This window comes from Tamandua tetradactyla, chromosome 7 (assembly GCF_023851605.1).
Source record: "Tamandua tetradactyla isolate mTamTet1 chromosome 7, mTamTet1.pri, whole genome shotgun sequence".
Classification (NCBI taxonomy): domain Eukaryota; kingdom Metazoa; phylum Chordata; class Mammalia; order Pilosa; family Myrmecophagidae; genus Tamandua; species Tamandua tetradactyla.
Window position 1 is genome coordinate 66,626,944 of NC_135333.1, and position 576,716 is coordinate 67,203,659.

The following is a 576,716-nucleotide window of genomic DNA, read 5'->3' on the forward strand; positions in this document are numbered from 1 at the left end:
GGCTCACCTGGCTCACCCATTTTCCAGGATGCTTCTTCTGATTCACTCAGGCCCCTCTTGTCCCTTGTGGATTCCAGAACCTCTCAGTGCTTCAAGACGCATGCAAAAGTGATACAAGACCATAGACAAACCCAAATGCAGAAAACCAAATGCAGAATTATTTATAAAATACTTCACCCTAGGTTTCTTTTTAGAACACCAGAATTAGTCTATGAATCTCACTCGTGGGTATTTAGTATTCTGTTTCCCTCCTGCAGCTCCGAAAGATCATTTCTCAGAATGGACAAGAGGGAAGGGGCCAGGAGGGCATCCAGTCATTCTTTATTTTTCAGGGGAGGCTCCTGAGGCACAGGGAGGGGAGGCGACTTGCTGAGTTCCCACAAGTGGCCAGTGTCACAGTGATGAACAGAGCCCAGGCCAAGGCATATTCTTTCGGCTTTTGGCCTCAAATGTCAGGAACACTGTTACTGATTGAATCCTGTCTCCCACAGGGATCTTTTCAAGTCCTAACCCCTGGTCCTGCAGGTGAATTCCTTTGTGAATGGGATTTTTGACAATCCTGTTAAGATGAGGCCAAACTGAGTCAGCGTGGGCCTTAATCCACCATGACTGGGCCCCTTATGAGCACAGGACATTTGGACAAGGAGGAGTGAGGAAGAGCTAGAAGGAGACAGACGACCATGTGACAGAGGCAGAGCTTGAGTTACGGATCGCTGACAACCACAGGAGTTCGCTACAGGCATCAGAGGAAGCATGGCCTGCTATACCTTGCTTCTGGACTCCCAGCCTCCAAAACTGTGACACAACAAATTGCTGTTGTTTAAGCCATCCAGTGCATGGTATTTGGTGTGGCCACCCCGACAAACTAAGACAAAAAACCCAGTCTCAAACTTCCCCGTGATGGTCGCTCATCCGTTAACTTACCCACAGTTCTTTCCCCACCTGAATTTTATTTTCAACCTATATTAACATTTGGGAGTAATGAATTCTATAGATTTACTACCTGCTGTAAAAAGTGGTAACACTTGTTCTTTATTTCTAAATTTTCTAAAGCTTTTATAAGTTTTGAGAGGGTAGCTTATATTTCAATATTTAAAGATATGCTGTATAGGCTCTGCATTTATCTGATTTACCCTTAACTATTCTGCGGACTTTGTCATCTTTTCTTGCCTTTTTCTTAGTATTCTCTCTATCTCTCCCTCTTGAATCTTTTTAAATTTCAAGCAAAATTTAGACTGAGATCAAAAGTTCCTGGAACTTTAAAGGAAGATAAGATTCAAGACTTGCTCTAACTGATCTCTGGTATTGCTTGCATTCTTTCTCACAAGCTTTTTTTTTTTTTTTTTTTTGGCATGGGCAGGCTCCGGGAATCGAACCCGAGGTTTTCTGCATGGCAGGCAAGAATTCTACCATGGAGCTATCCTTGCACCACCCCTCTCATAAGCTTTTTGAAAGCTAGCTTGCTTAGTATACTTATAATAAAGTTTTTATGCACAGAAACTTTTTGGATGCCATTTTTCACAAAGGTAGCTAAAGTACAAAGTCACGCTGCTCTGCACTCAATTGTCTTCTGGAAATGGTGCTCTTCTTTCTCTCCATTCGTGTTGTCTTTGCAGTGAGGAAGAACACAGGTATAGGACGAGGCATGTCCTAACCATGCAGTAACCGTACCCCCATCCATAATGCAAACCCTGGCCTGAGCAGACAGGAGCTACGTGATGAATGTTTATTGAATAAATGGGCTGAATAAATGGATGAGGCTCATGCATGAGACCCGTCTTCTTTATGGTAAGGAGGGGGCAAGGCATAAATAGCATACCGATTCCAGAAACAGCAACAAGGCTACCATTCCCGTAAAGAGTAGAAAAGACTTGTTTCCGGCTAACATCTGCCAAAGTTGGTCCAGGAAGGAGGACAGCAATGATGATCATTTCTCAGAAAATGTTTTGTCCAGGCACAGATGCAATTGCCTGAGAAACGAAACCATGCAAAGGTGCAGGGGCCAGGGGTCCTGCTGACCACCCCCCCCCCCAATTCCTTACCCCAATTGTCAGCAGTGTACCCAGAGTGTGGTTCCGTTTCCAAGAATGCTTGGAAAGCTGGAAGGGTCTGAATCATGAGGACAGAAAGAATAAGGGCAATATCTGGAGGCTTTGCCTGCCAAATTGCGGACGTGATTTGTTATAAATTCTCTATTTCCTTGCTAAGGAAGAGCAGCAGAACTGTGGATCATATGGAAAATTAGAAAGTTCAGAAATCATGAGTATGAAACTTTGGGAGCACTTTTTCTTTTGGGGGGTGCATGGTCTGGGAGCTGAATCCGGGTCTCCCACATGGCAGGTAAGCATTCTACCACGGAACCACCCGTGTACCCTTGGGAGCACTTCTTAAAAATGTGTTTTTATTGACAAAACAACATACAATCACAAACATTCTTAACATATGAACATTCCAAACTTGGTGTGCAATCAGTGGCTCACAGTATCATCACATAGTTGTATATTCATCACAATGATCATTTCTTAGAACATTTGCATCACTCCAGAACAAGAAATAAAAAGAAAAAACTTATACATACCATATCTCTTACCCCTTCCTCTCATTGACCACTAGTACTTCCGTCTACCCAATATATTTTAACCTTTGTTCCCCCTATTTTTTCCCTCTATCACTTACCACTCCTTGAGAGCACTTTTAAAGGAAATTTTAGTAGCTACTTTGGAGCACCCATGTACTGATGTGAAGAAGTTTTCAACAGAAATAAATATGACTGAGGCTGTTTACAAGAGGCCAAAAAAGAGGGCCTGTTTACTCAACTCAATGAGGCCTGAGTAGAAGAATCATTTTGGTTAATGTGATCTGTTTGACTTAGTTTCAATTGTTCTACAAGTTGTCTTGCCCTGCTGTGGATAAGCCATTCATTTCACCATTTTCTAAGACTTTTGGTCTTCCTGGCCAGCTTAAGTGGGATAAGCAAGCATAAAAATCATGTAATCTGTATAGAAAGTATGTGTGTGAAGATTTTTCTCAAAAAAAAAAAAAAATCGTGTAATCATCTGGACTGACTACTAAAAAAGCCCCAAATGTTGAACTCATCTATTGTAGACCACGCTCAGCAATTGGGATGGGATTTGTTGTACCAATTAAGATGGGAAATGTTGAACTCATCCAATTTATTTATATTTATAAAATTATAGAGTGGTACTAATTCTTTCCTCCGTTCCACTTCCATTTAGCGCAAGGGCTGTATAGAGGAGAAAATAGTGAAAGGGTAAGACAGTTCTCTCACTCCCTTGAGTTCAAAGAGGAAGTTTAAGCTCATTATGACACAATTATAGGGAATGTTGGGGCAGCACCTACACATTGCCTCAGAGGCTCACACGTGGGAACCAGATGTCATTCTTGCCAGGTCTGAAAACAGTATCATCCCCACATAGCCGTGGGCCTTGAGTTATTTACACCCTCTGGGCCTCAGCTTTCTCATGGGTGAAATGAGAGGGCTGGCCAGGCTTATTCATTTTCTACCCAGGCTGGACATTATATCACCTAGGGAATCGCAACATATAACAATGCTCAGGCTATACCCGAAACAAATGATTCAGAAACTCTGGAGGTGGAATCCAGGCAGCTGAATGTTTGAAAAGCCCTTCAGGAAACCTGCAACCTCCAAATGGGTTCCTAGGCCAGATAAGTCCTGAAACTCAGAGGGGCCAGCCTCTCCAGGAGATCAACTAGTTCCATTCCCCATCCCATATTATTGACAGCCCTTTCCAATATGAAAATGTTAGAATGGGCATAGCTCAAATACCCCTAAAGATTGGGAGAAAGATTTAAGGAGAAGGTGGAGTTATAACAGAGAAGGTAGGATTTAGCTAATGAGTACGAATGCTGTATTATCATATCAACATTCCTTTTAGTCTCCAGTGTTTTGGAGCAGCTAGAAGGAAAAAAACTAAAATTGCGGAATTGTAACCCATACCAAACTATGAAACCTGTTTTATAACTACCAGTTACAATGTACTTTGAAATTTATCCTTTCTTGTATATATGTTATATTTCACAATTAAAAAAAAAAAAGTCTGCAGTTGATTCTAATATGTAGCCCAGGTTGGAAACACAGACCAGGTGGTCGCTGTGGACCAAAACAGCTCTAACTTTCAAGTTTTTGAGCTTTGACCAGTGGAATAGCTGAATAATTGAACATACATTGCAATTATTTTTTCCAGTTTGTATGGGATCTCTGAAGGAATACTTAAATGTGCTGTGTTATAACCAATGATGGGCAAGGATGCTCATTTTGAAAAATTCAGAGGGCCTAGATTTAGACTTGGAACATGTAGCTTTGTTTTTTGTTTTTTAACATGGGGGATATACATATGAATATATTTCTTTCACTCTGGAAAGTGGTATTAGCAGAAAGACATAATTGGTTTAAGGAAGAGCTGGTGATTCTCTGGTTAATCAGGCAAACAAGGAATCTTTGGGGATAATAATGTAGCCCTTCCGATCGTCCATACACCCATCCAACAATGCTTATTGAATGCTTGCATTTTATAGAGGGCACCGTGCTAGGTCAAGTTTCTCAGATTTCCGCCAGAGAGATTTTACTGACCAGAACAGACCATGCCTCAGCACAAGAGTGGCTTGACTCTGGGTGGGCCACAGTGGCTCAGCAGGTAAGAATGCTTGCCTGCCATGCCAGAGGACCCAGGTTCAATTCGGTGCTTGCCCATGTTTAAAAAAAAAAAAAAAAAAAAAGCCAGTATTAATCTTTAAAAAAAAAAAGGGCAGGCCATGGTGGCTCAGCAGGCAAGAATGCTTGGCTGCCATGCCGGAGGACCCGGGTTCAATTCGGTGCTTGCCCATGTTTAAAAAAAAAAAAAAAAAAAAAGCCAGTATTAATCTTTAAAAAAAAAAAGGGCAGGCCATGGTGGCTCAGCAGGCAAGAATGCTTGGCTGCCATGCCGGAGGACCTGGGTTCGATTCCCGGTGCCTGCCCATGTAAAAAAAAAAAAGAAAGAAAGAAAAAAAAGAGTGGTTTAACTCTCAACCAGATACCATCAGGGTTGTCCTGGGCCCACCCTCCGCACCCACGGGGGCATTTCCCTCCCTGTAAAGTCGAAACAGTGGGTGAGACGTATGAGTCACTTAACCGTGTATTGTGTATGCTCTCTTGAATCTTCCCAACAAATCTCTCATCTTCATAGGCAGGAAAACTAAGACTTAGGGAGGTCAGTTAACGTGTCCTTGGCCATCTAGCTGAGAAATGGGATTCAGATCACCAACCCCGTGCCTCACCTCCCCAAGCTGGGCTTGTTTTATTTCTCACCCCAGAGTGGCTTCTTGGATCCTCTACTCTGCTTCCTATTCAGCTTCTGCTTCTCCTTCAGGATCCAGTGCAAGCGTGTCAGATGCCACGGAGCGTCCACGAGCTCTCAGGCCCACCCCGATCTTCCCCTCCTGGGCACTCACTTCACTGACACTTGCACACACACGTTACTCCAGCCCCCCCCCCCCCCATGGCTGATTAACTTCTCCTGTCAATTGTCTTTGCATTTATCCTCCATCGTGCCCAGTTCAAAGCGACGCTTGTGTGAAGACCTGGCAGCTGCTTTATGATTGATTGAATAAATGAATGGATTGATAAATACGCTAGGTTCCCACTTGAAGAGAAAGTCAATGGAAACACAAACTACTTCCTCACATGTTGTTAATGTGACATGTTTGTGGAGCACTTACAAGGTGCCCAGAGGAGGGCTCTCCTAACCTTCTCCCTGGGGATTGTACCTTTCCCAGTTGTTTTTACGTAGGCCCCAAGTGGACTTTCCCACCTCATAAAATCAGAGACTAAATGCATTTGCTGTTTTAGGAGCCCTGTGGCTTTTCTTTATCATAAAAGAGATCTTAGGAAATTTGAATATACAAATATACAGACTGTGGCCCAGAGGAGCAAATGAGATACCCGAAGTCATCCACCAACAAAATGCAGCTTAGGGACTAGAACTGGGGACTTGTAAAAGAGCTTGAGTCCTTCTGTCTTCAGACAGTTAAGGTCAGCAGAAAATGTCTCCACCTTGTGAGAGATAATTGCTTGACTTGTGAGGTTGGCTGGTTTCTGACCTGACTCAGTTCTCCCAGGGCCTCACCCCATGCTTCTACACTTGCCAAGGAAAAAGCATCTTTTCTACTCTGTGTGGTGTAGAAACATGTACATTATGCTGGGAGATAAAAGACTAAGGATCTAATCTCAACTTTTGTTATTAGAAAAACATCATGCTCCCAGGGGTTTATATCTCCCTGGAAATGTAGTACCTGACTACTGGGGATGAGCCAGGACCCATCATCATAGGACTGAGAAAGCCTTCTTGATCAAAAGGGGGAAGAGAAAAATGAGTCAAAATAAAGTGTCAGTGGCTGAGAGATTTCAAACAGAGTTGAGAGCTTATCCTGGAGGTTATTCTTATGTGTTATATAGATATACCTTTTCAGTTTATGGCATATTGGAGTGGCTGGAGGGAAGTACCTGAAACTGTTGAGTTGTGTTCCAGTAGCCTTGATTCTTGAAGATGATTGTATAACTATATAACATTTACAATGTGAATGTGTGATTGTAAAAACCTTGAGTCTGATGCTTCTTTTATCTAGTGTATGCACAGGTGAGTAAAAAAAAAAAAGAATAAAAAATAATAGGGGGACAAGGGGAAAATTAAATTGGGTAGATGGAAATACTAGTGGTCAATGGGGGGGGTAAGGGGTATGGGATGCATGAGTTCTTTTTTCTTCTTTTTATTCCTTTTTCTGGAGTGATGCAAATGTTCTAAAAATGATCATGGTGAAGAACACACAACTATGTGATGATACAATGAGCCATTGATTGTATAATACGGTTGGACTGTATGTGTGTGGATATTTCTCAATAAAAACATTTTTTAAAAAAGAAAAGATGCCACAGACAAGTTCCTTAAATATCATTTTTCTTCTCTGCCAAGTGATGGCTCTGTACTGGATGGATTCAGAGGCTCCTCTCAGCTTTGTGTGGTTAGTTCTGGGATCAAATCATTGTCTTTACCATCTCTCATTCTTATGTTTTCTTGAATGAGATAAAGTGTGGAACAGATTATAACATATAGTATATATGAAAAGACATAATTAGGCTGCTTCTTTTAGCACTAACTTGTATGTACACGTCTGTGTCCCCAAAAGGGTTGCCATAATAGCTGACAGGCAGTGACTATTTACTAGGTGCCAGGCACTGCTCTAACCACTTTGGAAATATTTACTAATTTAATTCGTAGAACAACCCTATGAGGAAGGTGATACTAACAGTCACATTCATTTTACAGATGGGGAAACTGAGTCTCAGAGAGGTCAGGTGAGTTGTCCCAGATTGTGCGTTAGGAAATGGTGAAGACAGGCTTGGCCCCAGATGGTCCGTCTTCTAGAGGCTATGAATGGGGAGGAATGCTGGTTGCAAGTGAACTTCCAGAACAGCTGCCCCAAGGCAAGCTACCGGCAACGTCCTGAAGACGGCTAAGAACCGCGCAGGTGTTTGGGCTACGCTCCACGTTGAGGGGGGTGTAGGCTTGTCTGTCCCTCTAGGCTTCTCCCAGTCCGAGCGTTCCGTGTTCTGCCTGATTCCTAGAACTGTTGGCTGAGAGGGAAATGCTTACGATAAACCACAGCATGGGACTAAAGGTAACAGGAATCAGGAGTTTGGCCTGGTGTTTATCTTGTGGGCCAGCCAGTGACAGACGCCATTTACTAGCATTTCATCAGCTGTGTAGGGCTTTCTCCATCAGCTTCCTTTCCAATTACTCACAAGTTCTGGAAGGGGAGGGTGAGGAAACCAGGGCATGTGGGGGAAGGGATCGCTGTCCTCGAGTGCCATCATGGCAACAGGCCAGAGGGGTCTTGGAACGACTGCCGGGTCTGCTGGGCTGGACTAGAAAACCTGGCATCCCAAAGCAGAGCTCAGTAATGCATGCCATTCGGTCACTCATTCATTCAGCATTTTCCTCTCAGCAAGTGAAAAAAAGGGCTCGTTCTATGAATGCATTGATACTATTTATTTTCTAACTACTTTTCTAGCCCATTCCACACACTCCAAGTATATTCATCTATTCATTCGTTTCTTCAATGAGCATTTTTTTTAGTGAGTTTGTGGCTGGGGATATGAAGGGAACTAGCATTCAATCCTTGCTGTCAAGAAGCAACCACAAGTGGGGGAAGCTGACAAGGACACAGATACTGATGGTGCATGTGAGAAATGGGTACAGAGACACAAAGGAGCCCAAGCTAGAGACCTCATGAAAGCTTCCATTGGAGGGGAAATGGGGAGACATTTGAGTTGGGTGGGAAAGATTGAGTTGGGTGGAAAAGGGAATTCATGGAGCAGGAGAAGCTCATGCAGAAGGTAGAGAGTCAGAAGGGGCAGGACTTTTGAGGGCAGTGAATTCTGCATGATGGTGTGGATGGTGTAGGGGGTGGGTATTGGTATCTCCCAATGTTAGACTGGAAAAGGGGTTTAAATGCATCTGCAGGAGATGTGGGCCAAAGAAATGTCACTCCAGTGGCAGCCTGGAGGAGAACTGCCGGGAGACGATGGAGAAGGCTGAGGGATAAGTTAGACAATTATTGCAGTTGTCCTGAACAGCCCTGGAAGGCACTATGAGGCCCAGCAATGGCCACCCACCCCTGGGTTCAAGAAGGCAGCAATGCAGTAATCAAAGGCCCAAGCTTAGAGCCTGACTCCTGGGTGTGCGTTTTGGTTCTGCTTCTTCCTTGTGTGAGTATAAAGAAGTTCCTCAACATCTTGTCCCTCATTCTGTCCAGGGGAATGGATTCTAAGTGCCCACCTTAGAGAGATGCAGCTGCAAGAATTAAGTGAGATGTGTATACACAATGCCTGATGCATAGCTTATCCGTGGAAGCTCTTGTGATCATGGAAGGAGTGGGAGGAGTCATAGATCACTGAATTCAGCAACCAAGTAGGGATGGTGTTATTAGCAAGAAGAGAATAATAGAAGAGTAGGTTTAGGGGAAGGGTATGAAGGAGGGTAGAGATGTTGGGTTGGGTATAGGACTCAAGGGCAGACTCCCATGTTAATAAAAGGCCAAGATGAGGCACATACTACCCTATGGCATTCCCCATCTATTTGCTCTCCTGCCACAGGGCCTTTGCACTTTCTATTTCCATTTGTTCCAGTAATTATTGCTGCAAAACAAATTATTGCTAAATGTATGTAGATGAAAACAACACCATCATTTTATTATTGCATATCATAGCTCTGGGCATTGACTGGGCTCACCTGGGTGGCTTTTGCTCAGGATCCCTCATGTAGTTGCAGACAATGCTTGTGGCTGGAGATATCTCAAAGGCTTCTTCATTCATATGCCTGGTGGTTGACACAGGGTGTCAGCTGGGACCTCAACTGAAACTGTTGACCAGAGCCACCCCACATCATGGTGACTGGGTTCTAAGAACAGGTGTCCTGAGAAAGCCAAGTGGAAGTCATAATGCTGTTTATGACTCAAGTCTCAGAAGCCACACAGTGCCACTTCACACGGAGGGCTCCCCATCTTTCAGTGCAAGGAGTGTCCAAGTCACATTATAAAAAGTAAACATGTGGGGTGGGGGCTATTGTTGTGGCCATCTTTGGAAAATACAAACTGCTACCACTCTGCCTGGAAAGCTCTCCCCATCGTCCCTCACCCACAGCCAACATCCCTTCCCCAGGGACGACTTCTGTCACCTCTCTAACTGGGTCAGATCACCCTGATAGGGGTTTCTCACAGCGTCACTTGGCATTTGCCTTGATCTGTAATCATATCCTCATTTATATGATTTTGGGATAACTGTTGGTAGTCTCCTTACCAGCCAGTAGCTCCCTGAGGGCAGGGTCGCTGGTTGTTATTGGTCAGGATTGTATTCCCAGGATGTAACACAGCTCTTGCTGCAAAATAAGACTCAATGACTTTGAGAGAGGGGCAGGGATAAGGGAGAAGAGGGAAGAGAGAGGAGAGGGAGGGAGTAAGGGAGGAAGGAAGGAAGCTGGGCAGGTTAGGATCTGGATTCTCAGCTTCACTTCTCATGGGGGAAGGAGAGACCCTGGCGGTCGAGTGCTTGGCTGCGGTAAGTGCTTGGCTTGGGAGTTGCAGGCACTGGGGTGGGTTTTGCACGTCCCTGCCCAGTGTTGGCTGTGTGCCTGGCTCCTAGGTCACCTTACACAGAGACGACTGTGGACAGGCACAGGGCATGGTCTAGAAAAAGCATTAATACCAATCATCTTTATTTAAAGTTTTGATATTTTGTTCATCATGGATTTTTGCCTCTGATTTGTTTTTAAGCATATTACATTAAATGTTATTTTTCTTGATTGCTGAGGGTTTTAGCACCCCCCTAAATTTTGCCCCCAAGGCAAGTACCTCCCTGGGCCCTAGTAACTGAACCCTCTCACATTGTCTCATTCTTCCTGCCTGGATCCTGATGGCAGGGGCTGGACAGACTCCACCCTGCAACCTGGGCAAAGTGCCAAGATGCCAGGTCACCAGGCGGTGGCCAGACTTCAGGCCCCTCCTTACTGGAGCTCCCTAAGAAAATCCTCCAAGTCACGTGTGGCCAACATGGGTCCCTTCACGTGGGAAATATGCAAGCGCAGGTTCCACCAAAGGACCCATCACCGGAGCCAAGATGCCCCCACCTCTGGTGTGGAACAGCCCCCCCAGAGCCCCAGTCCTTTCGGTAGGTCTTCTACTTAGAACAAATTCCTTCCCAGGGGTCTGAGCACAGTGAGGTGCCAAAAGCCCCACCTTAAAGGTGCCTCTAGGAAGCAACTCAGCATCCCAATGGCAAGGCAGGGCTGCTACACACTGCCAGGGTTTGCTCTGGGTGGCAGACAGATACATTTGGGGGCTCCTGCATCCTGGCCAGCTTCCAAGCAGGATTCCTTGTTCATCAGAATCCTGGGCTACGAACAAAAAGGAAAAGGAAAAGGAAAAAAGGATCCTGGCAATGGTAGTGGAGGTGAAGACAGGGGACATTTCAATCATAGCTAGAATTCCCTCTGAGCCCCTTTAACTTCTCCTTGCCAACATTCCTGAGGCAGCTGTGGATGGCGCACACCGAAGGAGCTGGAGGCTGCCTGGAGCAATTGAGATTTCTGGGGCTCTCAAAAGGCCCCCCTGTTTGCTCCTTGTCCACTTGTCTCTCAAGAATCACTTAGGTAGATAACGCTTGTAAATGGGAGTGGGCAGAACCTGTCACTGTTACAGCAAAGACATAACTAATGTCTGTAAGAAATATACTCTGATGTTATACCATTTGATTCTTAAATCCACACTGTGCAGCTGGCTTTACCAGCATTATCTCTTCATTTCAAACGAGGTAAACGAAGCTCAGAGAGAAACGTGATTTTCTGAAGGTTACCAGCTGGGCATCGAGCTTGCTCCAAAACTAGGCCTTCTAACTAGAAATTTCATATTTTTTTCACTTGCATGCTACTCTGCTTCATTTTGTAAGTGTTAGCTCAACACATGACTTACCTTGACTCTTTGCTTTTCAGGGACAGTAGCCAGGACCCAGCATCTCCTCCTGTTGTCCTTGCCTCTGAACCGTAGCCACCATGCATGGGTACATCTCCATCCCCATGGGCCAGGCTGGTGTCAAGGGTGGCAATGCCTGCTGAGAGCTCCACTGCCTGGAACACAGCATCCAGCCTGATGGCCAGATGCCAAGTGACAAGACCATTGAGGGAAGAAATGATTCCTTCAACACCTTCTTCAGTGAGATGGGTGCCGGCAAGCACGTGCCCGGGGTAGTGTTGGTAGATCTGGAACGCACGGTCATTGATGAAGTCCGCACTGGCACCTACCTCCAGCTCTTCCACCCTGAGCAGCTCATCACAGGTAAGGAAGATGCCGCCAATAACTACGCCCGCGGGCACTACAGCCTTGGCAAAGAGATCACTGACCAAATTCTTGGACGGAATTTGCAAGCTGGCCGGCCAGTGCACAGGTGTTCAGGGCTTTTTGGTTGTCCACAGCTTTGGTGGGGGAATCAGCTCTGGGTTCACCTCCCTGCTGATGGAATGTCTCTGTTGATTATGGCAAGAAGTTCAAATTGGAGTTCTCCATTTACCCGGCTCCCCAGGTCTCCACGGTTGTAGTTGAGCCCTACAACTCCATCCCCACCACCCACATCACCCTAGAGCACTCATTCGGTGCCTTTGTGGTAGATGATGAGGCCATCTATGACGTCTGTCGTAGGAACCTTGATATTGAGCGCCCAACCTACACCATTCTTAATTGCCTTATTAGCCAGATCGTGTCCTCCATCCCTGCTTCCCTCAGGTTCCAGGGTGCCCTGAATGTGGATCTGACAGAATTCCAGACCAACCTGGTTCCCTATCCCTGCATCCACTTTCCTCTGGCCACATATGCCCCCATCATCTCCGCTGAGAAAGCCTACCGTGAACGGCTCTCTGCATCAGAGATTGCCAGTGCTTGCCTTGAGCCAACCGACCCGATGATGAAATGTGACCCTCGCCACAGGGTCACATTTGTATGTATGGCTTGCTGCCTGCTGTACTGTGGTGATGTGGTTCCCAAAAATGTCAGTGCTGCCATTGCCACCATCAAGACCGTGCGTGGCATCCAGTTTGTGGATTGGCATCCCACTGGCTTCAAGGTTGGCACTAATCACCAGCCTCCACTGTGGTACCTGGTGGAGACCTGGCCAAGGTCCAGCGAGCTGTGTGCATGCTGAGCAACGCCACAGCCACTGCTGAGGCCTGGACTTGCCCGGACCACGCACCTGGCCTGACGTATGCCACGTGTGCCTTTTGTTCACCGGTACGTGGGTGAGGGGGCGGAGAGAGGAGAGTTTTCTGAGGCCCGTGAGGACGTGGCTGCCCTTGAGGATTATGAGGAGGTTGGTGTGGATTCTGTTGAAGGAGAGGGTAAGGAAGAAGGAGAGGAATATTAATTCCCGTTTCTCCGAGGCCCACAGCATGTCACGCCCCCAGGACTTGTGCTAGTATGGCAGCTCACAGGCATTTAAGCTCTATTTAGATTGTCTTCATTTTAAATTGTGGTCATGTCTTACTTTTCCACGTGTAACTGTAAAGTTTTCCATCATGTCTCAAAGTAATGGTTTTAAGAAAAGTTTAAAAAAATTTGTAAATGTAAATGATCTGTACTGGAAAGGCGTTAGGAAAGGGTTGCCAGATGAAAGACAGAACGTCCAGCTAAATTTGAATTTCAGGAAAGGATGAATAAGTTTTTAGTATAAATATGTCCCCAGCATAGCATGGGGCGTGCTCGCACCAAGATATTATTTGTTGTTTATCTGAAATTCAGTTTTAACTGGGCATCTTATATTTTCATTTGCTAAATCTGACAGACCTACAGTAGGAGTGTGAAAAAAAAAATGCACAGAAAAGGAGGCTGAGGATCCTGAAAACAAGCTGTATGAAATTCAGTCTGGTGTAGAGCTGGGACTGCCTCCGGCGCCCACAGTGTGTGTGTGTGTGTGTCAGGATGTCACGTGGGTCGGGTGGGAGGGCTGAATGGGAGGGAAGCAGCAGCTTGGAGAAAAGGAAGGTGTGGGGTGGGGGTGGGGGGCATAAGAATCCGGTCTGAGGTCTTGATCTCGCCTTGCACTTAACAGAGCTCTGCAGGGAGGTGCAGCTGGCCCTCACCTGGGTTCCTCCAGACGTGACAGATTCTCATGAAGCTCAGACTTCTCCTCGCTGCTCCACAAATGGGCCGTGGTGGGGCAGTGGGGATAGGGGGAGGTTCAGGGGCCCCAGCCTCCCAGCCTCCAATGTGGGGTTCACTCCTCTGCCTTAAAGGGAGAGGAAAGCACAGGCCTGCAGCTCCTTCCCTCCCGCCTCCACCCCTAATATCCTAAAGGAACTGGGAACGCTTCTCAGCAAATACCGTGTCTCCCTGCTCATCAGGACTCCAGGGGTGATGGACAGACCACCAATGGGATCCAGATCGGGAGGAAGGGTCCCCGGGGGGGCTTAAATTTAGCCCAGGCAATTCAGCTCAGGTCGCCACCGGCTGCGGCGGCCCTCTGAGCTCTCCCCAGGAAGAACCGTCAGGAGGAGGCTGGTTCTTCTTTATAACTAGGGGGCTGACCCTGCCCCCAGTCACAGTGTAGGAGGATCACGGATTAATGCAGGACTTTGGCTGCAGGGTATGGTCTTGTGTGGGCGACTGTTAGGACCTCCTCCCTCATCCTTGCTGTGAGGTGCCCACACCCTGCTAAATTCAGACCCAGCCGGAGTTGCCGCTCCTGGGAGGCCAGGGGTAAAATCATTTCAACCAGAGTTCTCAGTCTGCCACGGTCACGACCGCTGGGGGGACTCGGGGAATGGGAAGGCCACGTACTCTCTTTTAATGAGCTACGCAGCAGTTGTTTTAATGACAAATATTTTATCACATTGTCTTTACTATCTTAAAGTGAAATCCATGTTTAGTATAACTTACCTCGACACATACAACTTTCAAAACTGATGTGATGCCTTAGCTGTAGGAGGAATAAAAGGGAAGTAAAAGGAAATAGCCTGCGTTTCAAAATCTGAAAGTTCAGGCCCAGCTACGTTAAAAGACGTAACGAGGGCCACGCTGGCTCAGCAGGCAGAGTTCGATGCCTGGTGCCTGCCCATATGGGAAAAGAAGAGAAGAAAAGACACAACGAGCAATCTTAGCGTCATGGTAGATCCAACACCTGAACCCTGTCTGCACCCAAGTCCGTGCTCTAACCTCTCCACCAGACCGAGCTCTTCTTGTACTTTCCTACCTCAACCACGGCCTGTGCGCAATCATTTCTCTCAGCTTAGAGTAGCCTTGCTTCTTCTCCATGTGTCCTTCAACCTTCCTGTCCCAGCTCCAATGGCCCTCTCTGCGTGAGTCGTTCCATCCCCTCCATTCCCATGAATCAGTTTTCCCTCTGCAACCCCAAATATGTTCCAACTTAGAGCAGAATTAAATTTTTTAAAATTTTAAATCTTTTTTCATAAAAGATGGTGAGCTCTTTCCAGGCAAGCACTTGATCTATTCATTTTTAATTCAGCATCCAGTCCCAACACACCATTTTCCTGTGGCTCGTTCTTGAACATTTGTCTAGTGATGGAATTGTTATTATTAAGGAAATGACCACAAGGGGGCAGTACCAACAGGTCTTGCAATGGGTTGTCCTACCTGGGCTGGGAGACAGGTTTTTGGTATGAGATCCTTAAGACTAAAATAATGGCCCTGAGGGGAAGAGCAACCAAATAATGGGAATGTGACTAGCCAATAAAGAAAACATCAGTGTAAAACATGGGAAGAAAAATGAAAGTTAGGAAAAGAGTAACTTTTTGGAAGTTTTTAAAGACTTTTGAAGACCATTTTTGGAAAACATGGGGAAATAGCTTTTTTTGCAGAGAGTTCTTTGTGCTTCCTTATACAACATTTATGTTTTTAACTTCTCAAACTTACTTTTATTAGCAAACCAAGAAGCATATAGCACGTTAAGAAAAGTATACTTTTATGTCTGTGAAGAAGGCTAAAAATAATTATTTTCTCTTATGCTCTCAAATTTTGCTACCACTCTCCTTCCACCATACTTCTAGTTATTGCCTATAGAATTATAGATTATTTTTCATTTATTTGTTGTTGTTGTTTGGTCGGCTTTTTCCCTATTAAAATAATAGAAGACTTAGAGTTTCTAGGTATGTTATTTGCCTAGCACTGTGGGAGGAGCTCAGAGGACCCTCAGTGCTAAATGGCCAAAGAATACTGCCAGGCCATAAAATACTGCCAGGCCGTAAAAGTCCCCTGCCAACTCTACACTCTAGCCCTTTCATGACACTGTCCTTATCACATTCCCACAGGGACTTCCTGGGGATTGGGGCTTTAGGTGTAAGGGTTAATAATAGCATCTGAAGCTTCTCTTCGAAGCCTATACTTTCTAATTTGGGTTTTCAATGAGGGATAATATAAGAATTTCATGCCAAATCCAAGAGATTTGCACAGGATTTCTCAACCTTGATACTACTGACATTTTGGGCCAGATAATTTCTTTTTTTTCTTTTTGTAGGAGGCTTCCCTGCATGTTTAGCATCCAGGAGACACCAGTAGCACCCCTTCCCCCAGTTATGATGACAAAAATATCTCTAGACATTGCCAAATGTCTCCTGGAGAGGGGAGGGGCAGCAAAAGCATCCATTTTGCAAACCACTGCCTTGGAGGTAATGGCCTATTTCCCCTACCCAAAGAATAGCATCCCCTCCCCCAAATTAGGATTACTTATGATTGTGGCAGACCCCTTGGGGCATCTTTGAAATGGGCTGATTGCTGATTTCCTCCCTGGGGTGCTATTAGAATGACATCATGTGTAAGGTCGGCCTCCCCCAGATGGCAGCTGGGCCTTCTCTGCCCATCTTTAAGAGGGAGGGAGTGAGCTTGTCCCATGGGATTATATGGCTGGCTTGTTGGATGGAAAGTGTCCCACCTCCTACATGGGAGGGCTTTTGCGTTCTTTGTAAAATAAATTAGTGGCTAACCATCAATGTTTATAATAAACAATTAAATTGGCCAGCCCTTGTGACTCTTTAACCTCCCAACAGCCTGAGCTTCCCAAAGGAAGTCTTTCTTTCAAGGAGATTTCACTAGGAATGCTCAAGGAATGGAACATCTTGGTTGATTGATTTTTTTTTTTTTAACTGAGCATCAAACTAGTTTGGGGAGCCATTCAAAGTTGTGTGTTTAAGTATACGTTTATTCCCTAATAAACACCTTAGTCAACTGAGGGTTTTGCAAGCCTCAGAGTTTTCCTTTTAGCATCATTTCCTATCATATGAGACTACAGGGAAGCCCAGTATAGAAGTTTTGGCTGAGTAAGGACAGATGCCACAAAATCTCTGGGGTATTGTTTTCAGCACAAAAGAAGAGCAATACTGCATGACCTGTTCTCAGCTTATTTTCTTGGCATTTGTGTTTCCCCTGAACACTGAGGAAAGGAGGGAAAGCAGACACTCTGGTCAAGTGTCCATTTGTAGACTAAGGTTACAGTGTCCCCTTGCCTGTGGTCAGAGCCATTGTGCTCAGCCTCGGGCCCCGATGAGACATTCCATCAGGAGATCCTGGCTTCTCGCTGGGCCATCTCAGGGGTGAGCGCATGGCCAAAGACCATGAAATCAGAAGAGACTCACCTCAGAAAACGGCGGAGGCTGGTTCTTTTGCATTTGGGAGAATCAGGTCCTGACTATGAAGAGCTCCCCAGGTTCAGCATTGAGGTGTCAGAGGCCTTCCTACTTCCTTCCATCCACTTAGCCGTGCTATATCCAAGTGCCGCCTCTGCTAGCCGGAAGGTTCCAGCGGCTTCCACACTGTTCCCCCTGGACATGGCCTTGCGCCCAAGTCATTTTACACAAGATACTTCGGGCAGTCTTTCCAGGGCCCCTTTCTGGTCATGTCACTCCTTGAAACTCAGCAAAGGCCTGACATTTTTTTTTTCCATTAAAATTAAAGCTCCTTCAGAGTAGGGAAATCCCATATATTGTGCAATTCTTTTATATGAAATATCCAGAAAAGGCAAATTGTAGAGACAGAAAGAATATATTAGTGGTTGCCCAGAGTGGCGTGGAAGAATGGGCATTAGCAGTAAATATTCACGCGGGATCTTTATAGAATGATAAAATTGTGCTAAAATTGATTTATGATGATGTTTGCACAGTGTGGTAAATTAACTTAAAATTCATTGAATTGTACACTTGGAAAGGGTGAATTACGTGATATTAAAATTTTTTTTAAGTATATTCAAGCACCTTAACGCAGCTGCCCAGGGGTTGCAGCTCCGTAAGACAGCTCCCAGCCACCTCCCTCCAGCCCCGCCTTGCTCCACCCTCCCTCTGTTTATCTGCAACACTGACCCTGTTTTTAATCCTCAAAGGTGGCATACTCTTCCCCTACCCCCATTCCACTTTCAAACACTTGCTACACGCCCCCCACTACCACCCCGACGCTCTTCCTCCTCAGCCCTCCCCACCACCCCTACACCCTAATTTGGCTGACACCCCAGTTTCTCTGGGATGGATACTCTAAGCCACCTAGATGACTTCAGGACCCTTTTCTGCGCACCCCTCGGACACCTGGGCTTTCTCCCTCGTGCCACTCATCCGTGTTGCTGGGATTGTTTGTCTAATGCCCGTCTATAAACCCACACACAACTAGAGACAGTGACACTCTAAGGGTCCGACATCGGTCCTGACACATAAGGGCTCTTAGAAATAGTAACTGAATGAATGGATATAGGAATGAGGTGCAGAGCCCAAAGGACCAGGCAGCCCTTCCAAGCGTCTGTAGATTTATTCAGAAACCAGCATTGTTCAACGGAAGGCACGTGTAACTCTCCCCCAGAGGCTGCAGGAGGAAGTAGGAGAGGAGGAAGGAGTGGGGCTGCAGAAGAGTTGAAGGTCTGATGCTCCAGGCTCAGAGAGGGAAAAGTGTGAAATCAGAGAGCCCCAGCTCTGGAGACCTGGGTCCTCACTGTGGCCGTGTGATCCTGGGTAAGTAACGTGAGCTCCCTGCTCCCTGCTCTTCTTCCTCTATTTTTAATCTGTGAAAAGATTTAATAATCTGTAGGATCTTTCCTCGCTGAAATTGCAGAACGTTCTGCAATTCCAGTCGCCCTGCTAGACCAATGGTTTTCAATGTGCGAATCGCCTGTGTGTCACAAAGGCAGCCTCGGGGGGGCCCCCCTGTCCGGGGGAGTGGGGCTTGGGAATCTACATTTTAGCCTGCTTCTGGGTGATTCTTTTAAACGTAAGTTTGCAAGAGGATGGAAACTGTGTCTGTGTTGTTCACACTCATGTATTGTCCCAAACATCTATTCCATCTCAGGACGTAGCTAAGGGCTCAATAAATATTTCTTGAAGGGTGAATAAATGAATCAAGGACTTCATTGTCTTAGAAATACATATACGTGGCTTCGATTTAGGCAGAAGAGGGAGAAGGCTGCCGCCTCATTGCGTCCTGGGTCGCTTCCCTCTCCTCCTGGGTTAAATTCCTATTTGTAAGATAGAGTGGTTGGGCCCAGAGACCCCATGACTTCTTCCTGCCTTGATAACCTAGAGCCCCGTGAATCTGGGCTTTTATTGCCCTTTGCCTGCCTGCCTGGGCGGAAGGAAAGAATCAAGATGAAAAGCAACACAACCCAAAGATTTGTTGTCAGTTTTAATAGGAGGGGTAGAGTCAAAACACTTCAGAGGTACGTATAAAAAGACCTTTTACTTTTTTGCTGGAACATGATATGGTTTGTGCATAGCACATACATATTTAAAAAAAAAATAGAAGCATCACATTTTACAAGCACGTGACGGAAAAGCTTCTGGGTTTTCTTACCCGTTGTACCTAAACTCGAGAGCTCTGCACTGGGACCCAGCCTGAGGTACTTAGTGATTTACACCCACAAAAAAGAAAACCACATAAGGACTCAGCTGTTCGAATGCTGGGATTTCAGCAGTTCGATGAGGTATACAAACATGGTTCTGTGTTAACTAGCTGCATAATGGACTAGATTTGGGGTCTGTTTGGGGCCCAATCACTCTTTCCTCCCATTCTCGGAAGGGGAAATGCTAACTCAGATATAAGTGCAGCCTGGAGTATTTCTATCTATTCTTCCAGTCACACCCCAATCATTCCTACCTTTGGGTATGTTCTGTAGAAAAACGTCTGGTTCCTGGGTCGGAGGTAAAGGATAAATGTCTGGTTCCTGGGTCGGAGGTAAAGGATAAATGTCTGGTTCCTGGGTCGGAGGTAAAGGATAAATGTCTGGTTCCTGGGTCGGAGGTAAAGGATAAATGTCTGGTTCCTGGGTTGGAGGTAAAGGATAAATGTCTGGTTCCTGGGTCGGAGGTAAAGGATAAATGTCTGGTTCCTGGGTCGGAGGTAAAGGATAAATGTCTGGTTCCTGGGTCGGAGGTATAGGATAAAAATGTCTGGTTCCTGGGTCGGAGGTAAAGGATAAATGTCTGGTTCCTGGGTCGGAGGTATAGGATAAATGTCTGGTTCCTGGGTCGGAGGTAAAGGATAAATGTCTGGTTCCTGGATTGGGGTTGGGGGGCAAATATTATAGACCCACTTGCTAGGTGCAGGAGGGGCAAAGGGCAGAAACAACTGACCCAGAATCTCAGGGAAGAGCACTGTGATAGAAAAATGCAGTGGTTTTCTAGCTTGTATCCACATTCTAGAAGGGGAAAGAGGACAGAGAGGATTTCCTGGCATCTTGGGGGCCAGCAACTGCATTTGATAAATATGTTTGCACCAGTGGTGGTAAAAATGGGCAAAGGCAATGGGCATCCAACACGATTCATGGACTTTTGTATTTCCCTCTTTCTTCAGGACTTGCACTGTGTAAGAATTCCAAGGAGCTGAGGTCTAGGACGAGAAAGGAATCCAGAGCCAACATGAAAAGAATCCCGGGCTGCTCAGAGCAGGATTGAATTCTGGCAAGAATTTCGGGCCTGGGTTCTTGGCCTGGGGAGAAGCCCATAGGACTAGAGAGGAGAGCAGTCTGTACCCCAGGCCAAGAGAAAATATTCTCTTTCTGAAATTATAGAATGGCCCTGGAACAGGGTCTTGGCGTGTGTGTGACGGTGCGTGTGTGCTGGAGGTGTTGTGGGAAGTGTGGCAGAGAGGGAAGGCTGCGAAGGATAACAGGGAATTGTTACAAAATTATTCCAAGCGAAGTTAAAAAATGTATGGGAAGTGGGAAGGAAAGGGTGTTAGAAGGCAGCGAGTGATGAAACAAACACAATCAACAGCTTGAACAAGGCATTTGGAGTTTTCTGGCTTCTTATGAGGTCAATCCGTTGCCCCAATGTGAGTGGAGACATCGTTTCTGAGCTAACCTCTTCCCAGGCAAGAAATTCCATTTTTCAGACATGTGTTTTATCATTTGCTTTTGAAGAAGGAATCAGGCAACCTCTTGGCTCCTGGAGCCCCAAGTTTGCATGGAACTGGCAGAGAAGTTCAGGATAGAAGAGAGGCCAATTAGCTACTCAACCCTGTAAACCAGGGTCACTGCTCAGGATTTGGGGGAGGGAGGGCATAAGTCATTCTTGGTACATTCTTAGTGGCAAGGTAGGGTATATTTTTGTCCCCCTGCCTATGGTAATGTCTTTTGCAGACATTTGAATCCAATGAGACTGATAGCTGGGTTCAGTACCCTGTGGGCATAGCAAACAGGTATGAAAATTGCCCCGCACCTGTGTTCAGACACAGTCACAGGTGAGGAGGGGCCAAAAAAGCCCCTTGCTGATTTTACTCTTTTCCTGTCTCTTAATCTACTTCAGTGGATGGAAACTGACTTTAAGCCCAAGTCTCCTAGAGATCAAAGAGGAAGCCCTTGGAGTAATTCCTTTTGTTGGGAAGGATTTTCAAGAGTCAGTCATACATCCCTATGGGGTGATATTAAAAGTATTTATCAAGTAATACAGCCTGGTCTAGCTAAAGCCCACACCTGGCCGTTCAGAATTGAGGCCAGCCATAAACAACCAAACCACAGGGCTGATACCACTTGCACGTGGCTGAATGTTGAGCCTGTGTGATCCTGGGTCTTTCAGAGCTTCTCCTCAGGCCCAGCATGACAAACGAGAGTGGACATGTGGGGAAACTCCTTGTCAGGATGTGAACGCTTTTAGGGGCCTCTAGGAAAATGCCAGAAGGGTGTCACGGTCAGAGGTTTCGTGACTCTTTGGAATAGAGCCTCTTTCCATGCCAGGTTGGCTCAAAGATTTGGGAAGAAAGGAACGAATGCTTTGGAACCTAAAATTTTTGCTCTCCCATTCAGATCACAGTCTATCCGTCCAATCTTCCCACATTTCCACCACATTCCACCTGGAACTGATACACACTTCAGATTCTGGGGCATCAGTTTCTGATGGCCCTTGTTAAAGAAACCAAGACCTCCTTAAGAAGTATTCGGTTTCCCCCCCTGCCTCCAAGCACTTCAAATATTCCAAGCAGGGATGATAGACCAATTTTCTCTCCTTCCTCTTGGTGCAAAGACCCCAGCTCTTTACAGTTTCCATGCAAAGCTTGACCATGTCTACCTTGTTTCTGTGCTCTTCCTGATTGTTCACTCTTAGCTCACCTTGCTATGGCCTTCTTCTCATCCAGCACATGTCTTCCCCCAGTTACTGGGCAGAAGAGGGGACCAGTGTCATGTCTCTCTCAGATGGTCAACATCCATCTTCAGTTCACATTCCCTCAGCCCAGACCTATCTATAGCTAGATGCGTCCTCAAATAGAGAGGTATGTAGAAGATGAAGGTATTTGCAGCAGATGAGGGACGGTCTTGTAGGCAGGGGCCTCTGAGTGCAGCAGAGGCTGTCAGGTCATTTTGTAGCACGATGGTTCACGTATGCCGAAAATATTTGCACTCTGATATGGCGCTCTCTGGTTTCAGATTTAGGAACGTTCCAATGGTTCAGGAATCTGAAGGCTCCAGGCATTTATAGTCACTTGGAGAGGGTTTGCTTTAAATATTCTTAAAGGACAGGAGGCAAGAAGGCATTATACAACAAGGAGCTGCTTCAGCTTGGACGCTTGGTTTCACGAGATTATCACTACTGTCCTACTGTATGGGGGCAAGAAGGGGCAAGCTCTAGAGGTCCTGGTGCCCATGCTGCTGCATCCAGGCCACAATGTGTGTGCGAGATGAGCACGACCAAGAAGGAAGTGAGAGTATCAGATGAAAACTTGGGTGAGTTTCCTGGACATAGTTGGAGAGGAATTACCATCTGTAGTCCAAAGCCTCTCTACTTCCTTCATGCCCTATTTTGCACCCCTCGTTACTTGCCAGAGAGGTTGCCATTATTAGGATCCTTGTCATCTGAGGTTAAAATAAGATCTGGTTCAAAGTGAGAAAATATGAGCAAGCAGCCTGGCCCCTGCTTGTTCCTGGAGCCACAAAGAGCACCGAATCCTCCAGGCAGGATGTTTCTCTGAAAAACATACAGTCCCTTCCGCTGCCACAGGCAGGCCTTCCTCAGTTACCCCCAGCACAATTCTATCCCTTGCCTCCACGAAAGGCACCTCTTCTCCACCAGCTCCCTTGACAATTCATCCCAGTGTCCCCAGAGCCTCCCAGTGAGGAAGTTTGGAGTGCTTGATCACTATCTTTCTGGTTTGCAAAGAAATCTTACTTCCTCTCAGTTAGGGGACAGCTGCTCCCCACCACCCATGCAGCCCTCATCTGTTGCAAATACCTCTGAATGGGAAGAGGTGAAGTGGGAGCACACATCCATCCTGCGGGTTTGACAAATGAAATTCTTGCAGGCAGATTCCTGCAGCGATGATACCAGGAGAAAGAAACCCGATGCTCTGAAATGCCTTTGCTCTGAGAATGCACATAAAGACGTACGGCTGTACATATGCTCCCTCCCTGGCCTCCTCCTGTGCATATGGTCATATTCCATGATGTCATCTATACCTTCTCTTCTCAGGTGAGGCCAGAGCACGTGATCCGTTGCCATTTGAGTATGCTGGCCACAGCTCCTCACTTCGGTGGGTTGCATGCCATGGGATCTGGTGGCAGGAGGATGGGAGGCAAATGTGGCCAAGGGAACTGACTCGGGTCTTCCCCAAACACAAGATAAGCCTAACACGGGGTGGGGGGTGGGGCAAGGGAAGATGTTCACATGTACAAAGTTCCAATAGAAAAGATGCTGCTTTCAGCTTGGGGAGGCGTCTTTCAGAGGTCCTTATATCCTAGGAAGGAAGTGAGTGACAGTCATGATTGGGGACACCTTGTTGCCCCTCTTTACCCGTCCATATTTGCTTAGTGCAATGTAGGTCCCTCGGTACAGGTCTGACTCATAGGCGTTGTAATTGTTGGCCAGGAGGGTTTCTCTGAACTTGCATTCCTCTTGGAAGCTGGGCTGCGGAAGAAGGAGACAAACAGCAGAGGCTCGATTATACATGGGGAGGGCCGCAAACGCCAGCCCAGCAGACTCTTGCATAGGCGGTCCCCTCTCTGGTGACCCTTCCTTTTGCAAAACAACCACCACAAGATCTAAGCCATCCTGGGATAACATCGCGTGACCCACCTGCACCTTTCCTCCTCTATGGTGGAGAAACCAAGGCCCTGGCAGGTGGATTGATGGTCCCTGGCACGCAGGGTGGAGCCGGAGCTGTAGTATTTGGGTCTCCTGACTCCCGTTTCAAGATGTTTTTCTCCTAAGCACTTAGACGATCATTTATTCCATTCAGCAGAAGGATCAGAAAAGGAAATAAGCTGCTGTCCAAGGAGACCATGACTGGCAGCCCAGGAGAAGAGGCTCAGAGCCTGGGGTTCTGTCTACTGGCTCTTCCAGGTCTTAGTTGTGTGCCCTTGGGCAGGTTCCCTCCTCCTCTGAGCCTCAGGTCCCTTTCTTGCAAACTGCATGTGTGTGTGGGGATGGGGTGGGGCGGTGAGACTGATAATTTCTTAGATCCTTCCCAGCACTTTCGTTCTTTCTTTCCACTTGCAGGTTCCCCAAACAGTTTAAGCCCCAGGTTTGCATCCTTTAAAGAGGCCCTTCTTTGGTTTTGTCTGTAGATGCAGAAGATGCCCAGTGCCTCCTAGGACCTGATCCATGGTTCTCCAGGAACATAAAGGAGCAGAGATGGTGAGTAGCAGTGAGTTTTATATGGCAAAAAGCCTGGTTCTCTGCATGACAGGTGGTGCCAGGGCGTCTGAGGAATAATAAATTGCCCCCTGCAGTGCTCATTTGGTGGAGAAGTGTGTGTGGGCCACCTGCTCAAAAAATGAAGGCTGGACTTCCTGTCACACATCGACAAGTTCATTTCCAATAAGTCAGCCAAGTCCCCCTTTTTTTCCTAGAAAAGAGTGTCCTTTCTTCCCTGAGCCTGCCTGGGTCGCTGGCTCTGAGGGAGGCTGCAGGGATTTCTGTGTCATTGAGGGGAGGCGGTTTGGTGGGCCCTAAAGGAAAAGAGAGTAAAGTGGGAGCCAGGAGACCTAGGATCCAGTCTTAAAAGGAAATAAAGAATGAAATAGAGAAATAGGTGGAGTACAATTGCTGCCCCCTTCCTGCTGACTGAGGCCATCAGCTATAAAAAAATAACCCCCTCAATGGCTGTCTGGCTGTGCCAGGGGTGTCGTCTGACCTTCCCCAGAGGAGTAGTACTATGAGCGTCCCAGCCTGGCTGGCAGTGTGGGATGGACGCGAGCCTCTTCCTGTTCTGAAAGGACCGTAATGAGCTTCAGGCTCCCAGATGCCCCAAATCCTTCCTGCCTGCCTCTGCGCCTGCACTGAACGTGGTGGGAGAACCCCGCTCACCTGCTCTCGTTTCCTGGCCCCTAAGACAAGATTCCTCAGACAAGGGTTGCCTCTCGTTCTGTACCTGATGTTGGATGAATGACGATGTGATCCTTTCCTGAGGACAGCGCTGACGGGTGGGGGCACCCCTGCATGGATGGTCCTTTAAGGCAGTGTGAATGTCAGGGGGGTGCAGTTTTGCCTGTGGGAGCAGGTTGACATCCCGCCCCTCACCCTTTCACCCAGTGCTGACTGCATTTCCCACTTCTCCTTCCTGTGCCTGTGATTTATTGTTTACAGAGCACTTTCCCATGTTAATGTTCTTGAGATGACTGTAAACGTTCTCCCAAGCCACAGCAATTAGCTCATTAGTACGTCCCTAGAGAGTTTCAGCTTTTCACAAGCTTTCCTTTGTTTCTCTTGACGTGGGTGCTCAGTAAATACCTGTGGAATGGATGAGCGAATGAATGTGCCAGAGATAGGGAGAATAAACTAATGCAAGTAGGCAGAGAGCATATTTTTGCAATAGCTTTGAGGTTAGATTTACATGATTAAATCTCAGCTCAGCTCTTATTTAGTTATGTGAATCTAGTGAAGTTATTTAATCCTGAACCTCAGTAAAGAGTGATTATCTTGTAGAATAGAAATGATGCATGGAGAGCCCTTGGCATAGTACCTAACAAAGAGTAAAATTAAAATTGTAAGAGTTACTATTTTTATTATTATTATTAATTTCCCCTACTTTACTTCTAATGTCCCTAAAGACTACTTGTCCTGGTCCATCATTGCTGTAACAACTTGCTGTGGGTTATTGGACAATTTAGCTTTTAAGCTCTACAGTTGCTGACTGGAAGAGAGGGAGGTAGTGAGTTTGCATGAAGAAAGCACAGAGCTAAGTAGGGAGAGAGGTCAATGCTTGCTCAGGTGCAGCGCTCAGGGCTTGGGAGCCTCTCAGGATAGTGTCTTTTGTTTGTTTGTTTTGTGTGATAGTGTTTTTTACCTGTGTGTGGGGTATAGAGCCAGGCAAAGCTCTGGAAGTAACAGCACCAGGGGAAATTAAACTGGGGATTGCTTGTAAAAGTTGTGAGAGCTAATGAATAGAAGAACATCCAGAACTAGACCCAAACACATATGTAAATATAAAATAAAAATTAATTTGGAAATGAATATAAATCAAAAGCGGTATTTCAAATCACTGAAGAAAACATGGCATTGGAACAACTGGATATTATTATTTTTTAATGATAGTAAAGTTTGATGTGTGGGTTGATTCCTTACATCAAAATAGATTCCCAAAGGAGCAAAGATTTAAATGCAAAAATGCAACCTTTGAAAGTCCAGAAGAAAATCGTTGTTATTGTTTTCAATAATCGCGGAGCAAGAAGTTCTTTCTAAGCAGGACATAAAAAAAACTAAAAGCCATAAGAGGAAAAAAAAAAAAAACTAAGAAATTTTATTTCTGCCAGGAAAAATACTTTAAAATCAGAATATAAATGGAAAACTTGGATGAAATATTTTTCAAAGAGCAAATTTTCTTACCAATTCAAAACCCTTTATTTACTGAAAAATGTACAAAATTTATGAACAAGTCATAGAAAAGAAAATACGAAAATTGCATTTAAACATAGGGAGATGTGCCTAATCTTACACAAAATAAAAGAAATGTAAATCATAACTCTGAGATTCCATTTTTACTTGTTAGATTGCAAAGAGAAAAATGTTTGAGAATATACCTTTACTGGTGAGGGTGTGGGGACCAGGAATTCTCATTTAATGCCCACTGGCATGTGTATTATAACCTCTATAAAAGACCAATTTGACTAACTCTCAAAATGAAAAAAAAAAAGGATATAGCTTTGATCAACAATTCCACTTTAAAAAATTCATCTTTGTGGTAGAATTGCACATGTGTAATTAAGTTACTCACTGCCATATCATGTATACTAGTAAAAGACTGGAAACGATCTAAGTCCATCAAGAGGAGAGTGGTTAACTCAATATGACGCATCCACCCAATGAAATACTATGCAGCCATGAAAAGAACAAGAAATCACTGTGCACTGATATGACGTGGTTTTGAAGATACATTGTTAACTGAATAAGTCAAGTTCAAAGCAGTACATATATCATACTGCTTACTATTTGTGTGACTTTTAAAAAGTGACACCAGTGCATAAGCATGGGCACGCTCATGAAATTGCTCCTAAAATGATACCAAAAAATTGCTGTGAGTCGATGGTGGGAGTGAGACTTAATTGCTATTTCATCCACCCACACCCCCTGCGCCTACTTGCATTCCTCTCTGTTCTAACTGTACATGTCACTGGAGAGTAACCCTCTTTATTGGTTTCTAGGAAAATATATTTCAGATGTGGATGATGGGGGAGAGGTTTCATGTGCTGTTTGCAGACTCTAGAGAGGAAATCTAGTCTTAAGGAAGGAGGTGGGGTGGGGAGGGTAAGGGGTACGAATTGGGTGATTCAGGCAGGAACCTTTAAGGGCATTTGCCCCTTTCCTCCTATCTAGAACGTGACCAATGAAGGACCCAGTCTTTCCTAAGTATGTGGGTCTCCTGAAACGCTATTTAAATGTGCATGTGGCAGTCTGTATGCAAGGCACCCTATTCTCTCTCATCAGATTCTGATTACTTAAATCTCCCCCATTTTTAAAGTGTCCTGCTTTTGTTTCTTTCAGTTCTGTCTTTTTTCCCTAGCTTATCTTCTTTTCCTAGCCTTTCCTAGAATTCTGTACAGACCTAAAGTGAAGAAAGAGAAATACATGCAGTTTGCTTTGGCAGCCCTCACACCCTCCTTCAGTTCCCAGTTCCCTGAGGTGTGTGTGGACACCTCCCTGCCTGTACCCCTCCCTCCACCCCGCACCCCCAGCTCTTGGACGCAGTCTGGTGCTTCAGGCTGGCAGGATTTTCCTGCCGACCACACTGATTCTCAAACATATCAAGACCCAGCCCCTTAATTCAGCCGGAGTGGATCCCTCAGCTCTGGCTTCTCAGGACTCAGGAATGTTGGCTCCTCAGTTCTAGTGAGAAAAGCGCTTGAGCCAAGTGACTGTCACGTTAATAAAAGCAGCTACCATATATTATTACTTGAACAAATGAACGTCATTCCACCGGCTCACATTTCCTGGGCCTGCCATGCCTCAGGCAGCAGCATGACAATTTTACATGGGCCTAATATGACTTAGCTGGAACCAAACTCTTTATAAAGCTTTCAGTGTCCACTGTGGAGAAGGTCACTTTGCAAAGGGGCAGGTTTATGGGTGTTCATGGGTGAGTTACCTCTGGCAGAAATGCCCCTAAAACTCTGGGGTAGACAAGATGCCCATATTCTTGTCCTTAGACAGAAACAAATCACCTGGACTGACTCAAGTCCATTTCTACTCTTAAAGACCTTTATCCTAGGGCTTCCTGTGTGTAACCAAGAAGTTAGGACGTAAGGGATGAATTTGATTACTGAATCATTACATACTCATTCCTTTTTGCTTTCTGGTATACTGGAGTAGACCAAGGGAAATACCAGAAATCCATAAATCACCTGCCTCGATCTCTGATTATGATCGTTTAGTCCGTATCTTCTGCCCCTGTGATTGTAAAAACCTTGTGACTAACCTTCAGTTGTACCCATTTATCTAGGTTTTCAACTCTAGAGTCTTGTAATCACTAAAGACAGCCCCTAAAGTTTATTAATGAAGGGTTTTGGGTCATCCCAGAACTAACAAGTTCAAAGCTTTTTGATAACCAAGAATGGATCTAATCAAAATGGGCCCTCCTGACATGCACAGTAGCTTAGACGTTAACCTACGTTAACCTCATTATAATACTAAAGGTCACACTGCCATCATACTGAGGCCGCCATTTTCTTACATATGTTCTCTAAGTAGCATAGAGTCAATCTGCACGTGCCCGAAAATTAGATCACCTCCAATGACATCACCTACAACCATTGTGCTTATTATCCAAAAACTGGCCCATCTTTTAGTTCTATAAAACTATCAGAATTACTGCAGTTCAGGCAGACAGATTTTGGGTCAATAGGTGATCTGCTCTTCTGCTGTGCGCCTAGTAATAAACGTCTTCTCCCGTGGTGTCTCAGGAACTGATCACCTGAGTGCACTGGGCCACAGAATCCACTGCCCTTGTCCGGTGACATTTGTCTCCTTGCCTCCATCACTCCTGGTTGTGCGGGTGGGTAGGGAGCAGGAGGAGGGGCGGTGAGAAAGAAAATTCTTTGACTTAAGACTCTCCTTCTGCAGCCCATGACTGTTTCTTTTTCTCTCCTTAGCTGAAATGGAGAACCATCATCCAGCTCTGAAGATGCTTTCGTTTTCTAACCACTTTTCCTAACGCGCGATTTGCACAGCTAACTTAGAAGTTTTTAGAAAATATTCCTATCTGTTCTGTCATTCTTCTCCTGCCTGTCACAGCTCTTACAGCAGGCGGGCCAGAGGCAGAGCCCTTTGTGAGGTCCGGCTGAGGCCCTCCAAGCCTCCCCACTGCGCCCCAGGCGTGGACACACATCTAACTCGCCGGAATTCTTACTCCACCCTCTGGGAGCGGGTCTCTCCTGGATGGGAGTGGAATCTGACAGGGAAGGAAAGGCTTCCCACCCCTCCACCCCCAACATAACACCCCGGAGAAGAGTCAAAGGCCTCTGGGGAGGAAATAAACCCCACGTTTTAGACAGTGTTACACTATTGTTGATTAAAAGTGATAAGCAGTAAAACTCAAACCCGCTAAAAGCACACCTGAATTCCTGGTAACTTTTTGCCATACGCATTTTTCTCAAACAACGGATTTTAATAGAACTGCTGTTCTATTGTGATGTGTGTTTTTGTTGTTGTTATTGTTTGTTTTTAATGGAGATCAAAGAGGTTGGAACACCTTAATTTTTGCCTCAGTTTACACCGAGAGAGCAGAGGTCCGTAGAAGCCCCAGGGAATTAGCCCAAAGTAAGACAAGTAGATCAACAGTGGATGGGGGCTGGAACTGAGACACGGGCCCCATCTGTGCTACCCACTGCGTCTCTGCTGCGCTTTAGGCCGCTAGCTGCAGGGCCCTGGGGAATGGCCCTTGCATCCTGAAGGCAGGTATGAGCAGCCATCACAGCCTGGGCTTCTCTGAGGTGAGGCCAGGGATCGCAGGTACCTCCTGGGGAGCCCCCGGCAGGAGCCTGGTGGACCCTAGGTGCTCAGTTGAATTGTGGGGCTTGGTCACAGCTATTTGCTCAGGAGGGTGGGCCACACGGCCAGGAGTCTCTGCTCTCTTTCCTGGAGACTTCTCCCCCTTGGGTTCTCCTAGCTCTGGATTCTTTGGCCACAGGGCGTCCCTATCCCCTCCTCCCTCACTTCCCCCACCCCCCACCCTGTCCAGCTCACCTCCTCCTCCCTTTAAGAAAGCCCATTTAGCGGCAGTAGCAGCTGAGCGGCCAGGAGATGAGGCAGCCCTGGGGGCTTAAAGTGAAATAGTGTGAATGAAATCATCACCCAGCGGGAGTCTTCCTGGCTCCCGGGATCAGTTGGCAATTGTTTTTTTAGATGGTGATTATGGCCTCAGAGGGGTGGAGGCGGGAGGGGTAGGGGTTGCTCAGGAGCACCTGGTCCCCAGCCACAGAGCGCATCAGGTGCCCCGGGCTTGGGGCCCAGCGCGGCCGGCCGGCCCTGCCCCCTCCACTCTCCCTGCACAGCCGCGGGGCCCCGCAGTTCGGGGGAGAGAATCCCCCACCTCTGAGAAGGTGCTCTTTGGTTAGGGCTACAGGGATGGAGGAGAGTGCAGGGTGAATGGTGGGTGGGTCTTCTCAGGGCAATCCCCCTTTTTCCTGGATTCTGCTCATTTAGGAAGCCTTATAGCCCATACATCCACTTGATTCCTCTTAAAGTCATTGGCCTGATGGTGCTGTGGAGTCAGGGGCCGCTGGGACACCTCATGCATTATGAGTAAGATATGATTGCTTTCTATTGGCTACTCCTGAACATCCCTGTATGATGCTTTTTCTGATCAGTAAATTTCCTATTTCCAGCCTCCCCCAGTTTCTCCTACCAAGGCCATAGACTTAAAGTGGAAAATGGATAAATCTACTCTCTATTTGCTTCCCTTGCCTTCCTGAAGGTTGGATTCCTTTCTGAGAAAGGAGAAAGAAATAATAAACTAGCTTGTCAATAAAGGGACAATGATAAAGTTTTATTTAATTTGTACTTCCTTCCAGAGCTTGGCCTTCAAAACAAGCCTCATGCGTGGAGTCCCTTGGCGTCAACCCAAACCCCAGGGCTCTCAGTTCTGTGGGATCCCAGGAGCTATGCAGGCTGGTGAGACGGGACTCCTTGGGATGACGTCGTCCTTCAAGCCACCCCACGGAGAGGGTACCTGCTGCACGGGTCCCCGGCTGCCCACTGCTCTCTATGGCTTTTCAAGAGAGTGGTAGAGAGTGTCTGCGAATTCCAGGTTGAATGTTTTGCTTCATCTCACCCAACCCTCAAACTCCCAGGGATGGTGTAACCCTTGGAGAGGAGTGCTCCTCTGCCTCCAGTGATTATGTAGCCTGGTGGTTCCCAAACCTCAACCTCCCTGTGCCTCAGAAACGCCTGTGAAACTTAAAAATGACAAACAAACCAACACACAGATTTCCAGGCCCCCATCCAGCCCTCCTGAATAACAATCTGAGGGAGAACCCGGGAAATCTGTGCTTTTAACAAGTTACCATGGGCAGGCCATGGTGGCTCAGCAGGCAGAGTTCTTGCCTGCCATGCTGGAGACCCGGGTTCAATTCCCGGTGCCTGCCCATGCAAAACAAAAAACAAACAAACAAAAAACCAAATTACCAAGATGATGTTAATGCAACCAATCTCCAGAACTGGAAATCCACTGATTTCAGTCCATCTCCATGAATCAACTCTTATCATGCCACCTTTATTAACAAACTAGTTTGTGATCATTTCTGATAAGTCTCAGCTAAAGATCTTGAGACAGAGGCCATGCGGGTTACCCATCCCAATATTTAACAGCTTTCCCCAAGACCAGCACCAATCTCAATCCATCCTCCAAGGAGAGGTAGAATGGTTCTCTAGAGCCTCCCCCCCAAAATAACACTGGGATTCCTTGACTGTTGTCCTGAAATATTCCCTTTTTAACCTTCTAATTTCTGTCAAAAGAATCTCGGGTTCCTTAATCTCAAGGGGACTTTTTCCCAAACCATATTTTAGAATAATCTTCAGCATGGGCTAGGCGACCCAGGACCAAGTGGGTGTGAGAGAGCAAAGGCTTTGGTAAATGTGCTTAGAAAATGGTTGCATTAACCACAGCCCCAGCACTGGCCCTCCCAGGGGTGGCCTATGGTGGGGTGGGGGTGGGACCTGGTGCTAGCTGAGGGTGTCAAAGACATAGGGAGGCGGCTTCTCCAGCCTATTCGATCCAGGACCAGCGGTCTGAATAAAATGTGAACAAATTGTTGAAGGTGAGAATAATAGTCTCCAGGCTCACCTTCCCACTGCACTCTCACCCCTGGGGTCTCTTCCATGAGTGCGACATGGATGGACACACACTCGGGCTGAAGGACAGGCTGGCCTTCTCTGGGCTTTCCAATTCAGGAAATCAAACCTGATTGCGAGGCTGGATGACAGCCTTATGCCCACCGCAGGTTTCCTTCTGACAAGAGCTTTCTGAAGCTTTAGTTCCCCTTTCATTGCAAAGGCTCTGGCAGGTAGAATCTGGAAAAATGCAGTCCAGAGACCAATTGACTGTAAGGCTAATGAAGCACAAGCCTCAAGGCATTTCACTTTCACAGGTTCCTTCCACAGTCCCTTTTTTTTCTCATTCTAGTTAAATAGTCACATCTCTACTCAAAAATCCTATATCATTTTCTTAACTTGCTTAAGCTGCAGGCTTCATAAAACCCAGACCCACCCCTGGCCCGAAGAACTCACCGTTGTATACAGTCTTCCCTTACTGTTCATGGCAACAAAGAGCCCACTTTTCACTCCAAAGAGACTCACCACACCTCGCTCCACTGTGGAAATCTCCAGCAGACCTGACAAAGAAATGAGGGCCCCGTTACCTAAGGCTTGTGCAAATCAGAGTGGGACTTGAGGCTCGCTGTGGTCTGATAATCACAGCCCATCCCCCTGTTTCTGGAAAGTCGGACCCAACATGGCCTCCATCCTCTTCCTTCTAACTTTGGAGATCCTGACTTCTAGACTCATCATGTCCCTCCACTACTCTGTTAAAAATCTAGTTCTGCAAGGGACAGGTCTGACTTCAGAGCTGGGATTGGAATGACCACATACTGATCTCTTTGAGGTTTGCTTTGAATCTGGGTGTCCCTGACATAATCACATCAGGAGCTTGTCTTGGAAGGAAAAAAAAACACCACCACAAAAAACAAGGATGCAGATGATTTTGTTTTTAAATGCATATGCCACATGTTTCAACAAATCCCAACCCATCAAATCGCCCCAGTGCTGCAGCCACGCAGAGGCTGACGGTTGGCCTGGCCCTTGCAGCCCCATCCTCTCTCCAGGAGGGGAGCCTAATGATGCAGCAGCCCACCGGATAGTAGGATAAGGGCCTGTGGACAGGGGGGAGCAGGTTTGAAATAAAACAAGAGGGATGTGCTTCAGCTAGGAAATGTGCAAACTGCTTGCCTTTCCTTTTCAAAGAGGGAATCTGAAAAAAAAATTAGCTGGTGTCTCATTTGGTCCAAGTACTTCTAACTCATTCTCCCCAGCCCTGGCTTATGGCTCCCAGGACTGAACGATCCCAGGGGTCTTACAAGGCCACAGGGCCAGCAGTGCTGCGGCCAGGGGCATCGTGGGGTGGCGGTGAAGGACATCAGGATGCTTGGACCTCAGCACATTAAGCCTGTGGCGGGGCAGGGTCAGACAGCTGGGTGTGCTCATCAGCATCTCACGGTGGTGATGAATAACATTTCTCCCCCTTTAAAGTAAGGTCCCACCCACCCAGAGCAAGCACCCTTCCTCTCTGAGCCCTGCTTGAGCCCGAGCCCTCGAGCTTCCCAACTGCCTGGCGCTGCACTCACTGTAGGGGTTCTCCTCGTGGGTCCCGCTGATCCGGCCGTCGGGGGGCACCTGGAGGTGGAAGCCGATGCCCACGTTGCAGTACAGCCTCCGTTGGCGCTTGATCCCCACCAGGTAGCCACTTTCCCAGTTCACCCCGGCAAAGTCTCCAGCCAGCCCAGTGCGAGACCTGGACAGCAGGGTGCCCCAGCCCCTCGAGTCCAGCAGGGTGCTGTTGGCGCGGGTGCCTGCCGGCGAGGGCACCACCGTGCCCGCTAGGACGCCCAGGAAGACGAGAGCCCACAGCGTGCCCTGAAGGCGTCCTGCTCCCCGGGACATAGTGATGAGCAGCCTCTGTCCCAGGGCCATCCACCTTGCCTCTCAGGCACGTGGTCAGAATTAATGGCCCTAAAAATACTGCCCTTCTTGTTTTCCTCCCCTCGGCATGGCGGCAGGGGCTTATTTTTGGAAGGCAGATGAAGGCTGCTGACATGAAACCAAAGCCTACTTTGGGCACTCGGGTCGGGAGCAGAGGGACCCAGGCTGAGCCCTGGCTGGTAGGGACCATGGCTTGGGGACTCTCTCTAGCTCGGCTGCTCGCTCTGTCCCGAGTTGATTACATTTGATTTGACCTATCTTTATAGTTCAGCAGCCCAGCCCTCCCCTCCACCCATCATCATCCTGACGTCAACTGGCCCAGCTCACTTATCCAAGGATGTAACATTAACCTGCTCCTGGGCCTGGCTCCCTCCCCAGACCCGCATCACCCTCCCCACTCCCCAGGGACTCTGGGAACCACTGTCATTCCAACTATGAGGCAGGAATGAAGGTAGCGGGAGCATCTCTGGGGGAGGGGCAGCTGGATGGGGGCCCAGGGGAAAAGGGAAGTGAGAGGCCACCCTGCACCCAAATTGGGCAGAAGTCCGTTCTTGGCCTGGCAGTGCCGGCTTCCTTATTTAGAGGGGAAAGGGCTTGGTGGTGGGTGATGACCATGGTTTGCAAGTTACCTTTGAAATCTTTTCATGGAAAGAGCCCACAGTCAAGGGCAGGGGGTCACCGAAAGGCCAAACCCTTTCAGTAGGGGAGGACAGAGATTCTGGTGGAGAGCTTGTCCAAGGAGTTTTTGGATTATGAGAGATGGTAGAGCTAGGGTGTAGCGCCTCTGCTCACCACCCCGCCCATGGCATTGACATGCCGAAGGCGTGGAAGTGGTGTCTGTCACTCGACATAGCCTATTGGCCATTTTCTGAGCTGCTGCCGTCCCTGGCATCTGACTGATAATATTCCACTGTGCAGATGAGGAAGCCAAGGCTTAGAGAGACGAAGTGATTTACCGGAGCCACCGCTGCTAATACATGATAAAGCCAGAACATATAAGGCCTGCCTGTGCTTTGAAATTCTGTGTGATATTGCCTATAGTAGAAGTTAGATTTCCAGGCTGATCCACAAAGTCTGCTTAACTCATTATGTGCCAAGAGCACATTACAGAATTTTTTTTTCTTTTTGGCATGGGCAGGCTCCAGGAATCCACAGAATTATTTCAATAGCAGAGAAGAATTAATTTGTTCAAAAAACTTGAGATCTTTGATGCACAGATGTATTTCTGCAATTGCATGTTAACATTTGCTAGGTTATCAGTGTTAGAACTTAGAAAAAATATTTCTGCTGAGTAGTTATTCCCACACCCAATTTTATTTTCCCGTATTATTTTTAAATCGAGTACATGTCCAACTGAGGTATAAATACTTAAAAAAAAAAAAGACCTACCAAGAAAAATCATCAAGAAGTTGCTATGTGAATATAAGATATAAGCAGCTGTCTCTGAAAGTGAGATAAGTTAAGGGTCACATGGTGAATTAATGTGCGTCTAAAATCTAGGTGTCTTGTCTTTCAATCCAGGTCTTAATGTGTTGGCGGACTTTGAGCACCGATTGCACGTGGATTGGAAGGCTGTGTGTGTTGGTGTGTGCGTGTGTTCTGGGGATGGCCTTGAACATCCTTTACACGTAGGAGGGCTGCTAGCTGGTAGGCTCCCTCAGCTACATTCTGCACCTCCCCTGGAGGCTGCAGGCAGCCTGGGAAAAGCTCCCAGGATGTGCTCCACTGCTCAGGCACTCTTCTGAGGCCGCACTAGCTCCCTTCTGATTCCAGCCCTCCTGCTCTGGTCTGGGGTCCCAGGCTCCAGTCTGTGGCTTCTACTTGCCTTCTGCTCCTCTGCTTAGCTCATTTGGATTGATGCTTTGGGGAGAATTTCTGTGAAGTTGAGCATTTCAGTTTTGCCCTGGATGTGTTCTCTCAGACCCCTTGAAATGCAGGCACCCTGCTGTCATTACCCTCAGCTGGCAAAATGATTAGGGAGGGAGGTAAGTACCTCCAATTGCTATCACCTGACTATCTTTCCCTTTCTTGTCACTTCCATTGTCTTATGCCCAAACTCAACATCACTAGTGCTGCCAATTCCACAATGAGAGACTGGCACCTTCTGGCCACAGGTAGAGTCTAATAAGCCTTGTGTTGAAAAGTTATTTTGTTTTGTCTGTTTTTAAAAAGAGGTTATAGGGTGGGCCACGGTGGCTCAGCAGGCAGAGTTCTCACCTGCCATGCCGGAGACCCGGGTTTGTCTCCTGGTGCCTGCCATGTAAAAACATTAAATTAAATTAAAAAAAAAGAAGGTATAGAAGCTTCCTCTGCAGAGTAGGAGATGTCATAAATAATCCCAAACTGGATTTTTTGCTTGATTTCATATAGTTAAGCTTTCATGTATGCGAGAGCAGTGGAGAAACTCTCTTAATGATGTTTAGTTTGGAATCATGTGTTAATCAGCTTTTGCTGGTACCAACTTAGAAACCAACTTCTTGCCCAGAAGCGAGTTGGATAGGAGGGGGAAGGTAGTTGGAATTAAAACTTGCCATGGATGATTGAGAAAGTGCTCATCAACCGAGGTCAGACTCTCCTGGTGGAAATCTTCCTGGAACTCATCCACTTTGGGACTGCCTTGGGGGAGAGATAAACAATAACAAGGTCCATGCCATAGGTCAATAAAAATGGTAACTCACTTTAGACTTACCTCATCCCAGAGTCCTCTCTTTACATACGTTTGTGTTTGGTGTCTCATAAATCAATGGACTTTGGAATGGGAAAGAGTTGGATTTGAGTTCCATCTCCACCATTTATCAGCTGTGTGATATAGGGAAAATTTTTAACTTCTCTGAGCCTCAATTTTTTTTTTTTTATCTGCAAATCCGAGCTTTTTGTTTCATAGGATTGTTCCAGAGATTAGCAATGGTATATGCAAAGGGCATAGGGTAGGAGGGACACGATATAACTCTAACCCTTTCCTTTCTCTGAAAAACACTGAAAATCTCTCACCCCATTAAAGGAGGACAAACCCAGAGTGGGAAGGACCAGCTTTCATCTGAAGGGGTGGAAGAGACACGTGGGCTCCGGTTCCTAACTGCCATTCACCAGAACATATGTTGTGATGGCTGTTAACATATGCAGATGCAGGCAGCGCAGGTGCCTGAAATATTCCAAAAACCAGTAATAGCCTTGGTGTCGTCCCCTGTTAAATATAAAACTTAAGTAATTCATTCTATTAAAAAGCCTGGGTCTTATTTTTATCTGGTGATGTGATGAGGCCCTGTTCTAAATGCGCCTTCTGGGCCTGTCCCTATAGCAACCCCATAGTGCTCATAGCTCCATATATTTTTCCCGAAGGCTAATTAGGTTGACAACTGCTGGGGCTTCTTGGTTTACCAGATTTGCACTTGACCCTTCTCTTGGGGCTTAGGGACCCCTATGGATGTGAAGTGATGAAGAAAAGAGGAACAGGTGGAGGGCCTCTCTGAGAACCCCTCTTTCAAATAGTTGCGTAGCAGCCTTTGGGGGTTGTCAATCACTCTTTCTGGATGAGCCAAGATTTAATGTAGGTGAGTGGGGAAAAAATGTTAATGTCTGTCTCCTTCCACGACAGTATCCGGTCTCTAAGTGAGGCACCACGAGATACAGATTGTTCATATTTGGCAGTGCTTAGCTACACTTGGCTTTCCTATCATCTGCAGGGTGGAACTGCCTCATCACAGCGGGGCAGGCTGCCTTCCATGGCTCCTGTTTCCCACATAATAAAATTCAAACCCTAAGGGAATGACCAGGGGTGACCCTAAGGGAATGCACATAAAGCGCAGAAGAGCCATAGAAGTGTGGATTATGAAAAACTGTTTATTTGCGCTTTTTACATTTGGCTTTGAAAAATTAACATTTGTCTTTTTTTCTAGAGATAATTTGGAAAATACAGAAAATTATAATGTAGAAAATAAAGTAGTGGCTTGTGTTTAATGTTTTTAGGTCTTTTGTTGCAAAGTCTGTTTTTGAGCTTCCTGGGGACAGGGACTGTGCCGGTTTGAATCTGTGGTGGATCCCAGAAAAGCCACGTCCTTTAATCCTCATTCAGTATTGCTTGGTGGGAGCATTTTGATTGTTCCCATGGAGATGTGACCCACCCAATTGTGGGTAGTAACTTTTGATTGGATGATTTCCATAGAGGTGTGTCTCCACCCATTGAAGGTGGAGGATTCCTTGCTGGATTCCTTTAGAAGAGGAAACCTTTTGGAGAGAGTCCTATTTTGTAGAGCCACGAGAAAGCCAGCAGATGCCACCATGTTCGCCATGTGCCCTTCCAGCTGAGAGAGAAACATGAACTCCATCGGCCTTCTTGAACCAAGGTATCTTTCCCTGGATGCCTTTGATTGGACATTTCTATAGACTTGTTTTAATTGGGACATTTTCTTGGCCTTAGAACTGTAAACTAGCAACTTATTAAATTCCCTTTTTAAAAAGCCATTCTGTTTCTGGTATATTATGTTCCAGCAGGCAGCAGACTAGAACAGGGGCCTTGATGCCTCTCTTTGTCTCTCCCTCTCTCTTGCTCACACAAGCACCTCGGCACTCATCCCTGGTGTTCAATGGTGGAGATACTCATGGGTATGAGACGAGCATGTGTAGAGGTGAAGGAATGGGAGGGATCCCTGCCCTAGAGGTGAGCAAAGAGGAACATCCAGGACTCATGAGACTTGCTAGAAGTGGGAGGATTCATGAGAAAATATTTCAAAGGACTTCAGATTGGACTTTTGCAGGGAAAGAGTTAGCTGTTATCTTGCTAGCAGATCCATGGAGGAAACCATTCTTTGTACTTTCCTCAGGGAATTGAACTCTCCTTAGGTCTCATTAATACAAGCCCATTAACTTCACCCCACTACAAATTGCCCGAAGAGATTTCTGGAGTTCCAGAGAATGTCTCCCATGTGCTTATGAACATGAGACTGCTCCTGCCTGGGACCATCGCTGGGCGTCTGCAATGATCCCTGTGTCCACCTCCCCTCCCACTGAGCCTCTAGCAGGTATTACCTTCCTCAATGCAGTGCAACCCTGAAGCCCTCAAGGAGCCAAAGCTGCTTTGTGTTCTGCTTCCAAACAAAGAAGAACACGCCTTTGCACTACACTCTTAAGAAGAACAGCTAACCAGCACTACTTGTGCCCTGGGTTTTTACTCTTTTTACTCTCTGATTCCCTGATCTATTGAGGACTCAACTTTTGTTACCAGTCAAGTTCATGAGGTTAGTTTCCCTTTACCTTTAGAATGGATTCTTTTCCAGGAGGTTCCTCAACTTCAGGCAAAGAGACTCCTGCTGGGGCCAAGCCCATCTGTTGTCTAGTTATGTCTGAATCTTGGCATAAGTTCGAACTGGAGTCTCCATTCCACAGCCCTGAATCCTTACATTAGGGAGAGAGGCCTTGGCCACTCAGCATTGTGGTCTGGTTACCTGAGGATTAGAAGAGTCTGCCGGGAGGAGTCAAACTTCCTCTTCATCTCAGAAACCATGTTGGATTAGAGTGTCTCATGACCTATCCCTTTGCTCGGAGCCCCTATCTTGCTGTGTCTCTCAGTGTGATTTCCTTTTATGAGTTCTCTTTCCCTCCTTTTTCTCCTTCTCCCTCCTTTCGCTTTCTCTCTTTTATTCTTCAGCCATGTACACAAGCCTAGAGGACCAGCCAACTGCCAAGGAGGCAGCACCTCTGGGCCGGCTGACCACCATGTCTGCACATCTCAGCTGACTTTGCAAAGGGGCAGAGGAGTCAGATAACTTTCTGGAGCCTCAGAACGTAAGGGATTTTGGCTCTGCTCAGGGTTTTGCGGTTTCTCAGATTCGCCTTTCACGATCATCATCTAATAATACCTACTGCGTGCTGAGGCGGGCATGCACCCTGCCAGCCGCCATGCAAAGTTATGTAAAAGAATCTGCCCTGAGTGGCAGGCTCCCCAGTGTGGAGCAAAAAGCCCTCCCTGTCCTGACCTGTGCCGGCCTTTCCAGCTCCATCCCCTGCCTCTCCCTCTCTGGGAAGTTTTGCTTCAGCAACCTCAAATGGCCTGCTGTTCCCCAGCATACAGCAGTTCTGCATGCCCATGTCTTTGCTCAAACTTAGCCAGTTGCCTGGCTAACTGCTTCCATCTTTAAAGACTCACTCAGCTTAAATGTCACCTCTGGAAGCAATCCGGACAAACTTCCACCTGTCTCAAAGCTGCATTTGGTGTCTTGTGTCTTCCCTCCTTCACTCCCTGCTTCATGAATGTTTTGCATATATGTCCAAGTTACTATCACTGCCCTTACCAGGTTGTAGTATAATAACTTGTTGAGGGACTCACTTTAACAGTGAAATCCTCGAGGCAGCCATGGGGTGTTTTTAATCTCTGTATGTTCAGAACCTAGAACAGTGGCTCCCACATAATAAAGCTCATGAAGTGTTCAATAATTTGTTGAATTAAAGGTGCTGAGTCCATGGGTTTCATAAATGAGTGGCTCTCAACCAAGGGTCAAGCCCTCTGCAGAGGGGCACTTTCAATATTATGATTTGCATTTGGTCATTAAAAAATTATTTATATTGGAGACTTCTGCTTCCCATATGATGGAGAAACTTGTACTGTTCTTGCACTTCTGTGGTAAACTGTGAGAACACTGGACAAATATATTACATGACTTTTTTAAAATTTTAATTAAGAATGTTTATTCTCTTTGGCCAAGTGAACACATCTCTAATAATCTCTCCCACAGAAATTAAGGCACCAGAATGTAAAGTTAAATGTATAAAGGTAAATGCATTATTGTTTGTAGTAGTATAAGTGTGAAATAGTGACATGACTGATTTTAGACACTGGACAACGCACTGTGATCCCTGAGAGAGGGGAAGCATCTGAGGTGGGCCATGTGATCACCTTTTCTTTCAACCTAGAGGCACTTCCCAGACCACAGAGCTGGGAAGAGGGACGGAAGCAGAGCCCTGAGGTCACAGTGAGTTGAGGGGGCAGAGATCAGAGTTTGGGGAGGCTAAGACAGCCAGAATTTGCAGGGCAGAGCACCAAGAAATAATTCCTTATTTCTTTTTATATAGAGAAAGAACTCCAGAAATGGATCCATTGCTGAATAAGTTGAACAATTTCCAGAGCTCACACAGGGCTGGGAGACGGTGGTGCTCAGACCACGGTGGAGAGAACTAGATGTTCCTAGTAGAGAAATTCAATAGGGAACCTAGGAAAGCCACACTTAGTAATAGGGACAGATGGGCCCTGGAGTAATTCTGGACCCCTTCCCCCAAATTATCTGGACTTCCACTTCCAGCCAAGATGTGGTAACAGGAACAGGTTTATCTTCTTGCTTGGAACAACTATAAAAACTGGATGAAATATATGAAACTATAGTTTACAAGACATTAGGCAATCACACCTGGTAGTTGTAAGTTGAATAACTTACAGCCTAAGCTGTGGTGCCTGAGAAATGGGAAATTAATGAGGTAAGTCCTACAACTGCCCAGCTTTCTGCCTGGGGAGTTTTCAGGCCATGGCACAGGTAAACACGTCTTGAGGAGATGGAGCCATTCAAGGGAGACGAAAGCAAAGAGAGTTTTTGGGGCAGAGTACTAGAGAGGAGCTAGCTGCAACGAGAGAGAACTCAGAGATGTAAAGAGGAACTGAAGTAGAATGGAATGATCAAAATAGGAATGCTTGTGTTTGTTACTCTAGGCCAAAATCCTTTGTGTGGCTTTTCAGCCTGGACTGTAGGAAATTACAAGGGCTTTACCTGACAGGCCCCACAGGGAAAGCTGCCCTCCCCATCTTAGATCCGTGCCAGTGCATTGCAATCTTTGAAGGGAGCTGCAGTCAAGGACCCAGGACCCCTGCCCCGTCATGCACTTACACTTATTTGCATTTCTAAGTCAAGGTCTTTCTCAGGTGCCTCTGCTGAGACCTTACCAGGGGGAGAAGGAGAAAACCTTGAGGCCACTTTTCTCCACTGTGACTTAGTATTCAGTACTTTTCCACTCTCGGCCCTCACCCTTTCTCTCAGACCCTGAGTCCATAAAACTGCAGGAACCTTTTGTTTGGGGTTCTCTCCGCAGTGAGACATCCCCTACATCTGTACTGAAGGATCTAACTAGCAGTGTTCCAAGAGGGAAAATGGAACAGGGGAGCCAGTGTTTTCTTCAGGTTAGCCTCTCGCTTATATCCTTGCAGTAAATAATTAAAGTCTTGCCTATTATTTTCATTTTGACTTGTGATCTTAATTGGATACTTTTTTTTCTGATTTTTAAAAAATTTTATCTTTTTAAATACCAAAAAACACAAACATTCCTATTTTGATCATTCCATTCTACATATATAACCATAATTCACAATATCATCACATAGTTGCATATTCATCATTATGATCATTTCTTGGAACATTTGTATCTATTCAGAAAAAGAAAATGAAAACAGAAAAAAAAATTATATATACCATACCCCTTACCCCTCCCTTTCATTGATCACTAGTATTTCAAACTAAATTTATTTTAACATTTGTTCCCCCTATTATTTATTTTTGTTCCATATGTTCTACTCATCTGTTGACAAGGTAGATAAAAGGAGCATCAGACACAAGGTTTTCACAATCACACAGTCACATTGTGAAAGCTGTGTCATTATACAATCATCTTCAAGAAACATGGCTACTGGAACACAGCTCTACATTTTAAGGCAGTTCCCTCCAGGCTCTCCATTACATCTTGACTAACAAGGTGATATCTACTTAATGCACAAGAATAACCTCCAGGATAACCTCTCAACCCTGTTTGGAATCTCTCAGCCACTGAGACTCTGTCTCATTTCACTCTTCCCCCTTTGGTCGAGAAGGTTTTCTCAATCCCTTGATGCTGAGTCTCAGCTCATTCTAGGGTTTTTCTCAATCCGTTGATGCTGAGTCTCAGCTCATTCTAGGATTTCTGTCCCACGTTGCCAGGAAGGTCCACACCCCTGGGAGTCATGTCCCACGTAGAGAGGGGTAGGGTGGTGAGACTGCTCGTTGTGTTGGCTGGAGAGAGGGGCCACATCTGAGCAACAAAAGAGGCTCTCTTGGGAGTGACTCTTAGGCCTAAATTTTAAGTAGACTTGACCTATCCTTTGCGGGGTTAAGTTTCATATGAACAAACCCCAAGACTGGGGGCTCTGTCTATAGCTTTGGTTGCCCACACTGTTTGTGAGAATATCAAGAATTCAACTTGGGGAAGTTGAATTTCTCCCCGTTCTCACCACTCCCCGAAGGGGGCTTTGAAGACTTTTCCACTCACTGATCGAATCAGTCTGGAATTCATTGGGGCATCACTCTGGACAAACCAACAATATCTCATGTCTTACCTGAGATTCCAAGTACTTGTGGCGTTCAATCAAACTATCTACATAAGTTATATTAGGAAATGCACTAGTTAAAATATAAATTTTGTACCACAGAGTTGAGAGGTTATCCTGGAGGTTATTCTTATGCATTAAGTTTCACATGAACAAATCCCAAGACTGGGGGCTCAGCCTATAGCTTTGGTTGTCCACACTGCTAGTGAGAATATCAAGAATTCAACTTGGGGAGGTTGAATTTTCCTCCATTCTCACCATTCCCCAAAGGGGACTTTGCAAATACTTTTCCAGTCACTGATCAAATCACTCTGGGATTCATCAGGGCATCACTCTGGACAAACCAACAAAATCTCATGTCCTACCCAAGGTTCCGTGTACTTATGTTGTTCAACCAACTATCTACATAAGTTATATTAGGAAATGCACTAATCAAAATATAAATTCTGTACCAAATAAACATTTTTTGCTTTAGTCTCACACATAAGCTGAAATTTGAAAATATTAATTACCATCTATTTTCAGCACCCTTCAGTAATGACATTCCTTTGTTCTTCCTCATGCAAAAACTTTTTTTAAATTTGTACATTTAGTCACTATCATTATACACTTTAGGCAATCCTAGATTACACCATCCCAATCTTTATTGTCTATCTTTCTTTCTGATTTCATTTGTGCCCCCAGCCCTCCTCCCTCTATCATTCTCACATTCAGCTTCATTCAGTGTTTTAACATAATTGTATTACAGTTAGGTAGTATTGTGCTGTCCATTTCTGAGTTTTTACATTCAGTCCTGTTGCACAATCTATATCCCTTCAGCTCCAATCACTCAATATCTTATCCTGTTTCTCTGTCCTGATGGTCTCTGTTACCAATGAAATTCTCCAAGTTTATTCACTAATGTCAGTTCATATCAGTTGAGACCATACAGCATTTGTCCTTTTGTTTCTGGCTAATCTCACTCAGCATAATGTCTTAAGGTCCATCCATGTTGTTACATACTCATAACTTTATTCTGTCTTACAGCAGCATAATATTCCATCAAATTTTGGCTGTTTCTATCTCTTTGCAATTGTAAATAATGCTGCTATAAACATTGGTGTGCAAGTGTCCATTTGGGTCCTTGCCCTCATGTCCTCTGAGTAGATACCTAGCAATGGTACTGCTGGGTCATATGGCAATTCTATATTTAGCTTTTTGAGGAACCGCCAAACTGCCTTCCACAGCGGTTGTACCGTTTGACATTCCTACCAACAGTGGATAAGTGTGCCTCTTTCTCCACATTCTCTCCAGCACTTGTCATTTTCTGTTTTATTGATAATGGCCATTCTGGTGGGTGTGAGATGATATCTCATTGTGATTTTGATTTGCATTTCTGTAATGACCAGGGAAGTTGAGCATTTCTTCATGTGTCTTTTGGCCATTTCTATTTCCTCTTCTGAGAAGTGTCTGTTCAAGTCTTTTGCCCATTTTGTAATTGGGTTGGCTGTCTTTTTGTTGTGGAGTTGAACTGTCTCTTTATAAATTCTGGATACTAAACCTTTATCTGATATGTTGTTTCCGAATATTGTCTCCCATTATGTAGGCTGTCTTTTTACTTTCTTGATGAGGTTCTTTGATGTGCAAAAGTGTTTAATTTTGAGGAGTTCCCATTTCTTTCTTTCTTTCTTCAATGCTCTTGCTTTGGGTATAAGGTCTAGAAAACCACCTCCAAGTATAAGATTTATAAGATATCCCCTACATTGTCTTCTAACAGATTAATGGTCTTATATCTAATGTTTAGGTCTTTGATCCATTTTGAGTTAACTTTTGTATGGGGTGTGGGATAGGGGTCCTCTTTCATTATTTTGTGTGTGGTTATCCAGTTCTCTAGGCACCATTTATTGAAGAGACTGTTCTGTCCCAGGTGAGTTGGCTTGACTGCCTTATTAAAGATCAATTGTCCATAGATGAAAGGGTCTATATCTGAACACTCTATTCAATTCCATTTGTCAATATATCTATCTTTATGCCAGTACCATGCTGTTTTGATCACTGTAGCTTCATAATACGCCTTAAAGTCAGGTAGCGTGAGACCTTTGACTTCTTTTTTTTTCTCAGGATACTTTTAGCTATTTGGGGCACCCTGCCCTTCCAGATAAATTTGGTTATTGGTTTTTCTATTTCTGAAAAGTAAGGTTTTGGGATTTTAATTGGTATTGCATTGAATCTGTAAATTAATTTAGGTAGAATTGACATCTTAACTATATTTATTCTTACAATCCATGAACACAGTGTGCTGTTCCATCTATTTAGGTTCTGTGATTTCTTTTAACAATTTCTTGTAGTTTTCTTTGTATAGGTCTTTTGTCTCTTTAGTTAAATTTATTCCTAAATATTTTATTCTTTTGGTTGTAATTGTAAATGGAATCCTTTTCTTGATTTCCCTCTAAGATTGTTCACTACTAGTGTATAGAAACACTACAGATTTTTGAGTGGTTGATCTTGTAACCTGCCACTTTGCTGTACTCATTTCTTAGCTCTAGTAGTTTTGCTGTGGATTTTTTGGGGTTTTCGACATATAGTATCACATCATCTGCAAACAGTGATAGTTTTACTTCTTCCTTTCCAATTTTGATGCCTTGTATTTCTTTTTCTTGTCCAATTGCTCTGGCTAGAACTTCCAACACAATGTTGAATAACAGTGGTGATAGTGGACATCCTTGTCTTGTTCCTGATCTTAGGGTGAAAGTTTTCAGTTTTTCCCCATTTAGGATGATGTTAGTTGCGGGTTTTTCATATATTCCCTTTATCATTTTGAGGAAGTTCCCTTCTATTCCTGTCCTTTGAAGTGTTTTCAACAGGAAAGGATGTTGAATTTTGTCAAATGCCTTTTCTGCATCAATTGAGATGATCATGTGGTTTTTCTGCTTTGATTTTTTTTTTTGCTTTGATTTTTTGATATGGTGTATTATATTAATTGATTTTCTTATGTTGAACCATCCTTGCATACCTAGGATGAATCCTGCTTGGTCATGATGTATAATTCTTTTAATGTGTTGCTGGATTTGATTTGCTAGAATTTTGTTGAGGATTTTTGCATCTATATTCATGAGAGAGATTGGTCTGCAGTTTTCTTTTTTCATAATATCTTTGTCTGGTTTTGGTGTGAGGGTGATGTTGGCTTTGTAGAATGAGTTAGGTAGTTTTCCCTCCTCTTCAATTTTTTTAAAACATTTGAGCAGTATTGACACTAATTCTTTCTGGAATATTTGGTAGAATTCACATGTGAAGCCATCTGGTCCTGGACTTTTCTTTTTGGGAAGCTTCTTAATGACTGACTTAATTTCTATACTTGTGATTGGTTTGGTGAGGTCGTCTCTATCTTCTCGAGTCAAAGTTGGTTGTTTATGCCTTTCTAGAAAGTTTTCCATTTCATCTACATTGTTGTATTTATTAGCATAAAGTTTTTCATAGTATCCTGTCATAACTTCCTTTATTTCTGTGGGGTCAGTGGTTATGTCTCCTCTTCCATTTCTGATCTTATTTATTTGCATCCTCTCTCTTCTTCTTTTTGTCAATCTTGCTAAGGGTTCATCAATCTTATTGATTTTCTCATAAAACCAGCTTCTGGTTTTGTTGATTTTCTTGATTGTTTTTATGTTCTCAATTTCACTTATTTCTGCTCTATTCTTCATTATTTTCCTTTCCTTTTGTTTACTTTGGGGTTAGTTTGCTGTTCTTTCTCTACTTCTTCCAAGTGGACAGTTAGTTCCTTGATTTTTGACCTTTCTTCTTTTTTGATATAGGCATTTAGGGCAATAAATTTCCCTCTTAGCACTACCTTTGCTGTGCCCCATAAGTTTTGATATGTTGTGTTTTTATTTTCATTTGCCTCGAGATATTTACTGATTTTTCTTGTAGTTTCTTCCTTGACCCACTGTTTGTTTAAGAGTGTGTTGTTGAGCCTCCACATATTTGTGACTTTTCTGGCACTCTGCCTATTATTGAATTCCAACTTCATTCCTTTATAATCTGAGAAAGTATTTTGTATGATTTCAATCTTTTTAAATTTATTGAGATTCACTTTGTGACCCAGCATATGGTCTATCCTTGAGAATGATCCATGAGCACTTGAGTAAAAGGTGTATCCTGCTGTTGTAGGATGTAATGTTCTATAAATGTCTGTTAAATCTAGCTCATTTATTGTATTATTCAAATTCTCTGTTTCTTTATTGATCCTCTGTCTAGATGTTCTGTCCATTGATGAGAGTGGTGAATTGAAGTCTCCGACTATTATGCTAGATGTGTCTATTTTTCTTTTCAGTGTTTGCCATATGTATTTTGGAGCATTCTGGCTTGGTGCATAAATATTTATGATTGTTATGTCTTCTTGCTGCATTGCTCCTTTTATTAATACATAGTATCCTTCTTTGTCTCTTTTAACTGTTTTACATTTGAAGTCTAATTTTTTGGATATTAGTATAGCTACTCCTGCTCTTTTCTGATTGTTATTTGCATGAAATATCTTTTCCAAACCTTTCACTTCCAACCTATGTTTATCTTTGGGTCTAAGATGTGTTTCCTATAGACAGCATATAGACGGGTCCTGTTTTTTAATCCATTTTACCAGTCTATGTCTTTTGATTGGGGAGTTTAATCCATTGACATTTAGTGTTATTATTGTATGGGTAGTACTTTCTTCTACCATTTTGCCTTTTGGATTTTATATGTCCTATCTAATTTTCCTTCTTTTTACCTTTACTCATAGTCTTCATTTCTACATTCTTCTCCACACCTCTCTCTTCTGTCTTTTCATATCTGTCTCTAGTGCTCCCTTTAGTATTTCTTGCAGAGCTGGTCTATTGGTCACAAATTCTCTCAGTGATTTTTTGTCTGAAAACGTTTTAATTTCTCCCTCATTTTTGAAGGACAAGTTTTCTGGATATAGAATTCTTGGTTGGCAGTTTTTCTCTTTTAGTAATTTAAATATATCATTCCACTGTCTTCTCGCCTCCATGGTTTCTGCTGAGAGATCTATACATAGTCTTATTGTGCTTCCCTTGTATGAAATGTTGCCGCCAAAATCCAAAGAGACCAACTAGGCATTGTGCCTCTTTTTGGTTGTAGGAAGGGCCAGATGCAGCAACTTATCCTTCACCTTAGAAGGGATATCTCGACATGCCCCACACCACTGGACACCTAGAAATTTCACTGAGGTGGAAGGCCCCTGTATTTCTGTTGAATTTATCTCCCATCCTCTGACACACAAATGCCTTACCACTAAGTCTAGAGTAGTTGCTACTTCTTGCTCACTAGGTCCAGTCAACATGATATCATCAATATAATGGACCAGTGTGATGTCTTGTGGGAGGGAGAGATGATCATGGTCCCTGCGGACAAGATTATGACATAGGGCTGGAGAGTTGATATACTCCTGAGGTAGAACAGTGAAAGTATATTGCTGACCTTGCCAGCTGAAAGCAAACTGTTTCTGGTGGTCCTTACTAACAGCTATTGAGAAAAAAGCATTTGCCATATCAATAGCTGCATACCAGGTACCAGGGGATGTACTGGCTTGCTCAAGGAATGATATCACATCTGGAGCAGCAGCTGCAATTGGAGTTACCACTTGGTTGAGCTTACGATAATCCACTGTCATCCTTCAAGACCCATCTGTTTTTTATACAGGTAAAATAGGAGAGTTGAATGGGGATATGGTGGGAATCACCACCCTTGCATCCTTCAAGTCCTTAAGAGTGGCAGTAATCTTTGCAATCCCTCCAGGAATCCCATATTGCTTCTGATTTACTATTTTGCTAGGTAGGGGAAGTTCTAGTGGTTTCCACTTGGCTTTTCCCACCATAATAGCCCTCACTGCATGAGTTACAGAGCCAATGTGTGGATTCTGCCAGTTGCTCAATATGTCTATTCCAATTATGCATTCTGGAGCTGGGGAAATAACTACAGAAATGTGCCTGGGGTCCCACTGGACCCACTGTGAGACAGATCTGAGCTAAAACTCCATTGATCACTTGACCTCTATAAGCCCCCAATCTGACTGGTGGACCACAGCGATGTTTTGGGTCCCCTAGAATGAATGTCACTTCTGAACCAATGTCTTATAATCCCCAAAGTATCTGATCATTTCCTTTTCCCCAGAACACAGTTACCCTGGTAAAAGGCTATCAGTCTCCCTGGGGAAGGCTTGGAGGAAGATTAACAGTATAGATTTGTGGCAGTGCAACAGGGTTCTCCCCAGAGGGACCTGGCCTCCCCTTCATTCAAGGGGCTCTGGGTCTGTAAACTGTCTCAAGTCTGGAAATTGATTAAGGGGACGTGACTCTGTGTTTTTGTGATTCAAGTTAGACTTCTGTTCACTTGACGTAGAACTCTTTTGTTTATACAGCTCAAACGACAATTTAGTAGACTGCCCATCTGTTGTATTTCTAGGTATCCCATGATTTACTAGCCACAGTAAGCGAATTGAGACCCACCTGGAATGGGTAGAGTCACATCTCCATCTAATCAAAAAGTTAATACCCACAATTGGGTATGCCACATCTCCAACGAATCAAAAGATTCCAACTTATAGTACTGAATAGGGCTTAAAAGAAACAGTTGCTTCCATGAGATGAATCAGGATTTAAACATGGCTTTTCTAGGGTACATAAACCCTTCTAACTGGCACAGATCCCACGTTACATGTAATTGTCTCTTTAGTTACTCCATTTAAAAAAAATTGTGGGAACATAAATTCAGCATAAACTGTCCTATCTTAATTACTCCCAAGGATATCAGAGGATCAATCACATTTACAATACCCTCACCAATGTCCATTCCCAAAACTTTCTCATCTCCCCAAACAAAAAGCCAGTTACACATGATGCATAAATTCTCTATTCACCCTGGCTGTGGAGGGCCAGAAGCAATCAGTCAGGCCCAAGCAGGAGCAATCAATCAGGCCCAAGCAGGGAAAGTCCCCACAACATTGGGGTGGAATGTCCCCAAGAGTTAAACAATAACCAGTGTTAGGAAACTGAGAGAACGGGATGTGTTTTGGCAACAGCTAACAGCATTTTCCTGCTTCTATGATACACTTGCTTGCTAGCAACTGCAAAACCACAACATGATTTTAGCCTTTGTAAGCACACCTTGAAAACCTCTGGGGGCTGCTCTCTGAATCTTCCTTCTTGGAACTTTCTGAGGCAGCCGCTGGCTGGCTAATAAAGACTCCAAATTGGCTTGCAGTTTTGAATTATGTGGTCTCTCTTTCAGTGCGCCCCACAGCACTGACCCCCACCATCCTATTTTTACCTCTGTCAGCTTGCCTATTCTTTGATATTTTCTTGTAGCTACATTGAGTTTACATTTTAATGTCCTAAATCTATAAAAATCTCATTTGCATTGGTACACACATTATATTACCATGTACATTCTGAAGAACAAGGATATTTACTTATATAACCACCTTAAGTGCAGTTATCAAGTTCAATAAATTTAACATTAATATGAAACTTGCAGTCTACATTCCAAGGTTTTCATATGTCCCGATAATGTCCTCTTGAGTTTTTTCTCCTCCCTTGTTAGATACTCTTCTCATTTGCTAGCTGCTGGAATGCGATATAACAGAAGCAGAATGGCTTTTATAAGGGGAAATTTATTAAGTTGCAAGTTTACAGTTCTAAGGTTGTGAAAATGGCCCAATTAAAGCAAGTCTATAAAAATGTCCAAATAAAGACACCAACAAAAGGTTACCTTCACTCGAGAAAGGCCAATGAAATTCATGGTTTCTCTCTCAACTGGAAAGGCACATGCTAGCTTTCTCTCCAGGCTCCGTGTTTCGTGAAGCTCCCCCAGGGACATTTTCCTTCTTCAACTCCAAAGGTCTCTGGCTGCATAGGTTTGTGTGGTTTCAGGCTACAGAACCCCTGTTAGCATCTCTTGTAGGGCTGATCTATTGGTGACAGATTCCCTCAGCTTTTGTTTCTCTGGGAATGTCTTAATTTCTCCCTGATTTTTGAGACAGCTTTTGCTGGATACAGAATTTTTTGTTGGCATTTTATTTTCTTTCAGTCATCCCCTTGATCTGTTTCCTCCATGGTTTCTATAAGAAATCAGCACTTAATTTTATTAAGGCTCCCTTGTATGTGATGCATTTCTTCCCTTTTTCAACTTTCAGAATTCTCTTTTAGCTTTAGCATTCAACAGTTTATTATAATACTTAAATTTATTGTAATAAATTCAACTGTTTATTGTAATCTAACGGCATGAGTTTATTTAGGCTTATACTATCTGAAGTCTGTTGAATATCTTGGATGTGTATATTCGTGTCTTTCATTAAATTTGGGAAGTTTTTGGCCATTATTTCTTTGAATATTCTCTCTGCCACTTTCTCTTCCTTTTCCATCTGGAATTCCCACATATTGGTATGCTTGATGGTGCCCCAAAGATTCCTTAGGTTCTTTTCATTTTTCTTCATTCTTTCTTTTTTCTGCTTCTCAGACTGGATTATTTTAATGATGTTTTATCTACGTGTTCACTTAAATTCTTTCTTCTGTCAGCTCCAATCTGCTGTTAGCCCCTCCAGGAAATTTTTAATTTTTAATACTGTGGTCTTCATCTTTGTTTGTTTCCTTTTCATAATTTCTATCACTCTATTGATATTCTCTTCGTGTTCATCTATTTTCCCAATTTCCTTTAGTTCTTTGTCCATGCTTTCCTTTAGTTCTTTTGAACATATTTAAGACATTTTTTTTCCAAATCTTTATCTGGTATGTCCCAGGTCTTTTCCTCCTCGTGGATGCTTTAATCTTCTTCTTCTTTGCCTGGGTCTTTGCTTTGTAATCTTTTATGGAAACATAAGCATTTTGATATTTTAAAATGTTAGCACTAGAATGTAATGATAACATTAGTCTGTTCCTTAAGCTTGTATCCAGCTAGTGTTATGATAGAGCTTTCCATGTATGAACTAACATTAAAAATAAAAAGGAAATTGAGAAAAACATCTTTCCTATTCTTTACAAATTGACCTGTGATTTAAGGCTTACTCATACAATGAGTTTAGAGAATAGTTTGAGAAAAAATTGTAGGTGCCTTCATGACCCCTTCTGTATGTGCATCCTGTCTTGGTCATGCATTTGTGGCCCTAGGAGTTTCCCATTTACATCAATATGAATGTTTCCTCTGACATAGAAAACCATTTCCTTACAGCCCCAGGCACTGCACTATATGTCCTAGAGCTAGCAATTCTTACCCCAGGCAGCCACAACTTGACTGCTGTCCTACAGAATGTGGACTGCCTTCTACGCACAGAGCAAGCTCTGGAATAGCCAACTCGCAACAAGTGTCTTGATTCAATCCCTCAGTCTGCCACCAGACCAGAGAAACTGGACCATACATAAAGGCTGCCCAAATGTGCATGGCCTGGCAATTTCTCTGCTCCCTCTGGAACCAGGACCAGGGCCCTGCACTGAAGTACAGGCCAGCATCATCCTGAGCTAGAATGAGAATGGGGAAGAGACCAGTTGGGGCAGCATAAGACCCTACCACTTTCAAATTACCTTTTTCTTGGTTTGGTGTTTTTCCTGCCCTATTACTGCAGTCCTTTGTTTTCTGGAGTTTGAAGAAGATGTTTCTACTAGTTCTTGCTAGTTGTTCAAAGTTACTGTAGAGTAACAAGTCCTGTCACTTCTCACTCCATCATCTTGATCCAGGCAAGGCCTGTATGCATCTATTTTCTTGATATTCACAAAATCTCAAGCTGACAGCAATTTGCAGGTTGAGTGATTCTGAATTTTATTATCTCTTCCATGAGCAGGTGGGTTGAAATAATGCCATCCTTAAACAGAAAGTTTTAGTTACAGCCTGGTCATCTCTGCAGTAATCACTTCTACTGTCCATCCAGTTGATTTCCATGTAGAGGTGTCTTTAATAATGTCCTCAAGTCTTCTTCTCAGCCAAAGGCCCAGGCACTTCTACTGGTGAACATGCTTTGCTGGGCCAATCTTCTCTCTATATTCGCACCTTCTTGCCAATGATCCTGGACAGCTCTGTACCATATGAAGGCACATGGCGGTGTCTGCTGGTCTCTCCCTTTTCTTCTGGGTTTCATTGCTTCCAGCTTCTGGCTTCAGTGCCTTCCTTTATATTAGACATCTAATCTACAGAACTGTAAGTTAATAAGTTTGTGTCATTTTAAGCCACTAGATTTGTGATAATTTGTTACAGCAACAATAGGAAACAATGAAGTAGGCAAAAAAGGAACTTCATTCCAAATGTCACATCATATATGCAAATGACCTCAAAACAGACTTAAATGTAAAACCTAACACTATAATACCACCAATAAAAAGAATGATCAAATATTTGTTTTCTTTGATTTAGGCAGTGGTTTCTTAGGTACCACACCAAAGCAAGATCCAGAAAAGAAACTAATGTTTAAGTTGGACTTCATTGAACTCTAAGACTTCTGTTCTTTAAAGTCAATGTTAAGAAAATGAAAAGCCATGTCATAGACTGGCAAAAATATTTGCAATCCAGATATCTGAGAAAGGACTAATATTCGGATTATATAAAGAAATCTCATGATCCAATAACAAGAAAATAACTCAATTAAAAACAAACAAAAGATTTGAACAGAAACTTCACAAAAGAAACACAAAATGGTTAAATAGCACGTGCAAAGATGCTTAACATCATTATTTGTCTGGGAAAGGCAAATTAAAACCACAATGAGATATCACATGACATGCACTAGAATGGCCAAAATTTCAAAAAGCATGATGATGCCAATGGTGGGGAGGATGTAGAGTATTGTGGAACTTTCAAATATGGTGGTGGGAATGCAAAATGGTACAACCACTTGGCAGTTTTATGAAATTAAGCATACTAGATGACTCAAATTTCATTCCTGAGTATTTTCCTAAGAGAATTGAAAACATTGTTCTAGTTTGCTAGCTGCCGGAATGCAATATACCAGAAACAGAATGGCTTTTTAAAAGGGGAATTTAATAAGTTGCTAGCTTACAGTTTTAAGGCCGAAAAAACAAGTTATAGAAATTTCCCAGTTAAAATAAGTCTATAGAAATGTCTAATCAAAGGCATCCATTCAAGGAAAGATACCTTGGTTCAAGAAAGCCGATGAAGTTCACAGTTTCTTTCTTAAGTAGAAGGGCACATGGCAAACACTGCATCATCAGCTAGCTTCTTCTCCTGGCTTCCTGTTTCATGAAGCTCCCCAGGAGGCATTTTCCTTCTTCATCTCCAAAGGTTGCTGGCTGGTGGACTCTGCTTCTCGTGGCAATGTTGTTCTGCTCTGCTCTCTCTGAATCACCTTCTTTTTCTAAAATGTTTCCTCTTTTATGGGACTCCAGAAACTTCTCAAGACCCACACAAATGGGTGGAGACATGTCGTCATCTAATCCAGTTTAACAACGACTCTTGATTAAATCACACCTCCAGGGAGATGATCTGATTACAGTTTCAAACATACAGTATTGAATAGGGATTATTCTGCCTTTATTAAATGGGATTTTGATTAAAACATGGCTTTTCTAGGGAACATACATCCTTTCAAACCAGCACAAACATACTCCATATAAAAACTGTAAGCTTGTGTGCAAAAATTCATAGCAGCTTTATTCAAAATTGCCCCATACTGGAACAATTCAAATGTCCATCTACAGGAGAAAGGATTAACAAACTGGTATATCCTACGACAGAATACTGCTCACCAAGAAATAAAGGAACAAACTGCAGTTATATACAGTAACCGGGATGAATATCAGAAACAATCTGCTGAACCCAAGCTGATTTACAAAAGAGCTCATACTTTTTTTTTTTACATTTTTTTAAATTGTGAAATATAACATATATTCAAAAAATCAATACATTTCCAAGAACATTTTAATAAGTACTTATAGACTAGACTTTTAAAGCTTGGTATGGGTTATAGTCCCGACATTTCGTTTTTTCTTCTAACTGTTCCAAGACACTGGAGACCAAAAGAAATATCAATATTCAGCAGTCATACACCTTCTCTGTATAACTCCACCATCACTTTTCATCTTTCTCCCACTCTTTAGTGATATTTGGGCTATGCCCATCCTAACTTTTTCATGTTAGAAGGGACTGTTGATAATATAGGATGGGGGGTGGAACTAGTTGATGTTCTGGAAAGGCTGGTCCCTCTGCATTTCAGGATGTATCTGGTCTAGGGACACATATAGACATTGTAGATTTCTGGAAAGATATCCTAATGCATGGATAACTTTGTAGAATTTTATGTAATGCCCTAAGCATTTTTTAGGGTTGGCTGGAATGGTTTTGGTTGGGGTTTGGCAAATTATGATAGGTAGCAATATCTAACTGAAGCTTGCATAAGAGTGACCTCCAGAATAGCCTCTTGACTCTATTTGAACTCTCTCAGCCACTGATACCTTATTTGTTACATTTCTTCTCCCTGTTTTGGTCAGGATGGAATTGTTGATCCCATGGTGCCTGGGCCAGCTCGTCCCTGGGAGTCATCTTCCACGTCACCAGGGAGACTTTCATCCCTGGATGTCATGTTCCACGTACAGGGGAGGGCAATGATTTCACTTGCAGAATTGGGCTTAGAGAGAGAAAGATCACATCTGAGCAACAAAAGAGGTCCTCCAAAGGTGACTCTTGGGCATACCTATAGGTAGGCTAAGCTTCTCCACTACATATATAAGCATCACAAGAGCAAGCCTCAAGATCAAGAGCTTGGCCTATTGTTTTGGGTGTCCCTAATGTTTGACATAGTTTCCAGGGTTTTCCTGGTGGTAAAGTTTAATAGTTCTATATATTTTCTCCCATCCCTCAAGGAACTTTGCTAATACTTTTTGATCATCTACTTAATGTACTTTGAGATGTATCCAGGTATTACATTAAACTATACAAGGCTAAAGGCCCTCATTCTTATTCTGGGCTCCCTGTGTTTGGATTGTTTAAATGATCTATCCAGACATGTTCAATTAGAATATGTGCTACAGAAAATTTAGGTTCTGGACAAAATAAACCTTTCTTCCTTTTGTCTCAAAGAGTAGATGAGGTTCGAAAATACAGACAATGTCTTCCTCGCCCCTGAATTCTGAATTATCTTAACCCTGACCTTGGTGGCTTTGTTCATATCCCACCAGGCTATACACACATAAAAATCCAGAAATAACAATTACCACTCCAGACGAAACATGACTGCTGTAACGGCTTACAATCTAGGCCCCAGTTTTCTTATAAGTGTTTTGTAAATGAGATCATACAATATTTGCTTTTTTGTTTCTGACCTCTTTTGCCTCACCAAATGTCCCACGGGTTCAGTCTCATTGTTGCATGCCTCACAATTTCATTCCTTTTTATAGTGGCACAGTGTTCAATCATGAATGCACCATGGTTCACCAGTCTGCTTCTAGTCACTGCATCTTTCAGCCACCTCCATCTACTGGGATTCATGTATGATGTCCAAAGTCAACAGTCCATGAACGATCTCAATTTTTGATAGTGTCATTGTTCTCAAGAGAAAGATAGCCAATAAACACACTCTCACCAAATAGAAAATCCAAACCTCCCCCTACCTCTTACCCGTCCCCCCACTACATACTCCTGGTATTCCTGCAGTACTGTTGATGATTTCCTTTAAACATATCCCATAGCATGCAATCACATTTCCCCCTATACACCCAATTATATATTCTGTGTACAAGATTCATACCTTAGCAGTAGTTCATGCAAGAATTTATTTATATTTGTAGTATTAATCAGTGGGACACCTGAGTGTGTCCTTTCAATCATGTTCACCTTCAATGTGGTAATATTACTTTTAGACCCACTATTGAACTGCCTTCACTTGTATATATTCCCTTACAATTAAATTCAACATCATTAGCTAACTGATCACCTTTCTCAAGTTTCTGTGTATTTCTAGATCCTCTATATTCTGTATTACAAACCTCTGATTTTACCCTAACCATGGTCATAAAAGTGGGATCATACAGTATCTCTCCTTTTGTGTCTGGATTGTTTCACTCAGCATATGTCCTCAAGGCTCATCCATCTTGTCCTGTGTTTCAGGATGTCATTTCATCTTATGGCTGCATAATATTCCATCATATATATGCACCACATTTTGTTAATCTCTGTTGATGGGCATTTGGATTATTCCATCTTTTGGTGATTGTGAAAAATGCTGCTATAAACAACGGTGTGCAAATTTCTGTTTGTGTAACTGCTTTCAGCTCTTCTGGGTATAGACTGAGTAGTGGTATTGCTGGGTGATAGGGCAACTCCATATTTAGTTTTCTGGGAACCGCCAGACTGCGTTCCACAGTGGCTGTATCACTATACATTCCCACCAGCAGTGCGTAAGTGTCCCAATTTCTCTACATCCTCTAAAAAAATAATCCATTTTGACAGAAGGCAGTTAGTGGTGTCCTGAGACAGGAGTGGAGGGGATTGAATGCAAAGGGGCATGAGGGAGCGGGGTGATGGAAATGTTCTATATCTTGGCTGGGGTGGCAGTTGCACATCTTTCAAAATTTATTGAAAAAAGATTAACAAAAAAATAAAAAATAAAAAAGAACAAAAAAATAAAAAAATAAGAACATTAAAAAACTGAGAAAAAGAAACAAAAAATCCCCCCCAAAAAACTTTTGAACAGTATACTTAAAGTGGCTTAATTTTATTTTATGTAAATTAAATTTCAAGAAAATTGCTTAAAATATGACTTTGAAATTCCAAATAACAAAAGACAGGTCACACACTGTTGCTTCTAGATGAATAGTGGTACTGAGGTTATTGAAAAATACAGGGGAATACAGTTTGTAACGTCATGTCCAGCCCTGATATTCTTTGCCTCCAGGAAACAGCAAAAGAAGTTTAAGCTTGACAGAAAGAAGAAATTCCTAGCAATAAACCTCAAATAGTTGTTGACTTTGAAGTTAAAAGGTAACTTGGTGATATCTTTATACATCTTTTCATCCTGTACTGGAATCCCCACTATAGAATGGTTTATAGGGCATCGCAGAACTTCTGCTTACAGATAGCACCTTGCAATGCAAATCCTTCCATTGTGCATTTTTTTCTACTTGATAAAAATAAAAACCTTGCTAGTACTGAACTGGAAATCTCTCTGCTGGTAATTTTTACCCATGAGTACTAGTGGTCTGAACAGTGAAGTTCAGAGCAAAAATCATTTGGGGTAGTGTGCCTCTGTTGAAACCCATTTTACCGACATTTTACATATCTGTGTGACATTCAGGGAGGCAGTCCCCAGGGAAAGACTGCACTAGTGCTTGCCTGCTTACTGCTACTAGTCAGGGCTCAGGTATTGTCCCCCTGATAGCTGGGCCTCAGCTTTTACATCTTTACAATTCTGCATTTGACTAATAGTTTCCATCACATATTTATGGTGCCCAAGCTAACTTTCTACAGTGAAAGGCATATAGCTATTTTTCCTGGAAGCAATAGGAGGGATGCAAACATTATTGGACTGAGTAATCTCTAAGATCCTTGCAAGCCCATGACCCTGTGATTCTAGGAATGTTACAAGTAGACTATCTCACGTTACTCAATTCAGAGTATCAAAAATGTATGAGTCGGGGGACTTCCGGAGAAGATGGCGGCTTAGTAAGACGCGCGGGTCTTAGTTCCTCCTCCAGAAAAGCAACTAAAGAAACAGAAACAATACGAAACAGCTCCCGGAGTCACGACAGAGACCAAAAAGACAGCGTACCCCATTCTGGAATGGCTGAACGGGCAGGGAGAATCCGCTGCGGTGAGATACCTGAGGGGCGCACGTTTTCCTGGCCGGGGCGGCTGGCAACTGGGGTCCCCTCCACGCACGTGGCTCCCTGGTCTGACTGGGAACATTGGATAGCGGGGCCCTCCCGTCACGCTTGGCGTCTCGGGCCAGCTGGGCAATTTGGACCGGCACTCCCCCAAGCCGCGACCAGTGACCCCTGCCTCCATGCACGGTTTCCCGGGTCGACTGCCCCGCAGACAAACGACCGCCATGAGCACCACCTACTGGGCAGGAAAAGAAAAACAGAGCCCAGAGATTCCACAGAAAAACCTTTCAACCAGCTGGGTCCCACACCCAGGGAAATCTGATCAAATGCCCAGACACCAGCAGAAAATAATGGATGACGCTCGGAAAATTGAAGATATGGCCCAGTCAAAGGAACAAACCAATAGTTCAAATGAGATACAGGAGCTGAGACAACTAATGCTGAATATACGAACAGAAATGGAAAAACTCTTCAAAAACCAAATCAATAAATTGAGGGAGGACATGAAGAAGACATGGGCTGAACAAAAAGAAGAAATAGAAAATCTGAAAAAACAAATCACAGAACTTGTGGGAGTGAAGGACAAAGAAGAAAAAATGGAAAAAACAATGGATACCTACAATGGTAGATCTAAAGAGACAGAAGCTACAATTAGTGAACTGGAGGATGGAACATCTGAATTCCAAAAAGAAACAGAAACTATCGGGAAAAGAATGGAAAAACTTGAGCAGGGAATCAGGGAACTGAATGACAATATGAAGTGCACAAATATACGTGTTGTGGGTGTCCCAGAAGGAGAAGAGAAGGGAAAAGGAGGAGAAAAACTAATGGAAGAAATTATCACTGAAAATTTCCCAACTCTTATGAAAGACCTAAAACTACAGATCCAAGAAGTGCAGCGCACCCCAAAGAGATTAGACCCAAATAGGCGTTCTCCAAGACACTTACTAGTTAGAATGTCAGAGGTCAAAGAGAAAGAGAGGATCTTGAAAGCAGCAAGAGAAAAACAATCTGTCACATACAAGGGAAACCCAATAAGACTATGTGTAGATTTCTCAGCAGAAACCATGGAAGCTAGAAGACAGTGGGATGATATATTTAAATTACTAAAAGAGAAAAACTGCCAACCAAGACTCCTATATCCAGCAAAATTGTCCTTCAAAAATGAAGGAGAAATTAAAACATTTATAGACAAAAAGTCACTGAGAGAATTTGTGACCAAGAGACCAGCTCTGCAAGAAATACTAAAGGGAGCACTAGAGTCAGGTACGAAAAGACAGAAGAGAGAGGTATGGAGTAAAGTGTAGAAAGAAGGAAAATCAGATATGATATATATAATACAAAAGCCAAAATGGTAGAGGAAAATATTATCCAAACAGTAATAACACTAAAAGTTAATGGACTGAATTTCCCAATCAAAAGACATAGAATGGCAGAATGGATTACGACCCAGCAATACCACTGCTAGGTATCTACTCAAAGGACTTAAGGGCAAAGACACAGACGGACATTTGCACACCAGTGTTTATAGCAGCATTATCTACAATTGCAAAGAGATGGAAACAGCCAAAATGTCCATCAACAGACGAGTGGCTAAACAAACTGTGGCGTATACCTACAATGGAATATTATGCAGCTTTAAGACAGACTAAACTTATGAAGCATGTAATAACATGGATGGACCTAGAGAACATTATGCTGAGTGAGTCTAGCCCAAAACTAAAGGACAAATACTGTATGGTCCCACTGATGTGAACCGACATTCGAGAATCAGCTTGGAATATATCATTGGTAACAGAGACCAGCAGGAGTTAGAAACAGGGTAAGATAATGGGTAATTGGAGCTGAAGGGATACAGACTGTGCAACAGGACTAGATACAAAAACTCAAAAATGGACAGCACAATAATACCTAAGTGTAATGTAACTAGGTTGGAACACTGAATGAAGCTGCACCTGAAATATGGTTTTTTGTTTGTTTGTTTGTGTGTTTGTATCTTTTGTTTTTGTTTTTCTCTTTTTCCTTTTTATATATATATATATTTTATTAGTATTATTATTTTAATTCTCTTCTCTATATTAACATTCTATATCTTTTTCTGCTGTTTTGCTAGTTCTTTTCCTAAATCGATGCAAATGTACTAAGAAATGATGATCATACATCTATGTGATGATACTAAGAATTACTGAGTGCATGTGTAGAATGGAATGATTTCTAAATGTTGTGTTAATTTCTTTTCTTTTTTTTGATTAATAAAAAAAATTAAAATAAATAAATAAATAAATAAATAAATAAATAAATAGGGGGGATAAGGGGTAAAAAAAAAAAAAATGACCACAAGTTGAAATATTAGTGATCAATGAAAGGGAGGGGTAAGGGGTATGGACTGTATGAGTTTTTTCTTTTTCCTTTTTACTTCTTTTTCTGAAGTGATGCAAATGTTCCAAAAATTATCATGGTGATGAATACACAAATATGCGATGATACTGTGAGCCACTGATTGCATACTGTGGATGGACTGCATTGTGCGAAAATTTCTCAGTAAAAATATTCTTTAAAAAAATAGTTGGGAACTAACCACATAATAAAGATTTTTTTAAAAATCTAAAAAAAAAAAAAAATGTATGAGTCTATTAGGTTTCTGTGACAAGCACTGGATAGCTGGCTACCCAATAGATGTTCCTTCCTTTCTTCCAGTTTCACATGCAACTGTGTAGGCATGTGATGTGGGCTGTGGCAGCCATATTGCGACCATGAAGGAGAAGCCAAGAAAACTGCAGAAAGGTTAATCAAGAGCCTGATAAAACTGCAGTGCTGAATTAACCAATTCTGAAACCTCCCCTTTCTAGACTTTTTCTTAAGTGAAATAAATCCTATCATTTAAACAACTTTAAGCTGAATGCTTTGCTTTGTTCTCTTGCTTTAGCCATACACATCTCAATGAATACAGATTTCTAGGCCACCAAAAGATAAAAACCATAGACTGCAACCTTTACATCTTTTAGCTCTCTTGATTATTCGAGTGGCAGCCAGCCTCTAAGATGGACTGCAATGATCCTTCCCTCTTAGTATTTGCACCTTGGTGAACCTCCTCTCCCCATGTTGAATCAGGGCTGGTCCACATGACCAGTAGAGTATAGTGGTAGTGATGATGTGTGACTTCTGAGGTTGGGTCATAAAGGGCATTGTGGCTTCTGCTTGGTGTCTCGGGGGAAGCCTTGCTGGTGTCTCGGGGGAACCCTAGGGCTCTCTCTACATCAGGACAGATGTAGAGAGAGCCCTAGGTAGAAGGACTGCCTCTCACCAATAGCCAGAATCAACTTTGCAGGCATACGAGTGAAACAGATCCTCCAGTCCCAGTAGAGGTTTCAGATGAGGACAGCTCTGACTGACCTATGACACGTACCTTTTGAAAAACCATGAGTCAGACTGCTTGGCCAAGCCATGCTTAAATTCCTGACCCTTAGAAATGATGAGAGACCATAAATGTTTATTTTTGTTTTAAATTCTAAGTTTTTGGGGTGATCTGTCACACAGAAATAAAGAATTCATATAAGGAACAAGTCCTTTTATATCAGGACCCAAATTTTCTTCCCCATGTTCTGGAGGCTGCTCTTATTCAAGCTTCAGTTAGAGAGTGCTAATTGTCATGGTTTGCTGAATTCCAACCAACATCACTCCTGTTGTCTCCTAAGAACACCTAGGCTCGAACTGAGACTCTATAAAGATTTCATGCACTGGGTTTGCCTTCTGGAACATAAAATTCTCAGAGGGTTCTTAGGTCAGATGAACCCTGAAACCCAGAGGGACTAGTCTCTCCAGGTCTATCCTTTAGTGTGGACATCCCTTCTCAACACGGAAAAGTCAGAACAGGCATTCCCCAAAGATCCCTATAGAATTGGGGAAGGATTAAAGGAGAAGGAGGAGGTATAACAGAGAAAGCAGAATTTAATAAATAAGTATAGCTGCTGAATCACTGTATTAACATTCCTTCTAGCCTCCAGTGTTTTGGAGCAGCTAGAAGGAAAAATCTGAGATGGTGGAATGGGAGCCCATGACAAACCCTGGGACTGTTCTGTAACTATTTGTTGAAGCGTAATTTGAACATTATTGCTTTTTTCTTTCTTTGATTTGTATATATGCTATATTATACAATAAAAAAGTTTTAAAAATTATCCTCCTCAGTCCTTAGTCACATCTGTTTTCTTTGCAAGTACTCAAAGCCCCACTTGATGATTTCCTAAATATCACCCACAAATTATTCAAACTGGGGTCTTTTTGCCCCATGTACCCATACCACAGGCCCAGATGCTCCATGCTGTCACTGTGCTAAAAACAATTATTACGGGCCGCGGTGGCTCAGCGGGCAAGAGTGCTTGCCTGCCATGCCGGAGGACCCCGGTTCGATTCCCGGCCCCAGCCCATGTAAAAAATAAACAAACAAAATATAATAAAAAACAAGAAAATGTTTAAAGATGTTTCCCTTTCTTCCTCCTTTCCTTCCTTCTATCCTTCCTTCCTTCTAAAAAAAAAAAAAAAAAACAATTATTACTCATTCTTTACCTCTTCCTCATCTTCCTTTCTTTCTCCATCCTTTCTGATTCTACATAACGTTTTAAAGATCTTTCAAAACTGGATCTTCACAGTATTAAATCATGTAGGGCAGGGGTTGGCCCACTTCCGAGTCCAACCTTCTGCCTGCTGTTCTAAAAAAAGTTTTATTGAAACAAAGCCATGATTGTTTACATATTATCTACGTTTGCTTTTGCACCACAATTGTAGAACTGAGTAGTTGCAACAGGTATGAAACCATACCTTGTGCAAAGCCTAAAGTATTTACTATTTGGCCCTTTACAAAAATAGATTGCAGACCCCAGATTTAGGGTTTCTAGTATTTCATACTGTGTACCCCTCTGTTCAGGACATCTGTGTTGCAAAACTGCAGGGAAGAACCAGTCACAGCATATTACCGTGTGGCGCATTCACTTTCATAACCCCGGGGGTCGGATACCCTCAGGGTCTTATCTCCTGGCCTCATGAGAAACATCAGTACATTGACTGGAACTGTCACACTTCAATTTCTCTGCTTTGTTTGTACCAGAGTTTTCAATCCATATGTGAAGTTGGGGTGGGGGACTCGTTCTTTCTTTTCGTCCTCCCCTCCTTCCTTTCTTCTCCCGAGTAGGGATGGAAGAAATGGCAAACCATTTAAATTCATTGCTTATGAATTGAAAAACAGTGCAAGGAGATGGGAAATTTGGGGTTCTGGAAGCACACACATACACACTCAAACAGACAGGCTCACACAGAAAACCAGAGCCGGACAAGTTTGGCGGGAGATGTCATGTCCTGGCCCATAATCACAGAGCAGTTCTCAGCTCTGGCTCTTCAAAGAGGAAGAGGAACAAGGGTAATTCCAGCTATTACAGGCTCCTGGGCACCAAATGAAACTCTCTGCTGTAAATTGTATATAATCAGTGAGGAAGACTTTTATCTCCCCGTGATTATGAATGGGACTTTTCCTTCCTCTAGGAGGAAAGGAACTGGTTTAGATCAGTCTGGGGGAGTTTCATTTGGCTAGGATGATCAGAACTCTCTCTGGATCCTTACAGGACTCTGTCCTATATTCAGGACCAGTGTAAACAGAGATTCTTAGGTCATTTTTCTTATACCAAAATCACCCTTCTCCTCCCCACATAATTTCTGTCCTTAGACCAAACATATCCTCTACAAGATGGTACAAATTTTCAGACTGTGGGAAGTTATGGGTGCAGAATATAGGTTCCTGCTCATCTTATAACATTTTTGCAACTCTACTACACACATAGTCTCTTCCTTCTGGGAGTGTGCAAATTTGTAGGGGAGAACAACTACAGGAAAATGTTGCATTACTAAGGTCTGGACCCTTGAGGAAGACAGAGTGGTTCCCTCTGCATACAGACTGAATTCCCTCTTGGTTAGTCTTCTAGAAATGAATATTCCAGGGGTGATTGGAGATGTCCTACTGGGTGGTGATTGTGGTTGTTGGAGACTGGAGTGCCTCTACCATGTTCACTACCATAATAGGACTTCCTTCAACACATTTCCTATCAAACCCATACTGGGTAGGATACCACGAAAGTGGGTGTGGTGGACCCAGTCTGGATGGGGACACAGTCTTCTGGGATGGAGACAAGAGTTGCATACACAAAACAATTAGAAAACCAGACAGAACAAAATAAATTCCTGAACTGTTCAGAGCAGAGAACAGGGAGTTCTTAAGAGGAGTGAGAGATAAACATGAGCTGGAAGTCAGAAAGATGGATGGAGCTGAGCTGCATGGGAGTGGGGTGGGCAGAGACGGGTTGGCAGCACTGGGCATGGTGACAGCAATCCCCCCCACCACAGACTGCTGCTCACTCTATCCCTCCTGACCTAGTTCTTGCCACCTCCCTCTCTGTTTTCTTCCCTTTGTGTGTATGTGTGTTTCCCATTTAGTATATAGCCTTACTTTTAATATTTATTTCTGCATATATCATCTATCTATGTTAGTTGATCTCTCACTTACATCATTTTATCAGTAACTTTTTGCTACCGTTTTCTTAACCCTATACTCTCACAACATTGGACTTATTTGCTTCTTAACTTCTATTTCATATCTATCTGTTTATCTACGTATCTATCTATATAGCATCATCTATCCTTCTTTCATCTATTTCTCTATCTTTATTTATTATGTTTTATTTTCCTGTTCTTTCATCCTAACATCTCTATTTTTCTATGCTTTCCTCTTCATTCCGCCTACTCCTTTTCCCACCCCTGTTTCTACCCAATAGTTGTCCTCTCTTCTGGGTCAACATCCTTTCCTCTCCTATCCATTAATAATAACAGCAAACACTTCCATAGCTCTTACTATGTTTCACATATCTGAATTCATTTAATCCTCACAACCGACATTATGAGAAAGTTGATTCTCATTATCCCCATTTTCAGGAAAATTATGCATAGAAAAGCTAAATAAAATGCCTCAAATCCTACAGGTAACAAATAGTAGAGCCAAGGCTCAAATCCAGGCAGTCAGGCCCCAGCATCTGTGTTATTAACTCCCATGTCATAGTGCCACTCAAGAAAGTAAACAATTGTTCAACTTCTGTGACTTTGTCTAGGCCCCGTCCTGCCAAGCTGGTGATTGGTGCAGTCCCATTGTAATCGGGATTCGCCATCCCCCAAGACAGGGCCAAAACCCAGGCGTCTTATGCAGAGCAGAATGCTCAGGAAAGACTCTTGGGATCTTAGCTCTCCTAGTCACAGCTGATATGCTCACTGTCCAAGCCCGGTAGTCTCTGGTGCCATGAGAAGACTTCTGTGCCTCCTGTGGGCACAGGATTATTTTTAGAACCTTGGAGCCCTGGAGCTTTAGGGCCTGGGTTGAGCTTCCTAGAAATATCATGCAGTCACTCTGAAGTCTCAACTACTCCAAGAACTAGAAACTGCGGGTTCTTCAACGTTTTGGGGAATCTCCCGTTCCCTCTCTGTTCTCTTTTTTCCCTCGGTTTCAGCTCTTTCTTACCCCAAAGGGTCTCTTTTATCCCTTCTTTGAACATAAGCCCAACACTGAATACGGAATTCCTAAAACAGAAGACAGGATGGGAGGTTGTCCACAGGTAACATGCTTTTAGCTCAGCTCCCGAAACTGCTTAGGTGAGGGAACACAAATGTCTGGCCACTTTCTTAGAGTGAAGGATGGAAAATACAAGGAGAAAAGGATATAGATTATCATCTCAGCAAATTAACCTGCCATAAATCCCACTCTCACAGTTGGAGTGAGATCACTGGAAGGAGGTAGAAATGTGCTTTATTCTGGTTCAAGTTGTAGCTTGTCTCTTGTGTCCAGTTTCTTTCCTGGTAATCATTTCTGTCCTGGTAAATAGGGTAATTTGCTTGAAATACAACTTCATTCCATCAATGTTCTGTTCACAAATGTTCAGAAGGATGTCATCTGCTCTGGACTTAGATGGTGGTGATGTCTGCACAGGCTGGTGAATAAACCAACCACTGAATTTTACACATTGACTGAGTAAATTTTATGGTATGTGAATTATAGCAAAATAAAAAGAGTATTATCACCTTCTCCCTTGGAGTTAAATGCTTGATCTTGGGTTTTCCACAACATGATCCTTTGTCATCCCTGTAACCTTATCTCCACTACTAAACTCTCCTCTCCACTCCCCACACTCAGGCTTCCCTTCGCACCTCTGGCCGCTTGTCATTTCCTCTGAAATCTTTTCTCCTTCCCTTTGTGAATCTCTCCTCCACACCTTCCTCAAGATCAGTTCAAGTCCTATCTCCATGGAATCTTCTTTGACAAATTCAGCCTTCATGTATATCTTCAGAATCTGAATCCTCTTTGCATTTATAAATTCCTATGTTGGCATAATTTTTAGTAGACTGGCAATTCCTTGAGTGAAGGGACCATTCTTTTTCATCTTTGTAATCTTTTAGATTGCATTTTCTTTCGGATTGTGAATATAAATATATGTAAAATCCCACAAACCAAAATACATATTTTAAATTTAGTTATGTATCTAACAAATACCATATCATAAAAATAATAAAATCGCAGCATTCCATTACAGAAAATCTAAAATAAATGGTCATCCCTTAATTTTATGCCTTCCAAATTAAACACAGATCATATCATTGGAAAAGCTCACTGAATTTAGCATAAACTACATCTTTATATCAAAAGACTAGTGAATTATATTCCCCCCAAGAGCTATTGCTCTGAGATAAACATTCTAGAACTGTGTAGAAATCTATATAACATTTCATAATTACGCCAAACATCTGGTGAGGAGTACTATGCTTTTAATTCATTTTGGTTCCTTAGCACTATGAGAATTCAGCATTTACATGTCTGTAATTTAAAATAAAAACAAAACTAAACAGAATATTACCAACTTAAAAAATGTGAATATTTTACATTTTTAACTATTCTCTAAATAGTTCATATATGGCTGTCTTATTTTTTCAACTAGATTGTACGATCCTGCAGGACATGCCTTTGTCTGAGACTTAGCACTAGTTCAGAATAGGACACATGGTTGCCTTTTCACCTGTTTGATTACCTGATGGCTAGCAGATAAAGTTGTCCCCTTTACACTCTACTGGTTATGGGTTGGAAAAGGAGGACACTGAATAAGCAGAGTCCCCAGGACGCCTGGCTGTATGGCGGTTGCTCCACCCTTAACCACAAATGGTTCACGGTCCACCGCCTTTGGCATCCACAATAGCCTTTTGAAAGAGATACAGTAATTTCACCCTCAGGGCTTATTTTTAAAATCAGTGGCTGAGAATTCTTGCTGGAAAGGCAGGGTGGGGGGTGGGGTGTCAGAGAGACCTGAGAACATTTAGTTGCCTGGTGAATGGGATCCATGCTACGGGAGAGGCGATACAGTGGTTGGTCCTTAATTTGGGCCTCTACGACCTTGGGAGAAGATGCCAGGCCAAAGGGAAGGAACAACTGCCCAAAACACAGAGATTACAGCCTCTGTGGAGATACAACCCTTTAGTCAGAGAGGTTTTACACTAAGCCCTAAAGTTTTAACACTAAGACTGGGTCAGCCAGAGAACCACTGGCCTTCCAATCATTCTATGGAAAAAAAAAAAAAGGTTTTTTAAAGAACTCAGGAGAATAATAATATATTTACCCAGTTATTTACCATTTTGTAGCTCTTTCTCATTATTGATTTTCCAAGTCCATCTGAAACTCATTTTCCTTCTGTCTTGGAACTTCCTTTAGCAACAGTTTTGGAGCAGGTCTGCTGGCAACAAATTCTCATAGTTTTCCTTCATTGGACAATGTCATTATCTCACCTTCACTCCTGAAGGATACTTTCTCTGGATATAGAATTCCAGTTTGACAGTTCTCTTCTTTCGGCACCTTAAAAATGTTCCTCCCAGTTTGAATGGATTCTGGTTAGATATCTGCTGTTCTTTGAATTTAGTTCCCCTATAGATAATGCTGATTTTCTCTAGCTGCTTTCAAGAGTTTTCCTTTCTTTTTATTATTCAGCAGTTTGATTATGATGTGTCTGGGTACAGATTTCATTGGGCTTGTTCTGCTTAGGCTTCACTAAACTTCTTGAGTCTATGAGTTTATATTATTCACTAAAAAAAATATTTTTCTTCATTCTTCTTTTCTTCTGCTACTCTGATGACATGAATGTTAGAGCTTTTGGTATTATCCCTCAGATTCCTGAGGATTAGTTCCTTTTATTTTTTTTTCAATTTGTTTTTCTCTGCTATTCAGCATGGATAATATCTATACATCTCTCTTCAAGCTCACTGACTCTTGTCTTTGTTGTCTCCATTGTACTCTTGAGCCCATCCAGCGAGGTTTTTAAATTTTAAATTTTGGAGGTTGTATTTTTTAGCTCTAAAACTTCCATTTGGTTCAAATTATGTTGCTAACTTCTTTTCTAAGACTCTCTACCTTTCCATTCATTTCAAAAGAGTTTGCATCGATTTCATGAAATATTTTTTACAATAGCTGCTTTAAAGTTTTTGTCATATAATTCCAACATCTGTGTCATCTCGGAACTGGCATCTCCTTAATTGTTTTTATCCACACAAGTTTAGATTTTCCTGGTTCTTCATATGATAGTTTATTTTTTTTTTGAATTGTATTGAGGATATTTTTAATTTTATGAGACTCTGGGTTTTGTTTAAATCCTTTGGAGAATATTAGCATTTTTACTTTAGCAGACAATCAGCCGAGTTGGTTTCAAGTTACAACCTTTTGTGGAGTTGTGGTTTCAGTGTCAGTTCTACTTTCGAAGCCCTCACAGTGCTATTCAAATTTATGTTGCATGTGCGCACCCAGTGGAAACCTGGGACCATCTAAGGGTGGTGATCTATCCCTTAGTTCAGTTCTCAAAGCCTCTGGTATGATGTTTATGATCAGATCCATGCTGGTACATCTTGGAGCTAAGTCCGGGAGTTTATAAATAACTTTGTGGATGACTTTCAAACTCTGATCCCCTTCCCGTGACTTCTTGTTGTTTTCCCTAGTTCTTCCTGTTTTTGGACCTTTGATCAAAAAGCTGGGACTGTAGTTAACACATTTTGTTGCACAGTTCTTGTAACTGCTATTTTTTCGGTTTGGGTTTTGTTGCTGTTGTTTCCTCAGCCTGGGAAAATATCTTATACTCTTTTCTTGGCTAATTGCTACTCACCTTCCAGATTTTAGCTTGTTTTAGTTAGGGTTCTCTAGAGAAATAGAATCAACAGGATGGATCTGTAAATATGAGATTTATAAAGGTGTCCCATGCAACTGTAGGAATGGAAGAGTCCAAAATCTGTAGGGCAGGCCAGGACACTGGCAGCTCCAATGAAAAGTCTTCATGGATTCCACAGGAGAGGCCTGTTGGCTGAAGAAGCAGTGGAAAAAATCTCTTCTTACCCCCCCCCCCACCAAAAAGCAATTTTGCTGATTGGATTATCTCATTGTGGGAGGCACGCCTTCATTGATCATAGATGTAATCAGCCACAGATGCAATCAACTGACTGATGATTTAACATACCAGTCTTCTGATTAACCAGCCACTTAAGTATCCTTGCAGCAACTGTCAGACCAGTGTATTAGTTAGGGTTCTCTAGAGAAACAGAATCAACAGGAAACACTCACAAATATAAAATTTATAAAAGTGCCTCAAGTAACTGTGGGAACAGAGTCCAAAATCCACAGGGCAGGCTGTGAAGCAGATGATTTCGATGGAGGGTCTGGACAAACTCCACAGGAGAGGCTCACCAGCCAAAGCAGGAAGAGAGCTTGTTTCTTCTGAATCCTCCTTAAAACGCTTCCAGTGATTAGATTAAGCATAACTCATTGCAAAAGCACATCCCTTGGCTGATTACAAATGGAATCAGCTGATGTGATCATGATTTAATTCCATGAACTGTCCTCATTGCGAAAGACAGGCCAGCACTTGCCCAACCAGACAAACAGGTACCACCACTTGGACAAGCTGACACATGAACCTGACCATGACAACCAGTGACTGCCTGACCAGACAACTGAGTATCATAACTTTACCAACTTGACACCAGAACCTAACAATTACATAGCTTAAATGTCATTTCCTCTGAAAAATCTTCCCTTATTCTTATATCAATTATTTCCCTTATTTTTCACTCATAGGGCCCCTCATAATTTAGAATTACATATGTATTTGTTTATTGGTTTAATAAATCTCTCTCTTACTAGACAAGGGTGCCTTGTACACCATCATACAGCATTTCTAATATCTCAAGCAGTGCCTGGCATACAGCAAATATTCAATCAATATTTATTTAATGAGTAATTCCATTTTTTCTTTCATCTGCTCACCACCCATCCATACTCTGCTTCATTCTCAAAAATTAATATTGATCTTCATATTTGAACGTGACATTGCTTGCAAGAATCAAATTAAACCTTATCTTTCTGTAACTTTATAATTTTAAAGCATTTTCACATTGGGCACAGTAAAAAATAACATAAAAGTTGAATTAACTTCAATATCCATCAACAGGAAAATGAATGAATAAATAAACTGGGCTACAGGCACATTGTAGTGGGTTGAATTGTGTCCCCCCAGAAATAATGTTCACTCACAACCTGGGAATATGACCTTATTTGGAAAAAGGATCTTTGCAGATATAATCAAGTTGTTGAATAATATGTAGAAGATAAAACTTGTAATACTTTATAGATTTTATGGCTACATTATAAAGATATGCGTTAAAACTATACATAAACCCTAAGAATAAGCAAAATCAAGACAGTGGTTACTGCTGAGGAGAGAGGGTATAGCACATTGACAGCAAAAACTTTCCTAAATCTTCTCCCCATCCTGTGTCCACGCCCTTTGCAATGTGACACTGTAATACTTCTCATAAAAAGGTCAAACGTATTACCCCACACCTTGAATCTGGGTTAGTTTTGTGACTTGTTTTAACCAATGGTATGTGGTGGAAGCATGATGTGCCAGTTCCGAGCTGAGGCCTCAAGATGCTTTATATACTTCCACTTTCTCTTCCAACCCTGCTACTACTACATGCACAAGTTCGGGCTAGCCTCCTGAAGGATGAGGCCTAGGGAAGGTAAGTCCAGTGTCCCAGCTGAACTCAGTGTACAACCTGTTAACTCCCAAACACGGGACAGAGCCCAACTAAGCCCAGCAGAGCTGACTGAAGAAGACTCGTAAGCCTGGCTGAGACCAGAACCACTGTGTCACCTAGTCATGAACAATGATAAATGGTAATGGTTATAGCCACTATGCTTTGGAATGGTTTGTTACTCTGCAATAGCAGATACCAGGAGGGAGGAAAGAAATGGAGAGGCACACAAGGAGAACTGGTTCAAGTGTATCTGTGATGTTTTATATTTTTGAAAAAGAGAGACGAGGCAAAGATGGCAAAACATTAAGGTCTAAAAGTTAACTAGAAGGTACATGGGTATTATAGGTATTATATAATTCTCCCAAGTTTTTGTATATTTATAGCATCTCACAATCAAAGAAAAATTATATGAAAGGGTTAATGTGCTGGACTAGCCAAGATAGCCAAGAAGATTTTTAAAAGGAACGAAGAGAAGTACTTGCCCTGTTGCACCCTCACACACATGAAGTAGACTAGGGATTTTTGTGTTAGGGATTTTAAAGTTCTAATCTTTTTGGCATCCCAGGACATCTTTCTTATACCTTCCAGCATTTCATTCTCTAGCCTCAGTTAGTCATCTGTAAGACAGGAAACATCAGTTCATTGACAAGAGAGTCTTAGGCAGAGATGAACTAGGGAAGCACTGAGTCTTTCACTCTGCCCAGAGATAGCCATTCAATGCCAGAAAAAAGCAGGACTAAGCTATCTGCTGTCAAATGGCTCAACATACCTCTGGGTCAAATGCATTGCTAATGTTTCTATTTTGACTTCCATAGCACCGTGTACCTTTTATTCTGCAGACTGTATACCCTTACTACACACTGGCTGGTACTGTGAGTTATGATGTATTATCTTTCCAGCTTACTAGGCTGTAAGTTCCTGGAGGACACAGCGTTTTAAGTGACTTAGTATCCCTACAATCTAGTGAAAGGAAGGAAGGAAAGGAGAAAGGTCAGACAGGAAGGAATGAAGGAAGGAAGGATAACAACAGCGAATATTTATAGAATGACTATATGCCAGGTAGTGTGAGTTTTCTTATTTAATCCTTCCAACTACTCAATGAAGTAGATACTATTATTAATTTTTCCTAGCTTACAGATGAGGAAATATGTTTAGAAGGATTAGGTAATATGCCCAAAGTAACAAGTCACAGCGAATAAGCGGGGGAGACGGCATTTGAACCAGGTTTGTTTAACTCTAGAGACTGTTCCTAATCCCTGATGCTAAATTATTGTTCTGAGTACAATGCTTTGAGAATAGATCAGTTTAAAACAAGAAACCAGGGATTCCTTATAAAGAAAGAAAAAAAAAAAGGACCAGAAAGCAAGGGAAGGAAGGGGAGACCCACCAATACATTTTCTTCCTGCAAATGTCACACCCATGCCAGACAGCACAGGTGCTGCTTTATTTCTAAACATTTCCAGAAAGGATCTGTGTGCTTATTTGGTAAGTCTTCCAGATCTCATCCTCCACATGCCAAAGATATGTGGACTCTTATGTTCTCTTTCCTGCGAAAGAATATACACATATATACGAAGTTGTGCCAATTCCTAGATTTGGATACATCAGGTTTCATAAATCTTAGATTTGGATATGTCAGGTAGACTCTCTTTCTTTGTGTGTGTGTGTGTGTGGGGGGGTAGGGGTGGGGGATTTGGAAAAAGAGAAGCCAGAGATATCTGAAATATATTTTAATGTTAGCTGTGTGTATTTGAAATGACCACCAGCACATTTTAGTTCTGCAGGGAACCTCAGGTTATTTATCCATTCCTGTGCTTTAGTTGGGATTTGTTTGTCATTCCAGAGATTGTTAGCTTCGCAAATCACAGAATAGCTTGCCAAGTCTTCTTACTTTAATCAAACCGCACCTCAAGTCCCATTGTCTTTGTATAACCTTTTAGAGGCTTTATTAGCATCATGTCTTTGTGTATAGGAGAAACTCAGTAAACACTTGCTGTTTTTTGAATGGGATTTTCAGGATCACCCTGCTACTTATATTGTCCTTACCTCTGCTCTCCCACTGAGATGCTCTTTCATTGTCAGTATTTCTGTCTAAAGTTGTCATTCCCAGCTTGAGGTTCTTAGACTTAGTGGTCTTTTAAGATAGCAGTGGGCTATTTAAAGAATATTTCTAAAAATATGTTTTGCTAGCTGGCGATTGAATAAAATGCCAAGGTTTTGTCTTTGTAAATTTGCCAGGAATTATACAATGATAATTCGGTGTGTTCTATGTGATAATATTACCTCTTGCTAGTAAGAAGCTCAGATCCACAGGCTCATCTTTGATTAAGAAAATAAACAAACAAAAAAACCAGATAGATTTCTGCTCAAATAATTTCAATTGTTTGCAAAGTAAAAGTTTTCAGAAAGTTTCAGGAAAACATGGGGAACATAAAAGAAAGGTTCTTGGATGGTTAAAGGATAGAAAACCATGGATTTAAATGGTTCTGAATACAGGGCACCTTCTGTAACAAGTGCTATAAAATATTCTGTTTATTATTTCAAAATTATGATCATGACTCTTACATTGCTCTTACTCCTTTTGACCAAAGCAGTGCAATTTCACTGCTGTGGGAAATCAAAGCAACCATTTTAATGCAGAAATTTAAAAAAGATCCCTGAGGTTCTATATTTCTAACTTTGTCCTTTTTTCCAACACTGTGTGGCCAATTCTCCCTTAGAGCCTCTAGAGAAGGAAAGCTCCTGGGAACCCATCTCTCCTTTGCAGAACATTAGTCATGATGCAAATGAACTTATAGATTCATGATGGTGTGTTCCACGCCAGTAAGACATCTGCCAACTCTCAGGCAAGCTAAGTTGTCTTCTCACTGACATTCTTTTTCATTCATTTCTTACATTCTGGTCACACTATCAGATCAGGAACAGCTGGTGCCACACTTCTTGATTAACGACAAGATTCCAGTTTTGTTTGATTCGGTGCTTTGAGAACAGAAATAGGGAAAGGAGAGAAAGGAGCAGTACAGAGTAGAGACCACCAGCTCCATGCTCCAGATTTCCTGGCTTCCAAAGTATATTTTAAGTCCTTGAGGACCACATCATTATCTGTCTTATGAATACTTCACTGTTTACACAAACAGAAAAACTTCATGTTCATTCCCCACCAATGTTTGCACTAAGGCCCAGGGACCACCCCACAAAAAGACTCATGTTCAGTTTCACTCAAAGTCTTTCTGACTCTAGTTTACAAGATGTTAGAAAGAGTAGACTAAAAACAGTTTTTTTGAAATAGAAGAATTTAAAAAAACAGCAGATTTCATTTGTCTCATTTATTTGTGGTACTGCAAAAAGATTTTCACAAGAAATCTATACTTGCAACGTACTTTTCAGTGCTTTCTCAATTTCATTTGGTAAGTATGGAAAAGGCAGATGTTATTTTTATGCTCAACTAAGCCTAGCATAGATCTGATACGATTCAAATCTTTTGAAAAAGTCCAATGCCTCCATGAAAATGTATATGAAGTGTCCATGTGTGATAGAAGGGAAGTTTTAACTTACTAATATTCATAGATAGAACATAACTGTACAAAAAAAGAGATATACTTTCATCAGGAGATATTAAGACTGTGTAAGTTAAGGGGCTGATCACTAGTTTGAACAATACATAAATTTTTGGAATGTTTAACAGACATACAATGATTTGATTTGACTGGGGTTAGTAGATTCTTTTCGTGGGCATCTTTTGCATGACAGAGTCCCAGCCGGGCTCAATTCCTGGAGTTTAACAATCCTCTCCCACCAGCGTGTTAATCTATCAGCGTTCAGTGCTTGGATGTCAGAGTGAGTGTTGATGACACGCGGAAGATTTGGGGAAGCATGTTACTAAGCTGATAAAACATTTCTTCAGAAATACTCTGCAATAGGTAAAACAAAAACAAAACCAAAAACTTTATATTTGTATATTCAGTTATATTATCACTGAATTTTTTAAATTTAAAAAGTATCTAAAATATGGAACTAGATCTAGATATGCAATATGTGAACATTATTTTTCATGACTGATTTAACTGCACCTCTATGGCAAGGGGTGTTTGTCTGGACTCATCCTCTGAGAACTTTTGCTGTTTCTTTCAAATAATCAGTTTGATTACTAGACAAACTAGACAAACCCCTATAGAAGACTAGTATAGCCAAATAGTAAAAGCACCACCAATTTTGCTAAGTTCTACAGAGATACAGAATCATTCTCTGCTAATGTTTTATATAAACTCTTCTTATTCTCTTTGTCACAAAAGTCACACTGAAAATACACAGGAAGGGCGGGCCATGGTGGCTCAGCAGGCAGAGTGCTTGCCTGTCAGCCAGAGGACCCGGGTTCGATTCTTGGTGCCTGCCCATGTCAAAAAAAAAAAAATACAGGAAAAAAGAATCAAGTTTAGTTGTTGTAAGATTAAATAAGAGATTTCTTGAGTGGTATATTCTAACACCTCTGACAATAAATTAAGTGCCTTTTAAGGCATCTAAACACTTCTCCCCTTAAAAAGTAGGGCTCTGCTAGCATTTTGGTATATTATATTTAAGACTCTAAGGCGGGGTGTTTAGCTTTACCTGTGTAGAATGTTAAAACAAAGATTAAATTTGGGTGAGTAATCTTGTTATTCAGATAACAAACCTGTGGTACCAGAAACTGCACTGTCCTAGAAATTCCTCCATCCCATGAAGCCATTTCCATCATGAAACCTAAAATAGAACAACAGAAAGTCTTCAATGAATTATGAGTTCTGATCTTCAAACCTACCAGTCAGTTACTTACTTGAGATAAACTCAAGTTTTCATTGTGGGGCTTAAAGTCTTGACATTTTAGGTAGCCACTTGCCTGCAGGAGAGGTTACCCTTAAAGGATAAACGGCAATCTCTATTTCCCATGCGACAGGGGTTTAACATAGTTCTGCCAACACACTCTTACTTATGATTTTCAAGTCCTCTTTCACCTTACAAGGAAGCTAAAACAGCTTATTAAAGATTAATGAAATAAGTGGCTTTATTTTTCTTTTTTGAGAAAATAAGAGGCAATAGAGTACAATCTAGAATCAGAGGAAAGTATAAATAACATTCAAATATTCTTGTATCTCAGGGGGGCTGGAAATATGTTTATTTTGTAACTGGAAAAAGATAAGTTAAAAAGCCTCTCATTAAATATTTGCACTTTAAACCATCTGACTGAGGTATCCCCAGATGTTCTTTCTTCTGTGTTGCCCTCCTTTCAATGCATGGAAGGAAGAAATATAGGTAGTTTGTTATTCAGTATAAGGTTATACGCACCTTTGACACATTTAAACACAAGTTCTGCTCTCCTTAAGCACCAGGGTATAGTCATTTCCTAAAAGAGGAAACAAAATGAATCACATGTTTTTAACAGAATTTTGTAAAAACAACCACAAAAAATATAGCCAGCTCTGAATTTATCTATAATGCTGACCATACATTTTGTGAACAGATTCAGGCAGCTCTGTGTTAATCCCAGTTGTAATTCCTTTGGTTTTTAGGAATACAACTTCTTCCAGCAGTTAGACGATACTTGTGGAATGCAAACTAATTTAATCAACTTAATGTAATTTAGAAAATAAACATATCCTTAAAACTTTCTAGATAATTAATTCTAAACACAAATATAAGTGACTTAAGAACTCCCCCTATGAGAAATTAAAACATTTTCACACAAAAAAATCACTGAGAGAATTTGTGGCCAAGAGACCAGCTCTGCAAGAAATACTAAAGGGAACACTAGAGACAGATACAAAGACAGAAGAGAGAGGTGTGAAGAAGAGTGTAGAAAGGAAGACTATGAGTAAAGGTAAAAAGAAGGAAAATTAGATATGACATATAAAATCCAGAAGGCACAATAGTAGAAGAAAGTACTACCCATGCAGTAATAACACTGAATGTTAATGGATTAAACTCTCCAATCAAAAGACATAGTTTGGCAGAATGGATTAAAGAACAGGACCCATCTATATGCTGTCTCTATTCAAAGGACATGAGGCAAGGACACAAATGGACATTTACACACCAATGTTTATAGCAGCATTATTAACAATTACCAAGGGATAGAAGCAGCCAAAATGTCCATCAACAGACAGTTGGCTAAATAAACTGTGACATTTACATAAGATGGAATATTATGCAGCTGTAAGACAGAATAAAGTTATGAAGTACATAACAACATGAATGGACCTTAAGGACATTATGCGGAGTGTGATTAGCCAGAAACAAAAGGACAAATACTGTATGGTCTCACTGATATGAACTGACATTAGTGAATAAACTTGGAATATTTCCTTGGTAACAGAGACCATCAGGAGATAGAAATAGGGTAAGATATTGGGTAATTGGAGCTGAAGGGATACAGATTGTGCAATAGGACTGAATATAAAAACTCAGAAATGGACAGCACAATATTACCTAACTGTAATACAATTATGTTAAAACACTGAATGAAGCTGCGTATGAGAATGATAGAGGGAGGAGGGCTGGGGCATAAATGAAATCACAAAGAAAGATGATAAAGATTGAGATGGTGTACTCTAGGAATGCCTGGAGTGTATAGTGATAGTGACTAAATGTACAAATTTAAAAAATGTTTTTGCATGAGGAAGAACAAAAGAATGTCATTACTGCAGTGTGCTGAAAATAGATGGTACTTAATATTTTAAAATTTCAACTCATGTGTGAGACTAAAGCAAAAAATGTTTATTTGGTACAAATCTATACTTTGACTAGTGCATCTCCTAATATAACTTATGTAGATAGTTGATTGAACACCTTAAGTACATGGAACTTTGTATAGGACATGAGATTTTGTTGGTTTGTCCAGGTGATGCCCTGATGAATCCCAGAGTGATCTGATCAGTGAGTGGAAAAGTACTTGCAAAGTCCCCTTCGGGGAATGGTGAGAACGGGGGAAAACTCATCTTCCCCAAGTTGAATTCTTGATGTTCTCACAAGCAGTGTGGACAACCAAAGCTAGGCTGAGCCCCCAGTCTTGGGGTTTGTTCATATGAAACTTAACCCCACAAAGGATATGTCAAGTCTACTTAAAATTTAGGCCTAAGAGTCACCCCCAAGAGAACCTCTTTTGTTGCTCAGATGTGGCCTCTCTCTCCAGCCAACACAGCAAGCAGACTCACCACCCTCCCCCTGTCTACGTGGGACATGACTACCAGGGGGTGTGGATCTTCCTGGCAACGTGGGACAGAAATCCCAGAATGAGCTGAGATTCAGCATCAAGGGATTGAGAAAAACTCTAGAATGAGCTGAGACCCAGTATCAAGGGATTGAGAAAACCTTCTCGACCAAAAGGGGGAAGCGTGAAATGAGACAAAGTGTCAATGGCTGAGAGATTCCAAATATCCTGGAGGTTACTCTTATGCATTAAGTAGATATCACCTTGTTATCCAAGATGTAATGGAGAGGCTGGAGGGAACTGCCTGAAAATGTAGAGCTGTGTTCCAGTAGCCATGTTTCTTGAGGATGATTGAATAATGATATAGCTGTCACAATGTGACTGTGTGATTGTGAAAACCTTGTGTCTGATGCTCCTTTTATCTACCTTGTCAACAGATGAGAGGAACATATGGAATAAAAATAAATAACAGGGGGAACAAATGTTAACATAGATTTAGTTTGAAATGCTAGTGATCGATGAAAGGGATCAGTAAGGGGTATGGCATGTAAATTTTTTTTTTCTGTTTGTTATATTTTTCTGTTGTCTATTTCTTTTTCTGAATTGATGCTAATGTTCTGGGAAATGATCATGATGATGAATATGCAACTATGTGATGATATTGTGAATTGCTGAGTGAATGTGTTGGGAATGTTTGTGTTTCTTGTAATTTTTTTTAATTAATAAAAAATTAAAAAAAAAAAACTATGTAGAATTCCTTGGGGAGGCCATTTGGCCCTGGGCTATTTTTTGAGGATAGTTACTAGATTATTAAATCAACCTTTTCATTTGTGATAAATTTATTCAGACCATTTCTCTTTAATCAGATTCAGTAGCTTCTATCTATATGGGAATTTGTCCATTTCCACTTTTATTCAATTTTCTGCAATAATGATGTTCTTAGAATTCCATATAATCCTTTTTATTTCCATTAAACATAATGTCAACTTTTTCATTTCTACTTGTACTAATATAAATGTTCCCTCTTTTATTTATGGTCAGGCTAATTGAAGATTTATCAATTCTCTTGATACTTTCAAATAAACAGCTTTTTGTTTCAAAAAAAAAAAAAAGAACTCCCCCTACTACTCTTAATATTTTAACATAATTGTTAAACTGCATAACATTTGCATAAGCAGTGCATTAAAATGTTTTATTGTGTAACATGTTACTACAAAATAATGAACATAAACACTTCATCACAATCTCCCTAACAAACCAACTATATTCATTTTACTATGCACCCTTCCAATCTTTGACCAGATACCTGAGTGCCAGTGTCAGACTAGACTCAATAAGTTTATAATTTTCCATATAATCAGTGATTTTATCGTTTTAAATTCTGCTTATTTTTCCATGTCGTGAGTCTTTGTAACTATAAAACATGTTTACTAATTCATTATGACAATTCTCAAATTATTTGGGTCTCAGGATCTTTTTACACAGTTACAAGTAGAGGACTCCAAATAGCTTTTTTTTATTGGCTTTTACAATGGAGATTTATTAGTTTACAAATTCACAGTTCTAAGGCCATGAAAATGTCAAAATTAAGGGATCAAAAGGAAGATACTTTCCCTGAGGAAAAGCTGCTGGCATCCAGTGTTCCTCAGACACATGGACAGCATCTGCTGGTCCTGGTGCTTTTTTAAAAATATTTTTATAGAGATATCTTCAGGTAATATACATTCCATCCAAAGTACACAATCAATGGCTCACAATATTGTCACATAGTTGTGTATTCATCATCATGATAATTTTTAGAACATTTGCCTCACTCCAGAAAAAATATAAAAAGAAAAAAGAAAAAACCCATACATCTCATAGCCTTACCCCTCCTTCTCTTTGACCATTTGTATTGCAATCACCCCCAATTTTTTTTACCCCTTATCCCCCCCATCCTATTATTTATTTATTTATTTTTTACTCATCTGTCCATATTCTGGAAAAAGGGAATGTCAGCCACAAGGTTTTCATAATCACAAGATCACACTGTAAAAACTATATAGTTAAACAATCATTTTTAAGAATTGAGGCCCCTGGGACACAGTTCAACAGTTTCAGGTACTTCCCTCCAGCCACACCAATACATCATAAACTAAAAAGGGATACCTATATAATGCAAAAGAATAACCTCCAGAATAACCTCTCGACTCTGTTTGAAATTTCTCAGCCATTGGAACTTCGTCTTATTTCTCTCTTCCTCATTTTGGTTAGGAAGGCTCTCTGAATCCCATGAAGCCAAGTCCTGGCTCAAACCTAGGAGAAATGTTCCATGTTGCCAGGGAAGAGGGCAGTGAGTTCACTTGCTGAGATGGCTTAGAGAGAGAGGCCGTATCTGAGCAACAAAAGAGGTTCTCTGGGGGTGACTCAGGTATAATTATAAGTAGGCGTAGGTTCTCCTTTGCAGGACTAAGTTTCATAGAGGTGAACCCCAAGATTGAGGGTTCAGCCTATTGAATTGGTTGCACCCAGTGCTTGCAAAAATATCAGGAATTCCCCATCTAGAAAAGTTTAATATTTCTTCTTTTTTCCCCAGTTCCCCAAGGGAATTTTGCAAATACTTTATTCTCTGCCCAAATTACTCTGGGATGTATTGGGGCATTACACTAACCTGTACAAACCAACAAGATCTCAGTCCCTATTCAAGATTCCTTATAATTACAGTGTTCAAATAAACTGACAATACAAGTTAAATTAGATAATGTGCTACCAAAAATATAAATTTCACAGCAAATAAACATCCCTTCCTTTGGTCTCACATAGGAGTTGAAGTCTTAACATATAGACCATATCATCCTTTACCCTGCATTCTGATCTACCTAGTCCTATCCCGATCAGCTTCATTCATCTCTCTAGGTGAAGTCTGATCACTTTTCCAACTTTTTAAACAGTTGCTAAATGGGGTAATGCTGATTTTTAGCTTTTGAGTCTCAGGTGTCATACAAATACACAGAGTTCCAGAGAACAACCAGGTTATACACAAATATATTAGATACACAAATATATTTAGAATTTTGAAATAACAGTTACAACTTGGAATAGATGTGACTGCTGTAAGAGCTTACAATCGAGGACCCTTCACAATAGGCCCTGACCTTATAACCCATGCTCTCAGCTTTAATTCTCCAAGTTTATATATTGTGGTTAGTCCAAATGAGTGAGACATGATAATATTTGTATTTTTGTTTCTGATAGTTCATTCAACATACTGTCCTCAAGATTCATTCACATAGTTGTATGCCTTCCTTCCTTCCTTCTTGCAGTTGCTCAGTAGTCCATTGTATGTATACACCACAGTTCCCCTTTCCATTCCTCAGTCAAAGTACCCTTAGACCACCACCATCTATTCAAATCAAACACTGCTGCCATAAATAGTATGCACCAAATAGCTTTTGTTTATGTGGACTGCATCTCTTTATATTTATTGCATTACAGATTAAAACTGAGAAAAACAGGCAATTGAGAGGCAGAGAGATAAAGTGATTTGCCAAAAGTTAAAGATGGTAAGAGCTTCCGACTTATTTACAGAGTTCTTTTCATCATTCTTATAGATTGTTGTAAACAAATATTTTTTCCCCCTTGAAAAGCTGGAATTTAACTGTCATTAGGGACTGAAGTAAATAATGTAGGTTGGTTTACTCACTCGATAACCTTTGCAATACTTTACTATAAAAGCAAGAGAGCAAATAAATCCAATTTTCTAGTCTCCTTTGCAGAGAAAGGTGACCACATGACTGGCAAATGAGACAATGAAAGAAATCCCTGGGAGGGTCTCCCTTCCTAAATAAAAGGGCAAAGTTTTATGAAGTTTTTGCCCTTCATTTTTCACACTTCCTCTTTTCTGCCTTGAATGAGAGATGTTGTCTAGAGGTACAAACAATTTGCAACCAGGAACGTGAAAGCAAAGGGTAGCAGAGCTAGAAGACAGAAGCCTTGTTACTTAATGAACTGTACCAGTCCTGGAACATTTACCTATCTTTCGATTTGTTTTCTATTACATGAAATAATCTAATTTTTAATTCATATAGGGGCTTTTGAGCCCAAACTATGAAGTGTCTGGAACAATAATTTTGACAGAAATTGTGAATTGTTCAACATCCGATTCCTTCTCTCCTTTTATTTATTTATTTATTTTTAAAATGTAATACGCACACTGAAAAGTATTTAAAATGTAAATGTACAGTACAATGAATATATATAAAGCAAGCACCTGTATAACAACCCAGGTTAAGCAAGGAAACACTTATCTATACCTCAGAAGACTCCTAAGGGCCTTTCCACACACACCCCTGCCTACCCCCAGAGTAAAAACTCTCCGGACTCTAGGGAAATCACTTCTTTTTTTGTGGTTTTCTCAATATATTTAAGAGGTTACAACTCTTCTGACTTCCGTGGAAATCACTTCCTTGTTTTTCTTTAGTTTTATCACCTGCATATTTACTCCTAATGATATGGTTGCAGTTTGTCTGTGTTTGTCTTGTATATAAATGGAATCACACTATATATATTCTTTTGTGGCCTGCTTCTTTTGATCAGCAATATGTTTATATGATTCATCTATATTTCTGCGTGTGGTTCATTCACTTTTATAGTAATAAGATTTCATTTTACAAATATATTGGCTTTATCCATTTTACTGTTGAAGGGCACATAGGGGCCGTTACCATTTTTGAGGCCTAGTGAACGATGTTCTATGAACATCACGGCACATGTATCATGATGCATGTACACTCAACTGCAAATGTGCTGGGTCATCTTATCTTCAACTTTACTAGGAAATGCCAAATTGTTTTCAAAGTGGCTTTAATAATTTACATTTCTACAAAGAATGAATAATAGTCTTTGTCATTCTACATCCTTGCCAACCATTGCTTTGTCAGGTTTTATAATTTTTGCCAACTTGGTGGCATATAGTATCTCCCTTTGGTTTTAATTTGCATTTCCTTGAGTACAAATGAGGTTGTATGCTGACTGTAAGTTTGAATGTTCCTGTGTGAAATGTTTGCTAAATCTTTAGCCCATTTTTCTATCGGGTTGTTTATTTTTTTCTTGTTGAATAGTAGGAATACTTTGTACATTCTGGAAACAAAGTCTTTTGTCACCTATGTCTGTTGCAAATATTGTCTCTTATTTTGTAGCTTGTGCTTTTATTTTCTTTTTAGTGTCTTTATATCAATAAAAGTTTTATGTTTTTAGTAAAATTTAATGGTCTTTATATTTTCGTTGAAGAAATCTTTTTCCTAAGGTCTTTTAGGTATTCTCCTGTATTGTGTTCTAAAAGCGTTTTAATCTTAACCTTCACATTTAGGTCTATAATCCACATGCAGCCGACATTTGTGTAGGGTATAAATTAGGGCTCTAACTTTTATTTTTTTTCACCATATGGATACCCACTGAACGAATACACTGATTCAAAAGATAATCCTTCATAAATACGTAATAAATTACAAAGAGTAATTAGTTTCACAGTGTAAAATTTTATAGTGGAGAAACCTGGCAGATCAAAGTCAACATTATCAGTAATGGTCAAATTGATATCATGTGCCTTTTGGATATGATGCGCTGGAAACTTAATAACAAGGAAATATTAAACAAGCCCAAACTGATGAATCGCCGATAAAACAACTGGCCTGTACATTTCATAAATGCCAAGGTCACAAAAAATAAAGACTTGACAAGTCTACTTAAAATTTAGGCCTAAGAGTCAACCCCAAGAGAGCCTCTTTTGTTGCTCAGATGTGGCCTCTCTCTCCAGCCAACACGACGAGCAGTCTCACCACCCTCCCCCTCTCTGCGTGGGACATGACTCCCAGGGGTGTGGACCTTCCTGGCAACGTGGGACAGAGATCCTGGAATGAGCTGAGACTCAGCATCAAGGGACTGAGAAAAACCCTAGAATGAGCTGAGAATTAACATCAAGGGATTGAGAGAACCTTCTCGACCAAAGGGGGAAGAGTGAAATGAGACTAAGTGTCAATGGCTGAGAGATTCCAAACAGAGTCGAGAGGTTATCCTGGAGGTTATTCTTATGCATTAAGTAGATATCACCTTGTTGTTCAAGATGTAGTGGAGAGGCTGGAGGGAACTGCCTTAAAATGTAGAGCTGGGTTCCAGTAGCCATGTTTCTTGAACAATGATATAGCTTTCACAATGAGACTCTGTGAATGTGAAAACCTTGTGTCTGATGCTCCTTTTAGCTACTATATCAACAGAAGAGTAGAACACATGGAATAAAAATAAATAATAGGGGGGAACAAATATTAAAATAAATTTAGTTTGAAATGCTAGTGGTAAATGAAAGCGACGGGTAAGGGGTATGGTATGTATAATCTTTTTTTTTCTCTATTATCATTTTATTTCTTCTTTTGTTGTCTTTTTATTTCTTTTTCTAAACCGATGCAAATATTCTAAGAAATGATGAATATGCAACTATGTGATGATGTTAAGAATTACTGATTGTATATGTAGAATGGAATGATATCTTAATGTTTTGTTTGTTAATTTTTTTAATTAATAAAAAAAGTTAAAAAAAAAACAAAAAAAAAGAAAGAAAAATAAAGACTTGAGGAACTGTTTCAGATTAAAGGAGACTAAAGAGATATGATGACTAAATATAACATGTAGTCTTGGATTGGATCACAGACCAGAAAAAAGAATGTCTTCCTTTTACTGTAAAGGATATTATGAGATTAACAGGTACAACTTGGATAAAGTTTATATATTAGATCATAGTATTGAACCAATATAAATGTGGTTGTACAATCCTTGTGTTTTAGGAGACATACTCGGAAGTACTTTGGGGGTAAAGACGAATTGTGTCTGCAATTTATATTTAAGTGGTTCAAAAAAAAAACATGGACATATATTAACTTATACACAGTTTACATATAAATGTGGTAAAATAAAAATATTTAACGAATCTACATAAACGGCATATACGAATTCTTTGTATTATTTTTGAAACTTTTTTATAAGTCTGAAATTATTTAAAGACAATTTAAAAAATGAAGTATTTATATACGCATGATCTTGTTTCTGAGCTATCTGTTCTGTTCCATTAACCTATTTTATCTATAGCTGTGCCAATAACACAGAGCCTTAAATTACATAGCTTTAGAATAAAACTTGATCTTCCCTTTTAAGAGTGTGAATTATTACTAGCCCTTGGTATTCCCATATACCTTTTAGAATCAGCTTGTCAAATTACACACACATACAAATTTGAGAGTTTGATAAAGACTACATTAAGTTTTAGAGTAATTTGGGTGGCAATGACCTTCTGTAATATTAAGTCCTTTGAATCACGGACCTGTGCATCTCTACTTATTTAGGTGATCTTTAATTTCTTTCAGTTTGGCTATTTTCTCTGTAAAGGTTATACATACTGTTAGATATTTTCCTATGTACCTAATCTTTATATACTATTATAAATGGCAACTCTATAAGTATTTCATTTTCAAACTGTGTTCCTGGCATATTGAATACAACCGATTTTTAATTTTCAGTTCAGCAAACTTGCTGAGCTCTCTTATTAAGATTATTATATTATCTGTAGATGGTCTAGTAATTTTTATGTATACAATTACATCATCTATAAAAAGTAACAGTATCATTTCTTCCTTTATGGTTCTTATACATTTAATTCCTTTTTTCTTGTTTTAATGCAAGAAACAATGTTGACTAGATGGGGTGATAGAGGCATTTTAGTCTTGTTATAGGTCACAAAGAGAAAATTTTCAGTATCATTAAATACGTTGTGAGCCCCAGGCTTCCTGTGCATACTCTTTATCAGTTTAGGAAGTTCCCTTCTCTTTTTGGCTTAAGATTTTATAAAAATTATGAATGGGTTTAACATTTTATTTAAATTTTCTCCTTTTTAACTGTTAACACACAGATTGATTTTCTAATGCTCAAACAACTTTGTCTTCTTAGAATATGCCTAACTTGGTCTTGATGCATATATATTGCTATATTTGTGTTCAGGATTTTTGCCTCTATGTTCCTAAGTAGGTTGGAATATAATTTTACTTTCTTGTACTGTCCTTAACAGATTTTGGTATAAAGATCCTGCTAGCCTCGTAAAATATACTGTGATCTGTACTTGTTTTTTTTTTTAATACTCTGTAACTGCTTGTTTCCCCACCTCAAATATTTGCTAGAACTCTCAACAAATGCTATCAAATTTGTTGATATACAATTGTCAATAATATCAAGTTAATATTTAATGTCAGCTCAATCTGTAGTCCTTTTTCATTACTAATATTGCTTAAATGTGCCATCTTTTTCCTTAATAAGTTTTACCAGAGGTTTATCAATTTCATTCACCAATCAGTTGAATTTGTTCATTCTATCTTCTATGTTTGTTTTCTTACTCATTGACTTTTTTTTTTTAACATGGGCAGGCAGTGGGAATCGAACCCGGGTCCCTGGCATGGAAGGCGAGAACTCTACTTGCTGAGCCACTGTGACCCGCCCAATTCATTGATTTCTAACTCTTATTTTTATTATGTTTTTCTAATATATTCTTTGGGATTATTTTATTCCTATTTTCCTAACTTTTTTGGATGGATGCTTGACTTAACATTCAGCCCTCCTTCCTTCCTATGTATTCAAAGTTACAAATGCACCTCTAAGAACTGCTTTCATTGAATCCCAGAAGTTTGAACATATTATTAATATTTATTAAAAAACATTTTTGAGTTTCCATTTTATTATTTTGTCTTTGGTACTTGCTATTTAGAAGGGTGTTTCTGAATCTATGTACATATGTTTTTGTCTATATCACTTTTGGTTATTGATTTCTTGCACAATTACACTGCAGTCACAGACTATTATTGAAATCCAATGAAATTTGTTCAGATTTTTTCTGCCCTTGTATATTTCAGCTTTCGTAAATGTTCAATGTATGCTTGTAAAGAATGTATATGTCACAGACATTGGGTGCAACATTAATCATGCTGTTTAAATCTTTTTTAACTTGATTAATTTGTGTCAACTGATCTAGCAATTACTCACAGTAGTATGTTAAAATCTCTCATTAGGACTGTGGCTTTGTCTATTTCTGCCCACACATCTGCCAATTTTTGCTTTAAATGCTGTTAAGGCTATGTTGTTAGGTACACATACATTTAGAACCATTTAATCTTTCAGGTGAAATAAACCTTTATCATAATGAAGTAACTCCTTTTATTAAAGTTTTTTGCCTCAAAGTCTATTTTTTTAATATTAAAATAGCTATCTTAATTCTATATTTTTTGCTATTTTGCATGATGTATCTTTCTCCATTCCTTTATTTTTAACCTTTTTAAAATATCCTTGTGTTTTTAAATGTATCACTTGTAAGTAGGATATTAATAGAACTGAAAAAACAAAAAACTTAGCCTGATACTCCTGATCTTTTAACTGGAGCATTTATTTTATTTATATTTAATGTGCTTGCTGGTGTTTACCCCATATGTTTAAATTTACCATCTTATTTTATGCATTTAATTTATGCTATCATTTCTATGCTTTGTTTTCTTTATTTTTTTTTTCTTCCTCTGGGATTGAGTGCTTTTTCCTTACATTTCAGCCTGTACTGATTCTGTTGTTTTATACAGTCAATATTCCTTAGATTTGCTCGTATATTTATCACTATTTTTGCTTTTCATGTCTTCTTACATATCTACCTTTTAATCTAAGATCTTGCTTGCATCTTTTGCCCGAGGTACATCCTTTTGGGTTTCCTTTCTTGTAATTCTGCTGGTGGTGAACTCTCATAATTTACTTACTTGAAAATATCTTTATTTTGGCTTCATTGCAAAGTACAGTTTTTGCTGGTTATAGAATTCTAGATTGGTAATTATTTCCCTCAGCACTGTCAACCATGACTGTCAAAACAGTTCACTGACTTCTTAATTTTGGTCATTGTATTTTAAATGTGGAAATTCTAGTTGGTTCTTTTCTAATTTTCTAGTTTACTTAAAATCAATGAAACTGAGGTATAATTGAAATTAAATTCACCAATTTAAAGTGTACACTGAGATGAGTTTTGACAAATGTATTTAGTCATATAATTACCACCACAATCAAGATACAGAATATTTCTATCACTTCAAAAGGTTCCCTAGTGTCCTTTTGGAATTAAGCACCTTCCCCACTTTCTGCCCCTGGCAACTACAGATCTACAGTCTCTAAAGTTTTGCATTTTGAATAAATTTAAATGGAATCATACAGTATGCAGTCTGTTATGCATGCCTTCTTTCACTTAGTATAAGGCTTTAAAGGTTCTCCCACATTGTTGCATCAGTTCTTTTTTTATATTGCAGAGTAATATTCCACTGCATAGATACACTACAATTTATTTACCCATTCATCAATTTTTGGACAATTGGATGGGTTCCAGTGTTTTACGTCAATGAAAGAAATGTTCATAGCTGCTATGAACATTTGAGTATATGTCTTGATGTGGTATAATTTGTATTTCTTTTGAGTAAATACCTAGGAGGGGAATTGCTGGGTTGTACATATTTTTAAATTTCTAAGAAACTGCCAAACTGTTTTCCATAGTGGTTTGTGCTATTTTGAATTCCCCTAGCAACATATCAGGGTTCTGGTTGTTCCATATTTTCACCCTCACTTGGTACTGGCAGTCTTTTAAATTGAAGCCATTACAGTTGGTATGTAATGGCATCTAACTGTTCTTTTAATTTGCACTTCCCTAATGACTAATTATGCTGATCTTTTCATGTGCTTATCTGCCCTTCACATATCTTCTTTTGTGAAGCATCTGTGTGGCTCTTTCACCCATTAAAAAAACATACCGTTCATCTACTTGTTTCTGAGCTGCACAAGCTCTTTATTTATTCTAGATAGAAGTCTTTTATTAGACATATGTTATTGCAAATATTTTATCCTATCTTGAAGCTTGCGTTTTCATGTTCTTAACATTATTGTTTGAGCAAAAAATTTGGGTTCTGTTGAAATATAATTTATAAAGTTTTTATTTTAATGCTTTGTGTGTCCTAACAAAATCCTTGCTTAACCTGAAGTTACCAAGATTTTCTTCTATTTTTCTTTAGAAATTTTATAGTATTAGCTCTTATGCTTAGGTCTATGATCCATTTTAAGTTAATTTTTATATACGATGCGAGGTAAAGGTCAAGATTATTTTGTTCAATATGACTATCAATTCTTCCAACACACAGGCTGAAAAGATTATCCTTTCTCCCACTGAATTGCCTTTGGCAGCATCATTGAAAATCAACCTGAACAAACATATATAAATAAATATAATTGAATATACGTCTATTTCTAGATTCTGCGTTCTATTCCTTAAATTCATAGTTAAATCTTCTGCAAATACCAGTCACACTATCTTAATACTGTAGTTTCGTAGTAAATTTTGCTATCAGGTGGTGCGGTCTCCCCAACTTTGTTCTTCTTTTTCAAAATTGACTGTTTTTAGGTCCTGTGCATTTCCATAAAAATTTTAGAATTAGCTTGCCAATATCTACAAAATTGCCCTATAAAGATTTTGATTGGGATTTAAATCTATAAATAAATTTGAGAACTGACATCTTCACAACACTGAATCTTCTATTCCATAAACAAGTATAACTTTTCATTTATTTAGGTCTTTTAAATTTTCTCTCACAGTGTTTTAGCAATGCTGTTTGGTTGCTAGGTCACTTCTCATAGTATCTTTTAATGTGAACACATTTTAAGCTTGTCTTCAGATTCTTTAAACATAGTAATCAACTATTTTGTGGTTTGTGTCTCATAATTCCTGTATCTCAAGTTCTTTATGTATCTATTTCTATGTTCAGTTGTTTCTGTTGTTTCTCTCTCATGGTATCTCATTTTCTTAAGGGTACAGGTATCTTTGACTTATGTTGGATGTTTCACTGAAGAGTATATGTAGGAATCATTACTAAAGCATAACTGGGTATTTCCATCAATCTTAAAATATTACTCCAAAATATATTTTTTGAAATGCCATGCAAGTAATCAGAATTAAGGAATTCTTATTATTTATACTATTTTAATAAAGCACTTATTTTTATATTTAAAAGGTATTATTTGAAAGATCCAAGATGATGATGGAGTATACAGAGAAGGTAGAGTTTAACAAACGAATATGACTGCTGAATCATTAAGTTAATATTTCTTTTAGTCTCCAGCATCTTAGAGTAGCTAGAAGTAAAAACCTAAAATTGTGGAATTGTAACCCATACAAAACTCTGAAACCTGTTCTATAACTAACTGTAGTGCTGTGCTTTGAAATTTATTGCTTTTTGTATATATGTTATTTTTCACAAAATAGAAAAAAAAAAGTCAGTTGTTATGATAACAAAATATTTATTTCTTCTAGCCTCCTATATCCTGGAGCAGCTAGCGGGAAAAACTGAGATGATGGTATGGTAGCCCATGACAAACTCTGGGATCTGTCCTGTAACTACTTGTTGAAGAATGCTTTGAAAATTATTGCTTCTTTCTTTTTTGCTTTGTATACATGTTACGTTATACAATAAAAAAAAGTTTTTTTAAAAGATATTATTTGACAGTAATGGTTTGACCAAAATAGTGGGAAAACAATAGTCCTTTCATTGTCCAACTTCTCCAAAGAAGTTCTCCTTGTTTTATCCATTAATACCATGCTTTTTTGCTTTTTTGCTTATGTGTGGTTAATAGGGTGGCCCAGAGTAAATATCTAGGAGACACATTAAGAACTTCACACTTTTCAGAATGATGTGAATAATGCAAAGTTTCATCAATGTTATACTGTATAGAGAACACACAAAATACCAATTCATGGCAGGATCCCAGGATATCTTTGAAATGATGGATGTTCTAAAAATCAATTTACTTTTCAGATGATGTAAAACTTCTGGTTCTGTTTACTCTTAACTTAAACTGCTTAGCAGCAATGAATCTGCATGGAAATGATACAGTTACATGCATATGCATATGCACATGCACATATACATCTCAATTGTTTTCAAACCTTCCCTATGTCTTTGTAGAGAGTCCATCAAGCATAAATTGATGTTTGCCAGTAGTTTTTTAAACCAGCCATTTTGTCTTGGATTAAAACCAGCACTTAAGAAATGGTTTTGAGTTCTCAGAAAAAGTATACATAAGCTTTAGAAGTCAATAAAGTCATGAGAAGATGTGATACTGCCTGTCATCATTGGATGTGGCCTGCAGTTTCAAAAGGAGCAAATTCCTGGAAAGAAAACTTAGTATATATTGTACAGCAGGTGGGAGATACAATATAGTAGGTCAGGTAATAGGAGAGAAAGTTTTGATCATGAGTTCTAAGTAATAACGAAGTGACTAAACATTAATGATTCACCTGTGAAAGAAATCCTTTGAAGAAGCCCAATAGATGATGTGAAACAGATTTTGGAACTGAGGTAGAAAATTGGGCCCTTCTGTGGCATTGCAGATTAGTAGGTACTGCACACAGAATAAATTATCAATCTGTGAAACTGAAATTAAGATGTCAATTATGATTACAATTGAAGACAGTATCGTCCTCCTAAAGTTAATGGCCATACATAGACTATTTAATATGAATCTTCTGATTATGGTAAGGGTGAACTACAGAGGTGACTAAGACTTAATTAGTATGTAATTTTGGGTTTTCAAGGTATGACTTGGAAATTAAACATAAGAATTTTTTTCTGAGTTTATATATCCATGGGGGAGATTCTAAGAGTATTCTTTATTTCTCAAGTTTGTGTCTCTGAGATACCTGAGATATTTGTATTGATTAGTTTCACAACTACTATGAGAAGGTGATAGTCTGGCTTTGTTTCTTATTTTTCATATTCAGAAACAATGGGGACACTGTGTCAAACTTTAGGGACACCCAAATCAACAGGCCATGCCCTCGATCATGAGACTTACTCTTATGAAGCTTATGTAGGTAGCACAGAAGCTTAGACTACGTATAGGCATACCTAATAGTTACTTCTGGAGGACCTCTGTTGTTGCTCAGATGTGGCCTCAGTCTCTCTAAGCCCAAATCCGCAAGTGAAATCATTGCCTGTCCCTCCCCTCCCCCACCCCCGCCACGTGGGACATGACATCCAGAGGTGACTCTCCCTGGCGACATAGGAGAGGACTCTCAGGGATGAATCCAGACCTGGCACCATGGGATCAACAATTCCATCCTGACCAAATGGGGGAAAAGAAGTGTAATTAATAAAATACCTGTGGCAGAGAGAATTTAAATAGAGTCGAGAGGCTACTCTGGAGGTTGCTCTTACACAAGCTTCAGACAGATCTTGCTATCTATCATAGCCTGCCAACCCCCAACCAGGGATACTCCAGCCAATCTTAAAGAACTAGGGTTCCAGGCACTAGAGTAACTCGCCAGAAACTGACAACCTCCAGATGGGTCTCTGGACCAGATAAGTCCTGAAACCTAGCCCAGCCTCTGCAGAACGTCAGATAGTTCCATCTCCCTACCCCATGTTAGTGACAGACCCTCCCAATATAAAAAATTTAGAATTGCTATAGCCCAAACAACCCAAAGAGAGGTACGGAAAGATCATAAGTGACGGCGGAATTATACATAGAAGATAGGACTTAACAAATGAATATGAATGCTGAATCATTACACTGATATCTCTTTTAGTCTCCAGTATTTTAGAGCAGCTAGAAGTAAAAATCTAAAATTGTGAAATTGTAACCCATGCCAAAGTCTGAAATATGTTCTACAACTAATTGTGGTGATGTGCTCTGAAATTTATAGGTTTTTTGTATATATGTTATTGTACACAAAAAAAGGAGGGGGAAAAAAGTTGATTGTGATTATAAAAAAGTATTTGAGCCCTCTAGCCTCCTATATTCTGGAGTAGCTAGAAGGAAAAATATGAGAGGATAGTATGGTAGCCCATGACAAACTCTGGGATCTGTCCTGTAACCACTTTTTGAAGAGTGCTTTGAAAACTATTGCTTTTTTATTTCTTTGCTTTGTATATATGCTATACTATACAATGAAAAAAGTTAAAAAAAAAAAAAGTATTTGAGCCCTCTTGTAGGAGATAGGATTAACATAAGACCTGCGGAACTACTTGGGAGTAGATGGCATTAGGGTGGTGGCGGCAGTAAGCTGCTTTATGTTATCTGATTTATGTAAGACAGTCTAGGAGGAAGAGAATGTTTGTTTACCCCAAATGGTTATTTTAAGTACGAAGGAAGAACACTGAAAGATAAGAACTTTGTTCCCTCAGGAAATGCATGCATGCCTATTGTCATCCTGTGGTATATAACCAGGATCTGGTTAAGAATAAAATTGTCTGAAGTCTGTCTGAAGTAAACTCAAGCTTCAGACCCCCTGAGCCCGTCTATGTCTTTCTTTCTTTCTTTCTTCCTTTCTTTTTTTCTCATCATTCCTTAATATCCTTCGAGCTCCGTTTCAACAGGAAGTAACACCCTCTAGCCTCCTACATCCTAGAGTAGCTGGAAGGAAAAATATGAGAGGATTGTACGGTAGCCCATGACAAACTCCGGGATCTGCCCTGTAACCACTTTTCGAAGAGTACTTTGAAAACCATTGCTTTTTTATTTCTTTGCTTTGTATACATGTTATACTATACAATAAAAAAAGTTAAAAGAACAAAACAAAAAAAGGCATAGGCAGATAAAAATCTGGAAACTATGATTATCTTTCTAGGGAGTTTAGTTAGACTTCATTCCATAAGTAATGGGGAGCACCAAATATTTTAAGTAAGGCAGTGTGCTTTAAGAAGGTAACTCTGAAACACTATGGAGATAGAAATGAATGGTTCAGAGAGAGAAGGATAAGGAAGTCAGGAAGACAAAAATATGAATCTAGTATGTACTTTAACCAACATAGTCCAACTAGAGAAATTAGCAGTCATGGAGAAAACATAGTTCAGGAACTTTATTTCTGTGTGAACCATAGATTACCTATTACCAAGTCTCAAAAACTTCCTTATTTCTAAAAAGGATAAGAAAATACTTCATATACCATACATATATACACGCACTTTGAGGACTTTAAAACCTAGATCTATTGTCATGGCATGTTTAGATTTAAAAAAACAAAAACAAGCAAACAACAAAATGTGATTAAGCTAGCAGTCTGACAAGCCATGGTTGATAAGAATTCTACCTGATTCAGCTGCAATGATTTCCACATAAAATAGTTTATGACTCTTCACAGAGTTCAGCCTTTGGCAAACCTAACATATGCCCTGTTGTATTTTATTTCTTCTGCTTCCGGGAACCCTGAACACCTCAAATATGAATGGCTTTAAAAGCACTTTAAGACCTTCTTGAGCAAAATGGGGAAGAGAGAAAAGAGACAAAATAAAGTTTCAGTGGCTGAGAGATTTCAAACAGAGTCAAGAACTTATCCTGGAGGTTATTTCTTATGCATTATATAGATATCCCTTTTCAGTTTATGGTGCATTGGAGTGGCTGGAGGGAAGTACCTGAAACTGTTGAGCTGTGTCCCAGTAGCCTTGATTCTTGGTGATGATTGTATAGGGATATAACTTTTACAATGTGACTGTGTGACTGTAAAAACCTTGTGTCTGACACTCCTTTTATGTATAAGTAAAAAAAATATGGATAAAATAAATAAATAATAGGGGGGATAAAGGGTAAAATAAATTGGGTGGATGGAAATACTAGTGGTCAGTGAGAGGGAGGGGTAAAAGGTATGGGATATATGAGTTTTTTTCTTTTTATTTCTTTTTCTGGAGTGACGCAAATGTTCTAAAAAATGATCATGGTGACGAAAACACAACTATGATGATGTTCAGGCACAACTGTACACCATATATGGAATGAATGTGTGTGAAGGTTTTTCAATAAAAATATTAAAAAAAGCAAAAAAACAAACAAAAAAAAACAGTGGGGTAGGTTTAACCACTTTAGAAAACTATCTGACTGTATCTACCAAAGATAAACATATACATAATCTAAGACCCAACAATTCCATCCTTATGTTTGTGTATGTATGTGTGTATATGTATATATACATAAAATCTATAAATACAAATACACCTATCACAGAATGCCAAATGACATGTATTAGAATGTTCAAAGCAATACTAGTCATAATAATCTAAACCTAGAAACTACCCAAGTGTCCATCAATAGTGGAGTGGCTAAACATTTGTGGTATAGTCACATAATGATTGAATATATAACAATGAAAATGAATGATCTATAACCAACACAATAGTATGGATAAATTTCAAAAACAAAATAAGTGAGAGTAGCCAGATGCAAGAGTATATGCTATATGATCCCACTTACATAAACTACAAAAACAAACCTAAACTAATCTGTGCTTTTAGAAGTGAAAATAGTGGTTACTCCTGTGGGGGAAGAAGGGGATGGTTCAAGTACGTGAAGGGAACTTAGGGAGGCTTCTGAGGATGTGTAATGTTCTGTTTCGCGATCTGCGTTCAGTCTGGGAAAATTAGAGCTGTATACATATGATATGTACACTTTTCTACAGGTATATCATACTTCAATAAAAAGTTAAAAACAACCAACACCTTCATCAACAATGACAACAATCACAACAACTAAAACTCTCAACCCCCCAAATATTAAGGAAGTCAATACAAGAGGAAGTTAGGTATTCAGGATTTTTTACTTGCAGGCTATTTATCCTGCATCTGTTGGGCTAGATTGATTCCCACATAATAGCATCTTCAGATCATTAAGACCTATAGAGATACAACTGATAATACCAGTATGTTCTGCTTGCTGATAGATTCATTTTTCCTTTCCAACTGCCAATTAATTTCTATTGTTCTTTTTTTTCCTACCACAGGACACAGACTGTTTCAAACATAGTCATTAATTTGCATATTAAAATATGGTAACTGAGCAACTAGCAATTCTGTTGGTTACAGAAGGAAAATAACACCTGGAAATGGTTGGCCATCCTTGCATGAAAGCTAAAACAAACATTACCTGTATATCCTGTGTGATGTCATTTAAATTTGTAGAATAAACTTCTTGACCTGAATGGATGTTTACATATAACAAATGGGAGGATCCTGGCCCAATATGCTTTTGTGAATTAAACTGGGCACTTTGGAAACAAACTTAATGTTCTGCAGCTGGCTGTCCCAATTTAAAACATATAACTTTTGTACCATTGTGGGAGAGGGAATGCTAGTAGTATCAGATGTCTGGAAGTAAATCTGAACTTAATGACTTTTGAAAACACTGTTTTTGAGGTTGTATTCCACCTACATATGACCATTTTTATAAACTGGTTAACCAGGAGTCCAGCTGCAGAAATGTTCGGATGTTTCTTTGTGGCAGGAATTCATCATAAACTTTCTTTGCTACTCTTGTCACTAGTTAGTTACGATAACTTAACAGTGGCTAAAAATTCCTGACGGAACTAAAACTTTATAAAGCCAGAGTGGGAAAAAAAACACCTATATTTGTCACTCTCATATGATACTACATTAGGTATGACTGAGGCTAAAGAAGTCAATGGAATGAGAAATCAGGAAGTCCAATGTAGTTTTCATAGGATGGTGCCAGAATTCTCTTAATTAAAATGGTAATTTGTCTGGTGAAAATATCAAGGGATTTTAAGTGGGAAATAATTTAAAAATCATCTTGCCTTGAATTAAATTTTTTTTTGTGCTTATATAAGATATTTAACATGCGGCTCTCGTAATATAATAAGACTATCAGTGGGGACATAAATCACTCTGAAAAGTAAAACATAAAACATTTTACATTGCACTTTACAACATAACATTTACATCAATCTTTTATTTTGGTGAATAACTTTTAATAATCAATGATCAAACTCCCTTTCCAGTATTTGTAAATCTGTACCTACCAGTCAGCAATTTCACTTTTTAAAAAAATGCCACCTCAAAACAAGCTTGCACTGAGTTGCTGATACGGCTCCTTCCTCAGCAGTCTGACTGCTGGCTTTCTTAGGAGGGTCTGCCCACACCCATCTGTTCTGGGGCTCCTTTGCCCGTCCAGACAATTTGAAGTTGAAATTTAGTCTATTTCTACAACTTATCCCCTTCTAGCCAATTTTTATGTGGGTGGAGAGAGAAGCAGGAAAAAACCAAACAGTCAAGGAAAGAGATCTTTTTAAAATTAAAAATGTCAGAGTACAGCACAAAGCGAAATGAATAATTATGCCACACTTTAATTGTAGAAGTCAATACTTATATTATCTCAAGAGCATCCTTGAGAAATTTTTAAACTTCTTTCTGTCACATAGCACCTCTTTCCAGTATCTATTCATGCATGCTAAGAGAATGTAAACTTATTTTAATGTTAGCCTATGCAAATATAAATATGCAGGTAAATCTAAAGCTATTTAAAATTAAAATGGAAGAGATGGAGAAGTAGAGGAGGAGAGGTACATGCTTTATCAAAGCTAAGAATTATTTTGGTTTTCTAATTTCTTTTTGTATGATAGAACAATGCTAGAATTTTCTGAACATAAATGACCAAGGATTATTCACTGTTTTGTATTATGTTACTCAATTCTATTAAGCAGATAGGAGATGCAAAGATCTTTTGTAAAAAGTAAAGTGTTGTTAATATGAAAGGGGATTATTATTGTTATAAAATATTGTGAGTTAACATTCATAAATCATGGTGTTTTTCACTGTGCTTACCTCTGACATATCATGCACCAACAAGAGAGGAATGCTTATTGTTGTGATGTCATGGGTACAGCAAACCTTGAGTATATTTCGGAGCCCCATTATGGCAGGATCACGAGCAGTGATATTTCCTGATTTCACATTGTCATCCACACACAGATGGAAAGCAACATGGATTTCTGAGAGATTAGAATGTCGTGTAATGTAAAATTCTCCTATAAACAACAGATACAATCATGAATTTTAAATGCACAAATCACATTTATCAGAGGACCTGATAACTGCAAAGCTAAAAAGAGATGAGCTGGTATAGCTGAACTAGTAGAGGTGTATCAGGAAATCCTCTGGGCCCAGGAAGCTACTATATATACTGCTCCCTAATCCTTGGAAGGAAAGAGACAAAACAAATAATAGACAATTTTGCATTAGGTTCATAAATGGGTAAAAAGTGACCACCAAGAACTAAGTAACTCAATTGAGTACTCATCATCTCTATTTTAATGTAGAAACTTGAAATGTCCTGATTAACTTGAACTTCACATATAAAAACATGTTGTTACCTGATTACCTACCTTCCTTATTCCTTAAGTAAGAGGGAATTTAGGGAATAGGGAATTCTCTAAATTTCCTCTTCTCCCAATTCAATTTATGAGACCAACCTCCATCCAGTCAGTTGCTTAGAAAGGAATATAGAAGTTGGCTTAATTGCTTTCTTTCCCTAAATGCCTAATCTTACTTCATAATCCAATCTACTACCAAGTGTTTACAGTTGCATCTCCAACATACAGCCCAAATCTGGGCATTCCATTTTTACGGCTATCACCCTCCTTATTGCTACCATTACCTCTCACCTAGATTTTGATAACAGCCCACTGACTGATTGCTCTGCTCCCATATACTCTCTCTCCTTATGCTCTAGCCATACAGGCTTTGGTTCAGTTCTTCAACCATGCAAAGTTTGTTCCCAATCCAGGACTGTTGCTGGGAGGCTTTTCTTAAAGATTCCTGCATAGGTGACTTCTTTTCATCAATCACATTGTCCCTTAAATGTCACCTTCTCAAAGAAATTTTCCTTGCCGATCCTATCTGATAGAGGACACCGTTCATTCTCTTTCACATCACTCTGTTTCATTCCTTTTAAGCAGTGGAATTCCTTTGCTTATTTGTTTATGTAGATTATTTTAAAGAGATCACTGTTTAAGCTCTATGGGTATAGATATTTTTCTATCTTGTTTCATGTTCTATTGCTAGCACACAGAACAGTATCTGGCACATAGACGATACTCAATAAAAATCTGTTGAATGAATAGATATCTTAGACTGAATGCTGAAATACTGCTTCTCAAGCCTTTACAATCCATGCTCAGTACAGTCACTCCATTTTCTATGTAACCCCACTAGGCAAGAAAAATCTCAGCAGCTTTTATTTATATACTCTCTACTAACACAAATAAATAAAATATAAAATACATGAATAATATATCTTTATAAATATACAGATCTTGGAAAGCTTTGTTCTTCTCTAATCTTTTGCACCACTAACCCCTGTTCCCCACCATGTCTATTCTTGATGCAAGGTCATTATTTAGGATTTAGTTAGTACACTTAAACGTACTAATATACTTTAGCACAATTTTTAACGTTTTTAGTTTCCAGTAGAAATAAAGTGAACACCTGGATTCCACTGACAGGCCTTAGGCAAATGTCCTCATCTTTTAAAATGTGAACAAGATAAAAGAATGAGATAAGCAGAACAAGAAATTATAGAAACGACAGTGACACAAATAGCAAACTAAATTAGACAAAGTACAGGGAGAATTATCTGGTAAGGAACAATACAGTTATAATTTTCCAGGAAGTTATTGAAAGACACAAACTGCTTATCAGAACCCTGGTGGATTATATGAGACAATATCCTTCTGGTCTCAAGGAGATGCATCGTCTCCTGAAGTCCTACTAATAATTCAGATGATTGGAGCAGAGTGAATGTGAGCAGTGGTCCAGTAGCGAGGCAGGATGACTTAGTGTACAACAACCAGGAGTTGCTAATCTCAAAACTAGCACTGATTTGTTTGACTTTACATGATCTTAGGCAAGTCAGTTTAACTTATAGATCCTCTGTTACATCATGTATGAAGTTGAAAAAATAATATTGGACTGCCTTCCTACCAGGTTATTTTGACAATTAAATGACATAAATTGTAAATACTTAGATAATGATAAAATGAAATATTACTGGCTTAAAAATATATAAATAAGACTTTTTCTTTGTTATTTAAAAAGTTTTAAACAAAATTTTTAAAAAATTGGTGGTTTAAGTCTTTTTTTTTTTTTTTTCGAGCAAAACAAAATCAAATTTAATGGTCTTAAATGCAAAAGTAAAAACAAACAAAAAACACAAAAAAGCAAAAGAAAATTAACAGAACAGAACAACCCAAAATGTCAAGGCAGTTATGAAGAGAATTCTGAGGGTTAATCTTTAAAACTACAAATCAAAGGTTTTTGTTAATAGACAACTGGTAAGAAGTAAGTACTTTTCTGCTGAGTGTTCATCTGAAAGCAAAATTTCAAAACAAAATCCAACTAAAACAGAAAAAAAACTAGCGCTCACAAGAAGGGATGCGAGAAATACAATGCTCAAATGTTTATATGTTATTAAAAAATAGAGCTATCTTACGCATTCAAGCTATGTTAAATGATCTTGGAAATGGGAAAAATTATCATGAACAACCGTATCCGATGTGTGGGGTACCGTGCATGCAATGTTTGGACATAAATTCGGGGTGTCAGAGTAGCAACACATCTTTCAGGCGTGTCTGGAGCTTAGATCTGACTCTGGAATACACTGACTGGAGTTTCCCTGAAACTCTTTGGTCCATTCCCACTGGCGCCTGGGCTTAAATAACATGCTTGAGTCCTTCTCTGGAAGGCCTGGCCCGGCGTGTGGCCCCTCCCCCGTGGTGACGCTCGTTGGACGGGCACGCTGCTACTCCCAAGGCCATTTGGCAGAGCCTAGGACTGAGTGAGCAGGAGGTGGCAATGGGACCTGCTTGGGAAAGCAATCTCCTGTCAACCAAAGCATAAATCGTTTAAAATGTTGAAGCGGTTGAGAAAATGCACACTCAGCCTCTGTCTGACATCTTTAGTTTAAAAACTAAAACTAAAAGATAACTTTTTTTTATCCAGTTTGTGGAGACATCAAATCAAACAAATGTTAGACGGTCATATAAGTTAAAGCATGCTTCAGTTTTACCACCATCCAGAGGGACTGGTTAGTTAATGCAGTCTACTTAGATTTCTGTTTAATATATATTTTAAAGGAAATAACTTAAGAAACTTAAAATTGGTCTAACATTGTGGGATTTCAAACATTTGAACATGTCGGTTGCATCCCAGAGTATAAAAAACCTTGTCACTTCTCATTTAGACTAAGACAAACACTTGTGAAAATTGGCGCAAAATGAGTTGTACAATAACAAAAAAGTTTCAACTTCTGTCACTCTTAATGATCTATTCCGTACAAAAAAGCATGAGCGGGTTATTTGTGGGACTTGTTGGTCTTGAAGGAAACCTGTAAGATTTTGTCCCCCAGGCGGTAGCCGTTCAGACTTGCTATGGCCATCGCAGCTTCTTCATAGTTTGTCATCGTCACAAAACCAAACCCTTTGCACTTGTTGGTGTTGAAATCGCGAATCACTTTCTCATTGGTCACTGCACCAAAGGGGCCAAACATCTGCCAGAGGATTCCCTCATCAGCATCCTGACCAAGGTTGTAGATGAAGATGCACCAGCCCGAAGAAGCATTTCCTGGGACATTTACACCAGAAAGCCCACTCATGTGATCTACACCCATAGGGGAGAACCTGAATCTCTGTGCCTGGTGATGAACTGGCCCTCCGAACCGTCTAGCTGGCGAGTGGTACAGCTGGGAGAGCAACGCCACATTTTTGTTCTGGTTGGGATTGGCCGCAAACTTCACTGTAATGGGTTCGGAGGAACCTGTGGTCTGATCCACGAGGACACGGGAGTTGATGATTCGTCCAAATCGAGAGAACATGTCCTCCACATCCTTTTGAGTCATGGTCCTCGGGAGTCCACTAATGTACAAGTTGGCATCTTTGATGACCTCGGAGCTTGGGCGTGCATACCACACCTTAATGGTTTTTGACTGGAGTCTCAGGCCATTCAGCGTGTTTATTGCTCTTTCCGCATCTTTTGCAGTCACGTAGTTCACAAAGCCGTAACCCAAGCTGTGTCCTGCTACTTTATCCCGAATAAGTTTTGCAGATTCAACTTCACCAATACTGCTGAACAGACTTCGAAGCTCATCCTGGGTCATGTTCTGAGGGAGGTAGTTGACAATTAAATTCGTTCTCCCAATATCATCCCTGCAATCTTCAGCCATGTGGTCTTCATAACCATTAGACATTGTATTTTTCTTTTAATCTGGACGCGGGCGGACGGGCCCGGGGCTGCTCCGGGGCGGGCGGAGGGCGGCGGCTCGGCGCTAACGGCTCCGCTCGGCCTCGGTAGCGGCGGCAGCGGCGACGGCGGCGGCGGTTTAAGTCTTTTTAAATCTCCTATAAACTTCTCAGTTGTGAAGGAATCTTTTAACTAACCGAAGATTTAGATGTTATTTGGCTATCTAACTGAATAGTTAAATAGTCCTTTTCTAACTCAGATTTATGACATAGTAATCTGGCAGTAATAGCAAGATACTATCCTAGATTCTACCCCCTCCCATCCCCTGCCTCAAATAGCCAAGGAAGGAAATAAAATAGAGCAATTAAGAGTTAAAAAAAAAAAAAAAAAAAAAAAAAAGCAGACATCAGGACCTCTGGAATAGAAATAGGATTGGCACATTTTAAGAAAGCCATAAAATATGGATGATTTAAATTATGGATCTTTGGAGAAAAATACAATAAATCTTAGGTCAATGAAAAGTATTTTTAGATGGAGAGAACAGTTTCTTTTCCACAAAGTGGAGAAAACAGCATATGATACAATCTTGGTTCTAACATTACCCACTAAGGTGGGATATCTGAAGGTGGAAGGAAAGTTGGAGGCTGATGACCACAAGTGAACTGACTGGGACAGCCAAGATAAGTCCTTGAAATGGGTGTGATATTTGCTTAGATTAAATGTAAAGTGACCTATATGTAGAAGAGCTGGGGAAGGAAATGTGAACAAACTACATTAAAGCAGGATGGAAAAATATTAAGCGTATGGTTATTCCTAAAATTTTCAAACTGACTATTTAGTTTAAAAGACTTTATACTTAGGGCGGGCCACGGTGGCTCAGCAGGCAGGAATGCTTGCCTGTGATGCCAAAGGACCCGGGTTCGATTTCCGGTGCCTGCCCATGTGAAAAAAGACAAAAACAAAAAGACTTTATACTTAAAAGTACACAAACATCCCTTACTTGTTATGCCCTGTAATACAAATGCCACTAAGGATCATGAGAGTAAATTTAACCAGGAAGAGGATTAAGACACTGAATTTCCACTTGATAAACAGTATACCTAAGAATAATAAAGGAAATGAAAGAAAAGGAAATCTGCAAAATTTAAGGGGAAATGAAAACGAGAAAGATTATAAATCAGGTGACCCATGTTCTTTCTACAAGCTCAACTGTTTATCCTCTATGTACTATTATTTGTATTTCAGAGTAAAAATTATGCCGTGGCTCCTTTCTTAAGAGAAGATGAAGCAAAGTATAAGAGGAAAGTTGAAATAGCAAAAACAGCAAAACTTATCTAACTTCTTGAGTAATTTTTCTTGTATGGATCTGTAAAAAAGTCAGTACTAGTGTAAGAGTAAACATTTAAATACAAAACATACAAAGTTTTTCAAAGTGATATACTGAAAAATAAAAGTATTCCAAAAGATGCAGGGGACCCGGGTTCGATTCCTGGTCCATGCACTTCCCAAAAAACAAGCAAGCAAAACAAAGAAACAAACAAAAATTCAACAAATGGTGCTGCGATAACGGGATACCCACATGAAAAAATAATGAAATGTAACTCCATCATACAGTATACAAAAAAAAGGATACCAAAAGAATTTGTTTCAAATTTATGATGTCAATGTATGTGATTATAAAAAAAGCAGTGATTCAAAATACAGTAATACTTACCAGGTAAAATATTTAAGTAGTTTCTGTCAGAATTCTTAGTCTTATCATCACTTTCTCCATTTTGGTTTCCAGAATCTATTCATAAGATAATGCAACATGAAAGAACATAGCAACATACAAAAATACATTACTATTACTACTCACAAAACTATCACAACAACAGCAAAAATTTGCTAAGCATTCTGCTACATGCTTTACATGTATGGCCTCGTTTAATTCTTAAGAAACCTTTCTAACTACAATCCTATGAGGTAAGCATTATGGTACTTACTAAGAGGAAACAGGGGCTCAGAGACCTTAAGTAACTTAACTAACAATGCACAGAGATGTAGTGGGATGGGCCTTGAACCCAGGAATTCATCTCAGTCTTCTGGAGCTAACCATATCACACTTTCAATAGCCACTAGTTTTCACGTGGAAGGCTCAGAGCACTAATCTAACTATACATAAAACAACTACATTAAATAGTTGTAGTGTGGCCATCTTTATTTTTAGAATGAGTCACTGTTGTTGATATCGCTTGTTCAGGACACCACATAAATGCTTAGCAGCAATGAGGATCATTTGATATTCAGCCCATTTCTGAAATTTGTTATTTTTCTCTTGATACTATACACAATTTATTTTAAACAGATAGTTGAAATTTCTGTTTCAAATTGAATATTTTCTTTTCAGTTATTCAATGATTTTTCTACTATTTTCCTCTTTTTTAAAAGGCATAATATGACTCAGAAGAAATGTTGGAAAATTAGGAAACACCATAATTGACCATACATTATTATGATTGAACACAAATTATTTTACATATACATGTGTGATATATAAATATATTTTTAAATGTTTTATTTTGAAAGACATTCAAACTTATGGGACAGTTACAAAACAATACAAACCTCCTAGAGAGAACTCCAATATATCCTTAACTGCCCCTGTCCCAGTCCTGGCACGCAGATCCACCAATTACAACATTTTACTACATTTGCCCTTCCTTCCTTTCTACCGACCTTCTTACCTTCACTCCCTCTCTCTCCCTCCCTCCCATCCATCCAACTATCCATCCATCCATCTTTTAAACATTTGAGTATAAGTTGTACACTATGCTCTTTGAACATTTAATACTGACACATGTTTCCTAAGAAAAAGAATATTCACTTATATAACAATCTTAAGTGCAGTTATCAAATTCAAGAACTTTAACACTGGCATAAAACTTACAGTCCACATTCCAATTTTTCATATGCCCTGTAATACCCCTTTGAGCCTTTTCTCCTCCCTTGCTAGATCCTATCCAGGATCATACACTGCCTTTAATTGTCATTGTCTCTTTAGTTGCTCTTTCTTTTCTTTTTTAATCATGGGAACACATTTATAACATAAATTTTTCCATCTCAACCACTCCTAAGTGTTCAGTTCAATCCATTACTAAAACCTTCCCATCTCTCCAAACAAAAACTCTACACCTAATAATGCATTAACTTACCATTTCTCCAACTCCCCTGCTCCTGGAAATCTGTACTCTAATTTCTGTCTCTATGAGTTTGCAAATTCTCTGATATTTTCGTTGTAGTTCCCATGGGGTTTAAATTTAACTAAATCTATAACAATTTCATCTGTTTTGATACTAACCCAACTTCAATGGTATATATAAATTATTTTCCTATAGTCTTCTATCCCCCTTCCTTTCTGGAGTTTTTGTCACAAATTACATATATATATACCTTATGACTCCCAAATCACTGATTTATCTACATTTTATACATTTGCTTTTAAATCCTGTAAGAAATAAAAAGTAGAGTTATAGACCAAAAATATACTACTACTATTACTTATTTATTTATCTATGTCTGCTATCCTTACAAGAGATCTTTATTTCTTCATGCATCTTCAATCTATTTTCCTTTCCTTTCAAATGCAGAATTCGCTTTAGCATCTCCTGTAGGGCCAGTCTAGTGGTTATGAACTCCCTCAGCTTTTGTTTACTGGGAATGCCTTAATCTTTCCCTCATTTTCGAAAGAGAGCTTTGTCAGATATAGAATCCTTGGTTAGTAAATTTTTGCTTTTAGTACTTTAAATATGTCATCCCTCTGAATTCTTACAGAAATTCTCTGAATTTCTGATGAGAAACTGGCACTCAGCCTTACTGAGCCTCCATTTACATGATACACTGCTTCTTTCTTGTGTGGCTTTCAGAATTCTGTCTTTGGCATTTGACAGCTTGATTATGATATGCTGTGGTATGGGTCTGCTTGGGTTCATCCTGCTTGGTGTTTGTTGAGCATCTTGAATGTGTTTATTTATGTCTTCTGTTACATTTAGGAAATTGTCAACTATTATTTCTTTGAAAATACTATCTGCTCCTTTCTCTCTTTTTATTCCTTCTGGGATTGGTATATTGGTATGCTTGAAGGTGTCCCACAGTTCTTCAGGCTCTGTTCACTTTTCTTCATTATTCCTTCTTTCTGCTTCACAGACAGAATGATTTACATTTCCTTTTATTCAAGTTCTCTGATTCTTTCTTCTGCCAGCTCTAATCTGCTGCTGAACCCCTCTAGCAAAGTTTTAATTTCTGTTACTATGGCCTTCAGCTCTGTTTGGTTCCTCCTCATAATTTTAATCTTTCTATTGATATTCTTTTTGTGTTCATCTATCATTTTCCTGATTTCTTTTAATTCATTGTCCATGTTTTTCTATAGGTCTTTGAGCATATTTAGGATTACTTTGTAAATCTGTGTCTGGTATGTCCCAGGTCCTCCTCTTTGATGGTTTCTAGTGCTTAAATCTTCTCCTTTCCCTGGGCCACCACTTACTGTGTATGTTTTATAACCTTTTGGTGAAACCTGAACATTTTTATTTTTTATTGTACTATCACTGGTACTTAGATTCGGAGGTGTCTGCTCCTTAAGCATGTATCCAACTAGTGTATGACAGACTTCCCTGATTACCAGGAGCTAACAAAAAGAAGAAGAAAATAAAGAAAAAAAAGAAAAGAAAAAGAAAAAACATTTTGCCAGTCTTAACATTTGACCTGTGCAACTGCTCTCCTTCAGGGCTCATCCATACAATAGGTTTAGAGAATATATCCAGGGCAAAGAATACCATCCTCCCTGATTCTTTCTGTGCATACATCTCATCTTTAGCATATGTGTGTGTGGTTTTAGGAACTGCTCTGTTTATATGGTTCCAAATGACCCCTAGGTAACAGTTTCCACATAGATAGATCTATGTCTGCTATCCTTACAAGAGATCTTTATTTTTTCATGCCTCTTCAATCTATTTTCCTAGGCACTGCATTATTTTTATGCTCTACAGCTAATGCCTTGCCCCAGGCAGCATTTGATTGCTCTTCCACAGTGTTGCACAGGAGAGTTCTATGAGCTGCCTTCCACATGCAGGACAAGTTCTGGGACAGAAAGTCCCTCCCTCAGGCCACCACCAGATCTGCCCATACATACATGCTTCTAATATACGCATGAGAGTTACTTTGCTCCCTCCAGAACTGGGGCCAGGGATCTGCACTGGGAGTATGACCTGGCTCCCTGCCAAGCCAATGAGTGGTAGAGGAGGGGTCAGTCAGGCACCATGGGATCCTACCACTTTTAAGTAGCTTTTTCTTGATTTGGTTTTCAATCCTTTAACTGTTCTCTAGAGCTTTAAGAAAAATGCTTTTTTTTGCCAGTTCTTGCTGGTTGTTCAAAGCTTCTGTGGGATGACGGAGAGCTAAGCATCTCATTCTGCCATCTTTTCATATGTATTCTTTATAGAAAGATACATGCTCATTTTATAAGAATTCTATTAGAACTCAAAAATTAAAAATAATTATTAGCCTTCAAAGTTGCTCTCTTTGAGAGGCTATTTTTTTTGGGGGGGGGAGGGGTGCATGGTCTGGGGATTGAACCTGGGTCTCCTGCATGAAAGGTGACCATTCTACCACTGAACCACCCATGTATCCAAGAGGCTATATTTTTATTCCAATCAAATTTAAAACTATTTTGGAATCCATTTCGGAATGACTTTCAGCATCAGAAAATCACTTGAAAACAAAACTTCAAATGAGTAAACTGTAAATTCAAAGGGAATATTATAATTTCAAAAATATTCTAAATAAAAGCAGCTTAAAATGTTTACCCATGACCAGTCTGGTAAACTAATTTATAACATGTTACCTTGTAAACACATACATTTTATTAAAAAGAGGCAGAGAGATCATAGGCTCTGTGCTGTCAGATTTCATATTTAATGTAATACTCTGTTTCTAATATCAAGCCATGCAATTAATAGGCTCTGAATAAATGTCTGATGATAGCACAGATAACAATGACCAATGAATAAGGATTCTATCAATATTGCTCACAGGGGTTATGAATAAACAGAGTCCAACCTGAAGAAACAGTCCTTTTCCTGTTTACTGAACACTTCATTCAGTAATACAAAGAGGATGGGCTAGTTTTACTTTTTAAATGTTGTATATAAAACTGGTTAAAAACAAATTTTAAGCTTTTTATTTTGATCTGTAGAAATATAAAGATGCCTAATATAATACAGTAAGAAAAATAATGGAATGTCTTAGAATAAACAGATACTTTCAAATCAGGATGGAAACATATAGAACAAATAGTGGGCATGAACAGAAATGGAAAAGATGGAGAAAGTATTTCCACAAAATTCTTCTATGACAGCACGTGAATTCCTTTAAGAGAGTTCTCTTATAAACCTACTTGTTTCACTGACTCACTTAAACCACAAAGTAGTTGCTTCAACAAGAACAAAATAATACTATGATGTTGCCATATTGCCTTCACCATATGTGGTTTAAGAACTTCCTGTCATTTAGTACACACTTTCTTTTTCTCATAAATATACTTGGAATCCTCCTCCCTCTCCCACATCTGTCATGCTCTCAATTTTCATTCTTTTAGTCACTACTAAGAATAATTTAAAAATCCTTCTGATCATATCATCGCTAGACTGAATGAGAAAGAGGAAGAAATTCATAAAATAAGAGTACATACTAAAATTTTCTGATAAGTCTATTGTCAGGATACTTCTATACTGATTTCTTAATACCCAACCTGACTCTGTCATATACAACACATACTGCCACAGCAAAACCAGAGTTACCTTTACTGGTGGAGCCTCTATGGAGAGCAATTGCTAATACCATCAAAATGATAAATGCACATGCCCTTTAACCCAGACTTTCTCTTTAGGAATAAATTCTATAGTTATGCTCACACGCATGCACAATGATTCATGTGCAAGATTATTCACGTATCATTACTTATAACAGCAAAAATCAGAAACAGAGGACAGGTTAATAGTGGATTATTACACAATGGACTATCTTGCAACAGTAAAAAGATAGGAGGATGTCCTTTATGTACAGATATGAAATGACCTCTAAGAGAAATTATTCAATGAAAAAAGCAGACTGCAGAACAGTATGTACAGAAAGCTATTATTTATGTAAAAAGAGGAAAGAAACATACACACGTACTCATATACACATAAATATGCCTGCACAATTCATATGTGATAGCATTGATTGCCTCTGGAGAAGGAAACTGGGTAGCTGAAGGCAGGGATAGGAAACAGATTTTGCACAGTTTGAATTGTGAATCTTGAGAATGTTGTTCTTATTTAAGAATGGTTTAAAAATTAAACAAAGCATTTTTTTAAAGGTCTACTAAGTAAACAAGGAATCTATGATGAATGCTAATCATCAATATGAGACTCCTCTATAAAGAGGAGACCAGAAGAAAGCCACCAAGCAAAGATGTAACTATATCTCGTTGATTACTACAAAACTCAAAACATATGCAACTAAAGTGCTATAATATTTTCTTTCAAACACTGCCATTGCAAAACTGGAAAACAAAGTATCCATAGTACTCAGAGGAAGATTTAAAGGTTTGACCAGCCCCAGTTAAAAAATTCCCCATATTTTATTATCTGGGAAATAACAAGACCATTTTATAAGAAATAATAAGCTAAAATGCATTCAAGTCAGATAAGAGCATGTCTTGGGATTTTATGCAAGTGATATAATATAAAATGACAGAAAAATAAGAAAAATATACCTTACAGATATTTTTAAATGAACACTATCCTTAATTTAGCTCCTAGCTAAATAAAGTTATGGTTACATTTTAATTTAAAAAGAAACTACTTTTTACACTTTCCTTTTTCAATTAAAGACAAAATTACTCCATAATTTGGGTTAGATTTTTTTTCCCTTTACCCATGTCTTCCTTTAACTCTCTCTTTCTATGTGTAGATAGAAAACTTCTGAAGAAATACACTATGAACATTTTCCATAGCTGTAAAAACATTTTACGGTAAATTTCCCAAATACTTACAGAGGACATTTATATTGTGGATAAATATAGAAAAAGCAGTTGTTCAAGGACACAGTGACTTTTTTAAATAACCACCTAAATCATCTCATATAATTGACTTCATACTTCTTAAGAGTATCAAAGATGGAACAAATAAAAAGTATATATTTTGTGCTACCATTACTCTATGATTTCAATGTCCTTTGTAGTAATAATTATGTTCATTTTAGAGATAGAGAAATTGGATCAAAAGATCACCAATTTTCCACTGCATGCCTACTTCACATAAAACTATAAAATTGACATTTAAAAATAGCTTTGGTAAAGGGTCTTGAACAAAATCATGTAATAATGGAAATTAAGAACAGATTTAAAGCTTCTGAAGATTTTGAATTCTGTTTTTAATTTCCTTCTTCCAACTTCCACCAAGGCAATTTTATAGATGATTTTAATGATGATTGATATGTTGTTAGAATGGTTAGAGACAGGACATACTGAAAGTGAAATAAACAATATTTGAGTTTTACTAACCATGTGATTCTTTCAACTTATTCCTGCGCTGGGTTCTAGCATAAAGTACCACCTGCTGGACAACTTCTAGTTGCTCTTCAATTCGGGGAAAATGAAAGTCAGTGCATTCTTGGCAAACTGTAGCAAAATCTAAGGGATCCAAAGCATTTACAAACTTCTAAATGTCAACTATCAAATGTTTAGTATTTACTTATAGACAATAACATCTAGTAGAAATACAAAATAAAACTTACAAGTATGATTTCTTATACTTGTCCTTCTAATAATTCATGCTTTATCAACTCAAGAGAACAGCAATTTTGTTTTGATCTGAATTTTAACCTCTCAACCACTCAAAAAAGCAAAGACATGAAAATTCCAAGATAATTCCAAATCTTCTTTTTTAAATAAAAATGATAGATAAAAAAAATCAGTCATAATCTAGTCCCAAAAAGTGGGACTAGATTACAAAATACAAGAAACTTCTTATATTTATAAGAACTAAACTCTAAGCTTCTTTAGAAAATAGGTATACATTAAAATACATTTTACATATTCAAAAATTTTAAAATAGTCATAAAAAGTGAGTTGTACTCAGAGAGAAGGTAGAATCTTACCTAGCACATTAGAGAGCTAGGTTATTAAAAAAAAGATCCTGAGTCAGGATCTGCTTCTAAATTGAAAAATACATTTATATCCTGATTTTCTTTTGTTATATCTTAAAACAAGGGTCCTGCCATGATAACAGAATTCCAAGAAAAATTAAATACCATGAAGTACTGTATCAATGCTAAGGTATGAACTACCTCTAACATAGCTATACTGAGTGTGTACGTGTTGGCTGGTCTACTTGAATACCGGTATGATTAAAAAAATTTCAGTTTTTCCATAAGTCCTTTCTTTGTAAGACTATTACAAGAAGAAATGTAATCAAATAAATACAGATGATGTTAACTTACCTCTTTTAATACCACTATATGAATTGATTCGATTATCTACTAGTAAAACGAGGCCACACAGAGATGTAGAATAAAGTGACAGTGCTGTTTGGAGCCGATGGAGTTTTACACCACTTCGATGATTTCGTTTATGTTTACAGAAGTCTAACATATCTGCTCTCAGCAATCTCAAATTATGCATGGTCTTCAACTGAGCTCCTGGGGATAGGTAACAATCCCAGAAAGAAAATTAGACAGTGGCAAAAATTCAGTATAACATGAGAGTTATCTCTATGCAAGAATCTGGAGAAAATTTTGTGCTATAAACAAACATTAAAAATGGGTCTTGAAATTTCTCATTTCAATATCTATTAAAATTTAATCATTTTATTTGTAAAAATTATACATAAGCTAAAACAGAAAACTTATAGCCAACAGATGACAGGCTTTCTTGGAGCAGAACACAATTTGGAATTAAAAATAACATGGGTATATTCTACTTATATGCTGGGAACTTTTTTCTTATGACAAAAGTAAGTTTCACAAATTACCATAAATTGTAACTGTAAAAAATTAATACACTTACCTAAATGAATGGTAAAACTTTCTTCTAACTTTCTTTGTTCCTCATAAATCCTTCCATTTGCTTCTGTAGATTCTCTGAATTGACTTGGCTGAACTTTAATTTCTTCACTGAAATACAATAAGTTATGGATATGTTTTGTTTGTATGTTTGTCAAGAAACTTTTATTAAAGGAAAGCAAGTTTGATAATAAAATGACAGAAAACTGACCAGCTGAAAGTAGCACTTAATTTATTCCTAATTTTTTCATTCCCTCACAGTAGTAATACACATTATACTTTTCTGTCACTATAATACCCATTCATATATTACTAATTAATATTTCCTAATAGCCTAAGGGAAGGATCAAATGAAATGACTAACTTTGCACGTTAAAATCACAGTATATTAAAAAATATAATTTAGCCTATACCACAGCTGGGGCTAGGCAAAACTAGAAAACAGGTGAAGTGACAACAACGAGAATTAAAAATATGAAAGTCATATAAAATAAAAAAATAGATAGGTAAAGCTCATTTTTACGCATTCACAACCTCTATTTTTACCACTTCCTTTTTTTGTTCTTATCCGCCAGCATTCTCCTCCTGGTTCTGCTCTGATCATGCATTCCCTGAAAAGGTTTCCATGGAGGCGCTATAACTGTACAACCATATAATTCAAATTGCATGATTTGATGAAGATGATATAAGTTAATTTTAGTTATTCATCTCATGACTTTAAATTAATAAAATGCCTTCATTTTAGAATATGGAAATCCATACAAGAATACCATTCCCATTCTAACAAGAAAAAGCCAGACAATCTAAAAAATCATAATTTTTTTTAAAGCCTATTAAAGATTCAAGTTAAGACAACCAACTAAACTGAACTCTAAAGGGTGAAAAGCCCCTCCAAGGAGAGACAGAACACATGAATAGCTTCAACTTTGGCAGAGCATGGAAAAAATAGGTGGCTGTCATACAAGGAATAAGAAGAAATTAGCTAAAAATTTTAATGTATTTTTTAAAGAACAAGTATAGGCCAGCATGCCAGATGCAAACAGTTAAAACCCCAGGTACAAGAACAGCTGGCACACACAAAATATTCGATAGGCTTCCACCAGGTGCTTTCGAGAAAGACTGCAGACAGGGCAAGAGATGAGAGTGTCACCCCTCTCTCGGTTATACAGTTTCTATTGGGGGACAGGCATGAAGCCTTCCCACTTCTCTAAGTCTTTGTTTACTAAGAAGCAAAAGCCTTAAGTCACTGGAGGAAGGGAAGCAAACCTTTTCACTGGGGTCCAAGCACTTTAAAGAGTCATCAGTTTTGAGGAAGAATTAGAAGCATAAATCCATCTGCTTCTGGAAGAGAGGTAGGAAATACTCTAACCTCAAAGATACAGGCTGAAACCCACTGCTGCTAAGAGAAGGGTAGAAATAAAAACACTCTGCCTCTGTGGGAAGGGCAGAAAAACATCTAGGGCCAAGGTCCCACACCAATACCAAGCAGAGGAGTGCTACTGGTGCAGCAGGGGCAGGAAAGAAATCTTGGACTCAACACCAACGACAGGTAGAAGCAACAGTGTGGCTGATACAGAAGGAAGGGCAGAAATGCTGAGAAGGCCTCACACCTACAGTCCCCAAATACCGAGCCTGCCCAAGAACGAAGCTGGCCTAGGATAACAGAGATTCCCCTGCCCCTAAGCATAAACCTAGCACCAAGCACCAAGCAACAAGTGTCTAATGCTGGAAATGGAGTAACAGCATGGAGAGAGAGCCCACTCTGTGGCACAGGCATGCAAAGACTGTTGAAAGCTGAGGATGGAACAGAAAGATAGAGGAAAAACCCTCTAAAACTCCAAGTTCCACTCTAAGTACAAAGTAACAACAGTCTACTGCTGCAGGAAATGGAGCCTGTGGAACACTGAAGATAACTGGTAGAAATTACAAAACCCAAAGTCAGCTCAACTGTTGACTGGATTTGCACAGCTGTGCCCATTTCTGGCCATAAATACTATTTACATTCTCTCTTTTTCTTCTACATACAATACTTAGCATTCATCAAAAAAAAATAAGAGACAGCTCCTCGAAGAAAGAAAATATAACACATTGTCAAGAGATAAAGGAATCAATAGAAACGAAACAGACTTAGAGGTGATCTAGATATTGGAATAAATAGAAAGGAACTTTAACTACATGTTAAAAGATCTGATGGGCAAGGTAGACAACAAGGTTGGACAGATGTCGAATTTCAGAAAAGAGAGAAAAATAGAAATTCTAGAAATAAAAAGCATGATATCACATTGATGATGACATGTATCAATTTCTTGAACAGGCTCATCAGCAGACCACCAACTCATTCATGATGCCCATATTATCCTAATGCCAAAACCAAATGAAGATAATATGAGGAAAAAAAACCCTATAGAATAATATTCCTCATGAACACAGGTACAAAAATCCTTAATAAATTATTAGGAGACCAAATTCGCCAACATACACAACACACACACACACATACACACACACATACAAAATAATGCATCACGATCAAGGGAGATTTATGCCAGGAATACAAGCATTTTTTTCAGCATTTGAAAAAAAATCAGTTTAGTTTTCCATATTAATAGCCTAAAAATAAAAAACCTAAATAGAGTCAGAAATAGCATTTGACAAAATTCAACATCCATTCATGATAAGGAGATATATACCACATTCAACGGATGAGAAGACTCTATTGTTGAGATGACAATTCTCCCCAAATCGATTTACAGATTCAATACAATCTCAATCAAAATTACAGCAGACTTTTTTGTAGATATTGACAAATTGATTCTAAATTTATATTGAAAATCAAAGGGCACAGAATGGTCAAAACAATTTTGAAAACAAGGAGCAAAGTTAGAGGACCCCATATTGCTTGATTTCAAGACTGACTATAAAGCTACAATAGTGAAGACAGTGAGGTACTGATGTAAGGATACATTTAAGATCAATGGAAAAGAATACTCCAGAAATTTCCATGTATTTCCCCACGTATGTATGTATGTGTTCAAGAGATTTTTTTTATATAACATAACAATATGCAAACACAAGCATTCTTACCATATGATCATTCCATTCTTGATGTATAATCAATAACTCACAATATCATAACATAGTTGTATATTCATCATCATGATCATTTCTTAGAACATTTGCATCAAAAAAGCAAGCAATTTTTTTTTCCTTTTTGCATGGGCACGCACCAGGAAACGAACCTGGGTCTCCAGCATGGCAGGCAAGAACTTTGCTTGCTGAGCCACCGTGGCCCCATTCAATAGATTTCTGACAAAGGTGCCGAAGTAATTCAATGGAAAAAGAATGTGTTAACAAGAAAGGATGCTAGAAAATCTTGGCATCCATATGCCACACCATGAACTTTAAGCCTTACCTCACACTGTATGTAAAAATTAACTCAAAACGCATTATACATCTACAGGTAAAATATAAAGTATTAAAACTTCTGGAACAAAAAAAGTAGGAGAAAGTCTTTGTAAACTTAATAGGCAAAAATATCTTTGCCTAAAGATACAAACCATTTTTAAAAATTGATAAATTTTACTTAATTAAAATGAAAAACTGTTCTTCAGGTACTTTGGTAATGTATCTAACAGATTTTTAAGGTCAAGTTCTAGGGGGAGGATCACTATTTTCACCCAAACCAATTAATACCCCTGCAACCCAAATAATCCACATAAAGCCTATAATCCAAATGCATTAAAAGAAGCACAGAATCGTATTGAATTTTCATCGGCAACTTATCTACAACTAAAGAGGCTTAATTCTGCAATAAGTACAAACTATTACTAAATATGAACTTTTGTCTAATATGAATAATACACTATTAATACCTGAGGGAGCTGTTATTGGGGTTTTTTAGATCTTGATGAAGTTTTATCACCCATTCCTGATACTCTTGCTTTTGGATGGCAGTTGACTGTTTTAATTCATTCATCCACTTATTCTCTAAGTCCTAAAAATAGATAGTATACCAACTGGTTAATTTTTTTTTTTTAACAAAAATAAGTAAAAGAAAATATAATTTCATACCTAAAAGTCACTGTATTTCACTTACTTGCTGGGATTCAAAATGCTGAGCAGCCAATGAATTTACATCTTGATCTGTCAGTGATTTTCCCAATTCTTGCATCACTTTTTCCATTTCAATACCTTGTCTAAAACATAAATCAGTAAATCAGATATATTCATTCAACTTTCAAGGTATATGGCCACTTTAGAGCCACTGAACACTCCCTACAAAGTGAAAATTAGAGAAAATTTTTATTTTATAGGAATATGTCTAGGAATTGGGACTAAAATTCCCAGAAACCACTTTAAGTCCTTGGAAATGAAGATGTGGAACTAATGACAATGATGTTATATCAAGAACATCATCTGTGCAGCAAAGTTTTAATCTCAATTTAATACAAAAGAAAGCAATCCAATACAAGTGACTTTTCAATTACTATGCTGATGTTTAAAAGCCCATATGCCTTTCCATATGGAGATTTCCTCAAAGACACTCTGTAATTCCATCTTAAATACATTTTCTTTATTCATACAGAAGCTAAAATGACTTCAGCCTCTGAAAGTTTAAAAATTAGAAGCTGCCAATTAGACTCTAAGAATCAAATTATTAAAGTCACAAAGTCCCCTTTACAGAAGGATGCATACCTTCATTTTTCCAAAGAAAGAATGTGTATTAATTTAAAAGTTTTTCCTAAAGGAAAAACTAATCTATGGTGCTATAAAAGTTATTTAGGGGGAAGATGGGTCATGACCAGAGGGGCCTGTTAGAAATATTCTATTTCTTGATTTGGATAATGGTTACAGGGGTGGGCTCATGTGAGAATTTATTAAGCTGTATATTTACAATTTGTTTCCTTTTTTGTATCATACATGTTTTTTTAAAGTTCACTTTTAAAAATTTCAAATTAAAAAATTATATCCTAATACAAACGTAAATAAAGTTTCCCTTATGCATATTTCAAATTGGGAAAGAACAAAATATTATTCTAATTAATTTAAGTAAATTGCTTTGAAAATGAATTTATACTTATTTACAACAATTGATTAAAATACTTACAGGCATATGAGAAATTAAATTCATTCACACAAGTTATGAATTTATTTATTTCTATAATATCTTCTAGTATTAAATCTTTAGTGTAATTCAACTACTTATTAGTTCTAATGTAGTGATCCCATTAACTTTCTAATAACTACCACAGGTCAGGTGAAGGTTTTGCTGGCAAGTGAGATTTTTAAAATTTAGGAGTAGAGATAAGTGCTAAACATTTATAAATATAAACTTAGATATAAATACAGATTAGTATTTTACATTACACATGTTCCCCCTAGTGGGAAAAAAGTATCACTGCCATTGTTAAAGTTTAAAGAAATATTTTGAATCTCGTTTGCTAAAACACAAATTTCTAATGAGAGGAGAAAAAACTTGAATAAATAGTAACTCAATACATAAAACTTCACACAAATTTTTTTCACCCTAAATATATCATAAATGTAAGGAGTTAATGATACTATATTTATTTTTTATATGATTAAGATCAAAGGAATTCTTATTATATTCCCTATGAAATACTAAATATATATAGTGCAATAGGTCAGAAGTGACAGATCCGACAATTCGTATTTTACCTTGAAGACACAAAGAACAAAGATCATTGTATTGATGCTATGTTGAGAAACTGTCTTTTAAAGATCTAAAATGGTACTAAAATGAATGGAGAAATAAAAATATGTGCTATTTCTGCTCATGAATTGGAGAAATGAATTAAACATTAAAATTTGAGGGGAGGCTCCACAGATGGTGAATTCCAACTTAAGTCATACAGCTTGGCAATAAATATTCCTACTATAGGAACACAGTTTTAATTTTATTTTTCAAGCTAATGAAAAATAAACTACAAAACTTTTTAAAATAAATATATTCAAATACAGTTTAACTGAACACCATAACTACATGGAACCTTGAGTAGGGCAAGAGATTTTGTAGGTCTGTCCAGAGTGATGCCCCTATAAATCCCAAAGTGATTTAAACAGTGAAAAAAAGTATTTGCAAAGTCCCTTTGGGGGAATGGTGAGAAAGGGGGAAAATTCAACTTCCCCATTTGGAGAAGGCCTGATATTCTCAAAAGCAGTGAGAACCACAAAATCAGTAGGCCAAGCCCTCAATCTTGGGGTTTGTTCATATGATATCCCCGCAAAGGATAGGCTAAGCCTACTAAAAATTAGGCCTAAGAGTCACTCCCAGAGAACCTCTTTTATTGCTCAGATGTGGCCTATCTCTCTCTCAGCCAATACGGCAAGCAAACTCACTGCCCTCCCCCTCTTTACGTGGGATGACTCCCAGGGGTATAAATGTCTCTGGCAATGCGGGACAGAAATCCTAGAATGAGCCGGGACTCAGCATCAAGGGATTGAGAAAATCTTCTTGACTGAAAGGGGGAAAGAGAGAAATGAGACAAAATAAAGTGTCAGTGGTTGAGAGATTTCAAATAGATTCGAGAGGTTATCCTGGAGGTTATTCTTACACATTATATAGATATCCCCTTTTTTGTTTAAGATGTATTACAGAGGCTAGAGGGAAGTGCCTGAAACTGTAAAGCTGTGTTCCAGTAGCCATGTTTCTTTAAGATGATTGTACAATGATACAGCGTTCACAAAGTGACTGTGTGATTGTGAAAACCTTGTTCTGATGCTCCTTTTATCTACAGTATGGACAGATGTGCAAAAAATATGGATTATAAATAAATAAATAATAGAGAGAACAAATGTTAAAATAAACTGGGTACAGGGAAATATTAGTGGTCAATGAGAGGGAGGGGTAAGGGGTATGGTATGTACGAGTTTTTTCTTTTTATTTCTTTTTCTGGAGTGATGTAAATGTTCTGAGAAATGATCATGGTGATGAATATACAACTATGTGATAATGCTGTGAGCTAATGATTGCACAAGTATAGAATGTTCATATGCTAAGAATGTGTTTGTATGTCGATTGGTTTTATTAATTAAAAAAATTAAAATATATATATATATTCAAATATGATTTATATGCTTAGAAAGAAAAGAAAAAGGCAAAACCACATCAAGAAGTTTGGCCAAAGGACAAAAAACAAAATAAACCAAAGCAGACACCTACTGAAAAAACTACCCCGATAGAAAAAACAACCAACCAACTACAGGAATAAAGTACAGGAAATTTCACATAATTAGTCATTTAATTCAGCTTCTCAAAAGATGAAGAGTCATGTAAAATGGGAAACGTCTTCTGATGTAGAAAAAAGAACAATTACAGAAATACTGACGTTTAGGAAGAGAGTTTTCTGGGAGGTATGGTGGTGTAAGCAGCAAAGTAGGCTGCAATTCAGAGTAGCTCTCCAGCTGAATGAAAGCACTAGTAATAGCTGCTGATATGAAGTGTGGATAGCCAAGTTGGAAATTTATTAATATACCTAAATAGGCAGAACGAGTGTAGGCCCTCTGAGGTTTAAGAACAGATTCAGAATGAGTTGAAGTTTTATTATTTGAAGCTTTGGTAGGAAAAACTCAAGCAAATGAAATTCAGCAGAAGGTGATTAATTATATCAGGTATTATGTTTTAAAAAATCTGGTTCTGTATTTTGTTCTTTCCAAAATACATTCACAATTTTATTGGTTTTATAATAAAGAAACAGAGAAAATTCAAATTTTCGTCTTCCCTGGGGACATGGTTTTGACTTTACCTGGTGGCAACTACTCATGCTGCAGGCATCATATTTAGAAAGTAATAACTGTTTCATTACAGCCAGTCCCCAAACCCAAACCTATAGTAACAAATGTCTCCAAACATCACATTCTCTTTAACAGGAGACAGTTCTATTATGATTAAATAAATTTTGCATCAGCAACACCAAAAAAAATTATCTTAAAGACATGGACAGCCAAAGTCCTAAATGTTTTAGGAAATAAACCCTATTAGATTCTGCTGAATTAAAATGGATTATCTAGAAGAGTATATTCTGAAGTCATACTACTTCATAGCATTACTAGAAAATAGTCTGTAGAGCCATGCTTGAAAATAAATTTTGCTGGCAATTTCTTACTTATTCTGAAGAAAAAAAGAATAAAAAAAGCATTGCTAATTTACTATATTAAGTAATCCATACAGAATAAATTCAAATCTAATTAAAATTTCTTGTATTAATACCAGAGTTATTTTTTTTTTCTTAATGTAAACAAATTGAAAGAGACCATGGTAAAGAGAGCAGGATAATAAATAGGTACTGAATAGGGAGACAGTAAGGCCTAGTGACAAACAGTTTTGGTGTCAGGCTTTCTGGTTTCCCCAGACAAGTTACTTACTTCTTTAAGCCTCAGTTTTCTTATCTTTAAAATGAGGATAACAACAATAGTAGAGTCATGTGAATCATATGAGAAAGGGCATCCAAAGCACGTTTGTTACACAGTGCCTAGAACAAAGCAAGTCTTCAACAGACATAAGCTATTTCTCTTACTAGAAATAAGAACACATACAGCCAGCATAATTTATTTAAGCAAATCACTTGAATTCTAGCAAAACTCTTGTAGTTGACATTGTAGATTTGAATACACAAGAAAATTAACTTTTAATATTGAAGAATTTTTTCCTATTTGTTCCTTTAATTTTACAAGTAAGTATGCTTTAATTTTATAAAAAATTAAAAGTTCTGCAGGCCACTGTATCTGAGAGTGTAACATTTAATTATGATAATGCAAGAAACTGGAAATACCTCTCACGCAATTTTTTCAGCTCCACATCTCTTTCACCAATCAGTTCTGAGATACTAACAAAGTAATTATGTTCCAGATTTAGGAGTGTTTCAGAGGCAGGAGAATGGATTAGGTCATGGTACACATCTGCAAAATCTTCATCCCAGCTGGGTTCTTCAGGCCGTGCGTATTCTAATGTGGTCTACAAGATGATACACAGACATTCTTAAATCATGAGGCAGTATTTTTATTTAAAACACTGCTAGAAAAAGCACATATATTAGGATTCCATTTTTGTAAACAGACATTGACAGAGAAACCCTGTTTATCAATGAAACCCTGTGTTTGTCAATGGATATATAGGTTATATACGATTATATCAGGACAGAAAAAAATATGGAAAGACAAAGTCGTTAATTTGAGTACCTGGGGGCATAGATGAGGGTGAGGAATTAATGTGGAGGAAGGGAAAGGAAGGTTGACAATGTGAGATGTGCTAAATCCCATTTCTGTAAAATAGCATACACACAGGAAGGGATGGTAAAAAAAAAACACATCCAATACTAGCAACGGCTATTTTGGGGCAGTGGGATTTCTGATGACCTTCATTTTCTTTATATTCTAATGTACTGTACAAAATTATTGTACGGTATTGTAAAATACAAAATTTGAACGCATTAATGATACAATTAGAAAAAAACTTTTCACTGCCAAAAAAAGACTGCTAAAAGACATACTATTTAGAATATGAGGTCCCCTATGTGACAGTCACTTGTGTGGTGATTCATGGACCTTTTAAAAACCCAATTTCTGTATAGGATTTCTATACCAAGATAAATCTGTGCAATTTTCTTATTTTGACCTTTTCTAGTTATTCTGCACCTTTTTACAAAAGTAAGCATGCTTTTTAGTATGTGAAAACAGCTACCAAAATAATAAAGGGACTGAGTAAGAACTAAGAAGTAATAAAAACAAAAACATGGAGACAGATGAAAAAATATTTGCTCAACTAAATTTAGACAAAGTATTTTTACAGATCAGGAAACGGACATGCTGAGAAGTCCCTTGCCAAGGATCATACAATTCAATGGCAAAAGTGGAAATAAAAGACAGTATATTTTCCATTATTGATCTTTGAAAACAGATGCCTGTAAAAAAAGAATTTTCTAAATTCTTTCCTTCTTTTAGCAATGAAAATGTTAAAAACTGGAACCTATGACGTGACTCAGATTAATAAGTTATTCTAAAATAAAACAGAATTACAGAAGCAGGTATCTTGAACTTCATAGATCAACAGGTAAAATTTTCTCTTTATTCCTGCTTATTTATCCTTCAATCAATCGCTAGATTAGGAGGGAGGAATTTAAGAAGATTAGCTGAGAGAGTTCTGGGAAGATGGTAGAATAGGAAAGGTTGAGTTCACCCCTGCTCCAAGGAACAGAGAAGTGACAGAAAAATGACCAGGACAGCAATTCTAGGGAGTAAGTGACCTGGGAAGATATTCTATACCACATATGGAGACCCTGGTTGAGAAAGAGGAAGAATTGAGATGTAGAGAACTGGAGACTGTCCAACTAGTGCAAACAGCCTAATGTGCCCCTTTTCAAATGGAGGTCTGGAGCCATCAGGAGTGCACAGACAGGGAGATTGGGACAAGGAAGTAAGTTAAGCTGTGTTCCTTGAAAGTGTTACCCTCAAAAGTGCTGTCAACCCTGTGACAGGTGACTCTCCCCACACCTGAGCCCTGTCATCCACCTCTCCCACCATGTTCCAACGACCCCTGCCCCAGCACTCTCCCCACACATCCTGCCCCCCACCCCCATCCCCTGCAAGTGAGCAAGCCTGTCCTCTCCTGACACACCTCTTCTGCTCGAGAGCACAGTTTCACCCTGCCCCTCCCAAAACCCATGTACCTTGTCCAGTCCCTTGACCCCCACCTCCCACTTCCTGCTCCTGCAGGCAGTCACCTGCACATTTCAGTTGCAGGCTCATACTCTGGCCATACCCGCCCCAGCCCATACAGTTGCTCAGCCCCACCAGGCACACCCTGTGCTCTGTACAGCACATATTACCATCCAGCTCCTCCAGATGCATGCATACTCCCTGACCTGCAAACTCCCCGACCTGTGTCCAGTCCCTACATACTCGCGCATCTCTGTCCTGGCTCCCCTGAATTCCTCCCCCTTTCCAAATTGGAAAGGAAGTAACTTTTCATTATTTGCCAATAAAATGATACTATACTTTGAAAATCCTGAAAGATCTACAACAAAGTTACTTGAGCTAATAAACAAATTCAGCAAAGTGGCAGGTTATAAAATAAAAGTGCAAAAATCAGCAATGTTTCTATATACAAGCAATGACTTAATGGAGAAATCAATTAAGAAAAAAAATCCATTCAAAATAGCAACTAGAAGAATCAAGTATCTAGGGTATATGGGTGGTTCAGTGGTAGAATGCTCACCATGCATGCAGGAGACCCGGGTTCGAGTCCCCAACCATGCACCCCCCAAAAAAAAGAATGTGTATTCTTTTCCCTACAGAAGCAAGTATATAGGAATGAACTTCCTATATACTTTCCCTACAGAAGTATAACAGTTTTCCCCACAGAAAACTGTTTTTCCTACAGAAGCAAGTATATAGGAATGAACTTAACTAGGGATGTAAAGAACTTGTATACAGTTTTCCCTACAGAAGCAAGTATATAGGAATGAACTTAACTAGGGATTTCCCTACAGTTTTCCCTACAGAAAAAAAAAAAACAGTTTTCCCTACAGAAGCAAGTATATAGGAATGAACTTAACTAGGGATGTAAAGAACTTGTATACAGAGAACTATATAACATTGCTAATAGAAATCAAAGAAAATCTAAATAGATGGAAAGACATTCCATGCTCATGGACAGGAAGGTTAAATGTAGTTGAAATGTCAAGTCTGCCCAACTGATCTACAGATTCAACACAGTACCAATCAAAATTCCAACAACCTACTCTGAAGACTTGGAAAAGCCAGTTACTAAACTCATCTAGAAGGGAAAGAGATCCCAAATAGCAAAAAACATCTTAAAAAAGAACAAAATGGGAAGTTCAACACTCCCTGATCCAATTAAAAACTTATAAAACCACAGTGGTCAAAACAGCATGGTGCTGTAACAAAGAAGTATTGACCAATGGAATCAAATCAAGGGCACAGAAACAGACCACCAAATCTATGGTAAACCCACCTTTGACAAGCCCCCAAATCCATTGAACTGTCTTTTCAATAAATGGGCATGGGAGAACTGGATATCAATAGCTAGAAGAATGGAAGAGGACCCTTATATTTTACCTTTATACAAAACAACTCAAACTGGATCAAACACCTAAATATAAGAACCCAAACTACAAAGGTCCTATAAGAAAATGTAGGAAAACATCTTCAAGATCTAGTAATAGGAGGTAGCTTCCTAAACTTTACACCCAAAGCACAAGCAACAAAAGAAAAAAAAATAGATAACTGGGAACTCCTCAAAATCAGATGCTTTTGCATCTCAAAAGACTTTGCCAAAAAAATGAAGAGGCAGCCCACTCAACGGGAGAAAATATTTGGAAATCACATATCAGATAAAGGTTTGATATTCTGTACACATAAAGAAATCATATAACTCAACAACAAAAGAACATACAACCCAATTATAAAGTGGGTTGAAGACATGAATAGGAATTTTTCTGAAGAGCAAATACAGATGGCCAAAAAGCACACAAAGATATACTCATTCTCATTAGATATAAGGGAAATGCCGATCGAGACTACAATGAGATAGCGTCTCACACCCATTAAGAATGACTACTATTAAACAAACAGGAGACTACAAATGTTGGAGAGGATGTGGAGAAATCGGGACACTTATGCACAGCTGGTGAGAATGTATAATGGTACAGCTGCTATGGAAAACAGTCTGGCGGTTCCTCAGAAAACTAAATACTGGGTTGTCCTATGACCCAGCAATACCACTATTACCCAGAAGAGCTAAAAGGAGTGACACAAACAGAGATTTGCACTCTACCTAATGTTCATAGTAGCATTATTCATAATCATCAAAAGATGGAAACAATGCAAGTGCCCATCAGCAGATGAGTGGATTAACAGAATGTGGTACATACATACAATGGGATATTAAGCAGCAGTAAGACTAAGTGATGTTCTGAACCACATGATAAGATGGATGACCGGGGAGGACATAATGCTGAGTAAAATAAGCCAGAAACAAAAGGATAGATACTGCACAATTCCACTTTTATGACCATGGTAAAGGTAAAATCAGAGTCTGACTATACAGAAAACAGGGGACCTAGGGATACACAAAGCTTGAGATGGGTGAACAGTTAGCCAATGAGGATGAAACTCAATTGTAAGGGAATAGATAGAAGTGAAGGCAGTTCACTAGTGAGTCTATAAGTAATATTACCATACTGACGGTGAATGTGATTGAAAGGGGTAGTATAGACTCAGGTGTTCCACTGATTAACATTACAAATATAAATAAGTTCTTGCATGACTACTGCAAAGGTATGAATCTTGTACAAAGAGCGCATAATTTCAGGGTATAGGGGAAAATGCCACAGGCTATTTTTAATAGGAAAACATCAACAGTACCGCAGCAATACCAAGGTTTAATAATGGGGGAAGGGACAAGAGTTAGGAGGAGGTTTGGGTTTTCTATTTGGGGAGGGTATGTTTACTGGCTATCTTTCTCTTGGGAACAATGAAATTATCTAAAATTGAGAGTGTTGATGGAATGTTGACTTTGGACATTAAACACGAGTCCCAGTAGATAGAGGCAGCTGAAAGATGTGCTGAATGAGAAGTACACTGGCGAACGATGGTGTATACATATGATTGAACATTGTGCTTACAAAAAGGATCAAAGTTGTGAGGCATGCAACAAGGTGAATGAACCTGTAGGACATTTGGTGAGGCAAATAAGCCAGAAACAAAAGAGCAAATATTGTATGATCTCATTTATAAAATACTTATAAGAAAACTAGGGCCTAGATTATAAGCTCTTACAGCAGTCACATTTAGTCTGGAGCGGTACTTGGTATTTCTGGATTTTTAGTGGCTATTATATATATGGATAACCTTGTATTTAGAGATAAGAACAAAGCCAGTCAGGTCAGATCAAGGTAATTCAGAAAACAGGGGTAAGGCAGACACCGTCTGTATTTCAGAACTTCATCTACTCTTTGATACAAAAGGAGGGTTTATTTTGTCCAGAATCTAAATTTTCTGTAGCATATAATCTAACTCAGCCTGTCTGGATAGATGATTTTAGACAATCTAAACACAGGGAGTCCAAAATAAGAATGAGAGCCTTTAATCCTGTATAGCTTAATGTAATGTCTGGATATACCTTAGAGTATATTAAGCAAATAATCAGAAAGTATTAGTAAAGTCTCTTGAGGATGGGAGAAAAAATATGCAACTATTAAACTTTACCACTGGGGAAACCCCTGATTGTGTCAAACATTAGGGACATCTAAATCAACAGGCCAAGCCCTTGATCTTGAGGCTTGCTCTTGTGACGCTTATATATGTAGCAGAGAAGCTTAGCATACCTATAGGTATGCTTAACAGTTACTTTGGGAGGATACTTATGTTGTTCAAATGTGGCCTCTGTCTCTCTAAGCTCAACTCTGCTAGTGAAACCATTGTCCTCCTCCCATGTGGGATATGATATCCAGGGATGAAAGTCTCCCTGGTGGCATGGGAGATGACTCTCAGGGATGAGCCTGGCCCTGGTACCTTGGGATCAACAATGCCATCCTGACAAAAAGGGGGAAAAGAAATGTAACAAATAAGGTATCAGTAGCTGAGAGAGTTCATAAGAGTCGAGAGGCTACTTTGGAGGTCACTCCAACACAAGCTTCAGTTGACATCGCTACCTATCATAACTTGCCAAACCTTAACCAAAACTATTCCAGCCAATCCTAAAGAATACTTAGGGCATTATACAAGAGTCTACAAAGGTTCCATTGTACTAGGATAACTTTTCAGAAACCTACAACCTCCAGATGGGTCCCTGGACCAGATAAGTCCTGAAATGCAGAGGGGCCAGCCTTTCCAGAACATCAACTAGTCCCATCCCCCTATCCCATATTTCTGTTAGCCCCTTCCAACATGAAAAAGTTAGAATGGGGATAGCCCTAATACCCCTAAAGAGTGGGAGAAAGATCAAAGGTGATAGCGGAGTTACACAGAGAATGTTGGGTTTAATAAATGAGTATGAGTGTTGAATCATCATATTGATATTTCTTTCAGTTTTCAGTAGCTTAGAACAGTTAGAAGTAAAAACCTAAAATGGTGAAATTGTAAGCCATACCAAACTCTGAAATCTGTTCGACAACTAATTGTTGCGATGTACTTTGAAATTTATTCCTTTAATGTATATACGTTATTTAAAGAAAAGGAGGAATATAACAGAGAAGGTAGGATTTAACAAATGAGTATGACTGCTGAATCGTTATATTGATATTTTGTTTGGTCTCGAGTGTTTTGGAACAGCTAGAAGAAAAAACAAAAAAACCTGGAACTTTAGCCCATACCAAACTTGAAAATCTGTTCTATAACTACTTGTTAAAATGTACCTGGAAATTTATTGCTTTTTCTGTATATATGTTACATTTAACAATAAAAAAGTAATAAATAAATAAATACATAAAATAGAAGTAGGTGAGACCACCAGGGACAATAATATCAGAAGAGAAGATCTTAGATTGGAACTTCCAAAAACACTAATGTTTGATATAGTAAGTAAATTTCAAGGAGGGAGTATGAAAAGGAGTGACTTAAAGAACAAGAAGAGAACCTGCAGACAATGGTGTGGAAGTAATAGAATGAAAGAGTTTTGAGAAGGTAGAGGTGGCTAATACTGTAAAAAATGCCAAAGCAAAAAGGGAGCTGTGTGCATGTACATGTATATATGCATACATATACGTATTACCTCAAAGCTGGGCATTAATTTAATAGAACTTCTTATAATTATTTGAAGGAAAAATATGTTTACTTTCTTTTCATTAATTTTTGAATGATCTTATGTGCCAGGTAACAAATGAGGCAAATTATACTGAATTAGTCTCTCTATATATGCCTTTAGTTTTGTTACTATTAAATTTATCATGTTACTGCTCATGTTTGTGGCAAATAAAAATGAAGGAATACAATGAAGTAAGATTTAAAAAAAAAAAAAAAAAGAAGACTAGCTGAGCCTAGAACTAGGATTTCATCTACTCAATGTCTCTGAAAACCTGAAGCCTCATTCTCATAACTGCTCTACATCTTTGGACCTGGCACTGATCTAGGAGTGATAACCAGCACACACGACTTAACCTGTTCTGAATGTGCTTGTCTCAGGCTGAAACTCTGTAGGAAGGTGACAGCACAAGAGCACAGAGATCTGCTTGACCATACATTTGCCAGACATTCTGTACCCACTAACCCAGATCAGCTAAATATATCAATTTGCAGCATTGGTTTCAAACTCATCTTAGGGTGAGCCTTATGAGTAAGTTGAAGCTACCTACATAAGAAGTACTAGTTAGAGTTTTTCCTTGAAATATCCAACTCACACCATTTCTCTGGAAAGATGATATTAAAAACGGGACTGTAACAGTTGAGAGGAATTGGGCATTGAGTAAGGGCTTGCAAAGAGAAAACTATTTAATGTCTCCTTACCTTCACTTTCAAGCAATAAGCCCTGCCTCTTTGAGGCTCAAACCATTCAGAGTCCCTTATGTCTTTTGGCCACTGTTATCTAACAGCCTTCCTATTATTCACTCTCACTCATTTGAAGCTTTGGCACAGAATTCCTCTCTGTCCCAAATCCTGCCACCATCCTTGGTAATCTCAATGTCTGAAGGATAACCCTTCCTATGTGATGCTTTCTTAGTTCTCCAAACCCCATACTTTTAACAAGTTCTCCACTAGACCTCAGTCATACAGGAACTGATAATCACCAGGAACTGCTCAAACTTCAAAATTCAAACATCCAAACCTCTGACTACAACTTCCAATCAAGATTCTCACCCAATTACTCCCAATCCATTGGTCCTTTAACTTTATTAGGACCCTCCACCCCACAAACCCTTTCACTTTCTCAATGAGGACTTTCAATGATGCCTGGCAATCCTATTTTTCTCTGGTCAGTTCTCTTCTCACACATTCACTATCTTACCTGCCCCTCACCCTCATCTAAACAGATAAAGTAGAAGAAATCAGAGAAGAGAATTCTCTCAACTTCCTGCTGCCAAATTAAATTTTTCTGAATGTATACTCCCTCTTTCCTTCTCCCCTTCTGTTACAATGGAAGAAGCTTTCCTCCTCCCATTTAAGATTAATCCTGCAGAGTCTTCATTTCTGCCATCTCAAAAAAAACAAAATCTATGGGATATATGAGTTTTCTCTTTTTTTATTTCTTTTTCTGGAGTGATGCAAATGTTTTAAAAATGATCATAATGATGAATACACAACTATGTGATGATATTGTGAGCCACTGATTATACACCATGTATGGACTATATGCGCCTGATCTTTTCTGCAGCATCTGACACTACTGACCATTTCCTCCTTCCTGGTATCCCCTTTTTCTCTGCATTCATGAAACCATAATATCTTGTATTTTTCCTACTTCTCTGGCAAGTTCCTCTTTTCCTTTGCAGGTTCTTCTTCCTTTGTTCATCCTTCAAATGTTAGTGTTTATTGGCCCATCCATTTGGTTGCCATTCCCCATCCCATCTATCCATCCACCTAACACATACCAAAACACTTGCTGGCACTGTGTTAGATATTGAAGCTATAATGGTGAATAAATAGATATTTCCAGGTGGACTTTCACACAAGTAGGAGATACAGATAATTCAAGAGATAATTACAATGCAGGGTTTCTTTAAAATTCTATCCAGATATCTTGTCTTCTTATTTTATAGTCTTTCTGGGTAAACTCATTCATGCCATTATAGTTCATCCATATATGAATGAGTCCCATATCTATGTCTCCAGTCTAAACATCTTCCCTGAATGCCAGATCCATATAGCTAAATACTTACAAGACATCTTCATTGGATGTCTTACAGGCACTTCACATTCAATAAGCGTAAACTTGAAGCTATCACTTTTCTGCTAAAACCTGATTCTCACTGAGTGGAAACACTGTCCTATTATGCACCAGCTTCTCTTTGTGTCAGAAATTTGGGTCAAGGATCTTTCATCCTCACAAATGATACTGAGTTCTTGTAAATTCTCTTAAACTCAGTTTGCTTAGAGTGAGAGGTAATTCACTCATTACAGACTACAATTATTGAATTTGTCTTATTATACACTTCTGTATCTATCTGGTTCTCTAACTAGACCATAAATTCTATTCTGTGTATATCTTGTTCACTATTTTACCCCCAACATCCTATAAGTACGTGGCATTCAGAAGATGCTCAACTTACTATATCTACTCAATTCTACAGTGTCTATTTTTTCACATTATACAGCTCAGATATCGGGATGGATCTTATATTTGATGGCATCTTAGCATGTGATCATCATTTAATTGGAAGCATTTTTTTTTTTTAGTAGTAAATAAAATAATGTTGTATATTATAATAATGGCATCTTGGACTTCATGAACTAAAGTACACTATTTAAATGGAAGTAGCCATCTAAAAACAATAAAGGTAAGTGGAAGAACAAAAGTAGACCAAACCTTAAAATGAAGTATTACTTTTGGTTTAGAGTTGTTAGATAAAACATAGGACACAGTTAAATTAGAATTTCAGATAAAAAACGTAATTTTTTAATATAAGTATGTCCACATACTACATGGCTATACCAAAAACTTGTTAGCTGTTCACTGAAATTCAGATTTAACTTCTGATCTGTATTTTTCTTCACTCCATCTGGCAAAGATGTTGGTTATAAATACAAAAGTAGCCTCTCATTTTACAAAGGTATTAAAATATCTTATTCTATGAACTGGTTCTGATATAGGAAGGAAGGACAAAAGCAACAAATATTGTATATTATGGGATACATTTTGAATGTAGAGAAAAAAGAATTACACAATTCTAATGTTTCAGTATTAGCTTAACAATTTAAAAATCCTCATCATGTCCAGAAAATCCTTGACATTTACAGATCTGACCTATTTTCTTACCTCAGCATAAGCTTTGGCCCATGTATTTGCCAACTGATGTAAATCTACTTCACCTGATTTCAGAGCTGCCAGTGACACTTCAGCATCTCTATCATAATCTCCGAGGGACTCTTCTTCTATAAACTGGCTCAGAGCTTCTTTTAAGTCTGTAACAGGGACAATAAATGCCATCATCAGCAAAATTCAGAAATAAATAGGGAATATTTTACTAGGCTAAGCATTTTAATGTGAAATTTTACTTCATCAAGCACATACCCTTAACAGAATGTCCAATTATAAAAAAATATGCTTAAGGAGTCTTTTAACTAATTTCACAACTATACTTCTTTAATTATTACAGGTTATTGTATGGAAAAAGGTCAAAATTCTTAACTAATGAAGGTTAATATAACCTTAATACTAATCAAGTAATATTGATTTCTTAAGCCTAATTATTCATCTTGAATTTGAGTAGGTATAAGCACACAGACAAAAACTTCCTACAGATTTTGAGGCTATAAAGGTAACCATATCTAAATGAATAAGAGTTCCCTAAATAATTCTAAAGTGTGTATTGTTATATCTTTTGAGTTTGGAAGATAAATTGAATGATTAGTATATAATACCTGACTTAATTCAGATTACCTACAATTACAGTTTTAAAGACACTAATTGTAGCCTGATAGTAAAAATACATTGGGATAGAAGTCAGGATGGGTTCTGGTCTTGGTTCTTCACTGTGTTTGTTACTTTAGGCCAGTGGTTTTGTCTTCAGTATGCACTGAAATTCCCTGGAGGCCTTGTTAAAACAGATTGCTGTGTGCCAGAGCTTCTAATTCAACAGGAATGGTGTAGGGGCCCAATAACTTGCATGTCTAATAAATTTCATTTTGAGAACAAGTGCCTTAGGTAAATAACTTAATTTCTTTATATTCCAGTTTTCCTGCCTGTGAAATGAGATTGTGCTAGAAAATTTCTAGGTTCCCTTGTAACTCTAACCTTTTATATCCAACATATTCAGTTAAAATTTTTTTCTTCACCTGTCAGAGAAAACATGAACCTACTTTAAGAATAGTTTAATAAGATGAATTATGGAATTAACTTAGGTTAGCAAAGCATATTTAAAGATTAGCACCACTCTTCCATGATGCCTTGGGAACTGACCATACCATTAAAAGGGGCAACCAATTTAGCAATATAATTCTATAATGCCAAAACAAGTGACAGCTGAAATGCTTCATGAATCCACCTAACTAAATACAGAGGTTACGAGTTCTAATCCAGACCTTTAAACTAATTTTTCACCATTTAACTTAATATTTATACTAAACTGCCTTGTAAACAAACAAAGGTTGTAGGAAATAACACTCAATAAAACAAAGATCTGGTGAAACTTTATTCTTCTTGGAAGGAAAGCAGTTAAACCAACACTTGAAATTTAAGGTTGTTTCTAATGCTTCTTAGGTTTATACCTTCTAATCTAAAAATTCTAATGGCAGGGACTATAGGAAAATAACAAATATTACTTAAAAAAAAATCAGTTCTCACCATTTTCTATAAAGCAGGGTAAATTGTGCAGCAACATCAGACGTCCATGCAAATGACTGGCATTCTCTTGAACAGGAAATTGGAGGGGCACCCTCAGCTCGAAGCACTGACTTCCTACTTTGAATTCATACATGAATTCTCTCTCTCTGTTACAGAATCTTTCTCTGTTTTTCTTCATCTTTGGCAAGATTTCTATAAAACTAACGAAAAGTAGCAAGTTAGAAATCCATGAAAAAATATGTTGTTTCATTATTATTATTATCCAACTTCTAAGAAAAAGTCCTGCCACTCAGAGATTTCATTTGTGTGAATGTGTCAATTACTCTAGTTGTTCTCATGTGTTTATGGCTCTGTTTTCATCTTTTTGAGTGGAGGAAAAAATTATTTTACTTTATGAAAGCACCAAAAGTTTCTTTTAAACTTCATTCAAGAAAAAAAAAATGCCTGAAAAGTACTTTGCATTCCTAGGAATCTTCTCAAGAATAGAAAAGGAACATGGAAATGTCAAGAAAGGATTCTTAGGAAGAGATTCAAGAACATAGCTTATGGAACAAGTGGCTGAATACAGTCAAACAAAACATATCAGAGACATTAAGTGACCTGGAGATCTTAGAGGGTATGGGTAGGAGATCTAATTTGGGAAGTACTGTGCAGGTGGCGGAAAGACTTCCATGTGGGAAGAAGATAGACAGGAAATACAAAGTACAAGATACCCCACAAGGCAAACTGGACACTATTCAAAAAGAAGAACATCTAGTTAAAGGGCACACACACCAATTAAAGATTTATTCATCAGCCTCCTAACAGGTCTGCCTGGCTTTCAGGCTTTCCCCATCAACTCAGTTCTCACACTGTCCTCTTCACGGAAGTCACACTAATCTTTGTAAAGGGCATATCTGATCATATCACTCATCTGTTTAAAATCCTTCTAAGGCATTCTATTGCCCTCAAGATAAAATCCAAACTCCTTTACCCAGTTTATAATGCCCCTGCTTATAACCCCAGACTCTTCTTTCAATATCTGTACTCTGAACACACTTAAATTCACAAATTTATCTTCCAGTCACACTGAACTTCCTCAAATACCAACCCATTTTCCACTCCCTTTTCTAATGCCTTTTCCATGGTTCAGAATGCTTACTCCTCCTCTTTCCTCAGCTAGCAACTATTCCTTCTTTAGGTCTAGCTTAGATATCCCCCAGGAAGCCTTCTCCAACTCCCTAAAATTGATCTGGGTTTCCACTATATGCTCTCATATCAGCCTGTACTTATCTGAATCATAGTCCTTATAACTCTAGATCTCCTACTCCCAATAGAAGAACAGTATTCTTGAAGTGGGAGGACTTTTGCCTTGTTGTATTCTATGTTCCAGGCAGAACATTGGGAATGCTATTAATAAATATTTGTTAAATTGTATGGTATTTTGTTTTATAACACTCACCGGGAATATGAAGAGAAAAAACAATTATTCATATTATTCTTAAAAAGAGGTCATCTATATGTGCTCGATCATGAGGCTTACTCTTGGGAAGCTTATATAGGTAGCATAGAAGCTGAGACTACCTATAGGCATGCCTAAGAGTTACTTCTGGAGGACCTCTGTCATTGTTCAGATGTGGCCTCAGTCTCTCTAACCCCAACTCTGCAAGAGAAATCATTGCCCTCCCTCCTATGTGGGACATGACATCCAGAGGTGAAAGTCTCCCTGGCATGTGGGAGAGGACTCCCAGGGATAAATCCAGACCTGGCACCGTGGGATCAACAATTTCATCCTGACCAAATGGGGGAAAAGAAGTGTAATTAATAAAGCATCAGTGGCAGAGAGAGTTCAAATAGAGTCGAGAAGCTACTCTGGAGGTTGTTCTTTCGCAAGCTTCAGGTAGACCTTGCTACCTAATATAAATCTGCCAACCTCTGCATTAATTAGGGTTCTCTAGAGAAACAGAATCAACAGGAAATATTTACAAATATAAAATCCATAAAAGTGTCTCACGTAACTGTGGGAATATAGAGTCAAAAATCTGTAGGGTAAGCTGTGAAGCTGACAATTCTGATGGAGGGTCTGGATGAACTCCACAAGAGAGGCTCACCGGCTGAAGCAGGAAGAGTACCTGTCTTTTCTAAATCCTCCTTCAAAGGCTTTCAGTGATTAGATTAGGTATCACCCATTAAAGAGTACACTCTCCTTGGCTGATTACAAATGGAATCAGCTGTGGATGTAGCCAAAATGATCATGATTTAAATCTATGCAACGTCCTCATAGCAAAAGACAGGCCAGCACTTGCCCAAACAGACAAACAGGTACCACCACTTGGCCAAGTTGACACATGAACTTGACCATGACAGTCCACCCATTGTCAACTTGGCAGCTATACTCATCACCTTAAACCATACCTAATTTCTAAATAGAAAACAATTTTTCCTGACCTAACAATATTCAACTGTCTTGCATATAACTGGAAACACATTAAATCTCTCCAGAATAAGGTGCAAGTCCTTAGGTAATATTCACTTTTAAACTGGGTATCTTACAACTTAAATAGCATAACATGAATAAAACAGCATTACAGTCCTCGTTTCTGTAACTGATCACATGGTCGTAGTTCATATTTATCACTACCTTCTTCCACTACCCATTCCATTTTCCTTTTACTCTCAGGAAGCACTTCAGCTGGCCATGGTTCTTTGCCAGATGGGGTGACCCAAACCTTCATTCCTAAAGTTTCAGAGCCATTGGTAGCCCTGCCTGGATTGGGTTGTTGCAGTTTTCCATTGATTTTAATCACATGGCATGGGAGTACTAAAAGGAGCCCTAGGGGATCTCCTATATTCCAAGAAAACTCTTCTTTACCTCCATTGTGTAGTTGCAGTCCTATTTCCCCCTGATAGTCGGGGTCAATCACCTCAGCCAGTAATGGAATCTCCTTCTTGGCTTGTTGATCCAGGGGCATGAATAGGCCAAAGTGACAGGTTGCAGTCTTAGATTCCAGTTCAATGGAATCATCATTGTTTCTCCCGGTGGAAGCATTCCCCCTTTTGAAACGAAAACCTGTAGATCAGCAGAGCTCAGGGTTGCAGGGACAGGAAGCAAAAATTTTCCTAGTGGACCACTAGGGGTAATAGTGAGTGGTGCCACTCCCATTTCTACCCCTTGGTTCCTGGACCCATGGATCCTGGCTATGGGAGAAACAGCACCATATAGCAGATGCTGATTGAGAGAATATACAGCTTCCTGGAGACATTTCCCCAGCCCTTCAAGGTATTGCTACCTAGTTGACACCGTAATTGAGTTTTCAAAAGGCCATTTCACCGTTCCATCAATCCAGCTGCTTCTGGATGATGGGGAACATGGTAAGACCAGAGAATTCCATGAGCATGTGCCCATTCCTGTACTTATCTGCTATGAAGTGTGTTCAATGATCAGAAGCAATGCTGTGTGGAATACCATGACGTGGATAAGGCATTCTGTAAGCCCACATATGGTAGTTTTAGCAGCAGCATTGCATGCACAGAAAGCAATCCCATATCCAGAGTATGTCTATTCCAGTTAGAACAAATCACAGCCCCTTCCATGAAGGGAGTGATCCAATGTAATTAATCTGCCACCATGTAGCCAGCTGGTTACCTTGGGGAATGGTACCATATCAGGGGCTGAGTGTGGGTCTTTGCTGCTGGCAGATTGGGCACTCAGCAGTGGCTGCAGCCAAGTCAGCCTTGGTGAGTGGAAGTCCATGTTGCTGAGCCCATGCATAACCTCCATGACCATTTTCTTCATGAGCCCATTGGGCAATGACAGGAGTTGCCGGGGAAAGAGGTTGGCTGGTACCCACAGAATGGGTCATCTTATCCACTTGATTATTAAAACCTTCCTCTGCTGAAGTCACCCTCTGGTGTGCATTCACATGGGACACAAATATCTTCATGTTTTAGCCCACTCAGAAAGGTCTGTCAACATACCTCTTCCCCAGACATCTCTGTCACCAATTTTTCAATTATGGTCTTTCCAAGTCCCCGACCATCCAGCCAAACCATTAGCAATAGCCCATGAGTCAGTACACAAACGCACCTCTGGTCAGTTCTCCTTCCAAGCAAAATGAACAACCAGGTACACTGCTCGAAGTTCTGCCCACTGGGAGGATTTCCCCTCACCACTGTCCTTCAAGGACACCCCAGAAAGGGGTTGTAGTGCTGCAGCTGTCCACTTTTGGGTGGTACCTGCATATCGTGATGAACCATCTGTAAACCAGGCTCGAGTTTTCTCTTCCTCAGTTAATTCTCTGTAAGGAACTCCCCAAGAGGCCACAGCTCTGGTCTGGGAAAGAGAAGGTAATGTGGCAGGAGTGGAGACCATGTGCATTTGGGCCACTTCCTCATGTAACTTACTTGCGCCTTCAGGACCCTATCACGTATATACCATTTCCATTTTACGATAGAGTGCTGCTGCTGCGCATGCCCAACTTTATGGCTTGGTGGGTCAGACAACACCCAGCTGATGATAGGTAATTCAGGTCTCATGGTAACTTGGTGGCCCAAGGTTAAGTATTTGGTCTCTACTAAGGCCCAGTAGCAGGCCAAAAGCTGTTTCTCAAAAGAAGCGTAGTTATCTTCAGCAGATGGTAAGACTTTGTTCCAAAATCCTAAGGGTCTGTGTTGTGATTCTCCAATAGGGGCTCCTAAAGGCTCCAGACAGCATCTCTATTTGGCACTGACACTTCCAGCACCATTGGATCTGCTGGAATATATGGCCCAAGTGGCAGAGCAGCGTGTACAGCAGCCTGGACCTCTTGCAGAGTCTCCTCTTGTTCAGGTCCCCACTCAAAATTAGCAGCTTTTGTGGTCACTTGATAAATGGGCCAGAGTAGCACACACAAATGAGGAATATGTTGTCACCAAAATCCAAAGAGACCAACTAGCTGTAGTGCCTATTTTTTGTTTTTTTTTTAGGAGGGCCCAGATGCAACAACTTATCCTTCACCTTAGAAGGGATATCTCGACATGCCCCACACCACTGGAAACCTAGAAATTTCACTAAGTTGGAAGGCCCCTGTATTTTTGTTGAATTTATCTCCCATCCTCTGACATGCAAATGCCTTACAACTAAGTCTATAGTAGTTGCTACTTCTTGCTCACTAGGTTCAATCAACATGATATCATCAATATAATGGACTAGTGTGATGTCTTGTGGGAGGCAGAAACAATCAAGGTCTCTGCGAACAAGATTATGACATAGGGCTGGAGAGTTGATATACCCCTGAAGTAGGACAGTGAAAGTATATCACTCACCTTGTAAGCTGAAAGCAAACTATTTCTGGTGGTCCTTATTAACAGCAATTGAGAAAAAAGCATTTGCCAGATCAATACTTGCATACCAGGTACCAGGGGATGTACTGATTTGCTCAAGCAATGATACCACATTTGGAACAGCAGCTGCAATTGGAGTTACCACCTGGTTGAGCTTACAACAATCCACTGTCATCAAGACCCATCTGTTTTCTGCACAGGCCAAATAGGGGAGTTGAATGGGGATGTGGTGGGAATCACCACCCCTGCATCCTTTAAGTCCGTAAGAGTGGCAGTAATCTCTGCAATCCCTCCAGGAATACGGTATTGCTTCTGATTTACTATTTTGCTAGGTAGGGGCAGTTCTAGTGGCTTCCACTTGGCTTTACCCACCATAATAGCTCTCACTGCATGAGTCAGAGGGCCCATGTGGGGATTCTGCCAGTATATCTATTCCAATTACGCATTCTGGAACTGGGGAAATAACTACAGAATGGGTCCGAGGGCCCACTGGACCCACTGTGAGACGGACCTGAGCTAAAACTCCATTGATCACCTGGCCTCCATAAGCTCCCATTCTGACTGGTGGACCAGAGTGATATTTTGTGTCCCCTGGATTTAATGTCACTTCTGAAGCAGTGTCTAATAATCCCCAAAGTATCTGATCATTTCCTTTTCCCCAGTGCACAGCTACCCTGGTAAAAGGTCGTTGGTCTCCTTGGGGAAGGCTTGGAGGAAGATTAACAGTATAAATTTGTGACAGTGTAACAGGGTTCTCCATTAGAGGGACTGGGCCTCCCCTTCATTCAAGGGGCTCTGGGTCTGTAAACTGTCTGAAGTCTGGAAAGTGATTAAGGGGCCGTAAATCTGTGTTTTTGTGATTCAAGTTAGACTTCTGTTCACTTGACCTAGAACTCTTTTGTTTATACAGCTCAAACAACAATTTAGTAGACTGCCCATCTACTGTATTTCTAGGTACCCCATGATTTACTAGCCAATGCCACAAATCTCTGCAGATCAGATTATTTTGACTTCTGCTTTGAATTTGCTGTCTATTTTAATAGCCACGTCTACCCTGTCTTTGTTGATTAAGTGCTGCCACCTGGCTTCTGCCACCTCGGGATCCGGTCATCCCCACTGTGTTTAAGGACATAATACTCAGTGACAGCAGTTACCCCAGTAATATCTGACCTATAGAGAAGTGCAACTACAGAGCTCTCAGGGATGATGGTGCTTGTCTCACAAACTTATTTCTCACTGTTCTGGTAAAAGGTGCACCCTCTGGACATTCCTGGGGTGTAAGAGCAGGCTTTGCATGATAAATCCACTCTAACATTCCAATCTCTCTAAGCCTCTGGATCCCCTCATCTACATTATACCAGGGCAGTTCTGGCATTTCAACCTCAGGTAATGTTGGCCACCTTTTGATCCATGTTTCAACCAACCACCCAAACAAGCTGTTAACACCTTTTCTAACTGCTCGAGCTATAACATTGAATGCAGAATCTCTGCTTAGTGGGCCCATATCAATAAATTCAGCCTGATCCAGCCTTATATTCTTCCCACCATTATCCCACACTCTTAAAATCCATTGCCACACATATTCCCCTGATTTCTGTCTATATAAATTGGAAAACTCACACGGTTCTTTTGGAGTATAACGTACCTCCTCATGTGTGATACTTTGTACCTCACCTTTAGGGGCCTGTTGGGACTTTAGTCTAGTTATAGGTCTGGAAGAAACGAGGGGTGGTGGGGGTGGGTCATGAAAAGAATTAGAAATATCTTCCAAGCCATTTGCTTCAGGGCCTTCATTTGCAGTTTCATCTGGTAAAACAGGATTAATCACTCTAGGGCTAATCCCTTCAGGAGGAGGTTGGGTGGTCAACTCAAGGCAGGCTGGAGGTAGGGCATCTATGTCCTCAGGGCAGACTATTACAGGGTTATCTAGAGAAGACTCAGCATGACCTAGGGTTTCAACCTCGCCCCTGACATCATTATCAATCCATATGTTGCCATTCCATTTTTTAGGGTCCCACTCCTTTCCAATCAGTGCCCTCACTTTACCAGCAGACACCATGCAAGATCAAGATTTCAGTTTATATTGTAAAGTTGCTACTCTAACAATAAGATTCTGAGTCTGATTTTCAGAAATCTCAAGTCTACACCTGCAGGAAATAAGATTTTCCCTCAGGACACTCACAGAAATGTCTACATCTGTCAGATGGTGCTTAAGCTTCTCATTTGAAGCCTGAAGTCCATCCGTTTCACTCATTAATGTATTCAGTGTATCTAACAACAACCAGCCAACTTCTCTACACTTCCTATTTCCACAAAACTCCATAAAGGTTTCAAAATCATTATCCCCCAGAGCCTGGCTTCATACAAGCGAAGCATTAGAAGAATCGAATGGTGATATTCTGACTATCTCTTTTGCCAACTCACTCCATGGACTGGCGGTGTCATTCTGATTATGGGAAGCAGAGTCCTTAGTGCCTCTGAGTCCAGTCAGAGTAGAAACCCATTCATAAAAACCTATTTTTAAGATTCTGTTTCTTAAGAACCACTCCTGGTACCAAGTTGTATTAATTAGGGTTCTCTAGAGAAACAGAATCAACAGAAAATATTTGTAAATATAAAATTCATTAAGTGTCTCATGTAACCGTGGGAACGTAGAATACAGAATCTGTAGGGCAGGCTGTGAAGCTGACGATATTGATGGAGGGTCTGGATGAACTCCACAGGAGAGGCTCGCTGGTCAAAGCAGGAAAAGAACCTGTCTCTTCTGAATCCTCCTTAAAAGGCTTCCAGTGATTAGATTAAGTATCATCCATTAAAGAAAGCATTCCCCTTGGCTGATTACAAATGGAATCAGCTGTGGATGTAGTCAAAGTGATCATGACTTAATTCTATGAAATGTCCTCATAGCAAAAGACAGGCCAGCACTTGCCCAAACAGGCAAACAGGTACCACCACCTGGCCAAGTTGACACATGAACCTGACCATGACAACCCCCAACCAGGACCATTCCAGCCAATCATAAAGAACATCTAGGGCAATTTATAAGATTCCACAAGGGTTCTAGGCACTAGAGTAACTTGCCAGACACCTACAATCTCCAGATGGGTCCCTGGTCCAGATGTGTCCTGAAACATAGCCCAGCCTCTCCAAAACATCAGATAGTTCCATCTCCCTACCCCATATCAGTGACAGACCCTTCCAATATCAAAAATTTAGAATTGCCATAGCCCAACCAACCCCAATGAGAGGTATGGAAACATCAAAGGTGATGGTGGAATTATACATAGAAGACAGGATTTAACAAATAAATATGAATGCTGAACCATCACATTGATATCTCCTTTAGTCTCCAGTATTTTAGAGCAGCTAGAAGTAAAACCCTAAAATTGTGAAATTGTAACCCATGTCAAAAGTCTGAAATATGTTCTACAACTAATTATGGAGCTGCGCTTTGAAATTTATAGCTTTTTTGTATACATGTTATTGTACACAAGAAAAGAAGGGGGAAAAAAGCCAATTGTGATGATAAAAAAGTATTTAAGTCCTCTAGCCTCCTACATTCTGGAGCAGCTAGAAGGAAGAACATGAGAGGATCATATGGTAGCCCATGACAAACTTTGGATCTATCCTATAACCACTTTTTGAAGAGTGCTTTGAAAACTATCACTTTTTTTATTTCTTTGTTCTGTATATTTGTTACACTATATAACAAAAAAAGTTGAAAAAAAAGAGGTCATGTAAAAAATTAAAATAACTCAGACAAAAGGATTTCTTTGGAGGAGGGGCTGATGACTTACAGTCTCCGGGATATTTTCTAAAATTAGCATGTAGGCTATATACAAAACTTTCAGACTACTGATTTCAGTATAATGCAAAAAAATAGGTAACTTATAATTCACTCAAGAATGAGTTATCTAATATCTTGTGTAAAGCAATGAAAATTGGTACAACCATTTGAAAACTGGCAATAACTACTAAATTTAAAGATCTATCCTATGATGCAGAAATTCCATTATAGGTGTGTGTGTGTATATACTGTATACACATATACCCAACAAAAGACTCACAGGAGAATGTTGATAGTAGCTTTACTCATAACAGACAAAAACTGGAAACCTAAATACCTATTGACAATGGAATGGTTTGTGGTTTATTCATACAGTAGAATACTCCAAAGCAAACAAAAAAGAATCAACCAATAAAAACATAACCATGTGAATGTATCTGACAGACAATATGTTGAATGAAATAAGGTAGAAGAAAAACAAGTATATACCATAAGCTTCCTTTTAGATAAAGTTCAAGAATAGGCAAAAGTAACTGATGATGATTGTCATGGTTAGGGACACATGTCAACTTGGCCAAGTTGTGGTACCTGTTTATCTGATTGGGCAAGCGCTGGCCTGTCTGTTGCAATGAGGACATTTCATAGGATTCATGATCATGTCAGCTGCATCCACAGCTGATTCCATTTGTAATCAGCCAAAGGGGAGTGTCTTCTGCAATTAGTGATGCTAAATCTAATCATGGGAAGCCTTTTAAGGAGGACTCAGAGGAGACAGGTTCCATTCCTGCTTTGGCTGGTAAGCCTCTCCTGTGGAGTTCATTCAGGCCATCCATCGGAGTCGTCGGCTTCGCAAGCTGCCCTGTGGATTTTGGACTCTGCGTTCCTGCAGTCACGTGAGACACTTTTATAAATTTTATATTTGCAAGTGTTCCCTGTTGATTCTGTTTCTCTAGAGAACCCTAACTAATACAATGATAGAAATAAGAATATGGTTTAACCCTGAGCTGAAGGGTAATAATTGGGAAGGGGCTTGGGAGGGCCTTATAATGTGCTGGAATATATATATTTTTTATTGTGGTGATGGTTACATGAGTATATATATATATGTATAGATTCATCAAGCTCTTCACTTAACATTTTCTCTTTTCACACTTTACTGAATGTATTCTCTACATTAAAAAAAAAGAGAAAAGGAAATGAGAGAAAGAAAGAGAGATGCAAGTTTTATTGTACTGAAGAGTCACAAAAGAAATGACAAAGTTTTTGTCTTTAGGAGATGTAAACTTTACAAAGTAAACATGGCTTCAGTTGTTCAAGGTAGAGTGCCAACCAATGTACAAAATCCTGAGCTATAAATGCCTTTGAGAAGTTCTGACATCAGCCCGTGGGGAAAATAATTAAATGATTATAAAAATAACATTACTGGCTAGACTTCCAGGAAGATGGCAGAATGGGGTGGATTAAATTCACTCTTCTCAGTGCGACAAGACAGGGGATGTGGAGAGAATGATCAAGATTGCAGTCCCAGGAGGTGAGTGATCGAAGAGGGTATTCATGTTTTTTGGGGAGGAGAGAGGCAAGGGGATCAGGACGGGGAAAGTAAGATGGGTCTGATTAGCTGTGACCCTCACCGGGGTGTACGGCGGCACATGGGGAAGTATGGATCTGAGGCAACTGACCTCCTTCCACTTCAGCCTGCCCTAGCTGTTGGCTGGGGAAAACTCCCCGAGCAGCTGCATAGCTGGAGGCACTCGTGGAGAGTCTGCAGGTGCTTGGTCATCCACTGCAAAGAAACTGAAGAGACGTGCTCCCAGGCAATGGGAGCAGTTACCTGATTGGGGACAGTGAGTGGTGGAGACAATGGGTACTGGGCACTGTGGATCAGCTGCTACCCCAGGTGCTGCAGTCAACTCTTCTGTCCTGTGCACTGGGGGCAACCCCCTCAGCTGCCACGGGCTGGAAGCAGGCCCCCACTGTGCATGGCATCTTCCTAGTCTGCCACTGTAGTCACAGAGGGACAAGCTTGAGGGCAAGAAGTGCCTCAGGAAAGCTACCTGCTGGGAAGAAGCAGTAAGTATGGTCTGGTAAACTCCCTAACTGCCTAGGTGCTTTTTTTTTCTTTAATTAATTAATTTATTAATTAAAAAATTAACAACAAACAAAAATATTAACATATCATTCTGTTCTACATATATAAACAGTAATTCTCAACATCCTCACATAGTTGCATATTCATCATTTGGTTTTTTTTAATATATACTTTTTCTAAATACTTATTACTATTTATTACTCATTTTATTTTGATTTATATATTCTTACATATTTATATTTATATTTATTTTTTATTTCTCATTATTTATTTATTTTCTCTCTCTTCTGTGGGCACTTGTCTGAGTTCATTCCCAATATATCTATGGTTGTTTCCTTCTGACTTTGGGGTCTACCACTGCTGAGGTATGTTTGTTTGTTTTTTTTTCATTTTCTAAAATTTTATTTTACCATTATTATTTATTTGGGGGGGGGGGCGTGTGCATGGGCCAAGAATCGGGCCCAGATCTCCCATGTGGCAGATGGGTATTCTGCCATCGAACTACCTGTGATCCCTGCATAACTTTTAATAGACCTTCAAGTAGAATGTACTCTGTATATGAGATCCGAGCCTTGGTTTGGCAGGGAATTACTAACAAACCAAATGTAAACAGGAGCATTCAATGCAAAATTAAGTAAATACAAAACTTTGGATGAGTGAAGGAAACCAACTTGCAAGATAACCTTAAGATAATCAAATATCCAAACAAAACAGAAAATCACAAAGCCTGTGAAGATCCAAGCAGAAAGAGCCCAGCCAAATGACCAAATTAAACACTGGAGGGAATACAGAATATAGAACAACTACACAAGGATATTTATAAAGAAATAAAGAATATCAGGAAGAAACTAGAAGAGCATAAAGAAGAAAGAGTACATAGAGAAATAGCAGATTTCACAGAGATGAAAGATACAGTGGACCAAATTAGAAATATACTAGGGATACACAAAAGCAAACCTGAAGAAGCAGATGGGAGAATAAGTGACATAGATGACAGAAAAATTGAACTAGAGCACACAAAAGAACAAATGGGAAGAAAGATGGAAAAAATGGAACTGGATCTTGGGGAAATGATTTACAACAAGAGGCACACAATATAAGAATCACTGGTGTCCCAGAAGGAGAAGAGAAGAGAAAGGACTAGGGAGGTTAGTTGAAGATATAATCACAGAAAACTTCCCAACCCTTATAAAAGACATAAATACGCAAATCAAATAGGCCCAAAGAGCTAAAAATAGAAAAAATCCAAGTAGGCCTACTCCAACACACATACTAATCAAACTGTTAAATGTTGAGGAGAAGCAGAAAGTCTTGAAAGCAGCAAATGAAAATCTACTACGCACAAAAGAAAACACTTAAGAATGAGTTGGGTTTCACCAGGCACCATGGAGGCAAGAAGGCAATGGTATGATATATTTAAGACCCTGAACGAGAAAGGCTTCTAGCCAAAAATTTTTTATACAGCCAAGTTGTCCTTCAAAATTGAAGGAGATATTAAAATCTTCAAAGGAAACAAAGAATGAGAGCACTAGTCAACAAGATAACTGCCCTACAAAAAATACTAAAGGGAGTCCTGTCTGCTGGAAAGAAAAAGACAGGCGAGGGAGGTCTGGAGGATGGCACAGAATTGAAGAGTATCAGTAACGGTAACTTAAAGGATAAAACGAGAGAAGGGGGAAAAGAATATACAGAGCTGACAAATACAAACTAAAGAATAAGATAGTAGGTTCAAGAACTGCTTTTACAGTAATAACTTTGAACGTGAACAGACTAAATTCACCAATTAAAAGATATAGATCAGAAGAATTGATTGAAAATATAATCTATCTATATGCTGTTTACAAGAGACATATCTCAGACCCAAGGACAAAAACAGATTGAAAGTGAAAGGATGGAAAAAGATATTCCATGCCAGCTGTAACCAAAAGAAAGCAGGGGTAGCTATACTAATATTCGATAAAATAGACTTCAAATGTAAAGATGTCACAAGAGACAAAGAAGGACATTACATATTAATAAAAGGGACAACTCACCAAGCAGAAATAACAACCATATGCTTATGTACATGAGGAGCTCCAAAGTACATGAGGCAAACTTTAGTAAAACAGAAGTGAGCTATACAGTTTCAACAATAATAGTAGTAGACTTCAATACACCACTCTCCACTATAGATAAAACAATCAGAGGATCAACAAGGAAACGGAGAACTTAATGTTATAAACAAATTAGACCTATGGACATAAATAGATCATTACACTTCCAAACACCAGGATATACAATATTCTCCAGAAGAACGTTCTTCATGGAACGTTCTCCAGGATAGATCATATATTGGGACACAAAATGAGTCTTTATAAATTTAATAAGATTGAAATTATCCAAAGCACTTTCTCTGATCACAAAGGAATGAAGCTGGAATTTAATAATCACAAAGAACCAGAGCTTTTGCAACTATACGGAGATTAAACAACATGCTCTTTTTTAAAAAAAAATATTTTATTGATAAATCTTAACATACAAACATTCCATACATGGTGCATGATCAATGGCTCACAAAATCATCACACAGTTGTGTATTAAACACCATGATCATTTCTTTGAACATTTGCATCACTCATACAAAAGAAAAAAAGCATACATATCATACTCATTACCCCTTCTTTTCATTGATCGCTAGAATTTCCATCTACCCAATTCATTTTAACCTTTGTCCCTCCATTGTTTGCTTATTTTTTATCCATATTTTTTACTCATCTGTCCATACCCTAGATAAAAGGAGCATCAGACACAAAATTTTCACAATCACACAGTCACAATGAAAAGCTGTATCATTATACAATTGTCTTTAAGAATCAAGGCTACTTACTGGAACACAGCTCAACAGTTTTCACTCAATACACCATAAACTAAAAGGGATATCTGTATAATGTGTAAGAATAACCTCCAGGATAACCTCTCAACTCTGTTTGAAATCTCTTAGCCACTGAAACTTTGCCTCATTTCTCTCGTTTCCTTTTTGGTCAAGGTTTCCTCAATCCCTTATGCCGGGTCCCAGTTCATCCCAGGATTTCTGTCCCATGTTTTCAGGGAGATTTACAGCCCTGGGAGCCATGTCCCATATGGTGGGCAGGGGTAGGGCACTTGCCAAGTGGGCTTAGAGAGGCAGCGCCTGAGCAACAAAAGAGGTTCTGTGGGGGTGACTCTTAGGTCTAATTTTAAGAAAGCTTAGCCTATCCTTGGCAGGAATAAATTTCATAGGGGCAAACCCCAAGATTGAGGGCTTGGCCTATTGATTTGTGAGAATATTGAAATACTCCAAATGAGGAAGCTGAATATTTCCTTCTTTCTTCCCAGTGCCCCAAGGGGAACTTGCAAATACTTCTTTATTCACTGCCCATATTACTCTGGGATACATCAAGGCATTACACTAATCTGAACAAACGAACAGAGTATCACACCCTATTCAAGACTCTTTATATTTAACGGTGTTCAACTAAACTGACCATATAAGTGATATTAGGAAATACACTACCCAAAATATAAATTTTGCTCCAAATAAACATCTCTCCCTTTGGTCTCACACAGAAATTGAAGTTTTAAAATATGGACAATATCATTCTTTTTTTTTTTTTTTTTTTAAAGTATTTTGTTTATTTTATTATTTTTTGTTTGTTTGTTTGTTTTTTACATGGGCTGGGGCCGGGAATCGAACCGGGGTCCTCCGGCATGGCAGGCAAGCACTCTTGCCCGCTGAGCCACCGCGGCCCGCCCTCATTCTTTACTCTGTATTCTGATTTACCTCAGTCCTATCCAGATCAGCTTCATTCATACCTCTACTCAAAGTCAGATCTCTTTTTCAACTTTTTAAACAGTTCCTATATGGGGTACTGCTGACTTTCACAGCTTCAGAGCTCTAATTCTGAGTTTCAGGTGTCACATAAATACCTGGAGTTTCTGGGAATGACACGGTTATAAACAAACAGCTCAGTATCTCAGAATTTAGAAATAACAGTTACAACTCATGAATATATGTGACTACTTCAAGAGCTTACAACCTAGGACCCTTTAAAATAGGCCCCAACCTGATAACCTATGCTCTTGACTTTAGTTCACTGAGTTTTTATAGTGAGTCCATATGAGTGAGACAATGATAGTATTTGTCTTTTTGTTTCTAACATTTCACTGAACATACAGTCCTTAAGGTTTATTCACCTAGTTGCATGTCTCAACTTCATTCCTTCTTGCAGCGAGTCAGTAGTCCGTTGTGTGTATACTCTATAGTTCCCCCTTCCATTCCTCAGTTGTTGTACCCTTAGACCATCTCTATCCATCATGGATTATGAGCATTGCCACTGTAGACACCAGTGTGCAAATGTCCATTCATGTTCACACACTCAGTTCCCCCAGGTACATACTGAGCAACGGGGTTTCAGGATCATATGGCAACCCCACCTCTAGTTTCCAGTGGCACCACCACCCTGCCCTGCAAGGGGCTGCTCCTCTCATTTTCCCTACCAACAGTGACTAGGTACACATCTTTCTCCACATTTTCTCTAGCACTTATTTCTCTCTGTCCATTTTTAAAGTTTTATTCACACATCATACAACCCAACCTAAGTGTACAGACATGCCTTCACCACTGTAATCTATCTGAAGACATTTCTTTTTCTTTCACAAATAATCCATATCCCTTCCCCAGGCTCTGCCTGTCCTCCCCCCCACCCCACCCCACCCCACCCCCACCTGTTGACATTTAGTTTTGGCATAATGCCTTTGATACATTCAGTGGAAGCATATTACAATGTTACTGTTGACTAAAAACCTTAGCTTGCATTGACTGTACTTGTTCCTATATATCATATATTTTTAACATCCTGCAATATTGACATTCATTTGTTCTCCCTCATGCAAATTTTTCTTTTTGTTTAAACAATCTACTTTTAAACAATCAGTGGGTTAAAGAAGAAATTGCTAGAGAAATCAGTAAATATTTGGAGATGAATGATTGTGAGATTACAACATATCAGAACTCATGGGATGCAGCAAAGGCAGTGCTGAAAGGGAAATTTATTGCCCTGAATGCCTATATTTAAAAAGAAAGAGCAAAAATCGAGGATTTAACAGCTCAACAACAAAAAACAATAGAAAGAATCAACAAAACCAAAAATTGGTTCTTTGTGAAATCAATAAAATTGGTAGGCCACTAGCTAGAATGACAAAAAGAGAGAGAGAGAGAGAGAGAGAGAGGATACAAATAAACAAAATCAGAAATGAGATAGGCGTTATTACTTTATTACTATGGATCCTGAAGAATAAAAAAATCAGAAGAGAATACTATGAACAACTATTTGCCAACAAACTAGACAACTTAAATGAAATGGACAAATTCCTAAAAACACATGACCTACCTACACTGACTTGAGAAGAAATAGCAGTTCTCAACAAACCAATTATAAGTAAAGAGATTCAGCCAGTTACCAAAAATCTTCCCAAAAAGAAAAGCCCAGGACTAGGATGGCTTCACAGGGGAATTTTATCAAACATTCCAAAATAACTAACACTAATTCTGCTCAAATTCTTAAAAAAAAATGAGGAAAAAAGAATGTTAAATAAAGCTAACAACACTCCAATACCAAAACCAGATAAAGATGCTACAAGAAAAGAAAACTACAGACCAGCCTTCCTAATGAACACAGCTTCCAAAATTCTCAACAAAATACTAGCAAATCAAATCCGATGACACATTAAAAGAATTATACATCATAACTAAGTAGGGTTTACACCAGGAACACAAAGGCTGTTCAATACAAGAAAGTCAATCAACGTAATATATCACCTTAACAAAGTGAAAGGGAAAAAGCACATGATCATTATCGATTGATGCTGAAAAAAGCATTCAACAACATTCAGCATCCTGGCCTGAAAAAACACTTCAAAAGTTAGGAATCGAAGGAAACTTACTCAATATCATAAAGGGCCTATATGAAAAGCCCATAGCCAGCATCATACTTAACGGTGAGAGACTGAAAACATTTAAGATTGGAAATGAGACAAGGATACCCATTGTTACCACTATTATTCAACACTGTACTAGAAATCCTAGCTAAAGCAATTAGACAGGAGAAAGAAATAAAATGCATTCAAAGAGGAAAGGAAGAAGCAAAAATTTTTATTTGCAGATGACATGATCCTATACTTAGAGAACCCTGAGAAATTTATGAGAAAGCTATCTGAGCTAATAAACAAATTCAGAAAAGTGGTGGAATATAAGATTAATGTATAAAAATCAGTAAAATTCCAAACACAAGTAATGACCTATCTGAGGAAACAATTAAGGAAAAAATTCCATTGAAAATAGCTATCTAAAGAATCAGGTATAAAGGAATACGTCCAACCAGGGATGTCAAGACTTGTACATAGAGAACTACAAAACATTGCTAAAAGAAATTAAAAATGACCTAAATAGATAGAAAGGCATTGCATTCTCATGGATAGGAAGGTTGACTGTTGTTAAGATGTCAATTCTACACAAAATGAGCTACAGATTCAATGCAAAATCAATCAAAATCCCAATAACCTATTTTGAAGATTTGGAAAAGCTAGTTCTCAAATTAATTGTAAGGTAAAGAGACCCTGAATAGCTAAAGATATCCTTAAAAAAGAAGAGCGAAGTAGTAGGCTTTAAAGATTACTATAAAACCACAGTGGTCAAAACAGCATGATGCTAGCACAAAGATAGTATTGACCAATGGAACTGAATTGAGAGTACAGGGACAGACCACCAAAATATGGACAACTGATCTTCGATAAGGTTCCCAAATCCACTGAACTGGGACAGAACATGGGTACTGAAAAACAGATAGAAGTGACAGTAACTAATTTGTGGCATTATAAGTAACTTTGCTATATTGAAGGTGAATATGATTAAAAGGGAATGTATAGTGCCCATATATCCCACTGAGTAAATCTACAATTATAAGTAAGTTCTCGCATGAACTATTTCAAAGATTTGACATTGAACAAAGAGTTAATAGTAAAGAGGTACAGAGGGAAAACTAAAAATGCATGATATGGTCAATAGTTAACAAGAAGACATCAACAGTACCACAGCACTACCAGGGACAACTAATTGCAGGGGAGGTACAATTGATAAGGGGTAGTTTTGATTTCGATATTTGGTGACGCTGTGTGTCAGTTCTTTGTCGCTGAAGATAAATGAAACTTGTCCAAAATTGAGAATGCTGTTGATTGTACAACCCAGGGAGGATACCATAAGACATAGTTTGTTTATTTTGGGCATTATCTATGACGCCCATTATGGAAGGGAACTAAAGGATACAATGACTGAGAAGAATGGCAAACTGTGATACATGTATAGGAAAGAATATGGTGTGGCTACAAAAAAGGACACCAACAGGCATGCAACGAACTGAATAAACCTTGGAGATAATGTGGTACAAAATAAGCCAGAAACAAAAGAACAAATATGCTAAGGTCTCTTTCAGAAAATACTTATAAGAAAAATGGAGCCTAGTTTGTAAGCCCTTATAGCAGCCACACTTAGTTTGAAGTTGTAAGTATATTCCTAGATTCTGAGACACTGAGCTATATGTGTATCAGACAGTATTTCCCTGGAACTCTAAGTAACTGTGATACGTAAGACACAAAAATGTGAGTGCTGAGCCCTGAAAGTTAGCACAGCTATGTACTATAACAATTAAAGTAACCAAAAAAGAGATCAGGTCTCAATTAGAGATAAAAACAAAGCCAATCTGGCTGGGGCTAAGGTAAATCAGAATACAGAGTAAAAGATGATAGTTTTTGTACTCTAGACTTTCACTTACTGTATAAGACCAAAGGCAGAGAGGTTTATTATGTCTAGAATCTAAATTTTGTGTAGCACACAATCGAAATCAACCTGTTTGTACCGCTCATTTAAACAAGCCAAATTCCTGGAGTCCTGGACGGAAACAAGGCCTATAATTCTGTATAGCTTAATGTAATATCAGGATACATCTCAGGACTATGGTTGGCTGATAATTAAAAAGTATTGGTTGAGAGTGTGAAGGAAAAAAAACCAAAACATGGAACTATTAAAAACTTTCCCAGCTGGGAAACTCCAGGTACCCTCTCAAACACTGGGGACTCCCAAGAAAACAGGCCAAGCCCTTGATTTTGAGGATTGTCCTTGTGAAATTCATTTCTGTAGCAGAGAAGCTAAGAATATTTATAATGAGGCCTAAGAGTTGCTTCCAGGAAACCTCTTTGGTTGCTCAGATGTGGCCTCTCTCTCTCTTTTTCTAGGCCCAACTCTGTAAGGAGGATCATCACCCTTCCCAATATGTGGGAGGTGATATTCAGGGGTGTGAAAATCTCCCTGACAATGTGGGGTACGACTCCAAGGAATGAGATTGGCCCTGGCACCATGAATAGACAACTGCCTTCCTGACCAAACGGAGGAAAAGAAATGTAATAAAATAAGGTATCAGTGGCTAAGAGAGATCAAAAAGAGTCAAGAGGCTATTCTGGAGGCTACTCTTATGCAAGCTTCAGTTAGATGGTGCTAGTTGCCATGGTTTGCTAAACCCCAATCAAAGTCACTCCTGTTAACTCTTAAGAACACCTAGGCTCGAACTCCAACTCTATAAAAGTTCCATGCACTGTTTGTTTTCTTGGAACCTATAATTTCAAGAGGGTTGCTAGGCCAGTAAGTCCTGAAACCCAGAGGGACCAACCTCTCCAAGAGTATCAATTAATTACATTCTGTGCTGGTTTGAAAGGAAGTATGCCCCCTAAAAAACCATGTTTTAATCAAAATCCCATTTCATAAAAGCAGAATAATCCCTATGCAATACTGTATGTTTGAAACTGTAATCAGATCATCTCCCTGGATGATGAGATTTAGTCAAGAGTGGTTGTTTAACTGGATTAGGTGACGACATGTCAAGACCATTTGGGTAGGTCTTGATTGGTTTACTGGAGTCCTGTAAAAGAGGAAACATTTTGGAGAATGGGAGATTCAGAGAGAGCAGAACGACATAGCCACAAGAAGCAGAGTCCACCAGCCAGCGACCTTTGAAGACGAAGAAGGAAAATGCCTCCTGGGGAGCTTCATGAAACAAGAAGCCAAGAGAAGCTAGCAGATGACGCCATGCTCACCATGTGCCCTTCCAGATGAGAGAGGAACCCTGACTGTGTTCACCATGTGCCTTCTCACTTGAGAAAGAAACCCTGAACTTCATCGGCCTTCTTGAACCAAGGTATCTTTCCCTGGATGCCTTTGACTGGACATTTCTATTGACTTGTTTTAATTGGACATTTTCTAGGACTTAGAACTGTAAACTAGCGACTACTAAATTCCCCTTTTAAAAAGTCATTCTGATTCTGGTATGTTGCATTCCAGCAGCTAGCAAATTAGAACACATCCCCTTATCCTTTAGTGTTGAACCCCTTAACATGAAAAAGTCAGAATGGGCATTGCCTAAAGATCCCTATAGATGGGAGAAGGATCAAAGGAGAAGGGGGTATAACACAGGAAACAGGATTTAACAAACAAGCATGATTGCTGAATCAGTATATTAATATTCCTTCTAGTTTCCAGTGTTTTGCAGCTGTTGGGGTGGAAGGGCAGCAGGGAGAGGAACTGAAATGGCGGAATGGTGGCCCATAATAGGCTCTGAAATCTCTTCCACAGCTGCATGTTACAGAAGGTGTTCTGTCACTGAAGGTATTAGGGAGTTCTTTGAAAATTATTGCTTTCTTTTCTTTGTAGGTATGCTATATTTCACGATTAAAAAACTTTTTTTTTAAAGAGACATTCACACTCACTTTATATTAAACAGCCTAACAGGTTTCCTTACCCCCAGCAAACCAACCATTCCCAACTCTCCAGAATTTAGACTGCCTTCATTAAAACTCCTGAGTGTTTACCACTGCCTCCTCCCCAAACTTCCCAGCATGGCATACAAGGGTGTCCATGATTTGATCCGCAGTTACATCCCCAGCTTCATCTGTACCATGTCCTCACTAGGCAGTGAGAATCCTAAGAACAAGAGTTGTGTCTTAACAAAAGTTGAACCACTGCATACAGAGTTGACTTTAGGCAAATATTTGTTGAAGGCAGTCAATGCAGTGATAAGAGAACGAATCTTTCATTTATCAGTAAAATGGCCCGAACTCTGACTCTGCCATTTACTTGCTGCCAGAGCAACTGTCATTCGGGGATAATGCATTTAACTTGCAGGACTGTCATAAGGATTGATAAAATAATATGAAGTACCTGGTAAACATGAAATGATCAATATAGAAACTAGTAATAATATAATTAGCTATTGGGGTGGGGTGGGGGAGCCTATAGGCCAATAGCTGTGTGCACATGACCAAGGCAGAAGCAGTAAAGGAATACTGTGGTAGAAAATTGAAAGTTATAAAAATATGGTGTTATGGTATAATTTTGTTCAAACGCAACACTTTCGGTAAGCAAAAACCATTAGCTCTAGTTTCGATCGGTTGGACATTAAATTTTATTGCAGTCCAACAAAGTGATACCTTTCCGCTTTTTTTTTTTTTACTATCTAAAGCCTCGCCTCAGTTTTAGCAGGGATGATAACAAGATAGGCTTCCCGTAAAAAAAAAAAATGTTGTGGGAGGAAGGCCGCACCTAGTTTATACAGTTAATTTAGTAGAGGTTCCGAGGGTAAAATTCGTCTGCGAAAAGGAAGGCGGGCTGCGGGGCCGAGAAACTCCAGCCAACGGAGCCCATTTAGGGGTTTTCAGACTGAAGGGCCTCGTTCTTTAGTCTCACCTTGTCTAGTCCCGAAGTCTTCAGCGATCGGCACACTCCGAGTGGTCCACGAGCCTCGGCACTAGGGATATCAGCTGTTTTACCTACTCGTTGTTACATCCAGCAGTTCCGTCGGCAGATTCCCCCACACCACCTCCTCGTCCCTGGTACTGGATGGAAAACCCATAGATCTAAGCACCACTTATTTCTTCTTGCTTCAATTAGGAAGGTGCATTTCTACTGTTATTGCGTATTTCAGAGACGGCGCAAAAGTCACTGTCATCACGAAAGTGCAAGGGCAAAGCGCAAACTCCGCTGGGGTTGACCGGATACGGAAGTGCAGTTGTCTTGGGAAGGGCCTGAACAAATGAGATTTTCTCAGGGCGCATGCGCTTTCGCAAAACTAGGGAAATGATTGGAGGACTGACTGTCAGTGGGCGGAGAGCTTCGTTCTTCGGTTTTAGGCGGGAGTTGAAACCGCCAGTGCTTCCTAGGAGAACTTGAGACCTGCAGATTTGCATCCTTGGAACGGACCATGGTGCGGCCTGTGCGGTAGGTAGTTAATGACATTCGACGGAGTTGGGGAGGAAGGGAAGGAAGATGCAGTGGGCAACTTAGCTTACACAGGAGTGAAGGGAGAGCTCGGTAGGATGGAGGGTGGGGATGGTGGGAGTTATATGGTTAGGGGAAAAGGCCTTATCAGGAAGAAACTCTCCAGGTTCCCGTCAGAGCCACGCATTCCTCAGAAATATCCTAGCATCATAGTCTTCTTCTCTCTCACTCTTTGCCGACCCCGCAAAAGACCTTGTTATGTTAAAATTTGAACAATACCTACTTAAGTGTTATTTCAGTTGTTCATCACTAGTTTTCTTTAACGTAGAAAGGTTAATTATCCCTATTTCATCGATTAAAAACTCCCAGGCAGAAAGGCAAAGATAAGTGAGTTGCAGGAGAATATTCAAATCTATGTCATCTGACTCCATATCCTCAGTGGTTTTCATTATACTATTTGCACCTATTCCCTACTTAATCACATTTGAGTGCCATGGAGGCTTAACGTCAACCATTCATTCAGAAAAGCTATTGAACATATTAACTTCTGTCCTATAGGAGGTGCTGGGGGGTTGCATTCCAGTGGGGGGTGGGTGAATAGGGAGCAGAAAATAAACATCACAGTGTGATAGTGGAAAAGATGGAAGCCCTATTCTAAATAGAATAGTTAAGCCAAGGCTCTCTGAGGAGATAACCCTTGAGTTGAGATATGAATAATGAGACAGAGCTAGACAGGTGAAAATCTGGGACAATCCAGGTAGAGGGAACAGCAACTATTAAGGCTTTAAGCGTGAGCATGTTCAAGGAACAAAATGAAGGCCACTAACACTGTAGAATAGTGAGCAGTGGGGAGAGTTGTAACGGATGAGGTCAGAGAAATAGGCAGTGTCCAGACCAGGTGGGGCCTTGCAGACCTTAGAAAGGATTTTATTTCTACAGAGGGATGCCAATGAAAGATTTTAAATAGGGGAGAAAAATCTAATTTTGGTTTTATAAAGGTCACTGGCTGCCAGTGGAGAATGAATGGGTGGATGGCATGACTAGAATGGGAGCAGAGCAGCCTGTTGGAAGGCTATGATGTCATTTTGGTGGCTTAGATTAGGGGGTGTTAAAAGTAGACATGGGATGGAATAGATGAATTTGGGATATATTTTGGAGGTACTGCTGATGACTTGCTGAAGTGAATTTCTTGATAAGGACAAAGAATCAAAGATGACTCCACAAGAATTTTGGCCTGAGCTGCTATGTAAATTTTTTTTTTTTTTAATATGGGCAGGCTCTGTAGATTTTTTTATTAATTGAAATGGAGGCGACTAGGAAATGGAACATGCTGAGGAGGTGTGGGGGACCAAGAGTTCTGTTTCAAACACATGTTTGAAATGTGTTTTAAGCATGCAAGTAAAGAAGATATAATCCTTTTATTTGAAAAGCATTTTTAAAAGTTCTACAGACCACTAAGGGTCCTTGAGATTCTTTCAGAGGGTCTGTGGGATCAAAACTATTTTTCATAATAATACAAATTCAAATAAAATATCTTATTTTCAAATAAGATATTTGCTTTTTCACTGTTTTGTCATTTGCACTGCAATGATGGGTAAAACTTCTGGTGCCTTAGCATGAATCAAGTCAGTGACACCAAACTTTACTAGTAGTCATTGCATTCTTTCCTGCCACACGGAGTGAAAAAAAAGAAAATGCCGGTTTCACTTAAAGATGTGCTTCCTTTGGAGGAATGGTGAGAAAGGGGGTAAATTCAACCTCCCCAAGTGGAGAATTCTTGATATTCTCACAAGCAGTGGGAACAACCAAAACAATAGGCTGAGCCCCCAATCTGGGGTTTGTTCATATGAAACTTAACCCCACAAAGGATAGGCTAAGCCTACATAAAATTAGGCCTAAGAGTCACCTCCAAGAGAACCTCTTTTGTTGCTCATATGTGGCCTCTCTCTCTCTCGGCCAACATAACAAGCAAACTCACTGCCCTCCTCCTCTCTATGTGGGACATTACTCCCAGGAGTGTGGATCTTCCTGGCAACATGGGACAGAAATCTTAGAATGAGCTGGGACTCAACATCAGAATTGAGAAAACCTTCTCGACCAAAAGGGGGAAGAGCGAAATGAGACAAAATAAAGCGTCAGTGGCTGAGAGATTCCAAACAGAGTCGAGGAGGTTATCCTGGAGGTTATTCTTATGCATTAAATAGATATCACCTTTTTAGTTAAGGTATAATGGAGAGGCTGGAGGGAACTGCCTGAGAATGTAGAGGTATGTTCTGATAGCCATGTTTCTTGAAAATGAGTGCATAATGATATAGCTTTTGCAATGTGATTGTATGATCGTGAAAACGATCTGATGCTTCTTTTATCTACCTTATTGACAGACGAGTAAAGCATATGGATTAAAAATAAATAAATAATAAGGGGAACAAATGTTAAAATAAATTTAGTAGATTGAAATGCTACTGATCAATGAAAGGGAGGGGTAAGGGGTATGGTATGTATGAATTTTTTTCCTGTTTTCTTTTTATTTCTTTTTCTGAATTGATGCAAATGTTTTAATTTGATGCAAATGTTTTAAGAAATGATCATGATGATGAATATACAACTATGTGATGATGTTGTGAGTTATTGATTATATATCAAGAATGGAATGAACATATGGTAAGAATGGTTGTGTTTTTATGTGATTATATTTAATAAATATATATATGAAAAAAAGAATATTCCTGATGAAACAGTAAGAATTATATTTATTGTAGCTCAACCCTTGGATGTATTTTTTTTAAATGAAGACTTCTGATTTTATTTTATCGTTGTTCAATGTTAATACTTCTCAAGGGGTTTCCATGTTTTATTCAGCTCTCAAATCTGAACTCTGAAGAGTAGGAGAGTAACAACAAGAATACACTTCTTTTTAATATTCTCTGTGAGGAAATGGAAAGTATGCATAAAGCACTTCTACATACCAAAGTACAATAGTTATCTCTAGGAAAAGCACTTGTGTGAATGTGTAAATTACAAGCTGAAATAGCTGCCTTGTTATACCATTTTTACTTGAAAGAACAACTAACTGACAAGCTAGGAGCTATTCACACTTGGAATATGGTGGACATTCTGGAAAAGGAACTTATTGAACCTGTCACTTCAAAGAAAATAACTGACAGCATTTGTTTCCAGTGATAAAATTTGTGCTGACTAGCAAAAATTAGAAGTTTTTTGGAAAACTTGTGTGTGGCACTGTAAACTTGATGGCTTCCCAATATTCAAAGACTTTTGGGATGAATTTGATGGTGATATTAACAAATGTGATTTTTGATATTGTGTAGTAAAGTATATAGATATTTGGAAGACCTGCATAACTCAGTGAACCAGTATTTTCCAGATTGCCAACAAATGATGTAACAAAATCATGCATCAGTAAAATATCCATTTGAAGTGCATGATAAACCAAGGGATATTAATGTATCAGAATAAGAAGAGTTCATCGAAACCCTTTCATATTCCACATTGCAACTGTTAAGAAGCTAGACTTGTCTATTTCCTTGGTTTAATTGTGTTCCTCTTGGTAAATTGGGGATATTAAGTTCACTAGGTTTTTTCAAATAAATCACAAGACTTCAATTCAAAACAAACCAATGCATTTCTCAGCACCCTAGCAACTTTTCTTACTCTAAGTCTGTGAGAAAAACTTGTTGCTTCTTGTACTGGTTTAAAATTATGTATGTACCCTAGAAAAGCCATATTTTAATCCTAATCCCATTTTGTAAAGGCAGCTGTTTCTTCTAACCCCTATTCAGCATTGTATGCTTGAAACTAATACATCATCTCCTTGGAGATGTGATTTAATCAAGAGTGGTTGTTAAGCTGGATTAGGTGGAGGCATGCCTTGGGTGGGTCTTGATTAGTTTCTGGAACTTGCTGTGCTGAAGGCAAGAAACATTTTGGAGAAAGCTGGAGAGATTCAGAGAGAGCAGAGTCTACCAGCCAGCAACTTTGGACATGAAGAAGGAGAACACCTCCTGGGGAGCTTCATGAAACAGGAAGCCAGGAGAGAAAGCTAGCAGATGATGCCATGTTCGCCATGTGCCTTCTTACTTGAGAAAGAGACCCTGAACTTCACTGGCTTTTGAAGCAAGGTATCTTTCCCTGGATACCTTAGATTGGACATTTCTATAGGCTTGTTTTAATTGGGACATTTTCTTGGCCTGAGAACTGTAAACTAGCAACTTATTAAATTCTCCTTTTTAAAAGTCATTCCATATCTGGTATATTGCATTCTCTCAGCTAGCAAACTAGAACACTTCTTTCTAGTTTGACAAATGTCAAAACATTTGTATAGAACTTCTAGCTCCTGATGTCTCTGAAAACATTCCTTGTATCCTAATTCAAGCAATTTGCCGTTATTTAAGACCTAACTATCTAACCGCTTAGCCCTTAAACCTAATTTCTTTAATTTGTGTTTGGTCATTATTACATTTCAGGTTATGGTCATTTATTTCTGAGAGAAAGCAAAACTTTCTGATGTCAATTAGTATTCATTCACTCTAAATTCTAGCAAGGAAGAACATGACTGATAATCCCCCCGACACACTGATTTATCTATTCTCTTGAACAGGGGCCGGCAAACTACAATTCACAGACCAAACCCAGGTGTATAGCCCAGGATCTATGCATGGTTTTTGCATTTTTAAATGTTGAAAAGAAATAAAAAGATTTTGTGACGTGAAAATTATATGAAATTCAAATGACAGTCTATAAAAGTTTTATTGGAAAACAGCCCCGTTGTTTACATGTTATCCTTGGCTGCTGCCCAGCCTGCAGTGGCAGAGTACAGTGGTTGTGAATAAGGCTTTATGACTCTCAAAGCCTAGAGCATTTACTGTCTGGCCCTTTACAGAAGAAGTTTACCAACTCTTGCTTGTAAGGAAGTTTGGATAAAACTGCAAATTTAGGGCACTGTTTGCTTCTTGGTATTCTTTTTTTCTGAATACTCATCATCTTTGGTCTTGATGGGCTGGGTTATTGCTTCATCCCATGATGAAAGTTAACGGGTAACTTCTTGTTGAACAAGCACTCAAATAAAGTTTATTTGTTCTAAAAGAAAAGAAAAAAAAGAAACTACAACCTGTCATGTTTTGTAATAGTGTCAAAACAGAATAATCGTAATTATCTGAAAAGGAAAATATTCTTTCTTCCAACTACTTATTTGTGAGATCAGATTTACTATATATATATATATATAGTATATTGCAATAGATTAAATGCCAAAGCAAATAATGAGAACCCAGCTGCCTTCCGTTGGGCTAGACATTGAAGCAGTTTGCAAATATGTAAAACAATGCCACTCTTCTCGTAATTTTTTTTTTTTCCCGGCATAGGTAGGCACTGGGAATTGAACCCAGGTCTCCAGCATGGCAGGCGAGAACTCTACCTGCTGAGCCACCGTGGCCTGACCTCATAATTTTTTATGTTTGGGAAAATCAGCATTTTTCACAAGATTATATTTAGCTGCCATGTCATGGGTTTATTATTGTAATTTTAAATGGATTAGTCAATATTTTTAAAAATTTCTCATTTTAATTTCTAAAACAGTAAATATATATAATCTACATACATATATACGATCCACATATACAAAACTCCTTAACAATTTTTAAGAGCTTTGAAAGGGAATCCTGAGATCAAAAGTTTGAGAACACTGGTTTGGAAGAACATTTTTTTTCCCTCTCAGGCTTTATTCAAATGTAATTTTTTAAGAAGGAGAACATTTCATTTTGTGCCTAGAGGAGGTAGGAAAGAACTAACTTTAGTTTTTAACTTTTAATAAATCATTTTGTCCTAGTTTCTACTAAAGTAGTCTAAAGATTCATTTCAGGTGGAAAGTACAGAATCACTCTTTTTAAGTGTCCATTGCATAAAGAACATTATTTGGTATTGTGGGGAGATTAAAAAAAAAGAAGAAAAGGGACTTTAGTCTCAAGAAGTTTATAATTTAATAAGGAAGACAAAATATACATATAAAATAAAAGATATGTACAACAGAAACTCATAAATACCTAATAACAAACAGTTTATAAATTGTAAATGTTAATTATGTGGACTAGTCTTACTTTGTGGGTTATCTGGTTTTTTTTTCCATTTCAGGCTTAGTTTTTTTGCTACATACCTTCACCCTAATATTCTCGCAGCCCTCAAATATTTCCCTCCACAGGGTGTATTCAGGCTACAGACTAATTTTAACAAAGTGATTGTTTAATGTAGTAAATTTCACATGCCAAGGAAAATGTAATTAGGAATGTAGATATAATACAATTTATACTACCCACATTTGTACAGATCTCATCTATTTTAAGATTGAAAAAGAAAAAATAATTAAAAAATCTATTTAATCAGTGTTCTGGTTATATTTTTATCTTAAAGATTAGCTGTAAATGCCAATTATTTTTTATAAAAAATAATTTTTTTAAGGGATGGAGGTAAGAAGTTACATTTGTGTAAATAAAAGCTTTCTGTCTTGATCATAGGCATAAGAAACCAGTCAATTACTCACAGTGTGAGGACTCTGACAGTGATGGTGAGTAGAGATTATTTTTGTTTTAAGGATTTATAATTTTTTCCCTCAATATATATAGTATATATAGCTCAAATAAGTGAAAATACTCCCCACTTATGCATGGTATAAAAAATAATTTTCTAATCGTTTGGGATAATTATGCTGATAAATACACTAACGAGACCTTTGTAGGTAAGTTATAAATGAACAGGGGCAGGTAAAAATGGCTCTTTAGGTCTAAACTACTCTATGTCTATCTTTCCACCCTTTCCTCCAAGAAGGCACATAATCTTTCTGAAACACATCTGGATTACAGGACATAATATAAAATTCCCATTAATTGTAAAATAAAGCAAGATCTTGAAGAAAGATTAGGCTTACAGTATACTATATTGGGTTGTATGTTCACTTGTCTCTGCTATTAAGGGAACTTTAGTTGGAAAGTTTGTGACGTATTGCATTAGATTACATTAAACTTTGAAGTAGGTTTGTTTGTTTTTTTTTCTTCCTCATCAGAATTTTCCTTAAGTTAAAATATTTAGGAATTCCTAGATTTGAATTGTGTTTCTTGCCTTCAGCACAGCAAGTTTGTCTTAGGCTTGGGAGGAAATAGCATGGAATGTAATTTCCAGCTTTTTATTGCTGTCATCAATATGTCACCAAATATCTATAAATTGCCAGTTGTGTTTTTGGCACTGTGAAGGTGGGGAGTCATAGAGATTACTGTATTTCTACATGAAGAAGCATAAAAAAGACAACATGTATTTATAAATGCTGAATTATGTGATATAAGACTACATGTACCATGAAGGTTAATATACAAGTTTTATGCATGTGTTTAAAAGGTGTAGCAGCAATTTTTATGTTGTGAGGGTCAATAGGAGAACTACCTCAATTCTAAGGATTGATTGGATGGAGAAATATGGGAGGAACAGTAAAGAACTGGAAAAGAGTATCCTTTTGCCGGAAATTAAAAACTTACTTTGGTAGGATCATAGAAAGGTCATTGTGTTAATGTAAAGAGAAATTATTACTATTGTAAAAATCCTCCAATAGGAGCAACTTCCTCACTGCAATTATCTGATGCTGTTTACTTTCCTTAGCTTAGCTAAGTAACTTAGTATAGTTACTAAAGCTTGGTTTGCCAGGGCTGCTAAAGCAATATCATACAGTGAGTTGGCTTAAGGAACAGGTTTGTTGTGTTTTTTTTTTTGATGTTTTTTATTGTTAGATATAACAGATATACAAAGAAAAGAAAAAAAAAGCAATGATTTTCAAAGAACACTTCAATAAGTAGATATAGAACAGATTTCAAAGTTTGTTATGGGTTACCATTCCACTATTTCAAATTTTTCCTTTCAGCTGCTCCAAAACACAGGAGGCTAGGAGGAATATTTTTTTTCTTTTTTTGTGAAAAATAACATATATACAAAATAATAAATTTCAAAGTACATCACAACAATTAGTTTATGGGTTACAATTCCAGAATTTTAGGTTTTTACTTCTAGCTGCTCTAAGGTACTAGAAACTGAAAGAATTATCAATATGATTCAGCACTCATATTCATTTGTTAAACCCTACCTTCTCTATATAACTCCACCAACCTTTGATCTTTCTTCCATTCTTTAGGGGTATTTGGGCTATGCCCATTCTAATTTTTTCATGTTGAAAGGGGCTGTAGATAATACGGGATAAGGGGATGGAACTAGTTGATGCTCTGGAAAGGCTAGCCCCTCGGCATTCCAGGACTTAACTGGTCCAGGAACACATTTGAAGGTTGTAGGTTTCTGGAACCTTTGTAGAATCTTATATAATGCCCTAGGTATTCTTTATATTGGCAGGATTGGTTTTGGTTGGGATTTGGCAACTTACAGGTAGCACTGTCTAACCGAAGCTTATGTAAGAGTGACCTTCAGAGTAGCCTCTCCGCTCTATTTGAACTCTCTCAGCCACTGATACCATATTTGTTACACTTCTTTTCCCTCTTTTGGTCAAGATGGCATTGTTGATCACAAGGTGCCAGGGCCAGACTCATACCTGGGAGTCATCTCCCACACCACCAGGAATTTCATTCCTGGATGTCATGTGCCACATCGGAGGGAGGGCAATAGTTGCAGAGCTGGGCTTAGAGAGAATGGCCACATCTGAGGAACAGAAGAAGCCCTCTGGAAGTAACTCTTAGGCATAGTTATAGATAGGCTGCATACATAAGCTTCATAATAGCAAGTCTCGAGATCAAGGGCTTGACCTATTGATTTGGGTGTCCCTAATGTTTGATACAGTATCAGGGGTTTCCCTGGTGGTAAAGTTTAATAGTTCCATATTTTTTCTCCCATCACTCAAGGGACTTTACCAATACTTTTTATCTGCTTAATGTGCTATTGGATGTATCCAGGCATTACATTAAGCTATACAGGATTAAAAGCCCTCATTCTTATTCTGGATTCCCTGTGTTTGGATTGTTTAAATAATCTATCCATACAGGTTGAGTTAGATTATGTGCTATAGAAAATTTAGGTTCAGGACAAAATAAATCTTTCTTCCTTCTGTCTCAAAGAGCAGATGAGGTTCTAAAATGTAGACAATGTCTTTCTTACCTATGTATTTTGAATTACCTTAATCCTGACCTAATCGGCTTCATTCTTAACTCTAAATACCAGGTTGTACATATATAAAACAGCCTCTCAAAATCCAGAAATGATAATTACCACTCTGAGCTAAATGTGACTGCTGTAAGAACTTATAATCTAGGCCCCTGTTTTGTATTTTTCAAATAAGACCATACAATAATTGCTCTTTTGTTTCTGGCTTACTTTGCCTTACCAAATGTCCCACAGGTTCTTTCACAATGTAGGCAACAGGTATTGTCTCATGGTTTGACTTAATGTTGTAAGCGCAACATTATAGTTTTGGCAGGGTTTACTTTCTTCTCCCAGAGTCTGCAGAGATCCTACAATCCTCCATCACATGACTGTCTCTCTCTGCTATGTCTGCTCCTCCGATTTCCACTGACCTTTGGCTTCTGCCATTTCCTTTACTTATAAAGACCTTAGCCATATTGGATTAAGGCCCACTCTCATTCTGTTTGTCCACAGCTTAACCAATAATAGCATCTTCCAAGGTCCTGTTTCATTTCCACAGGAACACAGGTTAAGACTTGAACTTGTCTTTTATGGGGGACATGATTCAGTTCCCAACAGGGCCTTTAAAAGAAAATATTTGACTAGGTTATGAGATTTTCATAAAAATCATTTTCCTGTTAATTTTCAATATGGTAAAATGTTCCAAGGAGTTTTAAATAATTTCTCTATTTTAATAGAGATTTTAAATTATTTTTAAAATGATTTTTTCTTTGATATTTGTACACTAGCTTACTGCTTTGCAGTTTTTAGTAAACGGTGTTTGATTGATTGATGTTTAAAAAAAAGGCCACTTAAAGAGAAGTTGAAAAAGCATGAGTGAAAACACAATTTGCCAACAATATTTTTAAATTGTAGAAATTAAAATTGCCTGACCTTTAAAACTCCAAGAACACATGGTGGAATTGTTATCAACTGCTAAGGATATAATTTTATTTCTTATTCAGAAATACAATTTTATATGTTCTTTTATTTTTAATTCACACGTAAATAGATGATTTTATTTCATCAACTGCACCTTTAAACAAGAAGCTCAAAATGACACAAAAGGAGTTAAAACAAGACAAGCCAACACCTAAACTGAAGAATCTTGAGAAAGAAGATAACCCATTACAGGAAAAAAACCCTAAAAAAGGTGAGAGGTAAGACATAAACCAAACATACATCATTAAATGTATTAATTTGGAAACATAGATTTGAAATATTGGTTTAAATCAGAACTTTAGCAAAGTCAGGCCTTATTTTATTTTGTGCACATAAGAGAACAGGGACTACCGTTAACCCTCTTCTATGTATCTTAATAAAAGAAATTCACATACATATGAGGAAAGTTTTTAAAATATTAAAGCAATCAAAATTATAAAGCTTTAGAAATTATAGGTTACATTTACAGGATCCAGCACCTGTCTTGAAGTCCTCAGGTCTTACAAGACTACTTTGTTAAAAATAACGTTTTTTTTAGCACAGTTTTAAAAATTTAAAACCACTTATTTGTCTGCAGATTAAAAAAAAGATATTTTTTCTTTATCTTGTTGAGATTTGTCTAGCAGTGAGAAAGTCTTATAGAGTTCTGTTAGTAGACCAAGAAAATGAGGGAATGGAAGAGGGAGGTCCTGAGAGGCCTAAAACTAAACACTACAGAGAGGAGATAGGCAGAAGAGAAACAAATTAGGCATGTGATATTTTACTGCTACAACTATGAGAATAGCTAATTAATAGAGAAACTTAACCCCATGTCATTCCCTTTACCCTTCTCCTTTTTTTCTTCAGTTTCTTATACTATATTTTAAATATGTGAAAAGACAGGCCATAGATAGGAGAAAATATTTGCAAATCACGTCAGATAAGGAACTTGTATTGAGACTGTTTAAAGAGTTCTTACAACTCATTAGTATGAAAAAATAACCCAACTTAAAATGGGGAAAGGATTTGAATAGACATTTCTCCAAAGAAAATATAAAAAATGAACACAGGAAGAGATGCTTGACATCATTAGCCATCAGATAACTGCAGATCAAAAGCACAGTGAGACCCCACTTCATACTCACTAGCATGGCTATAATCAAAAAGACAGAAAATACCAAGCATTGGCAAGAATGTGGAGGATTGGTACCCTCATACATTGCTTGTAGGAATGTAAAATATTGCAGTCATGACGGAAAATAGAGTAGTTCCTCAAAATATTAAACAGAGCTACCACTCGACCCAGCCTAGGTATAGTCACAAAAGAACTAAAAACATATGTCTACACAAAAACCTGTACAAGAATGTTCATAGCCACGTTATTCATAATAGCCAAAAAGTAGAAACAACCCAAATGTCCATTGTCATGGTCAGGTTCGTGTGTCAACTTGACCAAGTGGTGGTACCTGTTTGTCTGGTTGGGCAAGTGCTGGCCTGACTGTTGCAATGAGAACAGTTCATAGAATTAAATCATGATCACATTAGCTGCATTCACAGCTGATTCCATTTGTAATCAGCCAAGGGGAGTGTCTTCTGCAATGAGTGATGCTCAGTTTAATCACTGGAAGCCTTTTAAGGAGGATTCAGAAGAGACAGGCTCTCTTCCTGCTTCAGCTGGCGAGCCTCTCCTGTGGAGTTCGCCCAGACTCTTCATCAGAATCGTTGACTTCACAGTCTGCCCTGCACATTTTGGACTTTGTGTTCTCACGGTCATGTGAAACACTTTAATAAATTTTATATTTGTGAATGTTCCCTGTTGATGCTGTTTCTCTAGAGAACCCTAACTAATACATCTTTGTACCAGGAGTGGTTCTTAAGAAGCACAATCTTAAAAATGGGTTTTTATGAATGGATTTCTTCTCTGATGGACTCAAAAGCACTAAGGACTCTGATTCCCATAATCAGAATGACACCACCAATCCATGGAGTGAGTTGGCAAAAGAGGTAGTCAAAATATCACTACTCAATTCTTCTAATGCTTCACTTGTATGAAGCTAGGCTCTGGGGGATAATGTTTTTGACAGCTTTACAGAGTTTTATGGAAATAGGAGGTATAGAGATGTTGGCTGGTTGTTGTTAGATACACTGTATACATTAAGGAGTGAAAGGGATGGGCTTAAGGCTTCAAATGAGAAGCTTAAGTTCCGTCTGATAGATGTAAATGTTTCTATGAATGTCCTGAAGGAAAATCTTATTTCCTGTAGCCAAGACTTGAGATCTTTGAAAATCAGACTCAGAATCTTATTGTTAGAGTAGCAACTTTACAATGTAAACTGAAATCTCAATCTTGCATGGTATCTGCTGTTAAAGTGAGGGCATTGATTGGAAAGGAGTGAGACCCTGAAAAATGGGATGGCGACATATGAATTGATGTTGATGTTGATGTTGATGTTGGCAGTTGAAACCCTAGGTAATGCTAAGTCTTCTCTAGATAACCCTGTTAATAGTTTGCCTGTGGACATAACCGCCCCACCTCCAGCCTGCCTTGAGGAGTTGGCCACCCAACCTCCTCCTGAAGGGATTAGCCCTAGAGTGATTAATCCTGTTTCACTAGATGAAACTGCAAATGAATGCCCTGAAGCAAATGACTTGGAAGATATTTCTAATTATTTTCATGACCCTTCCCCACCCCCCCTCATTTCATCCAGACCTAAAACTAGACTAAAGTCCCAACAGGCCCCTAAAGGTGAGGTACAAAGTATCACACATGAGGAGGTACATTATACTCCAAAAAAACTGCATGAGTTTTCCATTTTTAAGGACAGAAATCAGGAGAATATGTGTGGCAATGGATTTTAAGGGTGTGGGATTATGGTGGGATCAATATAAGGCTGGATCAGGCTGAATTCATTGATATTCTATGTTCTGCATTCTATGTTACAGCTTGAAGGGTTAGAAAAGGCATTAATAGTTTGTTTGTATGGTTGGCTGAAACGTGGATCAAAAGGTGGTTGATATTACCTGAAGTTGAAATGCCAGAACTGCCTTGGTATAATGTAGATGAGGGGATCCAGAGGCTTAGAGAGACTGGAATGTTCATCATGCAAAGCCTGCTCTTACACCCTAGGAATGTCCGGGAGATGCAGCTTTTACCAGAACAGTGAGAAATAAATGTGAGACTAGCACCATCATCCCTGAGAGCTCTGTAGTTGCACTTCTCTGTAGGTCAGATATTACTGTGGGAACTGCTGTCACTGAGCTGGAGTCCTTAAACACAATGGGGATGACGGGTTCCTGCGTTGGCAGAAGCCAGGTGGCAGCACTTAATTGCCAAACACAGGGTGGACATGGCTATTGTAATAGACAGCAAACTCAAAGCAGGAGTCAAAATTATATGATTCACAGAGATTTGTGGCATTGGCTAGTAAATCATGGGGTACCTAGAAATACAATAGATGGGCAGTCTACCAAATTCTTCTTTGAACTGTATAAACAAAAGAGTTCTAGGTCAAATGAACAGAAGTCTAACCTGAATTACAAAAACACAGAGTCACGGCCCCTTAATCAATTTCCAGACTTGAGACAGTTTACAGACCCAGAGCCCCTTGAATGAAAGGGAGGCCAGGTCCCTCTGGGGGTGAACCCTGTTACACTGCCACAAATTTATACTGTTAATCTTCCTCCAAGCCTTCCCCAAGAAGACCAACGGCCTTTTACCAGGGTAACTGTGCATTGGGGAAAGGAAATGATCAGATATTTGGGGAATTATTAGACACTGGTTTGGAAGTGACATTAATTCCAGGGGACCCAAAACGTCACTCTGGTCCACCAGTCAGAGTGGGGACTTATGGAGGCCAGGTGATCAATGGGGTTTTAGCTCAGGTCTGTCTCACAATGGGTCCAGTGGGCCCCCGGACCCATTCTGTAGTTATTTCCCCACTGCCAGAATGTAAAATTGGTATAGACATACTGAGCAACTGGCAGAATCCCCATTTTGGCTCTCTAACTCATACAGTGAGAGCTATTATGGTGGGAAAGGTCAAGTGAAAGCCACTAGAACTGCCACTACCTAGCAAAATAGTAAATCTGAAGCAATGCCAGAATCCTGGAGGGATTGCAGAGATTACTGCCACTCTTAAGGACTCGAAGGATGCAGGGCTAGTGATTCCCACCACATCCCCATTCAACTCTCCTATTTGGCCTTTGCAGAAAACACATGGGTCTTGGAGGATGACAGTGGATTATCGTAAGCTCAACCAGGTGGTAACTCCAATTGCAGCTGCTGTTCCAGATGTGGTATCATTGCTTGAGCAAATCAGTACATCCCCTGGTACCTGGTATGCAAGTATTGATCTGGCAAATGCTTTTTTCTTAATAGCTACTAGTATGGACCACCAGTAACAGTTTGCTTTCAGCTGTCATACCTCAGGGATATATCAACTCTTTAGCCCTAAGTCATAATCTTGTCCACAGGGACCTTGATCATTTCTCCCTCCCACAAGAGGTCCATTAAATTGATGATATCAGGTTGATTGGACCTAGTGAGCAAGAAGTAGCAACAACTATAGACTTACTGGTAAGGCATTTGCGTGTCAGAGGATGGGAAATAAATCCAACAGAAATACAGGGGTCTTACACCTCATTGAAATTTGTAGGTGTCCACTGGTGTGGGGCATGTCAAGATATCCCTTCTAAGGTGAAGGATAACTTGCTGCATCTGGCCCCTCCTACAACCAAAAAGAGGCACAATGCGTAGTTGGTCCCTTTGGATTTTGGTGACAACATATTCCTCATTTGTGTGTGCTACTCTGGTCCATTTATCAAGTGACCAGAAAAGCTATTAATTTTGAGTGGGGACCTGAACAAGAGGAGACTCTACAAGAGGTCCAGGCTGCTGTACATGCTGCTCTGCCACTTGGACCGTATGTTCCAGCAGATCCAATTGTGCTGGAAGTGTCAGTGGCAAATAGAGATGCTGTCTGGAGCCTTTAGCAGGCCCCTATAAGAGAATCACAGCACAGACCCTTAAGATTTTGTAGCAAAGCCTTACCATCTGCTGCAGATAACTACTCTCCTTTTGCGAAACAGCTTTTGGCCTGCTACTGGGCCTTAGTAGAGACCAAATACTTAACCTTGGGCCACTAAGTTACCATGAGACCTGAGTTGCCTATCATGAGCTGGGTGTTGTCTGACCCATCAAACCATAAAGTTGGGCGTGTGCAGCAGCATTCTATTGTAAAATGGAAATGGTATATATGAGATAGAGCCACAGGAGGTCCTGAAGGCACAGATAAGTTACATGAAGAAGTGGCCCAAATGCCCATGGTCTCCACTCCTGCCACATTACCTTCTCTTTCCCAGACCAGAGCTATGGCCTCTTGGGGAGGTCCTTACAGTAAATTGACTAAGGATGAGAAAACTTGGGTCTGGTTTACAGATGGTTCAGCACAATATGCAGCTACCACCCGAAAGTGGACAGCTGCAGCACAACAACCCCTTTCTGGGGTGTCCTTGAAGGACAGTGGTGAGGGGAAATCCTCCCAGTGGGCAGAACTTTGAATGGTGCACCAGGTTGTTCATTTCGCTTGGAACGAAAACTGGCCTGAGGTGCATTTGTATACTGACTCTTGTGCTGTTGCTAATGGTTTGGCTGAATGGTCAGGGGCTTGGAAGGATCATAACTGGAAAATTGGTGACAAAGATTTCTGAGTAAGCTAAAAACATGAAGATATTTGTGTCCCATGTGAATGTACACCAGCGGGTGACTTCAGCAGAGGAAGGTTTTAATAATTAAGTGGATAAGATGATCCATTCTGTGGATACCAGTCAGCCTCTTTCCCCAGCAACTCCTGTCATTGCCCACAGGACTCATGAACAAAGTGGTCATGGTGGTAGGGATAGAGGTTATGCATGGACTCATCAACATGTACTTCCACTCACCAAGGCTTACTTGGCTACAGCCACTGCTGAGTGCCCAATCTGCCAGCAGCAGAGACCCATACTCAGCCCCTGATATGGCACCATTCCCCAAGGTGACCAGCCAGCTACATGGTGGCAGATTGATTACATTGGACCACTCCCTTCATGGAAAGGGCAGCAATTTGTTCTAACTGGAATAGACACATACTCTGGATATGGGTTTGCTTACCCTGCATGCAATGCATCTGCGAAAACTACCTTCCATGGGCTTACAAAATGCATTTCCAGCGTTATGGTATTCCATGACAGCAAATGAAGTGTGTGAATGGGCACATGCTCATGGAATTCTCTGGTCTTACCATGTTTGCCATCATCCAGAAGCAGCTGGATTGATATAATGGTGGAATAGCCTTTTGAAAACTCAATTATGGGTGCTGACTAGGTGGCAGTACCTCGAAAGGCTGGGGTAATGTTCTCCAGGAAGGTGTATATGTTCTGAATCGGTGTCTGCTGTATGGTGATGTTTCTCCCATAGCCAGGATCCATGGGTCCAGGATCCAAGGGGTGGCAATGGAAGTGGCACCACTCACTAGTACCCGTAGTGATCCACTAGAAGATTTTTGCTTCCTGTCCTTGCGACCCTGAGCTCTGCTGGTCTACAGGTTTTAGTTCCAAAAGGGGAAGTACTTCCACCAGGAGAAACAACAACGATTCCATTGAACTGGAATGTAAGACTGCCACCTGGTCACTTTGGACTGCTCCTGCCACTGAACAAGCCAAGAAGGCGATTGGATTATTGTCTGGGGTGTGGGTTTGACCCTGACTATCGGGGGAAATAGGATTGCAACTACCCAATGGAGTTAAAGAAGAGTTTTCTTGGAATATAGGACATCCCCTAGGGCATCTTTTAGTATTACCATGCCCTGTGGTTAAAATCAATGGAAAACTGCAACAGCCCAATCCAGGCAAGACTACCAATGGGTCTGAAACTTCAGGAATGAAGTTTGGGTCACCGCATCTGGCAAAGAACCACGGCAAGCTGAAGTGCTTGCTGAGGATAAAGGGAACATGGAATGGGTAGTGGAAGAAGGTAGTGATAAATATGAACTACGACCACGTGATCAGTTACAGAAATGACAACTGTGATGCTGTTTTGTTCCTGTTATACTATTTAAGTTGTAAGATATCAAGTTTAAGAATGAATATTACCCAAGGACTTGCACCCTATTCTGGAGAGAGTTAATGTGTTTCCAGTTATATGCAGGACAGTTGAATATTGTTAGGTTAAAGAAAAAAAGTGTTTTAATGTTTTTTATTTCAAAATTAGGTATGGTTTAAGGTGATATATATAGCTGCCAAGTTGACAAGGGGTGGACTGTCATGGTCAGGTTCATGTGTCAACTTGGCCAAGTGGTGGTACCTGTTTGTCTGATTGGGCAAGTGCTGGCCTGTCTTTTGCAATGAGGACAGTTCGTAGAATTAAATCATGATCACATCAGCTGATTCCATTTGTAATCAGCCAAGGGAAGTGTCTTCTGTAATGAGTGATGCTCAGTCTAATCACTGGAAGCCTTTAAGGAGGAGTCAGAAGAGACAGGCTCTCTTCCTGCTTCGGCTGATGACCCTCTCCTGTGGAGTTCACCCAGACCCTCCATTGGAATCATTGGCTTCACAGCCTGCCCTGCGGACTTTGGACCTTGTGTTTCTGCGGTCACGTAGGACACTTTTATAAATTTTATGTTTGTGAGTGTTTCCTGTTGATTTTGTTTCTCTAGAGAACCCTAACTAATACATCCATCAGCTGATGAATAGAGAAATAAAATGAAAATCCACACAATGGAATATTATTTGGCAAATAAAATAAATGAAGTAATGATAAATATCAAAACATGGATGAATCTTGAAAACATGCTAAGTGAGAGAAGCCAGATACAACAAGCCACACAGGGCATGATTCCATTTATATGAATGAAATGTCCAGAGTAGGCAAATCCATAGAAACAAAAGGTAGATCATTGGTTGCTGGGGAGAGAGGGAATGACTACCAGTGGTTATGAGGTTTCTTTTGGGGGTGAGTAAAACATTCTGGAATTAGATAGTGATGATGGTTGAACAATTCTGTAAATATACTAAAACTGCTGAATTGTAAACATTAAAAAGATTAATTTTACTGTTTGTTAATCATGTCATTAAAATTACTAAATCCTAGATGGGCAATGGTGGCACAGTGGCAGAGTTCTCACCTGCCATGCCAGAGACCCAGGTTTGATTCCCAGTACCTGCCCATGCAATAAATAAATAATTTTTAAAAATTACTAAATCCTGCAAAGTTCATTACAGTGCTTCCTCTTTCAGGTAATCCTGTCTTTTGTTTCTCTTCCTCTTATATATCATAGCACTTTTGACTTCTTTGAAGGTTTATTATAGTCTGCCTTTTATAGGATGATGTTGCCCTACCTCCTCCTTCAATTACAGATTCTTTAGGGGCACTGTTATTATCCCATTTAGTGAAATGCCTTCTACAATAAGTGCTCAGTAAAAATTTGAGTTTTTTTAGTGGGGAAGGAGGGTAGATTATAGTTCAGGTTGGAAGGACAGATGTAAAATAAATATTTTCAATTTAATATAAGCCATACAATCAAAGGGGAGAGGCCTGATAAGATTTTTAAGTGGAAGTGATATTTGAACCCAATCTTTATATAAGATTGAACAGGTGCTTCCCAGCTGGTGCTAAGGAGAGGCATTACAGTTAAAAGAAATAGCAAATATAAAGCCAAATTCTGCTCCCATTTCAAAGCTGTTATGCCAGCTATAACAAGACATTATTAGATTTGAGGAATCTTACCATCAAAATTAATAATTACCGTTAATCAAAATCAGTGAAATTGTTTAAAAACTTTATTGTGAGGTTAGCAACTCCTAAACAATAATGCAGGAATTTCTTAAATTTTGCTCTTTAGTTGAGATTGATACTTTTAAGACTCATTATTGTTTGTGTGTCTCTTTTAGGATGGCTTTAGATGACAAGCTGTACAAGAGAGACTTAGAAGTTGCACTTGCTTTATCAGTGAAGGAACTTCCAACAGTCACCATTGATGTGCAGGAATCTCAAGATAAATGTAACTTTCTTTTCTTTTTTTTAATCTTTAAAACCTGCTAATTGCTTTTGTAATCATTTCTTTACATAGACGTTTACAGAGGAAAGACTGTAATTTGAAAACTCTGGGCTACTAATAAAGCAATTTGCAGAGGGTACAATTGAACTCATTTCTTTATTCAGATACATAAATTGCATATATATCTATGTATCTACTTTGCTTAATACCAGAAGCAAACTTGGGGACATGGACTATGAGGCTGGATGTTCAAATTACATGTTGCTGTACAGTGAAAATTTAATTTCTTAATCACATGAATTGATGTGTATAATCCTAGTAATCCACATGCTTTTTTCCCTCCAAATCCAAATTAGTTGAATATGATATAATGATGATAATTTTTATTATTTATGTGGATTTAAGGTACTAATTTGGTTAGCAAGCTTAGTAGACTCAAAGACTTATGACTTTGGATTTCTCTGTGGATTTTTCCCCCTTGATTTTTCTGGTAACTATGCAGCAGGTGGCAATATTGACATTCTGGAGAGATGAAATCATTATTCCTGGAAAAGAAAAATTTCTAAAATATTTTTTGGATTAAACTGTTTTGAAGTAAATTCTTTTAAGTTAAGGGACAGTTTAGCCTCTTTTCTTATTTAGGGATAGGTATCTTGTTTTGTCTTTTATCAGTATTGCCTCCTATTAGAAAATAAATGAGACAGTTTTGATTAAGAGGCCTTTTAGTAAACTGAAATCAAAGAAACTTAGACAATTGTCATGTATTCCATCTACAATGGAGAAAAATGAACCTTATCTCTCTCTTATAAAAGATTATAGAGGGTGGGCCACGGTGGCTCAGCAGGCAGAGCTCCCCGCCATGCCGGAGACCAGGTTCAATTCCCAGTGCCTGCCCATACAAAAAAAAATTATAGAAAGTGGGCAACGGTGGCTCAGTGGCGGAGCTCTTGCCTGCCATGCTGGGAACCCAGGTTCGGTTCCCAGAGCCTGCTCATGCAAAAAAAAAAAAAAAAGCAATTATAGAAAGTATAGCAGAATTTCCTTGGAAATATGACCTTATAGCATTGGGATTTAGTAGTACCTATTATCAAGACTTAAAGACCTTTTAAAATGTGTTAGATCAGTTTAAGATTAATATATTGATTAGAGAGCACTTATGTTAGTAAAAGCATGGATTTACCTAAACAGTGGTGATAGCTAATATTTATTATTTCCTATGTGCTAGATACTTGTGATAATTAATTTTTATGTACGAACTCATTTAATTCCCCACAACCTGATGAGACACTATTCTTATCCACATTGTAGCTGGAAAAATTAAGTCTTAGAGAAGAAAGCATCTTGCCTATGACCGTATAATTTAAGTGATAGAGTCTGAATTTGAACCTAATTCCATTTGATTTCAGAGTCCAAATTCTTAACCATATGCCAGCCTCTGCAAGAAAAATCACCCTACTAGTTTGAGTTTGGATTGTTTAGCTATATCTAGATGCTATTACACTTTAGCACTAATCTTCCTATTTCTATATATTGTTTGATTAATGTACATATGAATTTTTTCTTTTTCCTTATAATTAGACATTGAAAAACATGACAATAGCGAAACAGAAACAATGAATAAGTCTTCTCATATCTCTAATTGCAGTGTAGCCAGCAATTACTTTGGTAAGTTTTTTATATTAATAATAATATATATTTTTTTTTATCAACAATGCTGTTTTCTAAGCTTTTGTTTAAACTCCTGAAATTAAGGCCAAATCCAGGATCTTTAAGTTTGTCAAGATTCTCTTTACTTCTTTGTCTTTGTTTCTTTGTGTTTTATATTTATTCTCTCTTACCACAGACCAACTTTTTTTGTGGTGGAGGGTCATGATTGCCCATTGCTTTTATTCTTCAACAATTGACCACTAAAGAGAGAAGCTACCTCTTTCCAGCTCCAGTTTGTAAATTCTTCGGGAAGGACTCTCAGTTTGGGTCTTGGATTTTCCTTGAACCAGACTCTCTAGGCCTGATAGTGGAAGCAGGGAGGAATGGAGCTGGGCAAATAAAAACAACAGATAAATAGAAGTCAGTTATGCAGTTTTTTAAATGTTGCATGTCACAGGAAGTTTTCCATTTATTTTTATGCTTCTTCTGAAGATTTGGATAAGATTACTGAGGAAGATGAGTTTCATGATGTTCAAGGGAAAAGAAAAGCAGCATCTAAAGCTATTATACACCAGAGGAAGATTCTTCTGGAAGGCAGTGATGGTGATAGTGTAAATGACTCTGAACCAGACTTTGCAACCAGTAAGTTATACCCTATTAAAATTAATTCTATGGAAATTCAGCAAAAAATTCTTGGAGGATGCTAAAGTATGCAAAGTGCCAAGCTAAACATTTGGGGTGAGCAAACTTGAGGACAGTTAAAATTCAGCTGTGGCATTTAGCTTGGTCTAGGAGGCAACCTTTAAGCTATGCCTTGAAAACTGGATAGCATTTTTACAAACTAAAGCAAAAAATAAAATGGCATTCCTGACTGATATTGAAGGCATAAACAGTGGAATAGACAAGTATACATAAGGAGTCAGTTGAGGTTTGCAAGAAAGGATGGTGTAGAAAAAACTAAAGAAGTAGTGTGGCATTAAATCATGGAGGGTCTCAGACACATTCAAAGAAGTGTAGACTTTTTTCTGTAGGTTGTAGAACTTCATGAAATACTTTGAGGTGGAAATGATACAGTATTTTATGACATGTTTTCAGACTCATTCTGAAATTAGGACAATTGGAAGTTGTGAACTGGACAGAGTATTATGATAAATTAATTAAAATTAAAATGAATAAATACATAAATTTGTGCTAAATAAGACAAATAGTATTGACAAACAACAGATTTAAGCATAAATATTTACAAATAAATATTTGAGTACCTATTATGTACACTAAATTCTAGACAATGGAATGTAGCAGGGAATCAAATAAACAAACCTCTCACCTTATGGAGCTTAAGTTCTAGGGGGGGATACAAACAATGAGCAAATACATATCAAGTATCATAATAGAAGACCTATAAAGAAGAGGAAGGCAGGGTAGAGATAAGAATGGTGGGATTAGAGTAGGGATTGATATTCTAGATGGGGTGGTCAGGGAAGGTGTCTCTGAGGTGACATTTGAGGATGAAAACCATGTGGAGATTCAGAGAAAGAGTGTCCACAAAGAAGGAACAGCAAATACAAAGGTCCTGAGGCAGGAGTGTGCTAAGCATATTGATGAACAGCAAAGCTGTTGTGCCTGAAGTTGAATAAGGGAAGGGGAACATGATAGGAGATGACATGAGAGAAGAGACCACATCAGGTAGGTCCTAGTAGGCAATAGGAAGTATTTGGAGAGGATATGATATTAATTAAAATTATTAAAGGATCAGTAAGCTCCTAGGTTGAGAATGGACTGTAAAGTGAACAACGGCAGAGTACTGATACCATTTTACCATTAAAGACATCATCCAGTGCTTCAGGTAAGGGATGATGGTGTCTTGGGCCAGAGTGGTAGGGCTAGAGGTGCTGAGAAGTCATCAGATTATATGTGTTTGAAGGAAAAGCCTATAGAATTTGCTGATGGATTAGTTACAGGGTAAGAAGGAAAAAGGTAGTCGAGGATGATTAAAGTTTTTGGTCCAAATAACTGGAAGTTGCCATTCACTGAGATGGAAAAGGCTCAGGGAAGAACACATTTGCTGAATGAGGAGGTAGAGGTGACTAGAATCAAGGGTTGAGTTTTGAACATGTTAAAAACTCACATCTGACATCCAGGTGGAGATGTTAAAGACAATTGATGGAAGAGTTTGGAGTTCAGAGAAGTCCAGGTTGGAATATAAATTTGGAAGCTTCATCATCATATAGATGGTATTTGAAGCCATGAGACTGAACAAGATCACTTAGGGAATGACTGGAGGTAGAGAAAAGAAAAGGGCAGCATACTAAGCTTTCCAACACTGTAACATCTAGAGGCCAGAAAGATTAGGAACATTTAGCAACAGGGATTGAAAAGGAATGGCTAAAAATGCAGGAGAACCAAGAGAGAAGCAGTAGCCGAAGGCCAAGCAGAAAGCTATGTCAAAGAGGAGTCAGTGAATCAATGAATTATGTCCAATAGATAAAAACTGAGAATTGACCTGTGGATTTGGCAAACTCAGTGATGAAGTTTGGTAGAAACGAAGCCCAATTGAGCTGAGTTCAAGAAAATGGGGGTGGAGAGGACTAGATTCTATGAGTGTCGGAGCACTTCTTGAGGAGTTTTGCTGTAAACAGTAGCAGAGAAATGGGATATTGGGAACAGGAAAAGGGTAGTTTTTATGGATGATATTTTTTTCTTGTTAGTAAGTTAATAGAAATGACATGGTTAAATAGGGGTTAAAATAGATGCCAAAAGCTTAAAACAAAGGAAAAAAAAGAAAACTTAAAATTGAGAAAATGCTATCTATTAAAATTTTTTCTGCATATTCATGGAATCACAGGGTTCCAGAGGCTGTTATTTGTAGACCTTAGTTTTAGGGGGGATACCTGGAAATGTGTGAAGAATGAGCTTGAAGAGACAGGAAGCATGAAAATGGTTAGCAAGCTGTTGTGTTGTGGATAAGAAGTGATTCAAGGTGTGAATAAAAAGCATAGAGTGGAACATATAGGAGGGGTTAGCTGTGAGTGATGTAGCAGAAGGTAGAATAGCGGGAATTGGCATCCAAGAAGGGTAGGGAAAAAAAACAATTAGTCATGGCATCAAGGCCTCTCTCCTGGATGACTACAAGGATGAAAATGCTATTTACCAGAATAAATATTTGCTGAGGACAGGATTTTTACAGTTTAAGGGATGGAATTTACTTTTAAGCATCTATGTGACATATATTCAGGAAAGAGAAGTGACTTTTAATAATTAAGCTGAGGTAATGAATAATAAAGCCTAGGAAGGGAATGGGGAGGAATTTTGAAGAATATTGGTATTATAAGCAACAGTTCTCAGATTTTATGGATCACATTGGGAGCATCTCAAACCCCACCTCACAAGGAGTCTGATTTCACAAGACAGGCATCTGCTCTTTAAACTAATGCTTGCCTTCTACCTGACCTAGATGATCTCAAGTCAGGTGACCTGTGAATCTAACTTTGAGAAACACTGATTTAAGTGGAACCACAAAAAGGAGGAGCCAGTAAAAGATAATACCCTCCAAAGTCATAGTAGAGCATGGCCTATGCCTCCCAACTTAAATACCGAAAACAAAAACACACACATACACACAATTTAATCAAAACAACTCTTTGGCAGTTGAAGTGTCTTTTCTAAGGATAATGATTATAGCATCTCCACAATGTCAATACACATTATTTGATTAATTTCTGTCAGAAAAACCAACTAGAAATTTTAAAGTTACAAATTACAAGTCTTCTTAGCATGCTAATGAAATTGATTTCTTTATCTTTAATAAAGGATTAGTAATTTTGCTAGGTGTTTGGGAATGAAATCACTTGCTTTATTTGTTGGGTCTATATAATTCAGAAATTATGTTTCTAGAGATATGCTAGATATTAAAGAAGAGTAGCATTGTGTTATTTACACCTTAATTTTAAGTGACCTCTCTGAACTATTTCATATAAGTATGGTTTTTATGGAAATCATAATTTGTATAGTGACTTTAAAATCGTTTCTTTCCTTAAAAGTAAATAGCTTGATTCCAAGTTCTTTTTTTATTCAGTTCTGGATAAGCAAGTATTTTTGAGATGGAGTATGAGCCACAGTTCTGACAGAGGAATACATTTTAATTTCAAGTTCCATACAGTTGAAGGATAATTTAGGATACAGAAAATACATAAATAGAAAGGAAAACATTTATTATATTCTGAGTGCTTCTGAAGTTATATTGGAAATGAATTGTTAGGTCTAATAGATAAAAGCTGGAAATTGACTGACTGATGGATTTGACAATGTTGATAGTGAGCTTTAGAAATGAAAGACCATTTGAACTGAGGACTGCAGAAAAAATATTTCTAAATAAAAATTATTCTGACTTCCTTTAGACGAATGAAGGACCTAGAGTTAAGTTGTTTGGGCAATATGTGGTTGCCAGATGATTTCATGATGAGTTCTGATGATGAGAACTAGCTATATATAGGTTATAGCTAGGGCAATAATCACAACTGGGAGCTGTTGAGGGAAAACTGATTTGTCAATATAAATGGAATGTCTGAATCCTTCTTGGATGTTAGATCAGTTTGGACGTTAGGGAGAACAATGCTAGTGGTTTATGTACCAGTGACTTTGGAATTAGATATTCCTTATCTTCTTGCATTGCTTCGTTGCCAGGTTTTTTTTCCCTCATAAATTTTATGTTTTCCACCAAACTATAAATATGGCCAGTCTCCCTATAAAATGCCATGTGGTCCTGCCCTGAGACACAGTTTTTCAACTTTTCCAGGGAGGTAGATGATAATTTATGTGGCCTCTGGTATGGGTAACACAAATTAAGCTTTAGGCAAAATTTTTTCTTCGCCTCTCCAACTTTTTGATTCCACTTCTGACCCTCTGACCCCAAAATGCAAAAGTCTTACACTGTCTTGTGGCTATGTAAACCTCCTCATTAAGCTACCCCAATGAGGCCTGCATTACCTTAAATTAAAAGACAAACATATTCCTCTTTATGCCTGGTATACTTTAGGAAACAATGCAATCAGTTTATTTTAATTTACCCTAAGCCAAGAATGACTAAAACATCCCAGTCTCCTCAGAGGTGATTGTTTATTATAAGTCTGCCACTGATATCATTTCAGACAACTTGGAGTTATTTTGGAGTAAGGTGCTTTTCTTTAAGTGACATTTCAGTACTTCCCACTGCATAGGCTAGCCTTAGATGAAAAGAGAGAGGATCTTTTGTGACCTTCAGTAGGGAAAGAAAGAACATTGGAGAGGATATAAGGCTTTTCTTATGGCCATCTAAAGATTCCCAAAATCCATAACCCTAGTGTTTGGGCCTTGGGTTTTCCAGTAGTAGATGCTAACATCTTGGGACTCTCCCTTCTCCAGCTTTATTTAAATTGCTTTTTCAGTTGATCGATGAAGATTACCTGGACCCCCTACCCTAGACAGGTATATTAAATAGACTCATAGCCAGCTCTTGCCATTTACCCTCTCCAGCGAAGAAAGTCCTTAGGACTTCTGAGTCACTACACACACATGATAGCAGAACTATCTCTTGGAGACACAGGAGATTATGTCTTCTTAGAGTATATATTTTAAAATTTGGGAGAAACTTCCTCCTTGGACTCAGATCCTCTCAGGACCCCAGAAATAATTATTTGACTTTGCCAGGTAATATTTATAACAGCCTTCGTGTGATCTGAATTTTTATGGTAATTCTATATAGCACAGTAGTAATTATGTGATACATGGATTAATTTTTCTTATCTGTTTTTTTTTTAAATTTTATTTATGTGAAAGAATGATAAAATAAGAAAGTTGCAATTTACAAATCCTAATGACACAGGTGTCTTAGGCCAAGGTCATAGATGGAAGGGTGATGAGGCTCTTTTGCAATGGAGAATTCAGGCTGTCAGGAACTGAACCAATCAGGAGTGGGCTGACCATACATTATGCTTCCTGATGTGATACTCCATGTACAGAGCATCACCTATGAGTTATATTCTTGCCACACACACACAATTTAGCCTAAATCTAATTGAGCCTTGAAAGCAAAATAATAGCTCACAGAAAATAGAAGAACAAGTTAAATGACACAATGAGGAAGAAAACAGATAAATCCAGAATGTGGGATAACTGACCTGGTTATTTCAGCAAGTCAAAGGCATGGGGAAAAAGGGACTGATAATTGCTCTCTATTATAAGAGACATATATGGACTGGATAGAAGATAATACCAAGCAATCATTGTCAATATTGTTTGATATGATAATGGTTCTGTTATGTAAGAAAATGTCTTTTTTAGAGATGCATTCTGAAGTATGGAGGAGTGTAGTGATACTATTCCTTGGATTTATTTTAAAATAATCCCCAAAGGAGAGGGAAGAGAAGAAGGAAAGATTAGATGAAACAAATGTAGCAAAATATTGGTAATTGTTGAATCTGGGTTCTGGTGGTTTATTATATACTGTCACGTATGTTTGAAAATGTTCATATATATTTTTATTTTTCATATAAGATATATTCACATATAGTTAGGCAGATATTATCTATGGTGGGATAACAGTGGTTATGTCTGAGTGATGAAATTAGGGGGTGGATTTTTTGCCTCGATCCTTTTTTGTATAGTCTACACTTTCTACAATAAGCATGTACTATTAAAATTTTTTAATATAAAAAAGTTTTGTATGAATATATTAATAATCCTTATTATACTTTGTCTTCAGAGTTTATTATTTATGAGGCATGGTTAAAAACAGGATATTTGCTTAACTCTCTGATGTTCTCCATGCCCTTTTCCAGAGCAGCTGCAGCTACTATCCATATTACATCACTGAATTATGTCATCTCATGCAGTGCAGAAAAGAGTTTATGGGGAATTCGAGGTCTGTCCCAAATGAAATCAGATATAGGATTATTCATGAAGACAGTTATGGTACAGTTAGTCTCTTCTCAATTTCCAATGGGTGTCTGTTTTAGAATGTTGTGGTTTATGTGATTCAGGGAAGCTATACTGTTATTACCATTTAAGTCATCATTTTGAAAGACTAGCTATCACCATAACTCCACCATTCTTTTGAAAAGTTACTGAGTTAAACTGGCAAAATCTGAAGTAAAGATTACTGATAGGAAATGATAAGAATGGTAATAGCTAAGCAAACAATTATATTTTGCTTGCTATGTACTATACGTTATTCTAAGTGCTTTATAAATATTAACTTATTTAATCTGCATAACAACCCTGTGGTGTAAGTATTAAGGTTACCCCCATTTTGTAGATGAGGAGACTGTTGTCCCAAGGTCATGCAACATGTAAATGGAGGGCCAGGATTCAAACCCATGCATCCTTGCTCTCAGCTGCTGCAGTCATCTGCCACTGAAACAGAATAGCCCAAGGGTGCACAAGAATCTGCTGTAAAAGCTGTAGATAAAGTGGAGACAGCAGAAGCTTCATTTTTGAGAACATAGGTGAAGTTTGCAATCTTCTGTTTTAGGTGAAGATTCTGGGGGTGATTCTGATTTTGGTGAGAGTGAAGATGATGAAAAGTTCACTATGAGAAAAAGTAAAGCCAAAGAAATTAAAAAGAAAGAAGTGAAGGTAAAATCCCCAGTAGAAAAGAAAGAGAAGAAACCTAAATCCAAATGTAATGCTTTGGGTAAGCTTGGTACAAAATACTTATAATTTTATTGAGGAAATGTATTTGGCTGGTTTGCTGTGTTTTTCTTATCTTTGCCTTTGCTCTCCTTAACATTTTGCCAATGTTCATTTCTGTTTAAGATGCACAGAAGAAAGCAGGGTGGGTAGGAAGGAGCAAAAGCAACGAGAGTACTGAGTCCCACTACCTATTACCTCTTTTGAGTGTCCACAGCCCCCCCCTGAGGTAGCTATTATCACCCGTGTTTTACTAATGAGCTCAGAAAGGTTAAGTAATTTATTGGAATTGTTACAGTTAATAAGGGGGGGGGGGGGCCTAGAATTTGAACACAGGTTTCCATTCAAATCCTAAGTTCTGTCCACTAGACCACATTCTTTCCAAGCAATTTATACAGGAGGACTTGCTTTCATGCTTGACTTAGTCTCTTAGAGCTCTTTTGCCACATGGTCCGGGTCCTTTTTTCCCAAATTAAATTTAGTTACAAACCATTTTTAAAATAAAACTTCTAGAATTTGTGATAACTTGTACATGGATTACCTGTTACTTATAATAAAGTTAGAGAAGATTGTTTTGAGTTCATCCTATATTAATACATTATCATAAGATATAAATCCTGTTAACTGGATTTGTTTTATTTATTGATAACCATTTTTATGTCTTAATTTTAAACATGTATATATGCTATTTGAAACTAAAATTCTGTTATTCAGACTTTGCATTTATTTATGGTAGATGTTACTTTCACCTAAGGTAACATGCTACTAGGTAGTAATTAAAAATTAAATTAGAATTAAATGCTGATTGGATCATATTCCTCCCTTTATTGATGTATTAGTTTGTTAAGCTGCCGGAATGCAGTATACCAGAAATGGAATGGTTTTTAAAAAGGGAATTTAATAAGTTACAAGTTTACGGCTCTAATGCCGTGAAAGTGTCCAAATTAAGGCACCAACAAGAGTTACCTTCACTCAAGAAAGGCTAACGCTGTCCAGAACACTTCTGTCAGCTGAGAAGTCACTGTGGCTGGCATCTGCTGGTTCCTTGCTCCTGGGCTCCTTTGCTTGCAGCCTCTGTTCCCTGTGAGAGTTCTTCACTTGGCATCTGTGGGCCATCACTTAGCTACTCTAGGACAAAGCTCTGGGTTTCATCTCTTAGCAGCTGCTGAGGCCAGAGATTTCTTCTCTTCTGGTTCCGGCTATTTCTCTGAGTTCTTGCTTAGAACCTGGGCTATTTCTGTCTTGATCTCCAAACATCTACATCAGCTCTCTCTGTCAGCATCGAGTATCTGGGGTTTCTTCAAACTGTTTCCCCTTTTAAAGAACTCCAGTAAAGTAATCAAGACCCACCTTAAATGGGTACACTCACATCTCCATCTACTCAAAAGTTCACACCCATAATTGTGCATGTCACCTCTCATGGAGATCATCTAATCAAAAGTTTCTGTACCACAGTATTGAATCAGGATTTAAAGAAATGGCTGTTCTCACAAGATTGGATCAGTATTAAACCATGGCTTTTCTGGGGTACATAATATTTTCACACTGGAACAACCAAATAATTAATGAGGTTTTTTATTTTATTTTATTTTTTTATTTTTGGAGGGCATTTTTTTATTAATTAAAAAAAATTAACTGACACAACATTTAGAAATCATGCCCGCATGAGGTTTTAATTAGGACTTTTTTTAATTGAAAAATTTATATTTATCTAAATATTATATATTAAATTTATATTTTTAATTGATAAATTTATATTAAATCTAATCAGAAATTAGATTTTTAAATGAGAGGCTTTAGAGATAAAGCTTCTATTCCTATTGCTGCTGTAACAAATTACCACAAGCTTAGTGACTTTAAACAGCGCAGATTTGTTATTTTGCAGTTCTAGAGATCAAAAGCTGATAAAAGTCTAAGTACGGTAGAAACTCATAGCCCCCTTTTGTCTTCAGTGTCATCAATGGTGGGATCTTTCTCACATGGTATCATTCTGACTAACTCTCTCTTTGATTCAAAAGGAGCTTTGTGATTATATTTAAGGCTTATCCCGAAAATCCAGGATAATCTCTCTCTTTCAAGATCTTTAATTGCAAAGTCAGTTTGCCATGAAAGGTAACATATTCACAGGTTCCAGAGAATAGGAGTTGGACATCTTGGGGGCCATTATTCTGCCTGCCACAAGCTTGATATAAAAAATCGTCAACAATATGAATGCATTTTATATTTTCTTAAGATGTTTGTTTATGCTTCCTCTCTAAAGACACTAGGAAATAAAAATAAATTTGTTTCCAATATGGAATTTACCAGTTAAACTCTTTCTATATACCTCAGAGCAACTTGCTTCACAAAGGAGATTAATATATAATATTATAAATAAAATTTAACTGTTAAATAATAAGATTAGGAATTGGGAAAGATGGATTGTATTTCTAGTCTCAATAATAACTCTTTGGGTAACCTTGAGAGTCATCTGGTTCACATAATTTTTCCCTTAACAAGAAAAATATCAAGAGCTGTACTATCCAGTATGGTAGCCACCAGTGACATGGGGCTAAATCATGTTTAAGTTAATTAAAATTAAATTAAATTAATTATGTTTAAATTAATTCAGTCCTTCTGTCACACTAGCCACATTTCAAGTGCTCAATAGCTATATGTGGCTAGTGGCTACCATATTGGACAGAAGAAAATGTAGAACATTTCCATCATTACAGAAAGTTCTATGGACGATGTGATCTATGTTAATATAAGAAAAGTACATATTGGAAATGCTCATATTCATCTGCATTTGGATACCCCTTAGGTATTTTAAAGCAAGCTTTATCTGAAAGTATCTGGAAGGAAATGATATTCCAATTCCCCTATATCATCTCTCCTGCTCTTCCCTCCTTCCTTTCCCCCACCCCAAAAGAACCAAAACCTATTCCCACTTTTGTACTTATTCTCTGGGTAAATGGCACGATCAAGCAGTGTGCCCAGCACAGGACCTTGCAAGTCATGGATTATTTCTTTATCTCATCACGCAACCCAAACCCCCATCTAATTAATGAATCATATCCAGTCTGTTGCTTTTTCCTCCATTCTCCTCCTTAGTTCAGGCCTTCATCACTTCTCCCCTGGGTTTCCATAATAGCCCTCTAAGTGGACTACTTTCTGTACATGACCATCAGAAAGATGTTTCTAAAGTTCATGTTACTCCTGAGTAAAATTAATACATGATTGTCGCTAGCTAGACTCCTTGATAATGGTATGCAGAGCCCTTCACCTTTCCTTCTCTGATATTTCTGCTCTAGCCAGCTGAACTAGTAGCTGGTCCTGGAACTTCTTACCTTCACTGGTTTTGTACTCTATTCCTCTGCCTGGAAAACTTCTCTCTGACTCATCTTTACTCTTCAGCCTTGATTCAGCTCAGACCATTTCCTCCCCCCTCCCACCCCTGCCTCACTAACTGTAAACACAAACAGATATATACCCTTCTGTGCCCTTCCCACTAGTTTAATAACTGGATCCTAAATGCCTTGGGAGCAGGATCCATGCATTATGCTCTGTAAGTCTAGAGCTTAACATACTGGCTCACTAAGCCCATACCAGTGATGTGTTTTTTTGTAGTGATTATGAATATGGTCTCTGTAATGAGACCTAGTTTCTAATCCTGGCTCAAACACCTACTAGCTATCAAACTACAGGCAGATTAGTTAACCTCCATCTTTTTTCATCTGACAATGGGAATAGTAATGCCTGTCAGCTGAGCTGTTGTAAGGGTTCAGGGTAATGGATATGATATACTTACCACACTGCCTGCCATAAAACTGTTCAAAAAAGTTGGCAGCTGTTAGCCTATCCATAAATGTTTGTTGAATAATAAGTTTTTCAAGTCTGTGGTAGTGTCTTTTTAATTTTTTTAAGTTACCTAATTTTATAATTTTTGTACATGCATACTAGACTTAAACTTTTATCTTCCTATATGACAAACTTTTTAATGTATATTTTTCAAATAAGTGACTTCAGAAGACTCTTTGCCAGCTGCCATCAAATCAAAATCTCAGCATTCACCAGAAAAGGCTTCTCTTTCTTCAGTGGCCATTAGGAAACCATTACAAATATGCAGTCCTTCAGCTGAAAACAAGAGACCTAAGTGGGTTCCACCAGGTATGGCATATTTATTGATCAAGGGCAGGGGTTTGGAAAATTACTATTTGGAGAAAATTTTTTCCTACTTATTAATGTTATATATGTTAGTTGCTATGCTTATTCATGTTTTTTTTTTCTTAACCATTTCCTTCTGTTGGACATACAGATTGTTCAAGAGTTTTTCAATATTCTAAATATGGTTGTAATAAACACAAGCATCCTTATTTTAGAAATCTGTGAACACAACTCATTATTTCTTTAGGATAAATTCCTCCTAGTAGAATTACTGTGTCAAAGGGTGTAAACGTTTAAGATTCCTGATATATATTTCTGGCCGCAAATCTGTTTGGTCAGGTCTGTTAACTTCCACAGTCTGAAGCCTCAGAACTTGTATCTGGGAATTCCAACATTCAGCCAGAGCCCTAGCAAATTCAACCTCACACTCTTACAATCTGGACTTCTCTTTGTTTTCTTTCACTTCAGTGCCAAGTCTCACTGATCCTTCAAGAAATCTTGAATTCACCCTTCTTGGCGTTACCGAAACTCTAATCCAGGGACTTTTCATCTAACTACTGCTGCCTTCCCAACCAGTCTTCTTGTTTCACTTTCCCTCATTCACCCATATGAGCCTCCTGCTAAAGTGAAATTGATACATTTTTTTTTGTGCTGGTCTCCTTGGTTTAGTTTCCTGGGCTGCTCCGGCAAATACCATGGAAAAGGATGGCTTAAACTGGGAATTTAATGGCTCATGGTTTTGAGGCCAGGAAAAAGTCCGGATCAAGGCAATGTTTTCTTCCCAAAGACTGGGACATTCTGGGGCTGGCTGCCTGAGATCCTTGTTCTTGGCTCTTCTGTCACATGACAGTACACGTGGAAGAGAACCCTTCTTAGTTGACCTTCAGCTTCTTGCTTCCTGTGACTTTCTTTCTCTTTTTCTGAATTTCATTCTGCTTATATAGGATTCCAGTAATAGGATTAAGACCCATGTTGATTGAGGTGGGCCACACCTTAACTGAAATAACTTTGTCAATAGGTCCTACTTACAATGGATTCACACTCACAAGAATGAATGTAGTTTAAAACCATGTTTTTCTGGGGTACATACAACTCCAAGCCACCATACCCCTACACACATGGTATTATTTTCTGTCAGTGACTCTCTTTATTCAGCTTCCTCTGCTTGATATGTCTTTTTTCATTTGTCCCCTCTCCTTTTCTAAGCCTTTCCAAATCTATCTACCTTTTTGTATTGATCCACAGTGGTCACTCCCTAATGATAGTGAGGTATCGGAAGACATTTTTAGGTCTGAGTGTGACACAACATGATTGCTTAATTTCCCTGAGTCTTCGTTTCATCATCAGAAACATCAGGAGCTAATATAATCTCTAAAGTCCCTTCTGGTTTAAAAATTCCAAGATTTTTAATGAGGATATAAAAGTTTTGGAGAAAAGGAAAGGAGGTTCAGTTAGTTACTGAGGTAAAGGTGCCATACCATTCAAAGAGTAAATCCTTAGTGTCTTCTAAGGATAATTTGTGATTCCTAGCTAAAGAAATTTATAGGAAAGGACTACAGAAATAAAAAAAAGTAGCATAATAAAAAAGATAAAAGGAAAAGAATAGAATGATGGATTGAGTTCATACGAAACACAAAGTACCCAGAGCAAGGTTTTGAGACTCAACGTGTGAAGGTGTCAGGCATGTACATGAGTTAACTGGGCCTTGTAAGAGGTTTGAGTGTTGGGGATTATGTTGGACTTTTGAGAGCATATGCTCCATTGAAGCAAACAGCTGCGGCGCAGTTCCATCTTACTGTTTCTGTATAAGAATATGGGCCTGGTTTTCCAGATCTGCCCCCCACCCTCATCCCATTAAGAGAAACCAGAAATCCAGCTTTTAATGTGAAATCTCCTAATTTTAAAAAGTTGGCTTTTTAAAAACATCGTGTGGACCCAATAATGTATCTGAGAGTGGTATTGGGCTCTTGGGTTGCCAGTTTGTTACCTATTTTATACAAACATGGCAAAATCACCAAGACCCCAAAGAGAAAATGAATTGGGGTATAAATATACTAATTCCCCCAAGAAATGCAATTAGAAATGAACATGAAAATAATTTCAGACTCACTGGTAACTAAAGAATTGTAAATTAAAATAATAAAATACTATTTAATATCTCTGAAACTAGAAAATAATAAAGAAATAAAATCTACTCTCTGGGTTGTGACGTAACAGGTAAAATTACTTACCATAAATTTATGATCCCTTTAGAGCACAGTTTTACAGGAGCTATAAAAATAAGCCAGAACTTTTACCTAGAAAATACTCTTGGTAATTTATTCTCAAAAAAGAATTCAAAAGAAGAAAAAATAGTAAGGGCTCAAATTTTTATAGCCATGTTATTTTTTAATTTTTTATTTTTTTGCATGGGCAGGCACCGGGAATCGAACCCAGGTCTGCAGGCAAGAACTCTGCCTGCTGAGCCACCGTGGCCCATCTAGCCGTGTTATTTTAAATGGTAAAAAGCTTGTTGTAGGAATTTGATCAAAATCTTCAATTAAGAATAATAAACCAGGTTGGGCAGGCCACGGTGGCTCAGCAGGTAAGAATGCTTGCCTGCCAAGCCTGAGGACCCGGGTTTGATTCCCGGTGCCTGCCCATGTAAAAAAAAAAAAAAAAAAAAAAAAAAGAATAATAAACCAGGTGACTAGAAACATGAGAATTTTATAAATATTTACATGAAGAAAGAATTGTACTTATGACTACAATCATAATCAACATGAACATTTATGTGGATAAATGTTGAAATTTAAAACTAGATGGAAATAATTGCTATGTTAGGGTGGTAGAATAATGAAACTAAAATAAATAAAAACAAGTATTTGCAATGTTTAAAGTTATTTCATAATTGGAAAAAAATAGACTCTTTCAAGGAGTACTCATAGATTCTAGGATTTTTAAAAATGTATTAGATTTATCTGTTACCTTGGAAATTATATAGGCGTACCTTGTTTTATTGCTCTTTGCCTTACTGCACTTGCAGTTACTACATTTTTTTAGAAATTGAAGACTATGGCAACCCTGCATCAAGGGAGTCTATCAGTGCCATTTTTCTAATAGCATGGCTTTGTGTCACATTTTGGTAATTCTCACAATATTTCAGATGTTTTCATTATTATTATATCTGTTATGGTGATCTGTGATCAGTGATCTTTGATCTTACTATATAATTGTCTTGGGCTGTCATGAACCATGCCTATACAAGTCAGCAAACTTAATGGATATATGTTGTCTTTGTTCAGTTCCCTCTGTCTCTCTCTTTCCTTGGGCCTCCCTATTCTCTGAGATATGACAGTATTGAAATTAGGCCAGTTAATAACCTACAATGACCATTAAGTGTTCAAGTGAAAGGAAGAGTCTCAAGGTAGGTGATTAAGCCTTAATGATGAAGGCATGTCAAAAGCTGACACAGGCTAAAAGTTAGGTCTCTTACACCAAACAGTTAACCAAGTTGTGGATGCAAAGGATAAATTCTTGAAGGTAATTATAAGTGCTACTCCAATGAATACATGAATGATAAGAAAGAAAAATAGCCTTATTGCTGATAGGAAGAAAGTTTTAGTGTTCTCAATAGATCAACAGCTACAACATTTCTTTAAGCCACAGCCTAATCCAGAGCAACACCCTAACTGTCTTTGATTCTGTGAAGGCTGAGAAAGGTGAGGAAGCTGCAGAAAATAAGTTTGAAGCTAGCGGAAGTTGGTTCTTGATTTTTAAGGAAAGAAGTTACTCCAAAACGTAAAATGCAAGGTGAAGCAGCAAGTGCTGATGTAAGATCTTTTAAATTTAAGATCTTGCTAAGATCTTGATGAAGGTGGCTATCCTAAACAACAAATTTTCAGTATTGACAAAACAGCTTTATATTAGAAGAAAAGGCCATCTAGGGCTTTAATAGTTAGAGAGAAGTCAATGCCTGACTTCAAAGCTTCAAAGGACAGGCTGTCTACCTTGTTAGGGGCTAATGCAGCTGGTGACTCTAAGTTGAGCCACTGCTTACTTCTATTCTGAAAATTCTACAGTCCTTAAGAATTATACTAAATCAACTCTACCTGTGCTTTATCAATGGAACAACAAAGCCTGGATGACAGCACGTCTGTTTACAATATGGTTCACTGACTGTGGAGGCCTATTGCTCAGAAAAAAATATATATTCCTTTCAAAATATTACTGCTCATTGACAAAATGAAGAAATGATTGACAAAAGGAAAAAATGATTCCTTTCAAAATATTACTGCTCACCAAAGAACTCTGATGGAGATGTACAATGAGATTTCATGCCTGCTAACAACGTCCATTCTGCAGCCTGTGGATCAAGGAGCCATTTCCATGTTGAAGTCTTATTATTTAAGTAATGTATTTTGCAAGGCTATAGCTGCCATAGATAGTGATTCCTATCATGGATCTGGGCAAAGTTAATTGAAAACCTGAAAAGGATTCACCATTCTGTATTCCATTAAGAACATTCATGATTCTTGAGAGGAGGTCAAAATATCAGCATTAACAGGAATTTGAAAGAAGTTGATTCCAACCCTCCTGGATGACTTTTATGAGGAGGGGTTGAGGGTTCAAAACTTTAATGGAGGAAGTAACTACAGATGTGGTGTAAATAGCAAGAAAGCTGCAAGTGAAGCCTAAAGATAGGACTGAATCATGAGAAAATTTAAACAGATGAGGTGTTGATTCTTTTGCATGAGCAAAGAAAATTGTTTCTTTTGATGAAATCTACTCCTGGTGAAGATGCAGTGCACATTGTTGAAACAACAAAGGATTTACAATGTTATTTAAATTTAGTTGATGAAACTATGGCAGGGCTTGAAAAGATGGGCTACAATTTTGAAAGAAGTTCTACTATCAAACAGCATTGCATGCTACAGAGAAATCTTTCATGAAAGGAAGAGTCAATCGATGCAGCCAACTTCACTATTATCTTATTTTAAAGAATTGCCACAGCCACTCCAGCCTTTGGCAATCATCACCCTGATCAGTCAGCAGCCATCAACATCAAGGCAAGACCCTCCACCAGCAGAAACTTTACAATTCAGTGAAGGCTCAGATAACAGTTAGCATGTTTTAGCAATAAAGTATCTTTAAAAGAAGGTATGTAAATTGCTTTTTTAGACATAATACTATTGCACACTTAATAGACTACAGTATAGTATAAACATAAATGCATTAGGAAGCCAAAAATTCCTGTGACTCACTTTATTGCAATATTCACTTTATTGTGGTGGTCTGGAATCAAACCTGCAATATATCCTAAGTATGGCTGGTAATTGCATACAGCTTTATGCCTTCACACCCAATTATTTGCTCCCAACCTTCCTATATCAGTTTTTACCATTGAACTTTTGATGTCAATGCTTCTGGGCATGTTTGAAAATAGGCAATTCTGTGTTCTTTCTGCTCTTTAGTACTTTGCATTCTTTTGATCTAGTTTATGTCTTGCAAGACTTGTATAAATATAAATAAATAATACTTAGTTATTTCCTTTGCTTCTTCAGTTTTATAAATGAGTCTTTGTTAAGAGATTTCTAACTTCATCAGCATCCTGTCATGTGTTTTTTTTTCAGCCGTTTCTGGAAGTAGCCGCAACAGCTGCAGCCCCCTGGCAGGAGCATCCATTAAGTCTCCAAGTCAGAGTCTCCGCCTTGGCTTGTCAAGATTAGCACGAGTTAAACCTTTGCATCCAAATGCCACTAGTAGCTGAGTGTGGTAGCAAAGAAATCTTTAATTAAGAGAATCATAGTTTTACACATGAGCTTATATATAAGTTGTGCTTATGGTTTGAGGAGGATATTGTAATATAAAGGAATCCTTTAACATTTATAGAAGTGATCTGTAGCCATTTTGTGATTATGTTCTCTGAAAAGCAAGCTATTCAGTACTACAAGATGTTTATAAAAATTATCTTTTAGTGTCATCTCCTGAGGAGCATACTCTATATTTTCTTATGTATAATAAGTCATTGTCATGGTTGTCATTTTGACATAGAGGAAGTTCACATCACATACTGTTCTTTTCTAGTAATGTGATGTTCCTATCTAACTTTGTCTTATTTGTGGTTGTTTAATTGTTCAGTGTTTATCTGGCAAGAGAAATATTCCCCATTTCCCTCAGGAGACATTTCTGCACTCTTATAAATTTCATAAACTACATTGTCAGTTTTACAGCAAAGATGTTCCATAGTTAGCCAAATATTTTTATATAAGAATTCAGGATTATTTTACATATTAAAGTGGTTGCCGTAATATGACATGTCTCCTGCTCAGAATTAGCTGCTTATTGTATAGCAAATAGATTTTACATGTTATGCAGATTTCATTGTCAAAACCTTTAATAAAAGTGAAAACGTTTCAAGATCCTCTTTTCCTTGATACCATTGCATCTCTCTGTCCCTGATTGGCTAAATTTCATGATAAAGTGAGAGCTTTGCAAGGAATTTTAGCCTTTTTGTGGTAAATGTGAAGGGGGGGCAGCTGTTCCTTAATCACTCAATGTTCAGCCTGTGCTTTAGAGAGTGGCACTTAGGTATTTAGTCATCCCTATTAGGTATTCGGTAACAGAGCTTTCCAGGAAGCTGAGATCTGAATTCCTGGTGAATAGGAAGTGTAATGCATATTTTATCTTCAAGGTGAGAATTTCAACTAGCTCCTGGTCACTTTAATAAATTTTTTTCAAATTTATTACACATTAAAAAATAAATTTTTTTCAAATTTATTACACATTAAAAACTGTGTAATACTTAGCTCAGTTCTTCCTAGTGTATGGAAACATCTGTGTTCATGTGAAAATAACTAATGTAGAACTATGATTAAAGTGAGTATTTGCTTTATTCTTATTGTACATTTTTTCTTATCTAATGTATATTTTTATGCTGTCATACTCTACCTCACCTACCACATCCACTTTTTTTTACACATTTTCAATTTATTTTAGAAAAACAAAGGTTTACAATTGGCGCCACAAGGCAGGAGGATATCATGAATTCAACAAGTTAGTAATATAGTCTCTCAAAAACCTTTATAGATTGGGTCGAAGTAGAAAACTATTTTTGCCCACTCTTGGACTTGGACACACTCAGGGAAAAAAAAACAAAAACAAAACTTAAGCCACAAATTAATTGATAGCCCTAACATTTCATTGGTCTATGTGAATAAAAATAACCTGAGTGATTTTTCCCTGCTCTCCCTCCACATCATTAGAAACAATGCCCATCTACATTTTTTAAATTAATTTTTCTCATCACATAGTTGTATATTCATCATCATGATCATTTCCCAGAATATATGCATCAATTCAGAAAAAGAAATAAAAAGAAAACAGAAAAAAATTCATACATATCATACCCCTTACCCCTCCCTTTCATTGATCACTAGCATTTCAATCTACTAACTTATTTTAACATTTGTTGCCCCTATTATTTATTTATTTTTAATCCATATGTTTTTACTCATCTGGCTTTTTAAAAATATATTGACCGGTTATGTGGCATTGAGGTACCCTATATGGTATAGTTTGATGATAAACATTTAAGAGCCTACTCCATGTTAGGTATTGATTGTCATAGCCTGATCATCTAGCAGCAATTAGATAAACCCATTTTCTCCATGATATTCATATTAATAGTTTCTGTTTCAAGCCTTGCTGAAATCACTAATGTTGCTAAATCCAAGGTATATTTTCTTGCCTCTCTTATAGAGCCAAGTCATACCCTGCTTAGAATACTATTTCCTTGACTCATATGACATTCTTTTTGTAATTTTCTCCTCAATTCCCTACCTACATTTATTATTTTGCAGCTTACTAACCCCCCACCACAATGTCTTTTCCCTTGGGGTGTCATTCTTGTCTCCCTACCCTTTATTTTTCAAGCTTAGGTAACTCCAAACTCCAGTGGTCAACTATGGGGCTATCGCTACCCACTCAGGACCTTTACCCCAGACCCTGCTGTTGATGCAAGACCTGCTGCCTGGTCAACTGACTGGGATGTTGTGCTGGTTTGAAAGGAAGTATGCCCCCTAAGAAAAGCCATGTTTTAATATAAAGGTAGAATAATCTCTATTCAATACTGTATGTTTGAAACTGTAATGAGATCATCTCCCTGGTTGATGTGATTTAGTTAAGAATGGTTGTTAAATTGGATTAGGGGATGACATGTCTCCACCCATTTGAGTGGGTCTTGATTAGTTTCTGAAGTCCTATAAAAGGAGAATGAGAGATTCAGAGAGACTCAGAGAGAGCAGAGAATGCTGCAGCACCACAAAGTGGAGAGTCCATTGGAGATGAAGAAGGAAAACGCCTCCCGGGGAGCTTCATGAAACCAGAAGCCAGGAGAGAAAGCTAGCAGATGACGCCGTGTCTGCCATGTGCCCTTCCAGCCGAGAGAGAAGCCCTGACTGTGTTCGCCATGTGCCGTCTCACTTGAGAGAGAGACCCTGAACTTCATCGGCCTTCTTGAACCAAGGTATCTTTTCCCTGGATGCCTTTGATTGGACATTTCTATAGACTTGTTTGAACTGGGACATTTTCTCGGCCTTAGAACTGTAAACTTGCAACTCATTAAATTCTCCCTTTTAAAAGCCATTCCATTTCTGATATATTGCATTCCAGCAGCTAGCAAACTAGAACAGATTTTGGTACCGGGAGTGGGGTGCTGCTGCTGCAGTTTGCAAATACCAAACATGTTGGAACGGCTTTTTAAATGGATATGGGGAAGATTCTGGAAGAGTTGTGAGAAGCTTGATAGAGAAGGCCTAGAATGCTTTGGAGAGACTGTTGGTAGAAATGTGGACTCTAAAGACACTTCTGATGGGGCCTTAGACAGAAATGAGGTCCGTGTTATTGTAGACTGGAAGGAAGGCGATCCTTGTTTTAAAATGGCAAATAATCTGGCAAAATTGACTGGTAGTTTTGGCGGGAAGGCAGATTTTAAAAGCCATGAACTTGGATATTTAGCAGAAGAGATCTCCAAATTAAATGTGGAAAGTGCAGCCTGGTTTCTCCTTGCAGCTTATAGTGAAATGCGACAGGAAAGAGATAAACTGAAAAGTGAACTCTTGGGTACAAAGAAACCAGAAATTGATATCCTAGAAAATTCTGGGCTTCCAGGAAAGGAGACCCCAGAGAATAGAGCCCTGTGTGAGAATTTAACCAAATGTGAAACCAGTCAGCCATTTCAGAGAAAGTTAGGATCAGGCATGGAGTTATCCAGGAAGGATTTGTGGAAACTCCTTATGTCTGATGGGCATGATCCAAGGCTACTGCATAGAAAGCCAACGAGAGTGCTGTGGGACCTGTATAAACTGAGCTGCTGCCAGTCTGGACTGAGGGGTTCAGAGAAGGGACCCATTGGAGGAAAAATAACTTCAGAAGCAAAGCCATGGAGACTGAGGTCTGAAGTCAAGAAGCCTCAGGCCAGGAGAGTGGACCCACCCAAGCCCGTGGAGAGGGTGAGTTTGCCCCAAAGGCAGAGAATGGGCCTTTCACCTCGTTGCAGTGGAAGAGTCATGCCACTTCAGACCTTGGAGAAGGTGAAGCACGTTTCTTGGGGTTGGGGGAGAGCCTGGCTGCCACCACACGGAGGGGTTGAGTGTGTGCCCTGGAGATGGCAGAGAACCCGGGTGCGGCCCCGATGCTTGGAGAGGGTGGAGCCGAGAGAAAGGTGGTCTCCCCAATATCCCCCAAGGTTGCATTCAGAGAGAGGCAGGCGTAGGCATTTGAAAAGGGTGGGACTGCCGCTTTCTAAAGCCCTGAGGATAAATGACTCTTAGACTTTGAAATCTAATGGACTTTGCCCTGCAGGTTTTCAAAACGGTATGGGTCAAGTGACTCCTGTATTCTTTCCTCCCTAAGGAAATGTGTCTATGTATCCTATGAATGTTCCTCCTTTGTATGTTGGCAGCAAATAACTTGTTGTGAGTTTTCAAAGGTCCAGAGCAAATGGAGAGAATTTTGCCTTAGGAGAGACCATGCCTGTAACTGACTTGATGAGATTTTATACTGTCTCTAATTTTGTACTTCATTGTATTGCTACTGAAAGGTTTAAGGTTTCTGATATTGTTATGAAGTTAATGTATTTTGTATATGGGAAAAACATGTCTTTTTTAGGGGCCAGAGGGTGGAATGTGCTGGTTTGAAAGGAAGTATGCCCCCTAAGAAAAGCCATGTTTTAATATAAAGGTAGAATAATCTCTATTCAATACTGTATGTTTGAAACTGTAATGAGATCATCTCCCTGGTTGATGTGATTTAGTTAAGAATGGTTGTTAAATTGGATTAGGGGATGACATGTCTCCACCCATTTGAGTGGGTCTTGATTAGTTTCTGAAGTCCTATAAAAGGAGAATGAGAGATTCAGAGAGACTCAGAGAGAGCAGAGAATGCTGCAGCACCACAAAGTGGAGAGTCCATTGGAGATGAAGAAGGAAAACGCCTCCCGGGGAGCTTCATGAAACCAGAAGCCAGGAGAGAAAGCTAGCAGATGACGCCGTGTCTGCCATGTGCCCTTCCAGCCGAGAGAGAAGCCCTGACTGTGTTCGCCATGTGCCGTCTCACTTGAGAGAGAGACCCTGAACTTCATCGGCCTTCTTGAACCAAGGTATCTTTTCCCTGGATGCCTTTGATTGGACATTTCTATAGACTTGTTTGAACTGGGACATTTTCTCGGCCTTAGAACTGTAAACTTGCAACTCATTAAATTCTCCCTTTTAAAAGCCATTCCATTTCTGATATATTGCATTCCAGCAGCTAGCAAACTAGAACAGATGTCGTAGGTCACTAAGTTCAACAACATCTCCCCTCCCCCAACCTTTCCCCCCCTATATCTTCAGTTAGTACTACCATCAACTCGGGCACCATTTCCTGAAGTTCTCAAAACTGTTTCCTTCCAATTGCCATCCTTTACTCTGAAACATCATCACTTACTACTTTTAACAGTTCTTGCTTTGATTCTTAACCTACTGTGGTCTGCTGCCCATAACTTTATTGCCAGAGTGAGTTTTCTTAAATAAAATCTGACATGAATACCTGCTTAAAATCCATATATATATATATATATATATATATATATATATATATATACACATTTTAGTGGGTTTAGTTCATAAGCTACTTTGCGATCTGAGTAACCCCTGCCAGCTTCTTCAACCTTGTCTCATGCTGCCCATGTGCACCTCTGACCCCAGCCATACCAAACTGAGTGCTGCCACCAGCGGGTACCTTGTTTCCTCATGGCTCTGTCCCTTCATACCTATTATTTGCCTTCTTTGTATAGCTAACCCCTACTTGAAGACTAATCTCAGCTCCTTCACAAAGCTGTATTTGAATGTTCCCACCCGTCACCAGTCTGAACTTCTCCGGGTCAAGCTACTCTCATTCGATAACTTTTCTTACACCTAGCACAGAATAGGTGCTCAAAAAAATGATTGTTGGATGAATAAATATATACAGAGCATTTATCATGTGCCTGATGGCCACATACTTTTTAGAAGAGGAGGAGGGTAAGGAAAGATAATTGTACATTTCTGGACTGCTCAGTCAACATTCATCTTACCCTCAGGATTTAGCTGAGCTCTCCCGCTATACTTCAAAAGAATTGGGGTTAAGAGAATGGGAATAGGAGGAATGGAGATGTGTTCCCTGGGCTGACAACTGGGACTGGACCAGGGGCTAAGTGAGCCTTTTCAGCTTCGGAGTCACAAAAAGGGCGGGGAATAGTTTCTATAGCAACGGAAGGGAGGGTGTTGTCCTCCCCTTGGCTCTCCCCGCCAGGTTATTAACCCACCCGCTGCAGCGGCAGTTTGCGCCAGCCTAATGCAGCTCCTCCCACGGCCTACCCTCACCGGAACAAAGTAAGGGCGAGGGAGATAGAGGGGCTCGCAAGCCGTTCGCTGCAAATTGAGCCAAATGGGTGGGCCCAGCCCTTCATGGGGGCGAAGCCTCTCTGGGACAAAGGTGGCGGGCGTAGGGGAGGAGAGGATGAAATGTTTATCTAGAGTGCAGAAATGTAGAGGTGAGAGTGTGGATATGAAGAGAATATCTGTCAGGGTCTCGGGAAGAGAAGGAAAGAACAATTTTATATCTTGCTCTGAACAGCTGCATTGACAAAACCCAATTTCAATATACTTTTCTGTTAGGGGTGCGAAGCCATGGATTTTAGGAAACTCCTAGAACCTACCCTGAAACTGTGCTTCCAGCCCCAATTCCAACACCGTGGGGCGCAAGGCTATCCCGCTCCGGTTATTGTCACTGCACATCCTCTTGGTAGCTACGTTAATGAGGAGCTGCCGGATACTAAGCACACACACCATATGCCTGTGCCGGTAGCCCCCAAGCAGCACCCAAGCCCATAGCCCAAGAGCCGGAAGGTATGTGTGACTCATACAAAGTTCCTTGCAGGGTGCTACTTTCTCCCACTCTAGGGTAATTCTCGATATTCGCAATTTTTCCTTAAAAAGAGGACAAACAATTGAAAAATTTTAAATCTTAAACATTTGTAGTTAATTTGTGGTACTTGCTATGTTTAAAATGTCCATCAGCCCATTCGGGGCTTTAGTAACTTATGTTTTAAATATCTGACATGGTCATCAAGCTTAGCTGTTTGGGTTTAAGTGGAGACTTGGCAAATGTACAAGGCCATTTAAATTGAAACATTCAAAATGTTGAAAGCACATTTTGTAGCCAGTAATGCTGAAGCGATTTAATCATATGCATGTGGTAGTTATGTAAAATTTAGAAGTTCAAAAGATGTCTTTTATGCCTGATTGGTTCTGTGACTTAAACCCCATTTCCCCCTCCTATTTTAGTCCTTATCAAAAGGATACTGATAAACCTGAGGGAGTCTCCAGCAGTAACTACACTTCCTTGGTCTTAGTTCCTCCCCAACTCAATATTTTTAAAACTTTTAATTTTGTCATACTCTCAAACTTACAGGACAGTTACAAAAATAGTATATACCCCACAGAGAGAACTCCAACATTCCCTCCAGACACCAGATATCCAGATACACCAGTTTAAATATTTGCCACATTTGCTGTATCATTCTATCCATCTACCTATCTATTCTTCTATCTTTCTATTTATCAGTCCATTTACTGGATACTTGGGCATAGGTTGTATATATCACGCTCCTTGAATACTTATTACCACTATGTACACTTTCTAAGAAAAAGGGTATTCACTTACATAACACAAGAAATTTAACATTGATAGAAAGCTTACAGTCTATGTTCCAATTTTTGCATATATCCTAATAATGTCCCTTTAAGCTGTTTCTCCTCCCTCAGTAGATACCATTCAGGATCATGTATTACGTTTAGTTGTCATTGTCATTTAGGTGCTTTTCCTTTAAAAAAAAATTTTGTGGGAACATATACACAACATAAACTTTCTCATCATTTGGAAACATAAATACAGCATAAACTTTCCCATCTCAGTTACTACGAAGCAAACCATTCAATGGGATTCATCCCATTCACAATATTGCATTACCCTTACCAACTTCCGTTACTAAATCTTTCCCATCTCCCCAAACAGAAACCCTATACCCGTTATGCACTGACTCCCCATTCCCCCTGGCCCCTGCCCTTGGCAACCTGAACTCTAATTTCCATCTCTACGACTTCGCATATTGTTTCATATTTTCTGCTTTTAGCTTTTAGCACTTCAAGTGTGTCATCCGGCTGCTTTCTTGCCTCCATGTTTTCATTCGGCTACTTTCTTGCCTCCATGTTTTCCAATGATAAATTGGCATTTAATCTTATTGAGGTTCCCTAATATGTGAAATTTGCTTTTCTCTTGCAGCTTTCAGAAATCTCCCTTTATCTCTGTCATTTGATAGTTTGATTATAATATGCTATGGCATGGGCCTATTTGAATTTATCCCATTTGGAGTTGTTGAGTATCTTGGATGTATATACTCATGTCTTCATTAAATTTGGCAAGTTGTCAGCCATTATTTATTTAAATAATCTTTCTGCCCTTTTGTCTCTTTCTTCTCCTTCTAGGACTCCCAGAATGTATATATTGATATGCTTGATGGTGTCCTACAGGTTCCTCAGGACTTTTCACTTTTTTTTTTTTTTTTTTTTTTTTTTAGTGCTCACAGACTTTATTCCAGGGCTGTGGTGGTGGTGGTGGCCCTAGCCCAACCCACCCTTACCTGCTGTTTTGGGCCTGAGGGGGATGGTGGAGGCTTTATGCCCCAGCTGAGTGTGAACAGTCCAGATAGCACAACAGTTGGTGGGGGTGAGTGGTGGGGCTCCAGAGACACAAACTATGTACAGAGGCTGGGGCCCGGGTCCTGGGCCAGTGTACAGTATCAGGGATATGGCCCTGGACTGGGCTTCCCTCAGTAGTCCTCCACCCAGCCATTCTCAGAGACAAATGCATGGATGACATCCTTCATGCCAGGTTGGGGATGAGCTGTTCCTAGGTCAGGGGACTCTAGGTCACAGCATTAAAGTAGCCCACACGTTGCAGATGCTCCTCAATGTCTTGCGGCCATAGGTGATGCCTCTTGGCATGATGCATAGCTCCTGCATAAGCTCAAAGTCGATCTTGCCACACAGGTAGTCAGGGATGTTACACTTCTTTGTCTTCTCATCCACCTGTAGGAAAAGCTCGTCCATGTCTGCCAAGTATTGTTGTGCTTAGCCTCAGTGCAGGCCTGCTGGGCCTGGATGTGGCCATCATCCTTGTCACCCTCATGGTTCCGCTGACATTCTTCCAGCTCCCTCTCATGCTCAGCCATGAAGAGGCACATCAGGTATGAGTGCAGCTCTTTCTACTGGTGGATCTACCACTTCTCCATGCTGTTCCAGTGCTTCTTCTTGGCAATGCACAGAGTGCTGGGAACATTGTCCCGAAAGTTGAGCTGCTCCTCCTTGGCTAGGTTGTACACTAGGTTGTACGCAGTTTTGTGATGGCTTTGTCATAGCTCTCCATCTCCAGGTGGTGCTGACTCAGGAAGAAGTGCATCTTCACAGACTACCTGTCTAGCTCCAGGGCATACCAGCAGTCGGCCAGGGCCTGCTCGAGCTGCTTTACTTTCAGGTAGCACAGTGCCTGTTTGGTATAATATACATCCACCAGGGGGCTCCATATGATAGACAGTGATAGCAGGCTGATGCCTCCAGGTACTTGCAGCCCACAAAGAGCCAGTTACCTTGCTCCTTGAGCTCCTACACACTTGGGCACTTCTCGGACCTCCCACTACCCAGCTATGTGCTGCCCTCCTTTTCCCCCATGCCCTTCATGGCGCTGTGTGGCCCAGCCTGAGCTCTGCTCCCAGGCTCTTCACCTGGCCTGCCCTGTGCCCACAGCTCAATGTCCTGCTGGAGTCTGCGATCCACTCAGGCTGGGTCCAGCAAGCCACCCTATTCACTTTCCTTCTTTTTTTTCTGCTCCTCAAACTGAATAATTTCAGTAGTCTTATCTTCAAGTTCCCTAATTCTTTCTTCTGCCAGCTCCACTCTGCTATTGGAGACTTTAAAATTTATGTTATGTGATCTTCAGTTCTTTGGTTCCTTTTCATAATTTCCATCTTCCTACTGATATCTCTTCATGTTCATCTTTTGTTTTCCTGGTTTCCTTTAGTTTGTTGGCTTATAGCTCTCCAAACATATTTAGGACCTTTTTTTTTTTTTTAAGTCTTTGTCTGTTATGTCCCAGGTCTCATCTTCCTCATTGATGGTTTTTAGTGCTTTAATCTTCTCCTTTGCCTGGGCCATCATTTCCTCTTTCTTTACATGTTTTGCAACCTATTGTTGAAACCTGGTCATTTTGATATTTTAATGTATTATCACTGGAATTTAGACTTTGAGGCATCTGTTCCTTAAGTGTATATCCAGCTAGTGTTGGGAGAGAGATTTCCTTGAACTCCAGGAGAATTAAAAAATAAAAGAAGGAAGGAAGGAAGGAGGGAGGGAGGGAGGGAAGGAGGGAAGGAAGGAAAGAAGGGAGGAAAGAAAGAAAGGAAGAAAGGAAGGAAAAACGGAAGCAAACATTTTTCCCATTCTTTGCATTTGACCTGTGCAAGTATTCTTCTTCAGGGCTTATTCATACAATGAGTTTACAGAATAGCTCCAGGCCAAACTGATCCTTTCTGTGCATGTATCCTTGTCTTGGGTATATGCCTGTGGCTCAAGGAATTGCCCCTTTCACACAGTTCCAGAGGTCCCCTCTTCCCTCTTCCTAGGAAATAATTTGTTCAGGGTTCTGGGCACTGTACTGTGTGTCCAACAATCAACAATCTCTTGCTCCAGGCAGCACAACTTGACTGCTCTCCCATAGCATTCTGTAGGAGACCTCTGTGAACTGCCTTCTACTTGTAGGGCAAGTTCTGGGACATCAGGTTCCTTAGGCCCCACCTGAAAGATTGGGCCAGACACATGTTCCCAGTATTGGCATGAGGGTTACTCTGTTCCCTCCAGAACTGGGAGCAGAGATCCTCACTGGGAGCGTGGGCTGGCTCACAGAGAGTCAGTAAGGGGTGGGGAAGGGCCAACCAGGATACCATGAGATCCTATTTTTTAATTTTAATATCAGTTGAGGATCCTGAGAGCTTTTTATGGTGTAATCAGTCCAGGAAATGCACACCATCCAACAATGTATCTATATTTTTTTTGTAGTAAAATAAGAAGAAGCAAAAAGGAGAGACACACAAGATGAGGTCTGGGAGGGTCTCCAATGCAAGTTCCATGTCCTTTCCACATGGAGTTAGAATGCATGACCCTCCTGGACAAAGATGTGTCATCAATTATGGAAGCTCCATCCTACTGCTTTTAAGTAGGCTTTTTTCCTTGATTTGACATTTTCTTTATTACTGCAGTCTTTTAACTGTTTTCTGGAGCTTTGAGAAAGATGCTTCTGCTGGTTCTTGCTGGTTGTTCAAAGTTTTTATGGGGGGATGGACCCCTGAAGCATTTCACTCCACCATCTTAAGGGGCAGGGCTCTCCAGCTCAATACTTTTGACAACTTGACCAGAATGCATGCTTCTCACACTTGTGGAAGACGCAAGAGCTGGGAAGGTTACTGAGTTCAGCTAGCTCCAAATCCAGCATGCTTGTGTTGTGACAGCTAAAAAGAGTAGATACTAGTCTAGGCTGAATAAATCAAACTACAGGAAAGATCAAAGGATGTAAAGGTCTTGCTGTCTGACCTAGCATTGGTCCAACATAATCTAGACTCTAGAAAACTGTAGCCACTTTAAGAGGTAACATAAACCAGAAAATAGGGACAACCAAGATACAGGCTTTCCATCATGCCTGGATGCTTTATTACATGAGTAGTTAGAGAAAAAATGGCAGGGTACCTGCTAATGATTAAGTGCAAAAAAAAATGCCACTGTTTTGAGTATTCAAGAAAAAAGGGTAGGTTTGTTTTTTGTTGCTCTGAAGAGGATAATAAGGATCAGGGGATATGTGTTAGTTTGGAAGCTGCCAGAATGCAATATACCAGAATCGGAACAGCTTTTAAGAAGGGAGATTTAATAAGTTACAAGTTTACAGTTCTAAGGACGTGAAAGTGTCCAAATTAAGGCACCAGCAAGAGGTTACCTTCACTTGAGAAAGGTCAATTGGTCTAGGATACCTCTGTCAGCTGGGAAGGCATGTGGCTGGCATTTGCTGGTTGCTCATTCCTGGGCTCCATTGCTTTCAGCCTCTGTTCCCATGGGGTTTCCTCATTTTGCTATCCTGGGGCTGGCTTTCATCTCTTGGCTTCCCTTGGCTCTCTCCAGGTTCTGGCTTGTTTAACTTCTCATGGGAAGGTGCATGACAACATCTACTGGGCTCTAAGCATCTCCAAACATCCATGTCTCTGCTCTCTCTGTCGCCTCTGTTGTTTCTAAGCTCTCTCCAAAATGTTTCCTCCTTTTAGGGACTCTGGTAAACTAATCAAGACCCACTCTGAATAAGCAGAGTTACATTTCCATCTAAACAAAAAGCCACACCCACAATTGGGTATGTCACATCTCTGTGGAGATCATATAATCAGAAGTTTCCAACCTACAGTACTGAATCAGGATTGAAAGAAATGGTTGCTCCCACAAGATTGGGTCAGGCTTAAAATGTGGCTTTTATAGAATCTTCCACAAGACAGTCTATCTGCAGTCTGCCCTGAGTAGCTCAACCTCTGCAGAGAAGTTCTCCTCACCACATCCATCGCCTGCCAAATTGAAGGCTGCTGCAGGCTACTGAATCTCCTGCCATCCGGAGGGGGTGGGTGGAATTAGGAGGCTGTGGCATATCTTTACCCTGTTCACTTCCCCTAACCAGGGAGGGCAGGACCCACTCTGCCAAGGGCCCTCTCCATATCCTCTTCTCTCTGAGGAACTGGAATTTTTGTCTCTTGTGCACGTAAGCTAAACTCTCCTGACACCAGTATGTGGATTTTTAAAACCACCATGAGTCTGAAAGGACCACAGTTTTTTTCTGCAGCTATTTTCTAGCATTTACCAGTCCCTCTGCCTGTATTGATTTGAAAACTTTGTTTTTCTTCCTGTGCCATTTACCCTCCTACCTCCCCTTCCTACCTTCCACCACCCTTGGATGAATGGATTTTGTAAATTTAGCTATTGTAATTTGTGGATTTGTTATTTTTTTTTTCTGTGAAGCAACTGCATCAGATTTGGGGGTAAAGGAATTGTTCCTCATCACTCCCTTTATAGCCATCACTGTCTTGTTTCTTGTAACTCAGTCTCGGTTTTGGTCTCTTGCTCCACTGCAAAAATCAAACAAACAAATGAAAACATGAGCCTGACGACATGGGACAGGAGGAAAGAACTCCCAGCCAGATAATGCTGGGTTTTGAGGAATGATTTTCCTTCTTCCCCTTGAAGGGGAAAAAGCTTTTTTCACTGGTACATTTAGTTCCAGTGTGGGGAGGTACCAGTTCTGAACAAGTGCCACTGCAATACAGTAGTCAGAGAACCTAAACTGTTAAACTCTGCAAGGTCTGAAATGTACTGTTGGCCACTGTCTCATCTGTCTGGTATTTCAGAGGAATATTGGGTGATGAGAATAGGAACTGATAGGGTAAAACACATTATACCTGTGGTTATTTGGCTTTTCCTTGTCATTTTAAGAGAGTAAGTATAGGGGATAGGGTGGGCAAGGTGTCAAAACAATTATACAATTTTAAAAAACATGAGCTGGTTTCCCATAAAGTGTGTAATCATTGAATTTAGAAATCATAACCTGAAATGTATTTGTGGAATACAGGACTTTATCTTGGATAATTTGGACATAGTTTGGGAGATCAGTCCTGAAAAAGTATTCCCTTGGATTAAATCTTGTTTATATGCTGTAAAAGAATTTGGAGTCATTGAATTTATGTCTTGAAGTTTATATGTGCATTTCTACTGTGTATTTATGAAGGGAGAAAGAGCCTTCTAACTTTCAGTGTAATGAAAATTCTCATTTGGCAAGATAAAAGAGATAAGACATTTGGTTAATAGAAGCCTTTACTATGTATAAGACAAAATAAGGAATTAAAAACTTGCTGAAAGCTGAAAAAAAATGGCTCTTCTGGGGTACATAATATTTTCAAACTGGATCAGGAGGATACCAGCTTGATATAATTTATTTTTCCAGTAAGAATTTATTGAACACCACGCATATGTTCAAAAAAAAAAAAAAGAGTTGGGTGTGACATAGATTGACTTGAAAATGGTGAAACATTCAGCAGAGCCTGAGTTTTTGTTGGAGAGAGGATTCCTGCCTGGGGTGGGAAAATGGACAAGATGGCCTTAAGACCTCTTCCAACTCTTGATAAAGTCTGTGAGTCAGTGGACCATTAAGAATTTCAAGGAGTGTATGTGGAGGATCCAAGGAGTTCTCTTTTGCGAAAGTGAGTGCAATTTCCTAAGGGTGGGGGGAAAAAAGGCACCATACAAGCAGGGTAAGAAACAAGAAAACAAGAACTGAAAAATTCTCCTCTGTTAAACAAAACCTAAGCAAGAGGTCCAGATAAAGCTAAACTGAATGTCAAAGAACAGATAGACAATGAATTCACCCAGCAAGAAAACCCTAACTAAAAGAAGTGAAAGCAATCTCCAGAATAAACTAATTAAGGTAAAAATCCCTAGACACCAGCAAAAAATAACAAATAACACTAGGAAAATTGAAGATATGGCCCAGTCAAAGGAACAAACCAACACTTCAAATGAGATACAGGAGATGAAACAATTAATTCAGAATATATGAACAGACATGGAAAACCTCATCAAAAACCAAATCAATGAATTGAGGGAGGATATAAAGAAGGCAAGGAATGAACAAAAAGAAGAAATCAAAAGTCTGAAAAAACAAATCACAGAACTTATGGGAATGAAAGTCATGGTAGAAGAGATGAAAAAAACAATGGAAACCTACAATGGTAGATTTCGAGAGGCAGAACATAGGATTAGTGAACTGGATGACAGAACATCTGAAATACAACAAGCAAAAGAAAATATAGGGAAAAAATGGAAAGATATGACCAGGGACTCAGGGAATTGAGAGACAACATGAAGTGCAGGCATATACGTGTTGTAGGTATCCCAGAAGGAGAAGAGAAGGGAAAAAGAGAAGAAAAACTAATGGAGGAAATTATCACTGAAAATTTCCCAACTCTTATGAAAGACTTAAAATTACAGATCCAAGAAGGGCAGCATACCCCAAACAGAATAGATCCAAATAGACATACGCCAAGACACTTACTAATCAGAATGTCAGAGGTCAAAGAGAAAGAGAGAATCCTGAAAGCAGCAAGAGAAAAGCAAACCACCACATACAAGGGAAGCCCAATAAGACTATGCGTAGATTTCTCAGCAGAAACCATGGAGGCGAGAAGACAGTGGGATGATATATTTAAATTATTGAAAGAAAAATGAGTGTAATTTAAATACATTATCTCTTGTTCAGAGAAAAGCTTGTAGAGTCCCCTCAAGTCATATACTGTTGCCAATTTCTGCCCCAAATGCAGTCCTCAATGCATAAAAAAGATCAAGCCATGACAACAGAAACACTGAAATCAAAGCAGGTAAGTCTCAAATGCTCTGTTTCCTTTCTGAACAGTGAAGTAGCATATACACAGACAATGCAAGCGTGTAAAATACAATACATCACAATAATACTAGCAATGGTATTTGTGAGTCTGTCTTGCCATCAGATGTTATACTCCTTGAGAGCAAGGATTCTGTCTTATTTATCTTTGAATCCCTCAGACTTAACATAGTTCCTGGCACACAGATACAGCTTGAAAAATTTCAGTGAATTGATCGGAACCATTTCAGATTTCTCTTCCTTCAGCAAATTAGTACCAAGAACTTGCCCCATGAGGAATATAGAAAAAAATGCAAGTTCACTATCCCTGCCCCCAAGAGACTCACCATGAAGAGGAGACAAAAAATATATACATCTGAGATAATTGGGTAACACTAAAACTGTTGACCAAGTGACAAAATGAGCTTCATAGACAAAAACGCTGCTGAAATCCAAAGGAAAGATTGGTGTGTCAGTTGCAGAGGTAGGGAAAATGATCTACATGCAAGATAATTAGCAAGGGGAAGTTTTAAAATTCACTCTAGCTCTGGGCTAAATCTATTAGTGATCTTTAATCCTTTATGCAATGCAGTACAAACAAAATATTTAAATTCCTATTCTATGTAATTCACTGTATATTTTGAGGATAAAAAGTGGCATTTGCAAACCTTTACGCATGGATGATGTCAAATTGAATGCATAAAAAAAGCACAAACCAGAGCTGTTGATTTGCACAGAATTATCCAAGGAGGGAAATTATTGAAGAAGTCACACCAGAATGATTTTTTTTTTTTTTTTTTTTTTTTTTTTAGGGAGGAAGGGAAGGAAAGACAGAGAGAGAAGGAAGGAAGGGAGGAAGAAAGGGAAACATCTTTAAACATTTTCTTGTTTTATTGTATTTTGTTTGTTTGTTTGTTTTTTTTTTTTACATGGGCTGGGGCCGGGAATCGAACCGAGGTCCTCCGGCATGGCAGGCAAGCACTTTGCCCGCTGAGCCACCGCGGCCCGCCCACCAGAATGATTTTTTTCAGTCTGATAGTATTTTTATAGAATTAGAATCAAAGAAACTTAGAATTGGAAGGGGCTGTAGATGTCATCTAGTGCAGTCTTCTCATTTTACAAATGAGGAGACTGAGCAAAAAGAAGACAAGTGATTTTGATAATCATTACAGCTATTTGGTGGCAGCACTGAGACTAGACTCCAATATTCCTCAAAATTTTCTTTAGGATTGATTATTTCTCTTAACTTACAGTGGTGGTTTGAAATGATGTATGTACCCTAGAAAAGCCATGTTTTAATCCTAATCCCATTTTGTAAAGGCAGTCATTTCTTCTAATCCCTATTCAGTATTGTATGTTTGAAACTATAATTGCATCATCACCCTGGAGATGTGATTTAATTAAGAGTGGCTGTTAAACTGGATTAGGTAGAGGTGTGTCTCCACCCATTTAGGTGGGTCTTGATTAGTTTCTGAAGTTCTATAAAATAGGAAACATTTTTGAGAATGAGGGAGATTTGGAGAGAGCAGAGACTGCTGCAGCACCACGAAACAGAGTCCATGAGCCAGTGACCTTTGGAGATGAAGAAGGAAAATGCCTCCTGGGGAGCTTCATGAAACTGGAAGCCAGGAGAGAAAGCTAGCAGATGAGGCCATCTTTGCCATGTGCCTTTTCAGCCCTTTCCAGAGAGAAACCCTGACTGTGTTTGCCATGTGCCTTCTCACTTGAGAGAGAAACCCTGAACTTCATCAACCTTCTTGAACCAAGGTATCTTTCCCTGGATGCCTTAGATTGGACATTTCTATAGACTTGTTTGAATTGGGACATTTTCTCAGACTTAGAACTGTAAACTAGCAACTTATTAAGTGCCCCTTTTAAAAGCCATTCCATTTCTGGTATATTACATTCTAGCAGCTAGCAAACTAGAACACCTACACAGCTGCCAAAGTTGAATAGGGGAAAGAGCTCCAGTTGCTTAGAAAGATGCTTCAGTTTGCAAAAGTTTCTGGAATGCAATATACCAGAAATGGATTGGCTTTTATGCGGGGATTTATTAAATTACAAGTTAAAATTCTAAGGCTGTGAAAATGTCCAAATTAAGGCATCAACAAGAAGATACCTTCTCTTAAGAAAACAACAAACTAACCCCAAAGCAAATAGAAGGAAAGAAATGATAGAGATTAAAGCAGAGTTAAATGAATGGGAGAACAAAGAATCAATAAAACCAAAAGTTGGTTCTTTGAGAAAATCAATAAAATTGATGGGTCACTAGCAAGACTGACAAAGAAAATAAGAAAAAGGATGCAAATAAACAAAATCAGAAATGAGAAGGGGTGCATTACCACAGAACCTGAAGAAATAAATCATAAAAGGATACTATGAATAACCATATGCCAACAAACTAAACAACTTAGATGAAATGGACAAATTCCTGGAAACACACAAACAAGCTACATTGACTCAGGAATAGAAGATCTCAACAAACCAATCAGAAGTAAAAAGATTCAATCAGTCATAAAAAATCTTCCAACAAAGAAAAGCCTAGGACCAGATGGCTTCACAGGGGAATTTTATCAGACATTCCAAAAAGAACTAATACCAATCCTCCTCAAACTTTTCCAAAAAATTGAAGAAAAAGGAACTCTAACTAACTCATTTTATGAAGCTAATATTTTAATACAAAACTTGGGTAAAGATGCTATAAGAAAGGAAAACTACAGGCCAATCTCCCTAATGAACATAGGTGCAAAAAATCTCCACAAAATATTAGCAAATCTAATCCAACAACACATTACAAGAATTATACACCATGACCAAGTGAGGTTTATACCAGGAATGCATGGATGGTTCAACGCAAGAAAATCAATTAATGTCATACAACACATTAACAAATCAAAAGGGAAAAATCACATAATCATCTCGATTGATGCTGAAAAAGCATTCAACAAAATTCAAACACTTCAAAAGGTCAGAATCAAAGGTAACTACCTCAATATGGTAAAGGGAATAAATGAAAAAAACGACAGCCAGCATCGTATTCAATGGAGAAAGACTGAAAGCTTTACCCCTAACATCAGGAACAAGACAAAGATGCCCACTGTCACCACTATTATTTAACATTATGCTAGAAGTTCTATCTAGAGCAATCAGTCAGGACAAAGAAATAAAAGACATCCAAATGAAAGGAAGAAGTAAAACTTTCATTATTTGCAGATGACGTGATACTGTACTTGGAAAATCCTGAGAAATCTCCAGCAAAGTTACTTGAGTTAATAAACAAATTCAGCAAGATGGCAGGATATAAAACTAATGTGCAAAAAATCAGTAATCCACAAGCAATGACCTAGCTGAGGCATTAAGGGAAAAAATCCATTCAAAATAGCAATTAAAAGAATCAAGTATTTAGGAATGAACTTAACTACGGATGTAAAGGACTTGTACACAGAAAACTACATAACATTGCTAAAAGAAATCAAAGAAGATCTAAATAGGTGGAAAGACATTCCCTGTTCATGGATAGGAAGGCTAAATATAGTCAAGATGTCAATTCTCCTCAAATTGATCTACAGATTCAACACAGTACCAATAAAAATTCCAACAACCTTCTTTGAAGACTTGGAAAAGCTAGTTACCAAATTCATCTGGAAGGGAAAGAGACCCAAAATAGCTAAAAGCATCCTAAAACAGAAGAACAAAGTGGGAGGATTAACATTCCCTGACTTTAAAACTTTTTATAAATCCACAATAGTCAAAACAGCATGGTACTGGTAGAAGATAGAAGCATTTACCAATGGAATAAAATCGGAAGTGCAGAAATAGACCTCCAAATCTATGGTCAACTGATTTTTGACAAGGCCTCCAAATCCTCTGAACTGGGACAAAATAGTCTTTTCAGTAAATGGGCAAGGAAGAACTGGATGTCAATAGCCAAAAGAATGAAAGAGGACCCCCACCTTTCACCCTATATAAAAACTAACTCAAAGTGGCTCAAACAACTAAATATAAGAAGTAGTACCAAAAAACTTCTTGAAGAAAATGTGAGGAAACATCTTCAAACCTAGTAATAGGAGGTAGCTTCTTAAACCTTGCACCCAAAGTACAAACAACAAAAGAAAAAATAGATAAATGGGAGCTCCTCAAAATCAAATGCTTCTGCACCTCAAAAGACTGTCAAAAAGGTGAAGAGACTGCAAACTCAATAGGAGAAAATATTTGGAAATCACCCATCAGACAAAGGTTTGATATCCTGTATAAAGAAATCACACAACTGAACAACAAAACAACAAACAACCCAATTATAAAATGGGCTAAAGAAAGGAATAGGCATTTTTTCTGAAGAGCAAATACTGATGGCTCAAGAGCACATGAAGAGATGTTCATTTTCATTGGCTATAAGGGAAATGCAGATCAAGACTACAATGAGATACCACCTCACACTTATAAGAATGGATGCTATTAAGCAAACAGGGAACTGTAAATGTCAGAGAGGATGTGAAGAAAAAGGGACACTTGTGCACTGCTGGGGGGAATGTTTAATGGTGCAGCTGCTAAGGAAGACAGTTTGGTGGTTCCTTAAGAAACTAAATGTTGATCTGAGGGGCCAAGATGGCAGCTTAGCAATGTGCGCGTTTTAGTTCGTCCTTCAGAACAACTACTAAATAACCAGAAACAGTACAGAACAGCTCCTGGAGCCACGATAGTGACCGAACACACAGAGTACCCCAGTCTGGACCAGCTGGACCGGCTGCGAGTCTCCAGAACAGTGAGTTCCCCAAGCCATGGCAGCCGGCGGCCGGCACCCCTCCCCCACAGGTGGCTTCCCAGAGGCAAAGGAAAGAGACTCTAACACACAGGGACTGAGTCCAACCAAACACCAATTGTGGCATTAATAAACAAATTCTGACTACTAAAAATAGGCCCCCAGCTCAGGCGAAACTGGTTAAGGCGGAGGTTGCCTATTGGGCTAACTGAAAAGGAGGAAAGGGGATGAAACGGAGGCTTTTGTGGCTGTTTCTATGGAGGCTTGGCTGCCTCTGGATTCAGCGGCAAGATTACACAGGCTGCAACTGCCCCAGGCATATGCAGAAACAGGCTGCTTTTAGGGCTGTCTCCCACCTGAGCCTTCCCCAGGGGAGGGGTGAAACGCAACTCAGGTGGAATCCCTCTCTCAAGGAATTCAGACCCCAGGGCTTGGCAATCTGAAGCCATTAAAACCAGCCTACAACCTTTCCTCTGTCTTCACCATGCCCCCCAGCAGGGAGAGCCTTCCAAAGTTAAAGGAGTCACAACATCTTTTGCTGGTGGGACCCGCAGACAGACAAGCGCCACATACTTGGCAGGATAAGAAAAACAGAGCCCAGAGACTTCACAGGAAAGTCTTTCGACCTGTTGGGTCTCACCCTCAGGGAAAACTGACACAGGTGACTCCTTCCCCCTGAAAGGAGTCCAGTTTAGTCCGGGAAAACCCGGCTGGAGTCTGTAATACCTATGTAGACCCTCCTAAGGGTGGGGAGGGAAAAGGCACCTTACAAGCAGGACAAGAAACAAGAAAACAAGAACTGAAAAATTACCCTATGTTAAACAAAACTTCAGCTAGAGGCCCAGAAAAAGCTGAACTGAAGGTCAGAGAACAGATAGACAACAAACTCATCTAGCAAGAAAACCCTAGGTAAGATAAGTGAAAGCAATCTCCAGAATAAACTAAGTTAATTAAATGTCCAGACGCCAGCAAAAAATGACAAATCACACCAGGAAATTTGAAGATATGGCCCAGTCAAAGGAACAAACCAATAGTTCAAATGAGATACAGGAGCTGAAACAACTAATTCTGAATATACGAACAGAAATGGAAAACCTCATCAAAAACCAAATCAATGAATTGAGGGAGGACATGAAGAAGGCAAGGAATGAACAAAAAGAAGAAATGGAAAGTCTGAAAAAACAAATCACAGAACTTATGGGAATGAAAGATACAGTAGAAGAGATGAAAAAACAATGGAAATCTACAATGGTAGATTTCAAGAGACAGAGGTTGGAATTAGTGAACTGGAGGATGGAACATCTGAAATCCAAAAAGAAACAGAAACTATAGAGAAAAGAATGGGAAAATATGAGCAGGGGCTCAGGGAATTGAATGATAATATGAAGTGCACAAATATACATGTTGTGGGTGTCCCGGAAGGAGAAGAGAAGGGAAAAGGAGGAGAAAAACTAATGGAAGAAATTATCACTGAAAATTTCCCAACTCTTATGAAAGACCTAAAATAACAGATCCAAGAAGTGCAACGCACCCCAAAGAGAATAGATCCAAATAGACGTTCTCCAAGACACTTACTAGTCAGAATGTCAGAGATCAAAGAGAAAGAGAGGATCTTCAAAGCAGCAAGCGAAAAACAATCCATCACATACAAGGGAAACCCAGTAAGACTGTGGGTAGATTTCTCAGCAGAAACCATGGAGGCAAGAAGACAGTGGGATGATATATTTAAATTACTAAAAAAGAAAAACTGCCAACCAAGAATTCTATATCCAGCAAAATTGTCCTTCAAAAATGAGGGAGAAATTAAAATATTTTTAGGCAAAAAATCACTGAGAGAATTTGTGACCAAGAGAACCAGCTCTGCAAGAAATACTAAAGGGAGCACTAGAGACAGATACGAAAAGACAGAAGAGAGAGGTGTGGAGAAGAGTGTAGAAAGAAGGAAAATTAGATATGATATATAAAATACAAAAGGCAAAATGGTAGAGGAAAGTGCTACCCAAACAGTAATAACACTAAATGTTAATGGACTGAACTCCCCAATCAAAAGACATAGACTGGCAGAATGGATTAAAAAACAGGATCTTTCTATATGCTGTCTACAGGAAACACATCTTAGACCCAAAGATAAACATAGGTTGAAAGTGAAAGGTTGGGAAAAGATATTTCATGCAAATAACAACCAGAAAAGAGCAGGAGTAGCTATACTAATATCCAACAAATTAGACTTCAAATGTAAAACAGTTAAAAGAGACAAAGAAGAATACTATCTACTAATAAAAGGAACAATTCAACAAGAAGACATAACAATCATAAATATTTATGCACCAAACCAGAATGCCCCAAAATACGTGAGGCATACACTGCAAATACTGAAAAGGGAAATAGACACATCTACCATAATAGTTGGAGACTTCAATTCCCCACTCTCATCAATGGACAGAACATCTAGACAGAGGATCAATAAAGAAACAGAGAATTTGAATATTACAATAAATGAGCTAGACTTAACAGACATTTATAGGACATTAAACCCCACAACAGCAGGATACACCTTTTTCTCAAGTGCTCATGGATCATTCTCAAAGATAGACCATATGCTGGGTCACAAAGCAAGTCTCAACATATTTAAAAAGATTGAAATCATACACAACATTTTCTCGGATCATAAAAGAATGAAGTTGGAAATCAATAATAAGCAGAGTGCCAGAAAATTCACAAATATGTGGAGGCTCAGCAACACACTCTTAAACAACCAGTGGGTCAAGGAAGAAATTACAAGAGAAATCAGTAAATATCTCGAGGCGAATGAAAATGAAAACACAACATATCAAAACTTATGGGACGCAACAAAGGCAGTGCTAAGAGGGAAATTCATTGCCCTAAATGCCTATATCAAAAAAGAGGAAAGGGCAAAAATTCGGGAATTAACTGTCCATTTGGAAGAACTGGAGAAAGAACAGAAAACTAACCTCAAAGCAAGCAAAAGGAAAGAAATAACAAAGATTAGAGCATAAATAAATGAAATTGAGAACATGAAAACAATAGAGAAAATCAATAAGATCAGAAGATGGTTCTATGAGAAAATCAATAAGATTGATGGGCCCGTAGCAAGATTGACAAAAAGAAGAAGAGAGAGGATGCAAATAAATAAGATCAGAAATGGAAGAGGAGACATAATCACTGACCTCACAGAAATAAAGGAGGTAATAACAGCATACTATGAACAACTTTATGGTAATAAATACAACAATGTAGATGAAATGGACAAGTTCCTAGAAAGGCATGAACAACCAACTTTGACTCGAGAAGAAATAGATGACCTCAACAAACCAATCACAAGTAAAGAAATTAAATCAGTCATTAAAAAACTTCCCAAAAAGAAAAGTCCAGGACCAGACGGCTTCACATGTGAATTCTACCAAACATTCCAGAAAGAATTAGTACCAACCTTGCTCAAACTCTTCAAAAAAATTGAAGGGGAGGGAAAGCTACCTAATTCATTCTATGAAGCCAACATCACCCTCATACCAAAACCAGGCAAAGATATTACAAAAAAAGAAAACTACAGACCAATCTCCCTAATGAATATAGATGCAAAAATCCTCAACAAAATTCTATCAAATCGAATCCAGCAACACATTAAAAGAATTATACATCATGACCAAGTAGGATTCATCCCAGGTATGCAAGGGTGGTTCAACATAAGAAAATCAATTAATGTAATACACCATATCAACAAATCAAAGCAGAAAAATCACATGATCATCTCAATTGATGTAGAGAAGGCATTTGACAAGATGCAACATCCTTTCCTGTTTAAAACACTTCAAAGGATAGGAATACAAGGGAACTTCCTTAAAATGATAAAGGGAATATATGAAAAACCCACAGATAATATCATCCTCAATGGGGAAAAATTGAAAACTTTCCCCCTAAGATCAGGAACAAGACAAGGATGTCCATTATCACCACTGTTATTCAACATGGTGTTGGAAGTTCTTGCCAGAGCAATTAGGCAAGAAAAAGAAATACAAGGCATCAAAATCGGAAAGGAAGAAGTAAAACTATCACTGTTTGCAGATGATATGATACTATACATTGAAAACCCTGAAAAATCCACAGCAAAACTACTAGAGCTAATAAACGAGTACAGCAAAGTGGCAAGTTACAAGATCAGCATTCAAAAATCTGTAGTGTTTCTATAAACTAGCAATGAACAAGCTGAGGGGGAAATCAAGAAACGAATTCCATTTACAATTGCAACTAAAAGAATAAAATACTTAGGAATAAATTTAACTAAAGAGACAAAAGACCTATACAAGGAAAACTATAAGAAACTGTTAAAAGAAATCACAGAAAACCTAAATAGATGGAAGGGCATACCATGTTCATGGATTGGAAGACTAAATATAGTTAAGATGTCAATTCTACCTAAATTGATTTACAGATTCAATGCAATACCAATCAAAATCCCAACAACTTACTTTTCAGAAATAGAAAAACCAATAAGCAAATTTATCTGGAAGGGCAGTGTGCCCCGAATTGCTAAAAGTATCTTGAGGAAAAAAAACGAAGCTGGAGGTCTCACGCTGCCTGTCTTTAAGGCATATTATGAAGCCACAGTGGTCAAGACAGCATGGTACTGGCATAAAGATAGATATATTGACCAATGGAATCGAATAGAGTGCTCAGATATAGACCCTCTCATCTATGGACATTTGATCTTTGATAAGGCAGTCAAGCCAACTCACCTGGGACAGAACAGTCTCTTCAATAAATGGTGCCTAGAGAACTGGATATCTATATGCAAAAGAATGAAAGAGGACCCATATTTCACACCCTATACAAAAGTTAACTCAAAATGGATCAAAGATCTAAACATTAGGTCTAAGACCATAAAACAGTTCGAGGAAAATGTAGGGAGATATCTTATGAATCTTATAATTGGAGGCGGTTTTATGGACCTTACACCTAAAGCAAGAGCACTGAAGAGAAAGAAAGAAATAGGAGCGCCTCAAAATTAAACACTTTTGTGCATCAAAGAACTTCATCAAGAAAGTAAAAAGACAGCCTACACAATGGGAGACAATATTTGGAAACGACATAGCAGATAAAGGTCTAGTATCCAGAATTTATAAAGAGATTGTTCAACTCAACAGCAAAAAGACAGCCAATCCAATTACAAAATGGGCAAAAGACTTGAACAGACACTTCTCAGAAGAGGAAATACAAATGGCCAAAAGGCACATGAAGAGATGCTCAATGTCCCTCGCCATTAGAGAAATGCAAATCAAAACCACAATGAAATACCATCTCACACCCACCAGAATGGCCATTATCAACAAAACAGAAAATGACAAGTGCTGGAGAGGATGTGGAGAAAGAGGCACACTTATTCACTGTTGGTGGGAATGTCAAATGGTGCAACCACTGTGGAAGGCAGTTTGGCGGTTCCTCAAAAAGCTGAATATAGAATTGCCATATGACCCATCAATACCATTGCTAGATATCTACTCAGAGGACTTAAGGGCAAAGACACAAACGGTCATTTACACACCAATGTTTATAGCAGCATTATTTACAATTGGAAGGAGATGGAAACAGCCAAAATGTCCATCAACAGATGAGTGGCTAAACAAACTGTGCTATATACATACGATGGAATATTATGTAGCTCTAAGACAGAATAAACTTATGAAGTATGTAACAACATGGATGGACCTAGAGAACATTATGCTGAGACTAGCCAAAAACTAAAGGACAAATACTGTATGGTCTCACTGATATGAACCGACATTAGTGAATAAACTTGGAATATGTCGTTGGTAACAGAGACCATCAGGAGATAGAAATATGGTAAGATAGTGGGTAATTGGAGCTGAAGGGATACAGACTGTGCAACAGGACTGGATACAAAAACTCAGAAATGGCAGCACAATACTACCTAACTGTAATGTAATTATGTTAAAACACTGAATGAAGCTGCATGTGAGAATGATAGAGGGAGGAGGGCTGGGGACATAAATGAAATCAGAAAGAAAGATAGATGTTAAAGATAGAGATGGTATAATCTAGGAATGCCTAGAGTGTATAGTAATAGTGAAATGTACAACATACAAATTTTAAAAATGTTTCGGCATGAGGAAGAACAAAGGAATGTCATTAGTGCAGGGTGCTGAAAACAGATGATAATTAGTACTTAAAAATGACACCTTATGTGTGAGACTAAAGCAAAAAATGTTTATTTTTTACAAAATTTAGATTTTGACTAGAGCATTTCCTAATATAACTCATGTAGATAGTTTGATTGAATGTCATAAGTACTTGGAATCTCAGGTAGGACATGAGATTTTGTTGGTTTGTCCAGAGTGATGCCCTGATGAATCCCAGCGTGATTTGACCAGTGAATGGAAAAGTATTTGCAAAGTTCCCTTCGGGGAATGGGGAGAATGGGGAGAAATTCAACTTCCCCAAGTCGAATTCTTGATATTCTCACAAGCAGTGAGGACAACCAAAGCTATAGGCTGAGCCCCCAGTCTTGGGGTTCGTTCATATGAAACTTAGCCCCCCAAAGGATAGGTCAAATCTACTTAAAATTTAGGCCTAAGAGTCACCCCCAAGAGAGCCTCTTTAGTTGCTCAGATGTGGCCTCTCTCTCCAGCCAATATGATGAGCAGTCTCACCACCCTCCCCCTCTCTGCGTGGGACATGACTCCCAGGGGTGTGGACCTTCCTGGCAACGTGGGACAAAGATCCTGGAATGAGCTGAGACTCAGCATCAAAGGACTGAGAAAAACCCTAGAATGAGCTGAGAATTAACATCAAGGGATTGAGAGAACCTTCTCGACAAAAAGGGGGAAGAGTAAAATGAGACAAAGTGTCAATGGCTGAGAGATTCCAAACAGAGTCCAGAGGTTATCCTGGAGGTTATTCTTATGCATTAAGTAGATATCACCTTGTTGTTCAAGATGTAGTGGAGAGGCTGGAGGGAATTGCCTGAAAATGTAGTACTGTGTTCCAGTAGCCATGTTTCTTGATGATGATTGAACAATGATATAGCTTTCACAATGAGACTCTGTGAATGTGAAAACCTTATGTCTGATGCTCCTTTTAGCTACTATGTCAACAGAAGAGTAGAACATATGGAATAAAAACAAATAATGGGGGGAACAAATGTTAAAATAAATTCAGTTTGAAATAGTGGTAAATGAAAGCGAGGGGTAAGGGGTATAGTACGTATAGTTTTTCTTTTCTCTATTATCATTTTATTTCTTTTTCTGTTGTCTTTTTATTTCTTTTTCTAAATTGATGCAAATGTACTAAGAAATGATGTATATGCAACTATGTGATGATGTTAAGAATTACTGATTGTATATGTAGAATGGAATGATATCTAAATGTTTTGTTTGCTAATTTTTTTAATTAATAAAAAAAGTTAAAAAAAAAAAAAGAAACTAAATGTTGAATTGCCTTATAACTCAGCAATAGCGCTACTTGGTATATACCCAGAAGAGCTGAAAGCAATGACACAAACAGACATTTGCACACTGATGTTCATAGCAGCATTATTCACAATCGCCAAAAGATGGAAACAAACCAAATGCCCATCAACAGACAAGTGGATCAACAAAATGTGGTACATACATACGATTGACTATTATGCAGCAGTAAGATGACATAATGTTCTTGAAGCACATGACAAGATGGATGAGCCTTGAGGATATAATGCTGAGTGAAATAAGCCAGACACAAAAGGACAGATACTGTATGATTCCACTTTTATGACCATGGTAAAGGTTACATCAGAGGCTTATAACATTAATATAGGGTACTTAGAGATCCACAGAAGCTAGAGATGAGTGAATGATTAACTAATGAAGTTGAACTCCAGTATAAGGGAATATATAGAAATGAAGGGAATTTTCTAGTGATATTATAAGTAATATTACCATTGAAGATGAGCAAGATTGAAAGGGGTTATATAGACCTACGTGTGCCACTGATTAACGCTAGAAATATAAATTATTTCTTGCAAGAACTACTTCAATGATTCATGTGCAAAAAGTGTTTAAGTCCAGGGTACAGGGGGAAAACTGCTGTTGCATGCTATGGGCTATGATTAAAAGGAAAACACCAGCCCTACTACAGCAACAGCAGAGGTAAGTAAAGGGGGTGGGGGCAAGAGTTAAGAGGAGGTTTAGATTCCCTGTTTGGCAAAGGTTTGTTTATTGGTTTTCTTTCTCTTGGGAACAATGAAATGATCTAAAATTGAGAATGTCGATGGACTGAGGACTTTGGGCATTATACATGATGCCTGATGAATGCAGGTGGCTGAAGGATGCACTGACTGAGAAGTAGATTGGCAAACGATGGTGTATACTTATGAATGAGTGTCATGCTGCTACAAAAAGGAACAAAGTCGTTAAGCATGTATCAATGTGAATGAACGTGTGGGACATTTGGTGAGGCAACATAAGCCAGAAACAAAAGAACAACTATGGTAGGTTGTCCTTTAGAAAATGCTTATAAAAAAACAGGGGCCTAGATTGTAAGTTCCTATTTTCTGATTAAATAAATGATCACATAACACATATTGTTCAACTGTTATTACTCAATGCATACATAAAGGTCTACCTCATTTTTTTTTAATTGTCTGCATCCTATTCCATAATCCACATGTGCCAAGTTTTTTAACTTCCCATTATGTATGGACAAGTAAGTTGCTCTGAGTTTTTAATTTTCCTTTTAATCATAGCCCATTGCATGCAATAGCAGTTTTCCCCCTGTACCCTGGACTTAAACACTTTTTGCACATGAATCATTGAAGTAGTTCTTGCAAGAAATAACTGCAATATATGTTGACATAACTTTTTTTCAATCCTGTGAGCAATTTCAAAATTGTGATGCCGACAGCATTTATTATAGTATCTGCAAGAACCTATCAATGGAAAGATTTGTGAAAGCCATGGTACCATTTGCATTAGTCTCTGTGCTGTCCCTACCTCATGTATTTTTGAGCCCGTAGTTCTCTTTAGGGTTAGGGGTTGAAAAGGGACTTCCAAGGGACATGTGACAAAGTTTCAGCAATGGCCTGCAGATATATATCAAGGGAAATTACAGAGTCATGAGAGGCCTCTAAGACACCATTCTTCAATTCCATAACCCACTTGTTTTAACTAGATTCTATAAATTTGCCAAATTACTTTTTAATCTTGTAATGATTAACTATTCGTAGGGCTGTGCCCTGAATGAAGGAGGTACAAAAACGAGATCCAGAGAAAGCATCTCAACCCACTGTCTCTCCTTTTTCTACTAGCATTAAAACAATCCAAATAGCTACTAAAAACCCACGCACCCAGGGATGGGAAGAAAGCAGGTATGGTTGGAGAAGAGAAGGTGATTAGCTTAAAAGCAGTGGCAGACTCTCTGCTTCTTTTATTCCCCAGATCAGGTGGCCCGTATTTTAGGGGAAAGGGTGTTTGTGGTGGGCAAATGTGGTTTATTTGGCAGTGAGCTAGAAAAAAAATGAGTCTTTTGGCTTGGAGTTTTAAATTGCTAACTACCTCATTCTTCCTTCCTCTTTCTCTTTGCTTCTGTCTCTCCCTCTGCTGTGAGCACACAGGAACTAAAACCAAGATGCCCCTTCCCCTGAGCTCATCTGGTCACCTGATCTGGGGAATAAAAGAAGCAGAGAGTCTGCCACTGCTTTTAAGCTAATCACCTTCTCTTCTCCAACCATACCTGCTTTCTTCCCATCCCTGGGTGCGTGGGCCATTACAGTACTTGCATTTCCCTCCTACGGCCAATTTATTTTTTATTGTCCCTCCTGCAGGATTGAAATGGACGCTAAAAAGCCAAGGAAATGCAGTTTGACATCCTTTCCGATTTTGAAAGCAAGAAAGAAACAAAGTTTCACCTTTGTGAAGGTAAGGATGCCTGAATTTCAACTGAGGAAGACAAGTATCCTGGGGTCTTGGAATCCCAGGAATAAATGGTGACTGTTGTGCCCCAAGCATCTTTGATGACTTTGTGAAGGGAACAGGTGTGAGAGGGCCGAGCTGGTTGTCAGAGTCGGGAAGGGGCTCGGAGGGAAAGACGCTGAAGTTCCGGAGTGTGGTTTCATGAACTCAGAACTGTAAGCCCTTAATCCGACAGCACTTGTATTTGGGAAGCCCCCAGCCTAGTATTTTTTCCACAGGCTCTTTTATTCTTCTTTCTGCATCTGGAACCAAGCTAGAAGTTTCCTAGACTATTTCTGAACAAGTGTGCAAGAACATTTCCAGGAAAGGTCTGCTTTTTCTATCACAGACAAGGTGGTCATGCTGTGTCTCTCTTTTTACTGAATTGCCTCAAAAACTGCAGCCCTGAAGGTAATATTGGGAGGTGATGGCTTGATCATTACCAGCTATGGGATCAAGTTCCAAATTAGGTCTATTTTTAATTTGACAGCCCTCAGTTTGAATTTCACCGACTTGTTCTAAAAATCATAGTGTCTGGAATGTTTTGCTGAAGTAGGGAAAACTCCAAACAACACCCAAGAAGGCACCGGAGCCTCTGAGAAGTGGACAAAACTTTTATTGCCTCGGCAGTCTCAGAGGACTCCTGTCCAAAGTCTGAGCCACAAATATCCATTGTTTCCAGATTATATAAGCTTGTGAGCAAGGCGGGAGTTACTATGGGAATGGGTGATAAACACTGGAAAAGTACAGAAACAGAACTTGCAAGGTGGGAGTTACTATCTGGCCCTTAGTTGAATTCTTTCGTCAGAGATACAGGCAGCGCCTGGACACGACTAAGAGTAAGCAGGCAGACATCCTGTTTTGCAGCCTATGCTATGGTTTTCAGCAAATCCATAGCCCCAAGCAGATTTGGGGGAAAAATATCTTAAGTATTACTGACTTTTGGTAAAATGTTATTTTAAAGAATTGATGTCACCAACTCATTAAAAAAAATAGGCTTTATTTTATTTTATAGTTTTAGGATTACAGCAAAATCGCATAGAACAGAGAGAAGACTCCTATAGAGCCCTTTCCCTCCTCCATTCTGGTTTCTTCTTTTATTCCCATCTTGCATTAGCAAGGTAACTTTGTTTCAATGGATGAACCAATATTGCCACATTATTATTAACCAAAGTCCATATTTTACATTAGAGTTCAATCTTTGTGTTTTACAATTCTATAGATTTTGACAGATGTATAATGTCATGTACTCACCATTACAGTATCATATGTAAAAGTTTCACTGCCCTAAAAATGCCTTGTGCCCCATTAATTCATCTCTCTCCCTTGCCCCTGAACGCTTCTGTTATGGATTCAATTGTATCCTTCCGAAAGATATATCGAAGTCCTAATCCCCAAGACCTCAGAATGGAAATAGGGTTGTGACAGATGGAATAAAGCAAGTTAAAAATGAGGTCATACAGGAGTAGGGTGGTACCTTAATTCAACGACTGGTGACGTCACCTACTTTAAAGACAACGGTGTTAACAGGACCTCTCTAGGTCCTCTCTACAGTAATACGCCTAACAGCGCCTCTGTAGAGTAAAACACAAATCTTTCTAAAATGTCACCACTCTAAATCATAAAATATTAAAGAGCCTACATTGCTGAGAGAGTTCTTTGTCTTTGATACCTATGGAGAGTCCCAGTTCTTTTGGCTTAGCTGGCGAAGATCAATGAGCTCTCCCTGTGGCCTTCCATTCCCTGTGATCTCTGCACTTCCGGGAGAATGCTCGCATCTTGTAGTTTATCATATCTGCCAGCAGAGGGCATAATGTCCTCCCTCTGTGCTCGGTTATCTCCGCTAGTAAATTGGAGGATATTTGTATTCTGCAACTCATTAAGTCAAAGAAAACAGAGCTTCTGCCTGGAAGCAGAGCTCCAGTTAGACCATTTCAGGAAATGAATCTGGAAGGGCTCTGTTAATTTAGGATGGTTTTTCACAATCTCCCTGGCAATTAATGAGTAGGAGCTACAAAGTACAAACATGCTGGAGACACATTTTCTATATTCAGCACTGGAAGAGTGGATACCTTTTCTTTGTAAATTCTCTTTGTCCTTCAGATGATTCAGTTGCTGAATATCACCTCCTTGGAAAGGCCTTCCCTCACCAACTGTTCTAAAATAACTCACCTCAAATTATATTATAAATGTGTTTATTTGTTCATTTTGTGTGTCACTGTCTAGAATTGTACTGTTCAAAACAGTAGCCACTGGCTGCCTGAGGCTATGTGGCTAATCCACATTGAGATGTGCTGTTTTAGTTTGTTAAGCTGCCGGAATGCAATATACCAGAAATGGAATGAATTTTAAAAAGGGAATAAGTTAAAAGTTTACAGTTTTAAGGCCATAGAAATGTCCAAACTAAGGCATCAGAGGTAGGCTACCTTAACTCCAAAGAGTTGGAAGGCACATGGTGATGTCTGCTAGCTTTCTCTTCTCATTTCATAAGGCTTCCTCAGGGGCATTTTCCTTTTGCATCTCCAAAGGTCTCTGCTGTGTGAAGTCTGTCGGCACTAAAGCCTTTTCCGAAATGGTTCTCTCTTAAAGGACTCCAGTAAGCAACTACACCTTAAATGGGTGGAGACACATTTCCATGGAAACCAACTAATCAAATGTTACTACCTGCAATTGGGTGGGTCACATCTCCATGGAAACAATTTTAAAAGATCCCACCCAGCAATATTGAATGAGGATTAAAAAGCATGACTTTTCTGGGATACACGACAGTTTCAAACTGGCACATGTGCCATCAGTGTAAACTACACACCAGATTTCAAAGACCAGGTGTGAAGAAAATGAACATGAAATAATTTTGAATCATCAGGTGAATTTTATCGTTTGTCAATTTATACCTCAATAAAATTATAAAATAATTTTATATGGATTTCATGAAATAATGTTCTGAATATATTGTGTTAAAATATATATTCTTAAAATTAATTTCACCTGTTTATTTTTACTTTTTTAACCATGGCTACCAGAAAATTTAAAATTACATATGTGGCTTGCATCGTATTTCTGCTGGTTAAGCACTGGTCTAGAATGTATGCTCCATTAAAGCAAAGATATTCTTGGTCTGGTTCAGGGCCACATCCCCAGGACCTAGTACAATGCCTGGCAGAGAAGCACCTAATGTGTGTTTGTGGAAAGGAAACCAGGAGAGTCTTTATTCATCTGTTCCTTCTGTAAATATTCATTGCATACCTACTCATTTCAGGCATTGTCCTGCGTGCTAGGGAAACAAGGAAGGACAAAACTGACCCATCCACCCCTCCAAGAAAAATCTTGCATGCAGCTTAAAAGTGGGGTTCTTTGTAGGAAGACCAGATGTTGCAGTTAAATGCTGAGAATGGTAATGACCAGACCTCATTTTCCTCAGCCGTAGAGTGTTGGGATTGAACTACACCAGTGGCTCTAGACCTTATTCGTACATTAGAATACTCTGGCAGAGGTTTTTTTTTTTTTAATGTTTTTTTTTTATTAATTAAAAAAAGAATTAACAAAACAATTAGAAATCATTCCAATCTACATGTACAATCAGTAATTCTTAATAACATCACATAGTTGCATATTCATCATTTCTTAGTACATTTGCATCGATTTAGAAAAAGAAATAAAAAGACAACAGAATAAGAATTAAAACAATAATAGAAAGAAAAAAAAACAAAAAAAACAAAAACAAAAAACCTATACCTCACATGCAGCTTCATTCAGTGTTTTAACATAATTGCATTACAATTGGGTAGTATTGTGCTGTCCATTTCTGAGTTTTTATATCCAGTCCCGTTGTACAGTCTGTATCCCTTCATCTCCAATTATCCCTTCTCTTTTTTTTTTTTTAATTAACGGAAAAAAAGAAATTAACCCAACATTTAGAGATCATACCATTCTACACATGCAATCATTAATTCTTAACATCATCACATAGATGCATGATCATCATTTCTTAGTACATTTGCATTGGTTTAGAAGAACTAGCAACATAACCGAAAAAGATATAGAATGTTAATATAGAGAAAAAAATAAAAGTAATAATAGTAAAATCAAAACAAAACAAAACAAAACAAAACAAAACAAAAACCTATAGCTCAGATGCAGCTTCATTCAGTGTTTTAACATGATTACTTTACAATTAGGTATTATTGTGCTGTCCATTTTTGAGTTTTTGTATCTAGTCCTGTTGCACAGTCTGTATCCCTTCAGCTTCAATTACCCATTGTCTTACCCTGTTTCTAACTCCTGCTGAACTCTGTTACCAATGACATATTTCAAGTTTATTCTCGAATGTCCGTTCACATCAGTGGGACCATACAGTATTTGTTCTTTAGTTTTTGGCTGGATTCACTCAGCATAATATTCTCTAGGTCCATCCATGTTATTACATGGTTCATAAGTTTATCTTGTCTTAAAGCTGCATAATATTCCATCGTATGTATATACCACAGTTTGTTTAGCCACTCTTCTGTTGATGGAGATTTTGGCTGTTTCCATCTCTTTGCAATTGTAAATAATGCTGCTATAAACATTGGTGTGCAAATGTCCGTTTGTGTCTTTGCCCTTAAGTCCTTTGAGTAGATACCTAGCAATGGTATTGCTGGGTCGTATGGCAATTCTATATTCAGCTTTTTGAGGAACCGCCAAACTGCCTTCCACAGTGGTTGCACCCTTTGACATTCCCACCAACAGTGGATAAGTGTGCCTCTTTCTCCGCATCCTCTCCAGCACTTGTCATTTTCTGTTTTGTTGATAATGGCCATTCTGGTGGGTGTGAGATGATATCTCATTGTGGTTTTGATTTGCATTTCTCTAATGGCCAGGGACATTGAGCATCTCTTCATGTGCCTCTTGGCCATCCGTATTTCCTCTTCTGAGAGGTGTCTGTTCAAGTCTTTTTCCCATTTTGTAATTGGGTTCGCTGTCTTTTTGTTGTTGAGATGAACAATCTCTTTATAAATTCTGGATACTAGACCTTTATCTGATATATCATTTCCAAATATTGTCTCCCATTGTGAAGGCTGTCTTTCTACTTTCTTGATGAAGTTCTTTGATGCACAAAAGTGTTTAATTTTGAGGAGTTCCCATTTATTTATTTCCTTCTTCAGTGCTCTTGCTTTAGGTTTAAGGTCCATAAAACCGCCTCCAGTTGTAAGATCCATAAGATATCTCCCAACATTTTCCTCTAACTGTTTTATGGTCTTAGACCTAATGTTTAGATCTTTGATCCATTTTGAGTTAACTTTTGTATAGGGTGTGAGAGATGGGTCTTCTTTCATTCTTTTGCATATGGATATCCAGTTCTCTAGGCACCATTTATTGAAGAGACTGCTCTGTCCCAGGTGAGTTGGCTTGACTGCCTTATCAAAGATCAAATGTCCATAGATGAGAGGGTCTATATCTGAGCACTCTATTCGATTCCATTGGTCGATATATCTATCTTTATGCCAATACCATGCTGTTTTGACCACTGTGGCTTCATAATATGCCTTAAAGTCAGGCAGCGCGAGACCTCCAGCTTCGTTTTTTTTCCTCAAGATGTTTTTAGCAATTCGGGGCACCCTGCCCTTCCAGATAAATTTGCTTATTGGTTTTTCTATTTCTGAAAAATAAGTTGTTGGGATTTTGATTGGTATTGCATTGAATCTGTAAATCAATTTAGGTAGGATTGACATCTTAACTATATTTAGTCTTCCAATCCATGAACACGGTATGCCCTTCCATCTGTTTAGGTCTTCTGTGATTTCTTTTAGCAGTTTTTTGTAGTTTTCTTTATATAGGTTTTTTGTCTCTTTAGTTAAATTTATTCCTAGGTATTTTATTCTTTTAGTTGCAATTGTAAATGGAATTCGTTTCTTGATTTCCCCCTCAGCTTGTTCATTACTAGTGTATAGAAATGCTACAGATTTTTGAATGTTGATCTTGTAACCTGCTACTTTGCTGTACTCATTTATTAGCTCTAGTAGTTTTGTTGTGGATTTTTCCGGGTTTTCGACGTATAGTATCATATCGTCTGCAAACAGTGATAGTGTTACTTCTTCCTTTCCAATTTTGATGCCTTGTATTTCTTTTTCTTGTCTAATTGCTCTGGCTAGAACCTCCAACACAATGTTGAATAATAGTGGTGATAGTGGACATCCTTGTCTTGTTCCTGATCTTAGGGGGAAAGTTTTCAATTTTTCCCCATTGAGGATGATATTAGCTGTGGGTTTTTCATATATTCCCTCTATCATTTTAAGGAAGTTCCCTTGTATTCCTATCTTTTGAAGTGTTTTCAACAGGAAAGGATGTTGAATCTTGTCGAATGCCTTCTCTGCATCAATTGAGATGATCATGTGATTTTTCTGCTTTGATTTGTTGATATGGTGTATTACATTAATTGATTTTCTTATGTTGAACCATCCTTGCATACCTGGGATGAATCCTACTTGGTCATGATGTATAATTCTTTTAATGTGTTGTTGGATACGATTTGCTAGAATTTTATTGAGGATTTTTGCATCTGTATTCATTAGAGAGATTGGTCTGTAGTTTTCTTTTTTTGTAATATCTTTGCCTGGTTTTGGTATGAGGGTGATGTTGGCTTCATAGAATGAATTAGGTAGTTTTCCCTCCACTTCGATTTTTTTGAAGAGTTTGAAGAGAATTGGTACTAATTCTTTCTGGAACGTTTGGTAGAATTCACATGTGAAGCCATCTGGTCCTGGACTTTTCTTTTTAGGAAGCTTTTGAATGACTAATTCAATTTCTTTACTTGTGATTGGTTTGTTGAGGTCATCTATGTCTTCTTGAGTCAAAGTTGGTTGTTCATGTCTTTCCAGGAACCCGTCCATTTCCTCTAAATTGTTGTATTTATTAGCGTAAAGTTGTTCATAGTATCCTGTTATTACCTCCTTTATTTCTGTGAGGTCAGTAGTTATGTCTCCTCTTCCATTTCTGATCTTATTTATTTGCATGCTCTCTCTTCTTCTTTTTGTCAATCTTGCTAAGGGCCCATCAATCTTATTGATTTTCTCATAGAACCAACTTCTGGCCTTATTGATTTTCTCTATTGTTTTCATGTTTTCAATTTCATTTATTTGTGCTCTAATCTTTGTTATTTCTTTCCTTTTGCTTGCTTTGGGGTTAGCTTGCTGTTCTTTCTCCAGTTCTTCCAAATGGATAGTTAATTCCTGAATTTTTGCCTTTTCTTCTTTTCTGATATAGGCATTTAGAGCAATAAATTTCCCTCTTAGCACTGCCTTTGCTGCGTCCCATAAGTTTTGATATGTTGTGTTTTCATTTTCATTCGCCTCGAGGTATTTGCTAATTTCTCTTGCAATTTCTTCTTTGACCCAGTCGTTGTTTAGGAGTGTGTTGTTGAGCCTCCACGTATTTGTGAATTTTCTGGCACTCTGCCTATTATTGATTTCCAACATCATTCCTTTATGGTCTGAGAAAGTGTTGTTAAGATTTCAATCTTTTTAAATTTGTTGAGACTTGCTTTGTGACCCAGCATATGGTCTATCTTTGAGAATGATCCATGAGCACTTGAGAAAAGGTGTATCCTGCTGTTGTGGGATGTAATGTCCTATAAATGTCTATTAAGTCTAGTTCATTTATAGTAATATTCAGATTCTCTATTTCTTTGTTGATCCTCTGTCTAGATGTTCTGTCCCTTGATGAGAGTGGTGAGTTGAAGTCTCCAACTATTATGGTATATGAGTCTATTTCCCTTTTCAGTGTTTGCAGTATATTCCTCACGTATTTTGGGGCATTCTGATTCGGTGCGTAAATATTTATGATTGTTATGTCTTCTTGTTTAATTGTTCCTTTTATTAGTATATAGTGTCCTTCTTTGTCTCTTTTAACTGTTTTACATTTGAAGTCTAATTTGTTGGATATTAGTATAGCCACTCCTGCTCTTTTCTGGTTGTTATTTGCGTGAAATATCTTTTCCCAACCTTTCACTTTCAACCTATGTTTATCTTTGGGTCTAAGATGTGTTTCCTGTAGACAGCATATCGAAGGATCCTGTTTTTTAATCCATTCTGCCAATCTATGTCTTTTGATTGGGGAATTCAGTCCATTGACATTTAGTGTTATTACTGTTTGGATAATATTTTCCTCTAACATTTTGCCTTTTGTATTATATATATCATATCTGATTTTCCTTCTTTCTACACTCTTTTCCATATCTCTCTCTTCAGTCTTTTTGTATCTGACTCTAGTGCTCCCTTTAGTATTTCTTGCAGAGCTGGTCTCTTGGTCACAAATTCTTTCAGTGACTTTTTGTCTGAGAATGTTTTAATTTCTTCCTCATTTTTGAAGGATAATTTTGCTGGATATAGGAGTCTTGGTTGGCAGTTTTTCTCTTTTAGTATTTTAAATATATCATCCCACTGTCTTCTAGCTTCCATGGTTTCTGCTGAGAAAAATACACAAAGTCTTATTGGGTTTCCCTTGTATGTAATGGATTGTTTTTCTCTTGCTGCTTTCAAGATCTTCTCTTTCTCTTTGACCTCTGACATTCTAACTAGTAAGTGTCTTGGAGAACGCCTATTTGGGTCTAATCTCTTTGGGGTGCGCTGCACTTCTTGGATCTGTAATTTTAGGTCTTTCATAAGAGTTGGGAAATTTTCAGTGATAATTTCTTCCATTAGTTTTTCTCCTCCTTTTCCCTTCTCTTCTCCTTCTGGGACACCCACAACACGTATATTTGTGCGGTTCATATTGTCCTTGAGTTCCCTGGTACCCTGTTCAAATTTTTCCATTCTTTTCCCTATAGTTTCTGTTTCTTTTTGGAATTCAGATGTTCCATCCTCCAAATCACTAATTCTATCTTCTGTCTCTTTAAATCTATCATTGTAGCTATCCATTATTTTTTCTATGTTTGCTACTTTATCCTTCACTTCCATAAGTTCTGCGATTTGTTTTTTCAGTTTTTCTATTTCTTCTTTATGTTCAGCCCATGTCCTCTTCATGTCCTCCCTCAATTTATCGATTTCATTTTTGAAGAGGTTTTCCATTTCTGTTCGTATATTCAGCATTAGTTGTCTCAGCTCTTGTGTCTCATTTGAGCTATTGGTTTGTTCCTTTGACTGAGCCATATTCTCAATCTTTTGAGCGTGGACAGTTATCTTCTGCTCCTGGCGTCTGGGCATTTATTCAGATTTCTCTTGGTGTTGGACCCAGCAAGGTTGTAATATTTTTCTGTGAAATCTCTGGGTTCTGTTTTTCTTATCCTGCCCAGTAGGTGGCGCTCGTGGCACACGTTTGTCTGCGGGTCCCACCAGTAAAAGGTGCTGTGGGATAAACTTTGGAAAACTCTCGCCGTCCTGGGGGTTCGCTAGCCGAAGCGGCTTGAGCCGGCCCGGGGTCCGAACGCAGGGAGGGTGTCCGAACGCAGGGAGGGTTGCTGGTCGCCGCAGCCAGGGAAAGAGCCCGTCCGAATTTCCTAGTCGGCCCTGGGCAACAAGCGTGGCGGGAGGGCGCCAGCGGCAGCGGCCCGCCCGAGAGAGTGCACGTTCCCCGGGAGTCACGGGTTTGGAAGGGGCCTCCCCCACCCGTCACCGTTCTCCGCGGCCTGGGGGTTTCCGATCCAATTCTCTCAGTTGGTCCGGGGGCTGCGCGTGGTGTGGGCGCCAGCCGTCTTTGTTTCAGGGGACCGCCTCTCCAATTCTCCCAGCCGGCCCGGGAAGGGGGAAGGGAGTAACTCCGGCCGCTTGCCACCCCGCCCGGTAAGGCCCGCGCGCCTCGGCGATCTCACCCGAGCTGCTTCTCTCAGCCAGCCAGCCGTTTCAGGATGGGGTACGCTGTCTTTTTTATCTCTGTTGTGGCTTTGGGCGCTTTCTGTATCGTTTCTACTCCCCTAGTAGGTGTCCTGGAGAAGAAACTAAGATCCGCGCGTCTTACTAAGCCGCCATCTTCCAGGAAGTCCCCTGGCAGAGGTTTTTAAATTCTTAAAGCCCAGGTTACACAGTAGAGCACTGAAATAAAAATCTTGGGGGTCACAGGCATTTAAAAACATTATTTTCTATTATCTGGAGACAGACATCCATTTAAATACCAGCTGTCAGAACTTGGTTAGGCTGTTAAGTCCCTCTGACTCTTATCTGGCTGCAAAATTATTCCTATCCCCGCTATTTGTGGTGTGATTAAATGAAGTCAGGGAACACGTGCTCTCTCAATGGCAAGTGTCAGAAGCTCAACAAATATTGGTTGCTTTTATTTTTTTAACCTTCCCCTTTTCTCTCCAAATAGCAGAAAGGGAGTTCCTATAGGGGAGGGGCTTATAAATGAATCTTACACAGTAGAAGAGAGTCTCTGAGGGTTATTATTTTGTCTCAATTCTTTATCTCATCTGTACTCCCTTTTCAAAAAAAAGACCTGACCATTTGCAAAGGTATCAAGTTTGTAGTCAATTACCAAAGAAGAGAGAATTAAAAGCAGAGATCCCAACTGCCAATTTTGTGTAGGTTTTCAGTGTGGTACACTACTGTCTGTCCTAATTAAATGTAAATGGAAGGCTCAAAGAATTACAACTAAAACACTGAAAATATAACCACAAGTAAACATTCAAGAATTGGTGGCTCAGTGAAAGATAGGCATATAATACTATATAATATCTATATTTGGGTGGGTTTGGTGCAGACTTGGAAGGTCTTTTTAACTAAGGGTGTGCGATTCTATGATGAAATGAAATATCACCTTTCCCTTCTCACACTAGACAGGCATGGGGTCCTCTCGGAGAGTACTTACATACATTTTTACCTTCTCTCCTAGGGCCCCATCCTTCCTTCTGAGATCTATATGGTAAGTACTACTTCCTTTGTTTTGCATACCCATTGGTGGTCTCAATTTGAAGAGAGCAAGAAGACTTGAGATTGCCTTCAGTCATTGTGAAGATGATGTGAAGCAAGCAGACATATGGAGAGTGTCTCTGATGATTAGAATGATCACAAAATGACTAAATACTTAGGTTAAAATCTTCCTCGGGGCACAGAAAATAGAGTCTATCTGCTTGGCACTGGAGGTGGAGAATCAGGAGATGTTAGTATTGCAAATCCCCCTGTAAGTGTTTAGTCTCTTTCAATACTGTTGAAGTAGTAATCATCCCATTTTCCAAATGAGGAAACTGAGACCAAAGTCATTCTGCTAGCAAATGCTGAAATCAGGATTGAGATTTCATTTGGAAATTCATTAATGCTTTTTTTAAAAAATTGTTTTTTATTATTAAATGTTGAGTATATATAAAACAACATTTAAAAAATATGTGTAAGGTATAAAGAATAAAAATACAGTGAGCACCTTTGTTTGTACCTACCTGTAGTTAGCCAAACTGTGATGTAAAGGGCACAGTCCTCCAATCTGCCTAGTCTGCCCAAGACTTCTGACCCTAACTGCAAGGAGTTAGGGTCCAACTGCATAGTTAGAGGGGGAAGCCTGCACAAGAACATCTTCACTTCTGACACCAACCACAAATTCAGTTTCCCAAACCTTACTCAGGTTTAGTAATTCACTAGTAAGACTCACAGAACTCACTGAAACCTATTATACTCATGGTCACATTTAGTACAGGGAAAATATATATTAATATCTGACCAGGAAAGATATGCATAGGACAGAATCCGGAGAGGTTCCAAATACAAATCCTCCTCTGTCCCCAGGATGCATTACTCGTCCTGTATTGATGAGTGACAATATGCATGGTGTATTGCTAACCTGGAAAGGCTGAGTTTTAGTGTACAGAATTTTCACTGAGGCACGATTGATTAATTGCCCATGTGTTTCAACTCGATCTCCAACTTCTCTCTCCCTAGAGGTGGGGCTGATTTAACCTGGCCCAAAGCCCCCACTTTATGACTGTCACATGTGGCCAGGCTCCATCTTGAGTCATCCTGTGAGCATAAATAAACAGTTTTGGCCCCAGAGGCCCACTGTGAAAAACAAAGATACTCCTTTAACTTGGGAAATTTTAAAAGTTTAGAGCTTACCTCTCAGCAAATGGGGACAAAGACCAGAACTCTGTTTGGGTGACACCAATTCCTTACGACACAGTACCCAAAACAGTTTAGGACCCCTTTTGGGTCCCTTCTCATCACGTCCTTCTGAGAAACCACGCTCGGAGTTTTACATATATTATTTCCTTGCTTTTCTTCATTCGCTCTAAAACTTTCTAAACTAATGCATTGTTTAATTTTCCAAGTTTTTGTTTTTTATATACCTGGAATTTTGCTAAGTGTTCAGCCACTTGTTTTTTTTTTAATTTTTAAAAAATTTTTTATTAATTAAAAAAAATTACAAGAAAGACAAACATTCCCAACACAAACACTCAGCAATTCATAATATCATCACATAGTTGCATATTCATCATCATGATCATTTCCCAGAACATTAGCATCAATTCAGAAAAAGAAATAAAAAGACAACAAAAAAATATAACAAACAGAGAAGAAAAAAATTTTTACATGCCATACCCCTTACTAATCCCTTTCATTGATCACTAGCATTTCAAACTAAATCTATTTTAACATTTGTTTCCCCTATTATTTATTTTTATTCCATATGTTCCTCTCATCTGTTGACAAGGTAGATAAAAGGAGCATCAGACTCAAGGTTTTCTCAATCACACAGTCACATTGTGGCAGCTATATCATTATACAATCATCATCAAGAAACATGGTTACTGGAACACAGCTCTACATTTTCAGGCAGTTCCCTCCAGCCTCTCCATTACGTCTTGGATAACAAGGTGATATCTACTTAATGCATAAGAATAACCTCCAGGATAAGGTTTCGACTCGGTTTGGAATCTCTCAGCCATTGACACTTGGTCTCATTTCACTCTTCCCTCTTTTGGTCGAGAAGATGCTCTCAATCCCTTGATGCTGAGTCCCAGCTCATTCTGGGATTTCTGTCCCACGTTGCAGGAAGGTCCACACCCCCTGGGAGTCATGTCCCATGTAGAGAGGGGGAGGGTGGTGAGTTTGCTTGTTGTGTTGGCTGGAGAGAGAGGCCACATCTGAGCAACAAAAGAGGTTCTCTTGGGGGTGACTCTTAGGCTTAATTTTAAGTAGGTTTGACCTATCCCCTGTGGGGTTAAGTTTCATATGAACAACCCCCAAGACTGGGGGCTCAGCCTAAAGCTTTGGTTGCCCACACTGCTTGTGAGAATATCAAGAATTCAACTTGGGGAAGTTGAGTTTTCCCCCGTTCTCACCATTCCCTGAAGGGGACTTTGCAAATACTTTTCCACTCACTGATCAAATCACTCTGGGATTCATCAGGGCATCACCTGGACAAACCAACAAAACTCATGTCCTATACAAAGTTCCATGTACTTAAGGTGTTCAATCAACTATCTATATAAGTTATATTAGGAGATGCAATAGTCAAAGTATAGATTTGTACCAAATAAAGATTTTTTGCTTTAGTCTCACACATTAGTTGAAATTTTAAAATATTAAGTACCATCTATTTTCAGCACACTGCAGTAATGACATTCTTTTGTTCTTCCTCATGCAAAAACATTTTTTAAATTTGTACATTTAGTCACTATCATTCTGCACTCTACGCATTCCTTGATTACACCATCTCAGTCTTTATCATCTATCTTTCTTTGTGATTTCATTTATGCCCCAGCCCTCCTCCCTCTATCATTCTCATTTGCAGCTTCATTCAGTATTTTAACATAATTGTATTACAGTTAGGTAATATTGTGCTGTCCATTTCTGAGTTTTTATATTCAGTCCTATTGCACAATCTGTATCCCTTCAGCTCCAATTACCCAATATCTTACCCTATTTCTATCTCCTGATGGTCTCTGTTACCAAGGAAATATTCCAAGTTTGTTCAATAATGTCAGTTCATATCAGTGAGACCATACAGTATTTGTCCTTTCGTTTCTGGCTAATCACACTCTGCATAATGTCCTTAAGGTCCATTCATGTTGTTACATACTTCATAACTTTATTCTGTCTTACAGCTGCATAATATTCCATCTTATGTAAATGTCACAGTTTGTTTAGCCAACTGTCTGTTGATGTACATTTTGGCTGTTTCCATCTCTTGGTAATTGTTAATAATGCTGCTATAAACATTGGTGTGTAAATGTCCATTTGTGTCCTTGGCCTCGTGTCCTTTGAGTAGAGACAGCATATAGATGGGTCCTGTTTTTTAATCCATTCTGCCAGACTATGTCTTTTGATTGGGAGTTTAATCCATTAACATTCAGTGTTATTACTGCATGGGTAGTACTTTCTTCTACTATTTGGCCTTCTGGATTTTATATGTCATATCTAATTTTCCTTCTTTTTACCTTTACTCATAGTCTTCCTTTCTACACTCTTCTCCATACCTCTCTCTTCTGTCTTCGTATCTGTCTGTAGTGTTCCCTTTAGTATTTCTTGCAGAGCTGGTCTCTTGGTCACAAATTCTCTCAGTGAGTTTTTGTCTGAAAATGTTTTAATTTCTCTCTCATTTTTGAAGGACAATTTTGCTGGATATAGAATTCTTGGTTGGCAGTTTTTCTCTTTTAAGAATTTAAATATATTATCCCACTGTCTTCTCGCCTCCATGGTTTCTGCTGAGAGATCTGCACATAGTCTTATTGGGCTTCCCTTGTATGTGATGAATTGCTTTTCTCTTGCTGCTTTCAAGATCCTCTCTTTCAGACATTCTGATTTTTAAATGTCTTGGAGTATGTCTATTTAGATCTATTCTCTTTGGGGTATGCTGCACTTCTTGGATCTGTAATTTTAAGTCTTTCATAAGAGTTGGGAAATTTTCAGTGATAATTTCCTCCATTAGTTTTTCTCCTCCTTTTCCCTTCTCTTCTCCTTCTGGGACACCCACAACATGTATATTTGTGCACTTCATATTATCATTCAATTCCCTGAGCCCCTGCTCATATTTTCCCATTCTTTTCTCTATAGTTTCTGTTTCTTGTTGGATTTCAGATGTTCCATCCTCCAGTTCAGAAATCCTATGTTCTGTCTCTCGAAATCTACCATTGTAGGTTTCCATTGTTTTTTTCATTTCTTCTACTGTGTCTTTCATTCCCATAAGTTCTGTGATTTGTTTTTTCAGATTTTCAGTTTCTTTTTTTTGTTCTTTCCTTGCCTTCTTTATATCCTCCCTCAATTCACTGATTTGGTTTTTGATGAGGTTTTCCATGTCTGTCTGTACATTCTGAATTAATTGTTTCAGCTCCTGTATGTCATTTGAATTGTTGGTTTGTTCCTTTGACTGGGCCATATCTTCAATTTTCCTAGTGTTATTTGTTATTTTTTGCTGGTGTCTAGGCATTTAATTACCTTAATTAGTTTATTCTGGAGATTGCTTTCACTTCTTTTATATAGGGTTTTCTTGCTGGATGAATTTGTTGTCTATCTGTTCTTTGACATTCCATTCAGCTTTATCTGGACCTTTAGCTTAAGTTTTGTTTAACAGAGGAGAATTTTTCAGTTCTTGTTTTCTTGTTTCTTGCCCTGCTTCTGTGGTGCCTTCCCCCCCAACACACACACACACACTTAGGAGGGTCTATTTAGATATTATAGACCCCAGCCAGATTTTTCCAGACCAAACTGGCCTCCTATCAGGAGGAAAGAGTCACCTGCATTGGTTTTCTCTGAGGGTGAGAACCAGCAGGTTCAAAGACTTTCCTGTGAAGTCTCTGGACTCTGTTTTTCTTATCCTGCCCTGTGTGTGGTGCTTGTCTGACTGCAGGTCCCACCAGTATAAGATGATGCGGTACCTTTAACTTTGGCAGACTCTCCCTGCTGGGGGTGTGGTGGAGAAAGAGGAGAGGTTGTAGGCTGGTTTTAATGGCTTCAAATTACCAAGCCCTGGGGTCTGAATTCCTTGATGGAGGGATTCCACCTGGGTGCGGCTTCACCCCTCCCCTGGGTAAGGCACAGGCTCCAGATAAGCCCCCAAAAGAGCTTACTTCTGCCTATGCCTGGGGCAGTTGCAGCCTGAAAAGCCCTGCCGCTGTGTCCAGAGGCAGTCAAGCCTTTGTAGATACACAACCACAAAAACCTGTTTCCTTCTCTTTTTTTCCCCCTTTTTCTGTCAGTCCTGCCCCCTTGGCGCTGGGGCAAAAATGAGCAACCTCCGCTTTGATCAGGTTCAACTAAGCTGGGGGCCTATTTTTAGTAGTCAGAATTTGTTAATTAGTTCCACAATTGGCGTTTGATTGTGCCCAGTTCCTGCTGCTGGTAAAGTCCTTTCCTTTCCCCTCTGCGAAGAGGCCTGTGGGGGAGGGGCACTGGCCACTGCAGCTTTGGGAACTCACGGTTCTGGGGGGTGCTCGCAGCTGGTCCAGCTGGTCCAGACTGGGGTACGCTGTGTGTCTGGTCACTGACGTGGCCCCAGGAGCTGTTCTGTACTGTTTCTGGTTATTTAGTAGTTGTTCTGGAGGACGAACTAAAATGCGCACGTTATTAAGCCGCCATCTTGACCCGGAAGTGCCACTTGTTTTTTTAATGCTCAGTACTGTGTTCCTAAGCCAGCCTGCACTGGTTTAGCATTTGGTTGCCTTTCACTTGGGTGAATCAGGCCTCCATTCTGATTGATCAGTGCCCAGGCCATGGGTCCTGAAACATTGTGAATATCACCTCTGGTTTTGGGAATCTGTTCATCAATCAGTTTCACTGCTATATTCCATTGTATGGATGTGTCACACTTTTTATCAACGTTATAGTTGATGGACATTTAGTTTTCCTTGTTTCTACTATTTTAAATCACACTGCTATATGCATTTTTGTGCATTTCTCTTAGTGCAGGAGTTTGTAGGATATAACCTAGAAAGAGAATTGCTTCTTTATACGCTATGTGAATATTTAGTTTTATTAGATAATGCCAATGTTTTCCAAAAGAGTCAGTGTATTCTTCTACCAGAGTATATGGAAGTTCCAGTCATCCTGCATCCTTTTCATCATGCCATACCGTGTGACTTTATTTTGCCAATTTAGTAGATGGGTAACAATATTTGATTGTATTTCAATTTGCATTAGGATAATTACTAATGCAATTGAGCCTCTTTCCACATGTTTATTGACCCTATGTGTTTCCTCTTGTGAAATGCCAGGCCATGACTTTTCTGCTTAAATATTTTTCCTGTAGGGTAGTTTGTCTTTTTCTTATTGATTTGTAGAATATCTTATATATTCTGTCTACTAATCTTTGTCAGTTGAAAGTGCTACAAATACCTTCTCCTACTTGTTGGCTTGTCTTTTTACTTCCTTTATGTGTCTTTAGATGAGCAAAAGGTCTTAATTTATAAAAGGTAAATTTATGGCATGTGCTTATTGTCTTGTTCAAGAAATTGATCCCTACTCTGAAATCATAAACATGCATATATTCCAAAAATTTTATAATTTTGCCTTTCATCAGTTCTGAAAAATTCTTCCAGCTATTTTGTCTTTTTGTTTGCCATATTCTTTTTCTCCCTCTGAAACTCTATCCTTCATATCTCAAATCTCTAATCCTATTAATCATATTTTCCATCTCTATTTGCTAGACAGGTTTGCTAGATAATTTCTTCAAACTTGCCCCTTCCAGTTCACAGATTCTCTCCTTGGCTAGGTTTAACCTGTTTTAAAACCCATTCACTGTTTTAAATTTTGGTTATTAATTTTTTTGGTTTTGAAAGTTCTAGCTTTCTCATTTTCAAATCTGTTTGATAATTTTGTGGTATCTTATGCTTTATTCATATCTTTAATCTTATTTATTTATTTAACCATATTAGACATAGTTATTTTGTCATTTGTAGCTGATAATTCTAATATTTGGAATCTTTTGGTTCTGACTCTGATGTCTATAGTTTCTGCTAGTTCACACTCATGGTCCCTTGTTTCCTTGTGTATCTTGTATTTGTTCTTTTATTGTGAAGTTACTAGTCTTGTTGCAGAGGAAGCAGCAGCCTGCGAGAGGATAAATGGTTTGCCAAGTCACACAACTAGCAAATGGAAGAGCAGGAATTCCAAACAAAGTCCATCTGACTCTAAAGTCCATGTCCTTTTCCCTCTCCTATGAATCTTTAAAGACCCTTGAGTGGTGAACTTTCATAAATCACTCCACAAGTGATTATTGAGAACCAACTTTGGGCCAAGCATTATTCTTGGTGCTGGGGATAAAAAAATGAACAATATGTATTTCCTCTTTGTAAAGAATGCACAGTCTAGTGGGGGGACATTAGTATGTAAATAGACAAATGACATTAAGGTATGGTTAGTGCTCTCGCTGAGGTAGAAACAGAGTTCTCTGGGAGCCAAGAGAAAGTTTTGTTGAGTCACTGGCTGATGCTCAGGGGGCTATGTTATGCTTCTCTGAAGCACTAGTCAAGACAATTGCAGTACCATCACCTGGCAGAGCAAAGGACATGCTGTTCACATTTTCTTCTAAGTGAATGATGCCCCCTAGAGCTGTGCAAGGAGACTGCCTAACGAGCTGGAGGGAGGTCATTTCAGGCAGACAAAGTAATAAATGTAAAGACATGGAACAAATCTAAATCAGTGGGAAATAGAGCCTTAGAAATCACATAATCTAACCCTCGACATGATGCATAAATCTGCTTTATATTATAGTGAATTTACTGATTGATTTACAGGACAAATGCTTGCTATCAAAATGTTTTTATCTATTGTCAACTGTCTCTAGGCATCATCAGAATAAAAGCATGATTTGATTTTTATTTAGAGACCCTCGGAGAGGAAATGCTATACACTTTTCCCATTCGGTTTTATGGCAGAATACAAGGGGGTCAGAGCAGATCATCGGATGTTTACAAGGGCATTCGGGGGCTTAGATGCTAGACTCAGGTTTGCTACTGTTAGCTGTGTGACCTTGGATAAACTCATTCTCCTCATTCTCCATCTGAAAAAAAGAAGGTGTTATATTACAGATTCCCTAAGGTCACTTCCAGCATTATGATTTTCCAAACTCCATTTGACAACTCCCAAAGGGAAAGGGCTAGTATTTTTTTTAATGAGAGAGATTTCTTCTGTTGCATATTTCAGACTTCAGATTGAGCTTCAGGCACAATGCTACTCCACGTTCTTCTGAGAGCCCTGGTACTCCTCTTTCCACTCTGCTCAAAAGGACTTGCTCCTCCATGGTGGAAGCCCAGGCCCTGCTTGCAGTTCTGGGGTACCTGGGAACCTCTGTGTTCTGTCTCAGTAGGCCCCAATGCCCTGCCTTTTCCACCAGGACAGGCTATGAAGCCCTAGAGCCAGCATCAACCCCTCTTCTTGGGTCCACTGGCTGCAGGAAGAGAGGCATCCAGCCAGAGTCCAGCTCTGCAGTGCTTCCCCATGCCACCTGTTCTCCTGGCCTCAGATCCAGGGCACAGAGTCTTACCCTTGAGCATCACAGGCCCTGGCAGGGGGGAAAGGCCCCGAAGAGCCCCAGCGGATGGGCTCACCAGCCCTTTTCCCCAGAGCCATTGCCCTCTTCCTGGGGATACTCTGAGACTATTGCACATCTTTGGTTTCCAGGTAATTTCCTCAACACCCATTTTCCTTTTTAAATAAAAAAATATGAGCTAGAGGGGAAGGTTGAGAAAGAGCCAGGTGTGGAATGCTGGAGACTGTCTTCCCACATCAACCCAACATCCCATGGCCAAGTGCATCAGTAAAGGGCTCAAATGTCTGGACTTCCAGGTTTATGATGTTGCCCATCTCCCTGGCCCTTAGGATGGCCAAGGTCTCCTTACTCCACCGCCCCCAGGGGCAAGAACTGGTGGGCACACCAGAGAGAACACGCATCAGTGAGATGAAAACCTGCTCCTCCCAAGTGGCTGGGCTAGTTTGATCCTGCTAATGAGTCTCCAGAGAGCAGCCTGGGCCATGGATATAATCAGGAGGCAGCTCTTTCCTGTCTAGGAATCCTAGGCTTCCTCAGATGCAGGAAAGGGGCTTTAAGGACAGACTGTCACCTAGAGGTGTCAGTGAGAAAGAGGCTGTGATTTGGATAAGGTTTGTGGTGGTGAGAGGTCCGTGCCTTCCTCCCTTAGCTGAGCATGTGAGGAACCCAGGATGTTTTCTCTCTCTCTTGCTGTTTGTGGCACTCTGCTGGGCGTAATTGTCTAGCTTGTTGTGCTCTGTAGAGTCCCCAGAGATTTCTCTTCTCTTTCCTCCTCACATACCCCTCCCCACGTTAATGTTTTGAACTCTTGGTTGCTCTGGTCTCTGGGAAGGAATTATGGAGCCAGCAAGGAGGAAGCTGTGATTCGATGTCACAGAATTTGTGCTTCATCTGTCTATCCCATCCCAGCCAGGTACTTGGGGATTTTATCTGTTTGTTTATTTGTTTATTTATTTTGACGGGGAGGAAGAAGAGACAAAGAGGAACCAGCTGAGAAAGCAGAAAAGTAGTCATGAGGTATGACTGAGGTGGGGCGATTTGATGGGGGCATGCCTTTCTGAAAGGGCTGTGTGGCCTGGGCAGGAGGGGGTGCCCGGCAGCCCTGATGCCTGTTGAGAGCCCAGCTGCCCTCTCTGCTGCAGTTTACAGATGAGGAGGACACCCAGGGCTCTGTCCAACATAATAAGATGAGGCGGTGCCACTTGAGGCTAGGCTATAACTAGCTCTAAATAAACACCAGGTTTATTATCCTTTAGCTCTGAGGAAGGGGTTAGGAACTTCAACCCTATGACGTGTAGCTAAACCCAGTAGAGTTTTTCACCCAGGATGAGGGAACATGTACATGTTGGGAATGGGGCCATGGAGTGAGCAATGCAAAATAGGGAAGCAGAGAGCAGAGCATCCTAGGAGGAGGATGCTGATCTAGGACGTCTACCCTTCTACGTGCCTCCTTCCACCACTCAGACATAGGGATTATGGGTCGGGTACGTGTGATTCGTATATGGTGTGGGCTCTTACCTGGTAGGGTTTGTGAGGCCCTTCTTTCTAAAAATAGCCATCTCTTTCTTCTAGTTCCTTAGCACCTGAAAGTCTTCTATGAGTAGAGATTCATTTACTTGGGACAAAGCATTTTCTTTTCCAGGGATTCACTTCCAAAATGCGATTGCCTTTGATATGGGGTATTTTATGGACAAGGGAAATTCTTCTGTGTAAATTAGGTGATTCGTTGGATTTGCTTCCCAAAGGAAGTACTGGGGAGCAGGGGAGTAAAGGTTCCCGTTGGGAGTGGAAGCCACTGGGAGTGGGAATGAATCCACATGGGGAAAGGGAGGGCAAACAGCTGGGCCAGAAGTGCTGAAGTCTTTGATCAGCTGTCTCTCAGTGCAGCCTAGAGCTGTCTCCAGTTTTTGAGGACAAGTCCTAGGCTTTCTGCCTTCTCCCTCTCTCCCTTCTTTCCTTTCTTTCTTTTGCAAACATTTCTTAAATGCCTACCGTGTGTGAGCTACCATGTCAGGCTAAAGGGTTCTGAGATAAGATCCAGGTCTTACCTTTGCAGGTGCCAGGTTAGGAGATAGTTACAAATGCAGATTTGTAACAAATCTGGGATTGCCAGAGGGTTACAAATGCAGGAGAGAATGTTCGCAGAGGCTTCCTGAAGAAAGTGGCATCTTGGCCACGGCTCAGATATGGGCATATTCAGCAGGTGAATGACAGGGATTTGGAATTAGAGGAAGTGGTGGTGGGGAGAGTAATGGGATTGCATTGAAGCAGAAACAGCAGGAGCACTAGTGCCCAGACACAAAACAGCATTTGAAAACTGCAAGGCACTCACAAGCTATGGCACTTTAAAGGGCAGGGGTGGGGCCATGACAAGGGATGAAGTGGGAGAGGGTTTGGTAGGTCAGGACTTCCATGCCCTGGGAAGTCATTGTGGGATTTTAAGCAATGCGGGAGCACAATCATAGATGCTTGTGTTTAATTTGTAAGGCGATTTAGGCAGCAGGATTGAGGATGGATTGGAGGAGGTGTGGGGAAGCTGCTTAGGAGACCGTTTTGCTAGGAGACCATTAGGGGCCTGAACTACAGATATGGGATGCAGAGAGTCCCATCTTCATTTTCACACAGTCATGTTAATGCATGGTAAGAAACTATGGTGATCATTTGCAAATTTGGAAAAATGTTTTCACTTTCACTACTGAAATTGAGAGTACAGCCAGCTTGTGTTGACAGATCTGAATTTGCAACTGAGGCACTTCCCTATGAGGCCATGCAGTTAGCCAGCTTTCAGTAGAGGCAGCCCATAGCTGACCACTCCCAGCAAGGAAGGTGATGCCTAATGAAGATCTACCCACATCCCAGACACCCACCCAAACCCAGGATTGGCTCTGGAGGTGGTCCTGGCCAGTCAGGCTCTTGTGATGGTGGCTTGTGAATACCCTGGGGCATGGGCATGAACATCAATGCAAGGGTCAGCCCTCTGGATCCCCAGCCAGAGGGCCTGCCCTTGAGGTTGTAGTGCATCATGAGCCTAATGTTGACTGCCAGAGAGCCTAGTGGGGGGAGAGACAAGGAATTCCTAAGTAATTAGGATGAGTACACAATCATCTGTGGCACAAGGAAAACAAAGTTTCAAAAGTTGTAGAGATTTTTGCCAAAGGAGGGCATTGCATTAGATTGTGGCTCCCATATCTGACTGTGCAGAACTCCTTGGGGAGCTTTTTTAGAATAGAGATATCTGGGCTCCACCGCTAGGGGAATTGGGATCCAGTCTGGATTTTGCAGTTTGAAAGCTCTTCAGGCAAATTTGGAAACCACTGGAACATATAATCTTTTGTGTGCTTAGCACACTGCCTGGCTACAGATGTGCTCAATAAATATGTTAAGAATGAATGAACCTCCAAGATCCACCCTAACTTTGTGATTCCAAGTATCCTTCCAGCTTGGGAAGGTGGGAGGAAGGTGTTGATGGAAGCATTGCTGAGGCTGGAAGAAAGGTAGGCTCATAGGACCCAGTGACTGGAACAGTTTGCCACCTTTGCAGCTATTTTGCATGAATGCCAAGTGTGTGTGTTTTGAACAAGAGCAGGAGGTGGAGCTGGTTTCAGCTTTCCCACCTTCCTTCTAACCAGTTTTTAAGCTGAACTAGCTTTTGTTTGAGAAAGGTAAGCTGGCTTTGGTAAAGTGGTGAGATAGAATTATTGCTGAGGAAACAAAAGAAGTGTGAGAACCCAAGAGATTTGTCCATTGAAAACTAACTAGCCAGCTCAGAAGACCAAGACCCAGGAGAGGCCAAAGAGGGGCCCAGGACATGAGACTCAAGGCCTCTAATCGCCTGTCTTCTCACAGCACATGTTAATGCAGTATCTGGTCCTTGTGTCTGTTCTCTAGTCATGGCAAGCAGGCTGGAGCCCCTCAGTCCAGGTCTCTTGACACTAAAGTCAAATCCCCCCTATTCCAGGCTTTGATGGAAAAGGAGTGCTCCCTACTGTTGTATTCTTTCCTCCTTGCATTACATTGAACCATTTATAGTTATATGTTATAATATTTTTTTGGATTATAAAAGCAGTACATGCCCATATAAAAAGTTGGAAAACAAAGGAGTTTTACTGTTGAGTTTTGGCTGTTCAGGAAACCTCTAGGAGCTGTCATTGAACACAAAAAGGAAGCCCTGCCTTCATACTTCCTGGGCCCTCCAGAGGTCCTTAGCCAGCCACTGTCCAGTACCCAAGGGATTAGTTGGCAAGGCTTCTATGACAGATACCACACAAAGGGCTAGGCTTAAACAACAGATATTTATTGTCTCATGGTTTGGCAGCCTAGAAGTCCAACATCAAGGTATTGGCAGGGCTTGCTTTCTGCTCCCAGAGTCTGCAGAGTTCCCACAATCCTCCTTCACATGGTGGTCTCTCTCTCCTTGTCTCTGCTCCTCTGATTTTCTTTGACCTCTGGCTTCTACTTCCATGTCCATTTTCCTTTATTAATAAGGACTTCAGCCATTTTGGATTAAGGCACAGTCTCATTGAACTTGGCCTCAACGTAGCCAATGATGCCATTTTCCAAGGTCCTAGTTACAAATGGATTCATGGGACTGAGGGTGAGGACTTGAACATGTCTTTTGTGGGGGACGAGGTTCAATCCCTACACCAGGCCTTAGCACAGAAATCAAGACATGGGAATAAAACCTATTTTACAGGGGAGATTCTAAATTTGAATACAGAGCTGAGGTCTATTAAGAGATTCCTGTTATATTGGTTCGGAGGCCAGTGAGATTCTGCAGAACAATGTCATGAAGCTTACTGTGTTAAAGGAAAAATGCAGTTTGACCACCTGAATATGGGAGATCATACCGTCTTCTTCTTGCTTCCTGGAGATGCTACTGTAGAATTGAGTGTTGTTAGGCATTATGTGCCTCTTGAGGAAGGTACTGGAGGCAACAAACAATCAGCAAGTTAATATACTTGTGCAACATGCTGGTATCCAAGAATGGGGTATGGAACTCAGAGACACAGAAGCCACCAGCCCTCGGGGTAGGGGTAGGGGTGCTGGTCAAGCCTAGGGCAACTGGTTGTGAGCTGTGTGTCCTTACAGGTTGCTGTGCAATATTATAATTTTCTGCGTGTGCCATGGTGTGATAAATATTGGGAAGCACTGTTCTATAGCAGTGGTTTTCAGTTTGGTTCCCCAAGAGGATGAAGCTGTATTCAAGGTACACTCCCAGGGTCACTTGAATGAATCTTAGAGACAGATGGTACTTTGGGGGTTACATCTTGCCCACCCCCTCCATTCCATGTACAATTGTCATGGGTGATCATCAGGCTGACTTGGCACTCACTACCCCACAGGGCTCATTCTATTTTTGGACAGGTCTACATTTTAGAAAAACTTCTCTTTGTTCCAGAAGCTACCTCCCTATAAATGCCACACTTTAGCTTTATTCTGTCATTGGTCCATGTAGAACAGGTTTATGCTATGTTGTAAATTACAACCCTTCTGATATCGCCACCCCTCTTTCTGTCCCCTGCTGCCCAAGGAGTTTTTGTTTGTTATGCAGTAGACTTTAGTTTTTAGAGCAATTTTAGATTTACAGAAAAATTGAGCAGATAGTATAGACAGTTCTCATACATCCCCCAACCATATCCAGTTTCCCCTATTAACATCCTACATCAGTATGTACATTTGTTATAATTAATGAACCAACAGCAATACATTATCATTAACTAAAGTCCATATTTTATTTGGATTTTCTTAGTTCTTACCTAACGTTCCTTTTACAGGATTCCACATTAAATTTGGTCATCTTGTATCCTTAGATTCCTCTTGGCTATGAATAGTTTCTCAAACTTTCCTTGTTTTTGATGACCTCTAAGGAAACCTGGTCAGGTTGTATTGCAGGATGCTCCTCTGTTGGAATGTGCCTGATATTTTTATCATGATTAGATGAGGTTAAAGGTTCTGGGGAGGATGTTAGCAGAGATGAAGTGCCATTTCCATCACATCATATCAACAGTATATACTATCAACGTGACTTAAGACTGGCAATTGCTGACCTTGCCCATCTGGCTGCAGTGGTATTTGTCCAGTTTCTCACTAGAAAATTACTCCAAGTTTTCAGATTCCATACTGCACTCTTTGAATGGAAGTCACAATGTACAGCCCACACTTAAGGAGTGGGGAGCTATGCTTCCTGTTCTTTAGGGTGAAGTGTCTACACAATTGAATAGGAATTCTTCTGCACAAGAGATTTCTATCTTCTCCCCCTTTTATGAACATAATTGTTTATGTAGGTCAGTATAGACTCGTGGCTGTTAATTTTATACTTTGAGTTATAATCAAATACCACTTTATTTTGTTGCACAAATTGCTCCAGCTTTGGCCATTAGGATCTCTTTCAGTTGGTTCCTGAACCCTTTACATACCCCGTCAATCTGTGTGTGTGTGTGTGTGTGTGTGTGTGTGTGTGTGTGTTTGAACACCTTCTTACTTTCTGGCACTACAAGATGCTTCAGTCACATCATGTATTTTTCCTGCCCTACTTCTAGAATCAACCATTTCTCCAAGGAGCCCTGGTTCCTTTTATTGGAGAGTGATTTCTAAACTCTAAAATCTAAAATGCTAGATGTATTGGTTGCTACTAGGGTATTGTTACTTTTAGGTCCTCTCAGCTGACAAAGCAAAGAAATATATGTGTGTACACTAACCCTTGTATACACACAAATCCACAAGTATTTCTGTAAGTAGACATCTGCATCTAGGTTAAGATAAACATGAATTCTTACTGGTGTTTTCAACTCTACTGAATTACCAAATGAATCATTCTAGCCTCCTTCTCTTTCTGATCTGTAAATTTCCACTCTAATAGTGAGAAACCTGGCTCCCACCATTTACTCTCAATTTATTTAATTGTTCAGTTCCATTACACGTGCATAGCAGTATCAGAATTGTTAACCCCTAGAAGTTTTGGTTTGTTTTATTTTTTCTCAGATTAAACATTGTCAGCACCTTATACGATTTTAGGCTCCACAACATCTTGCCCATCCTCCATCAATTTTTTCTTCTTTCACAAGAAATGAGCAAAGATCACTTTTTCCATTTTACAAGTAAGGGAATCAACTTTGAGAAGTGAAAGAAATAATAATGGCAAATATTTGCTCATCGCTTATGTAAAGCACTGTTTTAACAACTTTACCTGTATTAACTAATTTAATACTCACAACAACTCTATGCAATTGATACTATTATTATCCCCATATTACATATGAGGAAAGGTTAATAATTTTCCAAGGGTCAAACAGCTAGTGAGAGGTGGAGCTGGGAGTTAAAACTAAAGAGTCTGACTTCAGATTCCCTACTCTTTTAGAGTATTATTTAATACCCCATTGCTTTTAGAGGGATCTTTGTGAAACACTACTTTGCACATATGGCAATTTTATACTTAGCTTTCTGAAGAAACTCCAAAGTGCTTTCCAAAGCGGTTATACCATGGATAAGCGCGCCTCTTTCTCCACATCCTGTCCAGAACTTATTGCTTTCTGTTTTTTTGATAATAGCCATTCTGGTGGATGTGAGATGATATCTCATTGTGGTTTTGATTTGCATTTCCCTAATAGCCAGTGAAGTTGAATATCTTTTCATGTGCCTTTTAGACATCTGTATTTCCTCTTCTGAGAAGTGTCTGTTTATGTCTTTTGCCCATTTTTTAATTTGTTGTTTGTCTTTTTGTTGTTGAGTGGAAGAATATCCTTATATATTCTGGATACTAAACCCTTATCTGATATGTGGTTTCCAAATATTGCCTCCCATTGCAAATGCTGCATTTTTACTTTCTTGACAAAATTATTTGATACACAAAAGTGTCTAATTTTGAGGCGTTCCATTTATCTATTTTCTTCTTTAATGCTCATGCGTTGGGTGTAAGATCTAGGAAACCACCTCCTATCACAAGTTTTATAAGCTATTTCCCTATATTTTCTTCTAAAAGTTTTATGGTCTTAGCTCTAATGTTTATGTCTTTGATCCATTTTTAGTTAATTTTTGTATAAGGTGTGAGTTATGGATCCTCTTTCATTCTTTTGCATATGGATATCCAGTTCCATAAGCACCATTTATTGAAGAGGCTGTTCTGTCCCAGGTGAGTTGGCTTGATTGCCTTATCAAAGATCAATTGTCCATAGTTAAGAGGGTTTATATCTGAACACTCTATTCAATTTTATTGGTCATTATATCTGTCTTTATGCCAGTACCATGCTGTTTTGACCACCATAACTTCGTAATATGCCTTAAAGTCAGGTAGTGTGAGACCTCCCACTTCATTTTTTTTCTCAAGATATTTTTAGCTATTCGGGGCACCCTGCCCTTTCAAATAAATTTGGTTATTGGTTTTTCTATTTCTGCAAAGTAAGTTTTTGGGATTTTAATTGGTATTGCATTGAATCTATAAATCAGTTTGGGTAGAATTGACATCTTAACTATATTTAGTCTTCATATCCATGAACACATGGATATTTATTTAGGTCTTCTGTGATTTCTTTTAACTATTTCTTGCAGTTTTCTCTGTATACGTCTTTTGTATCCTTAGTTAAATTAATTCCTAAATATTTTATTCTTTTTGTTGCAGTTGTAAATGGAATTTTTTTCTTGATTTCCTCCTCAGATTGCTTATTACTAGTATATAGAAACACTACTGATTTTTGAGTGTTGATTTTGTACCCTGCCACTTTGCTGTACTCATTTTTCAGCTCTAGTAGCTTTGATGTGGTTTTGGTGGGGGGGTTGGTTTCGACATACAGTAACATGTCATCTGCCAACAGTGAGAGTTTTACTTCTTCCTTTCCATTTTGGATGCCTTGTATTTCTTTTTCTTGTCTGATTGCTATGGGTAGAACTTCCAACACAATGTTGAATAACAGTGGTGATAGTGGACATCCTTGTCTTGTTCCTGATCATAGGGGGAAAGCTTTCGGTCTTTTCCTGTTGAGAATGATGTTAGCTGTGGGTTTTTCATATATTCCCTTTATCATTTTGAGGAAGTTCTCTTCTATTCCTATCCTTTGAAGTGTTTTCATCAGGAAAGGATGTTCAATTTTTGTCAGATGCCTTTTCTGCATCAATTGGGATGATCACGTGCTTTTTTCTGCTTTGATTTATTGAAATAGTGTATTACATTCATTCATTTTCTTATGTTGAACCATCCTTGCATACAGGGGATAAATCCCACTTGGTCATGATGTATAATTCTTTTAATGTGCTGCTGAATTCTATTTACAAGTATTTTGTTGAAGATTTTTGTATCTATATTCATTAGAGAGATTGGTCTGTAATTATCTTTTCTTGTAGTATCATTGTCTAGTTTTGGTATGAAGGTGATGTTGACTTCATAGAATGAGTTAGGCAGCTTTCCCTCCTCTTCAATTTTTTTTTGAAGATTTTGGGCAGGATTGGTACTAATTGTTTCTTGAATGCTTGGTAGAATTCACATGTGAAGTCATTTGATCCTGGGTTTTCTTTTTTGGAGCTTCTTTATGACTGATTCAATCTCTTTACTTGTGATTTGTTTGTTGAGGTCATCTATTTCTTCTTAAGTCAATGTTGGTTGTTCATACTGTTCTAGTTTGCTAACTGCTGGAATGCAATATATGAGAAATAGAATGCCTTTTAAAAAGTGGCATTTAATAAGTTGCTAGTTTACAGTTCTAAGGCCAAGAAAATGTCCTATTTAAAACAAGTCTATAGAAATGTCTAATCAAAGGCATCCAGGGAAAAATACCTTGGTTCAAGAAGGCCGATGAAGTTCAGGGTCTCTCTGTCTCATCTGAGAAGGCACATGGTGAACACAGTCATGGTTTCTCCCTCGGCTGGAAGGGCATATGGCAAGCACAGAATCATCTGCTACCTTTCTCCCCTGGCTTCCTGTTTCATGAAGCTCCCCAGGAGGCGTTTTCTTTCTTCATCTCCAAAGTGCTGGCTGATGGACTCTCTGCTTTGTGGTGCTGCAGCATTCTCTGCTCTCCCCAAATCTCCCGTTCTCCAAAATGTTTCCTCTTTTATAGAACTCCAGTAAACTAATCAAGACCCACCCAAATGGGTGGAGACATGCTTCAACCTAATCCAGTTTAACAACCACTTTTGATTAAATCACGTCTCCAGGGAGATGATCTGATTACAGTTTCAAACATACAATGCTGAATAGGGATTAGAAGAAACAGCTGCCTTTACAAAATGGAATTAGGATTAAAACATGGCTTTTCTAGGGTACATACATCATTTCAAACCAGCACAATACCTTTCTAGGAAGTTGTCCATTTCATCTACATTGTCTAGTTTATTAGCATATAGTTGCTCATAGTATCCTCTCATTACCTTCTTTATTTCTGTGGGGTCAGTGGTTATGTCTCCTCTTCATTTCTGATTTTATTTATTTGCATCCTCTCTCTTTTCCTTTCTATCAACCTTGCTAAGGGTCCATCAATTTTATTGACTTTCTCAAAGAACCAACTTCTGGTTTTGTTGATTTTCTCTATTGTTTTCCTGTTCTCAATTTCATTTATTTCTGCTTTAATCTTTGTTATTCCTTTCCTTTTGCTTGGTTTGGGATTAGTTTGCTGTTCTTTCTCTAGTTCTTCCAAGTGAACAGTTAATTCCTTGATTTTTGTTCTTTCTTCTTTTTTTATATCAGCATTTAAAGCAATAAATTTCCTTCTTAGCACTGCTTTTGCTGCATCCCATAAATTTTGATGTGTTGCATTTTCATTTTCATTTGCATTGTGATATTTACTGATTTCTCTTGTAATTTCTTCCTTGACCCACTGGTGAGTGTGTTGTTTAGTTTCCATATATTTATGAATTTTCTGTATGCCAAGCACTCTTCCAGCTCTTTTCCACTTGATCCAGGTCGAGAGTAAACCTTTGACTCAAGCTCAGAAGACACCTTCCAAGTCCAAGAATTTCAGAATGACCCGATTCTTACGTAAGGTAGGAAGTGGTGCTTGGTGCCTTTTTTCCAGGAGAAAATGATGGCAGGTGGGAGGCTGGGGAGGCTTTTAACAAGCATTTTGGGCAACTCGACATAAAATGATGAAAGTGCTCTATGGATATCACCATGCCCCTTCTCCATGCAATTTTAAATGTTGCTATTCCTTGATAGTCAAACTACCTCCCCTGCATTGAAAGTGAAAGAGAGAGAGAGAGAGAGAGAGAGAGAGAGAGAGAGAGAGAGAGAGAGAGAGAGAGAGAGAGAGAGAGAGAAGAGCAGGGAATCAAATGAATAGGTCAGATAAATAATGTAGCAGTAGAGAAAATGGGAGCTTCTGTTACACCAAGGAAGATTTACTTTATGTTTTAGCAGGAAGAACTTTCCCATATTAGGGTAGTAATATGGCTAACCTTTAAGGAATACTCTACGTAATTACCCCATTTACCGCACAAAAGTCCTATGAGGTAGGTCCCATTTTTGTCCCCATGGTAGTGATGAGAGAACTGAAGCTTAGAGAGATAGGCTAGGTGACCTGTACAAGGTCTACAGCTAGTAAGTGGTGGAGCAGGGCTCCAAACTGAGAACCCAGGAGCTTTCCACTCTGCTGCCTTGGAATCTGCTTTTCTCCAAGAATTTTAAGAACAGGTTCAGGCCTATATTTGGGTTAGGCCCACCCTTACTTTGGGGAGGCCTGGAAGAACTGACCCTGGAGGCATCTTCTTGTCTGAGGCTCTTGTAATTTCTTCAATTTTTCCTTCTTTAGAATACAAACACTAGTGGCATTACTTCACTCCCTTTTGTGGATGCCAAGGGGAAGAAGAACATGGTCAATTTCCCACGCATCAACAAGAAAACCCTGCTGAAGCCACCCCTGCTGTTTCAGGTGAGCATAGGGCTGTGGACACAACCATAGTCAAGCAGGTGGAAGACCTGGTTTCAGTTCAGAGTCAAGCTTGGAAAGGTGACCCAGGATGGTGGAAAAAGTACAGTGTCAACTGAAGAGTTGGGTTATAGTGCTGTTTGCAGGCTTTACAATGTGTGTAAACTTGAGCCATAAGTCATTCACCTCCTGATAGCTTTGATTTCTTTATCTGCAAAAATAGGCCCTCTATAGAATTGTCATGAGGATTGGTTGAGAAAAGGGAAATTGAAGTGCCTGGTGCAGGAATGGTAGAAGCATATGAAATGTTTATTTTTCTCTCATGTGCCTACTTTTTTTGTGTGTGAGGACTAAATGAGATAATATGAAGCAGGTATCATACATATATAATTCAAGTTTATGTGCCCTTGGGCAAGTCACTTTATCTAGTTGGAAACTGGCTTTCTAAAATAGAAAGGAAGAATGACAATACAAAACCATCCCCATCTCTTGCTGCTGGGTGGCCAAGGTTGTACTTTATATTTACCTGGGTCTCTCAGAGAATAATGCAGGAGTCAGTCAGTTACTCCCTTTTAGGAAAAATGAGAAAATCTGCTGCCTCATAATTACCATTTTCTCCCTGGAGAGGAAGGAAAAGGGCCTGGCTAGATGTGGGTGTTCTTGGTTGGAGAAATGGTTTGTGACTCTCAGGAGAAGCCTAAACAGTCCTTTATTGAAAATATCTTTTCCTGGACAGGAGAACCAAACTCATAATCAGGGGCTGGCTTCTGAACTCAAGTCTTCAGAAATACCTTTGCACTCCAGCATTAAAAGCCAAGATCCCAAGCCAGAGGCAAAACCACCAAGAAAGCACAAGGTGCCCCTGACAGCAGTAGGTATGGCTTTGGACAGTAGCAGGGTGCCATAGGGGGTGGGACATGGATAGCAGTGTTCACAGGCTCATTGCCTATTAGAGTTCAAAGAAGAGAGTCAAAAGCCATGAGCTGTACTAGGTGCCAATGTGATCCTGTGCTCAGAGCTCTTCTACCACAGATTTGACTCTTGTAGCTTCCCCTCTTCTTAAGAATTTCAGGAACTACCCATAAGGAGATCATTTACTTTCTGAGCAAGTTCTTCCTTATGCAGAGCTGACATCTGCCTCCCTGCCGTTGTTAGCTCCTGATTCTGTCCTGTGGGCCAAGAACATGCCTTATTCAGTCTATACACGCCTGCTCTTCACATATATGAACACAGACATCATGTCCCCAATAAGTTTTGTTTTTCTCCTCCTGGCATTTCCTTCAATTTTTCAGAACTTTGTTGAATACCATGGTGTCCTCTCTCCCAATCCTGCTTCCTCTCCTCTGAGCACTCCTCAGTTTACATCTCAAAGTGTGAACCCCACCCTGCACCTCCCAGACTAAAGTACCAGTCCCCTGCTGTGATCTGGCCAGTGTGGCATAGACAAAGGACTATCATATGCTCCTCTTTGTAACCTGTACTGTTCTGTCTCATACACACTGACTTGGTGACACATTTGAGTGGAAACACCTCCTGGTATTTAAACTCACATTCATGTTACCTGCCTGGTCCCTGAAGACTAGAATTTTCAGACCCTTGCAGTAGAGTCTATTTGTGTAGCCTAATACCACATTAACTTGGGTAAATGCCTCCTTAACTAAGTCCTATTATTGATACTAAGTTTCCTCTTGGATTTTTTTACCTATGCTGCTATAACCATAACTCTTTGGACACTGAATTCTCCCTTTCCCTACCTTTGTGTTTTCTTCCTGATTTGTTGGAATCAAATATAAGACCTTAATGTTTACCCTTGTTAAATTTCTACCTTGTGAGATTCAGGATGTATGATGCTTGGGAAGCCCCTGGTGGAGGAGGGAGCTGTCTGGCTCATGAGCAAATCCCCAAGTTGGCTCCACTTACCTGACAACTGCAATGTTTTTCACACAGAAGCCCTAAAGTTTTTTAAGAACCAGCTCTCTTCATATGAGCAAAGTGAAATCCTGGGCTACACAGAGCTCTGGTTCCTGGGGCTTGAAGCTGAGAAGCTCAAAGTGGCTCCTGAGAAATTCAGCAAGACCAGCTTTGATGATGAGCATGGCTCCTATATAAAGGTGATGGCGGCATGGCTCAGAGTAACACAGGGGGCCTGACTGTTTTAGATCCCTATCAAGATCTGGGGTGGGGCCTGAAATTGTGGCTCCCAGGTAATGCCAATTGGCTGGTCCTTGGAACATATTTTGAGAAGCAAAGATTTAGAGTTTTTGCCACAGTCTCTATCTAGAGCCCTGGCTCTCAACCATGTTTAGGTTCAAAGTTCCCTTTGGGAATCTGATAAAAGCTACGGATCCTTGCTCCAGAAAAGGCACTTAGCATACCCACAAAGTTTCAGAGATTTAATGGGCCTTGATTAAGAATCCCCAATGTAAATCTTCCCTCCAACTCAGGCAGAAATCCATGACTCCTACCCCCTTAACCCCTTTTGGGCCTAGACTCTCTGGGAAATTTCCTAGGAATAAATAGATCTACATTTAAATTAATTCACTAGAACTCAATCCTCCCAGTTTCAAATCTTTGAAAGCTATGTTTTTGGTGGGAGAAGAGAGGTAATATGTACCCTTTATAGGTTTGGACTCCCCTTCCCCATTGCCTCCAGTGCACACACAGACAAATACATGATGCACAAAGCCAAACACTCACACAAGTGACACAGATGCATTCTCACATTCATTCTGTCAGAAAATGTTAATACCTATTTAATGAACATCTATCATATGCATGGGCATCTGCTAGACTCTGGAAATATAAAGGGAACTATAATAAATGAGTAAGATACAGTCTTTGCCCTAAAGTAACCACAATCAATGTCAAAATTGATGTCAAAAAGTGTATATGTACGTAAAGAATTACAATATAGCCAAACTGGTGGTACAATTTCCTGTCCTTTAACTAAACAACTCTCCCTAATTTCCAGCATAGGACGGACATGGGTGTTTTTGGCTCTTGGAAAATATTTCTCGAAGGTCTAAGTTCTGTACTGCTAGCTCAGGGACTGGGTTAAATCAGGCTAAGTCATAGGAGAACCAGATTTGGCCAGGAAGAGGAGACACATAGGGCTCAGAAATGGAACATCCCACAAACTGGAGCATTCAAGAATCATGGAATATCCAGACTGGAAAAGATCTTAAGGGCTGCCTTGTTCATCCTTCTTAATTTACAAGTCCCAACACATGCAGAAAACTAGGGTCTAGAATTGAGTTTCCCAATGACCATCTGGTATTGTTTGCAGTGCCTGACATGGGGTAGGGCCTTTGGGACTTACCCTGGCACCCCATGCAATCATGGGTAGCCTGGCATCACAAAAAAACTAGCCATTGCTGTAGTAATGAGTGGAGGGTGGGAGTTGTACAGGTACCCAGTGCAGTTTGGAAAGCTCCCCTCAAGAGGAAGCCATGAACTGGGGATGGGTATCTGGGGGGCCCTATTGTCTGGGCAGCTTCAGAGATTACAGCTCTGCTCCTTACCCCTGGCCTGGCTTCTGCAGGTCCTGAATGACCACATTGCCTACCGCTATGAGGTTCTGGAGATGATTGGGAAAGGGTCCTTTGGACAGGTGGTCAAGTGCTTGGATCACAAAAGCAACGAGTTGGTGGCCCTGAAAATCATCAGGAACAAGAAGAGGTGTGGATTGGTGAATGGAATATATCATAGATGTATTGCGCGACTCTGGCCCCTCCATCATGCTAACTCTTTCTGACTCTGCCTTTTTCTCTCACTCTCCTCCCCCCTTTCCTCTTTTTCTACCCATCTGACTCCCACATTGGGGCAAAGAGGGGACAAGGGCATGGAGCTTCTAGTGCTTTCTGCAGCCCTACATGCAGTCTTATTGAGGTCATGAGTGGGGGCTGAGAAAAGGTGCCAACTGCTGCAGCATGACATGACACCAGTGTTTTCTGTCCCTGTCCTCCACCCTCCCTGTCCCTCCCCAACCACCTCAGGTTTCACCACCAAGCCCTGGTGGAGCTGAAGATCCTGGACACTCTCAGACGGAAGGACAAAGACAACACTCACAACGTGGTGCACATGAAGGACTTTTTCTACTTCCGCAATCACCTCTGCATCACCTTTGAACTCCTCGGGTCAGCTGTCTTCTGTTTTTGATTCATTTTCTTTGAAAAAAGTGCTCAAGTGATAGAAACACTTTGAGGCCAGAACACTAGATGTTTCTGAATGTGAAGAGTTAGTGACTAGAAAGGGCACAACAGCTACTTAGTTCTTTAGAAGACCCAGGAGCAAGGCTACTGGGTCCAAACGCTGCCCATCTCACTCCAGTCCCTCAGTCAGGCCTGTCCTCTGCCATTGTACCCCGGATGTGATGCCCAGGTGCTGGACCTGAACTGGGTGACATCACCAGAATAAGGCTCTAGCCTCATGAGTTAAAGTGAAATATGTTGAGAAAGACTTTCCTTGGCTACCATGTTCCCACTCTCTAGTTTCTCAACCCCACAGTGAAGAGGTTGGAACCTAAGAGAACAGACAGCTGACTGCTCAGGGTGGGGAAAGGGCTTTGGTTTTGAGCAAACAAGGGCAACAGCAGATATTTTTGATGAGAAGAGAATTTGACTTAAATAGATTGGCATCACCTGGCAGAAAGGGCATGCTAATTGGAAAGGCATGCTAATTTGATATCTTTTTTCTCTGAGAAAATAATCAATGCAATTTAAATACAACCAGAAAACCCAGAATATATTTAGCAAAGGAGAATAATCAGTGCTGAGCTCTTAAAGACCCAGTGTTATTGGATTCATTGAGTCAGTAGCTCAGTGCTCCCATGACACTGTCACAGAAGGTGAAATCTGGCAACTGGCTAAATTTGATTCAGAAGGAAAGCTAACAATCTCCTCACCATCTTTTGATTAATATAAAATATGATCAACTCTCTGATGTGCAGATGTAAATTATCTTCCCTTTGGCAAAATGGGCAATCCAGGCTGCCTTTTTGGCCATTAAAAACAGTGTCAAGTTACGCTATGATAGCACTTAAAAGGCTTCTGAGAGGTCAGGAGGGGTGGGTGTAGTATGTCTTCAATTGTGTGGAGGGAGAATAGAAGCCCAGAGAGGTTGCAGAGTTGCTTGGGGTCACACTGCTCATCAGGATGGGGCTGGAGCCAAATCTCTCACAATCTCCATTGTACCACTCAAGAATGAGAGGCTTCTCAAATACTACCAGATTTAGCTAAGGCTTTGAAATAGGAGATTTAGGAGAAACTAGGAAGAGGTAGATGCAGAGTTGTTTCTGGGTCATTACCGCTCTTTCCCTCCTCTCCACATCTCACAGTTTACACAGAGGTTGCAAATAGCAGGCCACAGATAAGTTTCTGTTTGACTCTCATAGCGTTTTAAAATGCCTTGTCTTAAGTTCTAACATTTGTAAACCAAGAGATTTCACATAATAGAGCAGGCCCTCTGGTTCTAGAAAATTTAGGATGACCTGGCAAAGGTGAGCCCACCTTCCTGCAAGGAAACAGTTAGTTGAGACCTAGCAGCCAGGCTTGCTTCAGATGGGGAAGAGGTTCTTTCCACCTCAAACTGCATCCACACACTCTCTTATTCCCTCACCTGTAAGAGCCTGATCCCATTAGACATCTCTATTAGCCCTGGGCAGGAGTGGCAGGTGGCCTTTCTGGGTCCCTCCTGAGTACCTGAAGAACTAGGGATATTTCAGAATTTGGGTTCAATTCATAATACTCACATGCATGAGAAAGTGATTAAGCCATAGAGTAAATAGGAAGTCATTTGAGAAACCAGCACTATTGGGCTCCACACTGGGTCCACCATGAATCAGTAAAGTGGAGATTACTTGGGATTGCTTGTAGAGTCAAACTCAGCATTACCCTTTTTACACTGATAGGAATTTCTCTCTTTCTCTCTCCCAGAATCAACTTGTACGAACTGATGAAGAACAATAGCTTTCAAGGCTTTAGTATGTCAATAGTTCGGCGCTTTATCCTGTCTGTTTTGAAGTGCTTGCAAATGCTTTATGTAGAGAAAATCATTCACTGTGATCTCAAGCCAGTGAGTACAACCTCTGCTCCACCACAGGTGCTGGTTCCCACCCTCAGAAACTGCTGGCTCCATCCCATTCCCCAATGGTAACTGGGATGGCTGTCACATCACACAGCCAGAGCTTTCAGGGTGGAAACCAATCGGTCATGTTTATAGTTGTGCAAGCCAAGTGGGATGCAGTGAAGACTAAGGCACAAATTCTAGGCAGAAGGAAGAGAGATATAGTACAATTGAGGCAGACAGGAACAAGGTCTGAGTGCTTCCTTGTAGGGGCACTTAATGGAAACAAATTTATTCAATGGCATTTCTAAGGCCTTACACAAGTAAGGCACAGAACCAGGTGCCAAGGAAGATAAGAATAAGCTCAGAATCTTCAAGAGTTACAACCTTTATGGAGAAATAGACAAATGTATGCAATAGAAACATTGCAAAGCTGGGAGTGCTGGGTTCAAGCAAGAGGTGCAGAATATGGACAGAAAGTGGGGGAGGGGAGGACAATGGGATATGGAATCATGCGGGGGAGGTCACTTAGAGGTGGTAGCATTTTGAATTGGGCCCTGGAGGCTGGTGAACATCCAGGTAAGTGGAGAGACCAGAGCTAGGTCGTATTAGTGTAAAAAGGGCACCATTACTAAAATCTAACATTTGTCTTTTTCTTGCTAGGAGAATATAGTGCTATACCAAAAGGGCCAAGTCTCAGTTAAAGTCATTGACTTTGGATCAAGCTGTTATGAACACCAGAAAGGTAGGCTCCAACCCAGCCACTTTGCCTTAATTTTCCCATTAGATTTCTTCTCCTTTTTGAAACAAATACTTTGCACATGGAATCACCTGGATTCTAGTCTGGCTGAGGCATAAGAAATTGTTAGTATGACTCTGAACAAGGTGCTTCATCTTTCTAAACCTCTGTTTCCTCATCTATAAAATGAGAAGGTTGGATCCAAATACCTTAAGGTCCTTTGCAGCTCTCATATTCTGTGGGTATGGAACTAACTACCCAAGTGCATTGGATCCCAAAACTAGATGTGCATCAGAATCACCTGAGGGCTGGAAAATTATAGTTTCCAGGCCTCACCCCAGGTGCACTGAATCAAAATTTCTGGGGAGTACCTAGAAATCTGTACTTTGGAAATCATGACCCCTCTAACGTTTGGGCCAAGTGCCCTGGGTTCTCTAGGCTTTATCCTTTTTGAAGCTTGGATCCATGAAAGAGCTCTGGAGTACATTTCCACAGTCTTTACCAAACTTTGATATCATCATCTATTCTTTCAGTGTTTATCAAGGTCTGATGCAGAAAACATGTACCATTCCACAAACATTTACTGAGTATTTGCTATATATCAGTTACTGTCCTGGGTACCAGCAATAAAAAATGAAGAAGGCACATTTCCTGTCCTCAGGCTGCTTATATTCTATTGGAAAAGATATAAAGATAAAAAGATAACTTATTAGGTGCAATGATTAGGATGTACACAGGTTGCATTAATGGCCAGCCTTTATGGTGGCAGGGGTTGCCTGAGGAAGCCTGAGATTGAAGAAAGAACTATCAGGTAAGCACTCAGGTGCTTATTTCCCAATGTTTCCAGATGGATGGATGTTTCCAAATATTCTGAAGAGCCAATTTTGAAGACATATGCCCTTTATATCTTTTATGTATGGATCCCATAAGAAATTCCAACTAGAAAACAACATACCTTCCACAAAGAACTGAGATGTTTACTTTTGCTGATATTACAATATTTGTTGCAAGATAAATGGTTACCTATTAGTTACCATTTATCTTGACTGCCAGAATGCTCAGAGCTGAATTTTTAACTACTTTATCCTTGGTTTCTAACAGTCATCTCCCTCTTTATATTTTTTCTGACTTTCCTTTTGTTTTTAACTATGAGGCAGTATGAATACTAGAATCAGACAGTCTGGGTTCATATCCCAGCTCTGCCATTTATAAATGAGTGACCTTGACAATTTACTTAACCTCTGAATGTCTCAGTTTCCTAATTTTTTAAATGGGGACAATAAGAAGCAAAGTGTTTTGCCCTAGGTTAGAGCCAGGACTCAAAGGTGCAAGATGAGAATATATGGTGTCTCAGCTCACAGTGGTAAATCACCTGTTCATAGTTGTCTATAGTTGTCTGACTGATCAATGATATTAAAAAATCATTTTATTAAAAATGGCTAGAATACTTGAGAGAATTACATTAAGGCCTTAAGAAGCATAAACAAAGCAAAAAATATGCATCTCTGCCTTACTTGTAAAATTGAAAAACAGTTGCTGTTCAACATTAGGGCATTAGGTAAGAAAATTATGACACATTCACGTGATGGCATTGTCTATCACATTATTAAAGATGATGATTGTACATAGCTTTTGATGGTATTAGGAAGATGCACAAAATAGCAAAAGGAGGCTATAAATTTCTATAAGCAATATGATTAAAACTTTGCCAAAAAATAAACACAAAAAAGACTGGATAAGAATATTACAAAATGTTACCAGTCAATGTTACCATCGGCGGAATTATGATAAGTACACTTATACATAGACTTTCATTATGTATTTGGTCTGTGCTCTCTATTTTGGTAGCCACATGAAACTACTGAGTACTTGAAATGTGGCTGGTCCAAAGCGCAATGTGCTGTAAGTGTAAAATACACACCAGATTTCAAAGACTAGGATGTCAAAAATAATGAAAAATAGCTTGTTAATACTTTCTGTATTTATTATGCATTGAAATGATAATATTTTGGTTATGTTGGCTAAGTCAAACATTAATTAAAATTTTAAAGAATGGGGACAATAATAGTAACTGCCTCATGAGGAAGTTGTAAGGATTGAAAGAGTTCATCAAGATAAAGCACTTACAATGATATCTGATCTTCACTATGTAAGTATCAGTTTAATGAATTTTTAAAAACTACCCTATGCTTTTGTACTTTGGTTGCAATGTACCTCAAATCCATTTTGGAAGCAGGTAGGATATAAAAGTAATTTTTAATAAATCTTTACTTCATTTTAAATCACAAAATTATTACACCCTCAGTATAACCAGTTCAAACAGCAGGGGGCGATTACAGAATCCCCGCTCTCACCTCCATCTCCACAACCACCACAATGGATGCTGAAATAGCAACGATGTCCCGTTTCTCTGGTTTCAGTCTTATCTGTAGACTCTAATCCTCCCTACAATACGATCTTCTTTACATCACAAACAGCTGAGATTTTCTATGTTTTATATGTTATGTATTGCGTACAATATATTAAATACACATTTTCAAATAATACGTTTCCTGCCAGATTCTCTTAAGCTTCCTCCCTAGCCAAGCTGAAAAGCAAGCACAATCTTCTCAAAATGATCTCTGCCCAAAATTAATCCGCCAGTTTGAAAATTTAGCTTTTTATTATTCTTATGTTTCAGGGTTTTGTTTGTTTGTTTTTAAGTTGGATGGACTTAAATTTTCTTCCATAGAGCAATGCTGACTTTGGAGTTCTGCAGCAATAAAGCTGGAATAATAACCCCTTTGGTGTATCGCTAGCATCAGGTGGCCGTAAGGATTTGATGAGATTAGAGATCTGTATAGCGCACCGTAAGTGTTGATCGTTGTACTTCCGTCTCTTTGCAAAGCCAGTAGGTGAGAAGAGTGCAGAGTCTCAGGCTTCCTTCACCCTTACCTGAGAAGGTACCGTGGAGAAGGTGCTCTGCGAAGGAGGTGGTTTCTCACGCGAGGTTTCTATGCTCTTCCCCCACAGTGTACACCTACATCCAGAGCCGGTTCTACCGCTCCCCGGAGGTGATTCTGGGCCACCCTTACAACATGGCCATTGACATGTGGAGCCTGGGCTGCATCATGGCGGAGCTGTACACGGGCTGCCCGCTGTTCGCCGGCGAGAACGAGGTGGAGCAGCTGGCCTGCATCATGGAGGTGAGGCGCCACCCCACCGGGAGGCTGCGGGTAGCTGCAGCTCTCAGAGGCGGGGTGCACCGCGTCCCCAGGGTATGGCCTGCAGGTTTTCTGAGATGTCACCTAAATGTATTTTTGAAATTACGTACCCTCTTGTCCATTGGTTGAATGGCTTCCTGGATCTTAAGCATAAATTTAGATAGTTGCCGGGAATGTAATTTCCAGCATATTGTAGTGACGTTTAAAAATAAAATGTTTATACTACTCTTTCGAATAAATTCAAAAGAATCTAAAAACCACAGTGGCACGACACCCACCAAAATCCACCTGAGGAGTAAGTGAAGTTCTTTACCAAGTTGAATTGTGTCTTTGGCTTTGTTCTTTTCTTCTTTGAATGCGAATTTCCACGGCCCTGCATCCTCAGAATTGATATAGTTTCATGTTTTGAAAATTTTTATCAGTTTTTTTTTTTTACATGCTGTATGACAGGCGTCATATTTCATTCTTTTTCCCTATGAGTATCCCATCATTGCAGCACCATTTGTTGAATTTTTCTTTCTTTTGTTTGCTTGTTTGTTTTGGGGAAGTGCACGGGCGGGGAATTGAACCAGGTCTCCGGCATGGCAGGTGAGAATTCTACCGCTGAGCTATCCTTGCACTCCCAAAATCTCTTATCATTTTTATAATTTTTTTTCCTTTACTCCAAGCTCCATGAATAAAAATATATATGTATTTTTGGTGAATTATCATTAAAATATAATTAGATAGAGTAACTTTCCAGAAACCTACAACCTCCAGATGGGTCCCTGGTCCAGATTAAGTCCTGAAACGGAGCCCAGCCTCTCCAGAACATCAGACAATTCCATCTCCCTACCCCATATTAGTGACAGACCCTTCCAGTATAAAAAATTTAAAGTTGCCATAGCCCAAACAACCCCAAAGAGAGGGATGGAAAGATCAAAGGTGATAGGAGAATTAAACATAGAAGATAGGACGTAACAAATAAATATGAATGCTGAATCATTAAATTGATATCCTCTAGTCTCCAGTATTTTAGAGCAGCTAGAAGTAAAAACCTAAAATTGTGAAATTGTAACCCATGTCAATGTCTGAAATATGTTCTACAGCTTAATTGTGGTGCTGTGCCTTGAAATTTATAGTTTTTTTATATGTGTTTTTTACAAAAAAAAAAAAGAAGGAAAAAGCATCGATTGTGATGATAAAAAGTATTTAAGCCCTCTAGCCTCCTATATTCTGGAGCAGCTAGAAGGAAAAATCTGAGAGGATTGTATGGTAGCCCATGACAAACTCTGGGATCTGTCCTGTAACCACTTGTTGAAGAGTACTTAACTATTGCTTTTTTATTTTTTTGCTTTGTGTATATGTTATACTATACAATAAAAAAGTTGAAAAAAATCCAGAAAGTAAACACCTTTAAGGTAAATATATCTACTAATGCAAAATGTTAAAAACTGGAGCAACTATATGGGAATTCTGCGTTGTGCTCATGATCTTTCTGCAAATATAAAATTTCTCTAATTAAAAAAAGTCATCCTTTTGAATATGAAAAAGAAAAAAATATATAATTAGGGAGCAAATTTTTATAATTATTAAGCATAAAAATTTTATTGGACATACAGCTCTTAGATAGATGGTTGGAACATCTATCTAAGAGCTGTATGTTTTTTCTCTTTTTACAATCATTTCCTGTACCTGTAGATGAATATTTCTTTTTGCTAGAAGGAAAAGACTCAGGATCAATTCTATCCCAATCTTCTGTATAGATATGAGCGCTGGAAGGAAGACAATTCTAGTCATATGGCCTAATTCATGGACTCCTTTTGAATTGTATGTAAAAATCACATAGTGAACTGTCATCAAAAATTATTTTTAAGAACCTATTAAGCAAGAACCTGATTTTGATTTTGTTGAAAACAAAGAATGGAAAATTACCTGACATAAAATGTATTTATTGTTCAGTAGTTAAGTCGTTCAGTATCTTAACTTTCTGAGACGAATACCCCTCCCCTGCCCCATATACAAAGTTTTACCAAGACACTATGATTATTAATAGATGTGATTATTAATCATATCTGTTACTCTTTCACTTAAAGACATTTTGTTATAGAACTAAGTTAGACAAAACAGGAAGAAATAACTTTAAGTTTGGAAATTTCACATTTTGACTGGGAACACAGATATTCATATTAATCTACCTTTATCTACCTATCTAATCCATAATAGATCTGTGTGTATATGTATATGTTAAATTTCTGTTTTCTAGATTATCTCGAAGTGAAGATGGTCAGAAAGATGCAAACCTCTGAAATTTATTAAATAATAATAAAATATATGTAGATAATCTTATTAAATTTTTGAAACTTAATAAAATATTAATAATTTAGGTAGCAATCGCTATAAATGTTAGCTATGGCCTGGGACTCAGTAAACCTGGGGGCATTACTGTGGTTTTGTCTCTTTGACCAGCTACTTCGCTTCTAGGGACCTATGTAAAATGAAGGGATCAGAGTTAGTGGCTTCTATGCTTGATATTGGATGATGGAACATCCTGAATCATTCCTGCTTCCAATACCAAGGAGAATGCGGATTATGAGATCTGCTTCCAAGTTTCTACAACCCAGAATGGACTCAGCTTCCTTTTGACCTCTGTTATTGGGACAGAGGAGCAGGAGGGCAGGGATTCAGGCTGGGATCCCAGCTGTGAGGACAATTGATCCAGAGCTGAGGGTGACCCTGTAATTTCTCTATTTCTGTGTACCCTTATAGGTTGCAGTAGAGAAAGGTGAACAGTAGGTGTTATGCTCTGCTTGTCTTATTGTGATCTGATGCCCATCTGGTGATTTCCATCTCCTTTTCCTCCCCTTCCTTCCCATCTTCTGTGCTAGGATATGCCATTTTTAAATTCAGGTGTGGTCAGCGTATGCACTGGTTTATTCACTTTGACAGTGAACTCAAACTACCATCAAGCCTGTAGTTGGGGCTGATGCAGATTTAGAATACCATGGCCAGTGTTGATTCTCAGGATTCTGAAACAGCTCTGGATTTAGGAGAAAAAGACCTGGGCTCTGAGCCTGCTCTACTATTGACTTAAGGGTATCCCAATACTACTGAGTTCTCAACTGTAGAAGGCAAGATCTGACCAAAGTCCCACCCAGCTGTAACAGTTGTTGAATTTATGACTCCACAAAGAGTGAACCAACTGCACTGTGCTTGTTGAAGGTGCTGGGCCTACCACCAACCCGCTTCATTCAGATGGCCTCCAGGAGACAGACATTCTTCGGTAAGTTCCCAGGTCTAAATCTCTTTTTCCCCTGATGACTGAGGGGGCGTCACAGGCCTTGAAGACCCCATTTAGTGCCATTCCCCTGGCCCCACTCCCAAAGGATAAGCTAAGGTTAGGAGCTTGGTTCACGAAGGTGAAAAGATGCTGGGAAGTGATTCCAGGTAGCAGGAAGGACATGGGGTGGATGAGAGGCACAGTGTCACATTAGGAATGGGGTCTTGGCAGTGATAATGTTCAGGAGCAGGAGAAAGACTGGGTTCCTTCTCTGAAGATTTATCAGCAGATCTTGAAACCTCAAAATATTACAATCACACCTCCTCCTTGAAGTTCTCCCCATCTCCTCTGTTCTAGTTTGCCAGCTGCTGGAATGCAATATACCAGAAACGGAATGGCTTTTAAAAGGGGAAATTTAATGAGTTGCTAGTTTACAGATCTAAGGCCGAGAAAATGTCCCAATTAAAACAAGTCTATAGAAATGTCCAATCAAAGGCATCTGGGGAAAGATACCTTGGTTCAAGAAGGCCGATGAAGTTCAGGGTTTCTCTCTCATCTGGAAAGGCACATGGCGAACGCAGTCAGGGCTTCTCTCTCGGCTGGAAGGGCACATGGCAGACACGGCGTCATCTGCTAGCTTACTCTCCTGGCTTCTGGTTTCATGAAGCTCCCTGGGAGGCATTTCCCTTCTTCATCTCCAAAGGTCGCTGGCTGGTGGACTCTCTGCTTTGTAGTGTTGCAGCATTCTCTGCTTTCTCTGAATCTCTCATTCTCCAAAATGTTTCCTCTTTTATAGGACTTCAGAAACTAATCAAGACCCACTCAAATGGGTGGAGACATATCGTCACCTAATCCAGTTTAACAACCATTCTTAACTAAATCACATCAACCAAGGAGATGATCTCATTACAGTTTCAAATATACAGCATTGAATAGGGAGTATTCTACCTTTAAGAAATGGGATTTATATCAAAACATGGCTTTTCTTAGGGGGCATACTTCCTTTCAAACCAGCACATCCTCCAAGCAACTTGCCTTATCACACTGCTATGGCTCCACCTCACTGTGCAGGGAAATCAAAGAGCAATAGCTTCTTTTCAAGAATGGTGCAGAATTCCCTTGCCCTTTCATTAATGGAGCATTACTCTTGCCTGCTGAAATTCTCTTAATGCCAAACTCTCCCCATCCAGTCCATTACAACTTTGATGTAAAATGGGTAAGCAAGGGCTATCAGGAGAGTTTTGCTGTGGGTTTAGGTCATCTGTCTCCTTGCTGGGGTTCAGCCTCATCCAGTATCCCATGCTGTCCCTTTCCCTACAGTTCCCAGGTTCTGGATTTTATGATCCTATGCCTTTCTGTTTGAGTGCTACTGTATAGGATGGAAAGATGAATCAGCAAGGTACCACCTGAGACAGGGCTTCCAGGGCACTATGCTCCAAACAGATGAAGTAGGTCCCACATCCAAAATCCCTTTGAAGAACCATAAGAAGCAAAAGAACTCCCAGGCAGAAAAAGCCATTGTGGTCAGAAATTCAACCAAATGGAGCAAAGGAAGACATGAGGCAAAGGGGATTCTATAGGCAGGCTCTCCTTTCCCTCTGGAATGACATTTCTGACTAGCCATTACTGTCAGGCAAGTTCTTAGACTGTGGAATTCCAGCCATTCCTAGCCCTTCTCCACTTCTTTTCAACCAAGAGTAACCTCAGGATGGGGAAGCAAATCACATGATTTATTGCCACAGCTTGCCTCAGGAATAGGAGAAGCAAAAACACTTGGGGAGAATCCTTCTGAACAAAAAGAGTTTATAAAAGGCATTTAGTCATGCAGGGCTGATTAATCAGATTTGATCATGTGGGGCTTAAAGTGTGGTACTATTTCTGTACCATTTGCTAGATACCCATAACGCTGAGCCCTTGCCACAGCCATAACCTTGCTGGCTTCTCTCCGAGGGCTCCTGAGATTTCCCCATGATCCATAATCTAAAAAGTTAAGGCCTGGCAAGCAGAGGTCTTCCATGATCTCTGATTCAATGTCAAGGCTGGCATCCATTCTCACAGTGCCCATGCAATACCATTGGTTAAATCTTTTGAATGTTGCCTGTATTCATGGCTGGAGCTTTGAAGGTCTTACTCCTGAGCAGGAGCAGTGTCCTGGTTGCCCTGGAAATGTGCCCATGCATACCCTTTCTTCCGGAGCAGCCTGATGGTAGCCTAGGATCTGGCTGACTCCCTTGTATGATTTATACAGGAAACAATAGGACTGGTCTTTTGACCCCAAATAAACTTTTTTCACCCACCCCTTATAATTCAGTCTTTTGGATTTTGAAGTATTTTAGTGAAGGAAAGGAGATATTGATGTTTCTTCCCACTAAACAAAGACAATGTGGGAAGCGCCTACAGCAGTGAACTATGAGGTATCATCTAGGTGGGGACTAGAAAGAAGGGAATACAGAGAAGCTTGGTAGGATGATACCAAAGACATACAAATGTCCACTTCATAGAGAGGATTCGATGGCAGCATGATTAAGCAGGTAATGTACTGCCTGCTGCATCCTCTTCAGTCTTTCCCAAACTTTATTGAACCATAAGAATCATCTGAGAACTTGGCAATGTACCAATTCCCAGGCTCCTCCTCCCTGATGATGCCATAGTAGGCTTACAGTAGGATCCAGGATTCTATGTTTTTAACAAGCAGTCCTTGTGATTCTTATGCTAAGGTGAGTTTGGAAACACCGTGTCCACTTCAGTTCTTGCTTCTCCCTTCCCTGGGTTTGGGCCCCTGCCAACTTTCCCCAGCCTCCAGCCACTCCTAGTTAATATCCCTAATTAGCAGCAAAGTGAGGAGTGATGCCGGGGTACCCCAAGCAGCAAGAAAGGAAGAGAAAATGATTCGCTATGGGGAGGACCAGAGAGGTGAGGAAAACTTCTAAACAAGACAAATAACTACATGCTGATGATTTTTGAGGCTGTGTTACGTTATAAGCCTGTGGGCTTGGTTCTTTTTCAGTCATTTGTAAAAAGAGAAACAGCACAAGGTGGGAGCACTGGTGCCACAGTCAAAAAGGAAATGGGGATTTGTGTGAGTTCACAATAACTTTACCCTATACAATAAATACTCCTGAGCTATTTTGGTCTATATAAAAACACAGATAAATACCATTTTGTGTGTATACACTCATACACACTCATGGAAGGTTTTCTTCAATAAAATAAATGTTCTTTTGGAGGCCTTGGAAATTGCATTGATTACAAAAGTAATAGAAGCACTTCATTATGCACCTTCCAAACAGCCCTTGACATGAATCCCACTTTCTGTGAGAATTCAGTTTAACATGAAATTGTCTGTGTGCATATACACTCACTCATATACATGCAGATTTTTGTAAGGTTTGTGTATGAATTTAGTGGCCAACTTTTCTGAACATGCACTACAGAATCTAGACATCCAAATGAGTGGTATCACCTTCAAAGCATTGCACAGAGCATCCTTGGGAACCTTCAGAACTGTCTTCAGAGCTTCTTTTCAGGGATTGCAAATCATGCGTTTGGTGAAAGATTTAATCTGTAGAAAGGGCTGACAGCCCTTTCTTGGATGATTAAGCAATCATCCAAGTCTGATCATTCCAGTTATTGACAAAGTTTTGGCTGTTGCACCTCTAAAGAAGTAATGAGGCTTATTTGCTTGTGGGTCTCATCAGTGAGCTCTGAATGTAAATCCTACTAAAATGATTTCCTTGGTATACCACGTGGATGTTCTCATTTATTGGGCTAATAGGGAAGGAATAAGGACATAGATAATCCCAAAATGCATGAAATTCTTTTGTTCAGAGCCAAATATATGTATATGTGTGTGTATGTATGTATGTATTTTACTTTGGTTAATGTTAAAGTCTTTAAACCGTTGGTTGAATGGAGGAGGTAGTGGTTGGAAGAAGACTCAGAACATATTGGTTCACAGTAAATAAATTTAAATTTAATTGTATCATTGGATAATATACACATGGTTATTTAAGCTGACTGAGACTATGTGTATTTGTGTGTATGCGTAGAGTGGGATTTAAGACACAGAGCTAGAGATGCAAGAGACCACTCTAAGCAGCAGCATGATTGAGTGAACGACTGTGGTGTGACCAGTGAATGTTTACACCTGGACTAAATACAGAATGTTATATCTCTAAAGATTCCAAAGGTTTTCCTAAAAATATAACCAACAACAGGGGGAAAAAAAGATACCCGGACTCCAAGGATCTCACCATGGTGCTGAAAACCTACGACACCAGCTTCCTTGATTTTCTCAGAAGATGTTTGGTGTGAGTTTGTTGGGTATCTTTGGCTCTGGGTTACCTCTTCAAAGTGTCCTTTCACACTTGTTTGCTGGCGAAAGACCGTGTCTGGGAAACAGTAATAAAACTAACAGTAGTAAATAGTAACAATAGAGCTTTACAGTCTACAAAATGCTTTTGCATCCACCAGAACCCACCCTCCCCCTACTGTGATATGCCAGGGCAGATGATTTGCTGTTTGCAGCTATGGAAGCTGAGGCTCAAAGAGTCTAAATGATTTACCCTGGAGAACACAGCCTGTTGACAGAGGTGGCCCACTTTCGGGTCTCAGGCTGCCAGGTAGTGAGATTCTGTGCGAGTTCTGAAGGTCTCCTTCTGCGAACTGAGAACAAACTCTTCTACGAGCTTATTGTAACTGCTTGCATACTTACCTAATATAAGCAGGTTTCAGGGACCCTCCTTATTTCTCTAGGATTTAGATACTACATCTTCTTGTATTAAGGAATTAGGGGGCATGAGCTGTAAAGATTTATTTACAACTTTTTAGAACTTATTTGCATATTTTGAATCTTATATTAAGTTCTATACCTTAATAAAATCATAGTAAAAAAAAAAAAGAACTAGCAGTAAAAGCACCCAGGATGGTGCCCAGTTTAAAAGGTGTTTAGAAAGTATTAGCTGTCAGTACTATAGAACTAGTAAAGAGGTTTTACTCCACTGAGCAGCAGGTATATTGGCAACTGATTGTTTCTCTGTGGCCTCAGTTTCCTTTTCTATAAAATAGGGGCATTTCTAAGGTTCCTGTAAGTCCTATAGCTGTTTAACAGTTTGCAAAGACCATATCCTTATATTCTGTCAATCTTCCAGTGGGATGGAGTAGCTTTAGCAAATTACTCTTCTGGAATTTGTGTGTCCTAGAGTTAAGTTACTAGCTGAGATGGTAAACCATTAGGTACTGCTCTAAATTTTCCATTTTGGGGTCATACTATTCTTTTGAATAATGGAGGTAGAGAAGAACTTTGTACCCCATCTTTACCCCGACTGCATCCCAGCCTCTTGCTGAGGTTGTAGAATAAATTTACCTTAAATGACAGAAACTCACCCCTGAGACAGAGGTAATTAAAAACCCTGACAACCCAGAATAAAGCTCAGAACTAAGAAACAGTTTTCTTTTTAGTGCAAAGGGTTGTTTTCTCACAACTTGCAAGAGACAATCAAGATGATGAAGCCTGTTGCAGGTTATCATTCCACATATGGCAGGTTAGCAGATCTTCAGAATGAGGGACTAAATGGATTGAGTTCAACTTAATAGTGGTAGTGTAAATTCCTGTGTATATGTTTTATTGGCCAACTCTGGAAGTTCAGGTGAGTGGGGATGCCAATTAACAGCAGTTCATTTGACAAACTGGGAGCTTGAGTGGTCTAAGTTTGATGAGTTTGTAATATTAATGTGGTCCACCTGCAGTTTTAAGTTATCACAGAAGACATTCCCAGCATAACAGGCACCAGTTAGACAACAACTGAAATTTCCCAGCCTGGAAGGTGACCAAAAGTTACAAACCATATCATATGATTGATTGCAGTGATATAAATGCTTACAAATAGTTGAAAGATTATAAGAGAAGGATTAGTTGTTATGTTCTGTATAATGCTAATGGGTAGAGTTAGGACCTACATAAAAATTACTTGGAAGTGGGTTTTGGCTGAATAAAAATGAACTTTTGAGGAATCAGAGTTTTTCAAAATTGGAATAGGCCCTGGGAGATTCCCTGGAATTACTCAAGAGCTGCAGGATGATTCCATGCTGGGACTTCTGTCAAATGTATTCTGTTAATGTATTAGAAGTTTGGCTGGATTATATCCAAGTCCCTATATAAATCTTAATAGTCTAGCATTCTGTGATTTTCTTGGTGACATGTTTGGAGAGCCAAATTTCATAGTTTGCAACTTGAAATTGAGTATCTTTGTTTTGATCTTCTCATCTTCCTGAAATTAAATCAAATTGACAATGAAGATTTTCTGTAATATTTTCTCTGAGTTTCTAGGAATTCTAGAAGAGTTAGGTTCTAATATGTTGCCTGGCTTGGTTGTATACTTTTCTAAAAGATTATTTCAATAATTATTCCCAGGTAGTTTAGAATTGTATGTCATAATCTTTATACGATGAAGCATCTTCATTGTATGCAGATTATGAATGATTATTCATCGTCAGTGAAAACTATTAGGTTCTTTAAAAATGCTTTAAAATGAAAAAGGGAGATAAAACAATCACCCATGCTGGGCTCTGTTGGTGTGTAGATGGGAACCTTCTCTTCGCATGACCCCTGACCAGGCCCTCAAGCATGCTTGGATTCATGAGCCACGAAACCTCAAACCACGGTCCAGGCCCCAGACCCTGAGGAAATCCAGTCTCTGTTTCCCATCTGAGACAAAGAAGGATAAGGCTCAAGGTCATCATCACTTGAGCAGAAAAGGTACAGCCCCTCAACCACCCAGTCCCTTTCCTATAGGCAGGGGCCCAGGCCTTTCCATTGGTGATTTGCATGTCAATATCTAAATTCAAATCTAAATATTCTGGCTACATCACTATTAAGCTGCCTCTCCTCTCCCTTTTGGGAGATTATCTCAATGGACTTTTAGAATGCAGCTCATAGTTGAATGCTGCGTGTTCACCCGTCTTCTCTCTCCTTCAGCAGATGAGACCACCAAAGAAGAGACTACAGACAAAATAAAGGATATAGCCACTAAGCAGCCTCAGCATTCAGGTGATCAGCAGGGCTCTCTCCAGCCTGCAACTGATGTCATCCAGCTGCCTCATCTACCAGAAGCTTCTGGAAAGCCAGAGGCTGTTGCTGGACCAGAAGACTCCTCAACTTCCACAGGAGAACAAAGCAAAAACCTCCCCCCCAAAGACTCAAACATTTTGCCACCCATTATATGACCTTTTCTGAGGGTGTGCCTGTTCCTTTCCACCAATGATTTGTATTCGAGACAGCCCTTATATTGTACAATATTTCAAATTGTTGTTTTTTAATGCATAAAGGTTTGTTTAAAAAAAAAAACTATTCACATGGCCAATCTGTCTGATTCTTCTTAGAAGAGATGTGAGAAAGTGTTCTTGCACCTACATTCTCTCCCTCTGGGTGGGTAGTGGTGGTGGTGAGGAGTTTTAAATATTCAGTGTAACAGCATCATTCATGGAATTCTAAAATTTCCTCCTCATCCAAAATGGCCACCCTATTCTGTCAGGAGTCTTGTTTGCAAATAACTAAAGTCAAATTCAAACTAGCAACAGAACATTTATTGGTTTATAACCTTGGTTAATAAGGCAGAATAGACATAGTTTCAGAGTCTAAGAATTCACACAAGGCTCAGCTCCCTCTCTCCATATATTAGACTTGCTTCTCTTTAAGCATATTTCATTCATCTTAATTTCTCTGCCCTGAAGTTAAGATGGCCAACAGCATCCAGTCATAAAGTATAGTCTTCCTTGCTGGCAGGAAAGTCCCAGAAAAGCTTGGTTTCAATCACATACTTGTACCTGAGCCAATCACCTTTGGAGAGATTAGGATCGCGTGATGGGCCAGCCTGGGTCACATGCCCATGTTGGGATCAGTTTCCCAAAGGAAAAGAAGTTAAGTTAAGAAGCAGGATGTGTTCACTCCAACACTCCCCAAATCTAAACATGTCCACTTACTTCCTGTTCTGGTTCTTATCTACATGCATATGAAATTTACATATGACTGTAATCATAGTATTTATGTGAAACATGAGATCATAACATTATAAACATAGAAAATATACTTGGCTTCATAATTTCATTTTAGTGGCTGCATAAAGGGAGATACCAGGTATGAACGGAGATATGAGGTAATGGAAGCTATGGGTTTGGATGAAGTCACCAAGGAAAATGATAAAGCATGAGAATAACAGAGAGTCAAAAGAAAGTCCCGGGAAAGAGAAATATGTAAAGGGTTGTTGGAAGTTGAGTAGAGGCCCCCCATCCCCACCCCGCCAAGTAGGAAAACTGAAAGGAGGAAAACGTTTCCAAAACGAAGAAAGGGTCAAGAATATAAAATTCCACAAAAAAATATTTCTTAAATGGGGCAATACAGACTTTAAGTCCGACTAGTTTCATGACAGGTGACTTGTCCAAATTCCTTTAGTCTGATGGCAAAAGAACTTAGGTCTCCTGGACCTTTTTACTCTGAGGCTAACTATATCCAGCCATGGATGAACTTGGAGGTGGTTAGTTGTTCAGCAGTTACACAGAAATAAGACAAGTCCTTGATGACATGACAATTTGTTTAGATTTTGCAAAGTTATTTTCTGATTTTCGTGGTTATAAAAGGCTGAAATGAATTAGTGATGTGTGGCTTCTTTTTGGGGAAGAGAGAAGGGGAAATTCACATGGTGGCACACACAAGGAAGCACGGGGAACAGGGAGAATGACCTTTGGCTGTGCTTTTCAGACCAGCGATATTTTACCTCTGCCATTTGATTAGATTTCATTCCTGAGATTTTTTTAACCTTATTTCTTCTCCATGGGATCGTCAGGAAACCAAACACCACAAGCTCTTTACTTGTAATTTTTTTTTTTAATTTTACACTCTTGCTCCCATGGACAGGAAAATCTGCAAAATCCAGTGTCTAGCATAAGATGGTGTGTCTTTCTTGAGAGTGGTATGAAGATAATGGTAGGGCTCTGTGAGGATGTGGAGAGGGGAACTGTGAGCATGAGGAGAAAGAAGGGAGGAGACATGGACTATGCGGTGGGTGGGTGCCAGTCACAGGTTCACCATCAGCCAGTCCAGCAGCTGCAGCCGTGTAACATTCCCCACCGCCTCATCCAGCTGGCGTTCCTTCTCATAGCGCAGCACTGACTGCAGAACCTCACCCACACTGCGTCCTTTGTCCACAGCAGCAGCCGAGAGCTGAAGAAGCTGTGGAAAGGAAAGGAAACAGTACCGGATGGGGCAGAGCATCCCACGGCAAGCCAGAAAGAACCTGTGCTAGAGCAAAGAGGCCAGGCAGGCTTTGGAAAACTGCTGGAGGAACTCAGATGTTGAGATTTCCTTAACCAAACAGCTTGGCCTGTTTGGCACAAAGAAACATGGTGATTTCTTCCATAATTTAAAGAAAAGATGTTAACACCCACCTATCTGTGATATGGAAATGATTTCCAATTAAGACTAAAATCTTCCTGTTTTCTCCCTACAAGGCACTGCTTTCAGCAGGTGTTTGGCCAATGGTATTTGTGCTCTCTAAGAATTCTAATAAAACAGCCTCCACTTACTGTCCTATGGCCAACAAGGGCAGGAAAGAAAATACCCAAGGACAAATGTGGATATTGCCTTTCATGCCCCACAGACCACAGAACCCTAGAATTTTAGAGCAGAAAGGCACCTCAGAGATGGGTTCAAGCCCCTTGCAGTTTGTCCAGAGAGGTGAAGAGACTTGTCAGTAGCCTGCTAGTGATTAGCAGGGTCAAAGTTCACACCCAGGTCTCTGAACTCTATGTCCAATTCTCTTTCCATATGTAAAATAATGGAAAAATTAAGCAAAGCAACCCTTCTAATAGGAATAGAATATACTGCCATTCTTCTGGAATCCTAGGGCAACAAGCCATCTCAAGGAATCAGATTTTTAGTTCATGCATTCTGCTCCTGACTTTCTAATGAGTCAAAGGACAAATAAACAGGCCAAATATCAGGAGCTTTTTCAAGGAGAAATTCCCAGGCAAGAAACTAACTCTGTGCATGTCTGTGTATTTTCTTTCCAGGTGCACCATGACATTTCGATATAGGCCATGCCTAGGTATAGTACACATTCAGACCAATTTCCTCTATCTTCCAAATCTATTGCTCTGCCTAAGAAGAGAGAGTATCTTTTAGAGTAATATCCAAACATGGTAAGATGCCTACCAAGACTTATTGATTGAGTGTTTTCAGTGTTAATTATTTGTTTCAATGTTACTAAAAATTCTTTGAAAATTGGTAATGACACCAGAGTATAGTCAGTAATTTGACTGAGCAGCTGTAATGACAGTCATTGAACAGATACTGCGTGAGATGCTGAAACACTGACCCACAAGGCAGCTGAGATTGGGGAGATGGATATTGGAAGACACAGGGAACTCCAGTCTCTCTAAATCTAGCTCTTTTAGAATTGGGATCCAAGTGTCTGGACATGCCTGGAGGTACTCCTGGGTGGTAGGGAAAGAGTGGCCTCTGCAACACAGAGTGGTTAGATACCAGAGAGTGAGGCACCCTTTTGAAAAACCCAAGCTACAGATAAGGGAGCTATACTGTACAGACCAAATCATCGTGCTGTTTCTCTTCCTATTTCCCATACCTGTCACTACAGGTAGGACAAGCTATTGATTTTCTTTAAAACATTAAATCCAGAGCCTCTGAGTTAAACTTACAAGTTTAACAGTGGAGGAATACTCTTCATGTGAAGAGAGGGTGCTTGAATCTCTGTTTCCTGGCTCACATTCCTTGATTTTAATCTATTCTCACAAATGATCTCTGCTGTATTTCCAAACTGGTTTAGATGTGCCCATCCCATTTTGGTGCCCTGGACCCGAGCTTGTGTTCACCACACTTCCCTCATTTCTATGCAGCACAGCAATGATCAGGTAAGGATAATTTAAACTCAAAATTACCAATAAAAATGGAAGAAAGAGTTGTGAGTTCATCATTGGTGTAATGCATTTATACACCCTGCCTGTTAGACACTCAGGAGAGGTCCCCAAGGGAGAAGAGAATCTCAGGCACAAGAATCAGAAATGTGAGGCTCAGTTTTCTTCCCCATGTGATGCATTCATTCCCCTTATTGACCAATCTTGAAGAGGTTTCGTAGGAATCAGTAGTTCATTTACACATCTCATTTATTATTTACGTTAACATATCCCAGTTTTATATTATTAACAGATCTCGTTTCCAGCCTGTTCTGATATGTGGAACATTTCAGCTATCTGTGACTTTCCCAGGGAGACGATGAAGAATCACATTGAGTTACTCCTCTCCCTTTACTCCCTTTGTTCAGGTATCAATGGATAGAATGAACATCAAAGACAAGCCGTGGGGTGTTAGAAAGAGGAGGAAATATATGATGTTAGCACCATAGCCAGTGCTATGCTAACAGGATATAATGGCATAAAATGCTTTTTAGTACCAGCTGGTTGAACCGTCACCTCCTCTGGTTACTGCAACCCTTCACAGTTGTCTCTGATACATCTCTATAATACACCTCCCGAGAAACTTTTCTTTCTAGCCAAAGGGCACCTACATTCTATGTCCTGGGGAGGGTGTGAATAATGACTAACATGTATGAAGTATCTTACTGTCAGTGTTTTTGTATTTTATCCTCACAATATGTGGAGATGTCTAGAGCCTCTGAAATCTGTTTTATAGATGAGACACAGATAAAGGGTATGACATTTTTTTATGTTACATCTTGTTGGACTAGAGATGAGTTCTAAGGGGTCAAAGAATTGCTGTATAACTCTCAACCATTGTTCAGAGGAGGCAGTCATGAACTGAAATGTCAGAGCTAAGAATGGGAAGCTAGCCTTCTCCTATTTCTATCACAGCTGCCACCTTGTCCTTTCCTTTGGAGTTCTAGAACTAGTTTAAATTTAAAAGAAGAATGATGCAATGGGCTTTTTTCCTCTCTGTTCAAAGAAAGATTGAGATTCTCTGAGTCATGCTACTGGATAAATTTGAAGACCTATCTTATTCATCTTTATTCACTTTAAAATCCTTTTTTTTTTTTTTGGAATGATGCAGAATATAAGTGAATAAATAAATAAAATATTGGTATTTGAGACATTTAGGCATACTCAGGACAATAAATGATAGTAAAGGAATAAAAAAGGTGTATTCCTGCATGCATTACCCCTCCTGCTAGAAGGGGTACCCGATTTAGCAGAGAGGGAAACACTGCAATCTAAGTGTCAACAGAGAGGAATAAGGGCAAGAAGACAGTTGGTTCATCTTATAGCATCTTGGAAAGACCTGGGCCTTAGCGGCACTCAGTCCGGGAGAAGATGGAGGTAGTACCTTAGGCTGCAGAAAAGGGTTGTTCGAAAGTATGCATGCAGAAGAACTGGAAGTCCCAATTTCCTCCTCTCACCCTGCAGAGCCAGATGATCCTCATTTAATTCCTTTCCTAACCAAAATGTAGGAAGTTTTATTCTCTGAAGATATGGAAACTGAGAGCTCTAGACTTGGGATCTAGGCACTGCTAGCATGAGAGATATAGAAGAAGGGAGAGGGAGGGTTCTTGTGAAAGTGTGCGTACTGAACGGGGTAACTCTTTAGCTTCCTCACCTGACCAGCCCCCAGAGCAATAGCAGCCAGATGCATGCCACTTAGGTAGTGGGTTGGAGTACTGTCCTCTGATGAAACAGGAAAGACCAAGATAAAATTGACAGTTGGGGATTCTCGTATGAAAAAGGCAGCTTGTTGCTCTCATTCTCCCTACTGAGAATACTATCATTCAATAAATGAAACTCTCCACATGGGTTTTCTGATAGCTTTTTGTACTTTACTCTTAAATATGAACAATAGTCACCATACATTAAGGGAAAGCATCAAACCTGAAAGACAGAGGCCCAAAATAAGCAACAAGAAAAATGGGAAGCAAAGGCAATGAAGGTAATAGAAGAAAATATAAAAGTAAAATGACATAATATTCTCAGAAAAAAATAGAGAATATGACTTATTGAAAATTAAAATTATGATAGGCAAAAAACCCCACAAAAACAAAAAACCCTCACAAAATAGCCAGCCAAAGGGCTAGAAGAAAAAGTCAAGGAAATTCTTAGAAAGTAAATCAAAGAGATAAAGAGACAATTGGGAAAAAAAAGTGAAAAATAAAACAGCGGTTCAACCTGGGAAGAGACACAATTGATTAATAGAAGCTTCAGAAGGTGAAATAAAAACATTGAGGGAAGAAATGATCAAAGAAGAAATACAAATAAATTTCCCAGAATCAAAGATCACACATTCTTTAGATTGAATAGGCCCACCCTCAGTAAAACAAATGACAAAAGCTATACACTAAAGCACATCATTATGGAGTTTCAGAACCACAGGGATAAAGAAGAGATCTTAAAAGTTTCTTTGAGGGGTCATATATAAAGGGCTGGGTATTAGAATGACACTGGACTTCTCATCAGAAACCTTGGAGCGAGAAGGTAGCGGCTATGCCATCAACATTTAATCAGAAAATTAAATCATCCCAGGATATGATATACATCTAAACTATCATATCAGGGATACAAAAACTCACAAAGTTTACTTCTTATGTAAATTTTCACAGGGAGTTACTGGAGAATATGCTTTATCAAATGAGGAAATAAACCAAGAAAGAAAAAGAAATAGGATCAGAAAATTAGATACAAATGGAGGAAAGAGCCAAGGGAAGTCTTAGGATGAGGGAAGGGGGAGTCCTAGAAGGTCAAGTGGGTCTAGAGACAACCAGTCCAAATAGAACAGAAAATCCAAGGGCTCTAGGAAGTCAATAATCATGGGAAAATCATGACGCAAAGGATTAGCTGATGTATTTGACCAGGAGAAAAATGTTTTCGAAATATTTTTCAGATATATCAGAACATTTGGGAAGACTTACTGATTGGCATTAGGAAACTGGGCGAAGGAAAAAATAAATAGGATAATGTCCATTTTATGCCAGTCTAGGAAAAAAAAAACAAATTCTATAGCTAAGGAAATGTTATCATAATACACTACCTGGCTGGCCAGTGACCAATTATTACATAATCAAAATGGTGATAATAGGGGTTCTGGTTCTGAGTAAGATGGAATAAATATGCTCCATCTTCTCTCAAGGAGTGCAGCTGTAAAACCTAGACCAGGTGCATGGCAAAGTTATTCGAGGATTCTGAAAAGCAAATAATAGCAAGGGGGATTGGAAAGAAAACTAAAACTTGAAGTATCACTGAATGAGCAGTTTCCAGTTTTTCCTGTGGTATCCACTGGCCTGGGATCAAGGCATCCTGAAACCCAGAAGTGGGCACCAGTATATTTACAGAAATAGAGCCCAAGAGAAGCTCTCAGGTTCTGACTTGAGGAGGAGGAAAGGGGCCTATTAACAAAGAGAGTAGAGGAAATCCTTGAGTTTTTTTTTTCTTTCCTTTGATTTCTCATGCCACAGCTCCCAGTAAATTCTTGGTAGTGGTGGTGGTAGTGACAACAGCAGCAGCGGGGATCTAAAACTCTGAGAGAGAGGAACCTTCCTACATAAACAGAAAATTTGGCATCCTAAGAGTGTGGGAAAGATTCCCACTATTACCTGACTTCTTGCTGCTTGCCCTGCAGCATGGTGCAGTCGTGGGAAATGTGTGGAAAAACAGGATAACAGAAATCCCAGTTTCCTTGCTAGAGGTCAGAAAAGAGGAGATCCAGGAAAGAAGAGAGTACTGGAGAGATTGTGGAGAGAGAGGAACTTGAGACAGGAACTCCATAAAGTTGTTTATTAACTCAAGGTTCACCACTGAACTGAGGATGCATAGATCTGATCCTAAGCTGCAAACCAAAGACACCAAGAACTAAACTATGGAATAGGATTATGGACATGTTGGAACAGCCTGGCAAAGGCTATGAAGACAGAAATGACATTGACACTGTAATTCAGAGAACATTAGTTTAAATTTATGACATACCCATTTTGGATGAAATACTTCTGAAAACAAAAATATCAATATTTTACAGAATTTAATCAGGACTCAGCATCTCATAACATTCAAAATGTCTAGGATATTATCTGAACTTACTTGGCATGTGTCACAGTCAGGTTCATGTGTCAACTTGGCCAAGTTGTGGTACCTGTTTGTCTGGTTGGGCAAGTGCTGGCCTGTCTGTTGCAATGAGGACATTTCATAGAATTAAATCATGATCACGTCAGCTGCATCCACAGCTGGTTCCATTTGTAATCAGCCAAGGGGAATGTCTTCTGCAGTGAGTGATGTTTAATCTAATTACGGGAAGCCTTTCAAGGAGGATTCAGAATAAACAGGCTCTATTCCTGCTTCGGCTGGCGAGCCTCTCCTGTGGAGTTCGTCCAGACCCTCCATCGGAGTCGTTGGCTTCACAGCACGCCTTGCGGATTTTGGACTCTGCATTCCCGTGGTCACATGAGACACTTTTATAAATTTTATATTTGTGAGTGTTCCCTGTTGATTCTGTTTCTCTAGAGGACACTAATATAGCATGCAAAGAGTTAGAAATACCTGAACTTGCATGGGAAAAGATGCCAGCACTGAGAGGATACAGATGTTGGAATTATCTGATGCAGACTTTAAAGCAGCCATTACACAGATCTCATGAAATTATATGAACACTCTTAAAAGAAATGGAAAAATGTAAAGTCTCAGCAAAGAAACAGAAGATACAAAATAGAATTAAATGGAAATTTAGAACTGAAAAATACAATATGCAAAATAAAAACTTACTGAATGGGCTAAAGAGCAGAAAATAGCAGAATGGAAAATAGGAAAGAGTCAGTAAAGTTGAAGGTAATCAATAGTAAGTATCCATAAAGAGGAGAGAAAAAATAGAGCAAGTGACATGTGGGACAATACCAAAAGTTCTAACACTTATGTCATTAGAGTCTCAGGTGGAGAGAAACAAGAGGGTGGTACAGAAGAAAATTTGAAAGACTAAAGGTGGAGAACATCTCCAATTTTCCAAAAGACATAAACCTATAGATTTAAGAAGCTCATCAAATGTATACTAGGTAAACTCAAAGAAATCCACTCAAGATCCACCATAATTTGCTGACTACTGAAGATAAAGAAAAAAGTGTGAAAGCAGCCACAGAAAAATAGTGCATCATTTACAGGGGAACAACAATTTGAACGATAGGAGTTTTATCAGAAACCATGTAGTCCAAAAGCAAATGGCATGACATTTTCAAAGTACTAAAAAGAAAAGACCTGTCAAATCATAATTCTATATCCAGCAAAAATACACTTCAGGAATGAAGGCCAAATAAAGACATTCTCAGATTAAGAAAACTAAGATAATTCATTGCCAGATAACCTGCTCTAGAAGAATGACAAAAGTAAGTTCTCAGATGGAAGAATAATATCAGAAGAAAACTTGGAAAATCAGGAATAAAGAAAGAGCACCAGAAACAGTGCACATATCATAAATACAATAGACTATTCTCTCAAGTTCTTTTAAATATTTTGCAGTTGAAAAAAATACATTGAGGATTTTTTCAATGTATGTAGATGAAATACATATGACAACTATAATAAGCAGAGAAGGGCAAAAGAACCTACATAGTGGTAATATTTCTACATTCTACATTTAAATATAAAATAGCGATTCTAGGTAGATTCTGAAAAGTTAAAGTTAAGTAGGTATACTGCAATCCTTACAGAAACCACTATTTAAAAAAAAAACACACCCAAGAGATACAGTAAAAAAACATAAATTAAAATGGAATATTAAAAAATATTAAAATAATTCAAAAGAAGGCAGCAAAGGGAAAAGAGGAAGGAAAATCAGAAAAAAAGCAGAAAGTGAATTTAAAAATAGTAGATTGAAATGCAAATGGCTCAAAAAATATACCAAGAATTACACTGAATTAAATGTCTAAATGCACCAACTGCTAAGGAAGGATAAAAACCAAGCCCCAATATATTGCCTATAAAAACTTACTTCAAGTATAATGATATAGGAATATTCAAAGTGGAATTATGTAAAAAGATGTTCCACGTAAATACCAATCAAAACAAAGTCTGAACCTGAACATTTAGGCTTTCAATGACAATTCAACAGGGGAAAGAGTGGTCTATTCAAAAATGGTGTTGGCACAACTGAATATCCACATACAGAAGAATGAATTTGGATTCCTAACTCATACCAAACACAAAAATTGACTGAAAATGGACCATAAACCTAAATATGAGCTAAATATAAAGAATTTAGAAGAAAACAGGAGAAAACTTTAGGTCAGAGTTTCTCAGCCTCAGCACTACTGACATAATAGACCAAATACTCATTTGCTGTGGGTGGGGGTGGGGGGGCCTATCTGTGCACTGTAGAATGTTTAGCAGTGTTTCTAGCTTCTACTCACTAGAGTCTAGTAGCATCCCCCCGACCAAGTTGTACAGGGGCAGGGGGTGGGGCTCTAAAATCACCCCCAGTTGAGGACTCCTGTGTAAGAAAAAGACTTCTCAGAACTGAAATCAAAAGCACAAGTGACAAAAGAAAAAAGCGATAAAAAACTTTTGTGCTTCAAAATATGCCATTAAATGAAACAACAACAAAAAGACACAGACTGATTTGTAATTTTCAGATCATCTATTTGATAAAGGACTCAGACCCCAAAATACACAAAGAACTCTTAGAACTCAATGACAAAAAGAAAGCAACTTAATCAAAATATGGGCAAACGATTTGTATAGACATCTCACCAAAGAAGATCTGTTAACGGTTAACGAACACACCAAAAGGTATTCAACATCATTATTCACTAGGGAAATGTAAACTAAATTTGCAATGAGCTATCATTATAATGGCTATAACAAAAAACAATAATGCTGAAAAGGATGTGGAGAAACTGAAACCCATAGAAATTGCCTGTAGGAATATAAAATAGGACAGCCACTTTGAAAAAAATTTGGCAGTTTCTTAAAAAGTTGGACTTGCTATATGATGCAGCAATTCCACTTCTTATTATCCACCCAGGAGAAATAGAAACACATGTCCACGTGAAGACTTGTATTGAATGTCCATAGTTGCATTATTCATAATAGCAAAAAAGTGGAAAAAGTCAAAATGACCATTAACTGGTAAATGTATAAACAGAATGTGGTCTATCCATATAATTGAATACTATTTAGCCATAAACAGGAATGAACTACCTCTACATGTTACAACACAGATGAACCTCAGAAGCATTATGCTAAGTATAAGAAGACAGATACAGAAGACAATATATGTTATTATTCCACTTTATAAAATGTCCAGGAAAGACAAATCTATAAGACAGAAGGCAGATCAATGGTTGTCTGTGGCGGGTGGGGGTGGGGAAACAGGGAAATATTGACAGTAAGGATAGCCTAGAAACATCTGAGATAGAGAAATAGGGGATTGTCAGGCCTATCAGTTATTAAAACATATTATAGAATTATAATAATTAAAGCAGTAAGCTATGGATCTAATAATAGATAAATCAATGGAATAGAACAGAAAAGTCAGAAAAAGAAACAGATGGGTAGACAACCGGAAAAAAGTGAGGATTCCTTCCTACCTCATAATGTACATGAAAATTGATTCAAAAAATGGATCAAAGTCTTAAATTATTTTTTAAAGCATAAAATTACTAGAAGAGAACATGGGACAATTTGGTTTATATCTTGGAGTGAAGGTTTTCCTAAGTGTGGCATAAAACCCTAAGATGATAAAAGAAAAAAAAGTCTTAGATTTGACCACATAGCCATTTACAAAATTCTGTATGACAAAAACAAAATGAAATACAAAATACCAATCCAAAGATAAATGATAAAGGAAAAACTTGCAATCCATATCCCAAAAGTCAATTTCCTTGTATTTCCTTTGTATCTATAATGGGTAGAAGTTAAGAACAAACAATTCATTCACAAAAAAGAAATTCAAATGGGTCTTAAACATATTCATCCTCACTCTTATAAGAAAATGCAAAGCGAGGCAACACTTGGCAAAGATAAAAACATCTGGCACTCAACATTGGTGGAAGTGTGGGAAATAGACATTCCTATTTGTTTGTTTGTTTGTTTGTTTTGACACGGGCAGTCTCCAGGAATCGAACCCAGGTCTCCAGCACGGCAGGCGAGAATTCTGCCACTGAGCCGCTGTTGTATCACCCTCCTATATTGTTTTAATAGGTTTGTAAATTGGTAAAAGCTCTGTGGAAGGCAATTTGGGAATCCCTATCAAATATACAAACATGCATTCCCTGTAACCTTGCAATTCTTTTTCTATGTAGTAAGCATATACAGATACATTTAGAATCTGTGCAAAATGCTGTTCATTTCTGGATGTTCATTGCAGCATTACTTATAGTTGCAAAATACTGGAATCTGAAATGTTCATACATAAATAAATTATGGTACTTTCATGTAAGAAAATAATATACAGCCATTAAAGAGAATGTAGCAGTTTTTTATGTTACAGAACAGGATGCTATTGTACTGCTATTAAAAGATTTACATATGTAAGTATTTATTTGTATATGAATAAATATTTCTGGAAGGATAAACAAAAAATTGATCAGAATTTTTTTTTCCAGGAAGGGCAATGGAATGGGGATAAGGTTGAGAAAAACAAACAATTTTCACTGAGCACCCTCTTGTATCTTTGGCTATTGAAACATGTGAACATACCTACTCAAAAATAAATACAGGATTTGAAGACAGGGCAAGATGGTAGCTTAGTGATCTTTGGAATTTAGTTTGTCCTCCAAAACAGCTAGTAAACAGCCAGGAACAGTACAACTGCTGGGGCTACATCAGTGACTGGACACACAGCATCCACCAGTATGAACCAGGTGGACCAGGTGAGACCCCACATACAGAAATGTAAGTCCCCCAAGCCATGGAGGCCAGCACCTTTTCCCACACGGGCACAATAGGTTGGTTCTCCAAGAGGAAAGGAAATAGACTTTACTAGCAGCAAAGGCTCAGCTCAACCAAGCTCCAATTGTGGAATTAACAAATTCTGACTACTGAAAATAGGCCCCCAGCACAGATAAACCTGGAATAAGCACTAAAGTTATTAGGAGTTTTTGCACCAGCAGAGAGGGTGTGGGGCTGATGAAATAAAAAAAAAAAGCAGAGGCTTTTTTAGTCAGACAGCACAAAATATTGCAAATGGGCTAGACGCCAAGGAAAGGTGGAATATAGATGCTGGAGATACTGTTTTTGTTGTTTTTTTCCTACTCCTGAACAGCTCATTAGATAGAATTGGAAGCTTTCTCAGGCTCCAGCAGTGCGCCAGGCAAGGGTGGAATTAAGCTTGTCTGAGAGACAAAATAACTAGTTAGGAGAAAGGAGTTAATTCCCTAAAGGTTGCATCTTCCCCAAAAGAAAGGTGGAGCCCAGCTTGAGCATAGGTCATCAGGTTGGGGCCTATTGTAAAGGGTCGTGATTGTAAGCTCTTACAGCAGTAATATATATTCAGAAACTGTAACTGTTATTTCTAAATTCTGAGATATTGAGCTGTTTGTTTACAACCTGCTCATTCCCAGACACTTCTGGTTTTCATGTGACACCTGAGACTCAGAGTTAGAGCTCTGCAGCTATAAAAGTCAATGGTACCCCATACAGGAACTATTTATAAGTTGCAAAAGAGCTCTAACTTTGTGTAGAGACATGAATGATGCTGATACAGATAGGACTAAGGTAAATCAGAATACAGGGTAAAGGATGATATGGTCTATAATTTAAGCTTCAACTTCTGTGTGAGACCAAAAGGAGAGATATTTATTGGGTACAAAATTTTTATTTTAAGTAGTGCATTTCCTAATTTAACTTGTATGGTCAATTTTGTTGAACACCATAGGTACATGGAATCTTGAATAGGGAGTAAGACTTTGTTGGTTTTTCCAGGTTAGTGTGATGTCCCTATATAGCCCAGAGTAATTTGGGCAGTGAATAAAGAAGTATTTGCAAGATCCCTTTGGTGTACTGGGGAGAAAGGAGGAAAACTCAACATCCCCATTTAGAGAATTTCTGATATTCTTGCAAGCAGTGGAGACAACCAAGTCAATAGGCTGAGCCCTTGATCTTAGGGTTTACCCCTATGAAACTTAATCCTGCAAAGGATAGGTTAAGCCTACTTAAAATTATTCTTAAGAGTCACCCCCAGAGATCTTCTTCTGTTGCTCACATGCAGCCTCTCTCTCCAGGCTAAAGTGGCCAGTAAACTCACTGCCTTCCACCCTATGTGGGATTTGATTCCCAGTGGTGTAAATCTCCTTGGCAACATGGGACAGAACTCTTGGGATGAGCCCAGACCTGTCATCAAGGGATTGAGAAAGCCTTCTTGACCAAAAGGGGGAAGAGAGAAATGAGACAAAGTTTCAGTGGCTGAGAGGTTTCAAACAGAGCTGAGAGGTTATCCTAGAGATTACTCTTTTGCATCCCTTCTTAGTTTATTGTATTGGAGTGGCTGGAGGAAAGTACCTTACACACAGTTGAGCTGTGTTCCAATAGCCTTGATTCCTGAAGATGACTGTACGAAGATATAGCTTTTACAATATGACTGTGGGATTGTGAAAACCTTGTATCTGTTGCTCCTTTCATCCAGGATATGGATGGATGAGTAAAAAATATGGATAAAAATAAATAATAGGGGTGACAAATGGTAAAATAAATATGGAAATATTAGTGGTCAATGAGAGGGGGGGTAAGGGATATGGTATGTATGAGTTATTTCTTTTTATGGAGTGATGTAAATGTTCTAAAAAATGATTTTGGTGAAGAATACACAACTATTCTTGTGATAATACTGTGAGCCATTGAATGCATACCACATATGAAATGTTTGTGTGTTAAATTTTATCAATAAAAATATTTAAAAATAATACAAGTTATCAAAGATATTGGGTTCACAGGCATTCCAGTGTCACTGGGTTCAATCACCTGCTTCAGCATTAGAATATTTGCATACATTAATTAATCTTTTAGTTTCTTTTCAATCAGTTTAAAGTTTTGCCAGAAGATAGCTCCCTCTGCTAGTTGCTTTGTATCAAAAAAATTGTTTGTTTTACAGGCTGGAAAAAACTTTGATACAGAGCTTGCCAGGGACACTGAAGGATATATCTAGGATTAGAACCGCACTTCTCTGGCCCAAACTTGAATGCCCCCATGAATCATCTGGGGATTTGCTATAGTGAAGATTTAGTAGGTCTGTAGTGGAGTCTGAGATTCTAGCAAACTACCAGGTGATACCAGTGCTGTTTGTTGGTCCACAGACGACACTGAGTACAGTTTCTTGTTTAGGTTTAGTGTAGCTTGACCTGATGCCATGAAATCCAGTATCTTCCCAACCCCCAGAGGACAGGCCACTTATAAGGGCTAACTAAAACTACTTATTAAACAGAGAAAGCCTTTTCCTCCTGCCTCTGGTTTCTAGGAGGATGAATTTTTCTAAATAATTGCTAACAGCTGTTGTTCCTTTTTCTCGATTGAGTGGAGATCCCTAAATCCCTAAGAGAGTGTGTGTGTGTGTTTGTCTTGTGGGATGGTGTCTCTTTTTTAATTCCCCCATACTAGAATGAGGTTGCAACTTGTGAAAATATGCATGCTCTCCAGACTCAAACTTCCTTTTCGGTGAGCTGCTGCAAGGTCTAAGCTTGGAGGAGTAAGGTGTTAGAATGCACACCTATCTTTATTAATGATAAGGTTATAGGTTGCACTCCTGCCTACATTGGTCTTTTCAATTAATTCAATTGAAAGTAATTTCAATTAATTCAGAATTTGGGGTGGAGGGTATATAGGTGTTATTTCTTGAATCCCTTTAAGTCCCCAACACCTTTGGGACAACTAGCTAAGAAAGTAATGACAGGTTTGAAAAGATCATGTATCTAGACCCTATGCCCCAAGGGTCCTGCTTCCCCGAACTCCAAACACATCCCAGGATGATTTCCCAGCAGCATTGGCTCATTCTTTGGGCAATGCTGTCTTATCCAAAACGCAGCTTTGAAGACCAAGCTTTAACCTGAGTTTTCCACCAAGCCTCTCAGAGGTTCCTCATTGTGCATTCCTCATCTATGCATTTCTAGCAGTAAGTGCAGAAGATGGATCAAAATTCATTTAGCCTTCCATTTCTCCTTTGATATGCCTCTTATTGGGCAAATCTAATTTTACTTTATCCATTATTTCTGCCAAGAACCATGACCTTCAAATTCTGTCTCCATTCTACCCTTCCTATAGCTATCTACCCATTCATAAAGAAACTACACTTAAAACCCTAATTAACCCTTCATAAAGGAATTCATAAATTCCTCCGAATTTCCTTCCTTACCTTCTCCTGGATCCCTTCATCATCACCAGCAAAATATAGAATAGGGACATTGAGCTCAGAGGCTGCTACCCATTGAAGGACGGCTTGAAGTTGCTTGTTCTGAACAGTATCACATAGGTTCTGGTTGCTAACAATCACTTTGGGGGCCGCACATCCTTCTGGGGGACGTCCTGATACACCTCTCAGTTCACTGTGGATGGCTTGATAGGCATTCTGCAGGAAAGCCTCTGCAGTCCCTGTGCCTTTGACTGGCAAGCACTCATATAAACTATCTGGGAATGCTGATGTTGGCCTGCTAGCATCCCCAGATTTATCGTCTCTCAGCTCTGCCAAGGGAGAGTCACAGGACTTGGCAATAATGAGACACAGCTTCATCACTGAGTCCATCAGTTGTTCTACCACCTGCCCGTTCATGTGGCCATCTAGCTGGTTGGCAACCATCTTGGTCAGCCCAGCCAAAGGACCACAAGCCTCACTGCCTTCACATCCTTTGGTGGTAGAAGGTGTGGTGGGTCTTTCACATGGGCTGCTGCCTTCTTCCTTAACCTTGGGTTCACTGCCTTGGTCACTCTTGAAAATAGTTTCACCAAGTAAATTCCGGATAAAATTGAAGAAAACACTCATTAAATCCTTCTTTTCTGTCTCTTCTTTGTTTCTTTCCATCTGGGGAGACTTACTGGTAGACTCATCAGAAACCACAGGAGACTTTGGGACTGGCAAATTGGTGCTGCCAGCAGCTTCAAGGAAGCTCTGTGCATCCATGCTTCCTCCCTGGGCCAGGTGGTACTGAATCAGAAGTAGGGCAGATACAATCAGGTCTTTGGCCCAGGAGTCTGAATCATACATAAAATTCTCAGGTTTCTCTGGGTGATACATAGGGGGGCTGAGGTTACAAATTCCCTGAGGATATTCTATGGGAAAGTCTGGTACAGGCCTATACTGTTTGTTGGGAGTTGCAAATGTCTCATGCTGGAAACCTGGAGATTTACATTCTTTCTGTTGATTTTTATGCCACAAGGTCAGTCCCTCTTTGATAATGTGTTCACCCAGGGTTTCAGCACAAGTCTTCTCCTTCTCTGGTTTAAATGCAGGAGAGCACACTTTTTCCCTGAGTTTGGCTTCAGATTTCATTGTTGCAAAGTTTACGTTTCGGTTTTTAGGGTCACCCAATCCTTTCATGGAGAGGAGGGAATAACTTTCAGCCTTGTCCTTGGCTTTCCTAAGGCCCTCAGGGAGCTTCCTGGTAAACATCACAGTGTACAGCTTGCCCAGCATGGCATCCATGATATCTGTGGCCTTTTGGCTTCCATGAGAGAAGAGACTTCTTTTCACAGCTGAGACAAAGTCTGTATCAGTCATGAGAGACCCTGTGATATTGTGGAGATTCTTCATAAAGGAGTCAATGAAATCTGAGACCACCTCCTTTGCATGCTTGATCAGCACCTTCTTGAGCAGGATTGTGGCAATAGTAGAGTCCTTTACTTGGATCCTTAGTGTCTTCATGATGGAGACCATCATATCAGACACCACACTGTTAGCGTAGGTCATGATCCCTTGACTAACGGAAGTTGTGAAGTCATCAGGCCTTTCTTGCCCTCTGAACATCTTTCTCTCCCCAGGTAAGGACCATCCACCCTCGGTGGCATCACCTGCATTACGAGATTCAAAAACTTCCTTATAGAAGAAAGACTTCCTAGAAGCAGGTTTATCATCTGGACTCTTGCCTTTCCTAGTGCACTCTTTAAACTTCAAAGTGCTCTTGTATTTTATACCTGGTGAATTCTGTGATGATCCTAAGGCTCTGTCTCCAGAGCCGGGAACTTTGTCGGGGACAGCGTTCTTGGCACATATAGAGACAGTCTCATTCACCAACTCTGATGCCATCTTACTCAGGCTTTTGATGGGTGGTGTGGGTTCATCCCCCATGTACAATGATTGATGGACACATTTGTTTTCAGAACCATCAATCTTTTCATTGATCTCCTTGCGGGCCATGGCTATGACTAGATTTGTGAGGCGGTTGGCATAGAAGGAAACTTCATCTGTTGAGCTGTCATTACCAGCATGGGCACAGGAGCCCTGGCCAGGGCTCTCTTTGTGAGTCACCTCAAAATGCAATCTCCCTGGACTGCCCTTGTTGGTGGTGTTGTAATAGTCCACAGAAAAACCTTTTTGTGAGTTTCCTGAGTTGGCCATTTGCCTACCAAGTGATGACTCTCCAGGCTTGAACCTAATATCTTGAAACCCTGCAGTACTTCGTTCCAAGTCTCTGCGGAGCCAGCTTAGCACTCTGATGGGATCAGTTGAGGCTTCCTTAAAAGCAGACAAGGATTCATCTGACTATAACACATAAAAATATGGGATATTCAGGACAACCTTAAAGATCAATTACAAAAATTGTCACTCCTTTCAAGTCTTAACAGCTCCATCAACGTAATAAAAATAACCAACATCTATTGAATACTTACTGCATATCAGGCACTGTTTCTAAATGTTTTATAGCCATTACCTCATTTACTATTATTCCTACCAAAAGCCTAAATGTTTTCTCCCTTATTATCCTCTAATTTCACAGAGAAGGAAATTAAAGAAGAGGAAAGTTAGGTTAGTTACAAATTTGAGGTTATACAACTAATCATTGATGGAGAAGGGAATCCAAACCAGGCTGTCTGACTCCAGAACCCCACTCTTGGCTGTTGCTTCCAGCAATCGTATATCTTTGTGATCCAACCATCATCAACTACATAGAAGAGTTAGCATTTGAACTGAGTCAGTAGATTTTTCCTGTATTGATATTGCTATTTTTGGTGGCTTCCCTGTTTTTATTTACATCTTATTACAAACATAGTTTTTGAAAAGTTAGAATACTCAAGGACAATTGGGCAAATTAATCATTTTATCAGGTGTTTTAGTTTCCTAGCTGCCTAGCTGGGTTAGCTTAACAACAGGAATTGATTGACTCACAGTTGCATAGGCTAGAAGGCTTGCTTCATCGCAGGGTCTTTATCTTCTGGCTGGTTGGCAATCTTTAGGGTTACTTGGCTTTTCTGTCACATGGCAATGTACATGGTGGGGTCTTCATCTTCAGGTTCCATTTTGGTTTCTAGTTGTTCCCCATGGCTTCTCTTGTCTGCCTTTCATTCTGCTTATAAAGGACTCCAGTAACTGGGATTAAATCCCAGCATGATTCAGCTAGGTCACACCTTAACTGAAGTAATCTCATCGATATGTCCTATTTATAATGGGTTCACACTCACAGGAATGGATTAAGATTAAGAGCATGTTTTTCTGGGGTACATAACTCCAAGCCACCATTGCAGGCTACACAAGTTTGTCTTGCTGTGTTAATGGCTTCCAAAGGACTATTTGGCATCACTTAAGTTAAAAGTCTGATTGAGAACTGAGGAATTAATAGCTATAGCAATTTATTTTGTGATAAGCACACAAATGAATTTAATATGTTAACATGTTGCAATCTATATGTGGGGGGGGAAATCTCTTCTCTTGAATTAAATAAGATAATGTATGTGAAAGAGTTCTATTTGCCTTCAAGTGTAAAGAATCATTGTAATTATTGGCATTTGTATGTCTGTCAGGGAATGACCACAAGTACCGCCCATCTTTAAATAATAATCTGGTATTCTTATTATTAAGCATCACTATTAATAGCTACTATTTGTTAAACTGTGCGGAGTGGGAGGGGAAGTATTTCCAGCTGGCCAGGCTGCTGAGAGCCAGGGCACTCATGCTGGTCTCCATGCGGGTTCTATGACTGCCATGGAAGGAATGAGGTGGTAGGATGTGCCAGCAACATTATCTCAGCTCAAAAATGAACTATATGCCCAGTATTGCCAGCCTCATCAAGGACATTGACAGAATATAAACTCATAAGAAAAGCACCTGGTCCTACTTAAAGATGGACCAACACTTACAGGCTTTTTAAGAAGCATTGATCAGTTTGCTAACTTAGTGCTACATTAGACTGTGGAGCTTATTCATGAGGGCAAAAATATGGTGATATTCCTCAAAGAATTTTTGTGATCAGAGGAGAAAATGTGGTTCTACTACAAGAAACAGACTTGGAAAAGGAAAGTGACACACCCCTTTCAGCAAGGGTCTATCAAAGAAATCCTAGAAGAGTAAAGGGTGGAACTGCATACCAAGGTGGAAGCAGAGAAACTGAAAATTCAGGCTCTTAAGGATTGAGGTCTTTCTGATACTCTGGATGAATACTGAGTCTTTTGCTCTGGGCTATTGCTTTTGGGGAGCAAAGGCTGTCACATGAAATGAAAGTGACATCCTAGTAACCTCACACATTTACCAGGGACTGTGGAGTTCTGGAGTAATTTTAATTTTGATTTCTTTCACATATGCAACATGAAGAAATCATGTGGCTTTTTTTTCTTTTAATAACAAATCATTATTTAAAGAAATGGTAGCAAGGATTCCTTTCTCACATCATGGTGGAGCCAACTCTCCTCTCAGATTAGAGTTTATAATGGTTGTTTTTCATTTACCTATAAATAAAATATAAATCTCAAAAAAAAAATTCTGTGCCAGTTTGAAACTTTTGTGTACTCCAGAAAAGCCATGTTTTTTAATCCTCATTCAATGTTGTTAGTTGGGATCTTTTTGATTATGTGGTTTTCATGGACATGTATTTCAGCCCATTCAAGGTGGGTCTTAATCCACCTACTGGGGTCCTTTAAAGGGAACCATTTTGGAAAAAGCTTCAGAGCCGACAGAACTGACACAGATTAGAGACCTTTGGAGATACAGAGAAAAAACACCCCCTGGGGAAGCCATTCTGAAATGCAAAGCCCGGTGAGAAAGCTAGCAGAGGTTACCATATGCCTTCCCAACTGACAGAGAAACCCCGATATCATCGGCCCTTTCTTGAGTCAAGGTATCTTTCTCTGAATGCCTTGGTTTGGACATTTTTAAAGCCTTAGAATTGTAAACTTGTAACAAATTCCCTTTTTAAAAGCCTTTCCATTTCTGGTATATTAAATTCCAGCAGTTTTAGCAAATCAATACAAATATTTATAGTGTCTGCCAGGCACTATACTAAATGCGGAACATGCATCATTCATTTAATCATACCCTGTCAGGAAGGTATTACTCTTCCAGTTTTAGAGGTGAGAAAAATGAGGCTTTGAGAAGTTGACTAGTATCTCACAGTTCTGACTGGATTCAAATCCACTTTTGACTGCAAAACCAGTGTTATCCACCTCTCCTATACCCTGCTAGGTATTGATGACTTGCAAAGAAGAGGAAAGCAGCTGTGCTAGTACTCTGCAGAGCTTGTTTAAGCTGCATGTTACCAAGTTGAGGTTAAGAGCCATAGTGCTTGGTTGAGAATCCTCCTAAATGGTTCTTCTTATTTGAATAATAGCTACTTAGGGAACATTTTTGTACTTCAGTGGAAAGTATGTATGGAAAGTATGCATGGCATTCCCATACATTATTGGACTATATTCTCTTGGAGCTATTTTACAGCCCTGTAAGCTGTAGATCTGTCAAAGGAAGGACACAGTATGGTCACAACAGGAGGAAAGGGCTTCCCTTCTTGATTCTGGCATTTTTCTCAGCACGATAGCTAGCAGATTGCCTGGTAACCCAGCATGTGGGAGAGCAGATGGGGTTCTTCTCATAAGCCTTTATGGACCAGTTCTGGCCCACCTGTATCCTCTGGCAAGTTTCTTGGGCACCAGAAGGCCATGTGTTCCTGGTGTACCCATACTTTCTGAGTCAGCCTTGGTTGGGGGAGCGAGAGGTTCTTCTGAGTTCTTAGTTCTTTCCTTGTTTGCTCTCCCTCCATCTAGGGGTGTTAGCTACTCTCTGCATTTGCTATCTCTAGAACTCTTAGAGGCTTATTTTTGTAGTTAATGCTGTGGTTTTCATCTCTTATCTGGCCCCTGACTGATACAGTGCCTGATACTAAGTAAGTATTTAATAAATATTTCTTGAATGATGGAATCTGAACGACAGTGTTCTACAGATGAGTGTATAGCTCTGAAGACATCCTACATTTCAGAAAATATTTTCTATGACTCTTAGAAACATTTATTTTCATTCTCCATCTATTTAAAAATGAAACAGGATGTTACTGTTTATATATATACATATTCCATTGGCTATAGCATATTTCTCCTACTAAACATCATGTGACAGGAACCTTTTTTTTCCGAAAAACTGAAGATGAGAATTTTTGGTTCTATAGGAGCTCATTTATTCCTCCCAAGAGTCCCACCTTCAATAGAAAATAAAGATTGAGATGGTATAATCTAGGAATGCCTAGAGTGTATAATGATAGTGTACAAATGTACAAATTTTAAAAATCTTTTTGCATGAGGAAGAACAAAGGAATGTCATTACTGCAGGGTGCTGAAAATAGATGGTAATTGATATTTTAAAATTTCAACTTATATGTGAGACTAAAGCAAAAAATGTTTATTTGGTACAAAATTTATATTTTGACTAGTACATTTCCTAATATAACTTATGTGGATAGCTTGGCTGAACACCATAGGTACATGGAACCTTGGGTAGGACATGAGATTTTGTCGTTTGTCCAGAGTGATGCCCCAATGAATCCCAGAGTGATTTGATCAGTGAATGGAAAAGTATTTGCAAAGTCCCCTTTGGGGGATGGTGAGAACGGGGAAAAATTCAACCTCCCCAAGTTGAATTCTTGATATTCTCACAAGCAGTGTGGACAAACAAAGCTATAGGCTGAGCCCCCAGTCTTGGGGTTTGTTCATATGAAACTTAATGCCACAAAGGGTAGGTCAAGCCTACTTAAAATTAGGCCTAAGAGCCTCTTTTGTTGCTCAGATGTGGCCTCTCTCTCCAGCCAACACACCAAGCAATCTCACCACCCTCCCCCTGTCTACGTGGGACATGACTCCCAGGGGTGTGGACCTTCCTAGCAACATGGAACAGAAATCCTAGAATGAGCTGAGACTCAGCATCAAGGGATTGAGAAAACCTTCTCGACCAAAGGGGGAAAGGGTGAAATGAGACAAAGTGTCAATGACTGAGAGATTCCAAATGGAGTCCAGAGGTTATACTGGAAGTTATTCTTATGCATTAAGTAGATATCACCTTGTTATTCAAGATGTAATGGAGAGGCTGGAGGGAACTGCCTGAAAATGTAGAGCTGTGTTCCAGTAGCCATGTTTCTTGAAGATGATTGTATAATGATATAGCTTTCACAATGTGACTGTGTGACTGTGAAAACCTTGTGTCTGATGCTCCTTTTATCTACCTTGTCAACAGATGAGTAGAACATATGGAATAAAAATAAATAATAGGGGGAACAAATGTTAAAATAAATTTAGTTTGAAATGCTAGTGATCAATGAAAGGGAGGGGTAAGGGGTATGGTATGTATAATTTTTTTTTTCTGTTTTCATTATATTTCTTTTTCTGTTGTCTTTTTATTCCTTTTTCTGAATTGATGCAAATGTTCTAAGAAATGATCATAATGATGAATATCCAACTATGTGATGATATTGTGAATTACTGATTATTTATGTAGAATGGAAAAAAAAAAAAGAGTCCATCTTCAAAAATAAGAGTGAGTGATAGTGGTGGTGGTAGCAGACAGAATAAGACTGCTCTAAATGACACCTCATATTCCTTACTTAGTGTTTAGAAGGAGGTTGATTCTCACCATTTTCCAGTCCTGGGGTTGGCTGTCTCCAGGCGAATAAAAATCAACTTTGCATACTCCATTTTGGCTTTGTAACCAGTCGACTCTATCTGACATCTAGAAGTAGAAAAAATTAGAAAGGCAGGTTATATGAAAGTAAGGAGAAACAGGGAGAAATAGGACAGGCTGAGGTGTAGAATATATGTATGAAGCTTTCAGTTACAGTCCCAAGAGCTACTTCGCACCTACTTAACTCTGGATATCTGCATCCTCAGCTCTCAGCTGTAGGAAGAGTTCTTAAACATTTATGTATCTCTAGTGTTTAGGCTAGTGCCTGAGATATGATATAGGTCTTTAGAAATATTTGCTACATGAATGAACATAGGCAGCCATGCACTGCTCGATGTGTCCTTGGTTGGCAGCCCCCACCCCTTGAATTTTCAATTCACTCAAAGCTCAACATGATAAAAATAGAACTTATTTACTTCTCCCTTGCCAACTTATTTTTTAAGTAATATATGCTGTATTTTAAAATTAATTTCTAGAATGGTAATTAATATTTTAAAATCTCACCTTATATGTTAGACTAAAGCAAAAAATGTTTATTTGGCACAAAATTTATATTCTGATTAGTGCATTTCCTAATATAACTTATGCAGATAGTTTTATTGAACACCATAAGTACTTGGAATCTCAGGTAGGACATGAGATTTTGTTGGTTTGTCCAGAGTGATGCCCTGATGAATCCCAGCGTGATTTGACCAGTGAATGGAAAAGTATTTGCAAAGTCCCCTTCGGGGAATGGGGAGAATGGGGAGAAATTCAACTTCCCCAAGTCGAATTCTTAATATTCTCACAAGCAGTGAGGACAACCAAAGCTATAGGCTGAGCCCCCAGTCTTGGGGTTCGTTCATATGAAACTTAGCCCCACAAAGGATAGGTCAAATCTACTTAAAATTTAGGCCTAAGAGTCACCCCCAAGAGAGCCTCTTTTGTTGCTCAGATGTGGCCTCTCTCTCCAGCCAACACAACAAGCAATTTCACCACCCTCCTCCTGTCTAAGTGGGACATGACTCCCAGGGGTGTGGACCTTCCTGGCAACGTGGGACAGAAATCCTAGAATGAGCTGAGACTCAGCATCAACGGATTGAGAAAAACCCTAGAATGAGCTGAGACTCAGCATCAAGGGATTGAGAAAACCTTCTCGACCAAAAGGGGGAAGAGTGAAATGAGACAAAGTGTCAATGGCTGAGAGATTCCAAACAGAGTCCAGAGGTTATACTGGAAGTTATTCTTACGCATTAAGTAGATATCACCTTATTAGTCAAGATGTAATGGAGAGGCTGGAGGGAACTGCCTGAAAATGTAGAGCTGTGTTCCAGTAGCCATGTTTCTTGATGATGATTGAATAATGATATAGCTTTCACAGTGTGACTGTGACTGTGAAAACCTTGTGTCTGATGCTCCTTTTATCTATCTTGTCAACAGACGAGTAGAACATATGGAATAAAAATAAATAATAGGCGGAACAAACGTTAAAATAAATTTAGTTTGAAATGCTAATGAAAGCGAGGGGTAAGGGGTATGGTATGTATAATCTTTTTTTTTTTTCTGTTTTTGTTTTACTTCTTTTTCTGTTGTCCTTTTATTTCTTTTTCTGAATTGATGCAAATGTTCTAAGAAATGATGAATATGCAACTAAGTGATGATATTGTGAATTACTGATTATATCTGTTAATGTTTTAGTTCATTTGTGTAATTTTTTTAATTAATGAATTAAAAAAAATGTTAATTTCTAGAGCACCTGCCTATTCAGTTAGCAATAAATCAAGAAGGTCTTCCATAAGACTAATCCTTCCTCCACTTATCCAAGGTTCTTGGGGAATTCTCAGTTCCCATGATTCAGACAAACTTACAGATAACAAGAGGAGAGAGAAATCATATGCACCAATGGGTTTTTGTCCATGGATGCAGCAAGGCCCTCTCCTATACGGAGTCTTTCACAGCCTTCCCGACACTTTGCTACATTCCCTAACACTACTTATTCTCAGTAAGTGGCACCACAACCTACCTGGTCTTGTAAACCACAAAGATAGGATTCATTTTAGTTCTTCTTCTACCCCATGCTTTTCTCTAGTGACTCTTTTCTTTCTTTCCCATTCATAACCATATTTTTCTTGAAAGAATTGCCTGTATTTGCTGCTTTCATTGTCTCAATTTACCACTAAGTATCACAGCCCCTATTCCATATATTCCTTTGACTTTGGCTTCACTCTTGTTCACTTTCCATGGTATTGCATCTCACTCAGGAGTCTCTGAAAACTTGGCCAACTATCATGATGACTGGAGATTCTAACTTAGTTGCCTGTGAATAAATCACAAATATGAGAAGCTTCTTTTCTCACGCCTGGTTTCCATTTTGAAATTTCCCTTCTTTCATTATGAACTTTGCTCAAATTTATACTTCTCGATGAGTGAGGTAGAATAAGATGGCCACATTTTCCTCTCTAATGTCCCTGAAAGTGTTGGTGAAATAGATATATATTCCATATTTTGATTCCAACAAAGTACTGTTTTAAAATTCTGTCAAAATAAAGTATAAAACCATACCCTAATTTTTATAATACAACTTTAAAATAATTGCTTGAAATAAGTACAGAATTATTTGTGGTCAAACATCTGCTAAGCTGAAATATAAACAAATATTTTTGGGGCTATAGAAGAATTTGGGGCTATAGTAGAGGTAGATACATTCCTTCAAAATAAAACCAACACAAATCAGACTGATTAAACACATGATTTTAAAGTATATATAGATGGGTATATTGTTTTTGTTATACAAAATATTACATATAACCATTTGTGTTGGATTGAAATTGCTGTGTACTCCAGAAAAACCATTTTCTTTCAAACCTGATAGAATCTTGTGGGACCAGATCTATTGTTCAGGTGGAACCTTTGATTAGATCATTTCCATGAAGACTGACCTGCTCAGTTGTGGATGTGGCCTTTGACTCGATTACTTTCATGGAGATGTGATGCACCCAATATTACTGTGACCTTTGATTAGGAGGGGGTGTGACTCTGATCATTTAAAGTCAGTCTTGATTAGTTTACTGAGTCCTTTAAAGGGGGAAACATTTTGGAGAAATCTCAAACACAGATGCAAACCCAGACGTTTGGAAATGCAGAAGCCCCAGGAGATGCCAGTACCTGAGGGAGCCAACAGAAGCTAGACAGGAACCAGAAGGAACATAGATGCAGACATTTGGAGATGCTTGGAGTGCTGATGGAGATGCTTGGAGTCCTGGCAGAGAGAGCACATGCCTAGACACAGATATTTGGAGATGCAGAGCCCAGCAGACATTGCTATGTGCCTTCCCATGAGATGCTAAGCAAGCCAGAAGCCAGAATAATTCACAGGGGCTGAGAGAGCCATTTGAAACCAGAAGCCAGGAGAGGAAGCAGAAGCCAGCCATGTGTTCCCATGTGACAGACATGGGCCTTTCTTGAGTCAGGGTATTTAACTCTGGATGCCTTAGTTTAGACATTTTTATGACCTTAGAACAATAAACTTATAACTTAATGAAGCCCCTTTATAACATCCAACCCATTTCTGGTATATTGCATTTCAGCAACATTTGCAAACTAAAACATTATTAAAAAGAAAAGTTTTTTCAAGTGCTACTTATTCTTCACTCTCACAAGGATTTGTGCTCATTTTCACAGTCCAATTACTAACTCAGATTACTGAGCAGAAACAGTTCCTTTTATTCTTCCCAATACATAATACCATACCATAATACAATAGATTCCTTGGGTCAGCAGTGAATTCTCCACCTTTATTATACCTTTAGATCACCCAGAGAATTGTAAAAAAATACTGATTCTGAGTTACCCACCCCTAGAAAATCTTATCTCAACTTTTGGGGGTGGGGGTGGGGTGAGCTTCGGTATTGACTTTCTTAAAGTCTCCTAACTGATTCTAATGCACATTCAAAATAGAGAATCCCTGGGCCAGGGCTTATCTGGAGAGACCCTTTCCAAGAAAGACCAGTGAGCTCCAGAAAAATAATTATTTACCCTATTATTTTACATTTTCCTAACCCTCTTTGTTATCTTATTTTAATGTTTTTGTTACTCTAATGAGCAAGTTGTTAAGGTCTAAGAAGTTTAAATTCACTTTCCTTTATCATCTTTCAGCATCTCACTGTTATACATAAATATTCTTATGTTTGCATCATGACCATGAAGAAGGAAATAGACGGTATTATTATTTGATTACAGAAATGAGACAACTTGGAAGCAGGTTGTCGTAGATTGTTGACAATACAAGAAAGAGTCAGAAATTTAGGCCTCCTATACTCCAGTTTATATTTAATCCTGATGAATTTTTTTCTAATAGATAGTGACAAAATCAACCAGATATTCTGCCTTATTTAAGCTATATAACACAATTGAAAGTGAGATTGCAAATTAAGTACAAAAAGTAAGGAAATGAGGTGATGACTTACTTTTACTGAGGACAGGTTCTGAGATATGAGGAAAGTTCTTGATTAATCTGATGTTGTCTTCACTATCGCTAAGTTTACCTGCCCCTCCTTCCATGAAATATAAACATTGTTCAATGGAAAGACACAAATAAAAATAGCTTATTTTATATATGGATCCTGTTGCTCTCACCAAATAATAGTTTTGACTTATTATGGTTTTTCACATGTAGCATACAAATGAAGAGCACAAAATGACATTCAAATTTCATAGAGGGACTCAACTTACAACCAAAACCAATGGCACTGAAGACTTCCTGGAAGATGGCGGCTTAGTAAGACGCGCGGATCTTAGTTTCTTCTCCAGGACAGCTACTAGGGGAGTAGAAACGATACAGAAAGTGCCCAAAGCCACAACAGAGATAAAAAAGACAGCGTACCCCATCCTGGAACAGCTGGCTGGCTGAGAGAAGCAGCTCGGGTGAGATCGCCGAGGCGCGCGGGCCTCACCGGGCGGGGTGGGAAGCGGCCGGAGTCACTCCCTTCCCCCTTCCCGGGCCGGCTGGGAGAATTGGAGAGGCGGTCGCCTGAAACCAAGGCGGTTGGTGCCCACACCACGCGCAGCCCCCCGGACCAACGGAGAGACTTGGATCGGAAATCCCCAGGCCGCGGAGAACGGTGACGGGTGGGGGAGGCCCCTTCCAAACCCGTGACTCTCGGGGAACAGGCACTCTCTCGGGCGGGCCGCTGCCGCTGGCGCCCTCCCGCCACGCTTGTCGCCCAGGGCCGACTTGGAAATTCGGACGGGCTCTTTCCCGGGCTGCGGCGACCAGCAACCCTCCCTGCGTTCGGACCCCGGGCCGGCTCAAGCCGCTTTGGCTAGTGAACCCCCCGGACAGCGAGAGTTTTCCAAAGTTTAAGGTCCCACAGCACCTTTTACTGGTGGGACCCGCAGACAAACGTGAGCCACGAGCGCCACCTACTGGGCAGGACAAGAAAAACAGAACCCAGAGATTTCACAGGAAAATCTTCCAAACTTTTGGATCCAATACCCAGGGAAATCTGTCTAAATGCGCAGACGCCAACAGAAGATAATGGATCACGCTCAAATAATTGAAAATATGGCCCAGTCAAAGGAACAAACCAATAGTTCAAATGAGATACAGAAGCCGAGACAACTAATGCTAAATATACGAACAGAAATGGAAAACCTCTTCAAAAACGAAATCGATAAATTGAGGGAGGATATGAAGAAGACATGGGCTGAACATAAAGAAGAAATAGAAAAACTGAAAAAACAAATCACAGAACTTATGGAAGTGAAGGACAAAGTAGAAAAGATAGAAAAAACAATGGATACCTACAATGATAGATTCAAAGAGACAGAAGATAGAATTAGTGGTTTGGAGGATGGAACATCTGAATTCCAAAAACAAACAGAAACTATTGGGAAAAGAATGGAAAAATTTGAACAGGGTATCAGGGAACTCAAGGACAATATGAACCGCACAAATATACGTGTTGTGGGTGTCCCAGAAGGAAAAGAGAAGGGAAAAGGAGGAGAAAAACTAATGGAAGAAACTTTCACTGAAAATTTCCCAACTCTTATGAAAGACCTAAAATTACAGATCCAAGAAGTGCAGCGCACCCCAAAGAGATTAGACCCAAATAGGTGTTCTCCAAGACACTTACTAGTTAGAATGTCAGAGGTCAAAGAGAAAGAGAGGATCTTGAAAGCAGCAAGAGAAAAACAATCCATCACATACAAGGGAAACCCAATAAGACTATGTGTAGATTTCTCAGCAGAAACCATGGAGGCTAGAAGACAGTGGGATGATATATTTAAATTACTAAAAGAGAAAAACTGCCAACCAAGACTCCTATATCCAGCAAGATTGTCCTTCAAAAATGAGGGAGAAATTAAAACATTCTCAGACAAAAAGTCAGAGAGAATTTGTGGCCAAGAGACCAGTTCTGCAAGAAATACTAAAGGGAGCACTAGAGTCAGAACCGAAAAGGCAGAAGAGAGAGGTATGGAGAAGAGTGTAGAAAGAAGGAAAGTCAGATATGATATATATAATACAAAAGGCAAAATGGCAGAGGAAAATATTATCCAAACAGTAATAACACTAAATGTCAATGGACTGAATTCCCCAATCAAAAGACATAGATTGGCAGAATGGATTATAAAACAGGATCCTTCTATATGCTGTCTACAGGAAACACATCTTAGACCCAAAGATAAACATAGGTTGAAAGTGAAAGGTTGGGAAAAGATATTTCATGCAAATAACAACCAGAAAATAGCAGGAGTGGCTATACTAATATCCAACAAGTTAGACTTCAAATGTAAAACAGTTAAAAGAGACAAAGAAGGACACTATATACTAATAAAAGGAACAATTAAAGAAGAAGACATAACAATCATAAATATTTATGCACCGAACCAGAATGCCCCAAAATACATGAGGAATACACTGCAAACACTGAAAAGGGAAATAGACACAAATACCATAATAGTTGGAGACTTCAATTCCCCACTCTCATCAATGGACAGAACATCTAGACAGAGGATCAATAAAGAAATAGAGAATCTGAATATTACTATAAAGGAGCTAGACTTAACAGACATTTATAGGACATTACATCCCACAACAGCAGGATACACCTTTTTCTCAAGTGCTCATGGATCATTCTCAAAGATAGACCATATGCTGGGTCACAAAGCAAGTCTTAACAAATTTAAAAAGATTGAAATCATACACAACACTTTCTCGGATCATAAAGGAATGAAGTTGGAAATCAATAATAGGTGGAATGCCAGAAAATTCACAAATACCTGGAGGCTCAACAACACACTCTTAAACAACGAGTGGGTCAAAGAAGAAATTGCAAGAGAAATTAGTAAATACCTCGAGGCAAATGAAAATGAAAACACAACATATCAAAACCTATGGGATGCAGCAAAGGCAGTGCTAAGAGGGAAATTTATTGCCCTAAATGCCTATATCAGAAAAGAAGAAAAGGCAAAAATGCAGGAATTAACTGTTCAATTGGAAGAACTGGAGAAAGAACAGCAAACTAATCCCAAAGCAAGCAAAAGGAAAGAAATAACAAAGATCAGAGCAGAAATAAATGAAATTGAAAATATGAAAACAGTAGAGAAAATCAATAAGACCAGAAGTTGGTTCTATGAGAAAATCAATAAGATTGATGGGCCCTTAGCAAGATTGACAAAAAGAAGAAGAGAGAGGATGCAAATAAATAAGATCAGAAATGGAAGAGGAGACATAACCACTGAGCTCACAGAAATAAAGGAGGTAATAACAGGATACTATGAACAACTTTACGCTAATAAATACAACAATTTAGATGAAATGGACGGGTTCCTGGAAAGACATGAACAACCAACTTTGACTCAGGAAGACACAGATGACCTCAACAAACCAATCACAAGTAAAGAAATTGAATTAGTCATTCAAAAGCTTCCTAAAAAGAAAAGTCCAGGACCAGATGGCTTCACATGTGAATTCTACCAAACGTTCCAGAAAGAATTAGTACCAATTCTCCTCAAACTCTTCAAAAAAATCGAAGTGGAGGGAAAACTGCCTAATTCATTCTATGAAGCCAACATCACCCTCATACCAAAACCAGGCAAAGATATTACAAAAAAAGAAAACTACAGACCAATCTCTCTAATGAATACAGATGCAAAAATCCTCAATAAAATTCTAGCAAATTGTATCCAACAACACATTAAAAGAATTATACATCATGACCAAGTAGGATTCATCCCAGGTATACAAGGATGGTTCAACATAAGAAAATCAGTTAATGTAATACACCATATCAACAAATCAAAGCAGAAAAATCACATGATCATCTCAATTGATGCAGAGAAGGCATTCGACAAGATTCAACATCCTTTCCTGTTGAAAACACTTCAAAAGATAGGAATACAAGGGAACTTCCTTAAAATGATAGAGGGAATATATGAAAAACCCACAGCTAATATCATCCTCAATGGGGAAAAATTGAAAACTTTCCCCCTAAGATCAGGAACAAGACAAGGATGTCCACTATCACCACTATTATTCAACATTGTGTTGGAGGTTCTAGCCAGAGCAATTAGACAAGAAAAAGAAATACAAGGCATCAAAATTGGAAAGGAAGAAGTAAAACTATCACTGTTTGCAGACGATATGATACTATACGTTGAAAACCCGGAAAAATCCACAACAAAACTACTAGAGCTAATAAATGAGTACAGCAAAGTAGCAGGTTACAAGATCAACATTCAAAAATCTGTAGCATTTCTATACACTAGTAATGAACAAGCTGAGGGGGAAATCAAGAAACGAATCCCATTTACAATCGCAACTAAAAGAATAAAATACCTAGGAATAAATTTAACTAAAGAGACAAAAAACCTATATAAAGAAAACTACAAAAAACTGCTAAAAGAAATCACAGAAGACCTAAATAGATGGAAGGGCATACCGTGTTCATGGATTGGAAGACTAAATATAGTTAAGATGTCAATCCTACCTAAATTGATTTACAGATTCAATGCATTTCCAAATACCAATCAAAATCCCAACAACTTATTTTTCAGAAATAGAAAAACCAATAAGCAAATTTATCTGGAAGGGCAGGGTGCCCCGAATTGCTAAAAACATCTTGAGGAAAAAAAACGAAGCTGGAGGTCTCGCGCTGCCTGACTTTAAGGCATATTATGAAGCCACAGTGGTCAAAACAGCATGGTATTGGCATAAAGATAGATATATCGACCAATGGAATCGAATAGAGTGCTCAGATATAGACCCTCTCATCTATGGACATTTGATCTTTGATAAGGCAGTCAAGCCAACTCACCTGGGACAGAGCAGTCTCTTCAATAAATGGTGCCTAGAGAACTGGATATCCATATGCAAAAGAATGAAAGAAGACCCATCTCTCACACCCTATACAAAAGTTAACTCAAAATGGATCAAAGATCTAAACATTAGGTCTAAGACCATAAAACAGTTAGAGGAAAATGTTGGGAGATATCTTATGGATCTTACAACTGGAGGCGGTTTTATGGACCTTAAACCTAAAGCAAGAGCACTGAAGAAGGAAATAAATAAATGGGAACTCCTCAAAGTTAAACACTTTTGTGCATCAAAGAACTTCATCAAGAAAGTAGAAAGACAGCCTTCACAATGGGAGACAATATTTGGAAATGATATATCAGATAAAGGTCTAGTATCCAGAATTTATAAAGAGATTGTTCATCTCAACAACAAAAAGACAGCCAACCCAATTACAAAATGGGAAAAAGACTTAAACAGACACCTATCAGAAGAGGAAATACAAATGGCCAAAAGGCACATTGCCATACGACCCAGCAATACCATTGCTGGGAATATACTCAAAGGACTTAAGGGCAAAGACACAAACGGACATTTGCACACCAATGTTTATAGCAGCGTTATTTACAATTGCAAAGAGATGGAAACAGCCGAAATCTCCATCAACAGAAGAGTGGCTAAACAAACTGTGGTATATACATACGATGGAATACTATGCAGCTTTAAGACAGGATAAACTTATGAAGCATGTAATAACATGGATGGACCTAGAGAACATTATGCTGAGTGAGTCTAGCCAAAAACTAAAGGACAAATACTGTATGGTCCCACTGATGTGAACCGACATTCAAGAATAAATTTGGAATATGTCCTTGATAACAGAGTCCAGCAGGAGGTAGAAACAGGGTAAGATAATGGCCAATGGAGTTGAAGGGATACAGACGGTGTAACAGGACTAGATACAAAAACTCAAAAATGGACAGCACAATAATACCTAATTGTAAAGTAATCATGTTAAAACACTGAATGAAGCTGCTCTGAGCTATAGGTTTTTGTTTTGTTTTGTTTTGTTTTGTTTTGATTTTACTATTATTACTTTTATTTTTTTCTCTATATTAACATTCTATATCTTTTTCGGTTATGTTGCTAGTTCTTCTAAACCAATGCATATGTACTAAGAAATGATGATCATGCATCTATGTGATGATGTTAAGAATTAATGATTGCATATGTAGAATGGTATGATCTCTAAATGTTGGGTTAATTTCTTTTTTTCCATTAATTAAAAAAAAAAAAAAGAGAAGGGATAATTGGAGCTGAAGGGATACAGACTGTACAACGGGACTGGATATAAAAACTCAGAAATGGACAGCACAATACTACCCAATTGTAATGCAATTATGTTAAAACACTGAATGAAGCTGCATGTGAGGTATAGGTTTTTTGTTTTTGTTTTGTTTTCTTTTCTTTCTATTATTGTTTTAATTCTTATTCTGTTGTCTTTTTATTTCTTTTTCTAAATCGATGCAAATGTACTAAGGAATGATGAATATGCAACTATGTGATGTTATTAAGAATTACTGATTGTACATGTCGATTGGAATGATTTCTAATTGTTTTGTTAATTCTTTTTTTAATTAATAAAAAAAAAAAAACCAATGGCACCATAGCAACCTCAAGTTAACCCCCACTTCTCTGCTCCTCTTTAGAACAGGACTCTGTCTCCTCTCATTCTATCTTAAACCACTACCATTAGGCTTTTGTTCCCATTTTACTTAACCTGTTCTTGTCACCAATAATTGCCACTTTGCAATCAAGGGGCTAATTAAAAAAAAAAATTTCATAGAGGTACAGATTTTATTCTTGTGTAGTTTGTTGATTCCCAGAAGGGTTCCACCTTTTGGCCAATAATTTTTAAATATTTTTTATTATAAAATATAACATATATACAAAAAAGCAATAAACTTCAAAGTACCTTGTAACAAGTAGTTATAGAACAGATTTCAGGGTTTGGTATGGGTTAATGTTCCACAATTTTAGGTTTTTCCTTCTATCTGCTCCAAAACACTGGAGACTAAAAGTGATATCGATACAATGATTCAGCAGTCATACTCATTTGTTAAATCCTATCTTCTCCATTACAACTCCTCCTTCTCCTTCAATCCTTCTCTCAATGTTTAGGGGGTATCTGAGCTATGCCCATTCTAAACTTTTCATGTTGGAAAGGGGAGTTGATACTATGGGATGGGGGATGTAATTAGTTGATGTTCTTGGAGAGGTTGGCCTCTCTGGGTTTCAAGACTTATGTGGCCTAGGAACTCATTTGAAGGTGATAGGTTTCTGGAAAGTAATCCTACCACATGAAACTTGCATAGAATCTGAGAGTCTTAGGTTTTCTTTAGGGTTAGCAAGAATGGTTTTAGTGGGGATTGGCAAACTGTAGTAATTAGCAATATCTAACTGAAGCTGGCTTGAGAGTCGCCTCCAGAATAGCTTTTCAACTCTGTTTGAACTCTATCAGCCACTGATACCTTACTTTGTTACATTTCTTTTCCCCTTTTGGTCAGGAAGGCATTGTAGATCCCACAGTGCCAGGGCCAGGCTGATCCCTGAGAGTTATGTCCCAATGTTCCCAGGGAGACTTTCATTCCTGGATGTCATATTCTACGTGGTGGAAAGGGTAATGATTTTACTTGCAGAGTTGGGCTTAGAGATAGACCACAAGTGAGCAACAAAAGAGGTTTTCTGAAAGTAACTCTTAGGCATAACTATAGGTAAGCTTAGCTTCTCTTCTACAGAAATAAGATTTACAGGAATAAATCTCAAGATCAAGGGCTTGGTTTGGCCAATAATTTTTGTAAATGACAGTTGTTATTTTCCACTTTCAAATCATTGGTATATTAGTTTAACAATGGGAGGACACTGAAAGTTTTTAGACTAATCTCAATCTTGCTTGAATGGGACGTCAGAAGCAAAGTAGCTGGAGCAAGAAGAAAAGCCCCGAATTCATGAATCTCAAAACACTTCGCAAGTGTTCATCTTTGAGGACTTGAAATACTCACCCTTATCTTTAAAAGGTATTCATAGTTAATGTTAAAACCTTTCTTCCAGATCAGTTATCTTCCTTATACTATCTCTACTAAGATTTCAGAAGAAGACATTAGGGCATTGTACACTTAGAATATCATCCAGCTCCCTCCCCTCTCAACGTCTCTCTTTAAATCTCTCCCTTACTTCATATCCCAAGTCAAAGGTCACCCCATCCATGAAATATTTTCTAAATATCTGTGATTGCTCCCTCATCTAAGTTTTAATCAACTTTGCTCCAACCTTCAAATTCTATCTAGTATTTTAATTGATTGCCTGTTTTTCAGCTTTTATTAGATCATGAGGGCAGAGGCATTTTACTATTTATCTTGTATCCTTCATAGTAGCTAGTATCTTAAAATTGATGCTTAACTGTCTGTTGAAAGAATGAATATACAAATACTGCTATTTCCAATTCCAGACAGTTCGATTTTTCTTTCTTAAACTGGAGAATTTGAAAACAACAACAAATGGCCCATTCAAGTTTGCTACATTCAGGACTTCTCGAAGCTTGACTCCTTTTAGGGATAAGTTTATTTGAGCACAGACACTTACCCAGTGATTTACTACCAGACCTTTCTATGCAATAATACAAATAAATTAGCATCCCCGAAGTGCTCTTAGACTCCTTTCAGACCCCTTTCACAAGCAGAATTTACATTAGTAACCATACATAGCTGGCTGACACTTCCTGGTATTTTAACTTTATTTTCTATGTCCTCTGCATATTTGTCTGCACCCAAGACACGTGTTTTAGACCTTAAATCCCCTAAATTGTTCTGGCTGATGGCATATATGAAAAGGTTCTTAAATTATTTTGATGATCAACTATATAAAGAGTACTTAGATACTTTTTGAGGATAAAGATATTAAGAAGTCTAAATTAATGTATTGACTTCCCATAATGAAGTGGAAAAGAAGGAAAGTCCAAAGAATTTTATGGAGTCAATGAATGGATTAATAAATTTCTCAAATATAAGTCCAAAATTTGGTGAATAATATTCTGGAGTTAGGGTAAAAAATAAAAGGCAAAAATGATGATTTATGTTATCTATTACATTCGGTGAGGAAAGAAAGCTAACATCATATATGATGTAAAGATAAATAGACTTTAGAAACCATTTATTACAACACCCTCATTTTACATATAAGGAAATTGAGGCCCAGAAAGGGAATATTAGAACAATGGATCTATTTCTTAGATAATTCCAACTCTGCAGTTGACATTCTGAAAGCTGTGGAATTTTCCCATGGCCGACAGAGGGATCCTGTGGCCAACAGAGCAAATGCCTCTTTAAAATGTTCCTCACAGGGCGGGCCGCGGTGGCTCAGCGGGCAAAGTGCTTGCCTGCTATGCCGGAGGACCTCGGTTCGATTCCCGGCCCCACCCCATGTAACAAAAACGGAGAAACAGAATACAATAAAACAAGAAAATGTTTAAAAATGTTTCCCTTTCTTCCTTCCTTCCTTCCTTCTCTCTGTCTTTCCTTAAAAAAAAAAAAAAAAAAAAAAAAAAAAAAATGTTCCTCACAAAAACCAATGTTATTAACTCAAACTGAGGAGGTATGCAAATCATGAATGGTAGCTTGACAGGGCATAAACAACACGGGGGGTTGGTCATGGTTGCTGAAACCCAGACCATACCTCCATATCAAGACATTTTTTCTCCCGCATCCACCTTAAGCATTCACCTCAGGGCCCTAACCTCAAGCAAAAGTGCAAGTTGCAGGTAGCACAAATGGAGACCTTGCAGGGTTGACATATCTGATCAGGAATTAGGGTTTCTTAAATTACCACTGCAAGCTTTCAACCAGGTTTTATTAATTTTAAAAGGGAAGAATATATTTTATTCTGTTTACTCTTTTTCTCCCTCTTTTCCTTTCTATAAGTGCCTGACACAGTGTAGAAGCTCAATAAATTTGCTTATTACTGAAATCAGTTTTAATCAATTTTATTTAAATCAGAATTAGAGTTCTGTGTGTATGCATGCTGCACAGATCTTTCTCTCTATGGCTTTATTTACTGTTGACCATTCCTTTCCCGTAGTAACAACTTCTTCCTCTAGAATCCCACTAATTCAGATACTTTCTCCACATAGCTGTTTATATACTGTTCTCTCCCAGTTCTGTTGTCTAGCCAAGGCTTCAGAAATAATAAACAGAATGAAAGTGGTTGAGAATCAGAACTCAGAGCTCTATAGACCTGATTCTGCTAGCCGAGCACTGGGGAAGGAGAGAACTTTGGAATAGCCAGATAATGAAGAGGAAAAGTCAGGAAGGTAACCAAGCTTCCCCTTTCATCATCAAATTAGGAAGCAAGAGTAACATTCCTTATATCTAAAAGGATGGACAAGGGGATCTGATCAAATTTGCAGCAAAATAAAAACTTAGGTTTGGCTATAATGCTTTCCAGAGGACTCTAATGTAAATCAAAATAGACTGGGCAGAAAAGGGAGGCTGAGTTGAATATAAAAACTTGCCCATCACTTTTGAGTGAATTCTCTCTTCTAACCACCAAGGACCAGAGAATGGGTTACGTTTTTTCAATCCAGTGAGAACTCCTACCTCTGTAGCACCAGACTAGTGAACCACAGAAGACTCCAGAATATACTTTCAAAGTGAATGAAGATGCTGGGATGTTCTTCCTCAGCTCAAGATCTTGTTTCCTCCTTCAGCCTTCCATGTACCCACCCCTTGTTGGGACTGGAGAGTGACATCAGAATCACATCTGGTGATATCACTGTCTCTATAGCAACAGGGTGAGGCTACCAGCAACTGAGTAGTCAAAGGATAAGGGGAGTGATGGTAAGGAAGACACTCCAAAGTTCTTCTGCTTAGTTTGGAAGGACTAGGCTTGCTTCAGATTAATTCTCTGTCTAATTTAGGTGGGGAATAAAGAAGGGGGAAATTTTGCCAATGGATTCTGCTTAAAACCACAGAGTAAGTATTATGCATTAACAAATCCAGATGGCTGCAGATGGAGAATAAGAAATAAAAGGAATTGAGGGTCTGCTTAAATTTCTTAAGCAAAGCTGATATGGAGTCACTTTATTTTGTGGGAAACCACCTGGACTCTTATTTATAAGCATCTAATATATTGGAAAAAATAAATTTGGGGATATTTTGTCTAATCATCTCTGGGTTATAATTCCTCATAGGTGGGCAGAGGTACAGTAGCACTAATCCATCATCTGTAATAACTCAACCTGAGGAAATGTACTGAGATAACGCAGACCAAGAGGCTTTTGGTTGAACCTCCTTCTAGGCTTGTGGATTTTATCCGTAGTACATTCTCTTTGAAAATGTTACCTTAGGTATTTCTTTAATTACTGGCTAAATATAGGAGTAATACATAGTTGTCATGAAGCAAAAGGAATTTCTGATCCAGGCCATAAGAGAGACTAAAACCTTAACTTGAATTTAAAAGTTATTGGTTTATTATAGACTACTTTTAAAAGATCAAGGATCTTTTATATTAGATCTCATGGGTTTTTTTTTCGCATTTAAAATATGGGAACTAGATTTCTTGATCTCTTAAGGTCCCCCTTTCAGCTCTAACATTCTATGAACTTGATACTCCTGTGAATAGGATGGCAGGTACATACATGGAGCAGTTGGCAGTTGTCAAAGCACCTTCACATCAATTATGTCAGCTGATCCTCACAATAACCTTTTGAAGGTTAAGCAGGCATTATTTTCCCTGTTAGTTGTGGAAGCTTGCCCAGGTCACAACTAGCAGTAACTGGTAGAACTGGAACTGTGTTTTTATACTCTAGGCATTAAGTCAGTGCTCTTTCAAATATATCATGCCATCCTAAAGCTAGTCTTGAGAGCATGAGGCAGTATTTGACTGATAGAAGTAAAATAACATAATTAGCAATGCCACACAGGAGTTAAGAGGTTGCTGATGATAGCAGGGTCTCTCAATTTATCAGAATCAGGAAAATATGTCACTATTCATATTGATCTCAGAATCAATTACCAAATGCTAAGTGTTGAGTGAACATAGAATGAGGCCAAGAAGTACAAGACAGACTAGCATGCCTTAATTTCTCTAACACAATTTCTTCAAGGATTTTTTTCCTCAGAATTCTGATTCATTTTGGAAGGTGGGTTTTCAGTTAGCCTAAAACAGTGAGGTAGGGGATGGAGTAGAACCACCAATTTAACACAGTTAGTAATAGGTAAACCCTATTCACTACAGCCCTTTTATCCAACCTCACCATGCGTACTCCTTTCTTTCTCCCTAAAAAACATAACACCTGAAGAATTACCAAGTCTAGAAAGATACCCCAAACTAGTTTGTAATCTGTTAAGCCAAACACAAATAAGTCACTGGTTGCTGTCTCCTACTCTTGAGACATATGACCAGAATAATGTATTTTTTAAATGCCAGTTCAATCTCTATGGAATCTTGTCAGGTTCCAGATGTCTCCTTCCAGAGCAATGCAGATTCTCAAGGGCAGGGGTGGGGGTGGGGGACCTATGGTTAAAAAAAATTTGAACCTTTGTTCTAGAGAGACATCTGGTGATTTTCCTTAGAAAAATGTACAGATGGCACACATGGCCACACAAATTTGCAAAACATTTCAGAAGGTTCACAAAGTTCAACATTCAGAGATCACAGACTACAGGTTAACCGCCCTTACGTATGTCAGATAATGCTTTGATAAACTATACAATTAAAAAAATATCACAGGTGGAATGATAACCACCTGGGACAGAGTGGCCAGAGAAGTCTTCTCTGAGGAGGTCACCTTTGAGCAGGAACGAGCAGGTGCAGTCATCTGTGCAAGGATTTCAGAAAAAGAGAACAGCAAGAGCAACGGCCCTGAGGACAGCATGTGCATCCTCATTTCTATTTCTCTTCCCCACTTCGCCCCCACCCCTTCTTTTACATCCTTTCCCTCCTCTGGGCCCGGGTTTGATCCCTAACGAACTCCCCGAACGCAGGGGCCACGCCTCCTTCTTTCCCCAGTCTTACTAAACACTGCCCTATCTGATGTTTTCACCGAGCACCGCACTAAGAGCCGAGAAAGCTGTTCCTCCAGTTCAGGTTTTGCCATTTTGTGTGACCTTGAGTAAGTCATTATCTTTAAATGAGATTTATCTTTACGGCTATTCCAGGTCTAAGATCCCAATCCCAAGAATGCTTTTTATTTCTTTTCTTTCCCTGCTCCGTCACTTTTCCTCCCCTCTTATCTCCTCTTCTCCTAGCTTCTGAATGATACCCTAACCTCTGACCAGGCCCTTCCTTTTCCGAGCAGCGCCTGCGCAGACAAGCGTGGCATATAAATTTTGGCCCAGCTTAGTAGCCGTAGTTAGCTGGAGCGCCGGTGGTGAGGGATTGTGGGAGAAGATGGCGGCCGCCGCTCATCCCCGGGTTGTCCGGGTCCTGCCAATGTCACGTAAGTGTCACCGGGAATGGCGGGCCCCTATTAGGATTCCGAGATGGGCATGTTAAGTTATGGGAGTGGCGCCCGTGGTGCAGCGGTCACTCCGTATCCCTGGGCATCCAATTTTTTTTTTTAAGGTCCGGAGCTGTCTCTGTCCAGTCACCCTATCTTTTCCCCCTTCCTTGCTCTCATTTTAAATTTGTGCTCTTTGGAAGAGTTTCGCTTTGAAAGAGCGTGAGCAGCAACAAGGGAAGAAGAGAAAGGGAGGAGGGCAGATAAAAGATCGAGAGAATCAGTGTCTTGACAGAGCTGTAAAAATTTGAGATTATGAGAAATACTTGGAGGATAGGGTGGGGTGAAGAGGAAAGTGAAGGATGAATCTGAAAGGGGCGGAAAAGAAGAGTAGTCCTGGTCTAGAATTTAGAAATCAGAGATTCTTCATGGATTGGCTTTTTCTTTTAATTAACTTTTTAATTTTTTTTTAAACACCAAAAATCCCTAAACAAACGCAAACATTCGTAACTTTTTGCTGCTTCCTATGAAACGGAGCTCAAAAGATATTAAGGAATGACGAGAAAGAAAGAAAGACACAGACATGTTCAGGGGGTCTGAAGCTTAACTTTAACAAACAACAGATATCAGACAATTTTATTCTTAACCAGATGCTGGTTATATATTGCAGGATGACAAAAGGCGTGCATGCATTTCTTGGGGGAACAAAGTTCTTATCTTTCAGTGTTCTTCCTTGTACTTAAAATGACCATTTGGGGTAAACAAACATTCTTTTCCTCCTAGACTGTTCTACATAAATCAGATAACATAAAGCAGGTTACAGTCTCCACAGTGTACTGCCGACACCACCCTAATGCCATCTGCTCCCAAGTAGTTCTGCAGGTCATATGTTAATCCTATCTGCTACACTTTTTGATCAATCAGTTCTACATATATAATCAGTAATTCACAATATTATCACATAGTTGCATATTCATCATCATGATTATTTCTTGGAACATTTGCATCTATTCAGAAAAAGAAATAAATACCCCCCACCCCCCACCCAAGCTATCACCAGTATTTCACTCTAAATTTATTTTAACATTTGTTCCTTCTATTATTCATCTTTATTCCATATGTTTTATTCATCTGTTGATCAGGTAGATAAAAGGAGCATCAGACACAGGTTTTACAATCACACAGTCACATTGTGAAAGCTGTATCATTATACAATCATCTTCAAGAAACATGGCTACTGGAACACAGCTCCACATTTTCAGGCAGTTCCCTCCAGCCTCTCCACTGCATCTTGACTAACAAGGTGATATCTACTTAATGCATAAGAATAACCTCCAGGATAACCTCTGGACTCTGTTTGGAATCTCTCAGCCATTGACACTTTATTTCGTCTCATTTCGCTCTTCCCCCTTTTGGTTGAGGTTTCCTCAATCCCCTGATGCTGAGTCTCAACTCATTCTAGGGGTTTCTCAATCCCTTGATGCTGAGTCTCAGCTCATTCCAGGATTTCTGCCCCATGTTTCCAGGAAGGTCCACACCCCTGGGAGTCATGTCTCACGTAGACAGGGGGAAGGTGGTGAGTTTGCTTGTTGTGGAGAGAGAGGCCACACATGGATTGGCTTTTAACCTTGTGCAAACCTTTAATAGATTATAACCTCTGATTCTTCGTGTCACAATGGAAATGATAATCCCTTAATGTCAGAGAGTTTCCGAGAAGATTAAATGAAATTTTCATAAAAACATCTTGTTAACACAAAGTGTTTTTACACATGTAGAATATATTAGACAAAGGCACTGGCGTCTGAAGGAGAGAGGGAAGAAAGAAGCAGGAGCTTGATGGACATGAAAAGGAGAAAGAGTAAAGTGTATTTTAGGATTTGTCAACGTCATTTAATTTTTCTCCTGATTGGATCTGTGCTCTTGATCCTCAAATTGAATGTATATATATTTGCTTTTCCACTCACTAGGAGACTAGAAAGAAAGGAAATTAAAAATTCATGTACACTTCACTGTCATTCTTTCACCTTCTACCCTTCTTAGAAACCCAAAAACCCTACTCAACCCCTAAAAGTTGTAGTTTTCTATAGTGTATTTTAGTCATTTCAGAATGTCATTTGCTTTCAAAATCTGTTACATGTTTGAATCATCCTTCGAACTTTATAAAACAAGTGGGGACTCATTACATTTTTTAATAAAAATTTTTGAGATTGTTCCTTGTACCTTAGATCTTCAAAAGCTTCATGGGTAGTTCTGATGTTCAGCCTGAAGTGAAAAGAGTATTCAGAGAATCTTTACTTTTTTTAGTTTTCCATCTTGGGTAGAATTCGTACATATCACTGGACTGGTGCTTGCTACATATTTATAGTGGATGGTTTTGTAGCCATGAGTTCTGTACAAAGGCATTTGCTGGTTCTTGTTAAGCTGTTACGTGGTAAGACATAATGTAGATTTGGAATAAAAATAACTGCCATTTACTGAGTATCTGCTATTTACTAACCATGTTTTGAGATATTTCACAGGTTCTTTAACTTACTCATTTTAACTGATCCCAGAGCCTTAGCTTTATTGCTTCTTGGAAAATGACATTTTGAGTAAACTCCAGAGAGGCAAATCTAATATGTAACATAATCAAAACACTGTAGAACAAAGCTGTGTAAAATAATTTATATAGTTGAATGTGAAAAGACTATTTCCCATCCTTTCTTACCTCCTTATACCCTCTCTTGACTCATATATCCCCATACTGGGCCATTTCCATCAGCATATAAACAGCTTATCTCCTCAAAAGAATGATCTATTTTCCCTCAATCACTTCTTCACTTCACATTCACTTTTTGGCCTGTTCCAGTCAGGCTACCATTACCACTACTCCACTGAAGTTGCTTTTGTTAAGGCCATCTACAATCTCTGCTTTCCCAGATCCTCTGCCTTCATCCTACCTCACTAGTCAGCAACATTTGATAGAGTTAGCTGTTCTTCCTTATAATACTTTCATCATTTGGCTTCTGGCATTCTATTTTCTTTTGTTACTTGTTTTTTGTTTTTTGTTTTTTTTCTTCAACCTCTCTGGACTCCATTTCATTCTCCTTTGCTTGCTCTTCTCTTACTTACATCTTAACATTAGGAAATCTTGGGACTTTGACCTCAGCTCTGCTCCCCTCTTTTTCTACATTTATCCTCTGAGTGATCTTCCCACTACAGCTGGTTGCCAGCCTTTCTCCTAAGTTTGAGATTTTCGCATCCACTATATTGCTTGGACTATCCATCCATAAACAGTAATTAAAATTTTTTCTCTATTGAACCTGTCGTCTTCCCCTCACCTTCCCCCTTTCCCCCCAATATTCCATCCCAGTTAATGGAACTACATTTACCTAGCTCCTTAGGAATCCTAATTCCTTCCTTTTTCTTGTCATCTACACCTAGAATGTCAATGAATCTGTTTGGCCTTGTCCTCAAAATACATGCAGAATCCCCCATTTGCCCAGTGTGCGCTGTTACCACTGTCTGAGCCTCTCTGCATCAACTTTAAATTAGGCTTTTGTGACTACTCTGCCTTTATTTTTACCTCCTCTGTGCTCCCTCTATTCACCCAGTAATCAGAATGAATTTTTTAAAATGTAAATTAGATCATGTCACTCTCTTGCTTATAACCCTCCAGGGGCTTCCCATTACTCTTAGGGTAAAGTCCACATCGTATACCATGGCCTATGAATGCCTTACATGGCTTGGTCTTCCTGCCTTTCTGATTTACTGCCTATCATTTCCCCCATTACTTCTGTACTAGTGTGATCTTTTTTTCCTTAAATATGCCATTCTGATTCCAGACTTGGAGCATTAGAGCTTGCTGTGTCCTCTGGCTGGAATGCTCTTCCTCCATTTTTGTTTTTAGAGATTTTCTCAAATGTTTCCTCAGCAAGGACTTCCCTGACCACTGACCCACTAAACTATAAACTAGTATCCTGCCATCCTAGCAAGTTTTTCTCTCTCCCCTTGCCCTGTGTTTTTTCACCATATGAAATTATTTTACTTATTCATTTGTTTACTCATTGTTTTCCTCACCCTGTAGGATGTAAGCCCTCTATATTAGTTTCTCAGCTGTAAGTCAAATACTACACTGGGTTGACTTGAACAACAGGAGTTTATTGGCTCATGGTATTGAGGTTAGGAGAAGTCTGAAATTGAGACATCAGCAAGGTGATACTTTCTCTGCAAAGACTGTGGTGGTCTGGGGCTTGCTTCCAGTCATCCTTGGTCCTTGGCTTTTCTGTCACATGACAGTGTCTTGTCTTTTCTGGCTTCCATTGACTTCTAGCTTCTTGCTTGTCGTGACTTTCTCTTTCCCCCTGTCCAATTTTTTTTTTTTTTTTCGCTTAGAAGGACTTCAGCCATATTGAATTAAAGCCTGCTGTCATTCAGTTTGTGCACACCTTAACTAATAACATCTTCAAAGGTCCTATTTACAGATGGGTTCACATCCACAGGACCAAGAGGGGGGACCTGAACGTGCCTTTTGTAAGGGACACGATTAAATCCTGAGCACCTTCTAAAGCCAGGAATTTTGTTTTGTTTATTGCTCTATCACCAGTAATGAGACTAGTGTCTGTCATTTAGTAGGTATTTAATAAATACTTATTTGCTGAATGAACTCTTGAATAAATTTAGAATTAACAAATTATATGATAGATCGATTATATACAATTAGTTTAACTTTTCAAATAATTACATGTGGATATGCAAGTGTTATTCCAGTTTAATTCTGGATCTATCATTTTGTGGTCTCATCCTGTCATCCTGTTTTTTTTTTCCACTTATAACTAACAGAAACCATATGTCATGCTGCTGTTTTTAAGACTGTGCTCATGATGTCTCTTTTAATGTACATTATTCTTCTAATTCTTGTATTTCTTTTCTTTTAGGTTACTTTCTCTACTTTACTTTGGCCACCAGTCTTTTATGGACTTGTGTTAGGCCAATCAGTTATTTTTATTGTGGCAACATAGAAACAACATAAACTTTTCTGTTTTAACCACTTTCAAGTATACAATTCAGTGCTATTAAATAGATTCAGAATGTTGTGCTATCATCACCACCATCCATTACAAAAACTTTTGCACTACCCCAAACAGAAACTGTGTACCCATTAAATAATACCTTCCCATTCCTCACCTCCTGGCCCTCATTTCCGGGAATTCTATAATCTACTTTCTGTCTATGAACATGCATCTTCTAGTTATTTCATCTAAATGAAATCATACAATATTTTTTCCTTTTGTGTCTAGCTATTTCACTAGATGTCTTCAAGGGTTTATCCATGTTGTAGCATGTCTCAGAATTTCATTCCTTTTTATGGCTGAATAATATTTCATTTTGTTTATCACAAAATATCTATCACCAGTAATGAGAATAGTGTCTGTCATTTAGTAGGTATTTAATAAATACTTATTTGTTGAATGACACCACATTTTGTTTATCCATTCATCTGTTTGATGAATACTTGGGTTACCTTCACCTTTTGGCTATTGTGAATCCTTAGGCCAGTTGATTTTAAGAAAGGCTTTACCATGGCTACCAGCATAAAGTGCCTGTAATTGCACACCTTTTCTCATTAGCTGTTCTTCTTACATTGATCATACTGACCATTTACTTTCCCATTTGTCACATATGTCTGTGAGAGGCAGGATCGCATCATGAATAAGAGTACAGAATAGAATTAGTTGGGCTGAAATCCGATTCTGCCACTCACTAGTTTTGTGACTTTGGGCTAGTCAACTAAACTCTCTGAGTCCTAATTTCCTAATCTATGAAGTAGGAATAAAAATAGCATTAAATAAGATAATATCTATTAAGCATGCGTAATAATGCCTGACACCTGGTAAGAGCTGTTCGTCATTATGTGTCCAGTCAGAATGGTCTGTGGTATCTGGTCACTATTCAGTGAGCTAGTCTGCTTGTCCAGTTCCAAAGTTTAGAATAGGGAAAAAGAATGGCTTCTGTGCAGAATGCCACTGGAAGGTCATCTCCAGAATAAAAGGCCCCATTTTCTAGAGCAAGTCCTATTTGTCTCTTTCAACTTTCTCAGGATTTACAAAGCCCCAAGCCTAACTCCAGACTTTGTTGATTGAAACAGTAAAGTAGTTCAGCATTTTAAGCCCTTTAGTTATTTTCTATTTACTACATTAAAGTTAGTGTGCTTTAAATTCTGCTCTAATAAGTTTGAAGAGACTGGAAAATAGAGTTTCTCCAAAGGAGATTTACATTTTTGCCACATGGGGAATAGTTGAGGGGACCAGTGATGCTTTAATATGGAGAAGAGAGTATTTAGTGGGAATATAACTGCTGCATTTGAGTATGAAAGAAGAATTAGACTTGTTCTTTGTTATTCTGGAGGAACATAGGTATAAAAGACATTGGGAATGAGTCATTGTTCCCCATATAGTAAAACCTTCTAACTGTTAGAATGGGCTCAAATCAGAGTGGGTTTCTACCAGAAGTATTGTTTCCCAACCTTGGAGTTGTCAGGCTCAGGCCAGATCATCTCTTTCTACACATTCATCTCTTGCTACATAGTCTATGGAGAATATGTAAGTGGTGATGAGGGTCGATTTGTAGAACCTCAAGGGTTCCTTTTTTACAAGTCAGAAAATTTTCTCTCAAGCACTCCTTTTATTATTTTTTTGATAATTTTCAGTAGCTTTCTTTTCTAGTAAGGCTGAACTGTGCTTTCTTTCTTTCTTCCTTTTTAAAATGTTCTCTGCAAACAATCCTCTGTCTAATCAACTTTACTTTTCATTAGTCACCAGTTTCAGAGTCTGTTCCAGGTAAGTCTTTTGCTGTTCCCTACACTGGGCTTATTCATTCCCACTTCTACATTGTTATATGTGTTATATTTTTTATTCTTTCTGTTATTCCTCTTTAAAAATTTTTCTTTAAACACTTTATCCAGGAAGAATCCTTCCTCATAATTAGATCCATCTGACTTATTGCTGTCTTGGCTTTGCGTTCTCTCAGCTCCTTGACTGTAGAGATTTATACTCTTTTCATTTGTAACTATGTGTGTCTGTTTTTTTTTAATGTGATTATTCTAACTAGGTAAATTATATTATAGAAGGCAGAGACTTTACTTTCCAATTTTTGTGTATTTCCTCATGTTCTGTGGATTCGTTTTTGAAGTAGTTTGTGTTTCTTACTGCTGTTGGCAATTAACAAATTAATGACGTATTGGTGGCAAAATGCTGTTACAAGTTTCTAGGAAAAAATTATTTGTATTCCTAGTCACTCTTCTATAAACGTTTGTCAATTCTGTATACTTTGTGTTCTGTTTAAGGTTCTGGCATTACAGCACTAGCCACCTCTGCATTTTATGGCCCACCCCAGCGCCAGCTTCATCATGCTGTCATACCTCATGGAAAAGGTGGGCGTAGCTCAGTCAGTGGGATTGTGGCCACTGTGTTTGGAGCAACGGGATTCCTGGGCCGATATGTTGTCAACCATCTTGGTAAGTAAAGTTGCTTGAGTTCACTATGCTCCCTTGCCATTTGTTAGGATTTCCTGATGAGAGGTTATCAGCTGTTGCTCTTCTATTTAACAGTGTTATCAATTGCTTCTATTTTGGATTTATGTAATTTTTTCTAGTTGTAGCAATAAGAGCATACCCATGCTTCCGATGTAGAATGTTAAGACAAGAATAGGGGACTCTGAGAAGTTCTGGTATCTTTAGCATGGCAAAATATGCTTTTTGTTAAATGTAATAAATTCACACACATCACACTACAATTTAAATATTTGCCAAATTACTGTGTTATAATGTGTCCATATTATATGCTATTGATCCTTATTTCAATCCATCATTTTTTAGGACGTATGGGGTCACAGGTGATCATACCTCATCGGTGTGACACATATGACATCATGCACCTTCGTCCCATGGGTGATCTGGGCCAGATTATCTTCCTGGTAAGAACCTTTTTGACTGATTGTTGGAGTTGACAAATCTAAACTACCAAGGGCATTTTTAGAAGCCTGAGGCACTGTAATGACTCATTAATATCACCCCATAATGGATCAAGGACATCCTCCCTCCACATGACATTCCTTCAGCTAGATTCCTGCATATCATGCTTTGGCAAATTCTAGACCAGTGGTCAGCACTATTTTTCTAAAAGGGTCAGACAGTAAATATTTTATGCTTTGTGGGTCATAGAGTCTGTCCTAATTACCCAGTTCTGCCGTGGTAGTCTTAAAGCAGCCATGGACAAATACAGTAATGAATGAGTGTGGCTGTGTTCCAGTAAAACTTTAGTTAGAAAGTTAAGCTGCAAGCCAGATTTGGCCAGTGGATCTTGAGTTGCCAACTCCTGCTCTGGACCTGTGCTGTCTAGTGTAGCAGCCATTAGACACATGTGGCTTTTGGACACTTGAAATGTGGCTAGTCTGAAAAGAAATATGCTATAAACTATAAAATATAGTCTGGATTTCAAAGACTTGGTTTGAAGAAAATAATGTGTGATATATGAGTAATAATTTTTACATTTATTACATGTTGAAATAATATTTGGATATATTGGGTTAAATATATTAAAATGAATTTCACCTGTTTCTTTTTTTTTTTTTTTAATGGCTGCTAGAAAATTTAGAATTACATATGTACCTCACATTATTTCCATTGGAAAGCACTGTTATAGGCAGAAAATCACAAAGTATTTTATAGCTTGGTTTGCTTGGCATAGACTTAACCTAGAGCAGTTCTTTCTGAGCATTCCCTGTATTCTCTAATCTGCAGGCTCTTTTTTTAGGCCAGTAGTTCCTAAAGGGCCGAGACAGGGAGGGTATGGTGGGAGAGAAGAGGGATGTATACTAGTTCTTTAAGGGAGTGATTAAAAATGCATGGGACCTTAGTTGCCACAGTGATTGGAGAGGCATACTGGTTTCTTAGGCATGGGGTAAGTGTGCTGATATCCTACAGTGCATAAGACAGTCCCTTCTGGCCAAGAGTTGTGCTGCCCATAATATCTACAGTGATCCTTTTGAGAAACCTCACTCTGGTCCTTGATGCTTGGGTCCACAGTTCTTTTAGCAAGCTTTTCCTACTTTTAACATTTTGTATGGAACCAAGCTATTCCATTCGTACACTTTCTCCTTTTGAAAAATGTTTTATACATATCCTTAATACCTCTGATACTATTTCTGTACAGATTATTTGTACTACATTTACTTTTTGACTTATCTTTAATGGCAATTTCATTTATTCCTTATTGCCTTTTCATAAGCAAAGCATAATACTTATCTTGGAAATTCCTTGTTTCTAAGATATTTTTCTTTTCCATCATCTCATTCTCAAATTTATCTTCTTGGTATTGCAGTTATAAATGCTTAGCTTTTTTCTAAGTCTTTTGTGGCTTAAGTTTATCAGTCACCTTGTTAATTCTTCCAAATTAAAGTATTTTACAAATCATTAAGAGAAAACTTTTTCTAGCTTGCGAGTATGGAATCACTGGAATTGAGCCATGTGATTTTTTTTTGTTCTTTTTAGTTGTTTCGTTTTTTTTTTTTTTTGAGCCATGTGATATTTATTCCATTCTTTCCGCAGATATTTGTTGAGTGTCTGCTATGTACCTATAATGCCAGGTTCTGAGGATGTCTCGATGAGCAAGATCACAGGGAGTTCACATCTTAACAGAGAATACAGATACAAAACATAAGTATAAAAAACATTATGAAGGGGGAAGTACAGGGAGGGCATAACAGGGAAGTCATTATCATTTATTTGAGAAGGATGAACCATTTGCAGTGTGGAATGCTGGTTTTCCACTTTAGTCTCTGTTTGAAACTGATTTCTGAGCAGCCACTTGGTTTAGTAAACTGACTGTGCTATCCAGGCCTTATCCCTAGGGATTTGGATTCCTTTAAATTCTTCCTCTCCAGGCATTACTATTGGGCTATTTGTGTGCTTATGTGTCAGCCTTTTCCACTCTGAGTCGCCTTGGATTCTTCTTCTTCTCCCATCCTTGGCATATTTTCTTTAAAAAAAAAAAAAGCTGGTTTTTTTTAGCTTTTTTATGTATAGAGCTGCTTTTTTTGTTGTTGTTGAGTTTTTTCTCTCTGTCACTATGCTACAGATTTTAGGTATATCTCAATCCTCACAGCAAAATTTTTCTAATTTTGCATGAGACTTGGTGTCATGGTTAGGGACATGTGTCAACTTGGCCAAGTTGTGGTACCTGTTTATCTGATTGGGCAAGTGCTGGCCTGTCTGTTGCAATGAGGACATTTCATAGAATATGGTCATGATCACGTCAGCTACATCCACAGCTGATTCCATTTGTAATCAGCTAAAGGGAAGTCTCTTCTGCAATTAGTGATGCTAAATCTAATCACGGAAAGCGTTTTAAGGAGGACTCAGAGGAGACAGGTTTCATTCCTGGTTCGGCTGGTGAGCCTCTCCTGTGGAGTTTATCCAGACCATCCATCGGAGTCATCGGCTTCGCAGCCTGTCCTGTGGATTTTGGACTGCGCGTTCCTGCGGTCACATGAGACACTTTCATAAATTATATATTTGCAAGTGTTCCCTGTTGATTCTGTTTCTCTAGAGAACCCTAACTAATACATCTTTGTACCAGGAGTGGTTCTTAAGAAACAGAATCTTAAAAATGGGTTTTTATGAATGGTTTTCTACTCTGACTGGACTCAGACACACTAAGGACTCTGATTCCCGTAATCAGAATGACAGTCCCAATCCATGGAGTGAGTTGGCAAAGGAGATAGTCAAAATATCATCATTCGATTCTCCTAATGCTTCACTTGTACGAAGCCAGACTCTGTGGGATAATGTTTTTGACACCTTTACTGAGTTTTGTAGAAATAAGAGTTATAGAGGTGTTGGTTGGTTGTTGTTAGATACACTGGCTACATTAAGGGGTAAAAGGGATGGGCTTAAGACTTCAAACAAGAAGCTTAAGCACCGTCTGAAAGATGTGGACGTTTCTGTGAGTATCCTGAAGGAAAATCTTATTTCCTGTAGCCGTAGACTTGAGATCTCTGAAAATCAGACTCAGAATCTTATTGTTAGAGTAGCAACTTTACAATGTAAACTGAAATCTCAATCTTGCATGGTGTCTGCTGTTAAAGTGAGGGCATTGATTGGAAAGGAGTGAGACCCTGAAAAATGGGATGGCGACATATGAATTGATGTTGATGTTGGTGGTAAGGTTGAAACCCTAGGTAGTGCTAAGTCTTCTCTAGATAACCCTGTTAATAGTTTGCCCTGTGGACATAGTCGCCCCACCTCTAGCCTGCCTTGAGAAATTGGCCACTCAGCCTCCTCCTGAAGGGATTAGCCCTAGAGTTATTAATCCTGTTTCACCAGATGAAACTGCAAATGAAGGCCCTGAAGCAAATGGCTTGGAAGATATTTCTAATTCTTTTCATGACTCACCCCCACCATCCCTCATTTCTTCCAAACCTATAACTAGACTAAAGTCCCAACAGGCCCCTAAAGGTGAGGTACAAAGTATCACACATGAGGAGGTACGTTATACTCCAAAAGAACTGTGTGAGTTTTCCAATTTATATAGATAGAAATCAGGGGAATATGTGTGGCAACGGATTTTAAGAGTGTGGGATAATGGTGGGAGGAATATAAGGCTGGATCAGGCTGAATTTATTGATATGGGCCCACTAAGCAGAGATTCTGCATTCAATGTTATAGCTCGAGCAGTTAGAAAAGGTGTTAACAGCTTGTTTGGGTGGTTGGTTGAAACATGGATCAAAAGGTAGCCAACATTACCTGAGGTTGAAATGCCAGAACTGCCCTGGTATAATGTAGATGAGGGGATCCAGAGGCTTAGAGAGATTGGAATGTTAGAGTGGATTTATCATGCAAAGCCTGCTCTTACACCCCAGAAATGTCCAGAGGATGCATATTTTACCAGAACAGTGAGAAATAAATTTGTGAGACTAGCACCATCATCCCTAAAGAACTCTGTGGTTGCACTTCTCTGTAGGTCAGATATTACTGTGGTAACTGAGCTGGAATCCTTAAACACAATGGGGATGACAGGATCCCGAGTTGGCAGAAGCCAGGTGGCAGCACTTAATCACCAAAGACAGGGTAGACGTGGCTATTATAATAGACAGCAAATTCAAAGGAGGCATCAAAATTATATGACACACAGAGATTTGTGGCATTGGCTAGTAAATCATGGGGTACCTAGAAATACAATAGAAGGGCAGTCTACTAAATTCTTGTTGGAGCTGTATAAACAAAAGAGTTCTAGCTCAAGTGAACAGAAGTCTAACCTGAACTACAAACACACAGAGTCATGGTCCCTTAATTAATTTCCAGACTTGAAACAGTTTACAGATCCAGAGCCCCTTGAATGAAGGGGAGGCCAGGTCCCTTTGGGGGAGAAACCTGTTACACTGCCACAAATTTATACTGTTAATCTTCCTCCAAGTCTTCCCCAAGGAGACCAATGGCCTTTTACCAGGGTAACTGTGCATTGGGGAAAAAGAAATGATCAGATATTTTGGGGATTCTTAGACACTGATTCAGAAGTGACATTAATTCCAGGGGACCCAACACGTCACTCTGGACCACCAGTCAGAGTGGGGGCTTGTGGAGGCCAGGTGATCAATGGAGTTTTAGCTCAGGTCCGTCTCACAGTGGGTCCAGTGGGCCTCCGGACCCATCCTGTAGTTATTTCCCCAGTTTCAGAATGTATAATTGACATAGACATACTGAGCAACTGGCAGAATCCCCATGTTGGTTCTCTAACTCGTGCAATGAGGGCTATTATGGTGGGAAAGGCCAAGTGGAAGCTGCTAGAACTGCCCCACCAAGCAAAATAGTAAATCAGAAGCAATACCGTATTCCTGGAGGGATTGCAGAGATTACTGCCACTCTTAAGGACTTGAAAGATGCAGGGGTGGTGATTCCCGCCACATCCCCATTCAACTCTCCTATTTGGCCTGTGCAGAAAACAGATGGGTCTTGGAGAATGACAGTGGATTATCATAAACTCAACCAGATGGTAACTCCAATTGCAGCTGCTGTTCCAGATGTGGTATCATTGCTTGAGCAAATCGGTCCATCCCCTGGTACCTGGTATGCAGCTATTGATCTGGCAAATGCTTTTTTTCTCAATAGCTATTAGTAAGGACCACCAGAAACAGTTTGCTTTCAGCTGGCAAGGTCAGCAATATACTTTCACTGTCCTACCTCAGGGGTATATCAACTCTCCAGCCCTATGTCATAACCTTTTTTTTTTTAAACTTTTTTTATTAATTAAAAAAATTAACAAACAAAACATTAAGATCATTCCATTCTACATAAACAATCAGTAATTCTTAATATTATCACATAGTTGCATATTCATCATTTCTTAGTACATTTGCATCGATTTAGAAAAAGAAATAAAAAGACAACAGAAAAAGAAATAAAATGATAATAGAGAAAAAAAGATTATGCATACCATACCCCTTACCCCTCGCTTTCATATACCACTAGCATTTCAAACTGAATTTATTTTAACATTTGTTCCCCCTATTATTTATTTTTATTCCATATGTTCTACTCTTCTGTTGATAGAGTAGCTAAAAGGAGCATCAGACATAAGGTTTTCACATTCACAGAGTCTCATTGTGAAAGCTATATCATTGTTCAATGATCATCAAGAAACATGGCTATTGGAACACAGCACTACATTTTGAGGCAGTTCCCTCCAGCCTCTCCGCTACATCTTGAATAACAAGGTGATATCTACTTAATGTGTAAGAATAACCTCCAGGATAACCTCTTGACTCTGTTTGGAATCTCTCAGCTGTTGACACTTTGTCTCATTTTACTCTTCCCTCTTTTGGTCGAGAAGGTTCTCTCAATCCCTTGATGTTAATTCTCAGCTCATTCTAGGGTTTTTCTCAGTCCTTTGATGCTGAGTCTCAGCTCATTCCAGGATCCCCATCCCACGTTGCCAGGAAGGTCTACACCCCTGGGAGTCATGTCCCACGCAGAGAGGGGGAGGGTGGTGAGGCTGCTTGTCATGTTGGCTGGAGAGAGAGGCCACGTCTGAGTAACAAAAGAGGCTCTCTTGGGGGTGACTCTTAGGCCTAAATTTTAAGTAGACTTGACCTATCCTTTGTGGGGTTAAGTTTCATGTGAACAAACCCCAAGACTCGGGGCTCAGCCTATAGCTTTGGTTGTCCACACTGCTTGTGAGAATATCAAGAATTCAACTTGGGGAAGTTGAATTTCTCCCCACTCTCACCATTCCCCGAAGGGGACCTGCAAATACTTTTCCAGTCACTGATCAAATCATTCTGGGATTCGTCGGGACATCACTCTGGACAAACCAACAAAATCTCATGTGCTACCTGAGATTCCAAGTACTTATGACATTCAATCAAACTATCTACATGAGTTATGTTAGGAAATGCTCTAGTCAAAATATAAATTTTGTAACAAACATTTTTTGCTTTACTCTCATACATAAGGTGACATTTTAAAGTATTAATTATCATCTATTTTCAGCACCCTGCACTAATGACATTCCTTTGTTCTTCCTCATGCAAAAACATTTTAAAAATTTGTACATTGTACATTTCACTATTATTATACACTCTAGGCATTCCTAGATTATACCATCTCGATCTTTAACATCTGTCTTTCTTTCTGATTTCATTTATGTCCCCAGCTCTCCTCCCTCTATCATTCTCCCTATGTCATAATCTTGTTCGCAGAGACCTTAATCATTTCTGCCTCCCACAAGACATCACACTCGTCCATTATATTGATGATATCATGTTGATTGGACCTAGTGAGCAAGAAGTAGCAACTACTCTAGATTTACTGGTAAGGCATTTGCTTGTCAGAGGATGGGAGATAAATCCAACAAAAATACAGGGGCCTTCCACCTCAGTAAAATTTCTAGGTGTCCAGTGGTGTGCGGCATGTTGAGATATCCCTTCTAAGGTGAAGGATAAGTTGCTGCATCTGGCCCCTCCCACAACCAAAAAAGAGGCACAGCACCTAGTTGGTCTTTTTGGATTTTGGTGACAACATATTCCTAATTTGGGTGTGCTACTCTGGCCCATTTATCGAGTGACTAGAAAAGCTGCTAATTTTGAGTGGGGACCTGAACAAGAGGAGGCTCTGTGACAGATCCAGGCTGCTGTAGAAGTTGCTCTGCCACTTGGGCCGTATGATCCAGCAGATTCAATGGTGCTGGAAGTGTCAGTGGCAAATAGAGATGCTGTCTGGAGCCTTTGGCAGGCCCCTATAGGAGAATCACAATGCAGACCCCTAGGATTTTGTAGCAAAGCCTTACCATCTGCTGCAGATAACTACTCTCCTTTTGAGAAACTGCTTTTGGCCTGCTACTGGGTCTTAGTAGAGACTGAACGCTTAACCATGGGCCACCAAGTTACCATGAGACCTGAGTTGCCTATCATGAGCTGAGTTGCCTATCATGAGCCTATCACCAAGGCTGACCTGCCGAGTGCCCAATCTGCCAGCAGCAGAGACCCACACTCAGCCCCTAATATGGCACCATTCCCCGAGGTGACCCACCAAGCCATAAAGTTGGGCGTGCACAACAGCACTCTGTTGTAAAATGGAAATACGAGATAGAGCCAGAGCAGGTCCTGAAGGCACAAGTAAGTTACATGAAGAAGTGGCACAAATGCCCATGGTCTCCACTCCTGCCACATTACCTTCTCTTTCCCAGACCAGAGCTATGGCCTCTTGGGGAGTTCCTTACAGTGAATTGACTGAGGAAGAGAAAACTCGGGCCTGGTTTACAGATGGTTCAGCACGATATGCAGGTACCACCTGAAAGTGGACAGCTGCAGCATTACAACCCCTTTCTGGGGTGTCCCTGAAGGACAGTGGTGAGGGGAAATCCTCCCAGTGGGCAGAACTTCGAGCAGTGCACCCGTATGGTTCATTTTGCTTGTAAGGAAAACCGGCCAGAGGTGCGTTTGTATACTGACTCATGGGCTGTTGCTAATGGTTTGGCTGAATGGTCAGGGACTTGGGAAGACCATAATTGGAAAATTGGTGACAGAGAGGTCTGGGGAAGAAGTATGTTGGTAGACCTTTTTGAGTGGGCTAAAAACATGAAGATATTTGTATCCCATGTGAATGCACACCAGAGGGTGACTTCAGCAGAGGAAGATTTTAATAATCAAGTGGATAAGATGACCCGTTCTGTGGATACCAGTCAGCCTCTTTCCCCAGCAACTCCTGTCATTGCCCAATGGGCTCATGAACAAAGTGGTTATGGTGGTAGGGACGGAGGTTATGCATGGGCTCAGCAACATGGACTTCTACTCACCAAGGCTGACCTGCCGAGTGCCCAATCTGCCAGCAGCAGAGACCCACACTCAGCCCCTAATATGGCACCATTCCCCGAGGTGACCAGCCAGCTGCATGGTGGCAGGTTGATTACATTGGACCACTTCCTTCATGGAAGGGGCAGTGATTTGTTCTAACTGGAATAGACACATAATCTGGATATGGGTTTGCTTTCCCTGCATGCAATGCTTCTGCCAAAATGACCATCCTTGGGCTTACAGAATGCCTTATCCATCGTCATGGTATTCCACATAGCATTGCTTTGGATCAAGGAACACACTTCACAGCAAATGAAGTGCCGGAATGGGCGCATGCTCATGGAATTCTCTGGTCTTACCATGTTCCCCATCATCCAGAAGCAGCTGGATTGATAGAATGGTGGAATGGCCTTTTGAAAACTCAATTACGGTGCCAACTAGGTGGCAAAAACTTGAAAGGCTAGGGTAATGTTCTCCAGGAAGCTGTGTATGCTCTGAATCAGCATCCACTGTATGGTGCTGTTTCTCCCATAGCTAGGATCTATGGGTCCAGGAACCAAGGGGTGGAAATGGGTGTGGTACCACTCACTATTACCCCTAGTGATCCACTAGGAAAATTTTTGCTTCCTGTCCCTGCTACCCTGAGTTCTGCTGGTCTACAGGTTTTTGTTCCAAAACGGGGTGTGCTTCCTCCAGGAGAAACAACAATGATACCACTGAACTGAGAGTTAAGATTGCCACCTGGTCACTTTGGGCTACTTATACCTCTGAATCAACAAGCCAAGAAGGGGATTACATTATTGTCTGGGGGTAATTGACCCTGACTATCAGAAGGAAGTAGGACTGCAACTACATAATGGAGGTGAAGAAGAGTTTTCTTGGAATATAGGAGATCCCCTAGGGTGTCTATTAGTACTACCATACCCTGTGATTAAAATCAATGAAAAACTGCAACAACACAATCCAGGCAGGACTACTAATGGCTCTGAAACTTCAGGAATGAAGGTTTGGGTCACCCCACCAGGCAAAGAACCATGGCCAGTTGAAGTGCTTGCTGAGGGTAAAGGGAACATGGAATGGGTAGTGGAAGAAGGTAGCGATCAATGTGAACTTCAACCACATGATCAATTACAGAAACGAGGACTATAATGCTGCTTTGTTCATGTTATACTATTTAAGTTGTAAGATAATCAAGTTTAAGAATGAATGTTGCCCAAGGATTTGTACCCTATTCTGGAGAGATTTAATGTGTTTCCAGTTATATGCAGGACAGTTGAGTATTGTCAGGTAAAAGAAAAAAAGTGTGCTTATTTGTTTTCATTTGGAAATTAAGTATGGTTTAAGTTGATATATATATAGGTGCCAAGTTGACAAGGGGTGGACTGTCATGGTTAGGGACATGTGTCAACTTGGCCAAGTTGTGGTAACTGTTTATCTGATTGGGCAAGTGCTGACCTGTCTGTTGCAATGAGGACATTTCATAGGATATGGTCATGATCACGTCAGCTACATCCACAGCTGATTCCATTTGTAATCAGCTAAAGGAGAGTGTCTTCTACAATTAGTGATGCTAAATCTAATCACGGGAAGCCTTTTAAGGAGGACTCAGAGGAGACAGGTCTCATTCCTACTTCCACTGGTGAGCCTCTCCTGTGGAATTCATCCAGACCATCCATCAGAGTCATCGACTTCACAGCTTGCTCTGTGGGTTTTGGACTCCGCATTCCTGCGGTCATGTGAGACACTTTCATAAATTTTATATTTGCAAGTGTTCCCTGTTGATTCTATTTCTCTAGAGAACCCTAACTAATACACTTGGAGATTATATGTACATAGTTAGTAAAGGATAAACTGGAAGTTGTATTCCTGTCTGTCTGACTCCCAAACCACTGTACTGCACTGTCTTGTACCCTCTTCTCCATCATCAGTCCTAATTGGTTCCATCTGCTGAGGGCTTTATCTATTTGTGCATCTAATTTCTCTAGCCTTTTTCCTCTTTCCTAGATTGTGCAGACATTTTAATGCATTCTCTCTCTTTTTCTCTCCCACGCTTTTTTCTTTCTCCCTCCCTATCTCTCACTCCTTCCCACCATGCTTCCTCATGCACATACTTGGCCCTAGGAAATTCATCTTCCATTGAAATGCTTAAAAAATTAAATGTCCGTTTTAACATAGAAAACTCTGTACCCTTGACTGGGCTTATTTACTCTCCATTCACTGTTCTGGAGAAGAATCATCCATCTCATTTGAGTCCTGAATGATTTATAGATTGCTCAGAAGCATAATTCTAAACTACAATAAGCCATTGGTTTACCATGAAATTTTGGCAGGTCACTTCTTTCTGAGTCTTGTTTTCATGTCTTTAAAAGTAGAAATTACTAGATCTAAGATTATAAAAGAGGAACGGGTTACAAAGAAATAAGGAAATAGATCCTCATAACAATCTTATTAGGAGACACTATTGTTACAACTCCTCCTCTGCAGATGAGGACCTGGGCATAGAAAAGTTAAATTTCTTTCCCAAGATAGTAGTTAATTGACTGGTCCAATCAACATTCAAACCCAGGCAATTTGGTAAAAAAAAAATTATACGATACATAACAACTAAAAGAATGAAATGTCTATGAATAAATTGAATCAAGGATGTAAAGGACTCTTACAAGGAAAACTACTGACAGTGCTGAAAAAAAATCAAAGACCTAAATAAATGGAAGGATGTTTATGCATTGGAAGACTAAATGTTAAGATGTCAATTCTACCCAAAGAGATTTATAGATTCCAGGCAATGCCAATAAAAATTCCAACAGCCTTCATTGAAGAAATGGAAAAGCCAAATACCAAATTTATATGGAAGGATAAGAGGCCCCAAATAGCCAAAAACTTCTTGAAAAAGAATGAAGTTAAAGGACTCACCCTTCCCAATTTAAAAACTAATTGCAAAGCTATGATAATCAAAACAGCATGATCCTGTTACATGCCCATATAGACCAATGGAATCAAATTGAGTATTCAGAAATAAACCTTCATATCTTTGGCCAATTTATTTTATTTACTTATTTTGTATGCTGCATGGTGGGGGTCACATTTCATTCTTTTTCTCTGTGAGTATCCCGTTATTGCAGCACCATTTGTTGAATTTTTGCTGGTTTGTTTGCTTGCTTGTTTGTTTTAGGAAGTGCATAGGCCAGGAATCTAACCTGGGTCTCCCACATGGCAGGCGAGAATTCCACCACTGAACTACTCTTGCACCTCCAGCCAATTTATTTTTGACAAAGGTACCAAGCTCTCAATGGAGAAAGAAGCATCTCTTCAAACAGTGCTGGGAAAGCTGGATATTTATTTACAAAAGGATGAGGGTGAACCCTTACCTCACACCATATACAACAATTAACTCAAAATGGATCAGTGACCTAAATATAATAACCCAAACTATAAAACGTAAAACTTTATGTTAATCATTGGTTTCTTAGAACACCAAAAGCATGAGCTATAATAACAATAAAAATAGATAAATGGGACTTCATTGAAATTAAAAACTTCTTTGCCTCAAAGGACTTCATCATGAAAATAAAAAGACCATTTACAGAATGGGAGAAAATATTTGTAAGTCGCATTGTCTGATCAGGGTTTAATATCTAGAATCCATAAGGGAATCCTATGACTCAGCAACAAAAACACAACCCAATTAAAAATGGGCAAAAGACATGAACAGACATTTCTCCAAAGAAAATATACAAATGGCCAAAAAGCACATGAAAAGATACTCAACATCATTAACCATTAGGAAAATGCATATCGAATCACAGTGAGATACCATTTCACACCTAATAGAATGGCTACTCTTATAGACTCACCATATGATACAGCAATCGCACTTCAAGTTGTATATCTAAATGAATTGAAAGCAGGAATTCTGATAGATATTTGCACACTGATGTTTACAGCAGCATTATTCACAGTTGCCAAGTGGTGGAAGCAACCCAAGTTTTCATCAATGGATTACTAGATGTAAAGTATACATATACAATGGAATATTTTCAACTGTAAAACAGGAAGTTCTGGTACATGTGACAACATGTGGATGAACCTTGAAAAGAAATATACCAGATACAGAAGGACAAATATTATATGATCTTGCTGATAAAAAATAATTAGAATAAGCAAATTCATTGAGTCAGAATACTGGTTACAGAAGCCAGGGAAGGGGTAAAGAAGGGGAAGTTAGGCTTAATTGGTACAAAGTTTCTGTTTGGAGTGATGGAAAAGTTTTGGCAGTGAATGGTGATGATGGTAGCAGAACATTGTGAATGCAATTAATGCTATTTAATTATGTATTAGAATGTGCTTTAAAAAGGAAATTTTAGGTTGTATATATGTTACTAGAATAAAACTTAAAACCATAAAACTGGACAACATAAATAATGAACACTAGTGTAAACTATGGACTATAATTAATAATATAGTTATAATAATAATGTTTCCTCAATTGTAAAATGTATCACACTAATGCATAGTGTTAATAATAGGGAAAACTATGTGTGTGGGGGGGAGTACATGAGAACTGTATTTTCGTATGTTTTTTTTTGTAAGCCTATGACTTTTCTAATAAAATATTTTAAGAAATAATAGATATGAATTCCCCAAATTTGATGCTAATCTTTAAGAGATATTCTTCCTATCACCAATATATAATTGTTTACTGCTAACAAGGGAAAGGCTGTTCACTTGCCAAATGATCCTTGGTTTCTTGGCTGTGTTTCAGGAAAGGAGACTTGATTACTGCATTCCTCCACAAATTTAGCATGGGGGCATGGAGCACATGGGAAGACAAAAATTGATATATTCTATTAAAAATGAACAACATCTTTTCTAGTTCTATCATTTGATTATCTGAGTAAGATGTACCTTAAATTCTGTCTCCAGAGGAATCTGAATCAGAAATGTGGTTGAAACCTTAGAATCATTCTGTTGTAATCAACAGAGCCTTATGAAACGATACTATCTTATGACTACCACAGAGGGCCCATTTTGATATTGCCTGGGGTAACTACAAAAGTGCCAAGTGCCACTCTTTGTTTTCATCTGATTGGCTGCTGCTGTTACAGGAATGGAATGGAAGAGACAAAGACTCTATCCGCAGAGCAGTGGAGCACAGCAATGTGGTCATCAATCTTGTTGGGCGTGACTGGGAAACTAGGTAAGTCTTTGACTCTCAGTTTTTTAAATGTCTGTCTTATGGTTCAACAGACTTTCTTTGGCCACTTTCTATGTGCCTGATATTGTAGTGGTGACACTGCTGATTAGTCCATCAATCAGGGTTGATTGGACAACCATTTACCTACCCAGTGATCCCTTGAGGGAATTTAGTTGGCTGTAAATCTGATATGAGTCCGCAGTGTAATAATGTACTGTCCCTAGAAAGCCAGTATGCATTGTGTTAGAGTAGTTGGTGTCACTGCCTTGACAGAATGGCGTTGGGCCTGTGCTTGGGTTCATCCACCTGTGATAGGATTAGGAGGTAGGATTTTGCCTATTCCCCCTGGTTTTTCTTTCATGAACAGTGTTTTCAGATCTGTTCTCCACATTGTTAATCAAAGATGTCATGGATACTGATTTGAACGCCGTGTAGTCCCATGATACTTTGTTCACATCTCTCTAATTGCATTTATTAAAATTTGACTTAGATTCATTTAAGTATGTCTGTCTCTGTATTGGTTTGCTAATGCTGCTGGAATGCAATATACCAGAAATTTGTTAATCAAAGATGTCATGGATACTGATTTGAACACCCTGTAGTCCCATGATACTTTGTTCACATCTCTCTAATTGCATTTATTAAAATTTGACTTAGATTCATTTAAGTATGTCTGTCTCTGTATTGGTTTGCTAATGCTGCTGGAATGCAATATACCAGAAATGGAATGGCTTTTAAAAAGGGAATTTAATAAGTTACCAGTTTATAGTTCTAAGGCCATAAATATGACCAAACTAAGGCATCCAGAGAAAGATACCTTGGCTCAAGGAAGGCTGATCTAGTAAGTTATAGGACTGGCATCTGCTGGTTCTTTTCCTGTTTCATTGCTTCCATGTGAGTGGTTTCCTCTCTAAGCATCTGTAGGCCTTCACTTAGTTCCTCTGGGACACAACTCTGGATTCTGGCTTGCTTAGCATCTCATGGGAAGGCACATGGCAATGTCTGCTGGGCTCTGCCCATGTCTAGGCATCTGATCTCTTTGTTGGCACTCAAAGGATCTCCAGACATTTATGTCTTTGTCAGCTCTGAAGCAACAGTTCTCCAAGCATTTGCATCTGAGGTTTCTTCAACATGTTTCCCCTTTTAAAGGACGCCAATAAACTAATTGAGACCTACCTTGAATGGGTGGAGTCATATCTTCATTTAACCAAAAGGCACATCCACAGTTGGGCGCACCACATCTCCATGAAGTTAATGTAATCAAAAGGTTTCCACCCTACAATATTGAATCAGGATTAAAGGACATGGCTTTTCTGGAGTACACAACACTTTCAGACTAGCATAGTCTCATCAAATGTATGAGTTCTTTGATGATTGGGAGGGTCTTACTCAATTTTTTGTTATTCATACTGACTAATATAATGCTTCGTACAGAGTAAGCATTTAATGTTGTTGAATTGAATCAATGACTGATTTTTTAGTTTGTTTTTTTTTTCTGTCTCTGAGGAAACTAAGGCTCTGGAGGCCAGATGTACGTCCAGCTTCCCAAGACACTCCCCAACCAGTCAGTGCACCCAGGTTATTTCAAGGGCATTAACCTCAGGATTTCTTGAGGACACAGAATATTGTCCTTAAGAAATTGAATTATGTATGCTGGATTTCTAACTTATACTTAGCCTTAAAAGATAACAATACCCATACACTAATTTTGGCTTTGGGTTAAATTATTGCTGCTTAAAGGTTTTAACTGTTAGAAATTTCAAGCAATATTGGAAAAACCATCTTATCATAGAAAACTTTCAACTCCTGAGTTATTCTGGTGTTCTTAATGGGTCTCTTTTATTTTTTTCTTCCAGAAACTTTGATTATGAGGATGTCTTTGTGAAAATTCCCCAGACAATTGCTCACATATCCAAGGAAGTGGGCATTGAAAAATTCATTCATGTTTCACATCTGAATGCTGATATAAAAAGCTCTTCTAGATATCTGAGAAATAAGGTAACAAGTTGATCTAGGAAGTGGTTCACAGAGCTTGAATTTCTTGGTTCCTTTGAAACGTGATTTCAGTGGGGTTTCTCATTGACATTTCCAGAATTAAAAGGGTTTCTAATTTTTCATATCTGGAATTATATGTGTGTGTATTGTGTTTTGGCATTTTGGTTGAGTGCCTTCTATTTGCAGGGAAGTATGTTAAGGGGCTTTATAAAGATGGATAAATCAGAGTATAATGTGTTTTCAGAATTATATAGTAAACATCGCAGAAGGTAGGATATGACTCTTATCAAAAGAGTCATACCTACCAGGGTCAGAGGACCACCTTTTAAAGTCCCTGGCATAGTGTTTATGCCATGTTTAAAGGAGTCACATGAAGGATAAGGACAGCAGAGATAAATATTTGCCAGGGAAAAATACTATCACATAGTGTTTAGGCTTCTTGTACTCCTGGAAACCCTGTTGTAGTCCAATTCATACCCAGAGATTGACTACCGTGATTTGAAATCAGTGTGTAACTTGAAATGTCTTTATTATCAGAGACTCAGAAAGGGACTATACTATAGTTTCTGAGACTGCCCTTGATATTTGGTTTCTGCCATATGGAGCCTATTTTGGGTCAGACTGATAAGGACAACAGAGTTCCTTGATGGTGGCTCCAATTCTGTGACCCAGCATGTTGATTTATTCAACAAATTCTTCATTAAACCCCTACTATGTGCTAGATATTGTGTTAAACATTGAGGATACAGTAGTAAGTTTGACAGACATGGTCCTGACCCATATCAAATTTCTGATCCATTGAGGAAAATAATTCCACATGTACCAAGTGTTGCAGACTGTGTCATAGAAGTGTTTTATGTGGGGAGGGGGCGCCTATCAGCTTGGATGCATTTAATTGCTAGTGTCAGAAAATCCAATGCAAACTGACTTAAATATAAAGGGAATTTATAGGCCCATGAACTGAAAACTACTATGGTAGGAACCTTAGGCACATATTGATGCCAGCATTCATCAGGACTCCAGTTTCATTTCTTTTTCTCATTTCTGACTTTCTCTTTGTATGAGCTTTGTTTCTCATGTCAAAGAGAAATTGCATGTCCAGGCATTATATTTTCATACTGTACTGGAGAGAGAAAGGGGTGGGGTGGGGTGAGGAAATATGTGGGGTGAGAATGCATGTGCAGGCACGAGTGTGCATATGCCTCTGTCCTAGTATTCATAGAATCATCATCATCTGAATTTCATGATTATTTGGAGCAGGGGAATTGTAAGAAAGAGCAAAGAGTCAAAGATGTCTAGCCCTTTGTATTAAGCCACAGGTGGATGGTGGTACTACTAAATAAAATGATAAATGAGAAGTAATAGGCTGTGGGTCAGTGGTTCTTAGCTTTAGCTACACACTTGACTCATTGAGGGAGCTTTTAAAAATCTTGACACCCAGGCTGCTTCTCAATCGAAAAAAAAAAAATCTCTGGGAGTTTGGAACTTGGGCATCAGTATTTTATAACTCTCCCTAGGTAATTCCAGTGTGCACCAAAGATTGAGAAGCACTATTTTATGGAGAACAGAAGATGATGATCCAGTTTCAATGTATACGAATCATCCAAGTAACAGTAGTAAATGACACTTATGGTCTGAGTGTAGAAGAGAGGTCTGAGTTGGAGATATAACTTTGGGAGTCATCAACATTTGTTGTAAGTCAAAGCAATGGAAGGTGATGGTCTAGTATAGGAAATGTAGGGTGAGAAGAGGGCTTTCAGCTAGACCCGGAATAATACCAACGATTAGGGGTCTGATAGAGGAAGAGGTCCCTGCAAAACAAAAAGACTGAGAAGAAGTAGACAAAGAGGTGGAGGTAGGAGGGGGACATCAGGAAGTGATGTTACTGATGCTATGGGAGGACAGTGTTACAAAAAAAAGGGAAAGATTACTTAGGTTTAATGCTGCTGAGAAGTCAAGTCAGATGAGAACTTTTAAGTCCCCATTAGATCTATTGACACTGCGGTTATCAGTGACCTTATCAAGAATAATTGCAGTGCAAGTATAGGGGCAGAATCCAGAACATGGGTGAGTGAAAAATAAGAAGGATCTGAGGCAGGGGGGATAAAAAGAGTAGGCAGCATTTTCAGATAGTTTGGCTGGAAAGAGGAAGAAGAGATAGCAAGGATTGGAAAGCTAGAAGGGGATGTGGAGTTGGAGGATTTTTTTTTCTTTTGAGATGTAAGATCTTGAGTTTGTTTAAATGTTGGTGTGAGGAATTGGTAAAGAGAATGAGAGTGAAATTTTGGGTGAAAGAGTAAATTAGGTATGTTCTTGAGAAAGGAGGTGAGTAAAGCATTGGAGGTGGCACTCCTAGGTTGTGGTAAAAGAGGTAAGAGTGGTGGTGAATGCACTTGAGTTTGTGGATTTGGTGGCGGGAATTTAATTTTTTTTTGTTATTGTAATTTATATATACAAAGCAAAGAAAGAAAAAAGCAATGATTTTTAAAACACACTTCAACAGGTAATTATAGAACAGATCCCAGAGTTTGTCATGGGTTACTACTCCACTATCTTAGATTTTTCCTTCTAGCTTCTCCAAAACACTGGGGCTAGAAGGAATATTAATATAGTGATTCAGCAGTCATACTCATTTGTAAAATCCCTTTTTCTGTTATATCTCCTCCTCTTTTAATCCTTATCCCAAACTATAAGGATCTTAGGGCAATGCCCGTTCTGACTTTTTAACGTTGAAAAGTGGAGTCTACACTAAAGGATAGGGGGATGAAATTCATTGATAATCCTGGAGAAACTGGTCCCTCTGGGTTTCAGGACCTATCTGACTTGTGAACACTCTGGGATTTATACGTTCCAGAAAAGCAAACCTAGTGCGTGAAACCTTTATAGAGTCTCAGTTCGAGCCCTGGGTGTTCTTTTTTTAAATTTTTATTGAGAAATATCCACACACATACAGTTCAACCATATTATATTATCAGTGGCTCACAGTATCATCACATAATTCTACATTCTTCATGATCATTTTAGAACATTTGCATCACTGCAGAAAAAGAAATAAAAAGAAAAAAGAAAAAACTCATATATCCCAAACCCCTTTCCCCTCCATTGACCCACAGTATTTTCAGTCTACTCAGTCTTTATCTTTTATCTCCCCCTATTATTTGTCTTTTTTTTTTACTTGATAAAAGGAGCGTCAAACACAAGGTTTTCACAATCACTCAGTCACATTATAAAAGCTATATAGTTATATAGTCATCTTCAAGAATCAAGACTACTGAAACACAGTTCAACAGTTACAGTTGCTTCCTCTAACCACTTCAATACACCATAAACTAAAAAGGGATATCTATATAATGCGTTAGAATAACCTCCAGCATAACCTCTCGACTCTGCTTGAAATCTCTCAGCTACTGAGACTTTATTTTGTCTCATTTCTCTCTTCCCCATTTTGGTCAAGAAGGCTTTCTCATTCTCATGATGCCAGGTCCCAGCTCATCCCTGGGAGTCATGTCCCACAGACGGGGGAGAGCTGTGAATTCACCTGCCAAGTTGGCTTAAAGAGAAAGGCCAACTTCCGGGTCAAGATGGTGGCTTAACAACGTGTGCATTTTAGTTCGTCCTCCAGAACAACTTACTAAATAACCAGAAACAGTACAGAACAGCTCCCGGAGCCACGATAGTGACCAGACACACAGCATACCCCAGTCTGGACCAGCTGGACTGGCTGCAAGCCTCCCCAAAACCCAGGGAGAGTCTGCCAAAGTTAAAGGTACCGCATCATCTTACACTGGTGGGACCTGCATTCAGACAAGTGCCACACACTGGGCAGGATAAGAAAACAGAGTCCAGAGACTTCACAGGAAAGTCTTTCAATTTGCTGGGTCTCACCGTCAGGGAAAACTGACGCAGGTGACTCTTTCCTCCTGATAGGAGGCCAGTTTAGTCTGGGAAAATCTGGCTGGGGTTTATAATATCTAAATAGACCCTCCTAAGTGTGTGTGGGGGAAAGGCACCACACAAGCAGGGCAAGAAACAAGAAAGCAAGAACTGAAAAATTCTCCTCTGTTAAACAAAACTTAAGCTAAAGGTTCAGATAAAGCTGAACGGAATGTCAAAGAACAGATAGACAAAAAATTCATCCAGCAAGAAAACCCTGTATAAAAGAAGTGAAAGCAATCTCCAGAATAATCTAATTAAGGTAATTAAATGCCTAGACGCCAGCAAAAAAATAACAAATCACACTAGGAAAATAGAAGATATGGCCCAGTCAAAGGAACAAGCCACCAATTCAAATGACATGCAGGAGCTGAAACAATTAATTCAGAATGTACGAACAGACATGGAAAACCTCATCAGAAACCAAATCAATGAATTGAGGGAGGATATAAAGAAGGCAAGGAAAGAACAAAAAGAAGAAACTGAAAGTCTGAAAAAACAAATCACAGAACTTATGGGAGTGAAAGACACAGTAGAAGAGATGAAAAAACAATGGAAACCTACAATGGTAGATTTTGAGAGACAGAACATAGAATTTCTGAACTGGAAGATGGAACATCTGAAATCTGACAAGAAACAGAAACTATAGGGGAAAAAATGGAAAAATATGAGCAGGGACTCAGGGAATTGAAAGACAATATGAAGCGCATGAATATACATGTTGTGGGTGTCCCAGAAGGAGAAGAGAAGGGAAAAGGAGGAAAAATACTAATGGAGGAAATTATCACTGAAAATTTCGCAACTCTTATGAAAGACTTAAAATTACAGATCCAAGAAGTGCAGCATACCCCAAAGAGAATAGATCCAAATAGACATACTCCAAGACATTTAATAATCAGAATGTCAGAGGTCAAAGAGAAAGAGAGGATCTTGAAAGCAGCAAGAGAAAAGCAATCCATCACATACAAGGGAAGCCCAATAAGACTATGTGCAGATCTCTCAGCAGAAACCATGGAGGCGAGAAGACAGTGGGCTAATATATTTAAATTCTTAAAAGAGAAAAACTGCCAACCAAGAATTCTATATCCAGCAAAATTGTCCTTCAAAAATGAGAGAGAAATTAAAACATTTTCGGACAAAAACTCACTGAGAGAATTTGTGACCAAGAGACCAGCTCTGCAAGAAATACTAAAGGGAACACTAGAGGCAGATATGAAGACAGAAGAGAGAGGTATGGAGAAGAGTGTAGAAAGGAAGACTATGAGTAAAGGTAAAAAGAAGGAAAATTAGATAAGACATATAAAATCCAGAAGGCAAAATAGTAGAAGAAAGTACTACCCATGCAGTAATAACACTGAATGTTAATGGATTAAACTCTCCAATCAAAAGACATAGTTTGGCAGAATGGATTAAAGAACAGGACCCATCTATATGCTGTCTCTACTCAAAGGACACGAGGCCAAGGACACAAATAGACATTTACACACCAATGTGTATAGCAGCATTATTAACAATTACCAAGAGATGGAAACAGCCAAAATGTACATCAACAGACAGTTGGCTAAACAAACTGTGACATTTACATAAGATGGAATATTATGCAGCTGTAAGACAGAATAAAGTTATGAAGTATGTAACAACATGAATGGACTTTAAAGACGTTATGCAGAGTGTGATTAGCCAGAAACAAAAGGACAAATACTGTATGGTCTCACTGATATGAACTGACATTAGTGAATAAACTTGGAATATTTCCTTGGTAACAGAGACCATCAGGAGATAGAAATAGGGTAAGATATTGGGTAATTGGAGCTGAAGGGATACAGATTGTGCAACAGGACTGAATATAAAAGCTCAGAAATGGACAGCACAATATTACCTAACTGTAATACAGTTATGTTAAAACACTGAATGAAGCTGCATATGAGAATGATAGAGGGAGGAGGGCTGGGGCATAAATGAAATCACAAAGAAAGACGATAAAGATTGAGATGGTGTAATCTAGGAATGCCTAGAGCGTATAATGATAGTGACTAAATGTACAAATTTAAAAAATGTTTTTGCATGAGGAAGAACAAAAGAATGTCATTACTGCAGTGTGCTGAAAATAGATGGTACTTAATATTTTAAAATTTCAACTAATGTGTGAGACTAAAACAAAAAATATTTATTTGGTACAAATCTATACTCTGACTATTGCATCTCCTAATATAACTTATGTAGATAGTTGATTGAACACCTTAAGTACATGGAACTTTGTATAGGACTTGAGATTTTGTTGGTTTGTCCAGGTGATGCCCTGATGAATCCCAGAGTGATTTGATCAGTGAGTGGAAAAGTATTTGCAAAGTCCCCTTCGGGGAATGGTGAAAAGGGGGGAAATCTCAACTTCCCCAAGTTGAATTCTTGATATTCTCACAAGCAGTGTGGACAACCAGAGCTTTAGGCTGAGCCCCCAGTCTTGGGGTTTGTTCATATGAAACTTCACCCCACAGAGGATAGGTCAAACCTACTTAAAATTAAGCCTAAGAGTCACCCCCAAGAGAACCTCTTTTGTTGCTCAGATGTGGCCTCTCTCTCCAGCCAACACAGCAAGCAGACTCACCACCCTTCCCCTGTCTACATGGGACATGACTACCAGGGGTGTGGATCTTCCTGGCAGTGTGGGAAAGAAATCCCAGAATGAGCTGAGATTCAGCATCAAGAGATTGAGAAAAACTCTAGAATGAGCTGAGACCCAGCATCAAGGGATTGAGAAGACCTTCTGGACCAAAAGGGGGAAGAGTGAAATGAGACAAAGTGTCAATGGCTGAGAGACTCCAAACAGAGTCGAGAGGTTATCCTGGAGGTTATTCTTATGCATTAAGTAGATATCACCTTGTTATCCAAGATGTAATGGAGAGGCTGGAGGGAACTGCCTAAAAATGTAGAGCTGTGTTCCAGTAGCTATGTTTCTTGATGATGATTGAACAATGATATAGCTTTCACAATGTGACTGTGTGATTGTGAAAACCTTGAGTCTGATGCTGCTTGTCAACAGATGAGAGGAACATATGGAATAAAAATAAATAATAGGGGGAACAAATGTTAAAATAGATTTAGTTTGAAATGCTAGTGATCAATGAAAGGGATCAGTAAGGGGTATGGCCTGTAAAATCTTTTTTTTTTTTCTGTTTGTTATATTTTTCTGTTGTCTTTTTATGTCTTTTTCTGAATTGATGCTAATGTTCTGGGAAATGATCATGATGATGAATATGCAACTATGTGATGATATTGTGAATTGCTGAGTGTATGTGCTGGGAATGTTTGTGTTTCTTGTAATTTTTTTTAATTAATAAAAAATTAAAAAAAAAATATAATAATAGGGGGAACATGTTAAAATAAATTTAGTTTGAAATGCTAGTGATAAATGAAAGTTAGGGGTAAGGGGTATGGTATGTATAATCTTTTTTTTTCTGTTATCGTTTTATTTCTTTTTCTGTTGTCTTTATATTTCTTTTTCTAAATCGATGCATATACAACTATGTGATGATATTAAGAATTACTGATTATATATGTAGAATGGAATGATATGTTAATGTTTTTGTTTGTTGTTAATTTTTTTAGATTAATAAATAAAAAATTTTTTTAAAAAAAGAGAAAGGCCACATTTGTACCACGAAGTTCTCTGGGGGTGGCTCTTAGGCATAATTATAAATAAGCTTAGTTTCTCCTTTGCAGGAATGTGCTTCATCAGGGTGAGCCCTAAGATTTAGGGCTCAGCGTATTGAATTTGTTGTCCCTATTGCTTGTGAGAATATTTTTGCAATTCGCCAATGGGCAAGTTGAATATTTCCTCCTTTCTCCCCATTCCTCCAAGGGGACTTTGCAAATATTTTTATTTTCTGCCCAGATTACTCTGGGATATGTTAGGGCACCACACTAACCTATAAAAACCAACAAGGTCTTATGCCCTTTTCTAGATTTCGTGTAATTATTGTGTTTGTGATGATTGATTTCTGGTGTCAGCTTGGCATGATGCCCAGTTGTCTGACAGGCAAGCACTAGCCTGACCATTGCTGCAAGGATATTTCGTGGCTGGTTGAAAAAATGGAAGGTTGGTGTATTAAATCATCAGTCAGTTGATTGCATCTGTGGCTGGTTACATCTGTGATCAACTAAGGTGTGTCTTCTGCAATGAGATACGCCAATCAGCTGAAGACTTTTAAGGAAGAAAAGAGACTTTTTCACTGCTTCTTTAGCCAGTGAGTGTCTCCTGTGAAGTATACCCAGACTGCTCTTTGGAGCTGCCAGCTTCATTTCTGGGAAATGTTAGGGTCCAGTAAAAATTGTGACATGAAAAGGTGTCAGTTTTTGTTTTTGTTTGTTTGTTTTTTTTTCCTTCCACTGTTGAAGGCATTGGGAGTGCATGGCTCAAGCAGGAGCCTAATGTGTTTTTTTTCAGATTTGGGATTTGCCCTGGTGAGTGAAGTAAAGGGCGAGGGGGCAAAGCAGTGCAATATTGCTAAGAGTGATTGAAAAGACTGGCCATGGAATCTGATCTGGAATTCAGCATGGAGGAGGGGGAAGTCAGGATGGAAATAATAGAGGATGATTGAAGAACAGGTATCTCAGGAACAGATGAACAGGGAGCAAGCTGGCTGGAAATGTGGGTGATTGTCTTCATTAAGTGTTTCAGAAGAAGATCACTTTCGGCAGTCATTATGGTCTGTACTGTGACTGAAGAGTGATTGGCAGACGTGGAAAGAAGAGGAGACCATTGGAGCTTAAGGAACTGAAAGGTCGAAGTCTGCCTGGACATTGATGGCATCCACAATAAGGCTGCAGTTGGAAAGTGTTCTAGTTTGCTAGTTTCCTGAATGCAACATACCAGAAACAGAATGGCTTTTAAAAAGAGAAATTTAATAAGTTGCTAGTTTACAGTTCTAAGGCTGAGAAAATGTCCCAATTAAAACAAGTCTATAGAAATGTCCAATTTAAGGCATCCAGGGAAAGATACCTTGGTTCAAGTAGGCCAACGACAGTCAACATTTCTCTCAACTGGAAGGGCACCTGGTGAGCATGGTGGCATCTGCTGGCTTTCTCGTGGCTCTACAAAAGGAAGTCTCTCCAAAATGTTTTCTCTTTTAAAGGATTCCAGTAAGCAACTCCACCTTCAATGGGTAGAGACACACCTCCATGGAAATTATCTAATCACAAGTTACCACCCACAATTGGGTGGGTCACATCTCCATGGGAACAAACAAAATGCTCCCACCCAGCAATATTGAATGAGGATTAAAGGACATGGTTTTTCTGGGGTCCACCAAAGATTCAGACCAGCACAGGAAGGAAGTTGGGGTGGAAAGGAAGATTGTGAGCCAGGTACCATTCTCTTCATTGACTGAGAGGGGTTGTCTAATCGGTTAGCAGATGATGATGAACAGGAGTGTGCAGCATTGGACATTAGGAACATCAGTGACATATGTCCTGCTGCCTCCTTTTCTGTTCTTTTCCTTCACCCTCACCACCGCCCCCTTTCTCTGTATGGCTGCTGGGTAGCTGACACTAACTGAAAAAATCTGTAATTCAAATGAAAAAATAGAGATTGGAAAAATTCTACTTTGATTTTTTACCTTTCTTCTTTGGTGTAAGCCTTCCTAAAATAAAAATGCAAAGAAACCCAACAGGAGTTTAAGGTGCAGGGTATTTTTTCTATTTATATTTTATTTGGTGTAATTGAGTTTTATCAGTAATATGATTGCCTTAATCTGAAGTAGTGTCCCGATAGTGGAAAAAATGGAAACTGTTCACTCATCTCCGAACTTGGAACATTGTGTTTGGTGGTTTGTTTAGGCTGTTGGAGAGAAAGAAGTGAGAGCTACCTTTCCAGAAGCTACTATCATAAAGCCATCGGACATCTTTGGAAGAGAGGATAGATTCCTCAATCATTTCGCAAGTACGTATTATTTCTTAGTAGTAGAAGAAAGGGATGCCAGTTATCCAGCTTGAAGGTGAGCACAAGCTAACAATGTTTCTGAGTTGAGTATTATATTGTCATAGTCAACGTGGTCCTTCTCTTGATCTTTGTTACTCAGTATTAAAAGAACTTAGATTAGTGGAAAAAACATGGACTTTGGAGTCAGAGACCTGAGTTTAAATCTTGGCTCTGGGGCAGACTAGCTCTGTGACGTTGGCAAATCTCTGAATGGCACATGCCTCCTCTGTTGAAATGAAGATAAAAATTTCTAACTCAAGAAAGTGTGCTAATTAAATGAAGTAAGCTGTGTTATAGCACCTGGTACATAGCAGTGTTTAAATGTGGCTTCATTTATGCTTTTCATATGGAGCCTCTGTTTATTTCTCATTTTTCATCTAATTGCCTGATCACTTAGATGTTGATTTTGAAAATTTAGCAAAGAGGTAACTCTGCACTTTATCAGATACATTTTATAGGTCTTCTTGGTTAATAGTAGTTTCTAAAGAAAGGATTTACAGGTAAATAAAAATTATTTGGCCATTGCTAAAGTAGAAATAGCCAGTTGGTATATAAGGTTGGGTGATGTTTTGTGTTTATTCACAGGGTTGTTTTCGTTTTCTCTCTTTTTTTTTTTTTACTAGCTAGACTTGTATTGGCAGAAAAAAATCAGTTCTTCAACTAAGGTGAGGTTTTTAGGGGTGAAAAATGATTTCCCTGTATGGGAAAGGATACATTTTTCAAGTCTGTGATAGCAGCTCAAGTTCAGTTGTACTGAATTACTGGCTTCCTTGCATTTATTCATGTATGTATTCTGAGAGATGACTCTGACTTTCCTCATAGGAAGTACAGGAAGGTTAGTGAGTTACTATTTTATCAGAAGCCTCATTAGCTGTTTGTATTGCTTTTGTGAGTTTTCACTGTGTCCTTTGTGTCTTTTTTCTCTCACTTCTTTTAAATTTAAATTTTGATGTTTTTCTCCTGTGTTTTTCCCCCTTTTCCTTATATCCTCTCACATTCAGTATTTATTTATTTATTTTTAAATTTTTTTTGGGGGGGGGGGTGCATGGTCTGGAAATCAAACCTGGGCCTCCCACATGGAAGGTGAGCATTCTACCACTGAACCACCCATGCACCCTCACATTCGGTATTAATTTCTACATTTAAGTGCTTTTTTTTTGTAAAAAAATAAATAAATAAAAATAAAAAACTTTTTTACTTTTACATTTAATCTATTTGGGTTTCATGAGAAGTATTATCTTTAATTTCCCCAAGTAGTAGAATAATTGCCCCAATACCATATATTAAATAATATTTCCATTTCCCAGGAATTTACAACTGTTTCTTATCATTTACTAAATTCCTGTGTTTACCATGCCTTTTATCTGGATTACCTGTGCTTTGTTACTGACCTCTTGGTTCCTTTGCTTTTCTTTAGAGTGGAGAGTGGTCAGGGTCTAGTATTGCGAATTGCTGTGCATTTAGCCTTATAGAGTAGAGGACAGGTAGCCAAGCTATTTGACCTCTTTTCTTGCTCTCTGTCTCTTTAAATATTTGACTTTTTTGTGTTCCATGTTTATTGTCTGCAGAACAAATGGCTGCTTTTTAGAAGATATTTAGCTTCCTCAGAATCATGTGCATTTATTTCATCATCTCTCTTATGCAAAATGATAATGCTAAACTGGAAATTGGTAGTCTTATAGCAATTTAGGCCTTATAAGAATAGTTTTCATTCTTTCTTCTGCCCAGATTTTCGCTGGTTTGGTGGTGTGCCTCTTATTTCCTTGGGCAAGAAGACAGTGAAACAACCAGTTTATGTAAGTACCTTGGACAAAGGGCTTCTCTCTCTGTTCACATTCAGGGATCAGTAGCGTGGTCTTATGCCAACCAGTAATTCCGTCATTTTCTTCTTTGTTAACGGGTTTCAATGAGTTGGGTCTCATTTTGCCTAAGAGGTACATGTCTTCTTCATATTGTCATTCATTCACTCATTTATGAAAATTTTTTTGAATCCTTAATGTGCCAGGCACTGCATACACCAATGGAGATACAGATGTTAACTAACCAGATGCAAATTGCTGTCTTTAAGTTGCTGTGTAGGGAGAGAATTTTTATCTAAATACTGCAGAGGGGCACCAAATCTAGACTTGAGAGTCAGGGAAGACCTGCCAGAGGAAGTGACATCTAGGTGAGATCTTAAAAATAATGAACAGTAAATCAAATGAAGGGAATTGGAGAAGAGTATTCCATCTTGAGAGAACACTGTGTGCCAGGTCCCAGAAGTGTGAGTTCATGTGGAGTGTCTTATCATGTTGAACCAGGATTTTGCAATAGTAGCACTGTTGACATTTTGGACCATGTATTTCTTTGTTCTGGGGAGCTCAAGTAGGATGTTAAGCAGCATCCTGGGTCTCCACCCATGAGATGCTAGTAGCAACCTCCATCCCCATCCCCATTCCCCACCCCCTGCCTGCCTCAGTGGTGTCAACTAAAAATGTCTCCAGATACTGCCACATATCCCCTGGGTGCCAAAATTGCCCTCAGTTGAGAACCACTGGGTTAACCACATAAAAGTACTATTTTTGAACATCAGAGTGGTAGAATAATGATAATTTCATGTGGTTCAGCCTAATAATTTGTGATGGTTTAGTGACAGAGTTGGGAGGAATGGTAATAGATGAGATTGGAAAGGAGGTGGACAAGGGCAAATCAGAAAGGCCTGGACAGTGATCTGAAGGCAGGCACGTTCTGAGTAGAGAAAATATTTAGGTGAGCCTTCCAGTGTGGAGATTATTTGAACTCTTGACAATTGGGTTCTTTAAGAAGCTTTCTTAAAATAGACATTGCCATTATTTTAGTTTTATCATATTTTTTTTGTGTGATGTGGCCTGCTCCTTGCTGCCTACCTGCCTTCTCTATCTCTTTCCCCTCCCCCCACCCCTTTCAAAATTTAGTTAAATGTGTTATAATTTCTTACAGGTTTCAGATGTATCCAGGGGAATTGTTAACACAGTTAAGGATCCAGATGCTAGAGGGAAAACTTTTGCCTTCGTTGGGTAGGTGCCAGGTTTGACTTTAAAATTGTGCTGCCTGTTAAAATGAATCACAATAGTTTACAACAGCAGTAATTCCTAAATAAATTACTAACAGGTTTATTTGTTGTGTTTTTATAGTGTCTTTCTTCCACTGTATTTATTCTAGAAACTTTACTCCCCTAGTCCTGAAGCCAGTGTGTCTCAGAGCTTTGGGAATCTGCATTAACAAATGATTCTTCTGTCATTATAGTCTGAGAACCACTGCCCTAGACCATTATATGTACTTTGTTCACTGATCCTCAAGGGTGATTTTGTACAACAGTAATGTTTTTGATTATGTGAAAGGTTATTGTTATGAATTCCTCAAACACAAACAGAACATGTTTAGTAGTGAGTACAGTTGTGAAATAAAATTAATTTTAATAGGGCATTGTTAAATCAGGAGTTACCAAATTGACCTAATAATTGGTCAAGATGCTGCAAGATGTATGTCTCTCTTTGAGTTCCCAGCTTGGTATATTAACAAGTAGTCAGTTACATATTTGAGGGAAATTAATCACAAAAAAAATGTATTCAGTACAATGTTCCATAACACACCATACTCAAAAGATATCAGTCTAGTTAAGAGGTACTTAAACAAGGTTTCTAAGGAACAGATGAACAGAAATTGCTTTATGAACTTTGCTTGCTTACGACTTGATGGAAATGACTCGGGGGTAAGTTGTTCATTTTCCTCTTTACTTTTGCCCAGCCACTCAAATTCTTTGCTATTCTTGCTTGTTTGGCACGGTAACAGGAAGTAATGCTGGAGATGGTAGTGTGGACATTTATCCTTAAGAGATTGTGGATGTGCTTCTATAATCCCTTTCTGTCTCTCTAGCCCCAGTGCAAAGCTTTGCTTTTGAGGCCAAGGCCAAGGCAGAAGATTTTTTTCTCCTTTTTTTTTTTTTGTGATATGATGTTGGTCCAGTTATTTATTCATTCATTCATTCAATACCTGTTGAGCATGGATCATTGACCTAAATGTGGAATGAAAAACTATGAAACTTCTTGAAGATAACAAAGGAGAAAATCTGAGTGACCTTGGGTTTGGCAGTGACTTCTTAAATATAACCCTAGAAGCACAATCCATGAAAGAAAACAAATCAGTAAATTGGACTTCATTAAAATTTAAAACTTCTGCTCTGCAAAGGACACTGTTAAGAGAATGAAAGCACAAGCCACAAACCGGGAGAAAATATTTGCAAAACACATATGACAAAGGAATTGTATTCAAAATATACAAAGGACTCTTAAAACTCAGTAATAAAAAAATAAACCCAACTAAAAAATGAGTAAAAGAACTGAACAGACATCTTTCAGAAGATATACAGATGGCAAGTTGCAAGCATATCCCATTAGGAATTGCAACAATGAGATACATACCTAGTTGAATGGCTAAAATCCAAAACACCAACACCACCAAATGCTGGCAAGGATGTGGAGCAGCAGGAATTCTTATTCCTGTTGTTCAGAATGCTGAATGGTATTGCCACTTTGGAAGACAGTTTGACGTTTTCTTATAAAGCTTCCATAGGCTTACCATATGATCTAGAAATTGTGTTTGTAGGTATTTCTTCTCCAAGAGAGTTGAAAATTTATGTCCACACAAAAACTTGTACACAAATTTTTATAGCAGCTTTATTGAGAATCACCAAAAATTAAAGATAATCAAGATGCTCTTCCATGGTGAATGGATAAACAAACTGGCATCCATACAGTGGAATATTATTCAGGAACAGTTTTAGTTTCCTTGGCTGCTCAAGCAAATACCATGTAACAAGTTGACTTAAACAAGGAGAATTTAGTAGTTCACAGTTTTAAGGCTAAAATAATCCGTATCACGGGCTCACCAAGGCAATGCTTTCTTCCTGAAGATTGGTGTTCTGGAGCTGGCTGCCAGTGATCCTTCGTCCCAGGCACTTGTGTCACATGGCAGTGCAAATGGTAGCCTTCCTGGCTTCTCCCTTCTCTTCTGGGTTCTGTTATTGTTCAGCTTCTGGCTGCTCCCTCTGGCTTTTTCTCTGTCTTGTCTAATTTCATTCTGCGCATAAAGGACTACAATAATAGGATTAAGACCTGTCTTGATTAGGTTGGGCCATACCTTAACTGAAGTAATTTCATCAAAAGGTCCTACTTATGATGAATTCACATCTATAAGAATGAATTAAGTTTATAAACATGTTTTTTTCTGGGGTATATAGCTCCAAACTACCACAGTGATGAAAAGAAATGAACTATCGAGCCTTGAAAAATCATGGAACCTTAAATACATATTGCTTTATGTAAGAAGCCAGGCTGAAAAAAGCTACATTCTGTCCACTTTAGTTTGCTAAGGCTGCCAAAACAGATACCATGATATGCATTGGCTTTACAATGGGAATTTATTAGCTTACAAGCTTACGGTTTTGAGGCTGAGAAAAATGTCCAAATCAAGGCATCATCAAGGCAATGCTTTTTACCCAAAGTCCAGATTTGGCTCTCCTCACCTCCTCTGCCACATGACAAAGCACATGGTGTTGTCTGCTGGTCTCTCCCTTCTATACTGGGTTTCATTAATTTCAGCTTCTTGCTTCAGTGGCTTTCTCTCTCTTTGTCTAAATTACATTCTCTTATAAAGTACTCCAGTAAGAGGATTAATACCCACCCTGGACTACCCCTTAACTGAAATAACCTCATCAAAGATCCCATGTGCAATAGGTTTACACCCACAGGAATGATCAGCTTTAAGAACATGATTTTCTGAGGTACATGTAGTTCAAAACCTCCACGCTGTATGATTCCAGTTATATGACATTGTGGGAAAGACAAAGCTATAGATAGTAAAAAGATCAGTGGTTGCCATGGGTTAGAGAAGGGATGAATAGGTGGAGCAAAGGATATTTTTAGGGTAGTGGAACTAGTGTGTATGATATTGTAATAGTGGATACAGGACACTACAAAATCCATAGAACTGTATACACAAAGAATGAACCCTAATGTAAACTTTGGCCCTAAGTCACTAATAACATAACAATATTAATTAATGAATTGTAACAAATATACCACACTAATGTGAGATGTTAGTAACAGGGGAAACTGTTTGTAGGGGGGGAAGGGAGTATATGAGAACTCTAATTTCTGGACAGTTATTTGGAAAGCCTAAAACTGTTTGAAAAACAAAGTCTATTATTAGGGGGAAAAATCCACAAAATAAAAACTATTAGAACTAGTAAGCAAGTAGAGCAAGGTCACAAGATACAAGATCAATATATTAAAATTAGTTTCTTAATACTAGCAAATTACAATCTGAAAATGAAATTGAGAAATTATTCTTTACAATAGCATCAAAAAGAATAAAATACTTAGGAATTATTTATTTCTTATTATTATTTAAGTGTGAGACCCATACACTGCAAATCACTAAACATTGTACAGGGAAATTAAAGAAGACCTATTAATGGAAAGACATCCCATGTTCATGAGTAAGAAGAGTCAATATTAAGATGGCACTTCTGTAGGTTCAATGCAATTCTCCCCCCCACCCCGCCCCACCTTGAGGAAAGGTTTTAATTCCAGTCCCCACCACCTAGAAGGCAGACATGAAAAGATGCCATGACAAAACCTGGGATTGTTTTGAAGCCAGGTGAAAGCCTGGCTTTTCACCTCCAGCTCTGACCAGGACAGACAGACTCCCAATCATTGATTTAGAGTTCCCATGCAGTGGGGCCCAGCTCCCTCACTCAGTGGCTGGGTAGCCAGAATCCAGGGTCAGCAGGATGTTGACTTGGCTTAAAATGAGGCAAGCATTCTTTTGTTAGGGAGAGCATGGAGATGGCTAATCTTTGGGAGGTGGAGACAGTGGGCCAGTCGGGAGATTCAGAGCAATTCTACCAAAATTCCAATAGGCTTTTTTTTTTTTTTAAGAAATTGACAAATTGGTTCTTAACTTATGTGGAAATGCAAAAGACCCAGAATAACCAAAGCCATTTTGAAAAAGAATAAAGTTGGAGGGCTTAAGCATCCCAATTACAAAACTTACTTTAAAACTACAATTGTCAAGACAGTATGGTATTGGTGTAAGAGTAGGCATATAGATGAATTAAACAGGATTGAGCATCTAGTTATAAACTCTGATGTTCATAGTCATTGATTTTTGACATAGGTGACAAGGCATTTCCAAAGGAGAAAGGATAATATGTTCAACAAATGGAGAAAGGAAGAAGTGCACGCAAAAAAGATGAACTTATACTCCCATCTCACACTTTGCAAAAATATTGACTCAAAATAGATCAGTGACCTAAATGTAAGAGTTAAAACTAGAAGAAAAATAGAAAATCTTTTAGACTTTTGGTTAGGCAGTGGTTTTTTAGCTATGTCATACAGAGCACAGTCCATAAAATAAAAAATTGATAAATTGGGTATCATTAAAGTTAAAAACTTTAGTGTTTTAAAAGATATCATTAAGAAAATGAAAAGAAAGGCCACAGTCTGAGAGAAAATATTTGCGAATCACATAACTAATGAAGGACTTATATCTAGAACATGCTGAGGACATTAGGCCTTCGTAAGAAGACAAACAACCCAGTTAAAAAATGGGCAAGAGAGTGAACAGACATTTCACCAAAGAAGATAATGACCAACATCATTAGTCATTAGGGAAATGCAAATCAAAACCACTATGAGATCACAGTTCACAGACAAGACAGTCCAAATGTTGGTGAGGATGTGGAAGAACAGGAATCATCATACAATGCTGGTTGGAATATAAAATTGTATAGCCACTTTATAGAACAGTTTGGTAGTTTTTTTTTTTAAGTTAAACATAAATTTACCATAAGATCCAGTAATTCCGCTCCAAGGTCTTTACCTAAGGGAAATGAAAATGTCGTCCACACAAAGACTTGCATGTGAATGTTCCTAGCAGCATTATTGTAATACCAAAAATTGGAAATTACCCATATGTCCATCATCTGATAAAAAGATAAATGTGTTATGTATCCACACAATGGAATACTATTTGGCAATCAAAAACAAAGAAAGAAAGAAAGAAAGAAATACTGACACATAGACAAGCCTCAAAAATGAAGTGAAAGAAGCCAGACACAAAAGATGACATACCATGTAATTCTACTTATATGAAATGTCCATTAAAAGCAAATCTCTGGGGTCAGAAAGTATACTTGTGGTTGCTTGAGGCTGTAGGTGAGAACAGGACTAACTGTAAGTGGGTGTGAAGGATCTCACTGGGGTAATGAAAAATGTCCAAAAACTGGATTATGGTGATGATTGCACAACTCAGTAAATTTTCTAAAAATCATCTAATTGTATACTTAAATTGGATAGATTTTATGTTTCCTAAATTATACAACAATAATGAATGGGATGGGCAAGATTTTTGCCTTAATGGAGCTTATAGACTAGTGCTAAGATACACAAGTAGCAATCAAACAAAATAATAGAAAATAAATTATTGAAAAGGAGAGTACAGTGAATTAGCAAGAAAACCAGGAGACTGGAGTGTTCCAAAGAGTGCAAAGAGAGAAGAGACTTAAGAAAGAGCATCTAAGGATTTATGACCTTAATGAGCAGTTTGAATAATGGGGACAAGGAGCAGAGCAACTCTTAGGAGAAGTTTTGCTGTAAAGAAGAGCAAAGGAAAGAGATAAAAAGTGGTAGTTGAAGATGAGTGTTGTCAAGGGAGGTCCTGCCCTGGATCAGGGAGATACTACAGTATGTTTATAAATCAGTAAGAATGATCCTGGAGATAAGCCGCAATTGATTCAGGAGATAAGAAATAAAATCACAGTCCTTCAATAATTGAGAGGTTTGGTTACAGAGTGCAGACAATGGAATTCCCTCCATAGAAGGCAAAACATTTCTTCCATTTTAGCAGGGAAACAAAATCAAACATAGATGCAGATGCAGGGAGGAGTAGATATTTTGCTTTGAGAATTTCTCATTGCTTTGAGAATTTTCTGATTGAAATGTAAGGAGATCATCAGCTAAAAGGCTGGATGGGGTGTGTCAGCAGGCAAAGAAGAAGATATGAAGTATTCTCTGAGAAAACCAGAAAGACCACTTCTAGGAGAGTGTAGTAGGATTGCCAATCAGAACTGTGTCTATTTAAAGTTAGTAAACAAAAATATAAGGTGAAGTCAGCCCAGCTGTATTTCTCTACAACTTTGTTTTGGGGATTCAGACATGGAAAAGGTAGATACTTGAGGGTTTTGTTGAGCAAATATAAATATAGTAGGAGAACAGGGTGGGAGACAAGGTTTTACTAAGGATATCTACAAAGGAATGCTTATAATCCTGAATTATGAAATCTACGGGGAAGGGCACAGGCTTCAGTATGCCTTTCTCTGTAAGCAAGGGTACTTAAACTGCTCTTCTTCAAGTGTAGTTATGGAATACAAAGTCCTTTAGAACAGCTGAAGAGCAAGGATATTATATATAATTAGTTTACCTATGATGTCAGTATTGCTTGTCTTTGCAAAGATAATTTCTTTGCATAGCATATATTATATGCCCTACAGTGATCCTTATAAATCATTCTCGAATTTGAAGGTAACTATATAAGGCTTTGTTTAAATGTCAGGGTAAGGAAGTTCTTTTATTCCGTTCATTCACCTTTCAACTATCAGAGGCTTTTTGAAGCAAAAGGCATTGGAAAGATGGATGAAGAGCTATTAAAATATATTATAATGCATTGATAATTATTAAGTTAAAGATAGGTTCACCAGTACAAAACTATTCAGATCAATGGAATAGAAGAGAAAGTCCAGAAATAAACCTAGATATTTGTAAAAATATAGAGAATAATAAAGTATCTTGTAGCAGTTGGCTAGCCACTTGGGGAAAGTAAAATTACATCTTTTTCTTATATGATACACAAAAATTATTTTTTGGTTAAAACAAGACACACACATTTAAAAGAATTAGACAAAAATATGTGGCAATTTATATCAAGGGTGACTGTAGAGAGCTTTTCTAAATGTGAAACCAAACCTTAAAGGAAAATGATAGTTTTGATTAAATAAAATGTTTCAACTTTTGTATTTGCGGAAACACTATAAACAATATTAAAAAGCAAACTATGAACAATAAAAGATATTTTCTATTATCTCATTAAAATATAAAGCATTCTTTCGAATCATAGTTGGAGACAGGGACCCAAGAGGAGGAAAGAAAAGTATAACTGGCCAAGAATATATGATGAAAAGTTAATCTCTAGTATTAAAGAAATGCTAATTAAAGCATTATGGTATCTTTTTTATATAGCAGAATAGTAAAATGTTGTTTATTTTTATGAATAAATTCATTTTTATTGAGGGGCTTTCCTACCTGCATTTTATATGTTATAAACTCTTTGGAAGGTAGTGTATAAGTATGCAACAAAAACCTTAAAAGTAGATCCCCAGTTCCACTTCCAGAAACATATCCTAAGTATGGGATCATGGATAAGTATAAATATTTACTACACAAACGTTCATTAAGCATTCTTTTATAAAAGAAAAACATTTTTAACAGCTTAAATATCTCCAAACTAGGAATTGGTAAAATAATGTATAATTATATGCAATGAAATATGTACAGCCATTGAACATGTAATAATGTTAACTGAGAAAGTTATTACAGAATGTATGATAAAATCTTGTATTTATAAAACAAAAAAATGTTTATATGTAAGGATACAGGAAGGATATATATTAAATATATTAACTTTATCTTTGGCTGGAGGGATTAGGAATGATTTTTCTTTTTGTAAAACTGTTTACTATAGAGCGTGTGTTTCTGTTTTCAAGAAAAAACAATACTTTGTCTAGTGAAAAAGAAAATTTGTGTAGGGCAAATAATATAAGGAATTATGTCTTTTCTATTTTGTAGGCCGAATCGGTATCTCCTCTTTGACCTGGTACAATACATCTTTGCTGTGGCTCACAGGCCCTTCCTCCCATATCCCTTGCCACATTTTGCTTATCAGTAAGTAAAGTGCTTCTTCTGTGGGCCTTCTACAAAAGAAGTAATGCGATGTACTTGTTCCTTTGAGTTATAGGGGATATGTCAGTTATGGGAAGGCCAGTCTCAACTCTCTAACTAGGACGTACTCCTGGTGTTATGAGGTGAGCCTGCGGAAGAACTACAGAAATCTAAGAAATGGAAATAGCTTAGTGTCAATGAGAAAAACAGTGTGCATTTGAGATTTAATCGATCGTGTGCATTTGGAAGTGTAAATCTACAGTTCTTCAAATTCTCCAATTAAAAACCACTGGATTTTAATTTGGAAGAAGTATTGCTTGGCAGATTGTATAAGAGAGCAGTCAGGTTTCTTTCTCTTTCATATCCCTCCTCCAGAATGGGGCAAGGGACCCCTTTTTTGAAAAATCAGTCTGATCATATAGTTGAGGAAGGGAGCAAATCTAATTCAGACTTGCCATTGAGGGGTGCCTGGTCTTTTCCTGCTTCTTGGTCCACTTCTTCTCTTGGCAGGTTCAAAATATTGAAATTATCAGGTCATACATGGATGGTCTGATCAGAAACTTCCACTCATATTAAGCAGAAAGTGATTTATGAACCAACAAGGCAATTCATTCATCTATACAGTAAATATTTATTGAACTCCTTTAGTGTTTTAAGCAATGTAGTAGACACTCAAGATGCTACAGTATACCCTCAAAAAGCTCTGGTCTAATGAGAATACCAGAAAAAAGCTATTAGAGTGCAGTGTGATGATATTTATTAAGAGTGTACTATTTTTAGTTACTTTGACTAATTTAACCCTCATGGCGACTCTATAAGGTAGGTACCCTGATACAACCTTTTAACAGATGAGAAAACCCTACTTTGGAGGGTTAGTCACTTCCTCAGGGACATATAGCAACTTAGTGATCAAGTCAGAATTTGTATCAAAGTGTTTTTGACTCCAGACTTGCTCTTTCAACTGCTAAACTTCCTCCTTGGTAAATGTTTCAGTGGGTTAATCACAGGATGCTGTGGAAGATTACTGGCTGAGCGTTCAGCTCAGTCTTGGGGATTTGGGGATGACAGAAACCAAAATCTGAACCAAGAGTTAACCAGCTGAAGGGGATTGCGGCAGGAGCAGCATTCTAGAAAAAGAAAATAGCAAGTACACAAGTTTCATGTGTAAGAACTGAAAGCAATTAAGTATAGCTGGCATGGAAAGGAAAAAATATGAAAAAGAGCTGGTGCAGGAGAGGTTGCAGAGTTCAAATGCTAGAGGGTCCCATAAGTGTGTTAGGGAGTTTCTTGCAAGAATAGTGGGGAGCTTTTGATGGATTTTGAGCAGAAGAGTGACTTGCTTAGAATTATTCTATTAATAGATCATTTTTACAGTAATGTGGAAAATGGATTGGTTTTAAGGAGACCAGTTGGGACAATGGTTAGTATTCTAAGCAAGAAATGATAGCAGCCCTAGAATAAGGTGTAGAGAAGAATGGATTTGGGGGTAGATATTTAGATAGTGGGTTCAGGACTTGGCCATTGGCAGGATGTGAGGGATCACAGGATTCTGTGAGAGAGTAGAATCGAGTATGGAACCCATGTTTCTGCTGAGGGTACATTGTGTTAAGCTAAGTTAAGAATAGCTAGCATTTATTCAGCATTTGTTCGGTGATAACACTTCTGTAGGTTCTTTACCTATATTATCCTGTTTATTCTCCATGCTCTTAATCATTATACTCAATAAAAAGATGCAGGATTCACAAAGCAGAAAGCCCATTTTTGGGAAAGCTTATGGGTTACATTTTGAGGATGTTGGGTTTGGTGTACCTGTGGCTTGTTGGAGATGTCCAGTGGGCTGCTGTATTGGTCCAGAGCTCAGGAAGGCAAGTCTGGGTAGCAGATAATGATTGGGGCAGTGTATGGGTTTGGAAAATGGATAGAGTAAGTGTAAGAGGAGGGCTGGGACAGAATCGTGAGGAATACTTCCACTTAAGGGACCAGCAGAGTAAAAACCTTATCAGAGGATAGAAAAGAGTGATTGGACATATAAGTGGAAAATGAAGAGTTTGAAAGCTTAGATACCAAAAGGAAGGGAGTATTTTAAGGAGGGAATACCTGTTTTAAGAAGGAGTGTGTTCTTTTGTTTACAGCTCTATCTCCAGCACCTAGAAGAGTGTCTGGCACATAGTAGACTCTGTTAACATTTGTGGAATGAAGTGAAGGAAATGCTGCACAAAAGTCAAAGAAGAAAAGGGACCAAAAAGTACCCGCTGGAGTAGGAACAAGGTCACTTGTGGTACAGTTTCAGTGCAGTGGAGGGGGTATAAACCAGATCGCAGTGAGGGACATTCATGGTTGTACAGGTGGAGTTGGCATATGCACATGCATCCCCCACTGAGAGCCCTAAAGTAGAATCCAAAAGGGTTGTGTTAACATAAAACCAGAGCACAGAGAGCGGGAGGTTTGTAAGGGGTCTTCTTAAGCTATATTAGCCCAATAAACTATCTTTTTCCCATATTGAGATGGGATGTCTAGAATCTGAGGCTTTAATATGTTGCTGAAGAAATTCTGGATAGTCTTCAGCTTCCTTTTTCATTTATTTATACCATCCATTAGAATGGTGATTTTTGAGCTTTTAAAAAGCTGTGGAACCCTTTGCTCAGTGAATACTTATATAAAGGCTTACTAGGTAAATCACATAAAAGCAGAGCTGGTCTAGTGTAGTGATTGAGTGATATTCAGGGCATATACCCTATCCATGCTTTTGCTCTCAGTCTTCTGTGAGTGCCCCAAGGACTTTTTAGGGTTCTTCAGACACTAGTTTAAAACCCACTGCCCTTAAGTTACTTTAGACAGTAACTCAGGGAAACCCTCAGTTTCAGTTAGCAGTGAAGAGATGGCATAAATCAAGACAGGTAGCCCCTTTCACCCTGGGTTTTATATTTTCTTCCTGATTTGAGTCATAGTTCTTAGCTATCTCCTTACTTTTGGATTTGTTTGCCACCTAGGGGTTCCTGCTCTTAAGAATTACATTTTTTATTTTACACCCCACTCAGTTTACCTTAGATCCTTAACAGAAGCATTTTTGAATGTCTTGAGGCTTAAATTAGAGTGGAATCTCAGTCACACTGAATATTGGATCTTCTTTATTTTGGTGGTGGTGATAGTTGTGTTTTAGTTTTTAGTTTTTTAAGAGTACTTGTGGGTGGGCCACGGTGGCTCAGCAGGTAAGAATGCTTGCCTGTCATGCCAGAGGACCCGGGTTTGATTCCCGGTGCCTGCCCATGTAAAAAAAAAAAAAAGCTAAAAAAAAAGATTACTTGTCACTTCAGTGGAGAACAAGGAGTGCCAGCAGTTGCAGCAGTAAAGCTGGGTTGGGGAATGGAAATAGAAATTAAAAAGCAGAGAAAACCTCATAGCTGCTGATACTGGGATATTGGTTATTTTCTTTAAACAAACAAACAAAAATAAATTTAGTCAATTCCTACCTCTGTAGCACCTTCTTTTCCTAGGTTCTTATTGGCTAGCTTAAATATTGGGATAGACACACTTATCACATGTGCCACATTTATTCCTTTTTTCAGATTGGTAGCGAGATTCTTTGAAATTAGTCCATTTGAGCCCTGGACAACAAGGGATAAAGTGAAGCGGGTAAGTGAGTGAAGTAATATCTGCCTGAGCAGCTGCTGGGCAGAGTGCTATAGAAGGATAACTAGGATTTGGGTTGATTGGCTTGCTTGCTTGGATTATTCTCATACTCTTGTCTGTTGGATTTCCTTCTGTCTGTGATCAGCTTCTCTACTTGTGTGCTGAATTTCTTACACCCTCAAGCTGCTCCAGGGTGGTGTTATTCCGTTATCTTTTCCTTAACTTCGTTGATTTCTTTCTCTGCTGGCTCATTGCCACTAGCATAGGAATGTGCCTTAATCACTCCCCCACCCTTTTTTTTTTTTTTAAAGCCACCCTTTTTCCTCCATGTACCCTTTCTCCCCTCTAGCTACTTCCCTGTTTGTATCCCTTTACATCATAATTCCTCAAGAGTTATCTGTACCTGCTGTTGACAGCTTTTTACTTCATTTTTTCTATAACCCATTCCAATCAGGCTTTTATTTCCACCTCACCCCTAAAACTGCTCTTTTCAAAGTCACTTATGATTTCCATGCTCCCAAATCCAGTAGTCAGTCCTCTACCTTCTCTCACTCCATCTGTGAGGAGCATTTGTCAGTGGGGACCCTTCTGTCCTCGACACCCTATCAAGACAGGGTATCTTTACAGTGGATTCCAGTCCACATTCTCCGGTTTCTCTTCCTCTCCCAGACCATGCTTTTCAGTCTCTCTTCTTGGTTCATTCTCCTTCATGAGCTCTAAATATGGGGGGACCCACAGGCTCAGTCATTAGCCCTTCCCTTTCCTATCTTTACTACTTCTTTAAATGACCCTCCCCTAATCCTGTGTTTTAGCCGTTGCCTGTAAGGTCATGGATGCAATTTTCTCTCCAGTCTTCTTCCTCAGCTAAGCTTCAAACTCTTATATCAGATGTATTAAAGTCATCAGAAAATAACATGTCCACAAATAGAACTGCAAATCTGTTTCTCTCTGGCCTCTCTAATCTCCTTTAATGCTCTCACCATGCACTTTGTTACTCAAGCCAGAAACGCAGGAATTGCTCTTGATTTCTTCTTTCCCCTGCTAGTCTAGATCAAGATGACCCCTGTTCCATAGAACTATCTGCAGTGATGGGAATGCTAAAATGATTGCAGAAATAAAATTTTAATGGCATTTACTTTTAATTCTAATCTAGATTTAAATAGCCACATTTGGTTCTTGGCTGCTATTTTGGACCGCACAGATCTAAACCATTACCAAATACTATTGGGACAACCAGTATTATACATGACAAATCTTATGGCTTCTCCCTGCTCCTACCTTTTTATTTAACTTTTTTCCATAATAACATTGTACATTTTCAGCTTACAGACAGAGTGAATATTGTCTCCACTGTACCCATTGTCATGTAGACCTTGGTCCTTCTTATCCTCCTAACCAGTCCCCTGCTTCCACTCTTGTCCCTCTACAGTGTGTTGAGCTCCAGACCTTTGGCTCTTCCCACCTTATTTGCAGCCTCCAGTGTTAGTCTTCCTCATTGATCTGCATGTAGTCTCTCATGGAGACTACAAAATAAGCTGAATAACTGATAGCAATGTAAAATAATTCTTGTCCATAAACATGCATTACCTCATCAAATTCCTCATCACAAGCCCATCATTGTCCACTCTAGTTTTTGCTGTTATACAGACCCAGTTTGTATCCTTTGTTTTTCCTTCTGGTGTCATACATGCCCCTAGCTTTCCTCTTTCAATCATACTCATACTCAGCTTTGTCCATTATATGTATGATATTGTGCTATCACACAGTATTGTATTTTCCATTTCTGGATCTTTGCAACTCTTGTTAAACATTTTGTACTCCTTAAGTATCAAAATGCCCACTCTCTACCGTCTCTTTATTTCCTGATAACCTGTGTTCTCAACTTTAGCTCTCAGAGTTTGTTCATTATAGTTAGTTCAAATTAGTGAAACCATACAGTATTTGTCCTTTTGTTTCTTGCTTATTTCACTCAGCATAATGTCCTCAAGGTTCATCTACATTGTTGCATGCGTCATGACTTTATTCCATCATCAACTACGTAAATATTTCATCATATATATATACCACAGTTTGTTTATCTACTCGTCAGTTGATGGACATTTGGGCTATTTCCATCTATTGGCAATTGGAATAATGCCACTATAAACATCTGTGTGCAAATGTCTGTTTGTGCCCCTGACTTCAGTTCTTCCAAGTATATACCTAGTAATGGGATTGCTGGATCATATGGCAATTTTATACTTAGCATCCTAAGGAACCACAAAACTGCTCTTTGAAAGCATTTAAGTCGCAGTAATGTGACTTCAAGCCAGCTTGAGTGTTTAAGTGTTTGCTAGGGCAGTACTTGATGTTCTTGGCCAATTTTCAGTGCTCTTTGTGGTTCTTTATTTATTCAAAGGTTCACATCACAGATAAGAAATTGCCTCACCTGCCTGGCTTAGAAGACCTTGGTATTCAGGCAACACCTCTGGAACTCAAGGCCATCGAGGTGCTGCGCTGTCACCGCACTTACCGCTGGCTGTCTTCTGAAATTGAGGATGTGAAGCCAGCCAAAACAGTCAACCTTTAGTGACCCCTGAGCAGCCCATTCCTTTTGGTGTCAGCTCAGGCCACCTGGCTAGCAATCAGCCTACTTGCTTCAGAGAATTCTGTACATAATGAATAAGATCCGCCTATTAAAACATCTGTTATCAATTTCTGTAGTAGCACTTTTTTCCCTTGATTTATAAAATGCAAAATTCAGTAATTTAGAACTTAAATATAACTTCCTTTATAATTATGTATAACTAAGGATTGTGCTGTTGAGTGTCTCCAATCTGGGATGCTCATATTCAGGGTGGTTCTTTTCATGATAAAGAGGGATAAACTGAGTCTTACGAGAGCTATTCCTGTGAGGAGTTTACACAATACCCTCTGAGGGGTACACTTGCAGTCAATGGTGGATTCAGGTTACACATTACCTGATCCTCAGAGCTGCTTTGAGCCTACCCTAACCCCTTTTCTTTATCATTACCCTCTTATACACATCTGTTTACCTTCTGATTCTACTCTGAATTCCTTTTGTGTACTTCCTGTATCCTCCTGCATATCTCCTTGGCTTTTCTCAGCACTAAGGTCACCACACAAAAATTATGCTAATGACAACCATAAGTTCCATAATGGAGGCATATATGGGGTTACATACAAGAGCTCTTGAGAGGCTAGCCTAGCAATGGTCAGCAAACTCATAAAAATTGACTTTTTTAAAGCTGAGTTTTAAAGCATAACCAGCTGAATTACTCATTTGAGTGTGAACTTGTGTGTGTTTGGTGATGAAGCAGGCATTTAGAGCAAAGAGAACAGCATGAGCAGATGCACTGGGGCATGAAAAGAGTAGGCGGTTATCACTCAGGCAGAGAGTGGTAGGAGGGGAAGGACTGATGAGTTTAAACTTTATCTTGGAGGGGATGCAGAGTGGTTTAGCTGGTGAGCTCTGCACAGATTTGGGATCAAATATGAACACCACATCTTAGCAGTAAGATCTTATACAATCCCATTTCTCAGCCTCAATTTCCTAGTGCAAAAAATGGCAATAATACTCACATTATGGGATTGTGGTGAGGAATTAAATGAGATAATGCATAGATGAGATATGTATTGAGCTTGGCACACAATATACATTTGTTTCCTGACTTAATTATAACTGCTATTCCTGAGAGGTAGGGAGGCATCTGTGCTACGATGGAAGTAGGAACTTAGAAGAGTACTAATTGTCCCATTTAGTAAGAAACTGAGCTAGTTTTCTGACTTGGATCTATCTGGGTATAAAACGGATGCCCTATTCTAGGGAGGATTTAAGGATGCTCAAGAGAATGACATCATATTTACATTTTAGAAGTTTAAAGAGCAAATGGCAGCTGTAATGGAATGGAACATTTGAAGGAACCTTTCCCGTGTCCCTAGAGAGAATGAGAACCGGAACAAGCCAGAAGGTTGAATGTGAGCAAAGACAAGTAGCCTCACCTGCAGAGGGAACGAGGTCAGCAGAGAGGGAGAAGGTCTAACTTACGTCAGCAGGTCCTGGGTAAACCAAAGGGATTGGATCTAGATAACAGATGGGAGATGAGCCTCAAAGACAAAGAGTGTTGGTTGGTATTAATATGAAAGTGTATGTTAAACAAGACCTACTCCTGACGTATTTAAATGCAACCTTATTTCTTTGCCTCTCAATTTTCCTTTAAACTTTCTGAACTATGAGGGCAGGAATTTTTCTGTCATATTCACTGTTAGATCCCCCAGCACCTAGAACAGTGCCAGACACCTACTAAGTGCTCAATAAATACTTGTTGAATGAATTAATGAGTGGAATGAACGGATCCTTTTCTTACCCTTAGGTAAGAACTCCATCTGACCCAAATTGTTATGCTCTTGTTAAGGTAATAGTTTCAATTTTGTAATAAAATCTCAAGTAATAATAAGCTTGATTTGGTAATTAAAACGCCCATTTCCTGCAATGATCAAAACCCCAACTTGTTAGCCTTCAATCTTCTCTGACCCCCCAACTGGGGTCTGGGAAGATGGAATTGTCAGCTTCTTTTCTCTTTCCTCACTCATCATCTCCCGTTTACCAACAGATTTTCCTCTCTCCAAGTTGAGGCAGAGGGTGAGGGTATTGGTGGTGGTGGTGGGGGAACAGACTTACATGGTGAGGGGTTTTGCTGACAGATATTTGGGCCTTTTTGGCAGCAGACGTTTAAAGCTGGATCTCCTGGAGTATTTTTGAGAAACTGGTAATGGTTTGGGATTGATAAGTGAAGCTGTAGGAATAGATGTTACAGAAGATAAAGTGTCATATTAGTAAAACATCACCCATTAGCACCTTAGCACAAATTAAAGTAGCTGTACTTCTCTGATAAAGACCTGAATAAAGATGAATATTTTATGGAGGTAGTGGGTTGTGTTGGATAGAAACAGTAGTAAGAAATTTGATTTAACGAGTGAAAGGGAATTTAGAGATTACCTGATCCAACCTCCACATGTTATAATTGAAGAAGCTAAATAAAAACAAAATGACAGCTGTTAAGCATCGGGGTGGGCAAACACAAATCCCTTCTGAGACCAGCTGTCCATAAATAGGACAATAGGAAATGGAAGTGTAGGGGAAATTTTGGGCTTCAATGAAAAATCTATGCATTCTCTGGAGTCTGGGACACACCCTTGCTGGTTATCTGATTCTGATCTTTGGGGAGCTGTTTTATAACTGTAAGCTGTAGATAATTGATAGCAATGTAAGATAATTTTTGCTCATAAACATGTAAATTCTGTCCTGGGGAGCTTTAACTTACTCCCCTCATCCTCTGTAGAAGAGGCACATTTATTTCAATATACTGGAACTTTGGGTTCTCCACTGAGCTGGTTGTAACACCTCACCACTTTCCTTATTAATAAGTTAAATAAAATCTTTAACACATGTACATTTTTAAAATCTCTATAACAATTGTGATTTTTACCTATTTTGTTGCTAAAAATTCTTTAACGAAAAGGACCTTGGTGAACTGAAGCAAGCGCTCCTCCATGTAAAGGAAGGGCTCTCTCTGACGGCTTCCTCTGAGGGAGTGCATCCATGTAGGGACGTGGGTCAGTGCTGCCAAATCTCCAGTTTTTCAAGGGAAATTGAAAATCCAATTTTTGTGTATGTGAAACCTTTACTTTCAAATATTGGTAATTAATTTAAAAATTATTTAAAACATGTGCCCAAGAAAAGGGAATTCTAGTGGAAACCTGGATCCAAGGAATACCGTATGCTTTCCTCAAGTTTGCCAAGTATTTCCTAATATGCCTTCTCCTCACTGCACTCCTGGAAAGTAGATATCATCACTCCATTTTACTGGACAGGAGCAAATAAGCCAAATGTCAGAGAGTAATTGACAACCACGGGATCACACCCAGGTCTCCAGTACTGTTTTCCCTTCACAGGGGAACCCTGGGAGGTAGAGGAGGAAACAGAAGGTCAAGGTGTAAGGGCTTTGCAATTTTGCCTGGGGTCAGTCCAAGTCTGAGTAATGTGAGATCATGTTAGTTGGGAGATCCTAACAAGAGTGGGATAGGTAGATTTTCAAACAAGCTTTCAGAACCCATTGCCTTCTGCAAATAAATTTTTTTCTGGTGACAACTGAAAAAATGTATCTAGATTCTTTAAAGCTAATGTTTAGGCAGTCCTAATCTAATGATTATAAATCAAAATGGAAAGAAACCCATTGATGAAATACTAGGAAAACTGTCTGTAACATAGGCTGAATAAAAAGCAAAGCCTCTACATTTTTGGGTTTTCTTAGTAAGTTTCATGATCATACTAAATAAAGCATTAATGTATTCATTTATTACAAAATTACTTACCTGCCAAATTTGCTTAACACATCTGAGCTAAATATCACAAACTGCCAAGGTATACAAAACCCAAAGCAGCAGTTTCTGAGGACATCTGGATACCATGAACCAAACACGAGATGAAATAATCAGTAACCTGTCTAACTTGAAGGACATTTTGGAAAGCCCCACCAATCATAATTCTTTACAATTTAATCTTTTCCTTTAAAAACCCTTGCTTGGAAGCCCCAAGATGGGACACTGCTTGAGTTGCTGCCTAAATCTGTGCTCCCCGAATTGCAATTCTAAGACTCCAAATGAAAAATTTTGTTTCCTTGCAGCTGAAGCTGTAATTTCTCCGGCAACATCTCCATTTTACAGATAAAGAAAAGTCAGGTAGATTTATGTAAAGTTGCACAGCGTAAGTGGCAATCTGGAGTCTAATGCATTTCTTCTGATTTTAAATCTAGAGCTTTAACCCTGGATCTTATCAGTTTTGTGGGGTTCATTACCAGATATTTTGAAATAAAAGCAAAATAGTACCACATTGTGAATGTATTAGCACCACTGAATTGTATACTTGAAAGTGGTTAAAATGGGAGATATTGTGTAATATATATGTTAGCACAATAAAAATTTTAAAAGCAATAATAACAACAAAAAAGCAGAATATATTAAAAGCTAACTGCTGCTAAATATAAATGTGTTATTGACTCATTCAACAAACATTTCTAAAACTGTGGTTGAATTGCTTACCTTGACTATTGCAACATTTTCTATTAGATTCAATTCAGCTGAACTCTTGTGATGTTTTAGACATTTTGCTAGGTGCTGGGAATACAAAGATAATTAAGAAATTTGTTCTACTCAAAGACATTTATTTATTTATTTATTTATTCATTATTTATCTATTGCATGGGCAGGCACTGGGAATCAAACCTGGCTCCCCGGCATGGCAGGCAAGAATTCTGCCACCAAATCACCATTGCACGCACCACCCTCTACTCAAAGACATTTTAACTGGTCTTTCTGCCTTTGGTCTCATTACAAATCTCACCATTGTCAAAGTTTTCTCCTTAACATAAAATCTTGGATTTTTATTCCCTTGCTTTAAAATGCTAAGTGCTTCTCCCCGTAATAAAGTCAAAGCTCCTGAGCTGGGCCAGGATGAGGTTGAGAAAGTCAGAAAGGGAAATTAGTTTGATAGATGATGTCAGTTCCATGCATGTGGATTCTGATGTGATCGTGGGGAATTGTTTGGGAGGGGTTTCAAAATTCATGGTTGGTATTTTGGTGACAGGCAAGACTGAAGGAATTGACAGGGGAGCCATCAGTGCTGAACTAAGGCCAAAGGGGCGGGGGGAGAAGAGAATTTAGAGATGGGACAAGAATATCAGCAGACCAATCAGGGGTCTGGGGTCTTGATATGGCCACTTTGAGTCCTTTCTGGAGGAGGCCATGTGTTTCCTACTGCTGTTTGTGGAAATGGCAAAGGAAATGTTGCAACCAGGTCCCCTGGGTTAAAACTCAAGGATACAATTTGAAGTGAGTTATCTCTATCTCTGGAGAAAATTATTCCAGAAGGCAGGGAAGTGGCCATGATATAAATCATCAAATATATGCACCCAGTTTGGAGATGAGGGACCAGCACTGGTATGACAAATCTCATAAATTGCCTCAATATTATAAGTAATTCTACAAAGAACATGCTTGTACACTTTGCTCACACTTCTGATGATTTCCTCAGGAAATGGAATTACTGGATTAAAGGGAGTGAACATCGTTAAGGATCTTAATAACCATTGAGAAATCAGCCTCAAGAAAAATGGTACAATTTATATACCTACTAATCATGCCCCATCCTTGCCAATGCTGAATATATTCTTGTTTTTGAAATTTTGTCTTTGATAGAGTATAAAGAGTATTTTATTGTTTTAATCATGACTAAAATCATCTTTCTTATACTTATTGGTCATTTTACTTTTGTGAATGTACTTTGCATATTTTCTTATTGATATGACCATTTTTTAATCAACATGTAACAACATTTTGTATGATAAAGGCATATCGTATACCATATGTTGCAAATATTCCTTTAATCTGGCTGCTTAACTTTTAATATACAGAGGCTTAAATTTTTATTTAATCAAGTCATTAAAATTTTTTCATTTGTGGATTCTTCCAGTAGCAAATCAATACTTTTCCATATCAAATCAATACTTACCTATATTTTCTTTTATTTTTGAATGCTTCAACTCTGCGACATCTGAATTTTGTTTTAGGACACAGTATGCAATGAAGTTGTGACTTTCCTTCCCTTTTCTATTCTTTACTAAATATATATTTTCTTAGCCAATAATTTTAAGTAGTGAAGTTGTGACTTTCTCTCCCTTTTCTATGCTTTACTAAATATATTTCTCTTAGCCAATAATTTATGATGTCATCTTTGTTTAAGGCTAGAAATTAAAAGAATGGATTCCGGAGCCAGACTGCTGGTTTCAAATCCCAATTCCAATAGTTACTAGCTTGATGATCTTAGGCAGGTTTTTTTAACTGATCTGTCTCAATTTGCTCACTTATGAAATGGGTATAATAATAGTGTCTATATATGATGCTTGTGAGAATTAAATGAGTTACTGTGTAACTCACTATATGAGTGTTGGCTATAATTATATATCAATCTGTCACTATTAGTGTGTCTTTTAGGAGCTTCATTGACATGTTGCATTTTGTTCCAATTTGATTCTATTATAATTATTGTAGCATCATAGTACTTTTACCCCTTTACTTTGTTTTCTTTTTGCTTCATGGATGCATGCTTCATGAATCAAAATCTTAGATGAAGTGAGAAGCAATAGAATTGTGGTTTTAGAAAGGAAGAACATATTTTCTTTAAGAAAATATTTTGGTGAATCACAGGAATTCACTGTATATTTCATTTTTTAATTCTTTTATTCACATTTATTATATGTCCAATTCTATGCTAGGTTATGTAAATTAGAGATGAAGGAGATATTTTCTCTATCTTGAAGAAGCTAAAGTCTAGTGGGAAGACAGGTATGTATGTAAATAAATAAATTAAAAAATAGCCAGGTAACGGAATTTCAGAGATGCAAGCAAAGCACCACAGGAATGAAGGGAGCATATGACTGAATGGAGAGTTAAGAAAAGCGTCACAGGGAAGGTGATTTTAAACTGGACTTTGCGATATGAGTAGGAGTTTGCCACACCACGAAGTGAAAGAAAGGGGGAAAGGGCATTCGAGGCAGAGGAAAAAGACCCAGTGCCAGGAAGACACTTGGTTCGACAAGTAAACAGGAGTCAATCATGACGACCTTGTACAAAATGTTAAAGGGTTTCAACCTCATGCAGCTAGAAATAGGAGCAACTGAAAGGCTCAAAGTAAAGCAGTGGTATCAGATCTATGTCTGGTGCGATTGCTCTGGCTGCACTGTGTAGAATGTATCAGAAAGGGAAGAATTGGAGGCAGGAAGATGGGTTGGATCTGTGGAAGTAATCCAAACAAGACATGATAATAGCTTGAAAGAGTGAATGGAGAGAAATGGATGGATTTGAAAGACATTTAGGTTTGATTGTACACATCTTGGTGATGAACTGAATGGGAAGATGATGGTGAAGAATCAAGGATGTTTCCAAGGTTTCTGGCTTGGGTACCTGGCTGATCAGTGGAACCATTGGCCAAGGCATGGAACATAGGAAAGAGAGCAGATTCATAAGAGGAAGAAGATGAGTTGACTTTTGGACATATTCAATTGGAAGTACTGTGGAATATCCAGGTGGAAATGTCCAAAAGGCAGTAAAGATACTTGGCTCTTAAGCCTATGAAAAAGGTCAAACTAATTTGTGACCAAAGAAATACAAATTTAATTGACAATGAACTATTTCTCACCTATGACATTAGTAAATAGCCATAACAACAACAATAATAATAAAACACAGTTTGCAAAAATTGGTGGTGTGGGTAATTGTCCATATGCTCAGTGACGAGGGCGGTAATGTAGAAGATGAGATGAAGAACAATTTGGAAATATGCATGAAAATAACACTTTGAGGATTTATCTTAAGGAAGTAATCCTGAATTTGAGCAAAGAATTAGAATCTACTTCAAAGATTTTTATTGCTGAGTTGTTCATAGTAGTAAATATTAGAAACAACTGCCAGAAATCAAGGCTTGGATGAATGATTATGGTTAAGGCCATGTGATAAAATTCCACTCTCCCACTCAAAACGATGCTTTTGAAGAGTGCTCAATGATACGGAAAGATGTTCAAATATATCTTTAAATTATAACAAGCCAGTTAAAAATTCACATGATAGTTTTAATTGTAAAAAAGTTTTCTTTACAAAGGACGTAATCAAATGTCATCCCTGGTTCTTGCTAGACTGGGGATTACAGGTGTTTTAAATGTTGTTTTTTCTATTTACTTCTACTTTATGAACCTTCTATAATGAGCATGTGTTGCTTTTATAATAATAAATTTAATAAATAATAGTAAATCATATTACATCTAAAAAGCAGTAATATTTCTTTTTAACGACCACTGCCGAAGTTTGATGATATAAAAGGCCATTGCCAGGGTGGGTCTGGTGAACTGAGAAAAGAAGGACAAGCTATCTTAACCGGAAGGGGGTACGTATGGCAAAGTGATAGAATGGGTAACCAGGAGTCTACTGAGACCCAGGGAGCCTCCTGGGAAAGAACTCATGCAAAAGAAAGGAGTCAAGCAAACAAATGTGGTCAGACACAGGTCTTCATCATGTGGGGGCAAGTGATGTTGACTACATATGATCAGTGACACCTGGATTTATCTTTGACCTTTGTGTCCATTGTGTTTGGGTCCTACGGAGAAAGGATGCTGTCTGAAAGAGTTATTTCCTTATAAACTTTGCAAGATAAAGGATTGCAAGATAGATTAGCTTTAGCACAAATGTCTGGTAGGCTTTGGCATCTCTAAGAAGACTGAAGAAGTAGTGGCCTGGGTATTTCACTAAGGCAGCAGGGTGGGTTGCAAGGGGCTTCAGTGTTTGATAGAGAGACCACCCAGCTGGTAGGGCTGGAGGAGGAAAACTAAAGATGTTACATGGAGTCTAGCTAGACTATTTCTGATCACCCAAGAGAACCTCTCTGCAAACTTTCAGAAATACTTAAGGAGACTTTTTAAGGGCTTAAAACTCTATCAAAACAGACATGGAAAGATCAAGTAAACATGGACTGTTAGTGGTCCTGTGATGCTATTTGGGACTCCTACAGGAATCCTAAAGGATTCTGTTTAAGATCCTGCTCAGGCTACCTGTAGTACTTAGGTTCAAGTGTCAACTTGGCCAGGTAGTGTTGCCCAGTTCTACTTTTCTGTGGACATAAGTCATCATCATGTGAATTTCATCTATGGCTGATTGCATCTGTGATCAGCTAAGGAAAGCGTCTTCTGCAATGAGTGATGTTTAATTTAATTAGCTGAAGGCTTAAAAGGAGAAGTCAGAAGAGAGAGGAACAGCTCAGCACAGCTCAGCTCAGCTCAGCGTTCAGAGCCAATACAGACCTAGACATTTGGAGATGCAGAGAGGAAACGCCCAGGGAAAGTAGTTTGAACCCAGAAGCTGAGAGAGAAGGCCAGCAGATGTCACCATGTGCCTTTCCATGTGGCAACAAATATCTATTTATTGTTAATAAATCCCCTTTATAAAAGCCAATCCATTTCTGATGTATTGCATTCCAGCAGCTTTAGCAAACTAAAACAGATTTTGGTACCTGAGGAGAGGGGGTCCTGCTATGTTTGCAAGTACCAAACATATTGGAACTGCTTTTTAAATGGATAAGAGGAGGACTCTGGAATAATTAACAAGAGCTTGATAAAGAAAGCCTAGATTGCTTTGAAGAGATTGCTGGTAGAAATATGGACTCTAAAGATTTTCCATTCAAGCCTTAGACAGAAATGAGGAATGTGTCATTGCAGATTGAAAGGAAGGCAACCCTTGTTTTAAGTTGGTGGAGAATTTTGCAAAATTGAGTCCTGGTGCTAGATGGAAAGGAGAATTTGAATGCCACGATCTAGGATATTTGGCTGAGGAGATTTTGAAACTAAATGTGAAAAGTGCAGCTGGGTTACTCCTTAAGGCTTATAGTAAAATGTGGCAAGAAAGGGGTATGCTGAGAACTGAACTTTGGGATACAAAGTATTCTAGTTTGCTAGTTGCTGGAATGCAACACATCAGAGATGGATTGACTTTTAATAAAAGGGCATTATTTTGTTAATTCTTCAGAGAAAGGCAGCTAACTTTCATCTGAGGTTCTTTCTTATGTGGAAAGGCTCAGGGTAATCTCTGCTGGCCTTCTCTCCAGGGCTCTGTGTTCCAGCAACTTTCCCCGGGGTGATTCCTCTCTTCATCTCCAAAGGCCGGGGCTGAGCTGTGAGTACTGAGATGAGGTATGCTGAGCTGCTTGGGCTGTGCTGCGTTGCGCTGTCTCATTTAAGCACCAGCCAATTAAGTCAGATATCATTCATTGCAGCAGGCACGCCTCCTAGCCAACTGCAGATGTAATTAGCAACAGATGACGTTCACGTACCATTGGCTCATGTCTGTGCAACAAAACTAGGTGCCTTCACCTGGCCAAGTTGTCAAATGAATCTAACTACCACACAAAGAAACCAGAAATTGATGGTCTGGAAAATTCCAAAAAGTGAGAGAAAATTCCAGAGAATGTGAGACCCCCGAGAATAGTGACCCATGTGAGGATTTAACCAGGCATGGAACCAGTCAGTCACTGTAGGACAAGCCAGGACTGGAGATGGCGTTATCCAGGAAGGATTTGTGGAAAGTCCTATTGCCATATGGCTTTGATCCCTGTATACTGCATGCCAAGTCAAGACACTTTTTGTGAGACCTGTAAATGCAGAATCACTGCCAGTCTAGAATAAAATGGACAGAAAAAGGACAACTGAAGGAAAAATAACCTCAGAGGTAGAACCATGCAAACTAATGCCTTAAGCCAAGAAACCTCAGGCAAGGAGAGGTTGTGAAGGCAATGAGTCTTCCCCAGAGGCAGAAGGAGGGCCTTCCACCCCAGAAAAGTTGTGTTGCCCCAGCCCAGGGAGTTCAGGTGAAGCACATATCCCAGGGATTGGGGGGATCCTGGCTGCTACCCCATTGTTCCAAAGGGGATAAGCCTGTGCCCTACAGGTGGCAGGGAATCAAGGTGCCACCTAGATGCCTGAGGTGGGTAGGGCTGAGAAAAAGGTGCTTTCCCCAATGTTTCCCAGTGTTGCAACCCTCATCCTAGTGTTTGGAGAAGGCAGGGCCCCTGCATAGGCCCTTGGAAAGAGTAGGACTGTAGCTTTCTAAAGTCCCGAGGATGAATAACTCTCAGACTTTGAAATCTAATGGAGCTTGCTCTGAAGGTTTGGGAAATGTTTTAGGTCTGGGGACTCCTGTTTTCCTTCCAATTTCTCCCTATGGCAATGGGATCATTTATCCTATGACTGTTCCTTCTTTGTATATCGGAAGTAGATAACTTGCTCTAAGTTTATAGGTCCACAGCCAGAGAATAATTTTGCCTTAGGACAGACTACATCTGTAACTGACTTTAATGAAATTATGTACTGTTTTTAAGTTGGTATTTGTTTTGGTTTGTTAAGCTTCCAGAATGCAATATATCAGGAATAGAATGACTGTTAAAAAGGGAATTTATTAAGTTGCAAGTTTACAGTTCTAAGGCCATGAAAATATCCAAATTAAGGCAAAGCTATAAAAATGTCCAAACTAAGGCATGCAGGGAATGATACCTTGGCTTAGGAAGCCTGATAACATTTGGGGTTTCTCTCTCAGCTGGGAAGGCACATGTTGACGTCAGCCAGCTTTCTCTCCTCATTTCACAAGGCATTTTCCTTCTGCATCTCCAAAGGTCTCTGGCTGGTTGGGCTCTGTTAACATTAAAACTTTTTCCAAAATGGTTCCCTCTTAAAAGGCTCCAGTAAGCCACACCACTTTGAACAGGTAGAGACACATCTCCATGGAAGCCATCTAATCAGAAGTAACCATCCACAATTGGGTGGGTCACTCCTCCATGGAAATAATAAAAAAGATCCCACCCAGCAATACTGAATGAGGATTAAAGAGCATGGCTTTTCTGGGGTACACAACAGTTTCAAACTGTCATAGTATTGTATTTGTATCGTTACTGAAATGATTTAAGGCTTTTGTGATATTGTGATGAAATGAATGTATTTTGAATAAGGAAAGATTTAGTGTGTTGTATGCAGGTCAGATGAGCATTGCTGAGTGAAAAAATATGCCTATTATTGTTTTCCATTTAGAGATTAAGTATGGCATAAGGTGATTTTCATAGTTGCCAAGTTGACAAGGGGTGGACACTGTAGTAGTTAGGTTCAGGTGTCAATTTGGATAGGTGATGTTGCCCAGTTCTGTTGCTGTGGATGTAAATCATTAGCATGTGAATTTCATCTATCGGTGATTACAACTGCAGTCAGCAAAGGGGAGTCCCTTCCACAATGAGTGACATTTAATTTAATTGGCTGGAGGCTTAAAAGGAGAAGTCAGAAGAGAGAGAAGCAGCTCAGCACAGCTCAGCTCAGCACTCAGAGTTGAATATAGCCCCAGACATTTGGAGATGCAGAGAGGAAATGATAGGGGAAGTCATTTGAACCCAGAAGCCAGGAGAGAAGGCTAGTAGATGTCATGTATCTTCCCATGTGACAGAGAAACTGTAAATTTTTAACTAAATAAATCCCCTTTATAAAAGCCAATCCATTTCTGGTGTACTGTATTTGGCAATTAAAAAAAAAACCCACTACCTAAAGTATTTTCCAGCCTATTTTTTGCTCTTAGCACTTTGCTAGAAGCAGTTTTCCATGTTATAATGTGGCCTTCAAACCTTTTTAACAAAAGCAACAGCAATGATAATATCTAACATTTATGGAATAAACACTTTACAAAGGTTAACTCATTTAAAGTTCACGACAACTCTGCAAAGGAGTGTGTTCTATATCCTCCTTTTACAGATAAGATTCAGAGAAGTAAAATAACTTGCCTGGGTTTACCCGGCTAGTGAGTAATAGAACCAGGATCTTACTCTAAACTGATAATATTCTAATATTCCATTGTGTTGATGTACCACAAATTATTTAGCTATTCCCCTGTAGTTGGACTGTGGTGGCTTCTTCTTCTTCTTCTTTTTCTCCTCCTCCTCCTCTTCCCCCTCCCCCTCCCCCTCTCCGTCCCATCCTCCTCCTCCTTCATCTCCCCACCCCCCCTCACCTCTTCTTCAACAAAACTGAGAGGAACAGCTCTTAATATTCTTACTCCAGCTCCATCCCCACATGCTGAACACTTTGAACTATTTGTTTTTTTCATTAAAATGATTCACATTTTTTTTAAACCTTCCTAACACATCTCCCTAAACTGGAGGAATTGAAACATACATGCCTTCCAAGATGCCAAACACCCAGGCAATGGATAATTGGATAAGTAACCCTTACCCTTTTATGTTCCTTGCCCTTTGTTGGGTTCTAATTACCTTGATTCTACTTGGAAACCAATTTCTCTCAGGGCAGAAATGTGAGCTTAGTCGTCTGTGGCGTTTGTTAAAACGTATATGTTGGGCTCCCACAACAGACTTTAAAGAATTAGAATCTTTAGGCATGGGACCCAAGTATATGCATTTTAACCAAGGTATCCAGGTAATTTTATGAACGTCAATGTTTGTGAATCACTGTCTCAGTGCTCTGGCAGAGACTGGATGCATGAGAGGGCACCTAATATCAGGAAAGACATTTGCACACCTCATCCCAGCTGCTTTTCCTAAAGCCACGTGTCCTTATTTTAATCCTCATGTCTGCTTTGGCAGACGTGCATTTGGGAACCTAGTAAGTAGTCCAAGAGGCCAGGATGGGATGGGAAATACTGTTACTGAACAAAGCCATGGATTCTTTTGCCGGATGTACTCAATAGCCAATTCCTGAGTCACCTGGATTCAAAGAGAGAAAGAGTTTATTATTAGGCACGTAGTAGGAGAGTAGAACGCTCTGAGTTTAGAGGATTCAAGTTTTTTAAGGATTTTAGCAAGGGGAGATGAGGTCATTTCAAATAGCAAGTTCAAAGCAGAAAAGGAGACAGTTTTATTGTTATCTTTTCAATAGAACATAGGTTGAAGGTGGGGGGTGGAGGCTATCACTTCAGTACTAAAGGGGTGAATCAGAAGGAAGGGAGACAGTCATCTTTCAATAGCACAATCTAGCTGATATGATTTACAAATGTCCAGGGCTGACTTCAGATCCTTCATTAGCTTTAGGGCCTTTGCCATGCAAGAAAATGACCAGATAAAAAGGGCATAACAGCTCTTACAGTGACAAAGGCACAAGACAAGGGCTTTTATAATCATTTCAGATATCAGGGCAGCTGAATTATAGTTTAGAGCTTTTAGGTATTCCCCTCTGTCTACTCCAATACCCCAGAAAACAAAAAAGAATATGATTCAGTAATCAAAATCATCCCTTAAATCCTAATTTCTCAGTTAGGGAAAGACCCAATACTAGACTGAGAACTTCAAACTTTTGGCTTTGGGGAATAATTTTGAGTTTAATTTACAGTGATGATAAATAAGTGATGAATCCAAAATATACAGTGTGAGGTGTGGACACTGTTGGGGAAATAAAATTTAAAGCAAAATCTTCCAACCGGGAAAAGCTCCTCAATAAAAGTAGAAGAGAAAGAAAAACCATTTTATTATTGAATAAGAATGAATTCAGAAAGTGAGGCATCCCGGGCAATCTGCAAAGAGACTGCAAAGAAAAAAAACTCACCCTTTTATATAGTCAAGCAGATGCAACCCATTACATACACTCAAGATAAACAATAACTAGTCCTCAAGTAAAAGGACTTAAGGGCATAATTTGTAGAACTTAGTTTATCTTAAATTTACCTGCTAATTAGGTTGGTCTTGGGGTTTGCCCATTGTCTTTAGCCAAAGAAGAATAAAATGTTTCTTATCTCTATGGCAGGAAAATAGTTACAACTTGGAAACAGGAAACTAAAGACTCTACCTTTCCTGCCCTTTACATTTCAGAGGTGTTTCCAGGTCCTTGGGAAAGACATTCTTTGGTTGTAAAGCTGGTAGGAGGCTTATTTAGCTTTAGAAAGGATTTATATACATTTTAAAGGAGCAGGGAAGAGATTTGCAACCAAAGGTTTCTAGAGAATGCTCTAAGAAGAGGGAAGGGGGACGGGGGTGCTTTCCCTTTTTGCATCAGCGAAATTAATATATATAGTTTCTTTTTCGATTTATTTTTGCCCTTACAAGAGGAAGGACTTACTGAAAGCTGGGGCATGCTAAAGCCTCAGTGTAGGGAGTTGTACAAAGAGAAGCAGAGGCCAGAGACCAGTGAAGCAAGACCATGCCCTGAGGCTCAACCCCAGGGGCCACCTCCAGAAATGGGGAACCAGACACCAGCAGAAAGGTCTTCTCCTCGAGTTTGTTGGGCAGACATTTATTGCACACCTACTGTGTCAAGGTCCTGGGGAATTAGATAATAATGACCTCTATGACAGGATCCCTGCTCTCAAAACTCAGCACCGAAGCTGCCAATTCCATGGATTCCCTTTCTCATCCTATGTCTCCCCTTCTGGAATGATGACCAGACTGCACACGTCCAGTCTGAGAAACTCCCAGGTGCTTTTGCCAGGGAGGATGTTCATTCAAAACAAAACAAAACAAAACAAAACGGCAGAAGGAGGAAAGCCTCTCAGCCAGGCAGCCTGAACTCTCTCCAGGAGCGAGCGTCACCCTGATTTCTGGGGCAGTGCCCGGTGACCTATCAGTTGCTGGGTGGCTGCCCTGGCTCAGTCCCACACCTGACGTTGCTCCGGGAGAAGCTACACTGCTGGTGGCAGCTTTCCCAGTTGGAGCATATCCGGCTGCGCAGGCAGAGTGCCATCTGTAGGGCCTGCGTGTAGACAAAACCCACCCGGTCCTGAATCCCAGGCTGCCGGGGCAGTGACATACCCAGGTTCCTAGGTGGCTGGAGTCGCAGGAGGCACCGCGGGCGGAAGACGATGCTCCAGAGAAACTTCCCCAAGGTCCTCTGCATCGGGCTGACTCTGGTCGTTGCCGTCAATATCCTTCTGGCATTTTATCCTAAGGGGACTTTCCAAAACTTGGTTCTGGGTGGGCTGCGTAAGAAGCTCTCTTTGCCTCTGTTGGAGTCTGACGGGGCGAGGATAAAGTCAGTCTCTCCCTTGGAGATGAATTTGCAGCCTCTGGGTAAGTTGGGGGTTTGGAGGCGGTGGTGTTCAGGGTTGGAGGCAGGTGGACACACACAAGCCAATAGAAAAGGGGACTTGGGGGGGGGGGGGAATTTGGTGCAAGGCCACACTGTTGTCTGTCTATTTAAGCGTCTGATAATGAATTCTCTGCCTGCAAATGAGAATCGGGCCGGTAGGAAGAGGTATCAGGGAGGATCGGAGCAAGCAGTTTGGGGAGGGGGAGCACGCTATATCTGAGTGGGGTGTGTATGTGTGTGTGCGAGTGCACACAAATATGACCACATCCTGTACGTGCAGGCAGGGTGGCAGGCTCAGAATAGGGGTCCGCAGAGGCTCAGGAATATCTAGGTACGGCCCTGTCCTTAGGCATCTGCGTAGCAAGGGCTTGATCGGGAGGCGGGCAGTCTGTGGGGCACAAGCCTCACTCCCGTTTGGCTGTGAGCTCCTGTCCTGACCGAACGGGTGGCTTTGGTGGAGAACCTAAGACAGAATCCTGATAATGCCATTTTGGTGTGTGACATTGAGCAAGTGCTTCTCTCTTTCGGCCTCAGGTTCCTGATTTGTAAATGGAGAGGAAAATAATGGTAATGATAATGACACCCCCTGATCTCACAGGGCCGGGAGACCCAGTGCAGAGAGTGATCTATAAATGTTCTGTGCCCAGGTTTAACCTTTTCATTTAAGGTTCAGGGTAAGAATCAACAAATTCTGGGGTTTATTTCTCATTCTGCTCACCATGGTTCTCTAACTCCTGGGAATTTTATGTGCCTCAGCATCTGACCTCAGTGAAAGGAATTTTTCCCTTGTTCCCCAAGTGGCAGTGATCAGGTGTTTGAACTCCTGGGAGTAGGTATTGAGTGGGTGAGCATGGATGTGACTCTGTGCATCCGTGTGTATGTGTGTTTGTGTGTATGTGTGTGCTAAGTGACTTTTTAATGAGAATTAAGCCTTATTTCAAGGTGAGGCAGAGGGGCAGAGCAACGGAAAGATAGGGAGAGAGAGAGAGGAAGAGGGGAAATCAGGGGAAGGGAGAGAATCTGGGGGGCAAGAGAGGATGAAGGATATGAGGATAGAAAAGAAGGAGCAAAGAAATGAGAGAGTCTGGGGAGAAAGGATGAAAGGGGGACAAGAGAAGTAAGAGGACTGTGGGGTGAGCAGGAAGGAGATGAAAAGAGGAAAGAGGGAGGAAGCCTAAAGCATCCCATATTCCAGAGACAATAGAATAATAGCCAACTTGCATTGTATGCCAAGCCCTGTCCTAAGCAGTTTATAGGTGTTCTAATCCATTTCGTATCACAGCAACCCTCTGAGGTCCTCAGTAAATCCAAGGCACAGAGAGGAGAAAGCCCGCTTAAGGTCACACACTTCAGGAGTGGGACTGAGCTTCAGACTGGGGCACCTGACTAGGTAGCCAGGATGACATCTGTGCGATAATAAAAACTCTCAAGTAGGATGGGTCTGTCTTGTTTACCTTTTCTTATCTTTAGCAACTAGCCTGTTCCTAGCACAGAATGGGAAGCTCAATAGATCTTTGACAAATGAATACTCCAGATGAGGATTAGTAAGAACTCTAACTGGGGTAAAATGGAAAGAAGAGGATGGATTCTACCTCTAAGAGGTGACACTATGCAAAGTCAAAGGAGTTAAAGGAGACCTGAGGTTTTTGAGCCAGGGTAGTCAGCAGAAAAGTGGTTGGTATCATTTGCAGAAAGGAAGTAGTTCTGGGGAAGTTGGTGTGTTAAGTCATTAAGGAATTGAGAAGCTTGGAAAATAGTGCAATGGGAGATAACTCCAATAGCCGGCTAAGATAATGAGAATGAGGATTTTACTGATAATACTAATATCGAACATCGATTGAGTGTTTATAAAAGTACCAGGCATAGTTCTAAATGCTTTATATGTGTAAACTCAATTGTTTCTCTCAACAACTCTATGAGGTAAGTGCTATTGCTGTCCCCCTATTACAGATGAGAAAGTTGAGAAGTTAAAAACAGTTTCCTAAGGTCATTCAACTGGTAAGTACAGAAACAAAATTCAAGTTCAGGCAACCTGATTTTAGGGCTAGACTAGGAGGTTAACCATCCCCATCTTCCAGGTGAAAGATGAAGGCTTGGGGAGGGATCAGATCATCTGGAACAAGAATCTGTAGTCTTAGAATTTGGACAGGGTCACATTTCAAAGAAACCAGGATGAGATGATGCCCAGGCAGCTGAGGACTGGCTGAAATGCTTTATTTCCCTCCTTCATTTGCAGAAGAATCTATGACATTGGCTAAGAAGGAACAAGAAAATGTGGACAACATACTAAAGAAAAGAGTGGAAGCCAAGGCAAATAAGACAAAAAAGCTCAAACCTTACGTGAAATTCTTTCCAGACTCAGAGCTTTTCAAGCAGTGGGGAGAGGATCTCTCTGAGGCCGAACAGAAAAAGGCTGAGGACCTTTTCCAAAAATATGGTTACAACGTTTACCTCAGTGACCGCCTGCCTCTCAATCGCACCATTCTGGACACACGAGATTCCAGGTGGGATGGGCCAGGGTTTAGCTTTACTCAATTTGATTTTTGGAGAGCAGTGAGAGTCAAGGGTTAGAAAAGTCAAGTGTTATAAAGTTAAGGGTTAGAAAAGAGGGTTGGGGGAGGGAGATATTATAGGAAAGGAGTTCAGCACATAGAAATTTCTTGTAGGCAGACTAACCCATTTTGTAATGGTGGCTCAGAGAAGATAACTGATTGATCCAAATATTTACAGCCCCATGAACATTAGCAGAGATAACAGAGAAACAGAGATCCTTGGGAATTTTGACACCATTGAGTCTAACTTATAATTTTACAGATGAGAGGTATTAGGGTTCTCTAGGGAAATAGAACCAACAGGAGATATCTATAAATAGGAGATTTTATAAAAGTGTCTCCGATAACTGTGGAGATGCATAAGTTCAAATGCCACAGACAGACTGCAAACTGACAGCTCCATTGAAGGTCTCTGATGACTCTCCCAGGAGACTCTGGCTGGCTGATGTGGAGAGAGAGATTCTCTTTTCTGACTTCTCCTTTAAAGCTCCAGCTGATTAGATTAAACATCACTAACTGCAGAATGCACTCCTCTTGGCTGACTGCGGATGAAATCAGCCATGGATGCAACCAATATGCTGATGATTTAATAAACCAGCCTTCTGGTTTATTAACCAGGCACAAAATGTCCTTGCAATGATGGTTAGGCCAGTGCTTGTCTGACCAGACAACTGGGCACCATCACCTGGCCAAGTTGATACATGAACTCAACCATAACATGAGGAAACTGAGGCTGAGAAAGAAAGGGCTTGTGTTAGTCACACCAAAGTTAGCAGCTTTAGTCTCTCCTTGCTTTTTCAAATCCTCTGCTTGGATTTCTCTTTATTGAATCTAATTTAATGAGTCCTTCTACTTTTTCCCCTTCTGTTCTTTCCTTCTGTTGTCCTCTCTCTTTCTGCCTTCCTCCTTTATGCATTTTTTTAATACGAGTTTTGTTGAGACAAAATTCACGTATCATACAATTCACCCATTTAAAGTACACAATTTGATGGTATTTTATATAGTCATAGAGTTGTATAACCATCACAAAAATTGATTTAGGATATTTTCATCATCTATAAAAGAAACCCTGTATCCATTAGCATTCACTCCCCACTTCTCCACAATGCAATTGCCATACTCTCCCCTACTCCCAGCCCTAGGCAGCCAGTAATCTATTTTCTGTCCTTATAGATTTGTCTATTTTGGACTTTTCATATAAATGGAATCATACAGAGTGTGTGTTTTGTATGTGACTGGCTTCTTTCATTTAGCATACTGTTTTTTTTAAATTTATTTATTTATTAATTAAAAAATTAGCAACAAATGAACTAAAACATTAACATGTGATCATTCCATTCTACATATATAATCAGTAATTCACAATATCATCACTTAGTTGCATATTCATCATTTTTTAGAACATTTGCATCAATTCAGAAAAAAAAAATAAAAAACAACAGAAAAAGAAATAAAACGAAAACAGAAAAAAAGGATTATACATACCATACCCCTTACCCCTCGCTTTCATTGATCACTAGCATTTCAAACTAAATTTATTTTAACATTTGTTCCGCCTATTATTTATTTTTATTCCATATGTTCTACTCGTCTGTTGACAATGTAGATAAAAGGAGCATCAGACACAAGATTTTCACAATCACACAGTCACACTGTGAAAGCTATATCATTATTCAATCATCATCAAGAAACATGGCTACTGGAACACAGCTCTACATTTTCAGGCAGTTCCCTCCAGCCTCTGCATTACGTCTGGAACAACAATGTGATATCTACTTAATGCATAAGAATAACCTCCAAGATAACCTCTCCACTCTGTTTGGAATCTCTCAGCCATTGACATGTTGTCTCATTTCACTTTTCCCCCTTTTGTTCGAGAAGGTTTTCTCAATCCCTTGATGCTGAGTCTCAGCCCATTCTAGGATTTTTCTCAACCCCTTGATGCTGAATCTCAGCTCATTCTAGGATTTCTGTTCCACGTTGCCAGGAAGGTCCACACCCCTGGGAGTCATGTCCCACATAGATAGGGGGAGGGTGGTGAGTTTGCTTGTTGTGCTGGCTGGAGAGAGAGGCCACATCTGAGCAACAAAAGAGGCTCTCTTGGGGGTGACTTTTAGGCCTAAATTTTAAGTAGATTTGACCTATCCTTTGTGGGGTTAAGTTTCATATGAACAAACCCCAAGACTGGGGGCTCGGCCTATAGCTTTGGTTATCCCCACTGCTTGTGAGAATATCAAGAATTCAACTTGGGGAAGTTGAATTTCTCCCCATTCTCACCATTCCCTGAAGGGGACTTTGCAAATACTTTTCCACTCACTGATCGAATCTCTGTGGGATTCATCGGGGCATCACTCTGGACAAACCGACAAAATCTCATGTCCTACCCAAGATTCCAAGTACTTATCGTGTTCAATCAAGCTATCTACATAAGTTATATTAGGAAATGCACTAGTCAAAATATAAATTTTGTACCAAATAAACATTTTTTGCTTTAGTCTCACACTAAAGGTGAAATTTTAAAATATTAATTACCATCTATTTTCAGCACCCTGCAGTAATGACATTCCTTTGTTCTTCTTCATGCACCAACATTTTTAAAATTTGTACATTTAGTCACTATTATTGTACACTCTAGGCATTCCTAGATTATACCATCTTAATCTTTTAACGTCTATCTTTCTTTCTGATTTCATTTATGCCCCCAGCCCTCCTCCCTCTATCATTCTCACAAAGCATACTGTTTTTGAGGTTCATTCATGTTATAGTATATATCAGTACTTCATTCCTTTTCATGTCTGAACAACAGTCTGCTGTATGAATGTACCATATTTTCTTTATTCCTCAGCTATTGGGTATTTAGGTTGTTTCCACTTTTTGGCTATTATAGCCAATGCTGCTCTGAGCATTCGTATGTGGAAATAAACAAAAGAACACTCAGGAACAAAGGCTAGCAGTGCCACCATCAGTTATGTTTGGCAGAGACTCAAAGGCAGGCAGAAAAGTGGCAAAGCTTCATAGTGGAACAAGGAAGAATCCAGGTGTGCCCTCATTAAAGACAGTTGGCATGGGGAAGCTGAAATGAGGTCTAACGAGAAATGGGACATCTACATATTGGTTAGGAAAGCAAAAACGGCTATTTTCAGTTGGTCCTAAGTTGGAAGTGGGGAATTTAGGGAAGCTGTCAGTTATCAGTCAAGTTCTGACTATTTTGGATCAACTGTTATAGAGATTGTGATTTGACTTCCTGGAATGTTTGCTATAGATGATGGCCAATTTCCTGGACTGTTTTTTGCAGGTAGTAGGCTGGACTTTCCTGGTATGCTGACAGTGGACCAGTTTCCTGGCCATGGTCCACTTGCATAGTCCATCTCTGAGAGTCCCTTTTTGGTCATTCTTTTGCTTGGAAAGGTTGACCAATTCAGAGAAAGTTAGAGATCCAGATCTTCCTGTCATCTTCATAGTCAGCTATATTCCAAGACCTTCTTCACCTTTTTATTATAGTATCATTATGGTGATCATCTGATGAGAAAAATGGCTATGTAGAAGTGTTTAAGTCTCTAGATAGACTGTGATAAACCAGCATCATGACCATTAGGACAGAAATAAGAATAATGAATAGCACTAATAAGATACTTCAGAACCAGGGTCCCCAATTGTCCAACTCAGGACAAGAAAACTAATCCCATAGGTCCAGAGGACCAAAAGTCTTTTCATTTAAAGTGCTGTATGGCCTGTTTCACCTTGCCTATTTCATTAATCCAGATACGACAGGAAGTATTAGCAATGGTACAGACATCATGACTAGCTAATAAGACATCTAGAACAATGTAATTGTTGACTACTCATGCCAGTGAGTTGAGAACAATCCATATTCCTTCTAAGGCAGAGGGATCATTAACAACTTCTGCTGGAGTTAGTGAGATTTCTTACAGTCTTTCCTATTTGTATGTGTCCCATGAATGGGAACACTGCTCTGATTATTCTCATAAACAATATCAGTCATTCCCGCAGGTAGTATGTCTGAATAATTGAGTGTCCTCATTTTGGAGCTCATGTCAGACTTGGAATTTCAATGATCCATATTGTCTCTGCATACAGACGAGTCTCAGAATACTATTCCTAAAGTGCGTGAGGTGTTCGAATGAGGCAACCAAGACTGGTGTCCTGGTTGCAAAGGACGTAGTATCCAGTAGGCCATGTGAAGATCCTGGAAAAAAGGAGCTGTTCATGAAACGAGATTGGAACCAAGGCCTTCCATTAGTTGTGTTACCTATGTAGATCTCTATTGTCTCTTCTGAGGGACAAATATTTGGCTCATTGCCCTACAAAGTTGGTAAATTCAAATTCAAAATTACCTAGATGGTAATAATTGGTTCTTTTTTTTTTTTTTTTTCTGGGAAAGGACACTAGCAAAGTCACAGGTTGAATTGACTTAATATCATTTCTTCATGTAGGTGTAAATGCAAGTGCCATTGGCTCTAATTTCCTAAGGTCTCTTTTGATGAAACTGCATTTGCCCAGATGCTTTGTCTTTGTTTTTAAATGATGGGGGTCTGGTGATAGATTGCTTTTGCTACTGCCAGTGAGACTGAGGACAGTAATGACTGGGTTAATCTAAGAATGATGTTAGAATTAGTATGTTCTGACCTAACAATTACAATAAGGAGTGAAGAAAAGAAAAGAAAAAGTTACTACATGTGCAAAATCAAGGAGTCCATAGAAAATGAGAAAATGATTATAAACAAGCAGATAAAAAACAAAGCAGGAATCAGATAGAAGTCTTCTTCTGATTTCTTGGGCCAAAGCTGCCCACAAGCCATTGTCATCTGCTTGTTCTGATGGTCTTGGGCCAGCTGTCTATTTCCAAAGAGGGTCTGTTTCTGGAGGAGATCTGTGAATCCTCACTTTGAGGTCCCATAATGGAGTAGCCTTCCAATTACATGTGATTCAGAACTGTTTCTTTAGTTGTAACATGAGCCCAAGAATTGACTTCCCTACATAATAAAGTCCCTTCAGTAAGGTTCTCCAGAGCAATATTTCTCTAACGTCTCTTTCAATCGCTGAAATCTCCTGGGTGAAGGTCATGAAGAGGCTGTTTAGGAAGATGTAATAAGGCTGTTATAAATAACCTGTTAGTGATAGAACAGAGTATAGTACATGAATCCCTTGCAGTATTTTTTTTAATTAATTAAATAAAAAAAAGAAATGAACACAACATTTAGAAATCATTCCATTCTACATATGCAATCAGTAATTCTTAACATCATCACATAGATGCATGATCATCATTTCTTAGTGCATTTGCATCGATTTAGGAAAAGAACTAGCAAAACAACAGAAAAAGATATAGAATGTTAAGATAGAGAAAAAAATAAAAATAATAATAATAGTAAAAAAATAAAGAAAAGGAAAAAGAAAAATAAAAAGACACAAACAAACAAACAAACAGACAAAAAAAAGCCTATAGCTCAGATGCAGCTTCATTCAGTGTTTTAACATGATTACTTTACAATTAGGTATTATTGTGCTGTCCATTTTTGAGTTTTTGTATCTAGTCCTGTTGCACAGTCTGTATCCCTTCAGCTCCAATTACCCATTATCTTACCCTGTTTCTAACTCCTGCTGGTCTCTGTTACCAATGACATATTCCAAGTTTATTCTCGAATGTCGGTTCACATCAGTGGGACCATACACTACTTGTCCTTTAGTTTTTGGCTCGACTCACTCAGCATAATGTTCTCTAGGTCCATCCATGTTATTACATGTTTCATAAGTTTATTCTGTCTTAAAGCTGCATAATATTCCATCGTATGTATATACCACAGTTTGTTTAGCCACTCGTCTGTTGATGGACATTTTGGCTGTTTCCATCTCTTTGCAATTGTAAATAACGCTGCTATAAACATTGGTGTGCAAATGTCTGTTTGAGTTTTTGCCCTTAATTCCTTTGAGTAGATTCCCAGCAATGGTATTGCTGGGTCGTATGGCAATTCTATATTCAGCTTTTTGAGGAACCGCCAAACTGCTTTCCACAGTGGTTGCACCATTTGGCATTCCCACCAACAGTGGATAAGTGTGCCTCTTTCACCGCATCCTCTCCAGCACTTGTCATTTTCTGTTTTGTTGATAATGGCCATTCTGGTCGGTGTGAGATGATATCTCATTGTGGTTTTGATTTGCATTTCTCTAATGGCCAGGGACATTGAGCATCTCTTCATGTGTCTTTTGGCCATTTGTATTTCCTCCTCTGAGAGGTGTCTATTCAAGTCTTTTTCCCATTTTGTAATTGGGTTGGCTATCTTTTTGTTGTTGAGTTGAACAATCTCATTATAAATTCTGGATACTAGACCTTTATCTGATATGTCGTTTCCAAATATTGATTCCCATTGTGTAGGCTGTCTTTCTACTTTCTTGATGAAGTTCTTTGATGCACAAAAGTGTTTAATTTTGAGGAGTTCCCATTTATTTATTTCCTTCTTTAGTGCTCTTGCTTTAGGTGTAAGGTCCATAAAACCGCCTCCAATTGTAAGATTCATAAGATATCTCCCAACATTTTCCTCTAACTGTTCTATGGTCTTAGACCTAATGTTTAGATCTTTGATCCATTTTGAGTTAACTTTTGTGTAGGGTGTGAGATATGGGTCTTCTTTCATTCATTTGCATATGGATATCCAGTTCTCTAGGCACCATTTATTGAAGAGACTGTTCTGTCCCAGGTGAGTTGGCTTGACTGCCTTATCAAAGATCAAATGTCCATAGATGAGAGGGTCTATACCTGAGCACTCTATTCGATTCCATTGGTCGATATATCTATCTTTATGCCAATACCATGCTGTTTTGACCACTGTGGCTTCATAATATGCCTTAAAGTCAGGCAGTGCAAGACCTCCAGCTTCGTTTTTTTTCCTCAAGATACTTTTAGCAATTCGGGGCACCCTGCCCTTCCAGATAAATTTGCTTATTGGTTTTTCTATTTCTGAAAAATAAGTTGTTGGGATTTTGATTGGTATTGCATTGAATCTGTAAATCAATTTAGGTAGGATTGACATCTTAACTATATTTAGTCTTCCAATCCATGAACACGGTATGCCCTTCCATCTATTTAGGTCTTCTGTGATTTCTTTTAACAGTTTTTTGTAGTTTTCTTTGTATAGGTTTTTTGTCTCTTTAGTTAAATTTATTCCTAGGTATTTTATTCTTTTAGTTGCAATTGTAAATGGAATTCGTTTCTTGATTTCCCCCTCAGCTTGTTCATTGCTGGTGTATAGAAATGCTACAGATTTTTGAATGTTGATCTTGTAACCTGCTACTTTGCTGTACTCATTTATTAGCTCTAGTAGTTTTGTTGTGGATTTTTCCGGGTTTTCGACGTATAGTATCATATCGTCTGCAAATAGTGATAGTTTTACTTCTTCCTTGCCAATTTTGATGCCTTGTATTTCTTTTTCTTGTCTAATTGCTCTGGCTAGAACCTCCAACACGATGTTGAATAATAGTGGTGATAATGGACATCCTTGTCTTGTTCCTGATCTTAGGGGGAAAGTTTTCAATTTTTCCCCATTGAGGATGATATTAGCTGTGGGTTTTTCATATATTCCCTCTATCATTTTAAGGAAGTTCCCTTGTATTCCTATCTTTTGAAGTGTTTTCAACAGGAAGGGATGTTGAATCTTGTCAAATGCCTTCTCAGCATCAATTGAGATGATCATGTGATTTTTCTGCTTTGATTTGTTGATATGGTGTATTTCATTAATTGATTTTCTTATGTTGAACCATCCTTGCATACCTGGGATGAATCCTACTTGGTCATGATGTATAATTCTTTTAATGTGTTGTTGGATACGATTTGATAGAATTTTGTTGAGGATTTTTGCATCTATATTCATTAGAGAGATTGGTCTGTAGTTTTCTTTTTTTGTACTATCTTTGCCTGGTTTTGGTATGAGGGTGATGTTGGCTTCATCGAATGAATTAGGTAGGTTTCCCTCCACTTCAATTTTTTTGAAGAGTTTGAGGAGAGTTGGTACTAATTCTTTCTGGAATGTTTGGTAGAATTCACATGTGAAGCCGTCTGGTCCTGGACTTTTCTTTTTAGGAAGCTTTTGAATGACTGATTCAATTTCTTTACTTGTGATCGGTTTGTTGAGGTCATCTATTTCTTCTCGAGTCAAAGTTGGTTATTCATGTCTTTCCAGTAACCCGTCCATTTAATCTAAATTGTTGTATTTATTAGCGTAAAGTTGTTCATAGTATCTTGTTATTACCTCCTTTATTTCTGTGAGCTCAGTGGTTATGTCTCCTCTTCCATTTCTGATCTTATTTATTTGCATCCTCTCTCTTCTTCTTTTTGTCAATCTTGCTAAGGGCCCATCAATCTTATTGATTTTCTTATAGAACCAACTTCTGGTCTTACTGATTTTCTCTATTGTTTTCATGTTTTCAATTTCATTTATTTCTGCTCTAATCTTTGTTATTTCTTTCCTTTTGCTTGCTTTGGGGTTAGTTTGCTGTTCTTTCTCCAGTTCTTCCAAGTGGACAGTTAATTCCTGCATTTTTGCATTTTCTTCTTTTCTGATATAGGCATTTAGGGCAATAAATTTTCCTCTTAGCACTGCCTTTGCTGCGTCCCATAAGTTTTGATATGTTGTGTTTTCATTTTCATTCGCCTCGAGGTATTTACTAATTTCTCTTGCAATTTCTTCTTTGACCCACTTGTTGTTTAAGAGTGTGTTGTTGAGCCTCCACGTATTTGTGAATTTTCTGGCACTCCGCCTATTATTGATTTCCAACTTTATTCCTTTATGATCCGAGAAAGTGTTGTGTATGATTTCAATCTTTTTAGATTTGTTAAGACTTGCTTTGTGACCCAGCATATGGTCTATCTTTGAGAATGATCCATGGGCACTTGAGAAAAATGTGTATCCTGCTGTTATGGGATGTAATGTCCTATAAATGTCTGTTAAGTCTAGCTCATTTATAGTAATATTCAGATTCTCTGTTTCTTTATTGATCCTCTGTCTAGATGTTCTGTCCATTGATGAGAGTGGTGAATTGAAGTCTCCAACTATTATGGTATATGTGTCTATTTCCCTTTTCAGTGTTTGCAGTGTATTCCTCATGTATTTTGGGGCATTCTGGTTTGGTGCATAAATATTTATGATTGTTATGTCTTCTTGTTGAATTGTTTCTTTTATTAGTAGATAGTGTCCTTCTTTGTCTCTTTTAACTGTTTTACATTTGAAGTCTAATTTGTTGTATATTAGTATAGCTACTCCTGCTGTTTTCTGGTTGTTATTTGCGTGAAATATCTTTTCCCAACCTTTCACTTTCAACCTATGTTTATCTTTGGGTCTAAGATGTGTTTCCTGTAGACAGCATATAGAAGGATCCTGTTTTTTAATCCATTCTGCCAGTCTATGTCTTTTGATTGGGGAATTCAGTCCATTAACATTTAGTGTTATTACTGTTTGGATAATATTTTCCTCTGTCATTTTGCCTTTTGTATTATATATATCATATCTGACTTTCCTTCTTTCTACACTCTTCTCCATACCTCTGACTTCTGTCTTTTCGGTTCTGACTCTAGTGCTCCCTTTAGTATTTCTTGCAGAGCTGGTCTCTTGGTCACAAATTCTCTCAGTGACTTTTTGTCTGAGAATGTTTTAATTTCTCCCTCATTTTTGAAGGACAATTTTGCTGGATATAGGAGTCTTGGTTGGCGGTTTTTCTCTTTTAGTAATTTAAATATATCATCCCACTGTCTTCTAGCTTCCATGGTTTCTGCTGAGAAATCTACACATAGTCTTATTGGGTTTCCCTTGTATGTGATGGATTGTTTTTCTCTTGCTACTTTCAAGATCCTCTCTTTCTCTTTGACCTCTGACATTCTAACTAGTAAGTGTCTTGGAGAACGCCTATTTGGGTCTATTCTCTTTGGGGTGCGCTGCACTTCTTGGATCTGTAATTTTAGGTCTTTCATAAGAGTTTGGAAATTTTCAGTGATAATTTCTTCCTTAGTTTTTCTCCTCCTTTTCCCTTCTCTTCTCCTTCTGGGACACTCATAACATGTATATTTGTGCGCTTCATATTGTCATTTAGTTCCCTGATCCCCTGTTCGAGTTTTTCCATTCCTTTCCCTATAGTTTCTGTTTCTTTTTGGAGTTCAGATGTTCCATCCTCCAGTTCACTAATTCTATCTTCTGTCTCTTTAAATCTACCATTGTAGGTATCCATTGTTTTTTCCATCTTTTCTACTTTGTCCTTCACTCCCGTAAGTTCTGTGATTTTTTTTCAGTTTTTCTATTTCTTCTTTTTGTTCAGCCCATGTCTTCTTCATGTCGTCCCTCAATTTATCGATTTGGTTTTTGAAGAGGTTTTCCATTTCTGTTCGTATATTCAGCATTAGTTGTCTCAGCTCCTGTATCTCATTTGAACTATTGGTTTGTTCCTTTGACTGGGCCATATCTTCGATTTTCTGAGCGTGATCTGTTATCTTCTGCTGGCGTCTGGGCATTTAATCAGATTTCCCTGGGTGTGGGACCCAGCTGGTTGAAAGATTTTTCTGTGAAATCACTGGGCTCTGTTTTTCTTATCCTGCCCAGTAGGTGGCGCTCGTGGAGCTCATCTTTCTGCGGGTCCCTCCAGTAAAAGATGCTGTGGCTCCTTTAACTTTGGAAAACTCTCGCTTTAGGGGGGGGTCACCAGCTGAAGCGGCTTGGGGGAGTGCCAATCCAAATCTCTCAGCTGGCCCCCGGATCCGCACGCGGGGAGGGTCACCAGCCTCCACGGCTTGGGGGAGCGCCTGTCCAAATTTCCCAGCCTGCCCGGGGCACCAAGCTTGGCGGTGGCGCTCCAGCCGCCGCGGCTTGGGAGAGTGCCTATCCACTGTTCCCAGCCGGACCGGGAAGCCACGTGTTTGAAAGGGACCCCGGTCGCCGTTCTCCACAGCTTGGGGATCTCCGATCCAATTCTCCCAGCTGGTCTGGGGGGCCGTGCGTGGGGGGGGGGCACCAGCCGCCACGGCTTGAGGGAACCGCCTGTCCAATTCTCCCAGCTGGCCCGGGAAGGAGGGAGGGAGGGACTCCGGCCGCCTGCCGCCCTGGCCCGGGGAAGCCCGCGCTCCTTGGCGATCTCACCGGAGCGGGTTCTCCCAGCCAGTCAGCCGTTCCAGAAAAGGTTACGCTGTCTTCTTGGTCTCTGTCGTGGCTCCGGGAGCTGTTCTGTATGGTTTCTACTTTCCTAGTAGCTGTTCTGGAGGAGGAACTAAGACCCACGCGTCTTACTAAGCCGCCATCTTCTCCGGAAGTCCCCCTTGCAGTATTTCACTGTGTAGACAGAGTGTGGTATCAAATCCCTAATGCATGGGCCTCCCAGTTATCCATTTATAGAGAGATAGCCAATGTATTCCTGAGAGGGGGTACTGATTGGTCATAAGAGTTAGTGGGAGTACCTTTGGCCAAGGGGGTTCAAGCGTTTTTGAAAGTTTTGCTGATTTTAATTTCAGGATACCACTGGTTCTTTCATCTTTCCAGAAGATTGTGGATGGTAAAGATAGGGTAGTTTTTGAGAAAGGGGTCATATCTCAGAGTTCTTCTATAATCGTTCTGGTAAAGTATGTGCCTCCATCACTTGATATAAAAGTTGGGATTCCCCAGGTTATAAAGGCTATAGTTTTTCAGCAAGGAAATGCTTCAACCCATTTTGGAAATAGATAGCAATAACTAAAGCATATTCAAATCCCATGGAGGATGGACCCTCGATAAAATCCATCTGAAGGTGTTCAAAGAGCCCTTGAAGCTTTGGTTCCTGCCATGTCTCATCTTTACAGCTTTTCCAGGAATATGTTATGAACAAGTGACACATGATTTGAAAATAACCTCAGCTGTCTTTTTTTTTCTAGCTGTCTTTTTAAAAGATTCCCACAAATGTTGAATTGATACAGTAAGCAATTTATTTATTCCATGATGAGTAGATTCACAGAGACATTTAGTTAATATCCATTCGAAATTGTCTGGTGCTAACAAATGGCTCTCTTGAGAATGCCAGAGATTATTTGGATGAAGGGTACAACGATATTTTTTCCACTTTAAAATCAGAGGTTAATCATTGACTTTTTATAATGGTCCCTTTGGATCCCTCCAGGGCTTTATCCTACGAGGGTTTAGATAGGATCATAACTGTGGTTGAGGCAGCTTGTTTGGCATAATGATCTGCTAGAACATTTCCTTTAGCTTCCACATTATCTCGTTTTTACATGGGCTCTATCTTTATAGTGGCTATTGTTTTAGGAGTAAAACATATAAAAGTTCATTTTTAAATTAGGCTTCCAGCAGTGGTGAGAAACCTCTTTTGTTTCCAAAGCATCCCCAAGTCATGTACTACTCTAAATGCATCTCTCTCTCTGTATATATAGGCTTACGCTCTAACTTTGGCTAATTGACCAGCTCTACTAAGTGCAGTAAGTTCTGCCATCTGGGCTGATTGCTCCTCAGGTAGAGGACTAAAGGAGAGTTTAAATTGCTGATAGCCTATCCTGCTTGATAACCTCTAGTTTGAGTTTTGAGGTATGAGCCACCAACAAATAATATTAGGTCAAGGCTCTCAATGGAAGTCTCTAATAAATCTGAGTGGAGTATAGAGAGTTCTCTGACTCAGGGAAGACAATCATGAGGTGCACCCTCCTCTGGCAGGGGTGGGAGAGTGGGAGGATTCAGGGCATTGCAGGGGTGAATAGTAATGTGGGAGGGAGAGAGTATTGGGATCTCTTAAAGAATAAAAGCGTAACCAGTACCTAGCATAAGGTAAGCATTTAATAAAAGTAGGCTGATGCAAAAAATAAGTGTGTGTCCAGCACAATTCTCCAGACAGTTTACCCTGTCACTATAGGGGTGAAGTAGAGGGGTGTGTCAAAAATGACTAAAGGTTCTGAGAACACAGGGAATGAGTGACAGCAATGACAGAAAGAAGGGCTCTGTCAAAGAGATTAATTTGGGTCAGGGGCAAAGAATGGGAATCCCTCTGGGGTATGTGAAGCATCTACCAGATTAATCAAGAGAAATGGCTTTTTTTCCCTGTAGCAGAATAATTTTTACAAGCAATATAAAATCTGTACAGTGAGAGATGAGATAATAAACACCATTTGTTCTAAGCACCTTTTATGCATTAGCAAATATAATCTGGTGTGATAAGCAACTGAGAGGGTTTTCCTCTCTAATGCATTTGGGGAGTTGGTGGGTTGACTGATATATGAACAGAAGGGGAAGATTCGGTTGTTGTCTTTAAGCAATTAAAAATAATAGAAGTACAGTTATAAATAAATGCCTCTTATAGGTGTCTTCAGAAGATGTATTCTTCACAACTCCCATCCCTCGGTGTCATTCTCATATTCTTGGATGAAGCTCTGTCCATCATACTTCGGGCCATCACCAGCATCATTGACCGGACACCGTCTCGTGTACTGAAGGAGATCATCTTGGTGGATGATTTCAGCTCAAATGGTGAGCAACTTGATCAAGGAATAACAGCAAAAAACCACCATTGATAGACTGCACTAGGGTGGAAAGGGTTTTGGCTCAAAGTTTAAGGCATCTTGGGTTTTTCATGTAGGGAAGAGAAAGGATTATTTATGGAGGACCTATTTGTTCTGGGCACGTTTAATTTTCACAAAACTCAAGACAAATGATTGTGATCTCAATGACACAGATGAGGAAATGAAGACACAGAGAGATCCCAGGGTGTGCCCAAGTCACATGCCAATCAATGGCAGAGATGGGAGTCAGAACCAGGACTCTATGACTCCAAGACCACCTCTTTCCATGCACCAGGAGCAAGATGTGAGGGGGTGAGTGGGGTCTAAAGTAGAATATCAGATACCAAGAAGGGATTTGGAAATTCTCCCTATGAGAAAAACACCCTGGGGAATTACTACTGGAGAAAGGAGGGCTCTGGGTATCAAGACTCTTCACAGTGGCAGTGTCTCTTGTCCCATTTTCTAGTCTACTCAAGGAGGACACATGAAGAAGTGGGGAAGTGTGGACCTGGGCCCACAGTTTCTGAGTTCATAATCCCTGCTCCTCCCTTATAACCTCTATGACCATGCGTGACTTAACTTCTGCATGCACCCATTTTTTTATCTGCAAAGTACAGATGTTGATAATAATAATGACTGTCTCACTGGATTATGGTGAGAAAGGCAATAAAAATGGCAGCTAATACCATTTGTTCTAAACTCTTACATGCATTCGCTATTTTAGTCATTACAACAACCCTGTGACAAAGGTATCACTTTTTCCCCATTTCACAGGTGCAAAAAACTAAGGCATACATTAGCCAAGAAATTTGTTCAGTATTACACAGCTGGTAAGTGATAGAACTAAGATTTGACCTTACACTTCTAATTCCAGAGCTCTAGCTCTAACCACTATATATATTAGGATAATGCTTGGATTCTGAAGGGCTTTTAATACACAGTAACATCTCAGCAAGAATTGGCTATTAGTTTCATTATTAGAATTAAGTCATAACATCAGAGATTTAAGCTAGCCATATGGAAGAACTTCCTGACAGGGTTGTGAAGCAGTTGCCTGAGGAAGGCAGAATATGTTCCCTCTTGAGGACCTATAAATACAGGGCAGGTTATTACAGCCTCAAGTTAAGGGCAGTTTGACCTGAGAAGAGAAAGAGAAAGACAACCAAAATGACCTTTAAGGCTTTCTTTTTTGGATTTCCAGATACTAACAATATTTCTCTCCATCTTTCAAACAGCTTCCTCTCTAGTTGTTCCAATGTCATTGCACAAAAATTAAGAATGTATGAGTCCTACAGCAAAATTCTATTGGAAACAGAAGAAAAGAGAATGATTGACTTCACTCATTTGTGGGCCTGGAAACTGATATCAAGTTGTACATTTGGTTTTGCCAATAAGAAATAGGAGCTTGATTAGAAAGAGATTCTCACATACGCTCTGCACTCCTGGGCTCTATGCGATGACCCTAAGGTCAAGTCATCTCGTCTCTCTGGGCCTCAGCTACTTCATGGGGCAAATGAAATGGTTGAGCTGGAAAAACCCTCAGAGGTTTTTCCAGCTCAATGAATCGGTGGTTCTGTAATTCTGTGTTCCATGGTGGGGAGATAAGAGTTAATTCAAGACTTCTTCCTATGAAACAATAGTCAAAAGATAAAGGTCACCAATGTAGGGTAGACACTGTGTCAAACAAAGCTCACTATTGTTCCAAACTGTGCCACTGTCTGGCCGAATCCCTCTCACTTGGATCCAGAACCGATTTTTTTTTTCCTTAGGGATGATTTGTTTGGGTGGCCCCAGAAGAGGGAACTGTTAGACTAGCTTTGATTGGCATCACTGGAACAGAAATCAACTTCTCTCTCATTAATCATTGAAGCGCTAGCTAGATTGGGCCCACACTGAGCATAACTCGAAAATCTACTTTACTTCAAATGGAGCAAAATAATTGGAAGTCTCTACCACGAATATTCTAAGAGAAACTTACTATCCATGTGACTTTGGTGACAAGTCACTCAACTACTTCATGGCTCATTTTCCTCATCTGTAACATGGGGGAAATAACGCTCATAGGATCATTACAAGACTTAAATAATACATGGGAATTCCTCTGTTTGGGATTTGCTCCTAATAAATGTTAGCTAGGCTATTACTCTTATTTACTGTGATATCACTTGTAGTGCTGTTGCAATGCCACAACCTGATATTGGAATTGCTTCCCCATCCTTTCTTTCCTTAGATGTGAAGTTTCATTTGCATTCAGGTTAAATATTTCAAGTAGCAAAGAACTAATATAAGCTTTTCAGAAATGATACCAGTGTATATAAGACTTGATATTTTCTTCACAATTTTTAGCAAATTCCACAATTAGCAATTATTTATTGAGTTTCTACCATGTGCCTGGCACTGTGCATGGAAGAGGATGTCAGAAATTTCAAGAAGTTCCTTTTAGATGATGGGACCCATTGAGGGGACTGAGATGATCTAGGGAGGCTTCCTGGAGGAAGGGGCCTTGAGTGAGCACTTGAAGTATTGGTGAGATTTGAAAAGGGAGAGAATATTGGGAAATACTTCAGTGGGGGTAGGGTTGGCATAAGGACGGATTGGAGAGAAGAATGGTGTGAGGAAAGGTGCAGAAGTCAGAAGTACCCTGAACTTGCCAGCCTAGAATAAAGGGGTTGGGGAGGGGATCAGTGGGAGAGTAAGGCTGGGAAGGGAACATAGGTTTATTTTAGAATATACACTGAAGGGTCTTTAATTCTCATATTGAACTACAGACATTATTTATGAGGGGGTGACTCAGCAGCTGTGGCTCACGGAATTTTGAAGTTGGAAGGATACTGGCAGATTGTCCAGTCCTTCTCTGTAAATTGAGGAAACAGAGACTCCCATAATAGAAAGTAACACAGAATTTGGTTGTGATAGAGCCTTAATTTGAGTCTAGATATCTAGGACTTATGGCAATCCCTTCTGATTACTCATATATATATATATATATGTATGTATATTGACAAAACACAACCACATCCAAACACAGACACTGTTAACATATGAACATTCCATACTTGGTGTATAATCAATGGCTCACAATATCATCACATATTGTATATTCATCACCATGATAATTTCTTAGAACATTTGCATCACTCCAGAAAAAGAAATAAAAAGAAAAAAAAAGCAAACGCATACATACCATACCCCCTACCCCCCAATGACCAGTAGCATTTCATCTACCCAATATATTTTAACTTTGTTCCCCCTGTTTTTTTTCTATACCCCTTACCACTCCCTTTCATTGATCACTAGTATTTCAATCTACTCAGTTTATTTTAACATTTGTTCCCCCTATTACACATTTATTATTAATCCATGTTTTTTCCCATCTGTCCACATCATACATAAAAAGAGCATCAGACACAAGGTTTTCACACACAGCCACACTGCGAAAGCGATATCATTATATAATCATCTTCAAGAAACATGGCTGCTGGAACATAGCTCTACAGTTTCAGGCACTTCCCTCTAGCCTCTCTAATATACTTACACTAAAAAGCGGGTATCTTTATTATGCATAGGAATAACCTCCAGGGTAACCTCTCCACTCTGTTTGAAATTTGTCAGCCACTGATACTTTATTTTGTCTCATTTCTCTCTTCCCCCTTTTGGTCAAGAAGGTTTTCTCAATTCCTTGGTGCTGAGTCCCAGCTCATTCTACAATTTCTGTCCCACGTTGCCAAGGAGGTTTACACCCCTGGGAGTCATGCCCCAAGTAGAGAGGGGAAGGGTGGTGAGTTTGTTTGCCATGTTGGCTGAGAGAGAGATAGGCCAGATCTGAGCAATCAAAAAAATTCTCTGGGGGGTGACTCTTAGGCTTAATTTTAAGTATGCTTAACCTATTCTTTGCAGGGATAAGTTTCATATGAACAAATTCCAAGATTGAGGGCTTGGTCTATTGATTTGGTTGTCCCCACTGCTTGTGAGAATGTCAGGAATTCTCCAAATGGGGAAGTTGAGTTTTCCCCCTTTATCACCATTCCTCCAAGAGGACTTTGCAAATACTTCTTTATTCACTGTTTAAATCACTCTGGGATTTAATGGGGCATCACACTGGGCAAACCTACAAAATCTCCTGTCCTATTCAAGTTTCCATATACTTATAGTGTTCAATTAACCTGTGCATATAAGTTTTATAAAGAAATGCGTTAGTCAAAATACAAATTTTGTACTAAGTAAACATTTTTTGCTTTAGTCTCACACAGAAGTTGAAGTTTTAAAATATGAATGACCATCTATTTTCAACACCCTGCAGCACTGACATTCCTTTCTTCTTCTTCATGCAAAAACATTTTTTACTTTGTACAGTTAGTCACTATCATTGTACACTCTAGGCATTCCTAGATTATACCATCACAGTCTTTACTGTCTATCTTTCCTTCTGGTTTCGTATGTGCCTCCAGCCCTCTTCCATCATTCTCACATTCAGTGTACTTACATTATTGTGCTACAATCAGCTAGTATTGTGCTATCTATTTCTGAATTTTTACAATCAGTCCCTCTGCACAATCTGTATCCCTTCAGCTGTAATTACCCAATATCTACCCTATTTCTATCTCCTGATGACCTCAGTTCTTAGTTGAAATTCTCCAAGTTCATTCATTAATATTAGTTCATATCAGTGAGACCATACAGTACGTGTCCTTTTGTTTCTGGCGAATCTCACTCAGCATAATGTCCTCAAGGTCCATCTACGTTGTTACATAATTCATGACTTTATTCTGTCGTACAGTTCCTTAATATTCTATTGTATGTATATATCACAGCTTGTTTAGCCACTCATGTGCTGATGGACATTTGGGCTGTTTCCACCTCTTGACAAGGATAAATAATGCTGCTATAAACATTGGTGTGCAAATGTCCGTTTATGTCCTTGCCCTCATATCCTCTGAATAGATACTTAGCAGTGGTATTGCTGGATCATATGGCAATTCTATATTTAACTTCCTGAGGAACTGCCAAACTGCCTTCCATAGTGGTTGTATATTTTACATTCCCACCAACAGCAAATAAGTGTGCCTCTTTTTCCGCATCCTCTCCAGCACTTGTCGTTTTCTGTGTTACTGATAATGGCCATTCTAGTGGGTGTGAGGTGATATCTCATTTTGGTTTTGATTTGCATTTCCCTATAGCCAGGGAAGTTGAGCATCTTTTCATGTGCTTTTTAGCCATTTGCATTTCCTCTTCTGAGAAGTGTCTGTTCATTTCTTTTGCCATTTTGTAATTGGGTTGTTTGTCCATTTGCTGTTGAGTTGAACAATCTCTTTGTTCTGGTTTGCTAGCTGCCAGAATGCAATATACCAGAAATGGAATGGCTTTTAAAAAGGGGAATTTGATGAGTTGCTAGTTTACAGTTCTAAGGCTGAGAAAATGTCCCGATTAAAACAGGTCTATGGAAATGTCCAATTTAAGGCATCCAGAAAAGATACCTTGGTTCAAGAAGGCCGATGATGTTCAACGTTTCTCTCTCAGCTGGAAGGGCACATGGTGAACATGGCATCTGCTGGCTTTCTCGTGGCTCTACCAAAAAAGGACTCTCTTCAAAGTGTTTTCTCTTTTAAAGGATTCCAGTAAGCAACTCCACCTTCAGTGGGTAGAGACACACCTCCATGGAAACCATCTAATCAAAAGTTACCACCCACAATTAGGTAGGTAACATCTTCATGGAAACAATCAAAATGTTCCCACCCAGCAGTACTGAATGAGGATTAAAGGGCATGGCTTTTCTGGGGTCCACCACAGAAAAGCCAGCACATTCCACCCTTTGGACCCCCAAAAGACATGCTTTTTCCAAATGCAAAATACAGTCATTCCATAACAATATCAGAAAACCTTAAACCTTTTGGTAGCAATGCAAATGAAGTACAAAATTAGAGACAGTATAAAATCTCAAGTCAGTTACAGGCATGGTCTATCCTAAGGCAAAATTATCTCCATTTGCTCTGGACCTTTGAAAACTCATAACAAGTTATTTGCTGCCCACATATAAAGGAGGAACATTCGTAGGATACATATAAACATTTCCATAGGGAGGAAGGAACACAGGGGTCACTGGACCTATACAGTTTCGAAAACCTGCAGGGCAAAGTCCATTAGATTTCAAAGTCTGAGAGTCATTTATCCTAAGGGCTTTAGAAAGTGGCAGTCCCACCCCTTCCAAAGGGCTACACAGAGGCCTGCCTCTCTCCAAATACAACCTTGGGGGACATTGGGGAGACCACCTTTCTCTCGGCTCCACCCTCTCCAAGCATTGGGGCCACACCCAGGCTCTCTGCCATCTCCTGGGCACACGCTCAACCCCTCCATGTGGTGGCAGCCAGGCTCTCTCCAAACCCCAAGGAATGTGCTTCACCTTCTCCAAGGCCTGAGGTGGCATGACTCTTCCACTGCAACGAGGTGGAAGGCTCATCCTCTGCCTTTGGGGCAAACTCACCCTCTTCATGGGCTTGGGTGGGTCTGCTTTCATTCTTTTGCATGTGGATATCTTGACTTCAGACTTCAGCCTCCATGGTTTTGCCTGTGAAGTTATTTTTCCTCCAATGTGTCCCTTCTCTGAACCCCCCAGTCCAGACTGGCAGCGGCTCTGTTTATACAGGTCCCATAGCACTCTCATTGGCTTTCTATGCAGTAGCCTTGGATCATGCCCATCAGAGATAAGGAGCTTCCATAGATCCTTTCTGGATAACTCCATGTCCAATCCTGGCTTTCTCTGAAATGGCTGAATGGTTTCACATTTGGTCAAGACCTCATGTGGGGCACTATTCTCTGGGGTCTCTCTTCCTGGAAGCCCAGAATTTTCCAGAACATCAATTTCTAGTTTCTTTTTACTCAAGAGTTCAGTTTTCAGCTTATCTCTCTCCTGTCCGCATTTCACTATAAGCTGTGAGGAGAAATCAGGCTGCCCTTTTGACATTTAATTTGGAGATCTCTTCTGATAAATATCCAAGTTTCTGGCTTTTAAAATCTGCCTTCCAGCCAAAGCCACTAGTCAACTTTGCCAGATTATCTGCACTTTCAAGACAAGGCTTGCTTTCTTCCCAGTCTGCAATAGCATGTGCCTTATCTCTGTCTAAAGCCTGGTCAGAGGTATCCTTAGAGTCCATATTTCTACCAACAGTCTCGTCAAAGCATTCTAGGCCTTCTCTATGAAGTGCCTTACAACTTCTTCAAAATCTTCCCCTTATCCATTTAAAAAGCTATTTCAACATGTTTGGTATTTGCAAACTGCAGCAGCACCCCACTCCCAGTACCAAAATCTGTTCTAGTTTGCTAACTGCCAGAATGCAATATACCAGAAATGGAATGGCTTTTTAAAAGGGAAATTTAAAATGTAGGGAAATATCTCATAAATCTTATAATTGGAGGCGGTTTTATAGACCTTACACCCAAAGCATGAGCACTGAAAAAATAAATAAATAAATGCGAACTCCTCAAAATTACACACTTTTGTGCATCAAAGAACTTCATCAAGAAAGTAGAAAGACAGCCTACACAATGGGAGACAATATTTGGAAATGACATATCAGATAAAGGTCTAGTATCCAGAATTTATAAACAGATTGTTCAACTCAACAACAAAAAGACAACCAATCCAATTACAAAATGGGAAAAAGACTTGAACAGACACTTCTCAGAAGAGGAAATACAAATGGCCAAAAGGCACATGAAGAGATGTTCAACGTCCCTGGCCATTAGAGAAATGAAAATCAAAACCACAATGAGATATCATCCCACACCCACCAGAATGGCCACTATCAACAAAACAGAAAATGACAAGTGCTGGAGAGGATGTGGAGAAAGAGGCACACTTATTCACTGTTGGTGGGAATGTCAAATGGTGCAACCGCTGTGGAAGGCAGTTTGGCGGTTCCTCAAAAAGCTGAATATAGAATTGCCATATGACCCAGCAATACCACTGCTAGGTATCTACTCAGAGGACATAAGGGCAAAGACACAAACGGACACTTGCGCACCAGTGTTTATAGCAGCATTATTTACAATTGCAAAGAGATGGAAACAGCCAAAATGTCCATCAACAGACGAGTGGCTAAACAAACTGTGGTATGGAATATTATGCAGCTGTAAGACAGAATAAACTTATGAAGTATGTAACAACATGGATGGACCTTGAGAACATTATACTGAGTGAGACTAGCCAAAAACTAAAGGACAAATACTGTATGGTCTCACTGATATGAACTGACATTAGTGAATAAACTTGGAATATGTCGTTGGTAACAGAGACCATCAGGATATAGAAATAGGGTAAGATATTGGGTAATTGGAGCTGAAGGGATACATACTATGCAACAGGACTGGATAAAAAAAACTCAGAAATGAATAGCACAATACTACCTAAGTGTAATATAATTATGTTAAAACACTGAAGAAAGCTGCATATGAGAATGATAGAGGGAGGAGGGCTGGGGGCATAAATGAAATCAGAAAGAAAGATAGATGTTAAAGATCGAGATGGTATAATCTAGGAATGCCTAGAGTGGATAATAATAGTGAAATGTACAATGTACAAATTTTAAAAATGCTTTTGCATGAGGAAGAACAAAGGAACGTCGTTACTGCAGGGTGCTGAAAATAGATGGTAATTAGTATTTTTAAATGTCACCTTATGTGTGAGACTAAAGCAAAAAATGTTACAAAATTTATATTTTGACTAGTGCATTTCCTAATATAACTTATGTAGATATTTTGATTGAACACCATAAGTACTTGGAATCTTGGGTAAGACATGAGATTTTGTTGATTTGTCCAGAGTGATGCCTTGATGAATCCTAGAGTGATTCGATCAGTGAGTGGAAAAGTATTTGCAAAGCACCCTTCAGGGAATGGTGAGAGCGGGGAGAAATGCAACGTCCCCAAGTTGAATTCTTGATATTCTCACAAGCAGTTGGGATAACCAAAGCTATAGGCTAAGCCCCCAGTCTTGGGGTTTGTTCATATGAAACTTAACCCCACAAAGGATAGGTCAAGTCTACTTAAAATTTAGGCCTAAGAGTCACTCCCAAGAGAGCCTCTTTTGTTGCTCAGATGTGGCCTCTCTCTCCAGCCAACACAACAAGCAAACTTACCACCCTCCCTCTGTCTATGTGGGACATGACTCCCAGGAGTGTGGACCTTCCTGGCAACGTGGGACAGAGATCCTGGAATGGGCTGAGACTCCGCATGAAGGGATTGAGAAAAACCCTAGAATGAGCTGAGAATTAACATCAAGGGATTGAGAGAACCTTCTCCACCAAAAGGGGGAAAAGTGAAATGAGACAAAGTGTCAGTGGCTGAGAGATTCCAAACAGAGTGGAGAGGTAATCTGGAGGTTATTCTTAACGCATTAAGTAGATATCACCTTGTTGTTCAAGATGTAGTGGAGAGACTGGAGGGAACTGCCTGAAAATGTAGGGCTGTGTTCCAGGAACCATGTTTCTTGATGATGATTGAACAATGATATAGCTTTCACAGTGTGACTGTGTGATTGTGAAAACCTTGTGTCTGATGTTCTTTTTATCTACATTGTCAACAGACGAGTAGAATATATGGAATAAAAATAAATAATAAGGGGAACAAATGTTAAAATAAATTTAGTTTGAAATGCTAGTGATCAATGAAAGTGAGAGGTAAGGGGTATGGTATGTATAATCTTTTTTTTCTGTTTTCGTTTTATTTTTCTGTTGTCTTTTTATTTCTTTTTCTAAATCGATGCAAATGTTCTAAGAAATAATGAATATGCAACTATGTGATATTAAGAATTACTGATTATATATGTAGAATGGAATGATATCTTAATGTTTTGTTTGTTTGTTAATTTTTTTAAATTAATAAATAAAAATTTTTAGAAAAAGGGGAATTTAGTGAGTTGCTACTTTACAGTTCTAAGGCTGAGAAAATGTCCCAATTAAAACAGGTCTATGTAATGTTCAACTTAAGGCATCCAGGGAAAGATACCTTGGTTCTAGAAGGCTGATGATGTTCAATGTTTCTCTCTCAGCTGGAAGGGCACATGGTAAACATGGTGGCATCTGCTGGTTTTCTTGTAGCTCTACCAAAAAGGACTCTCTCCAAAGTGTTTCCTCTTCCAGTAAGCAACTCCACCTTCAGTGGGTGGAGACACACCTCCTATGGAAATCAGCTAATCAAAAGTTACCACCCACAATTGGGTGGGTCACATCTTCATGGAAACAATCAAAATGTTCCCACCTGGCAATATTGAATGAGGATTAAAAGTCATGACTTTTCTGGGGTCTACCACAGGTTCAAACTGGCACACTCTTTATATATTCTGTATACTAGACCTTTATCTGATGTGATGTTTCCAAATATTGTCTCCCATTGTGTAGGCTGTGTACTTTCTTGACAAAGTTCTTTGATGCACAGAAGTGTTTAATTTTGAGGAGTTCCCATTGATCTATTTCTTTCTTCAATGTTCGTCCTTGGGTATAAGATGTAGGAAACCACTTCCTATTACAAGTTTTATATTTCCCTACATTTTCTTCTAAAAATTTTATGGTCTTAGATCTAATATTTAGGTCTTTGATCAATTTTGAGTTAATTTTTGTATAGGGTGTGAGATATGGATCCTTTTTCATTCTTTTGCATGTGGATATCCAGTTTTCCAAGCATCATTTATTGAAGAGACTGTTGTGTCCCAGGTGAGTTGGCTTGACTGCCTTATCAAAGAGCAATTGTCCATAGATGAGAGGGTCTATATCTGAACACTCTACTACATTCCATTGGTCAGTATATCTATCTTTATGCCAGTACCATGCAGTTTTGACTACTGTAGCTTTGTAAAACACCTTGAAATCAGAAAGTATGAGACCTCCGACTTCATTTTTCTTTCTCAGGATATTTTTAGCTATTTGGGGCACCCTGCCCTTCCAAATGAATTTGGTTATTGGTTTTTCTATTTCTGCAAAGTAAGTTTTGGGGATTTTAATTGGTATTGCATTGAATCTATAAGTTAATTTAGGAAGAATTGACATTTTAACTATATGTAGTCTTCCACTCAAGGAACACAGTATGCCCTTCCATTTACTTAGGTCTTCTGTGATTTCTTTTAGCAATTTCTTTTAGTTTTCTTTGTGTAGGTCTTTTGTATCCTTAGTTAAATTAATTCCTAAATGTTTTATTCTGTTGGTTGCAATTGTAAATGGAATTTTTTGATATTATCTTGATTTCCCTATCAGTTTGCTCATTAATACTGTATAGAAACACTACATATTTTTGAGTGCTGATCTTGTAACCTGCTATTTTGCTGTACTAATTTATTAGCTCTGATAGTTTTGCTATGGATTTTTTGGGGGGGTTTAACAAAAAGTGTCATATCATCTGCAAACAATGAGAGTTTTACTCTTCCTCTCCAATTTCGATGCCTTGTATTTCTTTTTCTTGTCTAATTGTTCTGGCTAGAACTTCCAATCCAATGTTAAATAACAATGGTGGCAGCGGACATACTTGTCTTGTTCCTGATCTTAGGGGGAAAGCATTCAGTTTTCCCCTATTTAGGATGATGTTAGCTGTGGGTTTTTCATATATTCCCCTTATCATGTTGAGGAAGTTCCCTTCTATGCCTATCCTTTGAAGTGTTTTCAACAAGAAAGGATGTTGAATTTTTTCAAATACCTTTTCTGTATCAAATGAGATGATCATGTGGTGTTTCTGCTTTGATTTGTTGTACGGAGTATTACATTAATTGATTTTCTTATGTTGAACCATCCTTGCATACCTGGGATCAATCCTACTTGGTCATGGCGTATAATTCTTTTAATGTGCTGCTGGATTTGATTTGCAAGAATTTTGTTGAGGACTTTTGCATCTATATTCATTAGAGAGATTGCTTTGTAATTTTCTTTTCTTGTAGTATCTTTGACTTTGGCATGAGGGTGATTTTGACTTCACAGAATGAGTTAGGTAGCCTTCCCTCCTCTTCAATTTTTTTGAAGAGTTTGAGCAGGATTGGTACTAATTCTTTCTTGAATGTTTGGTAGAATTCCCATGTGAAACCATCTGGTCCTGGACTTTGCTTTTTTGGGAACTTTTTAATGACTGATTCAATTTCTTTACTTGTGATTAGTTTGTTGAGGTCATCTGTTTCTTCTCAAGTCAATATTGGTTGCTCATGACATTCTAAGAAGTTGTCCATTTCATCTACATTGTCTAGTTTATTTAATATAAAGTTGGTCATGGTATCCTCTCATTACTTCCTTTAGTTCTGTGGAATCAGTGGTTATGTCTCCTCTTCCATTTCTGATTTTATTTATTTGCATCCTCTCTCTTCTTTTTGTCAGCCTTGTTAAGGGTCCACCAATTTTATTGATTTTCTCATAGAACCAACTTCTGGTTTTCTTGATTGTTTTCATGTTCTCAATTTCATTTATTTCTGCTCTAATCTTTGTTATTTCTTTCCTTTTGCTTGCTTTGGGATTAGTTCTTTCTCTAGTTCTTCCAAATGAACAGTTAATTCCTTGATTTTTGCTCCTTCTTCTTTTTTGATATAGGCATTTAGAGCAATAAATTTCCCTCTTACCACTGCCTTTGCTGCATCCCATGTATTTTGCTATGTTGTGTTTTCATTTTCATTTGCCTCAAGATATTTATGGATTTCTCTTGTAATTTCTTCTTTGACCCACTGGTTGTTTAAGCATGTGTTGTTGAGCCTCCATATATTTGTGATTTTTCTGGCCCTCTGCCTGTTATTGCTTTCCCACTTTATTCCTTTATGATTCAAGAAAATGTTTTGTATGATTTCAATCTTTTTAAATTTATTGAGACTTGCTTTGTGACCCAACATATGGTCTATGCTTGTGAATGATCCATAAGCACTTGAGAAAAAGGTGTATCCTGCTTTTGTGGGGTGTAAGTTCTATAAATGTCTGTTAAGTCTGGTTCATTTATTGTATTATTCAAATTGTCTCTTTTCTTATTTATCCTCTATCTAGATGTTCTGTCCATTGATGAGAGCAGGGAATTGAAGTCTCCACCTATTATGGTAGATGTTGTCTATTTCTTTTTTCAATGTTTGCCTCATGTATTTTTGAGCACTCTGGCTTGGTACATAAATGTTTATGATTGTAATGTTTTCTTGTAGAATTATTCCTTGTATTGATACATAGTGTCCTTCATTGTCTCTTTTAATTGTTTTACATTTGAAGTCTAATTTATTGGATATTAGTATAGCTACTGCTGCTCTCTTCTGATTGCTTTTTGCATGAAACATCTTTTCCCAACCTTTCACTTTCACCCTGTTTTTGTTCTTGGATCTAAAGTGCGTCTCCTGTAGACACCATATGGATGGGTCCTGTTTTTTAATCCACTCTGACAGTCTATGTCTTTTGATTGGGGAGTTTAATCCATTACCATTTAGTGTTATTACTGTAGGAGCTGTACTTTCTTCTACCATTTTGCCTTTGGGATTTTATATGTCATATCTATTTTTCCTCTTTCTACCATTACAAATAGTCTTCATTTCTACATTCTTCTCCAGAACTCCATCTCCTGTCTTTTCCTATCTGTCTCTAGCACTCCCTTTAGTATTTCTTGCCGAGCCAATCCCTTAGTCACAAATTCTCTCAGTGACTTTTTATCCGAAAACCTTTTAATTTCCCCCTCATTTTTGAAGGACAATTTTGCTGGATATGGAATCCTTGGTTAGCAGTTTTTCTCTTGTAGAAACTTTTATATACCATGTCACTGTCTTCTTGCCTCCATGGTTTCTGCTGAGAAATCTACACATAGCCTTATTGGGCTTCCCTTGTAAGTGATGGATTGCTTTTCTCTTGCTGCTTTCAAAGTTCTCTCTTTTTCCTTGACACCTGACATTCTGATTAGTAAGTGTCTTGGAGTATGTCTATTTGGATCTATTCTGTTTGGGGTATGCTGCATTTCTTGGATCTGTAGTTTTAAGACTTTCGGAAGAGTTGGAAATTTTTCAGTGATAATTTCCTCCATTAGTCTTTCTCCTCCTTTTCCCTTCTCTTCTCCTTATGGGACATCCACAAAAGGCATATTCATGTACTTCATGTTGTCATTCAATTTCCTGAGTCCCTGCTCATATTTTTCTATTCTTTTCCCTATATTTTCTTTTTCTTGTCAAATTTCAGATGTCCCACTCTCCAGTTCACTAATCCTATCTTCTGCCTCTTGAAATCTAACATTGTAGGTTTCCATTGTTTTTTTCATCTCTTCTACTGTGCCTTTCATTCCCATAAGTTCTGTGATTTGTCAGACTTTTGATTTCTTCTTTTTGTTTGCCCATTGCTTTCTTTATATCCTCCCTCAGTTCATTGATTTGATTTTTTATGAGATTTTCCATGTCTGTTTGAACATCCTGAATTTATTGTTTCAACTCCTGTATTTCATTTGAATTGTTGATTTGTTCCTTTGACTGGGCCATAGCTTCAATTTTCTTAGTATGATTCATTATTTTTTGCTGACATCTAGGCATTTAATTTCCTTAATTAGTTTATTTTGGAGATTGTTTTCACTCTTTAACTAGGATTTTCTTGCTGGATAGCTTTGTTCTGTATCTGTTCTTTGACATTCAGTTCAGCTTATTCTAGACCTCTAGCATAGGTTTTGTTTAAAGGATCAGAATTTTTCAGTTCTTGTTTCTTGCCCTACCTGTATGGTGCCTTTTTTTTTTTTTTCCTCAGGAGGGTCTACTTAGGTATTATAGACCCCAGTCAGATTTTCCCAGACAAGACTGGCCCTCTCTCAGGAGGAAAGAGTCACCTGCAACAGTTTTCCCTGAGCGTGAGACACAGCAGGTTGACAGACTTTCCTATGAAGCCTTTAGACTCTATGCTTTTCTTATCCTGCCCAGTATGTGGTGCTTGTCTGCCCGCGGGTCCCACCAGCATAAAGTGATGTGGTACCTTTAACTTCAGCAGACTCTTCTTGCTGGGGGCATTGTTGCGACATGAGAGATTGTTTGTTGGCTTTAATTGCTTCAGTTTTCCAGTCCTTGGGGTCTGAATTCCTTGAGTGAGGATTCCACTTGAGCTACACCCCACCCCTCTCCTGGGGAAGGCACAGCCTTCAGGGAATTACCTCCTTTCACCTGACCAGTCTCTTTGTCTCTCAGACAAGCTTAATTCCACTTTTGCCTGGGGCAGTTGGAGCCTGAGAAGCCTTACAGTTGTATCTAAAGAGCAGTTAAGCAGTAGAAACACAGCAAAAAAAAAAAAAAATCCTTTTCAGAGCAGGACCCTCCATTCCTTGGCTCACTAATCAAGCATTTAGATTGGGGTATTGCTCTATGTATCTCCAAGTCCTATGTGGCCTTTCTTTTTTTTTAAGGTCCAGACCTTTTTGAGTATTTTGTACTGTCCAATCCAAAAAAGCCTCTGTTTTTTTTTTCTGTCAGCCCTGCCCCTTCTGTTTTGGGGCAAAAAAAATTGTAACTTTAGCTTTTATTCGAGGTTTAGCTGAGCTGGGGACCTATTTTTAGTAGTCAGAATTTGTTAACTAATTCCACAATTGGAGCTTGGTTGAGCTCAGCCCCTTGCTGTTAGTAGTCTCTTTCCTTTCTCCTTTGGGAAGCAGACTGTGGGGGAGCGGCACTGGCCTCCACAGCTTGGGGGACTCATGGTTCTGGGTGGACTGCAGCTGGTCCAGCTTGTCCAGACTGGGGAATGCTGTGTGTCCGGTCAGTGATGTGGTCCCAGCAGTTGTTCTGTGCTGTTCCTGGCTATTTTACTAGTTGTTCTGGAGAATGAACTAAATTCCACACCTCACCAAGCTGCTATCTTCAAAGTGCTGCTCTGATTACTTCTTAAAAGTAGTTCAAGGATGAATATAGTGTCTTCCCACCTTGGCTTCCCCTAGGTCACTCCTACTAGAAGCAAAGCCTCAGACCCATTGGCTTTCAACACCTCAAAAATTGAGTCAGTTCACATTGAGTGCCCTGGAAAAGGGCCAAAATAGGGCAATTCTTAGTGCCCTAACCATGTAGGTAATGATTCCAGATTTTGACCGCTCCAGAGTTCACAAATCTATTCTTCTGAAAGAGGAATGAGCGAAGATTTTATCCCTTGATTATAGAGGAGAGGAGAGAAGAGGCAGGGAGACCTTGATAAACCCAACCAGGTATTACATTGCTCTAGAGACAGCATGGCATGGTGGTTAAAGATTGCATGGGCTTATTTCCTGGGCATGCCACTGACTAGATATGTGACCTGAGCTAGTTTCTTATCTTCTCTGTGACTTAGTTTCTCCATTTTAAAATGGGGGTGTTGTAGTGCCTACTTCATAGGGTTATTTGAGAATTCAGTGAATGGGTATTTAGTTATTCTGCATGTTGTTTATGTTGATTTGCATGCCAATTGCACCTGGTAGGCTGAGTCAACGAATAGAGGCAGAGATAGGATATATAAAAAGAGGGGAGAGACGAAAGGAAAAAAACTGTTAACAGTTTCAGAATAGTAAACCTTGTTTGCATAATTTGGGGCATCAACTCATTAGCTTGAAGCTGCCAAAAAGATTAGTCCAGGCATTCTGTCCCCACTGGTCCTTGAGAGGCTAGTAGTTTTATTTTGTGTATCTAAAACAAAACACAGTATTTTTCAGGTGCTTATGTCTCCAGAAAATCTTGAGAGTTCAGCTGCAGAGAAGGTGTTCCAGGCTTTCTCTGTGCAATGCCTGCCCATCAGTACCTCTTAGTTATGCCAGGCCTGGCCTACTCATTCTCATAAGAATTTCTCTATACCTATAAAGCAGTTAGAACAATGCCTGGCATGGAGTAAGCAGGATTTAATGGTTAGCTATGGCTTTTTCTAAGATTGCCTAGCTATAAGGGAAAGGAGATTTGGAATGGTAAGATTAAACCTCAGCTTGGAAGGCAGAGGAGAGGTAGGTGAGGAGGAAACATTGCTTATTTTCTCAATCTAGGCTGTTGAATTGATCAGCCTAGGCTGTAGAGAGCCTAACCATGAGTATATAATAATGTGAAATTTCTGCACCACATTGATTATTGCATTTAGAAAGTCTACAGATATGTATTTGGTTGGCAGGGGAACTAAAGGAAGACTTGGATGAGCAGATTAAGCTTTACAACCAGAAGTATCCAGGATTATTGAGAATAATACGGCACACTGAGAGAAGAGGTCTTGCTCAAGCACGTAACACTGGCTGGGAAGCTGCTACGGCTGATGTGGTCGCCATTTTGGATTCTCATATTGAAGTGAACATTGGGTGGTAAGCTTTGGTGGGGTTTCTTCTTCTGGGAAAGGGGACAAAGCAGATACTGCACATTTACTGAGTACAAAGTGAGATTTTGTAGAAATAGGGAAAATCAACATCAGGCCTTAAACAAAAGAATATGCGAAAGAGAAAATTCTTTTACACAGAGATTTTTATTTTTAAGGAAAGTAGTCTAGTGTTAGAGAAAAAGCACTGGGCTACAAATAAAAATGGATTGGATCCTGGTTCTGACGGCCAAATATTTTGTGACATTGTACAAGTCATTTCACCTAACTAGACATTTGGTCGTATCTCTAAAGTGAACAGATTGCCCTTTAGTGTGTCCTAAGGCTTTTCTCAGCACTGAAATTGCAAGATATAAAGAGATCTCTGTTCTTTGGGTAATGTGAAGAATTACAAAATAAAGAAATCTCATTTTGGAAATAGGGAGCTCAAAGAGATGACATAAATTCAGGCAGAATAGTGATGGACCTTGTTTACAATGGCCTGGAGCTGGTGCTTCTATCTTAATTTCAAATCTGCTCTTTACTTAGGTCAGTAGCTAGTAGACCCAGATTTCCTGGAAGCCATAGATGGTCTCTTGATTCTGGAAAGTCCTACTCATCAGCTAGTACAGCCTAGATGGAGAAAGTATTCAATGTCAGGGCAAGGTACCTGGAGTGGCTTTGTCTACTTGCTCCTGATGCTTGCTGTCATATCCAAACTGGGCTTCCCAGACACTCCTTTTCTAGGGCGGAGCCTATCTTGGCTCGGATTCAGGAAGACAACACCGTGATTGTGTCTCCTGTGTTTGACAACATTAATTTTGACACTTTTGCATTGGAAAAGTATGAGTTGGCAGTTGATGGGTTTAACTGGAAACTTTGGTGCCGCTATGATGTGCTGCCGCAGGCCTGGATTGATCTGCATGATGTCACTGCTCCAATAAAGTAAGTCTGATGGAGGCTCATGGATCTTGATTAGCACAAGGGAAGGCAGAAATGAACTAGGGATTTATGTTTTATGGTAGTGAGGGGGTTATGGATGAGAGAAATGGAGGGAGTTGGGAATAGAGTAGAGGACAGGGAAGGGGGAATGGCCACCAGTGAACTGATTACAATGAGAAATCACAGATATCTTGGGCTATTTAGGTACCTATTAGGCAAAATAAAGCAAAATATTTAATGTTTTAAAAAACCTTTGTGTCAGATCAGTTTAATAAGCATTTATCAGGCTATGAAGTAAGGATACCAAGATGAAAAAGATGCAATTTCAAGATAATTCAAAGCAAAGTTATGATAACACAGGGGGCAAGGGAAGGCTACATATACTTACAGTAAAACTTTAGGGAAGGCCTTCAGGATAAGAAGAGACTTAGGCTTTCCACCCCTCATCTACACCCTGACCTGTTCCTCACAGAGCAGCTGGAAACTCTTACTGTGTACTCTACAGGAGTCCTTCCATCATGGGCATCCTGGCTGCCAACAGGCTCTTCTTGGGAGAGATCGGGTCCCTGGATGGTGGAATGCTGGTCTATGGTGGAGAGAACGTGGAACTTAGCCTGAGGGTGGGTACATTTTGCTTCTGTTTATGGGACAAAGCAGAAAGGGAGCTAACAGGAGTATAATGCTATCTCTGGAATCTTGGAGCAAGACTGAATGTCCTTGCATCAAGAGGTGGACAAATTCTCATGTTTTCAGGTCATTAGGCCAAGGAGGAGTAGGAGATAGGATTTCCGGTGAGCAGCTTTCTGGTATGGGCCTATGTAATTTGGGAGGTATGGTGAGAAGGGATAGAGGTCAGACTGAGCAAATGGTGTCTGTATTTCCTCTAAGAATGCCAAACATTTTCTAAGAATCTCCTGGAGTAAGTTGACTTTGGCAATTCTCTACAAGAGCATGATGCAAGCTGCTTTGTCAAAGGTAGAGAAAAGGGGAAAAGAGGAGCTGAGAATGTAGACACATTGGCACCAAACCTTCTATATGAACAGCTAGAACAGCTGACATCAGGAGGAAATTTGTACTGATATTTAATCTAGTCTAGGACCAATAGGAATGGGCAGTACAGCTTTGAAATCCTTAAACCCGTTCGAGTTCTGGTCAACTTTCTTAGTGTCTAGGACAATGCTGGCTTTAACTTCAGCAGTGCTGCCTCTTCTCTGTATCTGGGCTATATCCCACACTTGCTCAGGTCAGATGAACGACCAGTATTTTTGTGTTCTCTAAGGGAATTCAGGGTGCAGAGCAAGATGCCTGGAGAAATTCCAGGTTCAGGTTCCTGTTCTATCAGTGTAGTTGTTAGCTATTGCCACAAAAGAATGCTGTATAACAACCCCTGCTCCCTTATTCAGTGACTTAGAGCGACAATCATATATTTCAGATCTGTAGGTCCTTGGAGGGGCTTGGAAGGGGCGGCTCTGTTGCACATGTGTTCATTGTGGGTCCTTGGCTGAAAGGACAGCAGTTACCTAGGAAATACTGTATGCCAGAGAGCAAGTGGAACCACCTGAGGCCTCTTAAAGCCTGAGCTTGGAACTAGCACACCATCTCTTCTGCCTAATCCCATTAGCCAAAGCAAACTACATGGCCAAGCCCAAAGTCAAGGAGCAGAAAGGTATATATTCTGTGTTCCATGTGAGACCCTGGCAAAGAGGGGTGAAGAATTGGGGTAATAAACTCAACCCACTGCAGTCAGTTTAGAACAGATTTTGTGCATTCAAATCTCTCCCCCAGATTGTCCCTTTTATGTCTTCTGTACATTATACATGTCCTCACTAGAAGGTGCTGACCTTTGGATTTATGATTGTTCTTATTAGTTTTTTCACCTCCTTTACTCTAGCCCAAGGTTGAAATCTTTAAAAAGATTTTAAAGATATCTTAGGATAGTGGATAGTGGCATAGGATAGTGGAAATAGCACAGGTATTGGAGACAGACAGACCTAAGTCCAAATCCTGCCCTGCTGCTTGAAAGCTTGGGTGAACCTGGGCAACACATAAACTCTCTAAGCCCTATCTGTTGTTTTAAGCACCTAGCATGGTTAGTGGCACATGATTTCCACTCAAAAAAGGTGTTAATGGTAATAATAATAATAATAACAATAAGCATGCAAGGATGACATTATAGAAAATGCTGGACCAGGGTTCTAATTGTGGTTTTGCTAACTCACTATGGTCTGAGCTTCTATAAAATGGCTTTTTCTCTCTCAACTCTGAAATTCTGTGCCTGAGACCAGATGATCCCTGGTTATAATGGTGTCTGGAGGAATTGGAAATTCTCCTCTAAATCTTAGTTAGGCCAACTCCCTATAATTTCTTTCCAGTTGAAACTGATGACCCCATTGCCAGCTCCTGCACTCACTTAGGACCCACTCAGAACTCAGCATATATAGGTTAACAAATGAACTTGAGTCCTGTCTGGGTGGCACTTTAAGCTACATTTGTTCTTTGTAGAGGAAACTACCCTTTTTTGCATTTGTAAACTGAAGAGAGGCATCTTTATTTCATGCACCTTGTAAGGGTGCTGCTGTGATTAAAATGTAATAATTTGAAAATTATTTATGTGTATCAGTTAGGTGGCTGGTTTGGCTTCTGTGATAAAGGCCAAAATAACAGAGGCTTCAACAAGATAGAAGCTGGTTTCTCTCTCCTAAAACAGTGTGAACTAAGTAATTCAGGGTGGAGACAAAGATTCTTTCTACTTTGTGACTCTGCTGCACCCAATGCTGCATCTCTATTCCAGTTGCTAGGAAGAGAAATGGGTGGGGGGGGGAGCGAGCAGGCTCTTTACTTTTTTTTGATGGGGTCTCTTCTCATTTTTTTTTTTTAAAGACAAATTAAGGATATGGTAAGACATTCTTAATTATATTTTTAAAAACATAAAAATTGTTAAGTGCTACTGTACTAGAATAAATAAATATATTTTTAAAAGTTCAATGTTTTATAGATATATTTATTTAAAAATGACTGATTTGGAAGACATTAAATAATGCTGATACACACAAGGAAAAGATTCAGGCAAGAAAAGGCATGTCATTTCACCATAAGAAATGAAGACCACAGTTGGAGATGAATAGCCAATCCAAACTTTAGGTCTTGTGGTGGTTTCTCTAGATCAGGAAGGTCATGATGATAGAACTACCTGAAAATTGCATAGATGGCTTCCTCTCCCATTTCCCTGGATATTCCTAATCACAGGGTCACACCTGTCAGCAAAGGGGGTTGGGAAATGTAGGCTTACATTTTAGTAAGTTGGCTTACTAAACTTACTTTAGTAAGTTAGTTGGCTATGGGTCCAGGTATTCCGCCTATTACTAAGATGTAAAAGAGAACAGATATTGGGGTGGTGGGGCACAAAATCCATTTCTGGCACAAAAATATAACTGCACAAATCATTAACTTGTGCTTGCTGTTTAGCAAAGTCCTGAAGATAAGCCTAGTTACTTTGTGGCTGGGGTTTTCCTACTGACCAGAGGTTTGGATGAATTTGGCTGGAATCCTCATCTCCCTGACTCAGGATCCAAAGCCCTCATTATTCCTGCGTGTCCCTCATGCTTTTCTCCACTCTACCATTCTGCATCCAAGCTGGGTCTGGGTTTCCCTTCTCCTACCTCACATGTAGAATACTTCACTGCCATTTCCCTTTCCATAGGGAATCTTCTTTCTTTCAGCGTTTATTATATATAAACGCTATATAGAACGTTTTAGCGTTCTATAGATTTTACTGAAAATGTAGCACATGTCAAGGGAAGAGTCATTCTCACACTTTTCTTGTGTGAAATATTTCTATCCATATAGAAATATTCTTGGTTTGCATGCGTGGATATTTAAGAGCTCTAAGCACATGTAAGGAGCTATCTTTCTCCAACAACAGGTGTTGGAGAACCTAAAGGGGTCATGGAGCGTCTTATTCTGACAGCTGGTGGCCACAGCCATGATGTGCTCATAAGTGGGGATAGATGGAGGGTTGGGGCTGACAGGTAGGAAAGGAAAATGTATGTCAACCTGCGTATTCTTAGCATCAGTCAGAACTTAACATATGGGCTGCGTGAGCTCAGAATCAGGCAGCCAGCCCTGTTGTTTACTAGCTGGATAAACATGGACATGTTACTTAAGCAGGGATAATAATAACTACATGATTAGGATTAAATTTGTAAAAGTAGTGTATGTTACAAACAAGCCACTGTTATTATAAGCAAACGTTTTGTGTGTGTGTGTGTGTGTGTGTGTGAGAGAGAGAGAGAGAGAGAGAGAGAGAGAGAGAGAGAGAGAGAGAAACAGAAGATAGATTGAGAGGGTAAAATTTGAAAATTATTGGTCAATGATAATAATTAACATCGCCTCATAAATGGCTTTTATCTCTTCACTCTAATGTAAGATTTCTTGTGCCAATAATTAATTTTTCTGCCCTGAATTCCAATGGATTGGAAACCTCCATCAACTAGGACAATTGAAGTAAAGCTGCATTTAGATTTTTAAATGCTTGACTGGAGAAAATAATAAAATCTGAAAATAAATAGGATGTAACCTACATATGATTCTGATAGCTAATAAGGAGAAATGGAGGAGGATAATGAAAGAAAAGAGAGGCTTCACGTTAATCATCATAGGGCCTGCCATTTACTGAGTCCTTGTTATGTCATTTAATCCTCTTGATAAACCAAATGGTGGGGATACCCCTTTTACGTGAGAGTTTTGTCCCTAATTGCCAGAATAAGATTAAGATTTAAACACAAGTCAGTCTACTTCAAAGCCTGGCTCTTTCCACTCTACTATTTTGAGTTGCGGTGGAAGTGGAGTACAAGCGTAGAAGGGGAAAGAATGGGTTCAGAAGTATAGAGGAAGAGATGAATCAAGTTTGCAAGTTGGATAACAGGACTGACCACTCAGGGGGCTACTGTTATCATTACTGTTAGAGAAGTTGTGGGTTTACAGAAGAGTCATGCATAAATTACAGGGCTCCCACACAACACCCCACCACCAACACCCTGCATTGGTGTGGAACATCTGCCACAATTGATGACAGCACATTTTCACAATTGTACTATGAATTAGAGTCCATGGTTTAACTTAGCGTTCACAGAGGCAGACGCTTTTTTGGCATGTTAACTGAGCCACTCATCTCAGGGCAACACTGACTTGAATGCACTAGGTTGCTAACCTCTGCTAGATGGCTAATCATCTCCATCTAGAGATAAATGTAACTCCCTTAAGCAGCATGAAGACAAGACACAGGAGACATTATATCAACTTAACATTATTAGATATTTCTACCATCTATTAGGATGAAGACCATATTTTCAAGTTAAAAATATGTCTATACATACATGTCTGACAAGTATGTCTATAACCATATAGATGGCAAGGAAGAATAGTTATAATTGGATCATATGTCATAACATCTCTCAGTCAAAAATTACTTATCTTTTGCTGTATAGCAGTAGTTTCACAAACTTAGTGGCTTAAAACAATACCCATTATCTCACAGTTTCATGAGTCAGGAGTCCAAGCATGGCTTTTCTGGGTCCCCTGCAAAGCTGTAGTTAAGGTGTTTCAGGGTGGGCTCTCATCTGGGGCCCCACTGGAGAAAGATCTACTTCCAAGCTCATCCAGTTCCTTGTAGGCTTCCAGGTTGGTGGAGCATTGAGTTTTCTGCTGACAATAGCCCAAAGCTGCTCTTCATTCCTTTCCATGTGGCCTTCTCCATAGGCAGTTCACAATATGGCAACTCCTTTCTTCAAAATCAACAAAGAAGAGAGTCCCCCAGCAAGATGGATGTTAGAGTCTTTTATAATGTAATCACAGGCACGTAGTCGCTGATATCCTGCTATCTTTGCCATAGTCTACTGGTTAGAAGCAAGTCATAGGTTTTGCCCATACTCAGTGGGAAGAGATTATGCAAATGTGAGAATACCAGAATGTAGGGATCATGGGGGCTCCAGGAAAGTCTGTCCACCACGTTACCCCATATCTGGCAGGTGGGACAGAGAAGGGGTCATGGGAATCTAAGCCCATTGGTAGTGGCTCAGGGCATGAGGCCTCTGAGGACTTTGGTACTTTCCTTGGGGATAAGTGAGACATACAGCTTCTGCTTGGGCCAGTTTAGGAGGACTTCCTGAAGGAGATAGGATTTCAGGAGCTATTTGAATGAAAGGAAAGATACCGTTTGGTAGACTTCTATAGAAAGATGTTTTAGATGAGTGGGTTGGGAGGAAGTACTGAGGTGGGGGTGGAGGGGCTGAATTTACATTCTTTAAAAATGGTTCTAAATTGTAATCTTTTGCTATGCAAAAAAAATTATTAGTCTTGGGGACTAGCCTGCCCAGGGGACTTTTTCCCCTCCTCTCACAGGTGTGGCTGTGCGGAGGGAAGATCGAGATCCTACCCTGCTCTCGGGTCGCTCACTTAGAGAGACACCACAAGCCCTATGCCTTACACCTGAGCCCTGTCATGAAGCGCAATGCGTTGCGAGTGGCTGAAATCTGGATGGATAAATACAAATACATGGTCTATGCAGCCTGGAACATCCCTCTCAAGGTTCGTCATGGAATTGAAGAGAAGCAGGGAAGAGCGAGGGAGGAGGGAGGTGGTAGTAATGGTAGGGAATGGAAAGGGCTGGAGCAAAAGTGCCATCCCAACCCTAAAGAATTAGGGTAAGTTCCTGACAGTGGGATAATAATGACACAATGTTTATGGAACAGAACCATGTTCAGGCCCTGTTCTCTCTGGTCACTCATTTAGCTATCACTGTGTACTTATAGGGTAGATGTTTTTATTTTAATTTTACAGATGATGGAACTGAAGCAAAGACAGGCCAAATAGCTTTGTTTAGATAATACAGATTGTGAGTGATGGAGCCAAGATTCAAATCCAGGGAGTCTGGCTTCTAGATTCCGTGTTCTTTACCATTCTGCCATTTTGGGGCATTCCTTGCTTGGGGAGGGGAAGGCTGGACAACAGGAATTTGCTGTCTTATGATGACATAGGAATGATAGGCAGAACTGCAATCCTGTTGAATATACATGAATGGGGATGGCCTTCTTGGCTAAGGCTACACCCTCTGCCTGAGCTGCCCAAAGTCAATGTGACATGCTGCTGTCTTCTGTTCCTGAAGCTGTGGCTCTGGTCTCATGCATGTTGAGCCATGTTTAGGGGTGTAGAGGGCAGGCATCAGGGGAGTCAGGATGTAGGAAACTCATGGAATGAATCTAAAAGGGAGGGTTGGGCAATGAGATGGGGCCAGGAGTCAGGTTAAACAGCTGAACACTGTGACTAAAGAAGGTAAAATGTACAAAAAATACCTGAGCCTTCCTCCTAACTCAAAGTCATCAAAATCCCTCATCTTAGCAACCAAAGATGCCATTAATCTCCTACCATTAAGTTTACTGTTTGAGAGATTTGTAGCAATTTATTCTACTGTCCCAGGACATCAAGGGATTATAGGAAAACAAACCCCCCTCCAGATTGTTCTTTTTTTTTTAAAACCTCTACAGGGTCGTATTTGTGAATGTCCCAAACTGTTAAGGTAATTGCCCCTAAAAGCATAAAACCTAAACTGCCATAAGGGAGGATCTGGAATGAGTCGGGAAAGAAAATGTGTAGAGGCAAGCAGATGCACAAGTGATTCCTGCATATCTTTTTCAGTTTTACCTCTATAGTATTATTTCACTTTGATTCTCTCAAAATATCATTTCCAGAAAGTCTCCTTTAATCTTGCTGCCAGAAAATTTCTTTTGCTAGCTTTTTCTAGTCCTGCTGGGAGCACGTGCCTTACTGATGTAAATCTTGTCTCCTGACAGAAGCAGTCCGAGTCAGCTTGCCAATGATGAAAAATAAATCTGAGTGACCCACAATGTAGATATTTGCAAGTGACTTTGAAACTGCTAGGGTTCAAAGCTTTTTCCACTTCCCCTGTAAAACTATAAAATATCAAGGTCACCTCACAGGCTACCAGGAAAAGACTCTATTCCCACATAAGGAGGTCCTGGACCCCTTGGTGGAGTCCAGGAAGCTGCATGGGCCAAGGTTACGTGGACCCAGTCTTTCTGTGTTTTGTTTACAGAATTCTGGAATCAATTACGGAGACATTTCCTCCAGAAAGGCGCTCCGGGAGAAACTGAAATGTAAAACTTTCAACTGGTATCTGAAAAATGTTTATCCCTTCCTGAAGCCAATCCACAGCTTGGTGGGCTACGGAAGAGTATGTATTATGTGATTACATATTAGGTTTTTAAATGCTTGACTGTCAAAGACAATGAAATCCGAATCATATGATGCCCAGCTGAGATTTTGCAAAGCCCAGCATGCCCAGAATTCTCTTCCAACCTTCACTCCTTCCTTGACTCTTTGCCATTGTTTCCTTTCATTTCTTGTTCCCCAATCCCCATCTCTTCTCCTTTTCTCCCTCTCCATGTTCCTTGCTTTGCAAACTGTGGCCCTTGCTTGGATCCTCTCAGTTCTTCAGTCCACTGGACTGTTTGGTCTTGTCCACCTAGAGTCCAGCAGAGGGGCCTTTTTGTGTTTGTGTTCCCAGGAAGCAGGCCACATGGCCTCAGCTTCCTCCAGAATACAAAGAGATGCAGCTCACCCCAGCATTTGTCTGTTTCTCAGTTCTTAGGAGATGGCCGCTGGAACCCAACCCTCGGCTCCCTTTTGGCTGGAGGCTTCTGGTGCTCTTGGTGCACTGGGGAAAAGGCAGAGCCTGGGGAAGCTTGAGGGTTCCCTTTCTCTGCCTCTTTCTCCGAACAGTGATGTGTTGTGTTTTGCCCCTTCAGATGAAAAACTCACTGGATGAAACCATTTGTCTTGACCAGGGACCTGAATCAGGCCACAGTCCCATCATGTTTCATTGCCATGAGTTCAGTTCGCAGGTATTGTCTACAATTTTCCCTGCCTCCACAGGGCGAAGTAGGTCATGGCTTAGTCCCTTGGCAACATTTGCCAGATTTAGACTCAGCATTAAATGGTGAGGAAGCAGGAGCTGACCCCCTGTGGGTAAAGAATAAGGGTGAAAGCCAAACTTGCACATTTAACTAAGCCTTCCTTCCAACTCACTAGTTCACTTTCTAGTCTACCCACCTCACTTCCTAGTTCACTCAAAAAACCATGGCAAGATGGTAACTGGCTATATTCTGGCGCATTCATTTTCTGTGGTAACATTGACAATCACCTCGGATTCATTTATTTTCCCCTCCTCCCTCTGCCCTCTCCATCTCCCCATAACAAGAAATGCAACAACTGCTCATATGCCCTGGATGATGAACAGGTGGAGCCACCTGTGGCATCTCCTTAAAGAGGAAAACAAAGGGCTAGGGAAGAGAGAAGTGGAACTGAAGTTCTTCCAAGGGATGCAAGAGCCCTGGTGCCAAGTGGAAGGCACAGTCAGGGGACATGTTTCCCCTAAGAATATTTACATCTATCATCTTATTTTATATATTTGGGGTGCAAGGGCCAGGAATCGGACCTGGGTCTCCTGCATGGCAAGCAAGCATTGTACCACTGAACTATCTGTACACTCCATCATCTTATTTTGCATATTGACTTCACAGTCATCTTTGAGGGTATGCATGCTAAATATTATTTCCATTTAACAGATGAAAAAAACTGAAGCAGTAAAATAACCTATCTGTCCAAACTCATCGAGCAAGGGAATGTCAGATTCAGAATTTGAAAGAAGGCTGCCTGACAACCAGCCCAGCTGGGCTTATGGTGTCAGTCTTCCAAAGTCTTTTTTCTTCAGAGACATACTCCCTCATGCTATACAGGCCATGATGTCCTGTTGGAGTCCTTGTAGGGAAGGAAGCAGGCTCATGCCCCTTCCCCATGCCTGGTTTTCTCCCTGAAATAAACTGCAGATTGGGGAGAAAGAAAACATAGGGGACTCCTTTTTATCCAAGAAAGGACAATGCTCCCGCATGGCATTTGATTTTTCTAGTGGACTAGAGAGCACTCTTTGGGAAGGTGAAGGGCCTCTCTGCTAAAAGATCATTTTTCTCCCTTTTAGAACATCTACTATCTCTTAACTGGAGAATTTTACGTGGGTCCACTGATTGCAGAGCGAGGTATTGATGATCTCTGCTTGGCAGACCCTGGCATAGGGGAGCAGCCCACTTTAGAGCCATGTTCCAATGCTGCCCAAAATGGACTGTATATATATTGGAATTTTCGACAGGTGAGTCGTGTGCTTTTTTTTTGCATGGGCAGGTACTGGGAATCAAACGTGGGTCTCTGGCATGGCAAGCGAGAAATTCTGCCACAGAGCCACCGTGGCCTGCCCCAGTCATGTGCTTTTAAAAAGATAGATATATGCAAATATAGTGTTTGCTCACATTTTATTTGAGAGTGATTTAGAAAAAGTGATTTTTAGTGGCAGCATGTAGAAAAGAAATGGGATGGGAGATGGGGCAAGATGGCGGCATAGTGAGGTCTGGAATTTAGTTCATCCTCCAGAGCAGCTAGCAAATAACCAGGAATGGTACATAACAACTGCTGGAGGAACATCATGACTGGACACACAGCATACTGGAATGGGTGGGATGACAGAGATCCCACAAAGAACTATAAGCTGCAGAAGCCAGTGCACCTCCCCCATAGGCTCTGCAGGCTGGTTCCCTGAGAGGAAAGGAAACAGACTTTATTGGTAGCAAGGGCTTAACTCAACCAAGTTCTAATTTTGGAACTAAGTAACAAGTCTAACTACTGAAAATAGGCCGCCAACACAGATAAACCTGGAGTAAGCACTAAAGGAAGTAGAAGTTTTTGCCCCAACAGAGAGGAGGCAGGGCTGATAAAAAACCAAAACAAAACAAAAAACAAAAATAAAAACAGTGGCTTTTTGAGTTGGACAGCACAAAATACTGAGAAAGGGCCGGACCCCAAGAAAAGAGGGTACATAGAACCTGGGGATGCATAGAGCCACGTACCAACTCAAGTTCTTGATTGACAAACCCAAGGAGCAGGGTTCCAGCTCTGAAAAGACTTTTTTTTTTTAATTTTAATTTTTTATTTCTCAACAGCTCATTAGATAGAACTGGAAGCATTCTTAGGCTCCAGTACTTCCCCAGGCAAGGATGGAACTAAAGCTTGTCTGAGAGACAAAGTAATTAGTCAGGTGAAAGGGGTTAATTCCCTAAAGGGTATTTCTTCCCCAAGAAATGGGGATAGGGCCCAACTCAAGTGTAATCCCTTCTTCAAGGAATTCAGGCCCAGGGACTGGAAAACAGCAGCAATCAAAGCTATCCTACTAGCTCACTTCTGTCTCAACCACCCTATGGCAGGGTGCTGAAATTAAGGGCACTGCATCACTTCAAGCTGATGGGAAGTCATGGGCAGACAAGCAGCACATGCTGGGCAAGATAGAAAAGCACAGAATCTAGAGGCTTCATTGGGAAATCTGACAACCTGCTGGGTCTCACTCTCAGGGAAAACTGATGCTGGCTACTCTTTCCTCTTGAGATGTGGGCCTCCTCCTGGGAAAATCTGACTGCAGCCTATAATGTCAGAGGAGACCTTCCTCACGAAAAAGACCCCATATAGGCAGGGCAAGAAACAGAAAAACAAGAACTGAAAAATTCTGATCAGTTAAACAGAACCTACATTAGAGGTCCAGAATAAGTTGAGCTGAGTGTGAAAGGACAGATAGAGAACAAGGCCATCCAGCAAGAAAGTCCTAGATAAAAGAGGGAAAACAATCTCCAGAATAGAGCAGTTAAGGAAATCAAGGCCTAGATGCCAGCAAAAAATAATGAATCACACTAGGAAGATCAAAGCTATGGCCCAGTCAAAGGAACAAACCAACACTTCAAATGAGAATCAGGAGTTGAAACAACTAATTCAGGATGTTTGAATAGACATGAAAAATCTCATCAAAAATCAAATAAATGAGTTGAGGGAGGATATAAAGAAAGTATTGGGAGGACAAAAAGAAAACTCAAAAATTGGAAAAAAAAATCACAGAATTTATGGGAATGAAAGGCACAGTAAAAAAGATGAAAAAAATTGGAAACCTAGAACAATAGATTTGAAGAGACAGAAGAAAAGATCAGTGAACTAGAAGACTGTATATCTCAAATCTAACACAAAAAGAAAATATAGAGAAAAGAATGGAAAAATATGAGCAAGGTCTCAGGGAAATGAATGACAATATGAAGCACATGAATATATATATTGTGGGTGTCCCAGAAACAGAAGAGAATGAAAAAGGAGAAGAAAGACTAATAGGGAAGTAATCACTGAAAATTTCCCATCTTTTATCAAAGTCATAAAAGTACAGATCCAAGAAGTACAGAATACCCCAATCAGAATAGATCCATATAGACATACTCCAAGACACTTACTATTCAGATTATAGGATGTCAAAGAGAAAGAGAGAATTTTGAAAGCAGCAAGAGAAAAGCAATACATCACATACAAGGGAAACCCAAGAAGACTATGTATGCATTTCTCAGCAGACACCATGGAAGTGAGAAGGTAGTAGTATGATATATTTAAAATTCTAAAAGGGAAAAACTGCCAACCAAGAATTCTATGCCCAGCAAAACTGTCCATCAAAAATGAGGGAAATTAAAATATTTTCAGACAAACAATAACTGAGAGAATTTGTGACTAAGAGACCGGTTCTGCAAGAAATACTAAAGGGAGCACTAGAAGAAATACTAAAGAGAGGAAAATGCTAAATACTAGGGGATAAAGATCTGGAAAAGAGAGTAGAAATGAAGACTGTCTGTAAAAGGTAAAAAAAGAAAAAAAATTAGATATGACATATAAAATCCAAAAGACAAAAATGGTAGAAGAAAGTACAATAACTACTGTAATAACATTATATGTTAATGGATTAAACTCTCCAATCAAAAGGCATAGCCTGGTAGTTAGATTAAAAAACAGAACCCATTTATATGCTGTCTATGGGGGACTCATTTTAGACCTAAGGACAAAAATCGGTTGAAAGTGAAAGATTAGGAAGAAATATTTCATGCAAACAACAATCAGAAAACAGCAGAAGTAGCTGTACTAATATCTAATAAATTAAACTTCAAATGTAAAACAACTAGAAGAGACAGAGAAGGAAGCTATTTATTAATAAAAGAAACTATTCAATAAGAAGACATAACAATCAATATTTATGCACCAAACCAGAGTGCTCCAAAATACATGAGACAAACCTTGGCACACTGAAGGGTGAAGTAGACATCTCTGCATATTAATTTGAGACTTCAATTCCCCACTCTCATAAATGGATAGAACATTTAAGCAGAGCATCACTAAAGAAATAGAGATTTTGAATAATATGGTAAATGAACTAGACTTAACAGGCATTTGCAGAGCATTACACCCCACAACAGTAAGATACACATTTTTCTCAAGTGCTCATGGATCATTCTCAAGAATAGACCATATGCTGATTCACAAAGCAAGTCTTTAAAAAGATTGAAATCATACAAAGCCCTTTCTCAGATCATAAATGGAATGAAATTGGAAATCAATAACAGTCAGAGGGCCAGAAAATTCACGAATATATGGAGGCTAAACAGCACAAACAACTTGTGGGTCAAGGAAGAAATTACAGGAGAAATCAGTAAATATCTCAAGGAAAATGAAAAGGAAAACACACCATATCAAAATTTATGGGGTGCAGCAAAGGCAATGCTGAGAGGGAAATTTATTGCCTTAAATGCCTATATCAAAAAAGAAGAAAGCAAAAATTGAGAAATTAACTGTTCACTCAGAAAAACTAGAGAAGAATAGCAAACTAACCCCAAAGCCAACAAAAGGAAAGAAATAACAAAGATTAGAGCAGAAGTAAATGAAATTGAGGCTATGAAAGCAATCAAGAAAATCAACAAATGAGAAGTTGATTCTTTGAGAAAAATCAATAAAATCAATTGACCATTAGCTAGATTGACAAAGAAAAGACAGAGGATGTAAATAAATAAAATCAGAAATGAAAGAGGAGACAACCACTGACCCCACAGAAATAAAAGAGGTATTAGGAGGATACAATGAAAAACTGTATGCTAATAAACAACACAGTGTAGATGAAATGCACAACTTCCTAGAAAGGCATGAACAACCAACATTGATTCAAAAAGAAATAGATGATCTCAATAAACCAATCGCAAGTAAAGAGATTGAATCAGTCATTAAGAAGCTCCAAAAAAAGAAAAGTCCAGGGCTAGATGGCTTAACATGTGAATTCTACCAAGCATTCAAGAAAGAATTAATACCAATCCTGCTCAAACTCTTCGAAAAAAATTGAAGAGGCGGGAAAGCTACCTAACTCATTCTATGAAGCTAACATCACCCTAATGCCTAAGCTAGATAAAGATACTACAAGAAAAGAAAATTACAGACAAATGTCTATAATGAATATAAATGCAAAAGCCTCAATGAAATATTTGCAAATTGAATCCAGCAGCATGTTAAAAGAATTACACACCCTGACCAAGTGGGATTTATTCCAGGTAGGCAAGGCTGGTTCAACATAAGAAAATCAATATGTACCAATCTTGCTCAAACTCTTCAAAAAAATTGAAGTGGAGGGAAAGCTACCTAATTCATTCGATGAAGCCAATATCACCCTCATACCAAAACCAGACAAAGATATTACAAAAAAAGAAAACTACAGACCAATCTCTCTAATGAATATAGATGCAAAAATCCTCAACAAAACTCTAGCAAATCGAATCCAGCAACACATTAAAAGAATTATATATCATGATCAAGTAGGATTCATCACAGGTATGCAAGGATGGTTCAACATAAGAAAATCAATTAATGTAATACACCATATCAACAAATCAAAGTGGAAAAGCCACATGATCATCTCAATTGATGCAGAAAAAGCATTTGACAAAATTCAATATCCTTTCTTGATGAAAACACTTCAAAGGATAGGAATAGAAGGGAATTTCCTCAACATGATAAAGGAAATATATAAGAAGCCCATAGCTAATATCACCCTCAATCAGTAAAGACTGAAAGCTTTCCCCCTAAGATCAGGAACGAGAGAAGAATGCCCACTGCCACCATTGTTATTCAACAGTGTACTGGAAATTCTAGCCAGAGCATTTAGACAAGAAAAAGAAAGAAAAAGCATCCAAATTGGAAAGGAAGAAGCAAAACTCTCACTTTTTGCAGATGACGTGATACTATACATTGAAAATCCCAAAAAATCTACATCAGAGCTACTAGAGATAATGAATGAGTACAGCAAAGTGGCAATGTTACAAGATCATGTACAAGATGCCTGCTTACTTGCTGCTTTTCAGCTCTAGGCTGTGGACTGGAGGGCAGGACCTGAGTTTTGTTCCTTCTTTTCTCTCTAGCATCTGGCACAATGCCTGGAACATTGTAAGAGCTTGATAAATGGTGGCAGAACAAAGGAAAGGTTGGCGGACTTGCAAGGATTAGCTTCAAGAGGCAAACTAGAGACAAGATGATGCTGTCTTCATGGATAGGAGGAAATAGACTTGTCCCATGTCTATGGGAGGACAGAATCTGTTCTGATTCAGAATCAGGGCCAGAGGTTAAATTAAGGGGGCGGATGAAGGAGATGAACTTTCTAACAGCGTAAGAGCTTCCGGTGTCCTATAAAAGGCTAGGCTGCCTAGCAAGGTGGTGGATTCTTTGTCAATGGGAGTCTCTGAGCACAGTATCTTTGAATATCTGGGAAGCTTATTATGTCAAATGAGAGTTCTTTGACGTCCTTAATGACTTTTTTGGTTTGTGAAGAAATTACTATTCGAGGTTTACTTTAGTTGAAAAAAATTCATATTCAATTTATTAAAGTTATAAGTTTGTGAACCCTAATTTTTATTCAAGCCATTAAGTTCAGCGTGTCTTATTATTTTATCTAGAAGTCAAGCAGAGTTTTAACAATCACTTTCAAAAGGGATTTTATAATTTAATTAAGTTCCCTTAAACATTACAAACTGTTTATAAAGTTGATATGTTGAATTTCCTTTCTTAAGAATGTCAGTTATCTGACATTAAATTTAACGATCCTTAAGTTCTCTTAAATGTTTCAAAGTGCTTAAAAAGTCCATAAAATCACAAATGTTAATTAATCGTTCAAATTTATCATTAAAGATCAGGATATGAAAAACACATATACATTATCACATTATGGGTACTTCCAATTTTTAAAAATATACACTCTAGGCAACACTCCAAAAATAAAAGCAAAGCCAAAAGCATGTAAAATCCAGATGAACACACTGTAAAAGAAATGAGAGAAGAATCTTAAGAGGATGTGAAGAATACTGTTAAAGGATATGTCACAGGGAAGTTGAGAGAAAATAGAAAAAAACTCCAAAACATTGTTTGGCTAAAAGGTCACAATATATTATAGTAGTCAAGGTTTATTGAGCACATATATGTGCCAGACAGTGAGTTAAACATTATTTAAAGTAGTCCTTATGTAAATATAATAAAAGAAGTATTGTCATTAGTTTGTATGCAGAAACCAAGGCACAGAGAAGTCAAATAACTTGCCCAAGCTCACACAGCATAGCAAATTTCAAATCAGGACTTCAGTATAGAATCTCAACTACCATATGTTATTACCTTGTTGCTTGGAAAGTTTGATTCTGAAAGGGAGAAAAACACTGACTGGTTAAGAAGAATTGTAGAATTAGCATTCCATGTACCCCTAATTTTTGATATTTGGATATATTGAAAGGTAGTAGGAAAAGAATCTTCAGAGAGAGAGAAATAAAAGCAGATGTTAATAGGGAAGAGTGGTTACTTTGGCATCGAGTATAGCTGGGGCTCCGAGGACAGTTTGCTGCTGGTGGCTGAGACAGAGTCGGGCAGCAACCTGGGGCAGTATCTGAGGGCTGACCCGGGCATGTGGATGAGGCAGAGACTGACTGGGCTTGTGGTCTTCTTGACAAGCGGAAAATAAAGAAATGTACTGAAAATGAGGCTTCAAGGGTGGGAACCAAGGGCTGGAGCTTGCTGCGGAGGCCTGGAAGAGAAACCCTGGGCAGTAATCCCAGCTCTGAGGCCAGACTGCTGTCAGCACATTCGTGGGCCAGGCCTGCTGGGGGGTTCACCCCACCCAGGCGCGCCCTGCGGTCTGGAAGTAGGGGTCAGGGTGCTGAATGATGGGGGCACCCAGAGGGGAAGTACAAGAACTTGGAGAGTCACTCTGGATGGGGATATCCAGGGAGGCAAGGGCCCAACGGGGGCAGAGGGAGCCCAGGGTGACAGGAGCAGGCAAACTGGGGGATCAGGGGTTGTTGAGGGCAGTTGGTGAATGGAAGAAATGAGAGGCAAGGAAATGATGGTTGGAGAGGGAGCAGAGAATTGGACATTGTAGAGCTGCAGCCCTGCTTGATGTTTAAAACTTAGTGGTAGGTTATCAGATGGGAAACAATGAGATCAGAGCTTTTATCTAGACAGCCAAATGGGTGCTGTTAACTTTGGGAATGTAACAGACAGCAGGTTGGGTAAAGGGAAAAGAACTTCACCCGGGCATGAAACAGACGATGTGAGTGATTCCTGCAAAGCGAGGAGTGCAAGAGCTAGGAGAGATCAGGGCCAGAGCGGGGAGTGGTTGCCGGATGGCATGGTCTTCGACTGCTGAGCCAAGAAGATATGGAGGAAAGAGCTGAGGGGTTTGGAGGTGACATGGAGAAGAGAAGGATTACTCTTCCTCTCCCTGCCATTCGGATGGGTAGGGGAGGGATGAATGAACATATACAGCATATCTTTCATGTGTCAGGCATAAGATGCTTTATAATTATTAACTCTATTAAAAAACCCCAACATTAACCCTAATTCCACTCCATAGATAGGGAAATTGAAATTTAGAGAGGTTAAGGCATTTTCCCATGCCCACATGGTTTGTATGTGATTGAGCAGGGGTTCAAACCCAGATTCTGGCTCTAAAGCCCACAAAGTTCCCACTAGTAAACCCTGGTGCAGAACCACTTTGTAGAGAGGCCGGAAGCTGCTGCCCAGAGTGATGGAGAAAAGGGACTGAGACTCCTGAATATAGCTTCTTCCGATCCCCCGACAGTGCCTCACTGAGGAAGGAGGGGGAACACAGAGTAAAGGTGACTCTGATGGGTTTCCTGGACTTGGGGGTGAAGAAGTAGAATGAAGGCCTAACAGAGAAAGGTGGGTCTCTCTGACCGCATTGTGCCCTACCGGTCACTGCTGACCTGGGGCGTCAATCTCAGGAGGGGCTGATGAGATCACGGGAAACCAGTACTTGGCAGCCCTCACACCCAGGCATCATTTACTCTCAGATTTGTGGTTAGTTGGTCAGGGGACTGGACAGTAGGAGCAGGGAGATGACATACTACTAGAACATTTCAATACCTGACTCTATCTCTCTTTTCATCCAGGGAAGAGCTGTCATAAACAGGGCCACCAAACGGTGCCTGGAGATTGCGAAGGACACCTCGGGTACCTACGTGCCTGTGCTGCAGGTCTGCACCACCCAAGTATGGGAAATACAGCACACACTCAGAAATTGGGGATCTCATAATGGAACCGTCCTAAGAGAGCTTTGATTTGGAAGGCCAGCTCTTGCAACTCGAATGGCTTCTACTCGCAACACTGCTCTAATTGGGAGAGAGAGAAAGTGGTGGTGGTATGTGTTTGTGTGTGTGTGTCTGCCTGTGTGTCTGTCTGTATGGGTGTTTACTGCAACTTCAGCCTGCGATGCACAGGATGTGGGGAGATGAAGCCTGTGCATGTGTTGGGTGTCTCCGCTGGGGAGGCGAGAGGAAAGTAGGATGTTTCATCTCCAGCTTTGGGAGTTCATGATATATCTCCAATGCCATTCTTAGGAACTCCTTGAAATAGCCAGCATCAGCTGGCTGTTACATGGGGAGGGAAACAGGAGGGTGGAAGTTTATCTTTGGCTTCTGCCAATGCTGTTTAGTCTTCATTCCTTGCAACTACTATCACCATCTGCCCCACATCTCCTCCCCCAGCTCATCTGCTCAGTCTGCCTTAGGGCTGTTCCGCAGGCAGGGATGGGTCCTTGGCAGGCCAGCAGCACGAGCTATTTAGGTGACTCCAGTTCAACTGAGGGCCTGAAACAACCTTCTCTGAAGGCATGCAGCCACTCCCACACCCTCTATTCCTGACCATCCTGAAAGAACCAGACGATGAACAAGTATTTCTATTCCAGGATGATGCCTGAATCCTTAAAAGTTTCCTCCACTCATCCCCTTATACCAGTTTTAATTGGACTACTCCGTCTCTCCTACACCAGAAAAAGTCCAGAGTCTGAGGAGTTGAGAGAAAGCGCCTCCACTAATCCCTGCTCTTCAAGGGGCAGTGCTCAGGGAATGAGAAAAATCCAGATCCATCTGTGTCTTTCTCTAGATAGATCATAACCTTTGATAGACTTGTTTACCTGTTTCCTCCAACATACCTTGAGAAGTATAGGGAAAACCAGGCTTAAAACAAACAGCAGAGCAACAACTATTAGGGCACAAAGAGGGGTGCCATTCGCTGGATAAGTCCTTCCCTCCTAGGTGGTGAGAGGTGAGGACATATCCAGGGCTGCCAATCTGTGGCAAAGTCTTGGAGATTGGTGGAAGTGGGCACCGGAGTGGGAGAGAGGGTAGGCTGGATGACTCTGTGTGTTTATGGACTCACCCTTCACATGTGCAAGACCTTAGAGGGCCACTTGTTCCTTTGGGCCCATGAGAGGGTTACGATACTGAGACTCACTGGGTTTCCTATAGGCATGAGCCAGGTGAGACACTGATAATTTAGCTTAGAAGTAAATCAGATTTAGATTTTTTAAACTAGGTTTTAAAATTTAAATTTAGATTTAGATTTTTAAAACTAAGCTTTCCAAAGTATGCACATAAATGTACAGCTTGGTAAAAATTTTTTGCAAATTGAACACATCCATATCAAGAACTGAAATTTTACCACAGTTAAGATGTTATTATAAATTAAGAGGCAAGATGAACATTAAGCAAATGTATAACTTTTGGCTTCTGTCTAGAAAACTGTAAGGAAAATGCAATTTAAAGCAAAATTTTAGAAAACATGTGCCCAATAAACACAAACAGATAACTCATAGGTATATAAACCCTTAAACGTAAGAAAAGATGTTTAACCTCATTCTGAGAAATATGAATGAAACCTATACTGAAACTATATTGAACTATATCATTTCTCACTTAGATTGGCAAAAGTTAAAAAGTTAGACAGCATAGTCTGTTGGTGAAGCTGCAGGAAACAGGCAATTTCATACGTTGATGGTGGGGTTGCAAAATGGTGCAATCTTTTTAGAGGAATATTCGTCAATATATTAAAAGACTATATATACATTTTTTCTATTTATGCCAAACAATTCCACTTCTAAGAATTTACTCTGTAAATACTCTTCCCCAACTACAAAAATGCAGATGCACAAAGTAATTCTCTGCTTTATTGTTTGTAATTGCAAAATATTGGAAATAGAGTAAATGCCTATATATCAGAGAGTTATTGAAAACATCCATACAATGGAGAACTGTGCAGTTATAAAATAAAACAATGAAGATATCTTTGAACTGATGTGAAATGATTTCCAATGTATATTGCTAAGTGAAAAAAGCAAAATAGCATCTGCAGTATGCTAACTTTTATGTGAGAAATGAGAGGAAACTATGCATGTTCTGCTCATTTCTGCAAAATGAAACACAGGAAAGATAGAGCAGAAACTAATGAGATTGGTTACCAATAGGGGGTGGTGATTGGGGATGGGGGACAGGCATTGGGGATAGGAACACAATAGAAAAAATGTGGTGGGGGAGTGATACTTCTCTAAATTTTCTGTAGTTTTGACTTTTATAACCATGGTATATTTTAGATGCTCAAAACATAAATACAAAAATTCAACAGGAATAAGAGAAAACCCAAAAGGAACGAGGGCTTCCTGTTTGGCAGGGCTGGGGCTGGGACATCTTCCTAGGTTAGAAAGGAAGGATTTGCACAAAGAATGATGGAACATATCAAAAGAACACAGCATCCTGGCTGAAAAGACTCCCACTGGACAAGATGATGACAATTTGAATATCAGAATAAATGGATGAAAAAATAACTGGATGAACATATCAAATTATAAACCATAGAATGAAATAAGAATCCGTGCGTCCATACCAGTGGATAAATAAACAAATGGGGGCGTGAAAGCTCTTCCATACAGTAGAATGCCAAGTAACCAATGTAGAAAGAATTATTGAGTTAGAAAATCACCATTTGGCAATTGTCATAGTAAAATTGTTTTAGGCAAAAATCATCAATGAATGATGATTCAACCAGTGGGTGAAAGTTTGCTGAGATATACGATATATACCTAGTATCAAAGTAAGTCCCCAGAAGATAGTTGTCAACTACAAAGGGAAAAACAGTAAGTGCTTGGAGAAACCTGAGAAGACCCGAGGTGAACATCACTAGTTAGGGGATATTTTGGTTTGCTAAAGATTCTAGAGTGCAAAATACCAGGAAGCGACTGGCTTTTATGAAGGAGATTTATTAAGGTACAGTTACAATTCTAAGGCCATAAAAATGTCTAAATTAATGCAGCATAATTCAGCATTATGCTTGTGGGACATTAAAAATTAAAAAAAAATTGGTAACATAAAATGTCCTATTTAAACCATTTAAAAATGTTAATGCAATTTTATTGAGATATATTGACATAACATACAACTTTGAACCATTTTTAAGTGTAAACTTCAGTGATATTAATTACATTCATACTATTGTGTTCCCATCACCACCATCTTGGAAGAAATGCAGCATCTGGGTTCCTCTGTCACATGGGCAGGCATACAGTGATGTCTGCTGGCCCTCCTGGGCTGGTTTCAAAATGACTCTCTCAGCTCCGGGACGCTTCCCCTGGGGCATCCTCCTTCTGCATCTTCAATGGTCTGTGTCTGGGAGTCTGCTCTTTATAGAGGCTCTGAGCTCTTTCTCTCTCCATGACTCTAGTAAGCTAATTAAGACCCCACCCACAATTGTGTGGGTCACATCCCAATGGAAACAACCTAATCAGAAAGTCTCACCCAAACAGTAGGTCTGCCCTGACAAAACTGAATTAGGATTAAAAGAACACGGCTTCTGTGGGGTACATAACAATTTCAAACCAGCACAGGGGACAAGCAGATGTCATGTGCCTCTTATTCCGATGAACTGAGAAGAACACAGTGCTGCTTCCATGGCAGGCTTGCCAAAATGCAGAACCTGAATTTAATCTTCAGGAGACATCTGTTAAACCCAAGCCAAGGGACATTCTTCAAAATAAATGGGCTGTATACTTTAAAACCATCAAAAATCATGAAAGACAAAGAAAGACTGAGCAACTCTTCCAGATTAAAGACTAAAGAGACATAAAAACTAAATGTAGTATATGACCCTGGATTGGATCCTGAAAATACCTAGAGAAGTGTCCTACTCCTTGGGCTATAAAGTACAACAATGGACAACTGGTGAAATTTGTATGAGGTTTGTTGATTAGCTAATAGTATAGCATCAATATTATGTTACTGATTTTGATCGTTGCGTTCTGGCTAAGTAAAAGAATGTCCTCGATTTTAGTAGATGCACACTGGAAGGATAATCCCTGAGGTTACATAGAGTTGATTCTTGTTATTCTTGGTAGCTGTGTTCTGCAAATCGGAGTGAACACAGAATTAGTGAATACTGAGCAATTACCCCTAGGGGAGATACAGGGTTAGCGTCCTGTGAGCCTCTGAAACCAATGTTTTCATCAACACATAATCTTGTTTCATGTGTATTTTGTTTAAAGGCACCTTATTTAATATAAATTGTTGATTCATTAACCTTGAACTCACAGCCAAATACCCTATAACTCATGCCTGAATGAGACTTACCTAACCCATATTTTCTCCTTAAGGCACATCACAGCCTTCTTGTGTTTAGGAACGCAGACTTCAGCATTATGCTTGTGGGACGTTAAAAATTAAAAAAAATAAAATTTGGTAACATAAAATTTCCCATTTGAACCATTTAAAAAATGTTAGTGCAATTTTATTGAGCTATATTCACATACCATACAACTTTGTACCATTTTTAAGTGTGAACTTCAGTGATATTAATTACATTCACAGTGTTGTGTTACCATCACCACCGTCCATCACCAAAACTTTTTCTCTCTCTAACATTTCAAAAAGGCTGGGCCAGGGCGTGTCTTCTCAAAGCGACTTGTCAATATTCTTCCAGTTTTTAAAGGTTCTTTGTTAACTACTAAATGAGGTTGGTGGCTTCAGCCTCTGTTGTATTTTCTAACCAGGGTCAAACTGAAGGAGATGGCGCTGACACTTTCGTGTTTCCACAGGTGCTTTGTCCTGGGACTGCTTGCAGCCCCCAAGTCCCAGCCAAGCCTCCTGTCTTCAAGTTCTCCACTTTCAGAAAACCTACCTGATAGGCCCTCCCCATGGGGCCTGCAGTACATCTTTTTTTTTTTCTTTCCTTCTTAATGCTCATGCTTTGAGTGTAATGTCTAGGAAACTGTCTCCTAGTATAAGATTTATAAGATATTTCCCTCATTTTTTTCTAACAGTTTTATGGTCTTAGATCTAATGTTTAGGTCTTTGATCCATTTTGAGTTAATTTTTGTATAGATGAGAGGGTCTATATCTGAACACTCTACTTGATTCCATTGGTCAGTATATCTATCTTTATGTCAGTACCATGGTGTTTTGACCACTGTAGCTTCATAATACGCCTTAAAGTCAGGTAGCATGAGACCTCCAACTTCATTTTTTCTTCTTAGGATACGTTCAGCTATTCGGGGCACTTTGCCCTTCCAGATAAATTTGGTTATTGGTTTTTCTATTTCTGAAAAGTAAGCTTTTGGGATTTTACTTGGTATTGCATTGAATCTGTAAATCAATTTAGGTAGAATTGTCACCTTAACTATATTTAGTCTTCCAATCTATGAACATGGTATGCCCTTCCATCTATTTAGGTCTTCTGGCATTTCTTTTAATAATTTCTTGTAGTTTTCTTTGTATAGGTCTTTTATCTCTTTAGTTAAATTTTTTCCTAAATATTTTTTTCTTTTGGTTGCAATTGTAAATGGAATTTTTTCTGGATTTTGTCCTCAGATTGTTCTTTATTAGTGTATAGAAACACTACAGATTTTTGAGTGTTGATCTTGTAACCTGCCACTTTGCTATACTCATTTATTAGCTCTAGTAGTTTTGCTGTGGATTTCTGGGAGTTTTCGAAATATAGCATCATATCATCTGCAAACAGTGAGAGTTTTACTTCTTCCTTTCTAAGGATGTCCACTATCATCACTGTTATTCAACATTGTGTTGGAAGTTCTAGCCAGAGCAATTACACAAGAAAAAGAAATACAAGGCCTGCAGCACATCTTAACTAGGGTTTCCATATGGGAATTTCTTCCCAGCATTGCTTGGGAAATTTCTATGTTTTTCCAAATCCCAAAAATCAGTGGACAAATTGGGAAAACAGGAAAGAATTTTGTAATTCTCCCATGAAAAATGAAAGCTTTACAGGTGACACAGAGATGTTACTGGTTTGAAGGAATCCACTGATGTCAAATGGAAGGCAAGAGCAGAAAACACTGGCAGACACTCCAAAGTTAAGGTTGATGTTTCTGGACGTGGGGACAGGAGCACGTAGGAAAACATGGTGACAGTCTAAGCAGTCACCTGTGCTTATTGCAGGAGCCATGTTACAAGTGTGTGTTCATGACCTGTCTGCTGCTAGTGGTGAATAAATGTGACAAATACAAAAATAATAATGTTTTTATGTGTAGTATACTTTGTACAAATCATATGAATGTTCCAAGAAAGGAACAAGCTTTGGAAGCAAAACAAGTCTCTAAATTGGCAATTTCAACATGTGATTCTTCGTAGTGCAGTTAATCTAAGAGATCCAAATGGTACATTACTCAAATACTACCCCATGATGTTTCCTGGCATTTTCCAGTGTTTGAATATTTGCTGTGGGCTACAATTCTGCGTAAATATCACTAAACTTAATATTTCTTATTTATTAAACATTTTTAAGATATCTATCATAAGGAGTAAAGGGTATAATTAATTTTGGAAATAAAGAATAGTCTAATTTGGGAATCACCTAGAATTCCCTACAGCTCTGATTTTTTATGCCTAAATCCCAAGGATAAGATCTGTTAGGAATTGGGAAGCACTGCCATGGCACTGCTTACACCTACTGAGTGGTCTCCCTCTATTTATTGCTGTAGGTTCTCCTTTAAACAATCAGGCTAACAGATTTCCTTTATAAATATTTTATGCTTTTTCCATGATTTTTTTTTTTTTGCCAAAAGTTTTTAAATGCTTTTCAAAAAAAATATATTGCTTTCCCAGAAGTTCTTTAGTGGTCTTCTCATGTCTGGGTGTGTACGTGCTATGGTTGGCAGGGAAGCATGGCTGAGTGGACAGGGGCCAGAGGTCTCCTGGTGGTCCAGTGACTCTCTTGATTGTAACAATCCTCAACAGTGAGCTCTGAGTGACTTTTTATTTTTCACAACCAATCAAAATACTTTAATAACAACGAGAAAATCTTTTCCTACATTAATGAAGTACACAATTATAAAATATACCAAATGGAATGCTAAGGCAGATCATCAATATATAAGAAAGCCAATACCTAAAGTTAGTTCAAATGCATGTGCAATGTTGATATTGCTAGAGAAATATAAAAGTTGTGTTATGGATCATTTACTGAGGTTGTTTTTTTTTTTAAGTGCAGTTTTACTAAGATATCCTCACACACCACACAACCATCTGAAGTGTAACACGCTGGCTCATGGTATCCTCCCATACCTGTACATACAACCCCATGATCAATTTTCAGAACATTTCCATTACTCCAGAAAAGAAATAAAAATAAACAAGGAAACCCCAATCCTCCCATACCCCTTTCGCACCCACCCCCACTGTAATTGATGAAAGAGTATTAAAACATTACTGCTAATTATAGTCCGTAGTTTGCAATTGGTACATTTCCGCCCCCCCCCAAACCCTCTGTTATTAACTCCTTCTCATAGTGTCACACATTTGTCCTAATTCATGAAAGAGCTTTTTTATATTTGTACAGTGAATCACAGACATCGTCCACCACAAGATTCACTGTGTTATATATTCCCACGTTTTAGCATCCAACTTTCCTTCTGCTCCCAGTGACTTTTTAATCCTCAAGAGTTTGTTTCTGGGCAGGAAGAGTTCTGCTGGAGCGCTGAAGATGGGGTGGAATCGTATGCACCTCACTGGCTTCCTCTGATCTGGGGAGTGTGGGGGGTGGCTGTCTAGGAATATGGGTTGCACAGAAGGACTCCAGTAGTAGCTCCAGGCACTGGCATCGGAATCTGCGGAACTGCTTTCTCCCCAAAGTCCCCACTCCCGGCCCTTATGGTGGAACTCCTTCCTTGCCTTCAGAAACACTTACCCTTTGTGTAGAGGCCTGTGGAGCACATGCCACAGATTCTGTGTGACAGATGCTCTAGGCACAGACGTTCTGCTTTCTAAGCCTGGGGTCCTTCCACTCTCCTGTGGGCTTCTCTTCCCTAGTCTGAGCGGGAATCTAGGCCACACCTGTAGAAGAGGGGTGGCCACTCTAGTCTACTACTGCTCCTGCTAGCCTGGGGACCGGCTGTCTGGCAGTCCTTGCTTTGCTCCCCTGCTCTGGAACGCATACCTCCTACGTCCCCCAGCATGATTTTGGAAAGTAGCCTTGGGCCCGGGCAGCAGGGGTGGCAATAGCAGAGCTGGTTTGGTGTTGGTAGTGCACTGTCTGATGAGTGTAGTTGGAGGTGAGGCTCTGTGGGCACCAGTAGTGTCTACGATCAGGTGAAAAGAGAAGCAGGTCCTGCAGGGTGATGGCAGGGGAGGGTGGGCAAGGGAACTGGACTTGCCTCCAGTAGCTGCTGTTCCAGGGCACAGAGATGCTTGATGGGCCTCAGAGAACTCTGGCAATGGCAGGCAGCTGGGAGCCTGAAAATGTTTACAGTTAAGCTTGGAGGTTGGACAGGCTGGAGTGGGTATGAAAGAACCAGAGAAAGAGCCCCCTGCGTGTGGTTGTGGCTACTCTTATTTCCCTTCTGCCAGGAGAGCTCTGGTGGCTCTCCCACCTGTGCTTGGGGTTCTCCTTGCCCCCCATCCCATCTTTGGAAGTTAGGATCTTTGCATCTAGAATTAATTCACCTCCAAGCAGAGTAGGCTCTGGCTACTGATTCATCAACAGCACAACCTACTCTTGCATACTTCTCTGTTCAACCAGGAGGCAGCAATAGGAATCTTTACTTAAGGAGACCTGGCCCATGGACTTTTAATCATGGATAGGCTGTTTTTCAGGAGGATTCTCCTTTGGGGTCCTGGCCAAGCCCCTAAGATCTTAAGAAGAGCCTTGTAAAAGGAGTCCGGTCTCCACCCATGGAAATCACCTTTCTTCCTTGAACTCTTAGCAACAGGGAAGATGCCTTAGGACCCTGATAAGAGACACCCTTAAAGAGTGAAGGCATGCAGTCATCTCTCCTACCTCACCCTTACCCATCTCCAAATACTCTGTAGCCAAGTTCCCTTTAAAATAAAAAAGCAGGATTCAGCTGACCTGGGCAATATCCAGAGAGAGCCTGTGCAGAAGCAGTTCCACTGACTGTAGCCCAGCACTGTCCTGCAAGTGAGGTCCAGTGGTCAACATGGACCCCTGGTCACCTTGAAGTTTTGTAACTATCTTATTTGCGCACAGGGGAGTTTGGAAAAATAAAAGCAGCCCAGGGTGCCTGTGCATCGGAGTCCAGGGGACTGTCTCATCCAAAGGCAAAGAAGGGAGATTCTTCAGAGAGCAGCCAAGGGGACTTGGAGAGGGTGGCTGTGGTTGGGGAGGGCTTCTTTGGGCAAACAGACCAGTTGGCTGGGCGTGCCCTCCTCTCAATATGGTACAATAAACAAGCAACTGTTCTCACGTCCAGCTCGCCCTGGCCCTGGGCTGGAGTGGTTTGGCAAATACAGCAGTGGACAGACTTCCCTTCAGACATGCCTTGGATAAGCATCCCCTGTTGGGTTCTTTGGCAACTCCCTTGTCTGTCTCCTCTCCATCTTTAGAACCTTTTGGCTCCAGACAAGATCAAAGGTTCCTGGTCTTCTCAGTGAAAGCCTCAGAGAGAGAGAGAGATTTGTAGGAATCTTTTCATTATGGGCTCCTGGTTACTGGAATCTGAAAAGCTGGCTTTGAGCACTTATTCCAGGCCTACTGTTGGCACCGATCTTATAACAACGTTCAACTTCTATCCCCCACTTCCCCCCTTTTAAGTTAAATGTGGAAAAACTCCATTTGGCAGTTCCTTTCCCTGAAATAGCAACAAGAAGAGTGACGGCTCAACTTTTTTTTTTAAATAAACTTTATAGAGAATCAAAGATTCTTTTATAATGTTATTTTAATAGGTAAGACCTTTTACTTTGTCATCATATCCCTGATATTTGTGATTATAAATAGGGCATCTGGACTGGGTGTGCAAGTAAGTTCTAAAGCCACTGTTGGGATTTTTAAAAGCAGTGTATTAAAAGACACATGGCCGGAGAGAAAGTTTAATTAAAGCCATGAGTCAGAGAATATGAAAGGCCAAGGAAAATATACTTTCCCAGGCATGGCTGTGGGGACAGGAAAGGCAACTGCTGCTTACCTTGGGGCGGGGGACCTGCTCCCTCTGGTCTGGACGGAGCCTTGTAACATGATGTTTTTTTCTTTGGACAGTGAGTGTCCTTGCAGCAGGGACACCCTATAATCCCTCTTTTACTTTCCTGCCTACTCCCACAGGGGTCAAAGAAAAAGAGAAAAGGACTATTTGAGTCCCTTTTTGCTGTTACTTGAGGCTGCATGGCTGCTGGATGCATACCTAGATATGCTAAGTTTATGAAAACTTAGTTGCGCTTCTTTTGATTTTTATGGTTTTTCTCCCTGCCCCCCTTTCCCCTTCCCACCTACGACCCTAATTTTAATTTTTATCTCACACTTGGGGGAATTGAGATGCATGATGCAGGAAAGGATGCAGCATGGCTGGGGATCAGGGATGGGGCTGAAAGGGGCTTGCAGGGGCATGGAGAAGACTCTGGTTTTGCAGGTCTGGCTTTGAAGGCTTCTGGAGAAAGGTGGAGTCTTAAGGAAGTGAATGAGAAGCCAGCACTGAGTGCTCCAGAGACCTGAGACCTTTCCAAAGACGCAGATGCAAGCGAGCAGAGATGTGGAATTGCAGAACTGGGATCAAGGAGAGCCAAAACCTTATTTGGTCTAGTTAGACTCAAAGGACAAAGAAGAGATGGGGGTGAGCACTGGGACAGAGACAGTGTTGGGCCTGCAAATAAATACGGCCATCAACTGATGTTTCCCTTACTGCCTTCTCCCTAAGGAATACACAGAGAAACAAATGAATGAGTAATGCCCACGCTTTGCTTTTCATTGTAAAGGTTGTACGTGTACATTGCAAAAAATTGGAAAACACAAAAAGGTATAAAAACACATCCATAATCTTACTGATTTTGAGATAATAATAATACATTTCCCTTTATTTCCTTCTAGTCTTTTTTCTTTGAATCTATGTGTCTGACTGTATCATAAAATTAGGATCATGCCTGACATAATGTGGTAGTTTAATTTGTTTTATATCAAAATCCAACAGTATTCACTTGTTCTTATTTATGGGTGTAGAGGAGTCATCTGCCTAAAGATAACAGTTTCTAACACAGGCTTTAGAACAGTGACTTCAGAGAATCTCTTCCAGGTGCAGGTCCTGAGTGGACCGGAACCTGTTCCCACTCCCCTGCCCAGCTGAGTTGGCTGCTCTGAGAAAGAGGAAGCTAGGGCAGTTGGGGTGTGGTGGGAGGGACCCCAAAGTCCGGGAGCTGTTCTATAATGATGAGGCTAACAAATCCCAGGTGAGTGCAAAGAAGTACCCCACACTGGATGCTCCTGGTGGTTATTTATCAAGCCTCTTCTATGCATGGGGCACCACGGGCTGTGCACATCCCATTTGTCACTCCCTAGCCAATCTAGGAAAAAAAGTTGCTATCTACACTTTCCAGCTGAGGAGAATAAGGCTTCCAGAGATGTAGGTCACCCAACCGGTAAGTGACTGAATAAAATCGAAGCAGGTTTCCAAGACTGTAGCAGAAGAGAAGAGCATAGGCTGTGAAAATAAACAAGACACACGAATTCAAACAGCTTTTGTTAAAACACCACTTTCATTTTCATTGTAAAAGCAATAGATACTTATTGAAGAAAAATTTGCTACTAATCTCTGCTTTTTCTCTGGTAGCAGGATGTGAGAAGTCTCTGATTAACTGACTTCCCCTGTCAAGATCATATATTAGTTTATTCAACAAATGCTTTTCAAATATGATGTCTTGGCCACTGTTAAGAGATATGAAAAAAAAATTGCTAAAAATGTAGCCCCTGCTTTCGAGAAATAGATGGTACGATGGAGTTAGACAGCCACCTAAATGCTAAGTGACATTTAGGTATGACTGCCAGCAAAGGGACATGAATCAAATGCTGTGGGAGGAGGTTGAGTGGGCCTGGGGAGGGCCGGGGAAGGCTGCAAGAGAGGTGCTTTGCCTTCTCTGTGCCTGGATCGTTTCATCTGTAAGATGAAGGGACTGGACAGAAGTGATGCCTGGTTTTAGCATCTATAATTCTTCTTCCCCTGTTATTGCAGGGTGTGCTTTTCCACACACAGGGAGCTCTGGCTTCCCTGGGCAGCCTGGTCCACAGCCCATGGAAGGGTTGCCTTCTGAGGCCCCTGTCTGAAGGAAGGGGCTGACCTCCGTCGGGAAGATTCCACATGCTTGTGCTTGGCAGGGGAGAGGCCTGCCAGCTACCAGTGCAGGTTCTAGTTCCTTTCTACTTTTACCCCCCTCCCTCTGCCACTGCTTTACTGGTGTTTTTATATTATGAGGCTTTTATGTGAAACCTTTCTTTTGAAATGGAAAACACACTGAAAGTGTTTAGTAATCATATTCCATTAATGGTACCAAGGGTTTCAAAGTGCCAGAGGAAAGGCTTTGTCCTTTAGGGAAGTACTTTGGCATTTTACTATCATTTTGGTTTGATAAAGCTACCAGAATGCAATATGCCAGAAATGGGTTGGCTTTTACAATTGCAAAGTATAATTTAAAGTTCTTAGGCCATGAAAATGTCCCAACTCAAGGCAGGCTGCTGGCATCCGGGACAACTCTGTCACATGGGAAGGCACATAGCTGATGTCTGCTGGTCCTTTGCTCCTGGGTTTTGTTGCTTTCAGCTTCTGGCTTCTGTGGCATCCTCTGTTTCTTGTGGGTCCTCTCTTAGCTTTCTTGAGGCTTTCCTCTAAATTTTCTCTCAATTTCATCTCTTAGCTTCTCTCTCTATTTTTTCCTCTTATAAAGGACTCTAGTAAGAAGGCTAAGACCCATCTTGAATGGGGTGGGTCACATCTCAACTAACCAAAAGCCCTCACCTACAATATGTCTATACCACAGGAATGGATTAAAAGAACATGGCCTATTTTCTTACATACGTTCTGTGACTAAACATGTAATCAAACTGTGCAATCAATAATTAGATCACCTCTAATTACATCATCTGGGGCTACTGTGCTCATTATCCTAAACCCTACCTACTTTTTTTGCTAATAAAGCTATCAGAATTACTGAATTATAGAGGAGACAGATTTGAGGCTGTTCTAGTTTGCTAGCTGCCGGAATGCAATATACCAGAAATGGAACGGCTTTTAACAAGGGGAATTTAATAAGTTGCTAGTTTCCAGTTCTAAGGCCAAGAAAATGTCCCAATTAAAACAAGTCTATAGAAATTCCAATCTAAGGCATCCAGGTAAAGATACCTTGGTTGAAGAAGGCTGATGAAGTTCAAGGTTTCTCTCTCTCAAGTGAGACGGCACATGGCGAACACAGTCAGGGCTTCTCTCTTGGCTGGAAGGGCACATGGCGAATATGGCATCATCTGCTAGCTTTCTCTCCTGGCTTCTTATTTCATGAAGCTCCCCGGGAGGCGTTTTCCTTCTTCATCTCCAAAGGTCACTGGCTGGTGGCCTCTGCTTCATGGTGCTGCAGCATTCTCTGCTCTCTCCGAGTCTCTCTCTCCAAAATGTTTCCTCTTTTATAAGACTCCAGTAAACCAATCAAGATCCACTCAAATGGGTGGAGACATGTCATCCCCTAATCCAGTTTAACAACCGTTCTTGACTAAATCACATCAACCAGGGAGATGATCTCATTACAGTTTCAAATATACAGTATTGAATAGGGATTATTCTACCTTTGTGAAATGGGATTTATATCAAAACATGGCTTTTCTTAGGGGGCATTACTTCCTTTCAGACCAGCACAAAGGCCAATAGGCCATCTTCTTTCCTACTATGTGCCTAGTAATAAACTCTTTCTCTCTTTGAAAACAAAAAAAGAACATGGCCAATTTCTTGGGTACTTACAACTTCAAACTACCACAATTATATAGAAAAAGAAACTATGAGGCACGATACTTCTCTTGGATATGCTAATTTTGGGTAACTTTCTAATGCACATGCGCCAATTATTGCCTGCACAGTACCCATTTGCTTTTCAAATCAACTTTATTTTGAATTTTGTCTAAAACAAATATATTCTAATATAGATTTTATTTAATTCGTGGTGCCTTGCGTAATGTGCAGAGACCCACATATCTGTGAAGGTGGAAATAAATGATATATAAAGCCTAGAAGAAAAAAAAAGTTCCCCAATTCCCTGGAAGCATAGACTTGAAAGTTAAGACTTGTTCTGATTCAGTTCTATATCCCTCCAAGTCCTTGCATAATGCTTTGCACATAGAAGATGCTTAATTAATGCAGATGAATAACAATTTTATATTTAGAACTTCTTTGCATGCAGTTTCAAAGTACCCATATTAATTTCCTATTGCTAGTGTAACAAATTACTGGAAATTCAGTGGGTTAAAGCAACATAAATTTATTTTCCTACAGTGCTGGAGTAGGAAGTCTGAAATGGGCCTCACTGGGTTAAAATCAAGGTGTCACAGGGCTGAGTTCCTTCTGAAGGCACTAGAATCCATTTTGGGTGTCTTTTCCAGCTTCTAGAATCTGCCCATATTCCTTGCTTGTGACCATCTTCCACGTTCAAAGCCAACAGCGACTGTTCAGGTCTTTCTCACATTGCATCGGTCTGATACTGCCTCTTTTGCCTCCTTCTTGTCTTTTAAGGACCCTGATTACCTTGGGCTCACTAAAATAATCCAGGATAATCTCCACATCTAAAATAATCTGATCAGCAAGCTTAATCCTATCTTGCCATGTGACATGAGCTCCCCACAGGTTCCAGGGATTAGGATGTGCACATCTTTAGGGGACCATTATCCTGCCTACCACAGTGCCAATGCATTTTTTTCCAGGATGCTATTTATTGAGCCATCAACGTATCCAGGTGCTCCATGTGCTAGGTTCTGGGAAATCAAAGACCAACAGTATGTAATCTGGTAGGAGGCAAGAAGGAGCAATTGTGATGCAGTCTGATAAGCACTCAATGTAGGGGTGCTGAGGGGGCTGTGAGATAGCCAAGCAGCAGCATCAAACTCCAACTGGAGCAAGAGATGGTGCTGAGCTGAGCTTTGTGAGGGCTGGGACTAGGACTGAGAGGCCGTGCAGAGGGGACGGCATGTGCAAAGTCCTGGGTAGCCCAGGAGCTAACCTTGTCCAGTTGAGTCTGGACAAGGAAGAATGGAAAGATCATGGTGGACCTTGTGTGAAAGGAGTGACCCTGATGAGATAGCCACTGGGAAGCAACTGAAGGTTTTCAAGCAGAGGGGATAGTGGGTTGACCTGCTGGCTGTGCGTAATGACTTTCTAGGGATTCTTCCATGCATGCTTATGGCTTCCTTCTTTCCAGGGGCCATGCCAGGTCTTCCTTTTTCTAAGGTTGACTACACTTTTTTCTAAGTGTAGTCATTTTCTACCCCTGCTGCCAACCTCCCTAGCCTTTCATTGCTCCTGTTGGCTAAGGTAGCTTTGAGGTCTTCCACGATTGCTTTGCAGCATCTCTTCCCATATTATGCCCAGGTCCTGGCCCCAATTACTTCCCTGTTTCTGGTCTCTTTTCCCCCAGAGCCATCTTCATTAAGGCCCTAATTAGGTCAGCATCAATGTCTTGTAAATGCATTGGTATGAATCCATTGCTTATCTCAGCAGATTTTTTGCTTTCTTGAAAGCAGTTGCAGAAGTTATTATGAAGCAGCTGTGCTAAGGTAGCAAAAGCAATGATTTTAGTCAAGACCTGGTTGTAAAGCTCAGTTCTGCCAATTACCAGCTATTTGAACTTGGGGAAGTGACAACTTCATTGAGTCTCGATTTCATAAAATAGAGTCAGGGTAGACTAACTGCTGCAACCAAAAGTTTAGTGGTTTAACACATAGAACAGTCCAACGTGGCATTATGCATAGCGCTCCTCCGAACTATGACACAGGGGCTCAGGATCGCTCCATCTTACGACTTTTCCTCCTCCCTCCCTCCATAGCCTGCAAAGTCTTCTTATTTAACCATATGGTGGGGGAAAGAGAGAGTATTAAAGGTCATGCAGTTTTTGGGGGCCAAGCTGGGAAGTCACCCGTGTCCCTTTTGCCCACATTCGTTTGGGTGGAACTCAGTCACATGGTTGCACCTCATTGCACAGGAATCTTGGAAATGTGGACTAGCTGTGTGGCAGTCTATTCAAAGACCCAGTTACACAGAGAGAACTGTTTCTAGAATTAAATTAAATAAGCAAGTGGTCGTGCTTCCAGCAGCCCCTACCACGCCCTAAGTGTTCAGTGCAGTTTTTCCCAGGTGTGATTTCTGCCTTGCAGAGAACGCTGCAGAGAACACGAAGGCTTTAGGAAGGAAATGTTAATTGTGGGTTGTGATCGCAGTTTTCCTTCATGTTTTCTTTTAGAGTGAACCAGGAAGAAATGTTTGGTAAGAAATAGTCCATTAGCATTCGTAAAAATCACTGCATGAGAAGTAGTCCATTAACCCTCGGCATCCCAAGCAAAGTTCTCTTCATTTGACAGAGGAAATGCTGCCTTCTGGCTCTGCCAGCCATATCCTCAGCCTCCCTCATCTTCCTTTGCTGTTTCTTTTCCAATTAATTGCACCCTGTCTCCTCACTATCCCCAGCTCACACACACTAATTCCTCTCAGTGAGGATTAGAATGGGTGCTAAATCAGAAGTCATAAAGGTGGGGGAGGTTGGATTAAATCAGACAAGATAATTTAGAGGGTAAAAATAAGATGACACAGGTCAGCTAAAGTAGAATTAAATAGAATTTGGCCTGAGACAAAAGTCCAGAGTAATTCGAACACTTGTGCAGGTGAGTATGCACATAAATTGAACAGAGAGTAGAGGGAGCACTAAAGTCAATGTTTCATAATCAGCCAGGACTGTCTACCCCAGAACCTTAGGAACTTTATGCCTCCCCAAACCACTTTGAGTTCCCTGTTTTCCCCCCCTCACCTAAGTGATGGAATCGTAAATAGGAATGGAAGAATGCATGTTATTAGAACAAGTATTTACTTTTTTTTTAAGGACATAAAAAGAAGATTATTTCTCCTCTGTTTCATCAGTTCAGACCCTACCTTGGAAAAAAGCACCAGGAAGAAACTATTAACTGAGTTCTGCTGCTTTTGTAGTTATCCCAGGGGACAGATGCATCTCCATTAAGCAAGCAGTTGTTGGAGGGCTGGGGCTGCAGGGGAGGGTCTTTAATGGTGGTGCGGAAGGCAATTCCCTCTCGAAGATGTCCAAGAATGGGCCTTTGGAAGAGAATGCTGCCCCTTGTATGAGGGCAAAGAGTGATGAATAGGGGTCATTTGAAAGAAGGCACATGACATGTTAAAGTGAAATAACGACTGTGGCTCAGGGCTCAGAGCTTTTATCCAGCCATGAGCTATCCTTGCTCTCCTTGGGTCAGGGGTGGGGTGTGCTGCAGGTTCCTTCTTGTTCAAAGTGAGGACTCAAAAATGAAAAGAAACCTGGTCTTGAGGTGGGTGAGAGGGACATTGGGAGGCTGGGGCTTTGCCTCAGGAGGTAGAGGAAAGTACACATGGAAACAGATGGGAAGGAGCCAGACGGGTGACTGATGAGAGTCCACGACTCAGGACTCCGGTATAGTGTTCCTCAGGTTCCCCGTTTCAGAAAAAAACAATGCATAGTTCCTTCACTGATGGGGGTGAGGAACTCTATGGCTTTCCTTCCCTTTGGCTGGTTTCGCTTCTCCTTGTGGTGACTCTCCTTATGAGGGGTGGTTGCCATGGACAGTTGTTAAACTGAACTTGAATTCCAGCTCTACGGTTTTCTAGATGGGAAGTTCATTAACCTCTCAGAGCCCCAGAGAGCAGTGAGGATTAAACGAATAACGTATATAAAACAGTACAGTATCTGGCACATGGCAATCATTTGACAAAAATGAACTGATATTGTAAAAATTCTTCCTTTGACTAAAGAGGTGACAGAACCTTTGGGGAGGCGTCCCAGACAGAATGATAGAGCTTTTTCTTGGGCAAATAAAAATCTGCAGGTCTTTGGAGTTAGAAGATTTGGGTCTAGTCCTAGTGTTGGTCCTAGTTATAGCTAACAAGTATGGGCAGGCAGGCGGCTCAGGTAAGCCTCTCAGGGTCAGAACCTTATTTAAAAAATAGGCATAATAATAAGTGCTTGGTTTGCCTTACAGGGTCTCTTGGGGATCCCTAAGACAAAACCGAGAGCACCTGGTGAATGGCAAGAATCTAGACATTAAGGTGGGTGATCACTGAGTGAGGTGAGTGACCCCTGCAGGTCGGAGGCTAGAATGGCTCAGGGTGGTGGGACGCTCTGGAAAGAGAAGAGCAGAGGGCAGAGAGGGAGAGGAGGCTCATGGAAGTCCCAAGACAGAGTAAAGGGACTGAGAATTAGAGTAATGACCAGACCATAACCAGGGAGCACCAGACCCCAGGAACAGGAGACTGTTTACTCCTTGGAAAGTAAAAGAGTAAAGATGGACTCTTACCTCATAGCATATACAAAAATTAGCACAAAATGAATCAAAGACCTAAATGTAAGAGTCAGAACTATACAACTCTTAAAAGAAAACATGCGCATAAATCTTCATGACCTTGGATTTGGCAATGGGGTCCTAGATATGGAAAATTGGGCTTCATCAAAAAGCAAAAACTTTTGTGTTTTAAAGGACATCATCCAGAAAGTGAAAAGACAACCAACAGAATGGGAGAAAATATTTGCAAATTATGTATCTGATAAGGGACTTGTATCTAGAATATATAAAGAATTCCTAGAACTTGATAATAAAATGACAAAAAAGCCAATTATAAAATAAGCAAAGGATCTAAATAGATATTTCTCTAAAGAAGCTATACAAATGGCCAATAAGAACACGAAAACATGCTCATTGGTTATTAGGAAATGCACATAAATCAAAACCACAATGAAATTTTGCTTCATACCAACGAGGATGGCTATAGTAAAAAAAGAAATGAACAACAGCAAGTGTTGGCTAAGATGTGGGGAAATTGGAACACTTCTACCCTGCTGGTGGGGATTTTAAATGGTGTAGCCACTTTGGAAAATACTCTGGCAGTTCCTCAAAAAATTAAGCATAGAGTTAACGTTTGACCCAGCAATTCCACTTCTAGGTATGCACCTAAGAGAAATGAAAACATATGTCCACACAAAAACTTGCATATGAATATTCATAGCAGCATTTATAATAGCCCAAAGTGGACATAACCCATATATCTATCAGTCGATGCACAGATAAACAAAGTGAGGTATATCCATGCAACGAGATATTATTCAACCATAAATAGGCATGAAATACTGATACATGCAACCTTAATGAACCTTGAAAACATATTGCTAAGGAAAGAAGCCAATCACAAAGGACCACATATTATATGATTCTATTTATATAAAATGTTTCAATAGGCAAATCTGTAAAGATAGAAAGTAGATTAGTGTTGTCTCAGGATTGGGAGGATGAGGGATTGGAGGGTGATGGCTAAAGGATATAGGATTTCCTTTGGAGAGGATGAAAATGTTCTAAAATTGATTATGTAATGTTGACGTGTACCCTTTAAGCGTTGAATTTAGGGTAACTGAATTATATTTCAACAAAGGTATTACAATAAAAAATAAGTACATACTCTATCAGGTGGTGATAAATGCCATGAGAAAGAATAAAGTGGCAGGAAAGGATTGGGGGGGCAGGCTATTTGGACAGAGTGGTCAGAGAGGGCCTCTCCAAAGAGAGGAGATATGAAGGAAGTGAGGGAGTAGCCATGCAAGCATGTTGGGAGATGTATATTCCAAGCCACAGGAACAGCAAGTGCAAAGGTTCTGAAACCACCAAGTGCTGTTGGTGTCCAGGAACAGCAAGGCCAGTGTGGCTGAATCTGAGCAAGGGAGTAAAGGAGTGTTAGGAAACGAGGTCCAGGAAGAAGGCACTGATCAGAATATGTAGGGTGATATAGTCTGAGGGGAGTTTAGATTTTATATGTAGTGTGATGGGTTGCTGTTGGAGGTTTTGAAGCAAGCGAACAGCACATGCAGATTTACATTAAGAAAAAAAATCATCCTGGTTGCTGGGTGGAGAACAGTTTGCAGGTGGGCTGGAGTCAGTGGATGCTATTAAACCAGCTCTCTGGTGGGGGGTGGGGGTGGGGCTGGTTTGCAATGATTGCCCATTTCTCTGGTGTAAATGCTCCTAACAAGACCAATTTCAAAATACTAGTGATTTAATGACCGATCTGCAAAATTCCTAAAAATTTAGCAATTAGTTTTTGCAAGCCAGCATATGGCAGTTCCCGCATACTGCTGGCAGAAGACCGATCGAGAGCGGCAGGAAAGGTAATGAGAGGAAGCAATCAGATTTGGGTATGTTTTGAATGCTTCCTCCTATTATGACAACATTCATGTTCAATCTCATTTAATCTTCTAACAGCCCAGAGCCACTGTTAAAAAATACAGAGTGTGTTTGTGCAAATTAGAGAGAGACATCTCTTTCTCTGGCAGTAAGCAGCATGCACCAGGGTGCAATGGCTTAGTGTATGACGCGTAGGTTCAATTTCAGCCTCACATGGGAACAACCCATTCATTCATAATTCAACAGCCCTGTGACAATACCGAGGGAAATATTATTATAATCCCCTTTTTAGTGGAGAAATTAGAAGTCCCTATTAAGTAACTTGCCTCAGTGGAGGAGGTGAGATTTAAACTCTGGTTGCGTGATCTCAGAGCCTTTGATAGTCTTGCTCAAAGACTCTTTGAATCTCTTTCTCATCAGTATCTCAAATGTGCTCCAGTGTAGCCCCACATCCCAAAGTTTATCTAAAAGCCCAACTGTCAGGTAAGCCAGCTTACAAGGGCAGGGAAGTGGAAAGGAAGAGAAAGAAAATGGAAAGACCTAGGTATACAGATTTTTACTGCAAAGTTTTATCCTGGAGTCATGGCAACCCAAGAGGAAAGGAAAGGAAAGGAATGAACAGTTTTTAGATATCTCCTTTATGTAAAGTGTTCTAAATATCTTCACATTAACTTAGGGAATGAAAATTTCCAGGTTTATTTTAAAGGTGAGAACACTGAGACTCAGAGAAGTTAAGGTACATGCCCAGGGTCACACAGCTGGTGAGGGGCATGTGGGGCCATGACTTGTGCTCTTTTCACATACTTACCCAACAGCTTGAGCTCCACCAGCTGACCATGCCTCTGGTGTGTCCACCCTTCTTAAGATAATCATGGACATTTTTCTGGATAGGGAGCAAGCTGATCACTTCCTGGAATGTTTTAGAAACTTGATATCAAGTCAGTGTATGGAGGGCATTCCTTTACTAATAAAACACTGAGTGCTTACTATTTGCCAGGCACTTGTCTTAGGTACTGGCATTTCAGGGATGAAGAAAGCCTTTCCCTGACCCTGTGAATTATTCATGGCTCCTCTCTGTGTTCCCCCTTACAACTAGGAGGCACAAATCACATTTACTCACTCCTAATCCATCCATGGCTCTTAGGAAACTCAGGACGACCACATGGTGTGAATTTTCCCAAAGCAACTGTGGGAAATGAAATCTGGACACGTGGAAGGGGCCAAAAATCGCATCTTCCCTTTTGCATGCTCCCTTCCTGGGGGGACAGAATTGGGACTGCCAGCTGCAGAATTTCTAGACAAATATCGGGTCAACCCTCTACTTGCAACCCACTTCTCCATTCTTGGTCTCATGAGCACTGAGTATCTTTCTGTGTGGGGCACTTCCCTAGAGCAGGGCCCCTTTCTGGCTTGGGAAAAGACGGGGGAATTAGCTTGAGCTTTTTTTTTTTCATGGAAATGGAATTCAAATTGGAACCGTATGTCTGGTTTCTCTGTGCTGCTGAGCATGGCTAGGACATGGCCTCCATCAGCCAGATCTGGCATTCCGCAGGTCTGCTGACTTTTTGATTAGCTAAGCTTATGCTTCCTTTCTAATTAAGAGGCTGCAGCATCTTCCTTTCCTGCAAGAACTCATTTCTGATGATGAGGTATTGTAATATGATACCCAGGCGTACATACATGCACATATATGTGAGTGCGTGTGTGTGTAAAAAGGAAGCAGCAGAGGGTCTGTTCTGCTTTCATGAAAGCAGATGGGTGGGTTGAGCTCTAAGCCCTTGAGCTCTAATATCTTACTTGACACCCGGGAGGCTTCTCAGCTCATTGCAGTAGCTCACTGGGTTTGAATCTCCACTCCATAACTCATCGGCTCAGTGGTTTTCTGCAAGTTACACACTTTCCTGAGAGCCCCAGTTATCTATCACTGCGTGACAAGATACCCACCACCTAGTGGTTTAAAACAATTTATTGTAATGATTTTTCACAATTCTGTGGCTCAGGAATTCAGACGAGTGGCAGTGGGGATGTTTGCCATCTGCTCTGCGATGTCTGGGTCCTCAGCAGGATGACCTCAGGGGCTGGAGGCGGGGGCACCTCACACATACCCAGTAAACAGAAGATGCCCCCTGAATATTTGTTTGAATAAATGAATGAGTAACTCTCAAGTCTCCAGTCTGCATGAGCAAAAGACAAGTGGCAGTAAAAACCAGAGAGAGTCAGGGTGAGGGATACAGCCCTCTCCAGGATCCTGCTTTATGTCTCTATACAGACATAATAATTGCTCAGGTAGCCCCTGAAATGGATGTGGAATTATATTCATTTTGCAGCTAATAAAAGTTCAGGAGCTCAGGGCTTCTAGATCCTTAGCCGTCCCATTGCCGAGGATAATATAAAATGCCTGCATTAATTTGGGCTTTTCAGATGAATAGGTTCTGGGAATAAATGGGAGACACAGAGTACTTTGAGATTTTTAGATGGCGAATCAGTTGGAAATGTCCTCTACTGTAATTTTCACCTCTCTCTATTTTGGCTGTTAGTGTAAGATCCTTTAGCTCCTGTCATTTTTCATCTTATCCTAAAAGATGGCACTTTCCAATATAAAATGCACAGAGATATTTATTCTGGAAAGATGGAAGATGAGGGGACATGGCACCTGGGCTAGAGTATGTTTCAGTCCTCTCTTTCTCTATGCCTCTGCGGCTGGGTTATTGGAGTTGGTAATGCACGTTGTCCTCTGTATTTCCTTCCCTGCTCCCTCACCCTCACCCACTCTACAGAACATAGATGGAAAGAAAAGTCAAACACAGGGAGCCCCAAGAATCAGGCCCTGGGCTCTGCTGGGAGGGGCTTGGGCTGGGCACCAGGCTGCATAAAACCCACTCCTCACCCAGCAGGAAGGACCTGGTTGGTGATGTCAGGTGTCACCAAATAAAGCCAGATGGGAATTGGGAGAAGAGGCGCCCATCAGGGAGTCACTGCTGCCATTGCTCCTTGGAGAAATATGGCCTTTCTACCAACAAGTGGACACATGCCCCAAACCCTTTGCAATGGCAAAGGCCTAGAATTAAAAGCACACATGCAGAATCTAAGGGTTATAGAACTAAAATTATAATTTACATTAGTCACCAGAGTTCTTGTCCAAATACCTTTACAGTATAGATAAGGAAGGAAACTGAGGCCTACAGAAGTGAGGTGAGACTGGGCTAATTGGTGGCTGGGCCAGGCCTGGAAATCAGGCTTCTGGATTTCAACTTTAGTGTTCAAGGCTCTGGATGTGAAGGTACTTTGTAAACTGTAAGTATGGCTCCACAAAAAAAGGAGAGGTCAATTAATGCTATGTTCAAGCGTCCCTTGATGGCTTGGATGGCAGATATAAGTGGAAAGGAAATGGATGTCTATTTGAGAATCTCCCTTCTCTCCAGACAATGGCCACCTGGCCCTCCTCTCCCCTGCAGCCCTTGCCCACTACCCTTCACAGCTTCATCCTACCCTGTGCAACCTCTGACCTTAGGGTTTTGTCTGGTGTCCAGATGTGACTGATACTAACACACAAATATCAGTGAAGAGAATGCAAAGGAGAAGGAAGTACCTGGAGGGGGCTTGGGCAAGGTTTGTACCTGTGAAAAAGTAATAAACCAATTGTTGACAGCTCTTTCCAACATGAAAAGGTTAGAATGGGCATAGCCCAAATACCCCTAAAGATTGGGAGAAAGATCAAAGGAGAAGGTGGAGTTATAGCAGAGTAGATAGGATTTAACAAATGAGCACAACTTCTGAATTATTATATTATTTCTTTTATTCTCCAGCATCCTGGAGCAGCCAGAAGGAAAAACCTGAAATTGTGGAACTGTAACACATATCAAACTCTGAAATCTGTTCTATAACTAATTATTGCAGTGTGATTTGAACTTAATTCTTTTTTTTGTATATTTGTTATTTTTCCCAATTAAAAAATATAAAAAGTTAAAAAAAACGAAAGAAGTAATGGGCCAAATGGAAGGCTTTCAAAGAAGAAGTGTAATACAATTCCCCTCTCTCCTCTTCCCTTCCGCCTTCCCTGGTCCCCAGTGTCCTGAAAACCTAGGTGAACAGGGATTTAGGACCAGAATTCTGGCACCCTTGCATCCAACCCCGGCCCAGCATCGTCACCTCTGTCTGTTGTCAGAAGCCTGGCTGGCCTCTGTGAATCGGGTCTGGGAGGAAATGAGATCCTCCTTAAACCAGGCCATTTCCAGGCTTCCTGAACAGCAGAGAGCACCGGGGGAGGTTATGAATATTTTATAAAAGACCATAAAACATAATTTGTTCTTTTGAGTGAATTAGAGGCTGTAGTTAAAAAAAGAGAGTTACCATCAGTGGATCAGGAGTTTTGCATTATTTAGCCCCGGCTATTTCATTACATCAGTAAAGCAGGAGAACCAGGACATTAAAATCACACCCTTTGCTTCTTGGGAAGGGAAACAGTATTTTAGAGGCCCAACTACGTACAACTCAGACTCTGCAAAGGGGAATAGTGGCTCTTTGCCTGTAGTGTCTTAAAGGGCTGGTATAAATGCTTTGGATGGAAATAGGCAACCGGCCTGCCTCAGCCTTGCCTCCTTGCCTGGTGTGTCTGCATCCGAGGGGAAAGGTGGGTGAGCCATCCAATTGGAGCCTCTGATTTCTGTCAGCGTCCTGCCTTCCCGCCCTTTCTCTCCAGAAGCAGCTCCTTTTCATTCCCCAAGACTGGAAGGGAAACTCGAGCCCAGAATAGGAAAGAACCAAAAAGTGGACAACAGATGTCACTGGTGCAGCCTGCACACTCCAACAGAAACTGTTCCTTATGGGTAATGTTGTTGAGACCCTGTCTCCCCACTCTATTTCTGGGAACTGTCCTTACTCAACTGAGTACCTTCTCTAATCTCTTCTCTTCCACAACTGCAGGCCTCCCCAAATTCCTGACCCTGGGGGAAAACTGAATATTATTTTATGTGATGCAAAGCCATTTAACTTCTTTTGTCTTAAGCTCTCTATTACAAACTATATCATAACCTTTACCGTTCATAATCTAAAGTCCTTTAATTTGTTTTCAGATCTAAAAGAACTTTCTATTCAATGGTCTCCACATTTAGGAAAATGAACAGTAGATATAAGCTTCAAAATGACAATTTCTTTAACTGTGTCAAAGGTTCCAGAACAATTGCTTTGGGGTCATGTTCAAAGAACATATACTTCCGTCCTCCATCAAGGGTGGAATGAGGCAGGAAAATGTTCCCCATCATTCTAGAACATACCTCAAAAGTAGTGGCTCTTTTGTTATTTCCATTTCTGCACTGGATTTTGGTAACTGAGTCCATCATGTCTGCTATATGTACCTGCAATTAGATACAGCTTTCTGTGCCCAGCTCTTGCTCCTTTTCCTTATTTCTACCACTCCATGACCTTCCCTCCTAAATACACACAAGCACACACTTTCACACACATTCATACATATAACCACATGGAATTTGTTATTTGTTTTTACTCCATCACACCTTGGGTGATAGAAGTTTAGGGCAAGTAGGAAAGGAGGTGTATATTATCCTAGGTGAGGAGAGATTCTTTTGGCTTTGTAGAATCCCACAAGCTTAGTAACCAGCACTCTATCCACATCCCTCTTCAAATCTTTCTCTTGATTACTGTATCGTCTTTCTATTCCTCATTATTACTCATCGACCACCATTACTGAGCACCTGTTACATGCAGGCTGTTGTGCTGGCTCAGGGGAAACAGATGTATTAGGTGTGGTCCTTGTCTTGACAATGCTTAGAATTTATGAGAAACTTGGCTTCTTTCTGATGTGCTGAGTCGTTCGGGAAGACTTCGCTTTTTATAATCCATGGTATAGAGAAACCCTCCTGAACAGGGAATTAAGAGATCTGAATTCGGATACTTCACTACGACACAGCCATAAGAGCATAGGAAAGTCATTTTCTTGCTCTAATCTCCTATTCTGGCAACAGCAAATGAATTGGGCTGAGTAAGATGATGTTCATCATCCCTTCTATGAATCTATTTTCTCAAATCATGTTCTACAGTACACAGTTTCTCAGGTTATAAGGTTTGGTGGAAAATAGGGCTCCACGGTCAAATAACATTGGTAAACACTGGGTTAAATGATATTAAGGAATGCATCAGGGCTTTTAATATTTGAATGAACTACTTTGAAACACTTAAAGCATGCAGATTCCCAGACTCATTTCATTGGAGAATTTGTGTATGTGCGCATGAGTGGGTTTGCAAATACCTGCTAACTTGATGAAGGGCTAGCATTGTGGGGGGTACATCTTGGAAGATGAAAACCACTGCTCATGACAAGGGTTCTGAAGTCAAGACTGCTTACGTTTGAAGCCTGCTCTAGAACACACTGGCCCTGTGGCCCTGGGACGTGATTTGGCTTGTCTGTGCTTGTTTTCTTGTTTGTATAAGGAATATAAGAAAAGCTTCTATTTTATAGCACTTACAAAAGTGGAACACAGCAAGCAACCACTCAGTGCTTATAATTAGCTATTATTATCTTCAGTAAATATTTATTGAAAGATTAATAAACAGAAGATACTTACAACATTTTATCATAAAGACTTCGCCTCTGTCCATGATCCCACTGGAGATGTCATTTAGGAGACTAGGGTTCTAATGCAGGTTGCTGTTACCTCAGGGATACAGAGTTAGATCAGAAAATGGGCAAGGAAGAGTAAAAAGCCAGACCAGTTCACTATACACACATGTGGATCTCTACAGAAAGGTATGGTTAGGGAAACATAAACAACAGTAACAACAAAAAAGTTGGCCCAAGGTAGGCTTTTGGAATGAATTTCATGATCCATGTTCATTTTCCTTCTTGTATTAATAGAAAAGAAAACATTGATGGCCTCTGTGTTGGAAATAGCTTCTAATCAGAAAGACAAGTAATTCAGGAGTAGCTAGTCATGCTGCAGTAACAAACTAACCATAGTCTTAATGGGTTATCACAAGGGATTATTTATCTCTTGGACTACATATCTAGAATGGGTATTTGGGGGACTCTGCTCTGCCTTTTACCTAGGGTCATAGACCAATGGAGTAGTCTCCTTCTCAAGTGCAATGGATCATTAGGGCAGAAAAAAGGATCTCTGGCAATTAAGTGCTTTAGGCTAGATATAACCCATCACAACGCATCAGCCAGGAGTGGTCACGTGACCACATCTAACCACACATGGACCAGGCAGTTTGCAAAATCCTGCCATGTGCCCAGATATTAGAAAGCTGGATACTGGGGAAATATTTGGTAAATAGCAGCAATGACTACCATGTTCTGCCCTTCTGAACACCAAATGTTTGGTTCCCACAGGCAAAACATTTACTCCCTAAGGGAGACAGTCCAAAAGTCCCATCCAATCCTGGACTCAATCTGAAATCCTAGCATCTTTCATGGTATGTATAGTCTTTATATTGGGAGGTGACAAATTCTAATCTCTATTTCAGTTCTGGTTGTGGTTTCTTTTGATTCAGAGATTTAGGAACTAGAAAGATAAGCTATCTGTCTTTCCAACACAGTATTCAATGGCTGATTAGGAATAGAACACCTGTGATAAACATTCCCATTTTAAAAGGGGAAAGATGGAAGAAGCACAGCAGTCACTGATCCATAGCAATTCTGAAATCCCACAGAGCAGAATTAGGCCATTGTTTGGTTTTCTGGGAGAGCTGTCCAGTCAATTGTTCTCTGCCCCTTGACTTCTTCTTTTGGGTGGTTCTTCTTTCCTCGTCATCCTCTTTGGTCATATTTGAGTTGGGCACCATGGATGATCTCCTCTTGGGGGATAGAGCAGGTTTCTCAGCCTAAAGCTTAATAGTTGTTTAGAATCTGGGGCAGTCATAAATTGTTTAGTCCACGTCCTAGTTTCTTTGGCAGTATGACTGTCCTAAAAGCTTCTTAGACATTTTCTTATCTGTACCAGTCAGCCGTATGAGCTAGTAGTGAATAACCATACCTGTAGTTCTTCTCAGGATGAACCTAACAGTGGATAATTTGAGTCTATTAGCTTTCTGTGGGTGGTTACACCCCTAGTCTATTTTTTTTTTCTCAAGACACTTTGTCTAATTCAAAGCAATCCTCAGGAAGCCACAATTTTAATTAGGTTTTGCCATTAAAATACCTCATTCCATTCAAAGGATTAGCAGTGGATGTGACTGCCCTAAGCTTGATTTGTTCCGTGAAGCAAGCCTGACTACTAATCAGCCTTTTTGCACAAAGGCCACCTCAGTTTTGCTTATTCCTTATTGTGAATGAGAAACATTTGTCCCTGCCAGCACTGAAAATCCCCAAATTTCTGAATTCTCTCTTTTCCATTCCGTATCCGCTCACTAACTGGCCAACTTTATTTTTGGAGCTCGTCAATATGTTGTACTGTATTGCCAGAAGCAGCCAATAATATAAGGTATTAAAATCTGTTGTCAAACCTCTTTCTCTAGATACACAAGTTTTTAGGTCCATTATCTGCTTTCTAAGTTATCACAGGTAGAAGATTTTCAAGGATTTTGCAAGTCATAATATGGATCTCCCAGAACAGCCTCTGAAAATGTTTCTTCATTGTCCACCCTCTAGTCACAAAGTCAATGCCACAATTTTGGGTTTTGGGCCATAGCAGTTCTCATGTATGAGTACTAATGTCTGAATCCGTTTGGATAGATGATAGATTCTGCTGTGGCAAAACCTGGTACTGCTCCCCCAAATTCCAGAGTATTAGAGCAGCAAAGGATTATTTCTCACTTATGCTACATTCTTATTGCTTCAGTTGAGAGCCCTGCTCCATGTCACCTCATTCTAAACTCACTTCACTTTAACAGAACAGCTACTAGCTTGTGCAGTGCTGGTCATGGTGGCTGGTCTAAGGAAAGCTCTAGAGGCTTTCATATTGGTAGTGAAAATTTTGGCCGAAAATGACATGCATCATTTCTGCTTACATCTCAATGATGAGTATTAGTTGCCTGGTTCAAACCAACTACGAGCAAACTAGAGCTGGAGACATTTGGCAAATTGTATTAATGACTACCACATCAGGGGAATGGGGTGAGGAAGCAGACTATAAACTTCTGGTGCTAATAAGTTCTCTTGGGATCCTCCCTGAAAGATAAGGCACTCAATAGATTTATTTCTTGGCACGGTTAGTCATTTCCTAAAGCTGTTGATTTGTGTACCACAGATGTCTAATGCATTCCTTCCCCAATATACAGCCTCACTCAAGTGAAAGCTGTTAGATTTTTCTCTAGTGAATTCTGAAGAAATAGTGAAAGCACTATCACTGCTTTGCACTTGTCAACATCGTCATCATCATCATTAAAAGCTGTGACGAAACAGTTACTTAGAAATGATGGTTATCCATAGGAGCTTATGTATTTGTATTGTCCTTCTCCTGCCCACTCAGGTCACAGGGGAAACATGGGAGGAAGAAAATGGTCATGGTTCTTGGTTCTTCCCAAGACTAATTTATAGGAGGAAAACTTTAGTTCTAAGAGTTATGCTATCAAGCGTGGGTAGGGAACATCCATTAGTGCATAGAACCATTGTTTGCTTTTGGCAGGAGATTAGGTCTCAAGGTTTAAGACATCTTTTTTTTTTTTTAACTAGCTCTTAGGTGGCAAACCTTTTGGCGTGTGTATGTGCAGAGGGAAGGGAACAAAATGAAAATAGTAAAAATTGGCTACAGAGTAATATATGGAATCACCCAATCATCCATTTTAACTCTCCTCTCCCCCAGGATTCAAAGCTTCCTTCCCTCATCTCCCCAGTAGAAATAATGTGGGAAAGATAATAAAAGGAGTAACAATGTCCCAGGCACTGGAGAAAGGGTTAAGAATGATGAAAAGAGAAGGGGGCTAGGTCACGTGAGATGCTGTTTTCTGATCAAAGGAACTTCCACATAGGACACCTGAAGAATTGGTGGGCTAGGGCAGTGATGCCTTTTTTCAAAGGTGAGACAGTTAGAGGAGGGACACAAATGTGACCCATCACCCCTATGCCCAACCATCTTTGTGTAGTTTAGATTGCATAGTGGAAAGCTAAAGAATGGGATCAATTTTCTTAGGGAGGGGTATGTGTGGACTTGTGTATTTGGAGGGAAGAGAGTCTCCATCCCTTCATCCCATAGGGACCCTGAGGATGATAGGGCAGTGAAAGGGACCGTTCTCAGAGATTACATGGTCTCAGAAGCAATAAAAGTAAGTCATATCCATCACTTAGCCTCCCCTACAGGGATCCTACTAACAGAGTGACATTCATAGTTGAAGTCTCACAGTACTATTGATATGGAGGAATCTGAAAGTAGCAAGCATACACACACATGCAAATAAGTAAAAAACACAATAAAAAGAAATTTAGAAAATAGAATAGGATGATCATTTATATACCTGGGGTATGTGCATTTTAGGGTCCAGGGCAGAGATAAGAATAAAAATGGCTATTAAATTATGTGCCGTGTTGTTATGCACTCATCCTGTTTGGCACATGGCCATTTTTAGGTGATTCCTCTTACTGGGACCCTTTTCTGCCCACCATATATTCCTGCTCTTACATAGATGATGCATTCTGGGCCTATGAGGATGGGGGTTCCTGGGGTCTGGTCCCAGGTGTTGGTTACCAGGACAGCGCCTTGTCCTGGTTTTCATCCTACCTCACTGGCAGCCCCTCACTCTCTTTTGCTGGCTCTTCTTCCTCCTGAACTTGAACTGCAAATTGTAAAGTATCATGAAAGACTTGGTCTTGGTCACACTTCTCTTATTATCCACATTCTGTCTCTCTATAAGACTTTAGTGGCATGGATTTAAATACTAAATTTTTAAATTCTCAAAGCATAAATTTCTCTTCCATATTCCAAGCCTGAATAAACAACTACTTCCTTGACGTCTTCATTTGCAGGTTTAATTTGCCTCTCCAACTTCCTATGTCTAAAAATGGGGTCTTGATTTCTCCCAATTTGATTATCCTCTTGTGTTCTGTACCTCAGTAAATGGCACCCCTACCCACCTGGTTGCTCAAACCAAAAAAACCTAGCATTCATCACTCATTTGTCACATGCTACCCATCAATAAATCCTGTTGATTCTGCCTCATAAACAACACCCCTCCCCCTCACACACATACATTCCATTTCTACCCTAGTCCAAGGCACCATCATCTTCTTCCTGGTCCACTGAAATGTCTTCATCTTTCCATTTCTTCTTTTGCCCCTTTGTAATTCAGTCCCATAAGAACCTCTGTGTAAATCATATGATGTCCTCCCTCTACTTGAAAAGAATCATTGGTTTTTCCTCACCTGTAAGAAAAAGCCTGAATACCTCACCCTACAAGAGCTCACCTCCCCTCTCTTTTTTACCTTCATCTTCAGTTTTCTACATCTTCTTCTCTTTCCTCTGACCACACTGGCCTTCTCAGTCATCTGTGCCCTTTCTAGCTAATGGCTTTTGCACTTGTTATCTACTCAGAGTGCCCTTCCCCTGCTCTTAGCATGGCTGCACCAATCTCATCTTCCAGCTTTGAACCCAACCACTACCTCTTCAGAGGGAAAGTTCCCAACCCTCCTGTTCACAGTTGAATCCCCAGCTCTATTTCTGACATAGCATCCCATTTATTTTCTCCAAAGTGCTTACCACAATATGTAAATGTATGGTTTTTGTTTACTTTGTAAATGGTCTATCTAGATTTTAATACACTTATAGCACTACCATGTAAGCTTATAAAAGCAGAGTTTTGTTTAGATCACTGCTTAATCTGCACACCATGCTAGGCACCCACTAGCTGCTCAATAGATACTTGTTAAATAAATTAATTACCTCTGTGATCATTGTAAATGTCCGAATTTAGATATATGGAGAAGAAAGTAAGCTCAGAGCACAGTGCTGGCATGAGATAAGCGCTCAGTGGATGCTGAGCCCGGAAGCAGGAGTGGACCTTCTGTGGGGTTGCCTCTCTTGTCTTCTTCGTTCTCCTGGGAACCTGCACTTCTGAAGGTGTGACTTTACTCATTCTTAATATATTCTTGGGAGGAATGAGCCAGGAATAGAGTTTATTTTAAGTTGAGAAGTGAGTATATTTCACAAAAGAACTAAAAACAGAACTCTGATTCATGAACTTGCTAATGGCTTTTCCTTCCCAGGGGAAATTCCCTGTACACAGAGAAAAGTTCTGTTGGGTCACAGCCTTCATTGAGGGTAACCCGGAAACATCTAGCTCTGACTGTACATTGACAGGTGGTACCAGCCAAGCTTAACCCAAGGGATACTTGAGTGGTGGTCTCTGAAATACCCTGAGTTTCCGCTGTCATATCGAGCTGTATATCTTTCTGGAGAGCTCGTTCCCATGCTCCTCCAAAGTTTGTTTTGAAGAGTTACTGACCTAGTTGATAATCTCATGAATAAAAATGGCAATGGTGAAAACGAACCTGGAAATGAATAATTCACTTAAGATTTGAAAGCAAAAAGAATTATGGCTAAATCAATTTACAACCCAGGAAATAACTATGGATATTTGGATAGGGTAAAAGTACATCTTTTATATTTTACTTATTATTAGTTTTCTTTTCTTTCCTTTAATTTTGTTGTTGTTGTTGATTGAAGCAACCTACTTGCATGAAGTCTAAGTTGCACTTACATAGCCTGTAAATAGAAAATCTATCAACTGGATGACTCCATATACCTGCTTTCTTGTCCTTCACGCCCTTCCCAAAAACATGTGAGGGGAGAGAAGTGTGGAAACCAACAGTACATACACAGAAAGGAAGCGCAGGCTATTGCCTGGGACACCCTTGAGGGTCTAGCCTAGAGAATGAGGAGGCAGTTTTTCCCAAGGCTAGCATCTCTCCTTCTCACTCATCATCTGATCTCTTTCCTACATGTCCAGGGGTTTTAGTTTCCTTCTCCACCAACTCTTTTGGGAGCAAATGAGACTGAAAACCACTGTGGTTTTAAAACACTCTGTGCAACACAAAGAACTCTTATGCATCTTGTGGTTTGAAAGTACCTTTATCTATCATTCTCACCTTATTGTCAATGAATCCGTACTGATGATCTAATATGTGCAAGAAGCTACCCAAAGAAGACAACTTGTAGGTATCAATTTCTTTCGGTCACAACCAACCCAGAAAGGGGGAAAGTGAAGTACAGAGAAGCAAATGTCAATCTTACCTAGATAAGGCAGTCTAAGAAGAATAGACCAGCCATCCTTTACCACACCCCACTCTGATCTTGTGAAGAAAGACCATATAGTTTCTGGAAGAAATGGATGGAAAACCATTCTTACCTCCTTCATCCTGGACTGCTAGGAAAAAATTCAAGAGGTCCCTGAGAACAAACTTTGCCCTACCCAAATACTGCCAGGCAGTTCTTCATTCTGACATTGCCTGGGAGCAGAGGCATTCTTTCTCATAGGGGTTTGAGGATTAAATGAGATAGTACAAGTAAAGCACTTAGATGTGAGTAGCACATATTAGGTGCTTAGAAAATGTAGCTATTATTTTTATCAACACAGCTACATACCATCTTCCACTTACCGCTCCCTCCCTTTTCTTGGCTGCCCAGTAAGCAGCAATTCCAGATGTGTTCCTGATTTCCAGGGTGCACTTCCCTGGATATGATACCCCTGAGATGCCACCATCTGGTTCTTTCTTCACCACTGTGGCTGCTTAACATCCCCAAGATTCCCCTGGAAAATTTATGGTAAGAAACGCAATGGGAGGCTTCCCCTCTTTCTCTACTACCACTTTGTAAAGCCAGGAGGGTTGCACCTTCCCCTCCTGCGTTTGTAAAGGGAAATGTGGGATTCTCCAGGATATGCTGGAATACAATTTAAATTGTAAATTCTTAAAACATTTCAAAAATTGTTTCTCTCTCTCGCTCACTCTCAATTGGAGAGGCTAGCAAATGAGTTTTTGTAAATACAGAGGAGCAACACACGATTTATTTTTTTTCCATTAAATTTCTGGGTGTGTGGAGGACATGGTGCACACTCTTGTGTGTTGGCGTAGGGTGTGTGGAGCCGGGTGTGTTTTCTTAGTGATGATTGACACTGCTCAGGTCAACTCGGTAAACCGAAACAAGAAAAGCCGATTGAGGGGGTGTGTATGGTATTAGGGCACTGAGTGCTTGTTTAGGGAGGTTGTGAGTGTGAAGGTGTGAAAAGGAGAGGCGTGCCAAGACAGCGCGGGAAAGATTACTGGCGAGGCAAGTGCGTCTCTCTTCCCACAGCGCCCTGGCTCGCAGCAGCCCCTGGCTGGGTGAGGGGTGTGATGTGGGAATGGGGTGGGAGGGGGCAGCAGGCGGGGCCTGCCACGTCACTTGGAGAGTGTGCGTTGGGAAGGAAGGGCAGAGCAGAGAGCCGAGCCGCTGCAGCTGCAGCGGCTGCAGCGAAGGTTTGAGCGGCAGGGAGGTGGGTCCCGGCGCTCCCGCGCCGGGGCAGCTCTAGGGCCGGCCCCAAGGCCTGCGGCGCGGTTCGTGAATAGGAGGTGGCGGCTGTGGCCAGAAGGAGGGAACCGCGACCTTGGCCAGACTGAGCCCCGGCGTGGACGTAGGGCGGAGGCCGAGCTCCGCCAGGAGTCTTAACTGAACCGGAGGGAGGCGCATCTGGCGCTTCTCTACCAGCTGCAGCCTGGGGTCTTGAGCTGTTGGAGAAGCACAGTAGGAGCTGGGAAGAGGTAACCGTTCTGGAGGGCGGACCCTTGCGTCCGGGAGCCCAGCTTCAAGCACCCCGGGGAGCGAAGCCACGCGTCTTTTCGGGCATCCAGTTTCACACGCGCCAGCTTACTGGGTTCCAGGTATCCCAGTAAGCTCTAACACCCAGGTGCGGGCAACTGGAGGGGGCAGAGCCAAATACTCTGCGCCCAGGCCACCTCCCCAGACCTAGCAGAGACCAGGGCTCCAAGGTTCTCGCACCCAACCACCAGGTCAGATCGCGAGCTCGGAGGAGCGCGAGCCCCACCCTAAAAAGAGGGCGCAGCCGGGAGCTGGGAAGCGGGTGTCGCGCTCTAGAGGTTGTGCCGTGGGCGCCGTCCTGGTGGCGGGGAGCGCACCGAGGAGGGGACATGAGATCCGAGAAATCCCTTACGCTGGCGGCGCCGGGGGAGGTCCGTGGGCCGGAGGGGGAGCAACAGGATGCGGGAGACTTCCCGGAGACCGGCGGGGGCGGAGGCTGTTGTAGCAGCGAGCGCCTGGTGATCAATATCTCCGGGCTGCGCTTTGAGACACAATTGCGCACCCTGTCCCTGTTTCCCGACACGCTGCTGGGCGACCCCGGCCGCCGCGTCCGCTTCTTCGACCCCCTCAGGAACGAGTACTTCTTCGACCGCAACCGGCCCAGCTTTGACGCCATCCTCTACTATTACCAGTCTGGGGGCCGCCTGCGGAGGCCGGTCAATGTGCCCCTGGATATCTTCTTGGAGGAGATCCGCTTCTACCAACTGGGGGATGAAGCCCTGGCGGCCTTCCGGGAGGACGAGGGCTGCCTGCCTGAAGGTGGCGAGGACGAGAAGCCGCTGCCCTCCCAGCCCTTCCAGCGCCAGGTCTGGCTTCTCTTTGAGTACCCAGAGAGCTCGGGGCCTGCCCGGGGCATAGCCATCGTCTCTGTGTTGGTCATTCTTATCTCCATCGTTATCTTTTGCCTGGAGACCTTACCCCAGTTCCGTGCAGAACCTCGAGGTGGAGGCAACAGTGGTGGTGTGAGCCGAGTCTCCCCAATTTCCAGGGGGAGTCAGGAAGAAGAGGAGGATGAGGAGGATTCCTATAAATTTAATCCTGGCATCACCACTGGAGGTATGGTGGCAGGGGGATCGTCTTCACTAAGTACTCTTGGGGGCTCCTTCTTTACGGACCCCTTCTTTCTGGTGGAGACGCTGTGCATTGTTTGGTTCACCTTTGAGCTCCTGGTGCGTTTCTCCGCCTGCCCCAGCAAGCCAGCCTTCTTCCGCAACATCATGAACATCATTGACTTGGTGGCCATCTTCCCCTACTTCATCACCCTGGGCACCGAGCTGGTGCAGCAGCAGGAGCAGCAGCCAGTGAGCGGCGGTGGAGGCCAGAATGGGCAGCAGGCCATGTCCCTGGCCATCCTCAGGGTGATCCGCCTGGTCCGGGTGTTCCGTATCTTCAAGCTCTCGCGCCACTCCAAGGGGCTGCAGATCCTGGGCAAGACCTTGCAGGCCTCCATGCGGGAGCTGGGCCTGCTCATCTTCTTCCTCTTCATCGGAGTCATCCTCTTCTCCAGCGCCGTCTACTTCGCTGAGGCTGATGATGATGATTCGCTCTTTCCCAGCATCCCGGATGCCTTCTGGTGGGCCGTCGTTACCATGACCACGGTGGGCTATGGGGACATGTACCCTATGACGGTGGGAGGCAAGATCGTGGGCTCGCTGTGCGCCATCGCCGGGGTCCTCACCATCGCCCTGCCCGTGCCCGTCATCGTCTCCAACTTCAACTACTTCTACCACCGCGAGACGGAGCAGGAGGAGCAAGGTCAGTACACTCATGTCACTTGTGGGCAACCGACACCAGACCTGAAGGCAGCTGACAATGGACTTGGCAAGCCTGACTTCTCCGAGGCTGCCCGAGAAAGGAGACCCAGCTACCTGCCCACTCCTCATCGCATGTATGCAGAGAAGAGGATGCTCACTGAAGTCTGACTGAAGCAAGCCAGGCTTACAGGAGAAGGTGGCACTGAGCAAACAATCTCCTCTGCTTCTTTCTCATCCTCTGCTCCCCTTACTCTAGCTCCAGAGGACTTTCTGACTCCCTTCTCTGCACCCAGAGGACAGCATCCAGGACCAAACACCTGGGATGTATACCTTGTTGCTTGGTCCTGCAACATTCAAGGTTTATCCATCTAAGTGACGGTTTTGAAATTCCAGCGGTGCCACCCAATCATGCCCATCTTCTGTCTCATGGATTGAAATATACATTTCCCTCTGACCTTCCCTCAAGTCTCTCATTTTTCACGTCTGGGACCTTAATATCTCTAGGAACAGAGATGCCAACAGGCATCCCAGGGCCCTGTCTCTTTCCTTAGTGCACTTTGCTTTGGGGCATGAACCTGTATTAGCTTCTGGCCCCTTGGTACCTGGCAGAAACTGGAGAAAAGAAATGGTACTTACCGGCTATTTTATCCCAGTATTCTGTAACACCTGCTGGTCTTCCTGCACTGGACCCCTCAGTAGGGCCCTGTAGTAATGCAGTCTTGAAATATGTTATCCATCTCTAACCTTGGATGGAACTAGATAAACTACAATTCAGCTTGACCATTTGTAGGAGAGTAAGGTCAGTCCTGGAAAAAGGGAGCCAAAAATGGATTCTTCCAGGTGCATTTTGGCACAGCAGACATCATTCTTTGGGCTACAATCAGTCCTTCCCACACCAATCCTCTGTCTCTTTCTAGCTTCCAGGAAGGTCCCTTCTCAGAGCCAAATACTTTTTTTGTGTGCAAGTGCCTTCCTGTGCAGAAGAACTGGAAAAAGGGGAACCATAGAGCCAGAAGAAATGGCTGAATAGAGTCAAGCAACCGGCTTGATCACAAATTCTTAAATAGACATTCTTAACTCCAAGAGGTAGAGAAATCCTGTTGCAGACTGTTGATGTCTCTTCTTTGCTTATCCCTGCCCCTGAACTGTCTTTAGCTCTCCACCCTTTTTCCTGGGAATTGGACTAAGCATTGCGGTTGAAGGCTTTCTAATGCAAACTCCAGCTTGAACTCTTAGACAGGTAAAAGCACACTTTGGATGCTAGCATAGGTCTCTTCCCATTTTACAGGCAATGAAATGTGTGGTTTAGAGTAAGGAACAAGCATTATTCCTTTGCTGACTGCTTCACTGCTAGAGGTTTTTTTGCTGAGTCAAGCAAATATTTGCCTGCTCAGCCCTTGGAGCTGCACTGACTTGCTCTAACTGGGTAAGGTAACCTGGTGGCTTATAGCCCTGGACTAAGCCATCTTCTTCCATGGTGAAACTGTCACCTTCCATCCCACCTCTCACATCCCCTCATTTCTCAGCCAGTAACATTGTCTTTTTTTTTTTTGCCCCGATAAACTGTGATGTACTATTCTGAGCCTTTCTGGGTACAGCTCAGAAACAGAAAGGACTGTTAACATGTTTTTAATTTTATATCTATGCTTTGAGACTCTTTGATGAAAATTAAACATTTTTTTTCTTCAAAGAGCAATTTATGAGGGATGGCCCTTTGAGGGTTTCCTTGAGAGGCAATGTGGCTCCTGTGAGCACCACATCTAAAACTGGATTTTGCCATAGTTTTAACAGGGTAATCTGGGAACCACAGTCCCTCTTTGTGCCTCAGTTTCCCTGCCCATTAAATGGGACCATTAATGTCTTCCCCACCTTACTGCATGGGGAATGTTGATCAGCTCACCTAGGGAGCTGGGGGTGATGCTATGCAAATGCGAGGATTTTAGCCACTGACAAGATTTTTAGTTCATTGCTGTCTCCCCATCTCCCACAGGTAAGGCTCTCCCCCCAACTTCCTGCCTTGGATCCAAAACCCAAGAATAGGCCATTATGGGCCATTAGCTCCCTAATTCTGTCCTTGGTCCCTGGGATGGGCCTGAATCTGTCTTCTTATCCTTCAGATAGGAGGATGCTCCTTAGGCAGGTTCCATGGGATCCTTCCAGGGCTGGAGGTCACCTTGACTGGGAGGTTGGCTTCTCCAGACCTGAAGGGTAGTAGGAGACAGAGGAGTTCAGGATTCAGAAACCTACTCTGAGGCCAGAATCTGAATTTCTTCAGTTACTCCTGCCTAGAGGGAAAAGGGATGCTTCAGTAAAGTTCAGGATTCAGAAACCTACTCTGAGGCCAGAATCTGAATTTCTTCAGTTACTCCTGCCTAGAGGGAAAAGGGATGCTTCAGTAAAGGTAAATGTTGGAACGTGTATGCAGTATCCCTCCATATGTGTATGTGGTCCTCCTTCTCACCATCCCTTAGGAAACATTTCAAGTCAGAGCATGCCCGAAAGTAAAGGTTTGTGGAGAGCTGGGCTCTCTAGGGACTCTGGTTGCCGTAGCAACCTCCCAGCCTGTTGTCTCTGTCGTCTGATTTGGGCAATAAGGGACATTAGGAGACTACATTTTCTCGGCTTCCCAAATGGGAGAATCTCCTATGTGTTGGTTTGGGGGCTGATAGTGCCAGGACAGGGATGAATGACGTTTGGAAAATGTGGGGAAAGCAGAACCCCACAATTTTCTCCCTGGATCCTTCTTCCTGGTTTCCCCACCCAGTTACTGAAGCTGCCTCATCTTGCTTCTGACTCTTCAGAAACTTGAATGCCAAGCAACTGCCCAGTTGAACCAAGATTCATATCATCTTTTTTCAAAATGACAAGGCAAGCCCTTGGAGAGCCTCATAGAGGGTAAACCTTAGTTTTCAGTGTCATGGAGTTCTCATCTCCGCGGAAGAAGGCTCTTCCCTCTTCGAGAGAGTGAGAGGGAAATGAAACTCCTTCCTTCCAGGGAAACGGTCGAGGTCCTCTTTAGGACATTGAAGAAAAACTGAGGGCTTGCACCCTGCCCTAGCTTCTGTGAAGGGTTTTGCCAAGTGAGCCCTCTCTGACCCTCAGCATCTTTATATGGATTTTGCATCCAGAGCACCTAGAGAATATACACTTTGTGTTACTGTGGCAGCTGAGACGGCGATTTCAGAGCTGCCGGGGAAAGGTGGCATTCAAGCCACGGCGGCGACCCCTGACTCAAGCCAGCAGGTGTTCCCAAAGGACTTCCTGGAACTGTCAGCCTCAGCCTGAGACGGGGGAGAGTCCTCCTGCCTGACGGCCCGGCAGGAGATAGCAGGGACAGTTGGCTGTCTTTCCATCTGAGGTAGGCTCTGCTGTGGGAGAATTTCATTTCTGACTCAGTCCTCTAGGCAAAATTAGAACCTGGGGTCGGGGGCGGGGTGAGACGGTGGGAGAGCATATATTTGGGGAGAAGTGAGGTTTTGATTTCCCTTTTTTCAGTGTCTGCTTCACTCTCTTTCCGTGTATTTTTCTTTGACTCCATCTATTTTAGTCTCCTTCTGTTTCTGTCCCCTCAGTGCTGATCTCTCCCCACCCTTTCTAAGCAACAACTTTTTCTTCTCTCTGCATTTTTTCCCTTTCGTTTTTCCTGTGGTTCCTACTTTCTCTGCCTTTCTTCTTGGGTTTTTTTCTTTTTCTCCTTTGTTGTTTTAACCCCTCCTTTCTCTGTGTATCTTTCTATCTTTCATTCTCCTGCCTCCATTTTTTTTGGTGGCTGGAAACACCTGTAGCACTTCTGTGGAGCCCACACTTGTGAATTCTAGGACAGATGTGACTCAGGGTGTGTGCTAAGGTCTCGAGACAGTCTCAGTATTCCGTCCTTTCCTACCATGCTGAAATCTGGGGTGGGAAGTCCTGAACTTACCAAGCAAGATGAGATTTCTGTGAGTTTAGAAAAAAATGTCTCCCAGAAATTTCCTGAACCTGGAGCAGGGGGGGAGAGAGAGAGAGAATATTTAGTAAGTGAATGGAAAATATTCTGCTTTACAGCACTAGAATATATCCAGCTCAGGTTCCCACAACCTTAAGAGACTCACAGAGAGTTTAAAGACAAAAGAACAGTAGAAATAAGAAAATCAACAAAGAAAGTAGGACTTAGGAGGAAGAAATAGATTGGAACTTAGCCCAGAAAAGGCCTTAACTGAGGAGTGACCCTGCTTCAGCCCTTAACTGGCTTAAAGGTTCTTGCAGCATGCAGCTGTCCCTTGTGTACTGAAGGTGGGGCAAAAGGAAAAGACAAACCCCAGTGGTCAAGGTGTAGGGGCCACCCCTTGACAAGGTGGCTTAAGAGTCACCAAGCAGTCCCGAAAGGGAGACTGTGGCCTCTTGGAGGTCGCAGAGCCCAGTGCAAGTTTCCCCCTACAGATATCAGGGGCCACAGTGTCCCTGGCCAGACTGGAGGTGGTGCTATTAAAACAGGCACGCAGGGACTTCGGGGGTGGAGGGGGTGACGAGAATGTTCTGAAACAGGATTGTGGAGATGGTTGTACAACTCTATCAATTAGCCAAAGAAAATCATGAATTGTAAAAAAAAAAAAAAAAAAAAGAAAGCAGTATAATAACCTGGGAGTTTTACATCCAGGCTGGGGGAGTGATGGTTTGGTTTTATAAATCTGGAAGTGTAGCATCTCTAGTCATGGAGCAGACTGAACATTTAAGATGGAATGACAGTTTTTTCCCTCTGCTACATAGGGAGACTTTAGAACTTTTATCCAGTTGCTCATTGATATGTCATGTATAGCAACAAGAACTTGTGATTTTTTGTTTTGTTTTGTTTTAGTCTTTATTTTGGTACTGAAACTACTGTGGAATTGCCATGCTCTTTTTGTTCTAAAGACAGGTCAAGCCATTTCTTGGTAAGTGTGGAGCACAATTAATATGTATTAAACTCTGATAAATATGTTGGAAATTATTCGTTACGTTCGGCTGGGGCAGTGAGCTTGCTCCAGAGACTTAGGCTTTGCTGGCAAAAACAAACACACAAACAAATCCCCCAAACACAAAACCCCACCAACAAACAGACAAAGCCCAAATCATCTCTGCCCCTATAAACTCAAGAGTTTCTTAAGAAATTGCATAGGAGTCAAGGCTCAGTTTACCCAACCCCTCCCTATACTACCCCCTGTCCCAGGTCGTCATTAACCCTTAAAGCTCCTGTGATGAGGTCTCTCATCACAAATGTCCTTTGGGTCTTCGGCGTTGTGTGTAAACAAAACTGGGATGTACCAGCCTTCATTTCTATCGCCCTTTTCAATGATCATATATCAGACTTCATTCTCCTCTTGATCTTACTTGTCTTTTTGCTCACTCCATCCCATCCTTCTTTCCCCCTTGGTTTTCTCTTCCAGCCCTGCCATGTCTCTTTCCTCTCTGCTTGCTGGGCCCTTGCTGCTGGTGGTATTTTCGAGCCCCTGCATAAATGCCAAGACCGATTCCCAGGGAATACTGTAATCCCAGGACACTCTGGTTGGAAGTAGTTTTGATTGTCATTGCCACGGCAGGGGAAATGTGGTCTAATTCTAGCTTGTCAGTGTCACATAAGGGAGGAAGAGAAGTCCATTTTTAAAAAATTGTAGGATTTCCTCTCTCCATCCCACTCTGTACTGGGCTGCTTTGGACTGCACAGATGATTCATGGCAGAATAAGGCGTGGAAGGGGGCATCTGGTGGGCCAGGCTGGTCACAGGGAATAAAGTCCGATGGGCTTGAGGTCCCTGTGGCTTTGGAGACGGTCTTGTTTTTCTTGTTTGGAGGGCTGCAGAGTGAGGGTAGCCGCCCGACTTCCCAGACTCTGTGCTCAGTGGCTTGACATCATGATTTGGCATCTGTGCTGGGAAAATCTTAGTGAAAGTATGCCTCTTTGTCCCTTTGTGGTCCTTGACCCCTGGCTTCACATGGACCCTAAGGTGGGAGTCTGTGGGAGCTGGCCACTGTTGAAAGGTCATCCAAACAGGACAGTGACTCCCTTGTTCCCAGAACAAGAGAGAAACGGTGCCCACACCATGGGGAGTGGACTAACCATGGCCGTCTCCTTACCTATTGGGTCTGACCCTGGCCCTGGTGGGTTTAGGGCCGGTGGTTGCTTTATTAACACAGCTCTCACTTCATCAGTGCTGTCTGAAGAGGGTTCTTCCTTATTCTGTTGTTGGCCCCAACGGATGCTGTTAGCCCGACCCCACAAAATGACTTGTCGCCTTCAGGAGCCTACATCGCTGGCTGTTTGCACGGCTCGCAGACAGACCCCAGCTCTTTGGAGAGAGGAAGGCCGACATTTCAAAGGGAAAGCAGCCACGCAGTCTGCTGGCGCTGCTATTTTTGACATGCTTGCTGTTCTCCCAGGCTTGACAACCGCTGTCTCCAGGAGACACACAAACTCGCTCTGGGCAGCAGAGATCCTTTGCTTTTAAAAGGAACACAGGAAGGCAGTGGTGAGACCGGGAGGGGCCTGCAGTGCCCACAGGGCTGAGGCCAGAAGCTTCATCTTCACCCGGTGAGTCGGTGAGTCCTCCCCCTGCTTTGCGTCCTTCTTTATTGGAGTCGTCAAGAATTTCAGCATTCATGAAAAAGCATTTCACACAGCTTAGTGCTTTCAGGTCCTGTCTTATAATGATAAGTGGTAAAGAGCATGACGCCGGAGCCAGATTGTCTGGGTTCAGATTCCACCTCTGCACTTACCTGCTGGGTGATATTGGACCAGGTATGGAACTTCCCCGTGACTCAGTTTCATTCTTTGTAAAATGGGACATAATGATAGGACCAATCTCATAGGGCTGTTTTGAGGACAAAATGAGTTAATGCACAGTTCAAAATAGTTAGCACCATGTGAGGGTCGGCAGTTTCTGTTATTACTATCTTTCAACAGCCCCTGGGGGCAGTTAGGGTAGGCATTGTTTTCCTCTCTGGCAAGTGACAAAACTGAGGCACAGAGAAGTTGTGACACATTCCAGGTCACACAGCTAAGGTGTGGTGGGTCCATCGTCTTCAGGGGACATGGAACAGCCTGATGCAGTGAGGGACTGGTTAGAACAAAGCAAGAAGGGAGAATGAACTCGTGGCTCCTAAATGTGTACTGAGGCTGTTTTTTTTTTGCTTTTTGTTTTGTTTTGCAAGCCAGTTTGTTTCTTTAACTGGTAAGCAGCAGGCAACGTTGTGGGGCTCTGAAAGTGCCTGGCCTTATAGGATTATTATGGGCTGTCCTTCTGTGAAGCCTTTTGTTACTGCCATCGCTATTCCCCCCTCCTCACATTTTAACATCCCCAGGGGTTGGCACTAGAGTTTTCTTGGCAGCCTCCCTCACATCTTCCTCCTTGGGATGCATACAGAGTCTTAGAGTTAGCACGGGGGATGGAACCCAGCAGCCAGCCCCCAGCCCCCAGCCCCGAGTTTTCATACACGACTCCCATGTCAACCTCCACCCCCACTCCACACCACCCCCGCGCCGCCGCACCCCCTTCTCTTCCCCAGCCACCTCTATGGCCCAGGATCGGAGCTCACTTCACAGGTGGGGATACCCTTCGATATTCCTTGTTTGGGTTCCTCCACTAAGGGGGGGGGGGCGGGCTTCCCAGCTCCCCCGACTCCTGGGGTTCCCCATTTGCCTTCACTGTAACTAGACAGCGGCCACTGCCGCCCTCACCGGAGCCCCCGACTGGAGCCGGAGCGCACCCTGCGCACCCTCAGCGCCACCCCGCTAGCTCCTGCACTTCTCACCCTGCCCGGCTGAGGCGCCACTGCGCTCCGGACTTGGAACTCTGCCTCGTCTTGGCTTCCTCGGCGCTGGGGTCAGAGAAGAGAAATAGTCTGAATCCCCATCTGTTAGCTGTATGCACCTCACCCGACCTCTCCAAGCTTCTGTTTTGTCATCTGCAAGATAAGGAAGCTAATAACACCTTCTCACTCGGTTGTGGTGAGGCTCCAAGGAGGCTTTAAGCTAAGGGTTTAGCTTTCGTGCCTGGGCAGGAAATAGACCGAGCAAAGCACAGCTCTCGCCTCTGCCAGTCAGCACAAAGGGCTCTTGGCCACACTTGCAGTCCCCGGGAGTGGGGCTGGAACCACCTGCACTCGCAGAGAGAAAGGTGTTGTTCTCTGAAGCAGCATTTAAATGAAATGATGTCATAAGAAACAGACTCGGGACAGCCATCTATTTTACCAGAAGATTCTTTGCCTAAAGGATTCGTGGCAGAATTTCTTTGAATAATTGCATTTAAGATGTGATTTAATTTATGGAAGTGGAATCTGAGTGTGTCTTGTAAGAACAGGAATGGATCTACCCGTAACGTTTTTTTTTCCAACAATATTTGTTTTCAACCAAACTCGAATGAGAATTCTCACTTAACCCTTCCCATGAGCAACACAGCATTGCAAAGGACAGTGCTCAGGTCACAGCCAGAATATCAGAGCCCGAAGGGACCTAACTCCCCAGACCCCACCCCAACCTCTTTTACAAAGGAGGAAACTGAAGTGAAAACGACCAACCCAAGGTCACATAGGCAATAGGGGCACAGCTGTTTCTGGGACCCAGGTTTTCTGACTCCAGCACCAGTATATTCTCCCATGGAATTAAGGTTTGAATATCTTTTAAAGAAATTTTCATGTTCTAGCCAACCAGACTCCATAGCAGAGCTGCCTATAGGAAATGGAATGAATTGATTTTTAATTTCATTCCTCCCTCCCTGGCTCTCCAGGGTAAGAGGCAAGTAGGCCTGGCTAGAGAAATGCATAACCAGATAACCAGCTCCTGCGTTTTTAAGGATGGACTAATTGTTCCGCTAGTGAGTAACAAGGATATTTCAGCACTTCAGAAGAGGCTCAAGTGTTAGCAGCCAAGGTCTGCTGATGAAGAGGTTCTTTAACTTTTCTGGGCTTGACTTTTTCTAAGTTCAGTGACTGGGTTTAAAGAAACTGGATTGAAAATCAGGAAAGCAGGGGGTTACTTGAGGCTTCTGTATTTTATAGAGGAAGGAAGCATAAATGCAGAAGGCCAGCATATCACCCAGGAGTTCTGACTTCTGACCCAGTAAAGCTTCAGGTTTTTATGGGCATCAGAAACCAGCTTCTAGACTCTTCTCTGTACTTTGTTGCCCTGATAGAGAAAGAGAAGACACTGCTGGGGTACAGATCTCTTTTATAAATCACAGGAAGAACAAAGTTTCCAGAAGCCATGGTGGTTGAGCTCTAAATCAGGCAGGCTCTCCCCAGCTGCTTTAGGGAATTTGGCCTGGCTGGAAAGAGCAAGGGGCTGGGGTGATGTGGGGGATGCCTGTGCTCCCTGCTTCTGGGGAGGGATCCCACCTACACAGGAGCAGCACACACGTGCACATGTGGCAGCCCAGTACACACCCGTCCCAGCCCCGACCTGGCCTTTGCAGTCATTCCCTGCTCACTTGGAATGTGGCTTTGTTTGTTTTTGTTGCATCCTCAGAGTTCCCATGTAGCAGTTGCAGAGGCCCTATCCTAAAACCAGACAAGTTATTCCTTAAAAGAGGTCCCAGATCAGTGGCTTATGGATGAAATATGACACAGCAGGAAGCAATATTGGCCAATTTTACACACAGAACTGGAGGTTGGATTTTTTTGGAAAAATGAAAGGTCTGGTCTCATCGATCCTGCATTTCTGCTTTTTGCACACCAATCAGCAGGAGCTGAGGTGCAGCTGCCCCCTTCTCAGGGGACATGGGTTCCCTTCTGCCCAGACCCTGGCACTCTTTATTCCTCCCTGATGCTGGGGCTGGGGCCCTTTGTCAGTTTTGATGGTGCCCAGTGTCTTGTGTTTTGTTTTGTTTTTTTTTTGCAGTTGGGAAAGAAATTTCTCTCTGTGCACGTTTTTACCAAAGCTAAGAAAACAGATGGCTGGAAGGGCTCTATGCATACAGAGCTGTACACTGGCCTCCTTCACTCTGGCCACCCCTTCGGGCACTGGTGGGTGGGACCACTCTCTAAAGTGCTCTGTTTGATCTGAGTTAGCTCATAGTTCTTAGTGATTGGTGTTAATGAAATGGGGATGGGAATAGAGGTAGTTGTTGGAAACAGCTTGTGAGAGCAGAAGTACAGGCTGGCAGCATGTGGGGAAGACACTCACAACTCCACACCAGAGACAGCGGCATTGCTGCACAGAGAAGAAGGGATGCATGCTAATCAAGAATTTAGTAAATTGCCTCTTTGTACAGTTAAGCAGGTAGGGAAATTTAGGATACAGTTAAGGATTTCCATCCAAATGATGAAAGTGAGAAACAAGGCAAACTTTGGTGTCTGGCTGTGTCAGTCTGGAGGACAACCTTTTGCTTTGTGATGTCAGATGACGAGTCAACCCTCTAGTCCTGCAGGGAGGGAGGGATACAGTGGGGTCCTCTGGGCTACCTGAATAATGTTGTGACTGACAACCCAGCTGGGTGTCTGGTTGTATTGTTGCATGAAGCTTTGCATTCATCCCCAAGATCCTTCTTGCCTCTCTTCCTACATAATCCCAGTTGGTTTCAGCTCTTGGTGGGATCTGCTGCTTTTGAAGTTAATTGGCCAAAAGCTAAATGGAATCGTGTCCAACATCACTGCCTCGGGAGAGAATTGAGAAAGTTTCCTTCTTTTCCAAGCTGTATTTGCAATTTCATTAAAATATTTCAAGGCCAGAATTCAAGAGGGGAGTCGCAGCTGCAGCTTAGGGCTCGAGTCAGCAGAAAATCCTTAGGATCCCAAGAGAGGAGTAGATTTCACACTGGTCGTCCTGCCCTGAAGGAAACATTGTCAGGTGGGGCTTAAAGGAAATCTACCCCGGGCGTTACGATGTATTGCCTTTCTATTTATTACTTTTTCTAATCAATGCATTTCTGAAAAATTGTTGTTGTTGTGTGTGTATTTTAATAGAATCATTTTCCTATGTCGGAGGTGTGTCTTAACAGGAGAAATAGAGCCCTTTGGCAGAAAAAAATTATACAGTGAAGCTAAGCTTAAAAGAGAGCATGCTGTTCAGTAGAAAAATGAATTTAAAATGTTTTTTAGGTTCCCATGGAAGGAAAAGGAATGCTGTGGTATTAGAAACAATGGGATTGCGGATGGCTGACCAGATGTGTAAAGGAAAGAGCCTTTCTCTTTTTATTGGAAGAACTTGGGGATAATTTTCAAAATTTCTCTTCAAAAGTGGGACCCCTGAGAAACTCTATTACAATTTTCTTTTTCTTACTGCATTTGGACTCGCTAGATGGTGAAACTGCCATCTACAATAAAGTCAAAGGAAAAATGAAGGAACAGCTCTGAGCCCCTGGTCTTTCTGCTAAAATTGGAGTCAGAGCTAAGTGCTGCCCCACTGGCTTAAGGTTAGAACCTCTCCCAGCCTTGCTTTCCTCCCATGCAAAACTGGGCCCTCAGTAAAACCTCCCTCATCGTGGCTGGTGGGATTGAACACGATAATACCAACGATGGTGCTTCCCTGGGCCTGGCGTGTAGCGAGCATGCAATAAAAGTCAGTTATTGTTTCCATGAGCTCTTTCTTCTTTGCCCCCCTTCAATGGAGTAGAGACATAGTCAAAGCCTCTGATGCTCAGCCAAGCTTTAGAAATGGTTAAAACCACTCACAGCTCTTGCTGATCAAAGTCTTTCAGGAAAAACACTTATCATAGATAGCTCCTCTCATTTTCTATGAGAAACTGAGACTGTACAATGACCGTGATTCAACCATTCGATTAGCAAATACTTGGCCGTAGCAGAGATGACTCATGTCAAGAGATTAATATTCTTTTAGAGTGAAAACAGCTTCCATGCTAAGAAAGCCAGCAGAAGAGAATATGAAGGGGTTCTGCGAAATTTCCTAAAGAAAGGGCATAAGTAATGAGTCCATTTATCCATTCAAAAATGCTGGGATTGACGAGAACATCAACACTTTTGGCAATTAACTGAGAGGTTAGAGGTGAATAACTAGAGTAGAAAGATTCTGTGAATTAATGAGTCACTGGCCTTACTTCTTAAAGGTTGGGCTGGAACAGAAGAATGAGGTGTGAAGAGACTGCTTCTGGGCATAGGTAGAAGGTTTCCGGGAGTGCTGGGTAGGTTCAGAAATGCACCCTTCATGATGTGTTTGATGACAACGTCCTTCTTTAGAATTATAATACAAGTCAGAAGAAAATGTGGCTCGACTTGACTTACATACAATATTTCAGGGATGCATTGAACTTGCAAAGGAGCCAGCTGAACTCACTTAATGATATGTAAGTAGAGGTTTGTTCTAGTTTGCTAGCTGCTGGAATGCAATATACCAGAAATGGAATGGCTTTTAAAAAGGGGAATTTAATGAGTTTCTAGTTTACAGTTCTAAGGCCGAGAAAATGTCCCAATTAGAACAAGTCTATAGAAAAGTCCAATCAAAGGCATCCAGGGAAAGATACCTTGGTTCAGGAAGACCGATGAAATTCAGGGTTTCTCTCTCAAGTTGGAAGGGCACATGGCAAACACAGTCAGGGTTTCTCTCTCATCTGGAAAGGCACATCGTGAACACAGTCAAAATTTCTCTCTCATCTGGAAGGGCACATGGCAAACACGGTATCATCTGCTAGCTTCTTCTCCTGGCTTCCTGTTTCCTGAAGCTCTCCGGGAGGCGTTTTCCATCTTCATCTCCAAAGCGCTGGCTGATGGACTCTCTGTTTCATGGTGCTGCAGCATCCTCCGCTCTCTCTGAATCTCCTATTCTCCAAAATGTTTCCTCTTTTATAGGACTCCAATAAACCAATCAAGACCCACCCAAATGGGTGGAGACATGTTGTCACCTAATCCAGTTTAACAACCACTCTGGACTAAATCACATCATCCAGGGAGATGATCTGATTACAGTTTCAAACATAAAATCTTGAATAGGGATTATTCTACCTTTATGGAAATGGGATTTTGATTAAAACATGGCTTTTCTAGGGGGCATGCATCCTTTTAAACCAGCACAAGGTTCAAGACAAAATGTCATGAAATAATTGAGCAGCAAGGGACTTCCAAAACTCATGGAGTTCATCTTGCTTAAGAACAATTTCAAAATTATACTAGACCTATTCTGCAAACTCCCCAGAGAAAGTAAATCCATGACTCAAGTCTCCCTCAGTTACTTGTGTTTGTGTTTGTGCTGTATATTCTTTGTCGTCAGGATGTCTTCCTCATATCTGGTTACACATCTTCTGCTGCATTTTAAACTTCCTTTCTCCTAGTTTGTCCTCTTACTGAAATCAATTCACAACTGACCATCTTACATAGAATAACTCCTTATGCCAGAATTTCTCAAGTAGGATCTTGAGAACATTAGTCCTATACCACATTCCCATGAAAATGGAATATCCCTGGAGAAATCTAATACATAAGAACATAAAATCAAAGGCTCTGAGAGACCTGCAGCAAATAAACCAATTTCACCCACTTTTTCCCAAAATATTTTACCACAGAATCTCTACCCATTTTGGGGGTAACTTTTATTAACACCCTACAAAAACTGTCATCCAGGAAACATGCTTTGGGAAACTCAAAGAGATATGAAACCCTTTGCAATGGATTGAGTGCATGGATCCTCAGTCCTTAAAGGGTGTTTAAGGACTGGATTTTTCGGTAGGACCATTTTGTGGTTTCTTACCAACCCTCTTAAAGTTCTCCCCATCCTTCTTAAGCTGTGCAAGACGGTGTTTTGACAAAGCTCTGAATAATGTGGAAGGAGACCTCTCCTTTGTGGCCTTTCAAGGCCTTCTTAAATAGAGGTCTTTCTGAAAATAACTGTAAGAGCTGGTCTTATTTGTTAATTTAGATTTCTGTCTTATTCAGCTAAATGCCCACAGTTCAGATAGTACTCCAGCAGATAAGGATGCCCGAATCAACTGCCTCATGGCATAATAGCCCAGTTTCTGTGCACTTCGTCAACCTGATCAAAGACAATAACATGCATTTCTACTTGCAAGCTCTTTTTTAACTAGACCAGACAGTTCAATGAAACCATTCAAACATAACCTTTGCTAATTCTCATATCTACAAAAATTTATTTACAAGCTGAACAAAACATACATAAACAGTAACAGTGAACTATAATTAATCAGATTTTTCAATATTCATTCCCACTTTTCTAAATACTGTTTTCAATCATGCCACTTTCCCTATCTCCCCATCTGTTCCCATCTCAGGTGGGCCAGGCTCCCCTGGAACTTGGATTTAAGTCCTTTGGAAAGCAATATCTTACTAGGTTTTCTTTGTGTTACTGAGGGCTCTTACCTTTGACTCTTCTCTGCTAGTCTCAGGAAAGGCCTGATATTGGTTCTCTGCTCCTCCACAAGCTGTCCGGCACTTTCTTTCTTTCTTCCACGATTTCCCTTTTTCGCTCAGAGGCAAAAGGAGACAGGAGGTAGCTGCTTTTGCCAAAGTTGTTACCTTTGTAATTGCTCCTTTCCTGGATATCTCAGGCCACGAGAAGGAATTTCTGGTATCTGATTGTTTTCTTCATCATTAAATCTACTAAAAGTCGGAATAAGTAGACTGGGTGTCAAGTGGGAATTGTATCAATTCTGGATCTGTCACAACCGGTCATGTGACTCTGAGGGTGTCACCTGCCTGACAGTCAGCAAGTATTTGCTATAGTGTGACTTCTGTGTCCTCATCTGGAGAGAGAGCGAGGGTTGGATTAGGTCATTGCTAGCAGCAGTTCCTGCTCAAAAACTCTATGGTGCTCAAGTTTATTCATCAAATGTACAGTTGATTCTCTTAGTTTTTGACAATAGAATGATCTCTTATAAAGAGACTTGGAATTACTAAAAATCTCAATTTTATATTAGAATCATTGAGCTTGACAGCTTCTTTATTCCAGCCTCTTATTTCATACACAAAGATCAGAACTAAATATTCAGAAATATACTGAGCAGATTATAGTAAGATTTTGAAAAAGATACATTTTTTCTTAATATCTAGTATGATAAATGTCTTTCCTCCCTCCCTTCCTTCCTTCTTTCCATTTTTCTAAGCTGAGATCCATCTTTGGTATTAAGTGGTTCTAGATCCTTGTTTATTTCAAAGTTGCAAAATAACCATTCCTTGGTTTGGGCTGTGTCAAGCACCTTGGCATTAAGATTGGAAAAATATTGGGCATGAAAATGCACTTCTAAATTAAGGAGACGCAAAGGAATAGAGACAAACAGAGAGGCTAACTGGTATTCTTGCAGCTTTAGGCTCCACATTGCAGAGTGAGTTTGCTGAAAGGATGAAGGGAATAAAGGTAGTACAGTTCTTGTTATCCTTATAGGATATAAAGGCTGATTCTTTCAATTTCTGGGAAAGGGCAGCAACCCCAAGGGCAGGCCCCTTGGACCGTAGGTGGGGGTCAGCCCATTGTGCCAAGCGACTCCACTTGGAACAGAAGACACTTGAGAAAGCACTGCCCTTGGGAGCTGGAGCTGCACAGCCGGACCAGTGCCCGCTCTAAGCAGGACTCCAGCCTGCCAGGCTCCACAAGGTCCTGGTGCTTTTTGGTGTTTTTTCATCGTCCTTATCCCATTTAACTGCCCTTCCTGCTTCTAGTCCAGCCATGAGGAAGCAGCAGAAGTCCCGGGCAGGGCATTAGAAAGCCTCTGGGAGCCCCGACATGCTGTTTGGTTTGAGCAGGTTACGTGAAACAAATATTTTATATTCTGACTTTAAAAGGAAGATCTGTTCATTATGGAAAATTAGTACAATTCGGAAACACATAAGGAAGAAAATCAAAATCCCACAACCAGAGACACCCAGCATTGGCACGTTGATGTACTTTTCTTCCAGACCATCTCTGCCTGCCTCTGTATCTCTATCTCTATAGAGGGCATACTGTGGTTCATTTAAAAAACATCATATTACACCTTAGTTTTCTCAAGCAATTATTATATCACTATCATAGAGAGGGACCATCATTTTGGTAGCTTGCCCCCTACTTTTGGACATTTAGGTCATTTCTAGCTTTCTGTTCTTATAAATGGTGCTACAATAACCATTTTTTCACGTAGCCATTTTTTTTTTTTTTTTTTTTGCACATTTAGACTCTTTCCTTCAACTGTATTCTTAGAAGAATCAACAAGTATGAGAAAAGTGCGTAAATCATTTTCTGGCCTCAGCTTTCTCACCTATAATAAAATAGCAACAGAAACAACAACGATAATAGCAGTAAACACTTATCCAGCACTCCCACGTCCCAGGTATGTTTCTGACAGTTTACAGGGATTAACACATCTGATCCTCGCATAGCCCCACAAGACAGGTGCTGGGATCATCCCCACCTCACAGATGATGCCTGTTCGGAGCCACATAGCTGGTGAGCAGGGGTGGTGGGATTTCAACCCAGGAGTCTGGCTCCAGGGTCCGTGCTCTTAACCTCTATGCCTGGGTCGCCCCTGGGAGATAAAAGAGCCAAACCAAACAATCCCTCTAGAGCCCTTCAGATCGAACATTATTTACATTATTGGGCTCGTTCTGAAGGAACCCTTCTTCCTTTAATTCTCTCCATCCTCTCACTTATGTGTTTGATAGAGTTAGGGTCTGTCAGTATGTATGTGTAAGAGAGGAGAGAGAGAGAGAGATAGAGAGAGAGAGAGAGAGAGAGAATGTGTATGTTTGTATAACTGGATGAATGGAACAGAGCTAGCAGAGAGAGCGCATACAAAGCAAGAAAGCCTGGACAATCTATTAACCAAACAATAAAACTCTGGTAATCTTTGTTGCTAGTTGCAGGTAATTCATCATGTTTTCCTTTTTATCTTAAGGTTTCCAGCCTTTTTGGTTGGGAAATTTGTCATTTTCTAATTGGTCTGTCATCCCAGTATCGAGGCAATGGGACTGGATTTGGCCATCTAGCGCAGCCCCGTTCACAAGCACACTTCCGTACTTACTCTCTGAGAAGGATGCTTCCCTTTCTCAGCTAGTTTGCCCAGGTTGTCCAAGGAGCATCGCCGCATCATTTTCCATTCTGTAGAGGAGGGGATGATTGATGAGCCCCTGGCTGGAAGAGCATAGCTACGCTGCTTTCAGTGCTTGTTTCCAGGCTGCCTTGAAATTCTAATTCAGGAGATCTGAGAGAAGCCTGGGAATCTGTGTTTAATAAAACAGTTCTCCAAGTGATTATCTTTAGGAAGTTTGGGAAGTCTTAGGCGGTGGGTCTCAACCTTCACGAGATGTCAGAATCACCTAGAAGCTTAAAAGGAAAAACGTAGTGTTCCCTGACCCCTCTGCACTCTACCCCCTTATTTGACTAATTGATCTAAGATGGGGTCTGGGTACAGTGTTTTTTTAGAAGCTTCTCAAGCGATTCTAGTTTGCAGCCAGAGCTGGGAGCCATCAATCTAAGGAATTCTAGTCATAATAATTTTACATTTTACACTTAAATACACTCATGTTTTATAAATCTCTTCCATAGACTCCTAATCGAACATCATAACATTCAATAAGGTCAATAGAGCCAACAGTATTATGATCACACTTATTTTGTAGATGAAGAATTGAGGTTCAGAGAGGTTGACTGAGCTGCCTAAAGGTGCACAGCTGCTCCCTCAGCACCCCCTCCCTGAAGATCTTCCGGGATGAAATAATCTCAGCCTCCAGCCATTGCCTCTCCTAGTACTGACACTCAGGAGACTTCTTTCTGTGCTCATTCATACCCTTTCTTCCTTCTCAGAGAGCCTCTTTGAGAAAGATGCACTTCCCTTCATCTCCTATGCTCCACCCCACCTACCAGGCCTCAGGTACAGAAAACCTGGGGACCTGGGCAGTTGGACCACTCACAGCAGCCTGAAGATGCAGGCTTCTGACCCCCACGCCCTTTTCTAGTTCCTTCAATTGCTGTCCCTCCGCGGGAGCAGGGTGAGTGCATGGCAGGATCCAGGAAGGTCAGTGCCAAACAGCTGCTCCCCGAGTTGCTGCGTGCCTTCTCCCCCAAGCTCCCAGCACGGACCCTCACATGCACCACCAAAGCTCACCCCGATCCCTCCCTGCCTCCAAAAGCCTTAAAGCCTACCTGTACCCATCCTGTAAGGTTTTTCTGAGGGGCTGGAGGCCCTTGCATGGCGAGTCCCCACTACTCTGGACGTGTGACTATTGGAGCTTAATGAGACGGATCAGAGAAAGAAAAGCATAACCAGACACCCCTCTGCTTCCTCCACCCAGCACCCAGATGGTGGCTCAGTTTCTCTCCCAGTTGAAACCACGGACTTCGCTTCTCTTTGCTTTTTGTCTCCTTTTCAAACCTTCCCCCTTGCACAGGCTGTGTCCTGGAGAGGCTCCCAGTGACTGCAGGCTTTCCGTGTCAGAATCCCGCAGCCTCTGTCTCTGGGATGCTTGGGGTTGGAGCGGGGCGGAGAGAGGGAGGAGGCGGGGTTTTACCTTGAAGGCAATGCAGGCAGCTGAGCTGTGTAAGAGTTTCTGAGAGTACCAAATGCTGATTCCCCCAGATTTCCCTTGACCTATTCGGTCACCTTGTAACGGAGACGCCCTGCCACCTTTGCAGATTGCTGCTGCAGTAGCAATCTGCAAAGCAGTCTCCCTCAGGGCTGCCTTGTTCATTGATTGGGTGGACTGGTGTGGAGCGTCTGTCGCTGTCCTCAGTGTTTCTTTATTCTTTCAAACTTTTAATTTTGAAATCATTTCAAACTTACAAGACAGTTGTAAAAATAATGAAAACCCCTCACACAACACTCAAACATATCCCTCCAGCTACCCAGCTCCACCAATTTTAGCATTTTGCCACATTTACTAGATCATTCTATCTATTCACCCCTCTCTCTCTCTCTTTCTCTCCTTGTCTATGCCTATCCATCCTTATCAGTCTATCATATATCTGTCTAACCATCTATCAATTTTTTCTGGACATTTGAGAATAGGTTGTATACATCGTGCTTCTTGTATACATAAATTCCCATGTACCTTTCCTAAGAACAAGAATATTCACTTATATAACCACCTTAACTGCAGTTATCAAGTTCAAGAACTTTAACATTGATATAAAGCTTTCAGTCTATATTCCCATTTTTTCTAATGTCCCAGTAATATCCTTTGGGGGCTTTTCTCCTCCATTAATAGATTCAGGCCAGTACTATGTGTTTCATTTAATTGTCATTGTCTCTTTAGCTGCTCTGTTTTTCATTGTTGAATCCTATATATAACATAAACTTTCCCTTCTCTACCATTCCCGGCATGCCTTTCGGTGGGATCAGTCACAGTCACTAGGTTGCACTACCTTCACCAACACCCAGAACTAGAACTTTCCCATCACCCAAAACAGAACCCCTACACCCATGATGCATCAACTCAGTATTGCCTCTGTCCCCTACCCCTGGTGACCTGCACTCTACTTTCTGTCTCTATGCATTTGCATAGTCTAGCTATTTCATATAAGTGAAATCATATAGTAGCTGTCCCTTTGGATTTGAGTATTTCATTCAGCATGATGTCTTCAAGGTTCATCCATGTTGTTGCATGTATCAGAACTTCATTCCTTTTTGAGGCTAATATTCCATTGTATGGCTATGCCACGTTTTGTTTATCCATGTATCTGCTGATGGACATTTGGGTTGCTTGCACCTTTTGGCAACTGTGAATATGCTGCTATGAACATTGGTGTGCAGATATCTGTCTGAGTCCCAGCTTTCAATTTTTTCGGATATATACCTAGAAGTGGAATGGCTGGATCAAATCCACATGACTTCTGATTCCCTAGGCTGCCATTCAGGAAGGGTATGTTCTCTGCTGGCAAGGCTGATCCAGCACTCTACAACCTCCCCTTATCTAACAACCCTGCATGACTTTTCTGCCAGGTGAATGGATCTGGGAGGAGGGGAGAGGAGGATGTGTTTGATAAGCTGTCCTTTCACAGAGCAAAGGAGACAGTGATACAGACATTCAAAGCAGTCCTTGTGGTCTCACCTGGCTCAGAATGGCTAGCTTGGTGAATCATTATTGGTCTAGTTGGAGGGCACAGGACAGAATGGTTATCAGAGGGTCCAAGAGCTGCTCACGGTAACCCTCTTAATGGCCCCAGCACTTACCAGGCTGAGTCTCCAGCAGCCAATTTGTGCTGTCAGACCCACTTCCCCCTTGGGACAGTCAGAGCCTCTTTCCTGGAAAACATTATTTGGAATCAAAGACTCTGGTTTAGTCTGGGTTAGTATTTCTATGAAAGAGATGGAAAACCTCCCAGACTTCGGGAGCTAGAAGGGGTCTGATCTGTTATCCAGCTTTAGTTTCTCATTTTGGAAATGATAAAAAAAAATCTGGAGGTCCTGAGAGATCACATGACTGCCCCCAGGTCACATGGCTACTTAGTACAGAGCTGGGCTTTGAAGCCCCAAGTTCTAACTTGCTGAATCTCTTGGCTAAGCCACAAAACCTCTAAAATAATCTCCTGTATAGGCTTGTGTCAAGCTCAGAATTGGAAGAAATCATTGTGATCAGACTCTACATGGGGGCTTAGTGGAGAGAGGACAGGAATGGGAGCCAGTTGATACAGTTCAAATCCTGGCTCTCCCACTTACAGGTACTGAGATGGGGGCAAGGGTCTGACTCTCTTGGGGCTTCGTTCTGCTCACCTGTGAAAGGGGATCATTATACTCATCTCACAGGAACGTTGTGAGAGTGTTATAATGAGGCTAAGATACATATAATTGTTGCTCAACAAGAGAAAAGAAAGTTTCCTCGTGAGAATAAATAATAGTTCCCTCCTTCCCAGTGCTTTAACTCTGCAGCTGCTTTGGCTTTGGAATTATGTAGTACCCTCCTGTGCATAGTTGGGATCAGAGAACAGTGGGCTTCCCTTTGCCTCTTCTCCAGGCCTTCTGGTGGAAGGTCCTGCACAGAGACCAGGTGTCATCCAGTGAGCCCATGGGAGTTCCTGTCAGGTTTGGGGCAACTCAGATGAAACGGGTAAACTTCTATGGATTTTCGTCTATCCTTGTGAAATCCGTTCAGCCTGTGAGCCAGCATTTATTAAGGGTCTGCTCTATGAGTCTGCCACAGGATGGCAGTGCGCCCAGCGGGCAAGAGAAAGAGCGAAGGGGTCTAGGATACACCCGCAGGATGCACATGGGGCATTGGCCTGATGACCCCAGAGACAATCTGTCTTTTGAGACTCTTTTGAGTGTGACAGTGAGGACACTCACTTGCCCCTCTTAGCAGTTCTGCCTTGTGACCTCATGGGATGGAAATCTGCTAGGTCTGCACTATGAAAGCCATTCTTTCCTAGTGGTGTCTTTCATGCCCTAAGGCATTACATTGGTGCTCAATTTCTGGTCATTCACCTGTTCCCCAAACAAATCCCTATGGAATTCTATCTCTCTTAAGCTTGGAGAGGACCTGTCCTCTTTCCACTTCTTCTACCACCTTCCTTCCCCGTCTGAATCTTAATCCTTCCTCAAAGACCATCCAGCTCATAGCCACCCTCCTTCAGCAAGTCTTTACATGTACCACTCATTTTGCACTGAGCAGAGGTCACCCTGTACATTTGCAGACTCTCATCCTTCTACAGTTATCACCAAAATACCACTAATCCACCACCTCAAAGGGTTGACCACCTATTGAGAATATGTCAACCCCAAAAAGGACTATCATTTCCTTGAAGGCAGGGACCCTTATCTCATCTTATTCCTCGGCAGCACTGTATCAGGAGGCTTTTGACTGCATATAACAATGCTGTTTAAAAAACAAAAAACAAAAGAACACTTATTATTTCACCTAAGATGGGGTCTTGAGGGGCAGTTCCAGGGTTCATAAATGTATCACTTAGATATTGCTATGTAAGTAACCACTCCAAAACTTAGTGGTCTGAAATGACAGCGATTATTGTTTAGCTCCTGATTTAGCTGGATGACCATCTAGACTGGGCTCAGCTGAGCTGTTCTTCTGGTCTGTGCAGTGCTTCTCCTGCAACTGTGGTCAGTGTAGAGTGGTCAGGTGGTGCTGCTTTTGGGGGTTGGTTGCTGGTTGACTAGGGAAGTTGGGTTTCCTACATGTGTCTTTCAGAGGAGGTTAGCCTGGATTTTTTCCTGTGGTGGATGCAGGGGTCTAAAAGTGAGAGCAGAAGGTCAAAGTCTCTTGAGACCAAGGTTTGGAACTGGCATATGCACATTTACTGCATATTCCTGCCTAAAACAAATGACCAGTCCAGCACAGATTCAAGAAATTAGGAAAGAGACTCCACCCTTTTGATGGGAAGCCCTTCAAAGTCACATTGCAAAGAACAGGCTGGAGTATTTGCATCATTTTTGCAATCAGTTTACCATACCCAATGATGTTGGGATTAACTTGGCTCTCTCTCCCCTCAAGCTTACAAGGTAGGCAGGAGTTATTTCAAAGGGTTCGGTCCTTATAATATCTGAAAGCAGGAAGAGATGAGTCTGAGAATGAAGACAGTATCTCCCATCAGACTTCTCTTAGGCCAGGTATTGGTCCCATGCCCATCCTAGCCAGTCTCACATAAGGGAAAAGGATTACCATGGCTGGTTTAAACTCACAGACACCACTTGGGCTGGGACCCAGTTTCCTTGAAACTTTTGGCATGAACAGAATTGTACCCATTTATTATTTTTTCATGGACACGTTAAATCTACTATATGCCAGATCCTAGAAAGACAAAGGTGAGCAGAACTTCAATCTTTTAAGGAAGGAGATCCCATATAGATGGCAGATACAAGTGAACAGTTGGCTCTAGGATGATGTAAAAAGTGGTAGAGATGCAGGTACATTATAGGGGCTTTTTACATGAGGGCCATGGCCTCAGGATTGCCCAGATACTGCTCTGCTCTTCATCCCTTATCACCAGTGGCATCTGACTGAGGGAGCTATTGGCAAAGACCTATAAAGGTACAACTTTATTACTGTCAGAAGCAGCACCCAGTTACCCGCAGCGCAGGGCTAAAGAGTAAAAGGCACAGTTGAAATGCACAGCTCAGGGCTGTGGGCCAAAGGAGGTGTCTCTTACCCTAACCTACCTTAGAACCAAAGTCTGGGACCAGCTTTGTTAGGAGTGACATGGGGGAGGTGGAGACAGAGAGAGAGCAAGACCCCAAAGTGCCTCTGTGCCCATTTACCCATCTGATTTCATGGAGTGGTACTCTCATGGACAGAGAGGAAAGACATGCTGATGAAGGAGACAAAGAACTGAAAAGTGAGCAGGTTATGAGGATTGATTTTGGGCACAGAAACTTACCTAGTGAAATGTAGTTGGGCTTGACCATTGGGATTAGGCATTGAGCTTTTCTTGGAGGCCAGATAAAAAACCTGTAAAAGGAAGTAGAGAGCATGGACTCTGCAGTAAGGAATATAGTGGAGGTACTCCCCGGGGGCTGGAGGGGATCAGGGAAGGATTTCTGAGAGAAGCTGACCTGTCAGGTGAGTCTTGGAAGATAAGAGTCAGAGTTTTCAAGGTTCAGAAGAATACCCTAAGTAGAAGGAAGGGCTTGAATAAAGGCATGGGGACTGGAGAAATGGGAAGGTGTGTTCAAGGAACTGGGAGTTTGGGGGCACATCGGTGGGAGAATGGGTGCAGGGGAGACCGGGGGAAATACTGGACTGGGATTGTGAAGAGCCATGGAGTTGCTGGAGGTTGGATTCATTCTGAACGCCAGGAAAACAAGAGTTTCTATCAGAGGCGTGACATGCTCAGACCACATTGTGGAATGATCCCTCTGGCTGAAGGGAGGGCAGGTGTGGGAAAGAAACTGGGGGATGGGGACCCCATGGGAGCTGAGGCTGGCAGAGTCAGTGGGGGCAGAGGTGGGAGCCGCGAGGGCGGGGGGCTCCCCAAAGCTCTTTTATCACTGACATTGTATATAATTGCTGACACATGGTGAACATAAAAAGCAGTTCAACTTTTGGTCAGCTTTATTATCGTTTTCAAATCTTCTAATGACAATTTTATCGCCTGCCCGTGAAGACCCCTCTGACCTCCCCTCGCACGCCACCGATGGGAGGCTTTCATAGGGATCCAGCTGGCAGAGGCTACAGTCATTAGCTCACGGATGGACTGGACTAAGCTGGGGGTCTGTATTTAAAAGGTTTTGAAAAGAACGTTTGCATTTGGGGTGCTGCTCCAGCGTGCAGAGACATTCTCCTCCGGGAGTTTCTCGAGAAGGAAACTGCGCACGCGCACTTGAAGGGCCGGGCTGTCACCCTCAGCAGCGCCTCCGCCCAGAAGGTATCAAATGGTTTCCCCTTGACCCTCCCCAGGAACCTGACCCTCCCTCGGGCTGCTTGGAGGGGGTGGTAAGGAATAGTGTTGCATTTGTTCCTGGAACTTCCTCTGTAAAATTTTCAGGGCTGTCAGTAAATCGTCTGGTGGAGATGTTTGACGGATAGATTTATTCAGAAGCAAACGGAGAAGCTTTGCCTGCCTGCTTCCATTCGTCAAGGCTGTAATAGACAGTCCCTGCTCCCTGCTGTTCATGTCCGGGAAGCGCCTGCTTGGTTCCTGTTCTAGTTTGCTGGCTGCCGGAATGCAACACACCAGAGACGGATTGGCTTTTAATAAAAGGGGATTTATTTTGTTGATTCTTCAGAGGAAAGGCAGCTAACTTTCCACTGAGGTTCTTTCTTACGTGGAAGGCACAAGATGGTCTCTGCTGGTCTTCTCTCCAGGCCCCTGGGTTTCAACAGCCTTCCCCGGGGTGACTTCTTTCTGCATCTCCAAAGGCCTGGGCTGAGCTGCGAGTGCTGAGATGAGGAATGCCGAGCTGCTAGGCTGTGCTACATTGCGAATCTCTCATTTAAGCACCAGCCAATTAAGTCAAAGTCACTCATTGCAGCAGAAACGCCTCCTAGCCGACTGCAGATGTAATTGGCAACAGATGAGGTTCACGTACTGTTGGCTTATGTCCGCAGCAACAAGATTAGATATGCTCACCTGGCCAAGTTGACAACTGAATCTAACACAGTTCCCTCCACACACTGGACGCCGCCACGGGTGGGACTGGGTAATATTATTGGGGAACAGTGACGGAGGACAGCAAGGTCTCTTCCCGTGACCTCTGATTGCTTCTCAGGGGTGGTATAAATGAAATGTGATATTTTGGTCCAAGGTACTCAGTCGCTTCTAAAAAGTCAGAAATATTGTTATGTCCTTTTGTCCTTGATCTGCTGTCTGACTTTGAATAAAGCATGTAACCCATCTGTTGTAGCACAGTTTCTTGAGAGGAAAATTGGGTCACTGTGGAAAATAACAAACACAAAATAAATCGCGCATAGAATGGCATGTCATAGGTAAATACGGACAGATCATTTTATTTGGTATAAGAAATCAAGGATGATTTATTGGGAGCACTTTGTTCTAGCTCTGCATTTATGTGTAATTCATGCCCAGTTTATACTGTTTTTCACACTGTCAGCATTTTGCAGTTATCCAGTTAATTTCAACCACGAAGTCAACTTTGATTAATGCTTTGGGGATTGTACAAAGCTGATTGGCATTTGATGTTGCTCACATGAGTCAAACACTTGTTTTTACAGATCTTGATCCTTGCTTGGAAATTAGAGAAAATGGTAGTACTGAGGTGACTTCCTTCACCCACTTGGTAAACTAAGGTTCTCTGAGCACTTTTGTGCTTCCTATGCTTGGCTTCAATCAGAGGCACCTGCAGGAAGTTTGCTTTCTGGTGGTTATTTTGTATCAGCTGCTAGGGTACCCAAACCCAATGAAAGAATTCTCATTGTGTGTCAGACCAGAATTCAGAAGTCTAAGTCTAGATGAGAAGCTAGAGCAGTGCTGTGAGAAAAATGTAGGTTTTGATGTCTTGATATCCTGATTCTAACCATCTAGCTGTGTGATCTTGGGGCAACTATTTAACCTCGTGGAGCCTCAGGTTCCTCATTTATGAAATAAAGAAAATAATGCTCATGTCTCTTGGATGGGCAAGGTTATTAATGAGATAATAGATTTAAAATAACGTGCACACAGTACTTAAGAAATATAGCTATTATTATGATTAGGCTATAGAGTTTAGGTATTGGTGGTTCTATAATTAATAGGGTCTGGTTTGCTTCCTTTTGGTTACAGTGACTGAAAATCTAACTCTAACCAACTTAATAAAAAAAGCGAGTTTGTTAAGTCATATAACATCATTTAAGCCTGGACTTAGATGACAGAATGATCCAGGGAACAAAAAAAATGTCCAGCTCTCCTGATACAGGTCTGCTCTCCATGTTGGCTTCAGATGGTGGCAAGATGGCTAGCAACTCCAGGCAGCTCTTCTCCCAGGTCCTAGACCATAAAAAGAGAGTATTTTGACTGACCCACGGAAGTCCATAGTCTGATTTACATTGCTTAGAATTTCACCTCATGCTCATGCCTGGGCTAATTATTGGGCCGGGGGAGTGACATGCTCTTCCCATATATTTTGGACATAACTGGGTCACATGCACCCCTTGGAGCCAAGAGTTTACCCTGAGCACACAAACTGAGTGTGGCCGTAAAGATGGTTTACCCAGAGGAAAACTGATGCTCTGTAACCAGAAGAAGGGAAAAAATGGATGTTGCATGGCTTAAAAAGTAAATCTCCACAACAAACAAAAATAGCAAATACCTACTGCTATCAGGTTCTTCTCTGGCCTTTTTAGCGAGAGAAAGATATCAGCACCGAAGCAGGAAGAGGAATGTGTCCGGGACTTTAGGTAAGGAATTCCTGGATCCACACGTGGATTTGCTGCCTCAGATTTTAAGATTATAGAATTAATAAAGAATGCTTTTGCGTAATTTTTAAGTTACTAGTATGTTTTTCAAAATTGTGATAGCTTTATTGTTTTATTCTGATTAAAGTTAAATTATGCATAAAGTTGTATAGAGGAAAATAAAAGTCACCAATAATCCCACAATTGAGAGAACTCCTGAACGTCTTGGTGTAATCGTTCCAGACTTTTTTCTATGTGTGCTTGTGGGTACATATGTGTATGTGCCTGTGTTTTGGAAATATAAAATGCTTAGTTAAAAAATAAAGTAATACTTAAAATTATTTTATTACCTTTTTCATTTCATAATATATCCTGAACATCTTTTCATGTTTATAAATACAGATCTTAAAAATTGAGATTTTAAGGCTGTATAGCGTTATGTTCAATAGACATACCATAACTATTTAACCATTTTTCTATTACTCCAGTTTTTCATGATAGATGCTCTGATAAATATCCGTACCTATACATGTTCATCTCTTATCTCATGTCTAATGATTTATTGTAATAAATTCCTAGAAGTGGAATTGCCTAAAGATTATACAGACCTTAATGATTTTGACAGCATTACTAAAATGCCTTCCAGGCATTTTATGTGTTCTGAGAGAGTTATCAGATGAAATATTGGCTGCCCAGATAAATCTGAATATCAGATACACAATAAATAATTGTTTAGTGTGAGTATGTCCCAAATATTGCAAAATTATCTGAAGTTCAAATTTAACTGGTACCCTGTATTTTTATTTGCTAAACCTGTAACTCTAGAGCTGGTTATGACTCTCAGTTCACAAACCAGTGTCTCTGCAGCTTCATGGCCCGGCCGGGAGCCCGTGTCCTAAATCTAGGATTTATGCACCAGGCAGCCATCTCCCAGCCATTGTGGAGGTGGTGAGGATGGTCTCTGCCCTTTTCCTACAGCTGACCTCTGATCTTTTGCGCACAGGAGCAACCCCTGCCTCTCATATCCTTAAAGGTTTTCTCCTTCTCTTCTTGTTGCTTTGAAATGCACTCCCTAGTCTGTTCATTGTGAGTTCTCAGGATTGAATAGAACAATAAAATTTGGGAGTTGAAGCCAGAAGCTTAACAAACTCGATGTAAAGATCTATAACCTCAATAAATAGAATATTTTTTTATTAAAACAATGTATCTTTATTTTATTTTTTATTGTGGTAATATATATATATAACCTAAAATCCACCATTTTAAGCACTTTTAAGTATACAGTCCAGTGGCATTAATTTCATTTGCAATGATATATAACCATTACCACTATTTCTACAACTTTTTATCATCCCAGACAGAAACTGTACCCATTAAGGAATAACTTCCAAATCTACCCTTCCCCAAAACCTCTTGTAACCTATATTGTCCTCTTGTCTTGATAAATTTGCCTATTCTATGTACTTCATATAATTGGATTCACACCATATTTGTTCTTTTGTATTTGGCTTATTTCACTTAGCATAGTATTTTCAAAGTTCACCTATGGTTTAGCATGCGTCAGAACATCTTTCCTTTTTATGGCTGAATTGTATTCCACTGTGTATATTTACTACATTTTTTTTTAACCATCTTTCGATGGACAACTCGTGCTTCAGCTTTTTTTTTTTTTGCATGGGCAGACACCGGGAATTGAACCCGGGTCTCCGGCATGACAGGCGAGAATTCTGCCTGCTGAGCCACTGTGGCACAGCCACTTCAGCTATTTTTAACCAATGTATTTTATGAATAATCTTTTCCACCCACAAAACCACCTTGAGGGAACATAAAAAGTAGGCATTCACATATATGTATGTATATGTGCAGAGGAAAAATAAAGGACTGGAAATATATTCACAGCAATTATCATCATTGCTAACAGCTCCTGAGCACTGTAGCCTTATACAAACATTATGTGAATTCTCACGCCGTGGAGTAGCTTCAGTTATTATTTCCATGTATCAGATGATATCAAGTAAGTAAGTAGACAAAGGCCATCTAAGTAATAGTTGGTGAAACCGGAATTTGAAATTAGGTCTGCCTGATTCCAAAGGCAAAGGTTTTTTTCTGGGTAGAGAGGATATGCATGATTTTTAGTTTCTCTTTTTATAGTTTTCATCAGTGCCTGCATTGTTTATGCTTACGCATTTTTTTAAGAGCAGAAAAAATATTTCCATCTTGAAAAATTGTAATGGATGGTTGTGGAAATTAAAAGACAAACAGATAGAAAAAAAATCATCAGTTTACAAGAGTGTTTATGTCATGAAACAGCACTGAGTATTCTAATTGGGGTAGGTAGGGAGGTGAGTGTTAATATGATGGGGATAACATGGTTTCGTGTTGAATTTGCATTTCTTTGGCAAGTACAGCATATTTGTGCTGTTTAAGGTAACACTAGTACCAAGCCTTGTGAGTGTCCTGAAAATTTCTCCCTAAGCTCTGAAATATAAACTGTAGCACTAAGTTTGTGGCACGCCGCTTCTCTGCCTCTGTGGAAATGCACAGGACATTGATGACATAGTCAAGAGGAGCTGAAAATTTTCCAAAGCTCAGGGTTTCAAGGAATGTCCTATTCCCCAATAGTCACAGAAATGGCAGAATGGTCAGGAAACTGCCGTTGATCTAAATCCTAAATCATAACTGGAGCAGCACACATGAACAATGAGACCAAGATGGGTGGGGGCTCACCCTGAGTCCAGCAAGAGGCAGAGCCATTCAGATTCTGGTCCCAGTCTCCTTCTGCCTATGTGGCATGACCCAAGATGGTCCTAACAGCTATTGCCAGAGACTGGTGTGGGGGACGGGGGAGTGGGTATTTTAAAAACCCATGCAAGGGGGAGTCTTAGATTTAATGGTTCAATTGTATTAGACATTAAAGATTTTTCTTTTATTCTAAATATATAGAGTTAGGGTACCCCATGACAATTACAGCTTATGTCTAAAAGGGAGCTTATGCAAAGGAAGACAACCTGCTAGTCTTCTTCTTTAAAAGGTACTCAGGGCAGGCCACCATGGCTCAGCAGATAGTTCTTGCCTGCCATGCTGGAGACCCAGGTTCAATTCCCAGTGTCTGCCCATGCAAAAAAAAAAAAAAAAAAAAAAGTACTTAAAGACGATTTGGTCTATCATACCATCTTGGATTATTAGAAAGGAAAAAAAGATACATGAATTTAAAGGTGTATTCAGCAAAAATTTAAATTAATATCAGATTAGCAGATTGTCCCTCACTGGACTGTGATCATAAACATGTGGTGCTCAACATCTGATGCTCATATTTAACCCCCCTAATGCCCTTCTGCACTGAATGTGGACTTTTATGCATTAGCTGACAAATGGTCATTCTCCTGGTGGGCCCGTCAGCTAGCCAGTGCCACCGCATTTTCTGTATGGTAATGTATGTGCAGTAATTCGGCTACTTATTGTATTTTGCCCTATTTTATACACAAGGGAGAAATAGAGAAATCTATAGTGCAAAGCATAGCTGTCAAACTTAACAGAGTTGAAGCAAGATGAAACCCATGGGTTTGCTTACAGTGCTGAACCTTCAGCCTGTATCAGATGTCCACTGGGATTCAGCCGACCGAGTCAGTCTGTGTTGAAATGTGAAGGAAGATAGCATATTTAAAGATCATATGGGAAGTGCTCAAAAATACATCGTGGATGATTATGTCTAAAAGACAAAGTGTCAGGAAGGATTTTATAATATGTTAGGATATTATAGACTATCTCTCTAGGATAGAAACCCCACAAAACCTATAATCTTTTGCACATTTTACATAAGTACAAATTCTCAAGAATTATGTTTGAATATGAGGACTGCCTGTAAAGTGAGGAGAGGGGGTCAGAGATTTAGAAGGATATGCAGTTTCCAAATCTTAGAATTTTAAGGTAGAGATTAGAGAGATCAATAAATGTTATTCAAACCCAAGCAATATATTTTGGTTACTGCAGTAGTAAAAGGTAATGTTCCAACAAACCATTCAACATGTTTATTGAGCTCCTACTTACTGGGGATATAATGATAAATGAAACAAATGGTTTCTTCCTTTCCTAGAGTTTACGATTGCGTGTTTTTATGACGTGGGTGGAGGCAGATGTTAATCTTATAAGCTAGAAGGGGGATTTGGCTTAATGTCATTTTAGCTGGTATTTAAAGGATGAGCAGGTGGCAGAGGAAGTATCCTTTGTCGAGGGACAGCCAGTTCCAGTGGCTGGATAAGATGGCAAGAGGGAGAGTAAGCAGGGTGCATGTTTGGTGGGTTTTCAGGAATAATCTTCAACCTTGGGGCAGTGGGATGCCATGGCCTGATTTGTGTCTGGAACTATCAGTCTGACCACAGTGTAAAAGGGTTGGATGGAGGTGGACCAGTTACAGAATTTTTGCCCATGCCCAGGTGATGGATGGTACTAGGACATTAAGGCAGAAGTGATGGAGAAGGAAAGAGGTGAATAGATTGGAAAGCCAGGGAGGAGATGAGAGCTTCAAGAGTTGGGGATGGATTGGAGGTGGTGGGTTAGAGAGAAAGAGGTGGATGAAAGAAAGAAGATGACTTCTAGGTGTTAATCCGGTCATTTTGGCATTGGAATGTGATTTAGATGGGGACTGAAAACAGTGAGCACACTTTTAAAGTAATTTTAATTTTTAAAAAGTAATAAATGCACAAGATGCATTAGTGAACAAAGAAGACAAAATTCCCTGTCCTCATGGAGCTTTCAATTAAGTGGGGGCAGAATAAGCAAACATTCAAATAAAACATCACCCTAATCACCTCATTACCCAGAAGTGGTGTTCTGTATATAGGTGGCCATGAGTAATGTGGAGAAAACAGTGGGGTAGAATGTGGTATAGGGAATGTTGGGGCAGGAATGTTTAATAAGGGGGTGGGGATGAGATGTATGACCTCACTGAGAAGATGGCATCATAACAAAGACCTGAAGGATGGGAGAGAGTGAGTCCATTCCCTTTTTCCAGAATGCCCTTCCCCCAGATGTTATAGGGGGAAGGGCATTCTGGAAAAAGGGAATGGCATGTACAAAGGTCCTGAGGTGGGAAGATGTATAACTAAGGAACAGCAAAGAGGAATGTATCTGGGTATTATATTAAGCTATCCAGAATTATAAGTCCCCATTCCCATTCTGGGTTCCATGTGTTTGGGTTCCTAAATGAGTTATCCAGGCAAGTTAATTTAGATTGTGTGTTACAGAAAATTCTGGTTCTAGACAAAATAAGCATCTCTGTATTTGGCCTTATACAGTAGATGAAGCTCTAGAGTACATATAATATCATTTTGCCCTGTATTCTGATTTAGTTTAGTCCTACCCAGATCGGCTTTTTTTTTTTTTAAACTTCTAATTGAAGTCTGGTCTCTTTTTTAATTACTTTAATAGTCGATGTATCTAGCAATACTGACGTTCAGAGCTGTAGAATTCCAGTCCTGAGTCTTGGGTATCACAAAGGTGCCCAACGTTTCAGGGAAATACCAGTTTATACACGTATAGCTCAGCATGTCAGAATCTAGAAGTACTCTTACAACTCTGGACTAAGTGTGACTGCTATAAGAGCTTACAATCTAGACTCCATTTTTCTTATAAGTATTTTCTGAAAGAGACCATACTGTATTTGTTCTTTAGTTTCTGGTTTTTCACACAGAAAACCAGATAATGTCCCCAAGGCTCATTCACTTCTTCGCATGCCTTACAACTTTGTTCTTTTTTGCAGCCGCCCAGTGTTCCAGCATGCATACATCACAGTTCGCTTTTCTACTTCTCATTCATTGTACCCTTTGGCCTCTCCAACTATTGGGCATCATGTATAAGGTCCAAAATTACCAATCCATGTCTTGCAATGTCTTTACCTAGTTGTACAATCATCAGCACTCTCAGTTTTAGACAATTTTCACTGGTCTAAACAAAGAAACAATAAACACAGCCTCACCAAATATCAAATCTAAACCACCCTGTTCTAGTTTGCTAGCTGACAGAATGCAATATACCAGAAATGGAATGGCTTTTAAAAGGGGGAATTTAATGAGTTGCTAGTTTACAGTTCTAAGGCCGAGAAAATGTCCCAATTAAAACAATCTATAGAAATGTCCAATTTAAGGCATCCGGGGAAGGATACCTTGGTTCAAGAAGGCCAATGACGGTCAACATTTCTCTCTCAGCTGGAAGGGCACATGGTGAACATGGCAGCATCTGCTGGCTTTCATGTGGCTCTACCAAAAGAGACTCTCTCCAAAATGTTTCCTCTTTTAAAGGATTCCAGCAACTCCACCTTCAGTGGGTGGAGACACACCTCCATGGGAATCATCTAATCAAAAGTTACCATCCACAGTTCGGTGGGTCACATCTTCATGGAAACAATCAAATGCTCCCACCCAGCAATATTTAATGAGGATCAAAGGGCATGGCTTTTCTGGGGTCCACCGTAGATTCAGACCAGCACACACCCCTTAGATCTTGTCTCCTCCACCCCCCATTATTTACCCCTGGTATTGTTGTGGCACTGTTGATGTCTTCCTTCTGACTATAGACCATAGCATACAATATTGGTTATCCCCCTATACCCCTCTATTATTGACTGTTTGTACAAGATTAAACTTTTGAAGTAATTCATGGTAGAACTTATTTATTATTATAGAGTTGATTGGTGGGATGATTACTCTATACAAACCCTTTCAATCATATTCATTCGATATGGCAATGTTACTTATAACCCCATTAATGAACTACCATATTTTCTATCCATTCCCTTACATTTAAGTTCAACCTCACTGGGTAACCACTCACTTATCTCTAGCTTCTGTGTACCTCTGAGTGCCCTATATTCTACATTATAAACCACTGAGTTTTTAATGGTTACCTTTACCAGAGTCATAATAGTGAGATCATACAGTATCTATACTTTTGTGTCTGGCTTATTTCACTTAGCCTTATGTCCTCAAGTTTCATCCATGTTGTCATATGCTTTAGGACCTCGTTTTGTCTTACTGCAGTGTAATATTCCATCATATGTATATGTAAACATTGTTTATCCACTCATCCGTTGATGGGCACTCCTATTATTTCCATCTTTTAGCGATTTTGAATAGTGCCACTATGAGCATCGATGTGCAAATGTCTGTTCGTGTCACTGCTTTCACCTCTTTTGGGTATATACGAAGTATTTGTATTGCCGGATCATAGGGCAACTTGATATTTAGTTTTCTGAGGAACTGCCAAACTGTCTTCCACAGTGGCTGTACCATTATACATTTCCACCAGCACTGAATAAGTGTTCTAGTTTCTCCATATCCTCTCCAACATTTGTAGTTTTCTGTTTGTTTTATTGCAGCCATTCTCATAGGTGTGAGATGATATCTCACTGTAGTCTTGGTTTGCATTTCCCTAATAGCTGATGAAGATAAGCATCTCATCCAGTGCATTTTAGCCACTTGTGTTTGTTCTTTGGAGAAATATCTATTCATTCCTTTGCCCATTTTATAATTGGATTTTTTGTTGCTGTTGTTGAGTTGTATAATTTTCTATATACACAGGATATGTGGTTATCCAACCACCGAGAGGTTGGCTGCCTCTTCATTTTTTTTGACAAAGTTCTTTAAAGCACAGAAGCATTTGATTTTGAGTAATTCCCATTTATCTATTTTTTCTTTTGTCGCTTGTGCGTTAGATGTAAAGTTTAAGAAGCTACCTCTGGTTACTAGGTTTTGAAGATATTTCACTATATTTTCTTCTAGGAGTTTTATGGTACTGGCTCTTATATTTAGGTCTTTGATCCATTTTGAGTTAATTTTTGCATACAGTGTAAGATAGGGATCCTCTTTCATTCTTTTGGCTACTGATATTCTGTTCTCCTATGCCCTAGTGAAAAGACTATTCTGTCCCAGTTCAGTTGATTTGGGGGCCTTGTCAGAGATCAATTGACCATAGATTTGGTGCTCTATCTCTGCATTCTCAATTGAATGTCATTGGTCAATACTTCCATCTTTATGCCTGTACCATGCTGTTTTGACTACTGTGGCCTTATAATAAGCTCTAAAGTCAGGAAGTGTTAATCCTCCCATTTCACTCTCCTTTTTTGGAATGTTTTTAGCTATTCCAGGTCTATTTCCCTTCCAAATTAATTTGATAATTAGCTTTTCCAAGTCTTCAAAGTAAGACTGCCTTGAATCTATAGATCAGTTTGGGTGGAATTGACATCTTAATGACATTCAACTTTCCTATCCAGGAGCATGGAATGTCTTCCCACCTATTTAGATCTTTGATTTCTTTTATCAGTGTTTTGTAGTTTTCTGTGTACAGGTCACTTACATCCCTGGTTAAGCTTATTCCTAAATACTTGATTCCTTCAGCTGTTATTTTGAATGTAATTTTTTCCTTGACTCCTCAGTTAGGTCATTATTCGTGTATAGAAGCATTACTGATTTTTGTACATTAACCTTGTATCCTGCACTTTGCTGAAATTGTTTATTAGCTCACCTAGCTTTGCTGTAGATTTTTCAGGGTTTTACAAGTATCAGATCATGTTATCTGCAAATAATGAAAGTTGTTTTTTTTGCATGGGCAGGCACCAGGAATCGAACCTGGGTCTCTGGCATGGCAGGTGAGAACTCTGCCTGCTGAACCACTGTGGCCCGCCCATAATGAGAGTTTTACTTCTTCTTTTCCTATTTGAATGCCTTTTATTCCTTTCTCCTGACTAATTGCTCTAGCAAGAACTTCTTGTACAATGTTGAATAATAGTGATGACAATTGGCTTCCTTGTCTCATTCCTGATCTTAGGAGGAGTGTTTTCAGTCTCTCAACATTAAGTACGATGTGGTTATGAGTTTTTCATATGTTTTCTTTATGATATTGAGGAAATTCTCTTCGATTCCTACCTTTTGAACTGTTTTTTTTTTATCAGAAAAGGATGCTGAATTTTATTGAATGCATTTTCAGCATCAATCAATATGATCATTGATTTTTCCCTTTGGATTTGTCAATGTGCTGTATTACCTTGATTGATTTTCTTGTGTTGAACATTCTTGCATTCCTGACATTGTGTTATTGGATTTGATTTGCTAGTATTTTGATGAGAATTTTTGCACCTATTTTCATTAGGGAGATTGGGTTGCAGTTTTCCTTTCTAAAAGCATCTTTATCTGGATTTGGTATTAAAGTGATGTTAGCTTCATAAAATCAGTTAGGTAGCATTCCTTTTTCCTCAAAATTTTGAAAGAGTTTGAGCAAGATTTGCGTTAGTTCTTTTGGAATTGTTTGATAAATTCCTTTGTGAAGCCATCTGGTCTTGGGCTTTTCTTTGTATGAAAATTTTTGATGACAGATTGAATATCTCTACTTGTAACTGGTTTGTTGAGATCTATTTCTTCTTGAGTCAATGTAGGTCATTGTGTTTTCTAGGAATTTGTCTATTTCATTTAAGTTGTCTAATTTGTTTTCATATAGTTGTTCTTAGTATCCTTTTATGATTTTTTACAAATTTTTTCAGGATCCATGGTAATGTTCCCCCCTTTCATTTCTGACTTTATTTGTATCCATTCTCTGTTTTTTTCTCTTATCAGCCTAGTTAGGGGTCCATCAAGTTTACTGATTTTCTCAAGGAACCAACTGTTGGTTTTGTTGATCCTCTTTAACGTTTCTTTGTTCTTCTGTTATTTCTGCTTTAGTCTTTGTTATTTCTCTTCTTCTATTTGCTTTGTAATTATTTTGCTGCTCTTTCTCTAGTTCCTCCAGATGAGCAGTTAAGTTTTTTGCTTATTCTGTAGCAATTTCTTCTTTGACCCACTGATTATTTAAGAATGTGTTGTTTAATCTCCATATATTTGTGAAAGTTCTCTTTCTCTGGTGATTATTAATTTCCAGCTTTATTCCGTGGCAGTCAGAGATGGTGCTTTGAGAAATTTCAATCTTATTAAATTTATAAAGACCTGTTTTGTGCCCCAGCATATGATCTATCCAGGAGAATATTCCATGAGCACTAGAGAAGAATAGGTATTGTGGTGTTTTGGGGGTGTAATTACCTATAAACGTCTGTCAGGTTTAATTCATTTATCATATTGTTTAAGTTCTCAGTTTCCTCGCTGATCATCTGTCTGGTTGTTCTGTCTGTAGAAGAGCGTGGTGTATTAAAGTCTCCTAGTATTATTGTTGAAACAGCTACTGCTTCCTTCAGTTTTGCCAATGTTTGCCTCATGTACTTTGGAGCTCTTTGATTGGGAGCATAAACATTTAGGATCGTTATTTCTTCTTGGTGTGTTGTCCCTTTTATTAATATGTAATTTCGTTCCTAGTCTCTTGTGACATCTTTACACACAAAGACTATTTTATCTGATATTAGTATAGCTACTCCTGCTTTCTTTTGGTTACAGCTTGCATAGAACAACTTTTTCCATCCTTTTACTTTCAATTTATTTGTGTCCTTCAGCCTATGATGAATCTCTTGTAAGTGGCATATAGATGGATCATATTTTATAATCCATTCTGCCAATCTATGTCTTTTAATTGGTGAGTTTAGTCCTTTAACATTCAAAGTTATTACTGTTAAGGCTGTTCTTGAATCTATTATCTTATGCTTTAGTTTTTATTCATTAGATCTATATATTCTTTTCCCTCTCTCTCTCTTTAGCCTTTAAATTATCGTTATTGGTACTCTTCAATTCTGTGCTGTCCTCCAGACCTCCCTCTTCTGTCTTTCTTTTTCAGCCAACAAAACTCCCTTTAGTATTTCTTGTAGGGCAGGTCTGTTGTTGACAAATTCTCTCAGCCTTTGTCTGTGAAGATTTTAATCTCTCCTTCTGTTTTGAAGGACAACTTGGCTGGATAAAGAATTCTTGCCTGGAATTCTCAATCAGGATCTTAAATATATCAGACTGCCTTCTCACCTCCAGGGTGACTGTTGAGTACTCTGAATTCAGACTTATGCGGGTTCCCTTGTATGTAGTGATTCGCTTTTCTCTTGCTGCTTTCAGAACTTTCTGCTTCTCTTCAACATTAGAAAGTCTGATTAGTATGTGACTTGGAGTAGGCCTATTTGGATTTATTCTATTTTGGGTTTGTTGGGGCTCTTTGATTTGCATATTTATATCCTTTATAAGGGTTGGGATCCTTTCCTCCTTTATCTCTTCCTAGCCCTTTACTTTTCTCTTCACCTTCTGGGACACTGATGTTTCTCCTATTTGTGTGCTTTGTGTTGTCCATCATTTCCCTGCGATCCAGTTCCATTTTTTCCATCTTTCTTGTCATTCATTCTTTTGTGCACTCGAGTTCAATCGTCCTGTTTTCTGGTTGGCTTCTTATTTTTTCTGCCTCTTCAAATCTGCTGTTGTGTGCCTCTAGTCTATTTTTAATTTGGTCCGCAGGTTCTTTCATCTCTGTGATATCTGCTATTTTTCTATTTATTCTTTCAAATTCTTTTTATGCTCTCCCAGAGTCTTCTTGATATCCTTTATGTCATTATGAACATCCTTGATTATGTGTCCCAAATTCCACGTCCGCTTTGGTGTTTTAATTTGGTCATTTGGCTGGGCCATATCTGCCTGCCTTCTCACTTGCTTGATGATTTTCTGTTGTGTTCAGGGCATTTGGTTATCTTGATAAGGTTATTTTGTAGCCTTGTGTTTGTGTGAAGGTCCCCTTTTGTACTTGGTTTGTCAGTAATTCCTAGGGAAATCCCAGACCTCAGGCAGGGTAAGCAACTCTACAGAAGGATCTGTTTGAAGCCATGCTTTGAAGGCATTTCGCCATACTGCACTTTCCATTTCATCTCAGTAGATGGTGCTCTTGGGCTACCTCTTCCCCTTAGGCTCACCTCTCTTTGACTGCAGCAGCTGGCTGAGCAAGATGGAGACCTGGTGCAATTCCAGCCAGGATCATTGGTCTCAGTGTGTGCTGAAAAACACCAGCCCTGTGGCCAGGGGATGGGCAGTATACACCTCAGCGAAGACTCTGCTTGTGTGCCCAATAGGTCTGAAGGTCCTCTGGCTCCCACTTGGGATGACTTTGAGCTGTGGAACTGGACATTTCAGCTGCCCCTGCCCATAGCCAATCCAGAAATGCCTGGCAGCTTTGGCCTCACTGTTCTATTTGCACATGCCTGAGGTCTCTGGGGTCCTGAGGTAGAAGAAGAGCAGTATCAGGACCCAACAAGTCACTTTCACTGGCCAGTTGCTGGACTGACTTCACTCTGCATCTCCTCCACCTCCCTGGGGAGGGCCCCCCAGTCTCTGCCAAAAAGTCATGTGTGCACAATGGCCTGTGGGTGGGGAACAGATATTTGTACCAGTTAAATGGTCTCTGTGTGCAGGGAAAGAGAGTCTGCTGACTACTGGGCTCTCCACAGGAATTGCCAGCTGTAGAGCTATGAGGGAAGATCTCCCCAAGCCAGCTGTGGGGATAGGTTGGAATGCAGGAGCATTCTGATACTTCAGGACTCAGGTTTTCCTGCGCGTTGCCCCTTGTCCCTGGTGGGATCATGTCCGAGCAGAATCACCCCATTCCTTCTTCCCAAGTTCTCAGCTTTTTCATCTAGGACCTCACCATATAGTGTAGAAGACCTTTCTGGTCAGTTGCATTCTAGAGCTGCTGCCCCTGTCATTTTTCTGTCCCTCCTCTTGTTATTTCATGGAACAGGGGTGAATTCAGCCTATTCTACTGCACCATATTCCTGGAAGTCGAATGGTTCAGTCTTACAGGCTGCTACTTGAAAGATTGGCACTGATGAACAGGCACCCCAGTATGTGCCTAGGATTTACTCTGCTCTCTGTGGAACAGGGTCAGGGACCCATATTAGGGGTGTGGGCTGGCTCCATACTATGCTGGAAAGTGGCGTAGACAACAAGGGTACCATGAGCTTAACTTCCTGATTTTTTTTTTTTTTAATTTTCTTGTTTGGGCAATTCCCTAATTACTATAACCTTTTGTTTTGCAGAGTTTTGAGGATGATGGCTTTGCTAGTTTTTGCTCTTTGTTCAAAAATTCTGTGGGGAAATGGCACCCTGGAGCATCTTACATTGCCATCTTGGTTGGCCAGAAGTGTGGAGCCTTCCATTCTCCCACTAACTTGTTGCCTCTTTACTCTTAACCTCAGCAGAGCTGTGGAACTAGGAATTCTTTTCCTTTCTCTCTTGTTTTGGGTCTCCTTTTTCACAGACTAAATGTTTTTTTCTCCCTTGGTTCCTTCCTTGTTTGGTGGGGAAAATTCTCCAGAAATTTTCTAAGTAAGGTTAAATGGAGGTACACTTTTGAAATTTTGCAGGCCTTAAGATTCCTTTATTCAAGTTTCGAATTTCATTAAAGATTGTATGGACATAGAATTCCAAGATGTCCATTATTTTTCCTCAGAATTTTTCAGATATTGTTCTACTACTTCCTAACTTCCAATCTTGCTGTGAGAAGATCAGGCTTTTCTGACTTCTTTATTTCTTTGCATGTGACCTTTTTTTTTTAACCTCTGGAAGCTTTTAAGATCTTCTTTTATCCTTGATGATTTGCAATATCATGACAGCGTGCCTTGGTGTAGATGTGTTGGGCGGGCATAGCATTACTAGATAAAATACAGGACATCCATTAAATTTGAATTACCAATGAACAATAAATTTTGCAATATTTGGGACATCCTTATCCTACAAGAGTTCTCACTTTTTATGTGAAATTCAAGTTTAACTGAGCTTACTTTGTTGCTTGCTTGTTTATGCTGTGTCTGGCAATCTTGGAACTTGAGCCATTCAATCTGGAAATTTACAGTTTCACTTTGGGGAAATTTTCATTTATCACTTATTTTCCCTTAAATTAAAACAATATAAGCTTTAAAAGATAAACTATCGCAACAGGCTTACAACCAAAACTAACAATCACCTGCCCCTCTTCCTGCAAGGATTGTCTTGTACTCCTCAGAAACTGCCTCTCAACTCTTCAGTTCTTTCTTCTAAGTTTGCCTCTGGATTTATTAGTAATTCATTGACATTGCTATGATCTAACAAATTTAGAAAACTTGACTTTCTACCATGGAAGATAAAGATTTAGCTTTCTTATACCACCCACCATTGCCCTCCATAGTACAGACATAATCCTCTCAACCCACTTGCTTTTCCCCCCTCCTCCCAATATAGTATGTATGTCATGATATTTCTCAGCTCAGTTTTGCAAGGCAATTTTAATATGACTGTGAATTTTATTCCTCGTTGAGCCACCTAGTGCTCTGTATTATAATTACATTTTCTTTCTTTTATTACTTTTAACTTTCCTCTGGAGTTATTAAGTATATTCTTTTTTTTCGTTGTTTCATTTTTTATATACTCACTGATCCCAAAAAGAAGAATGGGGTTCAGTAAAACTTCCCACCAGAATGTAAATCTCCTTCCAGTCAATTCAGGCACAGTGGGCTATCTTTCACTTTCATTTTGACTGCCTGGGGTCTTTCTACTCTGCTCAGGTGTGAACTTGGTGTTGCCCAGGCTGCTGCATGACTGCTATCCTGACACATCACTCTATGAAGGGATTCCCTACATTTCTCTGCTGTATGTAGGTTCCTGCTTGGATGAGTATAATATTTTAGGTTGAAAATAACCTTACCACCAAGTTACCTCAGTTTGGAAGGCATTGCTTCATTGTCTTTTAGCTTCTAATATTGTTTTTGGTTAAATCTGATGCCATCCTAATCCTACATTTCATGATGCTATGCTTGATGTGGGTCTATTTTTTTAAATCAATTCTCATGAGTATTCAGTGAGTACTCTTGGTCTAGAAATCTATTTTGAAACACTGAGACATTTTCTTAAATACTTCTTTGATGCTTTGCCTGTTATCTTTTAATCGGATTTTGAATCTGCTGGACTGATCTACAAACTTTCTTTTCTTTTTGCTACTATTTTCCATTATAGCTTTTTTTCTATTTTTTGCAAGATTTTCTCAACTTTGTTTTCCAGCCCTTCTCATGATGTTTTTATTTTGGCTATCCTGTTTTTAATTTTTCTAAGAATTTTTCTTCTTGTGTTGTTCCTTTTTCATAGCAGCCTTTTCTGGTTTCATGGTTAAAATATTTCATTTATCTGAGGGCTTTTAATTAAATAATTCTTTTTCTGTTCTAACATTTTGTTTCCTCTGTATTTCTCTCTTCTTTCTAACTTGGCTCACTTTCTTCATGTCTGCGATTTGAGGCTATTTGTTCACATTCAGGAGTGAGGAGCTAAAATGTGATTGGAAGCTCTGTGTTGGTGGGTCTGATTGAATGATGAACTCACGGCAGGGTAACAAGGCAGGGATTGGACCATCTTACTGAGTCCAAATGTAGGCATTTTCTCTTGGAATACTTTGGTTTCTCCAGGAAAGAATGCTCCAGTTGCCTGCCTGGGCTGTCTATGCCTGTCTGATATCTTTCTAGGAGCTGAGCAGGGGAGGTGGTAGATGGTCTCACACTTCAGCAGGTAGACACCCACTTCACATGCCAGACCCCTGTTCTCAATGCAGTGTCCCACCTCTGCCTTATGTGGGACTAGGTTCTCCAGAGAATAAACTTCTCATTTTTCAGTAGAGGAGTAAGCACTTGGCTATGTGGAGTCAGGGAGGAGACCTGGGTAAATGTGTCTCACTGAAACTGAGTTTTATCCCTGCTCCTCAATCTTTCTTCGGGATCTGATGCTTCAACTCCTGAGCCTTTTTGGGTTTTCTGGGGGTAAATCAATTTAATCTCGTTGGCCCCTCATCTGCAGATACTCAGGTTTCAACTCCAAGGTCAGATGCTTTTCCATCAATGGATTTCTATCATCCACAAATTGATTTTTAGTTATATTCTATTCACTATCCTGATTAATTTATCTTTGTAACTTACCCCTCCCCTGTTTTAAAATCTCCTTTGCTGTTACTTTAGTAGGGTTTCAGGAAGACGTCCCCTCCCTCCAAATATATGTATTAAATCTGCAATTTTTAAAGGAAGATCAGATGGGCTTCCCTAATGATTTTTTTTTTTAGGCTGATGTAAAAGTCATGATTCATTCCATGAAGAAATGTAAAGAGCTGTAGGTGGAGCCATAAAGTATGGCTCTGGGATGAAGCCCATCATTTGTGATTTATATTTGTATTATGAGAACCGAGGGGGATGCAAATCCTTGGCATTTGGAAGTTGTATCCAGGGACCCGACATAGCCGAAATTTTGTGAGTGCAGAAGTGCTTGTGCAGGCTTCTCCCCAAGCGCGTGGGTGTGTGTGAGAAGAGTAATGAGTTTTCTGTTCATTTCCCTTTGAAACAACTTTTCACCATTTGCTAAAGCATTATCTTTCAGGTGATGGCCATGAGAGTTTCACTAAGAAACCTGCTTTTCTTATTTAATTGTGACATATAACATATATATATATATATGTCACAATTAAATATATAAATATATGTATATATATATATATATATATACCATTTCAAAGTACATGTTAAGAAGTAGTTATAGGACAGATTTTAAAGTTCGGTATGGGTTATGGTTCCACAATTTCAGGTTTTTCCTTCTAGCTGCTCCAAGACACTGGAGACTAAAAGGAAAATCAATACAATGATTCACTAGTCATACTCATTTGTGATGTCCTAACTTCTTTATTATAACTCTTCCTCCTCCCTTGATCTTTCTTCCAATCTTTATGGATATTTTATGGATATTCTTTTTTTTCATGTTGAAAAGGGGTGTTGACAATACGGGATAGGGGGATGGAACTGAATAATGTCCGTGGAGAGGCTGGTACCTCTGGGTTTCAGGACTTCTCTGACTAAAATCTGAAGGTTTTAGTTTTCTGAAAAAGTCAACTTAGTGCATGCAACTTTTGTAAGACTTCAGATAGAGTGCTAGGTGTTCTTTAGGGTTAATAGGAACAATGTTGGTTGGGGTTTGGCAAACCACGGTAATTAGCAATATCTAGCTGCAGCTTGCATTAGAGTAGCCTCCAGAATAGCCTGTCAATTCTATTTGAACTCTCTCAGCTACTGAAACCTTATTTTGTTACATTTCTTTTTCCCTTTTTGGTCAGGAGGGCATTGTCGCTCCCACAGTGCTAGATCCAGGTTCATCCCTGGGAGTCCTTTCCCATGTTGTCAGGGAGACCTTCACCCCTGGATGTCGTGTCCCACATAGTGGGGAGGGTAATGATTTCACTTGCAGAGTTGGGCTTAAAGAGAGAGAGAGGCCACATTTGAGCAACAAAAGAAGTTTCCTGGAAGTAACTCTTTGTCATATAAAACCTGGTTTCTACTCATCTTGTTTCATGTTGATCCATTTTGCAAGGTTATTGCCCACCGACGGTGGTAGAAGGCAGGGAGTGACTCTGATGAATCTGCTGCTCCGTGGCCAGTGACTCTTGTCATGTGGCAGGCGCTGCCCCAGGACGCTGTGCTCGCAGCCCGCTCCTGGGCCAAATTTGTGTTTCAGTGAAATTTTATGTTACTCGCTCCATGTTAAAGAACTTTGTGCTTGGTCCCAAGTAACTGAAACAGTAAATATTACATCTTTTCCCTCTGCAGGAGTCTACTGTATAGGCCTAGTACTATCTACTGGCATTTTTGGAGATCTTTATATTAATCTATAAAGCGGTTCCACTGATCCAAGAACCTCAGAACACATCTTATCATCACCTCTGTGGGATACAGACACAGAAATAGAAGTTCCAAGGCATTGTTGGTTTGTGTGTTTAACCAAATTTTGGCTTCCCCCAAAGTGCTTTGTAGTGGTTGTGGCACTCATAGGGAGCGTGAGGGACGAGCCTGGCATCCTTTGCTCAGGGCATGGTAAAGGCAGAGGCTGAACCTGGGACTTGGTGCTCCAAATTTCACATGCATACTCTCCAATGGAAGATAGGTCCTCGTGATTGCTTGTGGGACAGATCACAAAGGGAGCAAGAAATCAGAGAAAAAAGAGAAAACAGTCATGTCTGGGGATGGCCAGGGAGACTCCTGAAGGCAATGGAAGTTGGCCGGGCCTGGAAGGGCCAGAGGAGGTAGGAACGTGGAAAAGAGAAAGAAAGAAAGGAGAGAGAACTGGTGGGTGGGGAGGAGGAGGGAGTTGGGCTGTGGCAAGAACTCTCTTATGGAGGGAGGGAGCGCCTGACATATGCTGAGGATTGGAGCTGGGCCCTGTGGCCAAAGGGGACAGTGCAAGATGTCAGCAGGAGGACCAGCCAATGGGTTATACGAGGCTTCACTTCACAGGGCCTGGACGTAAGCACTTTGCTTGGACTTGGATCTTCAGGGAACTGGGGGCTATTGAAGGTTGAGGATTCATGGCAGCATATGTAAAGAAAACTTCCATAAGAGCGGCTTCAGGTTGCATGTGCCCCATAGTCAGTAAGGAGCTGCAGGGACCCAAGTGGGTCGTGGTGAGAGATACAACTTGAGTAAACCAGAAATAGGGACCTGTTGCAAATGCAAGGGGAGCCGAGGAAAGAAGTAGAGCCCCAGGTTTCTTGGTACCATTTCTCATGCAGCTCACCTCTATATCACTAACTATACTTGTTCTTGATTCCTTCCTGGCAGGGTGGTCCAAGCAAGAAGACTTAGGTGCATATTTCGAATAGTGACTGGACCGGATGGCCAAGCTCTGATCTTCCCAGGAAGACCAGCCTCCTCCTTGGGTGGTCCAGCCTGACTCCTTCCTGTGGCCTCTCTCAGGCAGCAACTGAACCAGGAAAAGCTGAGGTTGGACCTGCTGTGTTACAGATGGGGTCCAGGATGCTGGGGTGAGGCTAGAGGGGAAGTGAAAGCTGGTGGTGTGGGCAAGAGAGACAGGTGCAGGGAGATTAGAGGTCATGGGGTTCCAGAAAGTTCATGGCGGTGTCCAAGGAAGGGTAGCTTGGAAGAATAACAAATAAACATGGCAAAATCTCAAAGGCTGTGTCTCACGCCCCATGCAGACACTCACAGCTAAGTGAAGCAGACAAGCCAAGGAGCCGTGATGGCTACTTGAGTTGCCAAGCACCCAGGAGTTCATTGCCACCTATTGGTATGTGTGTTTCACCCATAGATCAGCAGAAAAACGTGCCTGATTACTCTCCGCAGTGACCCAGCCCATGGGCTGAGACTCCTCAAAGAAGGTAAAATGTGCAAAAAGTGTTCCAGTGCTTGGTATCTGCCGCTTATATATACTTGACTGTGGGCAAATGCCAAGGTCTGAGGTACATTTCCCATGGGTTCTCCGCGTCTCTCTCAATGTCTGCCTCACTGTCTGGGGAAGGAGGGTGCAGGGCCCAGGTGATAACATGCCTACGCTCTCCCAGACCCAGCAAGGACGTCCTTTCCAGGTTGGAACTCACGTTACTCTCCTTGTCGTTGGGGCTGTTCATTCCGGGTCTTTCCTAGGCGGAAGGAGAGTAACACTGTTTCTGGAAAGTTCCTTTCTTACCCGCTCGGCTTTCTTCTGACCTCTTCCAGCGTTTCCCCACAGTGGGTAATTCCCGCTGGCAGCTCATCCACTCATCTCCTCTTGGGGAGAGAGCGCCTTAGGATGATTTCCTTGCACTGAATTTGCTCTCCTAATCAGCCAACGCTGGGGTTACAGTGTGCTTTAATTCCCAGAGCTTCCTGGATATGCCTCAGGGCCAGGGGCTCAGGACCAAACTGCAGAAGCTTGGAGTGGAGACCGTTTTCTTCCTCACGTGCCCCCAGGTCTAGCAGGAAACCCGATGCGGAATTGTCACTCACAAAGTGTCTGGTGAATGAGGGAGTGAGGAAATGAATAAGCGAAGTGTTGGTGCTAGTAAATGCAGGCAAAACACTTACCCGTAAATGAACAGGAGCTTCCACATTGTTTACTACCAAGGAAGGTGGTTATTAAACATCCCCTGAAGCACACACACACACACTCACATGCACACATACACACTCACACACACACCCTTTCTCTCCCAGGCTCCTTTTCTTACTAAACAAGCTTAACGACTCTGACTTTTCCCATGCAGATCTATTTCCTAAACTGTGTCTACTGTTCTTTTGTTTGTTCATCCAGGGCTCATTGAGTGCCTGCTGTATGCCACCCTTTTCTAGGTGCTGGAGAAACATCAGTAATAAAACTAACCAGCATGGGTTTGATCCCTGGTGCCTGTCCATGCAAAAAAAAAAAACAAACAACTCACCATCAGTCATGGCCTCAGGGAGGTCAGGAGTGGTCCTGGTAGGAGGAGGCAGGCAATCAGTACAATAAACGACTAAAATCTATTGTATGTTAGATTATTATAAATGCCATGGCGGGGGGAAGGATACACCTAGAAAGGGGCTAAGGAACACAGTAAGAGTAGGGGATGGAGACCAGCTTAACATAGGTTAATGGGGAGAGGCTGACACAGAAGGTGATGTTTGAGTAAAGAGCAGAAGGGGTCAAGGAGTGAGATGGGTAGACATATGGGAGCGGAGGGTGGGGTGGAGTGGAGGTGTGTTGGGGCAGGGTATGCTAGGCAAAGAGAACAGCAAGTGCAGAGGCCCTGAGTTGCGGGCTTCCTGGTGGAGGCCAGTGTGGCTGGGGAATAGTGAGCCTGTGAGAGTGCAGCAGGAAAGGAGATAGCTGGGTAGTTAGAGGCGATGCAGATCAGGCCTTGCTGGTGCCTGAAGCAAATCGTCTTTACTTTAGGCTGGAGGGGAAGCCATCTCTCCAGGGTTCTGAGCAGAGAAAGGATACTAGCTGACTTAAATTTTAACGGAATTACAGTTAGGAGGCTGTTGGAATAATCTAGGTGAGAGCTGATGATGGTTTGGGCCAAGCTGGCAGCTGTGGAGGAAATGGGAAATAGATAGTTTCTGGGTAATTTTGAAGGCTGAGTAGATAAGAGGAACTGAATGTGGAGTATGAGAGAAAGAGTGATGGCAACTGGACTCTAAGGTTGTGGATTTGAGTGGAATTTGGAAGATGGAAAAGGCAGCTAAGGCAGCGGCTGGGCCCCTCCCCTGTCTGCTGCTGGAGGCCCCCTGACCTGCATCCCACGGGTCACCCTCAGCCAGTTGAGCAGGCTCTGCTGCTGGCCTCTGCCTGCATTTCAGAGCAGGTTCAGCAGGGTGGGATTGCATCCCCCAGCCCCATAGCCTTCCCTCCAGCTGTCGTTGTCCCTGCCCCTCTGTCTTCCTGACCCCACATCTAGGATGGGATGCCTCTGAGTCTCTCCTTCTTCACTCCCTCCTACATCTCCCCTGATGTTATTCACCACCCTCTTCGTATCTCTTCCTCTCCCCCTGCAGAGCAGAGCAGAGAGCATGTGCTTCTCAGCCGAGTGACAGAACGCCCAGAGAAAAGCTCCCAGAGAGCATGAATGTACCCTCCAACCAGGGCACTGCTGCCCGAATCTGTGACCACAGAGTGGCAAAAGGAGGTTGTCTGGAAGACTCTTTCCCCCCCAGCCCACTCCTTGGACAAACTAAGGACATGACTGACGCTGGCTCCAGCTGGGAAATGACAGGGGGTTTTCATCTCTGGTGGAAACCAAACCCGAATGGGAAATAGGAGGCTGAAATACCCTGAAGCAGAGATGGTGGGGAAAGAGTGGACGAGGGACATGGAATACAGCTGCCGAGGAGCCCCAGGGCAGCCGGGGAGGAGAAGGAAGTTCAGTGAGAGGCTGAGAACTCACCTCTATGATAGCTCCTGGCAAAGGACAGAGACACCTCGTCTGGAGCAGATGGATAATGGAGGACATGACCATCACTGATTCCCTAAGCCAGAGGCTAGTGTCACAAGTTGATCCCAGACAGTTCCTGCTTGTGGCTGGCTGTCTCAGGGCTACACCATTCCAGGGACCTCTGTTTTTTATTTTCAGGGTGATGTAGCAGAGAACCTATTTTCCAGGACACTGTTGGGTGCCTTAGGCTGGTATTAGAGAGTGTGATGGGTTGAATCATGTACCCTAACAAACGTATGTTCTTAATCTTAATCCGTGTCCTGTGGGAATGAACCCGTTGTAAATAGGACCTCTAGAGGATGGAATTAAGGTGTGGCCCAAATGAATGAAGGTCTTAATCCATGTTACTGGAGGCCTTATAAAGAGAACCCAGAAGTCACTGAAGTGAGAAAGGAGAGGACGTGGCCATGTGATGTTGGGAAGCAGGAGATAAAAGCCAAGCAACACCAAGGATGCCAGCAGCCAGCACCAGAACACCACCGAGGAGAAGGCGAGGCTTGCCGCTTTCTTGACTCTGGACTTCTTCACCTCAAAACCATGAGCCAATAAATTCCTGTTATTTACGCCAACCCACTGTGTGGTATTTGTCATGGCAATCTGGCTATCTAAGCCTGGACCCTTCTGCTTCTTGAGCTCACCTGAGTGGGCTGATGACCTGGGAGATCCCCGAGTGGTCAAAGGTGACCTTCTGAGCTGCTCATTTGCTCCAGTGTGTCTCAGGGTCAGATGGAGGGAATTGTTGGCTGAGAATCTGGAGACCTGAGACCAGTCCTGGCTCTGCCACACACACCTCGCTGTGTGATGTAGAGCAAACTTCTCAGCGTCTTGAATCCTTAGTCAGCTCATCTGTACAGTGGAGGATTGGACCAAACAACTTCCATTGTCTTCCCACTTTGCCATGTGGAGATTCGTAATCCCATCACAAGAAAAACTAAGGGCCAGCTCATTTCTGGGAATATGATGGAAAATGAAAGCCTTGTCCTCTGGCTTAGGGAGATCCATATTGATTCAGTTCTTATTAATTAAGCACCTCTCCTTGGTGGTGGGCAGTTCTAATAATCGAGTGACTTTGGTTCTCATTCAAATGATTCTGGTATCCTGGCAAGATTGGCAGGTTCCTATGACATGGGGGTGCTGTAATGGCTGAGTGTATCTCAGCACGTGTTTAGAACTGTGTCTAGCCTGTATCAGGTGTTGGCCATCATTATTATCAGTGCTTTTGTGGGATGGGTAGAAAGGACTTTCTGTACCTGCAGAGCGAAAGTGGAATCCCTCAGCCTCATTTCCCAGGACTCCAGCTCAGGCTAAAGAGAACCCTGTGCCTGGACTCTTGGGCTCTATGGACCACAGAGAAGGCTTTGCCTCTCAGCTCGGTGTCGCAATACAAAGCCAACCTGATTGTTGAGACAGAGTGAGGAGAGATCAGGATAAGGGGCATCAGACGGGCTTTGCAAGAGCCAAGTGCAGTAAAGCTCGTGAAGTCACTTGGAAACTATCGGGCTGTGTCCAAGCATTAGAGGTTATGGGCAAGGTTGCTTCCTGCTGGCTGAACAATGGACCTGAGCCCATGGTGGAGTCCTAGTTATGGAGTCATGATGTTTTGGGGACAGGAGCTCAGCTGGGTGGCCTGCACAGTGCCGCCCCAAGAAACAGAGGAAAACATGACGAGGAGAAGTGAAAGTGGTCTGTCCACAGCATGCTGTGGCTGGAAGAGGCTTGTCTCCCTTGTTTAACCATGAAGCCTTCAGGCAGATGTGAAGAGTGATTATCCTTGCAGTCAAAGCCTCCCGGGACGGGTGTAAGGGGAAAGGCAAAACTTAAGATTCTTCTAAAAACTGAAGGTATTTCTTAGGTTGGTATATCTGAGAATGTTTGGGCCACTCTCATCAGTTCTGAATTTTCTACTTTCTGTGCTAGTTCAGAGCCGCCTTCCATTTCTCTCAGCTTCCACTAGAGGGAGCCACATCTCCTGTACTTCTCCCACAGGCCTGCCAGGAAACAGAACCACTCAGAGCTGTCCTGTGCACCTCCCGGTTGGAAGAGCTCTTGAGACAACACTTAGGCCATTCCACAGGGGCCTTGCAGGACCAACCAAACCTGTTGGGTGAATACATTCAGGGCTGAGTGTCTGTACTGCCCTTCCTCTGGACCGTGAGGTTCCCTTGCCCTGGCAGGGACAGCAGGCAGGCTTGTCCTGGCTGGATGTCCAGCCAAATGGACAGTGACCTGGCCCCCTGTGCCTGCATGAGGAAATGCCACGGGCAGCCACAAACGTGACTGTGCAGAGGTCCTGGGCAGAAGTGGGGGGTGCAGGGGTGTTGACGCCTCCCTGATCCTATTCCCTGGGCCTGTGTGTCAAATGGGCAACTCACCGCGAGGGGGTCCTTGCCTGGAGGGTGTCCCTGACCTCCTGGAGGAGGTGACAGAGCAGCAGGAAGCAGTAGGAAACTTTCCCTGAAACCCTACGCGGGAGCCCAGCTTACTCTCTGCGGAGGGAATTTTATCTATAGGGAAGGACCAGGAGATGATACAGCAAAGAGATCAGGTGTCTTTTGGAAAAATGATTTTCCAGTTCACACACCATCAGTCACAGAGATTTTCCAGAATCCCACCAGGCTGAGAATTAGGCTGAATTATCTCTCGCCGCTACTTGCTAATTGGACCTGGAGTTAGGACGGGACTGAGGGACACGTGACCTTGTGCACAGCTTCTCTTCCAGCAGAGTTCTTCAAATCTCGGCCTCAGTTTCGTCAACCATTAAGCAGGGAGTTGGTGTAGATGTCTCCAGGATCCCTTCTGCACAAAATATTGATATGTTCAGTTGTCTTCCCGCATGGTGGCTCATTTGTCACCGACTTTGCACAGTTTGGATCATATTTAAAATGCCCATTCCCCCAAAAACATCTCTTAAAAATACCAGTAAAAATAAAATTAGATCAGCCTCTTAGAACCAGTCAACTCATCAAAATGCTTCTTAGTTTTTCTGCACTCAGCAGTGTTAACAGTAATTGATGCATTTCACGGCAATCAGCTGGAAACGTACAAAAGTGAGACCAGGGTTTGCATTTTCTGTATCAACGTTCACTTGACTATTGCCTGATTTCTTTTTTTGGTCCTGCTTACTTTTGGTGGGCTGGTGCCAGCTCTTGCGGCTGTATATGATTACCCCACGTCCTGGTGACAAGGTCTGTGTTATCTGTAATTCCCAAGCACAGCTGAGTCTAACAAAGACGCCTCAACAACTCAGACTCCATTCTGAGCTGTTTTAATGAAACAAAATGTGGACAACAAAGAGAGGGGGCTGAGGGGAGTCTCCTTGGAGGCAAACCCAGGATCAGCATAAGGAAGAAGCATCATTCGATTTTCTTTTTGTTTAGGCTTCTGGAGATTAATAGGAACAAGGTAGCGGGGCATGCTTGCTCTGGTCCGTGCCCACTCATTCTCTAGTGTACATTAAAAGCATATGGAGGGCGGTGCGACAGTAGCTCAGTGGTAGAGTTCTTGCCTGCCATACCAGAGACCCTTCGTTCAGTACCTGGAGACCGGAGTTCAATTCCCAGTGCCTGTCCATACAAAAAAAAAAAAAGTGTATGGAGAACTTTTGAAAATGCTGATTCCTGGGTTCCAACCCCTACAGTTACAGAGATAGTAGGTCTGAGAAGGGGCCTAAGAATTTGCAGTTCCATCAACCTCCCGACTGATGTGCTGCTGCAGGTGAGGGGACCACACCAAGGCAGCCCTGGCTCGGGACGCGTTGTCCACATCCAGTGCAGGGAGTGCTGTGTGGAAATAGCCTGAGGGTTTTTGAATTAATAGGGGACTGTAAACTCAATAGATGGCACATGTAGCGAAATCTCCAAGGAAAGCAGGCACAATCTCTTCTCCCACTGTTAGTTAATGAGTGTGGTTGTAACTAAACTATTGGCTAATTACCACGTTTGGGAGAAACATCCCAGGCTGGTGCTATTGAGCTTCTGACCACTAGAGGGAGCAAGGACAGCTTCTTCTAAGGCCTAAGGGTCTGAGAAGTAGAGGAAAAGTACTGAGGAGACAAAGTGCAAAGGCTTTCAGAAAATACTGCAACACTCTGTGCTGGAGGCCCCAGCACGCCCCTGCAATCTTGATGTACGCGGGCGCCCTCGGGAACTGCAGATTTGGCCGGGAGGGAGATTGTTTTGTTTTTCATGCTGTTTGCTTTTCCTCCTGTTGTCTCGAAGTGCATTCACGTTAATTCCACTCCTATCGCAGATGAATTGCGGCATGAGAAGAAAGAACGACTGCTATCCCCAAGTCAAAGATGGCGCAAGAGAAAAAAGAGAGAAAGGAGCTTGCCCAAGATGAGAGTAAGGGCGGGTGGGCTGTTTCCTGCCCAGGTGTGTCGTGGAAGGGACACAGGTTGGGTGTGGCCTAGCCAGTTCCGAGGTCTCTGTGAACCCCCATGCCGTGGCCCTGATGGGCTGTGCTCCCTCCGACTCTTTAGGGCACAAAAGACCTGACACTAAGAACACGAAATGGCTGAGAGGGTATTTTACCTGCTCTGAACATGCAAATGTGTCTCATGAAATTCTGAAATGGAGCACCTCCCCTCTTCACACCCGGTCAGCCGATTTCATCCAGGGGACATTTAAGACCTGAGGGCCACAGCCAGGCCACGTCACAGCTCCACGGCACCCCTGCATCTCCTCACTCATTTCGCCTTCTGTCCCACGGCATGGATGAGCTCTGAAAGTAGCTTAATCCCCCTAATTTATTTGAAAGGGATTTGCAGTCCTGTCACCTCAAACCCTTTTTTTTCCCTTTCTTGGCATGACAATAGCCATTTAATGGTTTGAAGAAAAGATGTGACCCCAGGTAAACAGGAAAGTGTGGGATCCTTGGCGGGCTTGATGTGTCTTTTGAACCCTAATTCATTTGTGGGGCACAATTCTCTGATGTGACTGTGTGTAAGTGTGTGTGTGTGTGTGTGTGTGTGTGTGTGTGTGTACTGTGGCTTTGTGTGCATATAGGTGTGCAGCCTCCATGGCAAATTAGGGTAACAAAACATCAGCTTTATGAATGTAGTTTTGGGGCTTGGTGCCCCTCCACCAGGGACCATCCATTGTCCTTATAATCTGTAGTTAATTAACATCCTTGTCCTGTCCCTAGGACCAGCATCTGCAAATCACTTGTTCAGACGGATCCCCCATAACAACTAAATGAAGGGACTTCCTTTTCCGGCTGCAGGCTGACTTTTCTCAGCTCACTGTGGTTGCTGTTAGCATGAGCACATGAGCAGAGTCCTTCTTTCGTAGTTATATAGTGACACACGAAAGGTGCATGTGTGCACGTGTGTGTGCTCAGACTGTATCAGCTCCCACCCCAAACACGCTCCTTAAAGCTTTCTTAGTTACAGAACTATGTTTCCTTGCTGCTTTCTCATTTCCCAGAGAGCTCTCCTTACTGCCGGCCATAGAAAGGGTCTTGAACAAAAGTCAACTTCCCTGGTGACAGTTTCCAAAAGGGCTGCCTCCCCTTTGTCTAGTGCAAAAGGAATAGCTCCTTCAGACAGAGCCTCTCCTCTTACTGTAGACCCCTGGGCCGTCTGAGAGCCATTTGGATGGCAGGTACTTGGAGCATCAGATCTCAGCCTGACCTTCCACTTCCCCAGAACTTGCATCTTTGGGGCACCGCAGAGCCTGCTGTACCTGCCCTGGTACCCCCTCGGCCTCCCAGGTTGCCTCTGTCCACCCCGCACAGCCCCTTTGGCTGGCTTGGGCATCTCTCTGCTCATGCTATTACCTTGAGTGCTTCCCCATTGCTCGGACAGAATGAGTCCAATGACCGAAAGTCGAGGAATACCGAGGAAGAGAGGAGTTTTTGCTGTAGATTGCGGCTCTGCTCCTTCCCCTGTCCTTGGAGGACCCCTGTCCTCTCCACCCAACCTTGTCCAGTGCTGTAACTGGCCCAGAACATCACAGAAAGGAAAGTCACTGCTCCAATTGAATTTTGCTGCAGTTTCTTTTTTTCCTCCCCTAGATGCTGAGAGCTATTTTTAGCCGAGGACTTTTTTTTTTTTTTTTTTTTTTTGCAGGGGATCCACAGTCTATTTTTACAGCCCTCACAGAGGCCAAATCATCCAGTGTTTCTCAGAGGGGCTTTGGAGAAAGTTAAGTGGGAGAGGCTGGGGCAGTGCGGGGTGGAGGCTGGGGCATAGTAACCTGCTGGAAAATGCGAGGTGGATGGGAAAGGCCCGAGAAAGCTTGGGAGAAGCTGGAGCACCAGGGGTGGGGGAGACTAGGCTGCTCTCTTAAGCTGGGGGCTGCACGAAGAAACCACCTGTGCTCCTGTCCCCACTTTCCTGGACTTTTGGGTCAGAGAAACTCCGATTCCGTCCTCCCCAGCAGCTGCAACCACACTGCCTCCCGATGTGGTGGCTGGTGTAATTCACAGCATATTCCATTCTTTTTCCTGAAATTCCCCACCCAGATGTCTCTTCCACACCCCATCCCCAACCCCCCGCCCCCCCTGCTGGGGCATCACCTGGCAGAGGTTGAGCTGTGGAGAGACGGTTTGGGGCCATGGGTTGGGCCTGAAGCCAGCCGTAAGAGGGTGGAGGTTGAAGCCCTGTGTGCGGAGCGGGGCTGGGGTGTGCCCCGAGGTGCGGGCACAGGATGGATGGCAGGAAGAAGGGGGATGGGCAGCCTGAAAGAAGTTCCTGGGGAAGCTCAGCAGTCCCTTCAGAGTGACCTGGATGGAGACAGTATCCATCAGGGTGGGGGGTGCTGTGGTTCCCTTCAGCGCCTCCCCTGGACCCCAGGACTCGAACCCACCTCTTGGTCTGTGGGATGAGCGTAGGGGATATTCACGAGAACTGAGCTCTTGCCCCTGCATGGAGCAGGTGGGCAGAGGGGCCGGCTGGGAGATGTCAGGAAGATTTGGTGAAAACACTGCCAAAGCAAACTAACTAAACATGGAAACTGCCTATCCCTGCTTTCCCTGCTGCGCCTAGAGACAAGGTGGACGTCCCCGCAGGGTGTCCAGCAGCCTCTGACTGCTCAGCCTCCCGCACTGTCCTCTCCCTCCTCTTGGAACTTAGTCCATGGGACCGGCCCTGGCACTGCCCTGAAAACGCCCCAGGGTTCCTAGTGTCATGCCCCGACCCCAGCTGTACTGAGGAAGGAGGCGGGGGAGGAAGGAGTTTTAATTCCATCTCGTCGTGGGAAGCATACTGTCCTTGGGAAAGTGCAGGCTGGGAGTGCGCTATCGCGTAGTCCACCAGGGCTTGGCAGAACCCTGGACGAGAGCTCCCCTGTCCACATGCACCTTGGGCAGGAGCTGAGAACTAGCCCTGGTGCTCTCAGCATGGAGGACAGAACAGGACTGGGCAGCCTGGGTCTCCTTGGCTCCGTGAGCAGGTGGGGAAGGGACCCAGATCCGTGTGCTTCTAAGAAGGCCGCCCACATGTCCCCTCCCCACCCTCATACCACCCCTTCATTATCTGCCTTGAAACCCTCAGGTCAATCTCACCAGACCCTTTTCTCCAGAAGGACCACTGGGACCCCAGGCTCACCTTCATTGTGGACTCCCATTTTCATCACATGTGGACTTTGTCACAGAGACCCTCCTTCACCACCCACTTTCAAATAGCAACTTCCCTTCTCCCAGTGCTCCCTAGCTCCCTTTCTTTCTTGAGTGTTCTCCATCAGTAATCACCATCTGACATACCAGATACGGGACCCATCTGTCCTTTATTATCTGTCTCCTAACCTAAGTTCCATAGCATAGGGGGTTTCATGTGTTTTGTTCACTACTAAATCCACCAATGCCTAGACCAGTGCTGGCAGATATTAAATGTTAAATATATATTTGTTGAATTAATTAATAAAAAGAATAAAATTGGCCACAGTATAAGCTTCCTGAGGGAGGCTTTCTCTCTGACTCTTACACTGGACTCTTCAGCTCAGCAGAGAATTCAGGGGTGGGGGGGGGTCTTGAGGGAAAAAATGGTGACTCTCCACCCACCCCCACCCCCTTCCCGAGCACGTCAGGGGATAATAATATATAACATAATGTAACCAATTGGTTATTGGTTATTATTAGCAGTTCAGAAACCTATTAGCATGTCAGAGGGAGAAGGGGCCTGAGAGATCATCAGATCTAAGCCTCACACCTTACAGAAGGGGTGAGGTAACTTTTCCAGAATCACAGAGCCAATTAGTGACAGATAGTAGGTTCCCTGTTCCCGGACCAGAATTCCTTCCAAGAGTTCGAGCTGTGGTCACCCCACTGTGCTTAGAAAACAGACACCAGGACAAGAGGGCAAGTGCCTTCCTGATCTGTATCTAGGTTTGCCCTCGAACCGGGAGGCATGAAAAAATCATCTCACCAGAGTAGCCAGGCTATTTGCCAGCTTGAGGGCTCTGGGAAGCCATGGAACAATCTTGCTAATGAAGATATCTATGTTCAGCAGTACCCAAAAACTGTAAGTGGCAAAGAAACTGTGTCAGCAAAGAGACAGAGATTAAGGCAGCACGTGAGGGCTTGCATCACTCCCTATTCCCAATGGAGTCAGTGTCCTCCTGGAGGTAGTGTGCGTGTACGGGAGTGGGCTGGGGGGCCTCTGTGAATCTCATGCTCTCTTCCCCCCCCCCATTATTTATTTAGTTTTAATCCATATGTTTTACTTGTCCATCAATAAGGTAGACAAAAGGGGCATCAGACACAAGGCTCTCACAACCACACAGTCACACTGTGACAGCCATATCATCATACAGTTATCTTCAAGAAATATGGCCACTGGAGCACAGTTCTATATTTTCAGGCAGTTCCCTCTAGCCTCTCCATTACACTTTAACTAAACAGGTGATATCTATTAATGCATAAGAATAACCTCCAGGATAACCTCTCGACTTGGTTTGGAGCCTCTCAGCCACTGACACTCCGCTTTGCCTCATTTCACTCTTTCCCCTCTTGGTCAAGAAGATTTTCTCAATCCCTTGATGCTGAGTCCTAGGTCATTCTAGGATTTCTGTCCCATGTTGCCAAGAAGGTCCACACCCCTGGGAGTCACGTCCCACGTAGAAAGGGGGAGGGCAGTGAGCTTGCCTGCCTTCTTGGCCGAGAAAGAGAGGCCACATCTGAGCAACAGAAGAGGCTCTCTTGGGGGTGACTGTCAAGCCCAATTACGAGCAGGCTTAGCCCATCCTTTGCAGGATTAAGTTTCATATGAACGAACTCCAAGATTGGAGGCTCGGCCTATTGCTTTGGCTGTCCCCACTACCTGTGAGAATATCAAAAACTCTTCACTTGGGGAAGTTGACTTTTCCCCCTTTCTCAACATTCCCCCTTGGGGACTCTGCAGATACTTCCCTATTCACTGTTCAAATCACACTGGGATTTATCTGGGCATCACTCTGGACAAACCTATAAAATCTCATGCCCTACGCAAGGTTCCAAGTACTACAGTGTTCGATTAAGCTGTCCACATAAGTTATATTAGGAAATGCGCTAGTCAAAATATAAATTTTGTGCCAAATAAACATTTTTTGCTTGTCTCACATGTACATTAAAGTTTTAAAATCTTAATTACCGTCTATTTTCAACACCCTGCGTTACTGACATTCCTTTATTCTTCCTCATGTAGAAACATTTTTAAATTTTCATGCTTCCTTTTTATGTGGAGTGGCTGCATGTAAGTTGTGATGCTGTTAGCTGGAGTCACTGTGCCCAAGAGGTTTTAAAGACTAGGCAATGAGGTGCCAACTCACTTCCAGTTCACAATCATTCAGTCAGTCAGCATTCAGCCACCTGATCAGTGACAATGACTTCCAACTCTGCATTAAATACCCAGTACTCCAGAGAAACCAGAGGTGTTCCGAGCTTAAGGACTGTGCAGTCATAGGGGGTAGGAGATACCTCTCTCCATCCAACCCAAGAACCCAGAAACCATGATTACATTTGTGAGTTCACAAGCAACAAATCAATATTATGGCAACTAAGTAACTAGGAAATGAAGGAACCAGGTTATAGAGCATTAACATCAATCAATATCAGAAGGAAATGTGTGTGTACGTGCATGTGTATTTGCATGTACATCTTGTACCAAAATAGATGGAGGGTGAATTAACATCCTGTTCCTTTTCTCTGCAACGTACCAGGTGCTTCCCATGCCCTTATGCTGTGAGACCAAAAGGTCAGGGATTCAGTTTCTGTGTCTTATGATCACAGGAATAGAGGTTGAGGGAAGTTAAGTCCTGGGTCTGAAGTCCCTCTGTAGGAAAGTGCCAGAGCTGGAACTTGAAACCAAGATGAACTGATTATGAACACTTCACTCACTCATGGTCAGGTGGGGCTAACAGGGCTGGCTCCAAGGAGGGGGTTTTGAGCCCAGTTTAGAGGGAGGAAGGGACGTGGTTTCCTGAGGGCCGCAGTAGGCCAGTTGGGCCCCCGCTAGCCTCAGAGACTGGAATGGCCTCAGGGCCCAGGCACTCTTTGGAGCTAAGGGCTGGGCCATCCAAGCCTCACCTTTGGGCCCACTCCCTAAGGGCTCTCCTGTCCTTTCCCCTTTCTATTTGCCCCCCCACTCCCAGAACGTGTGTGTGGGGGGGATCTGCAGTACACAGACAGCAGGCTGATCAGAGAATGAGAGCAGCAAGCGTGAGGTGAGAGGTGAGTTCAGAGACGCTGAGAGGCTGGAAGGCTCCACAGCTGATGTTGGGCCCTTGGCCTGTGGGAGAGTAGAGGGTAAACAGCCTCTGGCCACTGTACTTTTACTCAGGCTGCCCCACCCTTTGTGAGATAGGGCCAATGGTGGCTCCCCGAAAGGTATGTCCACATCCTACCCCTGGGAACCTGTAAGTGTGACCTTATTTGGAGGAAGGATCTCAAGATGAGGTCTTCCTGGATTACCCAGTGAGCCCCAAATCCTAAGACAGCTATCCTTAGAGGGGACAGAAAGGGGAGGCAAGAGGAGGAGAAGGCCACGTAGGACAGAGACTGGAGTAATGCACTACAAGCCAAGGAATGCTGGAGGCCCAGAAGCTGGAAGGACTCTCCTGAAGAGCCTCCAGAAGGAGTGTGACCTTGCCTGCAACTTGACTGTGGACATCCAGCCTCCATCCTGGACTGTGAGAGGACACATTTCTATTGTCTGAAGCCACCCAGCTTACGTGATTTTTGCAACAGATGGGGGCACTGAGACAGCAGGGAACAGCCTTCTTCTTTCTCGCACTCTCCCATGCCAGAAGCTCCTCCTCCTTCAAGACTCAGCACAGGCATCCCCTAGGAAGACTCTCCTAGGTAGGTGTCCCTCACCACTCTCACCAAACCCTGAGTTTATCCCTGCCGTGGCACTTGTCAACTTGATGCTAATGACCCTTCATGTATCTATCTTTCCCCTCCTTTGAGCCCTGAAGTCTTTCCAATTCATGCCGATTCCCAGGGATGCTGCTGGGGCCCAGGGCTGTGTAGGTCCTCAGTGGTGGTACTTGGATGGAAGAACGCCTGCATGCTTGGGTGTGTGGCAGTACATCAGGCCAGGCCAGGGAGAAGACACTGCGCTGGAGGAAGACGTCTTGGAGGAGTTGGGTCTTGAACTGTGTCTTAAAAGGTGAATCTGAGAAGCCACAAGTCAAAGGGGAGTGTTCCCTGTAGGGAGTCAGTGTGAACAAGTGCTTGGCAGTAGGGCTAAGCATGGTCACTTAGGAGAGTACTCAGTAACAGCTATTAATTCTGACACTGTTGTCACCTTCCAAGTGGTTCTTACGAACCAGAGCAAAGCACTTTATGTGGGTCCTAGAATCCTCGTGACAAGCCTGGCAATAGGTATTTTTCTTATCCTCGGTTTACAGCTGAGAGAACCGAGGTGCGTAGAAGTTAAATAGATCTCTCAGAGTCTCACAATTAATCGGGAGCAGGGCTGGAATTCAAACCCAGACAATCTGAGTCCAGAACCCGGGCTCAGTCTGTGAAGAGTTCTTTTTCTTTGGGGATGATGATGGTGATGTAGGTGACCCTCACTGTGAGCTGGGTGCCATCAAAGCCCTTAATGTGTGCTCATCCATGCAACCCTCTCAATTCTCTGTGAGATAGGTACTATTGGAAGTGAGAAAACAGACACAGAGGACGTAGGTAAATCGCTCAGGCAAACTGCCCTTTGTTAGTAAGCATGGGGCCAGAATTTGAATGATGGGGTGCCATGGAGATAAGCACAGTCCTGAGACCCCACCAACATGTCAAATGTCCTTCCTGGGCTCTGCTGCCACATGTTCCAAGAGCATCTTCTGTTCCACCAAAATTCCTCCCTCATGGTATTGAGTGTCCCCAAAGCACCTCATGGACTCCAAGAATTTCTTCCGGCAGTGAATGCTTGCTTCCCACCATTGTTTCCCACTCATGCCACCCATGCCCACAATCCTGAAACCTTCTCTGCCTTAGTCCCTGGTCCTGCTCTAGCTTCTGTTCCTTGCTTTAAAATGTGCCAGTGGAGCCCTGAGTGGGAGAGCAGACTTCACCAGGCTTGGCTGCTCTGTGCTGCAGTTACTTCTGAGATACTCAGGTTTTATTCTCTCCTCTTCTCAGTCCCATTCGCTATCCCCATTCCCCAGCAACGATGGTGGGGAGTGGCGTTCTAAGTGACACTCCCAGGGCTGTGCTCCAAATCCCTCACTTCCCTGCTAAAGCTGTGCCATCACTCTTGGAAAGTGTGTCTTATCTCTGGAGTCAGCTTTTTTCCCAGAAGGTGTCAGTTTCTCAGGCAATTAGCCCACTGCATTGAATTCTCCTCCATGGGCTTTCCAGTAAGTGCAGAGAGGTGAGAATGTATGGTGAACCCAGTTTCGCATCTCAAGCTGATGCTTTAGGATGAGTTCGATTGAGGAGGGAGCTGGCAAGTTGGGGAGTTTGAATATCACAGTGGAAGGGGACACATTTAAGGGTATAAAACTCTTGCTTTAAATGTGGGTGGGATTTTATTTTTTCCCTACCTCTTTGCTTTGACAGGACCATCCACTTCCCCAATAAGTCTCCTGTAATGACTAGCAGATCTCGGGGGCCCCTGCTGGCTCAACAATGAGTTCTGGAATAGGACTATCCCAGCCCCTGAGCTACAAGGTCAGAAGTGCACCCAGCTTCCAGGAGGCAGCCAAGCGCTTCAGCTAAGCAAACGCTGAGCCAGGCAGGGTGCGGACGCTCCAGGTCCGTGCTCATTTGGACAGCAAGATGTTTTAAGTATAATTTTCTTATTTGACTACTTATTTGTCTGAACTTAGTGGGGTATTTTTTTAAGGGACTTTGCAAGTCAAGACTATTAACTGGGTCCCAGGATCTTCCAGTCTTTTCTTCCCAGTGTGGTGGGAAAGGGTGTGGATGGAAATGACTGACATCCTGAAACTTGGCTGGTCTGAGGAGAGCCCCACTAAGAACAGAAGGACCCAAGGGATACATGGGCAGAAGGCAGAGACTGAGTTATGGTCCAAGGTTCTATGGGAGTGATAATAGTGATGATGGTTCAAGGTGGATAAGAAAAATAATGATGGAGATGATGACAGTCATAAGAGCCCCTAATGTTCGCTGCATGCTCACTCCTTATCAGGCACTGTGCTAAGGTGCTAAGCCCTTGATTGTTATTATTCCCACTTTACGGAAGACGCTTAGAGACGTTAGGTAACCTGCTCATGTTCACAAAGCAAGGAGGTGTGGTTCTGAGCCTTCAGAGACCCAGCTTTAACCAGTGCCTTCTACCATGTTTTCAGTCTCTGGGTCTTTCTCCCAGATAATGGGCTCAACTTCCCCTCTCCCCCAAGAAAAGTGAAAGTGCTCTTAAGGAAAAGAGCGTGGAGAGTGAGCAGGCAAGTACTAACGAATAGTCAGGATTTGTGACTGGAGAAAGAGAGGGTGTGGGAAGAAGGGGAAGGAGATGAAACCAGAGATGGAGATTGTATAAAATAATAGAGATTAAGCTTTCATTGTATCCTGGAGGCAATAGGGAGCTACCAAAGTTTATTGAGCAGAGAATGGTAAGATGAAATTTATATTTAAGAAGGTAACTGGCAGTGTTTAAGAATTGGTCAGGGCGATTCTATTCATATTCCTTCAAAGCATGTTACAGGGGAGGCCCCCTACCGACTCATGTGTCTGTGCCCACCCGTGAGGTAGAAAGCAACGGTGAGTTTACCCAATTTACAGAACAGGAAGTTGAAGCTCTTCGGTTCTGTGCCATTTGGGCTTTGCTAAGCAATGAGAAATGAGGGATGGGCTGGTGTAACCAATTGTGTATTAGAAATGCTTAGCAACCAGCTCTCTGGGAGAGGATGGGGGAGCCCTCATTTTGAGCATTGGCGAATTCCCGTGACAGAAGTACTCCCAGTGTGGCTGGTTTCAAGCCATCAACGTCATGTCAATAGGGTGGCAGAATTCCTCAACGTTTAACAGTTGTCTCTAGCAAACTGGTCAGAGCTGGCTCTGGCACGTCTGTGTGCTTGCTGCCTGGTTCCCTTCCGGACGCACACAGTTCCAGAGGGAGCTCGCGATTTGCTCAGGTCACAGTGACCAACTGGAGACTCAGGGATGGAGTGAGGAGTAGAAACAGGCTTCCTGGCTCCCAGGTCTCCTGTGTATGCAGACTGTTTAGGACGGCAACATTTGCTCTTTGTCTAGATCGCCTCCAGATAGGATGTTATCTTCAGAGGTAGCAAAATTTTCCTCTGGATTCTAAGACATATGTGTCAGCCACAACTCCTCCCAGAACTAGGAAAATAATGTCACAAAGTACTTTTAATGGAAACTACAAATCTCCTACAGTGATGGATGAAGACTGAGGATTCAAGTCCAATATGCTTGATAGAGGATCATGTATCGTTTTTTCTTGTTTCCAGTACTTACATTGCCCTGCCATTCATTTACTCATTCATTCATTCAGTCATCTAATAGCAACTGGGAGTCCTGATATGGAGGTTGTGGACAACAGAAGAGAAGAGTCAGCAGTTAGGTACTAATGAAAGAGTGAGGCAAGCTGCAGGGGCAGAGGTCAGAGGTGAGAGGTAAGTCCAGGCAGGCAAGACAAAAGTTAAAAAGCAAACAGAGAAGATCGACATTGAGGCAAGAGACTGTCTCAGCCATTGGGTTCTTACCTGTCTCTTGGGAAAGGAAGAAAAAGAAAGAAGGGAACTCACACTTGGAAAGAGACCTCAATATATATCAGACAGTGTCTGAGGCATTTCACATGGATTTTCGTAAGTGGTCTTCAAGACAACCTCCTGAGACTGGCAGCACTAGTCCATTGTGTGTTTGAGAAAACTCATGCTCAGAGAGATTCAGTGACTTGCCCAAGTGACCCAGTAGTAAGTGGCACAGCCAGTGGGGATGCGAGGGCAGTGACCGAATATGGAAAGCCCAGCAGGCAGCTGCGATCTGCTAGAAACTGAACTAGTTGGGGGTCTTCTTGCAAATGGGGGTGCTGTGAGCGCCCACGGGCTGGGGTGGCTGGGGAGAGGGCTGCAGGAAGGAGAATGAGATTTCCGTTCTCCCCATGCCACCGGGAGCAAGATGCTCACTCCCCTGTCATGGTCCTCCCCGGAGGAAGTGCTCTGGCTGTTTACACAAGGGCACATTTCTGGCACGGTGAGGACAGCCAAACTGTAAACGAGATCATACCCCCAGCTCGGCAGAGGCCCGAGAGTGAGGCGCTCGCTGACATGCTGATGGAGAACAGGGACTTCTTGTTTACCCAGCTCACCATCTGGACGAGTGAAGCAATGTCCAAGGAAGTGACTGGAACGGAGAGCTCAGAGGCTGCCTCGCTGGCTCCCTCCGTGCCTGTTCCAAAAGGCTTTGCCTGCCTGCTGTCCAGCTCTCCAGGTGCGCGGTGTGGCTGGGGCGGGGTGGGGTGGGGTGGGGGGGACGGAGCGCTGAGGCTCAGAACCAGAGAGGGGAGACAAGTGCTGCCTCAGGACCCTGTCACGGGGCGGGGGGGGGTCTCGGGGAGAGACTGCAGGTGGCTAGAGGTGAGAGGGTGAACGCCAGTCTCGCTGGGGGCAGATAAGAGTGAAAGAATTTTTTCTATAGAAAAAGGGATTTAGGTCAGACATGCAGGAGGACTTCCTAAAGCAAAAAAGTTGGGAGCCCAATGTGTCAAGCAGGCCACTTGGTGAAACTCTTAGGATTGGTGGGAGGAATTATTGGGAGCAGAATTGCTGCTAGGTCAGGGCAGGCCTGATGAGCAAGGTGACTCTCTCCCAGCCGAGGGACCCCACGGTTTGGGAGGTACCAATCCATTCCACTCAATACAGCTAAGAAAACAAGGGTGGATTTGAACCCTTGAATGCTTTGAGGGGACGTCAGCAGGAGAGTAAGTCAAGATTCCTTTGTGGTTTAGAGCTGTATGAACCCCAGAAAAACATGTTATTAAACTGAATCCTTGCTTGTGAGTATGAACCCGTTGTAAGTAGGACCTTTTTTTGCCTTATGTGGGCAGGCGCAGGGAATCGAATCCAGGTCTCCAGCATGGCAGGCAAGAACTCCTCCTGCTGAGCTGCTGTGGCCCGCCCTAAGTAGGACCTTTTGATGAAGCTGCTTCAGTTAAGGTACGGTCCTCCTCAGTCAGGATGGCTCGTAATCCTGTTCCCGGAGTCCTTTATGAGAATGAATTTCAGACACACAGAGGGAGAGCCACAGAGGGAGCAGCCAGAAGCTGGGCATCAGTGGCATCTGGAAGAGCAGGGAGGAGCCAGGAGAGGCTGCCGTGCGCCCTCCGTGTGGCAGAGGAGCCCGTGACCAAGGACTGCCAGCAGCCGCCCCAGAATGCCAGTCTTTGGAGAAAAAGCATCGCCTTGATCGATGATTTGATTTGGTCTTTTCTCTGGCCTCAAACTGTGAACTATTAAATTTCCATTGCTTACGTTGTCCCTTTGCATGGCATTTGCTTGAGCAGCCCAGGAACCTCAATCCTTGACCCACGCGCCATTCCTGGTCATGCTCCTGAATGTCCAGAACCATAATCCGTCTCCACTTTGTTTTCACTTGGCAATAGGAGGCATAAGATAAACTTAGCAGAAAATAAACTGAGATTTCCTTCCTGATTGCTTTGGTTCAGGTTAATTAGAAAAAATTATTTGCATTTTGTATTGGTCAGGGTAGAGTTATACCAAACAACAGACAAATTCTCAGTGGCTCAACATGCTAAAGTGTATTTCTAACTCACATCGCAGTTCAACCCTGGTGAGAGCTGAGGGCGTGGGGAGAGGCTTTGTGCCACATAGTTATTCAGGGACACAGGCCCTGCCACCCTCTAGGCTGTACCCTTCTCCCCTGGAGCCCCTGCTCCTGACTGGGAGATGGTGGAGGAGAGAGAGAATGTGAGAATTACCTAGAAGTGGCGTACATTTCTCTTGACCCCATTCTTTGGCCCAGAATCTGTCTCATGGCCCCACCTGGCTCCATGGGAAACTGGGAAATGAAGCGGAAACCAGATTTGGTGAACTCATAGCAGCATCTCTGGCTCGCGTGTGGGCGTATGGTGTGTGTTAGGTCATAGTTGTTAACAAGGGTCTCTGTGAGCCCCCTTGCAGACACAGGCTGAGATTAACACTGAACTGCTTTCAAAGGTTGGCAAAGCAGCTCTCCTGAGACTTCCTGAGCCTGGAAGCTGGGCTTTTGGCCCTGCACTGCACTAGAGCCACCTACTAGTGGTAGTGCTGTCCTTGTCACAGGCTGTGGATCTGGGATTTCACACTGATTGAGCCTCTGGAAGAGAACTTCACATGTCTCCATTATGATTCATTTGTATTTTGCTTGTCTGAGTGACGCAGACACTAACACTGGAGACTCTCAGGGCCTGAGCTGAAGGCACTTTCAAGGCCTTGCGGTGGATTTACCGTGTAAGGATTAAGTGCAAGACCCTGGGGGAAATGCAGTATGTCATTATAGACTGTGGCTCCCACCTCTAATTCCTCTGGACGTTCAGTCCTGCCCAACGTGGATTTTCAAATACTTCCCAAACTTTTCATAGAGAGGTTCCCAGATATGAAGGAAAATGTCTCCAACCATGCCTTCAGCGTGTGGGTAGGATGACTGTCCATTTTGATTTGCCCAGGGGTAGCCCTGATGTTATTAACAGTGTCTGCTTTCACACGCAACCCTGTCCCAGTTCGGAATAGTCATGTGGCCACCCTGCTTAGGGGAGACCCAGTTATTGGGTGCTGTGACCAGACGCGTCTCCGCCCTCCAGCTGTTGCACAGGACCAGCCTTCCTACCCAGCCTCGCCTCTCCCAGGTGGGGCAGACTCGGGCCTCCATCATTAAGACATTTGTTGTTGCTTCTGCTCCTTTTATTAATCCTGCGACTTCCAGGTAAAGGATGTGGATCTCCTTTCTCACAGGCCTCAGAACCCCCGCGTGGCTATATGCTGGAGGGTACGATCAGGTAGCAGTGTGGCCTGTGAGCACACATTCTAACAAAACCCACCTCTCCAAATGTTAAGCACCTGTCTTGGTTATGATTTTCCGTTGAGTTTGGATGTACCATCCATGAACCAGATTTGGGACTAGAAGTATGAGCTTTGGCTCTCCCAGGCTCTGTTTTTAACAACTCAGAGCCTTCTCCATGCAGATTTCCCAAGAAAAGAGAAAAAAGGATGAACCGGAGAAGCAAAGGACAACCTAAGTCCTGTGGCCCCTGCCCAACGTCCCTCCAGTCCTCCTGCCTCATTTCTTCAGGGCCTTGGGGATTTGATCAAGGCTTATTTCATGGAAACATAGACACTTTGTCTGGAAGGGATCTTAGCCATCATCCAACAATTTCCGAGCATGATATATTATTTCGCTGATGGTACGCAAAGAGATTCCAGGGCTATGTGAACTTCAAAAATTGCACACTACTTATGTATTTCATTAGATGTGTCAGAAAGAAATATAATAGCCATCACATCAAACCCATTAGTCCACAAATGGTATTGATTAAGATAAGGCAAGTAGTAAGTAAAAAAAAAAAATCAGTCAATTTGAAGAAAAATGTCAATAATTATTGAAGTTGGCACATGGATACGTCAAAAATGTGAAAGTGATAATAAATGAAGTTTGGAAAACTCTGATCTGATATACTATTTTGTTGTACAGATGAAGAAGTTGGGGACCAAAGAGGTGAAACGCTAGATCCCAGACTAGAATTGTGGTGTCTAGCACTCCCTCCGTGGTCACCCTTCCTTAAGAATACCTTCCAGGAGCCATTTCCCCCTACGTCCCACAGCAAGAGACTGATGTCCAGTCAGCAGCCCTGGCCCCTAATTGGCAGAACACTTCCCTGGGAGTTGAGCCACTGTTAGTTCCTCTGTTTTAGCCTGCTAGCTGCTGAAATGCAATATACCAGAAATGGATTAGCTTTTACAATGGGGATTTATTAGCTTACAAGCCTATAGTTCTGAGGCTGTGAAAATGTCCAAATCGAGATAATGTCAGATGATGCTCTCTTCCCTAAGGCCAGCTGCGCAGATCCTGGGCTCTTCTGTCACATAGTGCGTGGCTGTGTCTGCTGGTCTCTCCCTTCTTTTCTGGGTTTCATTGCCTTCAACTTCTGGTTTCCTGAGCTTTCTCTCTCAACTTCTCTGACTTTCTGTTTTTGTCTGGATTTCATTCGCTTATAAAGGACTCCAGTAAGAGGATAAAGACTCACCAAAATGAGGAGAGTCACATCATAACTTAAGATCCTACTTACAATGGGGCCACACCCAAAGGAATGGATTAACTTTAAGAACATTATTTTCAGGGGTACATACAGCTTCAAACCATCACACTCCTCCCACTAAAGGGCAGATACTCTCCATCTTCTTTCCTCCAGACACATATTCCCAGTCCTGGGGAATCTCTTATTTTGCGGATCTGAGACGGGAAAGTAGGGCTTGCTTGGAGCCTCAGGATTCTCGAGCCTTGCCTAGATGTCTTGAGAAAAGAAAAGCAAATGATTTCTGCCTGCTCACCTAAGGAAGAATGATGGGTGCAAACAGACCACGTGAGTTCTTTTAGGAGTTGCTCTCCAGTTCTCAGCAGAGTTCAGGGGCAGGCCCCTTGCTGCCTTCATCTCTATCCCATGGCCAGGACCTGAGATCTGGGTGACAATCTCTCAAGCATCCTCTGGTTTATGTTGTTTCCCTGGGGCTAGGACCTTCTCTTTCTGTTCCGAGAAGCATAATCCCCACCTCCATGGAGCTATAAATATCGGGAGGCAGAAGAACTGCGTGTGTCTCAGCTTTAGAAGCAGGATCTTCCTGGGGTTAATTTGGCCACTGAACACTAGAGGCACATGGACTCCAGGCTGGCAGGTGAATGCAGAGATCATGAGGTCTCTTCCTTTGTCTCCGGATGAAAGCCAGGTGGCTCTAACTTGTTTTCATGAGATCCAAACTTCTGTTTTAACGATGTCCAGTTTCCATCTGGACATTTGGATGTCACCTTTCAGGAGAGTGGTATCTTTGGGGATAGAGGGAAGGGAAGGAGATGAAGGGTGGACCTTCAGCAGATCTCAAATGCTCTTTTTTAAAGAGAGGATTTGAAAGGAAAATGGCAAAATGTTAACATCTGCTTAATCTCAGAGACTAGCATATTTTTTCTTTACCTTTCTGCACATTTTAAATGCTTTATTGAATTTTAATAAGGAAAGAGTCTCTAGAAGCAGGACTTCAGGCATGGGGGCAAGTGGGCATTAGAGATAGCCTGGCCGTCAAGTCCTCCCATATGTGTAGCCACCACTGACATGTTTTAGGCAGTTGATTTCTTGGACACAGCCTTATGGTGGACATCTGCTTGGACTTCCTGGCAGTCTTCTGCCACTTGGTATGAGCAGTATGAGCTTCGCTGAATTGCTTCACTAAACTCCCCACCCACCCACAGACTTCCACCCCAGTGGTTCCCATATTTAAGACATTAAGCTACTACAACCTGAATTGTGTAGGCGGGGGACATTGTGAAATGGCTTTAGACTAAGATAGGTGCTGCAAAACATAGTCTGATGGGACCATTTATGGAATTGAGGCAACTGAGGAAAAAGAGGAGCAAGCTCTCACTGAGGGAAAATTGGGTTAAAAAGTAAAGAAAAAAATATGATGTTTACAGTTTCATTTTCATATTCTCAGTTTTGGATAGAAAAAAATAGTTATAATACCTAGGCTAGTAGTAGGTGGAGAGGAAAGTATGATTTGGAGGTGCGTCTTTTAGATTCCTTTACTTGTATATGTCCCTTGAAATGTCCTTTCCATAATAAAATACAATCTCAACAAGATAAATGAGCTGGAGTCTTGTGGGCGGTGCGGCGAGTCTCTTAGAAGAAAAGAACAATAAAAAGAAAATGCAAAGTAGCGCAGTCTCGGCATTCTGACGAGGCAGCACACTCTGTTGGTTTTTAGATTCTTGATGAGGTTTGTTCATTTAGGGGAGCTTTTTCTTTTTTTTTTTTTCTTGCAAGGTGATTCATTTCCCTCTCTTTCTGCTTTGCCTGAATGTCATGTTCTGAATGATGATTGTTTGATGCAACTTTAGGCTCTCAAGAGTGGAGGGAATATCCAAGTCATCTCATCTGCTCCAGTCACGTGCCCCATGGCTGAGATTTCCAGAATACTGGAATACTGTTGGACTGAGGCAGACCCTTTTTTTTTGGAAAAGCTGTATGGAAAGGAACACCACTTTCTGAACACCCACTCTAGGTCTGAAGAAAATCTTTCTTGTCTGAAACGTCTTCCTCCCATCAAGCTAATTTCTTTACTTTGCAGTGTTACTGGTTCCAAAATGGAATGGAATGGCTATTTTACCAAGAGTCAATTCTTTTTTATAACATGCAAGCCTTATACCATGCAGAAGAATCAACTGTTCTGGAAAGACTTGATTATGGAAATAGAGAGGAGTCCCAACACTACATTGATTATCTTTGTAAAATTGTGTGTGTCTGGGTCTATGTAAGACACTCAGAAATGGATAGTCCAATGGGAGTGTGCAAAGGAGCACAACTCCACTTAAAGATGGATACTGATGGAAACCACTAAACAAAATGGATGGCTAAGAAATTGGGGTAATTTGGACTAGAGAAGAGGAGACTCAAAGAGATATGAAACTGATTGATAGGATTGATTTTGGGTTAAATGGATGACTGGCAGGTCTGACATGTGGACAAGAAAAATGACTTAAGAAAGGGGAAATGGATCAATGGGAAATGCCCACTTTCTCATCTTTAGCTGCCGAGAATCTGGCCTCAAAGGTAAGTGTAGGCTGTGCAGTTAGCAAACCTACTCTGGGCATTAGTGAAGTTGCCCATTTGCCTAGTACAGTTCTTCTTCCCTGCTTTTGTGCCTCTACAGGTGGTCTCTGCTGAATGTCCTCCAAACACATTATCCTTGACTTGAGAGGAGGGAAGGGCATGGAAGGCAGGACCATGTGGTGCAGTGAACAGGACACTGGGCAGAAGTAGGGGGACATTTCTGAGCTCAGCCCTGACACTGATCAGCTGAGTCCCTCTGGGCACTCAGGAGGAATAAAATTAAAATGTAGGGTTTAATGATATTTGAATCTTAATCTAGCTCTAGATTTCATTGTTTTGCTTTTCTCTTCTCCTCCAGAGCATCTGAGCTCTGCACACCCACAATTTCTGGTACGGTCTTCAACTTTTAGAGTGCCCTCTCAACAGACTGGCAGTATGAATGCTTTTGTAGTCTATGTTGAAGCACAGGATTTTCCTTCTGAACATTTTCACAAGCGCGTTAGTGCCAGTAGGTACTGTCAGAATATTAGAGTATAATTCCTGTGGGAGTCTGAGCTTCTCTAGTACAAATCCTGAACATCGCGGTATCTCCAAGGCCAAGTACAGTGTCCTGACATAGCAAATACCTAGGAAATATTTTTGTTTAGTTGTGGTACATACATATAATATAAATTTTTCCATTTTGACCATTTTTAAGTATACAATTCAGTGGTATTAATTGCACCTACATTATTGTGCTACCATAACCACCATCCATTTCCAAAACTTTTTCATCAACCCAAACAGAAGTACTGCATCCATTAAACAATAATTCCCCATTCCCCCTTCCCAGGCCCCTGGTAACCTCTAATTTTCTTTCTATCTCCATGAATTTGCTTATTCTAGATACTTCATGTAAGTGGACTCATACAACATTTGTCCTTTTGTGTCTGATTTATTTCATGCAGCGTAATGTTTTCAAGGTCCACCCACGTTGTAGCCTGTATCAGAACTTCTTTCTTTTTTATGGCTGAATAATATTCCACTGTCTAGATATACTACACTTTGTTTATCAATCACCCATTGATGGACACTTGGGTTTTCCCACCTTCTGGCAATTGTGAATAATGCTGCTGTGAACATTGGTTTAAAAGTATCTGAGTCCCTGCTTTCAATTCTTTTGGGTATATATGTAAGAGTTTAATCATGTCACATGGTAATTCTATGTTTACTATTTTGAAGAAACACCAAACTGTTTTCCATAGCAGCTGCAGCATTTTAATTCCCGTAAGCAATGTAAGAGATTTCTAATTTTTCCACATCATCTCCAACACTTACTACTTTCTATTGCTTTGATTTTTTTCTAGTCACCCGAGTGGGTATGAAGTGGTATCTCATGCGGTTTTGATCTGCATTTCCTTCACAACTAATGATGCTGAGCATCTTCTCTTGTGCTCATTGGCTAGTTGTGTATCTTGTTGGGAGAAATGCCTATTCAAGTTCTTCCATTTTTTATTTGGTAGTTCGTCCTTTTGTTATTGAGTTGTAGGAGTTCTTTTTATATTATAGAAATTAAACCTTTATCAGATATATGATTTCCAAATATTTTCTCTTATTCTATAGATTGCCTTTTCACTTTCTTGAGAATGTCTTTGATGCACAAAAGTTTTCAATTTTGATGAAGCCCAATTTATCTATTTTTGTTGCTTTCAGTAAATAATTTTTAATAAAAAGTAAATGAACTAGACTTTATTGATTTAAAATAATCTATGTTTTGCTCAGAAGACATTTTTTTCTGATAGCGTTACCATGGCAGTATCTTGGGTTTAGAAGAAGTAACTAGTTTAGTACTGGGAGGTTTTTATTTATTCTTGGTCTTCAATTATGAATTTGAACTTTAAGTCCTCTCTACTTTGAGATAGAGGTGATTCCTTGGAAAGGAATTCATTAAGTGCCAAAGCTAGGGGCTTTCATGAGGTGGTCTCCTGGACTCCTCACAGTATCCTGTGAAGTAGGTGTTTTATAAATAAGGAAACAGCTCTGGCAGGTTAAGTACCAGAAATTAAACAGCAAGCCAACTTGGATTGGAACCCAAAGTTAAGTCAATGTCCTTTCTATCTCAACATGTGATAAATGAGTAATTTTATAGGGCTGTGCTCCAGAATTAGTTTTTTTTTAAATGATGACCATTCAAAATAAAAGAACATCCTTTTATCCTTCCAACTTTAGACTGCTGCTAAGACTCATTTCTTTGTGCATGTAATATATATTTGTTGGGTATCTACATGGGTTGAATACTGTGCTAGGTGAGGGTGGGGAGAGGAGATGCTAAATGAATATAACTTGTGATTCCTGCGCTCAGGGCCTCACAATCGAGTAGAGGATCTAAATGAATATCCCTGTCACTTGCTTGGCAAAGCCTGTTCTAGCCTACCCCACTCCTAATATAAATCAAGCCCCAGATAAAATTCCTTATTGCATACTTTTGTTTTCCCTCATTGATTCATCACCATTTATGTGTATCCGTTTATATATCTAATTGTGTCCTATCTATTTCCCTCACTAAGCTGTAAATTCCACCAGAGTATGTGCCATGTTTGTTTTGTTCTCCACCATATTTTAGCACCTAATGGAGTGCTAGACCCAAAGTAGATGTTCAATAAGGACTTGATGAATTGAACCTATGGAAAATAAATACATAGAAAAATCATAGATAAGATGCCTCAGTTTATAATTTTAAATGGACCATATAAAAATTTGGGGAAAAATAAATAAATAGTGATAATAACGGATTTCTCTCACCCTCTCTTCCTATCCCTCTTTCTCTTTATCAATCGTCTATCTATCTAAATGCTTTGGAAGTTTGGCAGTGTGAGCTGGGGAGGTCAAGAGAGCTTTTTTCCATGGAAAAAGTGGCACTTGAATATCTTGCAGGGGAGATTCTTTTAGTGTACTAATGAGAGGCCAGAGTAAAATGGTAGATTAGGGCCATCCCTTCTAGGACCTGGAGAGGTGAATTAAGAAGTCTGGATTCTTTCAATAGATGATGGGGAACCACTAATAATTAATGGATCAGAGAGCCACATAATAAAAGCAGAGCTTCAGAAATTTCCTGTAGTAGCAGTGTGAAGGGTGAATGTAAATGAAGAGAAATGGGATGTGATACAGAGAAGATCTGGTGGGAAGAGAACAATGTTTAAGAATGTAAGACCTGAGAGTCCTAAACTTATGCAAAGAACTAGATCTGGTCTCTCCCCACCACAAATTTTTCTTTCTGGTCTTTGCTAGCTAAGAAACTAGAAAATTCATTTAGATTTGGAGGGAAGAGCCTTGGATTGGGGCTCAAGGCTCTGCATAGTCCTTTCACCTGCATAATGAAATCATTTTGTATGCCAGTCTTGATGAAGTCCTGCTGTCTTTCTGAGTTTCCATTTTGGCATCAGTGCAATTGGACATCTTGTCTCCGACCGTGAGCCCCTCCATTGCTCTTTCACGAGCTGTTCGATTAGTAAAATCATCTCAGTTCCCTGAGCCTCAGAGTTTCCTCTGGAAAACAGAAATGCTGATATCTACCTGGCAGAGTTGCATTGCTGAACAGTATGAGGAAATGCAAGTGAAATTGCATGGCATACAATAGATGCTCAATTCTTGTTAGTTCCCTCCCATTGTTGCTTCTTTCTGTCTCTCCATTTCCTGCTGGGAATGTGATTCATGGGAAACAGAGAACCTTCTCGATAAAAGCATTGCATAAATATAAGGGTTTGTGATTTTTTATGTGTCATGTCATATTTATCATATAATTTCTCTTTCTTTATTCTACTTTATCTTTGTATTTAACGTTTTAAATATCTTCATTGAAAGGTAGCCTCCCATCCTCATCCCTACCCTTCATCCATCTGTCTGTCCCCATATCAAGATGACCATTGTATAGGTTCCTTATGCACCTCTGAGAATGTTTGTAGGCATACACAAGGGAACATGAATATGTATTCATTTTACCATTTTTAGGAGTCTCTGTACAGAATTTTACATCTTGCTTCTTTTCATTAAACAATATATCTTAATAAACATTAAGCAAGAAATCCTTGCTTTTAACCAAAGTTTTCATTTTCTAAAAAAGGAAAGGATACATCGGTAGTGTGCATTGTTTCCACTTCTGCTGCTGACCAAGTAACCCTGCTGAGCCCAGGGTGCCTGGGACCTGGAGCATCCGGTTCCCCAAGCAGGGACTGTGGAGTAGTCACAATAGCAGTTGCTTCACTTGTAAGGGTTTATTGTGTGCTAGGCACCAGGCAAAGAACTTTATATGCATCTGCTCGTTTATCCACTCAACAGAGCTATGAGGGAGATGCAATTTTTATTCCCATTCTGAAGATGAGGAAAGTGAGGAACCTGCCCAAGATCATGCTGCAAGTCAGTGGTAGGTCCTGGGCTCACAACCCACCTGTCCGATTCTAAGCTGTGGGAGTTAGGTTCAGGTGTCAACTTGGCCAGGTGATCATGCCCCATAGTCCTGTTGCTATGGACTTGAATCATTAGCATGTGAAATTCATCTATGCTGATTACATCTGCAGTTGGCTAAGGGGAGTGCCTTCTGCAATGAGTGATGTTTAATCTAATTAGCTGGAGGCTTAAAAGAGAGAGGTCAGAAGAGAGCTCAATGCAGCACAGCCCAAGCAGCCTAGCATATCTCATTTCTGCACTAGCAGCTGAGCCTAGAACTTTGGAGATGCAGAAAGGAATTGCCCCAGGGAAAGCCGTTAGAACCCAGAAGCCAAGAGAGAAGCTCAGCAGACATCCCCATGTAACAGAACCTCAGATGAAAGTTAGCTGCCTTTCCTCTGAAGAACTGTAAATTTTTAATGAAATACATCATCTTTTATTAAAAGCCAATCCATCTATGGTGTGTTGCATTCTGGCAGCTTTGGCAGACTAGAACCTAAGCCATGCACGAGGCCAGTGCTTCTCGGACTAATTTACACGTGAAGCACCTGGGAACCTTTATAAAATGCAGATTTCTGATTTGGGAGGTGAGATAGTGAACATACAAACAGACCATGATCAGAAGAAACTCTGACCCACTATCAGTGGTAGCCAGACCAGAAAAATCTGGCTCCCCACTTGCAGCTATAACTCTGGGAAGCTGGCCACTGTCCACAGCAACCAGCACTGGAAGCTAAACCACAATCCTTATAAAAATCAACCTGAAATAATAGGACCTGATCAGTAATTGACAGTTTCACTAATTTTTGCCCTCCTTCCAATTAAGAATGAACTGGAGAAAGCCAAATATGCTCCCCTGACCAATGCCCCACTTATAGTTAGCCTGCCCCCAGCTTCCCCTCACCAACAGCCATCAGTCAGGGCACACCTGAAGCCTTCCCTTTTTCTCACTATGAAGCTTTCTCATTCTTCTTCCTGGCTTTGAATCTGTGCCAAATGCAAGCAATGGTGGATGACTCCCTTGCTATAGCAACCTCTGAATAAATAACCTTTATTTGTTCTCATTTGGGCGGTCTTCATTTATTTCCAGAGGTCTAGGATGAGGCATGGGATTCTGAATTTCCCTCAAGCGCCCAGAAGCTGCCACAGCTACGGGTCTACACTTTGTCTAGCAGGAGACTCTCCACTATGGTGTGGCATTGCCTTAGATAAAGAGCTGTAAGCAGCCATCCATTATTCCACTTTTCAAAGAGCATGCCACGTGGGTCTCTTGGTAGCTCATTTCCGAACTTCAGCAATTCTCCAGCTGTTGTACTTAAAGCAAAGCAACACCACTGGAGTTGCTGTGGGCTTTGGAAGGAGAAACACATCTCATCTTTACTCATAAACTGACACTGGTGTGGGGAAGAAGAGAAGAAATGGAGAGAGAAAATGTCTGAATAGAGAAGGCAGGGATTCCTTTGTTACAGCAAGGACCAAATTATTTCTCCGTTTTGATAAATAAAGTTGCAGTAAAATGAGGTTTCGTCAGAGCATATTTGAACCTCACTTGTTTTGATGGGGGATCTGATAAAGAACACTACAGAAAAACCTGGAAAAGAAAAAAAAAACTATCCTCAAAACAAATTCCCAGCTGATCTCTATGGAAGAGAAGAGATCAGTGCTGCTCTCCTATAGTGTCCAATATGCTTTCTGAACAGGTGAAAGCATTCTTAATATAGATTGATGATTTGCAAAGAATCTTTTCCCTTGTGTAGCATCCCATGCTACTTCACAAGTAATTGGGGGTGCAAGGTTATAATTCATTTCTTCTCCTAAAAGAAAATAATTTGCACATAACAAATGCAAAAATCCATGGATTCCGAAGACCTGGGTTCGGTTCCTGGTGCCTGCTCATGCAAAACAGAAAAACCCTTGAGAACAATTTACAAAAAAAAAATCAATCTATAAAAAGTGTTTATCAATTTAAAAAAAAATCCATGGCTTCAATTTCAAGGCAAAAAGATGTATAGTTCTGTGTTTCAATGAGGTGAGCCCTCCTTCGTAACATGTAGCAATATTTCAACTTCCTTAAGGAAGGTGCCACGAAGGGGCAAGGGCTGAGGGTACAGCAAAAGTTCTATTAATCAAAGGCTCATCTTCATAACTCTGGGGCTGCAATGTCCCAGGCTCCCCTTGACCCTCCTTCACTCAACAAATGGCTGAAGCTCTTCTTCTTTGGTAGACAGGGGAAAGCTATTAAGAGCAACCTAGAGACCCATCCCCTTCCCTCTTTCCCAAGTGTCTGAGGGAAATTTAGTCATTCATTCAGTAAAATTTGAGGACCACTTTTTATGTGTTAAGCACTTGGTAAATAATTAGGAATATGAAGACTGATAAAAAAAGTACTCTTTGCCTTCTGGAGAGGTATAGTCGCATATAAGAGTGTTGTGCTTGTGCGTGTGTGTACACATGTACATGTATGTGCGTGGGCCAGCAGATGGGACAGGGAAGGAAACAAGTAACTGTACTATGATACCCAGAGAGCTAAGACAAAGGGAGTGAAGAAGGAAGCTCAGAGGACATAGAGGGGGACACAAAACCTGCACTACATTAGGAATAATGGTCAGAGAAAGTTTCCTGGAGGAGGCAACCAATGAAAAATCCCCTTCACCACCACCTCTCAATCCTACCACTCTCCCCAGAGATAACTCCGGTGAGAAGCTTGATGTCTATTCTCTTGATTCTTTCTCTTATTCTTCTAGGTCTTTCACAGAGCATGATAGAAGCCTTGTAGCTAAGCCCCCATACTAGTCATCGCCTGTCAGCACATTAACATGAGAAGCCCGCCTGGCAGGGCTTGTTATTAAAGAGCAGGAAGGCTCAGAATCCCAAAGCTCAGGAGCCAGTCAAAATCACAGGCTCCATGCCCCAGTGGTGGGAACATCTGCTCAGGGCTCTGCCAGATGTTCTTTCGGCAGCTTGTCTCTGCCATCTCTGTGTGTAGGTGCCTGGGAAGCTTTGAGGCTGTGTGAGTCAAATCTGAGCAGGAAAGATAGAAGGAGGGGGGGTGCACTCCTCTCTTCTGCTGTGAGGGGATTGGTTTCCTCCTCCCAGTCCTGTGCTGAGACCTTGCATAGCAACTGCCCTGAGTTTCAGGGGATAAACAGAATCAGAACCAAGCTAACAGGCAGTTAGGACCAAAATGCCAAGGCAAGTACTGGCACTTGTGAGAAGATACAGAAAAAGGAGATTCATTTACAAGAAGAAACAGACATTATCATTTCTTAATTGAGGCAAACTACTATTAATGCCCTTTATAACTTGCACTTGTTTTCTTATGACCTTCAGACTGGTCTCACTCATTTCTAGGCCATCCTCTATTTTGTTGCTAGAGGAAATTCCCCCCCAAACCTCCTTGTATTTGAGCACTTCTGCTCTCACATAGTTTCAATGGCTGTACACAATTTCCCAAGTAAAGGCTAAACTCTGAAGCCCAACAAACTATAGCATTCAACAAACTATAGAAAACTCACATTTCCAGGGTTATCTCTTACTACTCTCCATCATATATGCAACGCTTCTGCCAAACTCAATAAGATGGTACTTGGTTTCTTGCATGACACCCTTCTCCCCACCTCCAAGCCCAGCCTTTTGCTCTCAATGTTATTTATACACACATTGTCTTCTACCTGCTCTCACCATGCTGCATGTCTCAGTCACACTTGTTTCTCTCATTGTCCAGCTTAGATGCCACGATCTCTGAGCTCCCCAGTTGGAATTTATATCTTTTTCCTCTAGGCTTCTATAACACCATTCATGGCCTTGAATTGCAGTTATTTTATGAATTTTTTCTCCCAAACTACATTGTAGAACTTGAGGGCACAGTTTTTTTTTTTTTTTTATCCTCTCTAGTACTGTTCTAGTTTACAAGCTGCTGGAATGCGATATACCAGAAACAGAATGGTTTTTAAAGAGGGGGAATTTATAAAGTTGCAAGTTTACAGTTCTATGGCTGTGAAACTGTCCAAATTAAAGCAAGACTACAGGAATGTCCAATCTAAGGCATCCAGGGAAAGATACCTTGCTTCAAGAAGACCAATGATGTTCAGGGTTTTTCTGTCAACTGGAAAGGCACATGGCAAACATGGCAACGTCTGTTGGCTTTCTCTCCAGGTTTCTTGTTTCATGAAGCTCCCTCAGGGGTGTTTTCCTTCTTCATCTCCAAAGATCATGCTGCATGGATTCTGTGACTCTGAAGCTTTTTCCAAAATGTTTCCACTTTTAAAGGATTCCAGTAAATTAATCAAGACCCACCTGGAATGGGTGGAGTCATATCTCCCTCTAATCAAAGGTTAATACTCACAACTATGTCGCTTTTCCATGGAGATAATCTAATAAAATTTCCAACCTACAGTACTGAATAGGGATGAAAAGAAATAGCTGCATCCCCAAGATGGATCAGGATTAAAGCATGGCTTTTCCAGGGCACATAAACCTTTCAAACTGGCACAAGTACCTAGGTTAGTGATTTTTTTGTTGTTGCTATTTTTTGAATGGAATTTTTTCCTTAACTGACTCCTCAGTTAGGTCATTGCTTGTGTATAGAAATGTTGCTGATTTTTGTACATTAATTTTATATCCTGCTACTTTGCTCAATTATTTATTAATTCAAATAACTTTGCTGTAGATTTCTCAGGACCTTCCGAGTATAGTATCATATCATCTGCAAATAATGGAAGTTTTACTTCTTCCTTTCCAATTTGGATGCCTTTTATTTTTTTTCTGCCTGTTTTAGCTAGAACTTTTAGCACAATGTTGAATAATTGTAGTGACAATGAGCATCCTTGTCTTGTACCTGATCTTAGGGGGAAAGCTTTCAGTCTCTCTCCAATGAGTATGATGCTGGCTGTCAGTTTTTCATATATTCACTTTATCATATTGAGGTAGTTACTTCTGATTCCTATCTTTTGGAGTGTTTTTATCAGAAAAGGATGCTGAATTTTGTCAAATGCTTTTTCGGCATCAATCGAGATGGTTATGTGATTTGTTAATATGCTGTATTACATCAATTGATTTTCTTGTGTTGAACCATCCTTGCATTCCTGGCATAAACCCCACTTGGTCATGGTGTATAATTCTTTTAATGTGCTTTACAGGGAAGACTATTCTTTAGCAGCACAGTAAAAGTAGGGAGGGAGTTGATTCATAGGGGAAAAGGTAGTGGGCATCCCAAGCAGGAAATAATGACAAAGGTGGAAATCAATATATTATTCATTATTCATGGTACACAGATGGAAATTAGTTTCACTGGTTTGTTCATTATTGTATCCCTATGACAAAGCCTAGTGCTCAAAACTGAGTAGGTGCTCAATATGTGTTAATTGAAGGAAGGAAAGAAGGAAGAAGGGAAGAAGTGAAAGGAGGGAGAGGAAACAAGGAAGGGAGGGAGGGAGGGGAGTTTGGATGAAGTAAATTGCATCTAGATTAATGAAGAAGCCTGGTAATTGCCAGTCCAATACCAGAAACACATAGTCAATGCTTTTTTTTTATAGTAGTTTTGTTCTTTAGAGTTGCTGTTGAACATTGAATTAGTGAATATTGAACCATTGTTCCTAAGGGAAATACAGGGTGAAGTTCACGAAAGACTCTGGTTACAACATTATTGCCAAGTGATGAATGTATAACCTTGTTTTATGTGTGTTTCTGTTTAAAGACACCTAATTTAATATGCAGTTTTGATTAATTAACATTGAACTCACTATAGCTCATTCCTGAACAAAACTTATCTAACTTATGTATTTTCTCCAAAGGCACATCACAGTCTTTTGTGCTTAGGAATGTTAGACAGCACTTCAGCACTACACTTGGGGGCCATTTGAAACAATGAAATCACCAACAAAAAAACATAAAAAATGAGAAAAACATGGCACTAAATATATCGTGCAAAGGACATTTTACAGTATGAGAGCTTAAACAAGAAGGCAGAGCATTACCTTTTTCAACCTCACCTGAGAACATGCACTTTGGACAGCTCAAATTTTTTGCTGCTCTGCACATATCTGCAAATGATCTAGAAAGTGCCATGGGTATTGATTTGGAGTGTAACAAATGTATTTTAGCATTTGTACTACTAATTTAGTATTTCTACTAGCAAATGTAGTAGGTGCATTTGCAAGTACGGAATCTACAAATTATGAGAATCAGCTGTACCAGGTTGTCAGTTGGTTCATTGACAGGTAGGCTACTCCCTGGCAGAGCAAAAGGGCTGCACTCCCTTTAACACTGCAAAGAGGTCAGAGTGATGGAGAGCCCTTCTCATCACTGCTGTCTTCCTTTGTCATGAGTATCAGTGGAGAAGGTTATCTGGACTATGACAGACCTATTGGTAGAGCCTTACAGAAGTCTATTTTGCCTGCTTCTAAGCCATTGTCCCCAACCCAATTCCTTGTGGAACCCAAAGGCTTTTGATCATAACACTGTGTTAATTCTGATGTGGGGACAAAAGCATGGAAAAGATTGAAGGGGAATTGCCTTCTTGCTCCTGTTCTGCCACTGAGACCATGTCCCCTGGTGTAAGTCACTCTGTTGCCGTGTCTCTGAACCTTAGTTTCCTAAACTGTCAGATAGGAATGACAATTCCTGTCTTCCCTCATGGATTGTGAGGTTCAAATGAAAAAACAGATTTGAAATAATTAGAAAATATCCCTGCCTCAGGAAAAAAAAAAAAGAAAAGAAAAGAAAGCTTATTCTCCAAGACTTACATCTTGGAGGCATTATTACAGAATTGAAGGAAATTAGGATTTTGTCTTGTGACCTGATGAATTAACAACAGCCCCGTGGGAGGGGCTTTGTCCTTAACTTACCTGGTAGATTTATGACACTTCAGAACATGCCAACAAACCTTCAAAGTCCGCCCCCCAAGGTACTACCTGGGAGTCATTGGGAGAACTTCATTTGGACCTGGTCTGACCTACCTGTCTTATTTGTTCCTTATGAAATTTGTTCCTTATTTCATTTGTTCCTTATGAAATAACTAAGACTGGAATAATAACTCAGCTTTTTATACTTTTATTTCAACCAAACTGGGGTTCAATATACACTCAACCTAAGGCATGCATCGAGTGTGATAAACAACAAAGTAAACAAGCCCCACTATGCTCTTTTCCTTTACTTTCCTTCCTTCACCCATGCCAGCTTCCCAATACAATGCAATGCACAAAATTGCTTACTTACCCCAGCTTTTCTGTTAATAATCAGTAACATCAATTTTAGCTTGCTAATGCTGCTGGAATGCAATATAACAGAAATGGATTGGCTTTTATAAAGGAGATTTATTAAGCTACAAGTTTACAGTTCTAAGGCTATAAAAATGTCCAAATAATGGCATCAACAAGAGGATACCTTCTCTCAAGAAAGTCTGATTCCTGCCTGGGGTTCCTCTGTCACATGGGAAGGCACATGGCAATGGTTGCTCCTGGGTTTCTTTGTTTTTAGCTCCTTGTTCCAGTGGCCTCCACCCCAAGCTTCTGTCTCCAAGCATCTCCAGATGTCTGTGTTTAAGCTTTCTCCAAAATGTTTCCCAGTTAAAGGACTCCAGTAAACTTATCAAGATACACCTTGAATGGGCAGCTAATCAAAAGGTCACACTCATAACTGGGTGTGCCATGTCTCCATGAAAGCAGCCTAATCAAGAGTTCCCACCCTACAATATTAGTTAAGGATTAAAAGAACATGGTTGCTCCATGAGGTTGGATTAGGATTAAAATAGCATTACTTTTCTGGGATATATAACAGTTTTAAACTAGCACAAATCTACCAGGTGGGTTAAGGACAAAGCCCCTTCTACCCTGCTGGCTCTCCATCCCTCAGGAATGCCCTGGCCAGAAGTCTAAAATCATGCTCTGCCCTCTGTGGAATTCCTACTCCTGAGCTCTTGAAGCAGCCTGCTGGGAGGACCGGTGGTGTCGGAATGGGAAATACCTGCTCCAGAGGGGCCGCCAATGATCTTGCTTGGTTTTACTGCTGCCATGTCCAGGAATCAGGTGCTTGGAAAAAAATATGCTGACAAGATCAAACTGGGGAAGCTGTGATGCCATCTGGGGTCAGGAAAAGATTTTTGTCCAAATGCCAACTGTGGGGGCTGAGGCTGTGTGCTGCTCCCCTGCCAAGGAGTCTGAAATAACCCGGGGGGTACCAGGGAGAGAAGCTGCCCAGAAAGCTACCAGGAAAGAGTCGGGGGCTTCGGTAAGAGTAGGGGAAATCCTGAGGCTTGAGCCTACTGTGCTGGACATTTTAGAAAAGGTTTTGATTTGGACATTTTCAAACATATCCGAAAGTAGAGATTGATAGTATAATGAATACCCATGCACCCATCACTCAGCTTCAACAATTATCAACTCAAAGCCAATTTTGTTTCATCCACACCCCTGTCTACTCCTCATTACATTAGATTGAAGCAAATCCCAGACATCATATCTCTGCATCCATAAATCTTTCAGCAGGTATCTCTAAAAATAAGACCTCTTTCAAAAACATAACCATGATATCATTATCATTCCTAAAAAATTCAAAATTGTTCCATCATATCAATAAATAAAGAGTGTTCAGATTTCTCTAATTGTCCACTAATAGCACTGGATATTTTGATCAATGAGAAGGAACAGGACTAAAGGAATATATAAAGGGCAGATGGGAGAAAAAAGAGAAAAATAATTAAGGAAAGAAAAGGACAAAAATAAACACATATCTTTACTGAATGTCTATAATCTGCCAGGCCCTGTGCTGGGTTTTAGGGCATTGTGACCTCATTTTAGAAGATGAGAAATCAAAGATCAGAGAGATTAAGTCACTTGCCCAAAGCTAGTCCTTTAGTGAGACTTGAAGCCATATTTTCAACTCAGGGCTGCGTGTGTCCAAAGTTTGTCTCTTTCTTCTCTATGATGTTGTACCTTACATAACTAAAGTATCTATTTGGGACCCTTGGAAAGAGGAAAAGAGAAGAGGTGGAAGTGAATAAAATTCTACTGTCATCAAAAAGCAGTAAAGCGTAATTGCTCTGGAGCCAGGCATTTCTGGTTTTGAATCTCAGTTTCGCAGTCATCTGACTGAGGTACTTTCTTAACTTCCCTGAACCTTGGTTTCTTCATCAATAAAACAGAATGTGATGAGGATTAAGAAAAATAATTCAAACATTTAATAGTTGCTATTGCTATTATTATGTATGATATGTGAGGGATGGGGTTGGAAGAGAGAAGGCAAGAGAGGATAAATATTTATTCCACTCTTCTGCAGATCAGAGTGATAACTAAGACTTGGAGAGGGCAACTCTGGTACAGTGGAAGAAGAAAGCAGAAGGTGTCAGCATAGGATGGAGAGCACAGAGGCGAAGAGTCAGAGAGGAAGGAGGGAGGAAGGAAATGCTGCATCTGTGCCTTTGCCTTTCTAAACACCGGAGCAGAGGTGGGAAATGAAGATGAGCATGGTGTGGGAGTGGCGGGGGGCTGGGCAATCTGAGTAGACTGGCAGGTGGGGGTCTGGGCAGCAGCAGTGGGAAGTAAGGTTGGAAGAGTGTAATCAAGAAATCAGGATATAAGGGATGATTTTGATTACTGACTCATTATATAGATATTCCTTTTTTGCTTTCTGATATATTGGAGTAGACAGAGGGAAATTCCTGAAATCTCTAAATTGTAATCCAGCTGCCTTGATCTCTGATAATGTTTGTATAGCCCTTATATTCTGCCCTTATGATTGTAAAAACCTTGTGACTAGCTTTCATTTGTACCCAGTTATCCAGTTTTTCAACTTCAGTGTCTTGTACCCACTAAAGACAGCCCCTAATGTTGCCCAGAACTAACTCACCCCAAATCCAAAGTAATCTTGATAACTGAAACTGTATCTAACCAAAATGGGTCTGCCTGACATGCACATTAGCTTAGACTTTAACCTATACCTCATTCTGCCATTTTCTGATACACATTCTGTGACCAACCGTACAACCAATCTGCACACGCTCCATAATTAGCTCACCTCCAATTACATCATCTGGGGCCACTGTGCTCATTACCCTGTACCCTGCCCATCTTTTTTTCTAATAAAACTATCAGAATTATTGGAGTTCGGGGAGACAGATTGTAAAGAAGGATTTTATAAAACTTAACAGTAGCTAACTTTTCTTATGTAAAGAAGGATTTTATAAAGAAAAGAGTTATGGGCCCCATCAGGCTAAAAAAAAAAAAAAAAACAAAACAACCCGGGACTTCCCAGGGGCGGTTATCTGCTGCCTTTGTTATGCAAGGTTTTCTGCTGCCTTGGTTATGCAAGGTTGTAACTGCCGGAGAAAGTTTATCTAAGAATGCAACTGAGAAGGTTGAGTAAGGGAGTTTTGCACGAGACAGCTGCTTCTTGCAAGAAGCAGCTCCCATGACTCATGCGCGAAAAATGTTTGTTATCTGCTTCTTGCAAAATGTTCGTTATCTACTTCCTGCATAAAGCAGAACCTGTAACTAATGTTCAACCCTCAAACCCCACACCCTTATCCTGGCCCTCAAAAGGCTTCCCAAAACCCAGGTTCGGGGCTCTCTGTTCCTGCGTGTTCAGTGAGCCCCACGCATGTGTGGTAAATAAACCCCTTGCGTGTTGCATGAGAGAACGTCTCTTGGAGTCCTCCTTTGCGCGGCAAAACTCTCAAATTCTTACAAGATTTTGGTCCACTTGGCCATCTGCTCTCCTACTACACTTCTAGTAATAAACTCTTTCTCTCTTTGAAACACCAGCATCTCAGGAATTGATTATTGAGTATGTTGGGCCAAAGAATCCAGCCTTTGTCCGGTAACATGGGTGGAACCTCAAAAAGCTGGAGACTGTAACGGAGAAGTTAGGATTTAAGGGATGATTATAATTACTGAATATAGCTATTCCTTTTTTCTTTCTGGTGTATTGGAGTAGACAGAAAGAAATATCTGAAATCTCTGAACTACAATTCAGCTGCTCTGATATCTGAAATGATTGTAAAAGCCCTTACCTTGTGCCTTTGGGATTGTAAAAGCTGTTACTCTCCTTATCTGGTCATTTACTTAAAGTAATTTATAGGGCAAAGGCCCTGATGCTAACGAAGAACTTGAGTCAGCCATTAACTAATTCCAGACCTTTACATTTGCAAATTGTATCAGCTGGACTCTGCTATTGAAATGATAACTCTTCTTCCTTCCTTTTGGTTTTTACTTTTACTCCTTGTTGTGATAACTCTGTCTCCCTTCCTTTCGGCTTGCACTTTTGAAATGATAGCTATCTCTTTTTCTTCTTAGACTTGATTATTTGAAATTATAATGACTTCATCTTCCCTTGCTAGAATCCATAAAAACCTTGAAACCTTAAACTCTGGGGAGACAGATTTGGGGGCTGATAGGATATCTGATCTCTACGTGCCTAATAACAAACTTTTTCTCTCTTTGAAACCCCTGTGTCTCAGGAATTGGTCATTTGAGTGCATGTGCAAGAATCCACTGCCTTTGTCCAGTCACAAGATGACAGAGATATTCTTAAGCAAGAAAAAGATTTGCTCAGACCTTCTTTGGGAACATTACTCTGAATATGGCATGTATGACAAATTAGCTGAGAGAGAGAAAGAGGAGGCTGGGGCGTGGTAGATGTTACAAATTCTAAGGGCCTCAAGGTCTTAGAATACATGGATTTTACAGATTTGTGTAAAATTTCTCAAATCCAAAGATTTTTGGAGCCTGTGTTTAACACTGAAATTCTAATATGCTGGTAGTAAAGCTTTCTGGTCTCCGATAACTGTGTTCTGGAGGTCCCACAACACCTGACCAACCATGGTTCTTTTGCCAGAAAGGACCCATTGATCAAAGCCAAAACTCTTCCCACAAGCAACTAAAGACCCAAGTAGTGATGGATGAAGAAGATGTTGCCAAAAAGAAATGCCAGCAAAAGTATGCAAAGGAGACAATAATGGCATTATAATGAAACAAACTCAGAGACCTAAAATGCTCAGAGAATCTCAGAATGTGAGCTGATTTTGGCTACTTGTTCAAATAAGCACTTGTTTTAAGACTCTATAAAATGCCATTTTTGAGCAGCAGACTTAGTGACAGTGAAATTTAAGCTGATGACAATGTCAGGGGTTTCCCCCACTACCATGGCTGTTAAAAACTCATAACCTTTTAGGGCAATTTCCTTTTGACCCAATTTGAAGTTTAGCTATCGATTTCCAAAGAGTTAGACTACTAAAATCATTAAGTAGGAAGGAAGCTCCAGGGAAATCTGGACCACTCCTTTTCTTCCTACAGGAACACAATGATTATTTTTTTCTGCATATAGAATCATGGAATTATGGAAAAGTTTAAATACCGTCTGTGAAGGAGTCACCAAATGTCTTTTGTTTCCTGGTTTAACAATACTTGCTTCCAGAGAAATTCTTCTGTCTGTCTTGCTGGCAATTCACTGATGTAATTTAAGTCAATATTCTAGATTTGCAAGCATATTTAATAAACATTCCATAAGCACTTTACAAACATTTAGTCAGAGCACCGGGAGAGAATTGTGATATGATATAGCCCATTTATTGGGACATGGAAATTCACATTCAGCACTAATTGATGGCTTAAGGCCACTGAAAACTTTTGGTTTTAGTCTGCAATCTCGAACAGATTCTAAGTGGGAGATGAATGTATTTCATTTTACCTATTTTTTTTTCTATTCTTCTTTCCATAATTCTTTCCTCTTTATCCTTCCACTGATACCAGTCAACCGAGCAGATATAAGGACATACTCAAAACCAGAGACTCTCTAATATATCCTCTATTCCTTCATCTGATTTCCTCTTTTGAGAAATATCTTCTTTACAAAATTGAATATTTTCAGAAACAATACCGTTGCTCAAGGGACATCTAAGAGTGAATTTATTCCATTCTTTGGGCAATCAAGAGAAAATAGAAGGTAATGAATTCCAATTCCTAAGGCAGGTTAGGTTATTCAAACTAACCCTTTTATTGAATGTAATTTAAAAAATTTGGATACAAAATTTGTAAAAGCATCCTTAAAAGGTAGAATTGCTGACAAGACAGTAATAAACCCCAGGAAGTTTTTTGTGGGAAATTAGAATCAGAGCGAAAAGCAGAGTTCCAACATCACTTTGAGAGCCTTTTTGAGCACAGCAAAGCTGGGCTTTAGCATCAGTAGACTTGAAGGGGAGTAAAGGGAAAAGAAATCAAGGATTTAGCCTCTCCCAACATGGTAAATATGACAGAAAAGCATCCTTTCTTTAAGCTGGGGTCCAAAGAGTTAAATGATCAGAGTAAGTGGAACCAGAAGTAAGCTTAACCCTTTTCTCCCACCCCTAGGGAGGGTTCCCTTGGTGCTTTAGGAAGCAGAAGGAGAAAGGAAAGAAAAACAAACGTTTCTCAGAGGTTGCCGATGCAAGCTGGCTCCATCCGGAGTTTGCAGCTGATGGTCCAGGGGCCTGGAAGTACTGAAATTGATTTGAAGTACTTCTGGAATGCAAGTTCTCCTGAAGCCTGGAACAAACAAAACTTCTTTCCTGGAGGAATATACTCATTATCCTAGGTCTCGAAGAATCCTCACAAATATCTTTTCAACAGAGAGTGAACAGTATACAGGGGAACTTTTAGAAGACAATTTAAGATACTATTTTTCTTTGCCTTGTGTAAGAAAGGATTTCTTAAACAATTCAGAAGAAACGCAGATTGTAAAGGAAAGCAATCGTTCAATTGTATATTTTAAACAAGAATTTCTGTTTATAAAGATGCAGTGTAAAGAAAGTGAAATTAAGACAAGCTGCGAAAAGAAATTCATAGCAATAGAACTGGCAAGGGATTCATATCTGGCATATACAAGAATTCTTACAAATCAATATGTAAGTGACAACTCAAAATAAAAATGGGCAAAGATTTGACGGTAAGAGAATGGTAAACATAAAAAAATGCTGAATTTCATTAATACTTAGGAGAAATGAAAATTAAAATACAATAAAATATTATTTCATGTCCATTGGAATGGCAAAAATTTAAATGTTCGGACAATAGAAAACAATAACAAGCATGTGGAACAACTATAAATCTTATACTCTGCATGTGGGAATGTAAATTTATGCAACAATGTTGGGAAAATAATCTGACATTATGAATTTGAAGATATGTATACCTGATGATCTAGCTTTTCTTTTCCTAGGTACTGTCTCTAAAATAACTCTTGTGTATGTACACAAGGACATACCAGCACTATTTAAAATGAAAAAAATAAACTACCAAAAAATAACCTACATATGCATCAACAGTACAATGAAAAAATAAGTCAATATATATTCATAAAATGAAATATCATGCAGCAAATAGACATGTTTGAATTCCAAGTATATTATGTTGACTAACAAAAAAAAGCAATTGACAAAACAATATATATGTTGTGGGGTGACTCTATTATATAAATTCCACAGCCCATAAAATTGCACAATATACTGTATAATGATAAAACAGATACAGTGAGGCTATACTGAAAAGCATGGAAATGAGACAATAAACTCAAAGTTCTGTAGAGCATTTACCTCTGGGCAGGGGGCTGGGAAGGAGCTGAGATAGAGAGAAGCTCCTGGGGTTTTCAAAGGTAGTGGCAATGTTTTATTTATTAAACCCTTGTGGGTACATGGTTGTTTACTGAAATTTTTTTATGCCTTAAGCTTGTTTCATAAATATTAATTCATAACTTTTTGATATTTAATAAAATAAAAGTAAATGTTTTGCTAATAAAATATTTAATAAAATGTAAGCAGTGGTTTCCCCAGAAGCCCACAGCTGTGGTGGGAGGTATATGAGGAAGTAACCATTTACAGGGACAAATACCTGTGTACATAACCCACAGTTATGTATGTATGTGCATAAAAAAAGAGACCTGTTCTTTCTTTGCTATGGCTGGCAGTTTTACAAAAGAGATTGAGGGAAAACCTTCGGGAAGGATCCATTCAAGAGGGAGTTTGAAAACATAAGGGAGGGAAGGCGGAATCCCTTCCCTTATGGTGAAGTTACCTGAGCAGGTGAGGGGGAGAGAGGATTCGAAGCCCAGGTGGAAGGATGGGCCAGAGATAAGGGACAGGGAGTAGAGCAGGGCAAGTTGCAGCTGGGAGCCGCGGTTTGCTAGATCTCGTCAGGTGGTGGGCGGCTCCCTGCCATGGCTTCTCTTTTTCTCTGTGAAGTAGAAGGTCAGGCTGACTTCTGAGAGTGAAGGAGTGGACATGAAGTCATGCCAACGATAACTGAAAATTTGGAGGCAAGAAAAGGGTAACTGGGCAAGAATGGGGATAGGAGAGTCTAGGAAGAAAAAAAAAACAGAGGGATTAAAATGTGAATGTTTGAGATCAAGGTGGTCAGACTTAAACTTCTTGGCAGTTCCTGGTCTTTGAGATACTTGCGACATCCGAGATCTGAAAGAACCCTGCGTCAAAGCCTCAGGGAGGGCTAGACAAGGAGTGCTGCAGGGTGGGTCAGGGGAGAGTGGGGTGAAGGCACCTTTAGGAACTGGGTCATAAGTGGCTAGAAGAAGTTCTGGACAGAGGGCAAAGGCAAGATGCAGGCTCAACAACTCAGGAGAAACAAACATACAGAACTCAATTATTTAATTGCTGAAATAGATGAGTTGTGTAAATTATGAGGTGGCCCCGGGAAAAATTTTCTTCCTAGGAACAATAGAGAAGGCTGCTCCCAAGAGTGCTAAAAAGATGCTAAGTTTCCGGAGAAACGCTGCATTATTCGGGGATCACAATGTGTTCAGGTATTTGCAGAATTATTGTGCCCGATACATAAATGTCTTTGCAGTGGCTTTGAAGATGGAATTCATTTGTCCAAGCAAAAGTATTTAATTCTGTTGTGCTGCAGTTTATAAAATATTTACACTGTTATTCTACATATGCACATTGCTTACATCCCGTTACATTTCTCTCTGATGCACTTTAAATAAGAGATTTGGACTCCTGACAACGTCATCCAAGCCAACTGTTTGGGCAGAGAATCACAGAATCATTGCTGCTTAGAAGCCCACAGGATGCCAGGGTGTCCATCCTTTGGTCTTCAGGCCGAATGGAACCCAAACAAGCCCAAATAAGAAAGCATGTCTCCTAAACTTGAAAATCCAAGGAGATAGAAGAACCACTCTTGTTTAATTATCACATATTCCTCAAAATCAGAAAGTTCTGAATAACTCACTTTCTTCTTGCTGCAATAAGTGTGTTTTTCAGAATGCGGTATTTAAAGAGAAAATCTGAGTCAGTGACAATGGACTCTGAGCTCCACATGTGTGAAAGTGAAGTAGGAGCAATTTAAGGCAGTGTAGTATAAAGGAAAAATAGTTAAAATAAGAGTCAGGGACCCAGGTTTTCCTTCTTGGTCCACTGATGCCTGTGTGAAGTTAAATGAGTCAAGAATACAGGAATACTTCATACTTAGCATCTCCATCATTATTAGGATTATTGCTTCACCTACCTGCAAGGTTTTATCTGGGATTAAACCATTATGCATAAGAAAGAGTTTTGACAAACATGAAGTATGGCACAAAGCTAAATAAAATCATTCGTTAACATGTATTAGGTGATAATCTATCATGAACACATCTTCTTTCACTAGAACACTGAAAATTGGCTGCAAATTGGCTCTCATTTTTCCTTCTGAGGCTAAAAGCAATTGATACAGTATTGAAAATGCCTGGTTGTTCAAAAGTGGATTACTGTGTGCGCAGGGTTTCAGAGTTCCTTTGTTGGGCTTCCATCTCCCTTCTGCTTGGCTTTTTTGTCTCGTTGCTGGTTGCTCTACCTGAGCATGATGCCATCAGATCGACTTTGCCATGATCAGGCACTGGGAATCAAATCCAGGTCTCTGACATAGCAGGCAAGAACTAGTCCACTGTGCCATCATTGCCCACCTTAACCAATGCATTTTTGTCTTGTTAATATTCAGTTGTAAATACTGTAAATAGCACTATAAAGAGTTAGTTGATATAGGGAATAAAAGAAAGCAAAGTGAAGGACAATCAGAATGGTTATTTTTAAGATGTGAAGGGAAAAGAGTAAAATTGATTTGGAAAATCTTTGCATTTAAATTTTCTATGGTACATGGCTAGTTTCAGACTGTTGTGTGCCCCAGAAAGCCTTGTTCTTTAATCCTGATTCAATACTGTTAGGCGGATCTTTTTTATTAAGTTGTTTCCATGGAGATGTGCCTCCACCCATTCGAGATGGGGCTGCTTACTGGAGTGCTTTAAGAGGGAACCATTTTGAAAAAGCTTCAGAGCCCACACAACCAGAGATTGGAGATTTGGAAATGCAAATGAAAAACAACCCAGAGAAGTCCTTTGAAACAAGAAGCCAGGAGAGACAGGTAGCAGATGTCACCACGTACCTTCCAAGTTGACAAAGGTGTTCCGGACCCATTGACCTTTCTTGAGTCAAGCTATTTTTCTCTGGATGCCTTAGTTTGGACATTTTTCTGGCCTTAGAACTGTAAACTTGTAATAAATTCCCTTTTAAGAGCCATCCCATTTCCCATATATTACATTTTGGCATCTTTAACAAACCAATACAGTACCCTATCACTAGTTATACTGGATGACGCATAGCATTTATTTGTGACTTAATGTATTGTGTGAATTAAATGTGTATCATGTAATTAGTGAAAAAGTTGAGAGTAGTGTATTAGAAGGTTCCATGAGGGAGAAGTCAGAGCAATAGAACTTTGCTACTAAGTGACTGGGATTTGAACAAAAAGTGTATTACTAATTAAACATGCACCACACTCACACACACATGCGTACACTGGAGACCAGTAAAATGGCCACAATGCAGACCAGGGCTTTGTGCTGCCTGTTATCTGTCAGCAATGATTATATGTGGAGAGGACAAATGTTTGGAAGCATATGACATTAACATAGAGTTGAACATTTGTCACATGACACTGACGCCTTGATTATGATTAATCTATAATACACACAAAGAAATGATTTAGGGTACCACCCTGGGATGGCTGAGAAGGTTACAGAAATAATGAATCAGCGTGTTAAGTTTCTGTACTTAAGGGCCTGTGGTTTTACTAATGTTCTAACCCTGAGGACACACACCTGTTATGAAGGAAAGATAATTGTAGGTATACAAATACTTGTATATGCATGTAACGTTGCTATCAATTCATTTACTTATATCTTACTTTGATGTCAGGAAGAAATGAAGGCAGTTTATAAAAGTACACGTAATCTCAAAATATAAAATAAATTGTGAAGAAGAATGGGGAAGGAAATACACTCATATACACACACACAACACAGAATCACGTGCTGCGGGATCCTGTTTGCTCTAGGTGTGCCTGAAGCCAATAAGGCAAAAGGGATGAGCTTCAAGAATCACAGTAACCATAAGATGAAAACATTCCAGTTGTTTAATGGGAAGATAGCTTGCCCTTGCATCTATAAACCACCTGGAACCTTTATAAAAGACACATGGTGGATGATGTTCTCTAAAAAGTTCTGACTGTATAGTTACCAACATGAATTTTTTTTTGTATGTATATTTTTGAATTGATAAACAACGTACTGACACAAGCGTTCTTAGCATACAAACATTCCATACATGGTGTACAATTGTGGCTCACAATACCATCACATAGTTGGGTATTCATCACCATGATCATTTCTTAGAACATTTGCATCACTCCAGAAAAAGAAATAAAAAGAAAAAAGAAAAAAACTCATACACACCATACCCTTTACCCCTTCCTCTCATGGACTGCTAGTATTTCCATCTACCCAAATTATTTTAACATTTGTTACCTCTATTATTTATTTATTTTTAATTCATATTTTTTTACCTACCTGTAGATAAAAGGAGCCTCAGACACAAGGTTTTCACAATCACACAGTCACATTGTCAAGGCTATATCATTATACAATCATCTTCAAGAAACACGGCTACTGGAGCACAGCTCTACATTTTCAGGCATTTCTCTCTAGCCTCTCTAATACACCTTTAACTAAAAAGGAATATCTATATTATGCATAAGAATAATCTCCAGGATAACCTCTCCACTCTGAAATCTCTCAGCCACTGACCCTTTATTTTGTCTCATTTCTCTCCTTCCCCTTTTGGTCGAGAAGATTTTTCAATCCCTTGATTCTGAGTCCCAGCTCATTCTAGGATTTCTGTCCCACGTTGCCAGGGAGGTTTACACCCCTTGGAGTCACATGAATTCTTTATGGCCTTTTCATATATTGTTCCTCATTGCAAGTTGAAGGGATAAAATCAATTCTATGAGAGACCAAAACCATATTGCCTTCATACAGTGCTCATTGAAGACCAGGTTTGACCCAGAGATATTACTTCCAAAGCAGTAACGTCCTTTGATGGGAAAGTTCTACATCTAGGACTTTGCTGTCCAGTAGGGTAGCCACCAGCCATACATGGTCATTAAACACTTAAAGTATGTCTGGTAGACTGAGGAATTGAAGTTTAATTAGTTTAAATGAAATAGCCACCTGTGATTAGTTGTTGTGTTGAACAGTGCAGCTCTAGAGAAATAGCAGATGTATGTCTTTCCAGCAAATGATTATGAATAGTATTTCTTGAAACTGAGATTTATTGAGTTAAAATGCTATAGAAAGACTTAAAAGTAGAGCTAAAATTTACCTCTGAAAATATTTCTTGGTCTTCTGCAGCATAGAGAAAATTATGCAATAGAGGCTAAGAGCTCTAGGTCATAGGGCAGATGCATTCTTCTTCTTCTTTTTTTTTCTACATGGGCAGGCACTGGGAATCGAACCCAGGTCCTCTGGTATGGCAGGTGAGCATTCTTGCCTGCTGAGCCACCGTAGCCCACCTAGGCAGATGCATTCTTATTGCAGAATGTTTTGAGATGCTAACACTCCCAGTATATGTATTTTTAGTTATAAATTATAATTTTGACTCTGGCACTCTAGGCTATTTTGTACCTTATGGGTATGCACATCACTTTAACAACTTTTTACCAATATTGCCAACATCTATTCCTATTCAAATCATGAGCTGCTGAAACTTTTGGGAGAAGAATCTCACAAACACACAAATTAACATTTCTCCAAATTTCTGGTTTCTGATCTTAACCAGACCTTTCTTGGGATCCTTCTATCTATACCACTTTCCTTTTAAATCTTCTTATCCTCACCTCTGTGGAGAGGAGGCTTTTCCCATAACACTACATCTGGGTTTCTGTGAGAGAAGAGAGAAGTTGGCTTTTGTTAAGGGGATGCTTTCTGAAGCCTTTGCCATTGCCCTGCTAGGATAGATACAAGTGTGGAGCTTTCCAGGTTCAGACACAAGGGACAAAAATGCTTCTCCAGTCCATCAGAAGTGAAGGGCAGAATGGCACCGGAACAGTAAAAGGCAGGGGAGTAGATAAAGAAAGGAAGGAGTGACCAAGGGAGAAAGGACATCTGGGTTTCCATCTGAAGTAAGGTTTTGGCAGATTGGAAGGTGATCTTATGGGGAATAGTTAAGAAATATCCCAATCATTTGACTCTAACTGGGTATGAGTGAGATTGGATTTTTTATGGGATGGACCATATATCTTCTAGATGATGGGGAACAAAATAGCAGAGTTCAATATGCTTCCCCAATCCACTTGCTTTCCTATTCCCCAAGGCCATCTTTGGCCTTTCATGATGTCCTTTCATATCTCCATTGATAGATAAAGTTTCCTTCTTCACTGAGAAACTAGAAACCTTCAGATGGGGTCTCCCTCAGTTTCCTGAATTCCCTTCCCTGTTACAGACATAGAGTATCCCCATCAGTCTTTGCCTCTTTCCATTCTGTCACAATGGAAAAGGTCTTCTTCCTTAAGATTAATTACTCTAATTATGCTCTCAATCTCTCCACTTATTGTTCCTACAGAGCTTTCCCATTAATTATCCCATTTCTCTCCTATATCATCAGACTCATTTTTCTTATACTTTCCACTTATCTCTAGCATTTAAGCATACGCAAATCTTTCCCATATTAAAAAAAGAAAATGTTCTCTCGACCTCATGAGTAGCTAGCATTTTAGCTACTACCTGAATCTTTTTCCTGTCCTCTAGTCCCACCCTTCTTGAATGAATGCCTACTTGCCATAGCATCATATGCACACTACATTAACTTTGCAATCCCACACCTACCCCCACTATTTCACTGAAATTGCTGTTCTACATCTCATTATGTTTCTTAGTTCACAACTTAAAGGAACTGAAGTGAACTCTTCTCTTTGTGCATTTCTCTCCAAGATGCCCAAGCCAGAGACCTGGGAGCCACCCTTGATTCTCTCTATTGTCCCCAGTTCTGAGTATTTGGTATTCACTGTCCTACCCTCCAGTCCTCTTAAGTCCTTTTTGACAGTACTCTGAAATTTCCAACCATGTAGTTTGAGTGAGCTTGACCTCATCCCATCTCCAGGGAAGGGCCTTGATTCCTTTGGTCCAATCAGCACATCTCATCCTCCTGGCTACAGTCATTGGCTCGAGGATGGATAAATTACCCAAGGCAGGCCAATCATGGTCATTAAGACTCTACTGCAGAACTCTTACTTGAGCCATCAGAGAAGGGACCTGTACCCTACTAGACATGAGGCAGATAGCCTTGGGGTTCCTAAAAGCCATCTTGGGAACACAAAAAAGAGAGCCTGTGTGAGAATAGGGTCAGCACTGAGGAAGAAGGATGGAGAAATGGAGAAGGAAAAGGAGAGGTCCTGCTCATAACCCTTGAGCGCAGGGTAAATTCTTTCTTAAAGCCAGGCTCAGTTTTCTTAGCCAACAAATCCCCCACTCTTTTTTGTTTATGCCATTTTGGACCAGGTTTTCTATTTCTAGCATTAGAAATACTTACACTAGCTCCTATATCAAAATCATTTCATCAAATACTATCCATCATATTTTTTATGTTTAAAATCCTGAATGAGAAATTCTTTGTGATTTAGTGAGAAAGCTCAACCCAAATGAATATAAGTAATAAGGAAAGTTACTGAATTTCATAATTGGTAGTTCCATAGTAGGGAGGTTTCTTGGCTGGTTAATTCAGCAGCTCAGTGATGCCATCAGGATTCAGGTTGTTTTTCTCTCTGTGCTATGTCATCTTCAGTGCTAGCTTAATCATTCAGGCTGGTAACAGGATGGGTACAGCACTGACTCATCCAGACATCACATCCAGAGGATGAAGAGAAGATGGTGTCTTTATGGTGTTTTCCTATCACTGAAGAAACCTCTTCCTAAATATCTCCGCAAATGTCCTCTTGCACCTCCTCCTTGTCCAGAAATGGGAAGTCACAGGCCAATTCTTGAATGAGATGCCCTAGAGTAGTCTGCTTCTTTTCAGGCACACAGACGGCTATAAAGGAATTACGTAAGGGAGAAAGGAGGATGGATGTTCAGGAGGAAATCAAAAGTGTCTACTCTGGTGACTATAAGGTGCTTTATGACCTGGCTATTGCTACCTTCTCTGGCCTTCTCAGCTCCTTGTATTCAACCCTCTAGCTCTACTGACCTAAGTTCTGCTTCCCTGAGCATGCTGCTTACTCATGCCACCTCTGGGGCTTTAAAGTGTGCTTCTGCCTTTGCTCTAGAAAGCAATCCTATGGCCATACCCTTTACTTATCTTTTAGGATCCATCTTATTTGTTACCTCATGACTTCCCCTGATCCCAAGGCGGGATCCAGTCACTCCTCTAGATTTCCAAGGCACCTCTGCCTATCTCCTTATAGCATTTGCCATATTGCACTGTACTTACCTATTTACTTATTTGTCTTCTCAATTAGATTATGGCCTTCTTGAGGCAAGGATTCTGTCTTGGCCTCTGATGTATTACACAATAATTGGTGCAAAATAATTTTCATTCACTATTTTTTTTAGTGAGTGACTAAATGCCACATTTTTCTTCTCCAAACTCTGAATCTGCCTACCTAATCCTATTCATGCCGAATGTTCTTTCAGTCCTTCATGTTTCAACTAGTCCCCTTCCTTTCAAGGACTATTGTCGTAGTTAGCCAGAGCTGCTGTAACAAAGTACCACCCACTGGTTGGCGTAAACCACAGGAATTTGTCATTTCACTTTCTGTGTGGCAGGGCTGAGCCTTCTCTGAAGTCTGTAGCATTCTGGTGGTGGCCTGGCAGCAATCCATAACCCAGACGCTGCTTCTGTCATGTGGTTGTCTCTCTCCCACTTGGTCTCTTCCCACTGGGTCCAAATTTCCTCAGCTTGTAAAGACTTCAGTTATACCGGATCAGAGCCCCCCCTAATTCAGCTTAGTTTCACTTTAACAAAAATATCTTCAAGGATCCTGTTTACAAGTGGGTTCACATCTATAGGCTGTTTGAGCTGTAGGACTGGGAGTTAGGACCTGAAAATATCTTTGTGAGGGACGTAATTCAATTCATAACAATTCAGAACAATTTCTTTAAGAAAAGATCACAGGTTAAGCTCTTGGAAAGATACCAAAATGTCTAAACTTCTTCTTTCAGTTCAGTGTATGGCATTTGCTCTTTGACCATGAGTATTTTTAAAAAATGCAGTATGATTTATATACAATAAAATGTACCCGTTCTGAATGTGCAATAATATGAGTTTTGATTAATTTATACACACCTGCAACAACTACCCAATCAAGGTGGAGCATTTCCATCCTCCCCACACATGCCTGTGTGCCCCCTTGCAGTCCACATTCTCATCCCCGACACCAGGAAACTGCTGATTTATGTTTGCTTATTTTAAATTACATGTAAATGTAATTAGATAGTATGTTCTCTTTGTGAAGTGTTTATTCAGACCTTTTCTCTGTTTTTACTGTGCTGTTTTTCTTCTTCTTCTTGAGTTGTTAGAGTTTTTTAACATGTCTGAGCCTAAGTCCTTTGTCAGATATATGTATTGTGAGTATCTTCTCCCAATCCATAGCTTGCACTGCCTTTGCATTTTCTTAACAGCGTCCTTTGAGGAGCAACTAAAGGGACAATGCAGTTAAAGATGATGCATAATCCTGGGTGGGACGTAATAGGGAAGGAGAGAAGGCTTTTGAAAAGGACACTATTGAGATATATGAAAAAAGTAGATTATAGATTGAAAGCTTTATATCAATGTTGATAACTGCGCCTAAGGTGGATGCATGAGTGAATCTCCTTGTTCTTAGGAAAATGACACGGTAGCATTCTGTGTTAAGGAGTACTATTGTATACAACCCACATTCAAATGTTCAGAAAGTGGATTTATGTTAACAGACAGACAGCTGGAGAGATAGGATTGCTAAAATGATGAATAGCTAGAATAAGACAAATGTAACAAAATGTTAGAATTGTTGGATCTGGGTATCGGGGGTGCACATAGGAGTATGTGGAAGTTGTCTGTATGGAAGGTATATTATTTTTTAGCTGTCCTGTAAGCTTGAAACTATTTAAAAATGAAAAATTAAACAACAACAAAATCAACACTACTTTCTTCTGGCTTCACAGAACCCATCTCCTCCTGGTTTGCTTAGCCCTTTGGTTACCCTTTCTTGGTCTCGTTTGCTGGCTCTTCCTTCTTTTATTGGCCTCCTAACTTTACTGGAGTATCCCAAGGCACAATCTGAGCATTCCTCTTCTCTGTCTACCCTCCTGTCCAAGTGCTCCCCTCCAGGACTCTGGCTTAACCACCATCTACCTCAGTGGTTCTCAGCTGGGGTGATTTTGACTCCCAGAGGACATTTGGCAATATCTAGAACCAGTTTTGGTTGTCACAACTGAGGGAGGTGCTAGAGGTATCTAGTAGGTAGAGGCCAAGGGTGCTGTAAAGATCCTAAAATGCCCAGGAGAGCTCCCACAAAAAGAATTATGCAATCCAACAGTGCTGAAGCTGAAAACCCTAATCAACTCAGACCTCTTCTCTGAACTTTAGACTCATCATCTACTCAACGTTTTCATTTGGATATTTAACAGATATATCCAAGTTAACATGTCACAACCAGAAGTTTTGATTCTTTTTGCCTCAGCTCAGGTTCACTAGGAAAGAGACCCTGAGATAGGATCTATGTGCTAATGCTTTAATGGAAGGTACAATCCAAGGCAGCCAGAGTGAAGATAAAGGGGAGGATGGGCATGACTGCAAGGTGGTGAGTTCCCAAATTGGCCACTGCTTCATGAGCCACAGAGACACACAGCCCCAATCATAGAATATGTGTGTGCTGGTTCCTGAGAGGGACAAAGGGAAATAGGATGTATCTTCTGGCTCTGTCCTATTTCCTGAGCGCCTCAGCTCCTAAGGTGGTTGAATTTCATCTCACAAAGAGCTAATGCCTCTGTACTTCCCTGTTGCTCATCTGCCCTTTCTACAACCTTGAGGAAGACAGATTCTACTAATTTGCTGCCCACTTGACCTCAGCCCACGCAGAGTTGGTTGTCTCAGGAGCAGCCGAGGCAAGAACAGGTGACATGATGAAGGTGAGGGACTCTGAGAAGATGTTTAAACTGTCCAATACATCAATAACTAAGACACACAAGGTCCCATATCTCATGGGGCATGCATTCTATCGAGCCCATGCTTCCGTGACTATACGATTCACTTAGTTACTCAGACTGGAATGCTGGGAGACATTCTTGAAACTTCTTTCCCTTACACCCAAAGTCCTTCCATCTTAACTTTCAAAATGTAGTCCTATTCCAACCACTTCTCACAGCCTCCCCACTGTCTCCCTAGCTTACGCTTTCATTGCCTATACTACTTAAGAGACTCCAACTTGGTGCCTTGCTCCTGGCAAGCCAAAATCACCTTCCAAAAATGCAGATCATATTATATTATTACATTGATCCCAGTTCTCCAATGTCTTTTCCTTACAGTCAGAATAAAAAAGCAACATTCTGACCATGGCCTAAGAAGCCTTTGGGATATGGTTCCTGCCTACCTTTCTGAGCTCCCCCTTTACAACACTCTCCTTTGGTCCTGCCTTCCTAGCCATTTTGACTCCCTTCAGTTTCCTGAATCTGCTGAGCTTGTCTTCGTCTTAGTAGCTTAGTAGCATCTGCTCTTACCTCTATCCTGATCTTCCCATTCCTTGCTCTCCCTGCTCAAATGTGGAGGTTCTCCGCTCACCTTACTGTTGCAGAGAAGCCTCTCCTATCCAGGCACATCCGTACTTGTCACTGTCCATCCCCTTTTCTGAATTTCTTTTACCTAATGCTATAATACTCGGTTTATTCGTTTATTGTCTGCCTCTCCCACCAGCAAGTGAGCTCCAAGAGGTTTAGGACACTGTGTGTTTTGTTATGACTGTATTTCCAGTGCTAGAACAATGGCTGGGG

At 40.4% G+C, this 576,716-nt stretch overlaps 8 protein-coding genes, 2 long non-coding RNA genes and 4 pseudogenes across 46 annotated transcripts; 8 read left to right on the forward strand and 6 right to left on the reverse strand.

Moving 5' to 3' along the window:
- The first annotated feature begins 9,562 nt into the window (after positions 1-9,562).
- Positions 9,563-13,011, forward strand: LOC143691374 (tubulin alpha chain-like; annotated as a pseudogene). Its single transcript, XR_013179500.1, has 2 exons — positions 9,563-10,132; positions 11,562-13,011. The product of XR_013179500.1 is annotated as a tubulin alpha chain-like (transcript).
- A 6,103-nt stretch (positions 13,012-19,114) lies between these two features.
- LOC143691376 (uncharacterized) lies at positions 19,115-25,152 on the forward strand. Of its 3 annotated transcripts, none has more exons than XR_013179503.1 (5): positions 19,115-19,773; positions 20,392-20,645; positions 22,460-22,756; positions 23,332-23,498; positions 24,593-25,152. It is a non-coding gene; the product is annotated as an uncharacterized LOC143691376 (long non-coding RNA). The 3 variants fall into 3 exon arrangements; XR_013179502.1 differs by lacking the exon at positions 19,115-19,773 and adding an exon at positions 19,988-20,039; XR_013179501.1 differs by having other exon boundaries at positions 19,115-20,645.
- FGF6 (fibroblast growth factor 6) lies at positions 23,683-34,793 on the reverse strand. 3 transcript variants are annotated; one of them, XM_077169733.1, is made up of 3 exons: positions 34,358-34,793; positions 33,246-33,349; positions 23,683-23,933 (listed from the first exon to the last, which is right to left on the reverse strand). In XM_077169733.1, the coding sequence occupies exons 1-3, from the start codon at positions 34,701-34,703 to the stop codon at positions 23,757-23,759; spliced, it is 627 nt and encodes a 208-aa protein (XP_077025848.1). In that variant the 5' UTR covers positions 34,704-34,793; the 3' UTR covers positions 23,683-23,756. The 3 variants fall into 3 exon arrangements, with proteins under 3 accessions (XP_077025848.1, XP_077025847.1, XP_077025846.1); XM_077169732.1 differs by lacking the exon at positions 23,683-23,933 and adding an exon at positions 32,767-33,029 and having other exon boundaries at positions 33,315-33,349; XM_077169731.1 differs by lacking the exon at positions 23,683-23,933 and adding an exon at positions 32,767-33,029.
- A 1,310-nt stretch (positions 34,794-36,103) lies between these two features.
- LOC143689736 (uncharacterized) lies at positions 36,104-63,811 on the reverse strand. The gene is made up of 3 exons (XR_013178903.1): positions 62,822-63,811; positions 57,333-57,557; positions 36,104-37,328 (listed from the first exon to the last, which is right to left on the reverse strand). It is a non-coding gene; the product is annotated as an uncharacterized LOC143689736 (long non-coding RNA).
- A 10,919-nt stretch (positions 63,812-74,730) lies between these two features.
- On the reverse strand, positions 74,731-157,263 carry FERRY3 (FERRY endosomal RAB5 effector complex subunit 3). Of its 9 annotated transcripts, none has more exons than XM_077169754.1 (15): positions 156,787-157,263; positions 137,657-137,838; positions 134,806-135,005; positions 133,279-133,424; positions 123,122-123,303; positions 118,426-118,525; positions 118,202-118,323; positions 114,334-114,440; positions 113,769-113,966; positions 112,831-112,959; positions 105,964-106,038; positions 99,840-100,042; positions 78,294-78,351; positions 77,644-77,711; positions 74,733-76,885 (listed from the first exon to the last, which is right to left on the reverse strand). In XM_077169754.1, the coding sequence occupies exons 3-15, from the start codon at positions 134,981-134,983 to the stop codon at positions 76,793-76,795; spliced, it is 1,659 nt and encodes a 552-aa protein (XP_077025869.1). In that variant the 5' UTR covers positions 134,984-135,005; positions 137,657-137,838; positions 156,787-157,263; the 3' UTR covers positions 74,733-76,792. The 9 variants fall into 9 exon arrangements, with proteins under 9 accessions (XP_077025873.1, XP_077025869.1, XP_077025866.1 ...); XM_077169751.1 differs by lacking the exon at positions 137,657-137,838 and adding an exon at positions 145,725-145,947; XM_077169752.1 differs by lacking the exon at positions 137,657-137,838 and adding an exon at positions 145,725-145,950.
- Positions 102,155-104,335, reverse strand: LOC143691383 (ELAV-like protein 1 pseudogene; annotated as a pseudogene).
- RAD51AP1 (RAD51 associated protein 1) lies at positions 157,150-196,625 on the forward strand. 2 transcript variants are annotated; one of them, XM_077169762.1, is made up of 9 exons: positions 157,151-157,317; positions 163,842-163,891; positions 167,504-167,651; positions 176,341-176,450; positions 178,026-178,112; positions 178,587-178,736; positions 185,602-185,763; positions 189,759-189,908; positions 195,518-196,625. In XM_077169762.1, exons 1-9 carry the CDS (start codon positions 157,301-157,303, stop codon positions 195,652-195,654), a joined length of 1,011 nt encoding a protein of 336 aa, XP_077025877.1. In that variant the 5' UTR covers positions 157,151-157,300; the 3' UTR covers positions 195,655-196,625. The 2 variants fall into 2 exon arrangements, with proteins under 2 accessions (XP_077025878.1, XP_077025877.1); XM_077169763.1 differs by lacking the exon at positions 178,587-178,736 and having other exon boundaries at positions 157,150-157,317.
- Positions 196,626-201,686: 5,061 nt separating this feature from the next.
- Positions 201,687-277,525, forward strand: DYRK4 (dual specificity tyrosine phosphorylation regulated kinase 4). Of its 10 annotated transcripts, none has more exons than XR_013179504.1 (19): positions 201,706-201,796; positions 202,082-202,312; positions 206,576-206,732; positions 225,566-225,659; positions 236,493-236,522; positions 255,963-256,043; positions 256,808-256,927; positions 257,661-257,799; positions 258,872-259,035; positions 260,466-260,602; positions 260,920-261,060; positions 262,858-262,996; positions 263,651-263,732; positions 266,739-266,911; positions 270,131-270,191; positions 273,196-273,267; positions 274,369-274,498; positions 276,804-276,945; positions 277,165-277,275. XR_013179504.1 is itself a non-coding variant. In XM_077169740.1 (19 exons), the coding sequence occupies exons 3-19, from the start codon at positions 206,692-206,694 to the stop codon at positions 277,410-277,412; spliced, it is 2,028 nt and encodes a 675-aa protein (XP_077025855.1). In that variant the 5' UTR covers positions 201,706-201,796; positions 202,082-202,312; positions 206,576-206,691; the 3' UTR covers positions 277,413-277,523. The 10 variants fall into 10 exon arrangements, 8 of the variants coding, with proteins under 8 accessions (XP_077025859.1, XP_077025855.1, XP_077025858.1 ...); XR_013179505.1 differs by having other exon boundaries at positions 277,168-277,264; XM_077169740.1 differs by having other exon boundaries at positions 276,770-276,945; positions 277,165-277,523.
- Positions 204,295-205,201, reverse strand: LOC143689737 (E3 ubiquitin-protein ligase CHIP pseudogene; annotated as a pseudogene).
- On the reverse strand, positions 274,204-316,330 carry AKAP3 (A-kinase anchoring protein 3). Of its 6 annotated transcripts, none has more exons than XM_077169737.1 (5): positions 316,168-316,330; positions 303,245-303,538; positions 301,195-301,290; positions 293,518-295,830; positions 279,057-279,414 (listed from the first exon to the last, which is right to left on the reverse strand). In XM_077169737.1, exons 3-5 carry the CDS (start codon positions 301,288-301,290, stop codon positions 279,259-279,261), a joined length of 2,565 nt encoding a protein of 854 aa, XP_077025852.1. In that variant the 5' UTR covers positions 303,245-303,538; positions 316,168-316,330; the 3' UTR covers positions 279,057-279,258. The 6 variants fall into 6 exon arrangements, with proteins under 6 accessions (XP_077025854.1, XP_077025853.1, XP_077025852.1 ...); XM_077169735.1 differs by having other exon boundaries at positions 293,518-295,857; XM_077169739.1 differs by lacking the exons at positions 279,057-279,414; positions 303,245-303,538 and adding an exon at positions 274,204-274,579 and having other exon boundaries at positions 293,518-295,857.
- LOC143691384 (U6 snRNA-associated Sm-like protein LSm1) lies at positions 297,347-297,753 on the forward strand (annotated as a pseudogene).
- Positions 316,331-316,352: 22 nt separating the features above from the next.
- Positions 316,353-369,774, forward strand: NDUFA9 (NADH:ubiquinone oxidoreductase subunit A9). 2 transcript variants are annotated; one of them, XM_077169760.1, is made up of 12 exons: positions 316,353-316,407; positions 316,488-316,542; positions 326,335-326,505; positions 326,866-326,963; positions 340,442-340,533; positions 342,387-342,528; positions 352,294-352,396; positions 354,164-354,231; positions 355,394-355,470; positions 363,358-363,453; positions 367,017-367,083; positions 369,479-369,774. In XM_077169760.1, exons 1-12 carry the CDS (start codon positions 316,405-316,407, stop codon positions 369,647-369,649), a joined length of 1,143 nt encoding a protein of 380 aa, XP_077025875.1. In that variant the 5' UTR covers positions 316,353-316,404; the 3' UTR covers positions 369,650-369,774. The 2 variants fall into 2 exon arrangements, with proteins under 2 accessions (XP_077025875.1, XP_077025874.1); XM_077169759.1 differs by lacking the exons at positions 316,353-316,407; positions 316,488-316,542 and adding an exon at positions 318,884-319,010.
- Positions 369,775-385,306: 15,532 nt separating this feature from the next.
- GALNT8 (polypeptide N-acetylgalactosaminyltransferase 8) lies at positions 385,307-462,848 on the forward strand. Of its 4 annotated transcripts, XM_077169766.1 has the most exons (13): positions 385,307-385,720; positions 387,976-388,243; positions 401,621-401,787; positions 418,883-419,066; positions 419,804-420,001; positions 420,504-420,618; positions 426,398-426,583; positions 428,109-428,246; positions 428,821-428,916; positions 430,050-430,217; positions 438,400-438,483; positions 456,767-456,833; positions 462,760-462,848. In XM_077169766.1, exons 1-12 carry the CDS (start codon positions 385,513-385,515, stop codon positions 456,830-456,832), a joined length of 1,878 nt encoding a protein of 625 aa, XP_077025881.1. In that variant the 5' UTR covers positions 385,307-385,512; the 3' UTR covers position 456,833; positions 462,760-462,848. The 4 variants fall into 4 exon arrangements, with proteins under 4 accessions (XP_077025881.1, XP_077025879.1, XP_077025882.1 ...); XM_077169764.1 differs by lacking the exons at positions 456,767-456,833; positions 462,760-462,848 and adding an exon at positions 443,367-445,744 and having other exon boundaries at positions 438,400-438,498; XM_077169767.1 differs by lacking the exons at positions 456,767-456,833; positions 462,760-462,848 and adding an exon at positions 449,145-449,475 and having other exon boundaries at positions 385,308-385,720.
- A 10,494-nt stretch (positions 462,849-473,342) lies between these two features.
- KCNA6 (potassium voltage-gated channel subfamily A member 6) lies at positions 473,343-525,905 on the forward strand. 5 transcript variants are annotated; one of them, XM_077169772.1, is made up of 5 exons: positions 473,343-478,806; positions 481,841-481,999; positions 520,647-520,808; positions 521,134-521,203; positions 523,335-525,905. In XM_077169772.1, the coding sequence occupies exon 1, from the start codon at positions 474,024-474,026 to the stop codon at positions 475,614-475,616; it is 1,593 nt and encodes a 530-aa protein (XP_077025887.1). In that variant the 5' UTR covers positions 473,343-474,023; the 3' UTR covers positions 475,617-478,806; positions 481,841-481,999; positions 520,647-520,808; positions 521,134-521,203; positions 523,335-525,905. The 5 variants fall into 5 exon arrangements, with proteins under 5 accessions (XP_077025887.1, XP_077025886.1, XP_077025884.1 ...); XM_077169771.1 differs by having other exon boundaries at positions 481,841-481,991; XM_077169769.1 differs by lacking the exon at positions 481,841-481,999 and having other exon boundaries at positions 523,335-525,904.
- Positions 525,906-576,716: the final 50,811 nt, after the last annotated feature.

Excerpts from the sequence above, each read along its gene's own strand:
- FGF6 (XM_077169731.1), bottom strand. The coding sequence starts at position 34,703 with ATGGCCCTGGGACAGAGGCTGCTCATCACTATGTCCCGGGGAGCAGGA. Across the intron at positions 33,350-34,357 it reads CCACGAGGAGAACCCCTACA|GTCTGCTGGAGATTTCCACA; the intron begins GTGAGTGCAGCG and ends TTTCTTTGTCAG. Across the intron at positions 33,030-33,245 it reads AGGGAAGACTGTATACAACG|ATTCTACCTGCCAGAGCCTT; the intron begins GTGAGTTCTTCG and ends GCATTTTTCCAG.
- FERRY3 (XM_077169753.1), bottom strand. The coding sequence starts at position 134,983 with ATGAAGAAAAACAGAGAAAGATTCTGTAACAGAGAGAGAGAATTCATG. Across the intron at positions 118,324-118,425 it reads AGCATTTTGAATCCCAGCAA|GACTTAGAGAATAAGTGGAT; the intron begins GTAAGTGAAATA and ends ATCTATTTTTAG. Across the intron at positions 106,039-112,830 it reads TAAGTTGAAAGAATCACATG|ATTCTGGAAACCAAAATGGA; the intron begins GTTAGTAAAACT and ends TCTTATGAATAG.
- RAD51AP1 (XM_077169762.1), top strand. Across the intron at positions 163,892-167,503 it reads TGAGGACTCTGACAGTGATG|ATGATTTTATTTCATCAACT; the intron begins GTGAGTAGAGAT and ends ACACGTAAATAG. Across the intron at positions 185,764-189,758 it reads ATCCAAATGTAATGCTTTGG|TGACTTCAGAAGACTCTTTG; the intron begins GTAAGCTTGGTA and ends TTTTCAAATAAG.
- DYRK4 (XM_077169740.1), top strand. The coding sequence starts at position 206,692 with ATGTGTCATCAATTATGGAAGCTCCATCCTACTGCTTTTAA. Across the intron at positions 206,733-225,565 it reads CTCCATCCTACTGCTTTTAA|GATTGAAATGGACGCTAAAA; the intron begins GTAGGCTTTTTT and ends TCCCTCCTGCAG. Across the intron at positions 261,061-262,857 it reads ATCACCTTTGAACTCCTCGG|AATCAACTTGTACGAACTGA; the intron begins GTCAGCTGTCTT and ends TCTCTCTCCCAG.
- AKAP3 (XM_077169734.1), bottom strand. The coding sequence starts at position 301,290 with ATGTCAGATAGAGTCGACTGGTTACAAAGCCAAAATGGAGTATGCAAA. Across the intron at positions 295,858-301,194 it reads AACCCCAGGACTGGAAAATG|TCAGATGAATCCTTGTCTGC; the intron begins GTGAGAATCAAC and ends TATGTGTTATAG. Across the intron at positions 279,415-293,517 it reads ATGAAGGGATCCAGGAGAAG|CTTCTTCAGCTCTCGGCTGC; the intron begins GTAAGGAAGGAA and ends TCCTTTCCACAG.
- NDUFA9 (XM_077169760.1), top strand. Across the intron at positions 354,232-355,393 it reads CAGTGAAACAACCAGTTTAT|GTTTCAGATGTATCCAGGGG; the intron begins GTAAGTACCTTG and ends AATTTCTTACAG. Across the intron at positions 363,454-367,016 it reads TTGCCACATTTTGCTTATCA|ATTGGTAGCGAGATTCTTTG; the intron begins GTAAGTAAAGTG and ends TCCTTTTTTCAG.
- GALNT8 (XM_077169764.1), top strand. The coding sequence starts at position 385,513 with ATGCTCCAGAGAAACTTCCCCAAGGTCCTCTGCATCGGGCTGACTCTG. Across the intron at positions 385,721-387,975 it reads GATGAATTTGCAGCCTCTGG|AAGAATCTATGACATTGGCT; the intron begins GTAAGTTGGGGG and ends CTTCATTTGCAG. Across the intron at positions 428,247-428,820 it reads GCTTGGTGGGCTACGGAAGA|ATGAAAAACTCACTGGATGA; the intron begins GTATGTATTATG and ends TTGCCCCTTCAG.
- KCNA6 (XM_077169772.1), top strand. The coding sequence starts at position 474,024 with ATGAGATCCGAGAAATCCCTTACGCTGGCGGCGCCGGGGGAGGTCCGT.